Genomic DNA, 487,816 nt, shown 5'->3' on the forward strand with positions numbered 1-487,816 from the left:
TAAAAGCAATTTTGACAAAATAAAAACTGCTTCCTTTCTAAATGTTCCCTTCCCTTGCAGTAGCACAGAGATATGAAGAGAGAAAGAACAGAAAAGCTTTTTCTACCCTGTGTTTTTTTTTTCCTAAGACATTTGATCACTCGGAATATACAGCAATAGGAAAATTGGGTGGTTTGCAACAGCCAGTAGCAGCAGCCTGCAGGAGCCACTGTGTGAAATGTGTCTGAAACATAGGCAGTACTGTGAAAAGAGATTTGGGTCAGTGGCAGTCATCTGGCCTGCATCTATGCCCCCAGCAAGGACATTTAGAGAAGTCATTCACAGCAGAAATTACGCCTGAACAGGGCTGAGGAGCACTGGCATCAACTTTTTTTTCTTTTTCATTATCTGTTTAGGCACTGGCTGGGATGAGAACCTGAGCCCATGTCTACACTCTTGAATGGTATTTTCCATCTGATCTGGAAACACGTTTTCGTAAAGCTAGCTCAGGCGAGTTTATGATCAGGGGTTAGTTTTAAATTTTCATTTTCACATCATTTGCTGCTTCTCTTCGGTTTGAACAGAAATAGGTGTCTCACCCATTTTGGTTCTCCTGCAGATGCCCTTGGCCAGTCATAAAAACCCTGCCAATTTGACACCAAACAGCTTTCTGCCTCAGTTTCACCTCTATAAATTTGAGCAAAAAAATCTCCCTACCTCTTCTCTGATGTAAGAAGATGCAAGAAGCCTTGCAACTACAACAGTTCTCTTTAATACCTGATTGTCAAAGAACAAGGCCTGAAGCAATAATCAAGACAACAGCTTTGAATGCCTACAAATCATGCCAGCCCCCTTCACTACAACTATAAGCTATAGCTTATTTTTGATCTGATAAACATTTCCCAACAGATTTTGTGTTAGTGACAAGCTTCCTTCCAGATGCTCAACAAAGTCTTAGTCACCTTTATGGACAGTTCAGACACATTATCTCTACATCTACAGAAATTATTTAACATACAGTGCTATATGGTCAGTTTCACAGGTATGTAAGATATTACGTTTGAATATGGAGTCAAAATTTTTGATCAAAGCATAAACAGAATGAGAGATCAACAGCTTCCATGAGATTCTGCAGCCGCGTTTATTTAGCAGTTGCAGAGACTGTATAGGAGTTTTCACTCCGATATAACCATTTCAGAATGTATTTTCTCCATATATCCAAGATTTATTCCAGGTTATTTATTTGTTTTACACCTATGCACCAGATACAATGTATGGAATGAAAATAAATTCTGGGAAAGTCTTGCTGCTGGAAGAATATGGTGATCTCAGAAGAGTGATGTTTAGCCTTGTCATTTTGCCATATAGATATTATAGCCATAATTTCTTTGATGAAGCCAGGGAAAGATGCTACTGGTAAATCAGAGTACAGGTTTGCAGACTTCATTTCTATGAAAATAAATAATAGCAATAAAAAAGCCACTATTTTCTCTTCCAAAGAAAGACACATATATTGGCAGAAATAAAGCAACTCATAAGATAATGCATTAGCAAAGCAGCAAGTACAATCCTGGGTAATGCTCTACGTAATGCCAACAGGAAGGGATGAGGATATAGGAAGATGTTTGTAACACAAGACTCCAGTTTCACCTGCAGTGATTCCAGAAAAAAAAAAAAAAAAAAAAAAAAAGTAAAATAGAAAATAACGTGCTCAGGGAAACACAGAAGAGCTTTGCTGCAACAGCAAAACAAATCAAACACTGATCAATATCACTGTGGTCACCTTTTAACAAAGACTTGTGATGTGTTTTGAATGCACTATGTAATGAAGCCATATTTTCCCCTGCTTCCCTAATGCCCTATGGTAATGAAACACTTGCAAAATCATTTCTGGAAGAAGGACAGAAAGCTGGTCGTCATCATCCTCCTCCTCTTCCTTTCATGCAACCTTTGTGGTGATGCCCAAATTGCAGATGGGGCTTGGGAAACAGTGCTTACAGCTAGATCTGACTGAAGATGACAGAGAGCCATGCAGATGACAGATCTGAGGGATTTCAAAACAGGATTCAAGCAGAGTTAGTTCAGTCACATTTTGGAGCCATTAGTGCATTTGTTTCAAGTGGCTTCTGTCCCTCCCTCTCCATTCTCACAAACTGGAAGGCAGTTTTAACTTTCCTGACTGTGGAAGCCTAACGTGGAACAATTTCCTCTCACATACAAGGATGTGAACTTTAAGATCTCAGTTGAGCTATTTTGTTGATAAGAACTATTAACAACCAAGTGAATCCTGTGTCTGCTCACCCCATGTCAGAGGCATGCAGTTTCTCAAGGTAGTGAAGTTGCCAGGCACTGTTGAGAGGCTGCTGCTGTTGCCTCGCTAAGGTCCTGCTGGAGAAGCTTTGGGGAATTGGCAGCACCGTGCACCAGGGCAGTGCTCCTGCCCATGCACCTCCTGAAAGTAGCTGGCCCAAGGGCCCAAGTGTCAGGAGCTGACTCTGACCAGCGTCCCTGCCAAGGTGGCACCTACAAAGCTGGGGGTCCCACCGTGCTGGGCTCTCTGCTCACGAAGCAAAGCTGGAACTGCTTCTTATGCAGCTGAGGAAGAGGATGACAGGAGACCCGGTTACAACAGGAGTTGAGCAGGTGATGCAGAAAAACACCAAAGCAAACCACCCCACCCCCAACAACACACACTCAGCCCCTCTGATTTCCCGTTGTTTTAAGGAGTCAGAGCCCCTACACAGCAGTCCCACAGCATGACTAACAACAAACCTTTTAATTACAGGTTGAGCCTCTGCTCTGTCAGTGCAAAGAAAGATCTGGAAATGTGTGTTTTTGACTAGTCTGTACTTGCAGGACATTTACCAAAAGCATCTCCCCATTTCAGATGAATACAGCTGTGTGCAGGACCCTCCTCAAGGAATCTCCATACAGAACTATAATATAACTCTTGCCTTTGCTCATGAATGCAAGACATGCAGGTTTACTCAGCATATGGTGAGGAAGGAGATTTTAACAGTAATCAAATCAGACTCAAATGTATTACAGAAAAAAAAAAAAAAAAATTTCTTGGAAGCCTTTGAGCAGTGGCAGCCTCTCTCCCTCACCTGTAGCTGAGGATTCAGCAGCAGAAACATCCCCGCATGCAGGGCTGGCATCCACCCCTTGACAGCCTGACAAGGGTGGGTTCCTGCTTTTGCCCAAGGACTGCACTTGTCTCCCTGGCCCAGATAAACATTTGGAAAAGAAAAGGAAAATTTGTACTCTCACCACACCCTGTTCCCATGAAAAACTAAGCTGCCAAGGAGAGCTCTTAGCTTGGCATGGAGTATACAAAGAAAAAATCAGTATGTCTTCCTGATTGCAATGAGTTAATAAAAATACACTATACTCTACAGGGTGCTACTCAGTTCAGTATCTTATTCTTTAAAAAATAAATAAATAGAATCCATGGCTTTTTTTGGAAACCATCCATATGTTTCTTCAGATATGACTTACAGTTTGTGGTTTTCAATTGAAAATATTATGAGAAAGACCTCATTTTCTGGGTAGGTTCTCATTCCCACTTGAAAATTTCTGTAAGGCATTTCAGGTAGGAATTCAAGGTTGTCCATGGAGGGGAAAGCTGTCTCCAGTAATGGTGCTAACTGTAAGGGAAAAGAGATGATCCATTCCCATGTAATAGCAAATGCACTGGCAACAGACACGAAGGACAGATGGAGAAGGGTCCCACACCCTGTACCATGGTGCAGGCCAACTTATCTGTGACTGTTCTGCTCACGAAGACCTGTCTCCACATCGCTTTCCTATGATATACTTGAAGTATTTCGTTGTTTAACTTAAGGAGGTAATTTCTAACTTTATCCACAGTTACTCCGTGTATTAGAAGAGCCCACAGGAAAGCAAGTCAGCACAAGCATGCTGCCTCTGTTGGAGATAGCTGAAGACAACCCCACCATCTCCCAAGCTCTGAGGTTAAAATCTGAACACAGAAAACCCAGGTATTTCTATATATCCTCCATTGTAGTCTCTCTCTTCACAGGTTCTAAAGAAAATCCATGGGAGCCTTTCCTCCAGCTGACACAACCAGTGCCCTTCCAGCTCCTGGGAGAGCATTCTCACAGACCAAGGTGACAAACTGCCACCTTCTGCAAAGAACAGGATTTGGGGATGGCAGGGAACGCATGGCAGAGGCATGAGAACAAGGGACAACCTCTAACGCCATGTAGCAACAAGCTCGTATTGGCTTTGTCCTACTGGCAGGTAGCACAAAATAACTGTTCAAAGCCATGCTGTTATCTTTAGGAAGGTCTTAATGAAACAAAGGTTGTGGGAAAAGGTAGCATCTTCGATCAGAATAATGAAGCTGGGAAAACAAAAACAAACAACAACAACAACAAAACACACAAGTTTTCAAGCACATAAGGTTTTCCTTGGGTTTGAAATAGAGAAAAGAACACAAGCAAATTTAGGATAAACCTGAGCCCAGGTTAGCTGTGGGAGGGACATGCACACATGACCATTTCGGTTGTTTTCTTTTTGAGCTCACAGAATAACTGACCTCAGTGAGAAGTTTTCATAGGGACAACTAAGAAATCACAAGCAGCTCTCTGGAAGCAGAGCTCCCCAAACTCCAGGGTTACTGCAATTATTGCTCCAGTTTTTGTGAGGAGAGCATATCATAGCACCTGCCAAACTTGCTGTTGTTCTTAGTAGAAGGTCAAAGTGCTTAATAAGAAGAGATCTAGCAGATGTGCTTTTGTCAAAATTGCATTTTTGATCTAGCCATTGGTTTTATGAATGCCATTCTAATTACTTCATGAAATTTCACCAAGATTTAATCCTAATTGTGCTTCCAACAATTTACTTCCAGCTATGTTTGTAATTAATTTGAGATGTGAAAAAAACATTCTAAAATCCCTTCTCAGACAATAAAACACCTTCAAAATAGAGCACACATTTTACCACAAAAAGCTCTGAGGAACCGTGCTTCTTTGAGACAGACAGGGACAGATTGCAGAAAGAACTCGCCTTGAATTCCTGAGCACCTGGACCCACAGTTTCACACCCAACCTTCATCTTGATCTAGCACACAGCATTGCTATTCCAGCTACAAACCCAGCCGGAGGTTTCAGAGGTGTGGCGCATCCTCCTCATTGCCAGACAGAAGCGCTTCCTGCTCCAGGTGCACCTCTCCTGCAGCTGTAAGAACAAACCCTCAGAAGGCGAAACGTCTTGTCACACGGACAGCCCTTCCCAGGTACTTCCAGCTGCATTAGCAAGCCTGGTTAAGTCTTTATTCCTCTCTGAGTCTCTCTCAGGTCAATTCCTGACTTTCAGTGAGTCACCCCATCCACATTCTGGTTTGCACAGTTTCAGGGGCTCCTTTGCACGTTGGGTATCGTTTCTCATTTCTCACCCTGCAGAGTCTGAAGTTCCCTCTCAGCAACAGCACCTTGACACAGCAAATTGACACAGTGAGGCAATGACTCTTTCCCTGACCCCACCTACATGTTACCTAGGTAAAAGCCTACTTCACTTATGCCTAGAGTGGGATTCAGGTATTCCCGTCTTATAGATTCATGTTTATAGGCAGGGATTTTCAGAAGCAGTACAGAATCTCCATTGGCAAACAATTTTTTTAACCTATAAAAACATAGCTGTCAGCTTGCAGAGACATGGTTTTAAAAATCAAGGAGAGGAACGATCTCAGTTCCGTAGCTCTGCGTGGGGGACACGGGCACTGGTAAGCTGGTCACAAGGCAAACAAGTGGAACAGCCAGACACAGAAATCTTAAAAAGTTTGAGGAAACCTTCCTGGATATGACATACGAGCTGAAACCTGCTCTCTTGAGCTCTCCTTTTGTTTTCACACGTCCTAACACAGCACCCTGGTGGCCTCAGTTGAGCCCCGCTCACCGCACACCTCCTGCTCTCCCACTTGGCCAGGGTGCTGAACACCGAAGGTATGCTGGTGTGTCAGCACGGTTCCTAAAAGCCCTGCTCCTTTGCTTTGCCATACAGAACAGCGTGGAGAGACGAGCATATGTTCCTTGGTTTGCAGCAGAGGCTCTTTTCCTTCAGGGATGCCTGTCTGGCAGACAGTCTCTCTTTTCAGAAACAGCTTTTCTGGAAGCGCTTATCTCCGCTTATCCCACAAGTACCTGATGCCACGTTTTAGCAATGAATGCTCAATTTATCCTCTGAACAGGGAGGGCATGCCTCTTCTCAGCCTCAACGCGGGGGGCTTCATGATGTTCTGCATCCTTTCCTTCCAAATCCTTACCTTATACAAGCACTACTGGCTTGCTTGCTGCCACCACCACGTCTATAGTAGAGAGCGGGCTCTGAGAAGTATCCTGGAGAGCTCAGAAGCTTCTCGAGGGTAAATGCTGTATGAACACCCGTATCATGTCAGCCCCTCTTCTGTGGATCTTGGATGCTTTTTAAAAGGCAGCCTGGAGGCAGGAAGTCCTATTGATATGTTACCATTTCGGTGCTAATTGATGATCTGTCTGAAAAGAACAAAGCTGCTGCTTTGGTTTTGGTCTTGAGACTGACCACAAAATGTTCATGTCCCAAGTCTGCTGGATTTTATTTGACTGCTTTAGTAACAAAAATACTTTTATTACAGCAGTGCCAAGAAGCCAGACTGAAACCATTCTGTACTCAAGACACTGCACTGAGAGAGGAGTACAAAAAGCCAGAAAAAGAGAGAGGTGAAGAGAATTACCATTTGGTAAAGCAATGAGGGAAAAAGCACAAGGCTGGTCAGCAGAGCCATTGAAAGTGCTGACAGCTTTTCCCTGATGTGCTTGTTCTCTGCCAGAGCCACTAGCAAAGTGATGTTTTTCTGGGTCTCACCTCACTTAATAACCTGCCTTCTTCATTTTTCTGCCTCCATGCAATCAGGAGGAGTTTGGAAAGCCCCTGTCTGTAGCTCCATCTGTCCCACACCCTCCCTTCTGCAGTGAGGCCATGCCAATGTCATTTTGGGGCTGGAGCAGGACAGACATCCCCAGAGCTGCACAGGAGCAGAGGGACACTAAATGATGCTAAGGAGAATGTGAGCAGGGGCATGCTGGAGTTGGGGAAATAGAAGAAGATCCACACTACCAGGCAGATTTCAGGGCGAATCTCTGTCAGATGATCTTGTCTGAGTTCACCTGGGGAAATTCTGGCAGTATAACCCCAGGCATTTTATGCTTTACATTTCAGAGAGCTGGCAAGAGGGAAAGCCCTGCAGTGTGTGTGTGTGCCTGTGGCAATTTCAGAAGTCAAGTGGCCAGCTCAAACTGGGGCTCACAGCTTTTGGGCCCCTCACCAAATCAGCGTGGGAGGTCTGAGGGAGGGATGTGACACGTGGCTGTGCTCCCAGCTCGCCTCTCAGAGCGCCCACTTGTACAGTCGCCCATATGTTACACCCAGACTGCACTGAGATGGATGTGCTCAGGCGTGGGGACCAGCAGAGCTGCTCCGGCACAGCTTCTGCCCGAACACAGCAGGTAGCAGGGGGACCTCTACCTGCCCCAACACTGGCTATAAGTGACTCTGTAATTTCAGACTTTGAGCACTAGAAAAGGCACAATAAGCTCTTATTCCTTATGTAAGATTTTTTGAAAAAGCACTTTAAGCAACAAGGCAAATTTGACAGAAGTTTGATGGAGATGTCTTTCCCCAACTTGTAGAGCCCTCCATAGCAATCAGAATGGGATATTCCTCTGTGTTCTCATTGCTTTGGACAATGCTGGGCAGGGCACCTGCTGAGCAGTTTCCCACACAGCACCCTTGTCTCCACTGGGGACAAGCACCAGGGGAAGCCAGCGATGCAGGGAGAAGATCTGAAGGAGGTTGGCAGGACACCGCAGGATTACATTATTATGCCAGCTCAGTCATTCAGCTGAATACATGTTAAATTCAGCAGCTGGCTTGTGGCCAACCTTCTCTTTCTCCTCAAGTCCGAATAGCCACCAGCAGGCTCGCACACGGTCACCCTGCACCAGGCAGGCTGGCTGGTGCTGTCTGTGCGTGCTGCTGGGGCTTCCTCTGCACTGCACAGCCCTCACCAACAGCTCCCAAGGGGGCTGCTCCTGCACTCCCCTACATGAGGACAGGAGGTTTTCCTCCGACTGCACTGGAGAGGGGATCGGGCCCCCCTTGCCGAACAAGTGCCTACCAATTAGTGACACTTACTGATCCTATCTGTGGAGAATCATTATGAAAAATGCAAAGCATTATGCAGCCACTATTAATCTTCCGCTTTTGTTGCATTTGCTCATGGTTTATGGCCCTCCAAGGAGGATAAATGATCAAGGCATGTACTCACATTGTTATTTGTCTATTTGTCTGTGCAACAATACACGTGCTCAGCACTAAGTAGAAGTTATTTTTCATGGGGAATGCAGTTTTAAGGCTTTTCAAGGTCAGAAGGCTTTGAGAGGAAAAAACAAAACAAAAAAAACCTGCAAGTGACTCTGGCTCATTTGCTGCCATCTCTTCCTTTTAAAGTTACAATCCACACAAGACCATAAGTGAGCTGAGACTCAAGGAGGAATGGCCACAGAAGTGTTTCTGTGTTTTTGGCTTTTGCTAGAATACATCACGGCACACAGATGTGTCAGTACGACAGATAAGGTCACTGCTGCCAAATGACAATTCTTGTTTCAATGTATAGGTGGAAGACATGGTTCCTCCCTGCACTTGTGATGCTAAAATCTCTCCTCTCTTTTCTGCTCTCCTCTCTGGCTTATATAGCTCATTGTGAGCACGGACATTTCGGTCTAGTTTTGTTTATGGTAGCAGGGATACATTTCTCCAGCTCAAGTTCTGGCAAATTCAGGTGATCATACATTTACAGTGATGCTTAACTAGTCTGCAGGCACTCACAGATAGCACTAAGAAATGTTCTTTGGCTCTGTATAGCTCTGTGCAAGAATAGCCATCTCCATTACGAACACAAAGTACTTAAAATAATATTATTTCAAACCTGGGAAAGCAAAAGCAATACAAATATTTTAATAGCTGGTACAAAAACTAAGTTCTAGCTAAAATGATCAGATTTCCACGTTTACTTTGAAAACATACAGACTAAGTATAAGCTTTTTGCAAGTTTTTACTCAGAATATAGAAATATAGTATTTTAATAGGGATGGCACTCTACAGTTTGAAAGACTAGAAAGATAAGAAGCAGTATTTTAATCAAATAGATACACAGCAAAGCACAGCATTTGTCCCTTTCTTACTCAGAGAAACTGAGAGGCTGAACCTGGTCCAAAGCCAACTGGGTCAACGCAAGTCTTCCCAGTGACTTCCACAGCTTTTGGGTCTGGCCTGCTCTCCTCAAAGGACTATAAATACTAAACATGGCTTCAGCACCATGTCACACAAAACAGGCAAGGAAAATGCGCTGCCAAAGTAGATATCAGATAATGCCAAACATCTGCTGCTCAAATCCCCCAAACAATGCTCCATTCATGCAGAGGGTAGTATCAAATATTTATAAAACACATAGTCACAGAGGAACTCAGATTCACACCTCCTGATTATCATTTGTTCTCATATTTCTTCCTCTCTGTTTTAAGTCAACCAAAAATAGCAAGAGAAATCTGAGAAGATGACTTTTCCCCAGACACTTGTTAAAAGTATTCTTCAGAACAGTTTTGTTTCCAGAAAACTATTCAGATTGTTCACATTTGCATGTATCAGATTCACTGAGTCACTTCCACTGGTGGATCTAGCAGTCATTAAATTAGAGCAATCTCATCTCAATAACACTAGGTGTGCAAAGAGCAAAGCTGGTTAGGCATTTAACAATAAATATTCAGGCATCATGGAGGACAGAAGAATATTTCCAAACTATTTAATGATATGATTCAATGCAACTTGCCAGCTGAAAAATGACCACTCTTTCAATAGCAGGTGATTTTCAGGATATTATCCATGTTATGTCATAAAGACTGTATTGCTAACAGTAAACGTTTTGACCATGCATTTATATATAAATCAATCAGACACTACACTCTCAATTATCCATACTGCTAATGGTTCAATCTTCTTAATTGTTGTGAATGGAACCTTGATCAAGTTTTTTGTCTTTTATAAATCAGAATGGTTCATTTAATACTTCCTTGGGCAGATTCATTTAGCCCAGTGGAAATGCAAAGATGTAAAAAGAGTAGAATTTGGCCTATAATGTTCAGAAATGAAGGATGCATCTTAACTGAAAGCGTTCCCTCCTCCTTCACTGATGGCAGGTGCTGGCACTGACACAATGTCTATTCCGACTCTATGGATACTCACAAGCTCCAAATTTTAGTTTATATTCTTTGTTACAAAGGTGTAAAGCAAGAAATCTGCCAAACAGTTCTACTTACTCCTTGAAAATTACAGTGCTAACACCACATAGTTTTTTAGAATCTTTTTTCTTTAAATATAAAAATGTATTTCTTATTTCATTAATTGTTGTTCCCATTTTTGATATTCTGAGTTACCTGCACTTTCTCCTGTTAACTTAACTACAGCTTCTGTTCTTCTGGACATCCATGGAGAAAGGCTATTGCTCCCATGCTCTGATGATATGTTATCTTTGCTTCCAGAGATGACAACTGCCTTGACCTTTCTACCTGACACTTTGCATTGCACTGCAAGGTCTTATCATTTGCTGTCCACTATCATTTTTGGACTGCACATCTCTTTCTCTTCATTGCACTGAATCTCTGAATCTGGAGCTACTTTTTCTCCCAGGTACCCTCCCTGGTTTTTATCCAAGCAGATTTTTATTTAGTGGCTTGTCGTTCCTAATTCTACTACCTATACATTCTGCTGTATCTTTCCTTCATCTTGAGTAGCATCCATATCAAGTCCGCCCTGGCATCATATTCATGCTATCAAGCTCTTTTTCAGATTAGTATAAAACTTGCTAGGCAAGAATAATTACCAACTCCAAAACATTTTGAAATTAAATTTTATCAGTAAGACTTCACCAGAAAACATATCAATATCGAGCCAAGTCTTCTTCATCCACAATAACCCAGTTTTCAAGCCAGGATTCATTCTTAAAGCCCAATATAAAGTACGTAACTATGATTCTGCTGTGGATGACATGCTTCAGGGCACCTGCATTATCTCAAGTGGAAACCTCTGCTATATGAAAAGGAGAGATCACTACCCCTTTTCCAACAGGGGCCTGAGACAAGAACACTACTTCAGGGACACTTTACAGGTTCTTTTCTGGAGTAGGAGCAGCACCTCCAGTTGAGTGATGGCTCCAGCTGGCCAGATTGCACTAACAGTTGCCATGGCAAGAGCCATGCGCCCTTGCATATAGGCACAGTCCTCTCCTGGGACACATGTGAACTACCCTGAACATGTTGAACACACACCCAGATTATGGTAAAGGAAATCCTACACAGTAACAGTTCAAACAGTGTCAGACCTACTACACGTTTGCAGAACACTTTGCAGTGGGTCTGCACGTGCGCTTGTTTTCATTTAGAAAACCCCAAAGGAAGTTTGTTTCCCCATGCAAGAGCTTTTTTGGAGAGGATTTCACACCAACCCATCTCTGTTCCTTACACTTCCTTAGCAGAACATGTGCTGGTGCCTGTTACTGCAGAAAGGACTGGGTGCCTACGCTGGTATCAACCAAAGGAAAATACAGAAGGGAAGAGGAGGCTGCTGGGTCTCAGACCTCCAACTATTTTTGGAGGATGGGTAATTGTCAGCTGTGGTGACCTTTCTGGTCATCTCTGTGCTGTTTTTTTTTTTTTTTTTTTTTTTTTTTTTTTTTTTTTTTAAAAAAAAAAAAAAAAAAAGAGCACAGCCTTCTCCTAAGTGCTGCCTTCTGTGCTGATCTGCAGTGTTTTTCCACGGTCTTACTAGAGCTTGAAATTAGATCTACCAGACAGGAACTGCCAGGACTTTCAAATTCTGGTATTTCTACGACATTCACAAGATGCTAGGCGTGTCTCTCACCTACCTCATACAGCTAGAGGTCAGAAGAAAACCTCAGAAAAGCATGACAGTTTGGAACCAAGGAATAAAAGCTGTTGGACAGTGGAATTTTATTACAGTAATGGAAGTTATCTGACAGGAATAAATGAACCTCTAACAGCATGCTCATGTACAAACACACTTTGAAGCATAACCAGCAGAGGGAAAAGAGAGCAACAAAAATTCCTTTCTCAAAGGCTCCTGTTATATCTTAACTTCTATAACTTAAAACCCATACTAAAGAGCAAGCCAGACAGTGGTTTTGCATGATAGCTTGCAGAGCTGCCAACACAAACCTTGTCTCCTGGTCATTCTTACGCTGCAGCACACAAGCAGCCTGGTGCCTCAGAGAGAACCAGAGCCATCTGTTCCTGCATATTAGAGAGTCCCTCACGTAGAAGGCCTCTGGTGACAGCAAGTGGCAATTGGAGATGTGACCTGTGGTGTAGGAAAGAGCTCCTTCGTAAAGCATTCCTTCCAGTCTTCCATTCCTTCCTGATTCTGCCACAGAGAGATGGTAAAGATCCTGTCACTGCAAGGTTCAGCTTCCCCTTTCCGCAGAACCACCCTGTGAAGCTTTATCCTTCCTATCCCAAACTCCTCTCTCTCTACATCCTCCTCCCTCCAAGCCTTCCATTACATTGTATTCACCTGAAAGCACCCTAGCAGGCTTTGAAATGAGGAGACTGTTCCTCTGAGAGGAGTTGTATGCCTACTGCTGAAACAGCAGGTTTCAGCACACGATACACACAATGCATTGCCAGGTGACAATTAGCAACGCCTGCCAGATGGGCCCTAAATTCTGCACTTCATGCACTTGATTCCAACCCCAAAATTTAGAGGCCCAGATGGTCCTTTGGGTTATCTTCATCTGGAATCACATGAACAAGTATTCAGATGTGGTAGGTGTTGCTGGTCAGATCCGCTCTTATTTCACACCCACTGCCCTGTCTCTGATTTTCTCTGCGTTGTCCTGTGCATGGAATCAGCCTCCTCCTTGCCTGGGCTCCTTCTCTCCTGCATACCTAAATCAGAGCCTGGGTCCACAGACGTCATTCCTGAGGCATGCTTTTCTCTGCACTGTCGCTGTTGGCACCTACAGAAACTACAAGCTGATGTACACTTTTTTTTTCTCTTGTGAATAAAACCTGTAAGTCTCTCCATGTGCTAAAGCATCTCATTTAGTTTGCCTCTAGCTCTTCAGCATTAGGTGTGACATAGCAATTAATTCATCCTTTATTTTTCTCTGCACTGATAGCTGCACCATATTGAAGTTTGTATCTGAGCGGAGCTTGTAATTCATCAGCACTCGAGTATCTCTACGTACAATGTGCTCATTTTGCTATAATGTGCTTTTTTTAATCTTGCTGACAATTGAAATGTTGATATTGTTAAGGTTAATGACCCACTGATAAATACCAGAAAACACTTTAACCCTCAAGTAGTTTTTAATCATGGCTGTTGCGAAGTGTGACAAGAATGCTCTGTGCCTAAATAGGCTTTAGAAGCAGTACTTTCTGAATATCTGATGTTCCCGTTTACTACCAAAGTGGTTTCTCTTGACAGTTACTAGGCCTGCCTCTGTGCCAGATTCTCTTAGTTTTATTATACTCAATTTGTGTATGAGCTGGCTAGCTTTTCTTTTGCACTTCTTAATGGTCTGCATTGTGTGTTCTATGTGCTGAGATGCCTTCGATCTGTACCTTACATATGATGAAATCAATTCAATCAGTAAGCAAGCTAATGGAAAGAACCGAAAGCCTGTGAGAGTTTTACTGGGGTACAGTCAACTAAAAGGTACTCTATCAGAGAGAGTACATTCAGCTACAGTGACAGGGTCATAAGAAGGCTAGAAAAACACTGGTTTTCACATTTTAACTATACATATTTTAACACTAGGTTGCTTGTGGAGAGGTGTTTGCATTATGCTAAGAAAAAGGCATGCCCAGTTAATTCATGTAATCGCTAAGCCAGCATGCAGAGAGGGATGGAGAAATAGTTTCCATTTTTAATTCACATTGTTTTTTGCTGGATGTCTTCCAAGCATTGAACCAGCAAAAGAAATATGACGCACTTTACATTGTGTTCTCAGAGATACTGCCCCAGCTCTCTTTAGCCAAAGAATGTCAATATAGCTTCATTGGAGCCAAAGCAGCACGTGTCTGTCAGCTGACAATCTGACCATAAACAGAGATTTCTGACTGCATAAGCTCGGTGAAAAAGACAGCAGAGTTGTATATCACTGTATGCACAGGATGAAGTGAAGGGTACACAAAAAGCAGATTCCCATTCAAAGCAAACAGTATTTTGCAGCAGTGAATGGGTTCAAGTAGGGAAAAAGAATCCAAGATAGGTTAAGTCTCACAAATTATGAGTGTGTCATCTACATGAGGAAAAAAAAAGCCTTTTGCTTTGTCATTTACTGCCCTTGATTTGTCCTGTTAATTCCAAAAAAAAAGTGACTGTAAAAACAGCCAGTACTTACAAGCACTTTGAGATGAACTGAGTGTTTCAGAGCACGTTAGCCAAACGCCACTCCAATCCATGCTCACCTCACACTGAAGCCAAGCAACTGAGCCAAAGAACAGCGCTGAGAAGGACAGTGATCTAATGGAAATGCCAGAGATGTATTACCTCTGCAAGTAAGAGGCTCAGAGAGAAATGACTCTGCTATTTGCATTGTGAAACATAGCTCCCCTGGAAAAGTCAAGGTAGCCATTTTCCCTACAGAGTCTAGCTGATAGACTCCGTTCTTCTGATTCTCTCTGCTCTGAAACAGCCTGCGCTACTAATGCCAGCAAGAGAGCTCCAGAAACTGTCCACTTCTGCCTCTGGAATTAACAGGGACTGGACCTGTAGAGCCAAGCAACCTGCACTGCTCAAGTGCAAGTTATAGGAAGAACATGAGGCCCTAGGAACTGCCCTCCTAGAGAGACCTGATGGCTCACCCAATCCATGATGCTGTCTGTAGCAGTGACAGGATAAGCTATTTAAAGAGGGCACATGAGCCTAGTCGTCCTCTGCACCCCACTTAATTTGTACTCCACAAAAGCTGTTGCATCAAGGGTGTTATAAGTTACTTCCTTGCCCAGTCCTCTTGGTATCCATCTACATGTATGAACCTTTGGCCTGTGAATTTGTCTAATCCCTTTTTGACCCTGCTTGTACTTTCTAATTCTACAAACTCCTGTGGCAGCAAGCTCCAGAAATATACCACCAGTGTAAAGAAGCACTTCCTTTTATCTATTTTAAACTTTTCCTACTAGCTTCACTGAGGTCTGTGAACACTTGAAGGGTTTCAAACAGTAGCCTCTGCTGCATCACAAGATAACAATAAAAACATGTGGTCCCTATGCCAGAAAGTTCGAGTCCTACAGAATGGCTTAAAAGTCTCCAGGAACAAAGACATAAACACACTTTCAGACTGATTTAGTTCTAAAGCACACTACTAACATTATGTTGGTTTAGCCCACATAGCAGCACCCAACACAAAGGAAATATTAAAACAGCTCATTTTATATATACATACCCACATGCACCAGATGTTCTATGTTTTTAGCTTATCTGCAGGTGTGTGTAAAAGCAGTTTTGGGACTCATTGATTGTGGAGTTCTGCTAACTGTCTTAAGCTTGTATAACTCCAAAAAAGATACAGTCCTAAGAGCCTTACTGCTGACAAGTTAAGTGTTTTGCAGGAGCTGGCTTTTGGTTTGGCTACATGTAGTTCAAACTGTGTTATTCTCTGCTAATTAAACTTTTGAAAAGGAACACAGCTGACAAGAAGTTGCAAGTAATTTGCTCTGTCCTTGACATTACTCAGAAGTCTCAAAGCAGAGGCCACAGAAGTCCAGGAATACTAACCTCCAAGAGACAAAGCAACAGTCCTTAATTAGCATCTTACCTCAGATGTTGCTGTGAGGGACGAGCTGTAGAGATATCAAAGATGCCCAAAACACAGATGATTCTGGTGGTAAGCAATCAGTTCAGACACACTGTGGCTGCTGAATCCCTAGAGGCAAAAAGAAATGGAAGAAATTCTGAGTATAGCTTGGAGACACAGATGCAGAGACTTGGCATTTGCCCTGTGGAATTCTTGGATGCACTTGAAAGGTTCCTCAAGGATGAAAGTGCAGTCTCTGTTTGTTTTGTGCCTGGAATGAACTGACACCATCGTATTATCTCAGATTCATTGGCAAATAGTCTCTTCCAATGGCTGCAACTGTTATTAGATTACAAAATATGCAAAACGACAGATGGCTGCTAAATTTGTTGCCAAACGATTAACTGCATGTTAATGATGCAGGAGTTTAAGAACAAATTTTAAGGGAAGCATCAGGTATGAAGGAATATCTTAAAACTGGAAAACTGCTCCCATCTTCATGCCAACAGAGTCTAGGCTTTATCTTACTAGAATTCACTGTTAGCCAAGGAGACAAATATTTTCTAAGTTGTGAGCAACACATAAATTTCCTCTACTCAGAGTAGGAATTAATAATTCAGGAACACTTCACTCTGTCCCCAAACTTCAATGGAAGTCTTTGAACTTTTTCTTTAAGCAACAAGACTTGCTCCCCTCCCTCACTCCACCTAAAACTACCCTCCAGTAGAGATCATCTAACGTAGTGCTTGTGGTGACTCAGAGACACCCATACCATTTGTACCACATTTTGTGCATTAATACTGTTGATCTGACTGTTTTTACAACAATCTCCTTCACACACAAAAAATACACTGAATTATTCTGCTCAGGTGACTGTCACAGTGCCCAAATGTTTAGCAATCCTTTGTATAACGAGGAGTCTTGATCTAGCTACTGGCCTGAAGTATACAGAAGAAAAACACGAGCCCTCATTCAGCTTTACAGGATTTGGTTACATTTGTTTTGGGACATGTCACTGTGGTCTTGTTTCTTTTAGATACCATGGCTGCTCAAGAGAGACATGACAGAACATCTGTGGTGCTTGCAGCTCTTGTTCCCTGAAGTACCAGACCAAGAAAAACAGCCTGGCAATGAAATCAGCTACCTACAAGGTAACACATAGCAATTTGTCTTTACAGGCTCTTTTTGCTGCTGTTTAAGTAAAATGGTTGAGAATCCTCTTAAAGAGGCTCCTACTTTTTTTTTTTTTTTTTTTTTTTTTTTTTTTTTGAATGGTGTTGGGATGAATATACAGATGAGGAGATGAGAAATTTCCTGTCTCATCTCAGCACGCTGCATTCCTGAAATCACCTTCAGTCCCCAATTACACAAATTCCTGCTTAGCACCTTAGGGAGACTGATGTGCATTAGGCTCTCCTCATCTTGTCCTGCAGTTCTGAAACAGGAGGAGCTTCCTCCTTGCTTCTGGAAGTGCTCAGTGAAACGGCCTCTGCCACTACACGTGGAGCTGTATCATACATCACCTGCTTTGCTTCCACTGCTGCTTTCTGGAGAACCCAACTGCCTGCAGTTACGGGATGGAAAGAAAGCCATGAAGCGTAGAAGACAGGTAAATTTCTGGTTGGGAAGAGGTAGGAGCGATCCCACAGCAAACACTGGCTACTGTCCTATTTTTCAAGAGCTTGGAAAAGTGGGGAAAAAAAATCTACAGAGAAAAAAGTCTGTACATCAATTGTAACTGTGGTAATGGATCACAAGCAGCCTCTGGCACTCAGCTGAAACTTGTCACCCTGAGGCCAGTGATACAGAGCTCTGATGTCCAGCCACAAAACAGACCAAGAGAGGCCAATAGGCATGAAACAGGGAGCCTCAGGAATCCAAAATGGTAGAAGTCCAACAACTTCACAACTCCAGGCACAAGCAGGCTGGATGTCCTGTTAAAAAGTCATCATATTCAGGGGCTTCACCTCTTTAAATGTGTCTTTCTACATCAAATGGCACTTGTAGTTTGTCTGTGCCATTTCGTATTGCATTAGTCTGTACCACACCATTTGGCAGTAAAATGATACGCCATGACATATGATACATAATCTGTGGCATGTCACAACCTACATTTACAGTATTTAGTAGATTTGATTTAAATGTACGACCCTCTTGCCCATCTTTTTCACACTTCCTTTTTATCGCAGCTGATGAGAGCAGCATATGGACAACTGATGTGATATCAGGATCTACAAGTCGAGGAAGAATGACAGTCTAGTTCCAGCGGCTTATTACTAGCAGCATTGTTTCACTTAACCTTGCATACTTCCAATTCCCCTCTGTGTCTGTGAAGCGTCCCCTCTTGTTATAATACCAGTTAATGCCATTAAGCCTGGATAGTCGCTTGCTAAGTCTTGAATAAATCACAGGAATAATACTGAATTTTATTAAAGCTGTTCACCTTCTTCATTTGGTCTCTTGCTTCTTGCTTTCTCAAGGATAGCCCAAGGAATTTGATTGTTTGCTTCCTGCCAGATAAGGTCTTTTCTTTCAGACCTGGATTATATCCAGTCTAAGACTCAGTGTATGATGTAAGAGCTTCTGTTATATTTATATATATGATGATGACATGATATCTACTTCGGTGAAGTCTTTCTCATCTAAGGTAGGACAAAAGATTTCAGAACAGCCAGACACTATGTACTGTAATAGCACTCTGAAATCTCTCCTTGGCACTTATCAGATCAATATCAGTAACTGAAAAGAAACTGGTTTGGAGCAAAACACGAGGATACAAACTTGTTATGATGCTGATAAGCCTTCAAGGAGAAGCACACTGCCAAGGTAGAGAAGAGACACGAAAGAGCTCAAACAATAAAGCACCATTTCCCAATCACCTCAAATTCAAGTGCTTCACTTCCAGCACACCTGTTCTTCGAGACTAATCTGTTCTTGGATGGAAAACTGCACAGAATTAAAATTAAAAAAAATATCTACATCACTCTGAGTCACACTCACAATCGATCACAATGGACAACCAATAAGTGTAATATATTGCTTCTTCGGTAGAAGACAAAGTAAAGTTAAGGAAGATGCCCAGACTAGGCACTCATGCAATCATAAAAACGTAGACAATCTCTCCTGACAAAAAACAAACTTTGTACAGAATTGTATATGGCCATGCAGGAGCAGATTCTGTGCTGCAATATAGCAATTTAACTGCACACAGCAGCCTTGCTTGGCAGTTTATGGAGAATCTATAAGGGAGCACAATATCCAAATAACATGTCAGTGGGGATTTAGGTGGGCACAGCACAGTAACTGGAATTGGATTTGGGATGCTCTCGCAGCCTCGCTCGAGATCAATTACAAGGCCTTTTGGAATTACACCTGATCAAAGTCTTGGTTCATCCCTCCCCATGCAGAGGTAGCTCCCAGGAGTGGATGTTGCAGGGCAGGGGTTGAAGCACCCCAGTCCCTGCTCTCCTCTGATCTGTGCAAAGCACCTGCAGGGTGCGGGCACAGCCGAGCACCTGCTGGCAGCTGGGGGCTGCCTGCACCAAGCCCGGTACCCATGCTCCAGCCAGGGGCACAGGCAGGCAGGGTGACTAACGGGGATGTCTGGTTCTGCACCTTCTCTTTAAAATCTCAGCAATAAAACAATTCTTAGCTTCAGATAATGCCTTTGACTACTTCTTTAAACAACCTTTTTGTGTACACGCAAACAGTTTATGTTACCCTTCCTTCTCTCTGAAATTACAGGCTGTGCTAAAAGGCTGAAACAACCTCCCCAAAGGTCTTTTGCCATTTAAGAATTAATTAGCATTCAAGAAAGGACTCAGTGAAGTCCATCAAGCGTACCCACACGTCAGATGTGCTGATCATCTGTGCTGGGGACGAACACATATGACATCTGATGTCTTCAGTCTATTTCTCAAATTCATTTCACAGAGTGCATCAGCAAATACTCAAACAAGCACCACAAAGAAAGCACGAGGAGAACCAAAGCACAACCAGTGCTTGGGCTGCAGCTCAGAGATATGCTGAAGGAGCTGACGTAGCCAAAAGAGTTAAGTGACCCCATTCCTCTCCAGACCCATAAAATGTGCTCACTCACTCTTCTAACACCCGTATCTGGCAGAGTTCTCACCCCAGTACATTTAAAAGCACTGAACCTCTGTTTTGTGAGAGGGAGCCATCACTCAAGCCCACTTCTTTAAGACTGCAGTCTTGCAGTTTTCGCAGCAGGTGGGTCTCTGTGAATGCTGTGGCACCGGGCATTTGTGGAGATGGCCTCAGGGAATGCCTTGGGAAGAGTGTCTGTCAGAGACCACTGCACGGAAAACACCCGCTAACTTGGCTTTGTGTTTCTTTAATATCACATATTCCATACTTCAAGACATTTCTTGGGGATTTTTTCCACTGAACCTTTTATTCACTTTCATTTTATTGCTTGATGTCCATAGGCAAGTCTCTCACTAAAGGTTCACTAAATTAAAAATCGGAACATTTTTCTGACCCAAGTGGAGTTTACTAGGTTAATTTTCATCCGTGTCAAGGTGTCACAGCATCTTGAATCAACAGAAGTGTTTTGTGCCTACTGCTTATTTCGGAATTAAAGAAAAACCTGCAAGGTTAATGAGTAACAGGAAGCAATTCATTAAACTTTTGATAATGTAATGTTTCACAGCAATTTAATTTCATCATAAGTTTTAAATCCCAAAGGAAAAAATGAATCCTTAAGAAAATCTATGCCTAATGTAAAAGACAGACAAGCAGAGAGGACTTCACAGGACTTCTAATTTTGGCACCATTAGCACTGGTTATGGAATTGAGGCCTTTATTCAGAAGTGCTTATTTCTTGAATTGCTTTATTAAATGCAGCTTTTACAGATAGTATTTCACAGACATAGAAGTTTTGTTGTCTTCCCTTCACACATTCAGTTCTGTGACAATACGTGAAACTTATTTCCAGGTGTTCTGAGTAACTTACTCTGTCTTGAGAACAAAATCTTGCCCGATAGTGAAAGTTTCTATACCGCGATGTATAGCACATATACATGTACCTTCTGACACATCGGGTGCTGACCACTGGGAGACACGATGCCAGACGGGGCAGACAGTGTCTGCTCTGCTGAGGTGGTTTCTCCAGCACTAAGAAGCAAAAATGAATTTCTGCAAAGCCCTGTAGTGGACTCCACAATGAATCCAAATGGTTTTGCTTTCCTTTCCTAATCAAAATCATTAAGTTTAAATTAACTTCCCAAGCTGAAAATCCTGACAGTGGCCTTTTTAACTAGGATTATCAACTTGAACAATAAAATTTTGGCTCCTACTTTTTTAATCTCCACAGTTCCAGGAGTTGCTCAGAAAACTAAAACAAACCTCTTTCTTGACCTGCGAACAACAGTAAAAATACGACTGTAAGAAGAAGATTTAACAGATGAGAGCTCTTTCAATAGCTGTTGAAAGCTACGGCCCCCAGCACAATTCTACTGAACGTGCAGCTTTACTGTAGTTACAGATTAGAACAACAAATTTATTTATTTATGCGGTGATTACTGTGCATGTAATGCATTGGTAACTGGCATTTAAATTCTGGAATAACAGCTTAAATCCAGCCATTACATTCATTTTAATTAAATGCTTCCAAGTATTTTTTGCTATACTACGCAGACAGCCACTGCTAATGACCAGCTCTGTGTAGTCTCCATGTAACGTTATTTCCTCTGGTAAGACCCTCACTGCTTTGCCTGCCCTGGCTTGGGGAGGGTGGCAGTGTGTTAGGCTTTATGCCCAGGGCCTAATTATCCCACTGCTGAGGAAAGACACGTCATTCCTCACACTGTCACTGCTCATCGTTCAACACTGCAGGGACCAGGTTCACGTACTCCAGGGAGACGAAGAAGGGAGGATGGAGCACAGTTTGCTGCATCACTGCTGTAGTCCTCAGCACCTCTGCTCCCTACGGACGTTTCTTGCTATCTGATAGGTTTGAACAAAGCTCTCAAGTGTTTACACAAACCTAAAGAATATATCTGATTTCCAGCAGCTCTGGATTCGGCCCATGCTTTCAGAAAAAACATTGGCACACCTACAGGTAGAGGCACTCCCATCCCCTGCTCAGACGCTCCCACCAGAACTCCCAGAGCAACTGCAGCCCCCGGCACCTGTCCTCCTCCCCAGCCACCCCATTGATCCCCCCGGAGGTACAAGGGGAAGCCGACTATTAAAAAAAGCTGACTTTTTTAATAGAATAAGATAGCTGTATCACAGCAGAGAGATCACACAGATAATTTTATTCTACAGTGTGCTCGCTGTTACAGAAGAGGAAGGCTAAAGTACCAGTAAGGATGTGTGAGGAGAAAGAATATCATGGGTGATGAGAAAATCCCCAATTTTTCTCAAGAAGAGTTAAAGAAGATTTTGGAAGGAGTTTCACAGCATCTGACTTGATAAAGCTCTCCATAAACTTGACAAATAAAATTCCATCAAAACAAGTTGAGAAACGCTGTTTTCACATGCTTAAAACGCTCATCTCTGGAACAGAGGGACTATTAGTGGGAGAGTTGTTAGTCTGTAGCTGCCAGAAAAGCAGGAAGCGGAGAGAAATGGCATTCCCTGCTGCTAATGGATGGGAGAGGCTCCTTGGGTACTAGGAGAATGGTAGGAAGATGAACTCTTTGCTTGCATAAACGAGCAGCTACACCAACAGCTACCATCACTTGCCAGAAGGCAACAGGAGCTCAGAATTCCCACTTCCCAATCACATATTGTGCAGCTCCTGCCGAAACAATCATGAATTCTTGGGTGCTCAGCACTTTTGAAGAGCAGGATTCCTGTTTGGGAACAGATGAAGGGTGCTGGCATGAACACGGCAGCACAGCAGCAGGCACACCACTGCTTACCTGCTCCCGTTCAGGCACCAGCCCCTGTTCAGCACATGCTCCTGAGCGTGGCATTCCCTATGGCTACATTCAGGACAGACTCCTCTGAATCCTGACATGACATCCTGCAGAAGAGGGTTGCCCCCTGCTCAACCATACCGGTCTACCTGGTGCAAGGTAGTGGCTTTGCCTACAAACCCTGCTGCCCAGCATCTCTCCACATCCCATGCACAGAGCCCAGGCACCTTGCTTGCGTGCTGCAGCTGCACCCAGGTTTATGGTGTTCAGCTCCCCTGCACGGATTCTGCCACGAGCACCACAAATACGAGCACCAGGGTACCGAGCTGTGAAGACGCCGGCCTTGACCTTCTGCTTTAAAAGAAGAATAGTTCACATGAGCCAATGGAAATGAGCAATTTCAGCCACTATGGATGTGTTGTATTACTGTCTTCCAAAACAAGGTGACACAGAAGCTGCATGCTGGAAAAAAAAAAAAAAGAAACAACAAAACCAACCAACCAGCCCTGCCCCCCCAATTCTAATTGATTCAGTTTCGCATCCACTGTGATGAACACTCTGAGGTTCACCTTCTGGAAAACCAGAAATTACTTTTCGGAAAGCTGAAAGGACCTCAAGAAGATGGGAGATGGTCTGAAGTTTTTACCTGTCTTTAAATCACTTGTGACTTACGCAAGAGAAATGATTTGTTCCAAACTCTTATGGGTAGGAAGCCCGAAGGGCTGGCTTTAATTTGTGTGCAATTTCTTGTAATAATCTAATTTAGATGTCAGACAAAGTTCTGGGTTATTACTTTTCACAGAGAAATTACAATGTAATTTTTATTGTTTTCTTCTTTAATTATGTTGATGGCATCAAGAAAGAATATTTTTAATAAACTTTTCTTATCTGAAATATAACACTTGAACTAACATAATACGTTCATTCGCTGTCAAAATATTTTCTGTAGATATATTCACAATAATAGGACAATTCTGATAAAGAGAAACCTGTTTCTGGGTTGATTTTGCATCTGGCTATATTTGCATATTTTATTCAACAATATGAATTGGACAACAAAACCTTTGCAGCATTAACAAGTGTGCTATGGCTTTATTTAGAAGTCCACATTTTAGGCAAAGTATTACCACCTTTTTGGAATACGTCACAACATATCCCCATGTATTCCAATGAAGATTACAAGACAGAGCTGCACAGATATTCTCAAAGCACACCCTTGGCTGTAAGGAGACAGTGCTAGTCACTGCTTTCATATTGAATATCAAATGTCAAATTTGTCAAATACGCTTTGTAGAGCTGATTGCACTGGGAAGCATGTGCTACAACATTAACACCTGCATTTTTGTGGAAACACTGCACTATTTCAGCATAAACGAAAGTTTATAGCCTTGTTTTCACACATCTACTAGCTTGGCAAGCATTAAGCAACACAGAGTTTATTTTTTTAAGGTCTTAATTTAAAATTTCAGATTTTAACACTGCTCCTACTTTGTTCTTGCAGCAGCAGCCAGCATTTTGATAACCAGATTTGCAAAGAAGTCTAAGGCTCAGCATGAGTACACGTACATTAGCATCCATGTGTCTGTGTTAACTACAAACCATACAGTGAGCTTTCCTGAGGGGGTTCAGAACCATCCTCCACTGTTTGGATGCTATTGCATGGATAATCTCACTCTTCACCTCTGCGGAAAGGGACTGTCCTCTGGAAAAAATCCCAATAAGGGCTATGTCAGATCTGCAATACACAGCAGTATTTTCACAGACTTAAATCATGGGAGCTCCCACAAGGTAGTGACCTATGTTTATAGAGCTGAAGATTATGAGCTATATATTTTATTATATGACTGTCTGAAAACCATATTGTAGTGAGCTCTCTGCATTGTCATGAATCACCGTGAGAATAGCTGAGAAAATGTATAGGCTTTTCTCCTTCAGGGTCAAGAGTACATTCCTCTGACCCTTCACTTTAACATGAGGCAAGGATGTAAAATGCCAAAGGCTCTTTTTCCACTGACTTCAGTTGAAACAGTCCAGAGTTTATTAAACAGCAAATAATTCTGCTATCAATCTAGCATCTTAAAATTGGAAACCACCTACAAAGAACAAACAAGTATGAGGCAACATTAAGATGTAGATATATACATTCAGACACACACAAAGTCTGCTATTCAAAGAGGGTGGCTTTCTGTTGCCTGAATGACTGTGGTCTTTTTTACCTTAACTATCCTGCCCAGTGAATTAAGGCAATGTAAATTATTCAGGTATGTCTTGTGAATATTTTATGAAGAAACTCTGTAACAAAAGAAAAAAAAGCCGGACATATCATTTTGTCCATCTGCACAGACCTTCCCTAATTCTATTTAAGCACGGTGCATTTTATTAAAGAGAGAAATCATAAAGTTAACATCTCATTTGATTCTGGGCTGCACATTTCTCAAATACTAAGAATAACTTGGACCAAACATTATTTTTACTGTCAGATTTTTACAATAAGAAATCCAAAGGCTGTGATACATTCACAGGATACTTGAAAATGCCTAGAAATTCTATAAGAATAGCAGTTAATTTTTGAGAGTGAAGAACACGATCTCCTCTCTTTCAAGGATCACAGGTTTCTAATTTAAAAAGACAGGCAGACATCATAGAATTTAATTTCACAAACAAAAATATCATCTTCTTTCACCTACTGTAAATGTTTTAGAATAACCAGAGGAGTTATGTTTTTATGTATTTCATTAGAAGCAAAAATATTTGTCAGTGAAGAAGTAATTGATAATTTAATTTTAGAACAAACCAATTGAATGAATATAAATGTTTTGGAGACAAAAGATACTGAAAGTTTAAAAACAAAACAAAATAAATAAAAAAAACCTACAGTTTAAGAACTAAATTTTATGAAATGCTTAGAATGATTTGGCATGATTTAACCCGTGTAAGCATGGGTTAACTACAACAAACCTGAGTGTGGCAATGACCTCTGTCGGCTTGCACACAGGACAAGGCAGGACCCATCCACATGGCTACAACCTCTGCTCGTGTGGAGCAGAGAAGTCAGTGCAGTCCCTCTAAGGGTGAGGGGCTTCTCCTTCTTCTGTGGCTTGTGGGTTTGGCCCCACCATCACCCAGCACAAGCAGGGACCCCCTTGGGAAATCCACCTTAATCCATTGGGCAGTTACTTCTACTAGCAGGAAATGTAGGCTTGAATCTTGTAGGAAACTATGACTTTTTTTTTTATTGTGGAAGTTTATGAACGAAAAGGCTGGTCTGGAAACGTGCTTCCAGGGAGGCTTTCCAAAACAGAAACCCTCTTGTTTCAGGCCGGGTACCAAGGCAGGGATTTGCAGCCACTCAGTGTATTTTCTTGGAAAGCCACATTCACAGGGAATCATGAGACCTAGCTGAGATTGGGTCTCAGATTCTTCAAAGTTGGCTCAGTGATTTTGCTTTTGTTTTGCTTTGTTTCAAATGGGATTCTAAACATCAGTGCACAAGGCCTTACTTTAGATATCCAAATAAGCAGGACTGGTCCTCAGAAGCTCTTAGTGCAGTTTGAACAGACACCATGGAAAATGCTTTCAAAAAATCTAACAAATATTCATGCACTTAAATACGGCATTATGCTTCTAATTGTAAAATATGATTGCTACAACTTGAGTTTTCCTTCTCCTGGGTGAGTGGCCTAGTTGCCAGGCTATAAAAAGTCATTTACTTGCTCAGTCTGGCCCAATTAATATTTAATTATGTCAAGCAAAGTAGAACAGCTTGAATGGAAAGGCTTGAGGGTCCCTACACAGTCCAGAGTAGCCCAAACTTACAAATCCATGCAGCACAAGCAAAGCAACAACTGAATCCTGGTATTCTGAATCCTAAGCAAGCGCCCTGCCTGCCGAATTGCTGGAGAACAGGGAACAGCACGGATGCTTCTGTCAGCTGGATGGAGGTTCTGCAGAGACCAAACCATAAGATCTGGCACAATTTTGATGCAAGTTACAAGTGAGAGGAAGGGGAAGAGAAAAGCATTTCATTTTGCTGAATGCCTTCTCTTGTAGCTGCCATTTTGTGTTTCATGTCAGGTGTTTTACGTGCAGGATGTTGCAAAGACAATAACTTGGTGTTTTACTTGTGTCTAAAAGATTTTCTAATGCTTGCTTTTGTCTCCCTCAATTCAAAACATGTGCCATCTGGACTGGAAAACACACACCCTTCCCAGGGATAAAAGAGAAAGCTTTTCAGTTCCCATCACCGTTTTGTGAATTCAGCTTGTAACTCCTAACAGGAGCCAGACTCTCTTCATGCTGTTATTTTACCCTGTATCTGAAAGCTTTAGGCAGTCAAGCACTAAGGTGAATTAACCAGTTTTTGTCTATTTTTCAGGGGCTCAGAAAAAATGAAACATGGATGCAAAGGTCTACTACATATTAACCTAAAGGGCCTAGGTGTAAGAGCAGCCCTTAAATGTGAGTGAAAGCCTGGACGTTTAAACGGCACAATCCTAACCTGAAGACTGGGGCTTGACCCAGAAGAGGCTCTGACCATGTCAGTGAAGGCAATATGGGGACTAGGATGGAGGGGACCATGAGTGTGCCCCCCTCCTGCTCCCAAGCCAGCATCCTGGGTACAGACACTGCAGGGCCACAGCTCCTCATAGTGCCCAGAGCTCTGTGCTGGAGCCCACTCCCAGAGCCTGCAGCTCCTCTGCTCTTCCCAGGGCAGAAGTTCGGTCCCCTGAACCCTCATTCCAAATTCACTCCAACCCCAGTCCACCTCCATCCTTTTTCTCAGTACATCTGAAAGCTCACAGTCATCTACTCCAAAGCCTCTCCCATCCCACACACCCAAGACCCTCACTACTCGTGCCCCGTGTCTCCCACTCCCCTCTCTCCCCAACACATTCCTGTCTCGCTTCTCACCCACAACACCCTTTCACTTTTACACCTTCACTCTTTACAGCCACCTTTGTCCTCTGCCAGACTCCCCACTCCCTACCTAAGGAGCACGACAGCCGCTGAGCTCCCAGCAGTCCCACCTACGCTGACATTTCTGCTCATTTTGCAGCTGCTGCTGCCCCTCACCCAATCTCAGACCTCTGCCGGCTTTCACAGCCACCCAAACTCACATTTTCCTGGGACCTGGCACATGGAAGGTTGTGCAGGCAAGCATTTCGAAAGCCCGAATGCTGCCTACACTCACCCGAAGTCTGCTGAGGTCAACTCTGAAGCAATTAAAAATAAGATGCACCCAAGAAGAATAGGATAAGCGGCAGCTGTAAAGATTTCATGGTGAGAACCAGCTGGTAGGCCCCCAAAACGGGTGCCCACAAGTGTAAATTTCCTGCAAACATTGCTGAAAAGTGGTTTTGTTTTCAGCACGCCCAGCTGTGTCAAGGGATTGGCCAGAGCTGTAGAGGTGCATATATTCAACGCGTGAAGAACCGTGATGCCTATTGCTATTCCTATCATTTTTCAGAAGCTCTCACTACAGCGCTAGGCTACAAGCGATGCTCATGGGCTGAGAGCTCAGTTACTGGCATTGACCATTTCCCATGCATTACAGAGCTCCCTTTTGCCTCATGCTGACCATGCTCCCACCTCACCTGTTGAGGAATCCTGAGCATCACGAGTACAAATCCCAGCTCACGTTTTGCAAGAACAATAAAGCAACGCCTAATGCTCACAACCCCAGTGGTCAGGCTGACGGCACAGACCACGAACAGTTTAAGAGATTGTCATCTAAGGGTAGTAGTAGAGCACTAACTCCACTGTTCATACCAGTACTTAGTCAGCAGTTAAAGAAACCTCAACATCCTGCTGGTGCACCCCTGTCGGAGGTGTTTCCTGTGTTTGGTAAACCATGAAAATATCTGAAGAGTTTAGTGGTACAACCATTGCATTTTAGGGCTTCTTTTAAGTACAGTATTCTCAAACAGATACTAACAACGTCTTGATTTTAGCTTATCTCAACTCCAGTCCTACTTTCCAGTCATTTTATTCATTATAGGAATCTTTATCATTATTCAACCTTTTTTTTTTTTTTTCCCCTCTAGTTTTCCCCATGCCTATAAAGAACATTTGGAGGTGTGTTTCATTTACACAAGCAGGTAGTCAGATTGCTGTCAGTATTAGTATTCTCTGCTTACTTGAGCTAACCTGCTACTCAATACTTATGGTAGATCAGATTTATTCTTTTTTTTTTTTTTTTTTTTTTTTTTCAGTAGGAGAAAAATACAGGCATCTCAGCATTAAAAAGAAAAGAATGAAAAAACAGCTAGCATGTACACTATGGAAAATGCAAGGCAACTAAGCGTTTTTAATATGCTTACCCTTTTCTTGAGAAAAGGGACACTTCAAACACCTGCCCTATTTGGGAGTTTGCTACTGACTCAGACCATTAAATACATTCATACGACTTTTGGTACTTCTAAGAATACGGTGCTTACGAAATGAGTAAAACCTGGCAACTTCTGACACCGTTCTTTGAACTACCTGTGGATGTCACATCAATGTTTCAGATGTTCAGCCCCAGAGTTAAGGCAGACGGCTGCTCACGTCAGTGCCTGTGTGCAGTGCTCAGAGCATCACGGCAGCTCAGCACCAGCTGTGGAGGGCAGAGCAACCTCCAGCAGCTCGCTTCACATTCGCATCCCGCCCAGCGCCCACCCAAATTCTGTTCAAAGAAGCTGTAAGTGGAGTCGCTCACAAAAACCCACCTCAGGACACGTCCAAGGGATGCAGTCCTGTGCGTAACAGGATGTCTATGCTGTTTTCAGTGGCTGCATTCAAGAGGCAGTAAAAAACAGATACAGACTTACACAGGCTTCCCTGTAATTAGAAACTTTATGGAACTTTATAGCAGTTTTATATAATAGTTTAGTAAAGAGCTGAATCAATACAGAATTTTTATGAGACTCTTAAGGCCAGCTTGTATTAAAGCAGTAAGTATTTCATTTTCTTTATAAACGTCCATGGCACTAAACTACAAGACACCACCATACAGCACGTGGGTGCAAATGCACGCTGTGCCGGTGTGTCTGGGGAAGGGAGGGCAGCCAGCGGGGCAGCAGGGCCAGACACGAAGCTGAGGCTCGGTCTGACCTCCCAAAGGAGCCTCCGCAAGGAGATCCTCACTGCAGCACCCCACCACCTTGTATCACCTCCACATCGCCCTCACTAGAGCTGCTCCTCCTGCGGCCACCCCTGCTGTGCCTGCGGGACGAAGGCAGGTCTGTGGCAGGGACTGCGTCCCCAGCCTCCAGCTGCAAGGGCAAACTCAGATCACAGATTACCGTGATAGTGGCATAGGGCCTGGGAGCACCTCCAGAATCATTTTCCCTGCGTCTGTAGCACAGCAGGAGCATTTTCCCCATCTCCTCTATACATGGCAGAGAAGGAACTCATGCTGGCAGTAACATAATGTCACTCACGGGTAATTTTATCCGATTTATTACATCTAAGTACTTCAGTAAATATTTAAAGAATCTGATTGCCGCATATAGGGTTCTAAGAGATTAGAAAGAAATAAATTACCTTACATTAGCATATAATATTATTTACCCAAGATAATTAAATCAGCTCAGTTAATCACTAAATCAACTAAGTTTTCATTATCGTGACAAGCTTAAGGAGTACAGGTGACATTTGGTTAGAAATGTTAAAGTAGTAATAATAACAGTTGGTTGTTCAAGCTGAGGTAAAGCAGCATTAAAACACACAAAGCATCCTTGCCGTTAATCTTAGACAAAAGTCAAGTTTACACTGTCAGAGGGGAAAGCACTCACTCTGTTGCAAAGACAAAAGTGTAGTTTAAAATGTTTACCACTTCATCCTCTACAAACATTAACTAAATGCCACAGCACCATAAAACACTCCACAGCTGGGAAGCCAGTGCAAGGAGGCACGCACCACCCAAGGCAAATAACCTTGCTTAACCAGCTGGCTGCCCGAGCACTGGACAGCATTTCCTGAGCTCAGGCGAGCCAGACAGGAGGGGTGTTGAAGCACAGGAGAGCGCAGGGCACTGAAGGCAGCGTGGGCAGGATGCAGCACACACAGGTTGTCCATCAGGAGGAACAGGCCACCAGCAGCAGCCAAAACCTGCGTGCTCTGCATGGCCTAGGGCTGCTGCATGGCCCTGCAGCTCGTTCTGCCTGCGCTGTCACCCCGTGGCACAGCCAGCAACAGCTGGGTACCACGCTGGGGGCTCCGGCAGCTCAGACACAGCACGGTACTGCTGAGGGTTTTCCCGGGGAAAAGCTGAACCTCTGCAATTTTGCAGTCCCTTTCAGGATGCAGCTCCCAATTAAAGCTTTCTTCCATCAGAGCCATTCACTGGCAGCACTACAACTGTGGCTGCCCAGCAACATCTCTGGGCCAACTGAAGGCTCTTTGCTCGCAGCTAACAGATACAAGCTTGTAGACTGCCTTGTTCCAACCTTACTGCTTGCAAATAGAAAGAATTCCAATTTTTATTGCTAGCCACAAAAAAGCATTACAACTTTTAGAATATTTTGTAGTTATTAGCACTCCTTTTCTTCCACATGCCATGCCAGCATCATTTATTTGCTCTGTTAATGCCTCTCTAATATCTGTATTCCCCTGTATTCTTCCAGTTGTATTCTTGGGAAACAGAAACAAGGTCATTTCATCAAAGGCAATGGAAAAAGTGGTTCAGAGGGAACTAGGAACAAACATTCATTTAAAATCATGATTAATTTATGTAATCCACCGGTCGCTGCTTGTTAGGTACCTCCCTTCCCCTGTGTAGACCCATTAGGTCTGTTAATGTCTTGTAATTGTCAGCTTGAGAGCCATCCCCTCACACATACACAAAAGCCTTGTGCTTTTAGCTTAGATGTGCTGATCCAGGTGGCATCCCCTAAATTTCCATCCACTGGGAACCCATCCAAGAGGAGATGGAAACCTCCTCGGCCAACTGCATGGCAGGAAAGGGGCCATCAGTGAACAACCTGGGCTGAGCACCAGTGAAAAGCAGCCAGTGGGGCTCCTGCAAGCCCCTCACATCAAAGCTGGGTGGGAGGGAGGAGCAGTGAGAGCAGGAGGCTTGTTGGGACAGCAAGGGGTTCAAACCAGATATGGAAAGCAAGACGCTTGCAGTGTTTTCATTTGAGGCCACACGTTCCTGGTTACAATGCAAAGTCTTACCCTGGTTATTCTGGGAACAGTAGATTGCAGGATTGGATGAACCAGGGGGATTGCTACATTTCAAATACTCAACACTTGCGGTTTAGATTCACCTTTCACAGCTCATCCTTGTCAGCACTTTCCTTATTTTTTTGTTCTAGTATTTAACATGTGGTTTCTATGCCTGTATTCTTAATCACCTTCACTGTATAATTTTCTTAGGTACTTATCTACCTTCTCATCTCCCTGCTTTGCCTAATTACCTGTCCCTTTCCTTCAGATGGTTCCTTTATTCCCTTCTTGCTTTTCAGAATCATTAGCATTGCATTATTATTCTTAACAGCAGTACATTTATGTTTATTATGCAGTGTTTGCAAATAAATAGCGAACTGAACTTCTGGCTGTGTTTACTTAAAGCTAAAAGGAGAAAATGCAATGCAGGTTGAATTATCATTTCACTTGCTTATTTTTGGAAGGAAGAATTTTTAATGACTTAAGACCTCTGCTTTGCATCCAGTACTTTTTATAGCTTTGGTGTTTAAAGGAATGTTGAAAGCATTTATCAAATCCTATCTTGTGTATACAAAAAATGTACTAATATTGAATCCATTTTTTTCTTTCTTTCTTGGATACCGCTCTTTTCCTTAAGGCACTATTTGCAACTAAATCAAACAACTGCAACCATCCTTGCTGAACTGTGATGTTCTGCCCTGTGAAGCACTTCCATACATTTGGCTCCATAATCTTTATAAAAGGATAAACCTACCCACCCAGCGTTTTACTTTTCTAACCCATTGTTGTTGGAGTTTTCCCTCTTTTTCTCCTCAATTCTTACTTGGCTGTGTGGTTGTGCTGCTGCTTTCTTAAGTAGAATAACTCGATGCCTGGCCCTGTTCCCATTGAGGAAAAGGACAACCTCCCACCGATTTCACTGAAAGCAAAGTTAAGATCACCCAGCTCTCCAGCTAGGTAAGCGTGTAGGCAGATCTTAACTGTGTACTAGCCACAGTTAAGTCAAAAGTTCAGTGCATAAAGTTCAGCACAGACATCTCTTCCTGATCAAGGCCCGGTATGCCTGCTGTATGCTCGCACATCTACAGATTCATGTGGATTTTCTTTTGCAGAAGAAACAGGAAGGCGGAAGCTGTTGGAGTATACTACTGCTTTGTTTGAGCTCATTTTAGTCAAAACTAGCTCATGTCATTGTAGTTTTGTATAAACTAGTCTCGCTTCCTGCCAGCCTAAGCCTTGAATGCCATAGCCACTGCAGGCTCCCAGCCAGACTCTATTCAAAAAAAAAAAAAAAAAAGCCTTTGAATGAAAAAGGCATTCTGCCTTCCTCCAGGTTAGTCAGCAGTGCTTTTAATTAGTCAAAGGAAGCGGGGAACTTCTTCCACTAAAGAAGGACCCAGTGCCCAGGTCTTTGTGCACCTCTCCACGACTCCATTCCTCTTTGCACTGATCTGCTCTATTTAAACCCATCAGCTGTGGCTTGTGGCCCTGGGCTGCTTTCAGCTTGATGACTGCATCTTATCATAACATGGAGTCTGGTGACGGACCAAGCCTTTGAAGGTCCCATATACCGGTTACGTTGGTATGAAAAAACAGTTGCTGAACACGGAATGCTAGACATGAAGTGACCCCAATATAGAAGTATTAATCCAAAGGTAATTAGATTTCTGACAGGTTTTCTTTCCCTTTCACCAGCAAAACATAACTACTTGAATCCTAATGGGAATTCTCAGCCCTACTCATTAAATTCAATGTTGTCTGTGACTTCAGGATCAGGCTGTGCTGGGAGAGGAATGGTTTTATGAACACAAGATGCTGGTGGCAGTTGTGTGGTCCTCCCAGCACAGGAACACCAGCCCCAGATGCACTTGGGTTTGTAGGACCAGTATGTATCCCAGTGCAAACTGCTGGGTGCTGCTAGCTCGTGTGATCACAGCTCACAAGGACTAGGTTGAAGTATTAGCATGGAAATTACTGCTAGTGCTTCTCCTGAAGCCCAAAGCTGGTGTTTCTACCATTTCCCATTTTTCACATTTTATTCTTTATGTCAGAAAAATTACCAGTCAGCGAATGCATTAAATCATATAGGAAGCAAAGCACTGATGCATCAAACTTTCTCTCAGAGGCTACAGTTGTGTTTTATTAACAGAAACATTTCAGTTTCATAAATACTTAATGAAGTGACTGCCTATAGCAGAAAGTCACTTCAGAGCTAATTGTTGCTGTGGTCAAACCACCAAGCTGTTTAGCATTTACTTGCAGCTTCACATTACAATGAACACAGCTGACAAACTGGTTATTAAAGTATTGGAAACATCTCCTCAAAAACAGTGACTGTTTAGTTAGCACAAGCCAGTCACACTGCCTCTGGAATGATCTAGACCAAGTGTCTACTAAAATACCGTGTAAAATAAAAAGCAAGATAATGAATACATCACATGCAGTAAAACTAAAGACTACAGACTGATGTGAAGTGCTGTTGACAGTTAATTTGTCCTTATTTATTTCCACGATAGCAACAGCAACACAGAATTACCCTTCTGGTTTATACTGGTAGAGCAGTGAGCTACAAGCCAGAAGGTGCTAGGGACCCACAGAGGACACTTGTGGTCACAGGGGAGGTCTGAGCAGCACCTAAAGGCACGCTGCCAAATGCCCGGTACAGAGGAGTTGGGGGCAGCTCAGCTCTTCTGAAACGGGGAAACACAGTTTACCAATAGATTAATGCAGATAAAGGCCTTGCACAATTAAGATATCAAGAGAAGGAAAAGAGTAAAACAGCTACTAGATTACCCAAGCATTAGGATTCGAAGCTCTAAAGTCAGCAAGTGATTTGAACCGCTAGTGAGGGATTCCTAGGACTGAAGATAAAGCAAGTGATGGAGCAGTTACCAACCTATTTGGGCTTGATGCCTCCAAAAGCAATCATCTGCTGGCATTCCTGTGGGACGGGTGATCTCCAGATGCTGTGAATCACCAGTGGCCTTTAGGTGTGACTGCTAGAATTTTTTGCCATCTCAATCACTACTTCTGCTGCTACATTACACACTGAGTCAGAATTCATGGTTAAAACATTGTGAGTCATACCAAAAGTCACTCTTTCCAACCTATAAAAGTTAATATACTCATTTTCCTTTTTCATAGAGCCTTGCTGCCCATCCACTGCTGTTACAAGGCATACAAGTCAGCAGTTTGACAGAGCTATTTTAAACATTGATCCAAAAAAAAAAAACGCATATGCTGAATCAAGCAATGCAAAAGAGCAAGCATGAGGGAAACCCCAGCAGTAAAACACGACTTAGAAAGAAGCAGAAGTTTCTGTGAAAAAGTGATGTCGGGTTCAAGCGTGAAGAATTGAGAGGCTGCACCTTGTGTTCTCAGAGGGGTTGCACACAACAGGTGGTCCTGTACAAGAGTACAGGATCACTGCCAAATATAAAGCATTTCAAAACAATGAAGGGTATTACAAAAACATAAAATGGCATTGAAACACTCTCCTGAAGGAAAAATGTGCATGGGTGGTTGAAGAAAAAATGCAGTTGGTGATTATGGCAGAGGGTATGCTGACTAAGTATAGACACTTAAAATGAGAAAACAGCATATGAGAAAATAATCCATTTAATGCTTTGCTTTCATGTGGTTCCATTCCCTTATTCATCACATTTATATCTCAACCAGCAAGTTCTTTTGTAACTTCTCAAAATCAGCATAACGCCATTGAAATCACAGGAATTACACCAACTGACTTTAAAAAGGATATGATTTAATCCCAGCCAGTAGAATCTACTTAGGTTAAGATCTGAGCGCGCAGGTATTTGGTGACAGCCCAAACCAATCTGATTAAATGCAATTCTGACTTAACTCCAAAGTACAGAACTTTAGTTCAAAGACTTCTCACAAACCTAGGGGCTTAGGGTGCTACCTGACAATTCAGTAGTTCCAAAACAGCTAAAAATAAAACCCACAGCCTCAGGTTTAAAACCCATCCCTTGGCCTTAAACGATATCAAGATTGGAAGAATGGGCACAACAACTGATCCCATTACAAAAATCTTTTCACAAACAGATCAGGCTTCATCAGAGTTACAGGTTTTGGTCTTACTATGCCTGCACTTCTTCTAAGTGCTAGACATCAGTTCTCAGATATAACTGTGGGTTTTTTTGTTTTTGTTTTTTAAATGGAACTGGTGCTACACCTAGCCTCTGACATTACCCAACAGCATATCTATAGAGAACAACTATGTTGCCAGAGCAAACCAGCTGAGTTTGCTTTGTCTTCACTTGTAAGACAGGTTTTCCACTCCCCTAGTGTCCTACCAGTCTTCTTCTGTACCTCTTCCAATATGAATTAGTCCTTTCTGAACACAAATTGCTAGAATTATTCACACCATTTAAGATGAAATTAGCTCAGGACCTTGCGCATAGCCTTATCTCCAGTGGAAAAATATTGCCTGACTTATTTTAGGTTTACATTCATCTGGCTTACCATGTCAGTCATCCTCTGGTCAATGAATTTATTTCTGCCTTACTCCTCCCTTTTTCTTTTTTCAGCTGTAGAGCTCCTTACCAGAAACTATTATGCTTAGTGCCTAACAGCACACACTTTTCCTGGGTGCTGTTCATTTCTGCACACTTTTCTGGTTTAGTCCTCAGAGCTCTCCAGCTCTCCCTGGGTATTTTTATCCTCTCAGTTTTGGACCAATTTTATAATTATACTCCCCTTTTCCCATGACATTAATAGGGATATTAAACAGGATTGACCCAGGCCCATCTGTAAAGCCCTTCAAGCCTTTACCCCCTGCTTCAGCAAAACCTACTGTTCTCTTGCATTCAGCCCACTTAGCAGTACCTGCCCTTGTTCCTGTCTTCATTGCCTTGACTGAGTTACCATGTGGCAAAGCCAGACAGGCTGTGCACTTGCTGACGCACAAATGCACACACTAGGAATAAAAAAAATGACTGCTGAAGATGACAGAATGAAGGCATGTCTCCTTCTAAGCATTATCAGTCATTATTACTTTTCTGGGTGCTTTAAGGATGAATATCTGAAAATGCGAATATTTGACCATTAATTTTTGTAATTACAGTGTATGATAAAATTGACTTTGGATGATCTGTTGTTTCGGCTTCAGCTAAATCAATGTCACGGTGCACATGTCATTTAAGTGTTATTTGGTGTACATCTAGAGATGATGTCTGAACAGAAATCACCTGAATGGGACTCAGAAGACTTGGCTTCACTTGTGTCAGTGTGGTTTCTTTGCCAACTATGTCCTGTAAAATGGGAACAGCACTTGTTATTTGCTTTGTTCAGTGTTCCCAGTGCTGTGAATGCTAAGTGAGCTGTAGAAACGACCATGTTCTTGGAAGCATCTGCTTTCCTACTTAATCTGTGGAAAAGCATTTCCTCTCCACATAGACCCTGCCTCACTTACAAGCGTTGCTCATACATAAGACTTCAACAGTATGTCTTCCAGGCTGTGGTAGTAACAACATATGTCATTCAAGACAGAAAATATGTAACATAAAGAAAAGAAAAGCTAAATTGCCCATCCCTACTGAGGTTACATAAAAACCCTTGCTTTAGAGATTTATTACACATACGTACCTTTTTGACTACCAAGCTGTAGAATCATTAAGGTAGGAAAAGCCCTCCAAGATCACCTGGTCCAACCACCCCCCTACCACCAGTATCACCCACCAAACCACATCCAATCTTTCCTTGAACACCCCCAGGGACAGTGACTCCACCACTTCCCTGGTCAGCCTGTCCCAATGCCTGACTATGATGACAAATCCTATATGAAATGAGGAAGATTACTTGTGCCTGTTTTGTTCACCCCTGTTAGGTGGTGTGTACACCAATGGGGTGTAAGCTTGATAGAAATTATGTGTTATATATCAGTTATCATAACAGTGCAGAGGACTACCTGCCAGGAAGTTCTTCCTTGCGCCAGCTCTGGTATCACCATCTCTTCAGTGATGTGTTGTTTCTGCTACACTGTGTAAAACAGACTTAATGTGACTGCCTCTAAAGAACCAGAGATTGGCACCCAGAGGATAAATGGGAAGAAAATAAAATGCTGTGATGGTACTGCCATATCTGTCTATTTAGATTACAGAGTGTATCTTGAGCAACCTCCTGGTAAGGGAAGGAGAAAAAGGATACTCATGCTAGTAAGCTCCTCACACTTACCCATGAAACACTGATTATAGATTCTATTTTATCAGGAGTAACAGACCATCATGAATCAGCAAGCTTATTACAGGAGAGGCAGCAGACTGAAAACCTGTATTACCTTTGTACAGCTTATAATAACCAGAGTGCTAAAGACCTGAACCTGGAAGAACATTTTTCAGATATTTGTGAATTATTACATTTTTCTTAAAGGCCTCTCCCTAACAAACCTTTCAAAAAGTGTGAACCAATCTGCTAATAACCATCGCTCTGGTATATTGTGCTTTTATATCAGGTTTTACAACCCGTGTTATTAGCTTCTTAAATAAATGCTATCATTAAATTGCCCTGTGAACGTTTAGGGACGACACATCTCAGAGGTATATTAAGCAGGAGATTATGATCTCTTTACAGACTATTTTTCTGACCAAATCATCTGGCTGGCCAGGGGAGCATCCCAGACAGCTGGCACTTCGTGCAGCAGCTCACGCTGGCTAAGGCACCAGAGCCAGGCAGGGCCAGCAGCTGGGAGGCACGGCCACGTCCCAGCCTTGTGCCGCACTCAGCCCTGGCACACTGAAGGGCACAGCCCTGGAAAGTGAGTGTGTTACGAAGCCTCGTGCTCTCACCTGGCCCCACATCTCTTGTCAAGGCTCCCCAAGAAGCACAAACAGCAAAGCAACAACCACAGGGCAAGCACCCATCTGCCAGTTCGGAGGTGGAAGAAAATGAAATACCTTGTATATTGAGATCTTTTGTTCTAGGGAATAATGTGTGTGCTCTAGTTAAACAACCTACACCTGGCAAACACTCAGTCCTATTGTTCCCAGTTCTTTGCAGGGTTCCCAGAGTAGAGAAAATCTGCACGGCTAATGTTTCGTTTCATTCCCCTCTGATGCGTGTTGTGAATGACTTTAACTTCAGTCAAACACACCCCTACTGGGCTTAAAAATGATAAATTATTATAATCCTTCTCCTGGAGGGCAGAATGGTTAGCGAGAGCATATATGAAAGGCTGGTACTTCAGCACAGCAAGTAAATGTGAACAGGAGAGGGATGGAAATTTGTGGACGCAGTTGCTCAGGAAAAAGTGCCATGATTGATAGTCTTGCTGTGAAGACAGTAAAAAGCCACATGCCACCTGGAAGAACTATTTATGTTTTTAAGGACTTAAAGAGAGCAATGCCTGTTTCTATTTATCAGCATAATTTGCAAAGCAAGACGAAGGGAACATAAAGAGACTAAAAGCAGCCAGTAAGCTACAATTACAACCAGGCGTTCTGTTGTGTGATCTCACAATTTCTTTTAACAATTGTAGTATTTTCCTATTTTCTGTTTCTGCTCCTGAGACACTATAGACATGTTTTGTCTACAGATGACATTTTCCTCCTGCCAGAATATTCTCTCAGCTACATGTGCTAAATGAATCATTGTAACATGGAGCGGAGGCTTATTTACAGCCATTAGGAATGATTCCCCAGTTTTCTCTGGAAATGGTGGAGGTCACACCTCCTCCTCTACGCAGCCCCCAAACCATTTTTGATGTGAAGAGCATGCTTCCTGTTGAAGAGCACTGTGCTCCAAAATCCATCTTGTTCCTCAGTCAGCTCTGAAGCCTGGCCTCGACAAGCAGATCCTCCACTCCCTAAGCAGGCTTCCTCAACACAGGACCAGCAAAGCTTCAGGGTCACTGGCCCATCCCAGAGAAAAATGATTCCCTCCCAAGTCCAGGGGAGAAGCTTGGGCTGGCAACACCAAGTCTTCTGGGTCCATCTGCTGATAAGGGTGCAGGACACAACCTACGTGTGTTTCAGTGGGGGAAAAACAGAACAAAAAACACACACTTGAATAGCCCACGCTCTTGTTTGCCTCTACTGCTTCGTCAAAACAAACCTGCACAGGTCTTTACTGAGAGCATTCCACTCTTTGTGGTGCTGATCCAGACGCAGAGATCTGCCTACATGTTGTTGAGCAGCACGAAGATTCAGGCTTGCAATGGTTTCTTTGCTTGAGCTGCAAAGTTAGTTGTTCTACTTAGAAGAAAGTTCAGCCTCTGGAGAAGTCAATGGCAGCCCCAGAAGCCTCCCAGGGAACTACTGTGCTGGCAGCCTTCAGTTCAGTGTAGAGGGATTTCACAAGTCTGTCAGAAATGAACTGTGCTTTCTACCTGACTTCCAGGGAGCTCATATTGTGACGCCTGTTACACTCATCTGAGAATGTCTTACTTTGATGTTTCAGAGCTATTAGTAGAGCTTACATGCACCTATTTCACCGTGTTTTTCCCTTTGCTGAGTGTGGATCCCACACTGGTTGTGTGTGGGTGCCTGCTCCCAACCTGTTGGGAGGCTAACGAACCCTGAGCTGCTGTGCTGGATGCCCCCAGCTCGGTCTGAAGCTGCCATTCTGCAGCGCCGCTCTTCTCCTGCCTCTGGTAGCTGCTTCTCGCTCGTGCCAAGAATATCCCCACCCAGCTGCCCCGTGGCAGCAGAACTGCTGCACAACGCTGTCCCTGCACAAAGCCAAGTCTTGCTGGCATCCCTAAGCAGAGGTTGGAGCCTGCTGAGTCTCACTGAACCCTTCCACTCAACCCAAGCACCTTTACATAAGAAGGATCTTCCCCCCCCCGCCCATCACTGTGCACTTCAGCTAGAGGCTTAATGAATGTTCAACAAAGGAATTTTGGTTCAGGGACTCTGTCTTCTTCAGGATTACACATCCACAGCTCTTGAAAGATGGCTTATCAGATAAAGCTGCAAAGTGTATGAATTGTAATTAGAAGTAATTCCAGACACCTTGTAAACAACGAACAGTTCTACTTAGCGAATACAACCTACATGATACCTATTTACCTCCTAAGTTTACCAGCCAAGTAGCTCGGACAGTTGGCATTGTTGGTCTTGATAATAAACGTTAAGAAATCTGTTTGGTTCAGATCAGTGGAGTCTGGTTGGAGGTCTGTAGTGTCTGCCAGGGATCAGTACTGGGTCCAGTGTTGGTCAGTTTATTCACCAGCAACCTGGACGATGGAAGGGAGTGCGTCCTCAGTGAGTTTGCTGGTGACACAAAGCTCGGAGGAGCAGCTGAACCCTCCGAGGGCTGTGCTGCCTTTTAGAGGGATCTCAACAGGCTGGAGGGTTGGGCCGAGACAAACCTCATCAAGTTCAACAAGGGCATGTGCAGGGTCCTCCACCTAGGAAGGAACAACCCCAAGCCACCAATGCAGGTTGAGGGCTGAGCTGCTGGAAAGCAGCTCTGCAGAGAGGGACCTGGGAGTCGTGGTGGGCAGTAGGCTGACCATGAGCCAGCTGTGTGCTCTTGATGCCAAGAAGGCCAACGGTGTCCTGCGTTGCATTTGAAAGAGTGTTGCCAGCAGGTTGAGGGATGTGATCCTGCCCCTCTCCTTAGCGCTGGGGAGGCCGCGCCTGCAGTGTTGTGGTCCGTTCTGAGCCCCTCGAGAGGACATGGAGGTGCTGGGGTGCGCCCAGCAGAGGGCTACAAAGATGATTGGGGGCTGGAGCATCTGTCATATGAGGAGAGGCTGAGAGAACTGGGTCTCTTTCTCTTGGGGAAGACTAGACCGAGAGGTGATCTTAGCAGTGTGTCTAAATATCTGCAGGGAGGGTGTCAAGAGAATGGGACCAGACTCTTTTCAGTGGTGCCCGGCAACAGGCACAAACTGAAACACAGAGGTTCCAGCTGAATAGGAGAAAAGACTTCTTTACTGTGAGGATGACGGAGCACTGGAACAGGTTGCCCAGAGAGCATCTCCTTCTTTGGAGATGCTCAAAACCCACTTGGATGCAATTCTGTGCAATGTGCTTGAGGTGACCCTGCTTGACAGAGGGGTGGGACCAGATGATCTCCAGAGGTCCCTTCCAACCTCAGCCATTCTGTGATGAGACTCTTAATCACCTCATAGCACGATGTGGCTGGGGGTGCCTTGTTTCACAATTTCAACACTGAACAGCTCCTGAAAGCTTTGGGCTTGTCAAAGCATTGCATTTATTTGCTCGGTTTGGTTTGCTTTGAAGTGCACTGACTCATTTGACCAAGACATCTAACATTCAGCATCCACATTCCACCTCCACATAACAAAAGCAACCTCTTCATGAGGTTTCTAGTTCCAACTGGCTCTTCCCAAAATGTATGTCACTGCAGGGAGTTCCACATGTCATCCTTTTGCAGTCTTCCAAGCAGCCAGGAGAGCTCTTCCTCAAACGAGGAAGCAAGAAGCCACAGAAATGGTGAGAAGGTTTCTCCTGAACGCTAGAGATGAGGGCAAGGGGGCACCTCAGAGTGGCCCCCTCTCTTTCCCCCACCTGCAGGCCTCCTTTCACGTAAGGGCCTCTTCCAGGCCGCAGAAACCCACTCCCAACATGGCCACGCTTGGCCTCGGGCGTGGCACGTTGTCATGGGGGCATCGCTGAGGCGTCCTGATGTCACAGTGGCATCTGCCCCCCGCATTGTGACAGGGGCCTATAAAAGCCCCTGCGCCTGGCCCGCCACTCACTCATCTTCCAGATTCTCAGCGATTGCCAGCATGGCTGGACTGAAGAGATCCTGGAAGATGAACTGCCCGCAGCTGCGCGCAGCTCAGTGGTTCATGGAACCACAGCGTAAATGGCGGCGGAGGAGTGACGGTGGATATGGAGCGACCGGGGCTGCTGATGTGGAGCCCATGGAGGTGGATCCAGCTCCAGAGGTCGACGAACCGATGGAGGTGGATCCACCTCCAGCCCATGTGGCTTGGCACAATGTCACCGTGCCAGGGCTCCCACCTGCAAGAAAACATCTGCATTGCAGGAGCGCCCGGAAAGCTCCATATTCACGGCACAGCCTCCGCCGCCATTAGCGGGGGGAGGCCATCCAAATACCATCAAGCAGGCTTGCCTGTGGGGTGGCCTCCTTCCCTATCCCCCATCCCCCATCCCCACCTCTCGTTCAGAGGTGTCATCTCTTCTGCTTGGAGTCCCGAGGAGCGGGCAAGAGTGGACTTGGCTTCCTTTGGGCTGTTACGCCGGGGCGACAGGAGGCCCCCTCAGAAGGCTGCGCTGGGCCTTGAGTGTCTCAGTCTGAGGATGAGAAGGCTGCCCAACGAGAAGGTGCTTGAAAGACAAAGCTGGGCCCTCCATGGTGGTGCACAGAGAACTGCAGCAGATCTGCCAAAACAGCGACAGAGACAGCTGCTCCTCTGAAGAAGCAGAAAGCTTCACATCTGCCAAAACGGTGATGGAGACAGCTGCTCCTCTGAAGAAGCAGGAGACTTCAGATCTGCCAAAATGGTGATGGAGACAGCTGCTTCTCTGCAGAAGCAGAAAGCTTCACATCTGCCAAAACGGTGATGGAGACAGCTGTTCCTCTGAAGAAGCAGGAGACTTCAGATCTGCCAGGAAGAAGCACTGGAGTGCAGCCTTAAGTCCACTCAAGATGCTTTGATACCAGTTCTTATATAATAATAATAATAAAATAATAATAATAATAAAAAAAACAAACAAACAAACAAACTGTAAAACAATTGTCCTCTCTTATTTGGTAGCATTTTTGCGACTGTATCTGGTCTCCTGCATGAGAAGTTCCCTCCTTCAGTGGGAATTTGTCTCATAGAGAAGCTCCCTAGTTATCATTGTTCTCTATTTCTTCTGTTGCACCTGGCTTTGAAACAGGGTGGAGACAAAGCTGTTTCATCTGCTTTAAGTTCAAACCCTGTTAGAAAGCTTCCAGCCATGGAAGTAGCTGAGAAGAAAGAAGAAAGGAAATACAGTGGGAGACAGCTCTTGATTAACAACTGTGCTTCACTAAATGCATTGTAATACAAAGTAATGGCACAGGTAGTATCTGCTGCTCCTGGGTGTTTGTCTTAAACAGAACAAAGGTCCAAAATGTTGTACACGGTCACTCTGTTACGTAAGTGGGTTAAACCAACGTGAGCAAGGTTGTGGCTCTGAGATGGGGCTGGTAGAGGAGGGGGGTTGTCATACGTGGGACACTTCTGGCCAAGGGAGAGGAAAGGCGAGACAGGTCAGTCATTGGTTCTTAAAAAGCAAAGGCTCAGTCAGTGGCCTGCTCAAGCCTTATTATCTCCTTTGCAAGCACCATCCCCATAGGAACCAAACCCAAAGACATTGTATATAGGCTAGAAAAAAACTCAGGATTTCTTTCCTATGGGAAATGCTGATGTTTTGTGAAAGGCTTTGTTCTGAATTAGAACAGCAAGAAGCAGCTTAGAAATACCCAGAACTAAGGACATTTTGGAGAAAAATAAAAGTAGGGAAACCCAAACCATATTTTTTTTTCCCCTCAATGAAATGGAACAGTTGATTGTTCCCAGCACTGGAGGATTTTCTGCATGCTTTCTTACTCTGGGGCACTTCCCATTAAGTCCTTAAAGTCAGTGGGACCCTACGGAGTTGGGAAAGACAAAGCCCCAAATAACAGAAACAACAGCTCTCGAGGCTCTCTGCCGAGGAGACCAGAGTAACCCATCTCACACTCACACTGGGAAGCCTGGAGCTTCCCACTTCCAGACCTGCTATCAGGCAGCACAGAAGTCCCAACCATCCCTGCAGCCCACACGCAGAGCCTGAGCTTGGACCAGGAGTCCCTGAGCATCAAGAAGGCAGTGAGAAACCAGACAGCTCTCTGTTAGCAGCCCACGAAAATGTCAGCAAGAGGTTGTCAAACAGCCAGGTTTCCTCAAACATTTTGGTTTTGACATAACTGACATTTCCAACAAACCCCTTCTCTCAGGGGGAAAAAAAAAAAGTGTTCTTGGAAAGTTCCCATCCAACTGTACTTATGATACATACCTACAGAAATAGCGTTGCATTTAAAGCCCTTTCACGCTTAATTTATATGGACCCTGTGAAAAAAGGAGCACGATTGCATGTGATGAGTGCCTAATAGTACGCTGTATCTTCCTGCGAGAAACCATCTCAGAGCACAGTGTATCCACGTAACAGTCATGTATCACAATCTGTATGTGTCTGGCTCTTAGTCACTGAAATAACACCTTGGTATTTCATTTTTGTGACTGCTAATTAGAGCGTAGTACCTTCCTTTGTGGTAACATATTCTCATGCACAGCTTGACGTTGAAGTACACACAGATTGCCCAGGGAAACGCGAGCTTTTTCTTTTTTTTTGGTGTGATAATTGATCTGAACTTGCCTGCATTCATTTCCCTCAAGATGCTTCAGATTAAGTGAATGAATCTTTTGTCTGAAGTGCTGCGTAAAAGGACCGCACACAACGCAGAAGGCCCAGTGCTCCTACATTCACACTTTTCCACATTCCCTCTACCTGCTTCTCAAAACAGTCTCCTCACCAAACGTCAGCCCGAAGCAGAATTCTGCTGAGTTCAGAGGCAGAGATGCACCGAGATGCTTTGCTCAGGCAGACCACGTACCCAGCAGCGCTGTTCAGGTTAATGACCTGATGATTAGCAGCAGCAGACACCTTTGCAGGCAGAAGAAAATGACAGTGAACTTTGTTCTCTTACAGTTTCATACATCGCTGCACCCTGGGAAGGAGCAATCTCCTCCCCAAATCATGACTGGCCATTTACCAGGGGTGTTTTTAACCTAACGAAGGCTGAGCAACCTTTCATCTTTTTTTTTTTTTTTTTTTTTTTTTTTTTTTAAATGAGGTGGAATCACTGTCTTAGCAACTCTGAAATGATTTCTAAAAAACGTAGGATGGAACTGGCAATTATATCCGCTGAAAAAAGGTCACGAAATGGCAATTGCTACAGGTCAGCAATATAGCAGATCTTGCCAGCATTTGAGCAAAGGAGATCCTGGCGAATAGAATAATGAGAAATCACCAGCAGCAGGTCCGATATCCCCAGCTCTCATCATGGGCCATGCAGGATCAGAATTTTGCTCTTCACAATGGACATTGCTCCCTGCTCCAACAGGCCCCTTGGGTGTAGCTGCGGTCTCAGGGACCCTTCCGTCCTCTTGGCCCCTGCCCTTTATTTCCCCAATCTGCCAGCAGTACCTGAGTCAGGCACAACTTCCCACAGAACAGTTGAGGAGATCATCTCCCCCAGCTCCCCAACCAAAGCAGACCCACAGGCATTCTTATACTGGCTTATCCTGTCTGTATGCCAGAAATAAGAAAAAGATTCATGAAAATTTTTCACACACGCTCCCTCCCTGCCCACATCTCCCAACAAAACGAAGAGTCATGCTGCAGCCACGCTGTCCTGGGAGTGATGATTTAGATACGTCATCCCACCCTTCCCATGCATGTACACGCACAAAATCACCAAAACAAAGGTCAGCATTTTTCAGGAGTCCCCAGTCGTGACCACCAGTTTATGCTATCTCTGTGCTTGTACGTTCGGATTTAGCACACAACCACCCAGGCCTGGTCTTGCTGCACTCATGGCCAGGAGGAGACCACCAGATCCCACAGGAAGTGCAGGGGCACTGTTCATACCAACATCACAAGCACAGCAAAAACACGGTCCAGGAACAGAGCCAACGTTACCACTTTCACTGTGAGCAATGTCAGCCCAGTATTGCCTCAGGCCCTGGGTGCACAGAAACCCAGCATGACACTGTGTCCCCCAAACCCACGGTAACACAGAGCCTGCTTTGCACGAGATACAACATAAACACCTGAGAAATGAGAAGGGCAGAGGGACAGAGGCTAAGTACTATCCAAAACACCTTTGAAACCTACTCCTTGTATTTTAACTGTACCACCAGATATCCCTTTCTGACGGACATCAGCTATAGCCACGCAACAAGCACCTGTGTGTGGGCTGGGGGAAGCTTATGCAAGAGAAGCAGGTTGCTCTTCAAAGCTCTTTTACATAACATGGCTGCAGAATTCCTCCATGGCTCCTAAAAACACTTCAACCAGAAAAACACTCTGGATGACTGAGCAGCACAGGAGGAACAAAGTGTAGCTCAATTCCCAACCTGACATCTGTGAATCTTTTAATCTAGGAGCAGCACAGGAGTCTCCTGTGCATCACATTCCCTTCTCAGACTCCTTGGGGAGCGCCCTGCTGAGGAGCCTGCAGTGCCCATATCTTGCTGTCACCTGTGAGCGTGGGCCAGAGCCAACAGGCAGCTCCAGCATGCAGAAGGTACGAGCGTGGGCACGCAGGAACATCTTTTGGTACGGGGCTGACTGGAGCGGTGACCTTTAGGACACACTGGCATTAAAAAAAAAGAGACAGTGCTTACGTAGCAAGGTAATGCTGAACTCTTTTTTTCCAAGGAGATAGGTAAAACAACATAGAGAATGTAATGGAAAAAAATGTTCTGGCAGTAAACTTTTGACAGCCAAAATCCAGCATAAAAGGGCTACTCCTCCCCTACCCCCTCATTTTTTTTTAAGGGAAGTTTGTACTTTTTAATAGTAAAATGTGGTGTCAGTTTTATCAGCATTTCCAGAAAGCCATTTATTAACTAGCACTTGTGTGAATTCCCTGTGCACATAATGGAGCTCTCCCCCGTGGTTTCTTACCCGCAGATCCCAGAACTAGAAAAACTCACCTGGAGGTCACCTCTCGCAAGGATGCAATTCTCTGCTGTCTGAAAACATGATAAAGCTGCTTTCCATTCATTTCTCAGTGAAGTGCCGGATTTCCTGCTCTATTCTACTTTTTCAGGACAGGCTCCCTACTTAGTGCAAAGAGCAAACTGTCAGCTAAGCAAAGAGAAGGGTTGGGAAAAAAAATAAAGAACAGAGCTGAAAAAAACATTTTGAGGAATGGAAAACATTGATTTTTATCAAATCAGAACCAGCTTAGAAGTGTTCCATCTGAAGGACTGAAAAAATATGATTTAGCTACAGGGGTACTCAAGTGAGTATCAATAAGAGCTCTCCAGTATGATTTCACATCACACATTGATATATCTATTCTTACAGGAGATAAGCTCAAAAGGGAAATCTATTGCCACAGTGTACTAACAAACATGTAACTCCGGTGAGTTGTGTGCTGAGCACATTAGCCTGAGAACAATAAGGCAGCAGGAAGCTGGGAGGCAGCAGCCCCCTGGCTGACACCCACCCAAGGTCCACACCTCAGCTGAGTGGGTGAGGGGGCCCCTTACCTGCCACTGGGGCTGCGTGCCACCCCGTCCTGCCTCTGGCACTGCTCGTGCCAGTGGGATGGGACATTTCTGCAAGTGGCACGTTTGTTAGCAGCTCTCGTGGATATGGCACACAGAACAGGGGCTCTAGGGCTGGTCTAGAAGCAGAAGGAAAAAAATAAAATCATCCTTACTCAAATACATCCATGCACTGTGTAGCGTAAGCAAAGACTCGTCATACCGACCAGTAGGAAAACAGGTAGCAAAAAGCAGGCAACAGAAATGCTCCTTGCAGAGCGTGGCTACACAGCTCCCAGAAATACGGTCATGCAAACAAAATAAATTGCCAATATGTTGGCAATTTAAATGAAAAGCCTTGGCTCAAGGAATACAGTTTAATGCCAGAACAGTGCAGAATATGTTGTCCTCTGGGCAAAACAAAACCAAGAGTATTTTTCTCTGTTTCTGCCTTAATTACTTCTTTGGAAAGAAACGGCCACTTCAAACTAGGTCAAGATGACAAATCACAGTAAATAAAGCCTGCTGTGTTGGTTCATCAAAATTAGGCTCTTCAGCACTTTGGGGGGCTTAGTGGGGTTCCACAGAACTGGTGAACCTGGCTGGGAAGCCCACGTTAACCCACAGGAGCTGGACACCAGGCGCAGTTCATCACAGTGAGATTTTGGAAGCTGCACCAGAACAAGGTCAATTTAGTATTCTGCCTTCAGGGGAGGAAGTATTTCCACAGACCAAACTGAAGTGTTGTTAACCCTGAACAGAAGTACAATAGCACTCTTCAGTAGAAAAGAGTGATTTGCCAGCAGTGGCAGATGAAATACAACATGCCCCATAACACAGTATAAAGACATCCTCAAACCTCCTACTTTACAAGCGATTCACTGAAGAACTGTACGTAAGCAGGAGAGAGTCAGACACTATGGTGCGAGAAGTTGGTGCTTTAATAAAGCACTAAGCTGATCTGGATAGTTAAGAATCAGTGGGTACATATACACAGCAATAAGATAAATAAGCAAGTTAAAAAAAAAAAAAAAAAAAAAGCTTTTCAGTACCTCTACTTGTCAAGAGTCAAACAGGGAAAAATATTTTCTATATACACTGATGAGATTATAAAAATGTGACCAGATGTCTTTTATGCCTTGTAATACCCCGAGAACCTCTGAGACATCTGTAGAAAATGCTTTGAGGATATCATTTTGAAAAGCTGCCTTCTGCTTCCCTTCACTAATATTATTTCCCTTAACAGTGGACACAGATTGACTTCAAACAGATGTTCAACTCAGAACAATCCGATTCTCTTCATTTTAACAGGATAAGGAGGCTAAAATAAGTTTATTAACTTGAAGGCCCTAGAGGAATAGTTTCTTGCTTAAATAGTACTTGTACTGACGAACAGAATCAATAAAGAATTAAAAAGGTAGAAGCTGCCCCTACCAGCCCATGTTTGTATTTCCAAGTTAGTTGCATAGCATCTTCAAACCTTTATTTTCCAACGTTTTTCACGTTGAGTAGCAAAACTTAATCATACCAGACGATAAATTTTGTCTTGTTTCATTTTCTAATTCACACGAAGCCAGCAGTAAAGTCACAGACGATTTAAAGATGAGCTCTATGCACACTGCCTGATCCACCTGAACCAACTGCAGGTGAGCCACTGGAGCTAGGTCAGGAGTAATCGGACTGCTCGTTACTTGAACGAAGGCTATCAAGACAGCAAGACTGCTATTTGCATTGGTCTGCCCATTGGTTATTTGCTGGTTGGCTAAAGCTACTTTATTTTTAATCTAATTTCAGATTGCTACAAAAAGTTTACTTTTCATTTTACAAGGAAGCTAGAAATATCAAAGCAAACAAAATGTGTTCATTTTATAATAAAAATGTATGTGTAGAACCGTTTCATAGTTACAAAGGGATACATCCTAACTTTTTATTTATTTTTCTCTTCTTCTTTGAATAATAAAGTAACAGAAATTCTGTTTGAGATTGCAAAACTTTGTGGTGGACTAGATTTTTTTTATGGGGGGTGGAGGGGCAAATTCTGGTGAAAAAATTTCATGTGGCTCTTCTTGGAGCTATGGAATTCCTGTGGTACACACAATGGAAAAAATCTTGTAATGATACAAGTCTGAAAGCAGCAACAGCTGGGTAGGTCTGGCATCCTCAGGCTTCCTGATGGTCTCTTACACAAATTAACGAAGAACATACCCTTACGAACCACGTGGCATGTTTCTGTCCCAAACACAGCTAAGAAATGTGAAGTCACCCAATCATGCCGGAGAGCTGTGCAGCAGCTTTGGCTTTGCACCTATTTCTTTGCTCCAGCTCTTTCTCCTTCCTGAAAGATCTACAGGGCTGCCAGACAGACAGCAACACTGCTGCAACCATCATGAAATGGACGCCGCTTGTTGGATGCTAAGGCAACCTCCAGCGATTGATTTACTCCTCTGGAGCTGCAGCCCAGGGGTCTGCGGAGGATTCAACAAGAGCCACCCCACACCTCTTCGTGTATCAACTGTGCAAAGACCCAAAAAAGGAAAGGCATTTGGCATTTCAAGTGCCGGACAGATGGATGGGAGGAGTGGTACTTGGAATGTCGAATGGTGTGAATGAAGCATTTGGGGATGGGATGGATTTAAAACATTACATAGTGAGCACGGTGTACTGACAAAGTCATTGGCAGTAGGAAATCTGGTTATGTTTCAACAGAGCAGCCAATCAATTAAGATTTTATTCTAGTTTTGGCTCTAGGTTTGCCTCTGTAGCCTTTCACTAGACACCATTCCTACTAAAAGTCAGTTGTATTTATACCATGGTTGAAAACTGCATTGGTGAGTTGCTATGACTAATTTTATGAAGAACTGACAAAGTTAAGTTTTAATGAAGAGAGCAGAGTGGATATTATTTAGAGGGATGTGGAGGAGTAAATCTGCATGCAGCTCTCAAAGTCAAGATAACTTTGCAGCTAAGGATTAATATACATTCTTCAATTATTTTTTTCCTGCATATGTCTGCATAGGGATGGGAGAAACAGGAGAGGGAACTAGGAGACCAGTAAATGAGAGACAAACTGAAGAATACAGTCATTTTGCACCGTTGGCAGGATATCTGAGAGTAAATTAATTTTTATCTTACTCAGATTCAAATCAACAACCAGGCGATGAAAATAGTTCAAAATGAGTATTCTGCAAATTGCCATAATTAGGAGTTGTACTTGGGACTTTGTAGACTATAGGCAGATACCCTATTAAGCAAGCTAGGAAGCGTACATCTACAGAAACTCTATTTATTCCCTCTTATGCATTGTCTGGATTACTGTAGCACAGCTCTAGCTTTCAGTAAGGCCTCTCAGAAGCCCATCCTGACTGAAAGCTTCCTTCTGGATTTCATGCTTGTACACTACTACCAGTTGTCACTCTACAAACCCTCTTCCACTTTCTGACCATTAGGTTAAAAACACACTGAGAAATACAACTATGAGCACATTTTCATCCCTCCATGTTTGCCAATGAATGCAAAGTCCATTTTTTTTTTTTTTTCCCCCAAATAACCTTTTATTTCTGAAAAATCAGATGAAGACTCTGCATCACTGGCATCCACTCTGGACATGCTGCTGTGATACTACTGCCAATGATACATGTATGTGCATCAAGGAGGAAAACTCTGGAGTTTCTAGATTTTCTTTTTAATTAAAAATTTTAAACAGCCAATTATTTCGCCAACAACCTCCGAATGACCTTGCACAAGCTGCTTTCTCTCTTCCCTCCCTTCTATTCAGGATTTATCATCTTTACAGAAGGGACTGTCTGAACAGGCACAGTGCATACCACAGAGGATCCCTCATTTCAAATTAATAAGTAGTGATACCAAACGGTGACAGAGGTCACACAAATCAGAGAGAGAGAGAGAAGATAAAGCATGAGAGATTTATCACTGTTTCCTTTGAGTCACAAGAATTTTTCCTCATGTTAGGTTTAGGGCTAGAGCAAGGCAGATCCAACAGTGCTTTCACAACTCATCTAGGCACAGAACAGTATTTTATATTTATTTATCCTTTTGTTTTATACATATATAAGTAACAAGTTTGTCTGCGGTGAAAAGTAGGAAAAATTCTTGGTAGGGTCCAACACCAAGTCTCACACACAGCCTGTGGGACAGAGCAAGCTTTCTCCTCACGATGAATTGACTTTCCCCAACACTTTTCAAGGCAAATTCACAACCCCAGGAGAAAGCAGTGGTAGCGCGCTGCAGAGAGCCCCCACAGCCGGCCCCCATCTCTTTCAGCCACCACTTTGTCCTGCGGTCACCAGCCTGCACCGTGGGCCCCTTTCTGCTGAGGAGAGGTATTGGAAGCAAGCCCATGGTGGTCCTATTTCTCAGGCCTATGTAGCAAGGGACACCACACAGCACATCCTGAGTTTACCCACGACCCTGTACAACACTGTATAACAGGCAGAAAGCTGTACAGACAAAGTGCTCCCCACCAGGAGTGGGCAGGGAGCCCCACAGGGCCTGTGGGGGCTTCAGCCCTAACCAAGCGGGCCCATCCCATCCCTGTCCCACTCCCATTTTATCCTCTGCATCAAGCTGGCGCTGTGGCTTCTCCTCAGGAAGGACGAGGCAGGATCGCTCTGCATCCCCACAGAGAGCTCCTACAGAAGGATAGCAAGGAGAGGCACCTGCAGCTCCCTGGCCCAGGCCTCCTCACCCACCTCCCCCTGCTCCCCACAGGCCCCATGGGCGGCAGCCATGTGCTGTGCCACAGGGAGCCCCATTAGTGGAGACAAGCTGCAGGTGAGAGGCCAAAGAGCAGCAGCTGCCCCTCAGCACCACCTGTGCCGAGCTGGGGGTGGCTCTGGGGCCCTTCCACCCCTCCTGTCATGGGCAAGGGCGCCTCGCTCGTGCCCTGAGGTGAGGACGGGGACTCCTCAGGCCCTACCCTCAGGTGAAAGGGGTCCCAGGGCAGGGCTTGGGGGTGCCAAGCCCCAGGCAGCAGCAGTGGCGGTGTCCTGCACATATGGAACAGCTGTCCTGTGAGAGGCCTTTGATTTATAGAACTTAATAGCTCAAAATGCCAAGAAAATCAAAGGAAATCCTTCATGATATACTCTGGGGAAGAAGGAAATGAAACATCTTCAATACTGTGGAAGGGCAACCTGATATTTTTATTATAATTATTATTTTTTTTATCCATTAAACATATTTCTTCTCTTTTGCTGACTGTGAGCTGTCTTAATTTCGTGTTTGCTTTTCTGCTGGCTCATGTGTATGCTTTTAACGGAAGCGCTGCCCCATTGAAGGCAGCTCCAACAGCTGCCAAGAGAGGCCCAGCCTTGCAAGGCAATTTCCCTGTCAATTCCACGTGTGCACCTGTGTGTCAGGGACTGGCAACTTTTTTGGCACTTGGTACAAAGCTAGTGGGTATTTTCAAACCTACTTTTGAGCCCAGAACTGTCAAGTGAAAAACAAACAAACAAAACAAACAATCAAACAAACAAACAAAAAAAACAAACCACCTTTTTTTTTTTTTTCTCCAGGTGGTAGTCACTCAAATGAGAGGACTACAGAAATCCATTCCAAGTTAGGCCCAACTCCCTAAATGTGCTTTTTATAGGGATGTACAGCATTAAAAGGGTCAGTACAACTGCTCTATTTAAATTCCTTTTAACTATTCCCATCTCTTTTGATATTTTTGTGAGATTTTGTGTGAAAAGAACTCAGTAAACTTAGTCCTGGGAGTCAGTTTACAAGACTTTTTTCCATTATCATTTTCTGTTCCTGTTTCCTCAGCTAACCTTCTTTTCCCCAGTATTTGTACCTCACTTTGTCCAGTCTTTTTGCCATTGCTCACTGTCTTAGTTATCTTCTGGTTCTGTGTTCATCATCTCCTATCTCCTCTCAGAAGAAAAAACACCACACGATGCAACTGTCCAGTAAGTTACTGAAAAATAAATTATTTAATGTCTATCTGGAAATAAATCAATTCAATAGCATTGTTTTTTGTTTTTTTGTTTGTTTGTTTGTTTGTTTTGTGTGTCTTTTTTTTTTTTTTTCCTCCTGTTCTTGTTTTTACCTCTTTAGAGGGGTTACCTTTGCCTTTTGGTAGCAAATGAGAGTTTATTGCTGAAGAAGCAACAGATAAACTAATAATATTTATTTTTCATGTTGCCAATGACTGTTCATTAGTGCATCTGGAGAAAGATGAGCAGCAAGATTAAAGGGGTTTGTATACGTGCATCTGCCTTAATATAGAAGTAGCTTGGTCCAGCTATCTGGCATTAGAATAACTCAGTACAAATTGCTTTAATTAAATACCTAAGTCATATGTGGATGCTTCCACATAGTAGGGCTGCTTAAAAAGGGAAATATCTGAAGGAAGCTATTAGGAGGGGAAGGGAAACCGAAAGACTAAAGAAGGTTAAACCTCACTAAAGAAAACCTGATAAAATAAATCCTCTCCATCTTCTCCCCTGCTGCCCTGCTGCACACACAGATGCTTGCCAACCCCAGTGGAACATGACAGATTACAAAGGAATTTCTTCCAGAGGATATCTTCAAAGGATGTTCACAGATGCGTTTTAAAATAAATTGGGTGGGTATTGAATTCACATCATTATACTATATATACTGCTCATTTCTTCCTTAGTGGATGACTCTTGGGGATCCCTCTCTCATTAGGTCCCAGGCAGGAAAAAAACACTTATTCATTAACTGGAGGACTGTCTGATCTGTTTATTTTTTTTATTATTATTATTATTTTTTTTTTTCCCATTGATCAATTAGTCATCATCCACAAAGGCCATAAAATCCAAAATGCACCTGCTTTCAGTCTCCCATGGATAGTCTCTCTTTGGTGAAAGCAGTCATTTTCAAGTGTTCTTTACAAAAGAAAATACGGGTTAAAGGAGAACTTAAGCCTCCACCTCAGCTGATGAGGTTGTAAGTGTACTCTCAACTTCTTTTGAGTGGAATAATAAGTTTGTTCCTCTCTACAATTTGTGGTGTTATGAAGGTAAGAAAGAAAAGGTGTGAAGCTCAGCAAAGGTCCAAACCAGTAGTCTTAAGAGAAAATATTTACCTTTCAATAACATAGGTAAAGAATTCAGTTCATATTTCTCAGAGTATCATGAATATCCTGATAGGATGTGAATTTTCCTTCGTATGTAATAATATAATATAAGGTGGAAATAGCAGGAGTAGAATCTGGGAATGTTTTCTTTTGCACTGTAACTGTGATTCTTCTCCAGTGTCAGAGTATAACCTCCATTTTGCTCTATAAATGATCTTTTACAACTTGATGCTTAGTTCACTCAGTCCAACCCAAATTTTTTACAATATCTAGGACAAACAAGGAAAGATGACTTTATCAGTTTGATTACATTCTTACAATCTGCCCATCTTGCTTTATTTTTTTTTATTTATTTTTCATTTTTTCCTGCTCCCCTCAAAGATATTTAGAGACGCTATGCCCAGGGACAAAAATAAGTGGAATTTGGTGCTGATAAATTTAAATGAAAACCTGGAACTGAAGGGAAAAAAACTTTTATTCTGTTGCTCACTGGAAGGAATATTTTGCTTTCTTTACACTTGCTGTGCATACACTCTAGGACCCTGCATATGAGCCTGCAATACTATCAAAGTCATAGTGCTCTACCTCCAGATGGCTTTGTTCATTTCTAGACTTGCCATTAGAAAGGAAAAAGTAGAGAAGACACCAGAGTTCAAAGACAGGTGTTAAATATTGATAAGAAACAGAAGAGGCAAGCCTCTCTTGGAGGAACTGAAAAAAAGATCTCCTGCTATTATTTCACTGATGGGCTATTTTGAAGATGTAATGATTAATAAATACCATGCAAAAGGTTAATGAGCATCTGCTGTTATTCTTTCTCTGAATACAAGAAATAAAAAAAAATCACTTCTGGAAGATAGCTTGAATCTAGAAGCATGATTTAAAACAGCTGGGCAGTTTAAGATGATAGATGGAAACATAAGTGTTTACAAAGCAAAATAAGAGGGGGATGGGTTCTTGCAATGGTTCAGGGAAAAGTCTGGAACTCTGAAGAGAATATGCAGTGTGGTACAAGGAGGTATATTTATTTGGGGAATCCCAGATCCATTGTCAAAGCAAATTCAGAGCATAGAGTTAAATCCTGGAGGTAGAAGAAATGTATCCAATGCACGAGTGATTCCATTATTATCCTTAATGTTTTTTGTAATTTTCTCACATCCTTAGTCTTTGCTATTTTCTTTTTTTTTGGGGTAGGTTATTTTAGACAGAGATGGTCCACTAGTCCAATCAGGAATTGTACTGCTTAACTCTTCTCTCATGGGACAAACTGGGAACTTTGAGTAATGCATTTTTTCTTCACTTCTGCTCATCTCTTTAATCACAATTCTTTCCATTTACTGACTTCCCTTCTTTTTAAGCTTTATGCTTATTGATTTTTGAAGATAACCATTAAAGACATGTACTCATTTCCATGTACCATGAAGTTAGTTTCGGAGTTCTCAAAAGAACATCTGCCGAAGTAATGAGGACTGACAGTTCACTGACCTTTGCTCATGAGACAACACAAAGTGCTGTCTTATACAATCATAAAAGTGAAGCACCTTGGAGTCATTTATTATATCACTACCTTGCTTTGTTCTCAATAAGCAATTAATTAACCCTTCTTGTACCTAGGAGTCAATTATTCAGCCACTGTTAACTTTTATGCAGCTTCATGTCTCAGTCTGGCTCCCCTAGAAATGCTAGCAGAAATATTCTTTAGTTTTTCTCTGGAGCACGTCCTAGATACGCTGGGGACTAGAAGCCTAGGTACCCATAGGTGAGTGTCCATTGTAGCTGGCCAGTATTAAATGCTCCACAGTGGTTTGTTCTTTTAGCTCTTTAAATCACAGCCACAAATTATTTCTTGGTCCTTTTTTCGGGAGAACAAAACATGATATTGGCAGCAGTAAGCACTTCTGTCTCTTGCCTTAGACTCTATGAGAACCCACAGCCCTGTACATGAAGCAAGAGATGTGCCCAGAAATGTACGCCAAGGAGCTGCCTAGGCAATGAGAGACTGAGGTGTGTCTCAAGCTCTTTCACTGGGACAGAGATTCTTATTTTGTAAGTGGTAAGGTATTATGTTCTTCTCTTTAGAATTCACTTTGTGAAACCATCCCTTTAGAGTCTGTTAGACGAGCCAACCTTTCTGATAAAACCTTTAAGGAACTGAAAAAAATTGCTGATACATACAGGCTTTTCTGCACATCTAGGTATCTGTAGATGCAAAGAAATAGGTAATAGTACAAAACTGAGGCAACACTGATCTGTCCGTTTGTAAGACAAGCCTCGTTTCTGGAGAACAGCTGAGCACTGAGGGATAGGAAGGCTCGAGATGACTCCTGGCTGCCAGCATGGAAGAAAGACAAAGATTAAACAATCATATAGCTGTGCTCTGCATCACTGTAGGGCCACCTTTAACTCTAGTATTAGTAAAATAGTTTTGGGGATCTCTGTTTTTGCTTACTGGGACAGGATAGATAGCACTTTGCTATCTAGATGTTTCATTCAGTACATGTTTAAATCTTCCTGATGTTGGATATGCTGTTATGTATTTCTGTCTGAATGAAGCCAATGCCTAGATTTTTGTTTGTTTGTTTTCTTCCAATGAAGGGAGACTGGATGATAGCAGGCTGCATGAAACAGGACCAATCATACTCTTATTAGCTCATTTTGCTCTCTGACAGTATCAATCTTACGCTTTTGACTTTCTTTTCAGACAAAATAAGCTGCCACTCCTAGTTACTTGCGTAACTGTGGGTATGGACATAATTTTGTAGGCAACATCAGAAACTCAGTGTTCACCAGTGCATTTACTTCTGCAAATTCCCGTTCTGCTTATAAGAAAAGGTCAGGGTAGTTACCACTGCGTAGCAAGTTAACACATACTGATTTTCTTAATTTGTGTTGATTTTTTTCAGATTTCACCCACAGTAAATATAATTTATTCTTTGCAAGGAGAAAAAAAATAAGGCTCTGGGACGTTAATGAACTTGTTTGTTCACACTGTTCTAATAGATTACATGCCAGAGTAGGAGCCAAAAACACGAATTCTGATTGTGTTCTGAAATGCACTTGCAATGTAAGAGTACAGTTTCCTGAGGTTCATTTTCCCAGACAGACAATGAACTATGGGTCTCTTCATCTGAGGTTAATTGGAGTCTCTGTACCTTTCCTTAAATTAAAGAAATGCCCTGAGGAAATTGATGCACCAAATGTGTCTCAAGAACTTCACATCCAGTTTAAGGTGGAACTCAGACGAGAAAGTGGTGAGTGGTGACCACAAGCTGAACACAGCTGCAAAACAGAGCAGTGCACAGCAGGTATGCAGGTAACACGCATACATTCCAGGGAAAAGCAAAATCACCGCCACTCTTAGGAGTTTCTTATTCCGGAAAAATCTTGAGAAAATCCACATTTTATAGACAGTACAACTAGGGCACTTTCTAGAGCTGCAGACTGAGTTACTCTAATGAATTATTGATTTTGCAGCTAGAAAGGTCTGCTCACTTCTGGCTGAGAAAAGAGAGGACAGACACCTAAACAGTTTGTGCAATGTAATAAAGGGAACAGGTTCCTGCTGCCCCAGCACTTGCTGGAGTCAACAACTAATGGGTTGTATGAAAAAGGAAGTTTTTTTTGTTTGTTTGTTTTTAAAGGATAGCTCTGAAACTGGAGGGTTGTTTCAAGCCTAATTCATCCTTTTTTAATCCTGCTTGTAAAAACATTAGCCTAAACCACCAGCATGCTCCAGTGCAAACCCTGAGAGAAAACATGGGCCCCATGAGAGGGTGCTGTTTTTTCCCCAGGGATCAGAGAATAATGCTTGCTGAACCATGGGAGTCAACTCTGTAATAGATGAGTTTTCTTTCTTCTCTGTGGACATTTTCAAGTTCCAGGTGTTATCTTGGACATACAACTGGGGAGCCAGAAGGCCTTAAATGCTGAGTAGCCACTGAGTGAGTAGCCAGTGAGTGAGCAGGGCTCACAGTGGTAGCAGTACACAGTTCTGTTACACAGTACACATCTTGTGTAATCTCCTTCTCCTTGTCTTGGCAAACTGCTTTCATCTGTATGTTGTTTTCTTGAAAACGTGGATGATGGGAAAGGTAGTAATCTGTCCTGTCAGACCTAATCCTGTAGGTGCAGCACATGGGTTTCTGTTGCTTTTAGAATTCCTTCTTTCGTGTAAAGTTAACTCTGGGTACACAATCTCCTTGGCACACAATAAATGAAAATAAAACTCAGCTCTTCCTTACACAAGGAGTGCTTTCAGTGTGCTCTTTTGAGATGATTTGTGGTTCATGTTGGGTTCCTGAGTTAATAATGATTTCACAAGCATACTTTCAAAAAAAAAAAAAAAAAAAAGTAAAACTGAAGTGTTGAAAGACTTCCTCCACTAGAGTCACACTGCTTCTGTCAGGATCATAAAGCTAACCACCGGTCTAGTGAGTCAATGGTTGCATTTGGAGCTATACCATACTGGAACCCCTACAGGACAAGCAAGGTGAAATGCTCTCCTTTTTCCCAGGGTTTCGGTATGACATATTCTAGACATATTTCGGAGCCAAACTGACATATTGCTTAAAATCAAAACCAACAAGTATGTTAGGAAAGATTTGGTTTCCTAATGGGAAAAGCAAGACTTTCAGTCAAAGATGAACTCTAATACCACTATTAGGGAACATTGGTGAAGCATCTCATCAGATCTGGTATATTCTGTGTATCTTTGGAAAGTAAGTACTGAATCAGGTGAGAAGCAAAGCCTTTTAATAACCTTACAAATTTGAACCATCAAGGAAGCAGTTTTTCTTAACATCTCTGGAAAAAGAAACAACATCCTTTGAAGTGGAGACAGGTTGGATTTCAGAATGAAGCAGTTTCACAGAATTAGACACCTGCTTAATTAGAGGATGAATGCAAAATCCTTAAACTTTAAAAGGTTTTATGAGGCAGCACTTCAGAGAATAAGCATTCCTCTAGCATTGGCAGAAAAGAGCTGCTAGCTATTATCTTTGGAGATGGATCAAAAATGAGTATATTAGCAAAAAGCACTCTACATAGATGGTGAGAAGAGCTGTATATAACTCCAAAACCTCAAACAGGAAGTGTTTTCAAAGAATCAGGGAAAACTGGAATTATGGGTGCTTTAGAAGCACCACTCAAATCATCATGAAACCAGAAAACAAAACGAGTAAGAACAAAACAAACAAACAAAGAAACAGGTAGGTAGATAGCAGGAATACAGTCATTTAAAGACTTATTTTTAATATTTATTTCATGATACTGTTGTGGTTCTATGGTCTTTACCCAACCCATTTTGGGAATACTAGGAGAACCTCCTAAATATTACCAAAACAGGAGATAAAAGAGATAAGCAGGAAAAAAACAGCCTTTCTAACAGAACAATGAAAAGAAGCTCATGGGAAGTAGCTCTAACAAATGGTTGCAAGAGCTAAGGTCTCTGCTCTGTCACTTAATGAAATGGTAGAAGCACAAGCACTATAATCAGCATCTGACAATAATACAAGATTAAATTTTTCTCCTTCAAAAGAAGAGAAACTGGGATGTTCATAACTGACAAGCAATGAAAACACTAAGCAAACAGCAGGGAGTTTCCTTTTTCCAGTATAGTGGCCCATATGAAGACAGAAAAGTAATGCAATCCTAATCAAAACCAAGGGCAAGGCTTTTAATATGGCACACAGTTATTGCAAGACCTCCGTCTTGCTCAGATCTGATTGTTTATGTAGGAATGGAAGTTTTGATGAAATGAGTCCTACCTGTTGTGTGGAGGTATGTTGGCATTTACCCAGGAGACTGCTGCAAGTATTGTGTCTCTTCAATAATATTAAGAGCTCCCAGAAGAGCAGGTAGGCACCTTTACATCTCACTGTATTTATTACAAAAAGAGCAAGAGAGTAGTTACATGCTGAAGAAATAAACCATTCTTTGCCAGAGTATGGCCAAAGTATTGACTTCTCTAGCAGTAATCAAGGTCTGTATCCTTTATTCAGAATATAACCTGAGCTGATTAAAATCTTAAATAAGATTTTTCCATCTTTCTAACTTATGAAGATGATGAAAAACACTCAGAAAAAAAAAATTATATCAGAAGACAGCAATTTCCAGCTGCGGATTATTTATTTTTATTCCCATTCATAGCTCACTGTCCTTTACAAAACACAGTTTCCTTTAACTTTTCAAAGTAACCTTGTTCTTCAATGTCTTAAAAGAAGAAATACCAGACTTCTTATTTAAATTGCCTTTATCATGTTCAATGCTGAAAACAAACTAAAGAAAACTGACAATTCAATAAAATATAAAGAGATATACTGCAAATAAAACGCACTTGGGAAACAGAAATAATTATTATAGCTTGAATACAGCTTAGGGCAAAACCAATATATTTTGGAACTTAAAATACCCAGGATGCAACTAATGTATAATACAAATGTAAGCAGCCTATTAATTCCTGTAAAATAAAATGAACTAAAAAAGACTAGGAGGCCACAAACTAATTCTTTAAAAATCTAAATGGCAAAGCATGTATTTTGCTGTAATATCTACCCCAGTGTATTGTAAACATTCATACTATATTAGTTCTGATATTAGAGTACAGTAAATACAGTAAATGGTGGTATGATGCAAGGTATAGTGTGTTGACTTCCATTTTTATTCCAATACTGCCCCGTATAATAAAATGGCATACAATAAACATTTCATGTATTATTGCTGCTCCGTTACCCTGCTCTCATATTCAACTATGTTATTTCGGGAATAGGTTTCAACTGTATTGTTCATCCCTAATGTGAAAGCTTGAATATTCCAGTTAAATTCCTTTTCTCATTTTTAACGACACCAGCAGCAAACATCTGCTTTCTTCACTGCTTTGTGGACTTGTCAACAGTTTTTTGACTGTACGTGGTTTTAAGCCATATACTATAGCTTTTCTCAAACAAACAAACAAACAAAAGAGCCAAAGGGGGAGGATATCCTCTTTCATGACAATTGGACAGACTGTTAGCACTACACGTACCAAGAACAACTCCAATCAGGGGAATTTGTGTCTCTGTGAAACCCAACATCCCGTTTTGGTTTTCTTCCAAGTATGGATGTTTTGCACAAAGTAAAATACAATTTTAAAACAAACAAGAAAACTACCTTCTTTTTGTTCCTACTCAGGAGGAAATCGCCTTTCTTCTCTGTAGCATAACATAAGGTTACAGGAACTCATGAATTTGTCACTGCTAGCCTGGAAAACACCAGGTCATTTTTATCTGAAAATTAATGCAAAAATATAAAAGCTTCATCAGAAGCAGAATATGGTTGCTTTCCTTCTCTGCTGCTTAAGTTTCTGTGAAAATATCAAAGCTGCCATCAGTTCTCTCCACCAAGTCTCATTGAGTTCCTGAGGCCAGTTTAAGACCTGGATCTTACACTTTAACATGAAGCAGAAAAATCAAACTTGATCTGCCTCAAGGTCTGATCTATATCGACAAACCTCTGAGAAAGACTTTCTTCCCTAAAAGATACTCACTGTATGAACACTTCCTCTTAGCCCCCAGATCGTACAAGCTGCTTCTCTTGAAAAGGCCCCTGCTATGCCCCTGGAAATGGAAAATGCCAGAAGACTCACAGCATCCCATGTGTTACGGATTTCCTTTTGAGGCATGATGATACTTATCTGATCAGTGGCCCAAGGAATGTAAAACTGTAATGAAATTTTGTAATCTCTGCAGTTACTCTTGATTTTCTGCACCTGCAAAAAGATGGGAAGGAATTCACATTCTTGGGCTAGATACTAGGCTGGGGTAAATTTACATAGCTAAACTGAAATCAAAGGAGCTGTGCTCATTTATAGGAGCTGAGTCTGTTGCAACATTTTATGCCCACAGAGAAATCTCAAAATCTTTTCGATTTCCTAATTTCGTATGTGTGGTGGTTGTAAATATTTCATATTGGCATTCTTGTTAGAATGCTTCAGATCTCATTTTTAGAAAGATCAAATGATCTTAGTCAATATACTCTGCATTTAAATAGAAAATTAGTGTTTACCTCGAAGCTTACTTACAACATTGAAGCAATCTGCTTTAATTTCCACAACTTTATCCTTGACACTACAGCACACAAATGCTTTGGATAGTCCCTAATTAATTAAACTTCCTAGTTGTATATGCATATACAGAAGTGGGAGAGTTACTTTAGGATCTATATTCTTGATGTCCCCTTGCTTTCCTTTTCATTACAGAATACACTACAAATCTGGGATAGTTTACTTAATTATGCGAGAGAGGTATCTGACTATTTCCATTTTAAATGCATTAAAAATGCCAGCACCTATTCTAGATGTAATAACCTAAAAGCCTAGCCTACCTCATAAACACGGAAGACATATGAAAACATGTTTTTCTATTCACCTGGAAAGTAAATTTTACAACTGTGTATTTGTAAAGAGTTCATGAAACTAGCAATGCATTTATTTTTCAAATGAAACGTCCATAGCCTGTGGAATAATTCAGACAGGTGCTAATTAGGTGTACAGAAAGGCCACTGAGGATAATTTATATATCTCCTGCAATAGAAAAAATGAATAAATGTTAATTGCTTATATTATGCAACAAATGATTTTTTAGAATGGCACTAAATTAGCTGCAAATATTATAATTACAAAGTAGTGGGTAATTTACTAAAGATTAATTGAAATGATTAAGTGCAAACAGCATAATTTTGCAAGGTAATATTAATGCATTTTGCACAGAAATGAAAAAAAAAACCCTCAGTGGTTGTTACTGGCTATTTAATGAAGTACTTTACATGCCTCATGAAAGCATCAGTAGCCTCTCTCTTGTGTGCCCTTCTCTAAAAAGGGTGTTATATTTTTGCAGTGAAAATCATTGTAGTGTTGATAATAATTAGAATGTGTAAACCAGTCTATTATAAAGACAGAGCCTGATCTCAATTGCATGGGAGTGACACAAAAACATTGTTTCACAGTCCGTGTCCAGCAGCCTTTTCTGAAAGCTGTAGTAACTGTCAATATTTACTATATAAGAACTTAAGCAACTGCAAACACTGTTTAAATACATTCGTCATAACCAGCCAAAGGAGACATGCTTTAAGCAAGATTTCAAAATACTACTACACAGCAATAGTTTTAATTCATTTTCCTAAATTCAATGCAGTAGTTTCTTGCATACAGGCTTCATATTGTGCTGTATGTACTGCAAGGGAATGGGGCCAAATATGGAGAGGAGAAAGTGTCTTGAAAAATTGTTTTGGTCCAGAATGGGTTTCTTATTTAGGCTTATTCTCTATTCTGAATGCAGGATACTTTTCTGAGTTTGTTATCTATTTATTACAGTCCCTTGGCCAATATTTATTTTTTGTGGCTTAATATTTAATACAATTCAAATGTTTTTCCTTAGAGAGTGACAATGTAAACCAGAGAACAATTACAGGATTCAGGGGCAACAGGAGTTAAGACATTATCACGTCCTTTTTAACTGAGGCATGCTGCAGCTATGATGACATTGACTGTCACATCCTTCAGTTTTCATTAATGCATATGCCCTATGTCATTAAAAACAACACTGTGAATAGCAAAATGCTGTAAATGAAAATAAGTGTCTCAAATGTTTTTGGCTAGTTGTAATGTGAGCATTTCTGATATCATGCTGGTCAATGTGCAAGATATATTTTAGGAAAGGCGGAGGGAGCTGGGTCTCTAGCTTGAAGAGGAGGAGATTGAGGGGTGACCTTATAAACATTTGTAAATATGTAGAAGGTGAGCGTCAGGAGGACAGAGCCAGGCTCTTCTCGGTGACATCCAATGGCAGGACAAGGGGCAATGGGTGCAAACTGGAACGTAGTAGGTTCAGCTTAAATATGAGATGAAACTTTTTTATGGTGAGGGTGACAGAGCACTGGAACAGGCTGCCCAGGGGGGTTGTAGAGTGTCCTTCTCTGGAGACATTTAAAACCCTCCTGGATGCATTCCTGTTTGACCTGATCTAGGTGTTCCTGCTCCGGCAGGGGGATTGGACTAGATGATGTGTCACGCTCCCTTCCAGTCCCTAAAGTTCTGTGATTCTGTGAATGTCCCCTATATATACAGACCCACATACAGAGGGATAAAGAAAGATTGTGTATCAATTACTTCCCACTTAAAAAATCAGCTGAAATCCCCTTGAACCCACGTTAGTTAGGAATTTTTGACCGGAATTTTAGCTAAACCTTAAAATATGCTAAATATGAAGAGCCCCAGTCAGCAACATAAGGACTTTCTGGATTGTTTTCCTACTCGGTATCTTTCTTTAATGTGCTTCAGCTCCTTTCACTTGAACAGGTCTTGCTTAAACCTAATCATGTGTAGTATTGAATAAGAACGGTTCAGTAAATCTGTGCAAAAAGGCTCATCTAACATTAAAAAGAAGACTGCACACAGCATCATTAGGACAATATTGAGAAGACCCATTCAGCATTAGAGAGTCAAACTGAAAAATTATGATATGTGTTACAGACCTGGTAACAAAATAAAATAGGGATATATTAAATACAGATCTAATTTAAGAGATCAAAGAGATGTGAATCTCGTAACCAGATACCCATACCCAGAGCCTGTGAAGTAAATGCAGCTGGACATAATTATTCGTGTTGCTCTATCAAGCTCTGACAGATATTTATACCTCAAAAGGTTCATTACTGTGTGAGAGATCAGAATCAACAGTTCTTTACACAATGACAGACTACCTGGTTCAGGACAGGGCATAACACTGGCAACAGGCAAGCCAGAAAAAAAATCAAGGCTGAAAACAAGATGCCAGTTTTTGTAGAGAATGTGAATTGCAAAGAAAGAGCAATTCATAGCAGGTGTCTGTTAAGTTGTCTTAAGATGCAGCCTAGATTCTCCTGCTGCTCTTTGGCTGTCCAGTCTCCGTGCATAAACATGGAGAGGTATAAAAGCTGTTGAAAATTAGAGGGGAATGCTCAGCTCAGGGCCTTGGAAAAGACAGCTGGAGGTTGCCATGCAATGGCAACACTGCAGCCACACATGCTTTTGTCCATCTGTGTTCACTTTTCTCCATGATTCTTTCATAGCCAGGAAGGAGAAAGTGATACACAAACCACTAGAACCTCTCACATGAACCTGGTGTAACATGTTGCCCAAAGAATATTGAGACACTAGGAACTGACTGTATGTCCATGGCAACTTTGTCTTATTTGTTAAGAAGCCTACATCATTAACAAAAGAAAATTATAGATTGTGTTTACTCACAAATGCATGACAGCAGTTACTTTCCAATGCTGGCATTCAGAAATGCTGGCACAGCAAAATATTAAAAGAAAGTCATAGGAAAACAATAAACATTCAAGAAGCAGTGGCTAAATAAAATTCATAACTGTTAGGCAAAGCTACAGCAATGCTCTCTGGTGTATTATTTTATGCTGAGATTACACAGACAAGTTCAAACATATTTTGAGTGTAGACCTTTGTAATTACCAAGAATTACAGTGTCCTTGATAGCAAATTAAGATTTTGCCAAATAGGCATCTTGATCATTCAAAAATAAATGCTTCCTGTCTGACACAGGAACTTGGTTTTGCCTTTGCTAGTACACAATTTTGTTTGTTTAATGGAAAATACTCTTTTTTATATGTATGTAACTGATCCTGAGAAAAATAACTTAAACTATCGGTAAAAATACACTGCATGGCTCCTTAAAGCTGATGCACATTATGAACCGATTTCATGCCATCTTGGCCAGAACTCTTCTTACAGTGTAAAAGTACATCAGCGTGAAATGCATTAATAGCTGTTGAATCCTCTGTTCTGTGCCTATTAAAGTATTGACTCCGACAAAATAAATTGATGAATCTACCTCATCCCACTGTTTGAATTTGTTCTAGTTTTGTCACAGCAACTTGAAAAGGGTTGTCTTGTTTAGCTTCAGAGATGAATGCTACACTGTAAAAATACTAACCAACCCCAAAATTCAAACACTCAATTTTTCACATTTGTTGATTAAATATATCAGAGGTTTACCAACAGCAAAAAGTTCCCTGGGTGAGTTATTCCATACGCGCCTACTTTCAGGGTTTCTGCACTTGCCCTGCTACAGCTAAATACTAGGATAGCTGCATCACTGGTCTGAGCTAAAACCACAGAACTTTTAGAGGAAAGACCTCAAAAAGACATGCAAGTTCCAGGTATTCAAGTTCCCACTCTGCAGGTGTGAAGAAGAGAAAAGGCCAAGCTGCCCAGCAGAAATCTGTTAGCATCAGAGCTCAACCCTGAAACCACACCTCTATCCACAGGAATCCTGATGGAGACTTAAGTATGCAAATGCCGATGTATGTGCCTGAATAACAATGACAGTACCTCAGCTGTGAGCATACTAAATTAGGTGTCAGGTTCACAAGCATCAAAAACCTTTGAATTGCTTCAGTGAAGCCACAGTGATCGGTATTACCTGAGGAGCTGGTGATAAGTTAGCACCAGAAGTATATTTCCATGTGTGCACAGAGACCAAACTAACAGCAGCTGTCGCAACTGATCCTTTAAGACTGCAGGAATGATATTGTCCTTTCGTAGTACAAATGACATGACTTGCACACCTCCTCAGGTAAAAGTGCACTTTTCCAAAGGGCACTGAAAATGAATACAAGTTGCACTTTTAATTATGGTTCAATAGACTGGTGCAGCTCAAAACTCTGGAAAGTACAGCATAGACATTTTTGTACCTTTGGGAAAACTAATTTACACTGATATGATTTGAAAAACACTTTGGATATTAATATCCTTTCCATTTTGAAAAATCAGAACTCAAAGTATTTCATGTTAGCATAAGCATCTTCTTTCATTTTATCTCCTTTTTCCAATGTGAAAAATTAATTATTTTAGAAAACTTAGCTCTTTTCATTTTAGAGACAACTCTTTCCCAGCTGGATGGTTCTGATTACACTTTTATGTCTGCAAGTATGAACTCACAGCCCAAATTAAAAACAAAACTGAAGCTCCACCTCTGCAAATATATTTAGACATGTTCACTAATGCTATCTGAAAACATACAAATACAGTGAATTTTGTCCACTTACTGTATACTTGTCTCGTATTATTGCCACTTAAAAAAATGGCACGCAGTAATACTAGCACATGGCACTTTTTTTGAATCAGCATGTCTTTCATAATCAGAGTTGCCAACAAAATGCCTGTAAGATACAGGGTTCTTTCTTCTGATTGACAATGGCTGTGTGGCTCCAAGTATCAAAAGTGGTGTTATACAAAAAACAAAGGTAAATGTTTTACATTAAATCTTATAAAACTGTACATAATAATAGTCTACAACATGAAAATGGCCATTAAACTGTTGTAATAGTTATGAAATGTAGTACGTATAACAACTATAATGCTTCATAAATTTATCATTAATCACTGTATTCATACAGTTGTGTTTGTATATATATATTCAATGGCACTGTAAACATAGTTGTAAAACACACATTAACTCTTAACCCATTAGAAGTTATGATAGTACTTTTCATCTGAAAAGTTAAAATGTATCAATGTATCATTAATTTTTAAAAAAATAGCCTTCTAATATAATGCATATTTTGGCATTTTCTAGGAAAGCAATCATGATGAGACATTATAGAGAATGTTCTAGATATGATTGCTTTACATTTACAACTATCATGATACAAAATTTTAAACATTAAATGTAATTAAATATTACAGAGCTTATGATACAGATGATTTGAGAGATCCACAATGCACAAAATCTAGTTTGTGTATAATGGGAGTTCCTGGTAACTTACATCTCTGGGACCATTATGGAAAATTTAAGTCATTTTCTCTTCAACATCACATATGCAAAGTTTGAACTGAATTATCATTTTTTCTCCATCCAAAACTGCATTTAACTTCACAAAACATTATTATGCTTTTATTTCCTGTTGCTGGACATGGATCCAGTAAGCCTTAAAAGCATATGCTTAAGCATTTGGTAATGGCATTTTGTAGGGCAGGGAAACTCACTATCTATCTCTCAGTAAACGAAGTGTTTCTAATTTTTTCCATGGTTAAGGCAACTATACTGATATATTAGACACACCATATGCTTTTATGTCGCTTCCTACAATCTAAACAGTAAGAGTGAAAAGTTTCAAACATGCTTTGATCTTCTTGACCATTTAGGAATTTCATCAAGCTGGTAAGAATACTTCACTTTAACATGGTTTACAACTGTAGACATAGCTTATTAGCTGCTCATTGGAGAAATAATGTATATATTGGCTTAAATCTGAATACTCACCATTCATTTAATTTATCAGAAAAAATTAAACAAAACCAGCCAGTGTGATTCCAGTGAACAAAACTGAGAAAAACAGTAACACACACATACACAATTTTTGTGTTCTCAATTATTTCTACCCCATAACTTAAGCTACTCAGACTTCTGTCATCATTCCCTCTGTATCCTGGGTAGGCTTTGTCAGAAGCTATCTTCAGACACTGTAAGTGATGCCACTTCCTATCCGCCAACCCCAGCAGATTGTTTAATACTTATTCTAACATATCGCATAAACTAGAGAGCCATTTAACTTTGTGTCCTGTGGGTAAGGCTGTAGGTATACATGACAGTGAACAGAAATGCTTGTGCAGTGGCTGCATTGCAATGCAGCTACAGAGGACAATGCCACAGAAATGCTAGTGCTGTTAAAATAACAAGTGAGGAACTCAGGGCTGGACTGCTCCCGCTTCCAGTTACACTGTGTTTAGAGGATGACTTGACAGTGCTTGTGGTGGTTGTGGTGTCAATCTTTTTCACAGTTGGTTTTGGTTCATTTCTGTTTTCTGGATGGGCTTTCTTGTCCTTGAGTATATCTGAAAACATGAAAGTAAATGTAAGATTAATCACATGTCTTTCAAATAGTGGCTTTAAATCCTGTCTATGGCTGGAACATGTTGTACTCCAGCATGAATAACTGAACCATGTATGGAGAGTGATAGGCACTTATATTAACGTGGCCCAGTTGCCGCAGTGTTTTGCTCAGCACCCACTGCTTTGCTCAGGAAGTCTTCCCTGGCTGGCCTGCTCTACTTGTAGACACAGCCTAAACCCGGTTTTAGAACCTGGCTTTCTCTCATTAAGAATACTTTCAGTTTCACCTGGTATGGGAACTGGCTCATGCTTTAAAAAGTGATGCTAGGGTTGACTGGTTTTGTAACATGCCCCAGTGAAACCCCTGTCAAGTTGTTGAGTTGCCAACAGTCAACTAACAGTAAACTCGCCAGTTTCTTTTTGCATTACCTTAACTTTAAGGCAGCACATGACTCCTGGGCAACCTGGCAAGATAGGCCATGGACACAAAGAACCACGCAGGTGTGTCATGTGCCTTGTTCATCGACATGGACAAATAAAGTGGCTACAAAGAGAAAATGCTTTGAGTTTTGTTTCATAGTTTTTCCTAGCAAGTACAATGATTTTATTTGTTTTGTTTTTGAAGTATAGAATAATACTGATGTTTTTTTCTCTTTACAGATGCATTTTGGGGCAATTTGGGGCATCTTTTATATAAAGGGCTATATTCCTAAGAAAGTAGCAGTGTTTCCCTGCAGAAACGTGTATGTTTAAAATGAAGAAATGACTGATAAGGGTCTCCAGTTATCTTGACATTCTGAGGTTACTTGCAAGTATTATTGCGATCATATTGTTATTGAACCCTTCAATAGCATTGTGGGGAAAATCAGTGTTTCCTCTGATGATGGAATTATCTGTAACAGCATAACCCAGTGCCTGGCAAAAACAAACAAACAAACAAACAAACAAACAAAAAATAAACCACAACCAACCAAAAAAAACCCACAACCAACCAACCAAAAAAAATTCTTACCTGGAAGAATTTAAAAATTAACAATAATTGTTCAGGTCCAAGCTTACAGGATATTGTGTGATACTAATGAATGCAATGCATATACACACAGAAAGCAAATGGCGTAGGTTTGTAGTGTAAATTCAACAACAGTCTGAAAACTCTGAATCACAGAAGTAAGTTCTTGACAGAAACTGGAAAGACTGAAAGTATTCCAGAAACGTAAATGCAATCTGAGATCATTGTCTGCATGTCAGTACTTCTGACCAGCCATCAATAAACCCACTTGATAATAGAAATGAACTATTGTACTGAGAAAGCACGCATTGTTCTTGCCAGTATAAACTGTAAAAGAAATGTAATGAATTTCTCCATTTTATCATAATATCAACATTAATTCCAGAGGAACCTGTGATTCCTAGACCTGATTCAAGGCTGACTGCAAAGAAAGGACACTGGCTGGCAAGGAATACAGTGGGAAAAGGACAGTCTACTGCTGCACTCAAAATTCATTATGGCAAACTGCAGACATAGTTTCTCTTCATTTCCAACTTGCAATGGAGCTAACAGAAAGGAGGGGGAGAAGAGGCATGCTATAAATGTTTAGAAAATATCAGTATTCTGAGGACACTTAAAGAAAAATGGACAACCTTCAGATTGTCATTAAAGTAAATTAAGAATAAATCATGGAAATAGGTGTGTTCTGACACTGCCGAGACTCCTTTCCATCACTGTCATTCTCCTTTTCGACTGCGGTAAATGCACTATTTCTCTGCTGCCTCTTATATCATCCCAGCCTGCTGACTTCAGCTCTCTGGGGCCAGCTGATTAAATTAAGACCTCACTCAGGTAAATCTATTCCCCTCTTTCACTTGGCCATGTCCAGCATTGTAACTTGATTGGCCTCTATAAATCGGGCAGACTGAAATGTATTAATTCATTTATTTTCTTAATATTGACTTAACCAAAAATCTAAGGTAGGATTTAATGCTATCAGAGAGGTTGTTGGTTTTTAAAAGCTTTCCTCCCAGTGACTGCTTAATGCACTACATAACAAGTGTTAAATAATACATTAGAAAATTCTGCCTTTATCCATGGGAAGGACTAAATTCTGAGATCTTTGACTTCACAGTGGAGTACTGGCCATGATGTTATTCATGGCCAATTCTAATTTAGGACTTAACTGTGCAAAACTGGTATTTTATTTCAAATGCTCTGTTTTCTCTCTTCTTAAAATAAATAAATAAAAGTAGCCTCAGTCTTAATTCAGTTCAAGATCTTTTTCAATCTTATATTTATTTTTTAACTGCAAATTTCAGTAGTGTAAAGATTTCATGTTTATTTTTCCAGTTTGCTGAGAGTTCCAGTTGCTTACTCACTCCAGGGTTTTGGCAGAGAGACTCAGAGTTAAATGAGTTTTTCTCTCAAATCTTTTTCTCAGAGTCAGGGATGGTTATATTCAGTCTATTACTGACATTCAAAAGGCAAAAAAAAAATAGTGAAAATGCTAAAAAAAAAAAAAAAAAAAAAAAAAAAGTGCGAAGACTAGCATAGTGAAACTGCAGTCTCAACAAAGCAGACCCCAGATGTTCAATACACATGAATCAACCTACAAATCATGACTTCATAAAACCAAGCAGAGCCCACAACTTCTGTTGACTACTGGTCTGTTCTAGTATTTACCTTCTGTGTTTTGAAGCTATATGGTTTAGAGCTAAAAGCTTTCTCCATTGCTAGAAATTTTCTTCCCATCATCATTCCTTCTTTCCTCTCCAGAAATGGTGTAGTTTAAATCTCTGAAGACTTCAGCTAACCTCAGGCTGATGTACACTACAACCTTTGGATCTCGGTACACGATTATTCTACACCGTTACTTTTCTAATGTGATAGATTTATTATTTCAGTTTATAGTTATTATTGCATTCATTATGAAAAAAATAAATCTGTGATATACTAAATAGCGATGGTAATTCAGCCACTGTAGCAGCTACTGTGCTGTGCCCTTAATCCAGGCTTCCAGTGTGAATACTCAAATCCTGCCAGAAGGGTTACTCAGTGAAGGCAGCTGACTGCCCGAGCACTCTTTGTGAACAGCCATTTGGGACTCTTGCCAAGGACTAGGTCTGTTGGGGTCATGGAAGATGCCCTGAGTCCCCTTAGGCACCATGGCTCCTGTAAGTGCAGAGAACAGCTCCCTGAGTTCAGAAGATTGAGTCCACTTCCTTAGCTGAACTTTCATACGTGTTGACTGCAGTTAAATTCACATCTTGACAACATAAACAAAGCACATAATGAAAATTACTTGACCTCAATGTTTAGAGCATTTAGGATTATCTTCACCTCAAAGATCTAACCGCAGATTGCTACCCAGTAATGCATGTGCCCCTTGGATGGCACTGATCTTCTCATAAATACTTATGTGGATCAATACCATTCCTCTGAGAGACTAGCCAGGATAAAAGGGAGAGTCAAACCTGTCACTGTTGTCTAATTTAGGAACACAAAACCTCCCCTGCAGTGAGGGCTGAGCATGCCTTTCCAAGGTGTTGGTGTGTCACACATTAAAGCACACCTTAAACTTAGCCAGTAATGACACAGGGGGAAAAAAACGCGTTTATTCTTTTTTTAGGTTATCAGGTTATCTGACACAAGTTCAAACCATATTGGCAGCCCAGATGTTAGTTACCTCTCCTTAGCGTAAACCTTCGGCAGTTTGCTGCTCTGGTTCTGGCAGAAGTTATCAAAGATGTAACTATTGATTGGTGTACTGGCATGCTATTGCTCTGTAATGAACAGCATCAGTAAGGTCTACTTAAATGTCTGTAGAGGTTTCCTATGGTCCTGCCAAGGGATAAAATTCATCTACTTAACAAAACATCCTTTTCCAGTTTTGCCCTTCTCTTGACCTGAGTTCTTTCTCTGTGATTGCAAACCATCAGTGTGACAAGGAACGTTCCCCTAAAAAATCCGCCAGCGCCACTGAACAACATCTCTGCTGGAGTGATGGGGAAATGTCAGGACTCCCTGGACAGGCCACCACTGCCACCAGCACTGAGGAAGAGGAGACAAAGGTGGGAGGGAAGGGCAGCTGCATGGAGTGATCTCATGCAGGGGGAAGCTGGATTACCTTTTGGGAAGCTATGGATCATCACACCAGGCAAATGTATGAATCGTCACAAGTGTGCAACCCCGGTGAGGGTATTTGAGTAAACACAAAGCAGATTTGCCAGACTAGTCCTGTAAATATTCTTCCTAGGCTTTCATAAAAACACTGTGCTTTGAAAAGCCTGAATGTCAGCATCTATGATGGCAAATTAATGCCCTGGTCTTGAACGTCTCATTAAGGTTGTAATGAGACTGACACCACAGGGCTGCAATGGACTGGTCAGTCCCTGCATTTACTCTCCATGTTGTAGCTCAGTTGCTTGATAAGTTTCACTTCGATCATCGGCTTGGTTTTGGCTGACAGCTTTGGGAGAAAATTAAAGCAAGGTGCAACTCGGTGGAACAGGCTCTTAAATTACAGTAGATGCTGCAGTGTTATTATTAGCTTTTTATCACCTCTGGTAGCAAAAGCTGAAATTACTTTTACATATTCAAAGGAAGGAACACTGAAATTGCAAAACAATGCTGTCACCATGAAATGTAACAACAATTTCCAAATCATCTATTATCCTGACATTAAGACCAGCACTAACTATTTCCAGTTATAGCTGCAACAGCCACAGAAACAGACACTGTGGAAACAGGAACACGAGAACTCCCAATGTGTGATGAACTCACAACAACTCCCAAAATTTGGGGCCTGCCATTGCCCACTATATAGCATGAGTCAAGATTACAGGGATTAATCAACCTGTTCCATTTTAGTTATGCAATCTTTCTGTTTCTCTTTTTAGGGAGCATGTAACTGGAAGAGAAGTTGGCTTTGGGAGAGCAGTTATAAATCAGGGCTCAGACTGTCTATGTCCAGTTTTTAATTCTGCAGTAAGCTCAGTGCGATCTTTGGCAGATTACTTCCTCCTGAAGGAGGACAAGCGAACTACTTTATTTTGTACATACTGCATTCTGAATTTAAGTTCTTCAAGGTGAGAAGAACCACAGCCACTCTCCTCAAGAAATAAAACTGGCTGGGATTTGCAGGAATTGCTGTTATAAAAAAAGTCAAATGTAACAAAGAAAAAAAAGCAATAAAGAAAAGCTGGGAACAACTGCAAGACAATTTGAAATATCAGGTGCCTGGAAGCTACGCTTATATTGAATGACAACTCCTCCCCCCATTCCCAAACAATCTGTTGTCTATATACATTCAAATGCAAAATATAAATAAATATAAATGTATATAGAATTACACATGATCTCAGCTGTACTAGTGTAAGGAAACCTGTCACTGTATTTGTTTGGCTTTTGATATACAGCTGCCATAGCAAACCCTGCATGATTTTCATGAGCCACAATAAAATTCTATTAGTTCTGAGGGCTGAAAAGTAAACCCACACGTATAACCGCCTCAGCCCCTTCAATGGTAAATGTCAAAATAAAACAATCCATCTTTTCCTTGGGAAGAAATAATCTAACCTAACAAACCTTCTGTGATTCAGCAATAGTTCCATTAATCAGTCAGTCACTCGCTAGAAAAGCTTTCGTCATTTTGTTTATATTAATACAGGACTGATTCAAATTCAGACAAGCTGAAAGTATAGGCTTAAAACATGCCAAACATCTTTTACATTTCCTGGAAACATCTGTTTTTAGTCTAGTCCTAGGCACATGTTTGTGGTTGTATGTTTAAGCTTGTTTAGTTTGCCAGATACCTTGTACATACTGCGGCACAGCTGACATGATATCCTGAAACACAGCATGGAAGTATCTGTAAAACATGATGTTCCCAGTAAATCTGTTGAACTTTTGTTGTAACTTTCTTGTAATGAAAGAAACAACTAAAAAGCTCTGTGACAGCCTCCTGCCATCGCTGTATGGTGCAATTAATTAGTTAAGTTTAGAAATTCTGTACATGCCTCACTGGTAATATCCAGAAGACTGAGAGCGATCCTGACACTGCATGCCTCACATGCTCAAACCTCCTATTAAACTTAATGGGAGTTTGGGGGGATGAGAGGAATGCAGGATTGACCTTTATGGTTAAAGATGAATGTGTGCTCTAGACTTCAAAGATTAGGTACCCCTGCCAGTCTGGAGTGTGCAAGTGATCAGCACGCCAAGTGCCGAAGGCATCTGCTAAATATCACACCACAGCTCAAAGCTGTGTAATTAAGAAAAATATAAACTGGCTCAAGGAAGAAAAATATTAGTAATAATTGAAAATGCTTTGGCTGTTGCTTTTGTCCTGATGATCTCATTAGTTTTGGTTACAGAAACAGTTCTCACACTGGCTGACGTGGGGCATGCTTTGTTTGTGTTCTCATTCTACCCACATCTTTCCCAGTTAACTTTTATTGCTCAACACAAAGGTCAAATCGAAAGCTTAATTAACTTGTGTATGGGGAAACTATAAACTTATTTTAGAAGGGAGTACAAAAACATTTAAGGCCATCCCATCTCCTCTCCCCCAGACACTCCTCATTTTCTTGGGAAGAACAAGAGCATGTGTTGTTGGCATCCTTTCCCTTAAGGGGAAACTGCACCTTTTCTTGCTTGAAAATTTACATGTTACAAATATCCAGCCTTTTCATAAGCTGATAATTGTATTTCCAATTGACATTTATAACCAGGATTTTAATTTAGCTTTGCAGCTCTAAGCAGACAAAGCTCCATTTTATAACAAGGTTGGATATCATCTTATGCTAGCAGCAGCATAAGCTTCAACTTACAGCGAGGATCTGAACTTCATCTGCTTAACTTTAAACAAAGATTGTACCACCAAAATAAATGCTATTACCCACCTGTTTGAAATTAGGCATGTGTCTCAGCCCCGAGGCCTAAAACTGAACAGCAATTTCTCTCTCATCTGAAAAAACTCACACATCATACAAGCAACCTTTACAGTTTTTCCATGGCAAAGATGAGGAGAGAGTCACACAGCTCGAGAGGACAGTCAGGTCTGAGTACGCTACAACCCATAGGCCAGCAACGCCAGTCCACAAAAGGCCTAAGCCTGTGTGTGACAATTTGGCTGCCAGTGAGATTCGTGATTCATGAGATGAAAGCTCCTGTTCAGCCACTGTCTCGTCCTGGGGGCACAATTCCCTGGATGCTTCAGTTTCCATCTCCAAAAGCCCTGGGACATTAAGGTTTCTGCAGCTGCCCATGCGGGCAGGCCCTGGGGAGCTGTAAGCCCCGCGGTCCCGTACCAGAGGTGGAGGAAGGCCTGCAGCGCTCCGCTCCTCTGCCAGGCCCTGTCAGCGGGGGCTCACACCAGAGGCTAAGAGAGCAGACATCTGCCAACAAGGGCACCAGTTACCATGATGACAGAAGGTAGCAAGGCTCAGATCCTTCCCGTGGCTGGTTTATGAGGGGTGCTTGAACACAGGTCTTTCATGCCTTATCCCGTCACCTTTGAGACAGGTGTCTCCAAGTGCAGCAGGCTCTGCTACGCATTCTAGGCACTTGGGTCTAACCAGAGAGCAAACTGGACTGACATACACTGGAAAGAGCTACTCAAATTAACACTTAATATTGGTACTCAAGACAGCAAAAACAGAAGAGATGATAGAAACTGCTCCATGCTGCTTAGTGAGGTCCATGTGCCTCCATCCACAAGATCCCGAGGGCAGAGAGATGGGCTGCTATCTGTTTAGGCCACAATGCTCTCCCATTTTAGAATAAGCAAATGTCATATCTGTAAGGCATGGGAAGAGGAAAAAAAAATGACAGAAGAGCTCCCCACCCACCAAAGAGCTCAGTGACTCAAGGCATGCCCCTTTTAACTCACAGCTGCCTCTGAGAGGCAGAATGGACTCAACACATGCATTTCAAGCAGTCTGACTAAATCCCTGAATATAATAACCACAAACAAGGCATCAACTTCCAGCATGGCAGTCACGAAAAAAACAACCACAACTATTTCTAAAAGACATCTGAAAGGTTCTTCTCTCCCTGCAAACACAATGCTGCTATCGTTCCTCACTCTTTAAAAGTCAGTGAAAATTTTCCAGTTATTTCCATTGTTACTTCCATTGCTCCCTAAACACTTGGACAGATGTGATTCCTGCCGCAAGATTTTTAAATCACTGGAACCCAATTTCCTTCATGCTAATGACAGTGTAAATAATGATTTCAAGTGTTTTCTGTATGTCTGTTATTTTTTTAGCAACTTTATACTAACAATCTTTGAAGGAGGTTCTGATAGGATATAATCATAATTGATGTTTAATTACACGATAAACACTGAAATCATATCAATCCATGTATCATCTGATTTCTCTTAACGTGGATGACAGAAAAGATTAGCTGTAATGCCAATGGATAGTTCTGGTCCTTAAATACATCAGGAGGAAACATTTGTTTTTTGAATCTTGCCAGCCTTTCATTTCAGTGAGAATTGAAACAAAAAGAAACTGTGACATGATATTATCCCGGATTAATCATTTTAGACCTAATATCAAGAGCAGTAAAGGAAAACATCACAGCATTCCACTAGCTTTGGCTCTAGTATGGGAAGTTTAAATTAGTCATTTCTCCTGCTCTAATTTGGCAAATATTCAGCATGCATATCCTCTATTTCACATTGCTAGGTTTATCCGGCCAACCAGAACCCCAGCTCTATCACAGCCGACAGTTATTGACAGTGAGGATGATTAGAGCCATCACTCTACTGAATATCTGTAGCAAGAAGAACATGTTTCATGGAAAAAATACTGAGCGGCTTAAAAGCATTATCTTACTAATAGCATGCAGTGAAACTGATGAACCCTTATCACATCCAACAGGATGAAGAATACCCAAATCAACACAAATGTAACGGAGATACACAACCGAGCTTAAAAAAAAATAAACTTTTCTAATAAAATGTCTTACAAAATGAAATAGAGTCCATTAGCATATGCGGAAGACTATGCTCAGTCTGTGTTCAGGCTGTGCAGCAAATTAAAGGAAGGAAATTCCTGTCCAGGGCAGGCAATAATTTCATTCCCAAATTCTGTCCTGATTTAATGGGAGACATCTACATCAAAGCTACCAGGAATGAGTTTAGCTCAGTCCACTGTGGCATATGATAGACTGAGGGCTATAAATCTTCCTCCTTTTTCAGAGAAACAGCATTGCTAAACTTTACATTGGTCAGCAGTGATTACTTGCTTCTCCTATTTAGCCATGTGGAAAAATCACTTCTGGCCATAATCCCACACATCTGCCAACAACTCCTTAAGATATTAATTCCAACACAAGAATAAAAAAAAAAATAATAAAACCCCTATTTTGAGAGTGATGAATATTGCATTGGGACTCAAACGCCTGCAGCTTTCAACTGTCTTCTCTAGACAGATGGGCTTAAGCTTGACTGCCCAGGGGGGACTAGTGAGAATGCCATTGTGGTTGCCAAAGCCCTTCTCCTGGCACCTGCAGCACCTCTCCAGTGGATTGTGCCCAGGTGCTGAGGGTGGTAATGAGAAAACATCAGTTTTTAAGCAGGAAGAATTTAGACAGCATGAAAGCACCACTGTCTTGCTGTAAGCTTGTGGAGTGTGACGGTAGACTCCAGGAGATGGAACGAACTGTCCTGTCTAGGTCAGCTAAGGCTCTAAATATCCTAAGTACATAAAAGACCACCTCCACTTGCTTCTATGCACTGAACTAGCATGGTTATAAGCAAAACACTTCTTAGGTGACTGAGCATGTAGCTTGTGTGTGCTTCTACCCAGACAAAGAAGCTTTGACAGGCACTCAGTCTTCTTGAGATGTATCAGTTACTGACAATTTCTTTGTGTTGTAAGAGCTCCAATTAAGGGAAAAACCCACTAGAACGTCATGAGAGCTGACACCACGTGCTGCAATGGATCTGTTGGCACTGCTGTGGTCTATTATGCAAATATGCATTAGTGGACTTTGTAAAACAAATTATGTAAATGTCCATTTAGAGCCTCTTCAAAATGTAGATTACTTGCCTGATGTTTGGGGACAATTAACGTCTCTGTTGTGAACCTGCACTCAGGGGCTGCTATGCTACAGCCTGTGGATGTCAAGGCCTACTAGCAAAGTGTATTCTGCATGCAGATTCAACCTTAGTGTGAGAGCCTTGGGCTGTAAAAGTCAACTGTGTCATGATCTACTTAAGCAGCATATCATTGACACCCATAGGCTTTCAGAAACCCTTCAATTTGCAGCATTCTGAAAGATCTGATTCAGGTATGCATATGTTCATTTGCAATTATGAAGGGGCTTCCTGTTTAATTAAGACTTTATATTTTTAATTGATACATGTAAAAATGTGCATGTCTACACATGCAATGTCATTTATTCTCCTGGGGGGAAAGGGTGTGTGTCCTGGTTCTCTGTCTCTTCAATGCTGTTCTTGTCCCTTGGTCAGGCAGGCGCCAAAGCCAAAACATAAAGAGCACCAACAGGACTTTGGGCTTGACTAGGTGCTCAGGCCACACGCTTGACACACTAGGTAGAGGTCAATTCCTCACAGTGCTCAGAATGCACTGAAAAGGCTGGTGTCCCACCTAGGAATTAAATCAAGCAGCTAAGATTTTTCTGAGCATACTAAGCATCTTGGATTACTCTGTAGGCTCATCCTGGGCTTCTGAGATTTTACAAAAATCCAGGCCAAGCAATATTTACTTTGCAAGAAAACATGGTCTATCTTCCTGGGTAAGGAATTTTCAGAACTGGGATATGAGTAGTGAACTCAGCATTTGTTGGACTTCCTTAAATTCTTGTTTAACTTGAGTTGAGATGGGTGAAATTAACCTTTATACCTCAGCAGCAATCTTCGTGTTTGAAGCAATTGAATCAAAGTAGCTTACCAAGGGCATCTTTCTACTTTATAACTTCAAAGAACATTTATTCAGCGATAGCGTATGAGGATCACATAATTGGAGCCAGCTGATGGAGAAAGGGCTGCATACTGAGCTAGCTGGGGAAAAAGAGACCTAATTTAAGGGTAGGCTAGAGATCTGAAGCAAAGTTCATAAAGACTGGTGTGTTACAAAGAAGAGGTAATAGCTTCTCAGACTGGCAGAGACAGTGCAGTACGAATGGAGGTGTCTTTCTAATCACTGTTGGCTGAGTGCTGTTCTCTCAGCAATGAACTAGTTCCTATAAAAAACACAAGGAGCTCAGGACACATTTGCAACCACTCTAATTTCTTTACTAACCTGTTGAGGCACTTCAGAACATTGACCAAAATTTCCATGGATGTATAGTCTCTAAGCACCACAGGGTCATGATCTTGACTGAGGTAGTCATACACTGTTGTCAAATCAAGAGCTACAGTGAATCAAACATGGGAAGACAAATACCTTGATAATTAGAGGACAGTAAAGAACAACAATGGCCAATTTAAATTTAATTTAAACCTAACATTTACTGGTATCTGGAACATAGAATCACAGAATCATAGAATCACAAAGGTTGGGAAAGCCCTCCGAGATCCTCTGGTCTAACCATTCCCCTACCACTAATGTCACCCACCAAACCATGTCCCTAAGCACCAGGTCCAACCTTTCCTTGAACAGCCCCAGGGGCAGTGACTCCACCACCTCCCTGGGCAACCTGTTCCAACGCCTGACTGCTCTTTCTGAGCAGGAATGTCTCCTCATTTCCAACATGAATCTCCCCTGGCGCAACTTGAGGCCATTCCCTCTAGTCCTATCACTAGTTACCTGTAAGAACAGTTACAAAGCTACCAGCTATTTAGTAAGGCTGAGATCAAACGTTAAAGTGGAAGCTCTATAGATCTGTAGCCATCTAGTTACAGATTTAGGTTAAAAACATTCAAAATAATTATAAAAGCAAGACAGAAGGACTACTCATTTTACTCAACCGTGTTCAACTGATATGCACTGGGATTTGCACCCAACAATATCATTCTATCACTGGCTTGGTACACTTAAGCAATGGTGACTAAAGACATCTTAAAAGCTTCAAAGAAGTCAAGACAGGCTGTTTAACAGGAAATATAACTACTCCTGTGATATGTGACCAAGCCACAAGAACCTGTAAGTTCTGACACAGCTATTTGGTAGAGCAGAAGATACCGTGAGATGAGAGCTGGCAACAGCCAAAGTATTCACTTCCAACCCTAGCTTAGGAGAAGAAAATACAGGATGGACAACCTCGCATCTGTTTCTCTGCAACAAGTTGTTGCACCGCCCTGAAAATCAAGAGGAAATTTAGCTTTGCCATTAATAGTAAATGAAAAAAATGCCGTGGAGTGACACTGCTTTCCAGTGCAACACTAAAAACAGTTTTCTGTAAAATACAAAGCAACGGGTGTCCTGTTTAAGGATTACCAAAGTATTGTCCCTTAAGAGAAAAAAGTCCCTTATACAGGAGCTGATGCTGAATCTTTCTCCTGCATTTCCACCAGCTTCCACTACAAAAGCAGAATTAAGTTTATTTATTTTACTTGCAAATTTATAGTTCCTACACCAAGGTGAGTTTGAAACTGGATAGGGAGAAGTGCCTGACGCTTGAACTTCATTTATTACTGTCCAGTTATATGGGGAGGGTTTTCACTAATAGCTTTTGCTTTAAACTGAGCATCTGAAAAAGTGTTTTACCAAACTTTCTCCAGCTGGTGAATCAGAGCATGACAGTGGACATGCAGGCAGGAGAAGAGGAGGCAGAAGGCCACACATGGCTCCTCCAGGAGTACACTGTTTAGTCAGACAGGAAAAGCAGAGGTACAGGATAGTGGGAATGGGACACATGGTGACATCCAAGAGATGAAAACCTCCTTTTGCACTGAAATTGGCAGGGATGTAAAGGGCCACCAGAAGGGCTCATCAGCAGTGAAAGGGAGACTAAGAAAAACACATTCCCACTGATAAATGAAATCAGGTGCACAGAAAAGGCAGCAGTGTTAGGAACCTTCTCTGCCATGGCTTTACTCACAGGATCATTGTTCAGGTTCCTGTGACTGAGTCTGGGGAAATGAAGTGTTACCCACGAAAGAAGAAAATCAAGGTAGGGAGTGTGTGTTGGGGCTGGGATGAGGACCAGTATTAAAGCTGCACAGATAGCTCTGTGGAACGCTTCAAAAACTCCATCACTGAAGGTATTAAAAACCAATCCAGACACATTGGAATGGTTTTGGTAGAGCTGACTCTGGCTTGGAGCACATACGCACACTAGATAAGCTTCTTCATCTGTTTTCAATCTTCTGATGATCTATTCATTTTGATGAATCTATTCCATGTGAAAAGCAAATGAAAATGAATTATTTGATCAGTTTGTGGCTAAATTTGCAACTATCTATAAAAACTGAGGATGAACATCTTGTAAAAGGAATATACATTGGCAGCTATTGCTGACGAAGTGCTATCAATAGGCATTAAAGCTGCAAATGGCAAGGTGTTGGCAAAGCGAGAGGAATTGCTGCAGAAAGTAAAAAGCCAATCTGTATGATGAACGGAGTGTACATAAAGTAGAGCAAATTACCAGACACACAGACATGAAGAGTACAGAGGCATGGGAGCTGATTAAGAAGTCCTTGTGAAGAAATCTTGAAGGCTGGCCAGTTCCTCCTAATTCTCTGGCATCCGTTCCAGCCGCTCAGCTAGTGAAAAGAGCACTGTCTGTGATGTGAGCACACACGTGGTCATGTATTACAGGGAGACGATGGATGTGCAATACCGCTGCAAATGGCTGCTTGGGACTGCCAGCCCCCTTTAAGAACAATCCTGCTTTTCAAAGCCTCAGTCATCTTGGGTATATGCCAAGGAGGGAGACTCGAAAGGCCCAGCTCCTGAATTCCTGAGCAAGGAATAAGCTGGGTGTGTGGCTGGATGCGCTGTGTGGCACTGGCACCTCGAGTGTGTGACACTTGGAGGCTCTGCTGCTGGGGTTCTCATTTCTGAGCACCTTATCCCATACAGCTGTAACCTGAAAGAGATGGGATAGCCACAAACCCTCACAAAACCATGGATTGCTGTTTTCCTTAAAAACAGAAGCCAATTTTTATTTTTATCTTTCGGAGTTTTCTTAAGACGTTTCTTTTCCCATTTCTTTCTAATTAATTACAATGTCCTTCAATCCTCTAACTAGAGAAAAAAGTAAATTACTTTCTGCACAAGAATGCGTGTTATGGACCTGTAGTAGTTCAAATGCTAGAAATCTGCAGCAGCTAAGCAGTCTCAGTATTTTTTCCCCATTGAAGAGAAAATATGAACCATTTCAGCTTTGTCTCCAAAACTGTTAATAATAGCTTGTGCTAAGGAAATATTGTTGGAATTGGGATGAATTTGATAAAACTGAGAGCTGAGTTTCACTTGATGCCATAAAGTAATCATCTAAGCTCAGAGTTTGTACTGGGAGTGTATCCTCTGTTTTACCTGCTATCCAGAAAAATTTCAAGGCTTAGAAAAATCATGACCACAACCAAAAGTCTGATTTACATGCCCATTGGTTCTTTAATTCTTCCCTTTTATGAGACAGTCTGCTGTAAATGAGTGAAGAGAAGGTAGGAATAGCCTGGTAAAAATTTATTATCAACGTTTTGTCCCCAGATTGCAGACAGGACTGCTTTAATTGGGGATTCTGGAAGCTGCAGCATTGAAAATAAGGCATACATGAGGTTTGGACTGTTTTACTTTTATCAGCTTACCTTCTTCACAGGTCTACAGTTGAAATAATAGGAAATGGACAATTGCAAACATTAGCCAAATGCTTTTCCAAGGGAGCATCTAAGTAAGTTGTCTTATTTTCAGATAAAATGTTCATATAACTAACTCCCACTGAAATCAAGACCTTGAAACACATCTCGGAGCAAATCCAACTGCAGTGCTATAGCAGGACCACAGCTATGCAGGACCACAGCTATTCAGCATTCCCTATAGTGCACTGCCAAAGCGAGGGTGTGTTGCAGCAGCTGACACAGAGACGACTGACCACAGCTCATTTTAGCAAGGTCAGTACCTGTGACAGCTTTTCTTGAGTGCATCCAAGGGAGAAACCATCACATCCCCAGAACACATCACGGTAGCTGCAAGAGTACCAACAAGACCCCAGCAGTGGCACTCAAATACTGATTTTAAGCAGCAATGTTTTTGCTTGTTGTGCATGGAGTGGGCTAAGAAAGGGAGATTGTGAAAGACAGTGGAGAGATGGCATCAGGATGGGAAGAGAATACAAAGCTGCTTTCCACAGTATGACCTATATTTTGGTCTTGATTGGCACAGCACACAGTTTCATTTTTATTTAAAAAAAAAAGTAATCTGGCTCTTGGAATGGAAAGCACACTGCATATGCAGCCATGGGGCCCTTTCCCACTTCTTTGCACCACACGTAGTTACGTCTGCCGAGTTGATGAGGAACACTGCTTACTGCTGTAAGTGCAAGAAAATTGCATCTGGCCTTGCAGAGCTCTGAATGACTACCTTAAGTTCAAGGCACTCGTGAAGCAAGTCTGAGTATTTTTTTCTGCATTTCCACCATTAAAAGCTTCCATTTGGTTTGGATAGCAACATACACTGGGGAAACCACACCTTTAGTACTACACAGTGCGCTCAGCCCAGCACAGTACTGCTCTGCAGTGCCAGCGGGATGGCGCAGCAAGAGCATGTACCCCAGCAAAGCAGGGAGACAGAAAACCAGCAGACAGACTAGCTGATACACCAACATTTCCAGGTATAAGTCCCTTTTAAATCAGGTGGTACCATGCTCTTATTTAGCCTTTGAGCCCATACAATTACAAACACACTTTTTCAATAGCTCTGAAACTGTGCTGCTACTGCATTATGTAATTTCTAAAAGATCTGCCTGTAAAACATGATGGAAAAATGAATGCTACAAGATGCAAACAAGACCCTGCCTCCCTCCCAGAAACACTACATCCTTTACATCCTAGAATTTTTTAGTGGCTAAAGTTATACTGCAGTTGAATTCTCAGTGTTTGGGTAAATTTATGATACAGCAGACAAGTAATTTATTTTCTTATTTGTAATGAGCCTTCTAACTTCTGCTTTACTACAGATGTCGGATTCTATACTATATTCTATCATTTGCCAGTGAAAGCTTTTCTTAAGAGTTAAGACATTCAGATGAATCACGTTTTCTTTGCATCTTTTTTACATGAAAGGTTTCCTTGTCTCTGCAATTCCCACTTCCCACCCTCCAGTTTCTGTTGCTTTCGCTGTACAGAGCTAGACTGTGATATTTATTCCCTTACTCAACAATGAATAGTACAACGTATCAGTGAAAGCCCTTCTGAAGTCAGTGAGACAGTTTATGGGGTATGGTCCTACTCACTGTGAGCAGAAGTGTTTCAGTCTGGCCCGAAGAAAAATGCAAGATGACGTAAGTTGAAATTAATACAGTTACTCACCACTATAATATACATGTTAAATGGAAAAGACCTGGGCAGATAGAATACCATTTCATTAGCTGCCAAATATTTTGCCCCCCTAAAGCAGGTATTGAAGGATCATGGGAACACTTAAATCAAAGCATTGCTGTCTTGATATTAATTCCATAAAAATGAATGGCAGATGTAACATTTTACATTTCGAAAATGCCCTTCATTCCAGAGCCTAACAGATGTTACAAACAGGGAATGTGGCAGCATTCCTACAAGCATGATTCCCATTTTTCAGATCGGATAACTGAGACATGAAGAGGCTAAAATGCTCTAGGTGGTTGTCACCGAGGAAACCTGCAATTACACTGTGTGTCAGCAATATATCTGCGTCCTTCCGTCACAAAACTGATGTAGGCAGATGTCTTTCTAAATCCAGACATTTACTAAAAAGTAATTTAGCTTATCTCCAAATTAACACATATTGCATAAATAATATTATGCTGGTTTTCAAGTTTGTAGCTCACATGCGGCTTGTGATTCTTAGCCCACAATTTTTACCAAGAAATTGTCTTTGTTCTCTTTCTACATCTCTAAGGACAAATGCATCCTGATCTAATGCTGGGGCACCTGGATTACACAAAGCCTGGAGTATGTAGGGCATGAACAATTGTTTATTGTATTTACCTAGAGGGTGCCAAAACTGAATGGCTGATCTGGCTGGGCAGGATGGGCATTAAAACCAGAAACTGTAGAATACACTGTTGAATGACATTACGTTTCTTAAAAGAAAAAAAATAAGAACAATCAGATGTGATGGTAGAAGTATGTAACTGTTTCTGCCAATGTGAGGTGTTGTAAATTACAAGTAGGAAGTATCAAAAGCAGTGTTACACCCGGGAAAGCTTTCAGCAAACAGGCATTGAATAGTGTAAGATAAAATAGCCTTCCTCAAATTATGCAGCTTCCTAGAAGTTTCACATCTGATGTGATAGAGGTTACAGGGAAACTCTGATGAGATCAGTATTTTGTGTGGGTGTGGCGCTGCTGGTTTTTTAATACTTTCTACAATAGAAATAAATGGTACTGGGTTCCTGAAGCACTTCTTGACAGGCTTACCGCAGACAGCTATTATTCAATTCAGAAATTCTCACCTTCTATGGGAAATCACAAAGCCAACTAACTTTTGTCTAAGAAGTGAAGTTACCCAATGACAACATATGCCTCAGCATCTGGAGATTACCATGCAACATATGCAACAAATGTGGTCTGTGAAGACAGAGCGAGACAGTAACTTGTTATGACCTGCCTACTGCATTGTTAGATTATTATCATCTAAATACACTGAATGCTTGCGTTCACATAACTTTATGCCTGACCAAGTATACAATGCAATTAACATTTTAAAGCCATTTGACACATGTCTAATCTTATTGCTGTCTTTGTATTTTCCCTATTCCCTTATTTACGGATATTCATTTCTTTTTGCTCTAGGCCTATGCTGAGCTATCACGTACATCTCTCAGGGCAGAAATGAAGGGTGAGGTAAACTCGGTTACAAATACCACCAAGAAATGCAAACATCATCCATAACCTCTTATCATGGGAACGGAAAGATTTGGACCTAATACTCTCCAAAGGGCTCTGTGTTCAGTGGCTATAAAACGTTCAGGATGTCTCACACACTGGACTAGGCCAGAAGTAAATGTGAGCCTCTCAGTGAGATGCTCTGGTTAGTGTGGTACAGGGTAAAGGAATACCTGAAGACAGAAGATTCCCTCTTGCTCAGAGCAGCAGGGGTGCTTTGATTGCAGCAACAACAGGCTAGTGGCAGTGCTGACATCTGTACAGCTAAAACAGGCAGTAAGGGCTTCTCCTGCTACAGCATGTGGCACAGAGCAGTCTAGCCATCAACCTTCATCTTCCCTTCTCTCCCACTCTCGTCACTGGCCAGCTCCTTGCTTTCTGTGTGCATGCAGCCCCGGAGGGCAGAAAACTGCCCATGCTGAGGGCAGAAAACACCCATGACCCTGCATTTCGGAAAAGAAATTGAATATTCTTCCTAGGCCTTCTCTAAGCAATTTGCTTTTTCTTCCGACATCTCTGCTTTTATGCACATCCCAATTGCTTCCCATATTCAGAACTGTTTTTCCTGTTTGCTTCAAATATTTTTGGGTGCCCCATGCACTAAAAGAACAGCTCAAGTTCTGTGACAGGTAGGACAGCCTGGCCGATGTCCGCTCCCTGTGGAAGTGAATGGGGTGGGCTTCTGCGGATACGTGTGCCACAGGAGGGACTGCCGTAATGTGTTACATGGCAGTAACTGGCTGGTAGAAGTGAAGGAATTCATTTGTACACTTCTGAACGCAGCATTAGGAATGTGCAGTAGCATGCAGAGCAGTCATTTCAATTTTACTTATGTACCTCTTGTAAAAATAATCATTTATGGTCATTATAAATCTGCTCTAACATAAATCAAATGAAGAAATCAGTGTATTATTGCTGTTGGCTTTGGTTTAGTTTCTCTGGAAACTGGGAGTGTTAGCACTGTCAGTAATCAGCGTTGTCAGCCACCCCAAAAAGGGCATTAAAGAGAGGTGGCTGACAACGATGCTGAGTGCTTACAATGACCGGTTGATCGTCCCTCTACGTGCAGGAGGCAGAAACAGAGGTAGCAAAGGATGCTGCCCGCAGGGTTGTTCACAAAGGTCTGTGTGGGCGCACGACCTTGTGAGGCCGGCTGCTGCCGGGAGGCAAGGCTGGTGGCCTGGCCTCCATCCCCTCCCACCCACCTGACATGAGCCAGGGAGGTGCCTGGGCTGTGCCCTGTTCCTCCTGCAGCACGGTGGCAGCTCTGTGCCCCCTTCTGCGCCTGATGAAAGCTCTCAAGCCTCAAGAATTCAGCTGTCAGGCAAAGAAGAAACAAACGCACTTTGTGGCAAGCAGTGGTTGGGCCAAACCACAACAGAGACACAAAGTTGGATGGCCACATGCTGTACGGAAACACCAGAAGCTTTTTCTCCATTACAAACCCAAGGAATTGCATAAGTTCATGTGGTACCTGGCCCTATCCTCTGATAACCCCCTGCTTATTTCCTCACAGGCAGCTGGGAATGGAAAGAGCTCTTCATCTTGGTCACACAGTGGGGCAAGCCAAAGGGAGGGGACCAATGCTTAAACCGAAAGAGAGAAAAAGCTTTTGATGAAGAAAAGCTTTCCCTAAACATTTCTGACATCTCAGGATATGAATTACTCTCGTTTATACTGGAGAAATGGCTAGAATAACCTGGGGAGAAAAAATGACCTCTGACTTGCTCAAAGTTAACAGCATTATTGAGAGGAAAGCTGAAGGTGTTTTTTGTTTGTACCCAGCAACTGCGCTGTGCAGTTTGATGGGGATCATACCTTGTCACGAATGAGCACAAAAAAGGAGCACAGAGGAGCCCAGTCCTTAAACAGAACCTCAAAATCCCCCAAAGAGTTTTGAAATCAGTTTTTTTCCCTCTTGAACTAGTCACTCTATTTGCTCAAAAGATTCCCTGTGGGGAAATAACCCTTCAGAACCCTCCAGTAGAAACCTTCACTGCATTTCATTCTTCTTGAAAGACAACGTGTAGTGCCAAGGAGAAAAAGATTGGAGACCATGGAGAGAAGCACACATACCAAAACATGCCTGACAGCAACCCCGTCCTATGCCCAGCAACTTGTCCCCGGACAAACCTGAGTGGGTTGCAGTTTTCTGTGGGAATGTGCCACCAGGCTGCCAGGTCTGCTTTTAGCCTTCACCTACTCACAAACAGCCAAATGACTGAAAGTACAGGGTGCAAAATAAAAATAAACCAACCACATTTAGACCCTCTGCCGCTATCTGCTTATCCGCCTCTATCAGTGATACAATTCACATCTGAAACACATTTTTTTTTATGTTCTGGTTCAAAGTGGAAAAAAGATGTAAAAGCAAACAGAGTACCTCTCATTTTTATCATCCCTAAGAAAGTGTGTCATAAGATACTGAAATTCTCTTTATTCCCTATACAACATTTTGCACAGTGCTGTTTCCTGCTCAGCACCTTGCTCAAAATGAATACAAGCAAGTTTTTGCTCTCATAATTACCTTCTGACAGCAGGATTATATCCTGTCTTGAATCTGCCATCTCCCTCTAGAGCAAACTTGGCTGGATGAGTAGCATTCATTAGAAATTAACTTATTAGTATTTTGACTTGACATCAATTGTTTCCTCGCTGGTAGTTCAAATACAAATTTTTATTTAGAAGGATAGGATAACTCACACTGGCATTTGAAATAATAGTGTCACCAAACCTCAAAGGTTATGGGGCTGTGATGGGGCAGTGGCAGAATCAACGCACACATGGCCAGCTACTGCTGAATGTAACGGCGCTCGCTTGATCCTGAGCAGGAATTGGCCCCTTGCACAACACCACACTCTGGGAGCAGCAAGAGCTGGGGATGAAGGAGCTCATAGGGCTGCAGCCGCAGCTGACAAGCCTCACTGCTCCCTGCCTCGTTCCTTGTTATTACTGCTACCGTTTGACTGAAATTTCCCTTTACGGGAAAAGAGTCCGGTCTTCCCCTTCTCAAGTCTGTGGGCCCAGAGGCAATGGGAAAAGAAGTCCTGGAATTTGGGCAGGAGCGTCTGAGCAATGCCTCCTTCATCACTGTCTGGGAATCTCAGAAGAAGCTGAACCACAAAGGACCTTGTAGTGGATGCTGTGCAACAGGCAGCTCACGGAGAGGGCACCTCTGGGAGCAGGAAGCTACCGCCCAGCACGGCTGCGCTGCCCAGGCTGCATGACACATGCCCAAACCGTAAACCTGCTGACACCTGAAAGCTAAATGCAGCATTGCCCCAAAAGGAATGGCCTCCCTAACAAGCATCTCCTCCTGATAACTACCCAAAGAGAATCAGCCCCACGTGTGGCCGGAGCTGCTTCAAACCAGCATGTGAGCACCTGCAGGCATGTTTCAGGAAACGTTCCGCCACAGGCCCTTTCAGGAGGAGTGCACTGAGATAGGGATTTTGGTGGCCTGGATGGACCCCAGTATTGCGATCCAGGAATCTGTTATTCTGCTTTACTAAATGATTACACAGGATCACTAAAATCAAGTCAAAACTCTTCAAAATGACGTGGTGAACACTTCAAATGAGACTAGAGGAGCCCTGCTGCATCTCCCTCGCACCTGTTGGGACCCACAGGTAGTTCTGCCTGCGGACGTGGGGCCAGGGGAATCGCAGAGCCCAGCCAGAGGCAGCTCCTCAAGTCACAGACACAACCCAGCTCCTCAATCCCATGGAAGGGGCAGGGAATTTACCTTCTTCAGAAGGTTGCAGAGATGATAAAATCCCTTTGTAACTGAGAGATGCGCATATACTACAGCAGCGTGTCTACAGTCCTGCAAGCATGTCCTACATCCTCTCCATGGCAAAGAGATTAATTCTGAGGAACCGGCACTGAAAGGTTTCTATGAGCAAATGACAGATCTGTTCCTTCTCCTCCATTCAGAAAATAAAACAGACAAAGCACAGGAGACATTGGTGAAGTGTTCATCGCATCCCAATTTTTGATGGATGGACATGGAGGACAACTTCTGCATCTTTCTTGTCAGAAGTAATTCCAAACACAGGGAGATGTAAGGAGGGCTTCTTCAGCACCTGTGCCAAACTCGTGAGAGAAAATCCTATTTTCTAGCAACTTCATGAACTTCAAGAAAACGTAGAAAGTTTGGTATGCTACAACTTCTTTATTTATATATATGTGTATATATATATATATAGTTAGTTAGTTAGTCAGTCATATAGTACACAGAAAAATGTCCTTGCAGCATATTAAGTATATACAAGTAGACTTGCTAGCTGGGAAATCTTATCTATGAAATAATTACTAACTGAAAGAAAGTATTTGCCAATACACCAGAAATCCCATGAATTTCATTCTTTGTTGTAAATGACATCAAAGCATTGATAAACTTGAATAAATGAACTGAGGCAACAGAAAATTCTTCCAAGATTTATATATTTCAGAGATTTGTTAATGTATTGAAAACAAGAAAATAAATTAAGGGTCACACCCGCACTGAAATCAAAGAGAACTCCACCACACATTTACAAATATTACGGGGAACATTCTTTTACTGAAGTTGTCCGAGAGTTTGATTTTATCTAAACCGCATTACTGAAGAAAGCATATTTTAATTAAAATCCTTACTGCACCAAACTCTTCAAGTCAATACTTACATCCTATTAATATCAAAGAGATGTACTTCAATGCTTTCCCAAACAGAGAGGGGTTGCTGAATTTAGGATGTATCTGCAATGAATCAGCTTCCACTGGGTCCACTGAAGCCTCCTGACAGCCTGTCACAGCACTCGAGAGCCACTAGGACACAAGGAAGCCACCCACCTCTCGCTGCCCTGCTGGAGATGTCTCCACGCACAGCCACACCACCAGCAACTCAGCTTTGTCAGCTCACTGCGAGTGACCCAGCACACAACCACCACAGCAGCAGGCACCCACTGTGACCTCCTACCTCCTCACGAGGAGACAAAGGGACAGACGGACTCTCCACGGCTGTCAAGGGTGGGAACGGCCTGTTGTGACACAAGTGACTCAGCCAGCTTCGTAGTGAGCACCACAGCAGCCACCTCGCGGCACAGGCTTTCACTGCTGGCTTGGGCAGGCAGCTCCTCTGGGGAGACGGTTGCACTTCTCGATCTCTTGCACAGTGACAGCTATCAAGACCGCTTGGGAGGCTTATGCAATGAGAAGGGCACTCAGCACCTGAAAGGCTATTTCAGCCTAGAGTCACAAGGGTGGGAATGAAAACAGGAGGCTCAATTTCCTGATGCAGATGAGACTCAGATACGCCTCTGTCTGGGACCTCGAAAAAGGATCTAAGTGATCCAGTCTAGGAAGGAGATCATATAGGGTCACTGGCCATTAGCACCTGGCTTTCCTTCACCTGTTGGTATTACCAACACCAGCAGCAAAGTAATCCTCATGGAAAGCCAGAGCAGCCTGCAGGTTGCTTTGAGCTCAGAATCACCCTCTGAGCGCTACAGACATACAAGTGAAAAGAAAATGCTTTACTTGGCAGCAGATGTTTACTTAGACCCAAGCAAAAACAACAAAAAAAAAGCACCTCTCAGACATGTTTACTTTTGTTTTGTTGCTGACAAAACACTGGCAGACACCAGCTCCTCTGTCATCATTAGAAAGGTAACAGATGAGTCTGCAAGTTTCAGGAACCTCTTATTAAGGGAACTGAAGAATTAAAAAATGTAGATACATGAAGAAAGTTTAAATTCCACCAAAAGAACAGAACAAGTAGTAATAAAACATTTATTTTTAAAAACTATTTGTATGCACAAGATTCAACTATTATATTAAATTATAATTGCTACACAAGAAAAGGCATTTAATTGCACTCCCTTCTAAAGTTAGTGCCTATTTTGTTTGTGGGAAGAAGAGCAGCACTAGGCTGTTTTGGATGTTGGACTATCACTTGTATTTGTTTTGAGCCAGTTTTAAACATCCACTGGGTTCGATGGGAAGACTCTTCACACTTAGCTTTCAATCAAACATTTTATGATTTACTTCAATGAGAATAAACATTTCCTAGGATTTCAGCATTCTTTCTGCTCAGACAGCCAACCTTTTGTCGTGGTTTAACCTGGCCGGCAGCTAAACACCACGCAGCCGTTCGCTCACCCTCCCCCCTCCCTCTCTGGGACGGGGGAGAGAAATGGAAAGTGAAGCCCGTGAGTTGAGATAAAGACAGTTTAATAAGACAGGAAAATAATAATAATAAAATAATAATAACAATAATAATAATAATAATAATAATACAATGGTGATAATAGGAAAGTAATAATAATATGTACAAACAAGTGATGCACGATGCAATTGCTCACCCCCCGCTGACCGATGCCCAGCCTAACCCCGAGCAGTCTGGCCCCCTCCCCCAGCTAGCCACCCCTATATATTGTTTAGCATGACGTCAGATGGTATGGAATACCCCTTTGGCTAGTTTGGGTCACCTGTCCTGGGTCTGTCCCCTCCCAGCTCTTACTGCACCCCCAGCCTGCCTGTTGGCAGGACAGAGCGAAAGGCTGAGATGTCCTTGGCTTGGTATAAGCACTGCTCTGCAACAATTAAAACATCGGGGTGTTATCAGCACTCTTCTCATCCTAAGCCAAAACACAGCATTCCACCAGCTACTAGGAAGAAAATTAATTCTGTTCTAACTGAAACCAGGACACCTTTATGGCCTTGTTCCCAAACTGATTGCTGCTTTCTGCCACCCTGTGGGTTGGCACAGTGGTGAATGCACCCACTGGTTTGAGTGTGACCGCAGGACCACCAGAACCTTCGGCAGCACAAGAGAGGTTCAAGATGCCTGAATGGCACACGCAGAGTGCCCGTGATGCTTTCACACACATTTCTGGCTGGGATATGCTGGGTAGAAACAAAGCAGCCTGTTCTTAGGGGCCTCGGCCCGGCAGCCAGTGTGGCTAGCAGATTCCAGCACCTCTCAGGACTGGTCCCATACATTTTGAAACGGGGCATGCCAACAGAACATCTGTAACACATCACCTCTCTTTGTAGGTCTCTAGTGACCAGAAAACAGTAGTTCAGAGTTCAGTCACAAATCTGGCAGAAAAGCAGTAGCTGACTCAACAAGCCGCCTTGGGAACAGCTCCCTTCTGCAAATCCATGCTGACTACTTCTGAAGTGAAGAAACCAAATGGCACAGACCGTACAGCTATTGTTGTTGACTTTTATCATCGTAGTTACAAGGAAATACAACTTCAGCTGAAGAATTTGCTGATTCACCCACCACAATGTCCATTTAAAGTGTACCCTTTTCCATTTAACAGCGCCGTGATGTGGGGTAACTGGCAATGGCTGCAGAAGCTCTCAGGTAAGCGAGGACCCTTGACTTCACAGCAATGTTGTCACACTGGTGTCCTCTAAAGGTCTGTTCTGTGTAACTCTTGCTATGGCAAAACATTTCCGAGAGCAGTTTAGTAGATTAATCAATTTTCTCTTGACATGGGATTCTTCACAGAGTGTATTTTTCCCATAATTTTGCCTTACAAAGATGACAGTACTCTGATAAACAGACCGGCTTTGTATAATTCATCAGCAGTTTCAACAAACATTGTTTCAAACTTCTAATTCCTTCTTCTTAACCCCTGTGGCACATTCAAGCTAATAACTCTTGACATATGGAAATCCAAGAGCGGCTTTTGGTTCACTAAGCTCTAATAAAGTCTCTCTGTACAACATTTATATACAAATCCTAAACCAGACGCAAAGTATGCGATTTTAATGGTCTGAGGTCATGTTACTGTAGGTACATAGCTCGCAGTTTACATGATCTGCTGGCTGCCTTGTTTATCGAATTATGTGGTACTGGCTAATTTTATTTTATATGTCTGAGTTGGGCTGGGGCGAAGGTCAGCTGGAGCAAGCAGCCTGGGGCTGGGATGCAGTTGTGGTTTGGAGTGGGGAGGGACAGACAGCGAGCAGCAGGCTTGCAGCCATACAGCCTCAGCCTTGGGAGCGGGGCAAAAGGAAAAACTGAATGGAGAGCACGGGACGCCTGAAGCCTGGAAAAGGAGAGATGTACTTTCCTAACTCATCCGGCAGCAGGAACCATAGCCGAGCGTGCCGCAGGCAAGAAACTAGCGGTAGAAGAAAGAGCTGAGAAAGAAAACCCTGGGAAAGCGTGCAGGGCATTGCTGGGGTGAGCAGAGAAGACCCAGAAGGCAAACGGAGGGGACAAAAGTGAAGGGAGGCAATAGGAAAAAGGGGGGACGGGCGAGTCGCCAACAATAGGGCGACTGTTGTTGAGCGGTAGCTGCGACAAACACTTTGGCCTTTTGATCCAGTTACAGACATTCAGAGAATTGCCTTATGCAGGCAGAACCGGGCACGGGGCCAGGACAGAAACACAGGGCCTGATTCTGCAAACCTGCCTGGTGTCCTCCCTGGGAACAGCCCTCGGCTGTGGGAAGAAGGCTCATGGCTTCTGCCACACGCAGCCTCTGTGCTAGGCTGGCTTTTGCCTTCATGCCAAGTTAGCTCCCAAGAAGATCTGATGCTCTGCACCTCTGAAAGAAGTACTACCTGAAACGCCAAGGGGCCTGATTTTTCTTTATGCTTTTTTTGTACATCCTTCAGTTGCTGGAAGGGGTCTGCTGGGGATCTGCCTGGGTACTCTTGAAAGTTCTCCTCTCCTGTCTGCACCTGTAAAATGGCTTTGAAAATGTGGCCCAAAACACAGATTTGCATGCTTGCAGTCTGACCTCCAAGTTTGAAAAAGCCGACAAAGTTCCCTGGGATAGCCTTGGGAGTCTGGTTTAACCTCAGTATTTCCAAGAATGCTGCTTTAATTAGGAACTTCTCCAACCAGGAAAAAAAAAATCTCCATCTCCCTGAAAAGAGCGTTGAGGTACTTTGTACTGAAGACTTTTCCAGAGTAATTCTGAAATGGACAAGAGTATACCACGTACCGCCACTAGGATTTCCCAGACCACTATTAGGCTATGGGGAAATTGGTCTGCACCATTTAAACTCGAAGGAAAAGCCAATGAATTAGACAAAAAATAAATCCTTATGCATTTGTCTGGATAGAAGCAGATAATGGAATTTTGTTTGCTTCCCATAGGAGAAAAGTAAGATTCATTTAAGCCAGTCTTTAAGACAACATGTGAAGCATTCCAGAGAATTACATGTCTAATAGGATAAAATGTTTGCACACATACATCAGTATATCTATGTATACACATGCTTATAAATTGTTTACCTTGAATAGCTGCAAGTTAACAGGTCCCTAAAAGTGTAAGAATTGTCCTCAGCAAGTGGGTACTTTGAGTTCACCACCTAATACCTGTAAATATTTGTCACAGAATCCTTTTTTTCTTTCCAAAATCCTCATGCAATGCACATTCAAGCTGCCTATTTAAAAAGAAACTGTCTACTTGAGATAAGCTGCTCCCTACACATTTCTGCATTTATCAAATATGACTTAACGGAGGAAACAAAATGAAAATCTATTAGCTGCAATTCAAAGTTGTGACTGCAGTGTAATGGCTTCATTATGAGCGGGATGATAAACACCGCCAACCGCAGGCACTTTCAGAAGCAGCTTCCAAACAGGAGCCTGCATTTGAGCAGCAGCTCTCCTCTCTCCTCTCTGTGCTCTCCGTGCCCTGGGGGCAGACAGGGCACCCAGGTGGCGGTCCTGGAGGGGGGCCCTTCCCTGTCCCTTGACTTCCAGGGAGCCTTGGGAAAACAAACTCTTTTCTGTCTCTCCCTTCCCACCCCACACAGGAGACGGGAGGTTACTTGACAGTTCCCCACTTCGCAGGCATGCAGGGGGAATAAACGCAGAAGAGGACTATGAAGTCCTCTGTTATTGCAGCAATAGACCACGAAAGGATCTTCAGGACTATGAGCATTTACACTACAATGTAACTGAAATCCTTGTTCTCCAATCCTTTTCATTGGCCCCACTAGAAGAGGTCTGAAGAGACCACGGGTAGCTGAAGTGGAGCTGTTTGCCGTGGACTCATTACACTGAGAAATTAGAGGGCTATGCTTCGTTACACTGTGATATGGCCCAACACACAGAGGATCGAAATCCATCCCTTTGCTGCAGCCCCCTGCACTCTGCTCGCTCCTGGTCTGCCAGAGACAAACACAGAGCTTAGGGTGAGCATCTGACCTGTGAGTAACTTGCTCCTCCGATCCAGGAAGGAGCCTGCAGTAGCTGAGAAGCAGCCATCGTTCGAGTGTGTTTAGAGAGAGGTGCAAAAATACACGTAGCGTTCAGCTGCCTCACATGCATTGTTTGTATTTGGCCTAAATTAATTGCTTTAAAAAAAAAAAAAAAAAAAAGAATTTGCTAATGTATTTGCCTGTAAATTAGAAGCTTTTACAGCATACATGGGCAAATTATTTACTGCCCACAGAGCTCAAAGCAGACCTTTAATAGTAGCTAGAACGCCAAGTCCTGGGCCAAAACACCACCAAGCTTACATGAGCTGCAAACAGAGTAAAAATGCATGCTCCTACTCTGAAGAACAAATAAGGGGGTTATTCAGAGAATGCTGGAGGGGCTGGGAATGGCAGCAGGCTCCTGCAGCCAGCCCTGTGAAGGGGTTGAGGTGTTGTGAGTTCAGAACTAGTACGCTAAAACTTTTAACCCAAGTTAGGACAAAACAGAAGATGAGAGGGAAAAAAAAAAAGGCAGGAAGCTGCAAAACGAACTTGAACCTACATGGTTAGACTGAAGACCAAACAGACCATGTTTTAGGTAAGCACAGCCTAGAAATTGCCAAGTTTACACCCAGTCTACCCAGAAAAACAGCAACAAATTAATTAAAACCACGTTCCTTATTTGCAATCTTGTTGCTTTATGTTGCTCATTAGATAATAAACTACCTCTGCCCTGAAGCCATGCAACCAGGGCACTGAACTCAGGTTTATGCTCAAGCTCCCACCTCCAGGTGCAGCAAGACCCGTCCATTCCTACAACACCAGGAGCACAGGGCAAGGTGCAGACCTGGTGGGCAGGGTTTTCGGCAATGTTCCTTAACACCTTGGAAATTACAAGAATCTCAGTAGAAAGATTCATTTCTGTTAGATTTTAAAAGAATTAAACTCCTTAGTTATCTCTCATGTGTATCATGAAATTAATTTGCTTTATTCCACAATTCCATAGTTTCCATGGCTGGTGTTTCTAGCATACTTCATTTTCTCTAGAGTTAATTCCTCCAGCTCCCTCTGTTCCTAGTGGACATTTGGGGTAAACAATGTTAGACTGACTTGGACACATTGGTCAGGTGCACTCACACAGTGGGATTACTTTTCTCAGAATTCCTAGGTTCCTGTTTCCCTTTGGCTTGGGAAGCCCATCCACTTGCTCTTGGAGAGGAAGGACACAGCCTGCCTCCTTAAGTGCACAGCCTTCTACAGGAAAACTTTTAAAATGCTTCGTGTTTGCAATTAACTACATGCAATAATGCAACTGGAGATTGAGAAATCAAGCATTTAGAGATCGGGAAACGTTGATAGAGGCTGGGAATCTTAATGTCCAGACTGCAATTTGGAGAGAAATCATAATGTATGGCAAAAATCCAAGAGTGGCTAGACATGGAAAAAAAAAAACAAAAACAAAAACAAACAAACAACAAACTCTTTCAAAAATACAGAAGCAGCAAATGACTAAGGAAGACCCTAGGACAGAGACTGCTGGGAACCGCGAGAATACACCGAGGGAGTTGTCAAGTATGCATCCGCAAGATTTCTGTCAGAGATAAAACAGTCAGATATCTCTGACAAAATTGAACTGCCTTTATGCTTCTATATTCAGATTCTAGACTTAGAAATAAACTTCCATGTTTACCTTAAAGAAAAAAAAAATAGAAAATAGCACTCCTACCACATGTGTTTCATGAACCTGAGCAATTTGGGCCAAACGTCCCTGATTTAAGGCCACTAAACTTTAGCTGCATACTTGACAGAGGCCACCCAAATGCCCTGGAGAACACAGACCTTAAAATGTAGTTGGCACCTTCAGGTATTATTAGATCAACTCGCAGAATTTCACTTCTATTAAACACCTCTTAACTACTTGGCACTGGCAGAATTTGTTCCCATTAAACTTAATTTATGCTAATTAAGAGCTGCTCATTACCATTCTCTATCATTAGGCAAAATCAGTTTTTCTGGGAAAAGTCATAATCAAGAGGCAACTTCATTTCAGGATATTCTGATTTTGAACAGCATTCTGCAATAAAAATCATTTACAGAGCGACTCATTACAACCCATCTTCCAAATGCCTCGTGCTGGGACCCCCTGGGGAGCAGCCGAGCTGGGGTGACAAAGGGAAGGTCGATGGGGTGCCACTTTTTCAGGGCTAGGAGGCGTCAGCAGCAAGAGCTTATCTGTGCCAGTAAAGGGATAAGTGGCACGCTTGTTAGCAGTGGGCAGCTCCAAGGTACAGCACGATAAGGACTTTGAAGGGAGAAAAAGGAGAAGGAGAAAATAACAAGGTGCACAGTCTTTCCAGGAGAAAAAGCAGCAGGGGAAGCAGTATGAGGCTGCGTGCTCTTCAGAGTAAAAACCTGCCTTCCCATGACTGACTTTTAAGTCCTTTTTTTTTTTTTTTTTCTACACTCATTTAATAATTGGTATGTGTTACTTTAAAAATGCAAATCTCACAGCAGCTGAATTGTCCCAGCCCTATAAGCTTATAGCCATCTCAGGGATCCACAGAGTGCAGGAATACAGTATTCCAACTCACTGTCCAGTCAATAAAGTGAAAAATGCCATTCCTGTTTTAGCAGATGGCAGCAGAAATGCAATACAAGGAGCAAGAACACTAATATAGAAATCAATATCTATTACAGTTTAAATCACATTGCAGTCCTGAAACGATAATAGCAATCCTTTAAAAGCTAATGCTGATCCTGTTTGTATTAGAAATCGGTTCAGTGTGTTTCAGGTTTTAATTCTGTTACAAAAATAATTACCTTTTAAGCTAGACCCTCCAACCCCAAACCCCTCCTGCTTACCCATAGCCTGTTCTCACAAAGGAAAATAAACAAACCAGCAAAGAAAAGTCCCCAGACAAACAAAGCCAGCCTCCTCCTTCCTAACTCTATGACTAGGAACATAGGGAAGGGTTTTTCATAAAGAAGACTGGGAATTCCCATGACACTTTAAGTGCAGAGGCATCATTCAGGCAGCTCTATTATTCTGTGAGGCCTTTTCTGGAAAAATACAAAATATCATGAAGAAGAAAGAAATTGAGCCTTTATAAACTGCTGACAGAGCAAATCCTTCCTTCTTCGAGTAAATTTGAAGTATTTATGCTACAAAACTATCTTTTTGATACAATCAGAAGAGCTACATGCACAACAGTGTTGGCAAACCCAGACTTTCTCTGCTTGTTAATTGTCTGCATTCAGCCTGTAATTAGTACCAAACAAAAGTTGTTTGATGAATCATTTATACAATCAACAGCAGAGAATAAACACTGGGGAAAAGGAGCAACACTGTGCACGCTGCATCATCTGATAAGCCTGGTAGCAGGTAAACAAAGCAAGTTCTAGGCATGCACAGAGCAAGTCCACAGGCTGACCGAAGCGTTCTGGCAAAGCACGACCTGAGCTTGAAAGCAACTATGGCTACAAGGACTGAAGTCCTTTGGGCATGTAACGAGGAAACTGAGTAAGTTACTTTACCACTGCATTTACTGCCACTACCACTAGCAAAATACGATGTTCAGCATTGGTATTAACATATCAAGAGAGAGCTTGATAAATTGCATATGGCTCTAAAGTTGTGAGATTGATTAAAGGATGGAAAACACTTCCTACAGTGACAATCTCAAGAAGTTCAATTTATTTAGCTTATCAAAGAGAAGGTTAAGGTGAATCTGATCACAGACCAAGTAAATATTTACTTGGGGAAAGCAAAACCAATAAGAGGAAGCTTTTCATCCCAGCAGTCCCATAGGTGCAATATGACACCAAGTAAATTTTGGCTGGAAATAAAACTACACACTTTCAGTAATAAAGGAATAAAGCACTCAAGGAATTGCTGGACATTTTAAAATTAGGAGTAGATGCTTCTTTAAAAAGATACACAGATATACTATATCACAAGGTGAAATCCAGGCCAGCTCAAAAAAAAAAAACAAAACAAACACAACCAAACGTAACAGATAAGGTAACTTGTTATCAGTCTTCTGATTTTTCATTTCCTCTGTGTCTTAACACTCAACAGAAATCGTTTGATTCAACAAAAAACCTTGATGTCATATATTGCTTATAGCTCAATTCTGCCTCTCCAAAACCCATCAAGTTTTGAGTACAAGCCCATCACAGTAGGTCTTTAATAGGTAAGAATATACACTGCTGTCTTTAATGCCACATGTATTACCACACATGCTCGTACCTCTATCCATACCTGCTCCCACATGCTGTTTCCTCGAGCGCTCCTTTACTCACCACAGTGCACAGCGGCTCTTGAGCTCAGCTTGTCCAAGCCCTATCAGGTCCCTGGCTCACTGCATGGGCTGCTCCTGCTGCAGCCCTGATGGTTGGCGACTCCTCTAACTCCCTGCAGCTGGGGTCTCCTCTAACTGCCTCCTGGAGGGGCACAGCCCCTGGGTTTCTCACTGCCCTCTTGGGCCTATGGGAGGCAGTTCCTGGTATCTTTTCCTGGGTTAGCTGTGTGCTACAGGCAGTGAAGGAAGAGGTACAGGTTCTCCCTGGCTCCCACGCTGCTCATTGCTTAGGGAATAGGAAGTTTGTGCTCCCGTTCAGCTCCTGTCTTTGCTTCATTAATTGCACTGACCCCAGGGGTGGCTGTCAGGGTTCCTGCCACTTCCCGGGGGGTCCCAGTGTCCAAACCCAGCCATTTGTTACCAAAAGGCAAGGTCCCTTTTATACATCTCTCCCCAGCCTGCAGGTAGCAGAGTACAGGACCTTCCCCTCCAAACGCCCTGGGCTTCCCCTTCCGTCCCCTTTCCTCCTCACCTACCCTGCTCCAGCCCAGCCTACCCACAGGCCCAGGAAAGCACTCTGCTTCCTCAATACACCTCCTTCTCAGAAACGAACCTTCACCAACAGCTCTCAAACACACAGACAGGCAGGGCCTGAACCCCTGTGCCTTGCAGAAGTCCCTTCCCCTCTGACAGGGCATCACTTGTAGTGCCTGGGAACAGCAAGTGAATGAGAGGGGCTCATCAAACTGTTGAATGAAAGCTCTTTGTAAGAAACAGCCAAGCCAGCGGAATGTAAAGATGCCAGAGAAACCCTCCACGAAGCCCCCAGAGCCAGATAGACGAGCTGCCGACCTGCTGCCAGCCAGCCGGGGGCTGTGCCAGCCCCTGTGAGGCAGCAGACAAGGCCCTGCTGGCTGCGCTGCTCAGCCTGCCGCGCAGCCTCCCGCTTGGCAGTCAGGCTTGGGACCTTTCGGAAGCACGGAAACGCTTCCACCGTCTGGTGTTTGTGCAATATTTTGGAACTGAAAACCAATTAGAGCATTTTGTTTGCCCTGCTTGGGATAGTAAGAGTATCAAGAACGGCATCACTGCTCCTGCTGCTCTGCCTGCAGGGAACCCCTGCCCGGCCCCACACTGCACTCAGTGGGATGGGGACCAAGTCCTCCCTTGGGTCTTTCAGCTGTTTCCCTGAGAATTTATTCATGTGAGATGCAACGCATCTATTAAATCTACCCGCTGATTTTTCTAATTGAATGATCAGTCTACGTTTGCCAAAGCCATTCCTTCAGAACAGCAGGGCTGGCCCAGGAGGTGGCCTCGGAGCACAGCTGGGCCCCAAATGCCTTGGGAACAGAGCGAGGCTTCACGTCGCAGCCAGGCCTCGGTGCCACATATAAGCCCTCCTCCTCTGCCTCTCCCACTGGCAACGCTTTTTGCAGAACTGGAGTTACTACAGCTGACAAAACCTGGTTTGGGGGCAGGGACCACTTTTTCACTCGATGTTTTTTCTCAGCCCCGATCCGTGACTGCAGTTCCTGCGTTCTGCAGGGACAGCAGTGACAACACAGCTGTTAGCCCACGTGCTTTTGCCCACAGCATGCTTCACAGCAGGGATGTGAGAAACCAGTGGACCTGAATGTGTGCAACATTACACGAGTATTGGGGCTTTTAGATTTGCTTATTTAAAAGCAACAATGATAACAACAACAACCCTCTGTCATTATTAAGAAAATCAAAACTTATTTGCTGAGATCTTGGCCTCACCAGAGCCTGGGAATTGTGGGTCTAGCTTCCTACTTTCCTTTCTTTATCATGAGTCTCATATGGGAACAGCTGAGATCAGTCAGCTACAAAACTAACACTGTGACTCAAAAATCAGCTCTAGTAGCCTTTGGATTAGGACCATAAATAATGATTTTTAGGAAATCTTGACACGTACTGTACAAGTAAAACAAACAAAAGGGCTAATAGGTTGCATACATCACTTAGTATAATAAACCTCTGCTGATTTATTACATTTTTAATTCTTGCAATGTGCAAAAAGGTTAAGTTAATCATTTCTGTAGAGGTATAATAATACTGGGCTCAAATGACGTCTCACTGCAGTGCAGTTTGCCTGCAGGACTAATAAAAACAGATCATTAAAACAACTGGATTTGGCTTTGTTTAGAATCACCATAGGATAAAGGGAAGCAAATTAATTACAAAGAGAAAAATGGGTAAAGTAAATGAAATAGACAGATAATAGTGAATCCTGTACATTAGTATTTACTGAAGAATTAGAGAGTATAAAAACTTTTAATATGGCCATCAATGAGGTGTGAAATACTCCACATTAGCAGGTTACTTGCTGCTGTGAAAGAATATAAAGCAACGGGATAAGGTGCAATCAGAGGTCATTTCCATCCTTCTGCACTTAATTACACTCTACTCCATTTGCAAATACAAACAAAGCTTTTAAACAGAACCACACAAAATAAACACATATACATGTATGAAAAATTAAATACTTTTTAATGGTGCTAGACTGAAGATCAAATTTCACCACTGGACATAGCTCCTCCCATGATTGCTCCTGTCACATTTCTTCTGAACATACCACTTCACAGTCAAATCCGTTTTTCTCTGCAAAGTGACAAATTTCTACTTGAAAAATTACCAGCTGCTTCTCTAGTAAAGTGACAAAATATTTAATAGATGATCAAACACCGATTGCTCTTTTTTTTTTTTTTTTAAATTAGCAGTTCCCCCTTCTCCTTTTCAAATTAGTCCCACTTATGTCTAGAGGCAAAGAATATTGTAAATCACACTTATGAGTTTTTACAAAGGATGTCTTTCTGGTTTGCATATACCCTCCTTTCTTAACCTACTAATAGAAACTGGAAAATTACCTGCTGTGCTAAGGTAGCCCGTCCTGTTAACTAACTGCCATGAACTATCTCTAGAGTTCCTCACTCAAATTTGGGACCTCATTCTATGAGCAACAGAAGCCATATTTTACAAAACATTACTTATTAAGTAGCAGCTTAAATGATTTCATCAGAGGTCATCTTCAGAAAAGAGATGCTTGCACCATTAAATACTTACAGAACTGTGGAGTTATGGACACACTAAGAGGTTAGTTTTCCTACGCAGTTTGTTCAGCTCTAAAGGTACCCACAGAAGGTGATTGAGAGCCAGGACTGAATTTGGGTACTCTGAAGAACATTTTGGGAACAGCGATTCTCCTGCCATTCCCTGTCTCCCCGTAATGTGTATGGAGAGCTGCTTTCCTGAAACAGGCAGCGTATCCTTAATGGCACAGAATGAGAAATGGAGGATTTCACATGTGACTATCTTGGCAATCTTAACTCTCTTGGCAATGTTTTGAGGAGCTTCCACATGGAAATCCCACTGACTGAACACCCTCCTTATCGAAAAGCAGGTGGATCAAGCTCTAAAGACAGAGCTTTTTTGACTTCTTGAGCCCTGTACACGTACTACAGTTGAGCTTTGAAACATAAATACAACTTTCCTTGACCCTGCACCTATGATAGAAATAAAGGATAAATGCCTCTTCCCCAAGAAAGGTAATTCTCACCAGACCCTGGCCAAAACGTCAGATGTGATGCTGTGAGCTGGGATGGAGCTGACACCCAGGAGCAGTGAGAGCTGCATTACCTCCACCCCATCGACGTCGCTACCAGTGCCGCAGCACTGACAAAGAAATAATGAGTTATTTTACACACCCTTATGCTGGCAATACAGACAAACAGCTCATCAAGGAAATTCAAAACTAGCAGTGGTTAACATTTTAGGAAAAAAGCAATCCCAAATCAATTTAATAAGCATAACTCCTACTGTCAGTGCCACTGAAGCCACATTGATCGGGTTGCAGCTTTTTTAGCCACTTGGGCATACAGCTGAGCCGCACAGCATGACCCAAAGGTTAGTGATCCTTGACCACTTAAAGCTAGGACTGGAACTAATGCCAACTATAAGCCCAAGAAACATCCATTCATTAGTCAGTGGAGGAAAATGTGCTTCAGAGCCTGTTTTCAGAAGGTCTACTGAAAAATACATATTGAAACTATACCTACATCCTTATTTTATACAGTAATTGGCAGCACTGAACAACCCCTCTCCCCCCTCCCCCAAACTGTCACAAGAAACAGGACTGGAGATCCACGAAACGAGCAGCTTTCACTCTACATCAGCTCAAACTTCATCATATGCATACATGCAGTTATGCTGAAATAACAGAAGGGGAGGAATGGGGCAGGAACAAGGAGGTAGGTTGCCTCTTCAAAACCCTTTTACTCTGCATCTCTTGCTCCTGTTAAGAAAACAAACAGCTCTGGTTTTGAAAACCTCCCTGGTCACTGTATTGTCCTGTCAGAGTGGAGATTCTCAAAACTCAGCTATTTTGCCAGGATGGCACAGCTGAGAGAAAGGAAACCTCCACCAGAGGTAGGGTACAAGAACAGCAGAACTACACACCTCACCTGGCCTGTGCAGACAGTATAAACGGAGGCAGAAAGAAAGAGAAAAGCAGCTAACCCCAGTTTAGTGACATGTATGATAAAATACCTAAAACATATATGACAATATGTAACTGCTTAAAATATGATTTATGGATTGCTTTTCACTGTTGTTGTATTTTGTTTCTACTTTCATATGCAGCACTTTTACAAAAAACACAGTGCAGAGTAAGACGTGCTATTGATATAATAATAGAGCGATGGTCGAAGAAACCAGAAATGGGAGAAAAACGAAGTGTACACCGAGTTTCAGTAAGAGATCTCTTACTTCCTGTGGTAACGGCAGGTAAGATGAAACATTCATATTTTCACAGGAAAATAAAGACTTGCTTTGACGATAATATTCTAAGTAGCGTATCTTATCAGCACATCACGGTGTCATCTCTTAGAAACTGAATTAGATTATCAGGACAAGTGTTACTCTTATACTGCAAAGAACCTGCAAGACTGCAAGCAAAGCAGCTGATCACATTTTAAAGTAGATGAGTAAAATTAACATCAGCTAATGCTTTTGTAGAAAGCAGGTCTTGTCAAAAAAAGAAAAAAAAAAAAAAAGGCAAAGGAAATCCCCTGATATCAAGCTATACCAAGACCCCATTTGATTGATACTGACCATTTCATTATTGTGATGCATTTTTATATGGTGTTTGATTCAGTGTAGCAGAATACTCTGGTTAAAAACAGATTAATAACAAGTCAACTGAGAAAATTAAAGTGTTAACTTCCTAAAGGGAGGATCAGATGTTTTTAATGATTTTTTCCTAATGAATTGTTACTGGTCTCCCTGTACTTTTCAATATTTTTCATCCATGATACAGATGCAAATCAATTCTTGCTGTGACCACGACCTGAACATGACATAGGTAAATAAAGAAGAAGATAGGGTGGTTATACTGAGGAAGCCAGGTCCCCATTGCATTTAAATAAATTGTATTTTAATGGAATCAAATGTGATGTTGTACATCAAAACACGACTAATGAAGGCCCAGAAAGTAGTTCTTGGAAGAGTTTGGCAGGCACTGGCCAGGCAGGTTCAGCCTGAGCAGAAGCTATGGCACTGAGGTGGCCAGGCTAGGCAATCCAGGAGCATGGGAATGGAACCAGTGAGGATGGCACTGATTTTGTTCTGCGCTGTTGGTAGCCTGACAGTGCAACTCAGTGGATTATTGCTGGCAGTAATTTTTTTACATCAATATTGAAAATTTGGAGAAGCTTTCTCTCTCTCTTTTTTTTTTTTTTTTAACAAAAATAAACTCCTCAGCTTTCTTGGAAACTTGATCCTGATGGTGGAAAACTGAAGACAGAGGAATTCAGATAAAAAGCTAGGTGAAAGAGTTCAAAGTGAATATAAGCAAGCCCTAGGACTGAATGTCCAGAGAAGTGGTATATTCCCCATCTCTTAACAGTTCCCCGTCACGTACTTAACCTTTCCTTCTAGACACACTTCAGTGAAACACAAATGACTTGGCTCAGTCGGGGAGCAGCTGTATGCTCGTTCTTGCCTGCGATTTCTAGAAGGACTCCCAATGTGACCTGATAGCGTATTCAGGTCTTGAGCTCCACAAATTACTGAAAAGTAAGTAGTGGTCTTCACACTTCTGTTCCACAGCAAGGGTGTTCTCATTGACTTGTGAGAGCTAACATTATCCATAAAATTAAGGTTAAATGTGTTAATCACTGATCATCCTAATCAGCATTTTAAATTGACTTCAGTTCACTACCTCAAACAAGGCTAGAAACACTGCAGCAACTTCAAGGGGGAGTCCAAATAAAGCAGAGTTTATGCCTGACTTCTAAAGCTTGTTTTTACTCTAGCTCTAAGCACACAAACCCACAGACAAACAGCCAATACCATTACCCAAAGAACAGTCCCAGAAAGCAATATATGCACAATGAATTATATTATTGCATGCCTTGTAATGTACATTGTAACACACACGTTGTAACAGCTTACAACGATGTCTGCTGAAGGAGACACTTCTCTGCTGCCCCTCATTTGCTTCTACCTTCTCCTGTGTCTTCTGCTCTTTCATGTTACTGCCACTAGCAAACCTTTATCATGTACATGGAAGCATACTCTTGTACCCCTCTGCAATTCAAAATGCAGCTTGAAGATGTCTTGATATTCTGATCCCATTACCTTCCTTTGCTTCCCCAAACTACCTCTCGAACTCATCCTGATCCATCCTCTTCATCTGTTATCTTGCACTTCCCCATGCTGTACCTCCATTAAAAGAGCTTCATTCCATTTTGTTGTTCATTTCACTTCTGAAAAGGGCCATGCTAAGGTAAGCATGCTGTCAACAATAAATCATACACACAGCTCCATCACGTGAGCTAGGGTTAGCTGATAGCCAGGTCTCCTGGGTGAATTCCACTCGTTCTACGATCTCATTTGCTGTCCTGGAAAATGTTAAGCACATGGAATTATGCAGACCACAAAATGCTGCGTGAATGGAGATCTAAGCAGGGAAAGCTTGTTGTTTTCTTAATGAACACCTGCCTAAGAGCTGCTGCCAGCATCATGTGCAGATGACACCAGAAAGAGCCAGGTATCGACTGGTGCCTCCAGGGTGGAGGAGGAATTGCTAAGGGTCTCCTGAAAGCACAGCCCACGGTATTTCCTTGGAGATCTGCGAGTTGCTGGTAATCACATTATCCCTGCAGCCCCTGTTACCCAGATCTGCAGTGCCACAGCGCAGAACCAGTACAAGGCTTTCCAGAAAGGGAGATGCAAACGAGCGCCCAATTTACTAACACTGTCACTTTAAAGGAGATATAGATTAAATAAAGTCCAACACGCTGCTTCTGAGTAGGCAGGCTGTTGTGGGTAAGACGCTTCCTACTGTGTTGACTTCTTAAATCTACCAGTGCCTGCTCAAGAAGAGCTGAAACTGATTATACTCGATGTGCTAAATGTCACTTAGTCATGATATGTGATGTTTCTTCCTGCCTCCCGTGGATTAGAAGAAAACAAGCTGGGCTGTAATTTTGTATCAGTGAGAGAAAATTCAGCCACCAAAGGGCCAAGGAAACGCTGCCAGGCTGGTGAGGGTGGCAGAAGATGGAAAGAAAAATATAGTACATACTTGAACTACATTTTAAAAGCTAAGGAGATATTTTAAGGAGATAAGACACTTGCTAATGTGATGCTTATATTAAAATTGTATCCAGATTGGATAGTGGTATAAAATGTGTCACTGGATCTAGCATTTCCATATTGTATGTTGTGAATTTTGCCTTGAGGGCAGAATAAGATGCAAAGGGAAAGGGAGCTCCCCCCCACGTCCCAGCTGAGTTTCATGCTGCTGCATCAGCAGGCTGACATAACCAAAAGACACTAGAAAGGGGGTGAGCTGAATCAATCAGAATAGAACATTTTAGCATTTCTGGAACTCTTCAATGATAAAATCTAAGCCTGGTGAAGGTGTATTTAATTTCAGTCTAGTACTGCTGTATTTTGGTAAGATTCTGTGATATTAAGCACCACAAATAGCTCACTTGCCAAATGACAGTAGTGTTTTATTAACTTTTGTTCTGGTAGTTATCTGGGAGAACAAGCCGCGAGGGACTCAGGGAGGAAGGAAAGGCAAGTGGATTTCTGTGGAATAAGCCCAGTGTCATTCCCACTCATCACAGACAGGATGCCAGTCTGACATTTTTGGTATTACCAGGAACATGTAGAGAGCCCATCATCCTGAAGAGAGAAGCAAAACTCATTTCAATACGGAGCTTTAAGGCCAAATGGGAGAACACATGCACCAAGCTGGTGCAGGGCTCATTACTGACATAGCGTTCCCTGCGTAACGGTTTATGAGATGGAAAAAAGGATGAATTATACAGACAACAGGATGTTGTCAACACAAACAGAAGGCTTATCAGAAAAGAGCTGTTTATCATTAGTAAGCATTCAGACTAAGAGAAGCTGCTAATATCCTGTGTGGCATGACATTAAGAACAGCAAGGCTGAAGCATCTTTCACCTCTGGTTGTAATCAAAGAGAGCTGCAAAGATGATGTGCTCAGGAGCCAGGTATTTTAGCAAATACGTGATTTCTCTTGCACAAAAAAATACAGTAGCAAGAAGATCACGAGCAAGCTCCTCTAGATTAAATTAATATTATCTGTATATAACCAGGGAAAAAAATCTTAATCCTCAGGACTATTTTGCATGCAACTTATTGCACTTGGGAGAAGAAGAACAAACGCTGGACAGATTTCTCTCGAGTGGTGGGGGAGATAGTTTAAGTAACAGCAACCACAGTACAATTTTCTTCCTTGGATTGAGGTCTCTCTGTGGAGTATGCCTTCCTGACAGCCCCTCGGACACAGCCTCTGCGCTGCCACGGGGACGCCATCTGTGCGTGGGGGACATGTGGAAAGCCAGACTGTGCAGCCAGGTAGACGATGCCTGTCTGTCACCCGGCTGCTGCTTGTCAGGCCACAGCACAGAGAAAGGCCACCGCTGCTGTGTGAGGTGGCACAATTTGTCCTGGGACAGAACTTGGCCAGTAATTTGAGCAGCACCACCTCCTGGAACCGGGACACACAAAATGGATTCCCTCCACAATTTAGGAGGTAGCTAGCATGGGCAGCAGCAATCCTCTCATCACAGGACAGGCTTCACAAATCAGCCAAGAGTCTCAGGAAGAGGCATGTGAAGCCAGTGGTGCTGTAGGTATGCTGCCATGTCACCCAAGCTCAGCAGATGCAAGTGAGGCTGGATATTTCCATAGGGTTTACAAATTTACCTTTGGGTGACAACACTCTCATAAGGTTGGGAGCTCTTGAAATCCTATCCAAACTGACCTAAATGAAGACTTGACATTTTTGCTCAGGTCAGGAGAAATCTCCCTCCTTAACAAATACATGTTCGTGACCAGAATGTCCTGTTTAACCTGCGTCAAGTCCTAAGAACTCATCCTGGTGCTAAATCACGTTAAGAGAAGCAACTACTTATCTTTAATAAACCTTCCCCTTGCCCACTCCTAAATTCAGATCTTTTTCACTTTTTCCTTTAGAAGATATTTATCACAGTAAATTTCTCAATTTTACTTCTCTTCCTTCTAAAGGTCAAGATACAATGTTGTATTTATAGAAAAATCATAGTTATCAACAGCTAACATATGGGATGTACTGAATAGCAGGAGTCACAGTATTTATATCATATTTACTGCAAATGTGTTTACAGCCTCATTTCTCTTATACTGCTGGGTGATGCACTAACTCACAAATTAAACATTAACAGTGATGGCAACTGATTTACTAAATAGGAATTATAATGATTCACTAAATTACAGCAGCACCTGCTGTTACATATTGGCATTTATGAGACCTGTATTGATGAATTTTAATACTACAGTGTGTTACAGATACCAACTAATAAATTCTACACTCAAATCAATATAGCTCATGAAAATTGGTAATAATTATTCTGCCATCTAATAGAGAGGCTTTTCACTGGTTGCAACATTTGCCTTCATGTTCAAGGTTGTATACTTGTGTCTACTAAGTTCAGATCACGAGAGGCAACAGGACAATCCAAACAAATTCTCCTGTAAAAGCAAAGCTCAGCAGTGAAGTCACATTCTAGCATGAGTTACAGACTTCCTGTGACGTCTCTAACTTATTCCCATCTTCCCTTGACTGGACAGAAAGCAACTACGAACCCCAAACCACTCTTAGGTTGAATTTATGGGCAGTAAAGCTGCTTCTGCTGCAGCCTGTCCTTTCTCGGTTTGCATTCTGATGGGAAACAACGTGCTTCTGGAACTGAACCGGCTCTTAAGCATGAGATTTATTGCCTGATATGCTGCAAGTGTAGCTGCTGTGCTAGCCTAATGCAAGCAGATGGACCTCCTAGAGCTGCCTCCCAGCGTGTCCCTCCATACTGCTCTGGTAAACCGGCTTGGATCAGAACTAACGCTGCTTTATAAAGACAGACAATACATGACACTCCAATTAAACAGCTTTGTTTTGTTTATTTTTAAAAGCTTGGCTTTTTCCCAAAGAAAATATCGTTATGGGATCAGGGTTGCATTGTGAGACAAAGTTTCTCCCTTTTGCCCTGTCACCTGTGCTCTATGAACACCCTTATGCAAAACAGGAAACACTTGGCAGAGCGTCAACTGCACGCTGACACCAGGGCACCTTTCACCTCCAAACTCATCCTACTAATCGGCCTAGATATCAGATACCTAATGCTTGCTGCTGTCTATTGGTTCCTTGTCTCTAGTCAATACATCAATGCTCAAAACCCAAATACCTCAATCGGTAGAGAAAACCACTCCTGTCTGCCTGCAGGCCTACAGCTCTGCATTTCCTCTTCCTCAGTGCAGGATCACGTAGTTCAGTGGAAACGTTTGCTTATGTGGGAACTCGCTACTTCTGAGCACACAGTGAGTGCATCTCTTCCTTCAATTTCACCGGGTTTCTTTAATCAACCTGTAGCTGTCAATCTGCCAGCTTTCAGACACCGAGAATCAGATCTGAAAGTCCTCAGTGCTTACAGAATTGGATTAAAAATCTGAATATAAAGTAGAGATAAAGCTTGTTGCTTTACAACCCTTTAAAATAAAATACACATTTGAAAGCTAGTATGGCTATATAATGTGAAGAAACTGCCTAACACATACAGACAACACAGCTTTACACCGTGTGCTACAGAAAGCAAACTGTGCAGCCCTCCTGCAAAACTGACAGTCGTCAGACAGAAATCTCATTTCAAATCCCCTCTGCCGCCTCCCACCGAACGTGCCAGCCAGTGCTGTGAGAAGCATCAGGACTGCAAACCTACCAAGAACTCTCCTATGGATCACCTCATTAAACTATCATCTGTCATTGTAATTTCGTTACTTGGGGCCTAGACTATTTCTACTCAGGATTGTTTTTCAACACCCCTGGTAGCGGATCGTTCACCTAGCTGACACTTTATTTCATTTTTACAATTCTAATCTAATCTGCTGGCTAGCAGGATTGTTTTAGCAGTCACGAATTCAGGGGCACACAGAAAGAAGTTCAGCACAAGACAGCCTCTTCACTTTGCTGATACTTTACAAAAATCTACCAAAACTCCACACTTCTCTAATTTCTTTTTATTATAAACTGTCTGTGCTCTTCAGGTTAGACTGACTGAAAAGGACTGCGCTCCATTATCACACTACATTTAAAATATGTATTAAATGCAAAGCTATGCATAATCTCATTTTATACCAAAATAAAACCAGATCTGTAAAAACCTGTGGAATCTCAGACCACTTCTCAGATTACTTAGTGCTTATGTCAAAGAAAACAGATCTCAGTTGAAGCAGCTCATCATGCAAAGAAAGGCATCGAGGCCTGTCATACCTTCCACATGTCACGAGCCTGCAGGACCTTGCCTTTCCCCTTCAAAGGCCTACCTTGAGTCCACTGCTTCTCCCTCCACAGGGGATCCAGGAACATCCCACATCTTTAAAAAGATTCCTCGCAGGAGCTACGCAACCCGCAGGTGTCCGTGGTGATGCAGGGGAACCTTTTAGACCAAAATCCAAACTCTGAGCTGAAGCACCTGGCAATCCTAGCATTCCTTCTGGCCTTGCATTTCTTCATTCTCAGCAAATTTTTCACCCGATTTTGTGATGTTGCTGCTCTTTCCAAGCTCTCGCCATGCTACTCAAACTTTTCTGACCTCTCTCAGCTGCTCACAGTTATAGTTTAATAGCATAAATTAAAACCTCAGGACAGGTGTTTTCTGCTTGATGAGAAGGGCCAAGAGGGGATGTGCATGTGGTGCTGTGAGATACTTAACCAAATTATGTCCATTTGATACTGTTATTTCCCCCTAGGATGGGCTGGGGAGCAGGGGAACTTGCTCAACTTCTTAGAAACCAGTTTATTGATTTGACATGCACAAGGAAAAGTGCCTTGTTTCATCCATTTATCTTGAAAAACCAATATACCCCATAAAGGTAAAAAATGCATAAGTATCAAAAAGAGAGAGCATAGATACATCTATTTGTAAAACTCATAAGAAAAAGAAGTAGCAATTAAACTACCCTTAGCTTAGCTATGCCACAGTTACCTTCGAACAGTGCCTTTTCCCCTGACTAAACTGACCTGGTGTTTCCCTCCCAAAGAGAGGATGATCATGGCTCGAGGTCCTCTGCCTTCCTGTCCTTCCCTTTCCCCTTGTGAGGCACTGAGCCGTGGGGCTGAGCCATGCACACCCCGCTGAGCAGCAGGGGCCTCAAACACAGCTTGCCGAGACACCACCTCACCTCCTGCTAGTGGATCTTCCAGTGAGGATTGCAAGGAGAAAACACGGACAGACAATGGATTCTTCTCTGTATTGTTCCCCAGTTGAAGCTGCTCAGGACAACCAGGAAGCTACACTGAGGGACTTTGAATCCCTTCAGATCTGTGACATGGAGAGTGCCCTTCCATCATATCTAATGCCTTTCCTCTCCTGAAGCAGAAAGCGCCCCAAGAGGCGTTCGACATTACCTGTTGAATTGCTGTAAAATTACAATTTTCCTCTTGTTATCTGTTCGTAGGGGGTCTCTTGACAAAGCCCACTTGGGCAAGGTTAAGTAATTTCTGATGCCTCCCCTACAGCTGGTTATTCGGAAATGCAGCCACACACCTGCAGTTAGCATTAATCATGTATGCCAGGCTGACTCCCACAGGCCTGAAAGTCTTTGGCAGCTTTATGAATTAATTGTTACAGCAGGGATCTCATTTCTAGGGAATGATTACAGGTTTTCTTTAATTTTTTCTTTACATTTACCTCTCTGGCAGATTTGTCCTTACCAGCTTTTTTTTTTTTTTTTTTTTTTTAAATAGTAAAACCTCAGATGTTTCTTCTAAGATGTGGTTATTCACATCTTTTCTACCATCTATGTATAACGGTTTGCTTCTTCACAGGAAGTCTCTAATCACCTCTGGGTTACACAAAAAGGATGAGGCATACAGCTTGGTTTGGTTTTGTGTTTTTTTCTCCTTTACCATTTTTTTTTTTTTATAAACATAGTCTTTGAAAGTCATGCTATATCTTTTGGTATCCTTAGTTACTGTTCTCCCAGAAGAGACTTCATATCTGAAATTACAAAGGGTCTGTGCTACTGATGAACTTTCTTTACAAGCCATGGTCTATAGCTTACTTACCCTTTTAATGCTATTCTTCATAGCTCAGCATACCCAGAGGCACTTTTGATTGGGGTGCATTTGAAGTTACACAGAGATTCACAAGTTCCATTTTTTAAGTTTTTCTTCTTATTTGTTTCTTTACTGCAATATAAGGACTTTCAGCGTGGAAGAGAAAATCCACACTGTCTGCCATACCCCGCAAAACCAGGTGCCAGCACAACAAGCAGTGCCAGCAGGACCACTGGACAGCATTTCCTCATGATGCTGGAAAGCGTGGTGCAGCTGCACTGCTCTGCTCCAGCCCTGCATGCCACGCGTAGCTTGTTCCAGGTAAGTGTGGGGCTTCTGTATTCTTTTTCACCCCACCAGGCCCCAGGCAGCCTGACACCCAGATTACCAAAGGGATAATAGCTCCTTCAGCATGAGTATTTTAACAGATTGCCCTTCTTTTTATCAAACAGGGATTCAGCTGTGCTAAATGAGCCCAAGTGCCTCTCTTCCCTGGCTCCCTGTCCCAACTAGCTCCTGCTTCTCTTCTTCCTCCCTTTGTGTTAGGGTGGTACTGGGGACTACAACTAAATTCCACACTGGGCAAAAATGGGTTTTAGTACTTTTCCATTCCCTCCCCATCACACCCAAGTCATTACTGAAATATTTTTTATCATTCAGTACTTCTGCATGTCAAGAGTCAGTGAACAGTACAACTGGGATGGCACCTTCCGAGTGAAGCTGCAAGTCCAAGTGCTTGGGCACACGAGAAGATCTGGCCTCCAGATACCAAGCTAATTGCCCTGCAACAACCAACTGGGACAACTCTGTAACTGATTCCACATAACCCTGGCATTTTATTCTTGCTCAGGAACAAAGAAAGAAAGAGATTTGCATTTTCCAGCCAAAGCCTGCAGACTCCAGACAAAGCCTTGTTTTTGCTTTCTGAAAACCTATTCACAATTCAACCTATGTTACATTAAAATGAAAACACACTTAAGACAAAAGAAAACCTTCTTTTCTTCTAAACAAAGTAAGCACTGAATCTGTATCACCCGTTCGCTTCCAACATAAATACATGACATGTACAGCTGAGAAAAATATTCCACCTTTTAAGTGAATCAGGGAACAGGGAAGATAATTAACAGATGGATGGGCTAGTGTATATCTGTGCATAATAATCTGTTACTGCTAAGGCTACCAAGTCAGCACTAACTGCCCATATCTATCAGACTGCCTGCAGATGCATCAGAACTCCCTGCTGCCTTGCTGAAGTGGATCTGCTCTGGCTGAGAGGTGCTGTGACACCCATCACAGAGCTCGGCTCCAACCACCAACCCGATGACTTCAGGCTCCTCTTGTGGCTATCCTGGCATTCAGGGAAGTTCAGCCTCATCTGTCAGACACAGACACACAGACTAAAAGAGCCTCTCATCTTGTATAAACATTTCTGTGATTAATGAAATCTTCGTGCTCTCCACAAATCACCAAACGTACATGTGAAGAAAAACCATCCCACAGGTTGGGACCCTGTAAAAACCAAGGTGGCTCCCTGCTACATCACGAGAAAATGCAGCTGGAACAAGAAAAAGCAGATGTGACTGGGGCCTTTCACACGCACCTTACTATCACTCTCACCACGACGCTTCTGGCACCTCACGCTGCAGCCTGGCAGCCAAGAGCGCTGCCCTGCCCTGGGAACCTCTGGCTTCAGGCAGCCACTTGCAGCCTCTCACAGGCTTCACTTCACACAGCTTTCATGCAAAACAGCCTCTGATCCAGGATAAATATGGTATGACAGATGAGTTACACACCTGTTTGCTCACATACTATTTGTTAAAACCTGTGAATAAACAGCCATAGAAGTTAGGACAATGCTGTTGTATGCAACACGGCTCGGGTTGGTTTTCATCACCCGACATTGCACAGGAACAGGACACAGAAGCGCTCTTGAGCTTCTCTATGTCTTGTAGGGGGGAGGCCTAGGCAATGACTGCCACTCACAGCAGCGTATTTTGGAACAAGGAACACAAATATAACTGCTGGTAAAGTGGTGGGCAGCCCAACAAAGGTCTCTGCTGGCAGCGAAGTGAGATTTGGGGCAGTCTGGCAAGGACAGGTCTGGGACGCATCTGCTGTGCAGATCCTGGAAGGTGCTGATGTGCTGAGAGACAACAGCTTTCTTCCTCAAGTCAGGAGGAAGGCAGCCTTCCCCTCCACGGGAAGTCCTTCCTAATGAGAAAGCCCTGCAGAGCTGTATGCTTGGCCCCACTCTTTTTCTGAGTAGCAGGTATTTATACATGGAGCACTTGCTGTCTTTCCACTCATGCTTGGTCTTATTAGCTGATCTCTTCTCTGTTTTTTTTTTTTTTTCTTTTTTTTCTTTTATTATTTTATTTATTTATTTATTTTTTTCATGACTATGCATGTATTTATTCATGTGGGAAAAGGCCTGCTTAATTACACACCAGAGGAGGTGGACTGCATTCATCCAGAAGTCTCCCTTGGCAAGGTGCCCATCACCTCCCCAACCAAGGGAAGCGGAGCCGTGTCAGGACTAGCAGGGTGACACCTGCCTTGGGGGCCTGGTGTTGTGGAATATGCACAGCAGGAGGAAATACAGTCATTATTTTGAAAATCAGCATCAGAAAACAAAATTCAGAGTTCCAATCTATATTTGTTTCTCATTTAAGCCCCCCTCCCCCTGTTTTCCCCTAAACTAAGCCTGCAGTATTTTGATTTAAATTATAGTCATCAGTTAAATCATTCATTTCAGGTAAGACAGTAAGAGTGATGTGTTGTAAAATTCATTCTTCAGCTAATGTGGGGGAACTTGATTTTAATGCCTGGAACTGAAATGGCTTCTGCTTTCTGTGCATTTGCCATTGAAAACACCTCCAAAAATAGTAAGGCTAGAGAAACAGTGTGGTAAATGAAACTGCTTTCTCTGGACTTGTTTCTGGCAGACTTGGCTGCATAAAGGGAAAGACGTTGTTTTTTAGGAACTGTCCATGTTTATGAGAAGGCTAAATATAGACATGAAAAGGGAGGCTGTTCCTGGACAAGGAAAGCAGGCATGTTTTCAGGAAAAATTTGCATGGGATCTTACCCACTAACCTAGAAAAATAAATGCTATGTCCTAATGCACTCAGGGAAAAGAAGAAAAAAAAAAAAAAGGAAAACAGTAACACACCTGTATCAAAGTGAGAAATTCAACACCTCATGGAAACACTGCCATCCTCTCCTGTCTTGAAATCTTTTCTTCATTTATTTAATTGAAAGTTTGGCAATTAAATGAACTGTTTAAATCCTGACTTGGCTAGAGGGCAGCATACGTGGGTATTTTGCTTCAAGAAGACAGGAGGAAAAGGTGCATCAGGGTTTGAGGTGAGCCCCCCAGCCCTTACTGTGGGCAGGAGGGAGCAGGACCCTGCCTGTTTGACAGCTGCACAGCACCAGCCAGCTGAGGCTGCTACACACGAGCCTAGATGGATTCGTGTTCTTCTAAATCCTTCCTTTACAAGCACAAAACCATCTTGCTCAAAAGCAAGAGTGAAACAGTTCCGATAAAATCTGTTGAGGTGACTAATTCGGGGACTGAGCATAAACAGGAAACACAACAGCTGCATACAGCTTGCTTCAGGACCAGGGAAACTGCTGTGGAAATGCAGTTTATCATTAGAGGCAATGAGGTATTGAGAGAGTGGGAACAAAGCACTTGCTCTGTGTGACAGGCCCGGTACCAGCTGGGGGAGCAGACCCCAGCTGCGCTCCCTTTCACTAACACAGAGCTGCCCGGGGGGCTGCAGCAAGCCGTCCTCCCGCCTGGCCCCCTTCCAGGTGGGGACACCCGTGTCACACAGCTGTGGGCGGCCAGGGCCTCAAGCCCCACCAGTACCTGCACAGCTGCTGGAAACCCTGCTCTTTCCTGGGATCTTGGTTAATAAAGGCCTCATTTCATCCCTGAGCTGAGCCTGGAAGAGCCACGAGGAGGTCGGAGGTGGTAGTTAGCTAGTCCTGTGCTTTTGCTATTAGTGCTTCTGTGTTTTTACCCTCCATTTTTCCCGTTGTGCCAGCAGAAAGCAAGCAAGGTGTTCATTTCAAGCTTGCTCTGGTGCCAGTGGCTTGCCAAGAGCTTGGCCACAAGAGCAGGAATGTGCTGACACTGGGGATCGATTCTCTCCATCACAGCAGGCTGTGAATCAGGCCTGGAGCTGGTGCTTGGTGCCCAGCAAACACAGGTGGCAGGGCAGAACCTCCCAGTTTCCTTTTGGGACACCCCCAGCAAACTCTTTGGGACCAGGACTTGCTGCTATATTCTCATCAGTGATCCTACTACTGGCACTGTGACAACACGCCCTCAGACATAGGAGGGTGTTAGCACTCTACCGACGGGAAAAGTGACCTGGAGATGCCACCCAGAGCTCTGGTAACTTCTGCAGTGCAGAAACAGCAGCTGTGTCTACAAGCCAAATGGTGTTTCCATAACCTTCAGCATATCCCTGTTCCCCTAAGCAAAGTCCAAGCCTCACGTAGGCCTAGCAGCTCAGCCTGGGAAACTGTCTGCCCACATTTCCCAGCAGTTATCTTGTGTATGAGCTTGGCTCAGGTATGTCTGCGCAGAGCTGCTCTTTCCATGACTCAGAAAGCTGCCCTGTGCTGGTCAACAGCTTTGCTGCAAACATGCCAGAGCACTGACACCTCTAATGGTCAGCTGCCTAGGCAGACTTCAACATCTTTGGCCCTCCAAACTCCAGTATTTCAATATGAATATTATGCACATATATATTGTACACGTTACACAATATGTATACGATTTATTGTTAAGGTCCCTTCCAACCCAACCCAGTCTATGATTCTATGATAACAAAATACATTATCTAATTCATTACACATTATATTATACTGTATGTTTAATGTGTATATAGAGTGCACCTGTGGTATATATCTTACCCTACTGCATGCTGTTAATTGGAAAATTATGGCTGCACAATGAAAGACAACTGATGTAATGGCAGCAAAAATAAATATAGGGACTTAGAAGCTGCACTAAACTTCTCATCAAGCACAGAGACTACCAGGGACCTTAAAGTAGAAAGCAGCACTGCAACACCCTGCTCTTCCAGCTGGTGTTTCCCAACAGCTGCACACAAACACCACCTTCCCCTGCTCGCGCTGCAGCGCAGAGCTGGTTGAGCTGCTGGAAGCCAAGGCCAGTTTCCAGATTTTACTGATTTTATTCTGGTTCTGCGTAACGCCCTCTATCTACTCTTCTTTTCCACTCTTCCTCCTCCTGCTAGCTCTTGTTTTGCCACCCCAGCACAGCTCCTGTGCTGCCTGAATCCCCGGCGCAGCGAGCCGAGCCGGGGCGAGCTCTGCCCCTGGCAGATACAGAATCACAGGCTGGTTTGGGTTGGAAGGGACTTTAGGGATCATCTAATTCCAACGCCCTGCCACAGGCAGGGACTCTTCCTACTAGCTCAGGAATCCTGCCCCATCCCAGTGCACAGATATCTCAGCTCACTGGGACCAAGCACGAGAGCACTGCCACGACAAGAGCCAGAAGCAGTGCTGGGATGGCTCTGTGGTGCTGCAAGCATGAAGGACATGGGGTGGCATCAGCACTGCTGGGGGAGCAGCAGGCGTGCTGCAGGGGAAGACATTAGCACATCACCCATTAGGAAGCCTTGAGCTGGCCTAACAGCCTGGGCAGGGAGAGGTTATACTATAGCACTGCCAGTGCTAGAGAGACAATCCAGACCCTAAAGTGGAGGTGAAATGCACTCTGGACACATGAAATAGCTCCAAGTTCATCTTCTGGTGCATCCAGTCATTTCTGTGAAACAATTTCAAGGCATTTCACATGGCTTGTCCTCACTAAGAGCCTCCTCTGCCATGCAGATATTTCCCTTCCCCCAGTTCTTACATTACTACCATCGAAAGTCATTTAATTTCAATTTCAGAGCTTGATTGGGCTGAATGTAATGGAACCAGATGCTGTGAATGAATGAAAGTTCCTTCCGTGAACACCCATCACATTTCTGAGCTAAGTGGGCCATGTTCAGCTGCATGCAGGTACTTCATATGCTTTCAGAGAGTTTATCTATCTACACCAGGTATGAAGACAGTCCAATGAGCTGAAACTAAAGTAAAGGCATTAAACTGGCCTTTGTTGTCTCAGAAAGCAAATACTATAAAGCTTTAATTGCTAGTTAATCAACACACTCCAAAATAATGAATCATGTTATTTTTCTTGGTGCTTATGAGGTTTGAAATAGTGAGAAAATTATACACTCATTTTTCCCCCAAGGGTTTTTGGTTGTGGACTGTTTCAAAGGCAATACAATTTAGCCCGAACATTTTACTTCAGTACAATCACAAGGCCAGGGCTGAATATGGCTGCATTAAAAACAGCATCTGCAAGTACGAGGGGCTGCTACGCAAAGAATTTCCTTTAGAAATATCATTTTGCAGAAATCCTTTTATGTTCCCTGTGAATATCCCCTGTAGACTGGGATGATAGGGGTACACAGTGCCAATAACGAAGCCAGCCTTAATGGGAATACATTTGAGACTACCAGTGCAATGCCTGAAATTATTCAGAGAGGTTTCAAACAGCATTTTTCTACCTTTTTCTAGTGGCTCTCCAGATGTTAGCTGGCCTTCAACAGCGTTCAAGGAATTTGCCACAAAGATATTCACAGGATTCATTTTGAGATAACTTCGGAAGAAATATAAAACACTGAATTCAGTGAAAGAGTTAAAGATAACACATCAAAACCACTGCACTACAGACGGAACTAGCATAACATCTCCAAAATTCATCATTAAATAGGACTACTAATCTTGAAGCATATAACTTTTTGGAAGTTAAGGTGGTGAGGGTCCCATCTAGCAGAGGCAAGTTTCAATATAATTTTGTGAAAGAATCCATCTCCTTCAATCTGTGAGCAGGAACAGGAACAAGGTGCCAGAGCACCCTCATCGCTGGATAGAGCCTTTCTGTCACTCATGACTACTACAGCATTATTCATTAAAATCAAATGGCAAACCAACGCCTATAAGGCAGCTTAATGGGTACTAAAAAGCTCTCCTGAAGTCCATTAGCCTTACTACAGTCCCCCTGCCTCCTGGGCATGCATTTTTATTTGCTCTGGAGCACAGGAAAAGTTTCCTGCTCTGTGCACAGCACCTGGCACACTGAATCTAGGTAAGTGCAACTCTTAGGCACTGGTGTGACGTCTCCAGGCTTAAGCCCTCCATGCGGTTTGAGCGCTAGTTTCACAGATTGAGAACTGATTTAGAAGTACCCAAATTTAGGAGTAGTTTCATGGACAGACGTGGGCAATAGTTGCACCCTGACACAGGGACCCACTGGATGTACTAATGGTAGCTCTATTCCATGGTTTAGAGCAGAAATTGGTACGGGGACTCTTAAGTGCCTTTTTTAGACTTGATCCTTTCTTTGCCAGAAGCGAGCATCCAGAACAGAGCATCACTCAAACAAAGCTCCTTCTCCCAAGGGCATCCATTTACGCAAGTTCACCCCAAGTGCCACCAAATCATCTCCTTGTTGGGAGACACACAGGTGAGCACGTCGGGTAGGCTGCTCGCAGCACAGGCACCGACCCCGTGGGACCAACACCCCCAGCACAGGACAACACCGTGCCCATGGGGCTGGGGCTCTTCTCCTGTCGGCCCATTGCACAGACACCCTGCTCATAAACGGGGACTGCACACCGCTAAATGCTGTAACCGAAATCACCAAGAAAACATGCAGTGGAATTTTTGAATTAAAATAACGCTTCAAACAAATAACACTTGCTCTGATCGTGGAGAGGCATTCCTGCTCCTGATTTAAAGTTTGATATTTTCAGACAGCTGCCAACATCAGGACATCTGCTTTTACTTTCCTTGATGATACATGTACTTACAATACCAGCTATTTATTATTATTATTATTTTTTTTTTAAGTCTTCCAGGTTAAGAACAGTTCTTTCTCTTGAATCACAGGCAAAACCATGGTTAACAAAATTATTTAGATAGCCAATAGCCAATTATTCCCCAAATATTTTTCAGTAGATGGCCCATTACGGAAATCAATCAATTATGTTGCTTCTCATTAAACAGTCCAGCACTGCCATGAATGTTAAACATAATGAATTTCATATTTTAAGATAATCTCCATACTTGAAGTCATGAGGTTAGTGACATTATTAGCCTTTTCCCTAGCTAAAGCTCTTTTATTATTTCTGATTTTCTTCTCCTCCTAGGAGAATATAATTTATAAGGGCGATCTACTCTAAGCTAGGCTACCTCTTGAATTCTTGCTGATAGGAAACAACCTTATCTACTAAATTAACAGAAGAAAACTACTGAAGTATTTTTAGATTATGGATGACTTTTCCTGTTGCAAAGAGATGAATTTAATACCATTAGAATATGCACAAAACTGACTTAATACATACACCATGCAAAAAGAGGAAACTGAGCTACTTGTGCTAAGGAGTGGTTCCTGTACAGCTGGGCACGCAGACCTTCAGCAAGAAATTAAACTTATAAATAGAGTGTTCCCAACACTGAGATGAACACGGGCTCTCTCTTTTCACCAAGCACATCCACCATAAACAGTAAACACCGAAATAACCTTCATCTCACGCGTTAAGGGATTTCACTGGAGTCCCCACACAGAAGTCCCTGACAGTGGTGATATTGGCTGCAGCTGAAGAGAAGCCCTGCCCACACAGCCCAAACGTATCCCCACACTGGTGCTCTGGATGCAACAGAAGATGCTTGGTGCTGTTAAAGGCAGGCTGCCCCAAACAAGCAAGCAAAGGTTTTCATGTGAAGCCACGCAACCAGCAGCACTGCTGTTTTCTAAAACATAGGAACTCATAGGAAACAAAATTATTTTACTCAGTACTGAAAATATTACATGGTCTTCACCAAGAAGGATCTATAATGCTATTTCTAGAGCATACCATCTCCAAGCACACAGATCCAGTGAACACATGCAATCCATTTGTGAGACTGCTCCATATCCTGAAAACTGTTCCTCACAACAACAACCAAATCCACCGCTTCCCAGCACAGGCTAAAAACCAAGGGAGCTGAGGAATGCCCCTCCAGAGCAAACACAAACCACAGACCCACCAAAGGGATCAGCACTAGTGCCATAGAAGTATCCCTGTGCAAGCCTAGCTCTCCTTGATTTTGCTGAAAGGTTTGCAGCATCCATCCTGCACGTAGGACAGGAGCTGAGTGCTAGTTTGTCAGTGCTGGAACATTTCCTTACTATTACTTTCCTCCTGTAGGAGAGCTGTGCCTGCAAGGAGAAAGATTTGAGCAAAACTCAAGCACCAAGACTGAGTACTTCAGTCTTCCTTGTGGTTAAAACTATTATGGAATGAAGCTGCTGAATTCAAACCAGCCAGCTCGAGTTCTGTGCAGAGAGCTCAGACTGGTCCCAGTGCAGACTTCATGACAGGTCCCTGCAGCTGCAGTTCAGACAAATATCCTATTGCCCTTTGCAGAAGTTTATTTGAGTTCAGGAAAGGAAGTGGTGAGAGTGGTTGCTGTAGCTGACAATGACTTAACTTGAGCACTGATGTCATCGCAGCTATCTGATTTTTTTTTCTTCCTGGAGTATTCTTCAGCTTTTTCATCTGTGGATGAGTTAGAGATGCTGCCTTAAGAAAGAAAGTGTGCTTTATACAGAGGGTGTAACATCTGTGGCTTACAAAAGCAAGGGCATAAGACTAAACATTTCCATTAATAACTGGAAAAAAGGAATGTCTTTGTACATTACATCCTTGTAACAGCTTTTGTGATTGTATTTATATAGCATCTGGGACACGGTAGATTGTCTCAATCTGTTCTCTGTTAAATTTTATACCACCTTGCAAACACGAACAAGACTTTCCTATGGTATTCCTGACCATAAATATGTTAGGATAGAACAGAACAGTAACTAAAATTTCAAGTAGCCTCCAACTGAAGAAAAAACAACTTTTATAGTTAACCCAGAAGAGAAAAAGTCTGCTGTTCTTAAGACACAGCCAGTTTACACCATCCAACCAGAGCACAGCAAGTGCTTCACTTCCCAGGTCATATCCTGCTTTTTCGGGTGTAGCAGCCACAGGTGTTCCCACCTGCAGGGTCTGAAGGTCTAGGACTGCACCACAAATCGACTCCGTAGCTACCCCGTGGCCCTGCTGCACTACCCAGGATTTGGCAAGAACCTCCTCCCGGCCTGTCCATTTCCTTAGGATTACTCTCAGATGTGCAATAAAACTTTCACATACACATAAATAAAGCAATGGTTTAGCAGAATAAGGGATTAAAGTTTCAAGTTCTACCACCCATATTATTTGGAAAAAAAAAATAATAATAATTATAAAACAGAAGTGATCAAGCCCTGTATGATACAAAAATAATTGTTTTCTTAGGCGGTTTGTATTACCTGCAAGTCCCAAGGCAAGAAATTAGAGTGCAAGTCCATCAGGGCGAAGGAGCCACAAGCTTTTCCTGGCAGAAGAAGGGTTCAGAGGCCGCTGAGCAGGAGCCCGAGGCCATGACAGCCCTGGTGAGTGCAGGGCCAAGGAGTGAAGGAAGCCCAGCATTCAGGATCCCAGGCAGGGGGATCTACAGGCATCCTCATCCACCAGGAGCTGGGATGAAGAATGCTGCTGAGCGCTCTCATGACTGCTGTTTATGGCAATGTAGAGCAGGACAAATCCTGAAGCCCCCGTCAGCACGATCAGAAAGCTGGAGTTTACATTTGTGGTTAGGTTTGACTGGGGCTTGCCATGGTCAGCACAAGACAAACTACAGGGCTGCCAGACAGCCTGGCTCTCAGGGTGTGCTAACTGTACAGACCATGTCTGCAGGAGGAAGGAATCGTTTTTACAATACTGGCTAGTGCAAGGGAGGAAGAGAAAATAAGTTTGAAGAAGGTTCCTGGAGCAACACTGCTTCAGAAAGCAGTGGAAATTACTGGGAAAGCAAAAAAAACACAACCCAGAAACCAGCCTCATGTTTAGTATGAGCTGGTGCAGCTTGACTGTGATCAGCACAGGCAGCCCTGCTTACCCCAGACATGATTTTGGGCAGCTTGTTATCTCTGTGCTGCTGCATTGCTTGGGACCAGCCCCAGTTCTGAAGTGTAAGGCAGAGCAGAGAATCCCAATCTGCTCTACTCAGTGCAACACAGATAGCGTAAATAAAATAGTCACTGCGTGGGCTCTGCCCCTTGGGATTTATTTTATCTTCCTTCACTTAAGGCATGAATACGATGTCTTAATTCAGCCCATTACCTCCTGTACAGGACTGGAAGATGCACACAGCTCTTGGTGTGCCATGGTTCATCCAGGGGAGAAACTTTACATGGGTTCTTACCATTTCTTCATTTCAGAACAATCCCTTTGCACACAGAAGTCCATTTCCCCACTGAAATTGCCTTAGCCCTGGGGATGGGCCACAGGGAAAACGAATGCACGAATGAAGCCCAGTGGTGGCAGGTGAGGGTTGTGCTTTAATGGCTGGCCTTCGGAAATGCTCACTCGATCAGAGACCAAACAATGCCCCGGCCACCACAGAGCTTCTGCCCAAAGCTGAGGAGTGGGGGGCAGAAGTCTGAGAGCAAGGGGATTACACTAAATCCACTGCAGGCTTTCCACTGCTGGGAACTCTGACGTCTTTATGACGAATGTTGCATGCATTCACGCTCACAGGCTTTACCATAACAAACAGCAAAAGATCACAGAAATCAGCATCAAACAGGATATGCCCTGAGGCTCAGTAAACTTAAATTCTGTTTAATTGTTGTATGAACTGTCCAGGATACTGTTTCTCAACTGCCAGGTCAGTAATATTAGGCAAGAGAGCAGACAAAGCATTTGAAAGGTCACAAGATGGTGGAAATTGCTTTGCTACCTCCGATCAGCTTGGGCCCCGCACACCAACCACCTGCCTGGCACAGCATCCTCTCTAAGCTATGCACTGCCAACGAGGATGTAAATTTTATCGGTTTAACTGTGCAATCATTAAAAATATATGACTTCAAGAGCAAGAATAAAAAAATGAGGGGGAGTCATAAAAATATTGAGTTTAAATAAATGACTGGCAATCTGAAGAAGCTGCAATGTGCTGGTCTGGAAGAAATTGTCAGTGCCTTCTGTCAGGGCTGCAGGAAGATGGGATGCTCGGCTGATACTGTTCGTGGTAAGCAACGTGCAAGATGATCTAGACAATCTACTGAAGCAGGTAATCAGCTGGATAATTTAATATGATTTAAGGAAGGACAATTATGCATCTAATGGCTAACAGCAACGCAAAATACATCATGATTAAAGTTTTGCTGGAGGAAATAGAAAAGGCTAGAATACTTTGGGAATTATAGTGCAGAGAAGAAAGATCAGTGCATCATCTCAGTACATACAGCGTTGTGCAAGGGGAAATAGAAGAAATGTCACATAGCACAGTGCTAGGCTTAGTTTTGGTCAGCACAGCTGCAGTGCTAATTCCTCAGTTTAAGACATGATTTTGTATTAGGAACAGTGAAAAAAAGGAAGTCCCACTACCGATTCAGAGACCTGTAAAAACAATTCCAGGAGTCAAACATAGCAAGCCAAAAGAGTAGGCAACTAGACAAGATTTCTTCAAAGCCCAGCACTACAGCTTCAGGATGCTGTTTCATTTCTATAAAAAGTTAAAAATAAAAATGTATATATAAATAGAGATATATAGATAAGTCTGGTGGGAAGGTTTTTTGTTTCCTTAAACTAAAATCAGGTAAGGGCAGGCTTTGACTAAGTTCAGCATAGAATCCAAAATTATTACTGGTGGAAGACATGGACCTTTCTTTGAAAAAGAGCTACTGCAGCCATTGCTTTGGTGCTTTAGAGTAGACAAAAGCCACTTACCAAGAGGAGAAGGCTTACTGCATCACAGGAGGGAGAATCTGGTACAGGTGCCATTTGACAGAAGGTAAGTGCATGAGACACACCTGCTGGGGCACCACACAGCTTTTTATAAGGAAATGTTTTGATTTAAACCTTTTGGGATTTGATTATTCATTAACTTTATGGGGCTAGTTAAAATCTAAAAGCAGCACATTTTCCAACCAGCCAGAAGTATGAAACAAGCTCTGCATTTGAAAAGGTGGTTATGAAGTTTAAAATAGGTGCATAGAGGGAAGATCAGTGAATCTCTGTGAATATATTAAGCAATAGCCAGCACTTGCTGAAAGTTCAGGCTGTGTTTTTTTTTTTTTTTTGTCTATAAAGCAGATCAGCCACTGAGCACTGGTTCCAGAGGGGCAAAAGCCTCTACCCTGCAGCCCCTGTGCTGTCAGGAGGCAACCACAAGGCTGCAATGCAGGCAGGAAGAAGGCCAGCGCTGAGGGATGTGGGTGGAGAGATCTGGCATCTCTCCTGCCAGCTGTGTGAGCTGAAACAAGCCACTTCGCCCCTGTGCCTCATTTTCCTTATCTAGAAAAGGGAGATTATTGCCACTGAAGTACTCTGGCATTCTTGAACATAAGTAAATTGAGGTGCCTAACACTTATTTATTTTTTAAATAATAAGAATAAAAAATATACACTGGTACTTTTAGCACCTCTCCTGTTTTCCCACATGCAGAATATCTCAATCAGAGCTTTCTCCTGCAGTGCATTATTTCCCAACTTTAATTTCTTAAATACATCAAAAAGGCAGGATGCAAGAGAAAAGGCAAGAATAATATTCTTGTCCCAGAAAAACCTAGAAACCAACTCTGGATGTTAAGATAGACCAAAATGTATGTATAGCCATCTACTGCAAATGTAAGTTTAATTTCCTTAATCGTATGATTTATATAACAGCATTTTTACACATTCAAGGCCTCTCAGTGTTAACTAGTCCACTGGAAGATATTTTAAAACCAGAGATTTCAGAAAAAAATATCCTGTAGAAAATAGAACAGGGCTTTTAGTGCTCTACTTGTGTCCAAATAACAAGACATATATCATTTTCTAATATTGTACTGCATATACTCCTTCTGCTATTATTTAGAAGCATTAGGGCTGTTAACCTGTAAATGGCAGCTGCAGGGCCAGGCAATAAAAGTGCACTTAGAGCTATTTTAGCTCCACATGTAAGTAATTCAAGCTTTTAAATTATTAGAAAATGCACTAATTGTGACAAAACTGAGAGGTTTTTTTTCCACCGTTCATGTAACATACTGCAAAAAAGAGATGCTATTTCTCCAATCTGCCCCATGCACCCCCTTGCACTGAGAATCTCTTCTGATTAGGGGGGTCACTCCGCAGCAAAACAGCCTGGACAGAGGCCCTCACACGATCACAGGGACAGTAAAAAAGGGCAGCTTATTCCCCATTCTTTACATATAGCAGTCACAGCATGTAGACTCCTTTGCGACGATGCAACTCTTTCTACAAGGGGAATCATCTTCAGGTTAAATAATCAGAAGCACACCAAGGTACACCATAAAGTATAATTTCAGCTACCAGAACTAAGTTAGTAAGACCAAATACTTTCTTAGCTGATAATTGGATTGCTTTGGTACAAAGAGATAAACAAGGAAAATCCTGGTGGTGACCGTAGAGGTATAATCTCTCCCTACCAACCCCCTTGCCAGCGCTCAAAACTCAAGCACTGGTAGAAGGAGCTGAGGTTTTGCCTGTGGTCAAAGCACTGGAGTCCTCTTCCAAAATGTGTCAGCCTCAAAATCACACTTACGCAACAGAGATTTTCTCTCTGCACTTTCTACCAGCACTACATAGAGTGATTTCCAACCCAACCGAAAATGTCTTCAGCTTGCTGATAATTTAATTTCAAATGGCACCATGATGTGATCAGAAGTATTCCCTGTCCCGAATTAATAGTAGATGCATCTTAAAAACAAACAAAGAGCAATTCTTTAAATAATTGCTCATTGATAGGACTGAAAATGGTTCTGGCACTAAAAACACAGCCCATCTGGCTATGGAGCAGAATACTGAGCCCACACTATTAAAAAGTTTCTTGACCATTACAAAAGCTTTTTTTTTTAATGCAATGCAGTGCAGTTATTTATCCCAAAAGGGTAGCATCAATTTAACAGAAAAACAGGCTAGAGATCCAGCATCTTTCTCAGTCACAGGGGCCTAGGCATCCCCCTCCACACTGGAAACCACAAACCTCCTGGCAGCTGCAGGGTATTGGACATCACAGATGTTACACACTGCTCTTGTGCTTCTGGGAAGGCAAATCCAGCACTCAAGCTGCAGTCAGCTCCCCCCAGCCTCTTCTTAAGGGGCCTGATGGCCAGGCACCACATTTTGGAAACTCTGGCTTGGATTATACAGGCACCTCATTGCAGCATTTCTTTTACACTGTTACTTGTGATGTCCATCCTAACTGGAAGGAGAAACACCACCAGCCTTGGTTGAAGCTCTGATAACCAGCCCATCCTACAGGGCTACTCTGGAGGTTTTGCATTTAGGAAGTCAAAAGAACAAGACCAACAGTGTTGCCAACTACTCTGATTTGTGCTGTGTGTTCAGTCTTTTCCCCTTCAGGCTTTCTGACATTAAATGTATTTCTTCTGAATCAGCACAGTTGTCTGTCTAGTCTTTGGCTAGATGTGCAGGCTGCAGACTGAGCCAGGGACACATCACTAATCTGTTTGCTCTCAGTGACTGTGATGGCCAACGTGAGCTTGCAGAGGCAAGGAAAAAGCATCCTTGTTCACTGGCAGTGATAAGGAAACAGGTTCCGATTAGCTGCACGTTCAAGCCTTGGCCACCGCATCCATCACACAGTCACTTACATTCCTGAGGTGACACAATCCCCAGGAAAAAAAAGACTCTGCAGCGTAAATCAAGCAGGAGGGCAAATGTACTCTAGAAGGAAGCAAAAGAACTCATAACATTTCACAGATGCTTAAAATAAACTGAAGCCTCAGAATAGCAACAAATACAAGCAGCTTCAAAAGACTTTGAAAAGAGAAATTAAAACCTATTCCCAAATACCAATTAGTACATCTGTTGTTACAAGACCTTTTGTATAGTACCAGCCTTAGAGAAGTCTAGCTTTATTGATACAGTATCTTCCCAAAGCACTCATGTTTATTCATAGTTTAAAAAGTAATGATTTTATCAGCTAAGTTTCTAGATTGAGCTTTTACTGATGTTTAAAATCAGCATATCTTTTGGAACTGGCTTCACAGAGTTGGTCTGAGTGAATAAAAACCAACAAAAATGACAGCCCTATACAGCACGATTACATTCATTATCTGTATCTCTCTGATGTCAATTATTGTAATTAAAAAAGAAAAAAGAAAAAAAAAAAACAAACCTGCCTTCAGATGCCAGAAGTTATCCAGTATCTGGAAAACAGACTATGTATTACAGTTTTAGCCCTACAACTTTAGAGAAGCTGCTCCATGCTAGAGAAAATCCACGGTAGAAGATTTATTCCACAGGCTGTTTTCATAAACTGCTCCTAAAGCCTAAAACCAAGGAACACGTTTCTTCCTGTTAGCAATCGGTAAACCTAATTAAGGAACAGAAATATTGCAAATGAACACACTTAATTTTAAAGCAAACACTAAACATATGCAAACGAGTATTGCACCGAACAAGTAGCTGGACATCCTTTTTCTCTGTTCAGATCTCATGAGCTCTGCAAGAGAAACAGCTAGCAAGTCCCAGAAGGGAAACAAATCCTTGCCATCTGGGCATTACAAGCCCCTGCAGCTTCTTCTCTCCACTTCCCTAGAGAGCCAGTATTTTACAGAGGCCTGTACACAAACAGTTCTGCTCTTGATAAGATATCTTCAGCAGAAAAAAAAAAAACAACAAACCACACACACACAAAAAAACCATGGCATGGGCTAGCGTAGTGTGTCCAGAAAGGAAAGGACAGAAGTCCTCTCTGAAGTCTCCCGTTCACTGAGAGCCTTGTCAAGCGTGAATTGGCTGAAGATGTTCCCCCAGTACCCTTTCCTCCCAACAGAAATGGGGAAAGAGTCCTCCCTTCATGCAGCCCAAGGGGACACAGCTCAGCCCTCAGCACAGCCAAAGTGACTGGTGGCTGCTCCGAAAGCTGTGTAATTACATGCAGTGCCACATGTGGGGCTCACGGCAATGCCAAAACGTAGACCACAGCCTGTTTAAACATGTTTAAGAGGAAATCATTAAAAAAAAATCAACAACAACTAAAACAATGACTGATAGGAAAAAGATGGGCTATGTATAATATAATTGAAGGGTGTATATAAAGGGAACAGTGATTTGTTTAGTCTGTTCTTTAAAGGACCCTTAAATAACATAACATTGCTTACAGCACACCAAGCCAAAGATAAGATTATTTTAGGTTTATTTTGTGCTGTGGTTTTTGTTTTTAAACCACTGCAGGAAAAGAACAAATCAGTGTTTGTTAATTTTAGCTTTTTGACAAAAAAAAAAAAACAGAATAAATTAGCAATGTGAGACTGAAAATGGACTGGGAAGGGCCTAAAGAGAAGAGCACCTGAAGGGACGGAGCTTCAGGAAACACCTGCCTGTGCCAGGAAAGGGGAAAACCCAACGGCTGCGAGTCCTGGCAAACCACACAGCTCCCGGGCCCTGCCCTGCACTCACACTTGGGCTGGTGCTGGCCCTCCGCACAGGCACCTGGTGAGCAGGGCTTGCTCACAGGCAAAGTCAACTATGCAAGAGAGAAGCTGCACGTACCGATCTGAGCCATGCTGCTGTTGGTGGTGGGAGAGGGAGGAGATCTGCCTTTCCACAGCCCTCTGGAGGGAACTCCCGAGCATGAGCAGAGGGTACCGTGGCAGATTTCAGCTTCTGCAATTGACTGTGTTGGCCATGTGCTTCACCTTGAGCTGTCATGGTCTGTGCGTTTGGCTGTGGAATCTGAATCTGCTGTTGGGATGGCTTCCAGAGTCGCTTTGGGCATGTTGCAGAATGTCTGTTAATCAGTTTCTTGCTCTAATAAAATGAGGGTTATGGTATTTGCTCACTGAATTATAGCCTGAAAAACCTTTTGTGATTTATTTTACATACCTGATTTGAACAGCACAGTGATCTCTTAACTTGAAAGTGCTTCAGAGCACACAAATGGGCTATCTGGTCTTCTACTTGCAGCCTATTAGCAATATAAAGACCTCAAATGATGCAGAATAAAGACTGCTAATTCCTGTAGCTAGCAGGGGCATGGCCAGGCTGTTAATTGGCAACAATCAAGTTATAGTTTCTAATGTGACATTCAGTGGAAGAGCCTATCTTAAATGAACATAATGCAGCAGATGACTTCTTTCACTCTAACTTCTGACGGTTACCAGAAGCACCGTGAAGGGAAAAGCACTGCAAGGAATCGAGTGCTTGATTTAGTGTCACCAGGCCAGAGAAAGAGTGGTGTGTGCTGACACCTCTTTGCGGCCAATTTATGTCTTGAAAGCTCAGAGTGATAGCTACTCCATGCAAGTGCAGATGCCTAGAAGGGATGCTGTTGGCTTTGCTCCATTCATTTTGCCTGGCAGCCTGAAATTTCCTGTCAGCTCTAGACAGGTCATTTCAAAGGTGTCAGAGTCTGTGAAGGGGATCAGTACTTGCAGAGCCACATATTTCAGACTAGCCAGCATGTTTTCCTATGTCCAGATCTAAAGAGAAAGCATTTATGATAGATTCTCTGCCTTGAAGCTCAGAGTAAAACATCTAAAGAAAACGGAAAACCTAAAATCTATAGAAGAAATTAAGCCACTGCCTTTTTTTTTTTTCCCCACATCTCCAGAGAGAAACCATCAGTCACACATTACAAACTAGATTCGAACTCCTGACGTGAAGCTGCCACACAAAGTGCCAAACAAGATTATGTAAGCTGCAGAAGGGAGAACACAAAGCAGTTGTTCTCCCCCCTAAAACTTCACAACAATGTAGTCATATGCCAAATATATATCTTAAATTACAAGGTCTGGACCAGATTTGTTTTTAGTTGTACAAGCCCTGTCAATTCGCTTCACTCAAAAGCTTGACCTAAAACATGTATTTCCACTGCAGTTTACTTTGTGGAATTCAAAGTACCACTTTGTAGTGGGCTTACATGGCAAGGTTTTGGTAGCAGGGGGCCATAGGGGTGGCTTCTGTGAGAAGAATCTAGAAGATGCCCATGTCAGGTGAGGGCCCCGCTGCTGGCCAGAGCCAAGCCAATAAGCAATGTTGTTTGCACCTCTGTGAGAGCAGATTTAAGACAGGGGGTAAAAAAACAAACAAACAAAAAAAAACACTGTCTACACAGCAGCTAGGAGAGCGAAAGGAGTGAGAAACAACCTTGCAGGCGTCAAGATCAGTGAAGAAGGAGGAGGAGAGGTGCTCCAGGCACGCAGCAGAAGTCCCCTGTGGCCTGTGGTGAGGACCATGGTGCAGCAGGCTGTCCCCCTGCAGCCCATGGAGTACCACAGTGGAGCAGGGTCCATGCTGCAGCCCGTGGAGGAGACCACGGGGGAGCAGGTGGCCCTGCGCTGACAGAGGCTGAGGCCTGTGGAGGACCTCTGCTGGAGCAGATTCAGGGCCAGACCTGTAGCCCATGCAAGAGCAGGGGATGTAAGGGGAGCTGCTGCCCATGGGGGACCCAGGTTGGAGCAGTTTGTTCCTGAGGGATGGACCCCATGGGACAGACCCATATCTGGAGCAGTTCTGGAAGAGCTGCTGCCTGTGGGAAGCCCACGCAGGATCAGTTCATCAAGGACTGCATCCCGTGGGTGGGACCCCACAGCACAGGGGACGAGAGTGACCGAGAAGGAGCGGCAGAGAAGAAGTGCTGTAGACTGACCATAACCCCCATTCCCCCGTTCCCCTGCGCCGCTAGGCGAGGAGAAGGTGGAAGAGGGTGAATGGGGGGAAGGTGCTTTTGGTTTTTTTTCACCCTTTGTTTCTCACTTCTCTAGCTTGTTAGTAATAGGCAATAAATCTTACTACCTCCCTATGCTGAGTCTGTTTTGCCCGTCAGAATAATTGTTGAGTGATTTCCCCATCCTTATCTCAACCCTTGAGGTGTTTGCACTGTATTTTCTCCCCCTTCCCCTTTGAGGACAGGGACTGAGAGAGCAGTTGTGGTGGAGCTCAGCCACCCACCTGAGTAAAACCACTGCACACTTATATACTCACACAGTACTGGAAACACCACGCTGCTGTGTTGCTCCTTCGCATTTCCAGAGCATTTAACACCATGAATGCTGTGCAGAAGGCAGATGGCAGGCTAGGTCCCAGCCCCTGGGCTGATTTCTATGGAGAAGGTTCCCCTCTGCCTGAAGCTCCACAAGACTGAGGCACATGTTTAAATTCCTGGTTCACCTTCCCAGCTTTGTTTCAGCCCTCCTTACTGACCAAACTCTAAAATGGGCACAGCTGGTCATTCTGCTCTCTTTATCACCTTTCCTCCAGCGTTACTCTTCCCTTGCTAAAGCTCCAGTGATGGGCAGCATGCAGTGGGCAGCCAAGGGTCTGGAGACCTGGCTGCATAGCCAGTCCTGGCAGTGGGAGGTATAAACCCCACGCTCTGACCCCTTTTGGCTCCTCATCACTTCAGCCTGGCTTGCTTGCAAGACAGGGCTGGCCTCCTGGGTGACCCTGCAGTTCCTTGCCTTACTGGACCCTGGCACAGTTACATCTCCTGGACAGAATGGCAACACAGCTCTTGAAGAACTGGGAAGAGTTCATATAGTCAACATCTGGCAGCAGTTGCCAAAACAAATACAACATAGAAATATTTGTAAAATGGCCGAGGAACAATATGGATAATGTGGCATAATACTATAAACAGAGAAGCATACTAATCAAGGAACAATAAAGCTTTTAATTATATTTTAGAGAAACTCACTTAAAACCAATGCAAAACAATTCATGCAGAATGGCTGGCCTAATTCCCACTGACTGTCTCTTCCAGTTCTCCAGCTGTAAAATTAAGAAAACAAGTCTTGGGGGCATAATGAAGAAAAACAGATGAAAGGCTAAAGAGCTCCAATCCAGCTGTAATGGATACCACGCAAGTAGGTGGGCTGGAGAAGACTATCCAAGGAATACAAAGTTGTGTTTGTTTGGAAGGAAATACCACAAAGATCAGGAGAAGACTTTCAAAACTGGCCATCAGGCACACAAGTGCAGATTTACTAGTGAAGTCAAAAGCACTTCCGCTCACTCTCAACTTCACTCCTCAGTTATGGCCATCTTCTGTGATATACTTAGCACTACACCGGTCCTTCCTTTCAGCTGGGCTGTGTCCGGCCTGGCACACTGAATCTTTGGCAGCCCGTGAACAAGGAGCACACCTACACTGCCTACGCACATATGAGGCCATGATCAGGGCACTCGCTAGACACTGCGAGAACTGCGCTGCTGAGGTGGTCCTTAAGGGAAGCACAACAGATTAAAGGGCAGTGCTGGTGCCTTTAAAAAACAAACAAACAAACAAAAAAACTGTTCAACGTAGGCTTTCAACTCAAAACTCGGGATAACTCTAGCTATAAAACATTACCAGAGTCAAAGCTGTAACTGCATGTTTAGATGCTACCAAAATGAAGCTCTCTGTGTGAACAGAACAGACTTCTCCCCTTGGTTCTCCATTTCCTAGTGGTTTTGCCTACTTCTACTAAAGAGACCTCAAGGATCTCTCTGCCACAAAGCTCTTAATAATACACCGTATTTCCTGATCATTGAAATACTGGAGAAGTGGGATTTCTTTTCAGACTAGGGTCAAATTTCTTCTGCTTCTCTGTACCCATCACAGTCTCCCCCTCCTTGCCCTTGACCCCCAAGATTTCCCACTCTTGTCAAGAGTAGATGTATTTTGGTTACTCCTGGTTGCTGCCGTTCTATTTTACCATTTTTCTCAAGCCTGCTGTACTCCATTCCTGTCATCACTGAACAGAAACAGCCTTCTTAAAGAGAACAAAAACATTTTGCTTTTAAGGCCATTATGCTTTATCACAGTAAGTGTATTTAAACCATAAACTACATAATTCACAGCAATTTGGTTACAAGGGAGAAGAAGGAAATCGCATTACTGACAGATTCCTAGGCTTACTTCTTTTACATCCGTTTTGCGGAAAACAGGGCCTTTTCCATACAAGAGTGTTGGTTTTTTGTTTGTTTGTTTGTTATTGTTGTTATATTTCAGGAGAAGAAAGCTGGTTGTTGCTGTGGGGGAAGGCGACGGAAATGTGCTTTTTTGTACTACAAACAGGAGGACTGTGCCAGCTCTCTAGGAATTATGAAATAAATCCATTAGTTCCAGTGATGGACTCTACACTACGCCAACTCCAGATACTGCTTTTTAAGAGAAGCTCAAGAGGTGCACTTCATAAGCTGATGGAGAGCCCAGGAGGGAATTCCACAGCAGCCCCCAGAAGGAGCACGTGGGCTTGGAGAGCAGGGGGAAGGCAAGCACGGAGCATCAGGGAGAGGCAAGGTAACAAGTCAGCTTCAGGGCCAAACGAGGAAAGCCAAAGCATTCAGCAAGTGGTCCAGCTCCGGTGGCTCCAACCACGTCTGAGGGCCCAGGCAGGAGCTGGAAGGGGGTTGCAGGGCCCACAGCCAGGGCAGGTGGGATGGGTCCCAGGCCAGGCCGCACAGAGCACTTAGTAAGGGCTGCTGGTGCCTGCGGGGTCCCAACAAGCAGCTGTCCTACCCAGAGAAGCCGTAGAATTCATGTGAGAGGATCGTGGCTCTGTAGGGGCTCACAGACAGCCAGAGTCACACAGAAGACTGACAGCACCAAGGGATAGGAGCTCACTCTGGATCTGACTGGAGAAAAAGACCACCCCAAGTGAATGTCAGAAATAAGCAGAACATCTGCAAACAACGGAGAAGAGGATGGGTCAGTACATTCTGGCAATCGAGGACTGTGTGAGATACCAAAGTCCACCTGAGACTCAATAAATATAGGAAAACACATGGCAAAAATGTTCTGCAGCTGTGTATGTAAAAAGAGAACAGTGAAACAGAAGAGGAGCTGCGATACTGCTGACAGGGATGAAAAATAAAAGATAATCTAGATCACAACTAAATATATGTGTCACTTCAGTTTTAAATCAGGATGAAAGTATTGGAGATGGGAGAAAATTTAAGAGCACTACTGGGAATGAGGATAGGGAAACGAAGCCATCTCAGGTAAAAGCAGAACTCCAAGAGTCCCAAGGCACTAGGGCTGTGTGAAAATTAATCTTCAGGGGAAAACTCTGAAAACCCAGAAAAGTGCAGGAGAGCATCAAGTAGCGAGGACTCTGACAACTCCATCAGATGGACCTAGATACCACAAAAGTGGGAAATACTAAACATGGTACCTGTGCTTAGGAGTGAGACTGAAGGGGAGACAGGCAGCTGAAGGCCATCAGCTGCCTTCAGGGGTGCTTGCAGGGTTGGGGCCTGTTTTGCAGCTGTGAACATCAGATGAGGAAGTGAACGGAAAATGCTTCTGAAGTTAACACAGAAATATCAAAGGCAGATCCTTCCTTTGATGATAAAAAGATCTATTCTAACTGGATCTAGAAACCAACATTTGGTATGATGCCAAATTTGGTATTACTAATCAAGATAGAAAAAAAAGGACATGCATACAGAAATTTAAAAAGGGGTAAAGATAGGTTGAAAGGTGGGGAACAATAGGTAACACGGTACGGAGGACTACTGGGTACTGGAATAAAGGAAAAAACTCTCAAAGGTCTCAGTATTATTTTTCATTAAAAAATCTGGACTCTGAACCTAGCACTTAATGACCTGGAGGCAGAAGACACTGCCAGTACAGCAAAGCATCAGAACCTCAGACTAGATGATCTCAAAAAGAGGATTCAAAGGAGTAGGGTGGAAATAAAATACCAAGTTTTAATAAAATAAGAAATGCATGGATGAATTTCTGCTGTGAGGTGGAGGGGTCATCAGCTCCAAGTACCACCTACAAAAAAAGACTGGATAAATGAGATGGTAACAGAACAAAAGAGTTAATAGAGGAGAGAAAAGCTCATCTTATAGTAGGAGACTAAAGAACAGCTTACATAACGTGCCATAAAGTTTGTATGGAAAAGGGGTGAGACTTTCTTCATGCAAAGGTCAAGAGACAAGGACAAGGGGGGAAGAAAAACACTATGAAAAGACCTGTGCTGGAATAAGATGACTGGCAAAGCCAGCTGAGAACAGATTTTGGAAACAGTGGGAAAAGGTGACTCAAAGTCCCAGTCCTGCACAGTGAGATTTTCAGGGTGAGGTAAACAGTGGAGATTCTCCTCTTTTCAAGCCTCCACAGCAGTTATGAATCCCCCAAACAAAAGGCTAAATGGCAATTCATATTTAGAAAGCTACAAAAAGATCTTACAGACTCCTAAGTAATAAGGTATTTTAATTATAGGCCAGTGACACTGTAAATAACCTAAGTTACGTACAAAACCTCTCATAAGAGTGGGGTTCCTGGTTCTGGTCTTTGCTCCAAGAAGCACTCTACCACAGGCAGGATAACCACTGTCACACCCCACTGTATGCAGACCAGGTTGCTTTGGGGTGTATTTAGGTTTTTCCTTGTACAACATAACCTGGGAGCAATACAGTGCAAAAATAAGCATGGGGTTACGGGGTGACTCTGGAATTGAACTTGCTCTGTCAATGACCAGTGCTGGACTTTCTAACAACATGACGTTAGAAAATATTTTTGCCCATATAAAATGCAGAAGGATGCTCTAATGCTGGGACAGAAGATAAGCTCCATGGAGAGAAGCTGAATTAATTTCATTGTACTGCACAGAAAACTACACAAGGGATACTATTATACAAAAGAATTATTCCTTATCTAATTTGTGCACACCCGAAGGATTGTGTCCAGTGCCTGCAGACAACACGTCTAGGTATAACATTAACACACTATCCAAGACGCACACCTTATACCATGCTGAAATGGAGTACATTTTCACTGGGGCCATAATTCCACTAGAGAATCCACTTTTATAGAGAAATCAATTTTTCACTTTCATAGCCATGTTTAAGTATTGTGATAGCCTTTATGATAGCTTTCTCAATATTAAAAATACAACATCAAATATGACAGAGCAATAAAGATGACACTTGACACTTATGAATATGATGGTAAATTAAGCAGGGAGGTCTGTTGTATTTTTTTTTTTTTTTTTTTTAAGATGAACTGATACACTGTAGCTCATTTTATGGGGCTGACTACCTGGCAGTGCTGCTTTTCTCTTTGCATTTTTTTTTCTCTTTCATAGGCTTACCAGTGCTGATTTTGTTCTTGGTTGCTGTCGGGTGTCTTAGAGAAGGGAGAAGAAAAGCAAGGAGGTGCAGGATGATTCCTGTTATTGCATCTGGCACTCTAGGGACAGTTTGGCAACTCCTTTTAATTAAACAAGTGTTACTTTTAAAAGTTTGAGAAATCTGAGCTGGTAATATGCAGCTGGGAAAGCAAACAGAAATCAGTTCAGCTGATAAGCACATGTCGAAGACGGGTGAAAGGAGGAAATGAAATAGAATCCCACATGAATGCAAACATGCAAAATGGCTGGGGTGTGTGCGCATGTGTGAGCACACGTGCACACAGTGACAGGCCAGCGAGGGCAAGGGCTGCAGATCCATGAGGATCTGTAAGATGCATTCCACAGAAAGCTGTTTGGTTAAGAGGCAGAGGAACAGGTGATTTGGAGGCATGACCCCATTTCTGATAGGACATCACCTGATACCACACCACGCTGAGCAACAGACCAAACATGGGACTTGCCTCACAGCTGGCAGCACCCGAGCCTGCTCCCTCGGAACAGAACACCTCTCCCCCTTCAAACCAGACAAGTGGCAGGAAAATCCATCCCTGATGCACAACAGCTTTGTCCTAATCACTCCCTGGTGCCCATGCCCCACACTTGGCCGTGGTGGGTTTTGCTGCCACTGGTGCCAGCAGGGTACGAGATGGGGGAGCTGGCACCAAATGTTGGAGGGTGAGGGGTTTCCTTCCATTGCACACCGCCAGGATTCACATACTGGAATCTTTCAAACTGAGGGAGAGGATGGTGTCTGGAGGATGTTGCGAAGATATTTCTGATTGGCAATGAAGGCTTGCAGAGAATTAGCAGGGAATTAGGCTCAAATAGAGTTACTGCGACCGAATGTGGTCCTACGTGTGATCTGGTTGCAGCACTTCCAGGAAGCGGTGCCTGATGAGCACGGAGGTCAGCCCAGCCAGGGAACACGGGGCTGTGCATGGCCAGCAAAGAGGCAGCGGGTGCTGCCTGCAGAGCTGCTGCCAAGGGAGATCTGACCAGCCAGGAGCAGCGCTTCCATGGGGATGCACGACAGCATGGCCCAGCCTCACTGCAGGAGCGGTACTGGGACACCAGCCGTCTTATTGCTGTCCCGAGCCCCAGTGGAACACATTCTTTTCTACCTATAAAAATGCCAATATCTAAATCACGAGGCACTGAGCTTCTGAGACACAGCCAGAAAACCAGTAGTTAACTTTTATCCCCATAAGCAATACTGAGGGAATGTTAATAAAGAACAGAGAGCAACAGCCTGAAGTTTCACAGCTAAAATAAAAGCCTTTCTTTCTGCAGCATTCCTCTGCCCTCCCCTTGCCCATTCCTCTGCAGCGATCGCTGTCCCACTGCCTGCAGCCAGCTCTCCCGAGGAGGATCTGCCCTGCAGAGCACCTGCCCCAGCACCGCACCGATGGGAGGCTTCTGACATCTGAACACACACCGGGATCGCAGAAGTGCCCAAGAATTGCAGGGAAAACTAAGGGATTTTCAATAACAAATAGATTCTTGGACTCTAGACATTGTGAGAAGAGATCATTGTACTAAGCTTTTTGTGAGGAAAAAAAAGTATATATATATATTCAAAAAACAACAAACAAACAAACAACAAACTCAAACTCTTTATCCCCTAAAAATTAAGAAAATTAAAACTATGCTGATATTTATTCCCATAGCACAAAAAAGAGCATATAGAATGAGAAAATACACCGAATTTTAAACATTTCTAAGCAGTTAAACCATCTTAAATTGAGGCTGTTCACATATTATCGTCTTTAAAAATGGATTTTTTTTTTATATTTCACTAAATCTGACTGTTTCATTTCTCAGTCAGAATTGCTAATCGGGAAGATGTGATAGAATCTGCTAAATCTCAAGAGTGCTAAGATATGAAGGGCCTTTAGCAGTGGTAACAGGTAATTAAGTTTGTTATGATTTTCTATATATTCTGCAGCAGAAAATCTGATTGTTCTTTTGGCAAGGGGCCATATCTGCTTGCCTTCAAAGATGGCCTGTTCTAAATTTTCAAAGAAATATTATTTAAAGTTGGAGGTAATTTTATTTTAATATAGCGCATAATACCAATGTGTGTTCTTCATTACATGTACCAATTAATTTTTTTGCTAATGTACTACTGTACTCAAAACTTGTGTGATATTTTAATACATACTCAAAGGAAAGATGAAAACACTGACAGCAGGTACGTAGTTGAAGTTAACCGAGATGACAGGTCCTGGGGAGCTGCATTAACATCTTGGCATGCTAATAGTCTGCAATTTTTGACAGACTGCAGTAAAGGGAAGATTTGGATTTGTAAAAGAAGCAAACTTAGCAGATATTTTTCTTTTTATTAGTATTTCTCACAACTACCCATGAGAAATGACGAGAAGCAATGTCTGTGGGAGTTCTCCACAGATTTCTTATTAGTTGCCAGGTGAAGGAGCGTGTTATTTTGGGAAGGAATAATGTATTCTGGGGCTCCACTCTTATCCAGTGCTGGAGAAAATGTAAACCCTTTATAATACTGTTTGGGGACAGTTCAACACTGAATTAGACCTACCCTGTGGATCTAAAAATGCCTTTGGTGTTTAATACCCCTAGCTTTTCTAAGGAGCTCCTCTGAAACTCTTATTAGTCAGCTCAAAGATGATGTATTTAATTAAACAGAAATATAACCACACCATCCCCCCCAATAGCCTGGATAGTTTCAAGCACTATTCAAAATAAAGCCATCCTCAGTACAATTAATCCACAGATGCACACACATCTGGTTCTGGCCATGAGAACAGATCATTTTCTCCCTCAAGAAACTGTCAAAACTGAAGCCCTCAAGAAACCCCTAACCACATGCATCTCCCCACTTCCTGGGATTTACTCCTAACATTATTTTACAAGCTATTAGATCAAACAGGAAACAAAGATGACTGCAGCCATGTAGCTATTTTACTGTGCATACAGCTGTTTTACCAGCTACACCATACTACAAGTATCTGATCGATTCTCATGTAGAGGCCTTGTAAATTTATATGCACAATTTGGATTTCTGGCAAACAGTTCCTATTGTCTATTGTGAAATGATACTTTTGTTCTGGTCGGTTGCAGTATTTGTGTCTCTAAATCTAACGTATACATTAACAATAAGTCAAATAAAATATCGCCCCAGTGTAATTCTAATCTGTAATTATTTAATTCCATCACATTTTCATGTTTTTCATTAAAAGAGTATTCAAATATTGTATGACTTAACAATCAAATTAAAACTATCCATAACTTATGACAACTAGTTTTCCTTAACATTGAGTAACAAACGTGCATTACCTCAACCTAGGGAAGAATGTGAAGAGTATTAAAATGGTATCTCCAAGAAAAAGGTGTGCTGATTCATCAGCTATTACATTACCACATACTGTCTGAGAGTTTAGCAGTCACACATTTGATGACGGGCATTTTAAGGCATTAACACCGGGCTCTTCTCTATAAATTCTTTTCAGGACAAATCTCCTTAAGCTCATAATATCTTAACACCTTCCAAGAACAAAAGCCTTACATTCTAAGACGGCAGTGCTCACGTGGTCTGTCTATAACACGGTTATGATAACCAAGAATTATACAAGACCCCAGGAGAAAACAGATTACACATCTGCTTATTTTGCAAACCGAAGGTATGGAGACATGCTGTTGCAGGCAGTTGTGAGCTTATCCTGCCATGCTTCACACCAACTCATTACTGGGTTTAACACAGCTGTGACTGCATGCTATTAAGCCTTGCTGAGGGCTGTGATCACTAGATCAGGATCACTAATGCCACACTAGTGAGGCTATGTGGGAGCAGAGTACAGGGACACCGAGCTCGCATCTGCTTTCCAATGGCGTGCTTGCTGACATGCCCTGGATCTCTGATCTTGCAAACCATTCCTCACAGCACTTACCCCTTGCCCTTGCTATGCTGGCAGACCTGCCCAAGGAGCAGGCGTACATCCATGCTGAGATTTGCCTTGCAGCTCAGAGAAGGGCACAGATACATGGCCTGCTCCTGCAAATGAAAGAGGCCACTCCCAAAGAAGAGATTAGCAGGGGAAAGCCTTTTGTCTCAGAAGTTAATTGATGACCACATTCCAAATCTCAGTAATCAATGAGATGTGTGATGCATGAATAAAATAAAAGCAGAGAACCTGAACACTTGCTAGGGAAGAAATTTTATTTTTTTTACTATTTACCTTCTAAACTTGTTAGCATTTATCTAGTTTCAAACAGCTATGGCCAGCACAGAAAAGGGATCATTGTGAAGATTTAACACTAAGGTTCTTCCAGGGAAACATATCAGAAGTAATCCCCACAAAAATCAATGCACATGACTGCAAAAAAGAAGAAAGAAGCCCTAAGCAAAGATATGCCTGTTCCAATGTTCAAGCCTTCTTTGTTACATCAGTAAAATATAAACCAGGATCCTGTTTTTTAATAGTCTGCTGCTCTTTAAAAATTACAGTATTAAAGTAGCGTGTAGAATAGATAAGTCTGTTTAAAAAGAATACATATAGAAGTAAGAGACTGATTACATAAAATAGAAGTAGTGATGGATTACATTGCCCTCATCAATATCAGCACAATGTAAAGGATTTGAAATCAATGGTTTGATTTTTAAAAAGATGCAGGGAGTTTGCACATGGCTAGTCACAAGTATTATACTTTACATAAATGCTTTACAAATGGTGACAGAGTAATTATAGTACTGGGAAATGGCTACTATCTCTCTGCTCTGCATTTTATAGACTAAATAGAAATTTCATGCATATTGGATACACTTGTGTTAGTTCAATTCATTTTTTCAATATCCTTTTATCAGGTGAGAATAATATAGATTCTAAATTACTATTCAAATGTTACCTCTATTTTATCATGAGTTACATTTTTAATAAAATGCAACTTTACTTGAAGCATACACAATGTTTGCATAACCTGTGGAAGAAAATTGTCCTCCAGGAATTTATAATTTTCTTATTTCTTACAAGACCTTCTTTTGGTATTTTGTGTAGATTGATGGTTTTTTAGTGCATTTATACAGATATAATAATATTTTCCACGGTTGCATATTTGTTTCTTTAAAGAGAAGGCTTCTTCATAGTTTGCAATATATTTCCATACAGTTTGCAAAAACGTTTGTTATTTATATGCAGTTTAAAAATTTCATTTCAATTCTACTTTGATACAATACACTTCCAATTTTTGTTGTGACGCAGATTATGCAAATTTACTTGACAAAGAGTACGCACACTGATTTTCAAGTAGGAAGTTCAGCTGACAGTACTTAGGCTTCTGCATTAAATCAAAAGAACTGTGATTTTTTACTCTCATGGCTGGACATTGATGTCTCGTTTTTTGGGGATTAATGGGGAGACTCCCACCGGGCATTCCCTGGCGATGCATTTGGGTATGATACCGAACTGCTGTTGTGTCCCCATTAGTGTCACGCACCTGTTTCATTTACTGACAAGCTGTCAAGATCTGTTGAGATGTCACAGGACCTTGGAATATGATTAAAGTGCTTTTTTTGATTAAGCTCTTTCCAGTTCACGATATCCATGCGGCGTTTACGTCAAGTGAGTCAAAGCGTTCTAACACTCTGGAGACAGCAGCTTCCTGCCCAGCCAGGTAGCACTGCACATCCAGCAGTCGCTGGGGACAAGAGCTGCTCACCCTCAGTCCCTGCCTTCAGCGGGATCTGACACGCTGCTCACAAGCGCAGGAGCCCCCTCCAAGCACAAAAGAAGCCAGCAGGAAGCAGGCTTTTCCAGGAAACCCCCACATTCCCCATCTCACCGGATCAGGAGGCCCCAGGGGACACCACACACCAGGGAGTGTTCCCAGGGGCACAAGTGTCCGCATGTTTGAGCGAGAGGAGGAAAGAGAGAGGTCCCCGAGGACATGCGGGTGCAGTGGCTGGCCTTGGACAGGTGGGATTCCTGCGAAGCTGCTGCTTTCCTGACCGGGCAACACCGTGCACACCCAGCGCTGCCGGGAGTAATGTCACGCCTGTGGTGGTCCCCATCTGCGGAGCTGCTCTGCAACTGCCTGGAGAGGCTTCCGCATTCAAGCTGAAAGTGATTCGAAGGCATTGCTACACCCACAAGCCCTTGTTGATGCCCAGTTTTTCCTCAGCTGTGGAAAAACAGTCCCAGGCAGAGCCCAGCCCAATTTCATACCTCAGATGACACCCGGAGGGCTGGGGAGGCAGATCTGTGCTCACCACCACAAGGATGGTGGTGACCCTGTCCTGGTGCCACTGGGGACAGCTGGGGTAGGCAGCAGCAGCCTTGCCTGCAGCCTGGACAAACGGACAGCCTTAGGAGAGCTGAACAGGAATGCCGTGTGCCCCCGGCCAAGGAGAGGAGGAGCGGAGCAGAAAACTGGCCCTCAGGGGCAAGCCAAGAGACTTACGGGACCGATTCCCCCACCTAGGTCCACTGGAAGGAACACAAGTTCAGCAGCTACCTACCAGAGCACCGCGTACAACCGACTATGTTCTGCACACCACAGGTTCAAAACAATACAGGCCCTAAGGTTTTACTAAAAAAAAAAAAAAAAAAGTGTCTATGAAAAGAAACATAAAAAACTAACTTTCAGTGAACCTGAGCGGTTGGTCGCTTTCAAAAATAATCATTTTCAAAATGTGCGAATGTAATTTGAATATTTCAATTCCCAGGACTATTATGCAAAGCCTTTTTATGATGAATGATAAAAATGTTCCAGCTTGGCTACAATTATACTGAACTGCTGTAAGGGGATTCTGTAGCTAAACTTGAAGTGGGACAGCATCCCAGTTTTGACAGTGGGCTTTAGTCGCAATAGCTGATTTTGAGATGCTGCCATGAGCTCTGTAAATTACATAAACCAGGATATGAGCAAAAGACAGTGTCACTTCACCCAAACTCTTTAACACTGCCATTTGCTGTGTGTTGGCACAGGCCAGGCCTCACTGTTGCCCTTCATCCTGAGCAGGAATTTTCCAGGCAGCCTCTCAGGCACAAGCACTGCTGCTGGGGGACACTGATGCACAGCATGGCTGTGGCTGCAGGATGTGACCCTTCAGTCGTTGCTCAAATTTTGATCTTTTAAGTCAAAGGCAACATTCCCAGTTTACTGGGTCAGAATTAGAGCAAACTCCACATCTCGGTGTGATTTTATTATTATTTTTCCTTTATTCCTTCTTCTGATTTCTGTAATATAATGCTATTAAATCAAGAAGATTTTTTTCTGCCTAGAAATATCGAAATAGCAAGCTTATTAGATGGCTTTAAAAACTCTGATTTTTATTTTTTTTTTTGTAGGTAGCAAAATATTCCAGCTTGAATCTGTATTTTCCCTTTTGTATTTAAAAAACAAAACAAAACAAACAAACAAAAAAAAACAACTCAAATTAATGTTCTTCCATTTGTATATGTAACCAAATGTTTCTGTTTTGGAAAATGATACCTTTTCAATCTCTCTCTCTCTTTTTTTTTTTTTTTAGGAAGAAAACTGCATTTCCCCCATCAGCTCTAATGCTTCCATTGTGTAGGAGATTTATCCTGATAGAGTTTAGCCCTGGGCGCTGTGCCTCCCCTAGCACGTTGTTCAGGTTACTGCAAATGTTCTTTGTGCTGGCTTTAGTCGTAACAGCGTACAGCATGTGCTGCAGCAGTATACATATTTAAACAGGCTGTTCCTTTACAAGCACATGTTCAAAAGATTTTATCTAATCAAATTTTAAATAGGAAATTACTTGTCTGACTTCACATCAGAAAGCTATTCCTTTCCCTACTGCTCGAGATTGGATTATTAGGACTTCACTACTAAACGGTCAGCGGTGTGTCTGAGTCACCAGTCTTAATTTTGGGCTATAAATATCAGATGATGATTTATTACTTGGCAGTTTCAATACTGCAATGGCAAACTCTCTTTAATCTCTTTAATTTGAGATGAATGGCAAACAGTTTTGAAAGCTGAGAATTTCTGAGGTTCTCTGTACAAATAATGGATAAGCCTTGGCTATGCACAACGTGGAATCTCACCCTCTTAATCAATTTATTTCAATGTCCCTACTTTCGAAGGATACAAAGGATTATTCAATCCCCATACTGATATAATCTTGCCTATCTTTGAATTAACTGCTAACTGTAGGCAACAATTCAATGGTAAATGGGCTGTAACTGGGATTTTGAGAATGTTTAATGATTTTTGCAGCTAAATTGAATGACATTTGAAAGAATAGTTATTACCCTCATAAGCTGTCTGGAGCATCACTTTGACATGTATGCTTTGTCTAGACTCCAGGTAAGAATTTACAATCTGCACAGTGCCAGAAATCATACTATCTACTGTTCAAAAGGAGATATTTGCTCACTGGAACATACAGATATTGCTTTCACACCTTTTCCAAAATGCTAATTGTGCTTCTTCTAAACAGTACCAGACTTCTGGGTCTCACCCATGTCTGGGGAGTGCTGCTACCCTGGTAGCCCAGGTAGATAAAGCATGTTTAGATCAAGAACACACATCCTCTCAGAATGCACTACAATAGGGAATGGACTTAAGTTTCACCAAAAAGAAGACTACTTTGCAGTAATTGACGGAAATATTTATTTAGGAGGTAAACCTAATGAGTCAGAAGATACCTCAACAGGTAAAGAAAAAAATATCTCTTAATTTCAAAATATTATTTAATCAAATTTAAAGTTTGGTTGGTTCCTTATGGACATTTTATTTCAGAGGTATTTCAAAGTTGGCTTAACAAACTATTAGACGTTCAGAGAAGGACAAGCACAATAGGGGGGCTAAGAGACTGATTAAAGAAGGAAGGCTAAACAATGTTAGAAAAACTGCATAAATCCTCAAAGACAAGAAGAAAAGGAGAGAAACTTCTTTCTGATTGTGATATTCAGGAACCTGAACTAGAAATAGAAATGTTATTCAGGAAAAAAACAAAACAAAACAAAACAAAACACCCTTCTGACAGGAATATGCATAAGGGACAATTAATTCAATGAGGCAAATGGAGAAACTAGACCAAAACCAACATTGTAAGAAGTGCTGTAGGATCCTGTATTCAGCTGGCTTTCCATCACTGCCAGCTATGATGAAGATCCTCAGTAATCCAAAATTTAGAGATTTCACCCTGTTTGCACAGATTCACTCTCCCCACTCCAGGATGTTCTATAGAAACAATCAGGTTTCTAGCTTCATTGTTCTGCAGTTCCTGGGTTTGGGATTAGCAGACGGCATTATGGCCTCCTTGAATCTGCACAATATCTGAATATGCCTGTGAAAGGTGTCAGCTGCCCTGTCCATCCTGGGAAGTGTTAAATTTCAGGGAAATACTACCTGACTGTTATCAGGATAGATGGGCAGAAATAAATACTCTTAAATCCAGGAAACCAGAGACACTGGGGTAAATCAGATGCAAAATCACCTACTGAGGAACAATGTGTCTAATCTTTGAACTCTTTTCAAGGAAGGTATTTAACTACGTGCAAGATCTTCAGCTGGTTTAAGTTATTATATGTACCTTGATCTCAAGTCAGCCAGAACTAGCCTCATAAATTCATGATCCTGTTCATACGTCACATACTTCAGCCTGAAGTTCTCTTTTCTTAGAGTAAAATGAATATAGCACACAGTACATTTGTACTGTGCCCTCTGTTACTATGAAACTAAACTGTGCTTTCTTTCAGGGTATCGTTTTGATCCTAAATTTCTCAGCTGGTACGTTCTGATGGCATATCTGTTGGCTTCAGGCACCGCAGCACTCTTTTAAGGAGTATTATTGTAGCTTAAAATGGACAATCAAGGAATATAAAACCTCTAAATGTATACCTGATGTATTCTAGGCATTTTCTCCTTAAAAGAAAACACAAAACACCCCCAAGAAACATTGGTTTAAGAGAGGAAGGGAGAAAAAACAAAGCAAAGCAATTCCTTTCCTCCTTTAAAAGAACAGCAACCTCTTAGGCTTTCCTCATGAATCATAAAATAAGGCAAGGTGGCAGCAGGGAGAAACAGAAACGATTTCATTCGTCAGTGACTTCAAGTTCTATTTCCACTGCCAAACAGCTGCGCTATCTGCCTTTCACTTGTACGCAATGAGAGATGACAGGCTTTTTCTTCGAGACTTTAAGGTTGTGGTAGTTCCTAACCTTACCTTAACTAACCTGGAATAATTTACCTTTGGAATAGACAAGATCCTAGCTTTGCTTTTTCTGTCTACCTTCCTCGAACAGAAGTATTATTTTTCCTCCAGATATCCCCAGGTGGGAATATGGCTTCTTACAGCTACAGTTCTGGATACTACCAAAACCCTAAAACAAAATAGCATGACAAGTACCTCAAAAGAGGGAGTGAGGTTTAAGCGGGACAGCTGTTTCCTTTATTTAGTTCCTCATGCTCCTTCTCATTGGCATGCAAGGGCTGCAAGAGGAAGAAAGGCATGCCTGGCTGCAGCACGTGGGATGGCACTGACACTGCTGCCGCTGAGCTCTGATCAGTTAAGTGTTCCCCTGTGTGGGATGAAGACTAATCTGCAGGTGAAGAACGTTTTCCTTAGGCTTGCAGGATTGTTTTTTTTTTTTTTTTTTTTAAAACGTACAGCATAATGGCATTAGCATTTTAAACGGCACTTCCATTAAGTTATACGAGTTATCTATTTTGAAGTAATTTGAAGGACCTTTCATTGTTAACTCCTCTTAATTAATTTTGGCTTTATGGCGTTTGGGGGGCAAATTGCCTTAGCCTTCACATTTATCCCATCACCACTTGGCGTGACTGAGATATTACAGCTCTTAAGTGAATTTCTTGTCAGAAGGATCTAAATCACATAGCTCATGAGACTCACCTGAGGAGGGTAGTTTTCACTCTCCATTTAGCTTGGCCTCTAAACTCTGGGTGCCATTCTGGGGCTTGCAAATGACTTCTACAGAAACAGGCACTACCAGCATGGGATCAAAGTCTCTACCTGCTGACTGCTCTTGGCCTGGAGCAAGAAGTATGTTCTGCTCCATATGATTAGTAAGGCTATTTTTCTTGGAAGCCTGTCTTTCTTATAAGTCTAGTCATCACATACTGAACTGCCTCTTTTCGTCCATGCTCTATGCAGTCTGACTAAGCTGTTCCCATTTGTGATATTTTTGTTTTAAGAAGTTCATTTTATTAAAACATGTGAGTGAGAATTCAGAAGTAAATCAGATCAGTTAGTTTTCAATTCAGGGCTGTTTTCAAAACTCATCTCAGAAAAGTACGTATGCATAGACTTGCTACTGTGGAAAGTAACTAGATAAAATACTGCTGACAAGGTTAGCAAAAATGTGCTGTAATAAGTGCTTTCATCGGACACATATTACTGGTAATATTTTTAATGGAAAGTTAGTAAAAGCATGTTACCCTTCAGTGATCTACAATGCAATCTCTGATGACTGCTTACACATAACTACTGCGAACAAGTAAGCTCCACATGTCTTTATCTCGAGCTCTCCGATGTTTAATTTCCCCTCACAGAACAGCACACATTTGAAGGCTTTATGCCCTAAGTAACTAAAATGACTTTTAATAAAACCCTTTTAAGATACTAAAGTGATCAAAAATGTGCTGTGACTTACATTTCACTAGCGAAATGGTAAAACTACATTTCCCAAATTACCTTTTTATCTCTTTGAAGGCAGCAAAGGTGGCACCAAAGTTTTCCCAGTGTCACAGAGCTGGCACTCAGTCTGTTACTCCTCTAGCTGGCATTCTGATTAGCAGTAGGAAAAATTCCTACAGGGGACATGGTTATCTGGTCATGCACAACGAGATCTATACGCTCTGGCAAAAACTCCTGTCTTGTACGGATCTGAGCAGGCGAACCAGTGGCACTGGGGAAGTCTCTCACCCCAGTTCTAGGAGTAAAAACTTGAAGGAACCAAAATCCCTTTCATTTACACCTCAAACTGTCATGTAAATGTGAGGAAGGATTAAGAATGATTATACTTTTCTTCTCATATGCATTTCAGTTTAAATTATACTGTGTAATGAAGGAGACTAAAATGACACACAATATTTTATCTGAGTCAGTAGATTATAAAAGATTTAACAAAGATCTGGGACAGAGAAGTGGGAAAACCTTTTTTCTTTCTCCCCTCCAAATGCTCTCTCTTCCTATTCCCTTCTCAGGACCCCTCTCTGCTGCCTGCAGAGCCCGTCTGCACAGGATGGAGCTGCCTGGGAAGTCACTGCCACCCAAAGCAATGCTTAGCATAGTGTGCCCATGAGATAGCAGTGCAATAGCACCACGCGTTATAAGTGACTCATCTCAATACCATATCCTATCCAGTTCACTCAGCATTAACCAAAATCTGTACTTCTCACCCTGACTATCCAGGTGCTTCTTTGTTTTTATTTGTTTCCATGCCTCTTATCAAACTCCATCTCTGCAACACACCTCAAAGTGGAAACTTTGTGGCTGTGGATCGATGCCCTTCTTCTCCCCACATGTGCCAAACACCCACTGACACAGCTCATGCTGCTGTAGGCAAAGGCCCATCTCTATCTACCACCTCAAATGACAAAAATACAGTACTGAAACTGCTGAGTTTTCTTAAAAATCCATCTTAAATGATAGCTTAAATTGCTATTATACTGTTTTGTAGATGGAATGTGGCATTTACGCTGAGAGCAATATATATAGGAATTTCTAGGATCTCTAAAAACAAAGCCGTAGATAAAATGTCTCGCACAACAAAGGATGTAGAAAAACGGCTATGCAAGGCTGTGAGATGGGGATGAGGCACGACAGGGAGATTTCTCTAGGCAGGAGGATGAAGACGCTGAAAATGCCATATTTCTGCAAGCTAGGATCATCTGTGAAGGGAGTGAAGATGCATGGTGATGAGAACTTGATGAGCGTGGCTGACTGCCAGCAGATATTATGATCTCAGAATATTGATGTTTTGTACTAATAATTACAAAATCAGCAGCTGTACAATTACATATTTGGATAAATACAAGTGTAAGTGCATCCTGTAACATGGTGAATGGAAATAATGCATGATTAAAATGACAGCTCATACAGTAATATTTATGCCCAGAAAAGACAAAGAAATAGGGATAACGAGAACGTAATAAAGGGTAAAATAATCTTGACAGTCAAAAAGAAAAACAAACTCATAATGAACACATTCCTGAGCAAAGAGAAGAATACAGTAACTTTCCATAGCTGTTGAGAGCAGATACATATCAGACAGAAAACATCAAGAAAAAAGAAATTATGTCTACACTTAAAAAAGGACAAAAACAACCCTACTCTTATGACCTGAAGAAAAGATCTACAATTAGGATAATCTCTTTTGGTACTCTACCTAGAGCAGTAAGATACACTAAAGCTATGAATTGTCTAAATAGCCACGAATAAAGCCAGGGGTTGGAACCACGTAATCTAAATGTGCTAACAAAGTAAATTTGTTCTAGGATCCCACTTGAACACTGAAATGGGAGAAGCAGCAGGATGTTCTACTGAGAGATGTTTAAAATTGGAGAATACTTACTAAAGGGAGGGACCTTCATGAAGGAATTAGAAGTACAGAATAAAATTTTTATTGGGATTACATAAGCATTTGGCAAAAATTCTCAGTAATAAAGAGCATTTGACACATAGCCATTTTCAAAGTCTGCCTGGGGTGTCATACGATGTGTTTGTTTACTGAATGCCTGCACTGACAGATATGTTTTGAAAGGACTGTTGAAAATCTGCTGTGCCTAAGGGTCAGTGCTGGTCAGGCACTTCTTGTTATTTCCTGGAAACTCATTGCTTTTAGGATGGGGACATACAAAAAGCTCATCTCTGTATGGAGCACACAGCCGGCCAGGAGAAAGGTAAATCCCTGCTTCTGTTTCCCAAAGATCTGAAACTTCAAGGCATTTCACAAGGGGTGTATTTAACATATGCCTTTCTGAGAGCTGAGATTTTTTTTTCCCAGAGATAGATGATACCCATGGAGGAGCAAGGGTGAATTTGATGCTAAGACTGCAATTTGTGCATATCAGACTTCTGGCTTTTCTTATTCTGTTCAATGGAGAATAGACGCAAGGACAAACGAAAACAGATGTCCTCCTTAACCTGTGCTGTTTGTCTGCCTTGCCAGCATGTGGACAGCTGTAGTCCCACACTCGCTAAATCTCCTGTGACTTTTCACAACATTATTTCAGGCTTCTCTAGAACGAAGATTGGATTAATTTCTGTCTTACCAGATACGTGAAACAAACAGCATCATCTAAAGTACAAGCTAGCTGAGCAAGCCTCGTGATACCTGTGTCCTCCCTATCTGCAGACAGGTATGCATATGCAGCCATGCCAAGAAGCAGTTTCAACACAAGCTTTCTTTGACATAACGCTCTGCAACTTTCACAGGGCTCTTTTTAACAGAGCTCTATTAAGGTGACTTTGGGCTTGTGCTAAACCACATCCCTGCCTGTGGTCTAACCATTTCTTCTAAACTTTGTTTCATGGAAAATCACCAGACAATTTCCCTGAACAGAGGTCTATTGTTGGTAGTCACTGCCTGGATCAGGTCTCATGACAACGCACAGCTGTGCAGCACAGCTGGGAATGGGAAATCCCCTGCACTAGCTTCCTTCCCACTTTTCACTGAACAGACCAAAGCATTTCTTTTCCTTTCCTTTAAACAGAGGAGAGGCAGGATACAATGTGAATGTGTCTCTGTTCCACCTTTTCATAAACTGCAGGATGCTAATCCCTCTCCTAGTAAACCTCCAACGGCTTGCTCCTTCAGGGCGCTGAGCCATCCTTGCTCTTCACACCACCAAGCACCCGTCACAGTCCAGTAAGGATTTAAGAATAAGTCTTACATCATTCTGTGACTCCTTTTGTGATGAAGTTCACACAGGACTGCACTTACATGATCACACACTGCTAATTCAGACTGAGATACTGCTTTGCACTTCTGCCTAGAAACCTGCAGTACTGAAGCAGTCCAAATTGCAGAGCAACTTCCCCATCCGCGTTCGAGATTTCTATGGCTTGCTTTCCTCTTCTTAAATCTCTCCTAGCAAAGCTTTGTTCAAAGATGATTAACAGATGTTGTCATTAAAAGGTTGGTACTTGCCAACAAAAACCACATGGATCTGCTTGAGAAACATTGCTGTTTCGACAGCTTTCCCCAAGAAGGGATAGTTGTGGTAATTGGTAAGGCCTGAAAGAATATGACATGCTAAAATACCTTCTACCATACAAACTGTCCCAAGACAGCTGGTTTCTTGAGAATTTGTCTTTGTATAATATCATTTGGATAAACACATGTGATAAAGAATAGATAATTAAGCACATTAGTATTGCAAGAGTAAGTGGTGGTCCTTTTTTTTGATAACAATGTAATTTGTCTAGGAAAGACTTACTTGTAACAAAAGCAAACAAAAAGCAGGAAGTAATAGGTACATATCTGAACTGAAGACATGAAATGCAGACTGATACACAGAAACAATTCTTGAAGGCTAGGTGATAAACCAAAAGGACAGGTTTTTAATATCCATTGCAAGATGAGCTGAAATACAGAGACGGCAAACACCTCACCCCACCAAAAAGGAGGGGGGAGATACTTGCAAAGAGCCTGGCTGAAATGTACAAGCACAGAACCACTTCTCTCTTTAGCTACCTGCTAGACAGTGAAATATAAAGCCAACAAGGAAGACTCTCTATCAGCTATTTGGAAAAAAATAATTGGGGAGATGGGAATATACCCTGTCCAGGGGGGTCTTTTAACAGTTCTGAACTAAAATCTTTTGAAGATGGCAGCCTGGATACTGGTAACACTCCTAGCAAGTGTCAAAGAAAAAGTAAATTTTTTTTTGGAAGGTGGAAAGGAGTAAGTGTTCAGTATGTTTTCAGAAAATATTTAAAACCATTCCAAATCATTTGAAATGCTCAAAGCAGGACTCTGAACACATAAACTGTAAACCTCATTTTCGTATAGGTTTCAAATGAATGACAGAGGCAGTGTATTTTTACTAGATTCTAAATTGAGTATTTTAGAGGTTGATATTTAAATCATTTTCTCTCTTTTCTCTTTTCCATGAACGTGTTGTTAAATACATGACTGCTCTGCCGAAAAGCCTATATTTTGAGAGGGTTTCTCTTCCTTTCTTATTGCTTTTGTTCTACCATGTGACTGCAAGCTACAACATTCGCTGATGAGATTGGTGGCACTCTACAGCTACTATTTACGTCTCATCCAAACCTGCTGTAGCCAGTAAGAATATTCCCACTGATTTTATGTAGTTTCAAATCAGAGTTTTACTTCTGATTTAGCTTTAGCTTCAACTGATGTCTCTATTTACTGTGCACTTCAAGCAAGCAAGGAACAGTCAATGCTGTCATGTTCCACTTCCACAAAATAATGGTCAGATGCAATTGTCAGGTTTTAAGTTTAGGAAATACAACACATCCACAGGCTGTACAATTAGAAACACCATCTTACGGACATGCAGCAAGAGGAAATACAACTAATGAGATGTTTGTTTATTTCTTTAACATTCTATTAGAGCAAAGAATCTCTATAATGAGATTATTCCGTTTTATCTCTTAATTGTATCCAGATATGCCAAACATATTTACTGCTAGTGGCTTGTATGCAGTACAATATTTTAAAGCTAATTATGAAACAGCAGTACTACCGTCACACGATAAAATACTTATTTTTACTGTTATGAATCAATACCATTTTCTAAAATTAATTGTAATTACTTTTTAAATTGGAAATAAACCCTGCTAACTCTGAAACAGCTAGTCATATAATTCTTCTAAATCCAGGATGATATCAACATAGAATATTTTATTTAAATAGACTGGGAAAAAAAAAGTAAAAAAAGACATTATGCAGTTCCTATATTTGCCATTACTAAAGCCAGCTGTAAGTCTAGTCTTGAAAGTTTTCAAGTTTTTATTTTTGAACATCTGAAATCTGCCATTGTGTGTGTAAACATGCATACACATCCTCCCAAAACACTGTATGAATAGTGTAATTGTTCACTGAAGAGTAGGTAGCACCTGGCTTTTGTTTGTATTATGCCATGTAGCAAGGGAAGCATATTACTTATAGTATTTACACTCACAAATCTCCAGGGCCCAAAAGATCTAGTGGTCTTTTAATTGCTTACACATATAATATAACAAACAATGAAAAAATGCTAAGCAAATAATTATAAAATAACATTGTATCAAAGTTCTTCTGTTCAAAATCATGGGTGAGTAGATGGTGAAAATCTCAACTTTATCTGTTAGTCACAATTACTTATTTTTTTAAAAAAATACTGTCTCTGTGTGGTAAGACATCGTGTATCTTGATTATACAGCTCAACAACACAAATCACATTTCAGGTATTTTTAATCTGATAGCAAACTAAAATTAACGCCTTGCAGATATTTCAAACCACATGTTTAAGCTCAGTTTTCCTAAAGAAATATTCATAATACAAACAACCAAAGTCCTGAAGTCCCTATCTGAATATGGGATACTTTTTCTGACTCCCATTGTAGTAGTAAAGGACAAGAAAGAGGCACTTGGTCACCTCTACTGAATGCAGCAGCAGTTTAAAACTTAGCTGAGTTCCATCCCATCTTAATGTGCGCTAATGTGTTTTATTCTAGTAAGGACTTAACTACCTATTAAATTGCCAGTATTTTGGTAGAAGTTAAGTTAGATTCCACGCTTGATGACGTATCAGTCAAGTAATGAATAAACAACATGAATAAATACTGCAGAATGCGTATCTGGGAATATCAAGAAATGTTATATCAGGATTATCTTTATCCAGCAACCCACTTTTGCAAAAAACAATACATGAGGTATTTTTTCAAGAATACGTACCTTCAGCAAAACTCTGAAGCATCCTTTAGTATCATTATGCAACCAATAAATATTTATGTTAACACTCAACACAGTCTATAAGGACATTAATTTTCTATTTATTTGAAGAGCCTGCATTATCTAGGAAAACTCTTCCAGTATTTCTGTGAGCTAGATTTTCTTGCAGATTATTATTCACTCTAAATTTAAGTCTTTTATCTGCAATGCCAAGTGTTAAATTATGTTGGGTTACTGTCTGGATCGTTCTATTTTAACTGCAGCTCTTCACAGATTAAGATTTGAATCCTTTGAATTCAGTAGGATTTTGACAGTAACTCAAGCAGTGCAAGTCTTAGCTCTGTCCACCTAATTGTGACATTCATGAATTTCTAAGCTCTGTATGTGTCTATAGAAAGAGTATTTACCTGCTGTGTGAATCCTGTCACCGGATCCTTGACAGCCATCCTCATCATCGCAGTCCCCACTTGCCTCCATTTCTTCACTTCTTCCACCCCCGCTGCCAGCATCCCGGGAAGCCCATCTTTCCAGTTTTAATTTTGCCTTCTCAGCATCCAGCTAAAAAGGAAAAAGCAGAAAACCAACAACGGTCAGAATATTTACACAGCTCCTATCTCTGTTGACCAAGCTGGGTTTATAAAGCAACAAGCACTTTCACATAGTCTCCAGAACTGCTCCTCAGGTTGGAGAAGATTTCTAGCAGTGACATCCTTGCATTCGGGAGCTAAAGACGATACCATCAAAATTTCTCCACCACAGATGACCAGTAACACCTAACGTCAAACTTTTCATTGAAAACACCGTATCACCCAGTATCATCACAGGGAGGGCTGGACCTGTAGGCCACAGTCTGGAGATCACTGGTTAATGGTGTTACCAGCTGCCACATCTGAGTACTTTTTTACAATTCAAGACCGCAGTATAACCTGGCTACTGTATTTGCTACTTTTCATTATGGGTTTGGTCAGTTGGAAACCTTGGCCCCTGGATATGATTTTTAAGATGCTCTTATTTAAGATGCCTGTATGAACTGTTAAGTTGTTCATTAAATTTCACTTGAAATCTATGTTTTGAACAGACTACAGAATAAGAAAGCTATAAATCTGAACGTATCATACTGGGTCACACTTACTGCAACAATGTATTTACTTCCCACACTCATCTTTTTGATCTTTGGACATTTTCTCTCCCTCGGTCACTACAAACAGTTGCCTATTATTAGTGCTATGGGAACAAAGGGATTTTTTATTTCCTTGGTAGTTCTGAAACATGAAAAATACTATTCCATTTACAGTCAGTCTACATCCAACCTACCCAAGAAACAGCAACACCAACACTACTTGGGAAGAAATGAATTGACTGACTTAATCTAATACATTTTATTACATGGTTTTAGTCAAGGAAGGACAATTCAGAGGATGCCTTGAACCTGTCCCCCACACCTGAGAAGAGCAGCTGTTTGCTGAGCTATGTGGGACCTCTCCTGCTGGCACAATGCCCTTTTTGCACCACACTTCAGCATTTGCTGATGCAAAAGCCAGAACCAAGGTGCTTCACATCCCTTGGTGGAAAGCAGCCTCTGCTTGTGGCAGTACAGAAGATGGAACAGCTTCTGCAGAGGACAACCTCAAGAGCTAGGCTTTCCCTACAGCTCAGCGACAAGGGAATGCCCTAACTTGGACCGTTTTTTTTTCACAACCTGGCTAAGCCACCACCACTACTATTAAGTTTCCATTCCCCATGCATCCTTCTCTCATTTTGTGAGCAATTACCAATTCCTTTTCTCCGTCTTGCCGAGATTTACACCGGGGACATTGGCTTTGATTTCAAGTGGCTAAAACATCCATTCCAGTATTTTGGATCACTCCCTTCACTTAGCTGAAACTCAACCTCCAAAGTATATGAACACTGTTTTAAACAGCAGCAGCTTGTTTGTCTCCTTCTCAGAGTTACAAAAACCTTGTTTGCATTAGCTCTGCCCATACAGTATGATGAGGTACGATTAAAACCTCTCATTCAGTTACATGAAAATATTTTACCAAATGGAAAGACTTTGTAACGCTTCTCAAAGTTGGTCACATTCTGGAGCCATCCAATAGCCTCCACCACACGTATCTTCCCCCCAAAGTATCGCAGATTCATTTCAGGCTTTGTGATCTGCTTTAGCCTAGAGGACTGTGATTATCCTTGGTGCTGAGTGAAATGTATTTTCAAACGCAGCTTTGAAGATTCAAGCAGTTTTCACACTAAAAAGGAGGTGAGCTGGGAGCTGGGGGAGGAACTGGAGCACAGGGCTAATACCACCGTGTTAACTGGGTTGAACGGATGACAACAAATGCAGCAATTCCTCCGCAGTGGGAGGCTTTTTGTGGTAGCCTCCTTCTTCTGACGCTGCGAGCTGCCATCCTCCTCACTGGGGCTGACGAAGGCTTGGATCAGCGCAGCAGAGACCCTGTTCTGTGGAGCACCAGACGCCAACTCCTATATGGCAGAACTCCGGGATTTTTCCACCTTTTCACTGCAGGATCTGTTTGCTCATTCTGAAAACAAAAATGACTTCGCACTGCAGTGGCAAGATCTGTAAGTGGGAGGAGAGGGTATGGACTCTAGTGGGGAAAAGCATCAAACACTGTCTAATTGTTACCGCCTGGCTGTTTGTTAAAAACAAGCTCCCTAATGTTGAGCCTCAGTATTCTAAGGCATAAAGGCTGATGTCATGGCAATACAAAACAACATTTTGTTAAACAATTGGAAAAATTTGCCTATGAGGGAGAAAGATAACTCAGTTCTTTCATAGATTTATTGTGTCCTGACCATATTAGAGAAGACTCATTCATTCTTAGTTATAATGCCTCAGAATGAAAAGAAATGGCTAAGTGGTGAACAGAACGGATGCAAAATTTAATAAAGGCTTTTAATGATTGTTTGCCAGTCAAAGCAGAAATGTTTATTGCCTGTTAAGGCAATCATTCTTTTTGAAAATTTGATTTCATTCAGTGTTCATGGCTTAATCCTGACCCCTGCTCAAAACAAGTAAATACTCAAACCAAGTGTGCACCACTCTTGGAAAAAGACCAAGAAACCAGTTAGCTTTGCAACATGGTGCACTGCAAAGTTTTACTGGCTTCTGGGTTCTTCAGGCTTTCACGACAATAAGATTAAACATAGCCCAGATCTGCATCTCCTGGTCATATTACTCAAACTTTACCTTGCTCTTTCTAGGCTGGCCAGCACAGAGGTGCTGTTACACAGAACCCTTACAGGGAAGCTCAACATTACAACTTAGTTCAAGCTCAGGTGCAACCTACCTACCTTTTTCCCCTTGTATTTCTCAACTTTTGACCTGTGGCTACCATTCACCAAGAGCAATGAACCAGTGCCCAACTCTGTGCACACATACTGGTTTATCTGTAATTAAATTCATTCCAGGAGATGAAGTAGTGCCACTGCATTAGTTAGGAATGCTCATCCCTCAGACACCGCCACATGACTTCAGTGAGAGCTGTTTTAGTGCAATATCAAAGCGCATGCTAGTATTTCTCCTTCGTCTTTTCCAAGAATCACAGACACCTTTCTCAAAGGCCTGAGACTGCACTGAAATAGCACACTGCATCAGGATGGTACAGGGTGCTGGAGCTTTAGAAGAAGTGTCACAACAGAAAAACAACATCCTTAATATTTCTAAAGCTCTGGTAAGTCCAGAAGGTGGGTGTAGGCAGGGCATATCCCTAATTTTTTGCAGCACCATTCAAGGCCTCTTCAGAGACAGCCATGACCTGCGCAAACATCCCAACAATGCTCCTGGCTGCAGGCACCAACCCCAGAACTCCTGGATTCTGCTCAGAGTGCTGGAGAGCAAACAAGTCCTTTCCCCATGCAGAAAGGCAGAGCTCAGAGACTGGAGCCTGTAATGGCATTTATATTATTAAAAACTACTCTTAAACAAGCCTAATTTTGCCAGCTTGTACTCCGCCTGCTGATGCATGATGCACTCCAGCCATACATGGTGGCTCTGCACAGCAGGTCCAGCCTGGGATTGCACTGTCCTGATGCTGAGAATTGGCATATAGCTTAAATAATTGCAGTGGATTTCAAGTCAGGCATTGGTGTTTGTGTCTTTACCTTCAAAAAGCAGAAGGTATTTGCTGCTTGTGATTTCAGAAGATACTGGAATCTTAACAGCTTAAAAATTAAGTCATCAAGTTTTTGCCTCATCTAAAAGACGATACTTTTTACTCATGAAAAGCTTATGTAAATAGCTCAAAAACTGAAAAATGACTCAGATCAGGAATCTTCCCAGCTGCAGCAGGCTTTGGATCAGCTTCATAACCCTCTAAAGGGTTTTTGAGAAACTCTACAGTCTTTCTGTGGAAAGGCTTTAGTATCTGTTTTTGATTCAGCTGAAGGGTAAAAATCCCATATTACTGTTCTGCTCTGAGTCAGACACAGATGACTGTGCTGATGCATTTTACTGATTCCAGCAAAGGTTCCAACCTTAAATTATGTTAAAAAAACACCAACATTCTGCTGACATCGGTTTTATGGAGAAGAAAGAAATGATATCAGCATGGCTGCTGTCTTCCTCCCCTGTTAGTCCTTGATGAAGTAGCACACAAAGTCCTGGTCACCCAAAGAGTCCTTCAGACTTTATAAAAGATTACGTGCCATGCAACCCCTGAGCTTCCTAATATGAGCCTAATCCTAATTCTCATTCTGGATCTTTGAGCACAGATGTGTTAGAAAATACATTTGTGGTCATGCTTTTTCCTGAAGGTATGTTCCAGATGAATACTTCCACACATTAATTAAATAATAGCTCTTTAGCTCTGTGAGGGCTATTTTATAAAACTGTCAATTTTAATCAATTTCATTGATGAGTCTATTTTCTGAGAGATCATATCTGCACATGTATCTGAAGGGACTGCTCTAAGCTGTAGGATAATACCAATTTCAGCAGAAAATAGATTTTGAAATTATATTTTGCACCATAGTTTTAAGCTTTTCAGGTCAGCAAACACAGCAATGAAAATGTAAGAGGAAGCATTTTTTGAATGAAGCCACTTAAAAGTTGTGTGCTTGGAATATTCAGAGACAAATCCCATATAATAACTGCTTCCTGAGGAATTTGTTAATTAATTTCCTGTATGACAGATTTTGGTTTGGATGCTTTTCCTCTCCGAAAAGTCATTTTTGAGGTGAAATCTAACTTCCGTTCACTTCTCATGTGAGCACACGTATCTGGACTTGCTGTTGTTCCCAGAGATCAAAAAATGACTTACTATATAATGAGTTTAGAAATTGTAAGATAAGCTCGATCTTTTTTCAAGATAGTTGCAAGTAGCTGTCTTCTGAAAAATACTTTAGTGACATAAAAACGATTTGCAGAGACAAAGCATTTTGCCATCTTCTGCCCAAATAATGCACAAAGCCTAATCTTGAAGAGTAATAAATAAATGACTCAATCCTTCCATTCATTTTTTTCTTCAAAAATAAAACTAAAAATCCTTTCTAAACCATTATTAGGTCAGAAATGACTACAACTGAAAAAGACAATGCTCCTTTGTTTTTCGTCTATTATATATATTTTTTGTTAGGGACTGACATATTGCTTTAGGCATAAAGCTGCATTTTACTGGTGTCTTGTGACTGAGCAGATGTTCTGTCATTTCACAAAACAATAGCAACATAACAAATTTTAGACATAAATGCCATATTGCTTATTCCAAGAGGGTCCTCTCCTTTGAGATAACATTTATGGTTAATTTTCCTCCACATATGCTCTTAGATCCTTTTAAAAGCATTTGGCGGTTGTTTTTGCTTCGTCTTTTCACATTTATCTAGCTCATATATTACAGTATAAATGAACTTATTTGTCTTCGATCTTGTCAGACATTTTGTTTTTTCTTCCCTTGTCTGCATTTTAGAGAAATCCAAAAGGCCCAGTGCATTATCCCTTCTAGCTTCTTCCGAGATCAGTACAGTTCAGCAAGGTAGCACCATTCAACTCTTGAATCCCTTTTTTTAGCTGATGAAGACAGACAGCTAACCTTCTGGAGCAACTGACATCACCAAAGGTTTCCTTCTGCTGGATTTATTCAGATCCTTACAATAACCTTTGCATCATACATCTTGCCTTACAAGTTACCTGTACAATATTAGAACAATTTAATTCAACAGCTATGCATAATTTATGCAACGTGGTTAAGAACTTATAATGGTTTTTGAATTGTATTCACGTCTCTCCTGACCAGACCTTTTCCAGCTTGGGAATTGGACCAGTACTGGTAGATTCCTTTGTTTTATGTTTTTCCCTTTCCTCTAAGGAGCTTGCATTTATTTACACTAGATTTCTATCTCTTGTCTCTGTCAATGCTCCTGGTATACATATAAACCAACAGTGAAGGCTCTGTTGAAGCACACGGAAACATGCAAAGTGCAAGTCTCAAACTAGGCATGCCCACAAAATGGGGACCAACAGCACCTTTACCTCCTCTGCCCCACAGTATCTCTGCTCTACCTATACATAGCATTCTCCAAGTCCTTTGTTTCCTTTCTGTTTTTTTTGTTTGTTTGTTTGTTTGTTTGTTTTGTTTTGTTTTGTTTTTACCCTTCTTTTGGTTTGTTCAGCTATCAAACTTCTCATGTCATCTGGAAGTGCTTTCACACATTATATAGCCCTTGTGTAGAATAAACACACCAGGTCTGTCACTAAGCCACAGACCTACTAAGCCACAGACCTCTCCTCTATATTCCAAATCATAGAATCATTAAGGTTGGAAAAGACCTTCAAGATTGTCTGGTCCAACCATCCCCCTACTACCAATGTCACCCATCAAACCATGTCCCTAAGCACCAGGTCCAACCTTTCCTTGAACACCTTTGTTTCTTACATTGCAGCTCCCCAGGAAGACAGATTTATGATAAATTTGACAAGTTTCTGGTTTCTGCCTCATTCTAGAACTCTTTCCTACAAAATATTTTAATTATTTCACCAGCTTTCCTACTGTGTTTCTAAGTACTTTCAGAACTAGCTGTCCGTCTTTTGGGAAGGTCAGAACTTGCTTTTTGTCTTAAACCACCTTTTTCAAGCCAAGTAACTTATGCAGTTGATGCTTTTATTTGCTTTACCCCCTCCCCCCCCCACTCTTTTCTGAAAGAGCACCTATAACCCTACAATCCTACAATGCATATACCTTCCTATCATTTCTGAGGAAGCCTATTGCAACCATTCCTCTTTATTTTCACATGCAACTTTTTCTAACATTTTTTACAGACATGACTTCTCTACATACTCTTTCCAGTCCTGTGTCCTTGAGGCTCTATATTTGCATAAGTCTTTCTTTACTTGTGATTACCTTTTGTTCTCCTGGTTTATGCAGATTGACTCCTTACCCTCTTCCCCCTCTTCCTCACATTTTTATTGCCAGGTAACACATTAGACACTTTAAGACACTTTAGAATCCGTGCTTTCATTTATCTTTGAATACTTTTCATTCCCCATCTGTGTCCTTCCTCTTATCCACCTTCTTCTCACTGACTTCCCGTATAGAAGAAGATTGCAGATTCACACTCCACAACAGAGAAGCTAAAAGCAGTTATTTCTCTTTCAGTTGATTACAAATGTAATAGAAGTATTTCATCAGAAATAGAAGATAGCTTTTACAGATTCACCTTCTTATACTGCAGTGTTAGTGCTTCTATTGTAGATATTTATGGGTTTTGTCTTCTAGCTGTTTCCTAGAGGTGAGTGTACTTCTGCAGAGTGCTAGCACCATGATCAGTTCAGTATTCACTGAACAGAAGTATGCAAGCTATGTACGTCCTTATATTTACTGATTACTATGTGAAGAAGCAACAAGAATGCACCCATAGAATCTTAAAGTTTTTAACAAAAGCTTTATAATACCAGTTTGGGTAAACTATTACCCGAAAGGTATTAAATGTGAATTAAATAAATTGAGCAGAAATAAAGTAAGACTTATTCTAGTTAATGTTTTCACCAAGCACAACAGCTGTTTAAAGAGAATTAATACAATTTGATTTGAATTTACTAAGACAGATGGGTCGAGGAAGTAAGCAGACATCCCTTCCTGATGTTTAATCTTAGTGTTGGGCTGTAACTTCTTGGTATTATGCGACATGACAAAGAAGATCCTGCTCACCTGATGCCTAGTGTGACTGATGCAAATACCTTGGGTTATTCCCTGCCACGGGCATGCATTTCAACTTCAGACAGTTAGTGTAGTCTTTTCCAAAAATAAAATTTGCTTTTAAATTGCAGTATGTGTAGTCTGAAAATAGAGCATATGGCTAAAAACCTGTTGTGTTATATTAAGACTTTCTGCATCTTGTTCAATTAAAAAAAAAAAAGGTAAACAATTGTAATAAAAATGTAAGATAAACATTGCAATTCTTGCTGAAGAATATGCAGGAGTTGCATATAGAAAATTCTTTCACCCTTCAAAACAGTTCATTTGTGGGAGAGGGGCTGTTTGACCCAAGAGCTTCAGAGGCAGAGGGCTGCTGAAAATGCCAACAAGGTACTCAGAATGCCAGTGTTGCAAAGTAGTTCTTGCTATGTGGTCCCTTGCAAGAAAATCGTGGGCCACAACATCTCTAGACACAGCTGTGGAGCACAGCATGCATGCACATATTAGTTGGATGACAGTGATACCACCAGTGGGAGCTTCACTGATTTTTTAGAATCATCCTAATAATGCACGAGACCAGAATGTGTGATTCTCTACACAGGCAGGCAGCTGGGAGATGAACACACCGTGTCTCTGCAGTGCTGAGATACTGAGGCACCAGGCCAGATCTAGCAAATGTCATCTCCTGTGCTCTCACAAACGGGCCTGTTCTCTGCTGCTTCTGACACTATTTCTCCACTTTTGGAAAAAAAGAAAAAAATGAACAACAACAACAAAAACAAACAAACAAACAAAAAAGCAAGGGGGTTAACTTTAGAGAAGGACTAAAGAAATGAACAGAAAAAATAGAGAAACTTCTCTGAGTGGCTGACTGGGAGAATATGAGCATTGTCTATAAATATATTTGGCCTTCCCCTTAGATGTGAAGAGACCCCTGAGAATATATCTAGAATAGAAATAAAAAGAGGAGAAACAAGCTTTTTAACTATCAGAGTTAGAAGTTTTGGGAGCAGCCTACCAAGAGAAAGATGGGGACAAAAATCCTCAAGTATTTGCAAGACCTGGCTGAATAAATCTGTGAGTGAGTGATGTTCCCTGTGATGTCAATGAGCTGTATGCAATATTTCAGGAGGTCTCCTCCAGGCTTCCATCCTGTGTCTCTACGCTCTGCTAGTTTCTAATATTAGAAAATTGATTTGTAAAACCAAAATCGCAAACCGGAACCACTCCTATTAGCCATTAGGAGTGTTATTTCCTTGCTTGTCTGATTTCTGCATGGGCAAATTATGTCCACCTATCGAGTTATGTCCATTCTTTCCTCTAGGCTAAGAATGAAGCCTCTTAGCTGTGCCTGAAGTAGAAACGTGGCTCCAAAAAATGTATTAATTATTGCTGGTGCTTAGTGTGGTTTCCAATGTGCTGTTTGACTAGGAGCTCTGACTCATCAGGTTTTAGATGTCTAATAATAATGAAGAAACTTCTGTCTGATCAGACTTGGGAAGTATGAAATGAGAAGTGCCTGGAACCAGGAGGCTGGTTGCACTTCGTCAGTCTTTGAATGACACCCTTCTGACAAGCTGTGTGTTTTAATGGGCTACGTGAGTAAACAGCGGCTTCTCTAAATCATTTAAGGCACAGAACAAACCTTTCTTCTTGCTTTGTACTCAGGCAGAAATTACCTTTTTTTTTTTTTTTCCTTGCAGGAATTTTCATGACATGCTCCAGTGCATGTTAGCTCTGTTTCATGTTCTTGGATTATTATCTGCTTTCAAGCTCTGTGTTGCTGAAGATCATTTTCATAGTATGAGAAGTTTGACATTTCACTGGAAAGACTTGTGAACAATCAGTCTCTCATTATTCAATGGACCCAGGCTTTGGATTTGATTTTTCATGTTAAAACATGACAGAAGCAGCACATTTCCTCCATACTAAATCCCAGCAACTGAGCATTAAAATACAATATGAAATAAAAAATGGAAAACATGGTAAGAACATGGATAACAATGACTGTCATTCAAGATGTACTGATGCTGGGAGCTAAATAACCAACTTTTTGTTACATAAACTAACTAGTTTGAATACCACTGCAACCCAAACCTAACTCGAAAAACAATCACACTGTCTCAGTGCCACTGGACTTCTCTGAAATCCTCACCATTGCATTTCTAAATGCACTGTATTATTTAAAAGGTGCCACATATGCACAGAAGAGAGGATCAGAGCCTTTGCTGCTACGAATCAGCAAACTGAATTCAGTGGAGCTGCTCCAATTTATTCCACATGAAGGGCCAGCCCAGACTGCTTCATTTGGGAAAGCAGGGTGCTTTAATGAAACAGACAAACACAGTTCATGTTGCGTGAATCTGACTATAAAAGACTCAATCCAGATGCTGTGCTCCCATGGCTTCATGGCAACATGTGAGGACATATGATTGAGTGTTTTTGCTAAGTCATTTTTACTTAAAAAGGGAAGGAAGAGGGATGTCTGCACGCAGTAGCTGTCACTGAAGCCGATTTTCCTGTGGCTTTCCTTTTCGCTGGTGACTTTCCCACGAAGGCTCTCTGATGTCTCACAATGACTGAGTTCACAGTACAGTCTCTGTACCAGTGAGCCCCTCTCCTCTGCTCAGGGAACTTGCAATCTGTTACATTTGGCTAAAATTGGCTAATGGGTTAAAAACATATGGAAGGAGCAGCAAGCCTGACAGGCAGGGACACACCAGAGCATGCTTATGTAAGTTGTGTTTGTTTATGGAACCAGGTCAAAATGCAATGCACAGGCAAATGAACAACCAGCCTTGGCAGATCACTGGGAACATTCCTGGAGATCTGAGCAGTTGCTTTACCTTTCTCAGCATGGGTTTAAATTCTATTCAGGCCTAGAACAGGCACAGCAAATAGAAAAAGGTCAATGCATCAGTCTTCGTGGGCTATCATCTTCTCCTCTTACTTTCTCAAAAACCACTAACAAGATAATCTGATCACAAAGATCAAAAGCTCTCTCATGGTGCGCTGGGAAAATGATAACCACATTCTGCCTGCAGTGTATATACCTATAATTCAGGGTTGGGAACTGGCCCACATTTACCAGAGATGTAAAGTGGCTTTGAAAGTCTCTCTCTCCATCTCATTCAAACTGTACAAAGGAACTGCTGTTTCCAAGGAGTGGATTGAAAATTTCAGAACAGGGATCTCGATTTTTGCTATGAGCACCTTACTGCAGAATTCTTTTCAGCAGTTTCAGCACATACATGCAATGCTCATTTGTCCCGTTGTTTTAAACTTGGCACTTGTTATTTTAGAATGTTTTCAAAGTGACAAATTTCCCATCTAATCAGTTAGAATATTTTCCCCTGAGATTTCTGAACTTTCAAGCAGTGTTCAAGAGGAGCAAAGAAAACAGGTCAGCTCTACTGAAGGTGACAGAGAGGTGTGGACTGGAAATGGCTTCTGTTATACAGTAAGGAAAGCTCATTTTGATTGGGTGATTAACACTCATTATCCCATCAAAATGACCTGAGAACTACCGCTGGAAGACAGTCAGTGTAACACAGAACACTACTACTCTGCTTTCTCCCTTCTCAGCAAGGTGCTTCAGCTCCCCAGTTCATTTGTACTTGATTATCTTTGCCCAGCTTCTCTTCACTGTGTGTGACCCACTTATCTTTTTTTTTTTCCTCATGTAACAGCATCCACTTTCCCACCTAAATATGGTCACCAACTCAGCTAAGGATGATGACTCCTGGTCACTTCCGCTTGGCTGTTATTATTGGGCTTAACATGTGAAAGCTCTTCTTCCATCAGTTCCTTCTTTCGTTAATTCACTCTGGAGGACTGCAAAGGACATTTGCAACCATCTCGTCTGTTTTTTTCCTCCCTAGGCCTCTGAGGAAAGAACCTCTGCTACTTTTCCATTTTGCCTTTGTACAACTCTAAATCTTTCTTTATGCAGATATTTCTCAGTGGAAACAAGGAGGAATCAACCTCCAGGGATCTCACCACTGACCATGAGCAAGTTTCCCCACAATCTGGGAACCCTAGATGAGCTAATCAGCCATACATCACTCTAGGTGAGAAATGTGGCCTGGAAAACTCAGACATCTTCAAGGGCAGGCATGCTACTGAGGGACAATTAAGGTGGCTCCAGAAAAGCCCATATTCTGCTTATAAAGCAGCCTACGCATACTGCCTGCTCCACCAGGCCTGGCACGCTGCTGACTCCAGCCTCCTCGGAGTGAGGGAAGAGATGTGATTACTATCAAGTGCTGGCATTTTGTGCTGATGCTCTGCTTTGCTCCCATTTGATCATGCCCTGAAACTGCAGCAAGGACCAGTAAATACACACATGAGTAATCTGCTTGTTTAAAACAAAACACTACAAATGAGAAATACAGGATTTTAGAACTGACCACAGACTCTGCACTCAAATCAGCATTCTTTCCTGATGCTGAGCTACCACTGAAATGAAGAACAAGTTGCGGCACATCTCAGTTATATACCAACTCAGGAACAACCTTGCTTACTGTAAGTTCAACCCCACAAACGTTCAAGTGTTCACACGCAGCTCTGGAAGGCACAATTATTCGATATGACAAAGGATGATCTCAGCAAACAAAGGCAGACTCCCAGCCACTTGTATGCTCATTAATATGCATGAGCAATCACATTACAGAGCCTTGATTTTGCCCGGGGCATTTTCCTAACCATGAATCATGAAAAACAAGGAAGAGATGGCACAAGGAGATTATGAAGAATTTACATTTCAAGTGTGCCTCATCTGCACGCTGACATGTCTCCCCTCCCAAGGAGCTCAGTGCTGAGCCCTGAGTGCTGGCTGCTCTGGCAGCAGCCCCGCTCGCTGGTACTGACTGCAGCCGACAGGGATGTAGGAGTCCCTAAAGAACCACTGCCTCGACTACTGTATCTGGGGGAGTTGTTTCTTCCCAATCTTTTAAGAATTTTTGAGGCAATACAGCTATACTTAGCTGCTGAAACATAACATGATGTATAGCAAGAACCCCTGCTGTGTGCTTGGTCATCTGATACTAATTATACATTAAAAAGACGAAGTCTATCTTTAGTTTAACTTCAAAGACAAAGCTATGCTTCTTACTGTCAAGTATGTAGAACTCGCAGCCCTGTTCTGTGATTACAAGTGTAGGAGCAAACATCCAGTGGGAAATCGATGGCAGCTGGAAAGGCTCAAGGAACACCAATGTTTTCTCTCCCTCTTTTCTCTCGCTGCTGCGTAAGTTATGGGGCAGAGCATTGCTACCTAGTCAGATTACTCTGATGTCGAGAATGACTGACCCCCAAATCAAAGCCTGCTCACCCATTTCAGCGAAGGTCAGCTCTCAAAATGTTTCCCTTCATCAGTCCCACCCCCCTGCCCTTGTTATTAGAGGGGGACACACAGAGGCATGGTCACCAACACAAACAAAGCTAGACAGAAAGGATAATTCTCCATGCCCATTTCTTTAGGAAAATAGGCAAAAAGCCCTGTGGAAATTGTGTTCAGATCTACCTTCACCAGAAAATCTCTGCTATGCTTTATGTCACCTTCCCCAGAGCTTTACCTGGTCTTGTCTATGACTGTAAGCTCTACAGGGACCGCGTACTCTTGGATTTACTACCACAACTGAGGGCTGTTCCTAGCTGGTCCCTTATTCCTTATGTAATAAACATGATTAATTGTAGTAATTAAAAAGATGCCCCCCTCCCCTTTTTGTTCTTTCATTACTGGATAGATGGTGGGTTTTTCAGTTTGTTTATTTTAATGATGGCTTTTTCATTTTAAGTCTGATCTCAGCACCTCTATAGTGTACACACCGCAGACAAAATTCTGCAGTTTTAATACAGTGAATGGTGCTTTAATGTGCCAACCTTATAAATTTCATTTCCTCTTATCCCCTTTCATTTGACAGGTTTTTCTCCTGGTGAGTTATATCGTGATTACACATACTGCAAATCTTATTGTGAATATTTAAATAGATGGCACCCTAATTCTCATTCACTTCAGATGTTTTTTTGTTAAAGAGAAGGCAATATGGAACCATAATGAAGGACCTTCTTGTCAAATTTTATCTTCAGGGAGGCTTGGATTAATATGAAACACACAGCTGAGGTATCTGTGTTTTGAAGTGCTTGAGAGATTCTTTAATTGCCACAATCTGTTGTGCCTCTCAGATCAATTTTGCAAAGGTGTTCAGCGTGGCATGGGGTTTGCTGATGAGCTATTCTTTGTCTTATAATGAAGAAATGCTTTGTCTTGTGTCAGATATTAGAGCCACCAACATTCAAATACTCCACAATGGGAAATGAAAGAAGGAACAGTAACAGAAGAACGAAAGCAGAAATGACAGTTGTTGTTAAACATTATAAGGTGATGTTTTATTGTATAATTATGGTATTTTGTTTGCCTCTGTTTTGTTCACTAGCCAGGAGCCCAGGAGTTTTCTTTGAACAGTTTCTTTAGCCTCATACCTTCTAGATAAAGGCAGTTTATTACCATCAAGTAAACTGTGCACCTATGGTGTATGTCCATATGTTTTATATATTCTTTCTTTCGATCTGCAGTGGATGTTTTACATTAGTGGCCTCTTTGAAAAAATCCCATCTTTAAAATTTTTCTGAATGTTCTTGATACACGGAAGACCCAGCAATAATTAAGCATTTGCTCTGATTTTAATTCCAAGTGGCCAAATAATTCTCCTTAGTATTACTATCAAAAATGGGAATTTAGCTCTCAACATGGATGGAACTTCTTTTGGACAAGGAAACTGTCATAAATGTGTTATTTTTTATTAGTAGTAAAACATATATGTATTATCTCCATAATAATCTAACACAAAAATCATTGGCCAGGGCATAGCAAGCCCAGTAACTGGTTTACTTTCCCTATTATTTGTAAGGAAGGAGTAGCTGCCTGAAACAACTGTTATTTTGCTATATTTTTTGTGAAATCTCCCTTCTCCCTGTTACACTTCTCCCAAAGAGACCCTTCTAGATAGCACTATATATCCTAGATATACACACTATATCTATATCTATACACACTAGATCACATTCATCCCATCTCTTCACTCCATCTCTGCCATGCTCCCTGAGGTTCATATCCTCATTTTGCTGTCAGACCACTCTGGGGTTAACTCTTCCTCCTTTTTGTGATCTCATACATATACTTTATTCTGTCCACTATCCCTCTCTCCCTGCAAAGCCTCCACCAGTGCAGTCTGCTTGGCTTATCTACATCAAGTCCTTTTCACATAATCATAGACCGAGAACGGTTTTGGTTGGTAGGGACCTCAAAGATCCCCTGGAGCCTTCTGTTCTCTAACCTCAACTCCCTCAGCCTGTCTCCATAGGAGAGGTGCCGGAGCCCTCTGATCATCCTTGTGGCCTTTTCAGGACTTGTTCCAGCAGGTCCGTGTCTTCCTTACACCAGGGGCCCCAGAACTGAACGCAGCACCAGAGGTGGGGCCCCACGAGAGCAGAGCAGAGGGGGAAATCCCCTCCCTCACCCTGCTGGCTGCTCTGCTGTTGGTCCAGCCCAGGGTACAGGTGGCTTTCTGGGCTGAAGGCACACCTTGCTGGCTTGTGTCGAGCTTCTCACACACCAGTACCTCTAGCTATGAAAGAACTTGGGATGCTTTTTTGAGCTACAGCTCCTTTTGTATAGTGTCTTCTAAACTGAGGCATAGATGGTATATGGAGCACAATTTCATTTCGTGTGCTCTTGGGAAGCTAGCGCAGCTTGCAAGGTCGGAACCAAACCACTCTCAAGCTACTCATTTCAAAGATAAGACTAGTCAAGATTTTTTTCCATTTCTTGCTCAAATGCCAAAACAGCCAACGTATGGTGATGGATAATGATCTACCTCCTGATCTGCATTTAACATTTAAAAATCCGTGATCACTATTTAACTTGGGCCAATCCCATACTGTACACTGTAGAGGTCTCTCTCTACTGTTCCACATCTGTTAAATATTTTAGATATTTTAGCTTTATATTTATATAGTTGAGATTGAGTATAATAAAGCCTGTTAAAATCAAGAGTGTATGAGGTTATATTGGGTATTCTGAGAAAGACAGATTTAGAAAGCCTAATGGAAACCATTCACTCCTCTATTGAGATGTCAGATTTGTTTCTCACAGTTTTGCACATTATGTTTAACTCAGTTCTTTCCATCAAAGGCAACTGATGTCTTCTAGCAACACATTCAGACATGGTTTCCTTCTTAGCTCCAACTTCTTCAGAATAAATTAGTACTACTGACAGTGACACACATGTGAAAGAGAATGTTTCATATGCAAAATGATGCATCTATAAAAACATAAAGGAGTGCTACTTACTGCCTACATATACAGGGATTCTCCTTAACTTCCTTCTGGCTATCTTGTTAACACCTGGCATTTGGGCAACAGATTTCCACTGTGGCTCAAAACTGTTTAAATGGATTTTTTAAACCTTTCATCAGTCAAGAAAGTAAGGCTGGTTAATACCACAGAGATACATCTTTTAATATTCCACCTAATTTTCTGCAAATTGTTCCACGAGGCTTGAGTATCCTTAGGTGAACAGAGCATTAAAAATATGCCACTGCAATTAGGTTTCTGTCTAGAATTCTGTGATTTTTCCGTATTTTCTCTAAACTTGAAGCTTTCATCCCCAAGAAACTCCTACCCTATAGTGGGACACCTATCCACAAGGAGTTTACCAAAGGCCAACCTCCCTAGTGATATGTCAGGTAGGTTTAGAGGACTGAAACAGAAGTGTCCTTAGATGAAGTTCTCACACTTATATCTGTGGGCATTATAGTCTCAGGAAACAACTGAGAACACAAGTCAAATCAATAAAATTTGGTAACAAATGGCACCGTCTTTCCTCGCTAACATCACTGCACGCTATGCAAGTCCTAATAATTAAACCAGATTCCACAAAATTGGAAACCGAACCATGCTGGAGTAAATATTGTGCACAGGCATCTAGAGAGGTAAGTAAGAACCTATGAGAAAGAAACAGACAGCAGACATATCTACTGTTCCCTATCATATAAATTTTTAATCTTTACATCAAACTTCTACTCTATTTATTTGTGCAGTCAAGCACACTATTTCACTGGCTGTGCACAGATATTGAGGGATTTAGTGAAGCTCCTCAACAAATCCAAAACAGACTGAACATATTTGTCCAAATATGTGCTCCAGCTTTATAGCATGGACAGGTAAGAGAGTTAATCAGAAAACAAAAAAGCAAACGTTAAGGAAGAAATACTCTCGGGGGACAATAACACAAGGCAAAAGATACGTTACTGCTCATTGAATTACCTATACAAGATTTTCTTTCTTATTACAGCATTAATCTTTGAATGTGTGCTACACAAGACACTAGTATAAATCCCTTACCTTGTTCTAAGAAGCTAGAGTGCTGTGTTAGACTATTAGCTTCTGCCACCACCAGCATCCGACCACAGAGGTATTCCTGGATCTTGTGCTGTTCAAGAGTGTCTCTGGCAGAGAGAAGAGGATTTGTTTCCCTCTCTCTTCCTAGTACTATGTCAGACAATTCAGAGAAATCCACTGTACCTCCACATATACTTAGATTTCTTGTCTTCTCTTCATCCTTCACATTAGCCCATGACCAATGCCGACTTACTTTGGCTAGGGCCTAGTCCACCTCCATCACTCCAGCCTAGGCCCCTGTATGCTCTTCCCACTCACATCAAGCTTTATAATCCACTCTCCACCTTGTGCACTACTGCAGGAAGAAAAACTGGATTATGAAATGCAGAATTACACAGGCATACTGGCAAAACACCTCACCAGGTCTCTGATACCGCCACCTTTGAAGTACTAGGTTTTGGTCTCAGGTAGAGAATAAAAAAACCATTCTGAATATTGAAGATGTCAAGCACAGAAAGGAGATAAACAGCATCCACACTTGATAAAATAATAAATGCACCAAACTTTTCAAGCTAGAAGCTTACTGAGCACAAAGCACAGCACCACACAACACGACCTTCCAAAAGAGGCCTGTCACCTCTTGATTTATGCTTGCAATATCACATCTTCCCTGCATGAATTTCAAAGTGTCTGAGAATGACTTACAAGACCCCGGAGCCAAAGTGAACTGCTGGATAGCTGGCTCAGGCTCAGGCTGGTCAGCATGCCACAGGAACGGCCCTGTGGCCTCAGACTAGGAGCATCCCCTACCTGGCAGCATGGGGCAGCATAGCTAGGCCACTGCCTGCACAGGCCTGCAGCGCCTGCTGTCACCACGGCAGGGACGCTCCAACACGTGTCTCAGTGTGTGAAACATGCTGGGGTACCTCCCGCATGGCTCTTTATCGTCTTTAAACATCACAGCTTCATGTTTGGTCCTGCTGATCCTCCAAAGAGCTCCCACTAAGAGGCTGTTAGCGCACACTGAGCAGCACAGGCAGAGAAGCCTTGCATACGCCTGACGCCTTACAGAGCACAGCTGACTGCTGGAAGGAAATGCAAGGAAAATTGTCCATTTGTAATCCTTGATAGTTCACATTAAAAAAAAAAACACACACCGGAGTACAGGAAATGCCTGAGTGATAGTGTAAGCACTCATGTAAATTTGTGCGGGCTGGCAGACTGATTTTCATCATTCAGGCTGGCTGTATTTGAAGATATGTCACTTCCCTGGACACACGCAGCTGTGTGTTTGAAGCTCACCCTGGTTGGACAAAATGATTTGTTCATGATCTTAGTGTTTGGCCCTTTCAGGGAAAAAATTCCAGCACGTCAGGCTTTTGTGAGTCTGAAAGGGTCATTTAGTTTTTAAGAATCTGCCTTAGCTTTCTTATTACAATTATTTATTTGAAGTCTGAACGGGCAATTTGATGAATGAGAGAGAGGAAGGGTGGGAGAGAAGAGATACAAACAATATATTGTATATTGTTTTGCCAATTACTGTGGAACAGGCTTCAAGCAACTAAGAAGATTTCATATTTATGATAAGCTATTACATGGGGTCTCTCTTACCTTCTTGTTGCTTTTCTCTTTCTTTATTATTAAATATTCTGTTCAATCTCACCAGGTTTTATTTTTAGGAACTGATCCCAAGATTCTTGCTGACACAGAGCAAGTTACCCTCAGTACTGTTTGAGGAAACCAATGCACCAATCCAACAAAAACAAGGCACAGGATTAAAGAACTGAAGGGATATTCACTGTGTGCAAGGCTGTTATACCAAGATGTCAAATTTCTTACCTCTGCTTCTTTCACACATACATTTCTGGCTGTGCACATAGCTGATTACCCTCCTTGCATCTGAACCAATACAGCGTAATTTTAAGAGTAAGGCAGTGTTTTTTCAGCAGTGCCACTAGCTGCCAACCCCATTCTGGTAAAGGTGGTTGTGATGCCTATCAGTGAAGTGGACAGAGCACAAAACATCGCAACAGCTGCTCACGGGAAGCTCCTTTTGACTCATTCCTCTAACTAAAATGCAGGGCTTCAGTCTCTCTGAACTGATAGCTGAAGAGGGAAGAGGGACCCAGTGATACTCCTTTGCTGGTGTGAGTGTGGCTACACTGTTTTCACTGAAGTGATCCAGCTGTATGTATCCACAATCCTGGATTTTCAGAGGACTGCTCTACCACAGTGTGGGATATTTGGGCCTGAAAACACTGTTTTTTGAAGCTGACCCTAAGTCTATGGGCTACTAAATTATTTCTTAATCAAAACCACCACAGTTTTCATTTAAAAGACTCCAGCATTCTCTTTATTTTATGACATTACTCAAGCTGCTGGAAAACTTCAGCTATTCAGTAAGTTTTACACTGATCATATTTTTCCAGTAAATTTTTAAAATATTACATACTTAAGGAGACATCTTTCATAGTGGCTGACTGAATATTAATATGATTTTTTATTTCCACTAGACTCTATTAGAATGTAACTAAACATTAAAAATGAGCACTAGATTCAGTGACACTAATTCCCCCATTGCGTATCACTATGAGACTCTCGAGTCCTGTTTCTCTTTACCCAATTTGCGGTCCCATCCATCTGATTTATAGAGCAAGCTGCAGAAGGAAGTGGAAAGGAATTCTAAATCAGCACTCATTCGTCAGACTTCAATATGAAGTGCAAAATATGGCATTAAAGCAAGACTGAAAGCTTTCTTCCTCCTTTGAGAAAATACCTCCTTGCAAAGGACTTCATGGTACAGCAGAGGTAATGGAATAAGTGATTATGCATTTTCAAATACTCAGCTGCTCTTCATGTGGGTGTTATCAGCCAGGGGAAGTTTAGGGCAGGTTCAAACATGCAGAATACATTCAAGTTTATGACTTAATTGTGCTGAGAACTAGCACTGTTAGCTTGGATCAATGGTGCTGACAGGAGCATTTCTAAGTCTCAAAACTTACTACATGGATTTGCAATTATCATGCAAACTGTCCACTTACTCCACTGCCCTGTAAGATGATGCCTTTTCCAAGAGACATTAAGGGGTTTCATTTCTGCTGCTCAGCTTTCTTTTCCATCTTGAACTTTCAGGCCTTTCCGAGGATTCACGCTGTCTGACATAAGGTGCTTATAACTAGATGGATGCATTGTTGAATTACTGCTTAAAAAAGGATACAAGTCCATTTTAATTAGATTTATGGGAAATCTTCCTAAGGCAAATTCTTCCCAGTTGCAATTACTGAGCATACCTGAGATAAAGGGATGGAAGTGGGAGGAATTCTCTTTCTTTCAACATGAAATATAGTTTATTTGGTTATTTTCATTACCAAAACAGGTAATAATATTTTCAAAAGAAGGAAAATGGCTCATCTTTATGAATCATTAACTATTTATCTATAAACATGCACAAAGCTGGAAGAAGTAAAGGAAATGAGGCTTCCTGCCCTAGAGAGTGTACAAAATGATGTTATAGTACACATTTGTTGAGGCAGCAAAGCACTTGGGAACACATACCACTCTTAGCATGTGGGCAGAATGAATAAAGTCTCTAAATGACTAGAGCAAAATTTTTTTTCTAAGGCCTTTCAAGATAAGCAGCTGCCTCTGGACTTGGAGACTTAGAGCGCAGTCCTGATCCCCTGGTGATGCGTAGCTGCTCCCCCCTCCTTTGGGATTCATCGTAGAGAAATCCAATGCATCCACAGTGCACTGGCAGGGCAGGAGCAGCAAGCCTTCATGAAACTGCCTTTTACCATTCACCCTTCAACTCTCTTCTGCCCAGGACAGCATTTAGGAAGTCACAACTCCGTTACCCCAGCTCTGCTGATCACACATCTTGCAGGCACGAGAGCAGGGTATGTAGGCACAGGGGCAGATGGCAGCAGGTAGTAGGGGGAAGCATCTGAAGCAAAGACCTCTGGCTCTGCATCACTCAAACTCACAACTGTGTAGCCACAATGTCACCACACAAAGCCTCATCCGAATTGAGCCTGACATTGAAAAAAACATACCTAAAGTTTAGGTTAACAGAAGCATGCTGCAAGGTGAGCGTTAGCACTTGATGACTCGTGAAGGCTACTATACTGGCTTTTGAAGGCTTACAAAAAGAAGCTGTTGTTTTTGAAGCCCTCAATATCTACAGAAATTAAGGTTGTAATTCATGCAAAAAGCTACTCCACTTAAATGGAACAGCTGATGAGGAGTAACCCCCTCAAATTGTGTTAACACCTGGTCCATTTAATTTCTGCTTTGAGTGAGATTTTACAGTTGAATTCTAAGCTGCTCAGTGAAGGAAGCTGGAAGGGAAATGCTGACACCCTCTTACTATGGCAATATTGAATGGTTTTGCTGTAAAAGGTACTACGATTTCACATTTGTGGTGTGAGCTAAATGGGAAGTAATTTGTCGTTACTAATATAAACCCCATTTATCAGTGCAAAAGTTATCTTACATTTTTGGACATGCTCTAGGAGTGGTTAAAATTAACAGAATGCTGGCTTGTGACCTTAATGCATACCAAGCAGCCAAAATTATAAATGCACATCTATGACCACAACTGTATTTTTAGATTAGAAAAAAAAAATAGAACATTATAAATATGGCTTTTTTTCTAAAAATAATACATCTTAAATATGGCAGGTAAAGATGCCACCACAATATCGACCTGAAGAAGACACTTAACTGAAGCTGTCATAGAAAATAAGAAAATTCTGTAATCAAGAATATGTATAATATAAATAACCAGGATATTTAGCAAATCTGACAGAACAAGGACCCTCAAATTCAGCATTCAAGACAGGCAGAGCTATGTAATGATATAGTATAATAAAGTAGTGTATTGCTTTAAAAGCAAAGACATAATATTCCATAAGTATTCATATATGAGCTGCAAATGAGCTGCTTATGCAAAACTTTGGAGTATTTCACTCTCATTAGCAGTACTGAACGCACAGAAAAAACAAGTGCACAAAAAATTATTCTTTCAAACTGTGCTTCAAAATATGTTTTCAGGAACATAAAATTTCCCCGGTTAGGAATAGAATGAAAACCAATCAGAAACACGTGCAGTCGTTCCCTTAATAATCAATTACTGTTCTCATTTACTAGATGCTTAGATAAGCTCAACGTCTGTACCAGGTATGAGATCAGCTTAGCTCCTTGCTGTTATCAAGGTTCTGTCACGAGCATACCAAGCCAGCACAACCCAAATGGCCCAACAAGGTGTCTGGGAAGTCCTGGCTTCCCCCTTGCCTTCCCCAGGCTTCTCCACATACCTCACGGGGCCCTGGCTGCTGCAGCGATTTACAGGGGGCAACAGGACTATCCCAAAGGCTGTATCAGAGGAGATCCTGAAATCTAGTCTGAGCACTGCTAGATCCCACATAGAGATTCAAAGCTTCTTGGGAGATTCGCCCATTTAGGAGAGCCGTTGTAAGGCCTCTTCCTGAGCTCACTGCTGTCCTATTTTCATGACATTTCATCTACATTACTGATTGCTGTATTAGGTTTTCTACATGTAATCTGTCCTCACCTCTAAAATGGATTTTCCCTTTATAAGCCCTTAATTTATATAGATACACACATATGTATACATATAAGATGTTTTAATATGTGTACATATATAATGCAATTTCTGCCCTTAAAATGTTCTCAGGACACTTAACTGTACAGATAAACGAAATAGAAACAGCACCACACACACACAATGTTACAGTGGTCAAGTGCCCCCTCCTAGCAAGTATTAGATTGGCTTTGCCTCAGTCAGTATTTAACTCTTGGCTCAATAAATCCTGATGCTCTCCTCAGTTCAAGTCAATATCTGTTTAGTATTTCATGACTGAGCAAACCAGCGAGAACCAAGTAAATCTGCTGCCCTGTGGTCTGTGCTCTGTGGGCAGCCTGGGGCTGGGGCGTGCTGCCTGCCCTGGGGAGCTGCCTTTCTGCATCACCCCTCCCACTGCACGTCCTGGCTCTTTCCACTCACATGCTCTCTCTGAGGTCTGAGAGCCTCAAACATTTAGCCTTCTCTTTATAAACACTGGGCAGACGCTGGAAGCTCAGCTTTATGGTCCTGACAGCAGACAAGCTCCCTGAAGCCAGATGGATTTCTGCAGTGTGCCTTGGCAGCCGGGCCTTCCAGCCCCACAGGCTACACTGGCATGACTTTTCTTGGGGTATGGAGGAAAAGAAAGCAAAGGCCTTACTTCCTTGTCACTGTGCTTCGCCTAGCTGTCCTGCAGAGAGCAGGGGACGCCTTTACGGGATTCTCTGTTGCCAGCCATTGGAGCAGCAATAAGACATTGGTTTCATTACTAAAATAAGTTGCTTTTTAAAGGGTGGGAAATAAGCTCCACAAAGCAAGGAGACTCACACTTCAGTGTGAGCATGTCCTGTGGTTTAAGGGCTCATAACGTGACTGGTGTTGCTGACACCCCAGAGGTGTTCGAGACAGCTCTGGGAGGTCGTAGCAAAGGGGCACAACTGCTGAGTGCTGTGCTGGTGGGACAGGCCCAGGGCTGTGCAGCAAAGCAGCAGGGACGTAGGGACATATGGTGGCAGCAGCTGGGCAAGGCAGCTTTACATTTTCCACAGAAAGCTCTGCAGCCCTGGCCATTGCTAGCAGTGGGACTAGGATGTAGGCTACTGGTTTTAATTGCTGTGCTTGCAATGCGTTACTTTTCTTTCAGAAACTTCTAATTTAGAGACCAGAACTTTTGAAATTCCGGCTCATTTCTAGTTATACAGTGATCCTTTTGAACCCAGGTGCCTCAAGGGATGTTTTAAATTGCAGCATTTTGTTTTAGTGACAAAGACCTGTGCTTTCCTTACTGTGTGTGATCGTGCCTGCACAGGTTGAGAGGCAGACAGTAATAAGCAGCATTATGATTTATTTCAGGGTGATGGTCTGAACTTGTAAGCTTTTAAGGATAGCTGAATTGTTTCAAATTCATTTCTTTTTTATGTTACTGCTTCAGTTTTACTATTTAGAAACCTTAGACACAGAAAAAAAGAAAAAAAAAAGAAAAAAAAAAAAGAGAGAGCTCAATTAAATCAGTGGCTCTGAACGTTGTGTCTATAGCACTGGCTTTCCTCCTGATCTCCAGATGAAATAAAACAGATGTGAGGGGGAAATGAATGGAGCAGCCAAAGTAAATGCTGAGACTTGAACAAAAGAAACTTCCTCTCCCCCACAAGATCTCAAGCTTCTCCCTGCACCAAAGCCAGCTGAAGGGGTGTATTTTGCCATTTACACCTGGCTGAAGCTTTCTGGATTTCATTTCCCCTTTCACCCCGTATCATTTTCCTTCTTCCTTCATCTCCTCCTTATTCCTGCTATCCGCTCCATAGGTACATAGACAAGTATGTAAACACACACACAAACACACAGCAAAATATGGGATGAATTTAGAAAAGCATGATTTGCAGGTTGTCATAATCTGAAGAGTGAAATGCTACCCAAATGCTTTGTACGAATCTAGAGTGAGTCACTCAAGATAATTTTTAGAGATACAGTCCAGATTTGGAACTCCAGCATTAGATACTAGTTAACATTTTGTACAGTGTGGCTTCAAGTTAATGCTATTAATGTTACCAGCCCTGTCATCAAAACCATTTTCCCTCTTTAATACTACCTGGATTTTTGTATTGGCACTTTCTACCAAATAAATAAAATGTGGTAAATAGATATACTGCTTTTATGAAATACTATCCACACCTTAGTTTATCATTTCATCTTTCATGCTGTTTATAAACTGCTCCAAAGTACAAGAATAGATGCTCAACATTCGAAATAGACCGATCAGAGCAAGGAAAAACATTCTGCCAACTCTGAGAAAGAGAACAATGCTCATGTGCTGAAAAAGCTACAGTATGCATGATGCTGACTCTGCTCACAAAGAACATGGAAACGTGTGTAGGCACTTGAGTTAGTCTAAATCCTCTACTTTGCTGTGCAAACAAAAGCAAAGAAGGCCTGTGCCCAACAGCCTGTTTTTGACCCTTCTCACCAGTGCCTACAGGCAATGTCTGAAGGCAAGGTGAGCGCCTACATGTGTGGCTGTGACGCTTTTCCTTTGCTAAATATAGCAAAAAATAAAAATAAAAAAAATGCACAGGTGACTTTCTACGGTAGCCTGTTGCACTGTAAAAGTAAGACAAGCTCCAAAAGCAGCTAATAATTCAACAGGCTCCTTGCAAGGAATCTGTGCGAGCATCTGCATGTGCTCTCCTTGATTCACCTGCACAGCGGTGCCACGGGGCGTGCGGCACTGCTGGCAGGCCATGCCCTGACACAACCTCCGTCTGCTCCTCGTCTGCTCCACACACTGCGGGTTCATTAAACAGCCCATCACCAGGGTCCTGCTCAATTAAAACCAGGGGAAGTCCACGTGAACCATTTGTCGAGGTAAGTGTTGTGAATACCCCAGAAAATAAACTTAAAACCAACATGAATTGGCAGGGCTTCATCTTCCCTCATGAATATGCATAACTAATATACAAAATGCTAATCTTGCCCTCCTCCACTTCCTTTCTGCCTTCTCCGTCTGCCCCTTTTGGAATTAAGCACTTATCTCCTATGCAGTGAATAGGGCTCCATTATGTGAATGGCTGCAGAATTTTAATGAATTGCAAAATATAGTTAATTATGGAAAAAAAAGACATCTTCTGCACTTTTTCATGTAAATTAGACAAATTAATTGGTGTTCAGTATTTTTTTAAATGCATGCCGCCCTAGGAGGGAAGGAAAAAAAAAAAAGCCACTTGGCAATTCAGTGTTGGAATCGTGCTAGAGAAAGGAACACAGAGGGGGCATTTCTGACACGCTGCACTAATCCAGTCTCCAAAGTGAATACTTCCCAATTCCAATCCAGAATCGTGAGAAAGTTACGGAAGTCTGTTCTCACAAACCAAGTTATTAATTTTTTTGGTCTGTTTTTAACTTTTCACCTATCTGAGCTCCCGAATCTCAAGAATGAATACCAGTGGCTAGATCTAAACCTGTGGTGGGTCAGGTACTGGGCGAGTTTTCCCACAGTGCTGCCCATGCACCTCCTCCCCACCTCTCCCATCAGCTAGCACCAGTGGTTGTGCCAGTCTGTATGGCAGCTCAGTGATGGGAACAAACGCCCACTTGGGACCACAATGAACCCATTGGGTGACTTTTCAGTTCTGCCTTACCAGCATCCGAGTCCAGAATTTGCAAGATGAGAAATCAGCTACTCTGGTTGAAACCGTGTCCACAGAGAAGCTAATGGCAAACTATATTGGTTTTAGCCGTGTATGTTATGAAAAACAGCACAACATCTGGACTGGTGACTGAAGCAAAGCATCTTCAGGCTGCTCAGATCAATACTCCTGTATGTTAGCAGTGTTAGCAGATGCTTCTGTGCCTATTTGTTGCAGGTAGGTTACAGAAGTGCTGTTCAAGTGAAACTTAAAGACAGAGCACTCTGTCAGCTGCTAAAAAGTAAATGGATATCCTGAAACGTGGAGCTGACCCTGGATAGTTCCAGAGAAGGTTACTGTTGTGAAACAACACAGTAGCAGCAGTAATAGCATCTATTAAAATTACTAGATAAAGCATGCTACAGCATAGTAGCACTATGCTTTATAATTAATATTCTGCCCTTCCATAGCAAATGGATCTGTAAGAGAAGTGGTCACGCTCATTTGCTTGAAGTTTAACACAGCGACAGTATCACACTACAGATTTTTTTAAAATCTGGCTGTGTTGGAGGAGCATCCCATTCTGACCAACTGAGGCCAGAATCTGCTGATGTGGAGCAGGACTTCATGTACAAGGACTGCCAAAGCCAATCACTCTCATCGGAATCAAAGCAGCATGCAAGAAATGACAGTAACGTTGTCATCTCTGACACACACACTGGTCCAGTTGCTGCACTGTTCCAAACTTTTGCACATGTTCCCCAGAGTCTTTCCCCTCTAAGTTAATATATCACTGAAATGGCTTCAACAATTCTGTGATGGCTTATTATTTAATGATATTGAACACTCAGGCCTCAGTGTAATCCCCACTCAGTGGGGATTAGGAATTTTTGCTCGGGTGCTACACCAACACGTAAGAAGACAGAAGATGCTCACAGAGAAGGCAGCACTGATGCAGCCAATGGAGAGGGCGGCTCCTTTCGCACAGGGAGTTGCCAAAGCAGGAACCTAACTCAAAGGACTTTGAGTCTCTCCTAGGATTTCTCTTCCTCTCCCTTACACTAAAAAGGATTAAAATTGGCCTGTAAGAGCCTCTTTGACAAGGAGATACAAGTGAGAACATCTAAACCACCTCTTAAGTTCCAAATTTATTGCAAATATCAACTTCTGTAACACTAATATGAGGTAAAAACACGGAACTTTTCTGCCCTGTTTCACAGATGGAATAATTGAGATTATTTAGAATGATCTTAACATTTAGCTAACATTAAAAATCTGAATTAAAAAAATAACTTGCCTCTGATGGAAGAATGATAAATGCTGAATGAAATTATATCAAAGTTAAGAGTTCAAAGCAATGCAAACTGCAGCTGATCCTCACTGACACAACGAAAGTATGCCTTAGAGATATTAGAGCTTGTTTCAGGAACTGATTTGTTTGAAACATGAAACGTTTCTAAGAAAAAACGTTGATTACAATTTTTTAAGAAGCAGTCAGTAAGTCATTCAGTAAGTTGGACAGAAGACAGACTTTGTTGTGGGTCATCTGCAGAGAACTTGAAAGTGCTGATTGCATTAGAAAGCACTAGTTAGCAAACTACAGCCCTGTTAAATGCTTGCAGGAAAGCCTGTCTGCCCCTGTGAAACATTTGTGTCTTGTTAGGTACTTTAAAACATTAGGCAAGGTTTAGCATCAAAATTTTTAACTAGTAGAGAGAACCTCTTCTAAACTCTGTAAATATGCTTCATTTTATTAACCATGATTGAAACTTAGAAATATCTTTATGGTGTTCTTTTCCATCACCAATCTCTTTTAACCATATTAGAGCTGGCTTACATTGGGGTTTTATACAATAGATCTAGGACAAACGTCCTCTGAAATCAATGCAGGTTTTTAGGGTTATTAAGATCAGGCAATGAATTAGCATGTAAACACTCCAGCATCGCTTCAGCTGTTGAGGACATGCTACATCCTACTTCCAGTCACTGATGAAAGCTAAGGTTATTTTAAGTGCTTTGCAGAAGACTGGAAGGAAGCACCTTCCTTCTAACCAGGTTCAGGAAACAACAGAATCAGTGAGCTGAGTGCCCATTTCTACAGGAATTTCTCTCTAATTATCAGGATATGTGATTAGCTCAGATGCAAGTACGTGATGCAGTCATTAGAAATTGTCTAAGATAAGAAAGAATCTATAGGATCAACTTTGCTTTCCATTTCCCTCTTTGCTTCTATGTATAGGGTATCTAATAAAATACAATGACCGCTAAGGCCTGTGAAGGGGTGATGCATATGAAATATCCTAAGTTCATCCTTTGACTACTGTTATTTCCAATTCAAACCCTATGTAACTCATAGATTCTGCTGTGAATAAGAGTGACAACACTAAATAGCACAAGATGATAAAATCTACTTCAGTAGGTGCACTGTACATTTAATATCTTCCATCCAACATGAATTAACGAGCCCTGCTGCTGAAGGTTAAATTAGTTTATGTTCAAGTACTAGTCAGTTCGCATTACACTGCAATCAAATCTGTCAGCTAAAACATCCTAAATGTTCTATCATCAAATGCAGTGTGTTTGATTTAAAAATGGTATGGAATTTCAGGCTCTGCTTTTTTTACCCCCGGAATCAGTAACAGCTTCAGCAGGGACTGTTGTACAAAGCAGGATTTGTCTGTTAGGGCACAGCTTCACAGAACTGAGCTGCCTCATACAGGACCAATTAGTTTGAAAGTGGTCTTGATTAAAGAGAATAAAAAAGAGCACCAACCTCTTAGCTATACTATAACCTCTGGAGAAACACAGGGCTGTCAGCTGGAATTAACCCCTGACCCTGGGGTGGTTGTCAAACAGTCCACAGTCCTCATCCAAACATGGGGAAAGAGCCTTATCCAAAGTTCTGATGCGTTTCTGCTCAGACACACTAGGTCACCCAGTTCCCTGGCAGGCAGTAAAGGGAACGTACCCTGTTCCTCCCCACAAATCATGCTGTTTCTCAAGATGCCAGCTAGCGCAGTGCTGATGAAGGACAGACACCTCATTGCAGGCTGATCTCACGCACCAGGGGCAGCTATAGTACTATTAGCTGAGATAACGTGCTGAAAGCATACCAAACCTTCTATAAATGCCAATTACGATTACCTTTACTACAGGCAAAGCTAGTTAAGAAAAAGTATGGTAGAAGTACATTTTAGAGAGCAAGCTCTGTATAATAATTAATTAATTAGGTTAATATCATACTTCATTCCTATTTGTCTAGGTAAGGAATCAGCTTTTTTTTCTGCTGCTAAACAAAATAAAATATTTGTTAAAATATACTACAAATATTCTCTCTCCCACAACCAAAAACTTTACCAGATCATTTTGCCTGATACACAGATATTGTACAGAATAAATGGCTCTGAATGGCATTTCAAATATATCACTCGTTTATTTCTACTGCCTATCTAACTGGAACAAAAAAGGACATCAAATGTTTTTTCTTTAACTCTTCAGCTTAGTGAATTTCTTGCAACAGGCATTAATGATCAGCATCTTTATCCTTTACATTATCCATGCTGACACATGCCCTTCAGTTTGTTTCTTTCAGTACAGACAGCACATAAGAAACTCAGTGTGGCCTTTTAAATATACATATTCTAGTGCTAGAAGTATTACGCATACATAGAATAGCCATTGTACAGCAGTCTTTCCATCTGCACCATTTTCTAAATTTGGCTTTTGTATCTTTAATTGCTAACTAATTCACCATTGTCATGAGGAAACTGCCAGACAGTTAAATATCCTGAACTGGAGGTAACTCTGCTCAATGTTCAGGGGATGTTTTTCTCAAAATACTTCCATATTTCAAAACATGGTAAGAAGCTTTAACACAATGGGATTATTAAGCACTAAAAGACAGTAAACAATGAACACAAATAGTCTTCTTCCTCAAATAGTCCAGAGAGCACAGTGTTCTGTAAATTAGGAAGTTGTGATTATTCTTCTAATCCCCAGTTTTCAAGGAAAGTAGATTAGAATTTTGCAAGAAGATAAGAAAATCTGGTACAGAAAAGGTGATTTCCACCAAACATATGTCCTCTCATTTTCTCAGATAGATCCTCATCTATCACAATATCCACTACTGCTTTCTACTCCAGAAATAAAGGCAGCCGTCTTCCCAATGAACATATTACCCTTTACTTCAATCACATTTCCCACAACTGATCTAATGATCCTCACCGTGAAAAATGATGACCCTTAATTCTCTATTTACTCCAGGCTCTTTTTGCTTATCGTTTTTGTCCTTTTTCCTTCCTTTTCTTTTCTTAAGCCTTCAGTTATATTAAAGTGATATTTATTTGATAAGCCTGTAGATAAATTTCAGGAAAATCCCATTTTGCCTCAAACTTCCTATTACAAATAACCTTTCGTCAAATCTGAGCAGAGACACTCCAACACCCATGAAATCACTTTTTGCTTTCAGGATGTCTCAGGTTTAAGCCTTAAAAGGTTTTGTTGCTCTTGCCTTGCTGCTGTAATATTCTGCCCACGAACACTGAAAAGCCTTGTCTACAGCATCCCAGCAAAAGCATCAAGTCCATTGCGTTCTCGGTGTGGTCCTTGCTACCGTGAGATCTGAGGATGCCATTGATTTACACAGCACCAGAGAGGCTGTTTCCAATCCAGCCTAATACAAAGATGGGCACAGTGGGAAGTCTTGGAGTTGTGGCATGAAGGAGGCTTGCGAGCAGTTCACAGTGCCAGTGCCCTAAGTGTCACACCAAGGTAAGATCAGCATGACAGCCTTCCCTACCTGAACAGCCCCAGATCTATCTTCTATGCTAACAGTTGCTATTTCCTGAGCATTTACTGTAGTAACACCAAAGGCAGGTGCTGTTTATTTCCTATTCTGTAGCAGACAGATAAGGTGAAGGAGAGACTTGTCCTTGAGAACACAAGGAGTTTGTCTCCAAGACAGATATTGCAACTTAGTCCTCATTTGTCTTGTATAGCCACTCTGACTACTTCTCCACCTCTGCCATGTAATTGTCTTTTGCTTCTGCTTGACTTACCCAATTCCTGTGAGGCAGCCTTCCTCACGCTGAATACTGAGAAAGTCACTTATGAATACCTAAATGGACTCTTTTTTTCTTTTTTTTAAAAAAAAAAAAAACACATCAGGATATTGAGTCCTCAGATTTATTTGATCGCAGTGATAGTGAATGAGCTGCTATGAGCACTGCCTCAGCAAACTACTGCAGAGTATTTTGGAATAATAATAATCCGAAGTTTTGGTGATGAGAAGACTCACTACAAACCAATTCAGCCTTTCTCAGGGACTGTGAAAGACCAACTATTTCTGTCTGGATTAGCAAAATGGTAATTAGGCAGCCTACTTTATTTACATTTAACTGCATTCACCATCTGACAGTACAATCTTCAACCTGTGATGCTGCTCCAGCTGAGGCTTGGTATTTGCTTTTCCCCCAGTTGTATACCAGTTTATTCATCTTCTGGACAATCTATTGAAAAGTGCCTTACATACCTTGATTACAAGAGAGCTGTCTGCCCTGAGGAGAGGACAGAAAGAGGAGGGTGAAAACCATTTTTGAGCCAGGCTATCCTCATGGCTTTCCAGCAGGACACCGTGCTGGAAGTAAACACCATTTGTGTGGTGACTTTTCTCCTTGTGGGGCAGGAACTTCAGGCCCTTTACACACACATGCTCTGGAGCTGGCAGCAAGGCTCTGCACAAAGCCTAGGACTGCCTGATGAATAAAACAATAGCCTCCCCTCACTCCCACCCCCCAAAAGAGGAAGGAACCCCCTTTTTTAACAAAACTATATATTGCTTAGAAGCGTTTCCTTTTCCTAGGACAAACAATGGATATATTTTGTGAAACAGGTTTCGTTTCAAGGTTTCAATGCCAATGCATCCTGCACCTCTGTTCCACAGACAAATGCCAAATGATCCCTGAAAACGTGAAGGAAACTTGGAAGGACTGAGAGTATACATACCCTAAAACAGGCACACAGATAACATAGGTTACCATTGCTTCCTTTATGTTTCCTGCTGCAGGACAACTGCCAGAAACAGAGGTATCAAAACATCATGAAGAAACTTGTTTTCACAAGATTTCTAATATGTGTCTGTAGGTTCAGAAACAATGGAGAATTCCTAGATGCATTCCCACTCTGGGCATGTTCAGCAAACTGAGCTCTTGAAACTTTGGCAGTTCATTCATCAGAACTCAGAGCTTTTTTTTTTTTTCAACTTGAAAAGTTTTTTTTGTTCCCTTTTTTTTTTTTTTTATGGCTAACCTTTTGCCTCCTTTTGTAAGCCAGTTTTCTGTCCCTTTTTCACCTCCTCTTCTCTGACTCCTTACCTTTGCCATTAATCTGCAATAGGCAAACTTGTCAAATGTCACCAATACTCAAAACATAATTACAGCAGACTTTCCTTAAGGAAAAAAGAGTTTTCCTTATTTCTTTTTATCATATTATGTGGCTCTGACTTCCACTGAGGCTGAAAACAACCCTTTTCTGAAGAAATGTTATTCTAAAACCAAATGCAGTCCCAACTATCAGCATCCAGTTTGGAGCCTTGGCACCTATTTCCTAAGCTTTTGTTTTAATACTCAGAGGCATGTTCAGAAAAATGGTACAACAGAATCATAGGTGTGACTTCTGTGGATTCTGAATTTTCAATATACTGTATTATGAAGCAACATGTCATGTACATGTAGCCCCCAGTGAAACTGTGATTACAGTGGATGTCTTGATACCTCATGTTAGTTATTTAGGAAGGGGGCAAATCTTGAGCTGTTTTATGGAACTAGAACTGTTCTCATGCCCTAACCTCACTCCTAATTTAGCCAAGTGTGCTTGTTAGCCACTTCACTGACCTCATGAGTATCAGGCTCCTGTCACAGTTTCATGTATTAGGGAAGTCTGAGAAAGCAAGCACCAGCTTATTCCACTCTGCACGGAGTTTCCCAGAGCCCATCACAGTGTCTCCGCTCAGGATGCGAGCATGCCCCAGCACCAAACCCAGCCCAGCCCAGCCTGCCCCGTCTGACTTGGAGCCAGAGTGTAAGGAGAATTGGAGGGTTAACGAACCAAAAGGAGAAAGCTGGGAGTTTGGACAATGTCAGCCATGGCACTGCTCACCACAGCATCCCTCTGGCTCTGCACAGTGAAAAATTATTTGGTTGGTGATAACCAATGGAAAAAATTATTATTATGAATGTCTTATCAATGTATTATCATATGTATTATGATTATCAATGTAATATCTTATGTATTATCAAGACACTAAATCAGTGTTTAAGGGGATGACTATCCAAGTAGCAGACACATCAACTTATGGGTTGGGTGTTGTACTCCCCACCCCCCAAACATCTCAGCTTTGTGGTTTTTTATAAGCTGGAACAGCAGTTATTCAGGAGTGGCTTTATAAAGCCCCTTTCCAGCATGTATAGTAATAATTTGGCCTTGCTAATCACAGGCACTGTGCTGGGCTATGGGGAAGACAGCAGCTGTATTTTGAAAGCTTTCTAACAATGGTCTCTTGCCTATGAAGTGTTAAACAGGCTCTCTTGCATCTGAAACATTCAGAGTCATTCAGTCCAGAAACAACATGACTGACAGCCATCAAGCATGTGACATCACTCCTCAATTACACAATGCAATCATTTATACTTTAACAGTGTGTGCAATACAATGGACAATCCACAGAAAACCACAGAAACTTAAAGGTGGCATAAGTGACCCTCCTGATCTCTTAATTTTTATTTTCTGGAAGGGCTGGAAATTTTGCTCTCAGCACAGCAGGGCCTTTCTGAAATGACATTGACTTTCAGCAAGCAGTCATTAACTACACAACTGGTCCAAGATCACATATGAGACTGCTGTGTACTGTGTGAGAAACACAAATTCTGCTCTAAAACATATAAATGACAGCTCTTTTCTTCGAATGAAGTGAAGCTCTTAATACCAATAATGCTTCTTGCTTTTTACTGTGTTGATTATACAAATACAGTAACCAACACAAAAATCTCTGTTTTGGGCTACGGAGCAATTTATAGGCCCCTAGAAGAGAGAGAAGAAAGCAGTGCTCGGAAAGGGTAAACATAGGCATACTGAGTTTACTTGTTTTTACTTCTAACAATAAAGAGTTTAACTGTTCTCACTGCCTAGCCTGGCAAATGGGAACGTTCATCCACATCCTCATTCACCAAACTGCTGAATGGAACAGGGGAAGCAAAACTGAGCACGCAGACACAAGTGGAACGAGGAGTTCTGTGGGAAGCAGAACTCAGCCTGATTTCCTGTGGCTTTGTGTTTTGTGGCTGGATTGTCTCATATGTAATGAGGCTTGAGATCTGAGCGAAGCTTTTCTTGCAGCTGGGCCACTCAGAGTCCTCTTTCTCGTTCCTACCCCTTAATGTGGATTCTTTGGGATGAAAGCACAGCCCACCCTGCAGCCTTCCTGTCAGCTGGGCACCGAGCTGGGTCTCGCTCTCCTAACACTGCTCCTGATCTGGCGCAAAGATGTCTCTGGCCCATGTGCCAGCTGCAAGAAATGCCCCAGCTCCTGATCCGCGAGTATGCTGAGGGAGCAGCGTTTTGCTCAGCAAACTTTCCCTGGTATTTCCCTGGTATTCCTGATGTGGCTATTTCCCCTCTTTCTAGCTTTTTCTATTGTCATTAAAAGAATCTGAAGAAACCTCAACTATACATTAAAAAGGCTGTTCATTTCCTAGCAGAAATTCCCCATTTTCTGGAATGAGAAATGGTGAGAGGCGGGAAAAAAAAAAACAAACAACAAATCCAACCACCTGATCTTTTAGCTTTAAGCCATTCACTTGCTAAAGGATAAAACCTTCATATATGAGGTGGGAAGCTCCATCATCAAAGAAAACAATGAGCTGCAAGCCTGTCCCTATTTAAAGATACCACACAGGATTTAGATAGCACAATCTTAGCGCAGAATGAAGACTGCACAGGGCAGGCCCAGAGTGAACAGCATGGAACTAATGTGTAGAGCTCTACACTTTTTAATTAAAAGAATCTAGAAACAATAATCATGTCTAAAAACTCCTGAGAGGCCTGAAAGAGTTAGGACACAACATCTCAAGGACAGAACATCCATTTCAGATCTGCACCCTTATAAAGGTCATCTGTTAAAGTCACAAAAATGTTTAGTAACTTGGCATCCCAACAGCATGAACTGCTGGTAGATTGCCAATAACCACTGCCGTTTATTAAAATGCCTTAAGGCCAGTTACGCTGGGTCTCACACTGGGTTGTGCAGGGCACTTGTGGCATGCGTATTAGTTACCATACAAACAGTATTCCCAAAAGCAAAGCTCATCCCCCAGCCTTTTCTTGATAGGAAATCCCTGTTAAATTCTTTGCAAAGGGCAACTGTGGGCCAAGGCCTTCTGTCTGCTGCTGCCATGTACAATACATCCTGCTCTATAGTTTGGCCAAGCAAACTAAGTTTGGGAAGCTGTGTTTTAATCCAAAATCCTTAAGGGATGCTTTTGCCCACTGCCTTAGTCAAGAGCCACAATAAGATACTTGGCAGCAGTCTGGTAACAGATGAACCCAAGGAACTCCATCAATGCAACTAGAAGTTTTGGCTCGGATCAGTGAAGCGCTCCAAAAGCAATGCCCAGGCAAAGCACACGGATGAGCTTCTAAACCTTCAAAAGAGAATGCTGTCTTCTCTAAAACTTGAGTGAAAGTTATTACTATCTACACATGAAGATGAGTGCAGGGCAGGCAGGAAGGGAGAAGGCACCGCCTAAGGATCAAGTACCAAAGAAAGAAATGCAGCAGGCCTGGGGGCCTCGTGGTGTCCAGAGTGAGCCCTGAGTGAGAACTGAGCAGAGTACACCAACAGATGCTTTGTGGATAGCCATCGACTACAGACAAGAAAAACTCACGTTAATAGGAAGTCTCAGGTAACCACCTGACAGAGTTGTCAGTGGCACACAAGCATTTGCCTGATCAGCTGCTCTTTGACTCTGCTGTCGTCAGCTAGTAATGATCAAAACTCTGCATGATCAATACTCAACATATCTACATATACAGGCCAACGAAGTGGGTTAAAGCTGGCAGCTTTCTGAAACCTACCAAAGCCCAGACAAGATGGAAGCCCGTTCAAGCTGTTGGAGTTATTGCATGTCATTTCTGTCACATCTAGAACTCCGAAGAAAGCCACCTTTTGGAGTGGCATCCTAAAATGAAAGCCAGGACTGCCACCAAATGCTGCGGACTTGCAGGTGACAAAGAGTATTTTGGGGTGAGGGCTACAGGAGGTGGTCAAAGGGTCTGGGAGGACAAACAGGTCTTCCTCAGTATCATGTCATCAGGGCTGATGTCGCTGTTTTCTGCTTAGTCCTGGACTGAAAAGTGAAAATATGGAGCATTTGAATTCTCAGGATTTTTTTATTTTTTTTTTTTTTTAAGAAATCAAGCCCATCTGCCCCTCCAGGAGCCAGACTAGCACTGTCTTCTCCCATCTCTCTCATAGGGCTTATTACAAAACGGTGGAATAAAATTGACTGATTTAGCTGCAGTAACACAACTGTCATGTACTTGTAGCTCCAATGATCTAGGGTTTAATCCGAATCCAAGGCAGAAGCCAGGGAGTAAGCGTGAATTTGCTAAATCTCCCATTTGTTCCCTCTGACATACCCTGAGGTTTCAACTCAGCTGAACTTGTATTCTCAACCACTGTGAATGGTCGATACAGCAGGAACAGAGGGATGCTGAGAAACAGCTTTTGGGGTGATGTTAAGATTGGCCTGAATTCTGGGCCTGCACTGGAATAGCACACCCCCAAACCACATCCTCTTCCATCCCACACTGGAATCTTCCATTAAGAAGCATGTCCCCACGCTTGCCCACACCCACGCAAACATATGGCCTGCTTCACAGCCCCAGGGATGGGGCTCCACCCGTTACCCGCCACCCAGTTACCGCTGGAAAAATCAAATGTTTCATTTACAGCGAGGAATGGGAGGGAGGAAAGGGTAGGAGAGAAAATGAGAGCAGGAGAGAGCTAAAAAGCAGACTGAATTTTCTGGTGCCTTCTCTCATCCTCTACAATTTCTACCTCCACAGCTAAAGCATGCTGGGGACATTCTCTGGGACCCAGACAATTGTGCTAATAGAAACCAGACCAGACTTCCTCTTTTAAGTCCACTTCTCAATCCCCTATAGAAGAAAGAGGCTAAAATATTCTCTGGGATTCAAACAAACTCCTCAGGTATTCTCCACAGACCAGAATTTATGTGGATTTGAGACTCCAGCAAAATGATCTTGTTCTTTCTCTCTCTCTCTGTACCAGCCAGAAGGAACTAATGCATTTTGATCATCTGATCTCGCTGAAATTGCTGCGAGCCCACCAGCAGGCTGCTCAGCAATTGCAGACAGTTTAACTCCTGCTTACTGGTTTAACTGCAGCTTGACAGTTCACATTGAACTATTTCAGCAATACCCAGATTACAGTCATTCATGTTTTCCCCTGCTTGAACTCATTAGAAAAAGCATCCACATACAAAAACAAACAACAAACCGTGCTGGCTTAATCAGGGCAGTGCAACAGCAGAGGTACAGTTAAAACCTTGCATACAGACAATTCCCAAGAAGAACACAGTGCCCTGCATCCTTTGCCCCATTTATGCTCTCAGTGCATCACTTTCAGGCAATTCATCCAAGAATCTTTTCTCAGGAATCAGATTTGCCATATGTGGCAACATGCCTGTGTAGTCCAAAAACTTCTGAAATGGGGGAAATTGGCAATGAGAGAAACTTCCTGCACAGATAAAATGGGCTATGGGAATGTGGTTGAACTTGACCACTTAAAATTTTGCTGGAGGAGCAGGCTGGCAGGCAGACAGGACAGCTTCAGCTTTCTTGAAGAATAAAGAAAAAACAAAACAAAAACAAAAACAAACAAACAAACAAAAAAACACCACCATAGCATTTACTAGAATTCACACATTGCACAGAGATACTTTTTGCCTCAATATTACTTGTTTACTACACAAGAGCATACCTCATCATGCAGGATAAGACAGTTTCTTACTGTCCTTGGCCCTACCAGTCACAGGTTTTGCCTTTAGCTTTATCATACATTTAGATTTTCTTCTTGAGTTTTACATGTCTTATTTTCTCATTTGCACTGTTCAGAATTCTGCTTTCTTAATTTTGTTACTTTTGAAATTAAGTGCTTTTCCTTTGCCGCTGAATTGAGATGTTTAATTAGCCAGATTATCCCATTTCCTGCACCTATGACTTTCTGTTTACCGTTAAATTTAGAAGCTGAATAGGAACCTCATATTTCAAAAAGTAATTATTCAAGTTTTCAAAACAAATTCAGTACATTTAGTTTTGTTTGTCTCCCAAGTAAGTAGCAATGCATTATATTTTGTTTGGATTATTAGTTCATACATCACATTACAAGCCCCAAAGATATTTTACATGTATAGTAACTACTGTCAACTTTTTAATACACTAACTACTTGGAAGTGATTAGTGAAACTAGATGGAAAAAAAGGAAAAAGTATTTTAACCAGTTACGAAAATAATCTAATATAAAGATATAATATTGCTTCATATGGTTCATGGACAGACTAAATGAAGTCCAAAATTGACCTGTAATAGTTGAAGTGATTCATTTCAAACACCTCTGTTAAGACTTCTGTATCGTGCTGCACAACTCAAAATTACCCTTGAGACCAGAACTTCATGCAACAAAGCCCTTTAATATTAAACTTATATTCAAGTCACTGGCACAAATGGTCAGCTTCATCAAGTGGTTCAAAGTGCCTGCAGCATGTTGCGGCACTCAGCCCTCGCTTTATGACTTCATCCAGGCCCAATTATATAGTCTAAGAAAGCCAAATCCAAAGCTTTCCATTTACCGTTCTGAAATCCATTTTATATTATTAGATTCTCTTATTTCAAATGCCACATCAAATATGGCTCAGCGTCATTTTACTGCAGTGAAGCACAAGGCATATTTCATTATATTATCCAATAATTACATTGTTTGTCTGCCAGTTCACTCCCATGAACATGTCATTTTGAAAAACTCCACTGTGAGAGGCTCCTCTTACAGATACTGAAAGGAACAAACAAGACACAGAGCCCTGAAATGACATTGAGCCTTTCTGATGATGTTTGCAAGGCTGATATGTATCAGGACATATGGCAGCATTCGAAACACTACATGCTTCATATCGAAAGGCTACGTTCTGGAGATTTGCTTCTGGCTACTAAAAGCTGTGTTCAAATTTGACTATCACTTCAAACCACTCAAATTAGTTATTAGACATACTTTTATAACTGTGGAAAAGTTCACCTCACATAGAAAAAGTCCTCCTCACATATCTTCTGTATCAGAATTACTAATAAATTAGAGCTGTAAAACTTCTTTTCCAAATGCTGGAAACAATGCAATGTGTGCATCCATTTCTTTTTCCCTGGGCACATGAAGAGCATGCAGAGGCCTACACAAAGTCATCTTCAGACGTGATTGAATTGTGTAAGACTGAGGACACATTGTGGTTGCTTCAAAACAATTCAGTCCTGTTACCCAGCTCTTTTTGGGACCATGTGATGTGGTGTACACGCTGCCGTTAGCCTGGGATGCAGGAAGAGGTGTGCAGGAGCACGTTCTGCGCTCCTGTACAAGGCAGACACCTCTCCCCAGGTGTGCCTATGGACAACTGCTGAGTGACCTGCATGTTGAAATGCCATACTGAAATGAAGCCTTCCAGGTGGATAAATGATAACAGATTGGCAAAGGTTAGCACTAGCCTTGTCAGAAAAGCCTCCACAGAAGTCTTGTTATCATCAACAGAAAGGGGTGAGCCAGAGTAACTGCCTCGATGCTGAGATGCGAGTTACACTCTGGAAGAAGGCAGCTCCTCCTCCAACAATTGTGCAAAGGGTTTAACCTCGGAAGGCTTACACCAGTGTCTGTATCTCTCATTTTTGAACACAGCCTTCACTCAAACATGCATGCAATTATATACCACGTGAATAGCCCACAGAATTATTTATGTCCCTAAAGTTAGGGATGTATGTAAATATTGATTCTGGGCGTGAGGATGGTTATACATGCTGGGTCTCGTTTGCTGACACTACCCTTTGTGGACACTCACTCCCCTGTATTTCTACATCAATAACCTCCTGTGAGCCCTCGATTGTCATAGGAGGCTGAGACCCCAGCTTCTGCCTTGCAGCGAGGCAGGCACCTTCTGCAGCTGGGGGTGGCTTGTGCTTTGTGCCCAAGTGGGGACAAAGGCGACTCAGGTCTTTGGGGTAGGGAGACATACTTGCACAAGTTAGGCGGTGACAGACTCTCCATGGGACAGCATTCTTCCAGATTGAGGACTGGCATCTTTGCACAGCTCAAAACTGATTTTGAGAAAGCAGTGATGAAAATGTGTGATTTCTACATGCAAAGTAGCACTGTCTTACTCACTCTCTTGCATTTTTCACTTTGCTATTAATGTAATAGCAGGGCTACCCATTTCTAGAGGGAACTGGTGGTCTCCTGGGTGACTGTTCTGCATAATGACAAGTTCATCCATGACATCTGGGATTGGGAATACTCAGCCCCAAATAGATCCACTCCCACGTAACTGCACTGAGGCACAGGCTCATTTCAGATGCATGAAAAAGGCAAGTGAAATAAATGTATTATCTCACTTAGATCGCATACAGTCCCAAGAAGCAGGAAAGATTGTAGGTGTCACAAAACAGTACATAGTAAATAAATCATATTTGTAATGCAATGCACTTCAGTTAGCCTAAGCCTGGGGTGTTTAGGGGTACAGAAAGTGAGGGCCTGGATGTTTTCAGGACTACAGAGTTCAAATCTCTCAGTGGCATTTTTAGCAATGAAATCACACTTAGAGGTAGCGAGTGTCCCACCTGCATGCTCAGGAGTAGGCTGCACCACAAATGCACAGGAGCCACAGCAAACAGACCCTTACACACTCTTCACTGCTATTCAAAAGAACAGCAAAGCGCAAATATTTCCAACCGTAACACCCAAGGCTTTTCTCAGCATCATGCACACAGTAGTAAGTTTTCTCCCAGGTATAAGCGTGTGCAAATTCCGCACTCTGCACCTGAGCAGGCTGCTGCCTAGCCTGCACTCTCCATCTGTTTATGTTACCCTCACCGGTGGCACACAGGCAGAACTTGCACAGGGATCTGCTTCATGCGAGACACAGAGGCATGCTGTTTACTTCGGTTGCTATTTCCTTTGGATGTTTTCCTATAGGAAGCAGGAACTTCCAGGTATCCCGCTATCAAGTCATTATATAACTGCTCTTGTTTTATACACTGGAACATATTTCAGTGTATAAAGGTATAAAGTGCCTGTTTTGTGCCTAAGAACTATTGTCTACAAATTCAATCTGGACCGTGAGAATGTTATAAACAGGAAGAAGTAAGGCACTAGATGACTAGTCTACTTATTTTTACAGATAGAAGCAAGCAAGCAAGCACAACGCTGAGGTGCCCCAGAGAAGAGGCATATATATGCCAAAATATACGCCTCTAAAAATATTGCTAATGCATTTTTGAAAAAATCCTTATGCCACTGGCTATTACTTATTACAGCCCTTAACATAAACACTCTGTGGGGCTCTCTGTATTTTGTCATTTAAGCATCATGTAGCCAGTGCATACAATGTTGACTTGGACTTTTAAGGGAGGCTGAGGAAAGTCACTCAATTCAAATGTGCCCAAGTTTGCATTTAAGACACAGATGCACAGTATTTCCCAATGACTTCCACCAGTATTTCACCTCCTAGGGAAACCATTACAAGTTGTAGTGACAGAACGTCTCTTCTAAAGGTACCAACCTGGAAAGACACCGTGGGGAGAGTCTTAATAAGAAGGGGTCTCTGAGACAACTGCACCAGCTCTCTCTCCAGAGAGCAGCTGAACACTAACAGAAGTCTTGGGTCTGGTTCTGTGCTGAGCTGACGCCAGACTACTGCCTCGGCTGTGTCATAGCTGGGCTACAGGAACATGTGCTGTGCGAGAAGACCACTCGCCCCCCTCCCCCCTTCTTTTAACTGTCTAATTTTAACCATCCCTGTTAATCCAGATAGAACAATGTTTATTATAGTGAATTATGATGTGGTCTCCTGCAGCTGAAGAAACGACTTTCCATTCCTCACTGTGTTTTTCTCTCAAGTCTGTACACACAGCCTCATACCTGCACTGGACTGAATTGAGTTAGAAGCAAACTGCAGAGACTGTCTGGAGTACAATGAAATCAGCTGCTACACTCAGCTGAAGAGCTTTCGTGGTACCTTTAAGTAATACACCTAACTGTGTTATTTTAAAATGGACTTAGATTAGGCCGCCTTTCAGAAACAAAACATTTCAATACAAGTATGACCAACCAGTGAAAAGGTAAGAGTAAAGACTAGCCAATACTCATAAAAGTAACAGACGGTGAAAATTAGAGTGCACTAAGGTTTGTAAAATTCCCACTATGTTTTCTGGTATTATTACAAATCTCCGTGCCTCAACACAAAAGCAAGAAGATAAAAATGAAGAAAAACACAGTTGTAAAATAAAGCAATTTCCCTCCCTAGCAGAGAGCTCTTTCACGGTCAGTATTGCAAAAGAGGTAAACCGGCCTTTTGCATCTGATGGGAAGCTTGTTGTGGGAATTCTGACATGAGACACGAAACTACAGTATCAAAGTTTTGTGCTAGGGTAAACAGGACACACAGAATTAATGCCATTGGTGGGGAAATGTTTCTCTGGAGAAGCAGGAATGGCAACACTTGAAAGCTGGAAGAAGGGAGAGATGTCTGCAGGCCTGGATGGAAGAAGCTTCCGAGGCCTGTTTGGGGGCAGAGAGCAAGACAATGCCTCCTGCACTGCACAGCACAGCACAGCACGGCTGCTGTCGTGCTCAGCACCCAGAGCGCTGGGATGCCTGATCTCTTGGGGAACATGCTGCTGTGATCAGGTGGCTGTCAGGTGTAATACACTCAGATCTTCCCAAGTGTTATGTACAACACTGAAGTGTATAACACAGAAGCTAAACAGATCTATTTTAAGACTGAATTTATTTAAACTGACTAATAATGCTATTGCATGGTAGCACTTCTACCTCAAACAAGAGGATTGTCCCCTATAGTCTGTGCTATTTTAGTAATTACAATGGAACGCCTCCCTAAATAGAAGCAAAAGGCTATTCCTGACACTGCCTCTCCAATATTTGGGCTTTCTTTCTAAAACCAAAGGCCAAGGGAAGGAACACTGGCAGAAGAGGAGTGCAGATGAAGCACTCCTCTGACACTGCCTTGGGCAGCAAGCACCTGGGAGCAGTCGGGGCAGCCCGGCTGGGCAGCAGCAGTAGCGGGGGGCTGCTTGCCCCGAGCCAGCACCAAGGGCAGCCAAGGTCCCGCTTGGTGACCAGCATCAGCTGCTACATCCACTAACCAGCCTCTCAGAGGGACACCTCATCTGGACCTTCTCAGCTCTGAATTTACCAACTCGGGCTGCAATGCAACCCAAATTACTGCTGGAAACAGGCTGCTTGCCTCAGCTGGGAAGTAGCAGTATACATTACTAGCATAAACATTTATCCACTTGTTACAAGTGGAATTTGACTTCAGCTTTTTCTCTTACATTGTCCTTTGCTACCTATCCCCTCCCTTTAGTACTTGAACATGAGGAGAGCAAAGTGACCCTGGTTTCTCTTGGGGAGGCAAGGAGCCACAGAACTTTCATTAATAATGGAGACGTTTCTTCTTTTGCTGCCTCTTCCCTCACCTCTGGCAGCCCTCCTGAGCCCCCCGGGCTGATCACGTCTTCTTAGAGGCCCCATGGATGCTTCTCTTGGGAGCACACTGCAGAGGATGCAGAGGTATCTTGCTGCTGCCCCAATGTGAGTGGAGAAGGAAAAAACAGCTTTATGCATGTGATCACTGTTACACTTCCCAGTTGATCTACTTTGTCCCCAGGTACAACCAGCACCATTGGCTAGGAAGCAAGCTTTTCTCATTTCCTTTGGTGAACCGGGTCCCATGCACGCAGGGGACAAGGGCAGCAGCCCCAAACCCCACTGGCTCTGGGTGCCCACACCAGCTCTCTCCTGGCCTTGTGATGCTGCACCGCATCCCACCACCAGGCAGGGCAGACCCCAGCGAGACTCAAGCCTCCTCCTTGCTCCCAGATATTATACCTGAGGATCCCAAGCACTTCTCAGCTCACCCGAGAGAGCAGACATCAGTTTGGGTTTTGCTCATTAGCTGAAGCTAGAAGAGAGCACTTAAACCAAAGGACAGATTCTGGGGATTTTTTGTTATTAAAAAAAAATAAATACATATTATTCTTTTCAAAATATGTTTTCCTGTATGTGAAATGTTTTGGCTCAGTTATAAATTGAAACAGTAGCTCTCCCCTCCCTCTTCCCCCACTTGGCTCAAGTCTCAACTGTGACTCAATATGTGATTTTGATTTATTAAGACTAATTTCCCACAATGAGCAAAACAAAACACATACAATGGCCCATCTGGGCAAATAATTTCTGAAAATGCTTGCAAGACAAATAGTACTGCATACTCTGAGACACAACACATGAATAATAAACGGGCATTTTAGCATTATATATTTTCTAGCATATAATAAGATATTCTGGATTTACATAGAGATTCAGATTTATTTTAAAACATTTCTTATTTTAAAATGCTCCATTTTGGTTTACTTGAGCCAGTATTTTACATGATTTCTGTCTGTATTGAAGTCTCAATGCTGTTTCTGATACTAAAAAGTCTTTCCTTGACCCTAATTAAAACTATTTTATAATATTTCAACTCCCTGTATTAAACAGAAAAAAACTACCCACAGCAGGTACACCAGCAGGTACACCGATTTCAGCTGGGGGTGACGTACACCTCAGTCAGCACTAAATGGCAATGTTAACATATGCCCCCTGTGAAACAGCGCTCCGGTGGTGGGCTTTTCGCAAGTCCCTCCATTCTGAATCACAGACAAACATCTGATTTTGACAGTGGTTTTAAAGCCACAGCAGAACCAAGGTTAGAGCTGCCAAACCCCTTCTCCCTTTAACGCCTAAGGGCATATGACAAAGCAAAGCCACCCTCATGCTGCCAAGGGACTGGAGCTGCCAGGCTGTGAGCTCGGAGTTCCCACAGCCCAGGTGCAAAGCCTGATGACCCTATTATTAATACCGGCTGCTCTATCTGCCTCTCTAGGTTCCCAGACAAAGAGGACCTGAGTACCTTTTTGTAACCCCATGGCCACATCTGTGTGTTTCCTGGAGGAGCACAGCTGAGCTGCCTGCAGCTACCAGCATGCCCTTGCTCCCTGCATGCCCACTCCACGGGGATGCTCTCCCAGCACCTTACCTGGGTTGCCAAAGAGTCATAAATGAGCAAAGGCACGAATTTATGGTCTCAAAGCAGTAGCAGTTTGCAGAAATCTAAGACCAGCATACAGTTTTGAGATGTCAGATGCCCCAGCGCACTACTTGAATATATTTCTTCCAAATTTTACTCCTTCTGATGGCAGCCCTGACAGATAAATGCTCCCAAGCAATCAGCAACTTCATCCTGCTTAATTGCCTGAGTTCTACAGCTTTTATTGCAAGAAACATTTCTTAGTGAAGCATCCCCAGTACCACATACTCTGCTACATGCTACTATATCCCAATGCACTGCTCTATGATACACTGCTTTGCAAAGATGGCTCTTATTGATTTTGATTTTTCTTGGTAACAAAAGAATCCCCCAACAGTCAGGCAATGCTTTGTCTCAACTGTGATTGACAAGTCTATGTAAAAACGTTACAAAAGGGAAAAGCTCTGAACTTCCAGATGACTTGCTAAGAACTACGTAAGACAGAAATCTGCCAGTTCTTTAAAGAAACAAGAGAATACTAAATTGCTACATGATTTTTGTTTACTTTTCCCAGGCTGACAGCATTTATGTATCTTTCCTTGCTTTAATCAGAGACATGATGAAATCTGATATCTCCAATATTTTTGTACAGCGTATGTTACATATGCACATGTATATTTCCTAAGAGATGGAAAACCATACAGAAGGCAGAGAGAAGGATTATACTCAGTCTTTGAGTAAGCTGGATATTTTCAAGCATTGGCATGAGTTGTTTCATTGCATATGGATTATGAAAAAGATCATAACTTATCTCAGAGCTGGGCATTCAGCATCTGTATCTGGAAGCAGAGAGATGTCTGATCCTTAGCAGGGAAGAAGAAAAACAGCCCGTGAATCTAATAAGCATGAACATTTAGAAAAAAAAAAGGGAGGGATGAGAAACAACTCTGTATAACTGATGAAATAATTTGAGTTGATAGTTTATCTCAAGATAAGGGTGAACAATTTTTATATGACAGAGAATGGGAAATAAAAAAATAAACAGTCCAATTGTTCTTTCCTGGCATCATAAGACTTTACACCTAATTGCTTGGAGTTCCATTAATTCTATCTTTATTTTCCTGAAATACGTGCCCTTTTTTGCAGCTATTTACTAATCAAGCAATGACTATTGTATTAATGCAGTTATCACTTCTGCTGTTTGCATTTGGAAATGAAGAATGTAAGGTCTGTTACTGCCTTTATAGGGAAGTGAAGTCACAAAGGACCAACACAGCTGCAGAGGTGTTTGCCTCAAAGAAAATCTCACACGTAAACCGCGGACAAGCAGAGGTGTAACTGATCTTTGAGATTTCTATCACCCAGACCACACAAAAACCTGCACTGAACAATCAATGGTCTCTGTTGTGCCAAGGACCATTTCCACCCAGCTGAGCAGTGATGCGGGTCGTACATTTCTTGCAAAATGTAATATCAGGCTTGGGGTCAGCTGGGTGGCATCTCCAACAGGCCGTGATGGCATGCCTCTGGCATCACAGCCTTACCCCTCCCGTAGTTCTGTACGGGGTATCCATCACAGAAATACCTGCAGCAATGAATCCTGAAACGTGTGCACAGCTTAGTATTGCACTGTACACCCTACACATCTCGGACTGGCCCAATCTTTCAGTGTCTTTTTCTACCAATCTGTGCATCTACATTAACTACTACCTTCCAAATCACACACGCAGGCTGCTTGGTTAGCCAACAAAGAAAGGATGAATCTCTCTGGGATTTTCAGATGTCTTGCTTCCTACTTTCAGAAGTACATGTAATATGGAACACCTGAAATCCCAAACAAATGTCCAAAGTCTCCAAATGCTTTGGACGGAAAAAGAGGACCTGTTTTGAAAATTCCGACATAAGGCATTTCTAGAAAAGCTGTTTTATTTGGTAAGAAACACGTGTCTTTGAAGGTTTTGCTATGTGCATGGGGGCATGCAGTAATATTTTCAGCCTATTGGGGCTGTTTAAATCCCAAGTACTAGAAGCAATATAGCAGCAGTCTAAGATGTCTACCTTCTTTCTATGTTTTCATTGGATGAAATGAAGAACAGACTACAAGTCTGTTCTTCCAAGTCATCTACAAGTTTGGATAAAAATCAAACCAATGTGTCTCCACTTAAATCTCATATAAAAAGTCTATAATGTAATAAATTTTATAGATGTCTGAAAAAATATATACACATTTAAATTAAGTAGTAGTTAAATGATTTATAGGATTATTCTCTATTGTCTAACCCAATTAAATTCACATTCAAGATTAAATTATGGCTAGCTCATATTATTGATAAGAAACATCTCAGTGTTGTTTGGAACTTTGCTATGATGGCATCCTTTGTATACAAATCTAAAAGGAATTCATGATATATGTGTTTCTATGTTCAGCTGGCAGATTCATGTGACTTCAGTGGGAAGGAAAAAAAAAAAAAAAGAATATATGGGTCCAGATTCAGGAAGATTTGATTTGGCATCACTTTCATTTTAAACTCTAGAATACTGCACTGAATTACAGACATGCCCTAAGCATCCATCTCTGACCGACAATACCAAAACACACTGTATTCTAAAAATCTGTTAAGATCACATTTAGGCTGACAAAAGACAAGTAAGTTAAACTTGTACAATACTTGTATTATAATCCTTTGAGAGTGTCCACGCAACTTTGCTAGTTAAGTTATAGCCAAAGCTTTTTCCCCTTTCCCTAACATGTTCTTTGCTTTCAATGTAATTGATCCTTTGGGATTTTTAACCTTAGCCTCCAAACCTCTTGTGTTTGAACTGTGAAAAGCATTATGCTGAAGGAAAACACTAAAACATATTTAAGTGTGATTATGTGGCAAGAAGTAGTACTCCAAAAAGGGACAATGTGGGGTTTCATGTTTATTATCAGTTGTAGTTCACATCTACTCTACTCACACACACACACACACACACAAAAAAAAAAAGGTGAGAAAAAGATATTATTTTAGCTTCTAGTTCTTCAAAATCAACCAAGGACTTCACTTGATTTTTTTTTTGCATTATTATAAGTAAAAATTAGTGTAAATTGTCACTCAGTAATTCTATTGATATGTGAGTCAGCAGCCACAATAAACCGTTCAAAAACCTTATCTGACAGGGGTGCAAATAACAGTAATTGTTGAGTAGTATTCACTGAAATTAACCTTTCTTGTAGCTTTGCAAAAAGGTTATGAAATAGCCTGCTATTTGCATAATCATTTTGTTTTAAAAAATAATATGTGGTGAGGATTTAAGACCCACATGAAAAAAAAAGGAGAAACTACTGTAATCTCCAATGAATTGGCACTTCAGCCTAAATCACAGTGAGAAATGAGGGAAGACAAGCATAGGGATTATTCATAACATGCTAGAGTTGGGATGCAACAATATGAACAGTAATACATCACTGAGTTTTGTCCATGTCCTTAGGATTTAGGACCAATGAAGATATTAATCTCTTTATATTTGTGGATAAAGTCATAATTAGGAGCTAACAGAGGAATGCCGGCTGTGCACCAAAGACTCTCGGTTTTGGATTTAAATGAATCAATACTATGCCACTGGAGGAAGGTGGCGGCGGAAGGCTTGGTGACGGGGAAGGGCTGGGGTCCAGCAGTGGAAGACAGAATGTGGAAGAGGGACTATCACAGACAGCAGTACTTAGTCTTGCTCCAGAAAAGCTTTGGAATTGCTGAGCTAAGGCACATCTTTTAGAAAAATGAATCCTGTTGATCTGAACATAGCTGTAGTGGACAGTACTCCCCGACCTAGCAAATCGATCCAGCAGATGATTAACCCGACAGTCCAAAATGCACACTGCTGCAATAGAGACAATCTGAGACAGACAGAGAGCCAGCAGGGCCAGGCTCTCTGACAGATGGATGCAGCAAGCCTAGAGCTTATTTTGTTAAGACAGAAATTGTATTTTTCTTTTTAGCTCTCAGCACATCTTTCTCTTATCCAAGAATATTCTTTCTTCTGTGTAGTTCAGCAATATTAGTTAAGTAGCAGAACATTAGTGAGGCCTACACATATTAAATCAGCTCTGATGGACAGTCTGCGCAATGCTTTGTTCCCAGCTCTCCAGGCTTCCTGCCTCTCTAGGACTGGTTCTGCATATGAAATACGCAACCATTGCTAAAAGTGGCATTGCGAATTTCAAATGTTTCTGGAGATACAAAGATAACATGTTACTTTATCACCGCTCAAATTCCACCACACCTACTGCGTCCAAATTTTAAAAAGAGAGAGAGAAGAAGAATTTGATGAAAAAAATCAATTTGCCCATAAAATGAGTAATGGGATTCTGTATCTCTCTTCGTCTACACACACTATTGATGACACTTTAAAATCCTGATTTAATCGGCTTTTCAGTGTCAGTTTTTATTTGTATATTAATATCACAACTGAAATGAAAACTCAAGAAGCAGAAAACAGCTACACATGTTCGATGTTATATGTGAAAGCCTTAGATATTTAGCAACTTCTTTGATGCTTTGATCTCTGAAGAAATCTTACTAAAATTATGATCAAAGGAATTTATATTATTCCAAGTACTTAAAACGAACGATCTTAGGGCAATAATCAGTATTCTGTTTAATCCTTCACCCTTGGAATCCATTATTGCTAAGCACCTCAATCTGATGGGAGTTACATTTACTTAGGGATGATATTCTCCTAAAACAGAATTAAAAGTAACACAAAGCAACCCTTCCAACTTATATGAAGAGCTAGGAAGAATTGGATTTTGTTCTTCTAACTAAAAAGTGGTCTTTGAAGATGTTTTTCAAATGTACATAACTTAAGAAAACTGGTATGCAGTTCATTATAAGATCATTCAGTTTTTTGTTTTTTGTTTTTTTTTCCTACAAAGGAATAGAATTTCCAATACACAGCTACTTTTAATTTAATCTATTGCTATTTCCTATTGTCAGTGTTTATAGAGGACGATTACACAGATGGATATATCTAATACTTATAAAGTAAATTAACACTCTGTTTGACAGCATGCAAAGGCAGATAAATAATAAATTATCCTTTTCATCAATCTGAACACATAATGTCTATTTCACTGTAATACCAAGTACTGCATCACACTGGTTGCTATAATCCCCCATGGCAAGTTAAATCAAACAGCGTGATACAAAAATCCTTAAACTGCAGCCTACAGAACATAAGAGTCAAGCCAGATTTAACAAAAATGCTAATTGCTAGTTAAGATTATGGATTTATCACCATTGTTGATGAGAGGTAAGGGAGGGCTGTACTTTTCCAGGAGCAAATAAGAGATCAAACCATGACTCCCTGTCACAGACAGGCTTAAGAAATTCCTGCATCCTGACTAAGCAATTCATCTTCCCATTTTACCTGTGCAGATTATTTTTCTTCTTGTTCATCCCACCCACAAAGGTGGACTTTAATCTTCCAGTTGTTTTCTACAAGCAGTTTATATCCCCATGCTCCATCACTCTTTAATGGTGAAGGATTACGAGCAGACTAATGTGCAAACACATCTGACTGTGAACACTGTTGTAAGCATTCTTCCAAGTTGACAAGAAAACATGCCTACATTAAATGAAAATCAATCTCTGTTAAATCTGTTAGCTCCAGCTCACTTGGACTAGCACTACCATAGGAACTAAGAGGTGTGCTGAAGCAGTAAGAGCACTGAATCATACAGTTAGCTTTGAAAGGCTGCAGATCTACTACTAGACTGCAAGTGCATCTGGGAGAACACAAACAGTTGATAGAGGCAGACAGATAAATCTTGCATCTGACAAACTCATTGGTAGGTATCTTTCCTTCGGGGCTGGAGGGCCTGAGAATAAGGCTCAAGGAAATGTTTTCAAAGGGGTACAATTGATTCATCCTGGAGCGCCTTCGGTCCTGACTTGAGCATTCTGTGCAGTTCAGTTACCACATGGTTATAGACCCATTCTGTCTTTTCATCTGTTTATACCTACACCACTGATGACCAGGAACCTGCACAAACAGCATAATACTCCTCCAACACAGAGATACCATGGGACTCCAAAACGCCCTCACACAGCTTGACCCTAGGCACAAGCTTGATGTGAATAGTGGGGCTCTATGTCTCTGGCACACCAGCCCACAGGACAGTTAATCAACCACTATGGGACAACATAGAGGAATCAGAGCAACTTCCAGAAAAATAAATTTCTCTTGTTAGAGTTCATAATCCAGCTGGCACAACAAAATCTCTGGATGCCTTTAGCAGCAGGCCCACCCCGTGACTCTTTCAAGGCTCTGATTCTCAGGACGCGTAACACGGGAAGCAGAACCACCTCGTGTTTGTAGCTTTAGCTCTGCCATCAGACCCAGTGATAAAATGCTGGCATCTCTAAAAGTTACTTACTTGATTAAAGTGCTGAAGTTTATCAATTAAATTACTGATGAGGGGGTCTAGTCCTCTGACTTTCAGTTCTGGATTATTAATTTGTGCCTTCAGTCCACTGGAAACAACTCTGCTGGTGTAACTGAAAAAAAAGAAGAAAAAAAGAAGAAAAAATAATAAAAAAAGAAAAAAACATCAGTGACTGGAACCACATCCATCAAAATCAAAAATCACATTGAAGGGAACATACAAAAGTAAATATTCTGTAAATGGTAATAGAAATTTGTAATAATTATTTATGGTTTTAAATACACCAAACAAAAATACACCAGAACAAAATCAGTTTCTTGTAGTATCATCACTTCAGACTTCTCAATTCACAAACAAACATCAATTTTATAAACCACAGAGGTTTTGCTCGTATTTTAACATTTGAACCTTTATAATCACTATTGTCAAGTTCATTCATGAAACAAGGTGTGCTGATAGCTTCCAAAAAATCTTTCTTCCATAATCACAGAAACCCAGGGGACTTAAGAAATAAACTAAGTATCATGACATTGAAGTAAAATCCAATAAAATGGCAGCCTGATTTGGAAGAAATTCTTAATGAAAGACTGAGATTGGACTTTTCTTGCTATACAGTTTATAATCAAACTCTCTGAACACACTGTAAAGCAGCATCTGTTATTGTACCAGTGGTCTTCACCATGCCTTATCCATATTATCAACCTCCTCATAAAGTATCCATGTGCAGGAATTCTGTCTAGCCAAGTCTTGCTTCATTTGAGGAGCAGCAGCTGTTCTCACAACATAACGACCTCTCTGTTATCAGCAATCTTCTCTCACTGAGTGCTGACTGTTAGTTACTGTCAGTATTCAATACACTGCAGCGTAAAAACCAAATTGGTCTGGGCTTCCATCCATGTACTCTGATGGATAAAATTCCAGGGCTATCCAAGCTTGGCCTCTACTTCTGAGCATGTCTTTAACACACTTGAGGAGGTGATGTCATCTCCACATGTACACTGAACCCAGTGCTTCCTGGAAGCTTCTACATGTTGACTAGAGAGTCGATCTATTCAAGTGTGACTGAAATTCAAGCCACCCACAGAGCCCTGAAAATCCAAGAGAGATACAGAGCAATTTTTTTTTTTTTTTTAATGGTAAGTCAAGTTTTTTGAGGGCTCTGTGTAACCACCATCATTAGTTTGGCACTCATTTGTCACAAGGCAGATCACAGATATTTGCACAACCAGTAAGGAACTGGAAAAGAGCCTGTTCCCAAACCCAGCTGCCTTAGACTGTCACACATGCCTGGGAGGAGCCCGTTAAGTCACACTTGAATAGATCGACTCTCTAGTCCATGGGACCCAAAATATGGAAAGTCAGTCTCAGTGAACCCACTTACATTGCTGTTGCTAAATACATACCCTCTTTTACACACATTTTATCAAGAAAATGGAACCATTTTCTATGAATGAGTCTACAGTCCACCAAGACAAAGGGGATACTCATTCATATGCTTCAAGTTCCATCTGTGCTTAAGGACTTTGCCTTTAAAGCTCTAGAGATATGCATAAATTACGCACAGATAATTCCACTGTCCAAATTGCTTGCAATTAGATTTATGACGTTGATTACCAAAATTTCAGATGTCAGAGAAAGCATGCATGAATTATGTGAATTGTGCATCATTTCCCCATCTCCTCAGTCTAGCACAGCTTCAGTATGGCAGCCACTGAACATCCAGCTGCTAACACAAGGCTTCAGGACGTCAGAGCTGGCCTGGCAGTGGCCTGCAATGTGACCTGAATGGCTGGCGATGCCCAGAAAACTAACTGCAGACCTTTGGCAAAGGGACATAGATGTAACCTCTTTACCAAATGATGTGAAGAGAAGCAAAAGACCTACTTGCAGTGCACAGCATAACCAACTCTTGAGTTTCCTTCTAATAACCCACAGGCTCTGCTAGCCTTGTGTGTTCTTACTACTGAGTGATCACTTCTGTAACAAAACTAAGCTCAGAAAGACTGAGATGAACTGAAAAATAGTGAGATTCAGAGGAGGTGGGCTACAATTCTTTAGAAGGGCCAGGGCACAGAACTGAAGAAGAATCACCCAGCCAGTGAGAATGGAGAAATTCCTCCAGTCTATCACAGCCAGGAACCAAGACTGCACTAGGAAAAGACATCATTCATACCCATCTGACCCGAACTACTACCTTGCAGGCAGTGAATCTTCCTACCAGTGCTGCAGCACGCCAAAATAGTTTGGAATAAACACTATACATTTCCCGAAAGATAATCTGATTATTTCACTTCTTTGCACTATCTAAAGCATTTTTTTTGTTGACATCAGATCCTGAATTACTGGAAATGTACATTAAGTAGAAGCAGGAATTGGCTTGCTTTATTTAATAACCTGCAATTTAACTGAAATATTGTAGTACAGAATTGTTAACTCTGGTTACTGCTCTAGTACTTTATTCATACTAGACCCAGAAATGTCAGTAGGAACGGTCAGGAATGATATAAAAATATTGTCCCTGCAACAGTCTTGAAAGTAGCCATTACATTAGAGCCCAAGGACAGCACGTACAGGTAGAATTCTCTTCCATACCTTTAAGATTCACGCCAATGTCATACCACTAATCATTTGGGCAAAGCTATGATGCTTTAAAAAGCAAATAAACACACCCCTCAAACCACACTTTACTTTCAGAAGAACAGTTTCAATTATTTTATATCTCAGCTAACATAGCTGCTTGCAGGTTTACAAAAGGGTGAAAAGTGAAATGCTATGTACACATAGGATTGCATTTCAGCTGAAGATACACATTTTTATTTTCTAAATAAATATAGATAAATTAAGAAACTTGAGTCTAAACATTTTTTTTAAAATAAAACCAGATGCTGTTCTGAAACATTGTGTCCTTTTTAATTTCTAATAAGAGAAGGGATTAAGGCACAGGATTCTCTCAAAGACAAATAGGCCTTCTTAAATAGTTCAATACTTTAAAAACAACATCCAAAATGGAAAGGACTTCCAGTTCCAGGCAAACCACTGCAGGAGCGGCATTAGGGATAGATCTAACTAGCAGCTGTATTTAGCCACAATAGTCCAAGGAACAGGGTGCTGTTTTCACACCACTTCCTCCCCTGCTCCCTACAGTATACAACACCAGTCTGGATAAAAGTGTCTGATAAAGCTCTTATCGGAGCTTCTCCAAATATTATTGATCAACCTCCAGCTGGGAGACTGCTTCCATTACTCCACTTTCCTTGGGGTGCTATTACCCTCCGCTGTGCCACTAGGCACCCCGGTGCTTTGATGCAGTGGCTAATGGCCTGTCCTTTTCCGGAATGAAGTCAGCTCCAGCATACATACTCACCCCAGGGATTAGAGAGCAAGGCGCCACACCAAACAGCGTGTAATCTGCACCAGGCACTGAAAATTTCTGAATAATCTATACTGGAAATTCAGGATGCCCTGATCTTCAGCTTAGTGTAATTCTGCTAATTTTAGCTCTCTTTCCTCTGCGTATTTGGCCCAACATAGCTGCTTGACAGTCATCGTGATTCTTATTTAATTGTGGGAGAAACTGAACATCTAACATCACAAGGCAAACCTGAAAATCCTGGCCTCACACTCTGTTCAGAAGAATCAAAGAATTTCTGTGAACATGTCTACAGGAAAGAAATTGCTCTTGATGAAATAGTTTGTCCTACAGAGCTTCCATATAAAATACATAAATATAAATATATAAAAATAAAGAATAAAATACACTGGCTACAAAATGAATGATACATTTGCTGAGTTCTTTCTCACTTGTTGACCACATTTTTTGGATATAATTATGCACTATATATCACCAAGAAAAAAAAACTTAGAACAAGTATTTTCCAAAATCTGGCATACATTTTTTTCACCAGTTTTGTTAGCACTGCTTGAATAATTCTGCTGTGATCACCAAGGCTGAAATGGCAACACAACACCTTTCTGAGACGTACTGGTAAGCTCAAACAAGTAGTGACTAAGAGTACTGGTCTGAAACTCACGTTATGCCATTTATTTCTTTGGAGTTATAAAAATGTGACTGTCCTATTTTCTATACGAAAGTTGAATCTATTCTGTACACCCCTGAAACCTTCTCCATGCAGTAGAAAATCACATTAAAAACCTGCAGACTGTTCCACCGATTAAAAATGTACTTTTTCAGCCTTCTAAAAAATCAACAGCTGTCCAGCAGCCTGCTAAAGTGAGAGAAGTCTGAAGAAAGCAAGCCACTGATTTTATAATCAACAAAATCATAAAACTATTGAAACAAAGCTAGACTTTACAACAACCATTTCATATCCAGCTCTGCTTTTTTTCATCTTTGTGCATAAATTCTTAAACAGGAAACTATTCTAGAGATATATGTTGCCTGTAAAACCACCCAGAAGTAGCTAGCACTATGCGAATAATAACTATAATGAATTTAAATCATGTCTTTTCAGGCCCATATGTCTGAGAGTCAGTCATTCACTGCAGGCTCTTATTTGCTAAAAAAATTCTGAAGTAGCCTGTTTATTTCTGCAACATACTCAACACACTGTCAGAGCAGACACCACCCACCACCACTAAATGACTCAGAGGTTAAAGGGTTAGAGGGGGAGAAGGGAGGAAAGAGCTTTGAATGTGTCATTTAGTAGAAGCAATGAGAAATATGGATAAGCTATTTAACCGGCCTTGAGATCCACTGAACAATTAATTCAGTTACATTAGGCATGGTTCACCAGATGGTGTGTTTTGTCTTATATTTATTCATAATTTGACCCTTGGGCTGGAATGGTTTGCCTGAAATTCAATTACGTGAATCCACTGCATATCTACACCAGGCTGTTGTGTCTCCAAGTTTGTAATTTTTGAACCTTTCTTGTGTGCATGCGACATTCTGACCTACAGGGCTCTGCAAGGAACGATTTTCTCCCAGTTCAAAGCGAGCAGAAATGACCAGTAAAAGCAGTGACAAAAAAAACTACGTGGTTGAAGAATGAGCTTGAGATGAGGCATTGAGATTATCAGCTCTGATCCGATCAGCTCTTTTGCCCACACTTCTTCACAAAAGGAAAAGACATGCAGAACATACACCTTTATATGTTTAGACCCCCTGTCTGGTCATTGGAGTTATATGTGACTCAACAATTAGTTCCAAGGAAGCAAAGAAAATGCCATTTTCCCATCGTTTCCTTGGTGCTTAAACCCAGCTCTCCTGGAAGAAGCGCCAGCCAGCAGTTCTTTGAGCCAGCTGTCCCCAAGCTGTCCCACGTGCTGAGTCTGCTGGTGGTGAGGCCAGCTCTTTCCATCCTTGTCATTAAAAGTGACCAACAGGCAGATAGGCAGTGGTTCACCTCTAAGCAGCTAGCTTCCCAAGCGGCTCTCCTTGGAAAAATGCCTTTATTGTACTTGTCATTTTTGTCACAGTTTAGAAAACCTGGATTATGGTCATTGAACACCTCGGCTGAGAGGTCTCAAAGAAGGGAATGGTCAGTCCTTGACACTGTTCTCTAAGAACTACATCATCTTGCTCTAAGTAGTCACAAGAAATTAAACACTTTATTTAGAAAGAAATGCACCTTAATAAATTTACTGTCAGATAATCAGCAGCCAGGAGGGGCTAAAAAAAAAAAAAGTTTGCAGTTTTTTTTTTTTATTTGTCTTATAGTTCAGCTCATTTCTACCTAACCATCTTGAATATCAGTGTGTAAGCACCTTATAGAATTAAATCTTGGAAAATGTCGTGACTATAACGTTCATTCAGCTAGCGTGATATGTTAGATCCTCCTGCAACCAGCACCATTAAATTGATATACTCCTTGTTCATAAAAATGGTTTCTGTAAGGCCTCTGCTCATTGCAGAGCTACAGGAAGAGGAGCTCGATTCCACTGAGTAGCTGACAAAAGCCTTCTCTAACAATTAAAGGCCTGAGTGTGCACTGTGTAAGGGGCCATTCTGGGAACTCTTTCATAGCTCCAGATTTTTCCAAGCCTCGGCATGCAGCACTGGAGGCTTCTGGATGACTGTTGGAAGTCACATCTGTCAACTTGCTGGCTAACCTGAAAATTAGTGGGGCTTGTTTGCTTGCTTTTAAGGGAAGAAAAAACATAATTTATGCCAGTGTACAGCAGGAGGAATTCTACTGATGTCAGTGGAGTTATACTAGTGTAAAACGTGGATACATCACATGAGAATTAGACCCTTTGTGCACAAAGAAAACATTTCTTGTGTTCTTAATGACCAACTGAACACAACTAGAAAAATATTTTCCAAGAAAAAGATTTATCTGTTTAAAAATACCTACATAACGGGTTCATTTTGAAACGATTAAGTAACTGCCAACAGACTACAAGAAAGCTCAAATCTAGCACATAATGAGCTTAGCTGCCCTGAAGATTTTGTGAAGCAGAACTGACACGATGTGAATATCCCCTCTGCCAGAACTATTCTAATGGGCTTCAGTGGAAGTTTCATAAATAATCTTGTTTATTAGTAATTATGGGAAATGATGAGACAAATGCTGTTTGCTAATGGGCTAATTCCCCCCAAAAAATCACAAAGCCAAATAGCATTTATAATATTTCTCCTACACGACAAACAGAAGACCTCCTGCACTCTGGATTATAAGGGCAATTTTAAGACTGCAGGTACAAAAAGAAGTTACTAGAAGGTTTCAGATGACTACATGATGCAACCCCACGAACACGTGGAAAATCACAGTGAAGAGCAACTTGATGATGGAGTGTACATGTAAAAGATCTTACCAATAAAACATGTTTTCATCAGGTTTTCCAGAAGCATGCTGAGTTTCAAAGAACACATGTAAAATGCCTGGAAAGTGCTGTAGAGAAGTTATTACAGATCGTAGGTGAAACAGCCTACGTATACGAAAAGTTAACACTACCTTCAAGGCACACTGAAAGCACCAAAGAACTTTGTAGAAGTTAACTGGACAGCCTTTATTGCATTGAAGGAAGGGAAATAAGTACTTTTCTGGACTAACATCAGATAGGAAGGCTCTTCAGCTTAAAGTGGAATAACCTTTACAGGACATGCAAATGTCATTCTTTACTCATCAAAGCAAAAATGAGCCATGATAATGATAGAAAACCAAAAGGTGATAAGCTAATTAGGAACTGGCAGCATAGAGATCACTCCCCATTAAATGAATTTGAGAAACAAAACAGAAAATAGCACAACAAACAGTACACAGTTATCAAAATAACATCTTTGACCATTCCTAGCAGAAAAAGTAAAGCTGAAAAATCTTCTTTTTCACTATCTCCTGGGCCAGGGGAGAGCATTCTTGACGTACAAACAGGAGAATGGAGCTAAATCTTGACAGAGAACCTGATTCTGCAGAAAGCACGCGGGAGCACGACTGCCTAACTTTTTAACTTGAGAGATGGAAGACTCATGGAAAACCAGACTGACTCAGCATAAAAGAAAATACAGTCTTGAGAGAGGAGAGGACTTGAACTCTTGGAAAAAAATAATAAATAAAATAAAAGCAGACTAGCAATAAACCTCATGGCAGCAGAGAAAGAATGAGAATCAAGCAGGAGCTCATAACATAATATTTGGTTGATGGGTCTTTTGGCAGGCAAGGGTGGCAAAGATCCAATTCCCTTTATGTAAAAGTCCGGGTTCTGATACTTAAAAATCAGGCTTGACATATCCTAGTATACAATAGGATATTTTATGATCTGATCACAGATTTTTTTAGGAAGCAAAAAAGGGAACGTCCTAATTTGTACAGTATCAGACAGATGTCACAGGGAGAAGACCTTGCCTGTGGCTCATTAAAAGCAAAGCAAAACAAAACATAACAAAAAGACATTAATGCTAAGAGGTCAAAATTCCAGCTTTCCTCAGGAGTCAGTTTCTCCAAATACACTTAGATACACATGGCAGATTAATGAACGGCTGACGATAACGAACACACAAGCTGCAGCACTGGGTGAAGGCAGCGCGGGGCCTGATCTCTGACCCCGGCAGGCTGGGCTGGAGCCCCCTGCCCTCGGCAGCCCTGCAGCTCCTGGTGGCTGGCAGCCCTCCCGCGGCAGCACGTGGCACGTGGCCGCCTGCTTCCATGGCCTGAGCTGCTGCTGAGCCAGCAGGGCAGCGTGGCTGCTGCTGCTGACAATCACTGCCACGATTTCAAGTTTCTCATCTCTGTTTTTAATGATTGCCGCAACTGTGCTCCCAGTGTCTGCTTCCACATCCCTTTACCTGCCCTGCTGATTAAGCCAACGTGGAGCCAGCTTTGTTTACTTTCTAAACCCCGTTCTTCTCTCCCATGCCAGCCTGAAGCACCTCCTCAGGCTGCTCTTTCTGGTGGCTCTCTGCCTACCTCCTCATCTCCCTCACTGCCTGCCTCTATTGCAGCATCAGCAAAGCCGGCAGCTGCTGCCAAAGCTGGCACAGAAACGGCATTTAGCAGGTACTTAGTGGACACAGGGAGTAGATCAGGTATGTCACTACTAGAGAGAAGGTGTTTTAGTTTTAAACCTGTACAACTCTTACTCACAGCAGCAAAAACAAAAAGGAAGTAATCGTGAGGCTAGGTTTGACCTAGGAGTACCTCTGTCGCTGGGAGGGACCCATCCTTGCTGAGGCAGCCAAGTCATTAAATGTTAAACCCAGTGCCTGTTAGACCTTATATCTACTTTCAAATCTATCCCCAGCTGCAATCCTTTCCCTTCCTACCTCATGTGAAGGAGGCATTTGGGTTGTGCAGGCCCATACTCTCCTCTAAGCATGTCTTCAGAGACCTGATACAGGGCAGGTGAGACTTACTCTTCCTGATCAGGTCTTTCTGACCTGGTCTTAATTCCCCTGTAGCAGGTGTTTGGCTCTTTAGCCACAGATGAAATGGAAGAATAACTGGTCCCTTCTGGCCTGCAGGAGTGTGAGGCCACACTTTCAATCCTTTTGTATTTCCAGGTTAAAAATGTTGTGATTAAGATGGCAGCACTACATTTTAGGTAAGTAAATAAGAGGCCTTCGTACTGTATAGAAAAAGATCAGACCACTGAAGACTTCCAAATCTCCTGACTCATAGTTTTTAAGCTCCTTCACTTTTGCTTAATCTTTTCCACCAGCAAGACAGCTGAATTCATCATTCCAAAGCACCAAAGCTTTATTCTGCACAGAGGAAGAAGTATTTTATTGCAGAAACTGTAAGAGCTACCTGTACAGCTCACCGGCAGATTTATAGATTTCATCCAACTCCTTCCCCTTCTGCAACTGCCTAACTGGCACAGATGAGGACAATCAACATTTATTGTTCCCTAAACAGCAAAACACCAACTGACAAAATGCTCTCAGCATGTATTGCTGTCAGTGGGTGAGAGCTATGGGCACCAGATCAGTCTTAGCTTAATTACAGTTATCCTGAAGGCACCCTTGTTGCTAGAATTCCTTAGGGACGCACCAAATCATCTGCCATACCGGTATCACGGGGTCTGTTGTGAACACACACTTTTTCAGTGCCACCTTCATGGTTTGCAAACAGTTTAGGGAGGCGGCAGTTTAAACTGTTGCTAGCTTATATCTAACTAAAAGGTCAGTGCAGTAGTTCAGTATTCTAGCAAAAATCATCATTTTGATCCCTCTTGAAAACACTGCAGAAAAAGCTAGTGATAGCAGAGGGCAAGTATGGTTTAAATCTGGAGATCAAAGGGTCTCAGCACTTGCCCAAGAAAAGTGTTCACCTAGGTCAAGGCTGAAAAGCTCAGGAGTAATGTGGGAAACTGAGCTGCCTCAATTCATGTTTTTGTCGTTAAATACAAAGCATTGTTTTCCTTGCTTGTCTGGTACTTCTCACAAAAATAACTGCACTGGAAGAGAGGTCAAATGTAAAAAGATTTTCCTGTCATCACGAATTTGAAAAAGAGAATATTTATACAAAAATCAATTTACTTGACCTATACTCTTCAATTCTTCTGCTAATGCTGTTGAAGACTTATGTCTGGTTAAAACTGTTCCCTTCCACAACTTAGCTTCTCTTCTACTTGATTTTGCAGTAAGGTCACAATCCTGCCTTCATGATTTTATACTCTGTTTCTAAAAACAGCAACACAAATTCAACACAAGTTTACTGCGGGAATAACTACATCAAGGACCAAATTGTTGGGGTTGTTGGGGACAACATCTAAACACATACTCCACAAAATAGTGGGTGGAAGAATACCTATGAAGGAAAAAGAGGACAGGGAATCCTATTTCCCTGCTGTAAATGCCCTCCTCATGAAAATCAATGTGTCACAAAGGCTTTTGCCATAAACAAATCCAGTTCAATCCATGTGAAACATGATCCCCTTTTTGATAACCACTTGTAAGATGGATGATAGTAAGCAGAAAGATTAACCAGTTTAGTGGGATTTTTCCTTAGAGTTTGGACTTTTTTTTTTGCACAGATTCCCCTCCTTTACACTGCCTACAAGAGCTCCAATGCTTTTGTGGTAAATACAGTAAAAATCCTTAGTATAAAATTCCCAAGTAGATGAACACAGAGCAGATCATGAGACTCACTAATAGGCAAACTCAAATGCCCTTGCCATCACACATATACACATATGGTCACAAATACACGGCTTTCACTTTTTAATTCAGAGAGGCAGACTACTGTAAGCAGAAAAATAAATAGACCAAGTAACGTAACATAGAAGGAAATAACCCTAATACAGCATTATGCCAAATGTAACAAATCAATTATGCCAGACCCAGTACAGGGACCCAACGCAGCCCTCATCCACATAATGCCCAAGTGCACCTGACTTTTTGCCTGTACGTATCATCACAAGTAATCTGTGTAGAAAGAACATGGTATTATTTTCTATTTACATTTAGAGGATGAATTTATGGAACCATCAGCAGAGATCCTAAAAGGACCCTGTTCTATCTAGTTCCTATTGATCTTCTAGGCCTGAACAACTTTGTATTATACCTGGAGGGTATTAACGAGCAAGGAATCAAATGCAGCTCTCCCACAATCACCCATCCACTGCATCCTTCGTCCTTCTTGATCCTCCACAGCCTCCTAACAACAGGAATAAAGACACGCTGATCCGATCAGCCTGTCACTGGTTGCAACGCTGGAATACTCTGGGTACAGGGGCTCACTTCAACTTTCTTCTTGGCACTCTCGATACCTTGGAATGAATGCAGAATTCATGGCTGCACTCCTAGCACAAGGCTAAGGAGACGCTTGCCACGGTCAGGACATACCCACAAGCCAGGCCGGCATTGCTAAGGAGAGATGAATCCCCACTAGTACACAGGAGGCCTTACAAGGAGCCTTTTAATGAACGCTCCACAGGGAATACACATGAGCACCTAACTGCATGGCCGCAGCAGTTTTCACAGCAGGGCAAAGGTTTGGACCCATTGAGCAGCATGTTCTTTTTTCTGTGGATTTAAGGTGCCACACAAAGCACTTCAGAGCTCACGTGTGACCATCCTTGGTTAAAAAAGGAGCTGATAGCTTCTGGTGGTTGCCGTGGGCCTGGCAGAGTTGTTGCCTCCACCTCAACAGCTGCCCTGAACTCTGTATTTTTTTCAAAAGAGCTTCTGCACACCACACGTGCTGGAGCTGGCACCACGCAGCCAGGGAAATATGTACTTGCCCCTGCTTGGCCACAAGGAAAGGCTACAGATATCTGGAGAAAAAAAACAACATGAGGACTGACTGTTTTCCTGCTCAAATCAGCAAAAGAAAAGACGGGAAGTCTCCCTCTCTCTTTTTAGATGCGTATGGTATTGAAGAACACAGAGAACCAAAGTCATTTTGAACACAAGACAAAAGGAATGAGAAAATAGCAGGCAGTTTGTTGTGGCACAGCCATCAGCTACAAAGCACCACTTGTTATCTGTGTGCTAAAAATATGATGATGATTAATAGCAAGGACGAAGGAAAAAAACAAATAATACACGGAAGAATAAATGAGTTAACAATGTTAAAAAAAAAACAGGGTACATGTGACATTTCAACATTTACAATAGGATCTGAATAAGCCTCAGCTGTCTATAGCATCATTCATCTTTGAGGTATCCTACAGAACTTTGTAAAGAGGCGGGTTGGGCTGGTACTGCTGCGGCTGGCAGAGCAAGAAACAGACATTAGTCACTAGAAACAGCCCACAAACAAGTACTGCGGCTGGGTTTGCAGTACGAGGAAAAACTCAGCAAGCCTATAATGCATCACTGTTGGATACTTGGCTTCTCTTTTAAACATGATGGTGAGGCCAGCACAAAGACCCTGGTGATGAGCAACTGCTCGTTCTGTGGCTGAAGCAGGCCGGGCCGGGGCAGGCAGCGTGCCCTCAGCAGGCAGCCCCCGGGCCGAGCGCCCACTGTGCCCCCTCAGCAGCCCTCTGCCGGGCTCTGCTAACGGGACACGGCTAACGTAACACGTCAGGCTGAAACCCTTCCAAGCCTCTCCACATGCTGCAGTAAGCTGTGGATCACACACAGAGACAAGCTGAGGCAGCTGGAAAGCGGCGAGGACCGCTGTAGGCACCGTCAGTATTCAGGTCCAAGGAACATAAGGCTGGAAATGAGTGCAAACACGAGGCCTTCATGTGGCAGCAAACACAAAATTTTTACACAGCAGCTGAAGAGTCTCCTAAGTTTGTTATCATTAATTAAACGGTACTCCCTGGTTAAAAACTTCCTCTTAAAATCTGAACCAGAAGTGAGGTTTGAACCCACTCTGCAGTGATTTGCAGGAGGAAGAGAAACAACTTCACGCGCAAATCCAGCTGCTGTGAAAGTTGTGCTTGAAAAAGGCAACAGCAGCAAGGGGAAAATGAAGTGCTGGCACCTTGCACCAGTGCACAGAAATGCCTCCGCCAAAGCAACTGGGTAGAAAAACCACCAACTAAGCTCTATTGTTCTACTGGCTTGAAATTAAATGCTTCTTCTCAGAAATGCAAAAATATTTTCTGCAGACATTTAATAAACCCTTCAATCTTGTTCTTTCTAATTGCATTATTAAAGAACAATTAATGAGAAAAAAATTTAAAATGAGTTTAAAATTAATTTTTAAAATGGGGGTTGGAGCTGTTCTTTATTGATTGCATTTTAGATGCACCTCCCTTTTCCACGGGGAAAAAAAATAATTGAAAACAAAAAAAAAAAAGAGACCTATTTAGCTCAAAGTGAATTGCTTTCCCTGATCTTTTGTTTCGGTGTCCAAACAAGAAGTCCATTAATTCCTGAGGCGTGCAAGATATTCCACTGTCCGTATAGTTTTACATATAGTTACAAGCTCCCAGTTGGATCTTGCCTTGGCACGAGAATAATTATCAAAAATGAATAGCCTCCACGTAGACAGTTATGCTCGGCAATAATGATTAATCTGTTTCTCAAAAACATCTCTGAAACTCTAATGACAGCTCTCTGTGTTTGTGGTGCAAACACAGCAAGTTGCTTGGGAAAAAAAAAAAAAAAAAAAGATGTTTTATTAGTTTACATTTTGCAAAGAGCAATATATGATCCATGTGAAAAGGTAAGACACAAAACCATCAGAAATTATTGGATGATTAACAGCCCAGTCTGGATTTGTTAAGCAATCAAAGCCTGTGGCTCTGCCACTGCTCTCAAAGGGAGGAGTGGAAGCTACAGCAGCAGGACTTGTGAAGAATCACTTGTGAAAGACACAAGGGGGTAGTCGTGCCATCAGGATGCTGGAGTCCATCCTGTTTACAAAGCATGCATCAAATGAAACTCCAAACTTTGAGCTAGAGCTATGAACAAAGCAGACTGCATTTCTTTGCACGCATGAAACCTGGTCTTTGTCCACCCCACTGCCAGAGACCTGGTCCAGAGAGCATTTCCAGCTGACCCTGTTTTTCCTTCCCGAAATTCTCCCCAGCTGTGCTTCGCTCTGCATCAATCAGTGGAGACTACTCATGGATGGAAAGCTGGACTTGCAGGAAGGCCTTTGTCAGTAAGCAGTTAGATGCATAAAATCCATGAGCACAGCCATTAAGTGAAAGCTATTGATGAAGATCCCATACTCAGAGGCTGTAAGGCTTTGTGATGTAATGCAGGCTTGTAACTTACAGTGCTGGTTAATCAGGAACAAAGCAGGGGTCTGCACTGTGTTTTGGAGTGCATCCTTCCCATCTTGAACACAAAAAAGCCCAGTAGGACCGCCACACTCATGACAGGCTGCCCTCAGCTGCTGCCTCTCAGCAGCACTTGGGAGGCTCCACATGTTCCAGCCCAAAGCCCCATCAGGCACCACAATACGTCCCTGCTCCACTCTGCCCAGCCCTGGGCACGTGTGCACAAAGGGACAGGTGCAGGACAGCCTTGCTGGGGACAGTGTGTGAAATCTTACATGTTTCCTGTGCTGGTTTATTGCTTTACTCAGCACATGGAGGTCTTAGGAGGAAATGGGAATCCCATGGCTTGGTCTCCTCATCCCCTTCTAGAACTGTAAGAATCTATCAAAAGGGGAAAAAAAGACTGAAGAGATGATAACTGATTTAAAAAAACAAACAACTGGACCCACCAGAGAAGTCCCCTAGTTTACTTTGCCCATGCTGAGTAGTGCTGCATAACCCTCCTACCAGTACAACTCGATTCTAACACTTGGGCAGAGCAGCGTGGTCTGAGGCCTGTGATACCAACACCACCCAGAGCAAGAGGATCCCTCCAGCACAGCACGGTGTCAGCCCCACTTTGCACTGCTTCAAGGCCCCCTGAGCAATTGCTTGTCAGTACTGCAAGAAGATCCCTGCAGCAGCATGACCCCCCCCCGGCAGCAACCTGAACTCACCATGAGGGACCTCAGGAATCAAAGTGCTGTATCCTCTGTAAGAGGCAGTGATTAATTGCACAGCTGTATGCTTGTGGGAGTGGAAATGAAAAGCCTTTTATTGGCATCCTCATTATTTAATGATAATTAGACCCCAGTGTACTATAAACTGCCCCCAAATTTTATTTTTACAAATTGCAGGTAAATTCACTGCTCCTTCTACAGATGTCTTAAAATCTATTAAGTCTCAAATACAAAGGAAGCTGGAAGCACAACGGCATAGTTAAATCCAATTTTACAGAAATAAATAAAACCTTTTTTTTTTTTTTTTGGGGGGAGGGGGGTGACTTGTAGCTGCCTAAGTTATTCTTGCAGCTTTATAGGGTTAGTCCCCAGCAGATCTGACCTGTTTCATTCGTGCTTCCCCCCATTTGTAGGCAGCAAGTTGGAACTGCCAGACAGAGATCAGCTCCCTGGCACATTTAGCCCTGAGTTCCTGCCTCTGGCAACTGCATCACTTCTAACGCTTCAAAGGAGAAAAAAGGAAAGTTTTCACTGTATACCTAACAAATGGTATTTTTCTGAGCCATGGATGCCAGCTTGTAGCCTCAAGCATGAAATTTGATTACACTTAAGTTTACATCTTGTCTCCACCTTTCCTCCCAGAGATATATTGTCATTTACACACTATTTATGCTGGTATATTTTTCGCCAGCCTCTCCAAAAACATGACAAAAAAAGAATTTCTCATCCAACAGAAGAACTCTCATGAGGCAGATCCAAGGGTTCAAAGGGCTGCCAGGTTATCTCAGCTGTTACGTACAGCCACCAGCACGACAGCCAGAGCCTGTAAGCAGAAGTTACAGGCACAGCTGTAATCACCTACCAAACACCTTGTCTTGAGGATATTTTTGTATAAAAGTGTATTACTGGCTTTTTTTATTTTATTTTTTGTTTTTACAAAACAGACAAGCTATCATTTCTGCTAATTTATGATGACAAAAAAAAATAGAAGCTTGGCAAAATCAGACTGAAGGCCACTGCTAGCTTTTCTGACAGAGCACCAACACAACTTCCAACATACACAAGGCGCCCTGAGAGCAACAGGGACTGGTTCTGCTCCCCTGCATCCTCGTGACATTCCCAGGGTCACCACCATACATCACTGCAAGCTGCTGCTGTTACTTCAACGTGCTGCATCTGAGTGAAGCAGACCAACGCAGTCATTGATTAGACACCTGTTAAATTCTGATTTTTGGTAGGAACAAAGCTCCAGAATTTTCCACTTTAATTTAAAAGCTGATGCAGTAATTTTCTGTCATTTCACTGAGCTCGTTTGACAAGCCAGTCATAAAAGTAATCTGACAAGAGCTGCACTTCCATTTTAATACAACTTCAAATAACAACAGCACATCTATTGCTGAAGAGTGATTAGTAGATACTTCCATTAAAAGCTAAGTGGTACAACATTACTGTTGAAGCTCGTTTGTCTACCAAAGCTTTTGGAGTGATTGCCTCCTGCAGACTCTCACAAGTCATGAAACTGCTTTCAGTGTGGACAATGGCTCTATGCACATCGTTTTTATAGCTGAGTAAGTTTACCAATGAAAATATACTAACTCAGCACAGAGGAAAAATCAGTTTGCACCACTTCTACCCAATAACTCAGTAGCTTTAGTTCCATCAAGCCTGTGTTTGAACTATCACAATCTAGGAAATCATTGTTTTGTAGTTAAGTCTAATATTACACTGATTAATTTAGAACTGAGTCTGGCTAGTGGGATGTTCTGCACAATGCTATGAATATTCAGCAGCAATTTGAACCTTGAGCTCCCCCTTGTGCCATATAACTAAATTACGAACAGAATTGGGTTTTCTTTACTGGCCTGACTACATGGGGCTTTTCCATCGGTGGATACAAGAATGACGATTGCCATGGAGCAGCTGGCCCGTCCCAGCCCAGGTGTTTGACATGGTATGCATCAATTCAGTGAAATGGCAATTCAATAAAATGTCACATATAACCGAGGAAATGTAAAGTAAGCACCAGGGTTTCAACTTCTGTTCAACTCAGGGGGGAGCATGAACATTACCTTACGGACACCCACATCAAAATGCAGCTGCATCTTAGTCTGTGACATGATACATGCAGAATATAGGATCTAGATTCAGTGTATTCAGGGGTTCATTCATATTGACCTAACCACCACTTGTGACATGTTTTTCAAAAAATACTGCATTTTCCCTTACGTATGGAAATGTCACACAACCTGAGGCCTACACTCTGGTGCGAGAATGGTCTCTGAAAAATCACCTCACCTCCACTCTTAGGGTGGCTGTTTGGTGGTTTGGAAACAGCGAACACCAGCATAACTAAGCAGACAACAAATCAGAATACTTCAAAGGACAGTGTTTGAGGCTAGTCATGCAAAACCCCTAATCCAGACATGCTCTTTTATTCTAAAGGAATAGCTCATCTATAAATTCAGAAGGAAAAGGCAGTTTGGCTACATTAGTTGCACTGCGCTGCAGGTAACCGATGCTGACACCTGAGTGCAGGAATGACCATCACCTGTTTCAGCAGCAGGGAAGCGTTTCTCCAAGCAAAGCTGCCTGCTGGAAATAGATGTTGTTCTTATAAAAAAAAAAAAAAAAAAAAAAAAAAACAAAACAAAAAAAAAAACCTAAGCCTTTAGCTAAGTTTAGCTTATAACCACATGCAAATAAAAACCTTCTGAAAATAACACTGCTTAAAAAACAAATTAATGCTAACACAAAATACATCTTAGAAATGCATTAAGAACTGCCCCCGTGCCAGACAGATGGTATGCAAGCTGAAGAGCTGCTCCCCTTAAAAGCAAGGCAAAACCAGACTTTGTAACAGTAGAACAGGTCCAGGGGTTTGAAAAACTTTTCAAGTATTTGAGTATCTGTCATTTAAGTAAGTGTTTGAGGGTATGGAGCATGAGACAGCCTGGCACATGGTTGCAAATGCTTTGCAAACTTTAAAAGGTGAGAATTTTTATAATCTTTAAAAATTGCATTTGCATTGCAATACAAACGAAATAATTTGTTTAAAACCTATGACGATGTTTTCCTGGGCCTTCAGGCATAGCTCTGCAAAGTGCTCCTCTAAACCTGCTCTCCAGGATTTACGTCCACTGTCCTGTTCCAGTAGCAAGGGCTCTCACCATGAAGGCAATGCAAGGTCTGTAAATGTGTGGGATGTAAGAGAAGACTGCTTTTTTTTCTCTTTCATCTATCACAGGTTCTGCAAGCCTAGGTAGGCTCTTGGGGACACCTGACCATAAGCACTGCCTCCCCTGGGTTTGCATGGGTATTAGTGATCAGGGACTAAGAAATCAATCCCACCGCTATGCACAGAAAACAGCTGCCAACTTGGAATTGTGCCGGCAAGGTTAACACAGGTTCATTTTTATCATCAAAATGTGCAGAGAAGACAGACTTCATGTGATATCTGTGCCGAGTAACTCCTCAGCCAGAGGTGGGCTCCTACATAATCATCTCTGAGATTAGAAGGTTAGAAACACTTTCACTGACAAATTCTCTTTTCCAGTCTGGTGACGTGTAAAATAAAAGCTGTACAGCATTTACCAGCAAAAATTGACTCCTGGATAGACTTGACACAGATAAAGTGAGACACAGACAATGGAAACGCAGCCCATGTTCTCACACAGTTGATAATGCAGTATTTAGCAAATCTGTTTCTTTATGGCAGCGCTTTTATTTATAAAAATGCCTGTAGATTTTTATCAGTCATACAGCTCTTCCAGAATTTGGTGTTACATGCTGATGAGATGGCCAATTTGCAAAATATGACCAGCATTCAAAACATTCTCCTAGCTTTTTTTATTTTTCTTAAACCATTGCACTAATTTTTCTGTTCTCTTCTATAACAATCATTTCGTATTTCCTTCCCAAACACAGGTACTGACTTGCATCAGGCTGAATGCAGATCCCCATGGAATGAGTACAAATTAAGCAGCTTCATCAGATGAATATTCCTCATTTCCAATTAGTTTTCCATGATCTTTTAGGCAGTCTTAATCCGGTGGATATGAGCCTTGCTGATTTAATAACCATGCACGTCTTCACTCAGAATGCTACCTTGCACGTTCTCAACTGCCTTACAGAAGTTTAAATGCATTAACAGTTACCTTTATCAAACTTTTCTGAATTCTAGCAAAAATCCAGCATCAAGTTGGTGTGATAAGATCTGTCCATAACCCAGTGTTGCCTGAAATTAATTACTGTTACAACCTGCCAGTTCTTTTTTATGTCTGATATGACCCTGTGTAACTATGCCTGCTATTATCAGCAAACTAACCAGTCTTTAGTTACTTGAGCCATCCCAATCCATAGATTTCGAAATAGCATCAGATCGTGAGCTGTTACACCCTAGCCTTCTAAACAGTACCCTAGCAGTAAAGCCATTTCTGTCCTTACACAGACAGGTGTACATCAGCGCGGGCTGTGCCACTGCTGCCCACCACAAAAGCACAGTGGAGAGACACCAACATGCAGCAGTTAAGGTGCAACAGAAGAAATAGAGAACAATGATCACTAGGGAGCTTCTCTATGAGACAAATTCCCACTGAAGGAGGGAACCTCTCATGCAGGAGACCAGATACAGTCGCAAAAATGCTACCAAATAAGAGAGGACAATTGTTTTACAGTTTGTTTGTTTGTTTTATTATTATTATTATTTTATTATTATTATATAAGAACTGGTATCAAAGCAACTTGAGTGGACTTAAGGCTGCACTCCAGTGCTTCTTCCTGGCAGATCTGAAGTCTCCTGCTTCTTCAGAGGAACAGCTGTCTCCATCACCGTTTTGGCAGATGTGAAGCTTTCTGCTTCTGCAGAGAAGCAGCTGTCTCCATCACCGTTTCGGCAGATCTGAGGTCTCCTGCTTCTTCAGAGGAGCAGCTGTCTCCATCACCATTTTGGCAGATCTGAAGCTTTCTGCTTCTTCAGAGGAGCAGCTGTCTCTGTCGCTGTTTTGGCAGATCTGCTGCAGTTCTCTGTGCACCACCATGGAGGGCGCAGCTTCGTCTTTCAAGCACCTTCTCGTTGGGCAGCCTTCTCATCCTCAGACTGAGACACCCAAGGCCCAGCGCAGCTTTCTGAGGGGGCCTCCTGTTGCTCCGGCGTAACAGCCCAAAGGAAGCCAAGTCCACTCTTGCCCGCTCCTCGGGACTCCGAGCAGAAGAGATGACACCTCTGAACGAGAGGTGGGGATGGGGGATGGGGGATAGGGAAGGAGGCCACCCCACAGGCAAGCCTGCTTGATGGTATTTGGATGGCCTCCCCCCGCTAATGGCGGCGGAGGCTGTGCCGTGAATATGGAGCTTTCCGGGCGCTCCTGCAATGCAGATGTTTTCTTGCAGGTGGGAGCCCTGGCACGGTGACATTGTGCCAAGCCACATGGGCTGGAGGTGGATCCACCTCCATCGGTTCGTCGACCTCTGGAGCTGGATCCACCTCCATGGGCTCCACATCAGCAGCCCCGGTCGCTCCATATCCACCGTCACTCCTCCGCCGCCATTTACGCTGTGGTTCCATGAACCACTGAGCTGCGCGCAGCTGCGGGCAGTTCATCTTCCAGGATCTCTTCAGTCCAGCCATGCTGGCAATCGCTGAGAATCTGGAAGATGAGTGAGTGGCGGGCCAGGCGCAGGGGCTTTTATAGGCCCCTGTCACAATGCGGGGGGCAGATGCCACTGTGACATCAGGACGCCTCAGCGATGCCCCCATGACAACGTGCCACGCCCGAGGCCAAGCGTGGCCATGTTGGGAGTGGGTTTCTGCGGCCTGGAAGAGGCCCTTACGTGAAAGGAGGCCTGCAGGTGGGGGAAAGAGAGGGGGCCACTCTGAGGTGCCCCCTTGCCCTCATCTCTAGCGTTCAGGAGAAACCTTCTCACCATTTCTGTGGCTTCTTGCTTCCTCGTTTGGAGGAAGAGCTCTCCCGGCTGCTTGGAAGACTGCAAAAGGATGACATGTGGAACTCCCTGCAGTGACATACATTTTGGGAAGAGCCAGTTGGAACTAGAAACCTCATGAAGAGGTTGCTTTCGTTATGTGCAGGTGGAATGTGGATGCTGAATGTTAGATGTCTTGGTCAAATGAGTCAGTGCATTGCAAAGCAAACCAAACCGAGCAAATAAATGCAATGCTTTGACAAGCCCAAAGCTTTCAGGAGCCGTTCGGTGTTGAAATTGTGAAACAAGGCACTCCCAGCCACATCGTGCTATGAGGTGATTAAGAGTCTCATCACAGAATGGCTGAGGTTGGAAGGGACCTCTGGAGATCATCTGGTCCCACCCCTCTGCCAAGCAGGGTCACCTCAAGCACATTGCACAGAATTGCATCCAAGTGGGTTTTGAGCATCTCCAGAGAAGGAGATGCCACAGTCTCTCTGGGCAACCTGTTCCAGTGCTCCACATTTCATCCATTACGAGTGTACCAAGAAACTTCAAGACTAAACTGTGCAGAGACTATGCTACGGTGACCTATTCTGTGGGAGAGCAACAAAGAAACGTGGTCAAATTACTGTTCTTAGCTGAAAGAAGTCTTGCATGCACAGTAACCAGGTGCCCTCTCACACACCTTGCTCATCTTCCATTCTTAGCAAATCCCCATAACATCTGTTAGGTTCACACCTACATGTAGGAGCGAGGAAACATTCAGACTTGAGCTAGCTGGTCACCACTAAGGTCCAGATGCTCACGTGCCTTCATCCCAGAGAACAGGTGGCAAAAGCAGTCAGGTTTGCACAGGTGCCCCCCTGAAATCGGTGCAAATCTTGCCGTTGATCTTCTACAGTAGTGGAATTAAGCTGATGTTAAGTGATTTTTAAGGGTTGTAACAGAAGTTTTATGATAAAAAGGAAAAGAGCAGTTTTGTTGTACATGTATGCACTACCTCCAGCAAGCATCCCGGTCCAGCAATCTCCACTTCCCATGGGCTGCTGTAGTTTGGAGGAGATGGTCAGCACTGGAGGTAAGGCACTGCTAGGGTAGTTAAGTACCCTCACAACTACAAGTCTCAAGAAGCTTGGTAGGTGTGCAGATTTAAATGTGGCACATATGAACTGGAACACCAAACAGCAGCTCTTCAAAGGCAGTCATATGCTTAAAACTTTGTATAGAAGCAGCACTACAATTTGCTCTGATAAGGCTTTCCCCCCCCCCCCCAGGGCCCCAAACTGCAGAAAGGAGAAGATCCCTCCCCAGGGCATCACAGTGCTGTGATGCTCCTTTGCCTGCCGGTCACACAGCCTGAAGAAAGCCAGGTCCTGCAAGGAAGCAGGTGTAAAAGCACAGATGGAAAGAAAAAAGGAAAAGAGGAGGAAGCTGCTGCTGCTGAGCCCCCTTGGGACTCCTGGCAGCATGGCTGAGACCTTGCCTGCAGCCTGCTTGCCTCAGGCTCATAGCATCACCCTCAGCTCCCTTCCCTTGCTCTGCCATGAGCAACTGGAGGGCATCATCTCTATTTACAGCCTGCAAAGATCAGGGAGATAACATCTCAAAAACGAGGAATTTTTAGATTTAGAAAAAAATCATTTCCTTCTTTTCCATAGCAAAATAGAAAAGGGAAACAAAAACAACAGAAAGAAGAGTGCTTGCAAAGCCAGGGCAGGGAAAGGACTTGAAAAACAATGTTTTCTTTTATTTTCCTTATTTCCCTCAATGCCAAAGGAAACATATATGTATATACATATGAAAAAGTCTCATTCTCATGGTAGACACCATACTATTTTTTGTTGTTGTTGACTGAGATCGCCTATCTGCAAATTAGAAAGAGCTGCATTTTGGGACCACATTTCTTTCTTCTCCTGAAGAAGTCTGCTAGTTTTTAAATGTTTTGGGACAAAACAAGGAACACAACAAAAAGCTGACCATTAGATAGCCATTGGATGCATACTAAAATCAAACTTGTGAAACTTTCATCTGAGTGTGTGCGTGCTTACAGGAGATAAATACGTAATACACTACAGGGTATCAAAACTGATCTACTGTTCTCTCTTATTTTGCCAGCTCTTTGGATTAGACAACACAGCTTCCCTCCCTGCACTATGAATAAGGGAGAGGAAAAGTTTTTATATTAAAGAATACATTTTTCAAAGCCTGATTATACATTCTTGGCTGAGAGGAATTACTACTAGAAATATTGTGCTGAAATATATTCTCAGCACAATGCAAACGGCTTTTGCTGTGGATTTCAGGAGAGTAATGAAATCTCATTAAACCCCAAAATGGGCAGACACTGCACCTTTCCAAACCAGGTCTAGTTTCCTGACATTTTTACTTTAGCAGCAGATGCTTTTAGACATACTTTTAATACACCTCAGTACGTCTGCCTTTCATTGCATAACATTCATTTATGTTTGAAAAGGGAAATGGCACCAACTGTACATCAAATTGCTCCATACTGAGCCTATAAACGGTGATTATGGTGTCTTTATGCATCAGAAAATGACAAGTTTAAACAGCAAGACTGAGGTACCCTTGTACTGCAATAGCAAATTTTACCCAAACTGCATGGGTGGAAAAGTGCAGGTGGGCAACTGCCCTACCTGTGGGCAGGGGACGGTCCCTTTCATACACCTATTGCCGAAAAACTCTGCTGCATGCCATTACTGGGTAATGTAATGTTAACCCATGTGTAGGGTGGCCTGTCAGGCAGGCTCGGGAGGCTTTATGAACACCCAAGGCAGAGACTGACTGTCCCACAGCTCAGTGAAATGGAAACAGGAAGAGAACTGAGCAAACTGGCTCCGTGTGCATGCTAACAAGTAGCAAGTAATGGCATTGGAGTAGTGCCCCGCTGGTGTCTCACTTTCTGCTTTGTGTCCTGCTTCTCTATACCAGGCCAGGTTAAGTTACTGTTAGTGTGAACCAGAAATTAAAAAAAAAGAAAAAAAAGAAAAAAAAAAAAAGAGAGGAACAGCGGATAAAAAGGACCAAGTCCATCAGAAAACTGGTACTTCAGAATTTTTAAGACTAAATGGCACTTTTGGCCTTGACTTACCCATTTTCTTCAGCTTTCTCTCTTATTGTTCTTGCACCTTTTATGAGCTGCTCTGGACTGTTCATTTTCATGCAATCTGCTAATAATTGGAGGCAGTGACAGAGTACTGCTAGCAACTAGTATGCTGGCTCAATAATGCAATCTCACTTATGGACAAACCCTAAAAAGCAATCTATCAAAAGAAGAATAAGCCTCCCCTTTGTCCCAGGGGCAGAGACAAGGTTTTATTAAAAAAGGAGGAGGCGGTTATGGGTGAATGTCTTTGTCAAGAATTTTTATAATTGTATTTCAGTTTTCCTCTCAACACTGAACTGCCACTTGCTCCCACTTCTCCAGGCTGATTTGTCTGTATAAACCAACAAAATGTTAACAGGCCAGTTTTAAAATGAAAGACAGATCAAATAAGGGAGGATCCTTAGGCTATAACCTACACAACAATCATTAAACAACTTCAGGCTACTCTAAAAGGAGCTCTTCTGTTGAAAATATTTCCACTGAACTCTTAAACATACCCCTCAATCTTGCTGAACTCAGCTAGTTTAGCAGGAAACCACCACACTAAATGCCCCACAACAACATCATTAAATTCTCTGGATCTCAGACGTGTATTCTACATGTAGTACATTATATCCAATACATTAAATGATCTCCTAGTAACTAAACAACCACAACTCACCAAATGAGTTCATTCAGATTCCTAACACAGGACAGAAAACCCCAGAAACCCATGGGAGAACGTAATTCACAACCAGCCACTGCATCTCTGACCTCCTGGCCCTCATGAGAGAGCTTCAAAAATTGTTCTAAAGTACACGCCTTGAAACTAAAATTCCCAGCTCCACTGGACACACACACACCAAAATCACATTCAATATACCTAGTGGTTTCAAGGTATGTTGCATTTCTACACCTCACAGCTAGCCCCTTCACGAGCTGCAGACAATGACTGACCTGTCTCGCCTTTCCTCTCCCTTGCCCAGAAGTGTCCCACGTATGACAACCCCCCTCCTCTACCAGCCCCATCTCAGAGCCACAACCTTGCTCACATTAGTTTAACCCACTTACGTAACAGTGTGACCGTGTACAACATTTTGGACCTTTGTTCTGTTTAAGACAAACACCCAGGAGCAGCAGATACTACCTGTGCCATTACTTTGTATTACAATGCATTTAGTGAAGCACAGTTGTTAATCAAGAGCTGTCTCCCACTGTATTTCCTTGCTTCTTTCTTCTCAGCTACTTCCATGGCTGGAAGCTTTCTAACAGGGTTTGAACTTAAAGCAGATGAAACAGCTTTGTCTCCACCCTGTTTCAAAGCCAGGTGCAACAGAAGAAATAGAGAACAATGATCACTAGGGAGCTTCTCTATGAGACAAATTCCCACTGAAGGAGGGAACCTCTCATGCAGGAGACCAGATACAGTCGCAAAAATGCTACCAAATAAGAGAGGACAATTGTTTTACAGTTTGTTTGTTTGTTTTATTATTATTATTATTATTATTTTATTATTATTATTATATAAGAACTGGTATCAAAGCATCTTGAGTGGACTTAAGGCTGCACTCCAGTGCTTCTTCCTGGCAGATCTGAAGTCTCCTGCTTCTTCAGAGGAACAGCTGTCTCCATCACCGTTTTGGCAGATGTGAAGCTTTCTGCTTCTGCAGAGAAGCAGCTGTCTCCATCACCGTTTCCGCAGATCTGAGGTCTCCTGCTTCTTCAGAGGAGCAGCTGTCTCCATCACCATTTTGGCAGATCTGAAGTCTCCTGCTTCTTCAGAGGAGCAGCTGTCTCTGTCGCTGTTTTGGCAGATCTGCTGCAGTTCTCTGTGCACCACCATGGAGGGCGCAGCTTCGTCTTTCAAGCACCTTCTCGTTGGGCAGCCTTCTCATCCTCAGACTGAGACACCCAAGGCCCAGCGCAGCTTTCTGAGGGGGCCTCCTGTTGCTCCGGCGTAACAGCCCAAAGGAAGCCAAGTCCACTCTTGCCCGCTCCTCGGGACTCCGAGCAGAAGAGATGACACCTCTGAACGAGAGGTGGGGATGGGGGATGGGGGATAGGGAAGGAGGCCACCCCACAGGCAAGCCTGCTTGATGGTATTTGGATGGCCTCCCCCCGCTAATGGCGGCGGAGGCTGTGCCGTGAATATGGAGCTTTCCGGGCGCTCCTGCAATGCAGATGTTTTCTTGCAGGTGGGAGCCCTGGCACGGTGACATTGTGCCAAGCCACATGGGCTGGAGGTGGATCCACCTCCATCGGTTCGTCGACCTCTGGAGCTGGATCCACCTCCATGGGCTCCACATCAGCAGCCCCGGTCGCTCCATATCCACCGTCACTCCTCCGCCGCCATTTACGCTGTGGTTCCATGAACCACTGAGCTGCGCGCAGCTGCGGGCAGTTCATCTTCCAGGATCTCTTCAGTCCAGCCATGCTGGCAATCGCTGAGAATCTGGAAGATGAGTGAGTGGCGGGCCAGGCGCAGGGGCTTTTATAGGCCCCTGTCACAATGCGGGGGGCAGATGCCACTGTGACATCAGGACGCCTCAGCGATGCCCCCATGACAACGTGCCACGCCCGAGGCCAAGCGTGGCCATGTTGGGAGTGGGTTTCTGCGGCCTGGAAGAGGCCCTTACGTGAAAGGAGGCCTGCAGGTGGGGGAAAGAGAGGGGGCCACTCTGAGGTGCCCCCTTGCCCTCATCTCTAGCGTTCAGGAGAAACCTTCTCACCATTTCTGTGGCTTCTTGCTTCCTCGTTTGGAGGAAGAGCTCTCCCGGCTGCTTGGAAGACTGCAAAAGGATGACATGTGGAACTCCCTGCAGTGACATACATTTTGGGAAGAGCCAGTTGGAACTAGAAACCTCATGAAGAGGTTGCTTTTGTTATGTGCAGGTGGAATGTGGATGCTGAATGTTAGATGTCTTGGTCAAATGAGTCAGTGCATTGCAAAGCAAACCAAACCGAGCAAATAAATGCAATGCTTTGACAAGCCCAAAGCTTTCAGGAGCCGTTCGGTGTTGAAATTGTGAAACAAGGCACCCCCAGCCACATCATGGTATGAGGTGATTAAGAGTCTCATCACAGAATGGCTGAGGTTGGAAGGGACCTCTGGAGATCATCTGGTCCCACCCCTCTGCCAAGCAGGGTCACCTCAAGCACATTGCACAGAATTGCATCCGAGTGGGTTTTGAGCATCTCCAGAGAAGGAGATGCCACAGTCTCTCTGGGTAACTTGTTCCAGTGCTCCGTCATCCTCACAGTAAAGAAGTCTTTTCTCCTATTCAGCTGGAACCTCTGTGTTTCAGTTTGTGCCTGTTGCCGGGCACCACTGAAAAGAGTCTGGTCCCATTCTCTTGACACCCTCCCTGCAGATATTTAGACACACTGCTACGATCCCCTCTCGGTCTTGTCTTCCCCAAGAGAAAGAGACCCAGTTCTCTCAGCCTCTCCTCATATGACAGATGCTCCAGCCCCCAATCATCTTTGTAGCCCTCTGCTGGGCGCACCCCAGCACCTCCATGTCCTCTCAAGGGGCTCAGAACGGACCACAACACTGCAGGCGCGGCCTCCCCAGCGCTAAGGAGAGGGGCAGGATCACATCCCTCAACCTGCTGGCAACACTCTTCCAAATGCAACGCAGGACACCGTTGGCCTTCTTGGCATCAAGAGCACACAGCTGGCTCATGGTCAGCCTGCTGCCCACCAGGACTCCCAGGTCCCTCTCTGCAGAGCTGCTTTCCAGCAGCTCAGCCCTCAACCTGCATTGGTGGCTTGGGGTTGTTCCTCCCTAGGTGGAGGACCCTGCACATGCCCTTGTTGAACTTGATGAGGTTTGTCTCGGCCCAACCCTCCAGCCTGTTGAGATCCCTCTAAAAGGCAGCACAGCCCTTGGAGGGTTCAGCTGCTCCTCCGAGCTTTGTGTCACCAGCAAACTCGCTGAGGACGCACTCCCTTCCATCGTCCAGGTTGCTGGTGAATAAACTGACCAACACTGGACCCAGTACTGATCCCTGGCAGACACTGCTAGCTACAGACCTCCAACCAGACTCCACACCACTGAGCACAACCCTCTGAGCTCTGTCGTTACACCACCAATAACCAACTGAGGATGACAACTCAACACACGGCCCTTCTCACAACATGCTCCCCCACTCCTCCCCTCCCCTTAGTCTACAAACAGACTTGGTGGAACATCGCAAATGTTCTTTCTCCAAACTTTTCCCCAAAACGTAACACAGCCATTGGCTAAAACTTAGATAGTTTTGCGAATTACAGACACTGATCTGTGTAAGAAAGTATTGTGGATACAAATCCAAATCAAAGGGTTGCCAATAGTGTCTTTTTTTTTTTTTTTTTTCCCCTACTATTTCCTCCACTAGAAAAGACAGAAAAGGCAGGAACTGTAAAATGGGAAAAAATTAAATTCCTATCATTCTGGACTTGGAAAGTTGAGACAGAACTGTTCCAAGATATGGAGAGCTAAAGGGAACAATTGTTTTCTTGGTCCTGTTGATATGGCTGCAGAATTTGCACACACACCAAAAAAAAAATCATGGAAAATCATGGAAGAATTCAGAAAGTTGACCACGTTTCACTGCACAGGACTGCAATAAGCCATTTTGCTAACTGGGTAGTTAAGTTTGTCCAAAAATCCATACTTTGGGGCTATCTTCTCATGCTAAATCTCACCTTACTTCACATGTAACTTACAAATTTATGCCCACTAGATTCAAAAAAAGATTGAATTCCTCTTTTATTAGACTTACTTTCTATTTGTCTCCTTCATTTGTTGCCCTATCAGCTCAAGATAGAATTTATTGCAGTTTAATGTTGTGTAGCATCTGCTCAACTATAAATTAATCATTGTCAGATAGGAATAAAGATAATTAGTTTCCTAGAGTATGTCTTTTTCTTTAGTTGTTAATTACCCATATAGGGACCTGTGCCTTTCAGAGTCAGTGTATTCACAACATTGAAAAGTCATTATTCAACCTCCTTCAGAGAAAATATTAAACATCTCTGTACTTAAGTAGCATTGAAATCTAATACAAATATCCAAGTATTTTTAAACTGGTGGAGACACTATTATATAATGAAACCAATGCTGTTAAAATGCAGAAGGTTGCTATTCACTCAATGTTTCCAGAGGCAGGCAAGTTTTCTGTTCAATTACTGCTACAGTGCTGCAGCATCTTTTTAATGAGGTAAAGAAAGCCTGCACTTCTTGTCCAATATATAGATTCAGAAGCCACTTTCTGGAAATACTCACCATTAAGTAAAATGAAGTAATATTCAAAGCAGCTAAATTACTGCACTATCAGATTATATTACAATGACAGCCATTGCAGGCAGACCACAGGCAGGACGCCTAAATTCCATTATCAGCTTTACCAAGGCCATTTTTTATGGCTTCCCCTGTATTTCAAACACCTTCTTTCAAATCCAGAAAAAGATTCTTATCCAGCTTTGCAAAGTCTTTTGAGCCCTGTAGATACTACGTATGAAGCCACGAGTTTTGCTTTGTCTGCCTTCTTGCTTAGCGTAAGAAATAACCAATTTTTAAGCAACTTTGTTCAAATTTATACAGAGTTCTGGTCAAAAAATAGAGATCTTTTTTATAAAGCCGTGCAGGTCAGAAAAAAATAAAAATGACAGTATATATAAATACAACAATTTCCTGTACTGCTACGCAACATTCTTTTTGAAAGAGGAAAGGTTGAAATAAAGGATCAAGAGGAAAGACAAGTTCTTCCAGCATCTCCCACAGAAGGAAAGTTCAGCTCTGCCATGACTACTCAGAGGTTGCAGCTTTGGGCTGTTATGGGAGGAAGAGAGCAATGTTTCTATTTGTCCCAAAGCTTCTACTACACCAAGTGCCTACAGAGGAGCAGGCACCTTTAAGGAATCCAGTCTTTGCATGGGGGGCACTCCACGCCATTTCCTTCTTTGTTGCAAATAAAATCAACATCTTTGACTCAGCCTCTGTAGTCAAATGAACACTAGCAACACATTTTCAAGTAAGCTATCAGGATGTAAACTAACAGATTCCTAAACTGCTAATTCTAAAGGTGAATAATAATTAATAAGATGATATATTATTAATGCTTGGAAATAAAGTCACAAAATTTTTATACCAATACGGGGGGGGAGCAATAGAAAACATGGCAGGGGAAGGCTCCCTCTTACCAGCTACACCAGTGAAGACTGAGGGCACCTGTTAAAACAAATGACTAAACTGGAAAATGAAGCAGGAATACCACACACCTCTCCTGACAGGAGCATTTTGGAAAGCCATACCAGTAAGTCTTTGAAAGCAAAGATACTGCAAAGAAAATAAACTGAAAGTGAAATCCAGAATGAACTTAAGAAAGTGTTCCTTCTCTTAATATGAGATACTGTAATGGTTCTTCACCAAGAAATGGTCTGAATATTCTCTCCCCTAACTGCCAGAAGGTGGTAGTATTTCAAAATATTAATATTATTTATGAGGAACTACACTCTCTCGGCTGTCTGCCAGTGCTGCATTATTGTATTCATAGGAGTTACAGGTCAGCATCCACACAACGCCATAATCCAGAGCCCTGGGTATCAGAGGGATTGGGAAACACACTGCAGTCTTGTTATTCGTGACAGGTAGTTTCAGGGGGAAAATATATTAATTCTTGCTTGTCATTGAGGTAGTCTGACACAGTATCAAACATCAATGATATCTTCTGGAATCTGCAAAAGAAATTGACTGAAATACTCTCAGCCACGAGAGCAGAGGTCTCTGTGGGATCACTTGAGGCCAAGTCTCCCAGTCTAAATGAACACCTCTTTACAAAGTCATTAAATCTTGCAGAGCTTTTTCTGCTATCTTCAAAAATGAATTCTCCAATGACGACAAAACAAATTTTAGGCTGGATCTGTAATTAAAGCAGGCTGCCAAAGAACGAGTCTGGCTCATGTTAAAAGCCAATTCCTGGCATACAGTGTTTGAGTATCTATCGAGGTAAGCTACACAAAAGCCTCTCCACAGAAATGCTAGCAGAAGTATTTTGAGCAATTTTTTCTCATAAATGAACACACTTCTGCAAATCTTAGAACCAGAGTGAAATTGCTGTAGCCACATCAATATAGAACGTATTGCTTGGACCAGATGTGACTAGTCAAAGGAACTGGTTACAGCAGACAAAAACCAGATGTCTCAACCAAAGAAATTAAATCCAATGCATTCTTTATGGGATATCATAGACAGAAATGGCACTGCTAGTGGACACCTTCTGACCACTTCTGCAAGTCCTCATTAGTGCTCTCAGGATGAGCAGGAGACAGGTGACATGGGAAAATACTCACTTTGCAAATGAGGCAAGAGAAGATCTCAGTAATTCTGTCAAAATGGACCTGCACAGCTGTGCCAGCTCACTTATCACGTTACCAAAGAATCTCTGTGTGGCAAATATCCTCTCAATGTGAACTATTAGACTAATTTTTACTAAATTTCCACCATTGACAGAGACAGATAGGATGAAGGAGAGAAATGAGGACACTGGCTGTGCCCTCTCCCTGTCTCACCCATGAGAAGCTCCTTGCAGGCTTCAGGTTTCCAGAGTTCACCACGTGAAGAGCTACAGCAAAGGCTGAAGGAGGCAGCATAGCCTGACATCACTGGCCACCTACTCTTCCTAGGGAGCAAAGAACAGCATGCACCCATCCTGGTGCCTTTAAGGTTTTCCCACAGAGACCCAGGAAGCATTTCCACTGAGAATCCCTTCCCTGTGTAGATTTATGGGGAGTAAAAAAGTTCTGTTATTGTGGACCTGAGAAATGCTGAGTGGCACTGTCAGGGTTTGCCCCACAGAACTATGCACGTTTGGCCTAAAGGTTGTTGCTTTATTAGTCATTCACTATGGTAGGACACCTAAGTTACTCCTTGTATAGCTACTATTACTTGAAGACCTAATGACACTCATTTTGTTTCACCTACGTGCATCTACCTACTGGTAAAAGAAGTGAAAAACTTGTCATGCCTCAAAACCACACATCTTCAAGGCCAGTAAAATACTTGGTTGCAATAACTGTCTCATGACACCTGAATTTTTATTTCATTCCTATATCTTTAAGATACAAAGTTTGGCAGAAGGTGCCTTTTAATATTCAGGTGTAAAACAGTTGCTACAAGCGAACCCCAGGAACTAAAACGATAGTGCTGCCTTTTTTCTGATCTGATCTGTGCAGCCTGAAAACTAATCTAGAAAACCCATGCTCTATTAAAAGGGAAAGATCTTTTCTGGGGGAACATAATTCCTTTGGGTGTGATACACAGGAAAATCAAACCACAAATTATATGAATGTCGATTACACTTCGAAAATTGCTTGCACACTTCAAAAATGTTAGCTCAGCTCTGGTCAAAATCCAGTCAGAAGGAATGAAACTAAAAAATTAAAATATACTATATGGGAGATCTGTAGGGAATCAAAAGCTGTTTCATTCCAGAAAGGAGAAAACAGCCACCCTGGATCTTGGCTTCCATCACAGTTATATGATGGGGTGCAATTTAGGAACAGTGAAGAATGGCTCAAGACTGAAGTTGATCATACACAGTGTAAAAATTTGGCTCCTTAGGCATGAAAAAGTACCCCTGCAGTTTCCAGGAATTAAAAGCAAAAAGACAAAGCAAAGTAAAAATAGAAGGAGATGGGCCAACTTAGAAGGTACTAATGTATAATTCAACCTGATATTATCACCCAACTGAATTCTCAGGAAAGAAAAAAAAAAAGTATTAGAAAATTAAGCAGTAACCCCACACTATTTTTACTTTATTTTAGTGTGCAACTACCATCTTCTGTTGACTTTCTTTTTTCCCTTGCGAAATAGGAAATTTTTAGCATTGAGATGAACTCTGATATGCCTTTAAAACATACAGAAAATTAAAAGAGCTCCATGGTGTTGAAGACAGCAGATTTTGGATTCTTTTCTTGCATCATGAAGGGTGCTACACCCAAAGGAGAAAACCTGGAATTGGGAATCTTACGGCTTTGCTGCTGCATGGAGTCAGAGCCCAAATGCCTCCTCTGCTACTTCCTCACAGAGAATATAAAGTGATGATGTGTTCTAAACTGGGCTTGGAAGTGTCAACACTGCAAATGCTGAATTTCCTGGACTCTCTGCAGAACTGGAGAGTCCCTTACTAACAGGAGCTTACCTTTTTCCAAATTAATGAAACTATAAAGTAAATATAAAAATATATTTATTAGATAATGAATTGCAGGGGATTATCAACTGAAAGTGATCTCTCATGCAAGTGGTCACGCTAAGCAAAATTTTATTTTGGCAATTTCATCAAAATCAAGGAAATAAGTTTATTAGCGATTTATTTATTTAATATAAATCTCCCCTCTCCTGTTTCATCTCTTTCCATGATTTAGGGTAGAATTTCCAAAACCATCAGTAATGCTTAAAAAGCTCAACTCTTAGCAATTCAACATTTGAACATCTGTAACTCAACCTTATAATTGATATCCATTCAAAGTATATTTACATTCTTTTTTTCTGATCACAAAATACTGTTAGCTGGCCTCAAAATTTGCTGCTTTCAGCAAACACCTCTTCTCTGTACTGTAAGCAGATGTATTTCAAGAATGCTCTTAATTCATTTTACGGTGTATTAGCAGGGGGAAAAAGTAAGTAAATAGCAAATTAGAATGAAGCTCCTTTCCCAGGGTGAGTCTGTCTGCCAACTGCCTCTACAGACATTTTAAGGGAGTGAATGTAAAGACCAAAGTGATTTTAGTCCTCGTGTACTCAACTCATTTTTCTGAGTAAGAAAGCCAAGTGCCTCAGGTTGCTATATATGCAGATTCAAATGAATGTGAGAAATTTTGGGGGTATATTACTTTCGTATAATGTATAAACAATGAAGAAGTGCACTGCTTTTATCCCTACAAACAGTCCTGACACCTTGAATACCATCACACTCAACACAAAGGGGACACCGATCAAGCACAAGCAGCAGAACCTCCTTGAAGACAATGCTCAGTGATGCTCATGGGCACAGCCACATGGCCCCACTGAAGAGTTTCTCCTTCCTCCCAAGCATTTGTGATTCAGAACACAAACCTGTTCCTCTCCTCTGAAGGGGTGTGAAGACCATCTGCACTACACCTTGACAAGGTTGAGCACGTGACATTACTGCCCTCCTTGCCATGCACCTGCCCTACCTTTCTGAGTCCTGACAGTGCAGCTTGAGGGCTGCTCACTCCCCTCTTAACCCCTTCATGAGCTGTAAAGCAAATGCCACATACTCAGTGCATGCCAGGAACTTCAGGAGTCCAGAAGCTGCAATCCAGACAGATTTACTGTCACACACGCGCCATGTGTAGCTTTGCACAACAGTTACAAACATTGTGATGCTAAATAATTCAGAAAGTGTTCTTGCTATGTAAACAGGTAGCTCTGTGAGCAAAAGAACTACTGATACATTTTCTTTGTGGATTTTTCATGTCTGGTAAGGTTGAACTCTGCAGCTTCTCAATAAATGGAAATTTTAACACAATTTCTCTCTGCTTACAGAAGTTGTAGAGCTAATGATATTGAGACCTCTTCCCCCCCTTCAAATTGGTTGAGATTGGCTCATGTTTGATTGAAATTGTCCACAAAACAAATAATTAAGAACAGACAAAAGAACACAGTTTGATTATAAACACCTTGTTTCTGTAGGAAAGCCACCCAAAGGAAAATAAAAAAGCCTTTTTATAACATTTAACTGTAGAGAAAAACCTCCGTCTAGGATCCTTGTACACACCCAGCTAGGTCTGCTCATACTTAAAAGCACGTTTATTGCAAATATTTAATAACAGTGAGACTGTGCTAGAATTTCCACTCTGAAATATTTGATTAAAGATTTTAGTGTCTTCAAGCCAGGTTAAGGCGTATTGTGAGAAACCCAAATATCTCATTTATTCCCACAGCAGGAACAGCACCTTTGCACTCCGAGTTGCATCGGCACATAGATGTTTTTAGCACTTTTCAGTCTTGGGAAATGAATTTTAATGATAGAAGTTGTATTTATCAATGGATGGGGATTTGATAAAAAGAAATCCAGTAATCCATAGGATTACCATTGTGTGTGAGGAGGGTACTGATGCCAGGAACATTTTGGATGAAGAAAAGGGAGTTAAATTGCTACAATTTTCAGCAAAGCACCATGCCAAGTATGAATAAATGACAAAACCAGGCCCTCTAACACTGCATATACTATGGCTTTTTAGGAAAATAGGTTGTTTAGCTCCTGTACACCTATTGTAAAAGCTCTCTGACAGCTTTAAACATAAAGCCTCAAATCATTTATCTATGAGAAACAAAATTCTTCCCAGAGCTTGAGGCAGGGGGGAAGGAAAAGAGGCACATGCGTGAGACAGAACAGTGGCGCAGCAGTATAATGCACTTAGGTAAACTAGAGCATCTGCCACCCCAAGCGTGACCGTCAGTCAATATTTTACTTCTTAACAAAGGATGGCAGCCCTAAGAAGAGAGAAAATTACAGAAAAAAAAAGGGGGTGCAAGGCAGCTTCTCTCTAGTTTGCTGCCCTCCTGAAAGACCATTTTCTCTTCCCTGAAATGCTCTATTCCTCCTTCCCTTCGTATACCCTAGAGGCCTTTCACACAAATGGAGTCCTTTCTGACTGTTTGTAGGTGCTGAGCTGCCCGTTTCTCCTCCTATACAACCCCCTTACTTATCTGATGCAAACAAAAGGATAAGAAAAAATTGTCAGCAAGGTCTTCCTTGAAGCACGATAGAAGACTACTGTTGATTGTGGAGGAATAAAATAGGATCATCAGGTGAGAAAGGATTTGCGGCCTTGGGAGCGAAACCGGTGGCCTACAGGCTGAACTGAAATAAATGGTCATAATACCATTAGCTTTAAGAGTTTATCAGCTTTCTGCCAGCTGAGGAATGTTTTCTGGAAAGGCAAGGGGAGCTGGGCTTGTTTGAAAGAGTTACAGTTTTCAGGGAGTGACCTAGGCCAAGTGGAGCCTCAGTCTGCCCTCACCACAATATTAAAACACCGTGTCTTTCCCAGCCACCCAAGTTATGAACTTCTGAACCAGCACCAATGAATTCCACAAGGCTTTATATAACAGATGAAGTCATGGAGCTAGGTTATATCTCAGCTACCCCAGTACATATTGAAGGCCCCATTCCCCCACCTTGTACCACGTGTAATCATTTATTCTTGCCCAAAGTATGGCGAATGTGCAATTAAGAAACCATGGTTTCACCTTGTGCAGATTTGCTGCTCGTGTAGGTGACTGGGAATTAGCTTTTCCCTTCCTTTCACCCAAGAACTAACAACATTGCTTGGAAGTTGCACTGTTGTCACATAAAGGAGGTCATCACTAGACTTCAGGAACAGATCAGGAGTCAGATTTTTACATTTCTTTCCTCCCTGAGAAACCCACCCGCTGACAAGAGATGGACAACACCAATGATGGAAAGCAAACAGCTTGCAGGCTCTTCCTCAAGCATGGATGCACAGCTGGACAGAGGGAGGTACGAGATGTGACACCACAGAGCACTCAGCACTCTTGAGTGGTCACATTACAGCCCCTTTCCAAAGCGAAGGTGTTAGACTGAGTGTTCAAAAACACATAGAATCATAGAATCATAGAATATCCTGAGTTGGAAGGGACCCTTAAGGATCATCAAGTCCAACTCTTGACACCGCACAGGTCTACCCAAAAGTTCAGACCATGTGACTAAGTGCACAGTCCAATCTCTTCTTAAATTCAGCCAGGCTCGGTGCAGTGACCACTTCCCTGGGGAGCCTGTTCCAGTGTGCAACCACCCTCTCTGTGAAGAACCCCCTCCTGACGTCCAGCCTAAATTTCCCCTGCCTCAGCTTAACCCCGTTCCCGCGGGTCCTGTCACTAGTGTTAATGGAGAAAAGGTCTCCTGCCTCTCGACACCCCCTTACGAGGAAGTTGTAGACTGTGATGAGGTCTCCCCTCAGTCTCCTCTTCTCCAGGCTGAACAGGCCCAGTGACCTCAGCCGTTCCTCGTACGTCTTCCCCTCCAGGCCTTTCACCATCTTCGTAGCCCTCCTCTGGACACTTTCCAACAGTTTCATGTCCTTTTTATACTGTGGTGCCCAGAACTGCACACAGTACTCGAGGTGAGGCCGCACCAGCGCAGAGTAGAGCAGGACAATCACCTCCCTTGACCTACTAGCGATGCCGTGCTTGATGCACCCCAGGACACGGTTGGCCCTCCTGGCTGCCAGGGCACACTGCTGGCTCATATTCAACTTGCTGTCTACCACGACCCCCAGATCCCTCTCTTCCAGGCTGCTCTCCAGCGTCTCATCGCCCAGTCTGTACATGCAGCCAGGGTTTCCCCGTCCCAGGTGCAGGACCCGGCACTTGCTCTTATTGAACTTCATGCGGTTGGTGATCGCCCAGCTCTCCAACCTGTCCAGATCCCTCTGTAAGGCCTTTACGCCCTCATTTGAGTCCACAACTCCTCCAAGTTTGGTGTCATCAGCAAACGTGCTCAAAATACCCTCTATTCCTACATCCAGATCGTTTATAAAAATATTGAAAAGTACCGGCCCTAAAATGGAGCCTTGAGGGACCCCACTGGTGACCGCCCGCCAGCCTGACGCAGCCCCATTTACCATAACCCTTTGGGCCCTGCCCGTTAGCCAATTGCTCACCCATCGTATGATGTTTTTATTATGTTGATTATACATGTTGATTGTGTTGGCAGAGTTCACACCAGACAGCATGAGCAATCTAACTAGAGAAAAAATATCATATTTTTCTGCACCAGAGAAAAATTAACATATGGCAAGACACAAAGAAAGAAAAGAAAAAGAAAAACATCTCTAGCTAGGCACAGAGCTGCTAATTCAACCCTTTACTGAACTAGGAAGATGACATCTCTTTGTTCTGAGAAAAAAAGTCCTCCAAAGAAGGAATCACAACTTACATTCAACGTTCTTGAAAAAGAACATGAACTTCTGGAGCAAATGTATCAGTTAACATGCATGCTGTGTGTTTATTCATGTGATATGGAGAGTACACATCTCAAAGACACCTCTGAGCTGGAAAGAAAATCCCATATTACTCAACACTGATACCAACAAAGTTCTTTAGCACTGGAGGGACTGGAAGCAGCTGAACAAATTAAACCAGCAAGGGGACGTATAAGTGTATTGTGCTTCCAACAGTCTCATACTTGCTGCCCAACCTGCACCTCTCCTGCCAGAGGCAACTGCTAGCCATGGCACCAGCACAGTGGCTGTTGGTGCCATCATTGCCTGAGCTGGTTCCCATTGAGATTTTCATCCTCACTTGGACCATTTTGCTTGAAATGGCTTAGGTGGCAACACAGACCGCAAGTGAGAGAAAGGTAGGATTATTATTGTAGAATCATAGAATGGCCTGGTTTGGAAGGGACCTGACAGACCACCTAGTTCTAACCCCTTGCCCTGGGCAGGGATGCTACTTTACCTCCGTTATGCTGAAAGGAAATTGAGGCAAAGGGAGAACACAGCTAGTCTGTGAGCAGGAATCGTAGCTTAACTCAGAACTGGGCCTACATCTCCTCAGATACACACTGCACTTTAAACATTGGATTTGCTGAACCCTTATTCATAAACCACTGGTCACGCAACAAGGAAAAAACACAATAATCCTTGATCCCGTTTCTGTTGCTCTGATTGAGGTGAATCATCACTGCACAGCACTGCTTTTCCTTGCGCCTCCCTGTGCCTTTTCCCTGCCCAGACCAAGTCCCAAACACAAAGAAGTTCTCTCTCCCAGCCTCACTCGGCTTTGTGCTTACAAATCCTGCTGAGTGTCAGCATCAGGCCTTGGATGACAGATTTCCCTAACGCTTGTGAACAGATTGCTGCAGCAGAGGCTGCTGCAACATACAGAAACTAAACTTGGATAATTAGGAGTGTGACAGTTCAGATACAGCTGCACATTGTAAAAACAAAGACAAGAAGTGAGTGAACAACTGCAAACATCCCAAGGAAGACTATACTGAGAAGTTGTTTCAGTCTTAATCCTTTTATATGTCATTATAGATTGAACTCTTTCCAGCATAATAATGGGCTTTTTTTTCCCCTAGGATAATCTAAGCCAAAACTGCTGCAAACCTTCTCAGAATTATTGCTTCATTGAAAAATAATTTCTTTCCAAGCAATTCAATACAGTGATTATATTAAATAAGCACAGTTCAGCTTGGCCCCTTCACTTCAAGAGAAGTTGCAGGACAGAAAATTATCTTGAATCGCAGTATGAACTATAAGATGACTTAAGATGTCAGTTAAAAAAAAAAAAAAAAAGTATTTGAACCTGGCATACATCTTGCAGCACCAGTAGCACAACTTTCAGTATCTGAAATCAGATGATCCATTTGCACTTTTTTTTTTTTTTAGAGTCCTAAAATATTTTATAAAGAAAACTAAGGCATGAATACCCATATTAAGGCAGAGAAAGAAGTGAAGAATTGAAGAGCGTATCAGTATATTAGCTACACTGTTCTGCAGTCATTTACTGATGACTGTAATTGGTGACGACAGTGAGAGCCAAAGACAGCCAGGCACCACCATGTATGCAACCCAGCATGCTAAGAACAAAGGTCTGGCACACGGAATGCAGATCACTACTCCATCATGAGTAACACTCATGCAACACTAGGGCATACATCGTTTTTCCTGCCTTGATACTCCTGATGGGATACACAACAGCTAAAAAACGGTGACACCACGAAGTATACAGAGCAAACAAACAAAAGTCTCTAGCTCTTTGCCACAGATACTGGTAAAAGCTGGAGGCTATGGATCAGAATACAGAGCCTGCAGTGCATCTCTGCAGGGTTAAAGCTTGCCTGTACAGAACAGGATGATCCAAACTTGAACTTCAGCACCTGATTCAATTTTCATCTGAAGAGACTCAGTCTTTTTACCAGCTCCTTAGTGAGTATATAGTACCATAAAAGCATGCCTGTCTGTGGAAGTATATTAACTGAGAGCAGTTCAAAGAATGGCTCATGAACTTCACTGCAGATGCTCTTGCCAGTGGTGCAACTGGGATAAGAACCGAGCTCTGAGCACTGAACCCCACAAGTGACTCTACTGATCCAAAAACGCCTGGCGTTCCTCCCTCACCATTGCTTTATCTGGCACAGCTAAAATACGCATGTAATACAAATCTTCCTCATTAACGCCCTTCAGGAATAAGGGCTACTAGACTAAGGATCCTGGTAGCAATCACACAGCACACTACTGATCAACAGCTCTGGGACACAAATGCTGCTCTGTCTAATGTGACAAGGCCCCGTGCACAGCTATTTGGGTTCGTGCAGGAAAGAGGGAAGACACAGCCTGGGAGAACAGAGGGTGAAGAGTTCTCTCAAAAACTTTTTTCCTATGTACAGTGTAAACATCAAAGCTCCAGGGAGAAGGGAGTTGGTTACATTGCTCAGGCTGTGGTTACGTTGCTGGGATTTAGTAAATAAAAAACATTTTTACAGCTCGTTAAGTGGAGCTTTGGGAAATGTTTTCATATCCGTTTTCAAGGGACTATGGAGAGCTTGTGTTGTGTGGTGGGTCAGGGAAGGAGTCATTTCAAACTAAATGTTTGGGGGGGAAGTTAATACATACTGGGCTGAGGAACACTGGTGTGCAGCCTTTCTGTTTTGCTGATATGGTGGTTGCTAATGCATTATTGCTTTCACTTGGTAGTGATTTAATTGAAGGGGAGTATTGTACATTAATGAAAAAGAATTGTCAAACAGCCTGGGAGGATGGGGCAACATAACTGGAGCACTTGTGCAATACAACTTGCAGTGATTCTGCAAGACCACTCAATTACTTTCATATTTTCTCTACATCATATGAAAAACATCTATGTACACAGCTGAAATTCCCAAGTGCACTTCGCAGGAGTTCTGCTGGTCTCGCAGGACTTAAGGGACAAGAGGCTTTCCATTACTTCTTCATACAAACTCTAAAACCACAAGTGGGTCCTCTTCCCAGCAAACATGTGCACTCAGAGTGGGCCACTACCCCAAGGCGAGCTGTGTCCACGGGGCAGCCAGCCTCTCAACAGCACTCCTCAAACCACCCACGTCCTCATCTGCAGTCAAGGAGACACAGATACAGTAGCAGCTGTGCACATCTTCCTATTCCCCCCTAGGAAGTCTCTTGACTGGTGGTCCTATTTTACTCTTTATAAAGACTCTCTCATCTTGGGGAAGAAAAAAAAAAAAGTCCTATGGAAAAAAACAGCTTGAACATCTCTAGCACAGTGGGCCTTTTCTCCTTATTTCTGGCTTTGCTGGAGCACATGTACTGAAATAGATTCGATGCGACATCCCAAGATCTCTACTAACTCCCCCCCCCCCCCCATTTCTATGGTTCCCATGAGGTATCTCATGATACGGGCACAGCTACTGTCTCTTCCATAGTGAAGATAGCCTCTGACCAGTTTGCCTTTCCTCTGCCCTTTATCTTGTGGATATTTTCAGGGGAGGAAACCCAGATGAACATTGCTGCTGATTATTTCAGCCTTACTGGCATTTTTCATTAGTCTCTGATTGAGGTAAATTGTTGCCTCCACGCCTAGCCTTGACCAAGAAAGGCAAGAATTTGTACCACCCTAAGAACCTCTACTCTCCTGACATACAGGTGCTTGAAAAGAGCCGTGGGCTGCCCCAAGTCACCACGGAAATGGCACCTAGTAGTGTCAGAGGAAGGAGAACAAGAGAGAAAGTGAAGGTTGGAAGCAGAAAAGCCATTGACTACCATGTTCTCTCTCTCATGTACACAGTGAAACTACCTTCTAAGCAGGTAGCTGTGCAGTTGTGGAGAGGTGTTGAGCAGTTGGCTTTATGGCATTAGGGTAATAGCCACTCTGCCTCCTCCAAGACAGACTTCAGGCAGCTGGCCAGTTGGAGCACTCTGATTTACATTATTGACTTCAGTGTTGTCACTCCTTACTTGAGACTTGATTCTGTACCACTGTAGTCAACTCAGCCCTTATATGCTGAAGAACTTGACTGTAGACGGGTACCAATTAGTCATACAGCATCATTTTTCTGGCCTATTTGTCTTCAGCAACATCAACACTAATAGCACCCTGAAGATTAACTCAGTGAAGAAATGTTAATGGCCATCCTTTGGTCTACAAATACATGTACTCCTAGAATCTATGGGGTTTAGTAAATTGCTGTGTTTCAAAAGGACAAAGTAACTACATGCAAATGTCAGAGTAACAGTTTACAAGAAAGACACTAAAGTGGCTGAGCAAGGGAGGCCTAAGGTGCCATGTGAGTAATTCTTAATCCTGAATGGATTTTATAATCGTACAATCACCCAGGTTAGAAAAGAGCCTTAAGATCATCAGGTCCAACCACCACCCTCATCTACTGAGTCCCATCACCAAACCATGTTCGTTAGCGCTGCAGCCATCTCATGCATACCTCCAGGGATGGGGACTCCATAACTTCCCTGGACAGCCTGTTCCAATACTTGACTACACTCTCCAAGAAGAAATTCTTCCATACATCCAATCTAAACCTCCCCTGATACAACTTGAGACTGTTTCCTTGCATCCCATGACTTGCCACCTCAGAAAAGAGACCAACACCCACCTCACTGCAACCTCCTTTTGGGCAGTTGTAGAGAGTGATGAGGAACACAGATAAAGCAATTCCTGTTTGTATGCAAAGTCTAACCTTGGCCTTTCCCAACATGAAATCCTGCATGAATCCACTTTTCAAACCACATCTGAAATTGAGAATTGAACAGGGAAGTGAAATAGAGATTCAATAAAAGTGGTAGCTTCTTCCACTTTTAACAGTTTAAGAAATTTTTAATTTTCTTGTAGATTTAAAAAAAATAATTCTTTTATACATTAACATCGAGTATTTTTTCTTCATGAACAAGCAGTTAATTAAGTGCCTTGCATGAGTGCTGAAATGTTCAAGAGTTTGTGAGCATGTGAAAGTGTCTCTTTAAGGGATGCACAGTATACAGACTCTAACAACAACATATTGGACTTAGAAGCTAGCAAAGACATCTATGCAAAGGCGTAAGTATCTTTTAATCCAAGCTCAATGTTAGCATTGCGCTCTAAAGAACAGCCAGACCAATAGGCTGTGTCTGGAATTAATTTATTCAACGGAAATTTGCTGATTGGCAGTAAACAGGACAAAGTTGACTGCCAAGCATTTTCTGGGGCTCTTTCAAAGAAATTATCCAGGACTTGGTTAAGAGCCTCCCCAAGGCAGTGGTCTGTCACTGCTGATTGCTTTATCAAAATGATCCTGCTTCTTTGGGTAGAATGAATTGGATTAATCTTTATGTTTGGTAAATGTTCCTCACGACTTTTTTCAGCATGGCATGCCACGTTCATTTGTACCTTCTGACAGACTTCACATACGGTGAGTCTTAATTCTTCAATGTTGATCTTAATTGCCACAATTCTTAATTGCCATAACTCTTCGTAGCCCAGTACCAAATCAATAAGCATCAGACAGCAACACAGCGCTCACTTGTCAACTCTATCAATGCTGTCTTCTGCTATCTACCTGCAAATGCCTTTGTGTGCTGCCTTCTAGAATTTCTAAGGCTACAAAGCTCTGACACAAACAGTTCCCACTGTCAGCTCTGAAAGCAGAGGAAAGTGTTATTTCACAGGCGTGAGGAAATAACATTCATGCCTAGTACTTTCTCCTACCCAATGCAGAGCTTCATTGTTATTTCTTCTTACCACATATGAGAAAGTGGGGGGAAAAAAGTTCTAGTAATAAACGGAGAAAAAATATATTTTTTTCTAATCTAGAAAAAACAAACAAAAAAAAAAAAAAAAAAAAAAAACAGAAACACACACACCTGTAAATAACTTTGAAGGTAATTTGCATGCAAAGCTAACAGCACTTCTGCTTGAGCTGCTCCATACAGCTCCAGACTTACTGAAAAAACAAGCTAGGAAGCCCCAGAGCACAACAGTAGAGAAGTTCTTTTTTAATACTTCCATCATCCCTTACTTTACTGAAAAGTAATAAATCTTCTGAAGGAAAGAAGTACCTGCTGGTATCATTAAGAGACTTAAACATGGCAAGATAAAACTCCCTGAAGTCAAAGCAGCTATTTGTGTCAAAGAAAACAATACGGTAATTTATATTTCCACTCCCAAGTTTTATGTTACTGCAGAAAATTTGGTCCTTTAACAATTAATCATAAATCAAAACACTGACAAGATGGTGGGCTCCTACTCCTTTGAGAGAAGTGGAATGTATATCAAGAAGCAAAAATAAGAGCCTGCTTGCCAATGTGTCAGATGAAAGCTGTGTTAAGGGATCACTATTTTCTACTACAACAGCAATATGGAATTTCTGATTCAGCATTAAGCTAATGAACTGAATGGCCAAGCTTCAAAACCCCCAGATTCCATTTGAGGTGAGCTGCTCTTTTAGAATGTTTAACAAATGCAAAATGCAATTCAGTAAGCACAGCTCACAGAAACTCTTAGATTGAAGCCTTTGTTTTACAGGGAGTGTCAAGGGAGGAAAATGGAGAAGGCTATGGATAAAAAGGGAAACAAAGCACTTGTAACTCCAAGGGGACACCAAAAATACAAGACGTGACTTTTCACATGAAAGGTGGGCAAGTGCATTCATTTAATTGGTGATCACTCTTACAACAGCCAAAGCTGCAAAATACTGGCACCTTCAGACAAATTCTGAAACAATTCACACTGAGAACACAGCAAACAAGAAAAAGCTGTTATGAATTAGAACATGCCTGTTCACATCAGGGGCAGGAATGATCGATTTTTGTATGAAGTATTTAGCTGCGACTGCCTCACGCTGGGTATTCACCTAGACTGACTGACTGACAAAAAAAGAGTGCATGTCCTCTGCCCTTATTTTTATGGAAGAAAGTTACCTAGTCAAAGACGGAAATGCTGTTCCAAATATAGGCAACTAATTATTGTAAGAACCTTTCCAGGTGAAGAACGTTGCGTACATCCTGGATTAAAACCAGTCTCAATCATAGATTATATTAGATTACAAGTCTGTGATGGGAATAAAGTGGGTAAAAGCAATATAAACTTCTTAACTAGCCTTTCAAACATCTCCCACTAGTAAATGGTTTCTTGTACATTCACACGATTCAGGTTGAATACTTAAAGCTAAACACACATCTAGCTTCAGTATGAAATATTGCTGGCTGCCTTATTTCCACATCATTTTCATACCTAGTGACTCTGGTGGGATTGCTGAACTGCCATAAAGGTAAGAAGTACAAGACTGATGTGTAATCTTTTTCTTTCCAGTGAGATTTTTGTAGACAGCTCTTCTTACAGATGCTCACAAAACAAACTATAATTTCACTGTTTCTGTGCACAAGGAATAAGAAATCCTTATTACCATTTCTGTAGGGAATGCAATTAAAAACTGAGCCTGTGCTCACTTTAAGGAACTGCTTACTATATTAGCTTTCAATTTGTTATTCCTAAACATTTTCTCCCCTAACGAGGAGATGTATTTGAGTGCACATTAGAAATTTCAGTGTAATTCAGTTATATCTACCTAATATTTACCCTTAAAAAAAAAAAAAAAGTCTATAGATAAAAGCCCAGCCATGAGCAATTAAGAGATGCAGCCAATTCCCCACGGCCGTACAATCTCTCATCACTCTGCTCAAATTATACCATTCAGCCAACTTTAAATTTTCATCTCTGCTCTCCTCGGTAATAGAATATATTGCTGGCTGCAACTTAGGATATAACTGATTATTCAGTGTAGTAAGGGTTTCAAAAATGTACTATCATCCATTAAATTCCTCTCATGGTTTAAATATTGGAATAGAAAGTTACTGGTGGAGGCTAGGATAATTTTTAATGAACAGAAGCAAAACAAAAATATATATATGACAATAACAAGACAGTATTTTAAAAACATAAAATGGCTTAAAGGTTTTTTGTTTGTGTTTTTTTTTTTCCTCTTCTCCTGAACTCTCTAAAGAGTTAGGTCATTTGGGCCAAAGAAGAACTACAGTTACAACAGGCATTAATGAACTCAGAAGAAGAAACCAGCTTTAGTCTTGATGTGGAACTGTTACAAAACAGACCTGTTCCACAGTAGGACAGAACATAATATGGCTGGAGTCTCTGAAGTGTGTTTTCTTTGGTAATTCAATTAAAGCAAGACTTCTACCTGAAATTCTGTTTTACGGTTTCCAATAGAAAAAAGCTTCAAGTCACTAATCACACACAGAATCACACAGAATTTCTAGGTTGGAAGAGACCTCAAGGTCATCGAGTCCAACCTCCAACCTAACGCTAACAGCCCTCCACTAAACCATATCCCTAAGCTCTACATCTAAACGTCTTTTGAAGACTTCCAGGGATGGTGACTCCACCACTTCCCTGGGCAGCCTGTTCCAATGTCTAACAACCCTCTTACTAAAGAGGGACACCAGAACATTTGATGCAAATTTTCCTCTACATCTTTCAGAGCCAGAGTTATGCTAGCACTTGGGAGATGTACGCAGCAATGGCTGAAGGAAAGCCTGATATTTCCATGTGTGAACAGCCTTTGTAATACTTTTTGTAAAAGATACTAATTTTGTTTGTCACTGTTTTTTCTACCGAACTCCTTCTGTGGCTTTACACAGTGCTAAAGGAGCCCTTCCCATCTGACTTAAATCCATGTTGCTATATTATTGCTATTACCAATAAACATTCAAGGGAGAAAGACCGGGGAGAGCATGAGTTCCAGTGCCCTTTGCCCTTGTCTTTTAATTGGAATAGTCACAATCTCTCATCATAATACGTAGTGACATTTCTTTCCTTCTGATTTGGAAATCTTCACTTTTTTAAACTGATTGTGCACAAATATCTGCATAACCTGCAAGTTAAGCTGGTATCTTTTCACACTGCTTTTTGAATAGCAAGCAATCATGGAAGCCAGAAGATAGCAATAAATGAAGTTTAGTTTTATTGCCTAGGAAAATAAGATGCACATTTCAAGCAGTGGCAATTACACATATTTGTGGAAAGAGACTGCTCTAACTTGCAATGTGGTTCAAGTTTAGAATGTACTTTGCTGCTTTATAACCATTTTACAAGTCTGTTTTGGATGTTTAAAATAAGGGTGTCTTTAAGATGATTAGCCCTGAAGAGGCAACTCCTATTAGATTAAAAATGATTATGAGAAATTTATTACTGAGCTTCATATGCTTAAAACAAAGTTCTCTCATTTACTGGACTCAATCATCTGAACTTCTTAAGAACTGAGGGCTGACCTTAAAATCATTTGACTCTTCGCAAACGGTCTGGACCTACCTATGCAAGCCTTGGCATGAGATGAGCCCCATAATCTTTTTCTCTCTCCTTGGATTAATACTGGAAAGGAAATGCACTTCTGCACCATATCCAATCAGCTTGTGGAACTCCTTGTCACCAAGGACAAGAGCTTAGGAAGGCTCAGAGTAGGATGACATATTTAAGTGGAAATGGAAATCTGGAGTCAGTAATATATCTGAAAAACCAAACATGAGTGGTGCAGGCACCCTGGTGCTACACTCATCAGGAAAAGCCTCCTACAGACAGCTCTGTTACCACCCCCAGGCATACATGGTGCACGTCTCAACCTTGGCACTGGATTCACCAGATAAATTTGGATTTAACAATGGCTGTATTTTTGAGCAGACATGCATTTAAACACAAAGAATAAAGCTCTGATTTGTACAAGAGAGTTCATTGGCCTCTGTGCTGTTAAAATATAATCAATTATTTGTAAATGGAGAGTATGCTTTTCATAGTTTTCTAACCTGAAAATACACTTAATCTTTTCACCGCAATATAAATATATTCCTTCCCCTACTTTTCTTGAAAATAACTGTAAATCAAACACTTTCAGAAAAGCCACAGAAATGTCAAACCATGCAACTGCTCTGGATGGACTCACTGTCATGTTCAGTTTATTCAGAAGAAGATTAAATTGCAACAAAAAACAGAAAACATTTAAGAATTTTGCGTCATTTGGCATACATGCAAGCAAAGGAAAAGGCATGCCATACATCTGCTTCTTGTCGTGATTCAAGCCAAAATGCATGTGACAATTGCTTTGCTTTTTATTGCCATGCATACCATAAAATTCAGAGCCTCTCCCTCCTATTATGGACATAATAGTTTCCAATCTGCTCATGAATGTCAACTGTGAGGTAAAATTCCTGGCTAACCAACAATTACTTATGAACTGCTAGGTAAAGCAGAGGATTGGTTTCCTCTGATGAGCCCCGTGGAAGGGTCATGACAGGCGTGCAACATAATGCACAGAAGTTGCTAAAAGCCTTCTACAAGTTTGGGTGATTCTGCAAATAATGAGCAGAAAGAACATTTTAAACTTGCTCAGCTTTCAGGCAAGACTGCATGTCGGTCAGGAGATCTGAAGGAGAAGAGTGTAAGCCCGGTGGATTTTAGGATCAGATGGGCAAAGAACACCAGTGGTTGGTGGCGGTGCGGTTTGTTTTCTTTTGTATTACCAGACTACCTTACTTCAAATGACTGATTACCGCATTTCCTGAACTTGTGAGGTACTCAAGGAAATGGAAAATGTGAGGTCAGTCATCTCTGCATTAAGCCTGATGCCATTTCTGGCACCTCTGATGTCACACCAGGAACTCATTGTCCAAAGCTCTTCATCAGATAGATATTCCACCTCGAAACCAAAATACTTTTTGCCAAGAAACTTTCAGAGCACTTTCAGCACTATCAGAAAAAAATTTCCAAGAAACCAATGTCTTTGAGGTGGAAAAGGTGGTGTCAAAAACGTCAGTACAGAGGTAGTGTGGAGACAAAACAAAGCCCTTTCACACTGCTAGCAGGCCTGTCCCCTCTGCCCTGCCTGGTGCTGTCACCACCGGCAGGCACATGGCAGAGCTAAAGTGTAAGGAGAGAAGCCAAGGCAGATGGCTCCCTGCCAGCCCAGGGACAGGCGAAATGCTCCTGCTATGCCTGTGCCACAGGAGGACAGCAGCTTAGCAAAATCCAACTCCATCCCAGCACTGCCTCCACATGGGGGCACAGGCCCTGAGCAGGAGGGGACGTTCTGGGCTGCTCCCTCTTCCTCCTCCTCCAGCTTCACACCGCAGCTGGCCCAGAGGAAAAAGCTATTCCACCATCAGCCTCATTACTGCGTTTGCCCTTTCCACTGAAGGGCTCACTAATTCCAGAAGAGCAGGGACTGTAAAGACCAACATTATTGCAAGAAATCTTAACTACCTGTAACAATTTATATCCCATCTCGATTTAACAGTATGTAATATTTCTTCACCAACAACCAGGTGAGCTATGAGCATTATTACCAAGTCTTCCACTGCAAATCCTATATCATATGCTTTAACAGTAAGAAAACTGATAAATCAGTCATCGTGGTTTTGGCATTGAGGTAGTCTTATGGGCAGCCTTAGGGGCTGACAAACCATTAAAGCCCATCTTTTAACAATTACAAAATGGCAGCATTATGCATCAAATGAGGCATTCAGTCTACGTTCGAGTTCAGCCTCCAGAATAAGCTACCCACAACCTGTAAATGCAATCTAAATTCGACAAATTTGTGCACATAATGTGAGCACACGGGGCTCCTGGGTTGCACGTAACCCACCAGCCTTTACACAGAGGTCCCAGGGCCTCACAAGGGATGGTGGCAGCAGCACTGCAGCAGTCTGCCACAAGCCCTGCCTTTCAGCTCCCATCTCCTTACCTCTCCTCCCATCCCTTTGCTGAGACCAGCCCTCCTACCCCAGGCTGCTGCTTCCCCTGTGCTTCTCACCAACTGCATCCTCCTCGCTTCTGTCCCTTATTGCCTTCCATACGGTAAAGCCTGATCTTGACACTAAACAAATCAACACACAAGCATGATGAAGTCCATTCTAACATTTTAAGTCTTTCACAGCTGATTTTTAAGAAAATGAACACTAAACAAATTTGCAGGTTTTTTTTTTTTTTTGGCCTAGACCGACCAAAAAGGTATACATGTATTTTTATTCTTGTTTGCTCCAAGCCATCCTTGACTGTAGCCCAAGAAATTGGGAAAGCATTAGAACAGTCTCCCTGCCAAATCTTCTGGAAACACAGCTTTCACTTTAAGTCCCATAACCCTGAAAGATATGTTAAAAATAAATAAATAAAATAAAATAAAATAAAATAAAATAAAATAAAATAAAATAAAATAAAATAAAAAAATAAACACAAGCTTGATAGCACCAGACAGATATTCTGGCTTCCCAAACACAGGTAGAATGCATTGCTCACCCTGGAAGAGCCCAGACAATTAGACTTTAAGGTAAGACCATCTCGAAGATAGGAAGGCTCCTTAAAGTTGCTATTCACAAATACAACTCTTGATTTCAATCTTTGTTGCACCTGACCTCTGCCCAGCTGGGCTAATGAGGTCGTCTATGCAAAGAAATAAATCAACATAGCTGTTCTGAAGTGAGCAGCACAACACTGATTTACAGTAACTCTTGTTTTGGACAGAATAACAAACAACAGAAAATAAACTGTAGCTTTGAGAGCTAAGTAATTCCACGGGTGCAATACAGAAAACAACTATTGCATTATGCTATAAAGATTTATCCAATATTTCATTTGCACTGAAAGATTCCTGCATTGCTTTCCAGCTCACAAAAATATGATTCATTTCAAACTCTGCTGATAAAATATTTAAACCAGGTGGTAGTATTCTACAAGCAGACAGGCAGATGGACAAAGTGATGTTTTGACACGGCTTAGAAAATTAGTAAATACTGAACAACCTAGAACAAAAATCTGCTTTGATATTTCTTGTTCTCCAAGTCTTTACTTGCTTTCACATTCACAGATATTTCCAGCATAAAAATAATCAACACAGAATGAGTTACAGCATAACATTTGTAACTTCTTAAAACATGTCCAATAAAGTTTTAATAGGTCTTTCTTTGGAACTGTTTTCTTCTGAAAGCTGTGATTTGACACTTTAAAGAGTTACCCATTTCTCTCTCTCTCTCTCCCTCATCGGACCTGAACTGAACACGCAAAATGAAGAAACAAACCCCTAAAACTTTAAAACATGAGAGAATGTTATGTTCTCATTCAGACTTTCTAAATTTGTGACCTATTTCTGTGTAAGAAAAATACTATGTTGATCATTGACTACCACAAAATAATGCCTTAACTTATTTGTGTTACCTCTGACTGGGGACAAGGGTATTTCACCTGCGTGCAACCATCACCCTCAATCTCTCTTTGTTACACATGAAGCTCAAAAGAAGTGTGACATATAACTACGCCCTTTTGCAGAAGCAATAAAACCATAACCAACTGTACTTGAAAGACATGAGAAGTATTTACATGCAGCTGTGCAGAAGTTCAAGGGTGTGCAACGATGGCTTGTGAACAGATTAGGCATTGGTTCAGCATTGTGTACATATATATGAAAATTTTGAACAAAGGGTTTTAGTGTGGAGCACAGAGTTAGGCTGTTTCTTGGTACACAACACCCTTATGTAGCCAGGGAATCGAGCCTACATTGTGGTTGCTGTTCTGCAGAGTAGAGTTGATTCCACTCAACTGAAGAGAAGCAGATGTGGTCTCCTGCTCTTACTGGTGGTGTTCAGTTGTCCTTCTAATAAACTAATACAGAAGTCTTCAGGCGTAAAGTATGTTTCTGCTTTGTCTCTGGAACCTACAATAGTAATTATTAATAGAAAATGCCAGGAATTTTAATTAAAAAGAAACAGAGAAAAGTTTTTGGTCTGGAATTTAATATTAGTATATAGTTTGCAATCCAAGATTGCAGTACTCTCTGCCTGTACATACGAGCCTTCAGGTTAAACGTGCTATAATAGAAAACTGTTCTAATTAAAATTAACTAACTAATTTCTGGTAACTTAATAAATTGAACTGATTCCCCTGCTAAGGGAATATATGTGAAAACATCAGAGTCCTCTCAGGTTTACTCACTGCTTGAAAACACTATTCCCACTATTACAAAACAAATACAAAACCCTACAGATTAAATGTAAATTGTAATTTTCTACAAGTATTACTCTTCAAATCCTACAGGTCTCTCACGAATAGGCCTGCTAATGTGAGGTAACGTCTTCATTAACCAAGCAGGTCTTAAGTAGAAACCCCATGATTTTCTACAATGAACGCACCAGACTAAGAAAAGAGACCTACATAACATGAAAAAAAAAAAAATCACGAAAGAAGCAATTGCATAGGCCAAACATTTCTAGCAGTATTTTTCTAACTTCTCTGTGTTCTAACTTTTCATTTTCTAGTATAAGCAAGCTGGAAAATATAAATGAATGCCAAGGTTTACTGAAAGCATACTTGACTCTGCTGCAAATGGCCCTAAGATGTTGCTGACAACAATAACAATGTTGAAATAATATTGAAAATACATGTTGAAAGCATGTGTTCTCCAACCAGATGACAACTTTTATATACTCTGGAAGCAAAGAGCATAATGGGTTTTGATAAAAGACGGGAAATTAAGAAAAATTAAACAAAGAAAATACAAAAGTTGTGTGAATAAATGTTTTTAAAAGGTATTTTTTCCTAAATACACAAGGGAATTGTCAATGGTAGTAAGACAGTCTGCTTATATGGCACATGACAAAGGTATCTGAAAACACCTCAAATGATCAGGACAAAATGCCACATTGAGGCAGGTTCTGAAAACCCTGTTGGAACTGAAGTCAGTCATCTTATGCTTGTTTGCTCACAAAGACAGAAAAATAAGAGGCGCCTTGCTTACCTGAAAGCTAATACATGGAATGCAAACAATAATCTCTTTTTTAAAGAAAAATACCCGATACAGCTGGGGAAACGTTTGAGGACTTTTTTGGATTCAAGCAAAAAAGAAACATAAGATTTTTTCTATTTCCCTACATCTTCTAGTCCTCAAAATACTACGTTTAAACATTCTCTTTCACATACAGCAAAAAGGGCATAAATAAGGAAATAGATATAAAGGAAAGACAATTCCTCAGTTATTACTTAGCCAGAAGAGAGGACTCCTCTTAAATTACAGGAACAGCAGTCATGTGGCAGGGTGGGATGAAGCAAGTGCAAAAATTGAGGTTGGCCTCTTGTTTACGAGAGGAGGCATTTCTGTCAGCCAGCACAGCCCCCTGAAGAGCTGAATCACCCACTTAAACTGCCTGACTGCTGACAACACAGGGAGACTGAGGCCAACAGGCCCCTAAATTACTTGCCTCAGTCAAGCAGCTAAAATTACGAGAGGGTAATCAAGGCTACATCCAGGATGGAGGAGCTCTGCTAAAGCGTTTTGGATAGGAAACCTGGTCTTGCACAGCAAAAAAAAAAAAATGACAGCAGTAATCCCTTCCCTGTTGCTGAAATATTCCATGTAGGTGACATTTTAAACCTCTTCAGAAGAAGCAAACAGCTCAAAGCACCAGGATAAATGCACTTGACAGCTATGTCCATTCCCTCAGTCGGGGCCAAAATGATTGTGGCCACTGGAAAAAAAAAATCTTTGCTGAAGAAATGAGGAGATGGTCACAGAAGTGGTCCCAATTCTGCTCTGATGGTTGTGTACAGGCAATATCTATGTCATCCATACCTATCGACATGTCAGGAGCTGCCAGTGCTTCTTGGCACCAACACAGCCCACGGAGGGCAAAACTGGGGCCTGCTGCTCAAGATGAGCTCTGACAGCGACGGGATTTCTTTTCCAGAGCCTGAGCAATGGGGCATGTAGTACTAGTCTGTCAAAATGAAAAAGTGCGTTTGAGTGAGAACAGAACCAGGAAGACGGTGGCTCTAACAAGGTAAAGAGATGAGTTAGGGCCGAGTTGCTACAGTAACACTGCTGCTTTCCCAGTGCAAGGCTCAGCGGCAGGAAGGTGCAATTGAGATGAACAGCAGAGGCTGGCAGAGGCTTTGCTGGCTGGAGGTTATGAGAAGCGGAGGAAATGCTCATCCCTTGCTCACCAGCAGAGCCCCAGGAGCTTAAGGCATGGTGTTACTCCTCCTGAGAGCAAGGAGATCAAGAGCTGCAGGAGGGCGGCAGGACTGGGCTTACCAGCTCCTCTGCATCCTAAGTGAGACCCTGCACTCGCACATAAGAAGGATAATTACGTGGCAAAGTTCATATATGCACAGTGTTAGAAACTCCAGTTTACCCTTTTGATTGGTATAGCCCACAGAAATTCTCATCAGAAGCAAAAATCTGACAGTATTTCTCATCAGATCCTAATTTATTCCTAAAGTACAATTACAGTACAATTTCCCCTTTTGAATCTGGCATATCATTAGTGCCTCATTAGCATGCATAAAAGATTATTGATAAAGTATGATCTTGCCTGAAGCAATACTGTCATTAAATAGCTTAACCCTACTATATTCACAAGCATTAATGAAACACCAAGTTGTAATTCAAAAAATAAAATATTCCAGATTTTTTTCAGTATCTTAACAACTGCTATTTAGATCTTCTTATTTATTTATTTTTTTTTTTTAGAGCCAGCTGAAGTTGGTTAAAAACTAGAGATTTTCCACTGCTGCCTTCTTATACTGGAAAATTTTGCTGTCATCATATGTTATCTTGTCCAAGATGAACTTTTTACCTGGAAAAATGAAGGAAGTTTGTATTTGTAAACTCACAACTCAAATTAACTAAAAGCTAAACACCAACTTTCTGAGGATCTCCTAAAACACCTATCTGCTTCAGGAACTTTGGACTTCTGCTCTGTTGAGAAGATGGGAGCTGTAGATCGATTTCTTTCCAGACAGAGTATCCAATAGGATACTTTCATTTGTCCAAATCTAATGAAAACAATCTTACAAAAAGATGTGTAGCTCATTTTGACAATTCACATCAGGAACTTTTTGCACCACAGAAATTTACATATTTTTTTTCCTCTTCCTAAACCATCTTTTCAATGTTATTTAAAAAATGCTGTTGATCAATTATCTAAGACAACGGCAGCCCAGTTTCAGTGCAGTTCTGCCTCAATCAAGGGAAAAGCATTAGTATGGATTAAAAACGTATGGTGGACCTGCAACTTCTATATTTTATAGCTTAGGCCAGCCACTTCAATGAACTTAATACTTTGTGCTCAATTAGAATTTCAACCAAGACTATTTAGTTCTGCTACAAAGTGCATCTGTGAGGGAAATCCTCACATTTTCCCATGAAGCTGTTGTTCCCAGAGATGAAGTAACTTGCCCAAGGCTTCACAGCCACTATTGCCAGAACTAAAGTTAGAATCAGCCATTTCTGGCAGAGAAAATTCTTAAAGGCTATTTCTTTGGAAATTTTAGGTTCCTTTTTCACACACACACACACACACAAAAAAAAAAAAAAAAAAAAAAGCATGAAATATAATTACTTATCTTTAAGGTCTCCCATGGTCTACATCAACACCATTTTTACATTGGTAACTAAGATCAAGCACTCCTTCTGAAATGTCATCTGAGGGTATGAGCCTAGAGCACTTAAAACACCAACCTTAGTGGGGCATCCTATATGGGGAAACATCATGTGGAAGGAAATTTCAGATTATTTTACAAAAAATATTTAATACTTTGTAGCTTTTCACAGATGCAAGATAAGTAAGCTGTTTACAGCTGTTTACAGAATCTGCTTTCACATGAATGCCATTCAACTTCCAGCACCTCTTCTCTCCTGCCGAACCCCTGGCCAATACTGTCAGAATCAACATTTCCATACATTTGATAGCATTTCCAACATTTTGCCTAGTCTTTTACGCTAAAACTGCTTTACTATAAATGAAGTTCTGATGACCTTCTAGGTCATCAGGAGAGAGAAATAGCTTCTCTTTTGCTGAAAGATTCCCATATGGACAAACTCATCCCAGGGGTCTGCTCTAAGACTGCCCACTTTCACTCTCTCTGGGCTTCCTGGTAGTCATGAGTTTGATTTACTCAATCTTCCAGGAAAGCATGGATGCAAAATTTTTGACTAGCTTACACAGTACAGGAGGATACTGAAATGACAGAAAGAAAATCAATTTCTCTTCTATCAACTGCAACGCGGAAAACTAAAAAACCTACAGAGAAAACAAGGAAATATGTGAAAGGAGTATGTATGCATTTTAAATACTTCTGTTTCTTCTATGGAAAATTTTTTTATATAATGAATGTAATAAAATACTAGTTCAAATACTTCCTATCAACAATCTCTTATATTTCATAACCAAGCTCTAAACTCTATGTTTACAACTGTGGAGCACCCCACAGGTGCTAATATCAAACGAAAAATAACAGAAGTTCCTTTTGTGTTAATCTCTTGCAAATTGACACAGCTGAAGCAGAAGAGAATGGCAAACATCTTCCTGTGCTGTTCTTGTGTTACAGTATGTCTAGTATTTGGAGCTTTTCCTAGAGCACTCTGAGAAGTTTTTTAATTACTCCATGCTGGCTCCCCTCTATGGAGTCAGCAGTTACAGAGCAGCAGAGGAGCAGCAAGACTCTTAAAAAATCACTTAATGGAATCTCAGCTGGAAACCCGAACAGTCCATCTTTTGCTAAGCCTATTTTGCTGCCCAGAAATTCTGCCAGTAAAATTACCTATTTCCTTGTGTGTTGACATAAAGAGTATTTTCATATGGAGAGAGAAGTGTTACAAAGCAGCATACATTTCTTCAGAACAATCATAGGCTAGAATAAGGGATATTGATACTAAGGTTGTTTTTATCACATTCCACTCTTAAGCTCTTGCATAGTCCCTGATCCTCGAGTAAAAAAAAACAACCAACCACCAACAAAAAGAACAAAAATGCCCTCTAAGTTCCAACACTAGTTCGTAAATCTACAATCCAATTTATTTAAAATTCTACAGTCTTAACAGAAAACCAAACACTTTTATACACATCAATTTGTGACCCTCAAGGATGCAACGATATGATAGTAAAGGCCTCTGAAGAGATTTACATTGAAGACTTATAAATCATTTTATAAATCATAATTTCATTGACTTTGAAACTACAAGTACTAAGGGATCAACAATCCTCTATGAGGTTGAACACCATTGTTCTAGTTGGAAAGCTATGGTTTTTACATGATGATCTGCTGTAGGTGTTACTGCTAGTCCTAATAGCATTAATGCATCACTTCTGCAATGGCCAGATGCTATCATGAGATCACAGCACAATATAATCATGTAGTGAGGAAAAAAGTTCCTGCAGCACAATATAAGCACAATATAAGCATGTAGTGAGGAAAAAAGTTCCTGCAGTCAAAGTTTGGGATATGGGAGACATACAAATATTAAGTGATTTGACTAAGGTGCCATCAGGTCAGAGACACTCAGGAACACAAAACAGATCATTCCAGTCCCAAATGGCTTACCAGTGACAGGACAGAAGCATAAAGACCATTTTCATTGGAAGGCGTACCATGAATCATACTAGATTGGTTTTCATTGAATCTGATTCCCATATTACTTCAAGTACGTCTAAATTTGGAATCATACACAGTACAACCAGTCATCCCATCATTTTCATTTGCCTTTTTTTTTTTTTTTTTAAGAGAAACCATATTAGTTTAAATCTTGTCTCAAACGATAATACATTCTCTGGGTTGCTTGTCTGTGTCTGGCTCGGGTCAGGAGGCTTTGCTAGGTACAAGCATAAGTGCCTCTGGAGCTGATGAATACTGGGAGTTTATCTATAATGGCACTGAACTTCTGCATGAAATATCTATCACTGTTGTTATGCTTTGAATGGTGCCAAAAGCTTAGAGATTGTGATCCATCCAGACCCAGAATACAGACACAAAATTAAGAGCCCATTCCGCTTTTCTTCGCTCTTACAATTTATCCTTCTGGTGACATATGGTTTCCCTTTACAAAGTTTACTGCTGTTTTTCACTAGGATCTCTGTTAGTAAGAAGAACAAGCACCACACACTGGAACGATGCCAAGTAACTAGCGTGTACTTTCACATCTTTATTCTGCTTATTGCTCTTAATATCACGAACAAATCCTGCAAGCAACAATGAAAAGGTGCCCCAAGGGATAAGCAGATAATTCACATCTAATGACAATGTTTTGCAAGCACCTCAAATTCAACATCCACCTGTTGGGTGGGTCATGAGAAAAGATTTATGTCCAAATAGCCATAGCTTCTGGAGACCGAGATGCAGAAAGGTAATCCCTCTTTGCTAAGAAACCTGATCTTTACCAGAGCAGATTCCAGTAACGAATGGAGTTAGGCTGTATTTAATGGTCTATTACTTTTGCATTTGTCATGTTCCTGTATGTTGGTATTTTTTCTCCTTTACATTTGATACAAGTAGCACAATATAAATATAACTAGCAGAATGTGACATCCCTTGTTTTCCTTCCCATTCAGCTGATGTGCTAATTTTGTGTAACACGAGAAATGAACAGTGCTTTCCAGATGTATGAAATTTGGTTTTAACAACCAAGCTAAGGCGGGATTTTTTTTTCCTATTTTTTTATGGGATCACAGTTTCCTCAATTAAATTTTAAGAGAATTCAGCTCTGGAAACACTGAGTGCTGTGTTTTATTTTTCTGTGGGGGGAAAAAAGTGAGGAGGGAGGATCTATGCCTACTTTCAACATGTAGAGAATTAACAAAGCATTACTTTAAGTTCAGTGATTTTACAATAATTTGTTGATGTCTGCTTATTTGCAATATGCTTCAAAGGGTCAAAACTACTATGACACTCCTGTAATTACTACACTACTAGAAAGATTAAGACACCTTGTAATCAACAATGAAAGAAAGAAATACTGCTCCCTTCTCTGGCCAAGACAGCCAATTTTTGAAGTTACAGCTCTACATAACTCAAAATGCTGGTGGTACACACTACATGCCAGGTACTGAAGCTGCCTTGCCACACGGACTGTAAAACCTCTTCAGGGAGGAAGTGGGAGTCAGGCAAGATTGCGATGCTGGGGGCTAAATGAGTATGCCCAGGGTTTCCACTAGCTGGAGTAACAGACAGCACTTTAAGGAAAGAACTTGCTGGGTTTCCCAAAGGCTATCTAGATCTACCAGGATATCTATGTGCAGAGGTGTGAGTATGTATGTGTCTGCAGCCAGGCAGAGTGGCAATCTGGAGGTACGTACCGGGAAGCCAACAGTGCTGTCGGTACAGAGCTCCTTGCAAAGCAGCAGGAACCAGCAATCCTCAAAGGTTAAAGGAATTGAGAAATACACAGACTTTTTGAGCAAATCTGCATTAAAAGCATCTTCTAGAGGCTATTTGGGCTCAGATGAAAGCTTATTTATTTAGCAGCTCTTCTGCCTTTTAATTAAGACGGTCATGAAAAATATGCACCGCCCCCCAGTCAGACAACAAATTACTGAGTTATCCAACCCCACTGAACACAGGCACCTGCCCCAATCATCATCTCAGGTTTGGGACACTGGCAGAGGCACATGTGTCACCACAGAAAACAGCAAGGCTTCCCTACATGACACCATCTCACAATCTATAAAAGTACCAATTTCACACTTAATTCTTTTCGCAAGAGAGGATGGGAGAAACCTAACATCCTCACAGAGGCTCTGACATCCTCCTGAGAACCAGCTCAAGAACACATTTAGTTTTAAGATGCACTGAATTAACAGAATTTACTAGTGATGTGAAATTATGTAGTGTGGGGAAAATCATAGCTGACCAAGAAGAGTCATGGGAAGGATTTCCCAATACTGAGTGACTGAGTAACAAACTGATGAATTAAATTCAGCATCAGCAAACAGCCAGAGAAAAGCTATCCTAAATACCTACGTGCTGGTGGGACACAATTAGGCACCACCTCAGAATCATGACAGTCAGCCAATTCGACCATGTCAGCTCAGGGCTCAGCCATTGCCAGAAAGGGTAAACACTGTTAGATATTTCTCCTTTTTTCCTTCCATGTAAAAAATATAATTTTTTACCAATACAAAGCCATCAAAAGCCTGTGTCTTAAAGATTTTGTGTAGTTCTAGTTATCCCATCTTAGAAAGGATACAGAAATGATATACATAGAAGTACAGAAATGGCAAAGAGTATGTTAAAATACAGAATAGCTGGAATCCTTGGACAGACTATGTACATTAGGGTTTGCTAATGTAGGAAACAGGTAACTGTGGGTGGCAAGATTGACATCAATAAAGTTATGAATGACCTGGAAAAGAAGGAGGAAGTCTGCTTTTTACACAATATCAAGACAGCTGTAGTGGAACAGGGCATTACATTGAACTAGGAGAGAGCAAGGTTGAAATGGGACTAGACTGCCATATCATATATACCGTCACCACCACTGCCTCATAGAGACCACAAGAGTAAACGATGTCTAACACACCAAATGTACAACTGGAGTCCCCTGTGAGAAAAAAAAGAAAAAAGAAAAAAAGACTCAGAAAATAACTGAGCCACAAAGTGCTGCAAGCTGGGACAGTATATCTGGGAAATAAATTATCTGGGAAATAATCCTTTCCAGCTGAAGTTACTCTCCAGACTACTGTTGCATCCTGCTCAGGCTGGTACAGCCAGGGTCTCTGCACAGGGGCTGCCAGGGTTCTGGTAACCCTCAAAGGGAAGGTGTTCTGAAACACCTCAGTATCAGCACTCGGGTTTGGCTCTCTCAGTGTATCTTCTGCTCCAAGCACTGCTTAAACTGCAGCTTACAGGTTTCCACAAACCAGATAGGCCAGTATATACATCCCTGTACTGCCTTTTTCTTTCTTATAGCAGTTTTACCTTCAACTGCAATTGCAGTGACTAAAACAAGCAGAAAACCTTTTTCAGTAATACTTCAGCTCTTTAGGAACTAAAAATCTATATACATTCAGGCTCAACACATGCTGTGACGATGGGCCCTAGGACACAGTTGGTCAGTACAAGGCAGCCAAGAACCCCTGCAGTTGTTTCCAGGCAGACTGGGGCTCACCTGCAAATGTAGCAAAGCTCCAGCCTGCTCCTGTGCAGCGCTGTCAAATACACACCATCTCCCAACAAACACAGCCAGTCTTGTAACACAGGAGTATTTGTGTGTTTTCTAACAGCAGCACTGATTTTTCTACCTATAACTACAGTCATACATCAACTATTTTTTTCATCTCTGTACACCGATTCTGTGTAAGTTCTTGTTTCATCAACCAACGTAGCTGCCTGTACCTTAACTTCTATAAAAAAAATGGAGAAAACTAATACAAACAAGCAGACCAACACAATTGCTTCTGCACTTCAGAGAAATCTTCATCTTGAATTAGCAATCAGTAATTAGCACATTAAGAAGATGTACCATAAAAGTTGTGAGAATTAATAACTCCATAAATAGATTAAGAGCCTGACTTTCAAAAGGATGTAAAATATCTTCTCATAATTAGAGGTGTACCTAATGTCACTAAACTATTGAATGATCCATAATTTGCAGGCCCTGTTAGATCTAGAAGATAACCACCCAATGCTCATACCAATTTTTCATACAAAAATAATTTTTAAATCGGATCTTTCATCTTAATTATCATCAAAAACTAATCTAATGAAAACAACCTTAAACATTTACATTATTATTTCAAACATGGATCAGTAAGGCAATTTAGATTTCAACAACAGGAGATGAATTAGAAGACGTCAATTCTAACGTGTTGCAAACGCAGCTTATTAGCTCAACGCACTGCCCTAAGATCTTCACAGACACACGTCTAATAATACAAAGGCAGAAATGGAAAAAAGCAATACTGGAAGGTGGGTTCTCCTTTCCCCTTGCATTAATGGTGGAACCTCATCAGAACTTTGCAGGTAGCTGCCGCACTGCTGTCCTGCAGGGAACCCCAGGGACAGGCTCAGTGGAAATACTTTGTCAAGTATCTTAAATTGTATAAATTATACATAGAGAGACCACTGGAGTATCCATTCCTTCCTCCAAGTTAAGCAAAGGCCCTGGTCACTCTGTCAAATGATCTGGGCAACAGACAGTGTGCTCAGCAGAAGGTGGAACATGAGAATAACAAGCTAGAGAAGGTGACAATACCCACAGGTATCTATAATAGAAAAAGGGATGATTGCCAACCCAACCCAACAAACACAAGGTGCATAATGTAGTCAAACCACGCAGAGCCATTATAATGCTGTAACAGTGTTTTCATCCCAGATAAAAGATTCTTCCTGGGTTTTGTTTTGTTTTGTTTTCATTTGAACTGTATACTGTTATTTTTTTTTTTTCCTGCATGAGACAGAACAGCTCTTTCATTCTGGGAAAACTTTCCAATGAAGACATCAAACAAAATGAAGTCTTTTCAACTGAGCAATTTGTCTCAGCACTAATTTCCCCTCTTTCATCATACCTCTGGCAGGAGTCATCTCAAGCAGTGAGATTTACCTGAGAGCTGGAGGGTGGAAAAGCACCATCATTGTAACCACATCTGTGCTGCTCCAAGAAATTTACTGAAGTTCAAATTTCTCCATGACCTCCAAGTTAGTTTGTTTCTGTAAACTGAGATGTTTTCTTCCTTCCCTTTTTTCAATGTTTTTATTGAAAATCCTTTCAAATTCAAATTCCTTTCATCTGCCTGGATTTCAATTTACACAACAATACCTCATTCACTATGAAAAAACAAGCTTTTATTTATATTTTTTTCCAGGCAACTAATGTTGAACAACGTGAAACCATAGCAACTGTCAACTTCCACAAGGTTGTGCTATAAAGGAAAATGGATTGGTGCAACCATCTCTTCAACATTTCTGCAGGTTATCACCATTGTAAATCTAACAATAACACACTTCATCCTATAACTAGATTTTCATTTCAATGAGAGAAACCATTGATCATTTTAACCAACTATTTGTGATCTACACTCAGCAGTTCCCATAGGAAGTAAATTGTGCTAAGGGTAAAGAAATGAAAGTGTATCTTTTTCAACAGTTTCTCTTCTAGCAGCACAGGGCAACAAGGGCTGGCAGGAAAGGGTAAGATTCAGGGGCCCTTGCTGGGGTAGGAAACTACACAGGAGCAACTGCAAATTTCTTGCCCTGCGAGATGTTGAGCTTTATTGTCCTTTGAGCAAGTGAAGAATCAAGGAGCACAGAGGCCAATTAACTACATGGAGTTGCTGAAGTAGCAAGGAAGAGAATAATAGTGGGCACAGTATAGGCAGTGCTAAAATTCTTCCTGTGAAGATTTTTTTCATTATCAGACCTCCTGTGAAGAAAAAACGAATCCTCAAATTCCCTTTCCCTTCTTATTAACTGTATGACATTGTTAACAAAGCAAAGCTTTCTCCCTTTGTCACCGGTGGGACACAAAGGACTATGAAATAAGATGGATGTATTTGCTCTATGGCGATGGCCTGCAAGACCCTGGCAGGTTCTGCCTTACATCCCTCCTCCCTACCCAGAAACCAAACCTTCCCTGTGCAGGACACACATACACATGTTTGAATGCTGTTTTTAAAAGATGTGCCAGCCCTGACACCTTCAGCTTGTTTGATCAGATGTAACACTGATTTGCAAATACAGCAAAACACCAGTAGTGACGCAACACTGATCCACCAAACTCCATGGCTTTTCATTTGCTTTTCTTTTAATTTTAACAGCCAAGTTGTCTCTGGAGAAATATTACAGAGCACTTCCACCATATTTCACAAAATAAATATGGCAACAAGGAAAGCGGGGACAATGAAAAAGCAGCCTAGGCAGTAGCCGCAGAACGCAACGCAGTTTAAACAATTAACAGTGAAACAAACTGTTGAGATGAAATCGGTTTTTAAGATTAGACTTTCAGAAGTCAGCCCAGTAAACAGTGTTACTGTGTCAGCCGCATACTTTCTCCCCAGATACTACATTATTCTAACAGATCTCAGCAGCTGAGAGCCTGGTCTTTGACTCCAGCTGTTGTTTTAAAATCTGAATGCTTCAAATGTGGAAGATGTCTCATCTGGAAGCTCTACTACCAACCTGCGTAATCCTGGCCCCAGCTTTGGAAAAAGTACCGAGCAATTCAACACCTTAAGCTACAAGAAGCACAGAGAGCTGCTTTTGTTTAGAACAAATTTTAACATTCCCCAACAAAGCTCACGATGGGGATAAACACAAAACCTTATGCAGGCTTCAAGAACTTCAAGACAATTGCTTTACTGTAAACCAACAAACATTCACAAGAGGCATTGATGAATTTTTGAGCTAATTACAGACCAGTAAAAATTCTTTTAGCAACTTTGTTCTGTCCTGTGTGCACATAGGGAGGATAAGGAAAGGGAAGACACATACTTTATTCTTTTCAGCTATAGCAGTACAGAAGTATAATTTGACGTAAAAGAAATCTTTTTTTTTTTTTTCTGGGTCATTTCTTTTCACATTGTATTCTGCATTTAAAATTAATTAATCGAAATTGTGACTGGATTTCTTCTAAAACTGTTTTGGGATTTTAGACAAGTAGGGCAGTATGTTAGCAGATGACAGTATGAATATATCCAGCTATGTTTGTCCTCCCTAATAAACTGTTCTATGGGTCTCATCACTGCTTTTGATACTGACCTGACCAAACTGTCTCGTAGTTTTTGTTGCATAAATTTTGGTGGATTCAGGGCCAAGAAATAAAAGGTATTCACCAGACAGATTTCTTACAAGATTACAATAATGTTTACGATGAGATGCAGGCAATTTGGAAACTCTCATTATGGGACTGGATTAAGTCCAGAATTGTATAAAGAATTAGACTCAAAGGTCTATGAAGGATAAGTTGCAAAGGAAGAAAAAGCTTTGATTGTATTGTTCTTGAACTATAAAGAATGCCAAAATAAGCTAAAGTAAAAATTTAGAGCCTGAGTTCAATTTTTGAACCACTTAATGTCTGGTTATTGAAATGAAGTATTCTGTATCATTAGTTTGTAGTAAAGTACAAATTTTTGAATACATAACAGACAGGAAAATAAAACATCTGTCAAAACAAACCGCTATTATGTAACAGCGATCACAGAGCAAAAACAATCACATTTTCTGCTGCTATGAGATGGTGCAGTCCGACCGAAGCAGATGTTGCAGCAGCTCAAGTGACAGAGCCCATGATGGACAGTTGCTCCCAAAAAGTTTAGTTTTCAGAAACACTGCAGAAAGGCTTTCCACTAGATCTGTGTAATGATCAAGCTTGTATTGAAAACTTGCTGCTTCTTAACCGATATAATAGTACATGAGATAATGAAAAATAAATTCCACCAAAATCTTCTCTGAAGACTAAAGATTTGTTGCAGAACACAACATTCGTGTTGTGACATTTGACATTTACATGAATCTACCATACTTTAAAAACATTCTTTACCCTATCTTTTTCTGCCCAAATAACTGACATACGTCATATAGAAGTATCCTCCCACTTGCATGATGAATGATTGTGACTCAGAAAAACACCCAGTGAACATCCACAAATGAATTCTTACACATACCTGCAGAACAAACATGCAGCACAGACACATGCTCTACAGGCATGCACCTCCATGCAGAAGCAGCCCAGCACAGAGAACCATATTTACCGTGCACAGATACACCATTCGTGGAGTATATGTACAGTAGGTCCAGCACTTCCTGAATCTAATACATTGTGGATCTGTCCAAAAACAGAGTAACGCTATGGGTGCTTCTGCTTACAAGTTGTTGTAATCAAGAAAACTAACACAGTTGCTCGTGACCCCTCTTCTCCCATGCTCCCCATGGAGATGCTTTGCTAACTTTATTGAATTGAGTTTCTCAGTACTGGGAGCGTGTCCCACTACACAAAACAGGGATGTTTATCAAAGGTGGGACTTTAAACCTCCAGTAATAAAACACAGATGGTCAAAGACTGCCAGAAAGACCACTATGCCAAATATTTTTCAGCATGTTTTCAAACCCAGGTACTATGTACTGTGAATTACTGAGAAATGATGCCACTCACTTTAATAAAACGATCATTTCATTTTTATTCTGATGCAGTAACTGGTGTGAATCTAAAAGAATTTAAATCCAAAACCCCTTTAAATCAAAAAATGATTTACAGATAATGTTGGTCTATCAGCTAAGAAGGGCCTGCACGTTCTTATTGTATGGCCAATGACCATAAATCTTGTTTTTCCACAGCATTTTGTTGATAAATTGTCTTTTAATATGTGGCCACTAACAGAGCCTTACAAACCTGTGTGATACCCTAAAAGGTTCACCTCCACAACTTACAGAAAGTGATTTCAATACCAGTAGAATAACACAGCAGAATGAAGGCATGCTTTGACATTGCAACACGGCTGACACAACACCTAAGCGCAGCAAGAAAGCATGTCCATTCCTCCTGCACGCTCTATTACTGCCTCCCTTGCTTCCCAATTTTCCACCTACTCTGAATCAACTCATTGTGTAACTGGCAAAGTATTAAAGCTGAAACAAGGGAGGAAGAGGGTAGGAGTATATAGGCAGGTGTGGGGTGGGAAGGGAGGGTGGAGGTGATACTGCCCTTCTTTTAGTGGCCAGTAGCCATTAGAGCAGCTCAAACTGCACCCTCAAACCAGTGGATAGGTTTGTATTAGCATGTTGTTTTAGCTAGGCATCAGGCAAACTACAGCCTTAGCACAGGTTTATGCATTTTGCTGAGCTGGAACCTAAACTGCCATCATCAGCTAAGTCAACACATGGACACAATGGTTTCAATAGCCACGTCTAATTTTTTGTCTATTAAGAAAGTAACTTGTACAGAGTCACATCCTTTAGTTCCAATAGCAGGGCATTATCAGCATTGCATAACAGAAGCTCTGTTTTCATTGTTAACAGCTATCAATGTAATTTCACACTCCTGCTCCATCTTATAAACAGTCACCTAAGTTACTTAAATCCATTATCCTCTACAAATGCAATGCTTTATTTGGTGCTATTAACTCTGTCACACAGAAAAGCTGTCTGTAAAAATGACCTATTGATACAATGTGAGCAATTTCAGTTAAAAAGCACTGATTTGCACATCACAGAATTTTCTTTAAATACTTAGAAGCCACACACATAAACTGTCATTACAGAAAATGAATACGGTTTTATTTTTAATCTGGATCAAGTCGTATTACCTAATGCAGGCCCTTATATAGAGAACATCTACTGATTCTGTAAATAATTCACATCAGCCTGTGAGGATGCAACTGAAAACATCTTCCTATTAGAAAGAAATCTCTTCATGTTCCAAGTCTGCTTGCAATCAGCAGTTCTTTGTAAGCAAGGAGTTGGTTGTGGTCCTTTGCCAAATCTCAGTGTGTGGCAACTCCATAAATCTGACTAAATCAATGCACTTGGAATTCTCAAGATAGTTCATTTTCCAAAGAACTTGCTTGATTTGTGTGTATATATATATATATATAAATATATATATATATAATTTAGTATATGTGTAGAAATACAATGCAATGATTTCTCTTTTCCTTAGTTTACTATTCTGTTTAACCTAATTCAATTCACATTTAATTTCTGGGTGTGCAAGCATGAGTTTTGCTAGTTCTGCCATAGGTTATTAAAGATTACAAAATGTTTAATTCAGCATTTCAATTCTAGTAATACCCAGCAACATACGTATTCTAACAGCAGCTAAATAACTCTTTAACTGCTCACATAGTTAGTATTATTTAACACAATTACCTTTTAACGTAGAATTCTTTTCTTAAGTTGTTTCCTGAGTTACCTCAATTTCTGTTGCTGAGGTCCAAACCTCTGAGTATCTAAAAAGTTATTTAAGCATTAATGTTGTGACAGACAGTTAGTGATGCAGGCTGCTCACCCAAGTTATATGTTGTTGCTTGTGATGACCGTAACTTTTAATAAACAAGTGTAATGACTACCAAAAAAGAAATACAAATGGTCCCAAAACACACTTGTCAGTTCATGCACTCAAGTACTTGTCAAATCAGCACACTCCAAGGCTGAACCAGGGTCAGTTCCAACAGCTGCACCAATGGTTTTTCAGCACTTTAGCAGCTGTAGTTTTCTGCATGTCTGTCCTGGTGGGCTAATGACCATATAGGTGACACCACAGTCAATTGCTGCCAGAGAAAAGGAAACTGTACAGCAATGGGGAGAGCTGTAAGGAAGGCCACTTAGGGATCAATCTGGAAAAGTGTTCTTACTCTGTTTTGTGCATCAGCAAACCAGAAACATTTCATCAACCGAGCTCTCCTGCAGCAAAGAAAGCCTATCTGATTTAGTACCCTTCTACTTAAATAGGGCTACAAGTTATAACCTTACAGAGGAAGTGCCTTGCAACTAGCAAGATAATTTGGATACAAACAAACATCTCACCTTGTCTTCTGTCTTTATTTCAATTATGCTGCTACCTTCTTTGTATTTTTCTTCACTTTAAATTGCTTTTCATGATCTGTGTAACTCATCACATGATAGGTGATGCCTGTATTTCAGACACATGTAGCAATTTGATGGCCATGGCTTGTGATATGGCTACTGAGTGCCTCCAAGGCAAGCAACATGATCCCCAAGTGGCTGAGAGAAACTTAGTACCAATTCTCTAAAGATTGGGTCAGAGACATGGAAAAAAAACCACGGTAGTTCTCAGTCCAGTCTTTGTTTCCAGCTCACCGTGTTCAGCATACATTCTGATGAGAACTTCATGGGCAGTTGCCCAAATATGCTTTAAGATTAAAATAAACTAAACTGAATGTTAGATGACATCCAACTTTTTGCTACATTACCCAATAAATAATATAGAACTAAGCGAGGGAAGGAGATTAGCAATCTACAGAGATGGTCTTTTGCCAGTTTTGCTGCACACATCCAGCATGACTTCAAATGCATTGTTTAAAATACTGTATCTTGGTTATCTATCTCTGTGAAATTGCTTTATTTTGGCTTCTCTATATAGAATAAAAGCATTTTGGGGGTGCAGTTGTCCCTTATCCTATATACGTTGAGCAAGTCATACAGCTAATCCGGCTTTTGCCAGTAGGAACTAAACCATGGGAGCATGGTAACAAATTCAGTAAACAATCTGGCTTTTTACTAAGTTCTACTACTACCTTCCACCAACTTCAAACTGCATGGGAGCACCTAAATTCCCTTCAACACATCTGGTGTTCCCAGCCTGACCAGGTCCAAAAGCAATAGTAAAAATGTGGAAATAATGTAAAACGATCCCTATTCCAAAAATGTTTGTTAATATGTGCTACTTTGCACAACATTAGTCTACTCTACTACCCTAATAAGCCAGTTGTTGAGTTCATAAATTTTACTTCTCAAATGTGGAGGAGTAATTTTTCCCTTAAAATTTCTGCTGTGAACTAAAGCAATCATGCCAGCTACCTAAATCAGTAGGGTTTTCTAAAAGCCACCTAATGCATAGTCCCTTACCTGCCATTTAAAAGACCACTATTTTATTTTGAAATATATTGGAAAAGCTTTCTATACGTAACTCACTGCTGACAAAAGAATAACAAAGAACCTCAAGAGAATACATTATTAGATGAAGTTGCAAGAATTAAGAAGGAAGGGAATAAAGTATAGCTATAGACCAATGCAGTTTGTAATTAAACCTGAATTCTCAGGTGCAAAAGCCTGCTTATTAAATATAAAATATATAATAAAATAAATCACTTGAATAGTCCTTTATCTTAAGGATGAAAATTGCAAGACAGAGTCTAGCTCTACAGAATCAGTCAAAGAGTTCTTCCAGTGGTTTTGATGAGTAGAAGCTCCATTAGTTCCACAGAGAGTTTAAATTAATACAGCACAAGTTTTTAAAAATTTATTTTCATCAGTCAGCTCTGCATTTCTAGATACCCAATGACAGTTCTAGCACGGCGGAGGCAGCACTGTCACATGGGCACTAGGCAGCAGTACCTGCTGCGCTGCAGATGACACACCAGGTGTAAACACTCTTCCAACAAACCCTTCCTCACAGGAATGCTCTTCGCTGAATTCACAGCTGGAAAGGATTCAAAAGAAGCCTGCCCAACAGAAACATGGTGCTTTGCCAAGGGAATGTGGGGTTTTTCATTGAAATACTCCCTATCCTGTCAGTGATTAATACCACTATGGCAGGACAGAAGGCAGTCCCCTCCCCCTGAAGCAACTGGAGATTATGAGCAGTCATGCAAAACCAAAACAGAACTTACATTTTAAAGCTTCTAAGATCTCCGCAAAGATTTTCATGAAGAGAAATCTCCTCCAGGTAAGATTTGGCTTTGTTGTACCTGGAGCCTGTGTTGTTTCCACTCTTAATATTTCAGGAGAGCTGCAGTTTTGGCATTATTGCACTAGATAGCAAAAATCCCTAAAACATAAAGGCATTCATTCCCCTACAGAAAGTCTGTCTTGTTGCAACTCTGTCTCTGTGACAGCAACAGCAGCAATAACAGCACAGCCCACGCCTTTGCAGAGTCCTGGCAGCTCTCCTATACTTTGCACTAAGAGTAGTATTTGACTCTTGAATCCCAAAATATCAGGCAACAGCAGATTACTGCCATTTCTCAACAACTTTACTTCAGAGGTTATCAAAACCTCCTTCATGTTCCCTGTACCTCTCTTTCTGGCTGCAAACACAACTCAGAGTTTTGGAGCAAGGTGACACCTTGACACATGCCCTGTGTTTTCTGGTAATGTGGACTCCAATCCTGCACTTTGCTGTATGTTTGAGTTCTCTTCCCAAGGAGACTCATGAAGGTACAACTTGGCCAAAGAGGCTCTTGGAAGGGTTTCTGCATCATGGAGATGCTCCAACATGCTGCTATTACACTACAGCACAGCAAGATTTGCCCTTGTCTGTGATATGCGGTATTTGCCATACAAATCTCTGAGTTACAAGCTTCAGATTTAACCCTGTTTTCAGGAGCATCGTGGTAAAAGCAGAAACTAGCGAAGGGTTGGCTGTGGAGTATGAGTGCTATGGAGAAGGCATACCTGCAAAAAATTACAGTGGATCAAATACTATACGTATCTTGAGGTACTGGCCTAATCCTATGGAATTGGAAAGAGCATATTTCAAGTTTTCTTATTCCTCTTCCATCAGTGGTAATTTTCTTAATTTCTGAACTCCATAAGGTTCTTTCTTATAGCTGCATGGGAATATTTGTATTTAAACTGACTGCTCTCAGAGCACAGTACATCATCTGGTTTTTAAAAATCATAACAAATGTCAGCAAAAGTACACAGTGGGCAAGGAAAGAAATAGCAAGACTTCTTTTAGTCAGTAAAATGGAGAGGTTGTGGAATAAACAATGTTTAAATGAAACTTCTTTTTAAGCATTAAATGTTTGCCAAACTGTCTTTGTGTCTATTCATCTGATCTGCATCTTACAAGCAAATCTGCCTGTAACAGCAAGACATGAGATGGTGTGGCTCTGAATACTACCATAGCTAACAAACACGGTCGGATAACTGTATTTTATTAGGACGTCAATTTCTGGACTAGAAACAGTTACCAAATAGTTTTTTTTTTTTCTTTTCTTTTTTTTTTTTTTTTTCAGAAGAAAAGATCATTTCAAAAGTTTACCTGTCCTCTGTTGAGAAAATCCCAAACCTTTCACATAGGAGAATAACACAATTCCACTCTACACACTCATTTATTAAAGCTGATGTTTATACCCAAGCTGCCCACAGTGCAGCTGAATTGCAGCTGAGTACCCTCGCCACAGAGCTACACAACTCTGCCCCTTTTCTCCTTTGACAGATTTCCTATTTTATTGCTTATTCATACAGCTGGTTCAATGGGAGAGAGAGAAATTCCCCACAGCCTAACAGTTCCTTGGGGATCTGGGTAACTCATCAGCCTTCCATGCTGGAACCCTGACATTTTTTTTTTCATTTTGATGAATCGACTCCTTTCAGTGAAAAACATTTCAATACAAGAAAAAAAACCTGTCCTGACTTCAGCTCTAATTCTGCATTCCATCCTACCTTGCTACAGCGATTTGTCTGAGAAGTTGGCTGTGAATGAATCCGTTAAGTCATAGGCACATTTTACTACGCCTAAGATATTTTGCTAGCATCCTACTCCCAAAAATACAGAGAAAGTATAATTAAGGAAATCCAGTAAAAAAGGAGATGATTTTTGTTTCTTTGACATTCAGGTTTGGAGAGTATCCAAAAAAGACTTCTAAGCCACCCTTCGGAAACAAAGGACCTGTAACACAAATAAAAACAACACGAAGGCCTAATTTACCTTAATGACAATTCACAGAAAGATTGTTCTAAGCACCATGGAACTTGGACCAAACCGCAAAATATCTGTATTTAATATATCCCATTTAGTTCATCAGTGAAGCATGGGTGCACACGGATTGCAGTTCTACCAGCCGCTAGGAGCTCACCCAGCTTGCAACTGTCAGGCTCTCACTGAAACAGTGTGCCGAGCCAGCAGTGTGAAATACAAGTACCACAAGCTGTACACAGAAAGGCTTGGCAAGAACAGAACAGTAGCGCGTGAAAAACAACATCATTTGCTGTGACTAAAAGCTAATGAGGTATTTGAACAAGGCACCAAGGTGAGAGGAGGGCTATGAGCTGTTACAGAGCAGGATAGTAATTCATATCCTCAAAGGGAACATATCAAGTGGGCTGGCAGCAGCTTAGCTATCAAGTAGAGATTTTTTGCATTTCCACATTTCTTTTTTCACATTTCCTACCTTCTTTTAAGCATCTATAGTTTTTAATCCTAGCACAACTTTTCTCAAGATGATTAATTTCTGTTTGGAAAAGATTTCACTTGAAAAAAGTTTTGATTTTAAAAAAGGTTTTCACTAACAGTCTATTCTGTTTGATAAGCTGTATTAAACACTCATTCCTACAGGCCTGCTCCAAATTCCAAAGAACTGAATGCATTTTTTCCATTCACCTCATCATATCATAGACAGTCTATACATGCTGTTTTCATCACTGCAGGCACTAAGGACTTGTAAGAAAGAGTGAGGAAATTGACCTCCTACTATAATTTTTTAATTGTTACTTTTACATCTCCAATTTCTTCATGAAATAGTATAAAAAAGCTTCGGTGTACCTGCTAGTATTTTCCCCACACCTGTCAATAAATCACTGTCTAAAAGTTACCCAGAACATTACAGTTTATATAGCTAATTCTTTAATACACCCAGCTATTTCTTCTTTCCAACCAGTTTCCTCCAACAGTGACAAAATTAACAAATCTCTTAAGTACGTATTCTATTCAGAATGAAAATTCATGTAACTGCACTAACTTGAAGTGAACTTAACAATACATCGCTTACTGTAACTAGAAGTTGTAATTTTCAAAGAGAATGGTTACATCCTTAAATGACTTGTCCCGCTTTCTTGAACACCCATCCCCATGGTTTAAGAGGCATGTAGATACATATATAAGTAGAAGTCTGACACCTAAAGCTGGATATCCCTTCAAAAACATATTTCTGTCCTATTAAAAAAATGAAATGCCTACTACGGAAAATGAACGCCCAAATATTCATGAACACCACAAAGGACTTCAAAAGAAAAAAGTCATCCTAGCAAAAAGATGTTGTAGATGCTGAAAGTGGACAAGAACTTGAGGGGTGACTGAAAAAGTTCTGAAGGTTACTAAACAAACCTACTGAATAGTCTGCTGCCCACCAGGCACACGTGCACTGAGTAAAGTAGCACAGTCTGTCACTAGACTCCACAGCAGCCCAGTCATTCTGTTAAGCTGCAGAAAGAGACCTTGGGTGAGCAGTTACTGATGTGATATTTTTTTTCTTGTGGTCTTTTTGTGCCACATGAAAGCTTACATGATGCTTGCAATTGGCTTTCTTTCTTATCTCTGTACCTGAGCACCAAACTTGCTTCATGACACACTAACTTCTCATCTGTAGTCAGTTCTGGGTAATTTAATATTTTACTCTTTTTTAGTGTTGAATTTTCTCTCAACAAACTAGCACATAATTACATTTAAAGAAATCTCTATGCTGAGATCAGTCTATTAAGTTTCCAGGAGCAAAATGCTGAGAACTGTCTCTCCTCGATCATCATAAAAACTACACTAAAGCGAAGACAATAAGTCTTCTAAGTATATACATACCAGTTTAAAATAAAGATCATTACTGATCACATCCAGCCATATGATCCACCACAGTTATCCATGAGGCAACTATCATGTACAAACATCACAGACTTCTGTCACTTTTCTTTATGTAGTTTTTAGTGTGGGTCATGGTGAAGACATGCCTTGAATTTTTAGAAAATGCGCAGTGAGAGGCGAAGGTCTTTAAATAGTCTACACTGTGAGTAGAAGTCCTCAACAGAAAACATGATTTCTGGTCAAAACCATAAAGAAAATTATTAAGTTTCTGAACACAATAATAAATCCGTCCCCTAACAACAGAAACAGTTCATATTTGCAAACTCAACCACTAATTTCCAGAAGTCATACAACTCAGGAGGAAACACTTATTTCTTTGTTTCCTCTACTTTACAGAAAACCTTTACATAAATGCACTGAAGCGCCACCAGAAGCTTCTCCAAAATGCTGCAGATGTGTACAGGCATGCATGCAATCATTCTTTCCCTCTGGTGGCTGGACTGGACAAGGAACGGGAAGAAGAGGAAGGGCTTGCAACTAAAATTAATTGTGGATGCTTGTAAAAGTATCTTTTAATAGTGTAAGGAGAACAACTGTGTACATCTCTCTATATATATATACACACCTATGTAGTACGTAAAACAACATCTGTTTCCAGTATACAGTTTCAATCCAGCCTGTACTTTAGTGCGTTGCTGCTCATAGCCACACTGCACACATACTCACACAGCACAATCAGGACTCAGAAAGCTACCACCACTGGCTGCAGCATCAGAGTTGTGAAGCAATCCTTCATTTTTCAGAATTCTTCCTTAAAATTCAAAAGGCATCAGGTCTCACTACCAGTGCATTGTCTGTAGAACGTATTTTATCTTGGTAGCTCTTCTTCAGCAGAGGAGGTACCTTACTCACAAGTAGCGATGGGACACACGCATCAGGTATCTCATGGCCATTTTCCAGCTATGAATCCTGAATCTTCAGCACAGTATTGCAGGTTGTCCCAAAAGCATAACAGGTATTCTTCTGACTGAACAGAATGAAATAGATGCTGAAAGCCTCTGTCAGACAGATTACTCCTGTGCAGTATTAGAAATGGCTCTTGATCGAAGAAGCAGTATGTCTCCCCAGCTTGTGGACAAAAGTAACCACTACAGTAATCAACGTGAAACTTAAGTAATCTTCTCAACAGTTGGAGAAGACTGATCACATGTAACAGTTTTTGGGACAACCTTCCTTTCCAGTTTCCCAGCAATTCAAAAAGCATTTATAGCACTGAAATTCATTAGGTACAATTTTACAAGAAAGAAGCAGTCTTCCTGATTCTATGTTTTTCAATACTCTGTGTTTTAGTCAGAGCAAGACTAACATGGCTATTGAGTTTTTTGATATTTAACATTATACTGTCTGCTTATTGTTAGAAAGACAGTCTGTCTCCTGCCCCACATGATTAAAGATGCAACAGCTTATGATTTTTATAGAGTCAGAACTAGAAGAAGAGAGACCTAACCACAGGATCCTATATAGCACTAATCTTAAATCACCATGGAAGACATTCCTTTATGCATATGTATATTCCCATAACCCCCTAGGAGATGTTTCAGTGTCATCCCTTCTGGCAATACATAATGGATATAAACGAGTTTACTATGTTGGTTTCTGTGATACTGCAGAAGAATTTTGGCATTATTATATGGTATTTTAATAACTCAAGCAGATTTAACAGAGCTTGTTAGTTGAATTTGTGTGCTTCTTTTTCATAAGACATCACTTGATATGGATTATATAGATAGAAAACATCCAATGCTAGCCAATTATTTTTGCACTGGCCAGTACTGGTGAAATGTAATGGAACAGCTTTCATTTTCACAATATATTATGAATTCATTTGGAACGTATTTTCTGTTCATAAGTAAAAGCTGGCTAACCTATTTTTAGGAAATCCTCTCTAGCTGAACTGAAACTGAATTTACTCTTATTAGAAATAAAAAGGATAAATATTAACTACTTACGCATTTATTTCCTAGTTTCCCATGTTTTCTTAGTTAAATAGATCTTGCTTTGTGAGCATCCTAACAAGTACACTCCTCTGTGGTAGCACTATTCCTGTCTTACCTTCAGGTAAACCAACTGGGAGTAAGGCACAGTTCTAATTTCAGACTACGCATAATGCTCTGTGTTTGAAATATAATTGTCTCTTTCCACCAACAGTGAAGTCTCTCACCTTGTAAAAATAGAAAGTAGTGCAGGTTGCTGCATCTCCCAGCGCATATGACAGATATTAACAAAGTCTGATAAGCACTGTCACTTGTTAGCTTGCTGTCTGTATGACCTTCAAGCACTTCACGTTCATAAACACTTTATAGTGCAAGAAGAGCCCAACTGATAAAATTCATAATGAGATACTCTAACTGTAAACAATTTTTTCACCACAAGGACAGTCAAAATGTGGAGCAACTCTCCCAGGGAGTTCATGCACTCTTCATCACTGGCAGTTTTCAAGACCAGACTGGATAAAGCTCAAAGGAAGCTGGTCTGATATCACAGATGCTCCTGCTTTGAGCAGGAGGTTGGACCAGCTCCCTTCCCAGCTGAATCCATCTATGGTTCTAATGACATTTGTAATTAACAGGGCTGTATTGTAATTTGCAAAACATTCCCAAATATAAAGCCAAGGAGGATAGAATCAGCATATAAAATGTGCTGGCTTTTCCACCTTTTATAAGTGATCCCAGATTCTAGCAGCTCTCTTCTCAGCAATAGGGCATGTATCCAGAGGTCCACAGAAGCAAATGAAGCCTTGGTACCTTCGCCCGGAGTCACAGCTGACAGACTAGCTGCCTGATGGTGGAAGCTCTAGAACAGGATTTCTCTGTGAGGATTACTCCAGCCAGCTCAGCACCCCCTTACCTGTTTTCTTTTCTGCATCTCTGGACTAAACACTACTCCATTACCTCACATTTTCTTACACACACCTGACCTCCACATACTCCTACCTACACTATATGAATGACTTCCTTACAGCTCTTCCTACCTCCTTCTTTTGTACCCTTGCAGCCTACCACTGCATGGCCTACAGCGTCAGTTTCTGCATGCAAGTCAGATACTCAGATGAATGGATAAAAGTTCGTATGGATATATTTTGTAGAGTAGATAAAGTACGTATGTTTATAATAGAAACATGAACAGTTTATAGATGAAATCCTTCTGCCCTTACTTCTGCAGGAAGTCCAATTTTCAGTGCCTGAAACTGCAGGATTTATTTTTCCATTTAAAAAAAAAAGTGAACTGGGGAGAACAGGGCCCACTGTTGTCCTCTGTTGCTTTTTAATTGATTCGCCTTCATGAGCAGGGAAGAAAATAATTTGAGTAACAGAATACAAGATCCCTTCAAGTGGCCCAGAGAAAGTGAGTGTTCGTACAACTAGACAGACTTCAGATTTTTGCTTCCTCACCCTGAAGGACAAGCTTTACCAATAGCAAATTATCACATTCTGTCCTTCACACCTGTACATCTAAACAGAGTCTTTAAAAGCATACAAGTTGCACACAAATGTTCTCAGAACAGCAGCTATTTCTTCTGACAATACATGCAGTAAAAGAACATGGGTCAAACTGAAATTCAGTTCACCAAAATGCTTTAGTCACGTAGACAGTTGGCTAACAGTAGACCTGAATTTGACCTGAATACCAAAAGACTGAGCTATCTTCATCTCTGGTTTCCTCAGTTCTTCCAAGTACTCACCATAGCCTGCCTGGGACGAACTGCCTATATTTCATAGCCTTTTAAGGACCTATGAAATGCAACTGGGCACATTGTATTTTCTGGTCTGAGATTGTGCAAAGAGGTCTCTGTCTGCTCCTGTTCTGCATTGTGATCAGCTGCAGCTTGTCCTCTTCCTAAATCTTCAGCCTCAAGGCTTTTGCTGTTGTTGTTACTCTTGTCCTAGTACAACTTGCTTGTTAACTGCTGCTGGCAAGTAGAAAGTCTCCGAACTGGGAGTCCCTGGCTATATGATGAATTTGGGCATGAGGGTAGCTACTGACTGTTGCCTATGTCTGACTGGGGCCATGCAAGAGGTAATCAGAAGTTTTATTAAAATATTTACGTGCTTGAATAGCAAAAAATGAACTGTAATACTCTCTCCTCATGTCTCCTGATGGGAGGACACACAGCATACTATTCAAAGCATGTCAAAGTTCTACATCATTCTGAAGGCTGAGCTCAGGCAAATTTATGTCTTAAATGGTCTCTTCCAACACAGTGGATTTGCTGTATTCTACAGAATTCTTTAAAAGCAAGAAGAAAAAAAAAGAACACCAGAACGACAAGTCTTGGAAAATAACCTAAAAATTGCAGAACACTGCATAAAGATACAGGGTTTTGCAACTTACAGTAATGAGAAACTGTTTACTCTGATGGCACAAGCATAACAGAAGCTGAACCCTTTTTTAAGTGCGCTAAGGCTAAATGATTATCTCTGTTTTCCATATCCAGATGGCTTCTTGCTAGAGCCTAAGGAAATGAGAAAAGGGACAAAAAGTGCTAAACTCATAAAAACTTAAAGTCTCTAAAGGAAAACACTTTGAGAAAAGGAAGTCAGTAATTTGCTACTTCGTTTCTCAGCCAGCTTGCACAGGCTCCAAGAGCATAACAACCCATGACACAGTCTGCTCAAGCCTGTGGAGAGGTGTCCTCTAATCCCTTTGCTTAATGCACAATTCCAAGGAAAACAAGAAAGAGACAAAAGGAAAGAAGGAATGACAAGTGTGGTTTCATACTGGGTGTCACAAAACCTCCTTCTCGGTAATCCAGTTAAAAACCCATTTTATATGATAGTTTTCAAACACCCCCCCCCAACATTACATCTGAAATTTCCAGAGAAAGTGACTCCAAACTGAAAAGCTGTTACTGTAAAGGCAGCCCCTCATCTTCATAACTCACACTACTACATTTTGAAGCTGCAGACTTCAGTGATAAGAACATTGTCATTGCCTTTTAACTCCCCACAGCACCACAAACATAAGGCAGATTTGGAAAAATGAGAAACCAAGCTCACGTCAACTTATTAAACGTTGTACTATAAGCACACATTTCTGGCCACAGAAATGATGGCTGTGTTCCAAATATGTAGATGTAAAAACCTCGAAGAGGAGTAAGCTTTTCAGGTTTATTTGTCCTCTCATTTAGAATCTAAACAAAAATTACCACTTTTTTTTTCTTTTTTTTTTTCTTCTTTTTTTTTTTTTTTACTCTTTCTGTAGTGTACAGAAAACATTAGAAACAGCCTTAAAGTTCACTAACAGTGAAAACTTAACAGTGAACTCTTATTTAAAATGCAATTAATGTAACTGATATTCTGGTCTGAAGCAAAGTTTGACTCTTTAAGACATGGACTACCCAATTCTGTTCTTACAGGAACACAGACTCTATCCCCTCATTACCCCCAAGGGAAGAGTATCCCAAGATATCAGATTTAGAACCAGAAAGATTAGTTCCAACATATTTTGGAAGAACTAGTCAGAACATTATGAGACATTGAATAACCACCAGGATTTATGGCAGCACTCCATTTGGGAATATTTTGATGACTGTGGCAAGCCAAAAAAAAAAAAAAAAAAGCCAAAAAAAATCCAGGAGCGTTCACTTCTTGACACAATCTAATATTTCTTCATGACCTTACTGAAGTCATTTCACAAAAGCAGTATGGATCAGTATGCCACAATAACCACCACAGCCACTCTCTGCTTCTCTGGAAATTCCCTGTTATGGCTACTCAAACCAGTTTTTGACTTGAGACTGCTAAAAATATGAGAGAATTCTTAGATTTATTGACACGTTTAAAAACCATCAACACTTCGTAAAATCCACTCTTCATCTCCCACACTTTTAACTCTCTAGTTTTTAAAAGTATTCTGCCACTACTAACTAGCCCGAACTCCTGTTAGATTGACCACCTCTTACTTTGCATTTGTGTGAGCAAAAAGTAATAACGTGACTTGAAAAGGAGTCTGGAAGACAAAAAAAAATCTCGAAGCCACTAGCAGTCCTGTCACTCAAAACAATACATAAAGATTAACAAAATACTAACTTCTCTTTCTTAAACCAATTAACGCTACAGAAACTTCCAACCAGTTCCACAGGTAGGCATGAAGTAGCAATAACCCCTAGAACAAATTACTTATCTAATATGCTATCATAACCTATAAATTCTCACTGACCTAGAAGTGTCATGCCCCTTGGACAGAAAAAGCTGCTGCACACCACAGTCATTATTCATCTTCGCTTCTTCTGAGCAACAATTCTCTGCCAAACTTTTGGAAGCTTGCTTTTTCAGCATGAAGACTTATCTGAAGGTAGACACTGTTTTTTTTTGTTTTTTTTTTAAATGGGAAATATAGCAGCAAAAACAGCCTGGATTCAGGTTACCACCTGCAGCCATGTCAATACCTGCTGAGATCTCATTAGAGCTCACACATCAAGCCTGGTCAGGCTGGCTCAGCACTGGGATGGCACATTTCTGCTTAATTCTTTGGAAAACAGCAAGCCTGCGAGCCAGCCCAGAGCCTGCCAGCTCTGAAGGACTACACAACCTGTTAGGGACAATGCCCTACCAAAACTGTCACCATAAATTCACAATATACTGTACTTATATAATTTTTAATGAACTTATTTATGTACATGCTCATTAAAGTACCTATTATTTGAGGCAATTATGGTTTCAGACCCCAAACTTCAAACGCAGGTGGTCCAGCTGACGACATGGTGGGTCTACATTAATATGTTAAATCTTGATTACATTTGCACTTACCAGCTAAACTTCTGACTGCCTCCACTCCAGATTCTTTTGCAATGAAACTAAGGATACACTTCAAAGATGCTGGCAGTGTTCACTCCTCAGGGAAACACCAGAGCTAATCTGAAGTAAAACCTCCGGAGTACTGGTGGTGTTGTCATTAAGTTATCAGCACTATCCCTTTCTCTCTGAACGTCTGTGCCTTTTGTGCACTGGAGATAGAGTCTAAAAGCATATTTCAACCCATGAATGAAAGGGGCTTTGTTACAGAAATCCCAAGCATCCACTACTGCTAATGAAGCCAATCACTTAATTTTCTTCTTCCTTACCCACTCACTTTTCCTTCTATAAGACTGAAGACATTGTTTACGGGAACATCACAATAGAGATGGTATGTGCATTTTAGAGTATATCAAAGTAATTGCAAACACTTGTTCTTTAAATGGAAAGATCTCAAGTGGTAGCAGCAATCTTGAAGTTCTCACTAGCATCTGTCAACCTCTGAATTTCAACTTGTAAAATAACAACACTTTATATAGGAGCAGAGTAAGAGGTTTTTCTGTCTATTTCTCTGTGGGACATTGCCCAAACACAGCCAGCTCTACTCTAACACATGTCATGAGCAGACCTCTTGTCCTTCAAAAATCCTGAGATCCCAACACATGGTTCACATGACATGAGTGTCTTTGAAGTGGTCATGCTAAAGGCACATGTCCACTTATGTGACAGTAACTGTGGAACATGTCTTTGGGGACTGCCTCGAGAAGGCACCTTCCAGCAGAGTTCAGAGGATGTAGAGCAATGCCATGACATTGCCTTTGCTTCACGATCCCACACATCAAGCCCAGCTGACAAATAAGGGTGATGCTGTTGCTGACATCTAAAAGGCAAGTGCTGTGGCTGCTGAACATGCCCCCAAGCAATTTTCACACTCCAGCCTTGAAGCATGAACGGCATGCACTGCACTTGATAGCTTTCAGATTGCAATGAACGTCTTTCTGAGAGTGAATGGCAGAGCCATGGGAAAGGAGCAGGAGAGAGCATGCAGTGTCTAGGGCAGGGTATAACGTACACCAGCTACACTCACCATGTTTTATTTCTTCTGTGAACAGATCACTGCTTATCTGTTTATTATTCATCTCTCTTGAAATAAAAGCTTTGAAAGATAAGTAGGTAGACAGACAGATGGAAATAGTTAACGACCATCTAACTTTAATATAGTACTCCAACCAGTGTCCTCCTAAAGCACTATTTCCGTATCAGGATTACTCATCTGTTACACATAGGCTCACCCCAAAAGCGTGCCAGCAAGGCCACATCTCCTTTCCCTTCACTAGTAGCAGAGAAAGAACAGTCTCTGTTAAAGCTCCTCTATGGCAGCCCAGACTTCACAAAAACCCACGTTTTGTGCATAGATGTAAATCTGACAACAGAATATCTCAAGATCAAGTTTAAGGAAAGTTCTTGGGTACTGTCTGTGCTAGTCTGCCATTTGTGAGGCTGAGATCAGCAAATCCAGTTTACCTATCATGTCCAGAGCCAGGGATTCAATGCCAGCACTTAACTTAGCTGAAGAGATATTCCTGGGGAGAGGCAGGTTCTTGCAGTTCAACTGCTACAGAAAAGAAGTCCATGGAAGCAGCTGCCTAAAGGTCACCAGAGAAAATTTTTTGTCTAACATTTTGCTCCTAGACAAAGAAGCTTGGACATGGCACCTGGTTATCTGTTATATACTTGGTCATTTTACAGCTTGCTCTTCTACAAGCTGAATTCCCTGTCACAATCCCCCTGTTGCACCTTCTGCATGGGTTAAAGCATCTCCAATTACTCATGAAGGAATTCATGCCTTCATCATCCTCGGTGCTCCCTCTGTACTTTTGCCATTAGGCTATGTCCCTTGGAGCCCAAGAGACAGAAGAACGACGCATAAACTGCATGCCTGGAGCAGTGAGAGCCACCTCAGCACCCACTGTTCTGCACTTAACATTTGGATTGTTCTTCCCACATCAAGCACTTTACATTTGCCCCCATTGAATTTTGTGTGTTGTTTCACTGCCTAGTCATTCTATGTCAAAAGTTCCTTCCAAAATTAACCACAGTTGGCCCTTGTCTCCACCACCCCGTACGATTCAGTGTCACCAGCACATACTTTCACCTCAGTATTTGCTACTCTCCACAAGTCTCTTATGACAGATGAACAGCACATGCTCCAGCACAAATCCCTGTGCAATGCCACCAGTGACCTTCCACTGTAAGCTATTTCCTACCCTTATACTCATCTCTACCAGTCTTGTGTGAAGGACCTATGAAGTACCTATCCAAAATCCAAGCAGCTATAGAAATCTTTCCTGTCTATGTGCTTGTTAACTCCTTCTGAAGACTTTCAACACACTGATTCTTCCTCTAAGTATCACACTCATTTGCTTATACACTGATTCTACTCTTAGTTTCATTTGTTTCTCCAGATTGTGTTACGTAGTGAGTTTAATGATCACACCCTCCTGAAATCCTTATTTTGCCATTTAAAGAAAAACTATGAGGGCTTCATATTTTACATCTTTCCATCATCTGCTACTGGAACAGTCTTAAGAAAATCAGAGAATCACAGAACGGCTTGGGTGGTAAGGAACCTTAAAGATCACCCAGTTCCGACTCCCTGCCATAGGCAGGGATGCCACCCACTAGATCACTTGCCCAGGGCCTCATCCAAGCTGGTCTTCCACATGGGGCATCCACATGCATCAGAATGAATTATTCACAATGAGTAATTCAGCTATTCAACTCTTTAGCCTTTCCAGAGATCTTAGGTGAATGGCATCTGGTCCAGGCAGCATATAATAAATAGCTTACAGTGTCAATTTCTCCTCTCCTTCTCTGATATGGTTTTGAAAATTTCCAGGCACTTTTCTCCAAGCTTGTCTCATTTCACAAAATAGTTGTTTTCAGTTTTCCTGTGGTAACCTCATCTTCTCTGCACACCTTCTGTACTCAGACCATGTATGAACCTCGCAGACTATTTCTTACATGGAATCTTGTTCCAAGACCAAATTACTCAAAAGAGCAATTTAGGGACAGATGTTATATTTGTCTTCAGAGCCCTGGCAGTGACACTAGAGGACTCCTAGCGAAGGTTTGTTCTACTGTCCATCTGAAGAGCAGGCCAGAGGCATATTCTCAAACCAATGCAAACAACCAAGCTCTTTTATTGTGTACTTACTGGCAGTTCAAACTTTATTTTGCCTGTTAATGCACTGCTTTAAACATGATAAAACCCAATCCAGAGTATTACAACAACAAACTACAATGAAAATCCTGTTTATTAGATCCTCTGATAGACCTCAAGTACCCTCTTTACTAATTGCATGTATGATCCCCATTTCTGAGCAGAATTTCCATATTGTTACAGATGGCATGCACGTGTCACATTGTTTTTAAAGGTTGAATTTATTTGTCCCGAAGAGCCTAAAAGCCAATTAGTGTGCAGCATAAATATCACTCAGCTTTCAGACAGTATTATGACAAGAAAGAAAGCAGTAAGGAAAGAGGAACTGTGCTTTTTGCCATTTTCACATCCCGAGTAACCCTGACTGGTTCATGTGAGAAGCACCAGATTAACTGGGAGAGATCTATGAAGTTAAGAATAAGGCTCTATTTTGAGTTCAGTACTATTTACTACTGCTGATACTCAATCTCCTAGTCTCCTGGGAAAGGAGAAAGAGCAGAGAGAAATGCATCTTTAGGCATCAACAGGGCAAGAGATTTATTTCTTGTACGGGCAGAACTCATGACATGTCCAGCCTGTCAAACAGATGATGACAGGAGTAAAATTTGCCAGCTAGCAGGTGCCGTGTTTGTGCTGCTGTATAGCACGGCTGGTGGTGCTGGATGTCCAGAGAGTCTCCTAGCATGATCAATACTGTGACATAACTGATAAATATATACATGTTGCAGTCTGGTTCAACATACGAATTTAAACTTTTTCCCCCCTAATCTGCCTATGGAATATATTAATACAAACATCTATTTCAGGGTTGAGTGTTTTTTTTGTTTTGTTTTGTTTCGTTTGTTTGTTTGTTTTTGTTTTGTTTTTTGTTTTCCCTGTTTGTTTTTTATTCAAAATATCAGGGGTCATTAGTCTCTTCCCTGCTTTTTTCCACATTGCTACCCATTTCAGGCCAGAAACTTTTCTGCATGTCCCCAGCTCTTGGAAAGTTACAGACTACCAACCAACCAACCAACCAACCAACCAACTTTCCCTTTCATGTCCTTTTAAAATACATGTACCAGCAATTTAGGTAGCAATTTTTTAATGTATTCTTTAAACGCAGACTAAAATTAAACCTAAATTTTGATTTAATTTTTGTTCAGATAGCTGCTATAGAAAATGTGTTTCTTGTTTTTGCCTTTATTTTTTCCCTCCACATGAAAGCTGTTTGTTCTAGAAGTTAGCTGTGTATCCAGCAACTTGTTACCAGCAAAAGGGATTCTGAAATGGAAATACTTATTAAAGATATTGGTGTTCTCCCCATTTCCTCTCTGTTACTCTTACAGTAACAACTTCCATCAATATTACAATGGCTACATATTAATATTTAGAATATTGCACTACTGTCAAAATATCCAAATATATGCTGCTACAATTGATTAGTAATGCCAGTACGCACTGAAACATTAAACTTTAAAGTTTTCTTTGAATGCGTTAGACACGTATTTATCTCTGAGTATCTTAGACATAATTAAGCTGAAGTTATTTACATAAGAAAAATCTAAGCAGAGCTGTGTGTCCTTTAATGGGACAGACGATAATTGTAACATCTCTGTTCCACATTGAAATTACTTCACAAATTCTACAAAGCAATTTTCAGTAATGAAAATTGTTTTAAAGCAAGAAAACAGAACGCTAGAACTTCATCTTCTAAAACTGTTAAGGACACAGAATACACTTCAAAAGGAAATATCATGAAAGCCAACACAATCTCATGGAATGTCTCTTAACAAAATGCCATTTTTGGAAAACATTCAGTGGCACAGTTCCAACCAACTCTTACTACAAAAACTGACATATACGTTGACAGTGATAGTAACAGGTACAGTTACATTCTGAATGCTTCTTTTTCTCCTTGGGGAAATGTTGCCTCATGTTATACTGAGTAAGAGAAATGACAGTAAAAAGTTTAGCTCATGAAGGGTGCAAGTATACTTTCCAGTTTGGATTCCAAAAGGTGGTAGGAAAGATTGTAATAACACACAGAGGAAAAAATTTGTGTGATAAACTAGGAAGATCCTTTCACACCGCAGTGCTTCTAGCTGATCTATCAACATAGAACAGTGTATTCATTAATTGTTATTTTACTGAAACTCCCACAGAGCAAGCCATGGTAAGGACTTTTGGCAATTCCAAAACCAGTTGTTATTCAAAGTGCTGTGTCAGAAATATTCGAAGGAAATGGCAAGGAAATCCTTTAAGATATAATCATGTGACCACTGTATTTCTATGACACCTTTGCAGCAAAAGCTGTGTATTTTTTATGCCCAAATACAACATTTAGCTCCATACTAAAGACGGTATAAACACCAGACCTGAAGGAACTTCCAGTCAGTCATAGAGGTACTCCTCGCTAACTCAGCGTTACAGGGTAGGATGTCTCTATAAAGAGCTCTCTCTCCACAGAGGAACCCTTCAAAAGAGTCCTTCAAGAAAGTGTTCTACTACATTTAATACAGATACCTAAAACTCAGCATTAACAACCATATAGGTTAGCAAAATACTTGCTCAATTAAGCATCACTATGAAGGAGAAACTTAATGATGACAGTAACATCTCAGAATGCTTCTTAACCATCAGGGGATATGAAGTCACCTTTTTCACCAGTAAGGAAAGCTTTTACACATAACCTTACCTTTCTACAACATCTTCTCCATTCCAGCAGGTTGAGCTGTCTTTCATCACCAGGTCTCCCTCACACAGCCTTTCTGCTATAGAGGCATAAAAGGTTCGGGATCGCTTCATGTAATTGATGAATTCTCTGCAACGTAGGAAGAACACATTTAACAACAAAACCATACATATGATTTAAGCCCCCTGTCAATTTAGCCCTCCGCAAGATTAAAAGTTTAGAACCCCACAAGAAATTAGAAGTCAAAAAAACAAATTATTTTTTATTTCTAGTGTATTTCTAGTCCTAAACATAATCCAGCTTTAGTTGGCTGTTAATACACATAATTTCATACAAAGGTAGTCTTTAACAAATTACATTAATACTTCAAAATTTGAAAGAAGTCCATTTCCAGTTTCAAGATAAAGAGATAAAAAAAAAAGAAGAGAGAAAACAACAACACTAAAAGGAGTGTTTTTTCTTCCCTGTTACTGGAATTTCTCCCTTCCCTGCGCGTGAGAGATGAATAAAGAACACTGTCAATATCCTCCTGGGTGGGAAAGGTTTTCTGAAGCTAACATCCCATGACAAAACCTGTAATATGCCATGAAGTACCCCCCACATGCAACAACAGTATAGAAAGCCATCTCCTCGGGATGTATTGGGGCCATTTCCTCCCCATCATCACTATCCATGTCATGTTCATATTGGAAAGAAATTTCTTTCCTGTTAAATCTGGCATCGTTCCCGTTAAGAGGAGGCTGTGCCTGCACTTTGGAGAATAACCAAAATTCCTGGCTAGCACAAACGGACCGTTACCAATGATGTGTGTATGGAAAAACGTCTTGAGGGCGAACTGCTGCCTCTATAATCTGGTTATGCCCATAATACGTATCTGGCTGAGGCAGCCGTAAAAATAAACTGTAACAAAACAAGTGTTAATTCACCACACATTGAGAGTACTACCCTACATTCACAGCATTAAAAGCTCCTATTTGGTATAGGATGGCTAAAGATACTGATAATAAGGACAGAAAAAATGAACTAGAACTATCGCAGAGCTATCTGTCTCTGAAACCCATCAATAGCTCCTTTTGGAAGGCCAAAGGACTCATTCTGGTTTATTATGCTTCTGTCTGGCAGGCTCTAAGACAGCACTACACAGAAGAGGTGCCTGGGGATAGGGTTGGAGAATGGCATCTGAACAGTCAGGACTTATTACTCTTTTGGGAGCAACAGCACCTTTAAGGTCCACTGACAGGTATCTACCCCTACCAGGCTTAGTCAGTGGTCATCTTTCCCCACAACCATCTCTTCACTTCCACTGAGCTTTTAGCCATCCCATTTGTCTGACATGCAGTGAAATCCTCCTTTGGATAAATTAGTCATCCCATAGTCCTAAGGAACAAGCTTATCCTAACAATGCAGGAAAGCTATCATTTTGAGAAAAATAAAATAGGAATTTGCGGGTTTACGAGGAAAAAATATCAGTATTTCTAACTCTTGACCACTCACTTAAAGATGTGCACTCTGTGCATTTACACAGTAAAGCTAAGCCTGGACAGAAGGCCACCTACCTGACAGAATCATCCTGAGAGCATTGATTCATACAAAGATTGATTAATACAAATTTATTCTCTAGAATGCAGTTTTCTTTGAAGGAGGCACAGATCACCCTTTTGAGAGAGTCTAAAGCGTGTCTTACTCAGCTCACCCCAAGAGGCTTAAATTCATTTGCATTTTCAGCAGTGGGGCTCTGACATTTCAAAGCAGCATCGCAGCAAATGCAGAGTTGTCCAACTCTTAACCTTAACCAGAGAAAATATTTACTTTTTGTCCGTATAAAACTAAACACACCAGGTAGAGAATGTACAGTTTCCCTGTGCCCTACTGTATAAAAGCAGCAATCGTAAGTACACCAATTCCTAGATTAGAGCTGAAACAGCAGCTTACAATGGAGATGAGCAAAGCATAAAGACAACAAAGTATGTCACCTTGGTTTCATTCTTACCGAGAGATTTTTTTCAAACTTCTTGATTTGTCATTCTTTGAAGCTTTCAGAGGCAGAGAACTGGAATAGGCCGGGAAGAATAAGCATCAATCAGGAGAGGTTGGGGAGTAGGGGAGAAGCAGGAGTTCAGGCAAATGAGGAAAAGAAATGAGAAACAAAAGAGAAAAGTAAAAATTATTTGAAAGAAAGGTCATCAAGCACATGCATAGGATAATATAAGAAAACAAATAAGGAGGAAAATTGTCATGAGATTTTCCCAAAGCATAGATACAATTAAAAATGTCAAAGCAATACCGAAACAATACAATGGAGATTTTGTTTCTCCTTTTTTTTCAACTAAGAGCACAATTACAAATGCAGCACACAGCCAAAAGCTGAAAATAAATTCAGCGGGACTTAAATTAACCATAACTGATACCAAATGGAAGAACTGCAAATATATGAGGCTATACAAGAAAACAATGAGAAACAGTTTAGAATGAGCACCATGGGAAGGGGGATACAAATGAGTAGCATTTGTTTTCTTGTGCAATGAGCAATTTGCTCTCTGTTAATAAATAACGCGTATACAGATATCTTTTGCTGTTTAGTTCTGGACAGACTGCACCAAAGAAAAAAAAAAAGCTGTTTACAAAGCAGGATAGATAGGCTGTAAGGTTGTATCTGAGGAAGAACGGTGGAAAAAAACCTGGCAGTTACTCAGTGCAAATCCGTTTTGTGGCACTGATATCTCCTGAGGTCCCTTGATTAACATTGTCTTTAACAGCCTGATAGTTTTCCACCTGAAGATTTAGTAACACACTTAGTTCTTTCTTAAATCAGTACTCTGATGTATAAAGCAATGGCAACAGCTGGAGTAATGCATGTCTACAAACAGCTTTAACAACAGTTGCCAGTCCAGCTAGTAAGTCTTACTGGCCAGAAAGCACCTCCTTTGGCAGCTGTCTGCCACCCTTCTGACTGCAGCATTTCCATCCAGTTTTCTGGGAGCTGAAGGCCAGGGATGACCACAGGAAAGGGCTGACCTGCAGTAAGCATCAGGCAACTGTCACCTGCCACCACTGAAGCAGTTGTTCCAACAGAGCCCATGAAAAATTAAATCAAAATTTGTATCAGGGCATATTTGCTGAAACGTCTGCTTTGGCCAGCTAGAAATGTTTCATTCTTCACCACAGTAATTTCTTTGCATCTGGCGTTAATATCTGTTTTGTACTAGCACTTCAATATTTACATTTCAAAAAAATCATGTGAAGCTTGAACCAATAGTTATTTTTAAATAAAGTAGATGACCTTGACTTCAAACATTCTCAAGGAAACTCAGAATTATTTATTTTAAGATGTATAAGACATCTGCAAGCCTACAGAGTAACAAAGAAATCCCCTCAAAAACATTATTTCAAACCCTGCCTCCTTCAATTAGGGACCTAATACCGCATTGTATTTTTCTTAAACATAGTATAATTCAATAGACAGATCTATCCGGTCTGCGTTTAGCGGTTGGAAATATTACATGCAGCAGCCATACTAAAAGGCAGGTATCCAACTTTGCCAGGAGTCCGAACCCTGACCAGAATAGCACTTTGTGCTGAACTCAGCAATAACATTCCAATTTAGTGATCTACATTCTGTACATGCCATGTAGATTCCCTGGACCATCATCTGGTTTCAATTTTCTCGTCATCTCTACTATATGTTATAGTAACCTCCACATTAAAAATTACTGCAGCACCAATTCTGCCAGTTTCAGTTAATCCCCAAATACTACTGCATAATGCAAAAGAAATAAATGTTCTAAATCTATACTTCTCAGCTTAATCAGAAGAACAGGTTTGATAGAAGATCATGCAACAGTTATTGAGATTTCAGCTTCTTACAGTATTTTCTTCCTGACACCCTGACACTTGGTGCTGCATAGTAACAAAAAGAAAACAAAAAAAAAAAAAAAAAAAAAAAAAAGAGGCAGGAATAGAACGGGGGTGGAAATAAAGATGAGAAATCTCACAGGAACCTATGACACTGATAGAAGCGGAACAGGGTTCAACTACCCCAAAAGAGGATCCAGTTGCTACATGAATTTAGGGAGCATGCAGGACCATGCATCCTGGTTTTTAAATACATGAGCAGCTTTGGCTCTACTGACCAGGTGAAACCAGAGGTTCTCACTCTTTGGAAAAGGAGCTAGATCCTGTAACCAGCTTTGCAAAGATGTAGTACCTTTGGAACAAATATACTTATGTAAGTGTAAACTTCAGCACCAAGATTTTAAGGGCATCTTTAAGTAGGTACTACAGCAAAGATGCAAGTCAACTTTGTTGTGATTTCTCCCACAGCCCTGCTGTTAACCTGACTGGTTCTCGAGTTTGAAAACATTCTGGTGCATTAAGGGAATGAGCCACCGTTTTTTTTTACATACTTGAAGAGTGCTTGCTCATTGCTTTTCCTTCCCCATTCTGCAAGGCAGGAGTCATGTTCCATATCCCACCTGAATAAAGGATCATTTGGAGGGACTATTTGTGACACTGACCAACAGACTGGGACTCAATTGGGCCAATTCCCAGTGTGACCTAGGACCTAAACTGACAGCTGACATAATTGCTCCTTATTTTCCAGATTGCCAGAAGGAACAGCACCAAAAAAGATTCATGTAATTACTCTCATAACCTAGATCCCCCTGCAGCAGTTATCTGTCACTAAATAGCTTTTGTACAACCCGCTGCAGTGATGAGTTTACCCTTTATTATAAAATTTTATTACCTAAAATTACTTTTTATTGATATGTGTGATTAAATGATAAATGGCAAACAACAGCAGCCAGTCACTGTGTATTTCACTCTGTTTACTGCCTCACAATCACAGAAGCAAAGTACAAGCTTTGTGACGTGTTTTATAGCAAGTTATGGAAAACATTCTTCACTTCCTACTAATTATGGCTCCATCATTAACTTTTGGTGCATGGGCTCTCCACAATACTTATCAATGCTATATTTTAGCAACACTTTATCCTAATTCTGGAAGGGTGGCCTTAGTTTAGTTTAGATATTTTGGATAATTTAATTTTTAGTGTACAATTTTGAGAAAGTCTATTTATAACAAATTAGGTTTAATATATTTTCTTTTCCATCCACAGGTCTCACATTTTAAAAGTCCAACATCTCAATAATTCTAGATGGTTGGGAAGGGAGCAGATCTCCAGGTGAGAAAGAACTGCTGTCATGCCACTGAAGACACCAATTCCTATCTCCCTAACAGACTGCTAATTCTGCCTTTTCGGTTGCCAGGATGTAAGTCCCAGCAAAGTCAGTGTATTATACAGAAGACAGGCCAAGAACCCTGTATTTTTAAAAACATATTTTGTTAATTGTACTGTAATTATTCTTTGGACTATTACTGCTGAATTTATTGATTTTCTTAATGCTCTGTACTTTGATATTCAATTTGCATGGTTAAAAATTATAAGTTCCAAGCACTAGCACAAAAAGTTACGTTTTAATTACAAAAGGATAAAAATACTGCTATCACTCAAAAAAAATTAACTTCTTGCTGTCACTTAATTAAAACAGTTCTTTGTTCATGTAAGTTCAGACGACAAAATAGCAATGGATAAAAACCTCATCTTCGCAACTTGGACACCAGAACCCAGACTACGTAAATTTTAATGTCAGTTATCAACATACAGGGACACACAGAGGCTCCCTGGGAAGACCAGACACTGTTCTTAGCTAGATGTGTATGCCCAGCATGATTTCACTCACTTTACTGAAGTTGTTCCAGATTTACACTGGTGTTACTGAGAACAGCATGTTAGCCAAAAATATGTCATTGTGATTTTATAGTCAGTTAGCTCTGACATCTACTCATGTATCAACAGCAGCATTGCAAAGACATCCTTCCCTCCCCACTTAAAATTTACAGAAAGCCAATCCAGGAGCCACACAAGGGATCTTATTGCGTACATCAGTGAGAAGGGAGAACCTGCTACTTCCTCCCCAACCCTGTGAAATCAGGGACTTTGTGTCATGGCAATCAATCTTGCCTTTTCACCCCTTTCTCGTTCTCATCTCTGCCCCAGATAAGCCCAACTCCTTCGGAGCAGTTGTATTTTAAGTAATTCAGACTCAACTGTAGAATTTACTCAGACCTTACTACAGAAAAGCTTTCATCATTTTTATTGAAAACTTCTGGAAATAATGAACACCTGGGTGCTGAGTAATGACATCAAGTCTGGCCTGTAAAAAGCTTTTCTTGGAGAGACCTGCAATGCAATACCAGTGTAACGATCAGTGACAGCAACAGCTGGAATGCACACAGACAAGATGACAGAACTGCATCTCTGGCTGAAACACTCTGGTACAAGGAACCAGCAACACTAACTGTGAGGCAGAATTCATTTGAATTCAACTGTGGCTTAGGGTTACCTTCTTTTATTGTTCAGACTAGCGTGAGCCATCACAAGTGCCTGGGTTTCAGTCGCTTCCTTCACTGTCACTATATGGTCTGATGACAGGTTCCCTTCTTGTTTGGGCTGTCCACACACTTTATCAACCTGTATGAAAGGAAGGGAAAGGAAAACTGGGTTTGAATGGTGAAACTAATTTACAATTGCCCAAAGGTCAGCTTGCTCCTTGTGGCTGGCGTTTACTGCAAGAGAAGGTGTCTGGGAGAGAGAAAGAAATTATTCTTCTTTCCAGGACCTAGAAATTAGCCGTCTGCATTAGAATGACCAAACTATGAGGCAGTGCAAAGAAAAGCCAACAGCCACTAGATACCAGATTATAGTACACCTGGAAACTGGCTTAAATGGTGACACTTCAGTTTAGATCAGTTATACAAGAGATTGACAGAAGTGTTGTCAAAACCAACTTTTATTTAGAAACATACCTGGAGTTTGAAGGTCAACAAATTTTACTGAAACATCTGCCCCATATACAGAGTGTAGAGTCTTATGTCCTACTTGGATTCTGAACAGGCTTATAATCAGAAAATAATGGAGCTTTCCAGCCTTTAACTAGACAATGTTCCCTTAGAACAAGGCAACGAGCACTTCCCTTGCAGAAACAGAATCAAAATAGAACTCAGTCCTGGGAGCTATCAGTGCCTTCGATCCTGGGTTCTCAGCACTAACACTGCTCAGCCGTTTGCCCTTGCTGTCCCCTTCCTGGAGCCTCCCAGGGGATTTCACACATGAGCAGGAGCAAGCAAGCTTGCGTTTATCCTTTGTGCACTGTGGATCTGGCAGTGCTCCTGCATCCTGCCACATTTATTTGCTCTAACAGCTTTAAGTGACAATAGTAAGACAAAGCTCTTCCCTGCTAATCCACAAATAAGTCATACATAACATTTTCACCTACACTTAAATCCTCAAGCAAACACAAAAAGAAGACAAAGAAAATCCTACTGCCGGTATGGCACCACTAGAAACCTTAATCACACAGAATCCATCATCCCACGCAGTGCTGAATTTGGTATCCCTTCTCCAGTTTTCCTTTATAACCCAGAGAAGACAAATTATTGCTCGTCTCTCTACTTCACCACAACTATAAAATCCTTATCAAGTCCTGGCTGACTATCTGCTGAATATTCCAGAACACCAAAGTCTTCAAATAATTTTTTCTCTGCCCCTTTGCACCACTATGTTGCATATGGGTGTGTCTGTGGCAGTATAGGACAATTTTCTCTCTCCCATCTCCTCCTGGAAATCTACTGTGATGTAAATCTAGAAGATATTTTCCTCTGACAAAACAGACAAATCAAATATGACAAGTGGGAATTTGTACGAGCGTGACATCTAACATCAGTCTTGGGTGTATAAGTTACAGCTCGGTCTAATATAATATGCTGTGAGGGATCCAAATCTAGCAACTAAATGCCAGATATTGGATTAACACTGACATGCCGTCCGTGGTCAGAATAGGAACCAGTCCCCTCACTCAGCACCGAGCACTGTGTATATTGTTCTGGTCTCACCAGGGAACACCACCACATTGCTTTAAAACACAACTTTGTGAAATAAAATATTTTATTTCCATTCTTTTTAAACTTCTGAAAGAATTAATGAAAACACTCCGCAAATGAAAATATACAACAAATATGTTCTTTCAAACCCTCTGGAGCTGGAGAGAGGGGTCAGCTGGGCTACATTGCCAGCACCAAATTGCCAACACAGATTTCTGCAAGATCCATCTTGGATCACATCATGTAACTAATGTTCAGATCTGCACATTACGTACATCTCAAATCACATCACTGTGGATTAAGACAGCTTTAACCAACTAAGAGAGCAGTTTGCAAAAGCAAGGTTGTTCTCATACACATGGGTGATGAAGAATTCAAGGGGTTTTTTTTGGCTTTTCTCTGAGAATTTCGGAGAGATTTAGAGTCATCATTTTTGTTATGAATCAATAGTTTAAGCAGCCAAATGATAATACTCTCCTTGTTTTGATTTGTATTTTTGAGACCACAGAAATAAAATGACTGTTTAACTTGCCAAACCTTAACTTTTGGGTTTTCTTTTTAAACCAATACTTCCATCTTCCTGCAAATCTAACAAAACCACAACACTTGAGCAAAAAGTATTTCTCAGTGGAAAATTTTTACCAGTCCTACTCCATTAAAAAGAATGTGAATGAACCATCCGACCATTTGATGAAACAGAAGAACAGAAGGTCACAAGGTCACATTATTTACTTTTTTTTTTTTTTTTTTTTTTTTTTTGGGAGGGGGGAGGCTTGCAGGCTTTTCAATGCCTCTCTTCTGAACAGTATGCCAAGAATCACTGGAAATGCTCCCCAGATTAAACTACTTGGCTTTGTGTGCAGGTGGATGCCCTGGCCTCCATCAGCAGCTCAGCCCAAGCCCAGCTCATCAGGCTGCTTCCACCATTGCCACAGGGGCCTGTGCAGTTCCAGCAGAGATGTCAGAAGCCCTTCTGTAGCTTCTCTTCCCACCCCTCCCAGTAGGAAGCTCTTCGTGTTACCGTAATCACCAGATCTTCATTCTTCCCCTCTGCTTCTGCAAGGACAGGGGATTTCATCCCACCTCTGCTACTCTGGTTTGTTCTTACCCATGAAGATAAGAACAGCAGATGTCTGCATGCAAAGATCAAACCCTCCTGTGGCTCTTGAGTTACTTCCAGTTGCTAGAACTCAGATTTTGGATGAGTTGAAGAGAAATCTAATTGTATTTTTCTTTATGTGGTTTGACTTTAACGTCTCCTTGAAACATACAGTTTTCTGCAAAGTAAAATATGATAAAAGGCTAAATTTTACTAGCTAAACTTTGGCAGTCACAAAGTTGATAGTAGAGAGCACCCTCCTGTACAGAAAATCATCTTAAACTTCCAGCTAAGGTATTTATGAAAAATAAGTTAATGTGGTGGTGTATGCTAAAAAGCATAAGGAATGTCATTTAAGATACAATATGGTGTTTTCTGGGACTGGAATACAGGGGCTCTACTGCTACAACCCACCTGCCAGAACTGTAAGAACATGGAGGGATGTTCTCTCATCCTGATGTCCACACCATCAGTTTCACTCAGAGCTCATGAATCCAATGTCACCACCAAAAGGAAAAACACTGCAACTAGAAACTGGGACTGGATTTTCTAAAATATATTTCCTTGTACGCATTACTTACTACTTCCATGTTACCTCCAACTAAGTGCAAAGTCTTTAGTCATTGTTGTTTTGTTTTTAATAAAAGCTGAGACTCCTCTACTGAGGAGTCTCCTCAGTAGAGACTCCTCTACTTCACTAGCTATCACACCACTAAGGTCATTTGTCTTGTTCTCTTGGATGATATTTAATCATGTCTACCCTCTAACAGTGAACACCTACAGCTGAAAACTAGTATTCCTCATACATCATCATCTGAATACTTGATGTTCCACACTTTCATTAGGCTTGAAGCTTTTTTTTAAAAAAAAAAAAAACAAAAAAACTTACACACCAATGATTCTACTTACGTATCTTTCCAACAAGCACTAGCTACATTTCTTCTCCTGTGAACTCTTCTTTCTAATGGAATACAGACTCATATATATGTATATATGGATTATTTGACCTCTTAATATTTGTTCTTTAAAAGGATGACTATTTACAATTATTGCGAAGGTTTAACAAAATAAATTGAAAAAAATCTCATTTGAAATCTTTTGAACTCTTGCAGCTTGAGCAACCTTAAACACTGAGGTCATATTTAATATACCTAATACAATCAAACAAGGGAAAAATGTCATGCCCTTCTAGATACTGAGAGCATCTTATCTCCCCGAAGCAAGAGACCTTTTCACCAGTTCAGAGAGTAATTTTCTTTGATTTTGTAATGGGAAGCTTAGTATTTTAAATTACAAGATTTTCCAGTGATCGAGCTTGGAGTTAATACTGAAATGCTGATACATTTTCCAGCAGACTTTTTTCCCCAAGCTGTAACCCAGTCCTGCTCTGCAAAAACCCAGAGCCTGGCTGAGCACTCTGCCACACCACACCCCGCCGGCAGCGGGACCGCACACCCCACCACTGCGCTTCTGATTACAAGTGGGGTTTGCTGCTTCCAGCTGCCAAGTCTGAAGTGAGGGAAGCAAGAAATGATGAGTTATGGGGCAATGAGGCTTCAATTCTCAGGCTTACATGCCTGCTGTTAGAACTCATTTTGCTTGAGTCAGACACACCCTTATCACTAGGTCACCAAAATGCCAGAAGACACCAACAAAAACCTTGTTATTTTCTGCTGACCAAGCCAATGACCAAAATTCATGATGCAAATACAGTACTCTCTCCTTCAGAGGGGCTGACACCTATCGCTCTCACATTACTGCGAAACGTTCATTTCCAATGCTCACAAGATGAGTGGGATCACATTTGATAAAATGTAAGCCAGGGGCAAACCTCGCACAATTTGCTCATCACCACTGTCTGCAGTTCATTGAAAAAAATCTCATACTCAGTGAAGAGAGGAAATAGCTGGGAAGAAATATATCACAAGGAGAAGAAATAGCAACTAACTTTTGATTTTGGCTTCTTTTAAATATTCTCTTTGTAATACGTTACAGATTACAAACACCACATTTTGCTAGTAGCAAAGTTCAGCCACGCATAAACAAACTATGGGATTAATTAGTTCAATTGCTAACCCGAGTGAATTGTATTTCACTTAGGAAGTGAATATTCTCTTGTCTCATAACTTTTATCTACTGGACAGATTAATGTAAATCCATTTCCTACAAGTCTTGTGAAAATTGGCAGATAGATAGAGAACTGTTATTAGATACTAGATTCTACCAAGAAGTATTACAGATTTTTCAGAAGCAGGAAATGTTTCTGTTGAAGTTGACACTTAATCAGACATCAAAGAACCAACACATGAAACTTAAATCCAGACAATACAAGGCTCTGCATGTTCTGCTGCCTGCGGAAAAAATACTTGGTTTTAATCATGACTTGAATTACAGCAGTATTTCTAGGTTCAATTTTGCAATCAAGATACAAATGAGCCAGAAACATACGCAACAAAGTGCTGTAAGAAGAAAAGCTCACATTAGGAAACTACAAGAAACAAATCCTGAAAAATGATGGATGACTACAAAGATACTGAGATATAGATCATCCTGTACCTTCATGAAACATCTGGGCTCCTGTTACACTTATGCACATCTCACCATCCTGTTCAAACAATCCGAGAAAAAAAAAAGAAAAAAGAAAAAAAGAAAAATCAACAGGAAAGTAGCAATGTTGTAGCAAGAATGCAGAAGTAATGGACATTTATTTCTGATATGGATTAATTGACACTGAAATCTGATTTGATTGATAAACCCAACCATTTCAATGACCTTGCATGCTTTGGTGTGCTACTGTTCTGCACCCAAAGCCAAGGAAATTCAGCCTCCTCTAAAATGACAGGGGGATAAGACACTTCAGCTACCAATCTGAGAATACTTTCTTGCTTCTCACTAACTGCAGAAGTCTGTCACTATTGCTAACACTGATACTGCTGCTTCCTGTCTCAGCAAGGTTTGGAAAAGATAACTGTAAGAACATTTGGATGCCAGCTTGCAGAGTTGTTTGACAATATCATTTAAGATCCTCACAGTTTTTCTCTAGGAACTGTATGTCCCATATAAAAGGGATAAACAGAGTGTAAGGGTTATTTAGAACCTCAGAAAGCTAGGAGATGAAATCAGTAAATCCAGAAAGTTCTAATAAATTCCCTGTCTAAAAAGTGGGCTATAAACTTCAGGCAGTCATTTCAAGGTCAAGGGAAGATTAAAGAAGACCAGAAATGAGTTATACTTCAGCCATACAACAATAAGCATTGCTGAGGCAATGCTTACCTAGAACAGGAACGAAACTGTCATGCTAGTACAGAATGGGCAGGTGCAAATCACAAACCTGTAACTCAAGTGCTTCCTAAGTCTCTCCACTGAAAAGCATGTATCATTACAGACATTCACAAATTGTAACATCTCCATTACAGAAAAGCACAGTTATTTCCTCCTCTCTAAGGAACAGAAGCCAAGAAAGATCTCAGAGGACCTAATGGCATGGTAGGTTCAACCATGTAGGGAGCTGGACTAGTAAGCAGGTACGCAGACCCCATTCCAAGCTCAGAAGTGCAAAGTCATTTTTCAAGTATACATACAAACAAGTGGGGTGCCTGGGAAGAAGTAGGGTAGTCATAGGGATCTTCAGTATTGCATAGGATGTCAACTCTCACAAGCTTCTCAAAGTCAAAAAGGGGCAGGTTTCAAGCACACACAACTTACAGGAGAACAATCTACACAGCTGTAATCAACCTCCTCTTGCACATTTCTAAAAAGAGTCCAATCTGTTGCTTTACAAGGCCAAGCAGCACTCCTGGATGCCCTTATAAAAAGCATTACTTAAAAACCCTGTTCTGGAGTATTCTGCAAACAGCCCTGAAATTGGTTCTTGAAAAGAGAAAAGCAAGCACTGTATTAGGAGGCTTTGGGTTTATGTGAATAGACATTGTTGTCTTTTGTAGGCGCTGTCTACAGTGTAAGAGGCAACTTTTCAGGCATCAACAGGGTGCATGCGATGGTCAAGTCCTCCAGCAGCTTCTTGAATGAATCACATTCTACAAGGCCTTCTCCCACATTAAAAACTCAAATTAAGAGCAGTGAGAATTTGGTGCCTTATTCTACAACACCCTTAATAACCAATGGTTAGACATATGAACAATAAATATATGAATAATATATGAACAGTACCTGAGGAGTAACGGAGCACGCCCCTTCTCCCCCGTAACAACCCCAAGGTTCAGCTCTAATCACTCCTGACAGTCAGCCACTATTGGGACATCTGTCCATAGATATTGACAGCCTGGAAAGGCTAAGCTCAATTTGTTAAATTAATTACAATAATCTAGTGTGGAAGGAAAATTCCATTGGGAATCAATCCAAGTGAGTCATTTGAAAAGCTCTCAGAAAGATTAGGTAGCCTTAAAGTTAGCATATGAAGAAAATCAATTAAAAGATTTTCAATTCAAATTTCTCTTATCACTTTTCAAATTAATTACAGTGTATCAAAACGGTATTGCATGTTATGTGTTTATTATTTATTCCCATTGTGAAGCGAAAGCAATTACCAAAATACTGCTGGAATTTCTCTACCACTGCAAGCTCACAACACAACCACCAACAACCTTTCGAGGTTTGTTCTTCAAAGGTTCAGTAGTCAAGCACAGGAAGATCGTATGTTTTACAGAAACCGGGGAACATATAAAAAAGCCCAGAGGCGGTTCTCCTTAGCCCACTGCAGCCAAAGCAGCCATGAAGTGTCAATGCCAGGCTCGGGCTGAGCACACAAGGCTCATTTTGAGCCAGCCCGGTCAGAGATCACTCCGTCACTGGCTGGGATGAAGGCTGGTTACCTCTGGCAGCAGGGACTGACAGGCAGAGGGATCCTATCTTTGATTTGGGTAGGTCCCTGGTCTGGAAAAGATCCTCTCTCAGACACAGGTACCTCCCTAGCTATCTTTAGTCTGAAAAAAACATGTGGCACTTTCATTCGCTCTGTAAGAGATTGTAAGATAGCAAGGAGCTACAAAAAAAAAAGTCATTTTAACAACAAATTAACAGCATTTAGCTGTACGTCACTCCTTGACAGAACCCTTTGCACTAACAGCAGCCAGTCTGATCATCAGCTGTCCAGCAGCAGGATTCTCAAGATGCCCCTGTGATAAAATGAATGAAGTGTAAGCTACTCCTTACAGAAAGGGTTTGGCCAAAACTGGGCCTACTTCCAAAGTCACTGTTTGCAATGGGAACTATTTCATCATTATTACAATTATAACTACTACAAAAATGCAGGAATGATTTTGAAGAACTGGCCAAGTAGACTGCAAACACTCATTCTTTATGTACAAACAAATAAAAATTTCTAATTAATCACCACAAACCTGAGCCAGACCTGAGCCAGGGGTATCTTGGTCACACAATAAATTCTATGAGCATGCAATTCAGCTTCATTTTCAAGTTTAACATTCTTTCAGAGGTGGGCATCAACAGTGAAGTATTTAGGCACTAGCTAAAACTACTGAAATATTCATTCCAGCAGGCCTGTCGACATATTCCTCCTAAAGACAGCTTTAAACTGAAGTGTTTTGTCGCCAGTCTTCAGATAATGCAAACAGAATTTTCGCAGTAGTTTTCACGTGGTTGGTATTATGCACTATAACAAAAAGAAGGCAGTGAACACTAAGACAGAACAAAATTAATGTTTGTCTACTCCACGACTTAACACTGATTTGGTGTCTGTAAAATACTACATTAATTATATAACTATGTAAATAAAGTATATAACTATTCTTGTTTTACAGGCTCTCAAAGTATTTGAAATGCTTCTCAAAGCCTTTGTGTGCTCTCTGTGCCTCCCTCCTCCCTTTCAGGGGACTTGAAGGCTGGATTACCTGAGCTGGGGACAAGCCCCAGGATGGTAAAGGGCCAGGCAGAACGTCCACGTTGGAAACAAGGTACCTTGGGGTCACAGGCTTGACAGCTCCTGGCCAAACTCTCCCTTTCTCTGCAGTCAGAGAAGGACTAGAAATTAGATGTATCTTAAGAACCAAGCTTCAGGAAAATAAATGGAGGAAACATTCCCTAGCAAGTCACAGCATTTACTCCACATCTTCTTGAGAAAAACTGTTTCCATTACTGTAAACTGACATCTGAGTATGCTCAGGGATATATTTACAGGAAAAAGCAACTCTATTACAATGGGTTAATGCTACAAACGTGACACGGATCTTATATGAGAAGGGTCAAATATGTATTATTTATTTGGAGCATTGTTATACCTACATAGAAAACATTTGCCTAAAATTGTAATTAAGTGCAACAAAACCAAGGTTCATCAACTTTTGGCAAAACATATAAATCCTTCTAAGACATTTTTGCTTCTGTTCACCATCACCATGAGCATTTAGTTCAATAGGCAAAATGCCTCAATTTTCTCTTCCAAAAGAAATTTGGAAAATTAATCAAAATTATGTAGGAGATCAGAAAACCATGATACTTTCACATCATCATAGTAGCATAAATAATGCAGTAGGTTTTTTCAATCACTAACTAAATATGTCAATAACAATGTCAAGACCTCTACAGAGGTCCAAATGACCTTCTATCTTGTAAATAACAGCAATATAATAATTAGAAAAGACTGGTGAACACATGCATTCAATTTTTCTTGAATGAGATTATAAATCATTTCCATTATCATCTGCTGACAGTTGTTGTCAAAATCAATGCTTTCTCATGTGTGTTTTTTTTCCTGAACACAAATCAAGTGGTTTTAGATGACACTGAAGACTAGTAATTATTCAAAACCTGTAACAATAGCAAACAGCATAATTATCAGGGCAATAGCACTCATTTAAAATATTTAAAAGACATTTTTCATGGACACAAGTACATTATAAGAAAATTCTAAGTCTTCTCTCTTGCATCCTAAAGAAATCACTCCTAATTCAGGAGCAGTGTGCTGCTTACTACATGTACCAAAATAGCCAGGTTCTCCCTTTGCTTCAGAACCTCAGGCAGATGTTACTGCCAGGCCATCAGAGAGGTCTGGGATCCCACACAGGGTGCAAACCCCTAACTTCTCCTGGTGTCTTGACAGACCTCAATCGCATTAGCAGGCTGTGGGTTTCTAAACATGTATGGCAGGCAGACTGCAATGTTGTATACCTGGTGAAAGGAAGGATGCTTTGAGGATTTACTACAGTGATTGATTAATGCGGATCTTTTTAGGACTATAAAACCATTAATGTCATTTATTGCTTGAACATTTCTGCTGTTGAAACCAGGTAAAGATTCTAAATCTCCAAGTTCAAGTCTGAACTGCAGATCAGACCTCTAATAGTTTACCCATAAATTTCAACGAGATCTTTCTAGTAAGACATTAAGCAAAACTTATTTACTGGTATATGTAACCTGTTTTCAACCTGAGAGTCAAGGGCCAATTGACAATTAAAGAAAAAACAAGATTCAAGAAAGCATTGTCTTAAACCACCTTGTCTTATTCTGCTGTGTAGAACTCATTTTGACTATTCTCAGGATGCTAGAAAGGTACCATTATGGCCGTTTGGTGTTAGGGAAACTGGAACAGTGGGAAAACAGAGCTGAAAACAAGGATATAGATGCTCGTAACAGATCTATGACCACAGCTCCCCATTATGCTTGCTTCATCGCTGGCTCATTTTTTGTTTAAAAAATGACGCCACAAATAATGACAACTGAAGTATCTATTTTTAACCACCATACCTAGCTAAGGAGTCTTGACTCAAATTTCTTAGTTTAGAAGCCATTTCCCCACTTATGGCACACAAACTTCTGAGATCCATTCATGCACTCGTCTGGCCCACTTCTGACGGTGATGTGCAAGACCACCAAAAAAAATAGCCTTTCTTTTGGTTTGAAATTTCTCAGACTTTGTCTGAAACCTCAGACAGTCCTAAGAAATATGAAGGAAATCAGACAGGATGTTGTCAAGCTGGAGGGTAGTGAAAACTTAACATTTTGATTTTAAAAACACCTCATAATCCCAAACAAGTCCTTTTGCAATGTTGAGTCTTACTCATTTAAGGACTGCCAAATTCAAGCAGAGACATCGTGCATAGTCAACAGCAAGAGTTATACCAACACTTCAATAACTATGACTGCATCCACTTGACAAAAACTAATCACCTTTTTGGGGTAAATGACTGGATATGAGCTACCAGCTCCAACAACATGCTCAATCAGTGTTAGCAATGCTTTCAAGAATCAATCATGCTTTATCAACCATGCAGTAAAGCAGCACACTATGCACCACATCACTTCACTTTAAAAGCAGCACAGTGAATGTGTGCAGTGCTTTCAAGCCCCACTCAGTGTACAGAGAAAGCTAACAGCTAATTGGGATTTTTAGCGCAGAACATGAACTTGCAGGGAAATGGTGTCCCAAAAGGGCACATGACTGGATAACAGAAAATTCTGAGCCAGCAATCTGCCATTAGCAGCAAAGGCAGCCCAGGGAAGGTGATCCTTCTCCTCTATTCAGCACTGGTAAAGCCACACCTGGAGCACTATGCCCAGTTCTGGGCTCTTGGTGACCTTGTTGAGCAGGGAGGTTGGACCAGCTGACCTCCCATCAACCCTTCAAACCTCAACCATTCTGTGCTTCCACAAATTCACTTTCTGACTTCCTTTGTGACTCCCATGGTGAGTCACCCAAGGGTAACCAACACCCTTCTCCCCAAAAGTACACAAAAACGAGGCATTTAAAATTGGATGCCCCTGTTGGATGTGTAGATCCTTAATCACAGTGTAAGACATCTCACAAGACCCAAACCAACCAGCAGACAAAGCATGAGAAAATAACATGTACATGAGTGTACACAGAACGCTTTAGGCTTTCTCCAGTGCTTGAGTATTTTCCTGAAGATTTATCTCATACCTGTTAAATTCAAAAGCACACGATCAACATTTGATGCTTTTGCTTCCTACCTCCAAAAGGTGCACAGGGCTTCCCTTCCATATAGGACACAGAGGGTTTAAGCCACTCTATAATGCTCAAATACCAGCAAGCTAGAGGCAAGAGAAGTGATACTGCTATCATTCAATATGTATTATAAGCACTTCCAAATAAACAAAAATGAAATTTGTATTTCAATAGATAAAAAAAAAAGTTCAGATGACTCACTGAATGAAGAGCAATTAAAAAGACAAACAAACCAAAACACACTACCAAAAAGTACTTAGCAGGTTCCCAGTCAGAATTTTCCTACTGATTTTCAAACCGAAAGTACAGTATAGCATTCACAGGTCAGCTATGTTGTTGGTGAGATGGCTGTGCTTCTGGGAAGTAGTCTTCTCACTTCCAGCTAGTCATGAGTAGTATTTACCAACACTGCAACTTTCCCATCATACAGCATTTACCTCACAGTAGGCAGTAACTATTTTTATCCCTGTTTTTCAGACAGGGATGCTAGGGCAGGGAGATTAACAAATCTGAGGAAAATGTGTAGAGCAGGCTTGGAATTGACCACCTCCTGACAGGCAATTCAGTTCTCTGACAATTCAATCACATTCCCCATTCAAAAGCTCTGGCAAAGAGCCTGCATGATTACATACTTGCCTTGCCTACCTAAAACTCTTGGGAGTTGGAGAAATTGGGCTACAAACTTCACAGGAACATGGTCTCACAAACATCCTGCCTCTGCAGACCCAAACATGTAGACAGTCCAGGCATGATGCACCCAGTCAAAGTCCAAGACCACCCAGCAGCCCAGCATAGCAACAGGAGTTGGCAATCCTCAATGCAAACCAATTTATTGTTTAAGGCTGTAATTAAACTGCCCTGAATACACAAACTTGTTTCGCTCACTAATTGTTTTACTTAACCGTAAATAGGAACTAGAAGCAGTTGGTTTGAGCTATATAGTCTATGTTCATCTGCTTTTCAAAACATGTACCATGAGTTTTTCCATGAATAACACACATTTCTTTATTTTCTTCTGTGAACTAGAGAACAGTTCCATTTCCCTTTTTCTCCAGCCACAAGAAAGCAGCACAGGCTCAAATCGAAGCAAAATTAAACCACTGGTGCTTTCAGTGTGGGTGCCAAGAGACACTGCCCTCACAAAGCATGCCTACAATAATGTAAAACATAGGAAAAGAAAAAAAGTAATTTACTGTTAGCTGTCTGATCTCTATTCTCCAGTCTCAGTCAGATGGCACCAGGCTCAGGTCTGGTAAGGGCAGACCTGCCAGGTCTCGTGCTGCGAGCACTGCACCTGCTCGGCTGCCACAACACAGCACCCACCTCTTGCACGCATGCAGCACGGCTCTGCCGCTTCCCACATCCACCCCCACCTGCAGTGCTGGACCCCGGCACTGAAGAGGTACTGCAGGCGTTGTGCTGTGAAAGGACCTGCCCCTCCTACCTGGATGCTGTAACTCGGAGACCCTTTTTGAGCAGCAGCCACATTTCAACAACACTCCCTTTGCCAGAAGGTCCCGACAGCCCAGGTCCCTCACACGCACCCTTTGATGGCAGCGCTCAGCTCACGCAGCTCTAGCAGCAGTTCAATGCTGTTAAGTATTTTCCCTGTGAACTGACAGCTTTGAGGGAGCCCCAACTTGCCTTCCTTTTATTCGCAGCATCTTCAGCAGCATAGACAACCAGATGATCTAATGCAGAGGTAACGCAGACTGGGAGACAGACGTCATTTCACTCTTGGTGCCCACAGCTCAGCTTTATTCCTCTGACTTCTTTATATAACTAGGCTCACTATAATACCAACCTAAGCAGCATCCCACTAGGTTTTGATCTTGCAAATTCTGGGGTATGTTCTCCCAAATTTAACCAAGAAATGGAACAAAGGTGCTCACCTTTGTGAGATTACTCGTATGAGCATTGCTACTCTGGACTACAGGCACACCGTAGAGTACTTGATGAGAAACACAGCAGGGCGCAAGCTTTTGCTGGGATAGGTGAAGCACAAGGTAATGGCAGTGTGGTCTGCCAGGTACACCAATCTCCCAAGAAAAAGTACTCTACGTCAGAAAGGACTTATCGACCATCTCCAGAGTGGCCTTTCTGCAGCTTTGATCAGTCACCTGAAGCACCCACACGTACTATTTCATTATGGAAAAAACTCATAGAAAGACCAGAGAGTGAGTGGAGACTGGCACCAAAATCCCTTCATTTTGTAACTTTTTTTTTTTTTCGTTACAAATTAGAATCCCAGCAACATAATAAAACACAGGAGAGGTTAAAAAGTAAAACTGGCTTGTTTCTAAAACAGGTCTTAATATAGTATGCCTGTGATAATGAAACAGGGTAAATGAAAAGCATGCCGATTCCTGTTACTGAGTTCGACCATGCCCTTGGGTAGTACACGAAACCCCAGAAATGCAAAATATGAAAGTAATAAACATACAATTGCTCAGAAGTGATAATGATCTCTGTGAAACAAAATCTGAGGATTTTTGGTGGGCTTTGATGATTCTGAACACGGAATTAAGCTGAACGTATTTTAAATTAAACCTAAAATAAAAACAGCTGCTGGAAAACATGCATGACCAAATTCTTCATCTGAACATATGCTGCTTTTGGCTATTTTCTTTTAGATTTTAAACGATCACTAGCATTCTGTATATTTAACTCCAGTATGAAGCAAAGTACAGTAGCTACTCTTGGCATCCCGTTAAGCCAATCTAATTTCATAGATGTTTGCTTAACAACTCAGGACCACTGCAATTTCCATCACAGTGAAGGATTATACCACCAAATAAATTTATTCACTGTGGTAGCTGTAATTCTATGTGCATTGAGCCTAAGAGATACAGTTGTTTAGATTCATGATGTTCTTCCCACTGCCCTGCTGGCTACTCTTAACACCCAATCAAGGAAAAAAGAAGCATAGTTAATTATTTTTCCCAAGAGTTAATTTTAAGAGGAAAACAAGATGTATTCCTAACTGGAATTTTCCAATATGACAAACTCTCATCCCATTACCTAAATAAATAAATAAAATTAGACTGCTTGAGAAACAAGAGGAAAGACTGAGCAGAAATGACTCCATTTGCTGATACATACAAAAAAGGCTATCCCGTCACGGCAGGCCAGAGGGCAAACTTAACAAGCTGTATGCAATACACTTCCACTTCTGATTAAATTACCAAATACAAGATATCCATGTCACAGTGGAAATGCCCTAATTGAATAAACTTTTCAATACAATTTATTTGGGAATCTGACCTCCTATTCTCAATACTAGAAGATTCGGTGGAAAATCAAGGAGAATACAAAACAGAATGTATTTTGCAGTATTTTGAATTGAAAGAGGTTTTCATTCTTGTGATATTTTTGTAGGTACCAAAAAAAAAAAACCCACTGTAAGTCATGTTTATGAATAGTTACAGTTCCCTTTGCGGTTGTTGGTGGGATGACAGCAGAAATGTAAGCAATTCGTTTCACGGTACATGGAAGAAAATTGTTGCCTGTCGCATACTCAGTTAGTTTTAAGACCTAAAGGTTAGCTGACATTAGCAGAAATACACCAGCACACATGTAACTGCAAAAATACAAGTTAAAAAAACAAAAATCTGTTTCATCCTCAGCCAAAGCAAATCAGAAGAGTCCTGTCAGAAGTCACTTGGCTGGCTGTTAGGTACCAGACAGAAGTCACTTGGCTGGCTGTTAGGTACCAGAGTAATGGACACTTTTGCAGCCTATGCCACTCTGAACTAGCTCTGGATTCAGCCAATCCCATTTAAAAGGCAGCTGAAAAAAAGTATTTCCAAAACTGATGTTCTTATGAATTAAACCAACAGCTGCTTTATCATCACACACACCTAACTAGGTTTTGTTTATTCCTTCAGTGCTGATAAAAAATTTAATTCCCATGAAATTGTTTTTCACTTTGTTTTAATCATTGTAGCATCTGCACATCTCAGAAAACTTTTTAGTGTGAAGAAGGATGTTACCATTAGCCTACAAAAAAGGGCACATAACCATAGCCAAAATAAGACAACATCTAACTCCATAAACACCAGGAGCTAATTTTTAAAAGCTACCCATAGACCTGAAATGTAGTGAAATGTGGACAAGAAAAAAATAATCCATGGAATTGTCTTACGTATTCTGGAAAAATAAAAGAACAGAATCACGCATATGCTGGACTACTGATAATCCATCCTAGAACAAAGACACACTTTTACTGTTTTCCACACAGACTAAACCTGCAGCATTTCACGTAACCAAGTTCTGCATAAAGGTGTCCCTGACAGATGTGGAACGTAACACAGGAACAGAGCTTTACTCAATTCATAGCACTTAGGAGCGAATGCTCCAGCTCCAACAGCTGTCTGCTTCCTCAAAATCTCAGTTTCTTCTCGTAAATTGCCTACAAGCGGATGAGTGGGATTGATACAAGGCCAGAGTTTCAGTTTTACTCTTTCCTGACCCACAAAGTATTCATTTTGCTCCTTCCTTCCTTCATGACACCTCGCTGACACCTGAAGGGACCTACTGGCCTCACACTGCCTGCCACGGGGCCCAGTTCTGCACCTATGATGCTTGATGCTATTTGAGGAAACAACTGGGCAGCTGAAGTACATACTTTATACTATATATACACACACACACACTTCATATACTGAGTATAAAGGAAAGCAGTAAAAAAAAAAAAAAAAAAAAAAAATCAGAAATCTAAGGAATAAAGAAAGGCTGAAGAAACTGGTACCAGTAGGCATGGAGAAGACAGACTCACAATCTTCAAGTACATAAAATCATGCTACATGCAGAAATAATCTATTCTCTATATCAAGAGAAAATACATACATGCACAAGATAGAATGAGTAATAACAGCTTGCAAGGGAAATTTAAGTTAGATATTGAGAGATGCTTTCTTAAAGTAATAACGGAAAGATTTCAAAAGAATGTCTGGGGACATTACAAAATTTCCATCTTAGATGTCTTTAAGAACAATTTTAAAAACATTTGACAGAAAGGGCTTAAATATAATTATTTTTTCCTTAGGCAGGGGATGGGCTACATCACATACAGAAGTCCGTCTGCCAGTCCTACTCCTCTAGGATTAAATACTCATTTGCTGCAAAGATGAAGCATTTTGCCTTAAATACTGGCAAAGAGGACAACATCGAAGACCTTTGTGAAATCATACCGTAATCACTTCAGACCACAAATCCCCCTTGAAGGATGCCATTCCAATGACATGGGAGTACCTCTGGCAGCACGTCTCTACCTCCTTCCTCAGTCCTCAGAGACCAAAGATTTTTGCCCAACATCAAGTACTCAGCGGTCTCAACCTCCTGAAAGCATGTGCTTGCTGTGTGTTTCGTTGTTACAGGATATAGCGTTGCACTTTTTACTGTTGTTTTCTTTTGAAAGACACTCTCCCAGTATCCTTGTTATTCTTCAGCAGAATGCACTTCCAGATTTGAATTTTAGTTAGACTCATTTGAAAGATGAGTAGGATTAACAGGTTAATTTTGAAGAATAGGTTGTGCTTGCACTACTGTCTGTAAGGAAATTTTTGACTTGGAAATAGAGTCAGAATACTCTTAGAAAGCATAGCCCCATATTTACAACAGCAATCTATCACCAGTATTCACAAATGGTGTTTCTACTCATACCCCTGTAGCAGTCCATATTTTTTTGTCTTGCAAGAAAGGAAGATATTCTCTTCAGCCCTTGATTCCCTTCGTACCAATCCCTGCAAGAAGCAAGTTTTCAACAAGAGCAGCAGCAGGCTTCAGGACTTGCTACTATTACTTATTCCATATGCAAAGAAGAGAAACTTGTATTGTTTCTGAAACATTTCCCAGGAATGTTCCAAGCTTCACTTTGAAACAACACAGGGCAAAAAGCTTTGTTTAAAATTAACCTATCAAATGTAGTCCAAACAATTTATGGGGGCCAGGAAAACAAGAGGAATCAGTTTTCAATACAAAAGCCACAAAATTAAGGTCTTCACTGGCAATAAGTAAGCAAGCATGCAATTCAGGCTGTATCAATCAAGATTATGCCTGCTCTTCCTTGGCAGTCCAATTCAATACTAGTATTTTCCTTTTTTGTTGCTTCAGAACTGACCATTCAAAAACAATTGGGAAAAAAAGGAAAACCAGGGGCAAAGCAAGTACTTTCCAAATACAAATAGAGGCCTATAAATAGAGCCTTTTGAGAGGCTGAGGATGTAAGAACGGTTGACATTCTCTCTACTCCTGCCAGCCATCTATTCCATTGCTAAGTATTACAATAACTATATACAATATATTACAATAACTATATACAGCATCACCATAACACAGCAAATATTAGAGCTCACTCCCAACGAAGACACACAGATAATTGGCTAAGTATTTTCTTCTCTTTGCAACCACATTATATTAAACTCAGTTGAATAGCTTTTCCAAGTTTTGCAACAGTTTTCATCACAGATAGACATTTACTTTCATTTCATTATCAGGATGTATTTACTAAACAAATCCTTATTAGTGTCAAGGTTGTCAGGAATCTGACCTTGGAAGTTTCTGAGATTGCAAATTTTATATAGGCAGTGAGTAAGCCAGTTTCAGTAAGAAAATGTGAAAAAACACAATTGCAACCATTTTAACACAGTTCCTTAAGAACACTTTTTGCTTCTCTTGGCAAATAAAGATGAAAAAATGTAGGATATTAACATCATTGATTTTGCTTTTTAAAGGCAAGAGGAATTTGTGTTCTCATTCAAAATAGATAAACCACCTCTTCAAGTATATGGGCACAGGATCTATTTTGTAAGAGAGAATTCAGAAAAGTCACAAACATCAAATTCATCAGTTACAGAAATATACACAAATATTTCATTTTTTGTCACATTATCAAAATATCCCAGAAAACATGTTCCCCACAGACCCCACCATCAGAGTTATCCAGGCTTTGCTCTTAATTCATTATCTGTAACAGAACTGCAACCTAATTTGAGTTTAAATAATTATAAATAACATTACGTGAATTTCCAATTTACTACTCCAATACCATACCTACACTTTTGATGTGCCATTATCACTGCTGTACAGAAGACCTATGTTTGAAATACATCCAAAAGATACAATTTAAAAAACCATGTATTTAAACAAATTTTTTTTACATCCTGACTTATCACGTATATTCTTCATAGGAGTATATTCTATACGTTTAGAAAGCTTCTATATTTACTTTGGAATATCAAACAAGTTATTTTCACAATTTGTATTTGGATATTTCCTGTGTAAGGTTTTGAATGTGAACTGCGCCACTGCAAAATGTTTTTTATCATAGGAATGCAAACTGCACACTCTCAAGTAAATGAAATGGGTACATAAAAATGAGTTAGATACTATGACTCGGAAGCTAAAGAAACTTCCAGACACTCACAAAATGTGGTAATAAAAAGGAACAAAATTATATTTTGCTCTGCAAATCTCAATGTTCTTTTTCTCCAAAGAGTATTAGTTCCCTAAGTAATTTAAAAACAGTAGACCCAATCTTGACAGAAAACGCGTAACTTTTCATCCTTTTAAATAAGATATTTTTACTCAAAGAAGATTTGAAGGTTTCCACAAGTTTTAAGTGACATAAAAACTTCTTCACAGAGGTAGTTCTCTTCAGAGGTATAATCTTACTATTTTCACCAAGGGCCTGTTAAAAGAGTTTATTTGTGAAAGGATAATCTTCTGCAGTTTGAACTTTCTCACCAAGCTCTCCTCTCATTGCTATGCGGTGTGGGAGGTAAGCCTGCTTGCAATGCCAGCCATGTCTATCGAATCAGAACTAACCTTTTGTTCCAGATATTTTCTTTGCAACTTTTTTCATCATTAGACACTTCCAAGAAAATCTACTTTTGCTCTTTCGAAGCACTGGTGTCTTTTAGATAATTCATTTCCAAGTTGGTTTGAAATAGAAAAAAATCATTTTATAGAAAGCCATTCAAAAATGTGGCTTTACTTTGTCACCTCTACTTTGTGAATGCTAGACATACAGCAATGTAAAAATAAAGGGAATGTCATCTATGATACTGAAACATAAAATTACAGAGTCCAAAATTACAGACCAGACAGCTGATTTCTATTACTTATAAATAGCAACAGAATAGTATGACTAAGACAGTAAATCAGTTTTAGGAAGGAAAAAAACGAACGTAGTAACCATCAACACTAGTGATTTATGAAAACACACTAAGGAGATCAAAGAAAGATTGATGCCTACAATATTCATTTCACTTTATGAAAAAGAAATATTTCTTGGGGAAAAGTATCCATAACTTACACCACAAAAAGATCAAGGTTTGTTCACTCAACGTTATACATACATATAAAACCATAAAGCACACATGCAAGTAGCCTGAAATGCAGAATACCTGTGGTCTCTGAAGGAAAACAAAGAATTAAGCATGTCAAATTAGATCATCATATTAAGTAGACATTGCTGATACATCAAGAATGCAGCTTCACCGACAACAAACAAAAAAATAGAACTTGATATAAAATTAATCTTAAAATGTGCACATTCTTTGTTTCTCCCTACAGTGCTCTGTGTTGCATTTTCAGTCTATTTAAGAAAAGAAAACTTGGTAAGATCATATACTGGAGTAGTGTTAGGGAATCTGGTAAAGAAAAAAACAGACTTTTTGTTAGCCAAGCCACAAAGCATCAACAGAGCCTAATTCATCACAAAAATGCCGGGATGCCTGACAGCTGAGTGACAGATCAGCCCCAACTCACTCCCTCCTCTCCAAGAGGAGCCCCTTTGATACGACGTGTCTGTTCCTGCCAGACAGCACAGCTCACGAGCACAGTGCTTACATGTATGTGCCTAGCTCAAGAAAAAAAAAAAAAAAAAAGGACAGGGGGGCACAAAAGCCTTCACAGGACAGCTGAGAACCTACTGAGTGAAGGAAGCGTCTTGTCTGGTGTACGGGAGCATTCCCACACCTTTTCCTTCCTTCCATACCTCCCTCCCCTTCCTCAGGAGACACTGCTGTTCTCTCCCAGGCAGCAGCCCACGGGTGCAAGGCACCAGGCTTCAGCAGCACACCCCTGGGCAGCCACAGGGACCTGCTGTGCCCAGCGACCCCGGTGCTGCTGCTCAGGCAGTGACACTGGAGAGCAAGCCCCGGCTGGTTCGAGTCACCTGCAAGATGAGTCCTTTCCCCAGCCCAGAAGTGCCACAGAGAACGGGGTCAGCCCTCCTAGGCATCGGCCCTTCTGCTCCTTGCTTTAAAACTAAGCCTCTGCTTAAGTGCTTTATGGGACTGTGGCCAGAACACTCCATTTCTTGCAAACTGAGCCCTATGTTTTTATAGCCATAACATCCATAATGCTAGCTTGGTTTTTCTGCCAAACCTCTTTTCCCTGAGCATTGTTTATTTTTCAGGATTGAGCTCAGTGAAGGGTGGGGGTTAAGCTAAAGCTCAGTGGCCTGATTGCCATCCATGTTGAAGGCACAAGAAGCAAGTAAGCAGGCTCTCACCTTAGTGCTCCCCAACTCTGCAAAGCACCACTGGGATACATCAAAGTGAGGCTTTCCCATTCAATTTATGGAAGAGAAGACTGTATGTAGATGAAAAAAGTAGATGAAAGTAATACTAAGTACAAGTTACATGGATTGGATAGCTTACGCTTTCAACAGATATGCTTTTCTGTGTATTTTTAAGATCTAAAACTCCATGAGATAAAAGAAAAATGAGTACTTGGAAAAGTACTTCAGAATCAAAAGCCAAAACAAAAATACTTGCCAAATCACTACAATAAATTAAAAAAAAAAAAAAAAAAAAAAAAAGTAATGAAGTAATAATAGCATTATTCTGATCATTCACAATATGCTGGTGAGAAATGAGCCTAACAATGGCCCTTAGCTTTCATGCTTGAAGACCATGGAGCCTTTAAAAACAGAGGAAGAAATGGGTCAGTTTGGGAATTTTGTTGGAAAGCCATCTCCAGAGCACCTTTCCTCCTTTCCCAGCTGTCAGCAGTGTCTGGGTGGAACAGCACTGCTCAACACGAGCCATCCTGGCCCCACTGACACCATCTGCTAGGGCCAGCATGAAGAGAGGAACGGGGCTCTATCCCACACAGCCTGCAAGGCTGCGCAGCTTTGAAGAAATGAAATCCTTGCAAGTTTTAAAACCTTTGTTCCCCTTCTGCTGTTAAAGCAAGCATACTTCCTTAGAGAATTTGTTCTCAGAAATTAATTTAAGAAATGTGGGAATAACATTGAGCAGTAATTGAAAAGAATTTACTGTCTTAAGGCTTGACTCAAGACAATTCAGATGCTAAGAAGTGCCCATGAGGTCTTTGGCAGCAGACCAACGAGGCACTGACTTTCTTGTTCACTCCCTAACCTTTCATAAAACATTCACAAATAAACAATGTACACACAGGGAAAACTGGAACTGCTCAGAACTTATAATGACAAGCTAATATTTATATTCTTAGCCCCCTATTAAGACAAAGAAAATCAGCCACTACAAAAACATAAAAGCAAAATAAAACTTTTTTTTTTTGGGTAGTTGGCTGTGCTTGTCTCTAGGCTCTCCATTTTTGATCATCTCCTCCCAGGCATCTCTGGGAGCGTGACTGTGATCTTAAAGAACTTTGACACTAATATTTCCTCATGTCTCACTCAACGTTTATCCTCTGAAGACAATGTTTATCCTTCTACACAACTGTGTATTTGCTGTCACTTGTAGATACTTAGATAAAGATGCAAGATCCAGAGTTGCATGGGTTCTCTGCTCATTCCCTTTATGGAGGAGAGAAAGGACAAGCTTTTGAAGGTATTCAAATATACGATGCCCTGTTGCTTTTCCACAGCATAGTGGATCACAGGGGTCTCTGCCTCTGTGCAGATGTTCCAAAATGGTTTAGCCTGGGCCATCAGTTGTTCTGCATTGGTCCTGTTGAACATGGCCCCTTTAACACTTTTAACGAAGACTGTCAAGAGTGAATATTTTGACAAGCTTGCAACGGCAAGATAAAATCAAGTAGACTGTACACCGTACAAGTTCAGAAGCTGTTGTGTCCGTGAAAAAGGACATGGCCAACCCATGGACCCCCCAGGTCAAATCCCTAGCCTGTTCCATACTGTAAAGTTCAGCACTGCCTTGTATGTCTATGATTTGACCTGCTGTACGGACATCACATACCAAGAAGAAACTTCATTTGTATGCTGAAAGCAGCAAGCAGCAGCTTCTAGCTGTAAAGTTCATGCTGAATTTTCTTGCCACTTGAATCGGAACAGAAGAAATAACTTGTCACCCTGAAAGCAATCAATTGCTGCTTTGGTTACTACTCAAATCCTGCAGCTGCTGCAGGTAGGCATTTACTGATAAAGCTCCTGAGAAGGTGGTTTCCAGCACTCCCAATGCATTTACAAACATTCAATATAAGCAACAGCTGTACATTGCCTTCAGTCCTCAGTCATGTTTCTGGGAAAGAGTGAGCTACATGCAGAGGCGGCAAGCCTCCCAGGTCAGTTCAGCAAAATAAGCACAGCTCTGCTAAATTCTTTATTAGACTGACTCGAGAGTCTAATAAGAAAGCTACCTAGAGAGAGACTGCTTGCATGCCTCTTCTGCTAATGGCACCCACTCCTATTTGAAAGAGGGGAAGGAAAATTTCCACTGGCAGTCTATATAGCTGTTCTTTTAAAACTCAACTTTATATAGCTGACCTTTTAAGTTAAGGATGAAAAAACTGCCTCAGGGTTCAGAAAAGCATTCTCAAACAGTTTTGCACTATGACACCTCCAGAGCCAGAAACTGCACCCTAGGTGAACCATCGGTACTTGCAATGGGGGTTTTACATCAATGTCTGGACATAAATATTTTCCATGCTAGGTAACCATAACTGTCCCATATTGGAGCTACAATAATGCCAACCAAAGTTTAAGTACTACTAAAACTCATGGAAAGGGAAAATGTAACCACCGTCTACTGGAGCAAGGGCAAGAAGTATGACCTCGGGCTCCTTATGTAGCAAATGCTGGGCATTTTATTACCATGACACCAAGAGGCTGGGTGTTCTGAGACTCTGATGAAGACATGGAGCACTGATACTGTAAGGGACTGTGGCTCCATAAACAGATCTTTTACAGTAACCAGTAAGGGATATGCAGGTGGATGTCTTTCACCTCCTGACAACATCATCTGGCTTTGATGACGTGCTGCCATGCACATGACAGTGTTGCTGACTCCTGGCACTCAAGTGGAAAAGGGAAAAAAAAAGACTCAGCATACTGCATCTGTTGATAACGAATTCAAGGGAAACAATTTCTGATTCTTGAGATCACCAGGTGAACTCCTCAATACAGTATAAACATGGAAGTATTGTATAACTCTTATTAGAACTCTGTACATCTTATGGCAACAACCAGCTCTACAACAAGCATCCACTAGAAACTACACATAGCCAACAAATAAAAAAAAAATTCTAAGTGATTCAAGAGACCCACCACATATTGTACTAGGAACCATAAATGGTCTAAAACGAGCACTGAGTAAGCATCTCCTGCTTCAAAAACACCACTTTTCTGTAGTCTCAAAAGACTGGAGGAGCTCTTTAATACTTTTCAATGTCTACACAATTCTAAGGATGCAATAAAACCTAGAGATAAAGCAAGGAAAAATCAATAACAATCATTCTACTTGAATAGTTTGCAATTTCAAGGTGCTTGTGGTAAAATGAGAAAAATCAACACTCGTTACTTTTCTCATAAAGTTGCTACAGAAAAAAATACAGAGAAAGTCAAGGTGGGACCTATCGAGTATTTGATGGCTTCATTTCTGACTTTCCAAGAAGTACCAAGCAATAACTCATAACCATGCAACTTCATAGCAGTTTAAACCACCATTTTGCTGATTAATGGCATTAGCTTTTAGAACCAACTTCATTGTAGATCTATGATAAGCATTTGTAAAAGCATACAGGGTGTAGGAAGTAGTAGGATGTAGGAAGTAGTTACAGAGGAAAAAAATGCATCCTACCAACAGCACCATCTTTCTTCCCTTTTATTTTCCAGTTGTTTTCCAGTTCAACAGCAGAACACACAGGCTGATCTCCTGCACCACTGCCTCCTCAGACTTCTCTTTATCACCGTGATTCCACAGACCAACGGTGATCTCATTCTCTCAGACTTCAGACAAAAACTGTCATACCTCTCAGCAAGTCATCATCTATTTTATGACTAAATCTTTCACTTGCCTCAAAGAAGCAAAAATTTGACAGTAACAGATCCTCACTCTTCCATTCTTGCCCAAGTCAGCACTTTCCCTCAGTACTTCTGACTTCTGCTTTGGTTCTGTATCTTCAGTTTTGAGCCTGTTCTAAACCAAATGACAACTGCATTGTAGTATTAAGGAGTTAAGAAATGCTGCAGTTTCCAAAAGTTTGAGAAGCATTACAGAAAAGTATTATAGAAAGAAGTATTATGTTCAGAGTTGAGAAGCTAGAGATCAGAAAGAAAAATATTACTAAGAGATGAAGTCAGTCACCAGGCCTGAAAGGGGTGCGTGAAAGGAGAGGGCTGTAAGTACTACTTACATAAACGCAAAAACTTCTAAGTGATGTTGCCAGCTCTGTCCTTTATTTTAAGTCAAATTTTCTTAGATGGACTGGAAGAGGTGGACATAACAAGAGTGGGCAGATATACAAAACAAAGTAACTGTTCCTGATTAGTTGTCAACAGCTTTCCATAAATACTACTGCAGTCCGTTAGAGATGTGCCAAAACAACGCAAACAGCTGATCCTGCCTTACAGCAGAGAAAGCTGGACTAGATGGCCTCTTGGGATCTCTTCCAGCTCTAGCACCATGTGATTTCACACAATGTCTTCTGTACTACCCGTGGAAAACATCCAGCTTTCAATGCCATGAACTACAGGAGGACAATGTATTAGAGAACTAGAAAAGCAAAACAGAAGGTTGATAAGTTTGTCTTCACTGAAAAAGTAGGTCTGCAATTTCAAGTTCTGCTAGTCAATCACAGATCCCACTGAAAACACTGAACTGAGGCATATGTTATATACAACTTAAAAGCCCAAATTTGACGGTTTTCCCGAAGTCTCTTGCAGGTTTTCCATGCACCAAAATATTTGACAATATAAACCTAAGACAACTCCAAGCAGAAAGCAGCTTGCTTCCTTTTCTGCAAAAGGATGAACAACATTCAAGGGACAACATTCAGATCAGGACACATTTATTTCTGAACATGAGCTAGGTTTGGCATATACACCCAAACTCTTAGCCAACAGTGATGCTGCAATTTGTGACACACCAGAGTCGTTTCTACAGTGGGTCAGCGGGGCTGGGAAGTCAGATTCTCTTCCAGGCGAGCCTCACTGTGCCAAGTTTGCTGTATATATTATTTCTTCATGCTTAACTCAAGCACTTGCAACTCTGTTGTAATAGTTAGAGAGGCTGAAAGCACATGAAGATGACCTGTGTAGGACAAACACTCAGCTGGCATGAATTGCCATTACTGTACTTAAATTTATAACACTTATACGAGCTAGGACCTAGCCCACAAGTAAGTACACATTCTCTGGCCACTCTACAGTGCTGTCATGACATACAATACTAAAAAAAAAAAAAAAAAAAAAAAAAAAAAAGGAGTTTTAAAGAAGAATAGAAAAAGATTTTGGACCTCACCCTGCTCTGAAAAACTCAGATGCTGACTCCCCTAGTTTTAAGTTTCTTGGAGTTTAAGATGCCAAAAAAAGGAGAGTAATACTTTAGAAAAGCTATAAAAAAAAAAAAAAGAAAAAAGAAAAATCACCCATAGGTTTGGATACAGTGGGGGAGAATGTAAAAAGGCTTTTAAATGTGCACTAAATTTCTTATGAGTTGGAAAATCTGGATCACACCACGTGGTCTCAAAGTGGAATCATGGATAATGTATTCTCATATTTAACTCTGATGAACAAATCTTTTATTTTCTTCCAGACCACGAGAAACATCAGTTTAAATTGTCAAGAACTAAGCTCACATTAAAAGTCTATCAATGAAGCAGCTTCCTGGCCTGATCCTGCAAAGAGCTAATTGTTCTTATTCTTAATTCTATCAAGGATGAAGCCTCAGAAATGAGGGAGTATCCCGGACAAGCTTAGACCACAGGAGAACTACAATTAATATATACTTCATGATTGGAGGTACGATTACAGCTAATACAAGGCATACATTGTATGCCTTGCAAAAAATGCAGTGGTTTGTGGTGGTGGTTTTGTTGTTGTTGTTGTTTGTAAAACACTCTGAAACAATTAAAGGGAGAAGAGGCAGGGCAGGGGCAAGCACAGCAAAAGAGCTTGAATGAAAGTCCTGAAGATCACAACTGATTACTGCTACTACCATGGGACTGGAAGGATGTGCTGCTGCCATACACACACTGCTCCTTCCTTGGCCATCAGCAGTAGGCAGCTGCACCCCTAAGAAGGTTAGACTGACCACTCAGGGGAATTCAAAGATACATTAGTCCATTCGCACCTCCTCTAGCATAGGCAAAATAAACCCAAATTAGCTTGGGACAGTGCAATTACTCAAGCAAGACAAACTAGGAGTAAGAAAAGATAATGATCATGTTTGTAACACTCCCTTCTCTAAACAACCCCCAGCCCCCAAACTAACAAAAAGGGAAGCAAATAAAAACATAACAACTGGAAGCTTACTCCAGAGAAGTCTGCTGTAGTGGGTTTACGTGGCAAGGTTTGGGTAGCAGGGGGCCATAGGGTAACTTCTGTGAGAAGAATCCTGAAGCTGCACCATGTTAGGTAAGGGGCCCACCGCTGGGCAGAGCTGGGCCAATAAGCGATGTTGTTTGCGTCTCTGTGAGAGCAGATTTAAGGAGAAAAATAAACCTGCACCACATGACACCATTCAAGTTGCTAAACCTGGCTGAGAAGACCTGCAAGCAGAGCCATGCTGCTTCTGGGGCTGACACCTGCATGGTAACAAACCTGCATTTCTCGGGGTAACCCACGGGAAAGCAGCTTGTACTGCTCAGTGGCCAGGCCTTGTCAGGCCTGCCAGCACACTGCTAGCTGTCCAGACCAGAAGCACAATTTCTTCTGTCTCAATATATATTCCAGTGTTTATTCTTCATATCATTTTCCCCACGATTGGTTTTCTAGCTCTTTTCCGTATCTTTTGTCTCAATTTCATACACACCTTCCTCACTGGTTTGCCTCCCTTTGACTTCATATTCTTCTAAAACCTTTCTTGTCATACCTCCTCGTTTCTGTACAAGATTAAGTTCTCCCCAAGCCACTTGTCCCATCCCAGCTGTGATCAAGTCTGTGCTTATAAAAATGCAATCAGACCCAAGTGACGTTTTCCACTTAGGGTAAGATCTTTCATTTCCTTCTGAAGATTTCTTTAGTCTCCACATTATGTGGAATACTGTCTGATACTCACTGCCTCGAGTGCTACCTCAGCCCTTTTCCCCCTCCTCTCTGTCACTGCCCCCCAATTCAGAAACACAAACCATTGATTCCTGTCACAAATCCTGGCTTTTCTCAGTCAGTGTACTGGTTTTGGATGTCTGCACTCCCTGTGAGAGCTCCTTGCCTCCAGGCAGCCTCTCCTCCCCGCACAGACCTGCTGGGGTGCCCGTGGCCAGATGCCAGCACCCTGTGAGGGGAAGATGGGGCTGCCTGGGCCCACATGGCTCCCACAGCCTTCCACAAGGTTCCACAAAATTCCAGAAGGTACCAACCGGTCCAGGGAAGCCAGGTGGCAGGGCGAGGTGGGCCTTCCATCACCATCCGACTGTTCTGATGGGAAATGCAACTTTTACCCAAGTCAAGTCTGTTTTACCCATGACTGTAACTGTGAAGGGATCTCCCTGCCTCTATCTCAGCCCACGAGCTTTTTTGTCATAATTTCTCCAATCTGCTGAGAACAGAGTTCCAACTTTCTGTACTGAAAAAATACACGAATCAGTAGATAAAAATTCATCACACTTAAAAAAAAAAAAAAAAAAAAATCAGTAGATAAAAAATTCACCAAACATTTCATGTCCCTGGTCTAGTGTTATATATACATACATGTGTCCCAGCAAGTAAAAAAGATTCTTTTCTTTTGCTTCCACAAAAGGAAACATTACATGTGCTTATTAGAGGGGAAAAAACATGCATTGAAAAAAAAAAAAGGCATTAAAATGATGTAGCAAGTGACAACAAAAGGAGAATCACCGATACTCTCCATATATTGAGTGATTCGAATCCCACCATCTTATTAGTGAAAGTATTGACTAAATCATAAAGAAAACCAAAGACAGAAAGCATGGATATCTTCCTGAAAAGGACTCATGGATTTTCCAATGAGTATGTGCATGTCTTTGACTACTGCTGCATCATGCAGGCAAACTGAAGCGTCCTTCAGTAGGGGCACACGGATGGAAACGCCCCAGTTCCCTCTTCACTATCCAAACAGCACTCTGCTCCTCCAGTTGTGGTCTCGTACATCATACTTTCCTCCTGCCTCCTGCCAGATGAGGTAGCTAGAGTTCAGACTAAGCCATAAGACCAGAGAAAAATTCCGTGAAACAAAATTGTTTTGTGTTGTTGTTGTGGACAAGTAGAATAAAATTCACTTTAAAGTAAAGCTTCATTACAATTAACAGAAGTTATAGAACCATAATAAAATGACCAGTGACTCTCACCTCACTTCACTATAGAAGAAGGGAGTGTCACGGGGTTCCTGTTTCCAAATGCTGTAAAAGCTTCTTTTTCTATTCAAAGGAAAGTACCATTGTTAAATATATACTTTTTCCCCCCTCCGAAATTTAAACTGCTGAATTCAAAATTAGTGAAAAACTTACAAAACCAATCTTAGAAACAAGAAACGAATCTGTGAACATTTACTGTTTAAATTGACAAGTCTTCTAATGGCAACCAAATAGTTAAAGAAAAAAAAAAAAAAAGGAGGGGGGAAAAAAACCTTAAAAGACTCGAGAGAATTAGCTGTTGCTAAAACAATTTTATGGTCCTTTCCACTTCACTGGAGGTAGTTTGTATGGCTGACTGGAATCTATTCAATGCTGTCAAACATCTAACACTCCCATAGCTAGACGCCTTACAATGAATAACAAGCAGTCTAGCTGCCAATATGCTAGAGCTGCATTTTTTACCAGGGACTGGACCCCAACCCAGCAACACTCTACCTTCATCGTTTGCTGCCTTGTTAATTTCTAAGACCAAAAATTAACCACAACAAACAGAAGTGCCAAGATTCCAAAGCACCGCAACTACAAATTCCAGCACATTTAATAAGTAGCAATACAGTAAGTCAGGTCCATAAGAAAATCTGAGTATCTAATTTTTCTTTTGTACTTCACATCAATTCTGTAATAGAAAGTAACATTCAATTTCAGTAGATGAATTACACCGTTTATGGAGACTTATGATAGGTGCACAGAATAGAAGGAAGAAAGAAGTAAAAACGGAGAATAAAGTGTTGTTGAAACACTAAGCACATCATCTGTCATCCTGAGTACCATCATTTCCATAACTATTATCCCAAGCAATGATTGTCTTGTTCAGTACTGTGCTTCAAGCAAAATCTTGGACTCTTACCATATTTATGTCCTTCATCCTTCAACTGTAATAGTGGGGAAGTGCTGACACCAACATCATATTCCCAGTAAGATACAGAGTGCTCGGTGAAATTATGGCTGTGTTACCTTGGCAGGTTTATGATTACGGCTTCAGTAGAACTTCCATCCCGTAGCTCATATCCTACCATCAGGCAGAGACAAGCACACCTGCCTCTTCATACAGCAGCAAGTTAAAAGTCAAACAGGACACAGACTTTGTGACCTAGGGCACACTTTTCTGCACTTGCAGCTTCAGGGGTGAAAACGATCATCAGACTGACCATACCTTTTGCATTGGACTTTTTAAAATTATTATTTTATTAAAATTACACTTGGCTGTGTAATTCCTCGAAACTAATTCTCTTGGCACCAGAAAGTGCTGAAAAGTGTCAGAGCCTCAGTTTGGCAAAAATAATAGTAATAATAATGAAACAAAGCAGCTGTTTTGAGAAACACTGGTTACGTCACACAAAGCTCAAATTTAGTTCTTCTCACTGAGAATCAATAGTAGAATTAACACGCTCATTCTTACTCAAAAATAGATGCTACATGGACTAGAGTTTTAGAACCAAGTTGATTATCCACACCCTAAAAAAGATACAGCTTCATCTATCTGAAGGAGAGAAGAAAAACAAGTGTATGTGTGTGCAGAGTAATGTGCACACATGGTTGCATACACACATGTTATTGATCACAGTGCTTAGCATCAGAGGGGCAAGGCTTCACACTCCTGCAATGGCCAAGGGCACTTGCCTCAAACATGCACTTTTAAGCATGTATTTACAACCAGTATCAATGGCTTAAAGAAATAAAATGTACTTTTCAGAAATGCATTAGGAGTTATTTTTTTAAATTATGTCCCTAAACAAAGATGATAGGCAAAAGGCATAATGAATAATATGTATGTATATACATTCAAATATGTATTTACTACCTTGTTCAGGCCTCTTGCTCTAAAAGCAGGTTACTGTTTCTTGGCTTTACATTTAACCTGTCCTTACTCTCTACATCTGGGCAAATTACTGGCAATACACCATACGTTAAGATACACCCCACAACTTAGATTAAACACCAGACTCCTATGGCATTTTATCTGTTTTGATGATGCATGCATACAAAATTTCCTGAAAACATCCACCTATATTTTAGCTTAATATTTCTGTGACCACAAACCCACACACATAAATACCTGGTGTGTTTCCCACAAGTACTTTGGCAATAAAAGTAGACCAAACAACCATACCATGGCTGTAAATTAAAGAATGGTGCCACGATCCCTCTCAAAGACAGAAGTCTTTGTGAGAAGGCAGCAACCCCAAATCACTATCAGCTGCAAAACACTGACCACAATCATCAATCGCATCTGGTTAATCACAGTCAAAGCCATTTTCAAACCAAAAGCTGGTTAAAAGCTACATCCATCAATTCCACTGATAAGAATGTTTCACATAAAACTTTCAGGTTACATGTTTACACAAAAAGTAAGATGTAAGGAATGAAAAGTAGAACTTGAATACTGCTCTGTCAGGCAGAGAAGCGCTTTTTATTTTAGTACAGATAAAGGACTTGCCAATAGTGCATCAGCAAGTCAGCTGTCAGTCAGGAGGTAAAGTGCAACCTGTGACTGAACACCTTTGGATATGAGGAGACACCTGCATCCAGTTCAATGAAAATTTTCTGCAAAAGCAAACAAGGCTAAAAATTTATGGAAAACCAAATTGTTGGCTATGTGTTTAGTCAAATAACATGACAGCTGGATAACACCCAGTACCCACATGTCTCAGACCAACTGTAATTGTACAGGGGGGTTTATTCCTGCTCTGATTCATCATAGTTTAGAGTTTGGAAACACATTTCAATTTAACTTACTTTGTAGGGACATTTTCTGGGTACATATCAAATTTCAAGCCATTCCATCACTACTGATGAGATGATGCCTTACACCTGGAGATCATGCTACTCCTTGCTGTCTAACACCTGCATGGAGGACAACTGTCATTAGCCAATACAGGCCGCAAAGCTCCCTACATCCTCTTTAAGAGCCATTCAAGACTATGAACTCTAATTCTCCAGAGGACTTTTGTAACGGATGGGAATGAGGCAAATGCATTAAACAATTTAGATGATTATTTCCAGAAATACTTATACAGTACTCAAGTGTCAAAATGCTTTTAAATCAAGCAAATAGCACGGGGCAAAACTTACAAAGCTGACAACAAGAACTAGATGCTTATACTCTGCAAAGTTCTGTGGACTCCAGATACAGAATTCTAGAGCTCATTTTTTAAAAATTCATTCCTGACTGACCGTAAGACAAGAGCAATCTTTTGATAAGTACGTAGCTCAAGAGAAACACATCAATATTTTTAAATAGGCAATTCTGTATGTCCTACACTGTTAAAAGCGTTCTTTTACCTTTTGCACAAAAATTGGTAATTACACTACAAGATGCGCCCTCCGTGCAATTCACCAGGTTTCCAAAAGTTCTCCTTCTGTCCCTTCTTCACAAAGGATTTGAATCTGATGTACACTCAGCATAAGTGATTCTGTGTCTTCAAGGTCACATCTGCAAGAAGCACTACCAAATTCGACAGCTTCAAGAGGGCAGCCCTTCAGGCTCCTACAAGATCATCTGCAGACCTCATCATAGCTAAGCATTTCCTCTTTTCTCTTTTCAGAGATTTACTGGTAACAAGTATTTAAGGAAAAGTGAAATGACATTTTACATACCATTTCTAGTGCAAATATTTCACAAGCATAGCTTCCCATGTACATTTTCACAGGTATTTTCAGCATACTAAGGCACTGAATCTACTGCTCTTACCTCTGCTAAGTTTGGTCCTTATGCTTATTGATAGCTGGTGTTGATCATTTGAACTGGAAAACTTGCAGGAAGGAAGCACCTGAGTTCAGCTCTGAGCACTCTCCAAAGTCTCCAGGAGTGTCTTATGACACTGATCTCTAATCAAGTAGTTCATTACTAGCTGGCAGAAACTGTTGCTGTGAACTTACTCAACACCAAGTTATTTTGTTCATAGTACTGCCATTTCCTTTTCCAATTTGTAAGGTTAGTGTGCATCCATCTCCTGCTGCTTTAAGTTTGGCAGTCTTTTCCCACACTAAGTTTTTATTTTCCTAAAGGTGACCATTTAAACACATCTTGTGTCTTTTGTTTCTCAGGTTTGGTTTTTCTAATTTATTCCTAAAGATTTCAGACCACCTCGATTATTTTTCCTAAGCCTTCCATACACTGATGAATTTCTACCAAAAAAATTGCAGCAACATTTTCATTTTGTTTTCAAATGCTTTTCCCCTGTCAGGAAGTTTTGGCTCAAGCCCACTGCAGTAATGTGGGCATTTCAGGATACAAGTGTGTTCTTTCACAGGCAGATGCCTCCTTCCATCCTTAAACCACACCTAACAAATGTCTATATAGCTTGTTCTTCAGTACCAAAGGTATACGCACACCTTTGTATCTTCCAGTTAGCCAAGAACATGTGCTGAGGTGCATCACATGTGCCTGTAATGGGCACTGACAGCACACCCTCAGATCACTGGAAAACTGGGGTGCTGGATTATAGAACTAATAACTGGAAAAAAAAAATAAATAAAAAAAAGCCTGGTTCTACCTCTTAGTATTACTGTCTCCATTTTTTCTAAGATGACACCAATATACAGCTATTTCATAAAAATATTGCAAGATTTAATTATTAGTCACTCTTTCAGTGCTTCTATAAACTTAGCCTTTTCCTTCTTGTTTTTAGACTCCCTAACTGCTCTGTCCAAATCCGCCAGCATTCCCACTCTTACCCACTTACAGGTTAAATACCTCAGAGAGCTATAAGCCTGAACTCACCTGCAGAGCAACCACTTTCTTCAGTGCTAAGTACCACATTCTGGTCAACAAGATCAATTTCAAAATCAAAACACTAATAATGATGCAATGTAAACAGTAAGAGAAATCCATTTTGAAGTGGCTTCAGGGAGACAAGTTTAGACAACAGTGGAGAGAGCTGTGCCTGCATTTTGTGACTACACGCTGCCTGCTTTGCAACAGGAGTCAAGGTTTTAAAACCACTGATGAGAGGAGATTGATAGACCAGCCAAGACCAATCATCAACCTGTACTTTCTTTTTCTTTTTCTTTTTTTCTTTTTTTTTTTTTTTTGTAAGTCTAAACGCACTAAATTCTAATTTGCTGTTACTCTATGCACAGTGCCTCCCCAGCTCCTAATTACATCCCTAATAGCAAATGACTGAAGAAGAAGCAGACATGGAAAGCCTAACTCCTTTGTCTTTTTTTCATCACCATCAAGGACAACATTCCTTGCTAGGGATCCTGCTTTCATCACCTTCTCATGCCTTCCTTGCGTTGCTTGAGACACAAAACTTTAAAGAAGCACCACATGAATGATCTGCCACAAAAAGCCAGCAGATTCTCTCTTTCATTACAGCCTTAAACCAATCCCCTCTAAAAAACAATCTGTATTTAGTGGATGTCTTCTCCATATCATCCTTGATGTCTTCAAAGCCTGTGGAAGGACTGCCACTTACTACCCTGGGATTTTGACAAGACTCTCTCTCCCCATCACTCATTTTATTCTCCCTAACACTCCTGAAATTTCTAGCATCATGTATCTGAAATACCCCTCGCTTCCTGTGTTTCTCCTGCCTCTGTGCTGCTCCTTTTCCCAAAGTTTATTCTTGTATCATTTTTTTTTGTCATTTTCATCACATTAATTAGTAAGCTAGCTTCCAAGAACTTGATTGGCTCAAGGCATAGATCTTTCTTCTTTCTCCTAATTCCTGATCTCTGATGATATCGATCAATCAAGGCCTTTATTAGCTTTTGCTTTTATTATTCCTATAATCCAAAAACCGTGTGGTGGCATTGTATAAACAGACATTCTGAAAATATTAAATCTGTGGCTTTTTATATTCCCTTTATTTGAAATATTTTCAGCTATTATAACATCAGTAAGAAGATGAGTACTTTATGTTGGACAAACACACAGAAAGAAGACCAAGTTTCAGGACAATATGCATCTTCCTACCTTCCAAAAGTGTCTGCTACCACACAACACTTTGCATTTTCCACCATGTAGGCAGCCTTCCCAACGAGACACATGCAGAGTATAAGGCATGGCCATACCTGGGAAATGTGCTAAGAACAGGTAATTATGTGTTCAAGCGCTATTGAGCTGAAGTGGAATTCAAACCATAAAATGCTTTTTCTTTGACAATATAGCCTCCACCTTGCCATTTATAAATGGAGCACTGACACACAGCATCTTCAGCTGTACAGTATTTTTCTATTCTGAAGAAGTATAGAATGACAAATTATGGGATGGCTTGGGTTGGAAGAGCCTCAAAGACCACCTGGCTCCAACCCTCTGCCAGACTGCAGCTGACAGAGTCCTCGCCAGCTGCCCAGGCAGCACTGGGCGTATCTGCAGAGCAAGCAGCAAATCATCATTTCCAGAAGCTGCGAGGGGACCTGGGCCCACAGAGCTTTCCAACACAGGCAAAAGTGCATCTTCTATGCTCAAATAATCTAGTAAACGGAAGAAGCAACCTTTTACTATTGGACCTCAGAACACAGGGACGTTCCGCTGTTGGACCTCTGACCTTGGGAAGCCATGTATTCTATCGCACGGAGGAGAACCAAATCTCTTTGTAACCACGGACTGCCAAAAGATAACACGGAATCTGTACCTGAGCAGGATGCTGATTCCACAGCACCTGCCTATACAGCACGACACCATCCCACAGACCATCTCTGCCCTTCAGATCCACACCAATAAAAAGTCAGCAGCGCCACATCTGCAAGACCACCAAGCTCCAGGCAAAGCCAAAACTGCAATACCAGGATCTGCTCAGTATCAGCAGAGGTGCAGATTTGTAGTTAGCTTGGCCAGACAGATTCTACTTCTGATCCAACAGAAATCTTCCCTGCCTCGTATGTTCTTCTGTTCCTATTACCTATCCCCGTGAATGCCCCCCAGCTTGCTGTAGGAGTGCTGCAAGCCCACCTCAGTGCCTCGCAAGCACCAGGCACGCTGCCTTGTGGGGCTCAGTCTGGGGAGCACCAACAGCAGCTGGTGAGCAACAGGGGACTCCCCCTGGCAAAGTGCAAGAGCATCCTTCACAAAAAAATGGTTTAAATGAGATACTTCAGGTTAAGCACATGATCTAGTGCTCTGATGAACAGGGAGCGACCTGTGCATTTTTTAAATGTTTATTTTTACTACTTTCATAATCATAACCTTTATATTTTAAGGACTACAAAATTTTACTAAGAGAGAGGGGGAATTTGGCTTGTAATGAATAACCAAGCGAGTAAACTTCCCCCAAGTGCTAGAGACCAGCATGCATTTAACTGCCTCCCCTCCTTGCATTTTACTTCAAGGTATTTTATTTCCACTTAGAATAAAAATAAGAAAACAGGAATAATGCACAAATAAAGCATTTGGTTATAGAATAATATGGCAGACTGAATACATGAGAAAACAACACCTGCCTTTAAAACACAGAAAGGTGCAAACAAAGTACGGAGAAAGACTCAAAAATGATAAGGAAGGGGGAACAAACCTGGTCTCTGTATCTGGCACCAAGAAGCAGTCAGGGCTCCTACCAATATGAAAGACAATTAGATTCCAGCAGACAAACCAGAAAGTAATGATTATGATTGCTGATGCTGCAGACCGTGGCTGGCCCACATTAGGTTAAGTAAACTGGATGCAAGCCAGCATCCCTGAACGGCACGGCACAATCCGCAGCAATCTGAGCAGAGATTATCAATATCTTAAAGGTGACCTTTCACACACGCTATCCCAGCAAATCAGGCAATTCTCGTGGCTCTAATGGAGGAGATCAGCAGAGGCCAGTCTCTTGAAGCCATGCGCTCTTCATATAAATAGGATTTATTTTTTTAATTTTATAATAATTGACTGCACCTCATTTGAGCAAAGTACACTATGCACTTTATTGGTTTATTTCAATCCTTCCCCCTGCTTTAAAGAAAACAATCTAACTTTTCATTATTCATTATCATCCAGGCAGACAGCAAGCTAGAAAAAAACAACGCTAATTTATTTAGCCATATTGCCTATTAAAAAAATGTAAAATGTCTCCTAAAAGGGCAGGTGCATTAATTAAGGCTGCCTCAGGATAAATGAAAATTACTAGGAGTGCTCTGCTTTCCTGAATGAGTTTTACATAGATTATTTATAATTGAATGAAACCAATTACAGCATTTGTAACGGAAACTATACATACGTTAAACATTTCCATTTTTGCAGAAGCTGAACTGCATGCACAGGAAAAGATATTTATTTTGTTACAAAGGGAAAAAAAAAAAGTCTTATTTTTTCTGAAAAAGTAAGTTTTATACAAGTAAAACTATATACTAAAGTACATAAATCCTGGGTACAAAACCGAGCAAGAGCAGCCCAAAAGGGTACAAGTGTAATTGAGAATCAAGGCCCGGATTCCAGGAAGCCATCTCAGACGGAAATCCTGAAGCTGTAGATTCAACTCCTTTCCATTTCTTTAGAGAAGGAAATACAGCATAATTAGGTTCAATTTTCTAAGTAATGGTTAGCCTCTGCAACTAATCAGGAAAGTTCTAAATCAATATCAGACTAAACGCTTGCTCAAATAACAGAACATGCTCTGTCTTCAAAATATAATCCTACCTGCAGAAATCTGACATCTGAAAAAGTTACGGACTGAGGATAACAAACCGGCTTATAGTTTTCATTTTCAAACAGAAAACGTCCTTTGCTATCCTCCAGAGCAGTGTCTCAAACAACACCCAACTTTTTTTTTTTTTTTTTTTTTTTTTTTTTTTTGTGCACAGATTTCAGTAGTGGGAGAAAACAAAGAACTTTGGGGAAAAAAAACAAACAACAGTTTCAAACACAACAGCTCCCTCTGAATTCATTCTTAACGGAAGAAAGAAAATGTTTAAAGTTAGTGCAAGGGAAGTGAGATAGACCCAGGTAAAGTGATTTGAATAGCAATTATCTTTAATGGTCAAAGATCCCTCAGAGTTAATTCTGCTTCAAAATCAGCTAGAAGCAATGCCCTCATTAACTTCATCTGTAATTATCTGATATTCACCTGGATTACACATTCTACTCCATCAGCAAAATAAATACGACTATGTTAAGAGGCTTATAAATGCAGTGCAGAATTACATTTTAGTGTTTTGTAGCATACGCTGCCTAAGTTGCACACACTGCAGGAAATACCTGTCAGACCGTTTTGGCTGTCAGTAGCCAGGAACCTTCAGTTTATTCCTAATTATTTCTGTGTAATCAATAATGAAATAGTGTGACAATTTAAAGAGGCACCTACCCATAGTCAGATAAAACTAATAGGTAATAATTAAGAATACATTTTCATTTCCTTTCTAGACACACATATAAATAACCTGATAGTGAAAATTAGAGCAGATGTGAGAGTATTGTTCATCACACATCCTACGCCTAGCACTGCTTTATAGTATGTTTTATGATGCTACCAACTACACATTAGCACAAGCAAGATCTGTCCTACAATGCACATAGGCTCGAACACCAATTGTGCAGTAGCCAAGAAATTGAACATTTTTCTTAATATTTCATGTTTATCTTCAGATACCAACTAGCAGATACAGGGGTCATGGATGAAAAGGAAAAGGAGAACATCAGGCAACATGGGCTAAGGTAACTCCAAATACACAGTGATAATCCTATCAAATTACTAAAAGTGCGTGTGTGGGGGGATTATTTGTTTAGATAAACCATGATTTTTTTATGTTCTGTCAGTATCTGCCTCTGTCAGCTCTCCTAAATTGAAGAAAGATGTGACGTTAGGTTACGTGGAAGCTTACAAACATGCAGGCATTTTCTCCTGGTAAACTATGTTCTTAGTTTAAAAACACCCTCTGTAGTATCTTATTATATATATTTTTTCCCCTCTTACATAATATGATGGCCAGAGTTCAACATAGGAATTAACTTTATAGATCTCTGCATTCCCTTCTCATTTATTCTCTGCAAGAATTCCTTCCCTGAGAAAGGTGAATCTATCTGCATCTCTTTTTTCAGATTAGTTTTTCTCCTGCTTAAGGCCACACTATTTTTTGCACTGACAGTCCTGTGGAACTTCATAGACATGATGCCAGCAGCACCATTACTCATTTCAGTAGTTTCTGGTCTAATCTTCAACACCTTGAGAGAACACCTGTCAGTCACATGCTACTGTTATTTATGAGACCAACCACGTACAAAAGATAGAACCATTTAAATGTATTTTGTTCCTCTGCTTGTGTAAATGCTGTCAAAGAATTAATTTTTTCAGTGCTCTTTTTTCAACGTTCTTTGGAGGAGTGTACTCTCTATAGAACTCTACTACCTTCCTGATGTCTCGATGGTCAGCACAAAAACAAAGCAACTGTAAAATTATGGAAATATTAATTTCTTTGCATTTAAGTAGAAAAACACACTTCTAAGCCCTTACACTGTTCCTTATGGAAAGTCCCCACACATTACAAATATTCACACGCCAGGGGAACACTGCTCCTGGAGTTCCAGGATCAGATGCTTTAGAGCATGAAAATATGCTGTTGATATCAAGTATAATATACTCCCCTTGTTTGTTTAGAAAATTCTGCAGACAAGCCAGAGCGATTTGCTTTACCGAGCTACTTCTCAAGGAACAAACATTTTCCCCACTTTCATTTCAGTGCAGACTGTTGAACCCTATCATAATTATCAGTAATATTCTCACTAACTATTAAAAAAGATCTGAATGAAAAAATAAAATTTGATCCAAAGACAACACCAAGTTGTTCAAATATTTATTCATCCAATAATGAAACTTATAGATAAGAGTAGGGAATAATTAGAGAGCACTTACTGTAGCAGAGAGCTGTGGTCCATTCAGCTGTGCATGCAGGATGGCTTCATTGATGGAGTTCCGGATTCCTGTCAGTGCGATTTCCAGGTCATGCGAGGCAGCCATCTCGTTTGTCAGATACTCCAGCGTGGAGATATACTCCCTCCATTGGGCATCCAGTTCTGACACACTGGCCAAGCAGCCCCTCATTACGTTGAGGCAATATCCGACGCAGGGTCTGATTAGTGTCAGGCCCTGGCAATGAGGGCAGTACTGCATCTTCACCAGAGCTCTGCTGCATTCCTTGCTGAGAACTGCATGTTCAGTAGTATTTATTACTTCGATGCCCAGGCTGAGGGCCTGGCTGAGCATCCTACTTGCCCAAAGAGATTTTGACAGCTCTGTAACCATGTTTTTAGAATAGCGTCCAAAAGGATTTATGTCTTGCCTCGTAAGTCTTAGACACTCTGTATAGTCCTCTGATAAATCTGTAATTCCTGGGTTTATTAGCCGACTATACACAAGAGGAAAGAGACTGTCAAAGAACCGTAATACAGCACCTTCCACTGTAGTCTCTGCGCCCAGGATGTAGAGAGAGATGTCTCTAAAAAGCTTTTTAACAGGCTCTGCTGCTTCTTTCGCCATAGGTCTGTAAGCTGTCTCGAACAGGGAACTTGTGCGGTTTTCAGCTAAGCGAAGCAAGGACTCAAAGGCCTCTAAAAAAGGGCAGGGGAGAGAGAAAGAAAGATGTCTGATATTAATAGCCAGCAGCTACATCTCAGGCACATAACTTTACTGTCCTGAATAGGAACACCAAGAGTTACATGAAATCTGCAATACGAATACACTAGTAGTTAATACTGCTTTCATCGGTAATATGATTAAAAAGACTGGTAAATATTACATGTGCATAGTAAAGGCAACTCATAATACACAAGCAATTTCTTAAAATTCTTACTGTATTCTGGCTGGCTAGACCCTGACCCAAACTCTAGTGGCCAGTGCTGGGCTTCCACAGACAGATCTGTCTAGATGGCTTTTGTAACTGCCTCTGCATTTGGACAGCCCAAGCAGACACGTTACCAAAACATCCCTACATCGACAACAGATGTTGCTGACCTAGCACACAGGGAGGGGTACAACATTTTTCATGCCTTGTATATGTTGCTATAAAACTGCAGAATACTCGAATAGGCAGAAGTTCCAGGCAGTCTGGAACTGTTAGACAGGAGTAACTGGTAACAGGAGGGGGTCTGTGATACACCCATCACAGCACTACTGCTGCACTGGACTGCATGAATACTGGTAGAATATCCACATTTAATAAAACACAGAGTGAAAATTCAAACTTCTTGTAAAGCTGTAATAAAGATGCAGTGAGTCTGAAGAAGTCAAAGAATAACACGTACATCTCATCAGTGCACAGAAATGATGATCCTCACTCATTAGTTGTACTTCTCAACTACAACTGTTTGAAATGATTTAATAACTTTTTAATAGTTTCATGAAACCAACATCTTGATAACAATCACAGCTTAAGTATTATTAGCTTTTCATCCCAGATGATCTACTGCTACAAAATACTACATCAACAATGGGAAAAAGAGTGAAGGCCCTACAGTCTTGTTGAGGCTTGTATAATACATACTTGTACACATTTGGACAGCTGACGTGCAGAGTCAATGTGGGCCAGAATGAAAGGCTAGACAAAGCTGACATACAAAAAGCAACTTTCAGATAAAGCTGCTGGGCAGCAGCTCAATGAAAACTTAAGATAAGTGAATGCAAACAGAAGCTGAAGTCTTTGTTTCACAGAGCTGCGAGTGGATGGCTGAGATGCACTTCCCACAAAGAACAACTCAGGAATGAAGGAAAGATGCCACGGGAAGAAATTCTCTGTTAACATTGGCTAGGTCTGGGCTCCAGCCAGTAGTCGCGCAGGACTCAACATCAAGCCCTCTATGAACTAAGAATGAAATGAAATTATAAGTGAAATACTGTTTTCCTGAACTTGACTACACCACTTTCAAGTGACAAAAAAATAAAATTTAAAAAGTGCAATTGTTAATGTATTTCGAATTGTGAAAGGTAAATGTTATCTGTCCAAAACACTGCGGGAGGTGCTAGAACTTCTAGACAGAGGCAAGGAAGGAATCAATTCCCAAGATTATTTTAAGGACACAGAAGGCAGTAATCCGAACCATTCCGACTGCTTTCTTTGGAAGCTGTACAACAAAAAGCCTCTGACATAAATCATTTTTGCACTTCTCTGGATGGTGAGTAGTTCCAGTCGGGGCTGGAAGCCTATCACTTTATACCTCCCGAGGACTGGCCAGATAATGAGTTTTCAGTCTAATCCTACTCTGCATTCATCTGAACATCACCACGTGATTCAGCGCCACGTAATGCAAACTGATTTCACCCAAAGATCAGCTGAGCAAAGGAGCAGGCACAATCCTGTAAATCAAGATTAGCATGCACTGGCAAAGTTTAGTAGAAAAGCCTGCTCAGTGCCTTCCTCTATTACATCTCTCTGGGCAACTAACTTGCTTGTTATCAGGACCATTAGGTCAGAGGTTGGACTCGATGATCTTGAGGTCTCTTCCAACCTAGAAATTCTGTGATTCTGTGATTACAATCCCTTCACCACAATGGGTGATCTAACCAGACAGGTAATACACAATACTTCATCATACATTAAATCCTCAGTGTTTTACACACACATGCACACACCCCTCCCATGAGCTGCTTCCTTCTGCCTGAGAACCACTTCTGCGTTCTCACCGGTATTACAACTATTGCTCTGGAAGAGCATATAAAATCCTAGAATTTAAAAAAATCAGGTACCTTTCCATTTAAAAACAAGAAAGTTCATTCTCAGGCAGAGAAACACCTTGCCAAGTTTCAGAATGAAACAGATTTTTACAGCTATGTTAAAAATTCCAATTGGATTTGTGATGGAAACACCGACACAACCCGAACCACAGCACAGTCAGCTGTGTGCTGCTGCACTCTCAGCATTTTTTTCTTTGCCAAATCACTTGGTTATTTTTATTTATGGGGGAAATCTAACTACTATTTTTAATCACACTGAAAAGGCAATGGGGATATTAAAAACATGAAAACAGTGCCCTAGGGGTTTCCTCCTTTGCTTGTACCTTTTCTCTTACAGATGTGCAGTTTACATTACATAATGGAAGCAGGGACTCTCTTCAACAATGCCAGTATGTTCTGACACTCTTGCCCCTTCCCGTCCACTTCTGTCAAGTCTGAACTGCAACCATCCATCTCCTTATCTGAACAAGACTAAGTGAAATGCATTTACGAATTTGCAAGGATCTTCAATTTCCTGAGAATTAACAGCCCCCAGTGAAAGATGAGAGCAAAACAGTCAGCGATGATGTACATCCCAAGGAAACAGATTTCAGGAGCCTCCTGGGATACTAAGTTGTAGACACTTACGAAACCACATAGCTTTATCTCCAAATCTCTCTTGTCAAAATTGTGTGTTCAATTAAACAGAACAGCGTTAGTCTGACACAAGTATGAAATTAAAATATTTCAGAGTGTCATTTATTTTTCATTGCATAACAGAACTGTGATTGTAGATAACTTAATTCCTCCTGCAAACAGAGCCAAAACATCAGGCATATGGTACAGAAATCATCTCTGCTGATTGTAGATGTGGTGTAAACATCTGTACTGTGTCACTTACTTCCTTATCACCATTGGTCAGACACAAAAATAGACTTGTGCTTGCAGGCACTCTAACAACAATCTTTGAGAAGGAAATCTATAGGTCTTTTTTTCTTGTTATAAGGCATTAAGAGATGTTTGAGAATCAAATTACTGGATCAGCTGCATGTTCTTAGATTGAAATAACATGACTTCATGCAGTTGAAGTTGGTTTACATTCTGATCGTGCAGAGAAAGCAACCTTAGCATCTTGTTTTAAAGGTGATTAATTAAGTACTTTTAATGCACTTCTATCGTCCTTTGTACAGTTTCTAGATCCCAAAAGTTACCACTGTCTCCGAAATAGGACATTCATCTATGCTGTCAAATACAGCAAGCCTCGAACTCACAAAAAGCTGAATCTTAAGCCTAAGCACACTCCAAGGAGAGAAATATTTTATCGTCTTTCACAGCCTTTCATCTCAACCCTCCACCAAGAGCAAGGGACCATAACGTGCAAATACATTGATTATGAGCAGAAATAAGTTGCAAGCAAAATTCTCCAGAATTTGAGGAAGACATGATATATAGTTTGCCTTCATTTAGTATTAAAATAAGTAAAAAGAGAATCACATTTGTTCTCATGTTCTTCGAGAGCAGCTTTTTGATTTCAGACTACAGGGAGACAAACAACAGCCAGCTTTGGATTTGGAACTAACACACCAGTAGCTCATTAATGAAATCAGGCAACATCAGCTTCCAGGAGGAGAACTTTGTTCAGATTGTTTATCATGCACCCACAAAATAGCTGACACAACCACTGAAGAGTCTGTGACAGTCCAACACAACTGATCAAATAGAGCTCACCTCTGGAAACTTCACATCTGAACAGCTGGTGTTTGAAAATCAGCTTCTGGAGACAAGCCCAGTTACGACAAGACACCACGGTGGCGTTGCTGCACAGAGGCTGCCAGGCCAAGCAGCTAAACAGTTTGCATTCTGGGCTTCCAGTCTGGTTCCTACTATTCACATACACCGAAAAATTTATTATGCTCAGTGTAACACACAAACATTGCTTCGCACGTATGGTATCCATGCTTACTCACCACAAGCACGGCATAGTTTGGTTTTGAGTGACAGCTCCCTGCCAACCCATACATATCCTACGATTCTGACAGGAATGCATCCACCCTGATGCAGAGGATGCTTTACTTCTCTTAAACCAGCCACCAGCTACATTTCATGTACCTAATGAAAAAAAAAAAAAATCACAATTGAGGCCTGACTTATCTCGTACTAGCTTCCTGCATCGGTGTTACACCACTGACTTCAATAGGATTTAATCCCAGTTCAGCCCATTGTAATGTCAGAAGAAGCTGCATAATTCAAGTGCTTTGGCTAAAGAAACCTGCAAACAGGGTGAAGAGGGAAAAACAGATTCAGGAGGCTTGCATCAGTCTGTCTGAAACTGCTGTGCCAGCATTTCCCGAAGATTTCCTCTAGTCTTCCACCACCTGAAGTTTTGTTTGGGGGGGGAAAAAAAAAAAAAAGGACTTTAAACAATAGTATAGATTAAAGAAACTCCTCCGACAATCCGACAAGAGTTTTCCAAGAAAATCTGGATTCAAGTATGAAAGCCGTGCACAGAGTTTCCTTCTCTCTGTTCTTCCAGACTTTCACATAATATTGAAATCGTTGTTCTGTAAGCAACTGGGTTGAGATGGCAGCATCAGGAGCAGGCTAAGCACCTTACAGCTCACTGGATTATGAATCAACCCAAATGCAATGTTCCTTTCTTTCCACGTGTCCAACACTGCAATGGTAGTATGGGAACCATTTTCCCCAAACAAAGTCAATCTGAGCACCAGACACCTCTGTGCAGCAGAGGCTCAGATATAGTGGGCCTACTCTGGCTGAGCCCCCTCGTCTTCAAAGACCAACGTCATAGAAGCGAGCGCAATGACACGCAGATGTAGAAGGAAAGTCACTGTTATTGCCATTGTGCTTCTGTGTGCAACACAGAGCTGGCACCTGGCCCACAGCACTGACAAGGTAAGACCACCCTGCTAATGCAACGGCTCTCCACTACTTTACTAATTCCTTAAATTCTGCAATAATTGAAAGCATGCTAACTTAAAAAACAACTACAAAAAAAAAAAAAAAAAAAAAAAAACACAATACCACACTACTAAAAGGGAAAATATTGTCTTATAAACATTACTGAAACTATTTAGTAATATTCAATAAACCAAAAGTAGCAACAAACACTGAATCTATCTATACAGGAATAGCATCTGCATACATTTTAGATTTGAGTGTGATCATGAAAGAAGAATGTCAAATTTATGTAGCTCCATTATTTCTTTGGTCTCTTAGGACCACACTAATATTTGGCTCCTTTCCCTTCAACATCTTGCACTTATTACAAAGTTACAGAATGAATGAAAGCTACAGTTTGTTGAACAATAGCTTCCTTTTAATGCTTTCAAGTCCTTTAAATCTTCTGCATCTTTATGGTTTGCCAAAACACAGGACAACATATTAATGTTTTGCAGCAGTAGGAATGAAGTACAGATTATTTGCAATTTGATATACAGAGTACTAAGTACACAGCAAAAAGTCATACATGTACATACCTACATGACACACATGATAAAATTCAGAGTTGTATGATTTCAGATATGCAATGACCTCCAAACATATTTGCAAGTATAAAAACAACAGACTGCTCAAACAGCGTCATTAAACAACATGAGCAGGGTTTTGTTTCTTTAAGTTCTTACAGTTACTTTGAAAAAGAACTTAAGTGCAAACCAAATTGTGTCATGTTCGCAGAGACAGAACCTGAAATCCAGTTATTCATTAAGTTTTCATTTTCATTTTGAAAACTTATAACTTGAAGCTTCATTTCTTTGCTACTGGCAAAATGTCACAATATAGAATGTCAAGGACTGGATGTTTCTTCTGATTTACCCTGAATTATTATGCTAAATAAAGTTCCACAACTTGTTACAAATACTCTATTTTTTCATTTTTTCATATGTTGTTCCTTTTAGAATGACAGGCTTCCTATATATAAATGCAGTTGCTTTTCACAGAGTTGATGAGAAATAACATTGTCAGTCCATTTGCATAGTACTTCTATCTGCAGCATTTAGAGTGCAATTGCTCCTTTTCAAACTGAGCAGTTTCAAGTAAAACCAGATCAGTTGACCAGCAGAAAGCTGGAGACCAGATGCGGCATTAACCTTTTATGACACCTCTGGGCGTGCACGGACAGATAAATAAAGCAAATAGTTCCTCTGGAATATTTGTGCAGTACGAGGCTGACAGCATCGCAGTGCTAAGATGATCTAGAACAGGAAAAGCCCTGAGGACAGCAGCCATCGGTACTACTCTACTTCCATCGGGACAGAATTCCAGCAGAGCACGCGTATAATTCACACCTCTCAAATTCGAGTCTGCCAGCTATTACTTAGTAACACAAATTCACAGCTTTAACAGGAGTTGGGCCAAAGTAACTGAACTGAGAACTACAGCTGTGCTTCAGTAGTATCAGCTATGCTTTTCGTTTGTTTTCCAAGAACAACTACTTTATAAAATATTTCTCACAATATACAAAGGAAAAAATCACCAGTAGCTATGTATCTACGCTGCAAAAAGGTAGTTGGATTCTTCAGATAATCATCTTGAAAGATCTTAGGGGGTTTAACAACCACTTGAGACTGGGTACAGAAACAATGTTAGACGATTAACCTGATCAGTCCTTGAAACACTACCTGGAAGCTGCAGCTCTAGCAAGCAGCGTATCGTTCCCATGCTGCCTTACAGCACTAACCACTTGCAAAAGAGCTCTGGATGACAATTCTATAATAATCAACATTTCAACATAAATCCACAGAAGCAGTCTATAAATTGCTCAAATTAAGTCCAACTGAAATATTCTATTGAAAAAAAAAAAGTTTTTAGCACAAAAAAAAAAGTTGCTGCTTTTATTTTTCAGGTTAAAACCCTGTGCACAGTTGCAAAGATGTATAGTGAACTGAAAAGTCATCGTTTCTCCTTAGAAAATAAAAAAGCTTTCCTGTAAACATAAACAACAGCTTGGACAATATTTTCTTTAAAATCAACCCTAGATCATTACTTTTCTGGATAAGGAAAACTCCCAGTATCTTTTCAAATAAGGGTCTTGCTGTGCTTACTTCGGACATATGGGAGTATTACTGCAAAAATGTAGCCGGCCCCAAAAGGTAAGCACGTTGGCCCAGCAATCCCAACTTGCACAGCGTTAGACAGGATTTATACTGGGCCCTAGAAAAGCTGCTCACAATTTGGTTTCTTCAGAACAGATACTCAGCACGTATGGCTACAACCCCTTTGAATGAGCAGAACCTCCAATGCCAATGTCTTCTACAGGTTTTGTGCCATTTTCAATGCACATTAATTATTACACTGCAACTGCAGGTTTCTCAGAACTCACCAGGTTGTCACTGAAATACACCGCAAACGACACAACTCGAGCTATCTGCCTAGGAAAGAAAGCCAGGGCATGCCTGGCATGGGGACAGTGGCACACGCAAAGCACTGACACAGAACTGCTGCTGCCACCAGGAGTGGTGCAGAACAATCACCTCCTTCTTTCTGGGGCCTGTAACAATTCCTTCCCGCATGGGTAAGCAATTTTTCAATGCTGGGAATCACCACACTACATATGCTTGCATGCAAGTAGTCTTACTGCAGTCTCTAGGATTTAAGTGTTTCACATAATTTCCTCCCACTTTCTGTCCAGACTGCTGGACAGAATAAAAGGCTATCGCTTCTATTTGGATTTCCCAAGAGGTCTGCTTTTATTAGAAGTACGTTTGGAGTGAGATACTTAGCACATACAGCATAGCTTACAGACCTAAAGCAGACATGGGGAAGAATCTCAGTGCACCTCACCACTGCAGGACAGGCTGGCTCGGCACACATTTATCACAGTGCTCCAAATGTGCTGGGTCTGCATAGGGTACAAAAAAATTCCAAACTGGAAACTATGCCTGGGTGAGAGAGCAAGGACACCACATGTAGGACACATAAAAGTGTGTTCTGGAGCGAATCATAGCTAACTGTGGGCTACTGCCACATGAACACCAGAAGCTCCAAAATGCAGTTAGGTGAGGAGACATCTAATGCACAAGTCAAATGTGGATATGCAGTGATACCGCCATAAACTACTTGAGGAGACTATTCCTAACACACAGTGCCAGAACCTGCTTGTGCAGCCTTCCTGCAAATGAAAACCCCAGAGAAGGTGAGAGCTGTGCCAATGACACACAGTGCCAGGCACTAGTACCAGAGGGGAATGGATGCCACCATTGGAGGGCTTTTATCTTGGTGGTCTGCTGGGGCTCAAACGCATTGCAGATTTGACACGATCAGGCTCAGAGAGCAAGCAAGTGGGGCTTGCAAAAAATACTGCAGAGTTCTCTGCCACCTGATTTATATTGGGGCACCGATGACCCTTGAGACACTGACCACTGGGTATGTTACCCACTGGGTAAGTGTAAAACGTAACACACATCCTTAGAAAACAGATGCAATCTACACTTCCATCAAAGTACTGAGTGCTCTCTAAAACCTGCCTCTGATGAACTGCTGCACTGCATGTTCATGTTTCCTGGCAGAGAAGCCACACAAGAACACAGATGAAATTGAGGTATTATACTTTTATACCTCTGGTGTATTCAATGCTATGGAGAAAGGAAAGGATACAGTATTTTTTAAAGATTTGTGATTTATTTTTTTTCAATATTTAAGAAGAACCAAAACTCTCAAATCCATCAAGACAAAGCAGGAATACAGTCTACTCAGATGTAAGAGTTTTTTCAATCTTCTGGGTATATTTTCATTAGCAGAAGAACAAGCAGACAGGAGTCTCCAGGGAGAATTTTCTCGACCCTCTGATTATGGAGTTCAACTGGCAGTAGGAAAACTAATACGTACGTTTCAGAAGGTCATGAACCATTTCATGATTTCCAGCTGAATTAGTTAGGTGGTCTATTATGACTCATTTCTAAAAATCTGGGAGAAAAATAGCCACAAGAGATAGGGTTAGCTTAACAAAACAGATTTGTTTCCCCTCTTCAAGCCTATGTGCTAATGTAGAAATGTAAAATAAAATTCTGAGTTCCATTTGAGGGCTAATGTCACAAATAAGAGTTAAAAAAACGTGGGTTTTTTTTTTTTTTTTTTTTGAATCTATACTAAATCTGCATTTATCAACAACTTTAAAATGCAGAAAACAATCTTTATGTAGGGAACCACAATAACGTGGCCCTGTGTGTTCAGCAGCAAAGACCGCCTAACCCAGCACTGCCAGCTGGCTCAAGAACTGCACTCCAGGAGCTCACACTTCCAGCCCTCAGCTGCAAGAAGGAAAAGGATCATTGCTCACCATGGCAGCCAGACTGACTGGCAGTATTAGCAATCACGGGGTACTAGTTTCAAAATAAGGGGTCAGGACACCTTTCATCTGTTTCTTCTGATTTTAGACTGGGTAACATCAACACCTTGCAGTACTGTGAATCTACTAACTTCACCCATCCTTCTTCCTCAGGTTAGTATACATAAGCCTAACCAAAATAAGCTAAAGTAAAAATAAAAGCCTGATTGCTAAGCGTTGTTACAGAGACAGTCCTTCCTCTAAGCAGTTTCGCAAACAGTTCTAATTCAGTGGTTTTCATGTCTTTCAGGTTCTATCCACTAGAACTGGTAACGTATCAACACACAGCATCCTCACCCAAATTTCAGCTTAAAATACTTTGTGTTGTTCCACAGACCAGCTATGACCTGCTAAATGTATTGCCCACAGGGTGAGAGAGAGCCTTTGGACTCTTCCACAATACACTGAAAAGTATATAGACACCTACATTAAAGGCGAAGGCATTTGCCTTTGATTACAGATACAGGTAAGTAATGCTTACAAACAAAACAAACAAACAAACAAAAAAAACTTTCCCGTAACATCTATTTCCAGCTTTCTCCTTCTGTAGATTATTTGCAAACTTATTTGATAGCCACAATGTAGTTGAAAGGAGATTTGCTGGGAGAAGCTGACTTGTTCAAGGGGTTTCTTTACAGTCACAACGAAGAATTGCACTGCATTCCTGAAGAAAAAGAGTGGAAAAGACTTCCATGACTGACTTCAACAGACACCGAATCCAAGTCACTAAGCATAGGAAAATGGACTGGGTGCTGCTTTTTAAAGTTTCACATGCTCACAAAGCCTCTCTCAATGGGAAAATTAGAGGTGGAAAAATACTTAATATAGTCCCATAAAAATGCATATAGCATTTTTCTTTATGGTGAAGAGCTTCTCCTCGATTTATCCTCCCAAATTCCTTCAAGTAAAAAGACTGGCATGTGTTCAGCATATGGGTCACCGCTGGCAGAAGTACAGATGTTGGCAATTTGATAGCTAGCCAGATGTTTGCAGGGAATTAGCTCCAGTTATTCCACAGGGAAAACACATGGTCCATTGAAATCACATGCCTATTTTTCTCCCCAAAGTCCCTCCTTAAACAAGGAAAATCCTATAGGTAAGTTTTTCCAATCACATTGACTACAGAAATATTTTACAGAACAAAAATCCCATCTGCAGCAATGAAGACCAAAGATCAAAGCAATGAAACAGCATTTCTTAAATACAGAAAATTGTGCGTTCCCTGACTGAAAGGCACCATGACACCATACTACAACGTTGCCACACATATCCTGACACCCTCCGAGATGAATAGGGTTTCACAAGATCACAGAATTAGCTTATATCCAAGAAGTTGCTTAATTACAATCCCACGTTTGCTTATTCATCCCTGAAGTCTATTGGTGGTCAGATATCAATTGAATACGTAATTTATCTCTTTGCAGGAATAGCAGCAGCAGAGGAATTTTCAAAGAGAGGACAAGGATAGGCTCAAAAAAATAAAGAATATATAAATCTGCTTTGTTTGTTTCAAGTTCCTCTACAGAAAGCTTTGGGGCTTGGACCTCAGCGAGTTGACTCATGGATCGGCCTGAGTCAAGAGATGAGATAAGAAGCTCCCCTAAGCACTCCTGAAGTTTGCCCATCTGGGGACGTGAGGCTTGTTCAGTGAGCAACTGTTTCTCCTCTGGGCTTGCTGACCTTCAAGAACTGTACAGAAAGACCATTTGTGATTTTGATTGATGGCATATCTTAAAGCGCTGACGTTCATTTTGTTAACAAGGGTTCTTGAGACAGGTCACCAGAGAGAACAAGACGCCCTGTTAAATTCCCACTTAAGTAAATTGCTCACGTGCCCTCACCTGCAAGACACGAGAGACACACATGCTGCAGCAACGCCCCTTCGCTCAGCTCAGAGGTGCCCCTCGCCACAGGACGTGATCATTTCTGAGGGAGAGAAGGGCATGCAGCCCGGTCTGCCCATTTTTCTGACACACGTTTTCCCTGCTATGTCACAGCTCAGCGAAAATGCCTCATAAAGGCTTGCAGAGCTTGTTTTCTTCCTTTCAGCCTCTTCCCACAAGAAGGAGCAATCCTCTCATTTTTCACTCCCGAATGTCACATTTTTCATGTCAGGCCCCAACTCAGTAAGGTATTTAAGCACAAGCTTTACCTGCTGAGGACTGCTGATGTTCTCAATTACCTCACTGGGTGCAGGTCCCAACAGAGACAAAGGGAAGGTTTTTGTGGGAATGCATTCCAGCTTTTCTCTCCTACTTTCTCAGCACTACTGAAGTCATCACTTTGCTCCCTCTATGGCTTACAGCTATGTGGTACATCACTTTGGTATTTTTGTTAAGCGTTGGTCATTAGTGATGGAAACTCAATTATAGAAACATTATACTTTGGATTGTGGGTCAAACCAGCTGTCAAATCCATCTGTCATACTGAAGTTTTAATATAAAATTGTTAAAACCTCTCATAAATATACAGCCTTTATAGTTCCGTTTAAAGTTTTGTGATCTTTTACTCAGCAACATAACGAAAAGAAGAATTGCAGATAAATCACGTTAATAATGAAAGCAAATTAGCCATTACGGTACAGCAGACTTCCAACAGTTAGTGAACTGACGCAAGATTGATTGCAGCAATATACTGCTGTCTTTAATTACAATTCAGAGCTTCCCTTTCCAGGTAGATTAACAGACCGTAGCAAACGGGTATTCAGAATTAAAGCACCAAAGCTATGATCAGCATCAAAACTGATCTGCATAAAAGCTATCTTAAACCTCAGCAAGCCCCAACTAAGCCGGTGGAGTTTTTTCGGAACAAGAGAGTCCCGTGCATGCCAGCAGCAGTGCAGATGGGCAGTCCTTCGGAAAACTGAAACCATCCACAAGCGAACAGGTCGACAGATAGGTTAAAAGGATGGCAAGTAAAACTCAAAACACTACAGGAAAGATTGGACACATCTAAAATATTTGGCCTCTCTCACATGCCCTGTGCGAATGCCGTGTGTTACTCAATACCCCCATTTGCAAAGCAGCCCGGGGAGCTGCCCGAACTAGCACAGGAGCGCAATGCCTTCAATGCCTTCGTGAGACACGTGCAAGCATCGCGGCTGCAGAGGGACCTCTCTGTGACAGATGACTTTCAGAGCTGTAAGCTGCAGCTATAAATGACATTTTATTTTACCATCCATTATGCTGAGCAACTGTCTCCCTGCTTCTAAGTACCCTGGGTATGTTCACTGACAGCTTGGTCCCCTCCTGGTCAGAAAATTACCTAAGCCCAAAGTCCAGAATTTCCCTTCAGAAACATGACAGAAAACCCCAGCTCATGCACAACTCAGATATAAAAAGGCACAGTGAAACAATTTCCAGTAAGCAGCCATCCTCTTTACTATAGCCATAGTGCTGACTTTTCACGCATGCAATGTTTTCAATTCTCTGCCATGTATCAGTTACTCTTAGGCAACCTCACAAGAAAAAAATTTTATTCTCACCAGCAAGTACAGAGCTCCTCAATATAGTCACCTGCTGTCCTATCCTACAAACTTAACTTTCTGCGTTCATTTTTGTCCTAACTTTGTATAATTCATATTAAATTAAAATACATATGGGCACCAACAAATGCTCAACTAACAGACAGTATGAAACTTTCTTTCTAAAACGCTTATCTGCATTTCAAGGTCATAGGGAATCAATAAAAATAATTTAGCTTTGCTCCCTACTCATCTAGGTATCATGCTTTTAGTCCAAAATCCCAAAAAGTTGTTTGTTTGTTTTCCTGGATCTTTAAATCCATTTTAAAAGATAGCTCCCACTGTTTAAATTCTGCTCTCTAAAGCCCCAGAAATGATTGCTTATTTTAACAAATACCCTTTGGCATGAAACTTTATCTGTATGACCCTGCACTGGGATCAATCCCTTCAGAAGCGTCAGGGAGAGGAAAAAAAAAAATAAAAACAAAAACCACAAGAGGAACCACCACCCAAGCAAATATGGGAATTACCAACAGACTGAAATGAGAGGGTCACAGATAAAGCTTAAGAAATTTTAGGCTCTGAAGAAAAACACGCTTGCTGTGTTTTAGACCCAGTTCAAGAAAGCGTTTTGGCATATGCGAAGTTGATACTGTTTCAGCAATATAGTTCTTAATCCACAAAATCCCCACAGAACTTCAGTGCACACTTAAGTTTTCTGCCAAGAAAGAGGATTTGTGAAACCAGCCTTAAACTTTGCAAAATCATCAGAATTGTATATGGCCATCTGAATTCCTCTGACAAACCTCTTGCCTTCTTGCTCCACCGCTGTCAGACTGTTGAAGCATACTCTCTTGTCGCTCCGTTCTATCTTGTTTAACGCTGCTCTTCCACAGAATTATGGGGGGGGGAAATGATGTTCATTTCATTATTCCACTACAGGAAATTTTATATACCAACAGCTCCTCACACATCTGGCCTTGGCCAAAATTTTTCCGATCTCCTGGAAACATCATGCCTTAAATGCCTCAAAACTTCATAACCAAAGACATGTAGATGCTCATTCACTACCTTTCACTGGCTGCTGCAGTTCCCTGGCCCGCCTGTGCCACTTCACACAAAGCTTCTATGTCCTCTAAGTTTTAAGATGCCATGATTTTGTGCAGAGATATTATGTGTAACTACTTGCAGTTCCCTTATAAATTTCCATTTGATACCTTTCTACAAGACATGATACAGATCTCATCAAACACCACCACCTGGTTTTGGTCTGGGCAGCTAGTGGGTGGGAGCAGGGCCCAATCCTCCTACTCTCATCAACTAAAGGAGCTCTCACAATGCAGATATCTCTGGGATTGGATTATTCCTACACACATGCCTCACCTGCAGCAAGGACGGAAGGAGGGTAGATGCTACTGAAGTAAGGAAAAGGAGGAATTTAATAAGATTTATTCCAGGTATAAAAATAATTATTTTTAAAATCCTGATCAGGCTACATTCCTACCCTTCCTTTTCCTAACACGCCCTGGTCACAGGACTGTGCAAAGCCAGGGAAAGGGGCTCTGCCCTGAGCAAGAGGAATCTGTCTTAAGCAGCACCTCTTCCTACACACTGTAAGTTAGTAATGGAGGGCTACAGAGAACACACCAAGTAGTAATTTAGCAAAGACTAACAAACAGCAAGCCCAGAGACACACAAACCATTAAAACAAAGGCAGCATCAGGTGAAGGGTGTGGGTGTGTGTGTCTGAATTGTAGAGGATATGACCTTGAGGGCTGGTTTTCAATCTTCTCTTCAGAGGCCAGGTGGAAGATTTGCTACTTGGGAAATTTCAACATCACAACGGAAGCGATTGCTCAGCATGACAAAGGAGCACCTCACCAAGTTGTTAATCTGATTCTGAACAGGACAGAATAAATAAATAAAAGCATTACAAAATTTGGAGTTAATATTCTATATGTAATGATTCTTCCTATAGCAGGTTCAGGAACATGAACAACTTCTCTGCAATACCAGAGCATTAATTTGCCAGCCCTGACTACTCTATTCAGCTACAGAACTACAGCCAAGCAGTCTGTCAGACTGGCCAACACAAACACCCACCCACATCTTCGAAGAGACAAAAGGGCTGATGTTATAATGGGACCCTGAGGTACGCAAAGACATATACCCATCAGTCCCTACATCTGACATTTGATTTGGCTGAAAACCATCAACATTTCACAAAAATATCCAGGGGATATTCTGAATTTATTTTTGGATCTTGCAGTTAACTGGGATGGGGCAAAATGGACTTTGGGGACAGAAAGCAGTCATGGTGAAGGAGCAGCCGTGCAGGAAAAGCCAGAGACTGACGCAGCCCCAGGTCTGACCGCACGAAGCAGTTCGCATCGGATGCTTCACACACAGCTGTATGAAGCCCTCAGTTGGCAACTCCAGGGTATAGAATAGCGTGCCCAGGGGACCCACTCGCTCTTTCTCAGTCTTTCCTGTCTTTAATATACCACAAGAATTTCTTGTTGTTTGTTTTTCTCTTTGACTCTTTGCTCTTCAAATTCCATTTCAGGCCCCTTAGTTTCCTTCTCACACTGCCCACTCCAGCCTGTGCCTCTGTCTCCAGGATTCACTAGTGTTGGATTTCCAGTTTCTGACAGCTATTCCTTTTGCTCAAATAACCTCCTGAACTTTGTGTTTAAGCATATGGATTCACTTGCCTTTCAGCTCCTTTCCTTGCATGTTGCTATTCCTTCTTGCAGTGACAGACTGGCGTGCTTAAGTAGCTACTATGCCTAAACTAAGATTTTAATTTCTGTACTTAATCACAGCCATATATTTAAACAGTGTTCACATTGTTTCAGTAATCAAGGGGAGACCCCAAGCAAGTTGGTCATTATGTTTCGCAGTGTCTATATAATCTAGTCTCAACTTTGACTGTAAAACTCTCCTGGGAACATGAGATAATTTGTACATTTCAATTCAAGTCTACATAAACCAGACCCAGCCGTCAGCTAACTGAAGCAACTAAGACAAGAAATATCAGGATCCCTGAATCAAATATAACAACAGTATCTAAAAAGGCTGTCACGATCACACGGAAAAAGGCAGCTAAAACAATGTGCTGCTTGTTTGCGAAAGAGGACAACAGAACAACTTTCAAAGACCCCCAAGCACTGAAAACTTTTTAGCTTCTTTAGAAATACTGTTTATATAGTTTATATTTATACGTTTATATAAAAATACTATTAACGTTTTTGGCAAGATTGACATGCTAGAAGCTTGCACAAAAGTGACATGTACGACTACTACAAAAAAAGCTATTTCCTGAAATGTTGGCAGACATTTCAATCCATTGTATTTAGGCAACCTGGGACCTCTTTCCCAATTTTAACTAACCTGACAAAACAATGCAAAAACTACAGACTGATTCCTCTGTTACAGAATTCATCCTATTCTTGTAGGTGGGGCAGCTCAGTGAGCAAAGTCCTGCTCCAGTTAAGACAACGTTGAAATTTGCCCCCCAGGAGGATCCTGCACTGCATGTTTTCAGGGGTCTCCCTCAATCAATAGCTACGTTATCCACAGATTAATGACAGAAGTGAATCGCCATATATCATCCTTCTCACATCTTCAGTATCCTCCCTCCATGGATTTGCTCCTTCAGCCTCTACGAATTAATCTCCTCCACTCTTCCGGACCATCCATCATGCTCTTTCCTGCTCTAACTCCCTGTCTCCTTACACTGCTGAATGTCTTTCATCTCTGTTGCCGTCACACTTTTGAACAGCTTTCTTAACTCTATTAATACCTATCTCAAGAGCATTCTTCTTGCAGCCATGTAACCACTTTAAGCCTTTTCCTAACAGAGCAAAACACCTTACTGCCACTCCTTTCTCACTTTTTCATGAGATGCCATTTTGAAACATCATCCCCAAATTGTCATTTAACTTTCCTTGTATATAGTTACCAAGTAACTAAATGCTAAATTCATACAGCTTACCCACCTGAACTGTACAGCTGCAAACAGGCTGAAATCCACTAAATAGGAATCAAACATTCTATGATAGTTGCAAAGATTAATGTAATTTATCATGCTTTTAAATGTGCATTTGCTTTTCAAAGGAATTTGCAATATATTGATCAGCACAAAATATCTAAAGCATACAAGAGACTTGAAACAAAGCTCTTCAAAATACAAGGGAATGGAAGATCCCCATTTTATTTCCATGTGATCTTTAATATATATATATATATTTATTACAATTACTGAACATTTGATAGAGCTTCAGTAGTTCATTGAATAAAGACAAAAACGCTGGGTTTTGCTAAAGAAAAAAAAAATAAAGTTGGCAGTGCCTATTTCATTCTTACATACATACTGCAACATGGGTGGAAAGGGGAGCACGGTTACACCAAAGACAAAGATACAATCTGTGAAATCCTATTCATTTTCTTACTCTACATTTAGAGCTACCCTCTGAAAAAAAAAAAAAAAAAAAAAAAAAAACTTTTCTACAATTTAGTGCCATTCTCATAAGAAAACAATACAGTTGCCTGCTAAACACAAGTATGGGACAGACTTCTGCAATGGTTTATAAGGACTTGCACTCTGTACCCTAAAAAGAAAAGATCCTCTACTGAAAGACTACCAGACATACGACTACCAGACCTCCAAGACAGATGAGGAGCAGCTGAGGTCACTGGGCCTGTTCAGCCTGGAAAAGAGGAGGCTCGGGAGACCTCGTCACAGTCTACAACTTCCTCGCAAGAGGGAGTGGAGGGGCATGTGCCGACCTATTCTCCTTATTCACCTGTGATAGGTCCCATGGAAATGGTGTCAAGTTGAGGCAGGGCAAGTTTAGGCTAGACGTCAGGAAGAGGTTCTTCACTGAGAGGGTGGTCGCACACTGGAACAGGCTCCCCAGGGAAGTAGTCACTGTCTGAATTTAAGCGTTAGAACTGTGCACTTAGTCACATGGTCTAAAATTTTGGGTAAACCTGTGTGGTGCCAGGAGTTGGACTCGATGATCCTTAGGGATCCCTTAACACAACTTCCAACTCAGGATATTCTATGATTCTCTCATGGTATCCAGAGTCTTGCAAATATACCTAAAGCAGCAGATAGAACTAATGGAGTGCTTCCATTGATTCCCAGTAGTATGGTCATATCTGTGCTCAATTACATGGAATATGATTCCAATACCAGGTAAGAAAAAAAATGTTAAGGGCAAGTATCATATTCTTATCTGGCCACTCTGAACATCAGTTAGATAACAAACACCTCATAAAATGTTGGCAGAACAAAAACCTTTTGCCTGCAGAAGAGTTTCCACATCATGTAGTCAAATACACAGTTCTATTACTGATTTACCTACAAAGTTCAATCATCTTCCCATATTTGCCTTTGATACATAGTAAATATCTTGAGGTAACAGAGATTTAATTTATTTAAAAATCTGCGTAAAACATCTTCATTTCTTAGCTCATAACTTCCCCTGCTACTCCGTAGCAAAACTTACCTTCTGTGTTAACTGTCTTACACACAAAGTCTACGAGCAACGTAAGAGTAAAGAACATTCACTCATTGTGAACAAATACCTGCAATCCCAAACCATACCATACAAAAGCAACCTTAGTTTCTTACTCATATCTAGCCTTCCTGAACCATGGGGACTACCCACATACACATAACTGAACGTATCCAGGAGTACTTTCATGATTCAGACTTAGAGAATACAGCTAAGATACAAAACTTGAGGTCAGCCTCTCCTTCATTGCTTACAAGACTCATGTAATTTCAGTGGAATCCGCTACCCTATGGATCTGAAACAGTCCCTTGAGCTTCCCCCTTGCTCTTTCTGCTGCCTTGCTCCCCTACTGCCAGCTCCTGACAGGTGAGACGTTCTTCTACTGACAGACTGGCAATTAACCTGCTGCAACAAAAGAAAAACAGAATAAAACAAAATGTGAAAAATGAAAGATTCATCATACATATCAGAGAAAAATCTAAAACCAGCATTGTTTCAGTTGAGATTCTTTTCCCTGTGGTCATATAGTCTCTCCTGTACAAATACAGTGTTGTTCAGTTATGACTTCAATTTCAGGATTTAATTTCCTCCTCAGCACTTGAGATGTAAGCAGGAAGGAGAGCAAAGAAGGAAAACTGAAATCAAAGAAAAGTCACTATACAAATCTTGTACTTTCACCTTGGCTGATGAACTAGGAGCTGCAAATGCTTCGGCTACATTTTTCCCCCTGAAGCAGAACTGTACTTTTTAAAATATCAATTATTTTTTTTTCTCCTCAGATAACTGAATGGTTGCTGCTGGATTTTGACTATTTTCATTTCTCGCTACCACAGTTGCCTCCTCAATGAAAATTAAAGCTCAAAACATTTCTTAAGCTTCCAACAAGTTATTTTGGCTTTGTAAACTCAGTTATTATCATAAAAAGCAGAAAATTATATTTTCAGGTTTGCTTTCGAACACCACTATTCTTTGAACAGTGCCACCCACGCTGAGGAACCTGCGGGGCCCCTTCGAAGCCTCGAGCCCCTGGGAATTTCTCAACACAACTGCAAGTGAGGGCCATGGCCAGGAAGGTGTGATCTGGGAATGTGATGGTCACTTGTACTTCACCTAACCATCATCATCAACAGAGGTGATCCCCCCCTCTACTCTGCCCTGGTCAGGCTTCACCTGGAGTACTGTGTCCAGTTCTGGGCTCCCCAGTACAAAAAAGACAGGGGTCTCCTGGAAAGAGTCCAGGGGAGGGCCACAAAGATGAGACAGGGCCTGGAGCATCTTCCTTATGAAGAAAGGCTGAGAGACCTGGGGCTGTTCAGCCTGGAGAAAAGAAAACTGAGAGGGGAATCTTATTAATGTTTACAAATACCTTAAGCGTGGGAGACAAAGGGATTTGGCCAACCTCTTTTCGGTGGTTTGAGGGGACAGGACAAGGAACAAGGCCAAAAAATGGATCTGAGGAAGTTCCGCACCAACATGCGAAAGAACTTCTTCACGGTGAGGGTGACGGAGCACTGGGACAGGCTGCCCAGGGAGGTTGTGGAGTCTCCTTCTCTGGAGATATTCAGGGCCCGTCTGGAGGCCTACCTGGGCAGCCTGCTCTAGGGAACTGCTTTGGCAGGGCGGTTGGACCTGATGATCTCTCGAGGTCCCTTCCAACCCCTACAGTTCTGTGACCACAATTCTCCAATTTTATCTGCAAGTAAGAGTAATTAACAACCAACCTCAATAAGCAGCTCTACTTACAAATTAAGGAACAGTTAAATGATGGGCTCAAATTCACCAACCCAGTCTTTGGCAGATACTAGGAGAAAGCACAGGTCTCTTCAATCTGCAGTGCTCTACTTGTATGTCTTTCAGAATGAATGTCTAATGACCAATTTGTCATTTTATCATGCTCTTTTGTAGTAATTCAGCTATTACCTCCTTGATATGGGTACTAGGACAAATAAACTATCTGTGCCAAAGTACAGCACATGAATCTTTTGTGCAGTAAGCAAACACTAATGTTTGCCAGTGTTGAAATGCTTGCTCACTGTCAGAGTAAGTAGAATAAAAAAAAACAAAAAAAAACAACAACTTTTTTTTTAAAGGTCTGTGGATATTTAGGCCCAGATTAGTATTATTTAACATCCAACATTTACCTGCGTCACCTACGCCTCACACCTACTGACACAATGGTTCTTCTATAGGCAATGGTGAGAGTATTTTGAGAAGACAATTCCAAGGTTAGGTTTGTGCATGTGAGAGGCCGTTACATCAATGAGAAGAAATCCACAAAATAGGTTTTACTGGTAGTTATTTAAAAAGAGGGAAAAGTTCAGCGAAAGCTTTAAAATTAGTTTGCTGCACCTACAAATTAAGATCCATCAAAAAGCACCCCACCGCAGGGCAACTTTGAAATGTGGTTGACACCCAAATGGTTCTGCAGACTTGCTCAAGTATCAAATTAAATACAAACTTTACTAATGACTGGCACTGCTTTTTAACGCCAAAATAAAGAAAATTCAGTAATATCTTCTCTGTCTCTTTCCTCCTTGGTTTCTTTCAGTAGCCTTGCGTACTGTTGCTATAATCGGCCATGTGACGAGCAGGGATTTCTGCAGGAAACATTTTGTATCTCTACTGACAGAGAGCATTCCTAGCCTTAAAGTATTTTTCTGTGATTTTTTTTTCTACTTCAGAAGGTACACCACACAAGTACTGCTTCTTTACCTTTCTTAGTGGAGTGGCCTGCAATCTATCCTTTATCCTTTATCATAGATGATTTATCAAAATTCATCCAACTTCTCTGAGAAGTTCTGTCCCACTTGTGCCCTTGTAGAAGCTGTAGAACCCACTAAAAACTGCATGCATTTGAATGTGAGAAGGGAGACAGTTTGTTAATGATGCCATCTGCCATGATTTGCACAAACTGAAATTGCTCTGCGGCATCTTCATGTAGGGAAATTGAAAGAAGTTGAAAAAAACAGTTGGCTTCCTTCATGCAGTCTGTGAGGTTTTAAGCACTGACGATTCAAACCACAAATTAAGGAATCTTCACTGTTGCAGTTCCACACTACCTCTCCTCAATCTACAAAATTACACCTGCTTGAGTTAAACCAGCCTGGTTTGTATTAGTCTTGCAGACTCCTGCAGACCTCAGACAGGAGGCAGGTGAATCTCTTCTCCACACAGAAACTGGTCTGAGATTGTGGCATGATTTCTACCTCTTACAACAGCACAAATAAAAATTCCCAAGACTCGTCTATCTACATCAATACGTTGCAGAGATTCACAGAATACCAGAAGGAGGGGAAAGAGAGGAAAAGTTGATGAACCAACTCTAGGTGTCCAAAATCTTAAACAAGAAAAAAGCCTATTATCAGAAGCCTTCAATTCACTATTCAAAAACCTACACCTACACTAGAGAATCGTCAGAAGTGAGAAAAGCTTAAAAATTACCAAGTTAATGAGACACAACTGCCATTTACGAGTCTGTGCTAATCCCAGTGGTTTAATCCCAGTGGTGTTCAACCAGTTTTTACTTAATGCATAGCTAGTCCTTTGTTCCCAAATGAAATTAGTCAAGCTTTCGCGAATACAGATTGAGAAGAAAAAAAAAAGTTATGACTTAAGGAATTGGCCCCAGGATGTCAATTCACTGTCATGAAAATAAAAATGGGGCCCTGTACGCACACAATGCTTATTGGTACCACCAGCAGTTACTTGATATTGAACAGGCATATAAATGCAGCCTTTTTTTTTTGGGGGGGGGGGGTATTTTTTTTTTCCTTTGGCTGCTGTGATGAAAATCCTGTTACAGAAATTGTCTTTGCAAAACTACAAGTAGGCAACACAACAAAGCAAGCTACTAAACATTTAAACATTTAGAGTCATAAAAATTTGCAGAGAAACAAATGCTGAAAAATTGCCCAGTTAGCTTTCTGGCACAACATAAAGGACGTTTCCAGGAATTTTAGCTACTATGTGAGTTTGGTACCTGGGATGCCATGCCCAAGGGCTTGAGCAAGAATAAAATTAAAACAATGACAAGGGTTACACGTCGCACATAGGGCAATAGGGAAATCAGAGAAACTTAGGGCTGCAGCAACCTAAAAATCTGGTGGCAGAAGCCCAACAGAAGCCAAATCATCAGGGAAAGGGAAAGAACAGGTGACCAAACTGCAGCCCCAAAGAGAAGCAGAGGCCAGCCTGATACCAGGCCTTGACTGCTCATACACAGCCTGACAAGGGACAACATCTGTCACAAAATCACTTCACAGTGAATAGCAACCAGCATTGCAATAAAACCACAACTCTGATTCTTCTGATAGTCCCATGGACACTCATATCCAGTGCTGTTCTCCACGTCCACCACTCATCCACCTAGACTGCTGGGTTTGTGACAGAGACAAAACATTCTTTTCACATTCCTTAATTTGCTTTATAATACAGCAATAATTTTAAGAACTACTTTGGGTTTGAGAGAAACCAAATATTTTGATGAATTAACAAATAACTCTTATTTCCCAAAAGAATTCTGGAGAAAAGGATATGAAGCTTTCAGATTTACAAGCACGTTAAACTGAAACATGAGTATTTTATTAACTGGTATGTTTTTCACACTAGAGAACTAGACTAGAGAAAATTAGGAAGTAAAGTACCTTCCAAGCACCTCTAAAAGAGAAAATAAAAAAAAAGGAAAATGCATAGAACACGCATGCCTGCTATAATTTTTACAGTTTTCTGCTGCAGAGAGGATGAAAAGCTCAGCTACCATACTTCAAAATGGTAAACAAAAGGCTATTTCTAATTAAGGTGAATATATGCCATCTGTTATGCAACTCAAGGACCGACTAGAAAAACAATGTCTAATTTGATCAACCTCAACTGACCAGGTTAATCCATGAAAGGATCCAAACAAACGTATAATCTTTTCTAATCGCTATTGGATTAACTGGGCTAATCCAATTGGATAGATATAGTGTTCTAACAACACCACATTTATTTTGAGTATTCCATTATTTCCTTTATTTATCCTTTTTAACCACATTAAATTATTTTAAGAAAAATTATTTCCAAAGTCCTGGCATTTCCTTATGAAATGAGAAGAGTCATCCAGTGAGTAAACGAAACGTTTCACAAAGATTCTTCTTTGGCACAGAAAACTCATTTCCCATTCGATACTCTGTTGAAGGGTCACGAAACTTCACTAAAGAAAAAAGAAATTACTCTGATGCTACAGAGACCTGGAAACATATGCTTGTTTTAATTCTGCTTCAAAACATATCTGAGAAAGGTGGATTAATTACATTTAATAATTCGCTTTGTGAGCCACCTTACCAGTCAAGTTTTAGAATGTACGCTCTGCATCCCATCACCTACCAGTGTTTGCTGGGCAACTCTATCTACAACACAGTTTCTCTGATTCCAGCAGCTATTTAATCCCCAAAACCCCATGAAGTAGAACATGAATTCCTTCCCATCTACAGAAAGCCTGCTTGTTAATATTGTAAGGAAAAAAACTAACACAAGCCACACACACTGCAGGTAGCCCCAGCAACACTCCTACACCCAGGTCAACACACTAACTTCTCTCTTTTTTGTAACAGCACTGGACGAAGAACGTATACATGACAGGTCTGGTGTGAAAAAAATGGAAATTAAGCTGGAGACTGAAATGGCAATAGCTTCAAAAGTGAGGCTGATTAAATTTGAAAAGAGAATGCCATGCTACTGGCACTGACCTGTCTGCTCCTTTGGAGCCCACTGTGACAACTTATAAAGTTGATGAAACTGCTTCTGCCAACTGTAAAGGGAAGTTAGCGGGCAGCACTGGAGGGTGGCATGCAGGAACTCAGGAACTTCTTAATGCATTTGATGAACTTTAATTTGACTAAATACATTTTGCTTTCTTCCACCCGCATATACCCCCACACACCCCCCCCCCAAACAAAAAAAAATAAAAAATCCATTTCTTCTTATTTCAGCCAAGGAATCTGATTGTGGATTTCTTAATCCTGCATCACCAGTGTGGCACTGAGTCATTGCACATTTCACCCAGACCTTACTATTCCACGCTTACAGTCTGGAGGAGGCTTGTCACTATCTTTTCATTCATAGAACACTCTTCTTTCAGTACAAACGAATGCAGTAACAGCAGTATTTTATTTACCATTATCGAACTAGGTGTGTTGATTAGATCCAATCTGAACACCTTGTGTGTAAAGTAAGTACCAAGCAAAAGGAGACGGCAACCTTTTGAATGTACATGCTATCCTGCAATTGAACCAACAGTCTTTAAGATAATTTAAGAAGAGAATTGTCTAGGCTTTTAGGTTGGGATTATCCAAAGATGACTAATGGAACTAGGCACTTAGCTCCTTTAGGCCCTTTTGAGAAACTTCACGTTTAATAATTAATCCCACATAGACTTTACCTTTTACAGAATCTTGTGCTCAATAAATTAACATGGGAGCCAGACTCAATTAGAACAATTGCTTGCCTGTGTTGGTTTTGGTAGCATCATTAGGGTAGGGTCAACTGCCCTCAACTCCTTAGACTGTAATCCAGAATTACAAGTGACTACACAACCCAAGGACTACACCGGCTCCTCCGGCAGCGTACAGCTCAGTGCCAAGTCACCAGGCACTGGGGACAGCCCGGCAGCCAGCCCGTGGCAGGTATGCTGCTGCAGCAGCCCTTCTCTTCCAGCTGTCTGAGCTAGCATCAGCCCGCTGCTCCTTTGGACTCGACTGGAGGCACACAAAATGTAGGAGTGGTACTTTAAGGTCAACTACATCCTAACAAGGAACTTCTACTGTAAAAGGAAGTTCACTTCTTTTACTTGTTTGTTTTTGAGATTAATCATCTTTGTTTCCTACAGCAGCGTATCCAGAAAGACTTCTCCAAATGGAGTACTGAAGGTTGAAAGCCACGCTAACAGGAGAAGTACCTCAGTAGTTTGATTATGCCACACAAGCATATTCAAGTAGCACTGAGATAAGAGCTACACAGACCTAGTCAGCTCCAGACAAGCAACAGGAATGTGGAGATCTGAGCTGGAGCACTGCATGTCCCTAATCATATAAAGCTGATACCACACAACATAGAGGATGTCAAGTACTCCCAAACTGACGTTCTTCTGGGAATCCACTACCTTTTGTATTCCTCAACTGTACCAGATTTTACCTATGCAGTCTTAATATTGTGTTAATATAGTTTATCTGTCTCTATTATAGATAATACACCCCTTAATGGCGAGAAAAACTGAAAGAAGCATTCATTATATAAAGGAACACACACCAAGGTATGAGTGCTTCACAAAATCATTTCCAATACATCTTAGACCTCAGCATGACCCACTTCCAACGGATCCACATAAAACAAACTTTTAATTTCCTCTTCCAGTATTTCTCAGGACTGTATCATTCTTTCCCATCGCTAACACAAGTACAGCCAATCTTTAACAAATGACCTAGAGGGTTCCGCAACATTTGTTGTAAGTTACTTAATAAAAATGTTTCATTTACAAGTGCCTAGAGAACAGCATCCTGATAGCCTCAACAAGGGTTAAAACATGTAACTTGGATTTCCTGAGGGTTTATATTGAAAGATCAACATAAATAGTAATAAAGACCCCTATTCAACGCGCACTTAAGATAGGTTGTAAATATTTTTTATTTAAAAAAAAAAAAAAAAACACAGAAAATAAGTAACTCTTAGATTGAAACAGGGGAGATAGTGAAAAATGAGACAGTTCAATAAAGTGTATTGGAAGTATGCCCAGTTTAAAAACATTTTTCATTTGTACTGTTTCTAACATAAACACATCTTTTCTCCTAATTAAACTGATTACATTAATAATGCACAATTAATTCAGCTGCAAAATTCTTGGGCAAAGATGACACCTACCTATGAATCATAATTGTATCTCCTCTCTCTAATTAAACAAGCAACAAAATTTAAATGTACCTTTAGAGCTTCAGGTGCAGATTCTCAGCGGTGACAAATCTGAATGGCAGCACTGATTTTCTTGGTGCAAGGCTGATCTGTACCAGCTGAAGGTCTGGCTTTTGGCCAGGAGCTCCATTAGTCTGGTATAAAACAGCCAGATATTATAACGGGACATCCATTTTGCTAGTCCCCTTTCCTACTTTCTTTTTTAAATTTAGGAAACTCTGACATGAATTCACACTGCTGATCTGTACACCTCTATGTTGAATGGAAAAACCACCAGATGATTACTGAATTTAACACTATTTTCCTTACTGTGTACCACCCCTGCCCCCATTTTCACAGTCCCTAGATCAGGAAACAGGAGTGGGTGGCCTGTTTGAAAGAATCTCCTTGCAGACCACACAGCCATGGCACCCAGCGCTCTCTCGTGCCTATGAAGAGCTCTGTGACCATTTCACAAGGAGGGAGATAACAGAGAAATCAAGGAAGACAATTCACAGAGACAAGGCAGCAGGAAGGGAGAGAGGACATAAGCACAGGACAGGAATAACCACTGACAAAACCAGAGCACGCTCTCCAACTACGGGGATAACAAGGAATAGAGCACTAAATATTTAATCAGTGCATACAGGGCATATCCTTGGCAGGCATCCACCACAAAAAGCACAGAATCCTAAACTGAACTAAACTCTTGTCAGCAAGGACATAAAGCTGGATTTGAAAGTCATGACTTCAACAACAGACTTCCAGATGAAAGCAGCGATGCTGGTTCTGCATAACCGTGCGTGTGCTGACAACCACAGGTAAGGCTTCGTTTTGGCAGCTACAGCTCTGCACTCCCTCCACAAAGCGATTGCAGGTTTCCACTCCATGCTGCTGGTGTGTATAGGCTCCCAGCTTTGCAGACTGGCCGTAAAGGAGAAATGCAACATGCTCGGCATGAATTAACACACTTTGCAAACTGAATGCAGCGTTTCAAGTGGCATGCAGTGACTGCAGGACCTGTCGGAACAGGCTACTGAACGTGAAGAGACTTAAAATGCTGAATTCAATCAACTTATACTTACATAACTTTTAAATTATTGTTTTAAATTACTTTGAAGTTAAATAAAAAAAAAAAAAAGTAGAAAATTGATGATCTGGAGAATTGAGATTAACAGTTACAAAGAATGAATTCATACTTCATCCCTTTAGTGCTGCTGTTGATGAGGTACCTCCATAAAGCTTTTAAGCTTGTAGAGAAGGAAAATAATGTTGGCCTTCAATCATTGTTTGGTGGCTTTTCAAGGTTGCAGCTTCATCACCAGGAGTCCAATGACACCCAAGTTAACTCTGCACAAGTCAGCTCATGTCTGGAAGCAATACAGCTGCATTTATTTTGTCGCCGTGCTGCCAGAGTTACTATACCAGGTCAGCACAAGCCAAGGGATCTCTGAACTTCAGGCTGCAGTGTCACTGACCTTTCTTCTCTCCATTATAGCATCAGTGGATGTTCTCACAAATGAAAACTACATATGTTTTGAATAATCTGTTCTATCTTATCCTTTTACCACATGGGATAATCAAAGCTGACAATGTTCAGAATTGAGGCCCTGAGTATTTCATTCACCTCCAAACATAAAAGTTTATATGTTTCATAAGAATATGCAGTGACTGATAAAATTACATGCATTGAAGTTCTTGTTCTTAGGGTATAAAATCTTGTCCCTTTGAAAAAAAAAAAAAAAAAATCTGTGCTATTAACCCGGGGGAAAAAAATGTACTTTTGAAACACTGGGGAAAAAAGTTGTTGAAAATATTTTCAGATTTGTGTCACAGTTAAAATGAAAATGCATTTTTTAAGATAAATTTTGACATGTAGGAGAAATTTTGATAATCATTGTACTGATTTAGGAAATTTTTTAGGGAAGACCACAGACCACAAATCCTAACAGCTATCCTGGTATATCCTGCCCTTCTTGATCATGGTGAGTATTTCAGGAAGGAATTTAGGCACCAAATTAAGCATGGGCTGTTGGCTGTCAGCTTTACATGAGAATCTGCCTTGTGATCATAGCAATAATGTTAATGAGGCTCCTGGATAGACTTATTAGAGACATGAAGATTTTATATATGCAAACCTTCTTAGAAAAACTCGTGTAGGTCAAATGAAACTCAACTCAATGTTAGAAAACTAATTAAAGAAACAAGTTGAAATTATTCTACATCAGCAGCTCAAGGCTTCATCTGTACACAGAAGCTAGTGCACAGCATGATGGCGTGTGAATTCGAGACATGCCAGCCATTCGATCCTAATCTTCTGAGGGGACACTCAGTGCATCAGTCACACTTCTGTGCTTGAAGCTGAATAGCAAGGGGCTCACAGCACACTGTATGTTCCAAGTTGTTTCTCTGTGTCCAAGACCACAGACACTGCAAAACTGCACAACAAACCATATCAAGATGCAGACATGACTTAAAAACAGCTATTTCTTTTGCCAGTTTAATTGCAGGTTCACAATACAAGTGCATACACTATTGTGCAAGAGCAATGGAGGAGGTGACATGGTGACAAGAACAAACAGCCTGGGTATATGAACCAAAGAACCACTTCCTTTGTGAATACTGCTGGCTTAGCATTGAAACAAAAGCCTAAAATTAAGCATATACTGTTTTCAGGCACCCCTGGTACCCAAAATTCTCTTATGTACTAATAAAGGCATGCAATAATAAAGGCATGCAATAATCCTACAGAACTATTTCTGAAAGGCTAAATTTTAACCGCAAATGCCAGATATTAGACACATTCTCTTGTTTGCTGATTTGTACTCAATTAAATGCTTTAGGATAACATCTGTAAATGGACCTTGTTTGCAAAGTATCACCGGTGAAGAACAACGCTTCAGGTCATTTTGTTAAACATCTGCTGTGTTGGAAAACATCACAGAGTTGGAAAACAACACTATGATGAGAAGATCTGGAAGAGGAAATAATGTTTATTTTTCTGTGAATCCCTTGAATGTTTGAACTTAAATCATATTTTGGTCTGAGACTCAGAAAATATCATGGAGACCAGATATTTTGGAATGAATGCTTGTTTATTCATGCCAGTTTATCAAACCCATATGTATACAACCATCTCCTTTCAGCTACTGTAAGTACTTAAAGCTCTCACAGCTAAGCTGGGTGTACAACTCACAGTGCATGATTTAAGGGAAAAAGAGACCAAGTAGTAAACTATACCAGTATTGACTCAAATATTTCTTGTAAATTTAACTTGAACTTGGGTCAAAATCTTTAAGCTTATACTTTAAAATTAAGAAAGCAAATGATCGTTTAAAAAACAATGGAAATACACACTTTATTTTAAACACATGCTAGATCATGCTGGTGTTTCAGGATCCTGAGAATATCCTGTTACTTCTTGTAGCCCATGCCATTTTTGCATGCAAGACTGATTTGTGAAATACAATTTTTACACAAAATTGCTGCATACATTTCAACCCAAGTAAAAATGTATGCCATATGGGATTGCTTAGATACCTTGACTGAGTATGTTACTCTATATGAAACATAGTTCTTCAAAGAACCATTAGGATTCTGAAGCTGGTGGAAAAAGAAAAAGATAACAGGGAAATAAATGAAGTTAGGGTAATTAAAGTTCCTTGAAAACATTTCCCTGCATTTTTCTGCATCAGAAACAGCTTTATAGTCAACTCTGTAAGTTAAGGCTAGACTTGCAAAACATATGGGATTTTAGGTAACTACAGAAGAAAGCAATCAGCTGCCTGCTTTGCCAACCCTGTAAGAAACATCTTTTGCCATACAGTACTGAAATACTCTTGCACGTGCACACCCACACACAGTGCCCAGTTTGGGTTTAATTATTCTTCATCTGTTTTGATCCTGAACCCAGATCACCATCAAAAGTTCCAGTCGGTATCTCCACAAAGCAGAATTTAATCAACACACACTGTAGGTAGACATGCGTAAACAAACACTATGCTCTCTCCAAAATCATGATTCAAGTTTCCATTACAGAGAAATTCCCTTTAAAATTCAGTGTATGAAGACCAACAAATTAGGGAAGGACAAAGATAGAAATGGATAACAGTCTTCTAAATGACAGCAGCTTTTGTATTGCCTATCTTGCCTGAAGTCCTCTTTTTGGACTACAGAAAGCCCGCAGACTGGATCTCCACCACTATTGCCAAGGAAATGAAACAACTTAAGATACAAAATATGGATTGTTTTCAGGTAGGCATAAGAAAAGCAAATAAAGTCATGTGATTCTATCATTTATACCAAAAGAAAGTCTCAAGAGCACTCAAGTCTCAACCTGATTATTCATGCTATGTTCACAGGGCAGTGTCTTCAGAAAATACTTGGAAATGGTGGAGGATAAGCAGCTGAAAATAAACCTTCACTTAGAAAACGGTAAAGATAGTTAATGTGATTCTTAGATGCATGAACTGGAAAGCAGAAGTGTCATCTGTTCTATGACTGCTTCTGGAGTCATGTGTGCTTCCAAAACTCAGAAACCATGGTGATATATGAAAAAGTGTTAAAGGTGTAATTACAAAACAGGAAAAGATATTTTTAGTGAACAACTCAAGGACCTCGTTTTATTTCCTCCTCCTAAGGGTAACTTTGTGAGTTTACCACGCAACACTTCAGACAGCTTCTGCTTAGTAGAGTTGAGGCCATGGCTTTGCAAAATATTGACTCATGCAAAGAAAAATCAACAAAACAGAAGCTGAGAAGATGTCCCCGTGACTGAGCAGCTCACATCAAGTATTTATCAGAGGCCTCCTGAATTCCTTTTTATATAATAAGGTTATTAAGACCTGCACTTTTTATCTACTTTATGAAACCTAAGCCAGGCCAAAATGGAAAGCACGAGTGGTATGTTTTTACAAAGCTAAGGCATACCCAACTTCCTTACATATCGCAGCTTCTTTTCTCCCTAAGAATACAAAAACTACTACAGAAAATACAATGTTCTGGCTTCATTTTTTTTTTTTTGTATTTATCAGAATATGAATTCTGATATGAATTCCAACAGTTTAAATTCAAGCCTTTCTATAGATGTGCTTCCTCTGAAGCTACCCTTGTATCACAAACGTTAGAATTATTTTCAATAGTACCTACTTTAATCATACTCAGAGCTTATAGCTGACAAACCCCTAGTATTCAGAGAAGATGATATTTTTAGGGAAAGCAATTGCTGTAACTCCCTGCCTGAATCAATTCTTTGGCCCCATTGAAAATGTTGTCTTCATACTTTTTTTAATTTCCCAAGGATTTCCCATGACAATCTCTTTAAAATTTTAAGCCAGTTAATTTAAAGGGGAGAGAAAACAAACAAACAAAAAACAACTGCTGCACAAACACACTAGAGATGAGAGCAGACTGTGTGACAATGACCAGCATGAATGAAGGACAAAGGACAGATGTTGTTGCTGTACAGCTGCAGGCAGTCTACAGTTCAAGCTTTCCATACTTCTGTTTCGATCTCTGCACTGACACAAACATATAACATATAGTCGCCCCTTTTTTTTCTTGACCACAATACCCTGGTTTCTCACCAGCATTCACACCCCACTTCCACAAGGGAAATGCCCGTCTCCTATTGACATGACCTTGCTGCTTGTCACAAACATAATATATTCTGCTGCATGTGTTAATTGCAGCTACAGATGAAGGGAACGGCACCTTGCTGTTGCCTTACCTGCCATATAGATCCTCACACATTTTCCACCACCAATATTCCCTTCTGCCCTTTGCAGTGGATAAGACTGCAAGACCCTGGCTTAACACATCATGTTCAATTATAATCATGATCTCCATCCTGGCAGATACACTGAGCTAAACCCTGAGGCTCTACTGATTTAAAGCAGGGTTTTCTGTTTCTCTGTTTTTTGTAAAGCATTACAGCAAAGCTCAGTCATGGTTATCATTTCAAAGGTGTGGACATTTTCCTAAAGGGAAGTGTACCCAATCACGGCCATTTCACAAGGCCTGCCAAGTCATCATAACATGGCCACACACTTAGATTGCTGTTTATCTGGTCCATATTTGAACGAGCAAAACAAAGATCGCAGCTTAATATTTTAAAAGGTACTAGTGACCCCATGTCTCATATTGCTAAGCACACTGAAGTGATTGTTTCTGCAACTGCTGTATGCATCCTTTTGTGTACATTTATTCCTCTACTCTGTCACATAACTAAACAGCCAGTAATAGAAATACACCAAGACATTTAAAAATATATATATTGACAGATATCTTACTAATAATAATAAACCAAGAACTGTATCCTCTCTACATGGATGCAGAACAAATCTGTCTTCTCTGGTTTAGGTCTGCACTTACATCACCCTCAACAGTGCTGAACGCAGGTATGCATTTGTTTAAAATACAGTTCCGATTCAATTTAAGTACTGACTCCCAATTACTCACCTTCAACCAATCTTCAACTGAACTAGCCCAGCTTTTTTGCAGCCTGTTCTCCTAAACAAAGCAGATCTGTGCCTCTCATATTTCCAACAAAGAGTACTTGCACCACAAAGCTGGGATACATGGGAATACGTATGAAAACCATGAAGAAATGTGGTGCTATTTTAATGTTTCCTTCATTAACTGAACGGTATCAAGAGACACCAATATTTCCTATTCCTCACAAAATAAGTAGGTTTTAAACATCAGCCAATTGCTGATTATTTCAAAGAACTTGCTCAGTATTACTCTTACAAAAAGAACGGCTGCTGACCATTCAATTCATATTTCACTGTAATTTCTTTAACCCTCGTACTATTTCATTCTTTGCATTACCTTTGCAAATACAGCTGACTCCAAAAGATTTGTTCCCCTTCCTTAAAGGAGCTCAGCAGAGGTCAGAAAATCTACATGCAGAGCATGCGTAATCGCACAGCCAGGGTGGGCAACATCAGTACATAAATTACTATAACGGCAGAAAAATCAACATTTTGAAATCTCTACTTTCTGCACATGAAAAAGACTAAAACTCTGTAAATCATTTGGAATGCTTATTAGTAATTAATGAAGACATCACAAAAATCACCTCTGGGGATATTTCACAAAAACATACAGAGAAGCCTCCATGCTATTGCCTCCCATTTCCAGGGTGGTGCTAACTTCTGTTTCCTAAAATGCTAGGCAGACACCTCCTGCTCTCTTTGAGAATACTGTATCAATATGTTAATACCATCGCAAATTCTCAAAGAACTGCATTATACTGAATAAATTAAAGCTGATTTAGTAGAGCTGGAATGACTTTAATCAATTAAACATTTAAGTTTTGGCTTCACCTATTTGTCTCCAATTCACATTTGAGATGAAACAGACTAGATTGCTTTGACAAATTTATCAAAAAGCATGCATATTTCATATGTCACTCAGCAGTAGAACAGATTCTGACTTAATAGGGTAACACAAAAGCCACCCTTCTCCCAACTATATTATATTAAAAATAAAAATAAAAATGGTTTGTTCTGTCTTTGGTCACAGGTATCAAGGGCATCCTAGGCTGCTCTTAGATTAAAAGTTAACGTCAAGAACATTTTATCAGATATATCAGCTTCAAAATTCCTGAACAGGAGTGACAAGGTCAGGCTTCCCCAGAGAAGATAAAACTTCTGATGGCTACCTGAAGGTCCAAGTGCCACAAGCACACACAAGTCCTGAAGCGCATGACGCTCAATCCACTGGGATTAGTAACGCTAAATTGTTCACATTTGTTTGCATGGCTAGGGCATGGTTAAAACTGCACTTACTTCGGAGTACAAATAAACACAATTTCATTACCTGACCTCTGATCTTTGGATCTCACACAAGACTCATTCCTTCATGTTTTAGCTCTAGTGGTTTGCTCATTTTCAGGATGAGAGAGAGCATCTATTTGCACTTTACACTTTCTGGGTCTTCAGAGGATGCTTTTATACATTCTGCTACACCTGGATTACAACTGATGTGAGAATGAGATTAATTTGAAGAACCAACAGTGCTCGTTACAATTCTACAATTACCGAACTGGGGCTGGGCAGTTTGGAAAGCCTAGCAAAGGGGAAAAATCACTAATAAACCCTACAGTACTACAGGAAAAAGCTGTTCTCTTTACCAAGACTCAGAACACTCTATGTAGGTCTGCTTTTAATACAATTACAGCAGTAGCACTCTAACTTCTGTAGAAAGAATTCAGTTACAGCCATAGAGGTCAGAACATACAACAGGAATAGACTTCTGGCCGCTAATACATATCCCTAGTATCTGAGACAGTCACAGTCTCTCCCATAAATTAAAACAAGACTGTTTCAGTTTCATTACCCATTAAAATACGGTTCTGGAATAAATGCACACTGATAAAACTGAGTATTAAAAATGTTAATTTATTCTGTGCAAGAAGTTAGGTGAAAACACTACTTATCAATATTATTTGCAACTCTCTTATACCATTATGAAAATAAAACCGGACTCAGTATGTGACAACATCCTTGGAACTGCTCTTGTTACGATACACACTTGCATCTCAGAACTTAGTGTGCTGTCAGCTCTCTTCACTAGGACTTGTCTTGCATTGGATGTATTATTTGAAGCTTTGCCCTATGGACAAGTGAAAATGCAAACTTCTGTCTTTTTTCCAGCTTAGTTGCAAGTACAGATACCTGCATTGTGACACAAAGGCACTCTCAAATTGCAGCTCTGTGCGCAATAACAGGAGTCCCAACTACAAGATTACTAAGCCAATCTCCTATCTTACATTTATCCTTTGGGTCTGAAATTCCTGACTAACATGAAAGCACGCTTTCAAAGGCAGGAAGAGCAGGATCTGTATGAGTGAACTAGCCAGAGTACACCACATGAACTCCATTAGTGAGGGGGTCATCTTCTGTATCTGTCTACAGCAATTTTTATTTTTTCCTTTTTTTTTGTTTGATATATATAAACAAATATATATATATTTATATAAATAATTTTTAAAACTATTTATTATTTTTTTAAGTTTACCAGAATTACCACACAGGATAAATGCTTCCCAGTAAAACGTCTGTACTTAACCAGCAGCAGATGGGACTTTGTAAAAGCCAGCACTCTTTAAAACAACAGCTTTCCAAATGCGTACAATAGGCAATGATCTCTAGTTAAACTCCGACACTCTTGCCCACAGCATGAACCCTGCCTTCATGTGCTAAGGCAAGAACCAGAAGTTACTTTCATCAATGCCTTCAAGAATCTTTTAAAACCTATTTGCTAGCCCATAATTCTCTAAGGCCAAAAGTCCCGCTCACTCATCTGAAATGTTCAACGCTTACCAAAAAAAAAAGACTGCTGAAGAAGTTCTTGTCCTTACAGAGGCCAGACACATTGCCCTAGGTGCGAAGAAAGGTGACACTTTGCTTTAGCATCTGCATGTGCAAGAGGCAGAATGCTGGTCCATTTAGAACCACTGCATATTTTTCTTTATTAGAAATATATATATATATATATATTGAAAAAAATGAACTCTTTAAAAAAAAGTATTGTCTTTATAAATTATGTTGTCAGATATACAGAACACAATTAATCATTTCCTGAATCATAATAAACGTTTGGCCTTACTGATAGTTTGTGGCATTTATTGCTGCAAGATAAATTTAACTCAAAAGAATTTTAAAAATCACTGCTTTCTAATCTGAATGGCTCCTTATTTTAGGAGTCATGACATCAGATCAATAAGAGTACCTGATTTACTTTTTCTGTGTAGCAGCCACTGAGCACTCTAAAAATGAAAGCTAAAAAGCAAGATCAAGGACATATGTTGACAACTTCCTAAGAGGCAGTCAACAGCCAATATGTTATAGCAGCACTGGGAAAAGAATGGCCCACGTTAAAAACATGGGCAAGGAATCGGAAAGATGAGAATCTGGTGCCATCATCTCCACAGGATACAGCCAAATCATGACGATAAAGTGACAGCTTTGTCCACTCAAGGGATGTTGGTTCAGAAATGCTGCTCCTTATCACTTGCAGTTTTTATGCTTCTGAATAGTCAGAGAGGAGGACAGACAAAGTTTGCTTAACCTTACTTTTCAAATACAGATAATACATTCATTTTTTTGAATAAGCCTTACTAAATTAAAAAAGGGCTTGGAAATAGGGAATATCAGATTCAAGAGGGACAAAGCAGAAAGAGGTCTACCAAAGACACATGCTTTGACTGCATCAGTTCTTGCTCTTTAACATTAACGGACCATTATGACAAGCTACTTTTTCTACTGTCAAAGTATCTGAAGACTGGCTGTCTAACAAACCCGCAGATTAACAAGTCAGGAAAACAGATGATTTTGTCCATTTTAAGAAGATTTTGCTTCTTAAAGAAGCCAGTTGTTCTAGTCTACCAGTCATTTGGCTTGAGGAAATAAATTCAGATAACTATTGCAAACTTCATCCAAACCATCAAACACCTTGAGCTCTCTAAACATTTGCTGCAGAAAACAAAAGCCTTGCAAAAGCACTAACTATTCAATCTCTGGACTGTTTAACTACTACAGTTTAACTGTTTAACTACTACAGTTTAACACTGATACGATCAGTAGATGAATCAAAGTGATGCAGAAATTTTCCACTGACAAAGACTCATTAGAGAATCCTGGTTTGGGGCATGAGGGCTGATTGTTCAGAACTCCTTAGGCCTGATGAATTAGTTTTTCTGTTATCTCTGGGCAACACTCCATTGTTAGTCACGGACAAGCTTCTGGCAATATCCTCTCTGCACACTTTGAACTGATCTTTTAATAGCTACCTTCAATTATCTCACTTGAAATCCAGACGGAGTGTTACTCAAGCTATGAGTACCAACCTGCTCATAGCAGAAGAGAAGAGCCTAAATCCCTTAGACTCCCATCAAAACTCCGTACTTCAGAAGTCAGCGTCTTCCTTCCAAATTCTTAGCCTCCTTGCCAGGAAGCTCTGACTCTGAAGTTTGTGAATGAGGAGAATGGGATTACTGCCGACTTCCTCTTCAGGGACATCATTAACACACATATTAAGTCTTTCCAGCTTTTTTTTTTTTTTTTTCCACAATCCTCCCCATCTGCAACAGAAACCTCCTTTCCTGTCTTCTAAAAAATACAAACCCTCAATTCTCATAGAGTTCAAGTCCCTCTTTGCCCAACAACTTTTTTTTTTTTTTTTTTTTTACTGCATTTAAAAGATCCCACTACTGCTCACTATTTGCCTTCAGAAATATGATTTCACCTATTTTATCACTAGGGACGCACTGGATTTCTTCCTGCTTTCTTCTAGCAGCTTCTCAGTGTCAGGCAAGCCTTCCTCTGCTCCAGAAGCTATTCACCCACCACACTACTGTGACTGGCCACTTGCAAGCAACTCTGTGGTCCTCCGTGCCATTCTAATGCACTCCTGGCATTCCCAAGCCTTCACATGTGCAATTAAATACAGACAGGCAAAACTTCTCTGCTGCTCTAAAGCTAGATTTTTCACCAGTAAGGAATTTGACCTGGAAGACCTAAAACAATGATGCATGCCATTAACATGGCAAATGGAAAACCTGTAAGAAGCAGAGCTCTATAAATCCGTCCACTGAGCTCTTCTGAGTAGATTCCTCTCTCAGTTTTCCCTTTTCTCACTTTAAGACTCCTTTATTTCAAGTTGATCTTTATAAAAGCTGTGCAAAATCTGACACGCTGCCCTGCCAACCAGTAACTTTTAGAGGAAACAGGTTTTTACTCAGGGTTGAAGAATGGGAATCGAGTAGACAATAGTATCAGACAAGCTGCAAAAATCCTGTTCCTGAGGTTGTACCTGCATGTTCTTATCTTTGCCTTCAACAGTACTGTGTGTTTTCAGGATCGGAGCCCTCAGAAGTCCCATACAAGGTCTCTGCTGATAGGCTTAAATCGAAGCATGCTTTTCACATGTGTTTAAAGCTCTGTAACGTACTACTATTACAGTAATTTTCCAATCGCTTGACTTGTTTCCCATTTCACCAGAACCTAAGTCAAATAGTTTTATTTAAAAATACACTTCAATATTTCAGAAAATAAAGATTATTTTTTAAAAATTTTTATTAGAAGACATACAGAATGAGCAGAATTTCTCAGAACATATTAGAAATAAACACAAAGAAATCAATAGGCATCAGGACTTACCTTACTGACAGAAACACTAAAACCAACCTAGTGCAGCAGCCTCAGTAAGGTTTATTGGTCTGGAAAGAGCGAGGAGCCTCTCCAGACAAAAGATGTTACTACATTAAGAATTGCATTGGATCAAAACACTTGATGTAATTTCACCGAGGGGACTCAATGAAAAGCATTGAAATTACATGGGTTTTCTTTCTCCAGAAATATATGAAGCCAGCATCTGGTTTCCTTTATTAAAGTCTCATTTTCCTTCCTCCCCCCCTTATTAAAGAATAGTTCATTGTTATGCTGTAGAGCTGAAATTAATTTATTCTGTAGGCAGACACGTCTTATATGGATTTAATAAATAACATGACTGTGAAAGTATTCACCATTATTTTTCATCAGGAAATTCTACTGCCTAAAATGAGAAACTATCCAAGGTTAGTTTGAAAGATTTGACATGTGCATGTAGACTCCCCAAATGTGGCTGTATGTAGATATTTTGGGATGGTTTGGGGTATTGTTTCCTTAGCAGCAAGCCATTGAAAGCTCGTCATGATAACCTACACAACAGCACTTAGAGTTTGGGGGAGCAAGAAACCAAGCCCCTCGAGTGCTGCCAGAGTTGACCTATATGGAAATTTCAGCTGCGTTAATGTGAAATTCTAACCATATCGATAGGTAAGTTTCAACAAAAACTTATGGTTATAACTACAGCCACAAAGCATGCTGTTGCTGTTTTGGGGGAAAATAGGTTGAGTTATTCAGAGATGTTGAAGAACATTCACAGAGTTCAGATGCAGTCTAGCTCTGATTTGAATCAAGGCCATGAATTGTAAATAGGAACACTCTAACCCCCCACAGGGCCAGAGGGGAACTCCCAGGGCCCCTGTGATATTCTGAATGGGCTCTTTTGGAAATGACCGCAACACTTCAAGAATACTGATTGAAAAGATTTCATTTTCCATAAAGGGGATGGTGGTGGTATTTCTTTTATTTTTTTATTTTTCGTGGCAACAGCCAAAGATACATGCACACACTTCTGATCAACTCTAGTCTTACTTACAAGCAACAGCGTCCCTGTTACCACATCGCCGTGTGTTTTTCCAGCTATACAGCTCAGACCTTAAAGACACTGCATACTGAAAACTGCCTCCATAAATACGGTGAAGCCACAACACACATTCTTTTTGGCCTGCAGGTTATATGGGGTTTTGCTAGTGCACACCATAATTATTACTTACATCTTCAAAGCACAACAGAAGTGATTCTCCCAATTTTGTTGTTCTTCCTGAACAAAAGACTACCACCACCTCTGTTAGTAACCACTTTCCCACATTATTGCCTGTCAGTAGTTTTGGTTTGTTACAAGGTTTTCATACATTGTTTGGTGAAAACTGTCTTAACAGAGGATGCTTTTTAAATAAATTCTGGGACTTGTTCTGTAGTACAAGGTTAAAATACAAGCATTAAATCAGGCCAACCTGATTTAGGTCTAGGTCAAAAGCCACAGCTGAAGCTATCATATGTTTTTTTACTGCAAAGGATATTCACACTGCTTCTCTTGAACTGCCACTTGTAAAACATCACTTACAGACCAGTGCTTTAATTAATTCAGTTTAACCAATCAACATCACAAGGTCTTCAATATCATTGGTGATGATCATGACATAAATATATACCAAAAAAGCATGCTACTTCAAGTAGCAGATTTAGTTTTGTTCTGTAAAGACCTAAGTAGAATGAAAAACATTCAGGACTTCTTGTTACACATATGATCTGCTTGTTTAAAAGATTCATTTAAAAAAATAATAATAATTAAAGAATAAAGTGAATAAAGCTCTTTAATACCTAAAAACTCAAGATTCTCACTCCCTTGGAAGGAGCACCATTGGGGGATAAATCCAAAGATGGGATCTAAATAGGATCTGAAATTGAAACTAAAAGAACACACTCATCCATAGCTCTTTATGCTTATAAGTCATGCAGAAAACAAAACACAAATAGCATCCAAATAGGGACAAGAAAAGAGCCTCTTCACGCTAACAGCCCAACACAAATATCAAAACAGTTTGAGATAAAATTTCATTACCCACATTATGGATCAGTAACTGCATAGGTTTCAAATAGCAAGCCAAAATGAGAACATGTGCAAATTACTCTAAAGGTTATCATAAAGGTTTAATTCCATTTTTATATCCAAATCTTTATTCAAACAAATTGTCACACATGTGAATCTGAGAAATCCAAAGGTTAACATGCAAATAGACTTGCACTACTTTGCCCAAAAGCCCTCAGGCTCATTTCCTGGCAGTCCACTGAAACTTGTAAAAATAAAAAAAAAATAAAAAAAATGGGCTGATCTACAGAATATTGAATTCTTTGGTCCCAAACCAACAAAGAACCTATGTGTGTGCTTATCATTAAAGCACGTGAATCTGGGGCTGAATCTGACCCGTACAGTCAGTCAAACACCATGAAAGGTCGCAGAAGGAAAGAATAGGAGAATAAATTGTCCTTAGGCATCAAAAAATACAGTTGCCAGGAAAAAAAAAAAAAAATAGATTCAGTATTTACATTATTCCTTACACATGCTGTACTGCACAGAATGGTGCTCTCAGTAAGTTGGAAGGCCCCAAGCACCTCAAAATGACGCGGCTGCTACACACACTCGGCGGAGCATCGTGCACACGTGTAGGACGTTCAGCCCAGCCAGAAAGCTCAGATCTGTGTTGCCAGCTCTGAAGGGCTGCACAAAAACTGTACAACTGGAAACACTCTCACAAGAGCGAAGGCAAAACACAGCCGAATGTCTACAATGTGTTGTGAAGAGGAGAGATGCTACCCTCCACACAGAGGAGACGGTCAGCTAAAGCACCCTTTCCACTCATGTTAGCATGTCACTGGACAGCAGTAAATGAGACGTGAAAATACAACATAGCATTTAGTGAGTAAGGATCAACAATTGCTTTAAAGTGGCTGTTCTGGTGCACAAATAAAACCACTGGGACATGGAATCACTGAATGGCTTGGGTTGAAAGGGACCTCAAAGACCCCCTGGCTCCAGCCCCCTGCCATGGGCAGGGACCCCCCTACCAGCCCAGGCTGTGCAAAGCTCCCTCCAACCTGGCCTTGGGCACTGCCAGGGATGGGGCACCCAAAGCTGCTCTGGGCGGCCCGGGCCAGGGCCTCACCACCCTCCAAGTGAATAATTTCTTCTTTTTATCTTATCAAAATCTACCTTTTTCTGTTTAACACCATTATGCCTTGTCCTATCACTGCAATCCCTGACGGAGTCCCTCCCCAGCTTTCCTGCAGCCCCCTTCAGGCACTGGAAGGCCACTGTAAGGTCTCCCCAGAGCCTTCTCTTCCCCAGACTGAGCAACCCTAAGTCCCTCAGCCTGACTCCACAGGAGAGGTGCTCCAGCCCTCTGACTGTCCTTTCAGCCTTCTCTGGACCCACTCCAACACGTCTTACACCGGGGGCCCCAGAGCTGAACACAGCACCACAGCTGGGGCCCCACGAGAGCAGAGCAGAGGGGGACAATCCCCTCCCTCACCCTGCTGGCCGCACTGCCGTTGGTGCAGCCCAGGGTACGGGTGGCTTTCTGGGCCACAAGCACGCATTGCTGGCTTGTGTCAAGCTTCTCATCCACCAGCTGTGTTCCTCAAGAGCTGAGTACCGGTTTCCACACTTTTCCAACTCCAAGCCTTATTTTTGTTGAGTTTGAAACCTCCAACACTGCTGTACAGCTGAATTTGTCTCAAGTTCCCTAGCCTATTAACTAGAAACAATACAGCAACATCCCTTCCAATCCTTTCTTTCAAGAAAGGACATTAAAAAACAGATCTCCAGCTTGCAGCCTCCTCCCAGACCCATCTGCAGATGTGTGGTGGCTCCCCAACATCTCCCATGGCTTAACTCCATGCGGGTCTCACACCTCCCTCATTCTTTGCTCATCGAGCAGCTTTATCCAATGCAAGCGTACCCCAGACCTTTGGGGCTACTGGATGACCTGCTTCATTTAAAGCAAGGCAGAGAGGTATGTTCATGTTTGGCTGCTCACCACCTGTATGTAATGTCAGCAGACAGAGGTTAAGCAACACGCAAAGGACAGAGCAGCTCCAGTTTGTCACCTGCTGAAGTAGGACCTTGCTCAGAGCCACTCAGCACAACCCACGTTCTGGTGGGGCTTGATATGAGGGCAGGCCCAAAAGGTAGGCTGGGGCATGCGTGGTGGGAAGAGGGGGTGGGCTGGATGCAGGGGGCCTGGAAGTCTGCTTTCTGCTTTTAGTATTTCAGTTTTATTGATCTTAAAATAACAACCCACTAAAAATTGCTACAAAACCCATCAGTCATAAAACAAGATCAAAAACATGCCTACAGAAAAGATGCCTGCCGGAGGAAAAGACCTTGATGACTGCTTTGGAAATACAAGAAAGCACATCCTTAAGTCATGTTTATAGCCTCAAAACTGCTCTGTTCAGACAGATTATAGAATTAGATAAAACTATCTATTGCCTTGAGTGATGACAGGAAAATGAACGTTTCATCCCCTACAGAACCAGGAATCTTCAGATAAGATTTGTCTCAGCCATCACAAGATAAATCACCAAGGGTCTCACGCTGTTGCAATTTACACCGGTTAGACCTGGCATAACTCGAAAGCCTTCACTCAAGTTACTCCAGCTTCAAGTAGCTAAGAGGAGAAACAGTTTTCAGATGCAGATAACTAAGAAGTTTTAGAAACCTTCTTTCCTTGAAGCTGTGCCATCCCCAGGCTTATTTTATCTTTTTTATTCATCAGGCCATTATTCCTAAGCATACAGTGGGTAGATGTGCAGGTATTTCTTTTCATCTAGTTTTTTCTGCACGGCTTCTTTGTCCTTGGATTCTCAGGTACTGCTTTTTGCAGCAGCAAAATAATTGGGACGCTGTGGAGGCTAACCTCATCTCAAACCTACTGAGCACAATTAAAAAAAGGGGGGGAGGGAAGTTGTGAGTATTTAAAAAGAGTGGGAAAAGACCTTTAAAATATCTGATTTTCTACAAAAATGTACTATACCGTATTTTAATGCCTTACACATTTAGCTCCTCTGCTTGACCCCATCTCCATAAATCGTATTATTAAATCAAAATTAAAACATGCCTGCTTCTCTCTGTCCATACACATCTTTGTAAGAACTCCTAAGTGCTGGTATTTCATACATTCTTTTGCCACTTTCTGACTTCCGACTGGCCCCCAGCAGGAGCAGATGAATGACCCTTCTCACAAGAATCCATTTTTGTGGGAAGCATTTCTGGTTGCCAGGAGGAGGTTTTTCAGTAGCGAGTCTGAGCTGGCTCATGCTGATTGTGATTCACTCAATTGCCATTCAGCAATATTCCACAGCACATCCCAGCACAGCCACCTTCACTGGAGAAACAGAAGCCTCCCTTTTTCTTTGGCTTCATTATTTTAAAGCTTGTTTCATTCCACCCTTGGAGCAAGGGGCAAAGTTTAATTAAAGCACTGGAAAGTTTACCAGTGATTTGAACTGCTTTTGACCAAGTTGAATACTTTATTCATGTTTTCAAAGACTACATAAATAATTTTAAATTAGAGGACCATTTCTCATTACTCTGATGAGAAGGAACAGGTAAAAACTAACATTCATCTTGGTACAAGGTACCTTGTCCCACACTGATAGTGTATCTACTTGCTAGTATCTGCCATCACTACTCAGTAGCTTGATTCCCAGAGACAGAGCCTCCATGGACAAGAGCCATCACTTTCAGTTATCTAAATCCTTATGATTACTCCAAGATGGCAACAGTTTCAGCAGGAACTTCTTAAGCAAGCACTTCTGAATCACTAATTTTACTTCCAGCGCACAGATCAGCTCTTTCATTATTCCAAACAGCACTGAAATAAGTTAAATGTGGGAAGACGGAGTTATCACTTCATGAAGCTGTTTCATGCTCTGATGGCTTTCTGCCTTTCCCTTTTCCCCAGGAAGTACAAATAAGGCTTCATAAGTATACAGAAAGTAGGATACAATGTGGGACCTACCTGTCATGATGTCCACTGTAAGAAATATTTCCATTAACAGGAAGATCACACGCATACTTGAAGCCTTCAGCTTTTGTACATTGTCAGAACCAAAGCTCTGAACTGCAGCTTCTTGCAGTCAAAACACCTTGGTAGCTTACACAGTTATCATTTCCAGAACGTGGAAACCAACTCTAGAATAACAGTCATTGCCACAAACAGATGAGGAACATGGTAGTGGTGGCAGAGTCACAGTCACAAAAGCAGTCCTAGATGCACGCTGGGGCCAGGACCACAGGCAGAGAGCACTCCGACTAGGAAGGCACGCTTCGGTGGTTCTGTACCCATGGAAAGTCATCGCACAACAGCAGGGTTCAGCCAGTGTTGAGAAAGAATCCTCTGTGTCCCCAGCACCACTTGAATCTCACACTTGAACACATCTTTTTTACAGGGTCAAAAAAAACATGGGATGGTATTTCATTCTTACATACACAATAAATTGGGCAACCCCCACAACAACATTGCATCAGTTTAACTAAAGCCAGCTTAGGAAGCAGGGATGTTATTTTCCAAGTTTCTGAATTGCACTGATGCTTACCGAAGACTATTTTGCCTTTACTTACAAGTAACTTCTTCAAGAAGTAACAAATTGATCTAATCACACGGCTAGGAAAATATTCAATAGCAAAATCATCTGGACAAAAAGGATTTGCCCTCCTGTAGGTGGTCTAGTGGATCTTTAATCTCCCATTCATTTGTTAGTGCCCCTAAAATCTACCTTTTGTTGGCAATAAACTTGGGGGATGCTTACATTCTCTGGTAATTGTTCTGCAGATTACTACAGTTGAAGGAATCAATCTTTTTGGAGCACTAGGTTTAGAGAATTACAAAATGAAAAAAAAATCCTTGTGTTGTTTTACATTTTTACATCTCCAACTATTCCCATCCAGTTGTGTGGACTATTATTTTGCCTGTAGTGTCAGTGGTTTATATGTGATTTTTACAATAATGTATCACATGCTCCATTTCCTCTAAATTTAGTGAGTAAGGATGGAATGGGCTTCAGGAGGTGAGAGAATTCTGCTGAACATAAGCAGCTTCTTTCCCTCTATGCACCATGCACAAAAAAAAAAAAAAAAAAAAAGTGCCTGAGGTTTAAAAATGTAAGTGTATATTTCAGTAAAATTCTGAAAAATACACTTTTTTTTTCCCTCTTAAAACAAAAGAAATCTCACATTTAAGGTTATGCATGTATATACGAGACGGGCTACATCAACATCACTCCCTTTTTGAATGGATTTTGATCCTTCAGAGGCTTCAATGGACATGGCACCACCAAAAATACTGAGGCTCCCTCCCCTCGCAGACCACCTGACAAATACAGTCCTCTTGTTATTAGGAAATAACATCCATTTCCTAGTGGCACACAGGTGTGATTTTCCCTCCTAGCCAACAGACCTAAGATCATCCCCATTTGTCATCTTATACAAATAAAAATAACTCGTATCTGGATTATTCCCTGGTGATTCAGAAGCAGCCCCAATTTGTAAATTTTCATTTACTCCACAGAGGAGAAAAAAAAACTCTTTCTGCCACGTGCCGAAATGCTTCCTTGGAGGATTCTGCATTAGTTCAAATAGATGGAAGTTCTTACAGAGATGTTAGATCATGCTTTCTGCAATGACTTTCACAAAACAGCGTAGGCTAAAAAAAAGTAAGAGAAAAAAGCAGGATGTAGTAACATGAGGAACTGATTACGTGCATGTAGAAAGGAAGTTCTAGCTTGGCTATGTGGTTTTGGTCTGCTGGTCAGCTGCATCTCAGTGATATTCATCTACCCACAATCACTACCTACCCGGCCGTATGAACGCAGCCTGATGGATCCAGTCAGACTGAACTCCGCAGTTGTGCAAGGGCAAGCAAAGCCCGGTCACAGAGAAGGAATGAGACATGGTTTCTGAAGCAGCAAACTTTGCCTCCTAACAAGTGGCACAGGGCCTCTGGCATTCTAAGAATCCTCAGGCGTGTCTGGAAAATACAGGTATTAGAAAGGGAAACCATCTCAGAACATCACTAGAAGTGGGAGAAAGAAAAATCTCACAAGCCCTAACGTTTGTATAGGTATGCCTCTAAAATAAGAATAGTGGATAAGCATTCACTAAGATCTGCACGAGCACTTCCATTCCACATGTAAACATCTGCATGGATCCAAATTTAATACAGTACATGTGGCCACTATCCAAAACGAAAGTTTTGTTTAGTACAGGAAAAGAGACAGTCTCTCAAACCTTTCCCTTCAGATTAAAGCTTCAGAGCATATTTAGTTGTTATCTGCAGCAGCATAAGGCTGTTGTATCCTCCAAAATCTGACACCAACTCTACTTCAGTAGTGCTAAACAGCCAACAGTATGACTGAGGGTTAGATTTTGTAGAAGACATGAGCCATAAATTCCTTACTTCCAAATCCTATTCTCACATTATTGCTCAAGTTTGCAGATAGCCCATTTTTTCTTATTGACTGTCAAAGCAGGCATGCATTAATTCACTGCTGTCATAAAAAACATCCCAAAGCCTCCTGTATCAACCTGGTGTTGCTTTGAGGTTGTTTTTTGTTTTTGGAAGCAGTGTTAAATGTTTGATGCAGTGGTGCATTACAAAGGTGACTTGAATAGTATCTCCAGTCAGTAATTCAAAATAAAGCATTCTCATCCTAGAACATACACACAGGAGTGAAGTGGTTAGAATTCACACCCTACTCTAACTGAAAGCATACATCTGCTTTATTCAGCCAAGCTTCAATTCCTCTTAAACCCTGCTCTCCTGTGACACAGCCATACAACCGGATTTCAACACTAGCAGGTACAGCGTTGTTAAGTACAAAAGAGGGAATTATAAGCAGGTGTTAAAATGTCTTGTGCTCGTGCACATTTACCAGATGTCTAGTGGAACACCTACATTTGGTTCTAAGTTTAACAGGAAATGCTAATGAGCAGCTCACATGGCTACCGTAGCAACTCTGCCCTCTATTCAGACAGGAAGTTCAACTGCAAAGGCAGACAGAAGAATTCCTCCTTTCAACAGAAACGGTGCTGGTGGCATAGAGATCAAGCTATCTTACAGAAGATCAATAAGAACTTGCAGATCAATAGTATTCTGATTTAAACCAAAAGCAAGAGCTCCATGCAGAATCTGAAGAACAGTTACAGGGTCAATGGGAAGCTGCTAGCTAGTGGCAGTAGCTAATCATCTCCCTGATACAATGAATAGGAAGCATGCAGCGGGTGATATTTATAAACTCACGGTTTTCTTAAATCTAAGCCATCTGATTTCATAGAAACTGCCTTAAGCTTTCTGCAAAGAAGGTGAAAACTATGGATTGAGTATTTGAGTAAACCCCAATTCCCAATGAAATAACAAATGAAAGGGCATATTCAGATAACTACACTAAAAATATTTATACTCCAGATGCATGGCAAGAAATGTAGAAATAAAATCTAAATAGATGTCCATAAAGGTGGCACAGGACAAGGACTCCATGCTAGCTTCAAATCAGATGTATTGCACATACCACTTCATGGATATTTTTGCACATAGATGATGAGCAGCCACTGTGACTGCAGGGCAGACAGAAGAATAAGCTTTACAGAGAATCAGATTCACATAGCATGGGTTGTACCAGGTTTCTCTTCACCGTTACAGCACACCAGTCTACCTTCACACTATTTTTCTAGGTGACCTTATAAATATCAGCCTAACACATCACACCAGGCTACAAATGACTGGTCCATGAACTGTTCCAAAGCAGCTTCAATACCCATGCGATGAGGAGGGTGTAGAAGACAGAAGGAGATGGCTGTCAATTGTCCAACTGCAAACCAGTGATCCTGATGATCCTAAACTATCAGTGGAGCAGCAGTTAAGTCAGGGAAACAACTTTCAACCAGGAACTCCCTACTCTGCATCTACATTATTTTTCGTCTTTTTTTCCTCAGGGTAGACAATTAATGGAAAAGCATAAGGAACCAAAGGGGAAAACCAAAGTAACACAGAGGTGAAAAGATGACAACTACTCAACTATTCGTTTCTCAATCCTTGCTGTGAGCAGCTAAAACATGCAAGCATACAATCACAAAGCAAGTATATAAACAATTTTCCTTCCCTTTCTTTCCAAGATTGCTACAATTCTAAACATTTTTGAAATTATTTTTGTCTAAAGATAAATGCCCACACGAACAAACTCACCTAAAATCGAGCACACTTCTTTTTAAACTTAAGTGACCTCAAGCCTATCCTCTTCAGCCACAATGCCCACAACTGGTGAACAAATTGAGAAGTCATGACATTCCAGAGTCACAAAATTCTGACAAGAAAATTTTGAACTTAAACAAAGTACAGAAACTCTGAAATCTGATCTAAAAGGCACAACACCACAAATGTGCTTGTAAGTACTCAGTCTTTCTCTCAAACTGGGAAGCATGACCCTATAGCTTTTCCGCACCCTCCATCTGTCCATGTTCTTCTGCTCTCTCTCATGTTACAGGAGCACTGTAATCTTGGGACTGGCACAGTTTCTTACATTTTGTATACAGCACAGTGAGGTCCTAGCCCATAAATAAAATACCACATGTGACAGCAACAGCAGTAACTCATTTTCTGTTGATAACTGGAAGAAAAAAAATATATCCTTTCTTTGTACAATATACATTCCTAACAGTTTAGATCAGTAATATATTCTGTTATGTAGTATTACTGAAAGGCATATAAACAAATTGCTCTAAAATTAACAAAATGTATCTGCATAACAAAGATTCTTCTGAAAGGTTTTTCTTTGAATTCAGAATCTGAGACATCCTAAACTTGCCTCTTAAAATAAGACCAGAAGAGAATTAGAATGTATTTCCTAATTGCATTTTATCTGAAAATTTGATTCTGTTCTGAGTAAAATTATTTTCATCCACTGGGAGTCTATACTTGGAAGAAGAGAGCCCACTGCAAACAAACGCCATGCTGTCATTACTGGTGCACGGACCTGAGGTGTGACTAGTGTTTTCTCCTGAATGTACTTGCTTTGAGATATTTGCTCGTTTCATCTTGTAAGTCTCTCTCATTTTCTTTTCCAAGTCTGAAAATACAACAGTGAGAATTTCCCATACACTTTTTGCATTTGATTCATTATGTCCAACTTTCTTCTCCTATTTTTATTGGTTTGGCTACCAGTTTCAATGTTACAGTACATACTGCACAAACATCTGCAGTTCTGCATCTAAAAATGGCCTGAAAGAACGGCCTCCCTGTTTTCAATTTCACAATAAGAGGACCAATAAGACAATAGCAACAAAAAATTTAACCAATCTTCAGGAGAATCACAGAATCATTACGGTTGGAAAAAGGCCTTCAAGATCACCTGGTTCAATCATCCCCCTTCCACCAACGTCACCCACTAAACCACGTCCCTAAGCACCACGTCCAACTTTTCCTTGAACACCCCAGGGACAATGACTCTACCACTTCTCTGGCCAACCCATTCCAATGCCTGACGAAGGGATGTGTAATTGAAAGCTGAATTATAATGAAAATTAAATTCCCAAATATACTGAAGAACAGTCAGTGGGTTTTTTGTTTGTTTGTTTTGGCAGAAACTGTCTTCATACACTAATGCTCCTATTCAAAAAACATCAGAACAGATTTCTTCTCAGGCATTCAAGCACTTTCTTCACAAAACGTCAGACTAACTTAGGAAGTGGCAGCATGGACTTGGTAGCACAGAGAACTTCAGAACTTGAGATTTACTGGAGTACTCACACACTCAGCAATGGAGACACTGGTACAGGGGACTTGTAACTAGAGACAGAGCCGAAACTACCTTTATGGAAATGCTATGTCACAACAAAAGAGAAAAAATAAAGGGAGAAAAAACACACACTTTCTAGTTCAGGTGACTGTGAAATTTCACAAGATGGTTGTGAATAAAGTACCTCCTGAAGAATGATGACACTAAATGAGATTTCAGAAATACTGTTAGAAAAATACTGCCCTCACCACAGCAACTGTAGTAGGAAAGTGTCCCCATATAGTCAAGTGCCCAGTCCCATTAGCTCACTTTTTGCAGGTTTTTCATCATTTTCTTTTAAAGATTGAACACTTTCTCTCCAAACTATGTTTTCATTCTATCTGGACTACTTTATCATTGATTTATTAAGTTACACTATCACCATGCTTTTGTACTCTGCAGATACGGTTAACAGCCTGACAAGGTACTAGAAAGAACGAAGAGGAAGAAAAAGATAATTATGACAATACACAGGTGAAATATGGACACAGCCATGAGATGAATACACACATCATGTGAGTGTTCACTGGATCTCTTGTTCTAGTACCAGTATGTGCCGCCCACAGCGCATAAAGAACAGTTATAAATAGATAATGAAGAGACCATCCCTACCCCAAATCACTTACATTCTTCATATCAGATGACAGCAAATGCCAGATGCCCTCAGGAACTAAGTTTACGTGATGATTATAAAGGCTAAATAGATGATGTCTTGCCCAGATTTGTTGTTTCCTTTAAGATGTATTTAAACAGCATTTCTCTCACCACTTCACAAGGAATTACACCACCCTTTCAAAGCTTGGACCAAACAATTCTATACAGCATACATATAAATCTCTTCTAGAAGACAACAAAGATATAGAAACAATAAAACACTTTTGCTTAATGGTCAAAGTAATATAACAGTAGGAACCAATCAAAAACAATCACCAGTCATGTTTCTGGCAGGACTAATAAACCCATCCGCTTCCCTCTAGCGCTGTTCTGCGTACTTTGTTCTTGGAGAACAACTGCAAGCTATTTCACAAAGCAAGCCTGGGTTCAACCTGCAGAATTCCTACAACAAAGAACTACTTGCTAGGCTAGCAACTCCACAGCATCACTGTCCTTTGCTGATTTATATATATCAGTGTCATAAATAAGACTCTATATAAAGTTTTAGTATGTTTAAGAAAAAATCCATTACATGCAACATAGCCAATAGTTTTTTGTTATCCTATAAAAGACTTCTGTGGACATGATCTTTGTTACTTGATAGAGCTTGTAAGAGAGGGATTTACAATCCAAGGCTAGAATTTTAACTGTTCTTCCTAGGTTTTCATTAAAATTTTCATTTGAATTTGCTATTTTGAAAGCAAACTGAAATGATCTGATTTTTTCTGTTGAAAGAGGGCAATCTCCTCCATTATTCTCTCACATTATTTTCCCCTTTGATTTTTCCTGTGTTTTTAAAAACTAGTGATTTCATCTTCCTAACAAGCTGCCCAAACAACAAGGCAAGGGATGGTGGTGTGGAGGTAGGATGTAATCAGAAAAACACTAAAAGTTCTGAAGCCAGAAGTTATTTGCATTATTACGCACTTAAGGGTGCGAGAACAAAACACTGGGATCACAGGTACTGCAGAGAGTCAGGATAAAACATGGTGCCCCTTCTCAGAGCTGCCAATGAAAGTAAAGACAAACAACACCTGATAGACATACACCAGGGAGGAAAGATAAAGAGGGACAAGAGCTTGACAAAACCAGTCAGCATAACAGGCAGTGGGTTGAGCATATTTTGGGTTGACCTTTTTTTTACAAGCATTTTGTTTATCTTGACCTTAAGGAGAGCTTTAAGGATGACATTTAAAGCAAGACAATGCAGCTCCAGATGATCTTTGCAGGGCATGCTTCTCCAACATGGAAGGCAGCATTGGATAAAACAGAAAGACGCCATTAAATTTTTATAGTAAGTGAATGAAAAAAAGGCTTGCATTACTGCCCTGTGACAGTAACTGACATTTAGATCACAAATCACAAGTGATAAGCATTATGGGCTGCACTGAGAAGTACAAGAGGAAAGGCACATTTTAGATGCAGGAGGGTAGCAGTACCAGAAAAAGAGAATGTTTGACTAGGAAAATGATCTTTTCAGCAGGATTCTGAATAGGCACAAGTAGCATGGCATTCTGCATCTTAAAGACGATACCATCATTAATATGCAAATACGAGGAGTGTTGGCAAGATTCTAGCAGTGTGCAGAAGAAGAAAATCAGTATTTCAATAGTGTTTGAATTTGCAAGACTTCTCTTGCAGAACACGGTAAGAATGTAATGATAAAGGGACGGAAAGCTTGTAGATGATCCATTAGAAAATATAAATTACAGGCAAATGGTGGGGCTCAATCTGAATGACAAGAAAAACAACAGACAGTTTGGTCACAACCAAAATGTTTTAGTTGTGCTGAACTTTTGCTGACAACTGTATTTTGATAAAATGACATACTCTCCCTACTACAGGGCAAATTACTCAACTTTTCACATTTCATGTGACTTTATAATAACATGCCTTTAGTAAGAACTGTCAGGAAAAGGACCTAGGTTAGACTCCAGATTCCTATAACCCTATGCTATCTCCAACGGTGGCCAATGGTAGATTTTGACAGTATTAAAATATGACAGAAACATAGAAAATAAAAGTATACTAATTCATGTTCTAAAGGTATGTAGCTCAGCTGCTTTCTAAGACAGAGCTGTTCTTTTCATGCTAAGAAGTCATCGTACCTTCTCCCTTTCTGAACTACATTTTTCTTATAACTTGCATCACTTAAAAAAGTATCCCCTTCTGTTTGCTCTGAATCTGCCAGCTCACATTTCAGCCACTTTTTTTTTCGTGTAGTAAAGAAAGGTTTTGTACTAGAGGAGAGAATAAACAATTAATATGTTTTTATCTTCACCATGCACTCAGTAGCAGAGAAAAGTACTAAATCCTCTTCAACAGTCCATTTCTTTCAGGCTAAAAAAATTCTCCTCCATTTAAAACTTAACTCATGACAGCTGCTGTGTACCTTTGATCATCCTCACTGATTTCTTCGTGCCTTTCCTACCTGTTACCTTATGTTCGTAGACATGGCTGGGCACACAAATCAAAGCCATATGATACGATAGCCATGTAAGTTTGAGTTTTGCAGCTTTGTTCCTAGTAATCTCTAACCTACATGTTTTCACCACTTCTTGGCATTGAACTAAGTATTTTAGCATTTGTCCTCCGCCTCTAGTTCAAAGCATTGAACATCATTAACCCTCTCTGCTCTGGATGCCTCAATGCAGCCGGAGAGGGATCTAGAATCACAAAACACGTGTGGCTCATCTAGGAAAAGGAGAAAGGTCTCTTATCCCACAAACGACAAAGCTATTTCCCCAGAAAGGAACTTGAGACATCATACGAAAAGCAGAAATTAGTGACTATTGTTGGTGTAAGCAAATTTTATTTTTATGTGCATTTTCATAACAAGCTGGTTTTGCATATTAAATATCCAACTTTCAGGATGTCACCTACCCAGCTGACTGCAAGTGTTGCTCTGGGCCTGATAAACTTTTTCTCAATTAAGAATCAAAAAAGGGCAACTATTTTTCCTGAACTGCTAGCAAAAACACCATACTGAAGAGAAAGTTTTGTAGTCACTGTTCGGAAGGCCTTACTGCAGGAGTGGTCCTGATGCATATGGTAAAAAATTAAATTGTGAAAACACACCTGCTTTAAAGAGGCCTCCCTTTTACCATTCACAAGAAAAAAAAAAAATCCCACCTCACATTCACTGCAAATCCTTAACATTCGGCATCCAGATGAAGAAATTTTTTAAGACATGCGCGTACACTGATATAATTTAGACTTCAGCTAACCTCATAATAGCAAAAAATAGTGAGAAAAAAAAAAAAAAAAAGGATACTTAGTTTTCTGAATACCTACTATGGGAGATGAAACAGTATAGGAAAAAATCAAAAGGCATGTAGGAAGTCTTAGAGAACGTGAAAGTCTGGGATAAACTTCTGCACGCATTCATTTTATGTTTAATATGCACTACAGAAAAACTTCTTAAAGGTGAAAGCCTATTTTCTTAGTTTGTTTTCACATTTAATTTTCAACATATACGTATACAGAAGTAAAGCGCATCCCGTAAATCAATTATGTATAGTAGATCAGCACACTGATTCCAATTTCTTTTAAAATGAAAAATAAAATAATACAAGAGACCATGTAAGAAAAACTTTAATTCTCTTGTAATCTGTAACATAAAAATGTCACTCTAAATCTAGATCCTTGACCAAAGCATACACAACTTCTGAAAAAATAGAGGTCAACTGTACACAATCTGCATAGTGAGTTCAATAACCACCATTCACAATATAATGCTAATATTTATTTACAGTCCCTGGCACATCTCAAAGATTTAATTTTCTATGTTCCAAAGATAAAGGTGAGAGCACTAGGGAGTACTGTGTATTGCAAACTTATTTTTAAATTTTGCTGAGAAAAGGACACTTACCAGAAAAGAACTCAACACCCCCTTCTCTCACCCCATACGCTGACAAAGACATAAGTCTTAGCAAAATCTTGGGCACTAAAGCCGTAAGTGGCATACAGAAGACAAGTGATTATACTGGGAATAATACATTTTTAACAATAAAACTTAAGAATTAAATGGCACAAGGGAATTAACATGCAGCATGCTTAAAGCTAGTAGCCTGATGCATACTGAAATTGTGGTCAGCATGTTGTCAATATTGCCATTTTTCTGTGGTAGTCAAAAGAGAACTTGTTTAAAGAGAGGGATTAAAGGATAGGGGACCCCACAATGGATAATTACACAACTGTGATGGCTGCATTTCAGCCTCAGCTCAAAACTCTTAAATTACCATTCACCAAGGAACAGTTGGTACAAAAACGTTCGTATTTCTTGTCTATCCTGCTGCTGAAGGAATCTCTTAGGTGGCCCTACAGCCTCACCCAATGCGAGGGTACGCATGGTGAAATACATGGCATTTACTGACATTTCAATTGAGATGGCACCAAGAAAGAGGACAAAAATCAGGATGGTCTTATAACCAGAAGACAGTCTCCCATAGAAGTGATGCTTCTCTACTGTTGCATGCAAGCTTCTTGGCTACACGGGCTATTCATTTCTAATGGGCTCTGGTTCTCCTACCCAACTGTTCATTGCCTGCACCCACAACAAACCGTTTTACAATGGATCGCAAACCTGGGGAATTCCCTTCTACGAACTGACAGCATGCTAAGCATCCTGGATTTATGGCCATTCAGGTAATACCTAAATACAAAGGAGAAGCAATCTGATCACCAAACGTTAGATGCAGAATGCCCCTTCCACATACTACCCTGCTCCCTTACACTGACCTGGCCCGCAGTCAGAGCAAAGTCATCCAACTGTGCCAACATCAAGGACAAAACTAGCATCTCGCTCTTCCAGGGAACACCTCAGGAGATTACAGTCAGCCAAAAATTACCTACCCCACCAAGGCCTCTAGAAATCATTACTTTTTTTTTTTTTTCTTCCTGTTTAAGAAATCAGAAGAGATCACTAAGATAACTTGAGGTCACTCTTGGACATGCCTATGGTCTTGTGTCACCCTAGGAACATCTTCTCTCCCCAGTGCCCCTCGCTTTATCCATCTCTGGCACTGACACAGCAACAGTGAGGTCCTTCTGAAAAGTGCTTGAATATCTACAGGCAGGAAGTACCATATAAAAAGCTAAGTTTGTTTCAATTAGAACAGCACCAGCCAAAAAAAAGGTTGCAATTCGTCATATGAATATAGTTTTCACCCACCCAGAGCCCCACACAAGACAGAAAGGAGTTGTCTACACGCCTCCACAGCTTGCACATGCAAGCCTACAACTAAGAAGGAATATTCTGGCCTCCCTTAGGCTACAAACATAAAATAGGCTGTCATTCCAGCAAGGAAACACAAATCGCTTGCTCCACTGGACTAAGAACAGGAACGAACAGATACAGAAGGCAGACAGAAATACTCTAATGTAGCCTCTCTCATCTCTCTCTCTGTAGGGAGTCGTTTTTTGCAATGAGCCACAACAAAATTATACATCTTGTCCCGCTTTCAGCTCAAAGGTCATAGGAGTACAAAACTCTACTTAGCAGGGTTATAAAAGCAGAAAGGGGCGGGTGACAATTTGCTTGAATAAAAGACCAAGAGCTACAGGATTACAAAAAAATACTAATAAAAAAAACACAACACTTATCAATTTCTGTAATCCAACAGTAAATAAAGCACACCACAGGCATTGCTGGTGATGCTTGGTGGGTACTTGTTGGTGATGGTTGGCTTTTTTTTTTTTTTTTTCAAATAGCTCTTTGATTTTGGACTGCATCCATTTCCATTATTGTGACTACTCTTCATATAGTAATTAACTAGAAACCAGAGTGCACTTCTCTAGCCAAGTCTTCGTTTTGTAAATTTCATTGTACATCAACACCATTAATCAGCCACTATATTTCAAGCTGATATTTCTAAGATTCAGTGAAAACATATGTCAGCAATGTTGCAACTCAAGGAATTAAAATGTCAAATGTTTGACTCCGTATGTCTCTGTGTGCCTGTGTACTCACTTCTGGGAACATTCATGTCAGATGGACAAGACAGTACTCATCGCCAGTACCAGCATCTGTCCCAAGACCTACGGAAGGCAGCAGACCTCTCCCACTTAGCAGAGATGCTGCTGGATCAGGAACTTTGCACTTGAGAACTTTTTGGATTGACTGGACATTAGCTTTAAGGCATTTATTTTTTGAGAACCAGGAGTCCCAGGGTCCATCCCTGCTACCACCAGTCCTCCACGCTGCCCCATGCCATTCACATCTTTCCCAGTTGCCAGCAGGGATCAGATGGTAACAGGGCAAAACAACCTGTTAGCAACAGCAATGTCACTGCAGCAACTCCTGCTATTAACAATAGCAAGAAAGACCTTTCCCAACTAGCATCTCCCTATTCAATATAAAGAACACAACTGAAGCTTCTCCCCACCCCTTCCCAGTTAGGAGGGAGAGGAGCAGAATGCTACAAAGCTGATCTACCCTCCAGTAGGTGAGAGGATATGGGAACACCTGACCCTACCAACTAAAGGACAAATTAATGCTATTTTGGAGGAACAACACACAGAAGTATTGCTTTATGACTAACACACTCTTATTCGTGAAAGATTTCCCTTTAGAGGCCATCATTGAACAATTCCCGTTGCCTGCTCTAAATGTAAGAAGTACAGCAAATAAATAGTAATTTCTTTTTTGAAGCTGACAAGCTCAAAGCTTTTCTCTCCATCTCTGATAACTTGGTGACTGAAATGTGGTATGGGTTTCAAAGAATCCTGCTCTGTCTCTCTGCAGAGCCCATCAGCAGAACAAATAAATTACCAGTGTTTGGATTCTCATTACCTCAAATTAGCCTCAGCCTAAAATGACAGGAGCAGATCCAAGCTTTTTGTGTGTCCTTAACAGAACACCTGTTAGCACTCCATAAAAGACACAGAAAAGGGAGGGCAGGTTTCTCTCTTCTGTCTGCCAACAACAAAGCTTTCCTGCCAGACTATTGATACCTCTTCTGACAGCAACTTTCAGCCAGCACACCCACACCACTTCTAATCCTCAAACAATAAATCAAAGTTGCCTTGTTCGGAACTGTCCCCGAGGAGAGCAGAGACTGCATCAGGGAACTGGTGAGGCAGGGAGGGGGCAGGAACAACTGGGAATAGAAGGACATCAGTACCAGTAACACGTTCCATCACCTCACAGAAACATGAATCTAAGCTAAAGTACTAGGTTTATATGCAAGCCTAAAAAAGGTTAGGATGAAAAAAAAAAAAAAAAAAAAAAAGCCATTTCAAAGGAGGACATTCTGGTTGTCAGGGGAAAGTGAGTTACAAAATCAAAGCATCCTGTTTGGTCATTCACTTAAATGGTTCCACTGGACACTTCAAGGCTGCAGGCATAGGATCAAGGACAGAGAAAGGTTGGTGTATTTTCAGATGGGACCAACTAACCCACTCCAAAATGCACCCAAAACAAAACCACCTGTGAAGAGCCAGTGGGTGACTTAAAGGGGCCATTACAACAGCCACTTTCACCTCTCTTATGCTGCTCCCATTACAGCTTGGAATGCTTACAAGTCCCATCCACTTGCCTCTGAGTCCATTTGGAGCACAGAGGTATTAGTAACACATCTGCAGACTAATACCATGGTTATGAGTTTTAGGCTATACCATGGAACAAAACATTAAGAGAGTGAATCCAGCAGCTTTCCATGAAATCCTCCCCCTGAGGCCTGGTTACATTCCACATCCCAAACACTGGAAGGACTGGTAACACTGGTAACTGGTGTGATTTTCCAGGAGCTGATTCTGATGACATACTTCCCAGGCATCCAGCTGACTCCTTCATTCACACCTCTCTCCCCTCCTTCTGTCCTGGTACTGATGGGGAGAGGATTTTTACAACCTGCAGATGATGCCAATGACCCTCTTCCTACCCAAATTAGGTGCAACAGCAACAGGACACAGGAGTTCAAGCAAAAATCACCCAAGCAGAAGGCTGATTTATGAAGTGTCTGAACAAGTACTGGCTTGCTAATATCGAAGACTTTAAAGGGGGAAAAATAGCAGGATTAAACTGCAGTTGTAAGGCTGACCATATGTATGGAACAGGCATAAGCCCAAACATAACAAGCCTGCCCACAGCTGTGGTATACTTAATCAAGTCTTACAGACTAATTATTTTGCACATCTAACTCTGACACCTGTGAAAATTGTCTTATTTCAGCTGTGGGCAAAAAGTATTTAAATAACTCTCTCAGTAATAATAATAATAATAATAATTTTCTTCAGTCTGAGATGTCCACAAGCTGATACTGCAGTACCCAGGCACTGCAGAGGGAATATTTGAAGCCATATTAAAACTCCTACTCACACAAGAATGCTCATTCCCATTAATATCTAATTGCAGGCCCTTAGAAGCAAACATCTTTTGTCTTCAGAAACATTCTCTCTCCAAAAAATCTGCACTGTCTTCTCATTGAAATTTAATTCGCACCACTACAAAGTTGGACTCAAAATCTAATTCTTGTATCATATTAGTCTTGAAAGTGATTCCATCAGTATGGGTATAATATTAACAGTATTGTCTGCTAAAAGTGCATAAAAAGCTTTTAAGATTTATTTTCCTCAGCAGTAGACAGCCTGACTAACTACTGCTTTGCTTTGACTATGCTAACAGTAATAAAAATGTGTGTATGTGTATATATATATATATATAAAAGGAAGTAAATGGTGCATGACAACTGCACAAGTGAACACCACAGCATACAAATGAAAAAAAAATGCTATTTTTTGCAAGTCTGAGCCAGTTCCCATTGCTGCAAGAAATATGAAATCTGAAAGGCACCTGAGAGGTTTTTTTTTAAGACTTTAAATACGCTTTTAAACACTTCCACACTATCACTCAAAATAGCAACAAACCAAAACAGACCAAAAGGACAGAGTTAACTCTATGCAAATATTGTCCTCTCAGTGAATATCTCACACAGTGTTACGGGTAGCAGCAGAATGTTTATACAGCATAAGATAGATAAGGAGGCTTTTCACTTACACCTAGGACAGAAACAAAGAAGGCGGCAGCTCCCAGGAGAGCAAAGTTACATTTCTGAGTATTCCCACCTAATGTAGACAGAAGGCTAGCCATAACAAGCTACAAGCAAACTATTTACCCACTTCTAAGGAGCACTTGTAAACTTCGATTGTGTTTAAATGTCTAACTATACTTTCATTTCATCAAAAAGCTTCATCAGGACAATAAAGCTACCAGCTTGACCTACAGGGGCTGGTAGGTTAATCTATTCTGACCTTATCTTTATTCTGTCATGATACTGAAAGATTGCTTGAATAACTCATTGGCATTTAACAATGCCAACACAATCACCCTTTTCCAACACAGACATCCTTTTACTACAGCACTCCTCCAAAGTGCAGAGCACTGCCTGGAGCAAGTGTGCTCTAACTAAAATTTCAAATCATCGGCAATACTAAAATATTTTCAAAAACTAACTGTAAAATAAACCAAAATGAAGTGTTTCACCCACAGAACTGAGGGAAGAAGCAAACAACCAAAAGCAGAATTTTTTTTTTTGCCTTGTATTTATGTATCTCTATGACTTCTAGCATCTGACTGTCAAGTTTAGATAATATGCTCTTATTAACTGTCAATCACTTTTTTATTTATAGTATTTTCACTCAAATGGATGAAACTAGACAAAAAAAAGCTACTACTTGATAAAATAACTGCCTTGTAACAACAGCTTTAATCATATAGACCTCAGCACTTCATATTTTAGTAACTATTGGCTTGTTTTCAAAACCCATTCCATGAAGGTACTCAGCACTAAATATAGCAAAGCAGTCAGTTAAAATTAAGCACATAGTTAGGTCCACATAAGTCAACAGCTGAATTCAATGACTGACACTCAATGACTGATTTAATCAATCAACTCTCATATATTTAAAGTTCACATAGCCTACGCTTAAAAGCCTTTCTGGAGAAAAATCTCAAGTGCTTAATACTTTATAGTGCACAAACCTACATAACCATTTCCCTCCCTTTAATAATACAATAACTATCTGTATGAATAAACTCTGTAGACCCTGTAACAACATGTTAGAAGGTAGCTTTGAGAAGAGCAAGAGTTATAAGAACAGACTTTCAGTCCAGGATCTTTCGTGCATGCACATTCAACTTGAAAACTGGTCACTCTTCACGTGACCTATGGGGCAATTAAACATTTTAAAAGGAAAAGAGTTGTATTTTCATTTGACGCATCTGTTAGACCACCTATTCTTCAGTTTCAACAACCACATTTTGATTTAACTTTCCACACCCTTAAATGGTTTGGCAACACAAGCAGGTATTAAAAGGCACAAACAGCCGTCAGGCACTTAAATGACATTTGGAAATGCCTTGAAAAATCTGTGACAATCATTTTAAATATGATCTCAGGAACAAAGGCTAATCTATTCCTAATTAGATTTAGGCAGATACTTAAAATAACAGTCAAGACTAAGTGCCCTCACCTTTTTCCAAAGGCAGGATCATTAAAGAGCAGGGAAGTAAACAAGAAGACAACAACTACTGTATGCAATGCAATGGAAATGAAGAACAAAAGAGCTTTTCCTTTGTTTGCATAGGATGTCCTTACAAAACACTTATCATAGGACTTGAGTACCTCGAAAGTTCCTACCTTGAAAAGCTGTGACATAACCAACAATCATGTAATTCAGTTCAAAATTCATTGCCTGGATACTCTGATATCTCTCTCTTCGAACAGCTGCCTGGTAGCTTTCTTCCATTTTCTTGGTGCAGCATGTTGGTGCTCTATGCTGACAGATCTGTAAATCTGACTCTATTATAAGAAGGGGAACAAAAAGAAACACAAGAATTAGAAAATATTCTGAGTTGCACCTTAAAAATAAATAATGCTTCTTAATGTCAACGTAACAACCACATTAAAAAAAATAAATGAAACACAAAGCATAAAAATACTTAAATAGAACATGAGGACACAGGAGAATTACTGAAGACGCACATTCAAAGGGGCAACATCTCCACTGTAAAACTTCTGCTAAGAGCAGACCTTTAACATCTGAGTGAAAAACATGCCTTTAGATTAGGATCCAATATGTACCTATGTAGCGTCTCAAGAAACCACCTATTCGCCTCCTACAGTAGAAGCCTCTCAAAAACCTGTAGACTACTAAGCAGCTCAAAAAAAAAAAAAAAAAAAAAAAGTTAAAAAGCATTAGCACCTTCCAAAAGCTATGGCAACTTGGTGGCCTTAGCTCCTGACTAAATCAGATTTACAAAAAAGAAATAGTGAAAACAAAACAAACAAACAAACAAATGTAGCCTGAATGTAGCTACGTAAGGCCAGAGGTAAGAAACTATCAAGCCACATTTACAGAGACCCAGAGCTATATACAGCCGGCAAGTCATGGACTGCTATTTCAACTTCTGAGCCTAAGTAGTACTGAAAGTCAACAGGTATTCACCTAAAATGATCATCTCTAAACTTAGCCATGTACAGACAGACCTTCACCTACCTAACACTTACCTTAGAATTTCTGAAAGCAAGATATGGTCTGCCTGTATTTAGCAAAGGCACTGCAGTTATTCCCTCTTGAAGTTACAGAAAAAGTTTAAAGTCTATTAGAAAAATTCTTATTTCTTTTGAAGAATATTTTGGTTCTATTTTTTTTTTTTTTTTTTATTTCATCTTTGTATGTGTTTCAGTTAAGTTCAATGCCCTTGATTAGGAAGCCTATGTTGCAAGGAGTTGTGATGGACATTTAGGCTCCATTTGCCACACTCCACCGTATCTGCAGGTATCATCAAGTTCTAGAAACAAGCTGCTAAAAAATATCGATAAATGCACTCTCATGCTTCATGTAATATATGTTTTAAATGGAAAAAAAAAAAAGAAAAAAAAAATGACTTCAGTTTAGAGAGAAAATCTAAAAACAGAGGGGTGGGGAAAAAAAAAGAGCCAAGAAAGCCACACCACATTAAAAAGAAGCTATTTCCAACATATTTCTCAGTAAACCAATGTAAGAACTCCCTAGCAAGAGATGTCACAACAGTGCTACTCAGGCGCTCCCTTCCCCTCACCTCACACTGAAAATGGCGGCAGGCAGGTCAGGGCCGTGGGGCCTGGTAGGCTTCAGCCACAGCTGCCTGCACCTCCAGCGGCCTCTCTGCTGTCCCTTCATGGCTGTGGGGCAGCAATCGCCCTCTCCCAGTGGCCCTGGCTCACCATCCACAGAGCTCCCCTCCGATGGGGCCCGCGGCCGCCTGAAGACCTGCTAGGCCCTGGCCCTCTGGCCCCCAGGGGACCCCTGGCTTTAAGTCAATTGGACACAAACAGCCCTGACTCTCCAAAATGATGCGTTCCTCTGTAAAATTTCACTCAGGACACCACAGAACTGAGCCATAGGACACGAACATTGATGAGCAATTATACTGCGTTAATCGTCGCCATCTGGCTGTGTAGGTTAATGCACAGTAAGATGGCACGTGCAGTTGACAATGATGAAGAAATAAGTAGCAGGGTTCACCAGACATACTGAAAAAGCCATAGGAAAGCATCCAAACAATCACCATTCAGGGCCAGCTCCAGGCCAACAAATCAATAAATCTTACATGCCGAAAAAGTCAAAACACTGACCTGCTTGACATCATATTTGACCCAAAAACATTGCTTCCAGTGTGTAACAACTCTTTGGAAAGTGCAGCTAATTCACAGCAAAAACGTCAAAGCCAAAGTGAAATATTTCAATGAATTTAGATTCTGATTGCAGTTCACAAAATAAACAGTTATGGAAGACAGGGCTGACTCAAGATACCATTTTGGAGGAGGACTTGTTTCAGTTTCTGATGCAAGATTAGAAATAGGAGCAACGACCACCCGCGTTACCCTGAGGTCCCAGAAGGACAGGACCAACTCGCGCCAGCAGAGGCTGGCAGGCGGCTGAAAGCAGCAGTGGGAGGCCTGCGCGCTCGTCACCGGCTGGGCACGCTCTCCTGCTCTCCTGTGCCAGAGAAGCTGGCCCAGGTTGAAATTAGCTTCTTGGCCAGGCTAATTTTAACTTGGAGCAGTTCCCTGATGTCGCTCACCCCACGAGCATATGTTTGTTCTGTCAGAAGGAAGCAGGGGTTGGGAAAGGACCACTTTTCTGAGTTGGCAGCTCGGAGCACGTGTGAAATGATAGTGCAGACTCCTGAGTGACTAAGACGTTTTACAGCGCGGGGGCAAGAACAGAAGGGTTGTGTTACTCGGCCCCTGCAATGCCAACCTGTTCTTCAGAGCATTTTTCCTTGCACCAGTCCTCCCAGGTTTTGTTTGAAAGCCCCTTGCGAGGCTTAGACCTGCATCCAAAGTATTTGAAGCGCAGCTGTCAGGTCTGCCTCTTTGCACAAAGGAATCACAAGGATCAAAATCTCCAAAAATCTCTAGGAGTGCAGACATCTCAGCTGTAACCACACTCCTTGGATTCCCTACTCAAGTATCTTCTTGGATGAACACTCCAGGAGCCTGAAGATTAGTTTTTGTTGGGCCAGAACCAAAGTGATGCAGAGAGCACTCAACTAGGAACAGCAGCACCAAGCCCCTGACTGTTGAGGAGACTGATGCAGAGCACAGACCATTAAAAGACTGGCAAAGAGCAAGCCCAAGTTCCCTTGCAAGACTATCAGGTCAGTACTGTCTTGCACAGAGCTTGGCAGTTTCTCTTGCTTCAGCGTTAGCCTGAGGGTATGGCTTTTAACACAATTATAGAAACCTAATAAAAGTTTTCAGTACTACAAAAGCCTGGGTGCTGAGATTAAATTAGAGCTGATTATTTGTATCTGAGTCTTTAATAACACTGAAGCCAAAATGAATTTATCTTATCTCTCTTGTTAATGCAAAATATACTCTCCAAATAAAAAAAAAAAAAAAAAAAAAAAAAGAGGGCAGGAAGACCATACAACTCAGAGGTGACCAAGGGATATACTGCCTGAACACTACTATTGCATGGGCACTGCAGATCGCCAACAGGGGGAAAACCTAAAGGGGAAACACCTTCCTCAAGTTTAGGAGCAAAGCCATTCTGTACACCAGAAAAAAAGGCCAAAAAAAAAAAAAAAAGCATCAAAGCATCATTCATAAATAAGAGGGTAGAAGACTTATCAATAGCATTATTTCAGCAACTGATCCTGATTATTTCTCTTTAGGAAGCATACCTGCTTTCTTCAATTAGCTCCTTATTTTCTGTACCACCATAAAACAGTTTAGTTTGGAAGGGATCTCCACAAGTCATCTAGTTCAGCCCTCCCCTTAAAGCAAGTCAAACTACATCAAACTACTTCATCCAGCCAAGTTTCAAGCATCTACAAGGATAGGTGATGCCACAACTTCTTTGGGCATTTGTTCCAATATTTGACCACCATCCTCATGGTAAAAAATACATTTTAAAAAATACATTTAATCAGAACTTCCCACATTCATACTTGTATCTATTGCTTCTCATCCTATCACTGTGTGCCTTCAAGAATCTGGTTTTAATTTCTCCATTTCCTTCCAATACAGAGTTGAAGCCAGCAGTAAGACCTCCCTTAACCTTCTGAATGCACTCAGCTCTCCCAGCCTCTATTCCTATGACATGCGCTCCAGCTCCTCGCATTCCAGCCCCTGACCAGCCCTCCATGAGACTTGCTCCACTATGCCAGCATCCTTCTTATACTGGGAGCCCAAAGGTGGACAGATTCAGTCTTATGTGTCAAAAAATGAAAATTCCTGTCGCCAAGCAGCAAGCCATGCTCTTGGTAAAACAGCCCAGCACACAGCTGGCTGCCTTGGCCACATAGGCACACTGCTACCTCCTGTTAACTTCTTGTCTGCTGGGACCCTTTTCTGCAGAGCTGCTTTTTAACTGGTCAGCTGTTAAACAAGGGATCACTTCATCTCCAGTTCCCAAAAGGAGGACTCATCAAGTAATTATGGTGAATCATTATGGCAAAAAGAATCACACCTTTCTGTTCATCTGCAGTTTGACAGACAAAAAGACTTTTCATTCTAATATTTGTTCAAATTTTTACTGTAACTATTTCACTGGAACACATTCAGGGCACTGACAGGCATGGCAGAAACAATTTATGGGCTAATACAATATAGCACATGGCCAATTTGTCACATCGAATTCCCTGGCTTAAAGGAGTAGAACTGGAGCAATCCCACCCTTTCTCAATTAAACCAGGAATAGCATCCTCAGCTTGCACTTGGAGGGGGTTCTATAGCACAAGTATCTATTCATCTGTGTTTCTACACTGCAGGATCTGGGAAATTGGAGTGATGATTGAAAAAAAAAAAAAAAAAAAAGGATGAAGTATTGCTGCATTTTAAATTGCATTGCTGCAATTTAAAAAGTCACATTCAGGGCAAGAAAAATTATACTAGACTGGACCATACTGGAAAGCAACGATTCCTACTCAAAATTCCTGAAACCTTAAGGCAAGTAATACATGCCAGAGGCATCATCTATCTGCTACCTCTCCCTCATAGTTATAAAATACTTAAGGTGCCAAATTCACATAAATCTACTGATCCCTATCTGGTGTCAATCAGGCCAGTTCTGCTGAAGTCAGCTGCAGTGTGTTTTGTTGTGTTGTTTCCTTACTTTTGGTTTAAATCAGCAGAGTTTGGGGACTCCACTCTAAACTTTGGTACAAATGAAGTCTAACAGACCTTGGCCATTAAAGGTAGTTGAATTTGGATGCTTGTAAGTTCCCAAAAGCAAAGAGAGGCCTGCTATTTAGGAACAGAATGCACTCCTCTCAGAAGCTAAACATGTATTCATTTTGTTAGCTCACCATGTAACTTAACAGTGCTTTGGACACACAGCAGACATGTCAAACACCCTGCCCTGTCTTTAAATGCTGCACACACTGTAAAAGTTAACTCTGAAACGAGAAAAACACATCTTTCACAGGCACTAATCACTGCACCTCCAGAATTTTGTCAGATGGGCTGATTTGTACGAGCTGAGCTTACAGCTTCCACAGCATATTCCTGAACAAGCACTATCTAACAAGCAAGTTCAGTGAGATCTGCCCTCTAATAGCTATTATTCCTTTATATCATCACAAATTTTTCAACAGTATTTCTAAACAAAGCTCTTATCCAAAACCCGAGGTTTTAACGCTGTTACAAATGTCTTCGGAAACTCCAAGATTCATTACGCCTCAGTAACACAGAAGGTGCCAGAAGAACCTTGCATTGAGTCTGGCTCAGCTGAACAGGAGCCAACACTTTGTCCTTCTTGAGACTCATCTGTCTGGTGCAGCTGCTGCCTCAGCTAGAGGGAAATTCAGCAATTAGAAGCAACTAATTTAGGGAAGAAGGCAAAATCAAATGGAAAAGGAAACAAATTCCAACCAGGGCTCCCCCTGCAGTTGCATGAGAAAAACCCACGCTAGCACAGCCACATCAGGGAGGGGAAACGCAGCCACTGTTGGCTGACAGAAGTTTGAGAGTCCTGTCTTTATGGAGCTCGTGTGCCACAGCAGCACTAAAGCCATCACTACCTATAGCTGCAAGGCCACTCTTGAGAAACACTCATCCACAAAAACACAAACCAACTTTACCTAGCAGCAAGCACAGCTCAATCCCATTGCAGCTTTAACATTTTCACACTAGAAAGTCACTCAAAATGAATTAAACTCACCAAGCATGATAGGTGAATAATATAATGGCTACTATTGGATTTAGCAGTCTTCTAAATACCATAGTTATTATACCTCAAGTAGCACATGCCAGGAGTTACCAGAAAAATCAGCAAGCAGTGCAACAGACTGATAGGAGCACAGCATCGCACACTGCTTCAAATGAGCGCTATACATTATATAGCAACTAACCCTATAAACCTGCTCCTATGAGCAAGGGGTAAACATCCAGGTAGGCTAAAGGGAGAAGAGATTTTATTCCTCTAAATTAGCTTTAATAGTAAGAATACATAAACAAAGGATCCTTTGACATACTGTTTTAAAGCCAAAAAGCTGAAGAAATACCAAAGCAATATTGACCACAGAACCTGATTTTGTCCTTTCTCTGTTTATGCAGCATGACAGCCTACAAGCACAGCTTGGAAAGTACAAGTCATGAAAATTTCTTTTCTCTAATCCCTTGTTGTACATTAACAGAGATATTGTTTAACACGATCAGTGGACTTTACCTTCTTACTGCTATTCTAAGCTACACTGAAGCATCACTAACAGCCATGAGCAGATGTGCTCCTGGAGCTGAAATAATCAAGCCTAAGAGATAAACAACTCCAGTTTTATCAAGCACCACTTAGATGATCTACTAATGTAACTATTAGCATATGTAGCTACTTCCTACTCCAGTCAAGTCAAAAGAGCTTGCATGAGCTCAAGAGTTCTTTAGCAGACACACACACACTAAAATATATATATATATAAGTAATAATACAGGAGGACCATTTTGATTGCACTGGAATTATGCCAGCAAATCCAAGGGGGGTGGAAAACCTTGAACAAGAAAGGAAGAGGAACAGCAAGGAGCACTAGATGTCATGACTCCAGTGAGCTGGCAGCATCGGCAAGTGCCAAAGCTTGCAGGACAGCTGGAGACCATCAAGCCCTGGCCCTGATCAACTTCCAAAGCAGGGACTCTTCAAAATATACAGGTCTTAAGGGCAGCATCTGCAGAATGCAACGTTGTTAGGCCTTGCTGCTGAGTACTTTTTGTCTGTTTTTTTTCCCCTCACTTCCTTGTTTGCCCAGTTTTCACCGCTCTTGTATTCTGATTTTTTGGCCTAGTTTCCAAATCATCTCCCGCCCTACACCCTGGATTACTGCATGCCTATACTCTGTAGCTTTTGCACCTTGGCTGTACCGCATGGAACCTGCCTCATTCTGGGACCTGATGAGCAGAACATGTCTGTGCACTAAACTGGATGTCCCTCCACTCACAGAAACCTCACCCAGTGAATAGCTGGAACAGGTCCTCCTCTTCCCACTTCTCGTCCTCCTCAAACAAGGCCCTCTTCTACTGCTCTTCCCCAAAGCCTTCACTCAGCTTCCCATCTGCCTGCAAATATCTTTATTTCTTCAACCACTTGCATACCTGTGGGTTGTTTCAGTGAAGCAGTGCAGCCAGGAGACTGTTCCAGCTCCTAGGCCACAACTTCTCTGAAAACAAGAAGGAGCTGCTGCAGGTAGAGGCCTTCTCATGCCACTCATCCCCAGTTTTCCTTAGAAACTCTGGCTGCACCTGGGAGAGGCTGAAGGCAAACAGCCATTGAGGCTGTTGCTGCCGTTGTTGCTCGCCTCGTATTTGATTCTCTGATGTGGTTCCCGTGAGCACTCACTGATCTGCCACAGCACCCTCACCCAAATTATTCTTAACAGATGATTTGCCTTAATGTAAGGGATGAGAGCTTGGGAAGTGCCAGGTGCTGAGAAGGGCAAGCGTTATCTGCCTTGCCCATGGAAGAGCACAGGGATTACCACCTCCAGATCTTGTACTTCTACAGATTGACAATTAAGCAACTGCAGACAGATGCATAAAGAACATTTTGAAACAGTCTAGGTTGATAGAGGTCAATGGGTCTGTATCAAGGGGATTTATGCATTATTTACTGTAATGCCAACTCCTTCTTTTAAATTTCCTGGGACAACATATGTAATTGCAATACAGATGTGAGAGAAAAATTACAAGAACTTTCAGATATTAAAGAAGCTGCTATCACTCATCTTTCATTATACTTCATCACCTTCACAGCAGAAAATCCAATACAATCTTTCACCATCAAGAGTCATAAACACATAAAAATATTTTCTACTGGAGCCTAGTAAATCTTCCTGCCCTGTATCATCTAAAGACAACAATAAACAATTGAATTTTTTCTCTCCAGTGGGAAAGCATTTCACTGTCAGAGAACTCTGACTTGCAGTACTTCAAGGAGAGTGCCACAGAAACCACATGGTGGAAAGCCTGAACTGAAACACAGATATGTAGCTCTCTGTGGATTATAGTGTTTACAACAAAACTGAAGTTGTTTTTAAATGAAAAATGTAGGTTTCCAGCCCTGTACAGCTATAAAGAAAGCTTCTGAATGCAAATCAATAAAGGGCTGTCTGTCTAGTTCTAAAGGGAGATGAAATAAAATAGCTTTATGAAAGGTGGGAATTGCCTTATTTATTTCAACTTTGAAGCCTAACAATAATTCAGATGTTAACGCCAACAGTTTATACCAATGACAGATGACCTTTTTTGTAGGAACTGCTTCACCTGCGGTGGTAAGGATCCATATGAGGTGGCATAGTCCTGAACATTTAAAAAGTATTGATACATTCATGTTCAATTGTATTTCTTACTGTTTTTCACTACAGCTGTCAATATAAAAATCAGAACATTAGACTGGAAGGGGAAACGAAAGCAAAGAAAAATCTAAAGAAATCAAGGACTAGAAGATCTTTGGACAATAGACTCAGAAAGGGAAACCGGGACAAAGGACACCATTGGAGCAGTGAGGAAAAACAAATCCCTGATCCTGTCCTCCCCGCAGATTTGTATACTTCCATTTTTGCCATTTTCACTTGAAAGCCATACATGAAGCCAAGTGCTCAGAGAATACATTCTCTTTTCTTTAAACATGTACCATTCTTCCTTGAAGTGTTAATTTTACAGCCCCAAACCCAAATGCTTTCGACCAGTTTGGCCGTTTCTCATTCTGAAGTCAAGCGCAGAAGTTAACAGTTACAAGGAGATTTACCAGACAGTTTCTGTCAGCATTTTACCAGTATTTGAAATAATTTATTTAGGATTCCAATCTCCTTTCCATTTTATTTCTTTAGTTTTAGGAAAAAGAGGGGGGCAAAACTCTGAAAACTTAGAGAAAAGCACAATGAGCATCTTGACACTATTTACAGAAAAAAAAAAAAAAAAAAAGCCATCATTTGCAAAGCTGAACCAAAACTAAGCAAAACTAAGCAGCTGATTACTGGCTAGACACCCCTCACTACAACCAATTCTTCAACTTCATCTCCCGTGACACGGTGATTAATTAAAGCAGGCAACAGCAAGGCTACAGTATCACAAAGTCTGTGCATTGTGTTCCCTTTCTTCAGTTCCTTATGCACATAATTCCTGTGCTGTCAAGAGCAGCAATGCTGATATAAAACTAGAGTTCGTTATCATGAATTGTACCCACAGGCATTGGAAGGCAACCCAGAGCAGACAAAAGATAAAAGAGCTCAACATACATGACTGAATTTAACTAGAAATGAATACTCATTCAGGGTGAGCATTCAGAAGAAATAAAACTTGCATGCGCTGTCTCGGTGCTTTAGCCCTACACCCTTGTGCTGGGCTATTCCTTGGCACATCCACACGGCCTTGAGGGCACAGCCAGTGGGACGGTGCGGTTGATCCATGCTACACCATGTTGAAAAGTGCAGGACAATTGCACAGTACTTATTGGTTAAAAATCCCACCAGCTTGCAACAGCCATCACGCACCATGCCCCAGAAGTACCAGCTGACAGCCTCATGTGATGTACCAAAGACCCGCAGCCTGTTTCTGATGGTCTCGGCTGAACCTAGGATTTATGCTCAAATCCCTTGTTCCGTGCTGGACTGCATGAACCACATTCCCTAGAACCTAGAAAGTGGCTGAGCTCAGTGCACATGATGTGTCCCACCACCCCCTCCCAGACCCCATCAGTACGATTGCACAGAAGCCTTGCACCTCGCTGGGACACCCTGAACCAAGATAATTGAGGCAGGATCCTTTGGAATGTGCTCCAGAAGCCTTCAAGCTGAGACCACAGACTGACTACTACTGAAAACCAGGCTGAACACCTCTGATGATGAGTTGCTAGGCTTGGCAATACTAAAATACATGTTGACCTTTGGTGAGTCCCTTAGCATCCAAGCTTTGTTTCTCACATGTAAAAGAGGATAGTTACCTTTTGTTTGTTCCCTTAGATTGCTAGTAATTCCTAGTGGAGACTGCCTTTTGCCATGTGCATGTTCAGTGTCCTCTGAGAGCCTCTTTTGGATTTTGATCCTATGCACCTGTTCTATAAATTAAGAAATCATGTTTCTTCCCTTTCAGCACTAAAATAAGGCACCACTCACCGTACACCAAACTGACTGCGTTTCCCTTCTTGCTTGCATTCTTCCCTTCAGAACTAATGGTGTTACTGATGCTCCAGAGCTCATCTTTCAGGCAGCTATGCTGCTTGCACTCGATTTCCATTTGGAAAGGCCAGAGGCAGGGGGTTAGAAAGGAAGCTGGGCTGAGGTGGCAGCCATCAGAGACACAGTGGCAGCCAAGCTGACACGAGCTGGCCCTATTCAATCCCTGCTACTCAGCTAATGTCTTGGCACCTGTGATAGCGCCTCTCGAACACACTTCCCAAATGTAAGCCAACAGCCCTGCCAACAAATGACACTGACACTTTTCATCACTGTCAGGGTTCACTTCCATCAGAGAAGGACACCAAGTGCGGCAGGTACATGAGCAGCAACGGGGGAGCTCCCAGAGGGATACAGATCACAGACAGGTACCGCCAAACCACAGCTGCTTTTTGGGGAAGGCAAACGTTTGTATTGCTTGACTTATCTAGGGCAACCAGATTAAGAAGAGTAAATTTGATTGCTGCAGCTTGAAACTGAACAGGCAATTCTTTAGCCAAATACAACCCTGAGCTACTGTGAATGGTAGCAGTTTTTTTTCCAGACTTCAAAACTAAGATTAGGAGGCTCAGGTCAAGTCTTCTTAAAGTAGAAATCTCTCAAAACAACGTTTTCATCTCATTCTGTTTTAGAATTCTACTCTGTTTTGGGAAGTGAGATTTTCCATGTACTTTGTGTTCTCCTGCCTTCAGGCTCGTTACACCTCTCCTTTTAAATACCCATGTCAAATGAAGATAATTTACAAAGCACCTGCTACAGATTCTATACTTGGGAAAAGCATTCATCTTGTGTGTTGTAAGGAGGGAATACTTCAATTGCCAACACAGGGCAGCCATACAAGATCCTGGGTGCTCTTCTCCAAATATTAAGTGGCGAGCCCCCGTACCATCTGACGGCATGGCTCAGGCCCCCCAGCTCCCACATCTTGTGTTTCTGTAATGGAAGGAGAGTACGGCTCAAACACAAGACAGACAGGTTTGAGATTTCATCCTCTGACAGACTTCCAGGTCAAGTAACTTGGAGTTCAGCCATGCACTATATTTCAGACATCCCTGTTTTGGAGCGGCAGGACACAAACCCTGATCTGGAAGAGGTGGGGGTGTCTTAGTTCAGGCACAGCATCACACCAGGCATGGCTATGCTGCTTGCAGCATAGCTCTGGATTACAGCTACTTGGAGTCTACACAGGGAACAGGACTGGATCCACCCGGAGCAGTAAGCCTAGGCAACACTGGTCTCATCTGAGCCTTCCTTTTTTCTTCAGCCACAAAGCAAGAATAATTTCCCTACATCAGTTAGAATATAACATAGCTCAAGAATGAGCACACCATAACAGTGACACACAAGAACAGAGAGTTAAGGGCCGGAGCTACTCTTTACATGGAAAACTAGAGATCCTCAGACTTACCCTGGAAACACTATTTCTGCTCACAAGAGAACTAAAACTTGGGCCACCTTCCTCTGCTTTCAGTAGCTTGACATCCATCTTCTTGCCTACAGATCTGCAATACAGTTAATTACTGCCAGCAAAACCCAGGGTGAATGTCTAGATTTTCAAGCTAGGTGCTCCCCTGCAGCCCTGACACATCCTCCTTTGTACAAGCCTCCCATCTCCAGGCGTCTCCATGCTGCTGTGCTAAAGCCCTGCGCTCTTCCACTCACAGCCTTCCAAACCAACTGCTGTTGATTTTGATCACTTGAAAACTGTTTTCTCTGCATGCTCCCCTCTGTCATCACATTACAGATGTGTGAATTAGTCTTTTGCAAGAAACGGGATTATTTTGCTTGAATGAGCGTGGAATTTCACATCCCCACATTGTGTCTGCCACACAAGTCATTCTTCACAATATTCTAAAATAAGGAAGAAACTTTTCTTTGGGCTCAGGCACCAAATCAAGTTATGATGCTTAATTGGTTATCACGTCCTGAATCAACATCATTCCAGGTTAAACTAATGCACTTAACGTCAATTTGTTTTTAAAGCTCATTTGACTGCATGTATCAACGTTGCTGCGTGTACCCTAAACTTAGGTTGGACAGACTTAACCCAAAAAAAGTTTAATTCTGTATCAGTCACCAGCACAAATGCAAAGAGCACTGTTTCAGAGCAGAACAAACCCGAGCAGTTTTCATATATGTGAATGTTATAGCAAGGAAGAAGGTGTTAAGAACAAGATAAGAAGCAAAAGGCCTGTATTTTAGTGAGGGAGAGTCAGGTTTTGCATTAGGAAAAAGCAAAGCAGTAATGTAATTAAACACTGGAATACACAGCTTAAGAAAGTTGTGATCTTCTATCACTGCTTTAAACACAGCTAATCCTGCCTGCAAATAGTAGGAACGGGCCAGATGATCACTTCAGGTCCATTTCAGCACTATTTTCGATTATTCTATTCTTTCAGCAGCTCTCAACAGTGTATTTTCCTAATTACACCCAGTTTTCACCAGATTACCCTCCCTTTATTTACATTTCCTAGCACAAGCACCCAGAGCAAGCTGTTGTGGACACTAGCTCCTTTGGCGCTCCGATGCCATACCTTTTGTGAGGATTTGGCTCTTAAGATCTCTCAAGAGTAGAGCTTTAATTTCACAGCACGGATCTTGCTCATTTTACTCCATATTTACCGAGAACAAAGGGAAGACTATGCAAATGCCCTGCTACTTAGACCTGAACAAAGTGGAAGCAAACATGTAGATGTGAATGGGAGGCATAATGCTATGAAAAAACCTGCCCTTTTCAAAAGTAAAATGACTTTGTCAGGGTCCCTTTGCACTATGTGCATGGATGATTTGTGACAAAACAAAAAAGTGCTAGCCTAGCACGTCACCCATGTCAGAGATTAGAGCACTTCAAAACCCTTAGTAGTTCAAGCACTTTCTGGAACTTGAAAGGCTTTCTGAGGCGATGCTTAGCTTCTTTATGGTTTTTACGCCACTTTGATGTGCACCTAAGAGTGAGGAATCTTAATCTGAAGGATTTCTATGGAAAATACCCATTTTGTGTATACATCACAAAATCTTGTCACCCTGATTAACATGAGTCAAAAGTTGGGAAAACTTTGCACCTGATGTTAGATTCTGAGTCATTATCTTGATATCCAAGTAAGACCCCTGAATTTCCAAGCACTGAGTTACTTTCAAAAGGCTGCTCTAGTAGTAGCACTGCAGTAATATTTCTAACTATTGACAGAACACAGAGAAGTGACAGCCAGTTCTACAAACATCACTTTCTCCCATTCTCATTCCCTCCTTAAAGCTCAGATTTAAAGCTCCTTAAAGTGAAGGAACCTGTGGAAACATAACCAATTTCTCATGAGTTCCAAAATCTCTTCTCTAGTGCAAACGTGGATGTGTAAACATAAGTTTCATTCTCCCCCCCCTCACTTTACACACTTAACCCCCAGTAGCATTAATGGGAATTATGCATGCATAACGAGCAGAGAATAGTCCCCTTGTGAATGGGGCCTTTGTTGGAACAGTGAATACATTTAACCATTAACATCTAGGGATGTGCCGAACTATCCAATTTAACTAGCCACCAAACAAAGCCACCATGACCTATCTGATATTGTCAGATTCAGAACGTGGCTCTCTGAAATTTGTCTCTCATTTGTTTTTAAAGGACTTGACAGTGCTCTGCACAGCAGAACAGGGGCTCTCGCAGGACAAGCTCCCTGGGGAAGGATGGCCCTCCAGGGAGGCTGTTGCACACCCTGGCTGATGGAGAAAGCAAGTAATTAGCAAGCAAGACCAAAAATCTCTACATACCTATTTCAAATGCAGATATACATTCAACATCAGTATTAATGGAAATATAGTAAGAACACAGAAAGGAAGAATATGTCACAGAATCACTTAAGCAGGCTAAAAACTACAGATCAAAAGATGGGAAAGGCTAATTAAAGACCACTTCTAGGGAGAAAAAATTGCTGTCTGCTACAGCTGTGAAGTTCCTGGTTACACTCGGGGTTTTACTCCATGCTTTAGTTATCAAAATGCAAGACAGAACCTGAGGATATTATATGTATTAAAGGTTTTTCCTGAGAATTTTGAGCCTACAAGGTAGGAAATACACTAAACGATATCATCTATGAGATTTAAAATTCCTCCATTATTTTAAGTGCTTTCTATATTCTTTGAATTAGCGCCTTGAAATTTCATAAGTGAAAACTTTATACATTAATCATGCATGTATAAGTACACTATGAATGTCATTAATAACCATCCTTTAAAACTGATGTACTGGAAAGAGTAAAATAGATGGATTTATTCTCATAACAGCATATGCATAGTGCTTACCCATAATGAGAGAAACTTGTTGTTACTCTGCTATAAATCATCTGCTAAATACTGCAAAGGCATTTGGTGCTGTACAGACTTGGAGCCTCAAGGGAGGCCAAAATAGTCAAGCACTCTCTAGAATTCATCTGTAAGATTGCTAGGACAAACCCTTGGCTTACCTATGCACTACCTTGTACAAAAGAGTTGACCTTTAATCCAGAGCAAGCCTTGGGGTGCTACCCTACTACAGAATTGCAGACACCTCTCACTTCAGGAGTAAACCCACCAGAGACAGCTACGTGTCTGCTGAAGAGTGCCATAAGGCAGTGGAGTTTATTACACTGCATTTCTATGCTATTTAGTTGCCATCAGAAGCCACTAGACTACGTGACTTGACATGGAATTGGCAGTCCTGTCAACCACCTAAGTTTCATTTGACACCCTACACTGGCGACACAAAAATCGTCCTCGTGTTCTTCCATGGGGTGGAAGAACCAGTGTGTCCAAGCACCAGTGTTGGTAACACAGTTCAGACACAACGGTATCCATATGCCAACATTGCTACAGGAAATATTTAGCTCTTGAAAAGGACAAAATACACCCCTAACACAGGACAACTGGTATCTATCAAGCAGAGCAGTTTGGCACCCAGTCCTACCACCCTTATTCTATAAGCGCAGGCCAGTTCCCTATCCAGACTCTCCCAGTCCAGTTCATACATACTCTCTTAACACACCTGGACCAACAGAAGTCCACCCAGGGTCATGAAGGACATATAAAAGCAGAGAAAATCCTCGACCTCCTAAGTCTGCACTGTGTAACCCTGTGGACCTATCTCATGGCCTGGGCTCAGGTTACATTTGTAGATCCAAAAGGGGTAAGATACTGGTCAGAAGTATTTTAATTTTTTCCAAAGAATGTATTGCCTCAAAAGAAATAATTAAATCTTAAGTGGTTTGCAGACTTGCATCTTTAACATACTAAATCATTAAATGTTAGCTAGGAGGCTCATCTCATCCACTGATGCTGCTTAGAAATTACCTTAATGTGAATGAAACAAGAAGCTCTTCATAAATATCAGGATGATTCTACCATATTAAGTAGCGATACCTAATCAAGGTGACAGAGATTGAGAGACTGAGTATAAATCTTGTGTCATGGGCTTGGCTGCTGTTTGGAAATTGATTCTGATCCATCAAAATTTGTGTTTTCCCCTAGAAGCATACGTCGTGCTCTAAACTGGTAAGTGATGAGTATCTATTTGAAGTATTATTAAACATATGCCTCTTTATCATGTCAGTTTATGCTTTCATGGGAGAACGATTAAATTAGAAAGACTTTACAATGCTTGGAACAGTAGCTCTAGTTTTATACCACCTAAAAACAAAATCATTTTTAAAAAGAAATCCATTTTCCTGCCCAGGATGCCTTTCACACATATCCTTGCTTTTTACAGATCTCAGGTTCATGCCCATTTTCATGATTAATCTTTACAAAAGCTTTTACTCATTTTGATGTATTTATTTTATCGATTTATATAGCAATTATTATCATGCCAACTTGGTTTCCACTTACCACATCACTGCCTTTTCATTACTACTGCTCTGTGCTTAAAAACTTACTGCCCAGCCCTGCAGTACTGGGGGGCAGGGATGACAATTTTTGGTTACTTCCACATTTACAGAAGGAAAACTTCAATGGCAGTTAAGGAGCTACAGAGACAGCTCTCGAGAGTCACCTCAATTTTGAGGACAGGTTGTTTCTGACTAAGCTTGTTCTCCATATTGAGATCCAGTTCAACACCAGAATCACCAGGATCTTGAGGTGGCCATAAAATAAATAGAACAATAATCACAACATTTTCCTCAGAGACTTTTGAGGAAAAGAATAAACCACTTGAATTGCAAGTGTGTTTGGCTCTTCCCCTCTACTCAGTTTGATGACAAGGTTGCATGCTGGGGGCGGGAGTCAATTCTCTGCTGACTTTTAGATTCCTTCTCAAGATGTTTACAGGAAAGTTTGATGTGAGTAACTAAGCCAGTCTTCTGCTCACCTGGACCAAACGCTCACCCGAATCACCGAGGACACACTTTTTCTGCCAGTAATGGATATGAGTACTCGAGGTTTCCATCTGGCAGCAAAACAGTGATTCCATCTTTATGAGGCACTAAGTAAGTTTAAACAGATTTTTTTTGCGTATAGATTGCTCCCGGGAGGGCATTACAGAGTGGGCAGCTGGTCCCACGTCAAACAAATTTAAAGCATGGGAAAAGAAGAGGAAAAAGAAGAGAAATAAAGAGAAGGAAAGATATTACCACTGGCTTAAGCCTTGCTACAGTCATTGCCAGCTTTAGGTTAACACTTCTCGTGACAACCTGAGCCTGAAGAGGGCTATAAAATCCCAGGAAGATTAATGGAGGAAGCATCCTTACTCCAGAGGAGCTGCAGGTTACAGAAATGTAACTTTTTCTGCTCAGAAAATCTGTCACAGCAAGAGCAGTCTATAGCCTGTGACTGCTCAGATACTCAGGGAAGCCTGCTGTCTCCTTGGGACTTCCTCTGGAAGAGAAGAGGGAGGGATGGATGACTTTCAGGTTCAGCTTCCAAGTCATCAGAAACCAAGATAAATTCTAGTGTTTTTCCTAGCATAAAGAAATAATTACATGGAAGACAGCCTGAAGAAATGAAGGTACCTAACTGATACCCTTGTCCAGCTGCAGTCTGCTTCCCTTTCCTGGCAGCTTTTCAGCTAAACCCCTCAACATAATGTACCGTGACACAGCCAACAGAGAGGGAAATTGAGGCACCACTGACCTCATCTTCAGCTATTTCTGAGTGACAAAGATGGGAGCAGAATCCATCTGACACTGAACCAGTGCACTCCCTCCAGTGGGTCAACAGCCCGTGACTTTAAGCCAGCATGAAGCCTGTACGTCCATAAATACACAAATACTAATTGTCATGGGAAGTAAGGGTGTGCCATATAAGAAAACCTTTCCATTACAAGCAAGGACATTTCACTAGCTTGTTATAGCTATCAGCCGTGAGAATACAGTTATATTTTCTACAAGAAAAGGAAACCTCATGGAAATAATTATTTTGTGCCCTTTCTTAATATCTTAACCACCCTACTCTCGTTCTAAGCATTAATGTGACCGTGCTAATCAGCACCCTTGTCCCCCAGATACACCACGCTAACCGAACACAGTGCTGCCCAGCCAAGCATGCGGGTTGACAGTAAACCCCAGCAGAAATTGTAGTTTACACTCCTCCTGACGGGACAACAACTTTCCAGAGCCAATAAAGCAAGTACATTTCACATCTGGCACGCACCAGACTTATGAGTGACTTTGACACAATGCTGCTGTGAGCAAAATGTGTTTCAGCACTGCACCTTTACTGGGGGAATTACAGCGTTCTCATTAAGATGATAGAAATAAAGAGCTGAGAGGTAATAAAAGAGAAAAATCAACAAGAAACTAAAGTGTGGTATGACTTATTCCATAATAAAATGGTTAGTTTAATAGATATTCTTGGATATATTCAAAAATGGATCCAGCTCATGCTCCCTTCTCCAAACGCAAAGGGAGCTGCAAGAACCACATGCAGCAAGGAGCCTCTGGTAGGAATCTAGGGCTTTCCTGTTGCTGTTCAGAAAGTAAAATAGTTTTAATGCATACATTGTTAATGCGTGTCCAGTTCTGCTACGAGACATTCAGTACATGCACATGGTAATGAACTCTGCTGCTGATTTAAGGTGCAGGATGACAGCAGAGAATAAAGAAGCCTTTAATAGGACAAAATCTGCCCTTCAGAAGTGAGTCTCTGAGCTCAAGCTGGGCAGCTTCTGTGCTCTTTGTAAAGCAGCAGAGCAGCAAAAGAAGCAAACCGTCCTTTAGGTCGTCCTCAACACGATTATTATGGAGGAGGTAAAGATTTTCTAGAACTCCTTCATGAGTGACAAACATCTTTCTTGCTTACCCAATTCTTCTCTCCACAACTTACCATACATTTACAGATTTTATTTTTCATGATCATACAGTAGTCAAAAAGCAAAAGAGACAAGACTAGACATAGATGAAGATTTTCTCGTTACATGATTAGCAAAGGAAACGAGCACTACTTTTGGGATGGTTCAGCTACAATTCACTGCCCACAGAGGAGTCAGAGACTCCAGTTGGGTTCATTCAGTTTTCCTTGTGTGAATTTGGAAGCAGCAACAGCCAGCCACCACTGCACTCAGTGCCATGGAAAAGCCCATAAATAAACAGCACTTTAAACACAGCCTGTGCCTACGTGCAGTTCCACTGTAATACAACCCAGGGCTCGCAGGGTATCACTGAGTACAGCCCCATGTCTGGGAGGAATACCGTACGTAGCAGTAAGCATCAGATTTGAGGTATCTAGACTCTCTGGAACCAAAGGCTTAGTTCCTTGGCAGGATTCACGCAGTCCTTCACCCTTTGAGACAGCATATAATTCTCTCTCCTCAAAAAGTTCACCAAGGAGCTCCTACAAAAACATCCCAGCTCAGCCTGTGATTATCAAAGTACAAGAGCAGGAACATATGACCTCATTTTCCAATTGAGGGGAAGACACAAAAAGCCCTCCCTCTGAATCCCAGCCAAGGCAGCAGTACCTCTACCTGACCAAGCTGTTTGCTATCTGCTGCAAATTACCCTTGAAACAGTCGGCGTTCGTTCCAGAAAAGGAGGCTACCGGAGAGCATTACAGACTCCATTAGCTGAAGAGAAAATCTTACAGACAGGTCAAGGAGATCTGCTGCTCAAAAATACCTGTTGTTTGGGCTGCTTTTTCAATCCATGGCAAAACACTCTTCTGCCTTAGTCCTGCACTTGTTCATGGACTAGATTTCGCTAGAGTGGTAAAATATTTCATGTCACTTGGCAAGACTACGGAAGAGACTTTTAAGGGGAGGATCCTGGGCCTACCTAAGAGCTCTCTCTTCAGGAGGTGCTGGTTTTCAGAGAGGCTGCTGCCAGGTTCATGTCATACTTTAGGAACAACAGCACTTTTCTGCAGGAGCCTTCCTCCTTCTTAGCATATGTTATGGCAGAGGCTGCCAGGTCCCACTGAGGCTGCTGTCCCTGTCCAAGCTCACCAGCGCCGGGCAGCCTGCGGCCTGCCTGCAGCCCACATGCCAACAGGGCAGGCAGCTAGCGGTCCCCATCAAGCTGGGATCCCAGATCCAGCCGTGTGCGACTTCAGCACCGCAACCACCACTCATACCACAGGAGGGTGTAGCCTACAAACTCTCCCCAGGATCTGGAGTCAGTAACTTTATTAAGTGTGAAACAGGCGCCGCCCCTCAGAGGAGACAGAAAATCACCACCTGACAGCCTCTGAGGGCTTCTTCTGCCCGCGCCCCTCTCCCCAGCCCAGACGCTGATTTTCCTGCAGGATATAAGAACTTAATAATCCTTAAGACTTTAACCTCTGTAAGATTTGTTTTACTAGCCAATAAATACTGCCTTGAGATTAGCTAAGGGCTTTCAACACCTTTGTTACTGAAAATACTTAGTAAACAGACAACAGGACTGCAAAAGTTCAATTTTCTAGAGAAAACAAGCCAAAACCCACATGCAGACAGCTGAGGAGCGTCCCAGTGCACACGCAGTCTGGCCTTTGCTCTGCAGCAACACCCCCAGCTGCCCTCCGCTCCCCTCTTCTCCTTCATCCTCAGCCAAGCACTGCTCGAAGTCTTCAGGGGAGATGCTTCAACATCCACGTGTTGTTAAAGGCTTGAACAAAATAAGCTTCGGAGTCCTACTGCGTGTGTGGTGGGGCATACTAAGATATACGCACTGATAACAGCTGCCAGATGAAAACACTGGAAAACACTTCAATGCTTAATTATAAGAGGGCACAAGGCAGGAGGCATTACTGCCTGGCAAGAGGTATCATTAAAGCACGCGAGCTCTAGTGGAGCTGAGTGTACTTAACAAACAGGGAAGATCAATACGCACTACTTTTCCTTAGCTCTGCTCCAATCATCCTCTTCAAAGAAACCTTTATGAGAGCTACAATTTACAAGCGTGTTACCCTCTCTCACCTTCTCTCATGCTATTTATTTTCTGAGAGCTTGTTACTCAATTGGAAGGCTTGGTACGACATTAAAAACAGCAAAGCATCACAGCATCTGTGTCTTCCTTCTGGAAGGGCATGATTTCCCCCAAGTTTCATTTACAGTACTAGAGTTTGATTACATTGATTTTTTTATACTTCCTATAAAAGTTTGAAGAACTTCTCCCAGGAATAGCTCAGGAAAGAGAGTTAAGCGTGTAACAAAATGGATGAAAAGCCTTGTTTTACCGCTTTTTTACTAGCTTTCACATTTAGCTCTCAAAGATAAATGTGATCTGATGTCTCTATCAGCACATGAGAACAGCAACAATAACTCAAGCTTCAGAACGATGTTCCCGCAAACCTCCTCTTGCCACAAAGTAAGGAATAACTCCTTGCTTGCAGACAACTTTTCAGCCACATGTCATCTTGACTGCTTTACGCGAAGAGAAGGTAAAGATCACCAGCTCCATGGAGTCATTTGCAGCCATATAGAGCTGTCTATGATCAGAGCGATGGCCGATCAAACCTTGTCCCTGAGACAGAAACCTATGCCAGAAAACATATCCAAAGCTCATTTGAGGTAAGAAGTCTCTCCATCAACCTCAGCAAGCTTTGAACTGCTTTAAAAAATAAAACAAAATATGAAAGCTATGACCCAAACTGACAGTTATCCCACCACACACCTACAAGCAACAGAGCTAGCAAGAGGCAGCTACAGGCTGCTGTACACGAACCTGACAGTCTGCTTTTTTATTCCAATTCTTGCTAAGATTTTCTTAAAACACGTGGAAGCCAGGGATGTGCCTTCATTACCTAGACAGATATATGGTCATTCATAAGACTGAAAACATTTTTTGACATTGTGAAGCACTTCGTTCCTTTACGATGGGTAGAAGAGGGCAATTCCAAAAGAAACCTTTAGTTACATGCAACTTTCCCGTTTCGCCGCTGTCACCCACTGTACACAAAGGCAGAGGGGCGCAGCACACCGCTCGGCAGCTCCAACAAGCAGGGAATAAGGCAGGCTCGTTGCCCTGCCGGGCGCAGGCTGAGCTCTGCTCATCGCTCCGCGAGGTTCCCCCCGCGGGGCAGCCCGTGCCGGGGAGCTCCTCCTCATCCACAACTTGCAGCGCCTTCGCTCCCCAGCCTGCCGGCAACGCGAGCGGTCCTCGGCGGCTCTCTCGGCAACTCGCCTGCAGGGAACGCGACCTGCCTGGAAGCACCTCGCTGCCCCAGGTCCCGACTCAAACCTCGCCGCGGTCTGAACAAGAGGCGGCGGGGCCGGACACAGCCCGGCACGGCCCCCCCGGGCGCTACCTGCGCCCCCATTCCCTCCCTCCCTCCCTCCCTCCCTCCTCGCACTGACCGGCCGTGGGCACGTCGGGGACCAGCTTGAGGGGCCCGATCTGCCGCAGCTGGAAAGCCGTCCGCACTTCGTGGCAGCTGGGCGCCTTGCCCGCCGCCAGCCCCGCCGCCGCCAGCAGCCACAGCCCCAGCAGCCCGCGGCTCCCGCCGGCGGCCATCTCGCACCCAGCGGCCGGGCCGGGCCGTGTGCGGGCGGCGGGGGCGGCCGCGAGTCCCGGCCCCTGCCGCTGCCCCGGGCCCGGCTCCTGCTCCAGCTCCGGTCGCCTCCCTCTCTCCCTTGCCTCCCTCCCTCCCGCCCCCCCCCCCCCCGACCCGCGCCCCGCCCGCCGGCCGGCTCGGGGAGGGCCGGAGCCCACGGGGGGAGCGGCGCCGGGAGCCGGGCGGGGGGCGCCGGGCCCCGGGGGCGGCGCCGGGCTCGGGGAAAGTTGGCGGGGCGGGGGGCTGCGGAAGGCAGCGGTGGGTGGGCTCTGGGGGACAGGTAGGCGGCCCTGCCTCGGCCCGGTGGCTCTTAGCACGGGAAGCTGGCTAGGAAATGCATCAGCAAGTAGTCCAAGCGCACCGTTCCTGGGGACGAGGCAACAAAGCAAGCCCTGAGGTGGTCCCTTGCTTTTGGACCTGTGCAGGGAAAAACAAACCAAACAAACACAACAAAGCCCTTGTAGCTCCTTCAGGACCTCACCTGTGTGCTGCGCTGACTGCCTGGTACTCTCCAGGTAGCTGGGGTCACCATCACAGCTCTTTTGCCATCCTTTTACCACCCTACGCGTGCCGTGGGATCAGCAGCTTTCCAACATGCTTCAGCAGACAACTTCCAACCTTAAGCAACCTCTGGCATTTTCCACCTCACAAAAACACGGTTTCCAGAGGAGCAAACCCCAAGACGTCTCCCACAAACAGCGGAATTTGCACAGAACCTTTCAGGCATATGGGAGCCCGTTACGAGCTACGAGCATGACTATTGTTTGAGGCCATTATGTCTGATTTCGTTAAGGTTGCTTGCAACCCTCAAGATGCTTCTAACATGCTCCTGAAGCAACAGGGGAGCCCACCTGCAGCTAACTCAACCATTACACATTCCCATAGGATGTACTGGGAGGCTGAGCTCGATGCTGTCAATAGTTGTCTTAGTTGGATTTTAATAGCTAGAAGTGTAAATCCTTTAAGCAATTTGCTGGTATCTGTTCCTATCAAGCCAGCACAAGATGCATACTCCTTCTTGGGAAGTAAAACACACTTTGATGCAGAACATCTAAACTTGCAAATGAAAACAACGTGGAGCAACAAGCCAGACACTTGGCTCCTACATCCAAAAGCAGAAAAGAAGTCACCTTAGACAACAACCGCTCACACGGGTCAGAGCAGCAGCTCTTTGCTTGTCCTGCAGCTCTCAAAGCTGACAGCAAAAGCCCAGGACACTGGAGAAAAAGATGCACCCCAAAGGAACCCACAGACCAACCCAAAATATCTTTGTTTTCAGCTCAGGATCAGTTGTACTGCCAGCAAAGCTTAAGTTAGCACACCGGGCTAGACCCCAAATCCGGGTCTGACAGGTGACAGGTGGATGAAAGAGAGGAGGGAATAAGCAGCACCGGTGACAGAAGGCTGAGCGTGGTGCGGAGCAGCATCCCAGCTACCTCCACCCACTGTCCAGCGTGTGGTTTTAAGGACCCAAGGAAAAGCACCAAGTTGCCACGCTTGGGTTTTGTTCAACCTCGGGTGCGATCCTAAAGGCTGTGTGTGCAGACAATACTGCCATTGACTGCAGCAGGAGCTCTGCCAGAAAAGAAACGGCAGGATGATGGATCTGACGAGTAATTTATTTGACGAATAACAGCATTATTTGGCATATACATTATTCTATGAATAATGTCTAATCAGTCCTGTGCAAGGGCCTGAGGCTTTTCATTCGGTGGGATTTTTGCCATTGTTTTCAGTGGGTGGCAAGCTCAAAGCACAAATTGCTAATCCTTTCCTAAGGTGGCTGTTACTTCATCACCTCATCTTTATATGATGGGTGCTCTTTTCCTCACCTCTCTTTTTTTGGGGGGTCTGCTAAGTCATTTCACTTATGTATACTTTTTTTTTTTTTTAAATTGGTTCTCCTGTTGTTAGTAGAGGGCAGACCATTACATTGCCACTATCTCCAGTTCCCCTCCTCTCCTCAAAACGCCGCTAAGGAGCCTGAATTATACACAAATACAACACAGCATAGTGTCAGGGAACTGGAATGTCTGTATATACATTGGTTACTTCGATACATAAGGAAACGTTTATGTTTCTAATGGTTTTGTAATAACTATATTGAAAGGCATGAATTAAGGATAGCCTGTTACAATTTTCAGGCTGGAGTCTGACTTTTTCCCCCCTCTGGCAAAAAGTATAGATTGCTGCACATTTTTTGAATATAGGTTTTTGTCACTAATTATAATGTTCCCTTTTCGTTCTTTTTTTTTTTTTTTTTTTTTTTTTTTTAATGTAGGATAGATAAGAAAAAGGGAAAGTTTGTGTCTAATTTTGGAAACGGATATTTCTCAAACACAGAAGTACCGGAACACATACGTAAAGATACACAATTATAAAATAAATGTGCTACAGCACGCTGCTTGGAGCCAGCTGTACCGATGAGATGGTTGCTAGTACCTGTCCGTGCTGAGACACAGGTGCTGTGTGGGCACCCACATGCACAGCCCACAGCTAAGGGTCAGCCTCGCTGCCAGCCCCGTGGCTCTGCAAGCAGCCACGCATCTCTGCTGACACCGTGCTGCTGATCAGTCCAACCTCTTGGCACCAAGGAGCATGCCAAAGAGCTAATTAAACCCACTCTGACCGCATAAAGCCCCAGGAGCCTTAGGTAGGTGTTCCCCCTGCGAAACGATGAGCAGCACGGGTGTTGTACCTGCACACAGCCGACTTCCAAGGGAGCTAAGATCACCACACAGGCCTAACACAGTGGACCCCAAGCAATGGAGGTCCTCCAAAATTCCTGCAAAACACATGCTCCACATTCAGCAGAGCAGTCAGTTTGACTTCAGTGGAAGCAGTCAGGTGCTTAATGGCAAACACATGCCTAAGTGCTCTGCTGGAAGAGGGCTGGAGATAACAGAAGAGGTATTTAACCAATTATTGTACATGACGCTATTATGCTTCAACAATTTGCCTGGAACCATCACAGTTTACCTTGTCAACAGGTGTCTTTTGTTTTTCACAAATGAATATTTATTACTGTACATCATTGAGAACTATATCAGTACTTCTTACAATGAATAGCAATATAAATCTGCCCAAACAATCCGCTCAGACTTAATCCTGCTAAAGTGACCACAATACTCAGCGTGAGCTTTGGATGTGTAAGAAAAGCTGGGATCAGGTCTGGGATAAAGGTTTTGTGTGCCTGCTGCCTCAGCCCTCCTCTTGTTGAATATAGCTGGAGTTGTGCCAGTGATTTCAATGGAAGCTGGACTAATTCCCTTCTGTTTAAGATAAGCTCATCTCCAACACTGGACTTGCCACCAATGGGACTTGATGGGCACACAGTCTGCTTTCACCAATTCAGCTGACAGAGTGATGCCTTACTGTGTGCACTTTTAGCCATTCAAAAAATAAAATAAAATAAAGCTAGCAATCTAGTCTTTACAGCCTTAGTTTATCTTTAGAGGCCCAGCTTTCCAAAGAACATGGTGTAGCGAAGCACCCGAGGAACTCAGTTGACTCCTTGAAAGTCAAAGTAAGGGACCTGGTTAAGTCACCGGAATGAGCCTGAACCAGAAGCCAATTTTCATTTAAAAAATTTAATCAGCCTCAAAGGAAAATGAAAATCCTTTGCTCAGAAGAATCCATATTAAGACAAGTTTATTTTTTTTTATTTTTTTTCTCCTAAGAAAATTAAGTTGATTTTCTGAAGACTATGAAGACTATATTTCAAGTCAGAGCAAACTTTTAAAGCTGAGCATGAAATTTTAAATATAGATTTTAATAGTAAAAAGCAGTCATGCATTAAATATTCATAGCCATACAAAGACTAAAAGCACTGATAGAAAATTGTTGCTCGTAATTCTACTCAAAATTTTCTTATACTGTTGAAGTGACGAGCACTATGAAACTAATAGAAAAATTACCAGCATAAACCCTATCATTCTGGTTTTTATTTGGAGATTCCATTTCCTTCTCTTCTCATTCGGTCCAAGTAGTGAGCACAATGCAAACAAGTATGCTGCCATACCATGAATTGTTTCCTGTGCTATATGCACTCCACACGGAAAAAATGTGTGCAGACCTTTTTGATGGTCAGCATGCAGTATTCCTGCACTGCCTCATTATTTCATGGGTATTTTTTGCTTTACCAGACAGACCTATTCAAATGCATAGTTTAAAAATGCCTGCTGTACTTTTGTTTTTTTTTTTTTTTTCTGAGGAAAAGAAAAAAACATGCCTGAAAGGCACAGCTGTTAGCTATACCATAACACTTTTTTTTTTTCCCCAAATTTATTGGACCACCAACCAACACAAGATCTATGAAAGAAATACAATTGTTGAAGAAGAAAAAAAAAATGAAAAAAATAAAAAAAAAAAAAGAAAAGCCCAGCGAGCCAGGACAGCCACTAGTTAGGAGAAAGCCATGAGGGCTGAACAAGGCTTGGCCTTAAATATCCTACAGGCAATGCTGAAGAGGCTTCCACGTTTTCATCATTACCTATAATTTCCTTTGAAGAATGTGAGGACAACTATTTTGGCTCAGACCAAAAATTGTTTAGCCTGTTGACTCATCTCATCTGGCAGAGACCCAAGCTACTATGCTTTTTTAGAGATTGCACCATGTACAACAAACCAGAATTTTCCCTCTCTAGAAAATGGTCTCAGATCACATACCTAGGCCACCACAGAATGTTATGTAAAACACATAACATTCTCTGATAGCAGCTGAGACTCCTCTAATGTCCAGGAAATATCTTGGAAGTATCCTTTATCATAAAATGATTGCCCAGAGAAGAGGGAGTCTTAAAATCTCACTGGAGATGTAAAGGTGAAAGAAGCCCATAAAGCTTTTAATACTCAGCAGTGCAGCATCTTCCAGGGCCGATAGCCAGTGTAAAGCATGAGAAACATGACATCAAGTTAAGAAGGAGCCTTCCAACCTCAACTGTACTACTACTGTGTGAGTTGTTATTCCTAACGCACCCTGGGTGCTGAGCAGCTGAGATGAAGAACATAAGTGTCCTTATCTGCATGGCTCAGCCTACAGATTAATTTAATTGGGACAAGCAAGAAGTTTCCAGATTTACTCATGTGAGAAGCTACCGCACTGCCCAAGGGAAATCAAGTAGCTTACTCAAAGGGTATGGATTGCATAATGCACCATACTTCAAAAGACTAACAATACAAATGGAGGCTTGTTATTAAGGAAGCCACTGGCTTGCTTCATGCCTTCCAGAAGTTCCCCTGCCCAACAAGACAGCCATATCCTAACAAACACCAGAAATTCACAGCTAGCTCGATCAACACCAACACCGAACTTACAGTGCTAAGAAACACAGCACACAGACATCCCGTCTGCCCTCAAGGCAATAGTTCAGGTGTGAAATACCACAGCAGTAAACCAGCACCTAATGCATGATTGCCCATGGGTGCTGCTGTCCTAAGAAGCGTGGCAACCCTAGCCTGCCTCCAGGCTCCCTGCCTTGCCTTTCTCATGAGGTGTGCGGGTAGGTCCAGAGGGGAAACCCAGACACGACTCCTGAGCAGAAACCTGCTGACATTTTAAGGATGTCCATCTCTGGCAATCACTGAAAGTCACGTTTTGCTCTCTAGAACTGCCCAACAGGCCTAGATGCACAGGACAGGGCCTCCCCTGCAGGTTGTGACAGGGCACACATGGTCTGTTGAGCCATTGTAATGCAATTAAAATTACAAAATAGGGCTTCCAGAGTGACCGGCATACACCATCACATTTAAAGTGCCAGATTTAACCTTAAATATATGTGTCAAAAATGCCTATAATTTCTGATAACTTTACAAGAACTCTTGACTGTTTCCTCCCTGACAGGTAAAAATCACAACACACTAGACTGTTAAAACTGCAATTTTTTAGAAGCTTTGGAATTCATCAAATCTGGTCTTCTAAGGAAAATAGTGCTCTTATTCAAAGGCTTATGGTATGGAACAAATTCACCATCTAAAATTACAATTGCATAAAAAACTAAAAAGGTGACATAATACAAGTGTGAATAGAATCATTATAATGCTTATAATAGCTTTCTCTAGCAGAACAAAATGCCTCAACTTTCATTTGTCTAGCCGGACACTCAGAAAAGATGATTTTTAACTATGTGTCAGAATTTGAAGTTAATTAAAACTAATTGCCTGCTGTACTGTAAGCGATGCCACTGCATTTTCAAATAACTCCGTTTCCATGGGATAATTTAGTTAACACCAATGTCTCATCTACTGAATTCTGGGCTTGCCTTAATTGTATTGTTCAAGTTGTTTATCTTTCCTCTTTGCCTCACAACTTTACATAAAATGTCAAAAACAGCAAAGTTCATAGCTAAGATTGACGCTTTATCAACACAAGAAAAAGCATCCTAGATTATAAACTACTTTATCAAAATAAATTAACTCCTTGGACACCTCACGTTACAGTTCCCACTAGCCACCACTTTCTGTCCTCAGAATGCTTATGTATGTGTTCAGCTTCAGAGAAAGTCCTCATAGCCCAGGACCAGTGTGCCTCTTAACTGGCAGAGCAGCATTCATTATCACTACCATATGGGCATGAGCTGAAGTAGATCTCTGTAGTGAGAACTAGCATACAGCCAGGAAACACACTGCTGCTACTCACACAACACTAGCATATCTGCAGACCTTTTCAGCTTTGTGTCCAGTTTTCAAGTCTCCACGTGCTGGATAACATACAATGGGAGCATCTCCTCTCTTCACAGGGAGGGTACAAAGAATACGAACCCTGGGTTAAAGAAGGGCAAACGTGCCCAGGAACAACTTTCTGCTGCTGTCATCCAGGAAGAGGGGCAGGAGGACAACAGCAGATGACCCGTCCCAAAACTGCTATGACAAAAGCAAGATGGTTGTCACCACACTCCTGCACAGTACGGCAGAGACAACAACTTGTTCCCTGAAGCCAAACCATGCCCAGGCCCATTCAAAGTGCAAAGAACCCGTTCAATCTCAGCTCTGCAGAGCAGGCGGTGGTCAAGTGGGGTAACTCACTTCGGGGGCAGCCATCAGCTTGCTTCTGCTTTTGGGCAAGGGCCTCTGCAAAGCTCCTCAGCACAAGCCATCCAAGGTTTACGTGAGGATACTCCCTTAGTATATGAGCTGCTGTTAAGGGAGAGGATCGTGTTAAAAAATGCTGGCACAGAGACAGACCATCATTCACCAGTAAAATCAAAGAATCATTTAGGTTGGAAAAGACCCTTAAGATCATCAAGCCCAACCATCATCTCACACTACCAAGTCCACTACTAAACTCCATTCCTAAGCCCACATCCACACATCTCTTAAGTAACTCTAGGGATGGAGACTCTACCACCTACCTGGGCAGCCTGCTCCAATGCCTAATCACCATTTCCATGAAGAAATTCCTCCTAATACCCAATCTAAAGCTCCCCTGGTGCAACTTGAGGCCAATCTGCTGTGGAGAGAGGAACAAACTGACAGACATGAGAAAAGCACCACATTTCATAAGACTTCCAGATGTTAGATTCATACTGTACTCCTAGTCCACTTCCTAATGAAGGGCAACAGCAGCTTGATAGCCTGGAGGCTGGAACAACAATAGCAGAACAGGCACGAGTCACTGCTGAAATATGCCTGGGAAGCTTGCCTGTACAGTTTTAAACACATTTGTTTAAAATATGCTATTCAAAAAAATACATGTTGAAAAGAGGTTTTTCTAATTGGGATTTGATGTTGTCAGTTTTAGAAAAACACCCTTGTCAAAGATCTCAGTGCTGAGCAGTCTGATGATGATAATCAGTTGCAGAAGGGCTATTCTGGAGAAGAAATGTGCACTTCAAAAAAAAAAAAAACAGTGAAAAAGCTTCCTGATCATGATGCTGGGGCAAGAACACCATCCCGAGTTCCCCTCTGGTTCAGCTGCTGCCCAATGCATTCCCTCCAAATCCACTTGTAGAGGTGTCCCTCAGAGCAAGAGCTGAAAATGGTGGAAGGGGGCAGGTCTCTTTCTAAGCATTGGGCTGCAGAAACTTTGTTAGGAAAAATGCTCACTACCTTTGCAAACCGAACAAAGATGAGGCACAATGAGAAAAAAAAATGAAAAGGAAGCACACTTGGCTACATTTTAACATGCATTATGCTACATGTATAGCTTCATTTTGTAATAGCTACACTTAAAAACTAATTTCTTTTGGTGAAGTATTGAGAGTAATCTTTCCCTGTTTTGACTCATACCATAAAATGTCTTGTAGACCCAATGCAAGAAGAAATCTTGGAGCTAAAAAGTATTTTCCAAACAGAACACTTGAATGCAATTGCTCGCTTAAATCTGCATGTCAACGCAAACTTTCTCCTCCTGGATTTTGCTCATGAGCACAACAACCACTGCTGCAGCTCTTCACATGAGTGAGACAGGAATTTGACCCCTTAGCCCCAGCCCTACTGTGGGATCCCACTCTTATCAAAGTCCACCGACTTCAGTAAAAGACAAAAAAAGAAATTCCCTTGTTGCAACAGGTCCACGCCACTTGTTCTTGCCAGCAGATCAGCAGTTTAGATTGCAATTTATCTGCATGGGCATCTGCTGCTTCTTAGTGACCCTAATTGCACAGTGCTTCTGTGAACAGAGGGAACAAGGAGCAATGACAAAACGGCTCTGCTTGAAGGTCAGTCGGCTGCCATCCTTCCCTCACCACACCTCCACAGCACATGCAACACTCCAGCGTGCCAAGCAGGCCTTGGATTTGTCTGCTAGACACTGAATTTTCCTACACATGATGGTAATCTCTCTTCTCCAAGAAACTGCGGGAAAAAGCAGATGAGCCCTGAGCAGGTATAAATTAATGCTGACACTTGCTAGAATAATGCACTCTCCTGAGCCTCTGCATCTATGACGCCAACGGAGCCTGCTGGCGACATGAGTTTATATGCATCTTTCTGCTAAATCAGAGCATCATCTGCACAAATCAAGCACGTGGGAGACATCATGAGATTTGTGATAGTCCCTGGAGGACTTCAGGTCCGTAGAACCATAGCTGGATTCTGAGCCATCTATTCTCACTGACTGCTGTGACTTTTTACAGTCAATTCTTAGTGACAAATTGGATGATAAATCCTCTCAGTATTTCAACAAGGTAATAGGCAAGCTTTGTTTGACTTTGAAATACAGATTACTCAGTGGTGATAGCACTCCCTATTATACACAGCTCATTTTATTTCTTCAAAAACAGGTTCTGGACTGGTAATAAGTGGCTTTCTGCCCTGTGCGGTAAATCCATCACAAACATGGGCCTGAAAACACGACACGTGTCCTCCTCAAGTTCTTTACAAGGTTGGAGAGTTGAATGAATCAGGATTTGCTTGTCTAGTGGCAACCATGTGCCTGATCCAAAACTCTTCAAAGACAGTGCAAAGTTCCTGTGACCCCAGTGAAGTTTAGGACAGGTCTGTTACGCCCTGGTGCTCCTGGACCTGCCTCACCTCTGCCCACACTGAGCCCAGTTCTCATGTGCCGTGCTGTCACTCACAGGGATGATACTCATTTTCTGATCTGCTTGCACATGCTAAGCCCAAAAATTACAAGGACCTTTGGGATCCAGGCAGCAGTCCCAGCTCCACAGGAGAATCTTTTTCTGAAGCCAGGAGATGGAGGTGGTGCTTTAATGCGAGGTACATTCACCAACCAATGCATTAGCCACAGCTCTCAATGGCATTGTTTGTGAAGTCATCATGTAAGAATGATGAAAACAAAGCCTTAAAAGTCAGCTAATGGAAACATCAATAAGCCCCAAGCATGGTACAGCACATCCACTACAGCATACTAGGACCTACACTTAAGTGCAAATTCTGGTCATGAGAATTTTGATATGTGGCAAGCTTCCTAGGGAAGGGAAGAGCTTTTTTTTTGCTTTTTTTTTTTTCAGCTCTGATAGGCCACTTAGACTGTGGCATGCTTCATTCGCTAAAATAGAGCATAATATGTCTTTGTATTGAATTATACTTGGGTTGGTTATTAAATGAAAACTATTATTCCATTATAGGCAAAAGAAATGGAAATGCTGCATATGGCTGTGTGCAATCCATTAACTGGCTCATGGAGCCAAAGACCCTTCAGAGAGCATTACAAATCCATCTGATGTCCCTCTCTGCCAAATTTTACACACAGATATCTGCCCTAGATGCAACAAGCACAAAACTGTATAGAGCCGCTATTAATCAGGCTTTATACACCATTTATGCTAAAGACATGATATTCTGACCTCAAATTTATTCCTTCTGGATTAGTTTTAGGTAAGTTTGATGCATGGAGAAAAAACTAACTATTTTAGTCAAAGTTCATCATGTTAATGAACCTTTGTAGGCAGCTGGTTTGCACTGATACCCACCTTAATTTGCCTCTTACAAGGTGATAATATAATACAGCTCTGCGTTGGAAGAAAAAATTGCACCTTTAGGGAAATTTTCAAAGGCACAAAGACCACTGAAACCCAGCTTCAGTGGAAATAACCAAGAGAGTTGCCTCAGTTGACCAATGGGCCTTTGTAAGTCTTCCCCAACACTACTACTTGTACGTTTTTTCATTATTTGAAGAACGCCCTTTTCTTGTGTGCAGAACCTTTAATATTGGAGCTATTTACAACAATTTAGCATGATCACTTTTTCTTGCAATATTCTTTGAAACAATCTGATCATCCGCCCATGAGTCTGCATGTATTATGCTTTAAAAAGGTCAAGCTTCCAGCGTGAAATCAATCTTTCAAAATTTCCTTGTTATCAACTAATGGAGGAGGGTGGGTTGGATTCCAAATAACGAAAGTAAGTGACTCAAAAAAGAGACACAAGTTAAAAATGGAAGTTTGTTCCAAGTTTGAACTAGGAGTGTTTGGCAACCCAAAGTGAGCATTTCTTCTCATTTTTTGTTTTCCTAAAAGAATTTTCCAGACTGTTTTTATTGTTGTTTTGATACAATCAATTCTCTCCTTCCTCAATTATCCATTGTTCACATACCAACTTGTAAGTGCTCAACATTTTATTTGTAAACACAGAATTTTGTCACAGAACGAGACCTTGGTTACCTGGGACTCAGAATGGGCAGATCAACTGGACTCAAAAAACATTGATGCAGAAGCTACCTAGAAAATGGTTTGTCAACAGAAGACGTAAAACTGCTTGACAACTTAGAAGCAGCCAGATGTTTTGTACAGAACAACATTCAGATTAGGACAAGCAGATAGAGGGAACACCCTTCTAAAGGCGGGTGAGACGAGGAAACCAGATCTGAGCCATTAAAAATGGGAGGTTGGCTCATTTTGACACTATCCGTAATAGCGCTGAACATCTATCTGCTGATGTTCAGAGGCCTTTTCTTACTAACTTCCAAAGAAAGGGAGAGAAATGTAAAACACACACACAGAAGAACCAAGTAAAAATTGTGAGGTGTTTTGAGAGAACAATGGCATCCACAGTTCAGCATGTTAGCTTTCATTGCCAGAGCTTTCAAATGTGTCTTTACTTAAGACAGGCAAAATTTGATGTAGTTAGTACATTTTCTGGCAATAGAGGGAAAGCTGATGGGCTAAAAATGCATGACTCATGCAGGCCGTTACATTTCATTTCCTCCTGGGTAAAGACGACTGCTGTCTTTTTGTTTTAGGGCCAACATTGTGGGTAATCTACCTTTGATGCTTAAAACCCTAAGCAAGTTGGAGTTTCTCTCTGGGCCTGTTCCCAGCTTCTTCCGAACAAAACAAATGCAAAAAGCTGATGGGATTCCTCTGGAGTTTGAGATGGCTATGCAGTAGGTGGGGGCTGCCTCATCAAGGCAGTAATGCATTAGCAGAGGTAAACCAGTGCTGTGCACACAGGGATCCACAGGTGAGCTTCAACAGTGGAAGACCTTCTTGGCAAGTCTCATGATCTCCTGCAGATCGGCACGAAAAACAAAAAGCAGCCTCACCTCAAAATAATCCCAGTCTACCCTAGAGGAATGAGCTCTGAACTACAGCAGACAAGAACCCAAATTTTTCCTGTTTTGTTTGACCTACTATGACCAGGGTGCCATACGATTTCAAATTATGCTGCACTCCACCACCAGGAATTTTCCTGCAGACTTCTGAATGAATTTACTGAATGAAGAATGAAGAGCTGAGAGCAGATGCTTGCACTGAGGTGATAAAGGAGGAGTGAAGCCTGCCCAACTTGGCAGTGTCTAAGAGCATCTGGCAGCAATAAGGCATCAGGGACTGCAATTTGACTTACAGGGAACTCACTTCCTAGCACAACCACCTTCTATGGAAAACCCTTCCCACAAAATTATTTTCTGCTTTTCCTACTCCCTTCAATGGAATTCAAGCACACAGCTACAATGGATCCTCCTTTCAGTGCCCTGTAGGTGAGATACAAAGTGGGACACTTTTTCTCAGCATCATCTTCTTGGAAGAAAGGAGGACAACGACAGGAAATAGAGAGGAAGAATCAGAGCACCCAGGAAACTTCTTCCAGAAAACATACTCCAGGGAAATGTCTTGCTGGAAGCAGGAATAGGAGATGCTCCACTTTGCTCACACATGTTCATGGCAGATGTGTCCCTTCCTGGTGCATTTAAGACCCTCTTTATCTTAGCAGTTCAAACTCCTAAGCCTCCTTCTAGGAACTCTGCAGTATGTAAATACATTTTTTAATGTCCAGGCTAAAACCCCAATGAGCTCCAATCATACCCACTCCAAATTCTTCTACTAGAAGAATTCAACTCTATTGATAACTCAGTTCTCCCATGAGAAAATAAGCCCAAAAGCAGCACTTTTTCTAGGACAAGAGTATTCTTTACGTCAAGCTGCCTACACTGAATCATTTTATTCCCCAGCTTTATTTCCTTCCTCGAGACTCTTCTTTTCCCAATACTTGTTTCATAACAGGAGAAAGATGAAAGTACACCAAATTATTTTTGGTTCTTCCCAATCAGGATTTCCATAGCAGTTCACTGAAGCACAGAAATCATACAACTCCCTCCTGCATCCCTTGCTAATACCATCATAAATCTGCATTCCCATCTCCCCTGGCACACAGGTACCAGCAATTACTGAAACTGCCATAGCCAACAGAACCAGCTCTCATCCCTATTACTGCCTGGCATTAAAAACTAAAAGGAAACTGTGCCTTGGTTGAGTACAGAGGGTTTTGGAGGTCTCTTTGCTGCACAGGGCCAGGCAACCATGGAATTGCAATTAGCTGTTGGAAATGGGCACGGGGCTGCTTCTGGTTTTCAGGTAACTGCCCTCTTCAGAGGGAGCCACTCTGTTAGGAAGCACCTGCAGAAAAAGGCAGTGTCACTGATTTCGATAAGGGTCAGAATTCTACACGAAATCAGTGGGGATTCCACACGAAACCTACCATGTAGCGAGCTGGGGCAAAGCTCCAAGGGAAGGTGAAAGTACAAAGAGAAACATAGAACTCAGTATTTAAGGACAAAGCCAGTGCAAAGTATTTCATACATAGAAAAAAAAAAAAACACAAGCTGTAAAGAACCACTATCTACTAATGACCATAATCCTCTTTCAGTTATGGTAGCAACAGGAGAAGGATGCATTTAGCCCTCAACGCTTCTTGACTAGCCTAATCACTCAAATCTGATTTATTTATTTAAATGAGAGTGGTCCCTCCGTGCAGTAACCAGTCTGGCCTCAGCTATCAATCCACTTCCCTGCCAGCTGAATAACAGATGCTCTATCAACAGAGGCAGAACTGGACTAGACTCAAGGCTCTCTACTACAACATTCATGCTTGAAAAACAGTACTGTTGTTTAGTAATTTAAGAAAATAGTAATCTATTTTCATTTTAAAAAACCTGAAGTATCAGCATCTTAGTTGAATGCTGTACGTGAATTCCCAAGCATCTCACATTTAGATAAAACCGTTGTTTTCTATTTATTATTTCCCCCCCCTTTTTTGTAGGTACAATACAAACGGAGCTTTCCTTGTAAAAGCAGGACCTTCTCTCCAGACGAGGACAAAATTGTAGGTAACGAACTGAACATGAACGAAAAAGCCACCTCCATTCAGAACAGTTATTCCACCTGGTTGATGAAAGGCATTCTGATCTAGTTCTATTTCTCATGTAAGTTGACAATTTTTGCTATTAAAAAGGTGGCACCCAAGTAAGCAATCACCATTAATTTCAGCAAAAATTTTGCTTAACAATATTTTAGGTTAAAAGTGTATTTTCCTCTATTAGATCTAGTAAGTTCTTTTGCAGGCATCAAGATGACCTAAAACATACGATATACAAATAAACCAGCAAAATAATTACTGAATACTCATTTTCATAATTTCTCCAGAGACATGAAAATATCTCATTAAAAGAGGGCTTGGAAAAAAAGAAATCCATATAACAAATTAATATTCTGTTGATCAAACACATGGAATATATACAGCAAGAATATAAATATGGATTTTATTCATTGCTATATAGAATATGCAATGAAATCTCTGCTTCCTGCGAATGTAACAAAGAAATAAACATGTTTCAGGAGTGGATTTATAGCACCAAGTTCCACATTTAAGAGGTCTCCAGAGCAGTATTATATGCTAGGTACACCGTGATTGATAGCAGCTTCCAACGCAGGCCCCTTTATCCCCTAACATATTTCACTGTCGAAAGCACAAGTGATCCTTCTCCCCCCCCATTTGCTTCTTCTTCCATTTCTGAAGAATCATTCCACAGGTTCCTAGTGCAAGGACTAGTTTATAAAGTGTGCACCAACTCCATGCACAAGAAAGGGAATCCCACACAACATGTAAACCTAAATGCTGTCTTTTGACAACTGAGCTGTGTGCAAGGAACCACAGAGCAGCCTCTGATCCCAAGTCCAGTAAAAGCCATGGGAATTTTCTTTACCAAGCTCCTCAATCTCCAGGTCATCCAATTTTCCTTGAAAGAAAGGCATTGAGAGCTTGCAACTTAACAGAAAGTTACATTGCATTACATTCTATTCCTAAGGAAGAAGGTCAGCACCCCTTCGACTCTGGCTGAACCTTACTGGAGTTCCTGAGAGAAAAGAAATCCTATTCCCACAGAACCATGACAAATAATGGCAAGAAACAGACAACCAGTGCTGTGCCACTGATTTTAAAGCAAAGCTCCCATTTGTAACCAATGATGCACAATAAGTCGTTGTTACCTAGATGGCTACTTTTATTGTGGTTTTAGGACTGTATTTTTTCCCCTATGAATGATGGATTTTCATTTTAAGTCATTAAATAAACCCACATTATCATTAGAGATGTATTACAGATGGAATTCAGCAAAGTCTCCCATACAGGGCCCAAACTCCCGTCCATGTGCCAGCCCTCAGCATCCCATTACTGGCTCCGGAGCTGCTGCTGCTACTTGCAAGGCTGAGCATAAGCCCTCTCAGCTCAACCACTGGAGCCTACGGGAGCAGGCAAATCCACTGCCCAGTGCCTTTCAGACACATTGTACCAATTTATTCACAAATCCAAAGCAAAATCTGTTCTAATTGCATTGAATCAACCCCACTTCCTTTGAAGACACCAGTTTTATGTCAAACCCTGGTAACCGAACATCATTTGTTTGTTGTTTGCATTGAAATGAAGTGCTAACTAGTACATCTCCTGTTAAATAAAGAGTGGCATTGAGTAATTCCAATCAGTTCCTTTATGAGAAAGTCTGTTTCCCTTCTGCCCACGTTTGCTGTCTGCATGCTAATTCACCCTTCCTTAAACATGCAATCCTGTCAACCACGCATCCAAAAGTTCTGGCTTTTTAAAACCACATTATGACAGGTGTAGTATGTGATTTATGCAGCTGGATTGCAACCCCTGAGATGGATGTGCGTATATATATGAAGTCAGTGTAAAATACGTACCTGCTTTTTTAACTACAGCGCACAAGGACTGCACACTGTATTTTCTGATGTTTGAGCCATTTTGATACATTCTGTCTCCTCTGTCTTGTACAAAATGCTGCCATTTACTAAGTTCACTACAGAAAACCTATGGCCTACTGCCCTACATTACAGCCTGCTAATTAATTACAGATATTCTTCTAGCACTGCATTCTAGATCAATGGGAAGAAAAAAAAAAAAAGGCTGTGTTCCATACTTTCCTTTTGTTTTTACACTTCCACACCACAGCTAATGGCTCTTGTATTGAAACCCTATGCTGAATGTAATGAGATGCAAGACTCTTCCGCATCCATGGTTACTATTTACTAACAAAACTGATGATGTCAGGAATTTAATTAGGTTGTTTCTAGCACAGAGATTTTAAACCATGAAATCATTATGGTGTCTAATCTTTTCTTTGTTTGGATTTTATAAAAAAAAGTAAACCTTAAACTAAACACCATTCCTCTGTCACAGAAAGCTGAGCTTCTCAGGCTTTGCCAGGCATAACACACTAACAGGTTTAAGAGTAATTAACACAAGCTATTCTTTTTCTAAACCACACCACAGCAGCAACTGCCACTAGCACCGCTGTGCTTCATGATTGTACCACTCTTTTTATTACAATCCTTATTTTCAAGGCTTATAACAGCTGAAAAATAAGTCTCAGTCCCAAAATTGGCATATGTGCCCCAAACCACCTTTTAACATCAAAGTTGTTATGAGCTGGCCTACAGTTTGGGCACATTAGGGTACCCGTTGTCCCCATCCCTACAGAGCACAGAAGAGCAGGTGTAGGAACTACGGAGATGTTTGATAACTCTTGGTACAGCCTGGCCTTTCCCATCTGACCACCCCTACTTTACCTTTTTTTTTTTTTTTTAAACAGACTAGTGACATCAACCGTAACCCAACAACCAGAAAACTTCTCCCTTGAGAAAGACCTGGATCAGAATATATCTTTCAAGACCACCTTTCTTCCCCTGCATGACAGGAATTGGTTCCATTTTGCTACCCTTGTAGGCAGAAGGTGGGCAGGAAATGTACAAAGCCAGAGGTGAAAAAGCAGCAGGATATCAGACAGACTACAGAACTTTATTAAATCCACACTTTCCAAAGTCATGCTTCTGGAGTCTTGACAGCTGCCTCTTTGTCATCAGGAGTAGAAATCTCATGAAAGTGTCTGAAGTTAAGTGACAGCAATGTGGTCACACTTAAGTATAAAAATCAAAGGTATAACTTCAAAGAAAAATAAGCTAGAAGTCAAACTTGAGAAAGTACATCACCACGTGGAATTGCTAGATGCCCCAAAGAATTTTTCTGAACATATCCTTGAATAGAAAGACGTTGAAAGGTGGATTGGTAAATCATTGCAGTGGAATTTTAAGACAGTGTTTTGGTTTTGTCATCTAGGATAAAATATTTACTGCTACCTTCACATAGCAAAATTCTCATGACTACAAACACTGGAAAGGATTATAGTGAGTTTTTCCTAATATGATTAAACTTTTGCTGAAGAATTTGAACTTAGTTTGCTTAAAACATTCGATAATCTTGGAAAAGTGCTTTGGTTGAGGGAGAAGAAACCAAAGCCGTATTTTTTTCAGTTCAGATATGCTGTTTTTCACTATTATTTCTTAAATACTTTAATTTTCAGCTGAAAACTTATCAGAAATTCCTTTCAATTTTTTCAAAAAAAATGTTTGAACCTTGAAAATTATATATGACTTGATTCAAAAATTAAGTACTATGATCTTCACACTCTAAAGGCTGGTAGAAATAACTCGAAACAAAGATGTGATCATCCCACAGCCCAGAAAGACCGTGAAACTGATGCCCCTGAATAACCTGAAGTAGCATGTTAGGAAGGCTCTGCAGACCTGCCCAGACCCCTTTAACTCTAACTTATTCTGTGAACCCAGCTCAGCTATTCAGAGAGCTCTGAAGATGGTTCCCCATCTCTGTATAGTTCAGCCTTCAGCTTTATGACAGAGGCCAGACCCTGACAAACTCAAAATCACTTCACATTTCTCAGCAGGCTTGTGCCAGTTCTCCAGGGAGAAATAAATAATTTGTTCTTTCCTGTAAAATTCAGAAGTAATAATTGAAGACACTTTTGGACTGGAGGTGGATGATTTTACATCATCCCCAGGCAAGTGTGGTTCCATAAAACTCAGTGTTGGATGCAGACCTTCTGCATACCTATTCACAAGTACTAAAACGGGATTAAAATGCAGGTGCAGCACTTGTTTATAGCAATCTTCCTTACACCAAATTCAGTTGCTTCCTCAAGACTGGCTTTTGCACATCTTCACTTACTAAATTTAGGCCTCAGTTGAAAAGAAAAGTCCACTCACCATGTGGAAGGAGACAATTTTCTAGAGGAGTACTAGCAGCAACACTACTGCACATAGCCTCCTGCACAAGGTGTACCTCCACTGCCACCCTGTAACAGCTCTGCCCAGCTCTCTGAATGGAGCAACAGCTCTGTCACGTAGATTGTTTCCCATTTTTGCAAGTTCAGATTCCTGGGATGCATGAAACACTGCTAAGAGGACTCCTGAATGTCTCCAATCAAAAATGTGGACCCTGGGGGAGCTTCTGACCACACAGCTTTCTACATTTCAGGAATGAGGCTACCAAGGTAATCCAGGTGCAGCTGGAAGTAACTATAGGTTTTGAAAGGCTCAGTGGCTGTCACTTTTCCAGAAACATTTTAAATAAGAGGTACCTTGTAGTTCAGAAGTCACCTTAAAGCAGCAGGCAGAGATGACATTGAGGATGAATCTGAGAGTAAATGTATTAAGTGAATGACAAAGGCTATTCTAACTGAGCATTTAATTGCTTTGATCTTATGATAAAAAAGCATCCCCTTCACTTTTGTTCCAGGTTTATGTAAGCAATTTCTTTCCCTCCTTTATCATTTAACAACATGAATTTCTCCTGCACAGAGCTGCGCTATTGTTCCCATCAGACTCCAGAACACAACTGTGCACTGTGTTATTACACAAAAAAGCAGAAACAGCAAGTTTTGGCATTCTGCCATTGCCATTTCACTTATTTTCATCTTAAGTGCAAACTGTTCTTTGCTTGGCAAAGAATAAGATGTGTGTGTTACAGTGGGGAGGGCAAAAAAATGAGCTGAAAGTCAAACAGTGTGCATTGTGCTCACCAGGCTGTGTTTTTATGGGCTCAAAGTCACCCACAATCAGCTGATCTAAGACTCACTATGGGAAAAAAAAAAAATCACTTAGGAAGCAAAGTAGAAATACTTTGAGAAATCTCCCCTCCTTGAAACACTCAGGTAGCAAACAATAACAGTATCTTTTGGTCTTTATTTACTGTTGGTTGGAAGCTGATATTTTAAGCATTAGTTTTGTCAAAGGACACAGAGGCAAAGCAAAGGAGTTGTCAAAAGGAGAGGTGTAAACTCAGCACGCTTGTTACTTGCTGCCTTTTCTCAACTGATTAGAATCAACATATGACAAGCTATAGGACCATTCGCCAAAAGAAGAGGGCTAGGAAAGAGACATAGCTTAATTTTATGGTAACTGGTAGGACCTTAAAATGATTGCTTAGTTATGTACTCAGAAAAATGCAAAGCAGAATAGGTGCCTGAAGCCAAAAGGAAGGAATAGAACTTTTCCCATCAAGCAAGAATTAAAGACCTCATGCTCTTTCCTCATGTTGGGAAAAAAAATAAAATAAAATAAAATAAAATAAAATAAATAAAAATGTTGCAGATGCATAATAAAACAATCAAGTCTCATCAATTTACATATTTCCTCCACTAGAGTGATACAGCAAAGGCAGGCAAATGGTTTCAGAGAGAAGGGAGATCAGCTGCAATTCATTTCAGCAGCAAAGAATCAGTAGACTAAGACCAAAATAAACACATTTGTCTAAGAGAGGAGTCTCTGGGTGGGCACCATCAGAATAACCCAAGCGTGTTTCTGAAGAAAGAAAATCCAGTAATTGATCCTAGAAAGTCTATAAATGATTTTGACATGACTTTTTCAATTTGGCCTAAAAATCGGTCTTAAAACACTTTTTTTTTTCATATTATTATTTTTTTCCTTTGGTAGAAAATTCCCCAATTCATCTACAGATGTTGTATCATCATTAGCAGTCAATGCTGATTGCTTCAACTGGAGAATGAATATTACAGTCTCATGTGCCCACATACTAAACTAAATTTTCAGAACTAGTGCCTAATCCTGGAATTACATCGGGTCTGCATTCAGTTTCCAGCTCAGCAACAGACCTGTGGGCTTACTGATGGGGGTAATGAAGGAACAGATGGGAGGATGGGCAAAAGACCCTCGGGTTATGATAACAAATTAAAGCATTAAAGCTTTTAAGCAGAATCTACATAGATCTCAATGGGAATTTTAGTTATAGAAAACCCAAGTTCTATCTACCTATGTCATCATAAGTCTACAAGAACATCAGTCATTTGGGATTGCTGTCTATGCAGTGGGACTGACATAACAGTTCTCACCACCCTGCTATCTTCTCTCCAAGCTCCGCAGCAAGGTCTCAATTCCTAGCCCTAGTAAAACAATGCCTAACACAACAGGGCTCTGAACTCATCTGAGAGCATCAATACTCTCAAGCCATGTTGCAGTAACATCCCACACAAGCAGCCTTTAAAGAGTCTTTCCCTGTACAGCTACAAAGACCATGCCCAAATCTCTCTCCCCCCAAACAAAATGCAAAGAGAAGTGTTTAGTCACTTAAATGAGACTATTTGTCCTAACAACTCATTTAAACAAAATACTGTTTTATTATGGATAATTGTTTCCCATAATGAAGCATGTTGGACACTGCACCCTAGGGAAAACTGTGTCTTCCTTTCCTGTTGTAAGGAACAGAATATTGTATTGGCAGCCTGGGAACTTTCTTCTGACTGAACTGTTCCCATTTTGTCAGCCTTGACCCGTATGTGGAGAAATGCACTAGACAGAGCCGCAGCGTGTTCCACAGCTGGATCTGTAAGAACAGCCACTCAGATCTACATGCATCTATGTGTATCTAACATCGAGCATAAAGCACTTAAAACTTTGAGAAATAAGGACAAGAGGAAATTTGTTCTGCTTTTGAACACTGCTGCAGAACAGCCTGACCCAAAGATCTTTCTAGGTCTCCGTGGTCATTTGTAGGATAGGAATGAAAGAGTCTCCTTTTACAAGCCCCCCCTCCACCTATTTTGTTTAGGACATACATTCTCTTGGTTAGGGACTGACTCAATCCATCGTATCTACCATGAAAAAGATGCTTAGCTCCCACACACCAGTGCAAGTAAAAATAAGAGTGAATTCACGTAAGGGTGAAATCCCTTTTAGAGGTTGTCTTAACTGTTTTCCAAAACAGTCCAAACTATTTCTTTTCAAATTAATGCCTTGTACTAGGCTACAGGAAAACAAACAAAAGGGAGAGCGAGAATCCCTTCATATAGAACAGAGGCATTGGATTTCTACGAGGTTGTCCAAAACCAGGGGCAAACATGATTTTTCTCCATTTGGTCTGTATAATATAATACTTATATTTCTTGTCCACTTGAGCAAGAGAGAGTGGTCTTTCTGCAGGTCCTAATTCCACTTGCAGATGTTTCCAAACAGGCTGTTATAATGCCCACAGCACCAGCACCAACTGATGTTTTTGCCTGGAAACAGACACAAACAGAGCAAAAAAGACCCCAGGGAACTTGTCATCCTTGTATGCTATTAATGTTGGAGAGAAGGATTGATAGCCTTTTCTGGACTAGCAGTAATTAATCCTCAACGGAGAGGCATTTTGGAGAAATGCCACATGACAGTGAGAAGTTGTGCTGTAAGCTGTGGCTCTGATGACTCAGCACTTGGCATCAATGGAATTTCATTTTAGTAGTTCCTTCACATGGCTTTTCCTTATTACGACAGAAAAAGGACAAAGGCAGCAAAAGATTATAGCACCTCTGTATTACCGAGAATCTGAAATACCATTTCAAGACTGTGGTACCTTCCTGCACTCATTCTGCCAGCCTCTGAATGTTACTGTGCCTGATGCATGTCTAAGAGCTCACTTGGTTATAGCACATCACTAGACATGGGGAAACGGGATGCCTCTGGGATTTAGTATCTAAGCCTCTTGTTCCTATTGCTGCACAAGAAAACACAAAACCACAAAGGTAACCTGAACTTCCTGCAATTTGATAGACTGGATGAGGCTGTCAGTGGAATTACAAGAGAAGTGCCTGGCCCAAATGCTGCAGCCCACCCAAAAGACTGATAAAAGCCTGCATGGTTAGCCTCCTCTGAGCAATTGGCATCACGCTGCTCTGAGCTGGTTTTGGAACTAGTTCAGGAAGATGCACACGTGATGTAGCCACAACAGCAGGAGGGGTGTACTTAATGACACTGAGGACTGTCCCTCTTAAAGAGCAGCAAGGGTACAGTCCAGTAACAAAGTTTCAGGCTTTTGGTTTATGCAAGTGTTTATGTAATTGGCCTCAAGAATGATTTTAATGACTGACAAGAAAAACCCACAAGAAAGCATCCAATGTCTCCCTGTAACAAGGGAGCCTGGACAGTCAGATAGAAATACCACCTAATCCTTACATTTCTGGAGTTTGTAACACTAGAAATAGTATTAAAGACAGGCAAGGACCCAAGATGACAGCTCAGACTGCAACTGCAGCAATGAACAGCTAATACAGAAACCAGATACTGTAAGGTATCTGCATGTGCTTTGTGCAGGAATTGCGATTTAAAACCTCAGGACAATCAGCAGGGAAAACCCTTGGAACTAACATGACCTCAGTGATGGCTAGGAAAAGTGGCCAAAGAATGAGAGAAGAGGCTAAACCATCAGCAAAGTGGTCTCAAATCAGGGGAAGATGATGCATCAGGCAGGAAGATGCTGTTTCAGTTAGCAACTGACTATTGTCCTGCTTTGTCAACTGATCCTGGCTAATTTACGGCTTCCAAGAAACAAGGCTCAGCTCTAAACATGAAGCACACTACCAAGCTGAGGGGTTCAAATAGGTCTTTTAAAAGTAGCCATGATCTATAAACCTACCCTTGTCTCTTAGAATCTTAGAATATTCTGAGTTAGAAGGGGCCCACAAGAACCATCAAATCCAACCTCTTGCTCTACATAGAAACACCCCAAAACCAAACCCCACATCTGACAAAATCATCCAAATGCTTCTTCATCTCTGGCATGCTCAGTGCCATGCCAACTGCCCCAGGGGAACCTGTTGCAACAACTGACCGCCCTTGCAAAAAACCTTTCCCTAACCCCCAGCCTGACCCTCCCCTGTCCCAGCTCCATGCCATTCCCTTGGGTCCTGTCACTGTCCCCAGAGAGCAGAGCTCAGCGCCTGCCCCTCTGCTCCCCTCCTGAGGGAGCTGCAGGCCGCCATGAGGCCTCCCCTCAGCCTGCTCTGGGCCGAACAAACCAAGTGGCCTCACCTACTCCTCATACATCTCACCTTCCAAACCCTTCACCACTTTCATAGCGCTCCTTTGGACACTAATAGTTTTACGCACACTGACACATTCATCTTGCCATCAACATGAGAACCCACGTTGTGACTGACATGCAAAGTAAGAGTTCTGGCACAGCAGTTGAATGTGACTAGAAAAACAAGGCACTTGAATTTAGTCTTTGTCCTGTACTCACAAATTCCCTTTCTTCTGACTAATCAGACGTAATAAACACTCATGGAGCTGGATGTCATAGCTGATGAATGTTAGGTTGATTATCAGAGACAAGTTGTGCCAAGTGATATAAGGATGAGCTGATGGATTCTGAACAGGCTTTTCTTTATTCACATTAGGCTTTTGTGGCTCGTGTCCTTTACCAGGAAAGGAAGGAGCTGAATGGTTCTCCACCCTGAAAGATCCTCAGCAAGAGGGAGAAAAAAAAAAAAAAAAAGCAGACAACCTTTTCTGATGAGGAACCTATTCTTCCACTCCCCAGCTTTCTTGCTAACATGCAAACATCAAAAGTTACATGCAGCATGAGATCATGTCAGTGATCTCAATCTGAATGTTACCATATGGGTTAATAATTTTGCTGGCTTCCAGATTGGAAGTGGTTTAAATTTTCCAGAAGTTCAGTGGCCCAATGTAAAAAAACAAACACTCCTCAAATTTTAGACAATCTCTGGTGCAATACCAGTGCAATCAAAGAAGCCACAAAATAGGAAAAAAAACGTGGCAGTTTCCTTGCATCTCAGACAATACTAAGGTTACATGGGCCATATATACAAAAAAGAGTTTGTTCCAAGTCAAAAATGAAACTAAACATTGACAAAAAGCAAAAACAGTTCAGGTTATGTCCAAATACTACACTTATATTTGTTAATATAAATAATTGTTAATATAAATTTGTTAATAAGCCCAGAACTGGACACAGTACTCCAGGTGAGGCCTGACCAGGGCAGAGTAGGGGGGGGATCACCTCCCTTCTTGACCTGCCTGCCATACTCCTTTTTATGCACACCAGGATCCCACTGGCCTTCTTGGCCACCAGGGCACAGTGCTGGCTCACGGTCAGCCTGTCATCCACCAGGACCCCCAGGTCCTTCTCCGCAGAGCTCCTATCCAGCAGGTCATCCCCCAGCCTGTACTGATACATGCAGCTGTTGAGTTCTACAAGAAACATCTGAGTGAGCCAAGATTTGCCTCACCAAAAAAACACCTCTTCTGTTAAACTGTCCCAGTCCCTATTAGGAATTTACCCACACTTGGCTGCTCTAATATATTTATGAAGCTGTTTCCTGATCTTCTCCCGTTGCATACAGTGGCTCAAAGTCAGCAGCTGACTAACGGGACATGAGTTAGATGGTACAGGGGGACATGTCCTCATTGTGGTAGAGGTTGTTCCATGGGGATTTCACAGCAGTTCAGTTCAAAATGTCCCACAATTGATGCAAATCAGTGTAAACACCTCTCAGAACAAATAGGGAGAAGAACTTGTTGATGGATAAACGATTGTTTGAAGAGAAACCAAACTAGAGCACACTGATTAAGCTCAGTACCAGGTCAAAGAGAAATATTCCCAGCAGAAGGAGAATGGAACAGGTAATCTTTTCATCACAGAAAAACAAGAAATAAAATCAGCAAAGTTGACACCCTGACAGAAAAGTGGCTTTTTCAAAAAAAGTTTTACAGCATACAGCCGAAGAACCTACCTGCCTAATCATTTTATTTATTTTTAATACTATTGGTAACACTCTGAATTCATCACTGGTTCCCCTACATCAGCTATGGTAATGGTTTTCCCCCAAAATGCATTTTCACAAAATTTCCCTCTACCAACTCAACATGGCAGAGACGACTCTTTGCTTCTTTGCTGCTTCTCCAATGTAAGAACATCTTCAGCAAATTTTCATTACCCACTCAGTATTCAGGTTGGGCTGTGGCAGCAGGATGACAGACTTGACTCTGATCTCACATCAGGTTGTCTGCAGACACCCAGAATGGATCTTGATTCTTAACAGAAGAACTAAGGCAACCAGTGAGAAATGAGAATCCAGCTTGGGGGCAAGATTTGACTTTTCAGACCTCAGTACCCGTGACAGGCCTTTCCTTTATTTGGTCAAGGCTGGGTTGCAAATAACCAAAAAAAATAAACAATCATGCTTAAGACTTCTAAGCATTTTGTATTGCGTTCTTTGGCTCCTCTGCTTTCCAAATGCTTCATTTTTAATGAAAATAAAATACCTTGGAGGAAAAGCCTTGTAGATGAATCAGCAGTTAAAAGCCATGCAGAAAAATCACTTCAGTAAGCCAATCGGAGCCTAGCTTTGTGCATATTAACTGGCATTCTTGTAACAAGAGGACCAAAACACAGCTCCGTAGGCAGGCAATCAGGTACTCAACATCCTGGACATTTACTAAACCTCAGACACTGGCCCTCTGTCCACTGTCATGAAAAACTTAAATGTAGTTAAAAGTTAACGCAGAAAAAGGGTACTGACAGTGGTTCCCCCTCATTTGGGTGTCTTTGTAACAACAGGTATTAACTGGAATGGGTTGGAAAGTTCCCAGAACACCCAGTAGGCTTTAATTCTCTTTCCAAATTAGAATTGGACTTGTCTTGTGGTGCTCCTTGGCCACCTTTGGGAAATAAGGCAGTGATTTCAGTCCAGCTCTTAATGAGAAGTTGTTTCTGCCACCAACACCTTTACAAGTGAGACTTGCTGGCATTCTGCTTGTGGTCACAGCAATTTGGTCAGAAACTTGTACTGAAGTTGACCCTTCCAGCTCCAAGATAAAGCAGAACCAGCTGTGACCCACGTGCAGCTAGCATGCTGACTCTCTCACATCAAACACCAAATGATGCAAGTTAGCAATGTCATTACTGGAAGGAAAAAAATATAATTTAATCAATTTAATCTGAATTTTCAAGTGCTCAGAAAACAAGACTGAACACCAGCACTGCAGAAAGCCAGACATGAGATGGCTAACCAGGGATGTCTTTCAGTCTGAGTCCTTGTACTGTCACAGAGCCTGGACCAGCCCAGAGAGGATCGGGTAAAGCCTAAAGGAAAAGCTATGCAGGAGCCATGGATGTCAGAGACAAAATAGCAGGGTTTGACCTGACACATAAGCAGAGCCATTTGAACAGTTAATGATAATTTGATTTGGCCAATTAATAAAAAAAATAAAGTTCAAAAAATGATGGTGGAGAAGATTCACAGTGAATGAATCTGCAGCATACATACTACCTACAACTTAGCTGCTCATTATTAAAAAGGAATGCTGTGAGAAGCTGTTATATCTGCCTCTGAACTAAATGACAGGAAGCAACTCCCACTGAGGAGTAAGGCTGATGAACACGTTGGATGGCAATATACATTGCTCATTTGTGCTGTTATTTTCACTGATCTGGAGTAATTGTACACTAAATATAAAAAATTATCTGCTCAGAGTTTAATTTGGATTTTATCATCTGTTAACTTTCATAATAAGGAAATACATCTGTTAAACTTGATAATTCAACAGAAGGAAAAAGTGAGGGGGGATTCAAATTGTTGCTTATAAATTTTGCTCAGTAAACAAGATTGCCCAACTGGCTGCACTGAATGGGCTGGTTTAACTGATTTCTTTTTTTTTTTTTTTTTGTCAGCATTTCTGCTGTGATGTAACATAAAGAGCAATCATGTTTTGTCAGCAAAATTTGTTGCTTTTTGGAGCACACAAAAAACTAGCAATAACCAGTGAAAAGAATATATGCATTAAACAGCAGCTCAGCTTGTCACAGTATCAGACTCAGTGATGCAATTTATCCACTACAAAAATTGTGACAAGAAGGGGATTGCCACTTACATTTGCAGGCTTGCTCCAAACACAACACAATTCTGAAGCAAATCCAGTCATCTTGGTCTATTACCAGCTTTTCAGGCCCAGGAATAAACGAATTTCCACACGTTCAGGTATACACTGTCAGCAGAAACACCTAACGCTAACAATGGATAACATTTGGAAAGTGCTTTGATAGGAAATCACTCACTTCTGGAGATGTACTCTTTTCCACAGAACAGATGTAGAAATTGAAACCTCCCCCAGTATTTTCATCTCGCAGGGTTGGCCAATGAAAACTCCATTTGAAAATAAACCTCAAGTGTACGATTGAGCCTGCATTTTGAAAGTTTCTTATCTCAAAAATTAAGCTCTTTGTTGTATCAATTAAATCAGAACAGCTGAAACAGATTTTGGTTTAGAGACCACTTAACCTAGTGGGACCCTGATTTAGGATGCTGCTAAACCATGGGAGTACTATCTGAATCTGCAAGTCAGATCTTTAAGCTAAGAAACATTTCAGGGCAAGATACCTTCCTTGGCCTTCTGAATCTAAAGGTCCTTGAATTCTTCTGACTGTATGTCAGACCTTCACTATCTGAATATCAACAGCATTGTCAGTACTAGAGAAGACACTAACAGAAGGGTCAAATAAGTGCCAGTAGGTGCATGGCATGAAGGGCATCAGACTACAGAAGCCTCTTCAGAGTAATACAAAACCAGAAGATGTCTAAGGAGAGTGAGCCAGAAGTGGGAAACAGTTGCAGCATCTTCAGCTTTTTCCTCCCAGCTTTTGGAGCAGCTAGAGCATACTAGGTAAGTACCTATTTCCTTGGCAGTTCAGACAGATGCTTACATGGAGCCTACAACTATGTCTAACATTCAAAGACTGAAGCTGAGTGGCCATATAAAACCATCAGATCTCCTTCACTGCAAATATTATTCAAAAAGTGCATTTGTTAACCTCCTACTAGCATCAGGCTCTCAGATGCCAAGCACATAATAGCATGGGTGTTAGAGCAGAACAAACCCAGCTACATGTACGGCGGCAGGGAGGCGGGTAAGGGAAGGCGTTCTCTGACCTGGAACACCCACGGTTGTTGTTGAAGGCTGGCTGTGCTGTAGGCCCTGTTGGTACCTTGATAACATTGATAAACCAACCAAAGATTCAAGTGCTTCTTAAGTGATATTTGCTTATTCCCAGGAGGATGCCAGTGTATACTCCTGGCAAAGGAAATAGCTGTTAAGAAGAACTTTAATAATAATTTAAAACTCCCGTAGGTCAAAGTACATGTACATAATTAACATCTTAAGACTAATGGCATTTGATTTCTGTCATGTGAGGTGCACAATCACTTGAAATAAAGACAATTTCCTTCCTTGGTGTAAAATCCCATAGCTGCTACATTTATGTGCATTTATCTTATAGTTTATTCCAGTTTCCTTAGAATTTATAAGCTATAGCATATCTGATAAATTTTAAGTTATTTGCCCTCACCTTACCATTCATTTTCAACAGCAGGTTTTATATTTTATATTTCTTCATTTTATGCTTGCAGATTCCATCCTGCTTCCATTTGCCTTAAGGTAAACATAACCATATGCTTGCTTACTGGTACCACTTTTTTTCCTTAAACTTTGTTTTCTTAAGGATTGAAAATATCCTTGGAAATGTTGTCCTGCCTTCTTAAAAAAAGGGTCCTACTAGGATTCTAAAACAAGTGCAGCTAGACCAATTCTGGGTGGGAATTTTCCTTAGGAGAGTCTGGCTTCGCTTTTTTTTAATTTGTTCTAAATACTTCAGAAAATACTTCCAATTTCTAGGAGGTGGAAGACAAAGCAAAGAGACAAGCAAGCCTATGAAAATGACAGTTTACTGCACAAATAATTACAATCAAATCTTCAGAAAATTTAGTCTGTACACAAATGAAAAGATACCTTGAAGAGACCCAAACGCAAAAGCGTTTATTTTAGCTGTTGTCTTATTTCTGGAACCCCTGCACAGCTAACATCTAATAGTTTCCCCTTTCTCATGTCATTGGCTGACAGTGAGCATAAGATACAATAAAAGGAAACATCTATAGGTAACAGATACCACATTGAAACTTACTTGTTTAGATTGTTTTCCTACAGTTAGCTTGTGTTACTAACTCTTTACATATGACTTTACAAACAGAAGTTGGGGATATCCTCAGAGTTCCCCTAGTGCCATGGTGTCTGTTGCACACAGGCTGAGACAGTCAAAGCTGTAATGACCAAGGTACTGACCTTCGTTTAGAAACAGCCTGACACCAGGGAAAGATGAAACATTCAGAGATGCTAAGCAGACAACTTAGTTTGTATGTTCAACCACCCCTGCCAATTCCAAAGTCTCCTTAAAAGGCAGAGGAACATTTACTACAGCTTACACCCCTCAGACGCATTCAGCAGGAAGCTTTGTGGAAGGACTGCAGCCTCTGCCCAGTGTAAACTGGGCAAATTGTCAGTGATTTTAAAACAAGTACATCCCTGGCATATAATCTGTCCTGGGCACATCAGGGTGATGTGTCTTTCCTTGTCCTTCAGGATCACTACACTGACCTTGAAGATAGTGTGGAAGGTACAGATGAGTTTCGCCATTGACAGAGAGGTGGTCCAGCACCTGGACCACTCCTTGCAGTGTAACAAATGCATCAGGGAATAGATTACAAAACCAGAAGCTAAATTGCTACTGAAGTTAAAACAAACAAAAAAAAAAAAAAAAAAAAAAAAAACCCACAACCAGAACTCCATGTCATTCACTACATTTATTCTTATTTCTGGCTCAAGTCCCAGAGAGACATTTCCTCAAGAGGTTCGTCTTAGTGTCCCCAGATGAGCATTTGAAATCTGACCTCAGGCCCTTGTTATTACACTTTGTTGTCCTTGCTCAATTTCAGAGAAATTATTTGTGAAGCAAGGTTATTTTACTTGCTTCCTTACATCTTGTGTGAAACCACCCAAATTCTTTATTGTGCAGACCTATCAGCTAATTACAGCACAGCAAACCTGACTCAGGGCAGCCTTAATATATAAGCTGCCATGCAGAGAGCTGCCACTACAAAAACCCAGATCTGCTTCTTGACCTAAGTATTCAACAACTGTCATTTACTGTCACATTCACAAGATCATTTTGGCATTTAATTCAGCGCATAACTATGGAAGCTTTCTGCACAACCAGAATTTTAAAGGACTGAAATAACTTCTCAGCCTACAGTCTATATATAACATGAAGGTAATGCAATTTTAAATCTTTACTACTCTACGCGAGCAACCAGCAGAACTTTTCTCAGTGGTGAGATGCAACACCTTGTGCCAAGTTAAGCTAGGTGTCCATGAATGATTCCCACGGTTACTTTATTAAAAAGCAGCAATTGGTGAGACAATTCATGTTTTACCGAACGTAATTTGCAAACCATCTCATGAGCACTATAAATGAACTGTCTTTGCCTTTATTTTAAAAAGATACCAGTATTTAACTTTCTCAGATTTACACAATTTGGAGATCAGAGCAGATCTAGTGTTTCAGCCTCTCAATATGAATTTGAAGCCACTGTCATTCTTCATTACATGCTAAAGAACAGGCTGGGTTAAATGTAACTAGTGGGATTACTTGTTCCCCTGATTTTCAGAGCCAGCCCATCATGGCTGTACCCTACTACAAAGGGGTGTATCTATAAACCAGACCATTATTATCCATTTCATATGCATCATACCAGAATATCTACACAAGCAGTTTCTGGAGCAGTTAGTGGGAGCTGAGGGATCTGTGCTGTTCAACATCTGACCGAATGGGACACTTCAGTGACTACAGCCAAAACCCACAAATGCTGTAGGATTTATAGAGGGGAAGTGGTTCAGATATGAAAATGTATCACTTGCCACTAAATCAAACCTGAACATAGTTTCTAGGAGTCATCTGCACTTTGTTATTTTCCACTTTGTTATGTTACAGCAGCATTTCCATCCCTAGGCTTTCACCCTCCCCAGAGTGGGCTATGCCTCTGTCCAGTGCAAAAAGCACCCTGTGGGAAGCACATCCTTTTCTTGCAGCTGTACCTGAAGGTATCAGTTCCCCCCTAGGGACACCACAAAATATCAGCTGTTTGGTTCTTTGTACCTTGTAAAAACAGTACATGCTCTGAACCATGGCAAGCAGCTACTCAGCATGCATGGATAAGGTCCTCAGCCACCAACAATGACTTTTTTCTTTCCTACTTCACCCTTCCTTTAGCTCAGAGATAGCATTTTTCCCTGCAGTGTAGGGTATTAATGGTTATTGCAGGCTTTACAATAAGATAAACTATGCAGTTTCATCGGGAAGCTACCTTAAAAAAAAAAAGTTACACAACTGTTAGCATGCACCTAGCACAAGCAAGAGCAGCCCACATTTACAGTATAAGTGTTCCAGTTCTCAGTTAGGAGTTACCATAGGAGCTGTGGACAGCTGAGGTTGTACTTTAAGGATTACAATGTACTTCCTCAGAACACACACGATAGATAACATTACACCTTACAGTGCAGTTAAGCTGAGGGAAACTTCAGAAGACTTCTAGTTCAGTGTTGTGCAAGTACAGGATTGCATTTATGAATATTATGAATGAATATATATATGATTAATACAATGGAAAAGTGCTCATTTCTTTGCAGTAACGCAAGCAGCTATTCCATACATGCCAAGTAATAAATTTCAAGAGGCTACTAGGCACTATAATACAAGAATAGAGAAGCACGCTGGATACAGATATACAGCTGGCTTACACACATCCATATGACACATCCTTATTTTGCCACTAACTTGCATCTTACACATACTACAGAGAATCACAGCTCGAGTTCTTTAATTTACACTGGCATGACTGTCCTGGCTTCAGTGGGACCAGCCTGGCACAGCGGAAGGAATGTATTCTGCACCCTGCAGTCCTTTCCTCCAAAATGCAGGCATCAAGCTTCTTGCCAGAGCAGCTAGCTGCAAAAAGCCACAGGCCTTCAGTTTATCTGGAGCCATCAATACATATTTGTGGAAAAACACTGAAGAACGTTCAGGTTTCTCAACCCTACGTGCTTCAAGCAATTTAACAATTGTAAAGAATATTTGTAAATGAGCATTAAATAAACATTTTCTACAGCCATCTGCTTCTTTTTTTTGCTGTAACCATACATACAGAAGTATGACTCATGCCCATGACAGGAGCCTGGAATTCCCATGTCCCAAGCTATAAGCCAAGACAGCACATTATCCAGTTTCCAGTCTCCTCCTGTTTTCAATCCAGTGTTTCCTCTCACCCACACCTCCCTTCTCTATACTATTTCACATTCTCAGTTTTAGAGATAGCTTTGTCTTCTTTCACTTTTTACACAAAGAAATAGCGACTGCTCGTCTCACATGGTTTAATGACCATACTTGACAAGAACCCAGAGCTACAAGGTTTCCCCAAACTGTTTTTTGGAGAACACCATAGTTTAGAGGATTTACATATACAGAGAGACGTGTGTAAAATCTCCTAATAACAGACATACGCTATCCCTAGCCATCAAGCATGCAGTTAGCTGTAACTTATTCCCTGTGCAGGGAATTCTGCAAGGTAAAGCACACAGTGCATTGAATGTTGGGAATTCAACAGTATCCTCCAGAACTCTCTGCACGTGCCTCACAAATATTGCACATTTCTTTCCTTTCAATGAGCTGTGATACTACAACAGCTACAAACAGCATTGGCCAGTTCTGTGCCTCAACTGGGAACACAATTAGTGCAACTGGATGTTAAATTTACATACAACAGGGACCTGGGACACATTCTCAGCTGGCATGCAACCATGGAACTCCTCCAACTTCGGAGTAGATAGGTTAGTTTACATCATGGCTAAATCCAACCTGTAGTGCCTGGTGTTTTTGTTACAGAATTCGCTGCTCTCCCTGCCTTAAAGTGAAAAGGAAAACGAGATGAATTACAGATGCAGACAAAATCTTCCAAGCCACATTCAATTTAGTTTCTTTATCATCACTTAGTCCAGATACCATGAAATGTTCAACTGCACAAAGGCACAGACTCAGATGTAATATATTAATGCTATCTATTATGTGCCTTTGAGAGGGGGGGGCTGCTTACCTTCTCCCAAGCTGCATATTTCTAACATCTGCTATTTTAATGCAATTTAAAAAGATTTCTGAGCTCTGGAGCAAAGAGCTCATTGGACAACAGAACCCCACAGAGCCTAAATTAGGTGTTTCAGGTCACAGAAATCTCTTATTTCAGCCTTTTTAGAGGCACACAATACCTGTGGAGAAAGTTCAGATTGTTTGCACTTAGTAACAGACAATATAGAAGGAAGGAGGCTTTATTTAAAGCTACGTTTTACACGTAAAGAGAAGATACAACTGTTTAAAGACGTTTAACACAAAACTCAGGGTGCTTTTTTAACCCCTTTCTTGGCAGGAATGGGAGGAATCTGTGCCACATGAACCGGCAGGCATCTGCTGTGGACACATACCTTCCCTGTGCACAAGGCTAGTAACAAAGTACACTGTGCAAGGGGGCAAAGAAAAGGTAAAAATCCTACCTCGGGCTTACATGTACGGTTTGGGACTTTTGCACCAGAGAAAGCTTTTATCGGAACTACATCCACACAAACGAACAAAAGGGCTGAAGAGAGCCCGGTGCCGTTGGTGCGCTTGCCTTCGAGACAAATGCATTTTGACTTGCACCAGGATTTGTCACCTCAGTGCCTCAGCAGTCACTGGCACGGGATTTGGGCGCTTTAGCTAAAATAGCCCCATCTCCTGACTCCTAGTAGTATTACACAGGACTGATTCAAGTGAGTGTTTTGTTTTACGTTGGCTGTTCTGAACTAAATGATTTCTCATCAGACTGTAAGAGCTCCCCTTACCTTTTTCATCACGAACACATTTCTAGCATACGGACAGCAGATAGCGTGAGGAGATCTGTTATCAGGAGACCACCGCAGAAGCAATTCCCATGAAATTGCAGAGTCCCTGCAGAGCCCAGGCCCAGTGCTCGCAGCCAGGACTGCCCTCCACGTGCCTTTCCCTGTCTGTGTATGTGCAGAATGTGCTCCCCAGCTATTGCGGGTAAATAACTCCCAGAGAAAGTACCGGCTCCCTGCAGGCAAGATCCGCTCTTAATAAATTCCTGGTACACAGCCCCCCTTCAAAACAGTGGGGAAAGAGTAAAACAACTCAAATGCAGAGAAACAGCAGCCAGGCTTACAGGGCAGTGCCCACCACCCCATGACCCTTCCCCACACGGGTCCCCCTGGCTCCATGTTGCTGTCCAGGAACAGTCAGACCTCGCACCGTGGCAAGGCCCCTTCAGGGCAGAGCACTGTCTGAAACGCTTGGCTGGGTTTGCCTTTTGTCCTGGAAACATGGACTTAATCATGAAAATCTGACACTACTGAAGTCAGTGGTTTTGATCTCATTTGTTTGCGCACGTAATTCAGAGAGGCTGTATCTGATTTTGTTGGTTCCCACTAACAGCCAGTGCAAAATGACAAGGTATCGATGCTATCTGAATTCTTTCCTCATTACATCAAACTTAAGAAAACATGCCGAGGCAATTTGCACTTGTGACATAATGAGTGTCAATTGCTACAAAGGAAGCAGAGACAATCTGAGAACCAAAGGATGCGAGGATTAAAGTGATTCTCTCAGACACCCACTTTTATCTTAACTAGGAGGATTCTCGCTAGTCCACCACACTGCAAGCGCAACCCTAAAAACTCAGTTGGGTAGCAATGCCTGATCTCTCATGTGTTTTGCAGTGCAAGGAAGCATTAAAAGGATCTGGTTCCCCTTAAGAAAGCCACAGGACCGCTGTGCCCCTTTTCAAGTACTGACAATGACCCCCCACATTCAGCACCAACAAAAGCTCAAGCTTTTCCCCAGTGCACCAGTCTCCATTCTCAGTTCCTCTGTGCTCTTCCTGAGCTCCCCCGCCACACACATCTTTGTATGTCTTCCCTCTCACGTTGCTTTTGTAAAAGAAACACCCCTTTGACTTCTGAGAAAGCTCCTCTTTAGCCCCCCGAGTTTGCAGCAGCAGTAACCCAATCCATCTGTGAGGGGTCAAATATTTTATCAGTGATGGACAGACAGCATCACTCCTTGGGGCTACGCTGCTCACTGTGCAAGGCAACAAACCAGCAGCGCTTGTTCTGTCTACGCTGCATCTCACCCAGCAACACAAAGCTCAGGAGGGGCAGAAACCCCACACATCTCCCCAAAGCCCAAGACCTATTGGCATCCTGCAGCAAGTCCTCACCTGCTTGCTTGTGGCCTCCAAAAGAGCTAATTTAAAGCTTGCTTAGTTAATTTTTTAGTCTTTGCAATGTAGACCTGCAAAATGCACAGCAGCATGAGCTTAGATCAAACACTTGTTATTGTTTTCTTAGGTGAGGCAGATTGTTTTTAAAATGGGGATAGGCTGAAAATCTGTGTCATTCCAAATAGCAGTTACTGATAAGAAAGTTTCCCTAATGTTTCTGACATCTCATTTCTACTGTTTTATCTATCTTATTCTCTTGTTATGAGACTTATTTTTAGACTAAGAGCTCTTAATGCAGGTATCATCACTTTCTGTACATATCTACAGCACCCAGCAGACCAGCTTTTAGCCAAAATACCCATGGTGAATCCACTTGCTGCATCTAACCTACAGGGCATGCATCTGGTACAGTGAGCAGGAGTCCTGGGGTACAGTGCATTTCCAAGCTAAAATCAAGGACTCCCCATTCCTTTGCTACATGAGGTACTTGAGCTTATAGGTTTGGAACAGGTAGGTTGGAAAGTTTGCCTCCAGACTGTTCAGAAAGCCCTTAGTAGAGCCCAGGGCTGACCTCACATCCTACCTCCCAGCCAATCCTTCAGGCAGGGGCCTTTATTACTTCTCTCCAGTAGGATCTATGACTTTTCCCCAGAAAAACTATAGAAGCTGTTATCGTTTCTGTACAAGTACTTCCATGCGTGATGTTGACAGAAGAAGGAAGAAAATAAGACAGTGGGGAGTAAAGTCAGAGGAGGCAGCATATGATAGCTGTCAAAACCGTTCAGAGCTGAGATCCCCAGTTTTACACATCCAAGGAACTGAGTCAGCTTCCTTCCAGTAAGTATGTGCTGGGGACCACTGAACACTTCTAAGGTCAGCACAGGCCGGATACTGGCCTTAACTACAGCAGCACAGGCAGCTTTCAGCAGCCTTTACATTTACCATTCTCCAGGTGCTGACCAATCTGTTCCCAGCCCTACTCCAACTTTGTTATTTTTAATAACTTAACCTAGAAGGAATTCTTACACTCATCCCTTTCCATAATAAGTCAGATTCCAACCGTTTGCTTCAACTGATATTTACTGCTGAAAGCCTGTCAGACACGCTTACTAGTAAACATTCATTCCTCTGAAAAAAGAAATCCCTTTCTGTTGATGCACTGGATCTCTGCACTCCAGGTGGTCAGCTTCATGCCACCCAGACAGTTTCATGCCAAGGAACAATTTATTTTTGAATTCTGGGACTTCAAATATTGGAAGAAAAGCACAAAAAAATGCTGTTTTCAGTGACCTACATAGCCTCCCTCAAACAGCCATCAATGTTTTTAGGTAGTAAATGCACAAGACTGTAAACCACAGATCCACTCTGTTGTATCACATTACAGTTTAGCTCTAAAAAAATAAATCCCTCCTCCTCACTTCCAGCTGTTTCACTGGGGAGATGCTGCACTTGGACCTCAGGAGGGGACACAGAGCTCCTGAGGCCTTGTGCTGGCTTCTCACCCCTGCACCCTTTCAGCCTGTACCTGCCACAAAGCCCCAGGGGCGGCCAAGGCAGTCCTGGTGGCCACAGCCTCCTTACCCATCCACTTGATGGAGCAGGGTACAATCAGCAGCTCTGACACCATTGCTCCTCTGTAATTGATGGAATTACAAGGGGGACCTCAGTTTGGGTGCCCACAAAGAGCCTATGCTGGAAGAGACCTCTGAGCCAACTCCAAAGTGCTTTCTCCATCTTTTTCACCCTGGGAAAAAAAAGAACCAGTAAAGTGAAGCTTCCCCACTTCTCTTGTTTCCTCAAGTTTCATGGTTGGTTGTTAGAAGAGGAAAACCCAGCCTTATGAGATTTTTGGGGTGTTTGGTGCACTCCACACTCAGGTTTCCAAATGGAGGTCTGGCAGGCTTTCTAACTCGCCAGTCTCCAACATCAAAATCTAGTTGGTGGCAGTAACAAATGCAGATCAATGCAGATAAGCACAGCTTCAGCAGTCTAGATTCAGAATGATCACAAAACATCCCTCTTAAAGCTCTTCCCAGCATCTGCACTTCTTAAAGTGACAATCAAGGGTTGCCGAATGTTCTGTTCTTGACATTTTTCCTAAAAGAAACGTTATGTCAGCACTGTGATGAAATGGGCTGAAAGGGAGAGGCCACCAGCAGAAGTAGTCTGCACGGCTCATGAGACTTGAAGAGACAGATGAACTCAAACTAATATCTGCATGCGGATTGTAAGCAACTAGATTTAAGAGCTCTAGTATTTCATGGGTTGCTTTCGTCTGCTATGAGTCTAAAACTGCATTCACCAACTTAGACATTTAGATTCAATACTTCAAGTGTCCAAAACTCCCCTACTACTCTTTCCTGAAGCAAGGATATGGATTTTCTGTAATAGAAATAGACAAAGTGAAAAACATCAGAATGCTTCTGCTTCAGCTGCCACATCCCTTCCCACATGCAGTGGGTCAGGGCAGCAAGCTCTGCAACTTTCCCATGAACTAAAAGTAGCAACGTTGGAGCAGAAGTATTGAGTGTCACTGACGAGGATGAGAAAGTTTTGTTAGGAAAGAGAAGATACCATTTGACACATGGACCAGCACCAGCGATGTGGAAATTAGAGACCCAGACATGCGCTTTCTAAAATTATCCCTGAAATTAAAACCAAGGGCAACATACTTAAAATACTCTTACAGTGAGCCTGCATACAGCCTGCATGTATGCTGCAGGACTGCAGTTTGAACAGGACTTGCAAATCAGCCTTCCATGCATCAGACAAGGAATCTGCCTTTGGATCAACACTGAACTCCAGCCCCCAGCCCCTTCCCCACATCAAGCACCAGTGCCTCCAGTGCCACACGTTGTCACTGCTGGAGTGACGCATGTGGACATATCTTTGGTACCTCCTGTTTCATGCCAGACCAGCCAAAGTATTCCACATTTATTTTATTGTTACCTAATTGACATTCCTCCCCCCAGGATAGAACTACACAGAGCCAGAACATTTGGTACAATGCAATTTCCAAAGTGGAAAAGGTTGGTTTCCTGATTGGCCTCCCAAGGAGGAAAGAAGCCTCAGACAGTAATTCTCTCATCTCCAGCTTTCTTCTCCCCCACATCATTTGCCACCTGCCAGTCCACCCTGCACTAGCAGAGGGGAGCACAACCCCTCCTGGGGCTCAGTAGTGCCAGGCCAATAGCAGCCACATGAAGACAAGGCAAAACATGGGCACCAGTTAACCAGTACAGCACTCAAATGTTTACTCAGCTCTTCTCAGTCATACCTTACCCTGGGGAACAGGTAGCATGTCATACCTCATGCCATACAGGAAGCAGACAAAATCTCTAGACCTTTTTGCACCAGAGAAGATAAAGTCCACAAGTGCCAGTGAAGCAGCACGAGGTGGCAAACAGCAGCTTCACAAGTGTTTTTGTTTTTTAAACCAGCCATTCCTTCATTTACCCTCATTTATAAAAGCCTTTGGATTCAAATAGTTTGCTAGTGTCAAAACAAGAGACTTTGACATCAAAAGTGCATCTGCAGTGGTTTGATCTGCAGCTACCTTACACCACTTGCACTCCAGTGATACAGCCCAAAGAAATCAGTAATGCTGATTCTTCTCAAAGCTGCTGCTTTGCTGGGGAGCACAGGAGAGGTCAAATTCAGTTCTCACTGTACATGAAACATGTGAATAAGCTTATAGTGATCATGCAACAATAGGATCAGCCCTGCTGCGGACAGCCATAAGCTGAGGATTTGGGTCTCCTGCTTCTAGAGGACGGGTATACCCTTCCACCCACACGTGTGCATACACAGGAAAGAGGAATTCATCAGTACTGGCAAAATTCAAGTGCTTGAGAAAGGATTTTGATGGCAAGAGCAGTGACTTAGAACTTCTCACATGAAAAAGCATGAGGATAGAAACAGTGACACCTGTGGAGGAAAAAAAAAGATTAATGGAGGCATTAAGGATGGCCTCATTAGCCTAGCAGGGGGAGCAGCAATAAGCAACCCAGGTTGAGTAAACACATATAGGAGCTACATAGGTAGTTTGAGTAATCAGACCACATATGCCCTGCTCGAAAATTAAGCTTTTCATGAGGTCAGTGAGGAATGAACTCTGCCATCAAGCCTGAAAGGACAGAACAAATAGCTAAACCACAATGAGTCGTGTATTCCCTTCAAAAACTAACGTGCAGAAGGCACAACACGATCTCATGCTAATGCTGCAGTTAGCCGCATTAGGACTAGACCCTCAGGCATCACAGTTCAGGTTGCATCTATTTTGATTTGGTGTTCTTGAGTGCAAGCGCTGAGTTTGCCCTTTGTGCTCAGGTTGTTAACCTACAAGAAACTACCGTGCTCTTTACTGATGAATTCAGATGCTGCTGGTGCAAGAAGGTTAAAGAGTGGGATAATGAACTTTTTCTGACCCTGCAGACTCTAAAACAGCAATATAACTAAGTACGTGAGATGAGGCTTAGGTGATCTGAAACACAAGCAGGAAACACACTCCCTCTCTCCAGAGAGGGAGCTGGGGATTACCTTTCTCCTGACTAACCATAACCTGTTACCACCCTGAAGTAGCAGTTTGTATAAGGTAGCATAATCCCTGAATATTTCATATCAAAACACTCCCAAAAGCTAACACAGAACTCATACTCTGTACAACACACCCAACTAAAGCCACAATCAGTCCTTCAGCAGCACATACACTGGGCAACAAAACCATCCTAGAGCCCTTACACCCATGAGTGAAGCTGTCTGATTAGGGGATCTGTCTCAGTGTCACTGGATAGGGTTGTCATCCCTGGCACGAGCTCATTTCCAGCAGCACAAGCAGTTGTCATCCTTACCCTCAGAGGCCCACCAGGGCTGTCACCCAACATCTACAGTAAGGAAAAGAGCCAGACTAACGATCCTTTAATTTCGGCAGAGCATGGATTACACAGCTTTTGCTGAAAGCAGACAATCTTTTTCCCTCTTGTATTCAGCAAAAGAAGAAACAGCCAGTAAACTCCACTGCTCTTACCTGACTACTTGTTATACAACACAGCCAAGACCCCTAGGGCACGGACTACTGCACATTTGCACCTTCTGCAATGCTTCAGCCCTTCAATAGAGGCCAGATCCAGAGACACCACTAGCATTTGTTGCCTTTAGGATTTAGTGGCTAATGAAGCAGGAAGATGCTATGGAAGAAAACAGGAGCTGTTTCAAAGAATTGAGACACGGATGACAGGGAACCAAAATCCTTCCAACTGACATCATCCTCAAGTTTTTCCAGCAAAAGCCAAGGCTTGCATTTGACAAGAGGACCTCAGTTCTCATGGAGCCCTTCAAGGCTTGGGCAGGCATGATAACACAAGCAGGTAAATACTCAGGTCTGGCTCTAGGCTCCACTTTTCTTTATAAAAATTCAGTCTCCAGCTCCAGTTCTAATTTTCTTCCCATTTCTTAGTATTTCTGTCACTCTGAATGAACTATGTGCTATTGATGTATGTGCCCAGTGTAAAGATTAATAGAAGAACCACAAATCAAGAGAGGTTAATTTAATTGCCTTCCACAGGTGCTCCACAGTATTTCATGCAACCAATGGTCAGGAATATTTTATGAGTCCCCTTGTGTAGAACTAATGACTAGTACTGCTGCTCAGCCTCAGCTCCTGCTCAAACTCCAGATTACAGAGATGAGGCTGGGGAGGGGACAGAACAAGACAGGGAAGATGACAAAGGGGCTTCGCCCATTTTTAAATGCAGAGCAGAGACAACTCAGGATGACTGACAAATACACGGTCCTCTCATTTTAAACTGAGAAGGATGCTCACACCAAGGGTTCGGGAAATGGTGCCATTACTTTTGACTCCTAAGATGGGAGGAGCAGTATTTGTGGAGTGGAATTTACTTCATTGCCTCAGTTCTTTCAAGAATAAGAGCTAAACCTGACATTTACTTCTCATACATGTATGTGGATTACCCAGCACCATGACAATCCTTCACCTAACTTGAAAGAAAGGAAAGCAAAGACAACCAGTCTCTTCCAGCTCGTATAAGTAACATCAGGGAAAAGCATTAGCAGAAGCTCTGCCACTACATGAAGAGAACAAAAGATATCAAGAAATAATTTTAATCTGAGGACAGTGAAGGAAAGCTGCAGAAGGCTGCTGTCTGCCTGGGAAAATCCTCACTATGGTTCAGGGAGGTCGTGGTTTTGTCCATCCCTGACAGGGTGACTACACACTTTCTGGAAGTACTCAAACCACTTTGAGACATCTGGCTGGACACTGCTACCCCAGAGAGGAGACAAATGGTTGAAACAGGTTGTCCCCAAGAAGGACCATATACCATAAAAGATTGAAGGCCAGAACTTAATACTGTATGTAAGAATTCAAACAAAATATTCAGAAACAGTGTGTCAGAAAGGCAGCTTGTCAGCTGGCAATCAGCTTTAGGATTTCACATCTCTGAATGACAGGGTCTATGCAAATAGATTTTTGTACCTTTTTACCTCAACCCTGCAGCAGATTTAGAGCTCTGCTTATGATTAAGAAACTTTTACAGGTCACACTGAGACTGCCTTTTTTTTCCCCTGGAACTTAATATAAATGCCAGTTTCAGCACGCAAATTAACTGTGAGGCCAGCTCTTTGACGAGCTTGCTATCCTCAATTCCCAGAATCTGAGGAGAGTCAAAGCATCCATAAAGGCAAAAGATCAGAGTATATTAGAAACTGGATGATTACCATGATATGAAACCCTTATACATTCAGCCAGTTAATGCTGAGGAATGGAAGAAAAACTAACTGTCTGCACGAAGCATCACAACAGCGAGAGCAGGTGCTGTCACTGCTGTTTGGTGCCCTCTCCTGGCGCCAACACAGTGAGACTATTTGGGAAATCCTACCTGGATAACGACATTTCATTTCCACTGACGCCCGAAGATCCATTCTAGGCTGAAACCAGTAAAGCCTGGTAGTAAAGCCATATAGTAGATAAGATAATCTTATCAGATAAGCATAATGATAACTATCAGTGTCTTATGCTTATTTTCTCTTGGTGTAGAAGATCTTCTACAATTATTATTTAGGAGAAAAACAAATGCTCTCTGCTCCCCAGAAAAGCAGTTTTATTTATTTAACAGGCTTTTTAGCCTCCTTAAAAGGAAACAAAGTCTTGTGAAACACTTCTGACTAGAAACAAACCATACAATTATTTTAGTACTTATCCTCAACCAGGAAGTCAAGCAAATAAAGTCCCCACCAGAAAATTTTCTGATACTACATTTAACATTGAACTACATTTCAGCTGGATCATTTTGCCCAAAAATCAACATTGGACAATAGACATTTTTGGATAAAACGGACGTAAAGCCCTGAACCAGTTAAATATCTTTAAGAGAAGTGGATGCAAGCCATGAGGTTTAACTAAAACGCTTACAAAACGTGCATGATTCCCTATACAGAATCCTCTTCCAGTTGAAAGGCTATATGGAAGACTACTTTAGAGCATTGGGATTTCACTGAATGTTAATGTATGACCAACTAATCAATACTAGCAAAATCCTATACTCAAACACACAGCAGGAGCTCACAGATGTGACATATTAGTGTTTACACTTCAGTATATTACCTCCTGTCTATAAAGCAAAGCCAGTTTCAAACATACAATTTAAAAACAGCAAAAATTTTAGAATCTACCTATCATTAATTCCTTTGATATGAATTACAGGGACATTAATTAGAACTTAGCTCCTGTGTTTAATATTCTCTATATTATAACCACAATAAATGAGTGATTAGAAGTAAAACCTTGTTTTAATCAGAATTTTAAAAATATTCTTCATGCAATTGTTGAAAAATTGATTAATAATCCAGACCAATAGCAACAACTTTTATTCACAGGCATTTACAAACAAAAGTCATTAGCTGAAACATATGGCAAATTCACAGTTAGTAAAATTGTATTTTACTAACTAAACTGGCAGAACTGGCTGTCATGATGAACAGCTCCACTGAGTTCAAGAGTGGTTAGACATCAATTTTTAGCTACATCGAGTTACACAGATATTTGAAAACTAAAGTGAGTTTTGAAAGAAAATCTTGTTTCACATCTAAATCGGCATCTAACCACCCAGCTTATAAAAAATAATCTTTTGCACACCTTACACCCAACATCATCTTCAAACACCACCTAATCACACGGGACGTGGATGTGAATGCATCATGGCCCCATCCAGAACTTACTGCTCATGTTTCTCTGTGCTTACCTGTGACCCCATGCACTGCAGTAACATCTGGAGAACTTCACCTCGGGTCCATGATCTCTCAAGGGCAGGTGCTGTACAAACAGAAGATGCCAAATACTTAAGACAACTGCTTGAAACACAATACAGCCAGCTCACCCACTCATGTCTTCATTAAACTGTTTGCATCAGCTCCACCTTCACACTCAGGCCCAACCACCTGGGCTCCATGAGAACCCAGATCACACCTTGTACCAACAGCACACTTCAGGAGAAATAACCCCGGCCTCAAGGAGCTTGCATCACCTGCAACAGGCGCAAGAGAAGGAACGATATGATGGGAAGTCACACAATGGACAAGTTTTTGGGAAAGATGTTCACTTGATATTCACAATCCCAACTCTGTCTTAGGTTCTTTTCACATTAACAGTTACACTCTTTGGACATTCTTAAAGCTGGTTTCCCTCTTACCACGCAGATTCCCCCCCCCCCCCCCCCCCCCCCCCCCGAAAAATGGCAGTTTTAGGCCATGGTAGGCTGCAGCACTCAGATTTTGTGCTCTGACTCTCCCTGGGGCCTGCAGAGAGCCCCTGCTCTTGAGCCTGCAGATCCCCAAGCTGAACACAGAAATCAATAGTATAAGAAAACATCTTCTTATAAATCTGCTTTAAGTTAAAATCTGCCTAACAGCACAAAAGTAGAGGTACCTCACTGTGTTGAAACATATAGTTTGGCCTGGAAACCTCTCTCTGAGGTCTAAAACTAAGCTTGAGGCCCTGGCCCACACAGAAAAACTTGCAGGCCCTCCCACTGGGCCTAGGGGAGCACAGCCATGCCATGGCTGGAGAAGGGATGGCTTTCGCAGGCCAGACATTAAGAAAATTTAAATATTTGAATTGTCTCAATGCTATATAGCTACAGGCCAGCCCAACCTTCCTCCAGCACACTGCCACCCTCACTAGGGGAAAACAGAAAATGCCAAACCCACCCCTCGCAGTGAGCTGGCCTGGGCAAGCTGGCAGGTGAGGCACATCCTGATGGCTGCACAGACATCCAGCAGCAGCCACAGCCTCTGCTAGCGAGGCAAGTGAGAAGCAGGCTGTTGGATGGTAGCAATCCCCTGACAGGAAGGGTCTGCAACTTCAGGGACTCTTGGTGGAAGACAGCATTTACTCTTTGATCTTAGAAATCAACCATCATTGCACACTAAGACTGCCTTTCTTGAAGAGTACAGCAGAAGATGTCTCTGACAGAATACTCAATAAATACAGGGAATTTGAAGCAAACTGCAGCTTGGCTGTTTCGTGGAAGAACCCTACAACTCCAAGCAAATGAGATATGAAGTAGGTATGTGGTTTATTTTGGCACCGGGCGTATGCAGGATAGTTCCCAAAGGCATGCACACCCTAACATGGCAACTTGCTTTGGTTATATGCAGTAAAGAGTTACATATGCATGAAGTTTCCCAATATACATATTCATAACCTATCCCCGCTTTGTATTAGTTAGCTCCAGTAAGTCATTTCCATAAACTCCTCCCTTCTGTGCTTGCACAGTGCCTGCTGCTGGTGGTCGTCAGGGGGTGGTGGGGATGAAGGCTGATAACTCTTCCTCATCACCACTAGCTGACCTTCTGCCTTTGCACAGGCTCAGCTGCTTCTTGGCTCTTGTCCATACCATAAGGTCGTCTCAGCTGGTTTTTGAGACAGGTTCCCCATTTTTGTCAGGAAACATCCCCTGTGAGGGGCCCCAAGACTCCTTGTGTCAGTTAATTCGTACAGTAGTAAGCAAAGACACCCAGCAATATCTATTTTAATGCAATTAAGCAAGCCTCCATTCTTCCATTCCTGGCTTTAATAATTATGATTGTTTTATTTAGAAATGATTAATGCGATTAAGCAAGCCCCCATTCTTCTATCTCTGGCTTCATGGTGAGGGGGTAAAATACTGGAATAAGAATTACTTGCAAGATCTAGGAACACAAAATGCCAGACCTCCCATGTTTTTACTGCAGATTTCTATAAGAATCACCCCATTAGTCTCCACCAGAACACTATTTCTGTGTACTTCGGTTCCTCCACAATATCTGAGGGAAGCCTCTCACACCCTGGAGATCAAGCCAGGCTGGAACACAAGTAGGTGGTACATGAGGTTTGTATTAACTCTCAAATGTCCAAACAAAAAGGTGTCAAGCACTGAAAGTCAATGGAGAAGTTTCCTACTAATGCAGTTTAATTGCAAACACATTCCTTGTCTTTCATTAGATACTTAAAGCAACACTGCATTTGCACAATACCAGATGCAGTCCTTTTGAGAGGGCCCAGAGTCACTGACCCTCCCAGAGAACATTGTTCATATGATGCTGCAGAAGTTACAGAGATGCCTGACCTTAGAGCCATGTTATCCAGTGGGTCAAAAGGATTTAGCTCCATGAGGAAAAGTAAATATACCCATACATGCCACTCTTAGGCTTCTAAAACAAGCAGAAATCATTGTCTAGCATGGTTCATAATTAACATGTATTTCCCTGAAAAGGTCAGTTCCCACTTAAAGTTTCTGTATTCTTACTTTCCTTTATTCATCCACAAATTTTCCTTTACAATTACCTTTTGCCTCTGGATGAAGACAAGTGATATTAAAAGGACTACTTTGTCCATCTGTTAGATAAATTTCCACAGACAAAAGCTTCATTAAATTAATTTAACCAGGGAATTTAATTAGGAAGCGTTGGACAGTTAACTCTAGGAAAAAGTCTGCTATGACTCCCTGCCTAAAATACAGTGTTTCCCCAGGACTATGAGCTCACGCATACACCTATAATAAGCATTACTTCAATCTTCCCTCCTGAGCTCCCTGGCCCTGGCTCCTCTTCACAAGCTTTTCCTGCAGAAATTGAAGGTGGCTCCCCTGAGCAATCAAATCACTGTTGAAAGTAGCCACCCCTTCAGGACAGTCATACCAGAGTGGTCTTCAGAGTAATATAAATATTTCTACTGTTTTTTTTTTTGTTGTTGTTGTTTTGTTTTGTGTTTATTTTTTTTTTTTCCCACTATAATCCATTTGTAAAGCAGTGGTAGAAGTTACCACAACTAGTAACAATACTAATCTAGCAGCCCTTCACTTTTTTTTTTTAAAAGCAACAACACAACTTTTAGTCAATAAAAAGTTATGAAAGATACCGTACCCAGAGAGCTTCCTTCCTAAAAATACTCCCAAATTATGGTCAAATCCCTCTTTTCCTTCCATTCACCATATCATGGCTAACATGTGGTAGACACTTATACCCCCACATACCCAGGGGTCAAATCTGTAAGATAGAAATAACTAAAACTTTTGGCCCCTCAGATTTCAAAAATTCCCAATCACGTAAAAATCTCTCCTCAGCACTTACACAGCACAGATGAAAATAAAAAGGGAGCTCTTCTTTCCTACTTCTGCTTTTGAAGGCTCATGTTCCCAGTAGCATGTGGGGGCAATCAGCCCCCTAGTAAATGGAGATTTGGAGACATCTGAGGTGTCTCCAACACTTGACACCTGCTTCTTTGAGAATGTCACAGTGAGGACAAAGACAAATGGAGACAGCGGGACCTGAGGCCTTACAGCCTGCACTACATGTGGAACAGATATCCCTAAGGGGTGCAGGGCTGCTCGAGCCCCAGTTAGGAATGGCTGGGGGGACAGGGAGCAGGAGGCTTCCCAGTGAGCTGCTCAGGAGGTCATGAGAAAAGGAGAACTGATGCATATTCAGGATCCTCTCAGACTGATTTCTTTCTTCCACTCAAAACCAGCATCCCTCCATGGGGCTGTCCTTGTGACAGAGAGTTATTTATTTTTGCAGTTTCCACTTCATGGGTTCCCATCCCCCTTTCCCTTTTAGCTTAAGCTGTAATTATCCCTGCCCTATTCTGACAAAAATACTTGTGAAAACCATGACTGAAATATTTCCAGGTCAGCCGAATTCTAATTTTTGTAGGTCTGCCTTATCCTATGGGAGATTTGCTGTATTACTTGGATACCAGCAGTCGGTCATGATTAACAGAGCAGAGGACAGAAACACTGAGCCTTTTTCTCACAGAAACATGTCTTCCTGAGATATCTGCACATAAAAACGTGTCTTTTCCAGATTATGTAAGATTAACATGTTTCAGATGACCTGTAGGGTGTCTTGATAGTCTTGCTGTGTCAAATGGAGCCAAAATTGTGGTTTAATTCTTTAGCTGCATTCATCCATCCTCTGAGTTGGGCTGGGGAGAATTATTACAATGAAGGCCTGGACCCCCTTCTGTCAAGCACAGCTGAAAAAAACGTAAGGCCCAGTTTGTGCTTCAAAGGCTATTTGCTATCCAAACCAACAGAGAGAGCGCTTGTTATTCCCATTTCACAGACTGTGTCACAACTGGGTCACAGCTAGCCTTTCTCCTGAAAGCTGAAGGGGAAGGCAGAGCACATCGGGGCTAGCAGGCACCATGGTAAGAAGTAGGGATTTTATGAGGCTCTGGGGAAAAGCTGGCTGTCTGATGTGCACCCAGGAGAAAGGGGCTGTACTCAGCTGGTGAATATAATCGCTCTCCGATCTTTTTCCAGTTGTGAATTTGCATGGAAAATGATGAAGCAATGCTAGTGTAGAGCCAATGCGTTTGAGAAGAAACTTAAGCCTCGTGTCTCCCTCTCCTTCTCCCTCCCCTGAAATCCTGATGTGATGGCCATGATAGGGCTCTGCCCTTTGATATGGTTTAGAGACTCCATTCAAGTTTTTCACCTACCAGCTGGACATATCCTGGACATACCCAGAGAGAGCCACACGTTGCCTGTTTTTTGCAGTCTAAAGTGAGGAAAAGGTAGATATCAGCAAAAGCTGTTGAGATGAGCTGCATGATCAGATCATAGCTAATGATGGGAAATGCTTTCCTACAGGTATGGCCTTCAGGCTGAGAGTCCCGCATAGGCAGGACACAACTAGAACTGTCAGTGGAAAGCAAGCAAATACAGCACATTTTGGCAGCTTCCAAAACGTGTCTCAAGACTGGGATCTATGAATGTGGCACGTGTTGCTTGCTATGATGACAGACCAGATTGGAAAAGTACCTTCCTTTCCCAAGAAGGAACACACAGAGAGCATGTCACTGCTGTGGCCCAGAAAAGTGTCCTTCCCAGGAGGGTCCTACCACATGGATGCAGGTGCCAAACTGGGTGAGGTCTGGGGCAAACAGCCAGTTGCTGATGAAATCTGTAACTTTCTCTTGCTCTCAGTGGTTTTATTTAAGCAGAATCAAAGCTGCAAATAATTTGATTTGCAGTCAGAGATAAATATTTTTTATACCCCAAAGCAGTTGAGTAAGATGAAGCGTAAAATACAGAAAAAAGAGAAGTAGAACACAAAATTTAGGTGAAACCAGGGAAATCAGTCTAAGCTCTGCATAAATGCATTGGCAGAATGAGACCCATTCTAGATCCAGGGACATGACTAAAGCTAGAAATGCATATTCTATCATTTAATATTACAGTTATTACTATTTAAGTAAAACAGCATTTTGGTCTAAAATTTCCCATGGTTACAGAGAGGTGTTTTATTTTTCTGATCTATGCTTTGGAGAAGAGGTTTGTCTCTTCTACTTAGTAACAGGAAAACGATGTATATTAGAAAAATATTTTTCAAGCCAAGTTGTCAAAGTTTCAAATTTCTCACTATGTAACCAAATCTAGCAAGATCCCAGATCTTGGAAATACAGGTCAGAAACTCTTGAGGTTTTCCCACCCTTAATATTTACATTCACAAATGCTTGCCAATGGAAGATTCTGAGAAGTGGTCAGATTGATTTTCCCATGTTTGTTTATCTACTTTGACACTGTGGCCAGCTAGCTGATGAAATAATAATGAGGCTGTTTCAGTGTAATACACAAAGAACTGCACTTTTAATGTAGTTCCTAGTCAGATGAGGCTCATTGTCATTTTGTAGCTGAGCTGAATCAAGTTGCTGCAACTTTTAACCTGTACTATCTTTTCCACCCTGAACTATATCGAAGAGTTAATTTAATTTATCTCAGAAAATAGCAACAGCACTGATGGTGCTTCTATTGATGAAACTGTATCTTAGGGCATCATCCAGGTTGCAGACATATGGAATTAAATGCTGGACCCATACAGAAGATGGAATCCTGGCCCCAGCTCAGTTAATGGCAAATCTCTCTGACTGCAGTATGATCAGGTTTTCTCTCTGTTCTGCAGATTTTTGAGAGAAGGCTATAAGGTGTAGTAACAAAAACAATAAGGTGCCAAGTTCTCAGTGCACAGTCCCTGCTGTTGCTTCTGGGGCAAAACAGAGAAAAATATTGGTATGTAAGTACATTTTATCTTTTTGATCTTACAAGCCATGCTTTATTTTGAGCTGCATGAAGCATTTTGCAGCTCAAATGGAGTTCAGATGGGAATTGGGTAGAAATGCCCTCTGTAAGATCCACAGTTCATGGGGAAGCCATGATAGCTGATATTTTGGGGGTATCTGTTGGATACCCCAAGCAGAAACTGCACAGGAAGGCAGGGACTAAATATCCAATTTTCTTTGAACTTCCAGTGTGCAGCCTTCTAGGCTGAAAAGCTACAGATCCTGAAGCTGTCCAGAAGCTCTAACAGTTCTTTTATCTCTTTGGCATTGCACATTCAGACTGTTTTTCCACATTTCCTAAATTTGGTCACATCAGCATCAGGAGGACGCAGGCAATCACAGAGGTGTTCAATCTTCCCTAATGGCTGAACAAAATAATGAAAGACGTGTGTATTCCTATTGTGAAGGTTCTCCCAGCCTTCCCTAGGTAATTGATGTCAGAATCAATACACCACTTTTTGATTCTATAGCTCAGCAGCATTTATGGTAGGTTTCTTTTTTAACTGTGCTTTCATTTTTCCAATTTCCTGCTCTTAGAATCTTTTCCAATAAATTCCTTGTTTGGGTTTTATGGACTATTTGATCCTATTTCTTAGAAGATAATTCTTTTGGGATGTCACAGGCACAGAGGAGCTCAAAAGAATTATCATTGTTGACAAGATGTTTGACCATGGACAAGTGTTCCTCATTAAGAACAGGTTCTATTTTCTACTTATAAAAACAAACTTCCTGCACAATCCAGCTAGAAGGAAATAGCCTTATTTTTATATGGACACGTTTGTGTTTGAAGCCAGCAGGGGGTTTGCTCCTTCACTGTCCTTTTATCACATTCATGCTTGGCTTTCCCTTGCCCTTCCAGAGAAACTCCTCTCAATACATCATCAACCCCTGACCTGAAATAACACAAAAATACCTGTGAAATGATCCTGTGTCTTATTTGCAGACTAGCATAGACTGCTGAGTCTTCCATACCTCCACATCAGACTGAGGGCTAGAGTCATCTCACCCTTCCTTGCCTCCTGCTGGGTCTGTTCTTGCCTTGCATTTTGGTGGTAATTCCTGGCTCTTCTGCAACGCACATCATCTTGCAGAGTTTGCACCAATGTGGATCTAATGCCTCAAGTAATGGCATGAATTGCCTGTGGTTACCCAGAAACACAGTGTAAATAGAGCCTGGCTCTCCTGGGTCTCGTTAGGATTATTTTTTTTCCTTCTCAGTGCCATCTGAGAAAGGCTCTTTCACCAGCCTCCCTAGCTGAAACTTGTCACGGATCACTGCAAGGAGCTGGCACGCAGGAACAGTCCACTTGAAGTGAACGGAGTGGCTTGAAGGTTTAAAGCCAATCACCTGGATAAACTACCTGGGGTCACGCAGGGAAGGTCCAACATTTGCTGAGGACAGTAGAAATCTCCTAAAGACTTCAGTAGTTTCTGGCTTAAATCCTAGCAGAAGCCACGATTCGGTAGGCATAAAGGCATGTACAGAACTAGAACATCCTACTTATATCAACAGTGGTTAATGAAACATATGAATGTGTGTTTAATATTTTCTCTCCTTGCAGTATTGTCAGATGTAGCTGTTGATTGCCCCATTATCTAAAGCTAAGGAATCTGCACTCTTCCTGCATGGCTTATTTCTGTACGTCGTCCTCTAATTAATTTCCACATGTTACAAATCTGTGTCTGGTGTTTGTAATGTGTTTGCAGCCTGAAAAGGATATGTAGACAAATCTTAGTTCACTCTTACAGATTCAGCACAGTTAACAATGATGGTCAAGGATTTTACATTATGGCCAATTTGTTTCCATTGGAACAACCACCAGCATTTATTTTTAGTGTTTTGCTAAGGACAAAAAGAAGAAGGTGGGAAGCAGGAAGGAGGGGGCACATCTGAATGATTTCTATTTTACAACTTTAAATAAGGCTTTCATTTTATTTAAACCTATACTCTCTTTACCAAAAAATTTCCAATAACAGAATTTCTCACAGACCAGGATTTCCACATTTCGGGGAGCTCTAACAGCAACACACCCCTCAAAGGGGCACTGTGATCCTGAATTAATGACAGCTCCATCCACACACACAGATCCCTGGCCCCAGTCCAGCAGAGCACTTGAAGTGCAGGTTCACCACCAGGCACATGAGCTGGCCCCGTGGTTTCAGCAGCTTTTAAGCCTGTGCTTAAAGCGAAGCATGTAGGCAAGTGATCAGTGGAGCAGGGTCAAAGGACTCAGCACCTTGCAGGCTGAGCTCCTGATACCTCTGCAGCATGCTGAGGTCTTCAGAAGGAAGCAGCAATGTGTGGAAGAGGCAGATGTTTGCCTATAGAGCTGCTGCTTAGAATTTAACCATGTGAGCTCTCCTAGATTTGATGTACCTGCCAGGCCATAGAAGGTGCATTGTTTTTTTATTTTTTTAACTTTTTTTTTTTTTTTTTTTTACTACTAGCTGCTTCAGAACTGATATAACAATAACACGCATGCCCGTTGCAGACGGGTAGTGTGCAAGCTGGCAAGGGGCTTTGGGGGTGACAAGAAGCTCTTTGACAATTGCATGAGCAGTAGAAGCTGCCATGAAGCAAATGCAGGAGTAGCCCTGAGATGAGGTGGGTGTTTTAGTGCAGTTTTCAGTCAACAGCTGGGCTGGATTCTGCCAGCCATAACCATTATGTCGTTACGGTACTGCATGTGGTGCTTATCTGCTTGAAGTATCCCACCCAAGGCATGACCCCTTTACAAGGATTTTGGACCTTTTTTGAGGTTAACAGGAACTTGTGCCTGTTGAGACAATAGAAATTAATTTTCAGTGACTTGGAGATGACAGAGAATCAGTTCCTAGAAGAGAACTGCCCTAAATCCACCTTCTAAGTCTGTGGTGCATCTTATCCTTGACAGTATGTCTGAGCATCTTAATGGCCAGGGTGGCACAGAGCTGTATTGGAGAGGCTAGAAGTAGAGACTGGCTTTTATTACCTAGCTAGAGCTTTAAATAGAGCATTAATTATGCTTAAAAATAAATAAATAAATAAATAAAGTCTAAGGAGGGTGAAGTGATACTATCAATATTGGAAACCTGAGAGCTGTGCTGCCTTGTTTCTCCAAAATGAGATGGGAAATCGGGGAATAAATTTTTGGAGACTGCCTCTTTTTTTGTTTGTTTGTTTGTTTGTTTGTTTTTGTATTCCTTTCTGTTGAGCATCCAAGCACCGATATAAGGTAACAAAGTGGAGGTAGCACCTTTGTCCCTTCTGTTTCTGGGCGGCCGCTGCGCCCCTCGCGGGCAGCAGGGGGAGCCGGAGCCCAGGGCAGCGGGACGGCTGCGGGTCCGGCTGGGGCTGCGGTGCCCGAAGTGCCCCTAAAGCTGATCAATCTTACGGTGTTCGGGGGCTGCCAGTCAAGGTCAGAGGCAAATCAGTTGCAGAAAGCACTGTGCACAACGTGGGCTGCAGGGAACCATCAGCAGATGAACTGCACGGCAATCCCTGCTCTGGATGGGAACTCCTTTGGCTGTGTTTAACTGAAAGCATCGAGGAATTTCAGTGTCGAGGCCAAAACACTATTTTAAAGATATAAAAAGTACAAAAAAAATAATAAATTAATACTGTTTGGTCAACTTCCCTAAAGTTTAGTATGTGAGGCCAAACTAGGACCTTCAATCTTTCCAGCTAACTCCTTTGTGCAAAGCAGACTATGCAGCTCGAGGGGTCAGTGCTGCCTGGTTTTGGGATGGTGGCTGAGAGCCCTCATCCTTCCAGTCTTCCAAACAGCACACTTTTGAGATAGGAAGAAGACAACTCCAGGTCAAGGAGGTTTAGCTCCAGGTCAAGGGTCAGCTCTGGTGTCAGGGCTCGGGGTCAGCTCTGGTGTGGGGGCTCCGGTGTTGAGGGTCTGGGCCTAGGGTGAGTGTCCAGTGTTGGCGATCCAGGGTCAGAGGTCCAGGGTCAAGGGTTCAGGGTTGGTGCTCAGGGTTAGCTCCAGGTCTGGGATCTGTTCTGGGGGTTGTTTTGTCAGGGTCAGCTCCAGGGTTGGGGTCAACTCCAGGGTCTGCTCTGGGGTCAGAGGTCTGGGGTCAGCTCTGGGTTCAGGGGCTCAGGGCCTGGGCCTGGCCCTAGGGTCACCCCCAGGTCTGGGCACGGGGTTGAGGGTTCAGGGTCAAGGGGCCAGGGCTGGGGCTTGGAATTGGGGTTGGGAATTAGATTTAGCTCTGGGTCCATATCTGAGGTCCATTTTGGGGCTCGGAGTCAGCTCTGGGCTGGGGGCTGCTGGGTCAAGGGTCTGGGGCTGGGGCTCTGTGTTAGGGCTTGGGGTAGGTGCTCAGGTTCAACTCTGTGTCAGGGGCTTGGGATCAGGTCTGGGTTGGGGTTCTGTGTATCTTTTCTGTTCTTCCTTTTGTCTTTTCTGTGTATCATTGTGTATCTTTTCTGTTCTTCCAGGATTCATTTGTCAGGAAAGATGACCATGAAATCCGAGGGCTGTGGACAACCATCAACCAGATGGTTGTTGCAGATGCCTTTGGTCATGTCATTCGTCCTTTTAACTCGCCCTTTCCTTTATCTTGAGTTGAATTTTTGTGCAGTGCTATGTTGGCAGTGGTAACATTGCTGGCAAGGTGTTTTTGACTAAAAACGTTCTTAACTGTAGTAGTGAATTCACTGAGTGTGGCTTTGTGGAATGACTCCCATGATCACAAGTGTGGTTTTTTTTTTTTTTTTTTTTTTTTTTTTTTTTTTGTTTTTTTTTCCTTTGTCACAGATAGGAGAAAAGCTCTTTCCAGAGAAATGGAGAAGGAATTAATTATACCTCTGCCTCCTCCTGTGAGACCAGAAGACACTGAGTAACTAACTGTAAGCTGCCATTCTCAGGAGACATACTCAGAGTCTCGGATTCCTTCTCTGCCTGCCCCCCAGGGCCTTAGGGATGAGAAATCTTAGGCTTAATGTTTTCCCCTATGAAATACTGTTGCCTTAAGGGGCGTAGCTGACTAACTGCTACGGGTCTGGTTGGATTCAGGGTACTGAACTATCACGGTCACAAATTCACCTAAATAACATAGCATGTCCTCGATCTAGTTGTGTTCAGTAAGAACTGTCATGGCTAGGAACAAAGCAATGAAGGGCAGTGTATTAACAGCAACGGGTACACAGGTTCTTTGGATTGTCAGCGATAAATTCACTGTCCGCAAAAGCAAGTGAGCACGCATGAAATGCACAGGTGCTCATCCTGGCTATTAATGTGTTAAAAGGAACAAAGGCTCCAGAGATTTCTAAGTTTCCACGAAGACACCTGGTACAACCAAGTGTTCAAATCTTACCCCACGACATCCCAATGTGGGGGGAAGAGAGGGTCAGCCCGCTGACAGATCCCACAAGTCAGAAAGGCATCCTTCATGATGGCATCCTTCGTGATGGATCTTCCCTTACGTCCCCTTCCTCTGAAGCCATTTTACATTATCCACTGATCTGTTCTCCTTAGTGACCAGCGATAGGACCTGAGGGAATGGTGTCAGGCTGGGGCAGGAGAGGCTCAGGCTGGACATCAGGACAAGGTTCTTCACCAAGAGGGTGGTCGTGCACTGGAACAGGCTCCCCAGGGACATAGTCACAGCACCGAGCCTGTCAGAGTCTAAGAAGTGTTTGGGCTGTGCGCTGAGTCACATAGCCTGAATTTTGGGTAGACCTGTGTGGTGCCAGGAGTCGGACTTGGTGATCCTTGTGGGTCCCTTCCAACTCGGGATATTCTATGATTATTTTCTGTCCTTTTAAGTGGAGCTGAGTGACTCTAGTCAGGCACATCTTGGTTATGATTGGTAAAAACTTTCTCACTTTCGTTTAAAGGAGAAATTCAGAGCGTGCCCTCAGTGAGGGGCGGTCGCACCTTGGGGGCACGGAGCTTCTGTGATGGAGCTGTGTTTTGGCATTATAACGATGATATAATGAGAAAAAGTCCACTCGAATACAACATTTCTTCGAAAACACGACAGGTGGTTGGCTCAGGGTGCAGCTGATGGGGCTCGGTGTGCACGAGAGCGCCGGGTCCCCACCCCGCCACAGGGCCCGGCCGCGGGGTCTCCGCTCCCCGCCCCGCGCGGTGCCTCAGGGCCCGGCCCCGCCCCCGGAGCTCCCCCGCGGCTCGCGGAGCTGCGGGCCCGGGGCCGCCCGCTCGGTGCTGCCGCCTGCTGGCCACGGGGGACACTGCAGGCGGAGGGATGCGCATGCGCTGTAGCTGTCGCCGGGCTTCGTGCCCCGCGGCATGCCGGGAGATGTAGTTTTTAGCGTTTCTGCCGCTCTCAGGTGCGGTTGGCGCTGCTGGCACTGCCCCAGGGCTCCCTCCCTGTCCCCTGGAACGCGAATTTTCCATTTTTCCTCGCCCTTGCCAGGTGCTGCTACAGAAATTCCCCTCCTGCAGGGCGGCACCCGGTAACGTTTTGATTCCGGACAATGTGGATCCTGCCAAGCAGCGGGATCCCCGCACACCGAGGGGACCTCCCGAGGCTCCCCCTTTCCCTCCCTTATCTCACGCTTCGTCCGTCTCCGGCCGTGCCCCTCACAGAGCTGCAGAACCGCGGGTCAGGACCCCACACTGGCTCTGTCCAGCAGTACGCCTCAGTCACACACCACGCAGTCTCACCCGACCCCACGGCAATACTCAATATTTCTCACCCTGCTCTGTGCAGTGACCGGATCAATTCTTAAACCCAGAGCGCCCACCTTCTGCCCTTCCCCAGCGCTTTGTGGATCCCACCTCTTTAACCAGCCCCGGGCCCTCTGTCAGCTCTCCACAGAACCCCCACCATCGATGCACAGACCCCTGAAACCAGCGGGGCCTGCCTTCCAGCTGCTGCGGCTGTGGGGCTCCCCGGTAGGTGATGAGCCCCCAGATTGTGAGAAACACTCTGCAGCCAATAACAGGCTCAGGCGAGGATCTCAGTGAAGTAGCAGTTTATTCGTGATTGCAATGGTGGGTGCCCCACAAGCAGGAGCGCACCTACCAGCTCCATAACACGGTTCATATCCTTTTTTCAGCGACCAGAACCCTCCCCTGCTTCCCCACTGTGTGAGTAATCCAGGTGCACAACCTATCTGATGCTTCAGACAATGCATGGCCTTCACTTGCTGGCCTGTTAAATTTCAAATTTCTGTTGACCTTTTCCCTGTTTGCAGTGGCAATGTTTCTTCCCTTATCTGACTTGACACCGTGATTTTCACCTAATTGCTCTAAGGAATCTGGTTGTCTGCATTTTACAAGGTAATCTGCTAAGCTTTCTTATCACTGCAAGCATATTTTAATGCCACATTCCTTACCTTTAAACAATGTAACTCTGTGCAAAAACATTTTTATTCCAACACTCCTAACAGCACAAGGGGCCGGAAAGTAATTCGGCACTGGGCACGCATGCAAGGAAAGGCGAACTGCTGCCCCTTCTTTGTTATACTGAGCAAATATGAGCATAACTCCCATAACTCCTTTTTTTTTTTTTTTTTTGAACAGCTTTTGTGGAGTTGTGTTCATGCAGATAATTGTAATTCAGTGTAGGAAGAAAATATGGATGTGAAATTATCATAATTCCTTCCTACAGCCGAATTCCTTGGAAAAACACAGGTGATGAATCCAACCATCCATAAAAGTGAAGCAATAAAATGAGGAAGATAAAAGGCAGCTCACACCTTTCAGGCAGAAATGCACATGCTAATTTATGTATTTAATATATGAACTATGCATCTGATCACTAAAATTTATCCCAGAAAGCCATGGCCAAGGAGCTTCAAGTGAAAGGCCATAAACGTCACAGAATCCTGGCCCACAGACCTCAGATTCAAGCCTAGCATTGTAGCTGTTATATCGTGCCCCTGCTTGCTACTGCTGCCACAGCTTTAAAATCTAAAATCAAAATAGCCGGAGGCTGTATTTTGACTCCTTCTCTCTT

At 41.5% G+C, this 487,816-nt stretch overlaps 1 protein-coding gene across 1 annotated transcript; it reads right to left on the reverse strand.

Annotated features, from left to right (window-relative positions):
- Positions 1-61,362: 61,362 nt before the first annotated feature.
- LOC311212585 (glypican-5-like) lies at positions 61,363-429,846 on the reverse strand. The gene is made up of 9 exons (XM_084292068.1): positions 429,589-429,846; positions 407,344-407,505; positions 344,999-345,693; positions 304,881-305,008; positions 300,466-300,525; positions 298,479-298,604; positions 211,905-212,025; positions 159,722-159,872; positions 61,363-70,068 (listed from the first exon to the last, which is right to left on the reverse strand). The coding sequence occupies exons 1-9, from the start codon at positions 429,743-429,745 to the stop codon at positions 69,866-69,868; spliced, it is 1,803 nt and encodes a 600-aa protein (XP_084148194.1). The 5' UTR covers positions 429,746-429,846; the 3' UTR covers positions 61,363-69,865.
- Between the last annotated feature and the right edge of the window lie 57,970 nt (positions 429,847-487,816).

This window comes from Netta rufina (genome assembly GCF_964035555.1).
Source record: "Netta rufina genome assembly, chromosome: 9".
NCBI lineage: Eukaryota > Metazoa > Chordata > Aves > Anseriformes > Anatidae > Netta > Netta rufina.

Bases quoted from the DNA above. Each gene is read 5' to 3' on its own strand.
- LOC311212585 (XM_084292068.1), bottom strand. From the start codon at position 429,745: ATGGCCGCCGGCGGGAGCCGCGGGCTGCTGGGGCTGTGGCTGCTGGCG. The intron at 305,009-344,998 runs GTAAGTGCTCTC...CCTTTCATACAG, and splicing joins GACCACAGCTCTCTGCTACA to GTTGATAAAGTGTGTGGACA. The intron at 212,026-298,478 runs GTAAGGTTATGT...CTTTTTTTTCAG, and splicing joins GGAGAAGATGTTGTAGAAAG to TTACACCAGCAGAGTTGTTT.